The sequence below is a fragment of the Lissotriton helveticus genome, chromosome 6 (assembly GCF_964261635.1).
Source record: "Lissotriton helveticus chromosome 6, aLisHel1.1, whole genome shotgun sequence".
Classification (NCBI taxonomy): domain Eukaryota; kingdom Metazoa; phylum Chordata; class Amphibia; order Caudata; family Salamandridae; genus Lissotriton; species Lissotriton helveticus.
The window spans coordinates 1,471,564,499-1,472,141,214 of record NC_136067.1 but is presented as its reverse complement, the minus strand read 5'-3'; the positions used below and the strand labels follow the sequence as shown (position 1 = coordinate 1,472,141,214).

Below are 576,716 nucleotides of genomic sequence, written 5' to 3'. Positions count from 1 at the left end.
CAGGAGCCCCTGGTAAACTCCTGGAAATATTAAACTCCAGAACTTTCCACAGATTGAATCTGAAATCCAGGCAGGGTCACAGTTGGACACAGTCGGCCTGACTCTTGAAATCGAGCGGTTACCTTATGGAGCTTTTTCAAACATTGTTCTGAACTTCTCCAAACATCTTCCTCCTGAAGTTCCCCTTGAGGGTCAAAGTGTCCACAACACAAATCCATGGCTCCAGAGTATCTGAGTTGCTCCTCGGAAGTTGGGACTACAATTCCAACATTTCACCTGGCCAAGTCCTTAAACATCCAGCTGAAGGTGGTCAGCTGGGTTCTTCTTGCTGGAGATGATGACTATGAAGCTCTTTTAAACAGTACCTTTCAGGGAATCCATGCCTTCTCTTTTAGAAGCAAGGCAAAGTTCTTAGGGCTGTAGTTCCTTAGTGTGGAGCAGGTGCAGTTATTTCAAGTGCAGTCCTCTTGGTGCAGGCCAGGGTTCAAGCAGAGCAAACACAAGGAGATGATGGACAGAGTGCTGAAACTATTCAGACACTCACCCCCAGTCACAGATCTGCGTTGGATCTATCATCATTATTTAGCTCACTTTGCCACCTCAGTTCCGACCCAGCTATATGCAAATCAGTCTTGACCCTTTGCCTTATGGGAACAGGCCAGCCCGAACTGCCAAGCCAGGTCTTCCCTGAACCGGAAAAAAGCACCCTGGGACCAGTTCAGGGTTCAAGCAGGTCAGTTCTTCCTGTAGTTTGAGGCAGGAGATCTGAGTTGCTCTGAAGCGCTCAAATATTTATCCTATATTCTGGGTCAACAAGTAGGGGGGTACCCTGACTAATAGGACACCAAGTGCCACCCAAAGTATGACATCTTCCTCCAAAGTTATATTCTTGTCCCACAAATCACTACACTTTAGAATTCAAGATGGAGAAACTTTTTCATTGGGGTTAAGATCTGGCTAAGCCAACCCACTGGTGTGGCTCATTTCCCTTAACACTCACTTCCATGGGTTCTGCCAATGTCATTCCTGGCTCTAATCTGGCTGGGAGATACAGGAAGAGGGAGTAGGCCTTGCTTGCATCCTTACTGTCCTGCTCTCTTTGAAGACCAGTTTGTTTACTCAGCCCCATTCATGACCTGTTCTCTGCAGCTGCACTTCTCCTCCCACCAGATAGTCTTTGCCTCTGTGCAGGCCACTTATCACCTTACCAAAGCAGTTAGGCTCAGCCTGTGAAGTCTGGCCAGTCAGGAGCGGCTGCTCGAAAGCTGGATTTTGTCTCACAGAAAAAAAAGTTCTATAACTTATTTTCCGTATTAGTTATGATAAATTCAGTAGTGGTAAGTTGTTGGATGTATCCTTATCATGCTTTCAAGTCTTTGAAATAGTATTTTAGCTTGCTCCTGTCCATAGATATACTATATTACAGTAGTCCCATGTTAGCCTAGGGAGCTAAAATGTTACAATGGGGAAAAACAAAATTGGTAGTTTTCCCACACTATGGCATATAAAACATCTTTTAAAATGCCACTGCTTATTTTTACATGGCACTCTTCCCTGTGACTGATATGTACAAATAAGTAGTTTAATACTTTGGAAGTACCTTTAAATCCAAATTGGAATTTGAATATAGGGCCAGATGTACGACCCGTTTTTGCATGTGCCATGTACAAAGCCTATGTAGCGGGTCACAAGTTATTTGTGACTCGATAAATAGGTTTTGCGACTCGCTATCAGGAATCAGCGTTGCCTTCCTAATAGCGACCGCGAAGCCATGAGGGTGGTAATGGAGTTGCAAATGGGAAGGGGATCCCAGGGGACCCTTCCCCTTATGACAGGCTCTGAAAATATTTTTTAAGGGCAAGGATTGGTCCCAGGGACCACTACTTGCCCTTAAAAAAAGAAACGAAAATATTCATGAGCCTCGCAATTTGAAAACCCATTGGGAAACGCAAACCGTGTTAAACACACTGTTACACATGCCAAATAGCACCTAGCGAATTGCAAGTCGCAAATACAAAGCTATTTGCAAGGCACTATTTGGCAGGTTGTACATCTGGCCCATAATTTCAATTTAAAAGCAGCGGGCAAAGCAGAGCTGACTTTTAAAATGCCAGCAGGCAACACAGCAGTGCACACTTATGTGCCTTAAAGCTGCTGGGACTTATAGGTAGGTTGTCAGTACCCATAGTAATTACACCTAATTACAATATACCTTTTAATTAGAGCACTGTCCCAGGGCCTAGTTAGGTACCACTAGTATCAGTCAAACAAGCATTTGCAATACAATTGGTCTCTCATTACGGAAAGTTTGAACTATTGGCGTTGCATTATTATTAGACACGCCAATAGATCAAACTTTCAGTAATGCGAGATCTATTGCGTTGCTAATGCCTGTTCATTAACATCTGGTTAGAGGTAAAGGAGTAACAGTGGGACATCTTTACATGAACTATTAAGGAAAACGACAGTCTTGTGAAAGAGCTGACTGGCTCCTAGTTCATCAAAACCCCAGAAAACATAAACCTGGTTACTAGAATTGTGTTGCGGAAAAGGGAAATCCGAACTGCTCAAGGCTGCCTTTTGTTATGGTTTATGAAAATAAGTATACCTCTCTACTACACTACCATATGTGTAGCGCTGCTGCCCTCTAGCGGCTCTGAAAGGAAATTCATCCAGATGGATTTAGTGTGCCCAACACACTGGTCCATGATAAACTAAAGCAGAATTTCCATGGCTGTTTCTAAAGAAAACCAGTGGCTATATAGATCACTGACAGCTAGATGCATTGCATGTGCATGCATCTCATAATTTGAAATCCTAAAAATCTGACATGGATCATCTCCACATCCACTTACATAAATGTTGGTAAATTTCATAAATGTGCCACAGGGACCATGGTGATGTATTGGTCAGAGTTCTCCTTAACTGAGACTGTAGATTGAATGGCAAAGGCAAGTTGTCCTATAAGAATTAAGCACAAAAGCAGAGGCAGATCAGTGTGGTGGTCGGCGTGCCGCAGAGCCAATACACCGGCATTAAAGGTAGGCCACAGCACTGCAATATTAATAATGTAAGCACACACTCAGTAATACTGTATGGGCCAATTCCTCGAGCGGTCATGTGCCCTTTTATATATACACCTTTGGGCATGCCCACCCTCAGGGTGCATGCTAACAGCAACAGTGTATAGTGTGGGTCATGTGGATTCATCATTACATCCGTCCTTTGCTTTCACTGAAATGCTGCAAAGCATCCACGTCAACTTAGTCGGGCACACAACACAAAAAATCTCAGAGCCTCTGACTGGGAGCAGGGTTCGGCCAGAGACCATATTTCTTGCCCCCGGAGTTGTTGGTGTTCCCAGTCCCAGCTTCAGTTCCTGATGAGGGGCTCACACCAGCTGTTGGTTTATCTCCAGCTGTGGGCGCCTTCTTCTGGACCTCTTTGCACACTATCGGCACTCCTCCCTGGGGTGTCAGGTGATGTCACTTCTTCCCCTGACTGCTCTTCACCACTATCGACACTTCCGTTTTCTGCCCTTGGCCTGCACTCCCTTTTTTGAACCATGAAACATTTCTTGCGATGGTGCGATGTCCACATCGGGCAGAAACAATTGTGCCCTGCACATCCGTGACTTCCCACCTCTCTAGTTCATATGGGGTGCGATATTTCCAGACGGGATGTGATCCTTCAAAAGACAGAGTCTCCCACTCGGACATCTGTCACCTGTGCTATCTGCACCTGGCTCGTCTTTTCATTGGAAGTAGTTTCCTGTGCCGCCGCTGCATCAAGTTCTTTTGGACACCATGACGGGTCCTTGGGAATGGGGTCCCGGGGAGCCCTCTGGAATAGTAGGTGTGATGGGGCACACCTTGTTGTGCAATGGGGCGTCTGGCGTTATGCACTCAGGAGCTGGTGTAGGCACTATTCTGCATCTTCACCCTCCTCCACTCCGATTTGCTGGGCCCGTTTCAGGGAATGCATGAAACATTCCACTTCTCAGTTGGCCACGCCAATAGTTCAAACTTCCACTGCTTGATGCCGTGGGACGGCAGGTACTCTTGAAAATCTCTGCCCTGGAAGGGGGGCCCATTGTCTGATCAAATTTCCATCGGAAGTCCCATCATTGCGAAGATTCTGTCCAGGGTGGTCTTGACGTGTGGAAAGGCAGTGGACCCCATCACCTCCACAACTGGGAACTTCTAGTGTGAGTCAATTAGGACCGGTGTGCTCCGACCCATCGGGGAAAGATCCAAAGTCAATGTTGACTAAAATCCACAGGTCATGGCACGGCTCTTCCGTGATGATGGGGTGAGGCACCAGGTCAGACCTGGTGATGTTGAATGAATGACAGGTGCGAATGGTGGTAATGGAGTCGCAAATGGGAAGGGGATCCCAGGGAACCCTTCCCCTTCTACCAGGGCATCCATGCCAGGAAACCACACCTTGTTTCGAAGACGAGCCTTCGTTTTGACAATTCCCCGATGTCCTGCTTGCGTAAGGTCTACAACCCTCTTCTGCAGGCTCTGAGAAATCACTATCATTGACCCGCTCAGAATCACTCCTTGCGATCCTTCCCTCAGCCTGCTCCTAACCCTCCATTAGTGTTGGCGTGACATTCTGTCTTCGTCCCTCAAACTTCTGGCTCCACCCAGGAAGTGCTGCCAACTGTGGTTTCACCTTGGCAAGGCCTTCATTGGTCAGGGTAGCCCTCCCCACTTCCTCTAGCATAAGCCCCGTTGGGCACTCCTCTTGTGACACCATTCGAATGAACTCCTAGGTGTGTTCTTCATCAGAAAATGGCCCAGCGCGCACAGTCCTGACTGGATGTCGCGACAAAAAAGTCAACTGGGTTGTTAACACCCGGGCCGAACACCACTTCGAAATGGTAGGCCTCAGCTGAACAGCCCATCTCTCAATGCGGGGAGGCGCCAGCCAGGCGGTGCCTGCAAGGAGGGGATTCAACAGCTTGTGGTCTGTCACCACACAAAACTTCTGCCCAAAGAGGTATAGATGAAAGTGGTGGCATGCCCACTTAATCATCGGAGCCTCTCTTTCAATTTGGGCATATCGCACCTCTGTGTTGGTCAGGGCACAGCTGGTGTGGGCCACCGGGATCCGTTCCTTGGCTGACGTCTCTTGTAGGAGAACAGCCCCTAGTCCCACCAGACAGGTGTCTACTACCACTTCGGTACATCTGTTAGGCTGAAAGTAGGCCATGACTGTCCTATTCATGAAGGCCTCTTTGATGGCGTAGAATGCCGCCTCCTCTTTCCCAGTCCACTCCCACGGTGTTCCGGTCTTCATAAGCCTTCTGAGGGATTCCGATTGCGACGCCAAGTTAGGGATGAAATGCCCACAATACGTGGTCATCCCCAAGAAGCTGCGGACTTCTGTGGGGGACGTTGGTCTCGGGGCGGAGCGTAAGGCTGTAGCTTTCTTTGGGTTGACTTGAAGGCCATTCCATGAAAAGATGTAGCTTAAGAATTCCACAGACTCCTGATAGAAGGGGCATCTGGCTCTATGGAGGGTCAGACCATTGTCTGCTAACCGCTGGAGCTTGTTCCTCAAATGTACATGATGATCTTCCAAAGTTTTCTAGAACACTAGGATGTCCTTACTCAGTGTGCCCCTTTTCCCTTTGGTGACGTGGAACCAAGTTTGGATGCGGATTCCCTCACTGGACAGCTCGACTTCGATGACCCCTCACAGGGGCAATGGCTCAGTACCCCATACGTGTAGATTTTCACCTTTGAGGGGGTGACAGCAGTGGTCGCGGTTACAATCGTTCGTACTAGTCACGATCCATGACATTTACAGAGGCTCCGGTGTCTAAGAGCGCCTTGACTGTGGACCATGCTATGATAATGGAGCACATAGGTGGGGGTCTGTGGCGTGGGCGGTCCCCGCTCACAAACTATACGATGAAGACGTAATCGTCGTCATCGGCACCCAAACCAAATCCTTATAGTGCGGAGTCCGTCAGCTCCTGTTGGTCTTCCAGTGATAGTTGCCTCACTGCAGTCAACACTCCTCGCTGTCCCGGGGTGTTAGTTCTCACCCTTCCACTGCAACACACTTTCACGAAGTGGTTTAGTTTCCAACATTGGGAGCAGGTCTTTCCCTTTGCAAAACAATGTCCTGCTGGCAGGTGTTGGAGGCTGCAGTTGCCACACGTCCCGCTGCGTGCCGGTCTTCTGACAGGCATCTCTGAACGACGTCTACTCTCTTCTCTTTGATTGTTGGCGATAGAGACGTACCCATGGAATTTTGCTGATGGTTCAGTGCTGCTCCCATTTCGTCTGCCCTAGTGTTCGACAGCTCGTGGGATCTGGCGAGCACCAGGATCTCGTCCAGTGAGATGCCAGGATGCCTGAGTGTCAGGCGGCACAGTGTCACTGATCTACAGCCCTGTATGACTTGAGCTCTTATTTCTTCCCTTTGGTCATGGAGGGTGCATGAGTTTAAAAGTTTCTGCAGCTGTGCGTACAAGACGCCTATTGATTCCGTCACTCTTTGCCGCACCTGGAGGGGTTTGAACCTCTCAAAATCAGGGTTGATCTGAGGGTCAAAGTAACGGTTTAGGGCAGGCACTGCCGCGTCATAGTGGTCATCAGCTCCAGTGTTCTGTAGAGTTTCTAACAGATCATATAGTTCACCTCCACCATTGCACATGAGAAGGGATCTCTTCACTCTCCCATCCGTTTCTCTCATCCCTATAAAACAGTGATCTAGACATCCAGTCAGGCCAATCCACGACTTCAATTGCAACGCTGTCGTGGCGAGATCAGCCAATTCACTGAAAGGTGGCAGGGGAGCTGTTGTAGCATGACCTGGTGGCTGTGGGGCGTGTTGCGGGGCTTGCTGCGGAGCCGGCTGCAGGGGTTACGATAGTGGCGCTGGGGCACCTGCCCCCCCTTGGTTCTGGATGCTCATCACTCTTGCGGCACGTGGGTATGCAGGCGCCTGCATGTCGGTGGGCCTGTGCTGTGTTGGCCAAATCTCTGGGTGAGGCCTTAGTACCTGTTGTGCTGGAGCAGCTGTGTGGGGATGCGTACCTCTAACTCCCCACCAGGCGACCAAAAGAAAAAGCCCTCTTTATTTTTTCCTTTGTTTTGTTTGCAGAGCAGTTTGCTTTAGCCATGGCTTGGTGCTGGTGTAAATTACTGCGTATGTCCCTTGCATGTAGCAATGCTTGATGTGTCACAGTGGTTGGTGCAGAGCTGTTTTTTTTCTGTCTCTTGCCTTGGCCAAGGCTTGATTCTGCTGCAAGGCACCGCTAATGCCTTTTGCCTTTACTAAGGTTTTGTGCCTCCTTCTGCTGGGGTGTGACCTGCCAGGTCTGAGGGGATGCAACGGCAAATGTCTCGAGCACCGGGATGGCGCACTAGTGAGCGCGTGTTGATGGGTGGGATGAGGGGCGTGGCCTCACCTCATGTGTCCCTGCGCCTCTGCAGGCTGCCTGAGCGGAGCGCACTGGAGCGGGCCACACGCTGTTTCCCCCTGCACCTTACTTGACGTCGGAGGAGCCGGGGAGTCTTCTTTCTCCAGACTCACGGGGTGGGCACCTACAGTCACGTAGCTGGAGGCCACTCACGCGCCTGAACGGACACGGGGTGGGCATCCACAGTCTCGATGCTTCCTCGTGGAGCCGCAGGGCCTGGAGTACAGCCGTGTGGGCGTACGTTGGTTAAAACACATTGCACCTCGCAGCAGCGGACCAGGCGGCAGGTCCGACGAAGTCGGCAGAGGCGTGGGTGGGACCCGCCTCGTCACCAATGTGGTCGTAGGTGTGTCGCAGCGCCAATACACCGGTATTGCAGGTAGGCCAAAACACTGCAATATTAATAACGTGAACACACACTCAGTAATACTGTATGGACCAAGACCCCAAGCGCTCATGCGGCCTTTTATTTATACCTTTGGGCTTGCCCACTCTCCGGGTGCATGCTAACAGCAACAGTGTAGAATGCTGGCCGGGTGGCTCCGTCACTACAATCAGAAAGATGAGGCCCTCTTTTTAAGGGGGCTAGTAAATTCTTAACCCTCTGCAACCCCCTGTTTATGTATGAATCAGAATTCTGACTCCTATGATTATGACTAACTACTTGCATCCTTGCATTTGATTTACATTATATATTCCAAAAAGTAGAACCTGCTGAAATGTATCAGGGGGAAAACATGTAGTATAGCACCATAGGAGGAGAATTTGGTGTGGAAGAGATCAATATATGAATGTAATTCCCCCTGCTTGCAGAGGCACGGCAAGGCGTCACCATTTATGGAGTGTGGTAAATACCTCACCCATTTCTGGGCCACTCACAATTAATGCCGGAGTTTACACTGCATTGTTGCTGCAGTCAGGAAAATAAGCCGACTAGGTGTGCAGAATGCTCTTGTCCATAGTATTTAAAAGGAAGTGTAAAAAAACAACACAATGTTTTCATCAGCCAAACAGGCATCTAGAGTGGGAGGGTAAAGCAATTGCAGGACCTGTGGTCTAGTTTCAGATTTTTAAATCTAAAGAATGGATGCCGTGACAACTTCAATAGTAAATAGGAAAATAAAATGCAGATGCACAGCTTTTTTCCCTATTTCTTTACCTGTGTTACAATTGCGGCACCACACTTTAGGTTTAAACATCTTAAGCTAAAGTGTGGGTGATGTGATTGCTTCAAAAATAAATAAATAGAAAAAAGAATGCAGCTGCCATTTGTTTTCCATTTGTTTACTTTTGTAGCAATGACGGTACCCGCACTTTAGGACAGCTACCCTGAGTGTCAAATGTGGAAATCCTGTACTTGGCACAGTTTTCAAAGCCATAGGGAGTTGGGTCCCAATGGACACCAGGGCACCAGTCACAAATACCCTGAGCTACCTCAGCTGAGCCCAATCTCTCCTGCCGGACCTGTGCTTCTCCAAATGGCATCTGATAACTAGTTTCATCTGTCTTGAACAGAAACATTTCAGCTTAAATTCTGCTTTACTTGCACAGTATAAGATATTATGAAAATTCTCCCATAAAGAAGGACAGAGAGATCCTTATAATATATAAATTGTGATGGTACCATGGCAGCAACCCAGGCTGGTAAGAAACTGGGATGGTACCAACATAGGAACCCAGGGACGGAATGCAGTAGAGAAAGGCTATCTTATCACCCAGCAAACGATTTCTCCAGACACACCACAAATGTGCCCCAACATTTACTTTACAGGAATTACCCATGACACTTCCTCCCCGATTTCATGGGTACTGTTGGCATGGACTTCAGAAGTCATTACCTTGGGCTGTTGAAATCTGACTGCGACTTTTAGAAATGGGGTTTCTGGTTGTTTAGTGGATGCACCTAAGCCAGGCAGGACCCACCACTCTAGTCAGGGCAAGGGAGTTACACACCAAAGATAATCCCTGTTCACCCCCTTGGTAGCTTGGCAGAGCAGTCAGGCTGATCACAGAGACGTAAAGCGTTTGCACAATTCAATCACACAGCAGTGACACACTAGGCACACCACAAAAGAAACTCTACACAAGGTTATATAAAAATATCCTCCGTATTATCCATAAAACACATTAAACCACAACCACATAAATCACTATGCCACCAGGCACTAATGACATCACAGATTACAGAAATCACTTTGGCCAGTCGTGTCACTGTCATAAACATTTCAGTTAGGGACCAGTAGCTACTGGTAGGGACTGTACTTAGCATAATACATTATGCATGCATGTAATTGGCAGGGCACCATAGTAAACACTTGCAGTAGAGCCCACAACTTAAGCACATCATGCCCACCTTAGGCATATGCAGATCACCATTATGATGCATAGGGTGCCAACCTTGACAATTAGCCCAACATACATGTGAACATCAGGCATTAGGCTTAAACATTATCATTGAGCCGGATCAGCAATATGAAAGAAAAATGCAACTACCCAGTGGTCCCAAATTACCATAAACCCTCCTGGCTTTGCGGATACTCTTTTGTAGGGGTGGCGGTGATCCCTTTGAACCCCCAGCACGAGGCCTCCTAATTAGCCCCCAGATGCAGCCAGGAGTGCCTTTAACCTTGGGCCAGCCTCCCAAAACATGATGAGGGCGGAGACCCGGCACCCCGTAGCACGGAGAGCCAAGGAAGGAAAACAAAACTCCTCACAGGCCTGCAATGGGACCGCTTCTGGCCTCCCCCCGGTCTCCTCTTTGAGACCTAATGCTAATGGTTGCCAGCCTCTCCCTCCTGCATGTGGAAGGAGGAGGGAAGTCGTGGAGTGGAGCCCGCGAGGCTCCAGCTCCTCATCATCGGGCCCCACCAACAGGCAATGCTGGATCCCATCAGGGCTTCTCTGACGCAGCTTCCTCGATGTTTGCCGGGCAATGCCCCGATCTCTTGTGGCGCTCAAACAGTCGGCAAGCCACCGCGCTTCCACACGAAAATCAACGGGTCCCTCCGACTAGAGACCACAGTGTTTTTCATGCTCTTTACCCATGCAAAAGTCGGGTAGAGGGGAAGGAGCTCTCCAGACCCTGCCAGCAGTACTCTACATATGCTTTGAAATAGTAGGGTTAAAATCCATTGCTCACAAAATGCTACTTCAAATCACCTAGGGCAGAACATGGCACAGGCACGCCAGCACACAAGGTCACTCAGCAGGGTGGAAGTCCTTTCAGCTACCAAGCAGGCAGCAGGTCAGACCCAAATGGCAGTTCTTACTGGCACACATCAGTCCATGCAGTGTCTTCTTCTTTCAGGTGCCCAAGCATGGGGTCACAGTATTTATTTTCCAAATGTCTTTGTTCTCCCCTGGCACAAGGCTCTGAGCCCAGTCCAAACCAGTTCTGGGGGCACTTTAAAATATATTTACAAGTGTACAACAGCCCCCATTCACAGTGTAGGCCTTGGACCCAGACACACAACAGGGAGGCAGGGCCAGCATTGTAGAAGGCAGGCAAAGCCCTATTCAGGTGCAGCTGCAACTCCTCCCACCACTCTGCATCCAGAGCAGGCCTATTCAGCCCAGTGCCGAGTCATCCAGGCAGAGCAGGACACACCTCAACATCACCAGTGACTAGCTGGAGTGGATGCCCCTCCCTCTCCCGTCAGTCAGAACCAGACAGTCAATACACATCCTGGCAGGCACAAAGACACATAGCACATAGAAATGCCAACTTCTAAAAGTCTGTAACAGGGAAGTGTGCCAGGACCTGTGTTGTTTTGACGTTATGAGTTAAATCTAGACCAAACTATTTCTTTTCATTTGATCCGGTACTTTATTTATACCTTTTTACTCAACTTTTTTTTTCATTCTTTGTTGCATATTTGGAACAGAAAGAGACAATAAAGCCTATGCACAGAAAATACTTATGTACATATGATTAACCAAGCAAACAACGAAATCGTGTTATGACTGCACAATCTAAATAAACATTCTTGTGAAAAAATAATTATTGTGAAAAATCTTAAATAAAACATCCTAATATCTTAGACGCCTTATGTTGTCTATTGCCTCCAAGACACAATCCAACTACACATATAGGTGTTATTTCATAAATATTCGAAGTGTTGTCTGTATATCAACGTTTCAATTAAGAAAGCAGAGGGAAAGCATTAGTGTCAAATACATGAGAATTTGCTTCTATATATAGAGAAAAAAATAAATTTAAAATTCCTCCATGTTCCTATCACAAATCATGGTAAAGCCCACGCGTTTCGAATCTCTAATATTTAATATGCAGACTCTCTTCAGGACTCCTGAATTTGGGCAGCAATGTGGGTTTCTAAGATTAGGATGAATGAAACGAACCTATTTTAAAAGACCGAATAACTAACGCTCTCTTTTTAACTTTTAGCTTCCTCTTTAAGTCTGCAAGCTGATTAAAGTACCTGGACAATGGTTTGTTTTTTGTCCGTGCAATGCTTCTTTATCTGTGTGGGAGAAGAAGCCATGTTTTAGAATCATTTATTTCTGCCATTATGACGTGTAAAGAGATCAAGGCTGCACCATCCAGCTTTTATAAGCCTACCTTTTTCTTCAGCCGAAGCTGCTGAATTAAGAGCTTCTCTGTCTCTTCATGATTTCGAAGACCGGCTCTGTGTAGAAAGTGACAGGCCGTCTAGAGGCTTTCACAAACGAAAGTAATTGAAAAGCCTTTACTCTATGCTGCAGTCACTGTTAGGCGCGATGAGTCCTTTGTTAATATTTGGGCTCCCCGGGGATTTTTAACAAGCTGTGAATAAAACGAAACGCTTAGTTTAATTAAGCGTTCGTCATGTTTAAAAGCTTTCACTGGTGTCTATAAGCAAGCTTTTAACATACCTGCAAGTCGTAGTTATTACTTTGCGCGTTTAATCCTTCGCGCTGCTAACTTTCACGGGGGCTGTTTAACAAGCTGCAAATCAACCAAAACAAAAACGCTTAGTTTAGTAAAGCGTTTGTCATACTGTGAAAGTGGTTGCTGACTGCGTGATATTATCGTTTGAAATATAGGCATACCTTTTAGTGTTTCATTCAGTCTTTCGTCTTAGTGTTGTAATCCGCAATTATTAATGTGCTTCTTTATGAAATACAGAATTTGAATTCCTGGTCAGACACAGCATACAGTTTTAGTTATCTTTATCTGACAAACCGTGCCTAAAGGTGGGCACATTACCTTGTGATGAATTCATTCTCTCTCCTCTGCTTCTTTCAAGTGAGGTGGCTGCACTTCCATTTGGAGGCCACTCACTAATGGCTTCTGGCTTGGAATCATGGGTATTGTGGTTATGAATGACATTATGGCTAGCAGGTTTCGGTGCAACAACGCAGTGCATTCTGGGCATTGTGTTTTTTTAAATATTTTTGTCAATTCTGTCGTGCTGTTCAAACCAACTGTTGCGCTATTACATTTCAGGATTAAATACGCTTCTTTGCATAGTAGCAACTTCTCTATATCCATGGGAATTTTTTAAAGTTTAAAACTGACCAATACTGTCCATTTAAATTGAGTTTCATTGTGTCCTTTTCCAACAAAATGTTCTACCATTGGTGCGGTGATGATTTGTTTCTTTATTCATGACCGGTGCTGAGTGATTCTTGTATTGACTTGTTGGTTAGTTTTCCCTTTATAGTTTTTTTGACAAGGACAAATTATGGCACAAAAAGTATTTTTTGTCTTGCAATTTGTGAACTCGGTGTGTTTGCATTTTATGCTGTCATGAACAAATTCTGTGCCTTCTACGGTGTTTCCGTAGGCAATACAGTTGCCACATTTTCTATGTCCTTCAATAGGCTTTAAATTCCATTGAGCCAATAAATCCCTTTTGGGTTTAGGAAGAGAGGTATCGGCTCTGATTGTTTGCTGGCCAATACTTAGGTTCTTTTTCCATGCGAAGAGTGGTTTGGGAAACGGGCATTCTAGATTTTTAGAAATAGAAATTTAGACAAATCATCTTGAAGAACTTGCATCTATTAGAAAATCTAGAATGCTGTTTACGCCATAACTTGAAATAGCAGGGTGTTAGACCTGGCACAACTGGCATGGGTCTCCCTTCCATTTTTTGCTGTTGCCTCTTATGTTTTGCTGGTTTTAGATGCTTTGGGGCTCTCTGCCACTGCTGCTTAGTGCCATAGTGCATGTGCTCCCTATTTAAGTAAGTAAGTAAAAAATGTATTGTTTTTGATTAATTAAAACCATTACAAAAATTCATTAAACTAAAACATTATGGTAAAATGACTTTTCGATCAGTGCTCTATTAAAAGATTTTTAAGCATTGATGCACGCATGCGTAAGTTAAAAAGCACAGAGTTTTCAAAGTTCATTTTGCTAGGAGCCTGCGGGGAATTATACGCTGGTTGTGGTACAAAGCGTCTTTTGCTTGGATGCTACTAGAAGTAAGAAGTTAACAAGCTTCCCATTTAATTGGTGATCCATTGGGTTTAAGCATGCGAGTACTGCTTGCCTCCGAGTGCGTATGCTTCATTCGTTAAAATTAGTTTTTAGCAGGCCAACCCTTTCCTCATTTAGCTTAATGCAGGAGCATATTATGTGTTCAATGTCCTCCTTTCCAGCTCTGCATAGCCGGCATGAGTTCCCGTAGTTCTTTCTCAGCCATGGTGGAAGATGAGGTATGGCTGGCAGGATTCCTACCCTGTGTTTTAATAAGACTCCCTATGGTAAATTGATGTATGGATTAGTGACTCCATGATTGGCTTGTTTGGTTTATTGTCAGACCCTAGTACAATGCACTGCGTGTGCCCAGGGCTTGTAAATCAAATGCTGCTGGTGGGCTTGCCGCACTGGTTGTCCCACCCACCAAAGCATCTTATAAAGTGTGTCTTAGGCCTGCTATTGCAGAGCCTGTGTGCAGTCTGGTATTGCCATGTTGACTGAACAAGTGCACCCACTTGCCATTCCTCAAACCTTCCCTTTTATACATATTTGTCACCGCTATGGTAGGCCCAAGGGCTGGGTGCATTGGAGGTAAAAGGTAGGACGTGCCCTGATGTGTGTGGCATGTCCTGATAGTGAATAACAGCCATTTTCGTTTTTCACTATTGCAAGACTACCTGTTCCCCATAGGGCAGAGTGAGCAGTTTATAATTTATAACATTTTATAATCCTAACTGACTCAGGGAACTAGGTAGAAATTCGAGTTCAGTATGCCCGAATCCAGAATGATAAAATACAACTTTTAGTGAAGTTGGTTTTAACATTCTGTGTTTGAAAATACCACTTTTAGAAAGTAGGTATTTTCTTGCCTAACTATCCAAGCCTGCTTCTGCTAGGTTGTGTATTCTTTGTCTGGAGTTTGAGTGACAGGAGCTGGGGGATTCCAGGAGACAGGGTGAGTCAGCACAGGGCTGAATAGAGAGGTCTGCATGCAGATGGGAGGGAGGAGTTTCACCTGGGACCTGAATAGGGCTGTGCCTTCCCGCCACAATGCTAGCTCCACCTCCTGTGGTGCGTCTAATGTCCCAGGCCTGCACTGTCACAGGAAGAGAAGGAGCCCTGTAAGCAAAGTGCTCCAGGACAGACCAGAACCGATTTGGGCTAGGCAAAGGCCTCTCTGCCTTCAAAGAACAAAGGATTTTGGTGCATAAAAGAGGCGACCCAGATCCCAGAACTTTAGATCACTTCTGGGAATCAGGACGAACCTTTGCTGAGGAGAAGAACCAGGAAGCTGAAGGAGGAGACTACCCCTGTACTGTGTGTTTGGAGGTTGGCCTTCAGTGGTTGCTTCATTGCCAAAGAAAGGAGAAAAGGACTGAGTGTGCTTTTTATCAACTTGAAGACGAATCTCCAAGGGCTTGAACTAGAGCTTACCTCCTGCCTGAAGTCTCAGGGATACAAGACTTCACCCACAAGCTCCCTCCTGAATTCCCTTGCTGGGAATTGAAGTGCCTGATGTTGTGCTGGGCCTTTTGAGAAACTGCGTGTCACTGGGAGCTGGAAGCACGACACAACGACGAGAAGCGTGTCGTCGTTGCAGCAACTGTCGTTACATTGCCGAAGAAGCGAGCCGCCGCTGCCGCTGTCATCATCGCATCGCTGAAGCACAGTGCATCACTGGACAAGCGTGCCGCAGCGGCAGAGGTCGCCATTGTATCGCTGGAGAAGTGCATCGCAGGGCCAGTCGCGGCTCCAAAGATCATCAAGTCGCCGCACGGCCGTCGAGCGTGCACGCATCGTATTAACGTTGTTGCATCGTAACTAAGACGCCATTTTGTCACATCGCACCGGAGAAGAGTATCGCATCGAGGTGCCATCTTGGCGCATCGTACCAGAGAGCAGTAAGAAACCGACGCATCACCTCCCCACACAGTAAGGAAGCAAGCATCAACTCCCCTGCGCAGCAGTAAGGAACCGATGCATCACCTTCCCTGCGACCCTTTTGTTTTTCTTGCATTTACAAATGGAGAGAACTGAACTATTTTATAACATGTTAAAGTCTATTTTTGAGTACAGTATTGTGGATTTTTGTTGTTTGGTCTTGTGTTAAGTCTATATAAAAATACTTATTTTTATAGTACAACCTGCGTGGTGTCCATCTGTATTGTTGTCACTGTATTACTGTTTGTGTTCACAAATGCCTTAGACACTGCCTCTGAGATAAGCCTGCACAAGCAGGCCAACACACAAGGTCACTCAGCAGGGTGGAAGTCCTTTCAGCTACCAAGCAGGCAGCAGGACAGTCCCAAATGGCAGTTCCTACTGGCACACCTCAAGTCCACGCAGTGTCTTCTTCGTTCAGGTGTCCAAGCATGGAGTCACAACCCCAGTACTTATAGTCCAAATGTCTTTGTTCTCCCCTGGCACAGGGCTCTGAGCCTTGGCCCAAATCAGTTCTGGGGGCACTTTAAAATATATTTACAAGTGCAAAATACCCCCCATTACAGTGTATGCCTTGGCTCCAGACACACCACAGGGGGGTGGAGCCAGCATTGTAAAAGGCAGGTACAGCCCCATACAGGTGCATCTGCAACTCCTCCCACCACTCCAAATCCAGATCAGGCCTATTCAGTCTAGCGCAGAGTCACCCAGGCAGGGCAGGACTCACCTCAACCTCCCCAGTGACTGGCTGGAGTAGATGTCCCTCCACTCTCACCTGTCAGTCAGAACCAGACAGTCAGTACACATCCTGGCAGGCAGAAAGACACAAAGCACACAGAAATGCCCACTTCTAAAAGTGGCCTTTCAAGAATAGTAATAATAAATCTGCTTTCACCAATAAGCAGGATTTAACACTACTATTCCAAACTGACCAAATATGGTCACTGAAGCACACATCAGGGAATCCTCAATGCATCCCTATGAAAGGGCTGCCTCACAGCAGTGAGAAACCAAATAGGCTGTATGTCACTACCAGGACATGCCACACAGTTAAGGCACATGTCCTACCTTTTACCTACACCGCACCCTGCCCATTGGGCTAGGTAGGGCCTACCTTAGTGGTGACTGATATGGAGTGAAAGAGGAGTTGCAGATGTGGCAACTACTTTATATGCCACGTCACAGCTGCAATAAACTTGTGCATGGGCCCTGCAGTTGCAGAGGCCTGAGACAGTTTTGAAAGGCTACTTCTTTTGGTGGCGCGATCAGCGCTGCAAGGCCATCAGTAGCATTTACTGGCCCTGGGTATATGGTACACCACTGTACACGGGACTGATAGGTAAATTAAATATGCCAAACAGGTGTAGACAAATCTTACCAAGTTTACCATAGAGAGCACATGCCCTTTGGCACTAATCAGCAGTGATAAAGTGCCCAGAGTCCTAAAACCACCAACAAAAGGTCAGAAAAATACAGGAGGAAGGCAAAAAGTTCTGGGATGACCGTGCAAAAAGGGCCAGGTCCAACTATGACTATGAAATTGTAATTGGTTGGCAGAGGAAGAGGTAAAAGTCAGAGAGTTTGAGAGGGCGAAGTTGAGTTTACCTCACTGGGATCGACTGAAAATGAGTCAAGAGACAATGAACTAATCTCTTAAAGAACTATCACTGACAGGAAATTGCTCGAATTCAAGAAGCCAAAGCACAGACTTGGTATCCAGTGGGGACATTCAGTAGGGACATCAAGTGGGGACATCATGGAGTACCCAACTGCCCAAGTTGAGATAGAAATCAATGGCAAGCTGGCAATGAACAATGTAGGGGTGTGACAAAAGCAAGGTGTTGGCAGTCTCTTCAGTAGAAAAGTGATTGCTCCTGGTTTAGGACCAGGATCAAAAGCCTACATGGCTTGAACCACATCAGTTTTGTCAACCAGAACACATGCTGCTCCTTTGTCTCAGGAAGAGAATTTGCAAGGACCAGAGAAAGGTAGTGAGTGGATCAGTGCATGCTTCTATAAGTCACAGGCTGTGGCATCCTACACCCCTGCTCCAGAGGTGGAGGGGGATGAGACACCCAAAGCAGACCAGCTATTGGAGTTGTGGTCACTGCCAAAGCTATAGGGGTTTGCTAGAAGCTGGAGGATCGATCTAGAAGAAGTACCACCAGGCACAACGTGAGTGCCCTACATTGTGGGATGCTGGAAGCCAAGGAATAGATCAGCAAGGGTAGGTTGAAAGACATTAGATTGGCTGGAATGAATGACTACTATATAGTGAGCCACTGAATCCTGAGCCAGGAGGTAACAAGAGGCTAATTGTGCCTGTCTTTAGCAATTCTTGGGAAGACCGCATGAGGCACCCAGAAAAGGTGCCAGGTAGGATATAGGGAGGGAACTGACCATCAAGGCAACCCAGTGATAGGCGGGCCATCCTCTGTAGTATACCTTGGGCATCAGGTGGGCAGTTGAAAGATTCATCTATTGTATGTTAAGATCCATGTGTTAGAGTGGGAAGTTCCCATTACTTATACTCAGGTGAGAAGCTCTTTAGGACTCACTGGATATTACATGAACTCTGTGGCCAGCTATCCAAAAAGTATCCTAACACAAACAAAGAAAGTGATATGGATTGCAAAGTGTCAGAAGGCCTTTGTGTAAATGAAAGCAGGAATGTGAAATGTGCTTGTGTTGAAGGAACCTGAATATAGTCAGCCCTTAATTGTAGAGACTGGTGTCTACGATGAGCGACTAGAGGTAGCACTGGCAGGATTTGATCATAAGACTAGAGAGTGTTTGTTAGAAATGGGATTTCCGGTTGGCTGAGGCTTGCGCCAAAGCCAGGCAGAAACCACCACTCTAGTCAGGGCAAGGGAGTTACACGCCAAAGATAACCCCTGGTCACCCTCTAGGCAACGTGGCGCGAGCAGTAAGGCTTATCCCGGAGGCAATGTAGGTTAAGTGTTTGCGCGCGCACCCAGCAACAACACCCAAGGCCCACCACAAAGGAAACTCCACACAAGGTTATATATGAAAATAGCCTTTGTATTATAGCAAAACACATTAGATAAAAACACACACTTTACAATGTGCCAACAGGCATGGGCAGAATTTACAGGGGATATATGTACATGACAGGGCCACATGGACCACTGCCAGGAATAAGCACTTTTAGAACGAGAATATTTGTAGGAATTAGCACTTAGGACATAGAACAATAATAACTGTAACACAAAATAGAAAATAGAGCACACAACCAGTAATCACTGGTAACAGGTAAGTACCACCTACGCAACCCTAACCACCTTAGGAGAATGTCACGCAGGGAACCAGGACCTTACTAGCAACACCTGTACTAAGAAGAACAACTACCTAAGTATCACTATACGTTTAGGGGTATAGACATAACATTACACATGATGCATCACAACATTCAGATGTGTAGGGAAAAACACATGGTGCATAAACATACATTTAGAGGTGTAGGGAAAAGCACATGACGCATAAAAACACATTCAGAGGTGCAGCAAAGAACAATTGCGCAGAAATCACATAGGCCACAACCTGTGACAGTCCCAAATGTCAGGGGGCCTAAACGGAGCAGCTGCCCACTAAGTGCTGGGCAGCTGTAGCAACACTGGGGCCAACACGTTGGAGCCTCGGGCCCTAAACAAATGATTGGGCCCTCAGGAGCCTCTTGTGGGCTCTAAATACGAAAATGCGGCATTGGAGCCTCGTGGGCTCTAAAGAATTGTGCCCAGTGTGGGGGGAGTGGCCCGCTGCCTGCCGGGGCCGCTCTACCACCCAAAATGCCCCCAAGGAGCCTCGTGTGGCTCTAAATACCAATGGCGCCTTCGGTGGAGTCCCTCTCGGGGCACTCGAAACATACAAATGCCCCTGGAGCCCTCGTGGCTCAAAAGAAGAGGGCCCCTTTCGTGGGAGTCTCTCGTGGACTCGAAACAAGCAAACTGTAGGCGTTGGAGTCCCGCGCTGGGGACTCGTGACATAATTGGCCCCCTGAGCCTCTCAGGCTCGAAAACTACAATGCCCTAGGGTGCTGCCGCTACCCACTGTTCAGCGGGGCAGCGGGAAGGGAGAAGGAGGCGCAGGTCACGGGGGCGGGCACCGAAAGCGTGCCCCGACACCCCCCCAACTGCCTCACACAGAGCCCCACTCACCGGTCTGCAGGATTCCTCTGCGGGGCTCTCCTCCGCCGGTGCTGCCCCAGGAGCGGGGACGTCCTTGGAGGCGGGGTGGGCTCCCGTCCTCCCTCAGTGCTGGCAGAAGTCCGGAGCTCTCCCTTCACTCGGGAGCCCCGGGCAGGACACGCCAGGCTGCTTCCGGCTTCCTGTTTGTGGCAGGCCTGGCCCGTCACGCCGCAGGTCGCCTGACTTCCGGGTCAGACCTCGGGCCGGCAGCCAATCACAGCGCCGCCCGGGGAATGACGTCACGGAGGTGTCCCGGGCCGGCCGGCGGTGATTTCGCGGGGAAAATATGGGGTTCTACAGGTTATAGAGAGCGGGGAAATTGCAGGGTGGGCACCTGCTCCTTAAATAAATAAAGAGATAGGCATAATAGCAGCAGGCAATGCGGGGTGGGCACCCGCGCCGCTAATCAGCAAACAAAGGGGGATTCCCACGCCGAGGAATCCCTCGAGAAAGGCAGCTCAGCGCTACAAGGGGAAACAGCAGCGCTGCTTCTTTCAGGCTGCAAACAAAGTGCCCCCAGGCACTACAAAAAAGGCCAGAGTTGCAAGTCCAGTACAAGTTCTGTAGGAAGGTAGGCGGGGGGGGGGGAAGGCTGGGCCCAGGGGCCAGCTAACTGGGCCCTCCAGGCAGGGAGGCAGTCCTACTGGCAGTCCTCCTGGCGCCCAGCAGCAGCAGGCCCTCCTCTTCTGATCAGGAACAAGAGAACCTCTTACCAGAGTACACAGCTCCTTTTTATACATTAAATCCCTTTGTCCTTAGGTGCAGGGTGGGGGGAAAACCAGTCGCAGCTGGTTGTGGAGCACTTTGTTTTGCTCAGCCACCCTTTCCATTCACCAGTCAGGCTAGGGTCATCAGTGGCACCACATGGGGCGGAGCCAGCATTGTGTGGGGAAAGCCCAGCCCTATTCAGGTCCCAGGTGCACTCCCCCCCAGCCATCAACATGCAGATCTCCCACTCACCACCGGGGCAGACCCAACATGACTCATGGAGCCAGGCACACCAGCCAGCTCCAGCCAATCAGAAGCCAGACAGCCAATTCACATAACTTCATAAACATGCCCACTTCTAGAAGTGGCTCTTCCACACTAGACATTCCTATGTGAGGGCAGGCCAACCTCACCACACGCACGCACTTTACCCTGGGACACAGTGGTAAAGTGTGCAGAAACCAAAAATTACTATCACTAGGTCACAATTATAAAGCAAAAAGTTCAGGGGTGAACCTGCCAGAAGGACCAAGTCGAACACAACCCCCTTCCAGCCAAAACGCAGGGCAGACCAATCACCACCGTGATGGGCTTCCCTGCTTGGGGTGATAGAACATGGATGCGGGCCCGCAACTGCAGGGACACCCTCCTGTTCTACGCCACGGTGAACCCATCGGGTTCCTTCTAAAACCACTGTCTGGACCAACTGGGCTACCCGACTGGTACTCCCAAGCTGTCCGTGGCCAGGACCAGGCCCTAGGCCACCCAGGTGCCACCGGTCCTTGCCAATTCGCAGAGTGGGGGGTAGGAACGCCTGGCACATAGTAGCCATTTTCCACTATTCCTATCTGCAGGACAGGGCTAGACTACCACTGGTTCTCCAGCCTAGGGTCTACACCCTCAGGCGGACCAGGAGTCTCAGGGGAGGCTCTCCTCCCCCTACCTTTTCTTCTAGGGTTCCTCCACTTCCTGCGAGGGGTACTCTTAGAACACCATTCACCCAACCTAGGGTTTAACCCCTCAGGTTGCACCGGGGTCAGATGCGGGCTCTCCCACCCTCTGCACCCCCTTCCAGAGTTCTGCACCCTCCAAACTGGAGTGGTACCCCTAGAAAATGAACCGGTCAGGACGCTGGTTACAGACGTCCTACCCTTCAGGTCAGGCGGATCCTGAACCTGGCCTTCCAACCTCTGGTCTAGAACCTTTGGTGGAATAACTGCCTGGCACTCCAGGACTTCTTGGAATTTACACACCATCCCCTTGAGGCTGACAGATGACTCATATGTGATGTGACTGTCTGTCTGGCGCAGATCTCCCATCCTCTGTCCATCTGACAGTGCGCGAAGATCCCCCAGAACAGAAGTGTTGTCACCATGGTCACTACACGGGAACTTAGCCCAACTGGGTAGTCCCTGACCCACTGGTTCTTCCACTGGGGAACTCATCCCCCAATCACACCTCACTTCGGACTCCTGTGCCCTCCCAACTGGAACCCCTGGAACTCTATTTACAGATGCTCCAGGTTCCCTAGATACTAGGTGATCTTCCACAAATGGACTAACAGGACAGCCTAGGTCCCCAACCTGGGGTTCCCTAAACAAACCACCCAGGTTCTGAGTCAAGGCTTCGGGCATCTGGGGACTCTCAGCCACCCACTCACTTCCGCTCCACTAAGCCTCTACACCCCCCTCACTAGACTGGGACCTAGCTGGGCTACTCTGAGCCTCTTCCATCTCGCTGGGTTGGAAGATACCTGAACCACTACTTTCGGAATCACTCACCAATGACTCTGCAGAACCTCTGCCCCTTTCCCAGTGCTCTGCTTCCTCAGCAAGCTTCCAAGGACAAAAGTATCCAAAGTTCAACAGGTGCTGGCGCAACCCTGGACAGCAAAGACTGAGCAACTGCTCTTTGAGGAACATATTCACTATGCCGTCCACCTCCTGGTCCGGGCTAATCGCCAGCCAAACATACAGTCATCCACAAAATCCCCCCAATCTTGGTGAGACAGTTTCCTACTGCCTCTGAATTTCAACCTTAACTCCTCCTCTTGGGAAACAGGTACCATACTCTGGGAACTGGGAGTAGGACTTCTTGCACTGGGCTCTATATAGCTGCCACCACTGGACTCAACCCTCCCTGGGGAGTCCAGAAAATTATAACTGCGTGCAGGGGATAGTCTACCCTCCAGAGGTAATTTCTCTCTGGTGAAGGCTCTCTCAGCCTCCTCTATCCTCTCCTGCGCTAAGACCCTCTCGGTCTCTAGCTGTTGCTTCTTAACACCCAGCTGCGCCATAGCCTGGGCATGCTCTAACCTGAGCTTTTCTAAAGCCAGCTGGTGCTCCCTTTCTTTCCTCCTATCTTCCCACTCCTCTGGGGACAGGGAAAGGGATGGGGCACTGCACCCTACACTGGACCCAGCAAGGGACTCCCTATCTATGGGGTCTTCACTATCTGCTGGCGTCCCTGTACTATCATTTTCTTCCTCCGCTTCAGACTCTTCAGGGCTCCCCTCAGACTCACCACCCTCATGGTGTGAGACCCGGGCCCTCTCCTCACTGTGCTTACGTTCCCAGTCATCCTTCTGCCATTGGGTTAGGTTTTCCCTAAGTTGGGACTGGGTGTCTGACTCATTCACTGCGATGTCTCTCTCTTCGCAAAACTCTCTCAACTCATGCATGAACAGACCCCAGACATTAAAAGCAGACTCCATCTTGGCAGGATGCTCACAGACACATGCAACACAGGGGACTTAACTGTCTGAGCTGAAGCAAGAGTACACAATTCACAAAGAATTCAGCAAGCTCCCGATCCCAGAGAATTCACACTCACTTGTCTAGTGCCACACACCATTCATCCACACACAACCCCCCCTCGGACTGGTAAGGCAGTTTCTACCACCCCTGATTTCTCAACCTGACCACACGTGACACAGGTTCCAAACTCTGGGAGCGGGGCGGGGAACAAGTGTACTGGACACTATTACGCAACTACCTCTGGATCCCACCCTCTGGTGAATCCAGAAAATTCAAAACTGCACTTAGGGGATAGAAAACCACCCAGAGCTAGTGACACCTAACTCACAGTGCACAAGTAACACATTTCCAAAGAAATGACATTTAAAACAATTTTAAAAACAATAATCCCCAAAATGTGATTTATCTAAAATGCAGAGTTTTGTGGTGCAGCCAGCTGCTGCTGTGGTACAGCGCAAACACAAATCCGGATCCCTTCCACTGTCTACCAATGTTAGAAATAGGATTTCCGGTTGGCTGAGGCTTGCACCAAAGCCAGGCAGAAACCACCACTCTAGTCAGGGCAAGGGAGTTACACGCCAAAGATAACCCCTGCTCACCCTCTAGGCAACGTGGCACGAGCAGTAAGGCTTATCCCGGTGGCAATGTAGGTTAAGTGTTTGCGCGCGCACCCAGCAACAACACCCAAGGCCCACCACAAAGGAAACTCCACACAAGGTTATATATGAAAATAGACTTTGCATTATAGCAAAACACATTAGATAAAAACACACACTTTACAATGTGCCAACAGGCATGGGCGGAATTTACAGGGGATATATGTACAGGACAGGGCCACATGAACCACTGCCAGGAATAAGCACTTTTAGAACGAGAATACTTGTAGGAATTAGCACTTAGGACATAGAACAATAATAACTGTAACACAAAATAGAAAATAGAGCACACAACTAGTAATCACTGGTAACAGGTAAGTACCACCTACGCAACCCTAACCACCTTAGGAGAATGTCACGCAGGGAACCAGGACCTTACTAGCAACACCTGTACTAGGAAGAACAACCACCTAAGTATCACTATATGTTTAGGGGTATAGGCATAAGAACATTACACATGATGCATCACAACATTCAGAGGTGTAGGGTAAAACACATGATGCATAAACATACATTCAGCAGTGTAGGGAAAAGCACATGACGCATAAAAACACATTCAGATGTGCAGCAAAGAACAATTGCGCAGAAATCACATAGGCCACAACCTGCGACTGTCCCAAATGTCAGGGGGCCTAAACGGAGCAGCTGCCCACTAAGTGCTGGGCAGCTGTAGCAACACGTTGGAGCCTCGGGCCCTAAACAAATGACTGGGTCCTCAGGAGCCTCTTGTGGGCTCTAAATATGAAAATGCGGCCTTGGAGCCTCGTGGGCTCTAAAGAATTGTGCCCAGAGTGGGGGGAGCGGCCCGCTGCCTGCCGGGGCCGCTCTACCACCCAAAATGCCCCTAAAGAGCCTCGTGGGCTCTAGATACCAATGGCGCCTTTGGTGGAGTCCCTCTCGGGGGGACTCAAAACATACAAATGCCCCAGGAGCCCTCGTGGCTCAAAAGAAGATGGCCCCTTTCGTGGGTGTCCCTCGTGGACTCGAAACAAGCAAACTGCGGGCATTGGAGTCCCGCGCTGGGGACTTGTGACACAATGGCCCCCTGAGCCTCTCAGGCTCGAAAACTACAATGCCCCCTAGGGTGCTGTCGCTGCCCACTGTTCAGCGGGGCAGCGGGAAGGGAGAAGGAGGCCCAGGTCACGGGGCGGGCACCAAAAGCGTGCCCCGACACCCCCCCCAACCGCCGCATACAGAGCCCCACTCACCGGTCTGCAGGCTTCCTCTGCGGGGCTGTCCTCCGCTGGCGCTGCCCCTGGGGCGGGGACGTCCTTGGAGGCGGGGTGGGCTCAGGTCCTCCCTCGGTGCTGGCGGAAGTCCGGAGCTCTCCCTTCACTTGGGAGCCCCGGGCAGGACACGGCAGGCTGCTTCGGGCTTCCTGTTTGTGGCGGGCCTGGCCCCGTCACGCCGCAGCTCACCTGACTTCCGGGTCAGACCGCAGGCCGGCAGCCAATCACAGCGTGGCCCGGGGAATGACGTCACGGGGGTATCCCAGGCCGGCCAACGGTGATTTCGCGGGGAAAATACGGGGTAGGCTCCCGTTCTACAGGTTATAGAGAGCGGGGAAATTGCAGGATGGGCACCTGCTCCTTAAATAAATAAAGAGATGGGCATAATAGCGGCAGGCAATGCGGGGTTGGCACCCGCGCCACTAATCAGCAAACAAAGGGGGATTCCTATGCCGAGGAATCCCTCGAGAAAGGCAGCTCAGCGCTACAAGGGGAAACAGCAGCGCTGCTTCTCTCAGGCTGCAAACAAAGCACCCCAGGTGCTACAAAAAGGCCAGAGTTGCAAATCCAGGACAAGTTCTGTAGGAAGGTAGGCAGGGGGGGCAAGGCTGGTCCCAGGGGCCAGCTCACTGGGCCCTCCAGGCAGGGAGGCAGTCCTAGTGGTGGTCCTCCTAGCGCCCAGCAGCAGCAGGACCCCCTCTTCTGATCAGGAACAAGAGAACCTCTTACCAGAGGACACAGCCCCTTTTTATACATTAAATCCCTTTGTCCTTAGGTGCAGGGTGGGGGGAAAACCAGTCGCAGCACTTGGTTTTGCTCAGCCACCCTTTCCATTCACCAGTCAGGCTAGGGTATTCAGTCGCACCACATGGGGCGGAGCCAGCATTGTGTGGGGAAAGCCCAGCCCTATTCAGGTCCCAGGTGCACTCCTCCCCAGCCATCAACATGCAGATCTCCCACTCACCACCGGGGCAAACCCATCATGACTCATGGAGCCAGGCACACCAGCCAGCTCCAGCCAATCAGAAGCCAGACAGCCAATTCACATAACTTCACAAACAGGCCCACTTCTAGAAGTGGCACTTCCACACTAGACACATTCACGCCGCACACATCATCACGCAGCATTCAATCACACGAGCCCGCACATACCAAACTCACACTTGCACTCCCCACGCATCAGGAACTACCAGGGACACATACATTCCCCATGCATTCCTATGGGAGGGCAGGCCAAACTCACCACACGCACGCACTTTACCCTGGGACACAGTGGTAAAGTGTGCAGAAACCAAAAATCACTATCACTAGGTCACAACTATAAAGCAAAAAGTTCAGGGGTGAACCTGCCAGAAGGGCCAAGTCCAACAGTGTTCAGTGACATTTATTAATTCCAGACAAGAACAAAACGTTGGTGCTATTGAAAAGGAAAGCTTTGCAATAGTGCGGTCCCTGAGGAGGCTCTGACCTTACTTGTTTCACACCAAGTTTATGTCCCAGATAGAACAAACCACTCCAGTGATTAATGGCAATGATTGGTGTTAATCTCAGGTCGGTGAGACAGTTATCTCACTACACAGTCTAGTTTTCAAAGTGGAGCATGAAGCTGGAACAAAACATGGGAATGTGAATGGATTTTAAATAGGTTTTGCTGATACGATGACCAGACTTCTCTGACAGTGAAGTAAGTTGCTGAGTAGTCTGACCTGGGAGGGATGTCTGTTGGGAAAAAAATGTCCCCTGCATGATGAACAAGCAGTTTTACCTGCTCTCAGTTCCCAACTTTATACAGAACTGTTATCCTGACATTTTGTTTTAGCCCAGTGTCACGTTAATCTATCCTGTGCACAGAGGCGTGTCGCTGGAAAATCTAGGTCTAGAATCTGTTCTGGGACCATGAAGGGTGCCTACATTGTGCCCTTTTAGCTGGCAAAGGACTACTGCCCAAGCCCTGGGTAAACTGCATAAAGTGGCAGTGACAGCATAAGCATGTTTTGTATATCTACAATAAGTCCAGGGTATTTTTTGTTAGTTGTGTAACATTTCTAAGCTAATAAGTCTCTGTGTGTGGTTAGAGTCTGAATACTAGGAGCATACAATCCATTTTGGATGGGTTCTGCTTTAGCATGGCACAAGGTGGAGGATGTAGATAGATTTCCCAAGCCGTGGAAGCGTTGTTGCCTACATTCCAGTGACAAGAGAGTGGAGATTCAGACTTTGCCTGCTGATTACCTTTTCCTGAGCACTGCCATTTTGTAGATGGTAAGGGTCCGTGGGTGGAGCTGCAGTTTTCAAAGCTAGGACTTTTCTAGGTTGTGCCTGCCTATGTGACTGTCCATCATTACTGCTTCTGGAAGGTTGTTGACAGGAAGGTGTAGAGATCTCACACTCCATTGTGCCCTAGTTGTAGGTACCCATTCTTGGAGCCAGCACAATTGCTACCTGCTGTGATATGTATCACCTTGCACAAAGGCAGTGTATGACGAACAGCTGGAAAATGCTAATTGAAAGATAATTAATCCAAATGGGTTCTGAAAACCTAGGCAGTGGATCCCTATCTCTTGTCTGGAAACAGTGCATATAAGTAGGATCCAAACTATCCCACATTGTTCCAATTCCAGGTTTTTCTAGACTAAGGAAGGGAGTGCTCCACAGAGTACTTAAAGGTCTTTTCTGTGACCAAGGAAATTGTCTGCATGGTAGCCCATCTCCCAGAGGTATGGGGAAATCACCTGATGTCTGCAATATGGTGGAGAAGCTGAGTGGTTCCATAACGTACAAAAAGATCCTGCTTTATCGGAAAGGGAAGAAGAGTGTCTGACCCTGAAGGAGGACAGACTGTTCAGTAGGAGAACCCCAACATGTTCTAGGCTTCTGGAAAACCATGAAGTAGCTGATAGGTAGCAAAACCTTTCTTGACCCAAAATGTGAGGGGTTCTACTGGTACGTATAAACAAAAAGAGAGAAAGGGAAATTGCTGCTTCCACTCCTATTCCCTAGGGAAATATCAAATAAACAACAGAAGAGTGAAGCTCGAAAGACAGAGAAGCTTTTAACTGGGATCACTCATGTTTTTTAGAAGGGCCCTCACTCACCAACCTAGTTGGTGACATGCTTCATCATTGGGCCCCCACCAGAGACGCTGAGTGCCTCTCCGGTGTGCAACGACGCCTGATTACAGCGGAGCGGGTTTTTTTGGGTGACAAGTGGTGGTGTATAAAGTGAGATTAAAATGGACTTACTGCTTCCCAATTTTTCTTTACTTAGGTGGAGAGTAAGGCCAGGTTAAAAAGTTGTGGTGGACGCTGTGGTTGAGTAAATAGTTCAGTGCATCCAGGAATAGGAAATCAGGTCTCCATGTTTCAGCCTAAAAATGCTAGTAGCTAGGCTTTCTTCATGACCGGAGACCATGGCGGTGTTCGCACGCTAAAGCGCACCCTGACCTATGGTCTACAAAGGGGACCGAAAAAACTCACGGTTCCACCTTTTTGTTATCATCCAGAGTACTGGATGCCTGTTACGAACCTGTAAGGAGAGAAAAGGGGAGGGAAACATAGAAAACCCACAGACATAAGACGTGACAATACACAAACAATTAGTTCTGGTTACCTTCCCTCTAGCTGAGCGATCCAAATCATGACAAAAGTGGGTCATGGTGGGAAGTTGAAACGATGAATTCTGATACGAGTACATGCCTGCGGTCATCGTGGCACTCATGCGTATAATGCCTACTGTGGCAAAACAAGATCAAGTAATGAGTTAATCGTGATCGGGAACAAATGAGTGAAGCGCACTCTATTTTTTGCGCCTACAGACTCTAAAAATGCATATGTGAAAGAGCGTGGTCATACGAAAGGGACACTGTCTTGCGGCTTTGCTGGACAAACATTCTGTGCGCTCGTCAAATAAAAACAATGGATAAAAAGGCTTACATTTGTTGAGGCATAATGTTACTGCAAGGGTCTTGACAGGAGGCGATGACTAGTAGTCACACGCTAGTAGGTACAGGGGGAAAAAGTAAAGAATCACTACCTCATTGCACCGCCATCAGTTACCTGTTTTCCAGTTAGCTGTAGGTACACTTACTTATCCGTAGTACACCACCTGCGTTGTGCCTAGATAGTGCCCATGTCCGGGACCACGATGGTGAAGCTGAGCCGATTGCAGATTTATTTAGTGTTTGGCACCGGTAGCGGGGGTGACGTCATGGTGTAACAGCGTGGCGCGGCATACGTGTGCATCAGCATGCGTGCCCCTATCTCAGGCCATTGCAAAGAGGCATTTCCATGAAAACTATCAGCATTCGATTAAAAGGACCTGCTGATTTACCAATATGACTCAAGACAACCTGTGTTCTTCTTCCTGGGTTTTGTTGCTGACATATTAGACATCAGTGACACAAGGTCTCTGCAGTTGTTTTAAATTTGGGATTGTACCACACCTTTTGAAAAAGGTGCCTTATTGCATCTCTCCCAACAGGTGCAGGACCATGGTAATGTCTTGCCATTGGTGACAATAAAGTATCAAGTAATACTGATCTGTCATCAATGAAAATCCAAACATCATCCTGTCTTTTGGTACAACCTACTTACAACCAAACTTGTAATTCTGCTCCTGTCACTTCATCTTGCATCCTTCTAGCTTCCTCCCATATGTCCAAAGCTGATAACATCAAGGTACAATCAATAATGTCATGCATATTTTTCAAAATCTCTTAATTCAAAGTCAAAGAATTGGATGTATGACGTTACAACGCATGCATTTACATCGCATGCCTTTACAACGTAAGTATTACAACGCAGTCCATTACAACGCATAGTGCTTTTGGGCGCTGGCTAGTGATTAGTTTCATTTACTATTCCAACTCCAGGCCCCGTGGACACTAGGGAAGGTTATTGGATAGTAAATTAACCTATTCCCTATCCTAGAGCGCCCCCCAGAGCAATGCGTTGTAATAGTTTGCATTGTAATGGTTGCGTTGTAAAGGCTCTGCGATGTAAAAGTTGCGTTGTAAGTGTTGTTCACCCAAAGAATTCTTTATTTTGGCCATTAAGGCCTTAAAAGCACAGATAAAAGATAGAGCACAATTCATTTGTTTAATTTTCCCAGTAAAGCTTTCATAATTGATAAAGCGCATGTGCATTACTATATTATTTATAAAATTCCAATTAAAAATAGAAATTTTAAATATAGTAAATAATTAAAAAGATACATAACATTAGAATATTGCAAAATAAAATAAAAATAAAAAGACCAATCATAGTGATGGAATAAAATGATCAAGTTAAGCAAGCCCTAGTTTTAAAATAGCTCGACGTGCACACCACATGTAAAAGGGAAACAAGAGACTGTATCCACAATGGTCATACTGGTGTCATATTTTAGTATTCTAAAGGCCTGGGCGCAATGATTTGTTCTGAGGTTTCTGCATAACTGCAGTAACCATCAATCAGTGTCTCGCCTTCTTGTGTGCCAGACAAAAGAATAATACACGGTAATCCGTCTCCGGTACGTTATTACATACCGGACATCCCTGAGTTGGCGTGCCCTCCTAGTTGTTTATAAAAGCACGTAATGGGAGTACTCCATACTTATACTGTAGATAAAGCTTTTTAGCAAGGGCTGGTTCTCACCTATATTGTTGTTTTAAAAATACTGCGATCAATGTCCCAGTCACAGAGCTCCCCTGTATCTGAGTGAATTTGTATTCCCTAAAGATCTTTGACAGGGCCTTCCTGGATGTTGTCAGACAACTTTCTTCAGCACTAGCCCATGGGTCGCCCATTCCCATAGCTGTTAAAGAATTTTTAATGTAAACCAGCCATGATATTTTGCTCGCTCCCTGTAAGCTTAACACTTCCTTCAACTCTTCACTATAAACAGCTAACTCTGGGGTACTTCATAGGTGTCACCACTATAAAAGGGGTCTAAGGGCAACATCCTCTACAATGGATCCAACCCCAAGATCCATTCGGAGCGGCGTGAGTGGTGTGCTTATGGGAAGACCCAAAAGTTGCCTGACAAAGGAAATCTCGATCTTAGATAGAGGGTCAGATGGCCGATGGCCCCAGATTTCTGCCCCATATAAGACCGCCCCCCGAGCTTGTACTTTTTTTTATTTCCAACACCGGTCCAACCGTTTTATGAGTACACTTCCTAAGCATCTTTGCTAACCTCCCCATTGTCTGGGCCAGCTTTAGGCCTGCCTTCTTTATTTGTACACCCCACTCCATTTTTTCAGTAAGTGTAATTCCCAGATATTCAAAAACTGTCACATTCTCTAGTGGTTTCTCATCTAGCTGGGGATTTGGTTGTGTAGTGTTACCTGCATTAAAAACCATGTATTTGGTTTTCTGTAAGTTAATCTCTAGACCCCTACTCTTACAGAAAGAATGATGTCTAGGGCCCTCTGTATTCCCATAGGAGACCCTCTGCTCTTACATATAAGGACTCAAAATGGGCCTTCAAACTTCAGCCCCTATGTTCGGTTCTATTGCAGTTTTGCCTTCTGGACATCCATTGTTAACTAAATTCCAGATGAGCAATGTGAGGCTCTTGCCACCTTTTTCGTGGAAAAGGTGGGAGAATATCTACAACTCGTTCTCGCCATCTTCCCCAGCTTTGGGCACAGCATTCAGTCCCTGCACCACCTACAATCTTGTGTCTTTTCCATCTAACCCACAGGACGAGCTGCATGTGCTATGCAGCAAGGTGAAATCAGGTTCTCCTGTCGACCCCCTCAAACAGGAGCATTTTATGAACTCCTTACCCATGCTCCGGTCCCCTTTGTGTCAGGTGGTCGTGTCCCTGTCCAGAGCAGTTGTTCCCAGGACATGGAAGCAAGCAAGAGTGACTCCCCTGTTAAAAAAGCCTTCCCTGGACACAGCCAAATTGGAGAATTTTCGTCCCATATCCCTCCTGCCATGGAGGTCTAAGTTTGCTGAGTCCCATGTCAACTCTATTCTGACAGGCCACCGGGAAGACAATAACATCTTGGATATCTCTCAGAATGGCTTTCGCCCTGGCCACAGCACAGAATCAGTCCTCCTAGCAGTGACTGAACATCTGAGGGCCGCATTGGATGAGGGACGTAAGCCAACTCGCTGTACTTGGGGACCAACAAGTCAGAGATCCTAAGATTACAGAGAGTCCTGAATGCGGCGGTCAGAACCCTCCTTGACTTTCAGAGGATTTGCTCTACCTCTGTTGCCATCCGCCAACTATACTGGTTGCCGGTGGCCAGACGTGTGGAATTCAAAACTCTTTTAATCGCTTTTAAGATCCTGAAGTCTTCTTCCCCAGCGATTTTGGCCACCCTGCTTTCGCCCTACATTCCCCTACCAACTTTGTTTGAGGGGCCAACACTTGGGGGTGGTTCCTAGGCTGAGGAGAGAACAGGCGGGGGGGACGTACTTTCTGCACATTGGCGGCCAAACTTTGAAACTCTCTCCCGCTGTCCATTCGTAGCCTAAACAATTATTTGGCATTCCACAAGGCAACCAAGACTCATCTTTTCCCTTCACTGTAGGTTCCTATGCCTTTTGATGGTCCTCTCCTTTTGACTGCTATTAGCGCAGGGACGCCCCTTTGCAGGGGCAGCTGTGCGCTTTATAAGCTACATAACATAACATGTCCTGAGTGCTTAAGGCACTTCTCAGGCTCTCCCACTTATCACCTTCCCAGCTTCTTTTTGCCAACTTAATAATGTTTTTATAGACTATTCGCTTATCTTTTATTAGAAGCCTATCATTAGATTTAATAGCTAAGATGAGTGCTTGCTTAGCCTTACGGCAATCGTCGCTATACCAAGGGTGCCCAAAGGACCCCCTTTCCCTTGATCTTTTGCTAGGGTAAAAAATATTTGCCATGGCAGATATTAAACCTTGCTGGTTTTCAGCAATTTCGCGAAAGGCAATGGAAGAGTCAGCAGTTCCGCTGAGTTGGTTTGCGGCCTTGAGAAATGGGATGACAGTTTGGTAAAGGGAGGCTAACCTTTCCTGAGATTGGCAAATTGCCCACCATTTGACTCTCCTCCTGCAACTAGTCGGAATTATCCTGGGAACAGTTAGGGATTGTCCTTCGAGTACATTCTTAGGACATGAGGGAACAGTCTCAAGGATCAGGGGGTTGTGGTCACTATCGTATCGTGGGGCGATCTTGAGGTCTATTTCCCGGTGCCAGGATTTAGTGTCCACCAAGATATGGTCAATAATGGAGGCACATCCCAGTCTGTTGTAAGAAAAAATTCGCCGGGGAATCAGATTTTGTGCACTCATTACACGTCCTGAGAGAGTGGTTCAGTGTGAGGGTATTCATATGGAGTAACAATGGGGTCCAAGCCAGAGTTGCCGGAGCATTGGGCTCTGGGATGGCCAGTGCAGGTTCTCCTCACTGGGGCTGCCCGCATTCAAGTCATTCAGGGGTTCATACTGACAATTAAAATCACCACCAAGGATCACCATGATATTATCGGGGATAGTGAGCAAGAAGGTTGTCAGATGATCAAGAGTTGGATGTCTGGGCGGGAATAAACATTGATTAGAGCAATTCTGATCTTTGCCGGGAAGCTCAAATAGACGCAAAGTATATCTCAGGAAGGGGTCTCAACCTGTTTTGCTGAGCACCTGAGGTGTACGGCAACCCAAGTGCAGATTCCAATTGCGGGTCTTCCCTTTCCCCTACATGTGGATCCTAGGCTAAAAGTTGCATATCCTAGTCTGTGTGTATCCTCCCTAGCCCAGTTTCCTGTAACATGCACATTTTGTTGTGTTGAATGAATGCTCCTCACTCCGATCTGTCTAATTTGGAAATGAGGCCAGCAATATTCCAGGATAATACCTGGAACTTGGGTGTGTCATTAGTTTGCTGTGGGGAGCCACTGGGCTCCTTCACCAGGGGCCTTAGGCCAATCCCAACACTGGAGTGATCGTCTATGGGCATTATAGGTTCTAAAATCACCTGCTGTTTGCCTTTAAATGCCTGTGGGAGCCTCAGGGGTGAACCTGCTATGATTCGATTACTAGAACCCCCTTTTGGATGCTTCCCACTCCCTCAGCCCTCTCGGTATCCTGTCCTATTTCCTGTCTAGGGGTAACAGGACTCTGGGACGGCGCCCTCCATTCTGTGAGAACCCACCAAGCATCCCTCTGTAAATTTAGTTCCCTTTTCATAGGCTGTGCTGGTTTTAGTCAATCTACTGACTCTAGGGACGCAAATATATTTGTGAGTGGAACGTTAAAAAATAATGGGCTTGGTTGGTCCTGTCCCAAAATAGAATATTGCTTGGTCTGCTGCCTGGTCCCTGCCCCATGCACAGTCCACAATCTATTTTCAGACACAAGTTTGGTGGGAGAGGCCTTATGCCCCCCACATGCCTTTGTTGATTACGGTCGAAAAGGGTGCTTACAACCCGAGCATTTCTAAAATTGATCACAATACTATCAACAGGTATATCTTTCGGCCTCTGGCCCACCTATCCCACCCTTCATGTATACAGAATTTCACCTGCATCTTTGTACGAGAATTAAAGCTGTTTAGCCAACCAGAAAATATATTCATTGTTTAATTCAGAGTGGGATTCCCTTTGCCCCCTGTTGAGTTCCGGTACTCCAGTTAGAATAATGACGTATGGTGTATAGTCCGGGGGGGAGGTTAATGAATGGTAGGGCTGATCTCCCCTCCGCTACTTCTGTTGGTACATCTTGCCCCTCATTTACTCTATGATTTGATCCTGATCGCTGCACATTGTCTCCAGCTGTTGACATTTCTGGGCAGGGTCTATGCTTCTTGCCAGCCTCCCAACCCCGTCTGGGCCCCTGGCATTGAACACTGTTCCTATCTGTTGACTTGTTAGGAATGGTCACATATCTGTTTGCATTCCCCTTATTATTCTGTATTACCGGGGGAGGGCTCAGGTTAATTTCAGGGGGGGTGGTCAACCCTGGAATGGAGAGACCGGGTTTGTGGCACTCACCGCTGAGGGGATTCACCCACCCTTTGTTTTGCTTCTACCTTGCCTACATGGGTCTATTGCAGGATTGTAAGCTTATCTACCCGGGTTAGAATACACTCTGCTTGTAGACTATTTACTCGAATTAACTAAAAATGTGCGTTCTATTCATCAACAGATTCACGAGGCTATGCTGCCAATACCTGAGGGTCCCGGCCACGACATTTGGCCTGGGGATTTTGTGTTAATACATAACTACCAGAGGAATGGGAGTTTGGAGCCTCACTGGAAGGTGCCTCTGCAGGTCCTTCTCGCCACCTGGACACCACTGAAGGTGGACGGGTGGAAGCATTGGATACACTCATCTCACTGCCGGAAGGTCCTGTTGCCCCTCCCTTACGACCAGTGGGTCTTGGAGGGTGTGGGGGATCACGAGTCAGAGAAGGTGCCACGCGTTGTCCCTTTTTCTGACGCCCAACTGGCATGGGCCCAAATGGAGGAGGAGAATGATGCTGCTTTGAATGGGGCGACACCCAGGTGAGGACACCCAGTGAGGGCTGCCCAGGATCCTTCTCCATTTGACTCACAGGAGCTTGAGTCTCAGTCCCTTGCCCCCTCTGAATTTAAGATCCTTTTTCGTGACAACACAGTGCCTGGAGTGGCTATGTACAATTTGTGCCCCCGACTGAGGGACAGTGCATCAAAGGAAGAGTCAGATTAGTAGGGGTGGACTGCATATATGAAGAATATGGTGCAGGTACCCTGTCAGTGGTGCCAGTGATAGATTAAGGACAGGGAGATTGGTGCATTGTCCGAGACAGTGAACTGGATAAGTTGAATGTGTCTGCCCAGGAGGGAGGGTGCCCTATCCTGAGTGATGTGAACTTCTTCAGGGCTGTGACTGCGCAACTCCACCGTGAAGTGTTCAATAGCACCACCGAGGGATGGACAATTGAAGCCTACCAGTGAGGCTTTGAAGGGCTCTGGGCTTTGCGTTTTTTTCTTTCTTTGTTTTCCCACCGTTGGCTCCATTGAATGACTTTTCCTCTGGAAGTCCCATTTAAAAAAAAAATAATAATAGTAAACATGTACCCATTCGGTTGTTCCATTATAGAAAAAACAGCCTTTTGCTGCCCTGCGCCCGGGGCAGATTGAGTTTGGTTGGTATGCTAAGAAGAAAGTGCTCTGTGCTGTTTCTGTATTGTTATTGATTTTGAGGGGTTTCGAAGTGCTGTTGTAATACCCCATTGTGAGTTATATACCAGGTTGTTTCTCCATATCATGCTAAGAGAGCAGTACCAAGCAATGTATTTCTAGATAAACACAGGAAATTTTTGGGTGAAAGTTCAACTTGTTATCCTACTGACTCTGTTACAAGTTTGTGAACTGCTTACCCATTGTCACTGGTAAATTATACATATGTTTGCCCACCCCAATTTGTGGAGGTAAAAGGTGAGTTCGGGATGGGCCATCCTTATCCCCGCTTGTACTATAGAAAGCCGCGACCAGGGGGACAGCCAGCTTGTAACACTAATATATATTGCGACAATCTGTATATGGAGGAACAGAACATTACTTTAACAGGTTGGCACTATCAAGATTTGACAGTTACTCGAGAAGCGGGCTATTATCCTGCATGCTGTCCAATAGTAATTAGTACTGACGCTTTCTTGTACATAAATTGTTCTGGACTGATATTGTTCAAGAACGCAATGTCTTTAGTGAAGAAAGATGATCCAGTCACCATGGGGATGAATACTAGATATGCTCCAGTAGATTACCAAGGTTCACTTTATGCACAACAAAGCTTTTACTACCTGTCAAATGGTATGTACTCCAAAGTCTATAATGGTACCAAGGACGTGGCTTTGGGAATGGTGCTACCTCTTGTGGTGACTTGTGTGAGAAGTTAGCCTGGCATATGATGTCCACTAGTTCTAGTGGGCACTTTGCACCAGTCTAATCGACCCTTGTTGATGGTGGTTGTAAAGTCAACCTTATAGAACGCTATCCTAGTGGTAGCATGAACCAGCAGTCATCAGGCTAAGACTTCAGTAGGCGAGTTAAGCAAGTTGTTTTACCAATTATAATCCCTCCAATACCAAATGAAAGGACACCACACAAGGTATATATCAAATATATATGTATTTAGTCTAAACACAACCCCTCTGTACTCTTTATGAGGTCAGAGGTAAAAATACAATACAAGTCGCACAATTAATATACGATAAGTTGCACAGTATATGTTATGCCCTAGGGGCCTCACAAACCATATACTAAAATAGTGGTATAGAACCACGAGAGAACTAGAAAGCAGGCCTGGGGCCTGTGGAATCGCTGGGGCTACTCTAAACAACCAAAGGTTAGGAAGTAGGAGGCCCACAGGAGACACGTGCAGTGTCTAAACACAGGCGCGGGTCACCATTGACTTTCAATGAGAAACGTAAAAGTTACAATTATACAATTTAAGGACACTTCTCGATGCACTAGGATGGAACTCCTTTAAACTAGGACACTTCGAGAATCAAGACCCACGGGAGCACCGGAGTACTCGTGTTACCTCACCCAGGGAAGTCGGGTGCATAGGTGTCGTTTCGTGTCGGGTTTCGTCGTCGTTTTCAATTGAGAACTGCAAAGAAGTGCGGCAGGTGACCAGAGGAAAAGTGCTCGGGTGGATCCAAGGGTGGATCGAAGATCTGAAGAACCTGAAAGCAGTAGGGACAGAGTCTGGTTCACTAGCCAGTGACCAGGAAGGAACCAGGTGATGTCGGGTGATTTCAGGTGAAGAAGTCGAGTTTATCTCTTCATCCATGAGGTCCAGGAGGCATTGACGATGACCAGGAGCTGGATTCGAGCTGTCTCACAACGGGGCTAGTTGACTGTGGTGTCGGTATCCGGATTAGACCCAACACGCCTTAGTAACCGCAACCCACGCAGGATGTTGAGATTGGCTCTGTTGCAGACCAGCAAGGTCTGTGGCACTTCTCCTTTGCAAAGATGCTGGAGCAAGCCTGGAGCAATAAGGAAAGCAAGCTAAATTTAAGGAAAGGTCTTCAGGGGGCTCACTAGCCAACGGGCAAGGAACAGGGAAGACTCATCAAGCTCAAATACAAAATCTGGGCCCACGGAACACTCGCGGAGTGTGGGGGGCTGGGCTTCAGTGCACATAGTGCTCAAGGCTGGGGCTTCATGCACCCTAAAGCACAACTTCGAGATAACTTGTTGAAGGAGTGCAGCCTGCAAAATGCAAGATGTCCAAGAGTTCCGGTCCCACGTATCTCGTGTCTGCCACGTGTCTCAGCTTTGCTGTGGGTGTGGATTGGGGTCAGAGATGTCTGGAAGTCTGTGTCCTGTGTTGCAGATTCTTCGGGATCCGCCGGGAGCCTCGAAAATGCAGACCGGCAAAGTTGCTGTTGGTGCCTATTTGAACAGGTTGGTCACTCCTTGACCACAAGGGAGATATCTTCCATCTTCCAGTCAGAATGGAACGTCGAAGGTCCAGGATATGCCTTTCAAAGATTTGTCCAGGGTAATCTAAAGTCCTTGGGACACAGCTCCTATACTTATACTAAGGTTGTGGGCTGGACTACCTGGCTAGGTCCCTCCTATGGGTGGACCTGGGCAGGGGGTGGTTACACCCCCTTACCTTTGTCCAGTTTTGCGCCAGAGCTGGGGCAGAGTGCCCCAGCAACTGGTTTGAACCGGGCTATGCATGGAGCACCTTGTGTGCCCCAGGCAGTGTCTGGAAAGCATTCACTGAATGCAGCCCTCCCTGCTCAAATGCACTAAAGCCTGTCTGGGGAGTTGCTGGCACCTCACTGGACAGGAAACCTATTGTCCAGGCCTCCCTGCCGGAGTTTCGTCCAGCAGCAGGAGGTCAGACTCGTGTCTGTGGCAGCAGCATGCATTTTGTGATGCTGAGGCTCTGTTTAACTTTAACCGGGTGAACCAGTAACTACATGTCTTCTTCCTCTAGAAGGTTGGAATGCTACCCCCGCTGCCAGGACTGGCGGGGGGGTAGTATTCCAAACCAAAGTTAGCATTAACCGCGAGGATTATAATGCACTTAAGAGTATATGGTATGGCTATATCATAGAACAGCTATAAGGAGATGATTCTGAAAGCTGTAGAGGGGCTCAGCTCATGCTAGGACATCCTCTCACATAAAACCAAGCACTCTGCCTCAAGGATTGCCATGGTCTGCCATAGGAGTGACTTATAGGTGTATATGTGTCTATATGTATTTATAGCTACAGGTATACTATATCTAAGTAAGGGGTGATTACACCACCTTACCCAGGCTGTGTGAACAGACCTGTGGTGTCAGTTTGGAAGGCAAACCAGGGGTGGCACAATACATGCTGCAGCCCCTGGTAGGCCTAAGGTGCACCTATGCTCTTGGTACCTATGGTACACTATACAGGAGCTCACAAGGGTGACCCAGTGACCAATCTGGTATGTACCTAAAGTACATGGTATCAATTTAGAGAAAGAACAGGTGGGCTGTGGGTCTGATTGGCAGGCCCACAGCCACACTAAAGTCGAAAATCCAGAGAATCACAGCAAAAAGTGGGCGTAACCATAGGAAGCAGACCCTACTCTCCTACAACTTGTAAGTATATTAAACAAAATGTAAGATGGGTTAAAAGAACGTCAGCAAAGGAATTTTGCGACGGTGTTACGAATCTGGAGTTCAACAATTGTAGTAATGCGGTGGTGTGTGTGCAGTAGTAGGAGATCAGTGTGCAGTCGGCATCACAAATATGGAAAAGAATACCACCCAACACATTCTGGACATCTTAGATAACGTTAAGGGGATGGAGAGCGGAAATTGGGGTTGGTCGCTTTTTGGTAGATGGGGTTGGATTCTGAAAAAAGCGATCTATCTTGTTTCTGGTTGACTGTGGTATTTTTGTGCAGTGTCTTCCCTCGTGTTCTTCTTACTGTGCAACACTACTTACCCCTAAACGGCAGAGGACAGTCTGTGACACTCCTGCAAATATGTTGCGGAAGTATATTCATGAATGGATGCAAATAGACGAGGGAATCTTTGGTTCTACTACATCCCTTGCAGTATCTATTCCTGATATTGAACGTACAGATAATATTGAGTGCTGATGTCCCTAATCATTTCAGATAACACCCATGATGAATATCTAGGCTACCAACTATCCAATGGCCGTTTTGTATGCTATTTCATGACTATTACTACTGCATGTGTTGATATATACATAAATACATTGATGGGTTTTAATATACATATTGCATATAGCTTTCGTCAAAAGTCTAATGTTGCTTATGCTTGAATATGCTTAAAATTGTAAAGACCCTTACGTGATAGCCACAATAAAATTTAGCACGAATGCTAAAAGGAGGGTCTGTTGGAATTGAAATATTGCTATCATATTGTTTATGTTTCGTTCTATAATAAGTTATCATTCATGGCGCCATTTTTACTTGCAGCCACCATTTTGTTGCATGATAGAAAGTACACTTTTGTGTCTGCTTCAGCAAAAATTTGCTCTGAGTTACTGCTTCTTATCATATTCAAGATTGAATCCTAATGTACTAATGAATAGCTTATTCTGCCTTCGCATGGCTATCCCCTCTCGTAGCCCTGCTCCCACACTAGAGAGCGTTGAGCTCGAACAAGGCGGCCTTGAGAATGTGATTACATGTACCTGTTCTGCAGGTGGTAGCTCATCTTTAGTGCCTTCTTTGTTCATCAGTGCCCAAACTGGAAATTTCCAGTCTGGGCGAGTTCTGTTAGGTGTTGAAAATGCATATTATGTTTTACTGAGTGAGCTGGAGTCAGTCCCTTGGCCATCATCCCAGGAGACTGGTCAGACTGGGCTCCGCTGTCGTGCAACACTAATAAATAACTTGGTTTGTATTCTCTACTGCCTGATTGACTCTTCATTTCTTGGAAGGCTGAGAGGTGGTCGTGAGTGACCCGGGTGGCCCTAATCGGGTCACTTCCTTCAACAGCAGGGAACACTGTAGCATTGACATTCGACTGGCAACACCAAAGGAAGCTGTGCACACAAAATAATAAGAATTAATATAATACTACTTTTGTAGAGAAGAGTGAATTTGACCATACCTTTGAGATTTGAGGAACTTGGCAATTGTTTAGATGGTAGTAGTCCTCTAATTCCTAGAGTTTATTTTATTTGTGGGAAGTATGCCTATTTCAAATTGCCTAATAAATGGCATGGGGTACGATATGTAGGAGTAGTATTTCCAAATATTTATCATGTAGAGGATTTTGATTAACCTGTTTGGGAAGAAAATCTAGGTCTAAATGAGGTGCTAGTGCTGAAAAAATTGTGGGAGATTTTTTTGGTGCCATAATACCAAATGTAGGTGTGATATTGAATGAGATCAAAATTAAAAAATTATCCACTGTAGTTGATAAGTTAACTACTAGTACTGCTGAAGTTGTATTGCTTGTACATACTGAAATGGTTTCATCAGGGCTATGGTTTTGAAAAATAAGCTTGCTTTAGACATTTTGCTCACAAAAGAAGGTGGAGCATGCCGGATGTTAAAGGTCTAACAGTGTTGTACCTATATCCCAGATAAAAATAAGGATTACAGAAGTATATAAAGACTCACATACAAAGAGCATTGATTGGATTGCAACCACAGGTGTTTAGGATTCAGTGGAAATGGAATTAGTGCAGTGGGTAGATGGTTTTCGAACTTGGGAAGTGGTTTATTTGGTTTCATCTTGAGACCTCTCTTGATCACTGCTCTTTGTCTAGTGGATGTGATTGTGTCAGTGAAGGTGTACAGGAGATATAAGGCAAGAAAAGGAATCTCTCGAAGAAGAGAAGACATAGAGCTGGAGAGAAAGTAGAGTATAATAATGAAATTAAGGATATGGAGGAATTCAGATGAAAAGCAATTGCAATGTCAAGGGTTTAGATTGGTAAATCTAAGAAGCTAAAAAAATAAGATAAGAGATTTTGTTGTGGCTTGATACGTCTTGAGAGGGGAGTTTCACGCAGTGTAATTTTGATCTTGTTCTAAGATACTGTAGGAGTGCTTCATAATCACGTTTAGTCAGCACTCAAATACATTCTGTGTGACAAATGCTAATGAGAGAAGATGTGGTTAAAGTATTCCACACTTAACCTAATGAGACTTATAAATGTGGTGTCATGAAATGTGACTAAAAGAAGTTTCTGCAACATTTACATATTAATATTCTAAGAGAAATGTATGCTTATCTTTTGTCTCATTGTGAAGCTGATCAAGTAAAGTGTATATTTAGGCTAATACGTATGCATTTATAAATGTAACACGTAATGATATTCATAGTGATGAATTTTCAGTTAACATCTTTTCCGTAATCTTTTGCAATTTATTCATGGGTTAAGATACTGCATTTGCTATGTGTTTAGAAATCTGCATGCATGTGTAACCCTGTGCACTATTACGTTTGCATGATTTCAGGCTCCTAGAACAGTGTCAATACAAGATCACATTTAAGTCCAACATAAAACTTGTATTTAGCCTTCAATGTAGAAAGTGTTTGCCTTCATGTTGTTTCTTCTGCAGGTGTGTTCAAAGCTACATTAGTTAGTAAAAGAAGAGTGTGTGTTTCTGTGAGATAGAGAGGACTGTGAAGATGGGAGTTTCACAAGGAGAAACGCGGTAACGAGCAAGGAGGTGATTTCTCTTAGAGGAGGAGAAGAACGGCCAAGGATGACTAAAGTAGCAACTAATTGAAATGGGAAAAGTGGTGCCGGTAGATAATTGTACGGGAATTGTGGAACGTTACTGTAGCTTATCACATGATTTACCTTGAATGCAACTAATATCTTATGCTGTAATTTAGTGAGGGACCGAGGGACATCTTAGGACTTAGTGAGGTTCAGACCCCTTCTAATTTGTGTGGCTTTGTGCCACATAACCCTTAGTTGGAGCAGTTTCTACTGAAGATGCTGACAACTGACACCTTTCTATTATCCATTCTTATTCAATGCTTCTTAGTTTAGGGTTTCTCCTTGTAATGAAGTGTAGGGAAAGATGTACAACATAAGGGAGATAGTCAGTCTATTTAATCAGACAAAAACTCTAATTGCTCTGAAGGAATGCTCGCCAAACTCAGATAACTGTCCCAGCACTCGGCATGAGTGTGAATTCCATCAGCCCACCACTTTGGCGGAGCCTCGTCATCTGGAAAACAATGGAGTAGAGTCTATGCAGCCAATGTTGCTCATAGGCTAACAGTGTTGGATACTTGACCTCTTACTCCGGATGAACTCAGCCAAAGTGCTTTTCAAAATATGTGCAGTGCTGTTGTGAACGTGAAAATAAAAATGACTATAAGGGCGAAAAATATCTTTATTAGAAATCGTCCAAATGTCATAGATAAAAACAACCTGATAATATGGAACACATTTACTATCTCATGGCAATAGGTGAGGTCGACATGTTTCAGCCGCTGTGAGAATGTTACCCGGCTTTCTTCAGGACCTAATGGGTGAATATGCTACTGAAAGAATGAAACACTGTGTGAAAAAATTTATATATAATCAATGAATGTTTCAAAAGGAATGAGTACATCAGTGGTCTAAGACCACCCTACCAGAACTGGATGGTGTGTACGTGTAGGTAAGTACGTACTCTTCTTTCCTAAAACAAACAAAAGGGAGGAAAGTTAAACTAATGGATAAAGAGCAAAACATTCTGCGCAAAAAGGTTTAGTCAGATGTCAATTCTAAAAAGTGATTGACAATACCAGCCCTATAAGTGGCTCCATGTGAAAATACTGTGTTTCTAAAAGAATTTTTTTAATTACTCACCCAACTCGCTGTGGGAGTATGCCTCACCTCACCCGGCAACTGCTCGGTGGTTGAGGCCCGCTCTATTTGTCAGTGAAACAAGGGAACAAAGGTGATGTCATCATACAACATGGTCCCTTAGTTTTACTTTTGTATCAAATGAAATAAAATTAAACCTAAATCAGATATAAGATCTGAACATTCTAACACTATGCTGAAATATAGGTAGGCCCCTTTAAAATGATATTTGTTGCCTTATGAGGGGATGATTGAAAGAGATTCTTAACTGATGAGAAATACTGGCCAATCAAAGCTGATGTGCATGGCCATTTCTCATAAATATGCACAGTTAGTCATAGTTCTTACCAGGTTCAACATGTCTGTGCAAGTAAAAATGCAAGCAAGAGAGATCCAGTGCAGTTTGCAGAAAAAGCCAAAGTTCTACTTCAACATTTTACTGAAGGGTGTAACCTAAAGGTTTGTATTGATCGTTTGAAAACCTCATTAACATGTAAGAGAGGAAGTAAAGCAACAGAGGCCCTTCAATTGTGTCTCCTTACCTGTCCGTAGGTACCCCCTGTCGAGCTCCGAGCCGAAGGGCAGGTACCTGACGGCAGGTTGGTGTTTCTTTTTATTGTGTCCCTGATGGGACAACGAGCGCTCGTTATTCAATAAACCAATGAGCGGGTGGAATGTTACAATGCATGCTGCGCCACCGCCAATCTCGTAATGAGAGATTTCCTAAAAGCTATCTCTCGCGCGGTAAGACACGCGTCTAGTGCAAACACTGCCTCATAGAGAAAACACGCATGCGTGCCCGGCAGTGTACTCCGTCCGGCGCATGCGTGCTCGGGTTCAATGAAGCTGTTTAGAGGCAGAGACAGCACAGGGCCGCGTGAAGATGAAAAGAAGAGTCAGGGCAAGTGCTATAGTTATTATTTTTCAGGTGGCAGCATTCAGTGTTATCACACAGCATTGTTCAATGTTTGCCTATAAATATCATACATATTAATAGTGCCTCATGTCCAATTTAAGCATGATGCTGTCATGACAAGACAAGAGTGGTTTCGGAAGGAATTGACTTCCAGTCAGGCTACTTACGCCATGTTTTCAAACAGTTTTGAAAAACTGGGGAATACTTACTATATTTATTAACTGGTCTATCTCATAGGTCGTGTAGCAATATACTACTGAAATGGAGAAAGTAGTGAGCTTACACTCCGAGAGATATTCTTATGTTGCTTAAGCCTATGACATATTAGACAAGAACAATAGGATGTGGCCATTTTATTGCTCTGGATGGTTTTAAAGATTACATACCAGGATTGGATTGGTACACTTGATTCTTAATGAAAATCTTAATTAAATTAAGACCCAACCTAGTGTATGTCATAGATATTTAGGGAAGTCTGTCGCTAGGGTTGAACTGGCTCCTAGTACTCATTGTGTATGAATGTTCTAGTAGATGTCGCTCAGGATCGTGCACATAGGTGCCACTGCATTAGACATTATAACAAAACTATGTACATGGAGTTATCGGCAGACAACTGTTCGTATGATTTGGCAGGGGTTGTCCATTGGAGATAGTGTTCACATCGACACCCACGGAATGTTGTCGTTGAGGCTGTTTCTGTCACATTTAAGTTTGAAAATCCACTTCTGTTCTTTAATGAACATAAATCTTGAGATGTCAGTCACATGTTGAGGAATATATAGACGTTTCAAAACCAGCCATCTCATGTCGTCCGCTTTGTGTTTTAAGGCCAAAAAGTGATTTGTCAGGCATGTAGATTGCTTGCTACAACGCACTGTGCTCTTGTGCTCACTGATACGCAATTTTATTTAGCGGGTGGTGTGACCTATTTATTTCAGTGAGCAGGGATATGTAATGATGTAGATGACACGATCTGAATTACAGTTTGTGTGGGTTTTCAGAATCCATGGCCTTCCTGTACCTATATTCACGGATTCTGTCCTCGCAGTCTGTGGGCACACACTGCACGAACCGCATGGATAGTGGCCTCGTACTGGTGGAAGGTCCCAAAGGTTGTTAGTATCATTACTTGACTGTGACCTAGGTCGTGTGTGTATCAAACTGTCACGTAGCATCGGGCCTTTCTTGAATGACAACAGAGGCATAGGGATGCTCTTTGTCGCAACGTTAAGGATCCTCCAGTGTCTACGCACAGTCTTTTGCACTTTATTGGAAAGTGTGCAAAAAGTATTCACAAAAGTCAGCCTGTTTTTCATTGGTTTGGTGATGCTATGGTCTAGCAAAGCATCCCGATTGCTATTGGACGCCCTCTTCCAGGCACGCCGCACGAGACGTTTGGGATAATCACGTGCCTGTAGTTGCAATGAAAGTTCCTTTGCATGCTTCTCAAAGAGTTTCGTTGTTGAACAGTTCCTACGGATCCTCAGGAACTGGCCGACGGGTAGGTTTTCACGTAGGGCTTTAGGATGATGACTATTGAATGCCAGAAGAGAGTTCCTAGCCATTGGTTTTTTAAAGAGTTCACAGTGTAGTTTCTCATTCTCCGAGAAAATGGAGATATCAAGAAACGACAGTTTGACCTTGCTAAACTCAATAGTAAATCTCAAAAGGGAATTTTATTGATTTAACCAGGAGTGGAAGGCCTGGATCTCGAGGGCAGAGCCCCGCCAAACCACCAAAATGTCGTCTATGTACCTCTTCCACAGCACCAATTGATGGAAAAAGGGGTTGCTGTGGTTGAGGACATAGTTCTGTTCAAACAGATGGACATCATGGCGAGCCTGGCGCACTCCATGATGAAGCTTACCGGAGTGATGCTCTCCAGGTCTCGTGCCTCAAGCAAACCTCTGATGGAGTCCAGAGTGTCTTGTTGAGGGATGCACATGTGTAGCGACTCCACATCGAAGCTCGCTATGAGAGGTCAATAGATCTAAACTACCAGGAATACTGCAATCATATTTTAAGTACCCTGGATAGACACGCCCCCCTGAAAAAGGTTAAGAACAAAAGAAAGCCGTCTGCCCCTTGGTTCAATGAGGAGCTGAAAACCCTGCGATATCAATGCCGACAGGCAGAAAGAAAATGGCGAAAATGCTATTCAGAGCTAGACAAAAAACTTCTGAAAATATTGCAGGCAGAATACAAAAGGGCTATAGCTAAAACCAAAGCACTCTTCTATGCCACCACTATCCTTCAATCTCCCAATAGCACTAAAACACTCTTTAACATCATCAAGGACCTCTCACAACCCGCATGTATGAGCAATAAAGTGGTTGCAACCCAAGAGCTGTGCACCGAGATCGCCACCTATTTTGAGCAAAAGATCGCTAAAATTGTGGGGGGGCTGGAGGAGGGTAGAGATGGCAGTAAGGATATAGCAGACCAGCTGGCGGAGGAAGATTCGCCCACAATCTCATCGTCCTTGGAAAGTTTAACCCCTCTGACAATGGAGCTTTTCCTCAGCCTGGAACAAAGTGTGTCATCAGGGTCCCCGCTAGATCCCCTTCCACATAAGATCTGGAAGGAATATGGGCCAGAGCTGTTTCCCCGGTTGTATCAGATCTGCTACCAGTCTTTGGAGGAAGGCGTAGTGCCGGAGGTATGGAAGCAGGCAGTGGTCACTCCCCTGCTTAAAAAGTCTTCATTAGACCCCACAATTCCAGCACACTTCAGACCTATATCGCTCCTGCCCTACCCGATAAAGATTGTAGAAAAATTAGTCAGTAGGTCCTTGTCAGGCTACTTGGAAGATAATTGCCTATTGGACAAGGATCAGTTTGGCTTCCGCCCAGGACATGGAACGGAAACTGCACTGGCGACCGTGTTGGACACTCTTCGAATGCGAGCTGACAGTGGCAACTCTTCAGTACTAGTACTGTTGGATATGTCGGCCGCATTCGACACGGTCAGCCATGCAGTCCTGGCGCACAGACTGGAGAAACTGGGCGTGAAGGGCAGGGCCTTAAAGTGGCTCCAATCCTATCTGATGGGCAGACAGCAGGTAGTGACCCTGGCCCCATTTACCTCCCCCAAGTCTCGGGTTGGCCACGGAGTACCACAGGGTTCCTCGATTAGCCCGATTCTTTTTAATTTGTATCTACAGCCTCTGATCCCTATGATAAAGTCATATGGGATTGATCTGGTTAACTACGCCGATGACACCCAATTGGTGTTCTCCTTAGAGGGAAAGCAGGCAGTGACCATGGAGACCTTCCAGAACTGTATGAGTAAGGTCTCCAAGTGGCTGAAAATAAACTTTCTCCAATTTAACGAGGGGAAGACTGAGGTAGTCTATTGCCAAACACCGAAAATGAGCCGGCAGCCGTCCTGTGAGATCAGGCTCGCACCGGGAGCAGAACCTTGTATCCCAGTGAAGACCGTGAGTAACCTGGGAGTTATGCTGGATGACGATCTCCAATTGACCTCACAGACCAACAAAACCTTAAGTGTCTGCTGCGGCCTACTGAGAGCGCTCAGACAGATCTTGCCTCTTCTGCCCGATGCGACTAGACCACTAGTGGTCAGAAGTGTGATCATGGCAAGACTGGACTACTGTAATTCCCTATACCTGGGAGCTCCTCTTTACATCTTACAGGGGCTCCAGAGAGTCCAGTCCATGGCGGCCAAGCTAGCTCTAAACAGACCCCGTAGTTCTTCCACCACATTGGCACTTAGAGAACTACACTGGTTGCCAATTGGGAGCAGAGTTGCTTTTAAGTCTCTCTGCATTGTCTACAGAGCACTACACAACACGGGACCTATCCCATTACAGGAAAGGCTCAACTGGTACAAACCAGCCAGGTCTCTGCGTTCCGCCAGCTTGGGGCTGGCAGTAACCACCAGGATTAGGAAGTCAAGGCTAGGTGGTAGAGCTTTCTGTACTTCAGCATCAAGGCTGTGAAACGAACTGCCTCAAAATATTAGACTGACCGATACCCTGCTAGAATTTAGAAAGAGTCTAAAGACATGGCTCTTTGCTAAAACCTAAAGACCTACTTCAGGCTCATCAAACAGTATTGACTGTCGTTTCCACCTGACACAAACATTTCTGTATTGTTTTTTCCATCTGATTTTTCCTTTCTGGCACCAGGATACCCGTAGGGTGACAGATACGCGGTATAAATATTAAATACAATACAATACAATACAATCCTAAAGCCCTTCGTGAAAACCTACCCGTAGGCCAGTTCCTGAGGATCCGTAGGAACTGTTCAACAACGGAACTCTTTGAGAAGCATGCAAAGGAACTTTCAACGCAACTACAGGCACGTGATTATCCCAAATGTCTCTTGTGGCGTGCCTGGAAGAGGGCGTCCAATAGCAATCGGGATGCTTTGCTAGACCATAGCATCACCAAACCAATGACAAACAGGCTGACTTTTGTGAATACTTTTTGCACACTTTCCAATAAAGTAAAAAAGACTGTGCGTAGACACTGGAGGATCCTTAACGTTGCGACAGAGAGCATCCTTATGCCTCTGTTCTCATTCAAGAAAGGCCTGAGTCTACGTGACAGTTTGATACACACACGACCTAGGTCACAGTCAAGTAATGATACTAACACCCTTTGAGACCTTCCACCAGTACGAGGCCACTATCCATGCAGCTCGTGCAGTGTGTGCCCACAGACTGCGAGGACAGAATCCGTGGATATAGGTACAGGAAGGCCATGGATTCTGAAAACCCACACGAACTGTAATTCAGATCTTGTCATCTACATGATTACATGCCCGTGCTCACTGAAATACATAGGTCACACCACCCGCAAAATAAAATTGTGTATCAGTGAGCACAAGAGCACAGTGCGTTGTAACAAGCAGTGTACATGCCTGACAAATCACTTTCTGGCCTTAAAACAAAAAGCGGACGACATGAGATGGCTGGTTTTGGAACGTCCATATAGTCCTCAACATGTGACTGACTTCTCAAGATTTCTGTTCATTAAAGAACAGAAGTGGATTTTCAAACTTAAATGTGACACAAACGGCCTCACCTACAACATTCCGTGGGTGTCGATGTGAACACTATCTCCAATGGACAACCCCTGCCAAATCATACCAACAGTTGTCTGCCGATAACTCCATGTACATAGTTTTGTTAGAATGTCTAATGTAGTGGCACCTATGTGCACGTTCCTGAGAGACATCTACTGGAACATTCATACACAACGAGTACTAGGAGCCAGTTCAACCCTAGCGACGGACTTCCCTAAATATCTATGACACAAACTAGGTTGGGTCTTAATTTAATTTAGATTTTCATTAAGAATCAAGTGTACCAATCCAACCCTGGTATGTAATCTTTAAAACCATCCAGAGCAATAAAATGGCCACATCCTATTGTTCTGGTGTAAGATCTTAGGCTTAAGCAACATAAGAAAATCTCTTGGAGTGTAAGCTCACTACTTTCTCCATTTCAGTAGTATATTGCTACACGACCTATGAGATAGACCAGTTAATAAATATAGTAAGTATTCCCCAGTTTTTCAAAACTGTTTGAAAACATGGCGTAGGTAACCTGACTGGAAGTCAATTCCTTCCGAAACCACTCTTGTCTTGTCATGACAGCATCATGCTTAAATTGGACATGAGGCACTATTAATATGTATAATATTTATAGGCAAACATTGAACAATGCTGTGTGATAACACTGAATGCTGCCACCTGAAAAATAATAACTATAGCACTTGCCCCAACTCTTCTTTTCATCTTCGCGCAGCCCTGTGCTGTCTCTGCCTCTAAACAGCTTCATTGAACCCGAGCACGCATGCGCAGGACAGAGTACACTGCGGGGCGCGCATGCGTGTTTTCTCTATGAGGCAGTGTTTGCACTAGGCGCATGTCTTACCGCGCGAGATATAGCTTTTAGGAAATCTCGCATTACGAGATTGGCGGTGGCGCGGCATGCATCGTAACATTCCACCCGCCCATTGGTTTATTGAATAACGAGCGCTCGTTGTCCCAATCAGGGACATATGAAAAGAAACACCAACCTGCCATCAGGAACCTCCCCTTCGGCTCGGAGCTCGACAGGGGGTGCCGACGGACAGGTAAGGAGACACAATTGGAGGGCCTATGTTGCTTTACTTCCTCTCTTGCATGTTATTGAGGTTTTCAAACGATCAATACAAACATTTAGGTTACACCCTTCAGTAAAATGTCACAGTAGAACTTTGGCTTTTACTGTAAACTGCACTTGATCTCTCTTGCTTGCATTTTTACTTGCAAAGACATGTTGAACCTGGTAAGAACTATGACTAACTGTGCATATTTATGAGAAATGGCCATACACATCAGCTTTGATTGGCCAGTATTTCTCATCAGTTAAGAATCTCTTTCAATCATCCCTCATAAGGCAACAAATATTATTTTAAAGGGGCCTACCTGTATTTCAGCATAGTGTTAGAATGTTCAGATCTTATATCTGATTTAGGTTTAATTTTATTTCATTTGATACAAAAGTAAAACTAAGGGACCATGTTGTATGATGACATCACCTTTGTTCCCTTGTTTCACTTACAAATAGAGGGGGGCTTCAACCACCAAGCAGTTGCCGGGTGAGGTGAGGCATACTCCCACAGCGAGTTGGGCGAGTAATTTAAAATTTTCTTTTAGAAACACAGTATTTTCCCATGGAGCCACTTATAGGGCTGGTGTTGTCAATCACTTTTTAGAATTGACATCTGACTAAACCTTTTTGCTCAGAATGTTTTTCTCTTTATCCATTAGTTTAACTTTCCTCCCTTTTGTTTGTTTTAGGAAAGAAGAGTACGTACTTACCTACACGTACACGCCATCCAGTTCTGGTAGGGTGGTCTTAGACCACTGATATACTCATTCCTTTTGAAACATTCATTGATTATATATACATTTTAACACACATAGTGTTTTATTCTTGCAATAGCATATTCCACCCATTAGGTCCTGAAGAAAGCCAGGTAACATTCCCACAGCGGCTGAAACATGTCGACCTCACCTATTGCCATGAGATAGTAAATTTGTTCCATACCATCAGGTTGTTTTTATCTATGACATTTGGACGATTTCTAATAAACATATTTTTCGCCCTTATAGTCATTTTTATTTTCACGTTCACAACAGCACTGCACACCACCAACACTCATACATTTTGAAAAGCACTTTGGCTGAGTTGATCCGGAGTAAGAGGTCAAGTATCCAACACTGTTAGCCTAAGAGCAACATAGGCTGCATAGACTCTACTCCATTGTTTTCCAGATGACGAGGCTCCGCCAAAGTGGTGGGCTGATGGAATTCACACTCATGCCGAGTGCTGGGCAAGTTATCTGAGTTTGGCGAGCATTCCTTCAGAGTAATAAGAGTTTTTGTCTGATTAAATAGACTGACTATCTCCCTTATGTTGTACGTGTATTGAATTAGGGGTATGGAGTTAAGTTGGTCGATAAATACTATCCCTTAGACCCTTGTGTGCATCCTTATATTTTCTGTGTAGGGAAAGATAACATGCTCATGCTTATTTTTGAAAATCACCTGAGACACAATTTAACCTTCAATTTGTTCTCCTGATCATTTGCATTGCTTTAACTGAATTAGTTGTATGCTTTTTGTTATACAGGGCAAATCTCTTTAGGAGATTTAGACATATTCTATTTGTCCTGTATTTCTATACCTGTATGCTAAGACTGATTTATATAAATCTATTTTGGAATTTATGAATAAATCTTACTAAACTTAATTTTAGTTGTTGGGTAGTTAATGTTTAGCTGTACTGGTTACACTGTAATGAGATTACATTGTGATGATGTGCTTCTCTCTTACCTCTCAAGCAGGTAAAAAGACTATCTGGCCTGAGCTTTCTCAAGGCTATTCAGATACTAAGACTGCATTGTGATTTGGAATGTTATAGCCTTTGAATGACAGGTCTTATTGGGCTTTAGTGTCATCCACCAAGAAATCGACATAGTGATACTTTGAAATTGTATGTACTCTAATCAAAACATAATGGCAAAAATGTTTTTATTTTATTACTTTACATTCTGATTTTATTTCCAATTCTATTCTTTTTTTACTTGCTTTTATTAAGAATTTCCACAGTATGGTACATTACCTGTTGTCACATATGAAAACAGTACAACATTAAGGAACATGTATCATCCTACAGCTAGCAATACAATTTAGAAAAGCCTTACCTTGAACCTGTGCTATGTGTCAGGGATCCCAACTCAATAGTATCATGATATAATATACTGTTCCACATCAAAATAGCAAGCATACACTGCCTTATATCTAGGAGTGACCCACCCTAAGAAAAACATAATAATGATCTGCTGTGGCAGCTTATTTCCAATTCTAAAAAGAAAAAGGAGGGAAAGCTATGAGGCTGTTCGGCTGGTAAAATGTTTTGAGAGTAGACTTAACAGAGTGCAGAAAGTTATATAACCTTTCCCAGGCACTTCCATAATCTGCACTTGCACTGACTGCACAATATCAACTACAAGCTTACGGTCAATATTGGGAGTTGTAGAGTTACGAGTAGTAAATCGATATTTGCCTATGTATGCTTACCTTGATGATGTCAATGTAGTTTATATTCTGGAATCGATATAAGTATAGGTTGATGTTATTGACGTCAATATTATAACATATAACCAATCCTTTAAATGAACAGGTACTGTCTGGCACTGAGTGCCTGCACTTCTTTAACTTGAAAGGGAGAGGACCTGCACTTCCCATCACTGTTGCATTACATTTAAAGGGAGAGTACCAGCACTTCTCAGGAGCAAACAAATACTCTTAAGTTGTAAGTACCGACCATCTACATTTCCATTTAAAGCCATTTAAAATGGTCACTAACCCCTACTAAGTGGTACTGCAACAACAAATGCGAGTACATATTGCCCTCTGTGATATCTTGTAAGTGTTTATTAGTTTATAAGCTCATGCAATTCAATATGAACCTCCCACAATGAAGTTCGAGATAATGAGACAGAAGGCCCCACTTTCATTCGTGTGTCAATTTCAGCTCACATGGTATTTTTGATTCACCATGTGCCACATTAACATAAGGATGTGCCTTCTTTAAAAAATGCCTTGATATAATTGTAGTAAAACACACAGGATTATGGATAACTATGTATGAAGTCCATCTTCTTGCGTCATCATGCTGGAGCATTGCAATGTCTGTGCGTCATGCTCAGCATACATTAAAGTCGAAAGCCACTTAAGGGTTATGTGTATGTAGTTTAACAGCGTGAACATTCTGCTCTCGGTCTCTCTTAAGACTGTACCAATGCGATTTTTTAATGCAGTCTAAAGCTTTTTCCTATTTAAGTTTGATCTATTCAGATAGCATTCTGTGGATCATACATACATTTACAACACTAGGCAATAATCTTAATAAATGCATTTTTGTTAGTTTTATCCTAAGTACCAATTTGAACACACTCACGACTCACTTTCATTTGCTTCTGATTGCTATGACCTCATGTCTATTTAATTGGAGAGCAGAGTTTATTATGTAGAGTCTCACTGTGCTAAAATGTCGATTTCTTTTTACTTGGACACTGTGCAGTAGTTGTAGATTTGTCCACTAGATGGCGGCCGACAACAATTTGTGAATTATCAGTGTCACTAATAGGGTTAACTTTCACTTTGCAAATTAGGAACTATGATTTACAAGCCCCTTGCGCCACCTTTACGTCACTTTTCCCATGTTAAAGGTGAAGCAAAAGTGGCGCAAGGGACTTGTAAATCTTCCCATATGTGCATAGTTCACGCAAATTTGAGTGAACTGTTCCATGTATTTGTTACTCTGAGGCCTATGTCAGAGGTGCAGTGCCATTTGCCGTAATTCTGTCAATATAAAGGCTAAATGAAAGGCAAAATTAGGGTTGAGAGGGCTCTTAAGTCTCTGGGGCCAGTACAATTGTCCTGTGTGTAACTCAGGGGCGTAAAGGAAAACGATTATAGGTGGTGGGGGGAGGGCAACCCTTCTGTGGCCCACTAATTATTCAGCCACGTCCATTCCATTTTAGAGTGAAACGGGTGGGGGGGGGAGGGGGAGGGGGTCTCTGTGTGTGTGTTGTGTGTGGGTGTGGGTGGGTGTGTGTGTGTGTGTGCGTTTTTTTTTTAATCCGTGGCGAGAAATATGCTCAAAGGGTCGGAGCTCCCTACAAGGGAAAAAGGGCAAGTGTAGTTTTTCGGTTTTGTGATTCAGCAAACTTGCTTTTGAAATTCTTTCTTTCTAGTGGTTGACTATCCTTTGCAATGCTTGCAAGAGGCCACTCGTATTCGGTTCTTACGCACACTCTAATTCTGTCTTAATGCAATTGTAAGTTAGTTAAAATGAATAGTTCTCACTCACACATTCCATGTGCACTTCTTTTCCCTTTTGTGAATTAAGCCAGGTCACGTTAGTGATGACAAAAAACGACCATAGGTTTTGGTGTGTGAAACATGGGCACACAGACCCTATGGGAAATACATTTTATTATAGCAAGCACACCAAGAGTCTCTCATAGACAGACAGACGCACAGACACAATATTTAACATGTTTAATGATATAGTTTCTAGCTTCTATTTACAATAATCAAAAACATACGGGTCAAGGCTATAACCTAGCAGAGAGTATCTGGAGCAATGTATGATACATACTAATATGTGTTGAAAATAGCCTTAGCTATCAATTTTGAGCTTTGCAGCACTATAAAACATGCATTGTTGTCAATAACAATCAATAAAAACCATGTCGTTCAACTCATTGCCATCACATATTGTAAATACACAATAGGCGTGATGGCGTTTTTCCAATGTCACTCTTGCTGGAGTGCATTGGAAAACTAATATGTCAGGCTTTAATGCTAATGTATGCAAACAGCATTTGTTTCATGCTTACATTTGTATACATTGGCACATTAAAGTCAGACCGTTTAGCTTGGTCAATGCTGGTTTGGAATGTGCCCTTCTTTTTTATACTAGGTACCCTGTTTCTCTTTTACTTTAGTATAACATAAAAATGACTAACTTGCATTTTTACGTTTATGCCAAATAACATTTTTTTGCACCATGGTTTTGCCAAATGTTTTTGAAGCAGAATTTATTTTCAGGTATTTTTTTCCTAATAATTTCGGCTCTTTTTGGATGTTGGTCTGTGTTTCCAGTCTCTTGACTAAATACGCAATACACAAAACCATCCAAATGAATGTAGTATATGATATTAATGCACCGCGAGTAGAGATATAACTCGAGGCGTCTTTCTTCGAGTGAATGTTGTACGAATGAGTCATGTGAGTTGGACTGTGAAATACTAGAAACCTTAATAAGCACATTCCCATCAGCCTCGTATTACACCGAGCAAGCTTACAACGGGAGCACCACTTTTTCAAAGGTACTTGGACGTGATTAATCCCTGCAAAAAAATTTAATAAATGAGCCAGATGTCAAATTTTACAGCTGTTTTTTTCAATTATATGGACAACCAATCAATAGTTTTTTCAGTTCGATCTGAAGGAGGAAAAATACATATTCCAGTATTTCAGGGTCTGCAACAGTTCACAGGAGCGCCATGTCACCGTATCAGAAGTCCCATATGTGCAAATAACAATAGTGTGTTGCTGTTGCCTGTACAAATACATTGTAGAACAACATATATATATGTATAAATAGATCAAACTCCATGGCTCCGCATACGGTACTTACCAGAATACTGCATCATGGGAACTGCAGTTCTTCAACATCGAACTGCAGCTGAAACTGTTTAGTAGGTGGAGCCAGCTGACCTCCTCTGATTGGGAGGACCTGGGAATATCAAGGATGTAAGGAGGAGTGTTCCTTGTCAAGCTTGCGGCATCTGAAGGCAAACGCCGAAATGCATCATGCCATACAAAGCTGTTATTAAAGCGTTCCCGAAAGCTCCCTGCTGTGTCCTTTGGCTTTCATTACGAAGGGGTCTTTTTTTGGATAGTTTATGTGCCTGCCAGCAGCACGTGAAGAGAACCCGTTCATATGTCATTTGAGATGTCATCAGTAATGTCATCAGTGATGTCACTGACCATGTCATGAATGATGTAATATGTGACATCATCAGCAGTGGATTGCGGGCGCGCAAGTTATACTTAGTACAACTAACCATAACGGAGGAATGTCAATGGTTTTGTATGAGTAAAATGTCCAGCTAACTATAACATCCGTGAAACCTATGTTTTTTCAGTGAATTTCCAAGGTTTTTTAAATGATAATTCCTAACTATAACCTGCCTGAAACTTATGTTTTTTTCAGTGAATTTCAAAGGTTTTTTAAAAGATAATTCCTTTGTATAACCTAATAATTGTTTGTATATTTACCAATATATATTTCGAGTTTTGTAAAAAAATGAATCTGAAATTAGTATATTTCTACATTTATTTTACTGATAAATATGCACTCATGGCTGAAAGACGGACCGTTTCACTCATGTAAACACTCTTAGATGATAAACTATACACAACCTACATATTAGATTGTGCAAGTTTTCTTATACGAGGATATATATTGCTCTTTAAGGGTGTTTACTAAAAGTCTTTTATTGTTTTTACCTTTTTACTTTTAGAACGACAGACCTATTGTCCTAATACTCATCATTGACAGCATTTAAAAACGCTAAAAAAATAACTGAATTTCCGTATTTATCCACACTTTAAAATAAATACAGAGAGGAAAATACTTTTCTGTCTGTATTTATCTGTAAAAATCAATAAAACATAAATCAAGTAGCCGTACTTATAATTTAAGAATATTTTCAACTTAATTAGCAGTAATTAACATATAAGTGTGGTAAAAGTATGACGCAGCCCCTATAATACCTGACTTTCAAGAACAGCGTTCACAGTTCAATTGCAAAGTCCATCAGCATCTTAGCCCACCACTATCTCACTGTAGGTAACACCTTGCTTAATCTTCCCAACGCCCCAAACGCTGGCACACCTTTCCGGGGGTAGCTTTACGCTTTACAAATGCTGGCATTTTTTTCATTAAAAAGCATAGAGATAACAAATATTAATACGTTCTTTTTCTTCTTCTATTGTAAGTGATATTTTTTTTCATATCTTCTATTTAGATGTTTTTAATCATGCGAATGCAAAGGACACAGTTTACCGGGTAACACTTTTTAAACTCTCCAACGTATGTAGATAATAAGGACCTTATATGTGTTACTATGGAAATCGAAACCTTTACAGCTTCACAGTTTGCAACTTTTCCCAACACGTGCACAAGTAAAACAGTTAAAACGTGAGCACGTGTAAACTGTAAAACGTGACAACTACATAGGCGTAGCGAATCTTCCTTCCATAGACTACTAAACAACCAAAAACTATATAAACCACACCTATTGTGTGATTGTGCGATTAGTTTTGTTTTCGCAAGTTATTTCTGCATCGCCAATCACTTTTACAAACTATAGCAGAAAAAAGGAGGGTATGGCCATGTTTAACTGATATTTTATGAACTTGCATTTTTAATTGTCACCCCTTTCATATATACAGCGTCAGTTTCTGAAGAAAGTTTATTTGTATTTGCTAAATAAAAACTGTTTCAAACCTAGACTGAAATATTTGCTGTGCAACCACACCTCCCCATCAGAAAAGAAAACACCACATTATAAGTAAATAGTGCTCCTGGGAAGTATCCCACCCACAAACTTGATTAAAAAAACACCGCAAGACACTGTCATTTTTCCACCGTGATTTGTACACCACATGGCAATTATATAAATTGCCCTTAAAACATATAAAAACTATTTTTACCTTCATAACCCCGGGCCACCACCTTCTGACCACTGTACAGAGTTAATAGTGTTCCTAACCTCCCTTCTACTGCTTTCTTTCCCCATACTCCTTTGGAAGTGCGTCACAAAATCACTGGCAACAGTGAAGCGTTCCCACCCAATAAGGAGCAAACTTGTGCTCGAAACACTTTAGCCAATAAAATGTCCATGTTGTTCCGCCAAGGAGGAAGGAATGACTGCCAAAACTTCTACTTTTAATGCTTCATAGCCAATGAACATTAAGCTTTGTTAGGTCCCGCTTGGAACACGTTACCCAATGAAATGTCCCTAATAATCCGCGAAGAGGGAAGAAATCGCTGACAACACTTCTACTTTCAACAGTTTACAGCCAATCAACATTAAGCTTGGGAAAGTCCTCCTTGGAGCACGTCAGCAAATCAGATGTCCCTCCTACTCCGCAGAGCGGAAGTAAATGGCTAGCAACAATTCTACTTTCAATAGTTCGCAACCAACCAATATAAAGCTCAGGAAAGTCCTCCTTACAACATGTAAGCCAATTAGATGTCCTTGCTACTCTCCGAAGCAGAAGTGAATTGCAGAAAACACTTCTACTTTCAATAGTTCGCACCCAATGAACATTAAGCTTGTTGTTGGAACACGTCGTCCTACATATTAAACGTTAAATTTGTTCCACGCACACATACAGAACACGTCGTCCTACATATTAATAAATTTCCTGTAACAAAGTGACTCTATCCGTAAGAAAAGTGAACAATGCCTAATATATAAACATTATTCCACATTATATTAAAGTAAAGCTGCAATAATCCGCATTGTTGCTTTCCCGATATAATTTGCACAGCCTACTGCACCCCCCTCTCAACATGAGTAAAGCCCCGGGACTGTGGGGGCCCCAGCGAGCCCCCGCTATTGTTTTTATTATATTTTCCACTGGCTTCTTCTACAACTAACGGTTCCTATGGAAAACTTTTAAAACTCCAGCACAGTAACTGTTTCGATTAGCAACATAGTGTGGTGAATTTCTAACCTCTGTGCTCACTTAAGTGTTCCATGAACTGTTACTATGGTAACAGGCAGTAAGCAGTTTGGGGGGTAGGGTTGAAAGGTACTGGCTGCACAGAAACCGTTATATTTATCCAGGATCCTCTACATGACAGAAAGGAATGCAAAGTAAGACAGAACACTGTGTAGCAGATTTACAAGCCCCTTGAGCCACTTTCACGTCACTTTTCCCATCTTAAAAATGATGCGACAGTAACGCAATGAACCTGTAAATCTGCCGCTATGCACATTACGTGCATAAGAAGTACACAACTCTTTCAATTCTTTATTGATCACAATGAGACAGTGTTGCTTCACGATTCACAATGCACTTCAATAAATACTTTGTGCCTATTTAAATGGGAGACGAGATTGTCGACATTACAAAACTTAGTGGCATATTTACAAAGACGGAGTTAAAATTGTCACCGCTTTAATGGCTGCAACCTACAACAGAAACGCCAAAAATGGACTTAAAAATCCTTTGTTATCTAACCGGAAGGTTTTCTCAACATTGCTGTTTGCTATGCAACAGTGAGAGCCAACCCCCAGAGCTATAAAATAAATGGTTGGAGTGGGCTCCAAGCCCCCCCCAGCCAAATTAGAAGTGGAAGGGCCTCAACGACCCCCCTCAAGCCCCGGGAACCACCACCCCCGGGGCTTTGTGTATTGTGGGAGGGAGGCTGCGTGGCCCTCCGCCTGGAGCCCTCGAGGGCCCTGGGGACCTCCACCCCCAGGGCCGGCTCCTGCAGTGTCCCGGGGTGCCTACCCCTGGAACACTGCTGTTTGCTATGAGAGGGCGGGAGTGTCGCGGCTCCCGCCCTCCCATAGCAAACTTGGTTTGTATTTTGAAAGACAGAGCAGTGAAATCTGTTCTCACTTTCAAAATCCAAACCAGATTACTTTTCCACATGCAAGTTAGCATCTCCCCATGTGGAAAAGCAATGATGGATCCCGAAGTACGCGGGGAGCCGGCAGGACTGTGAGCGCATTTTGGCTCCCCCCAGGGTCCCCAACATTTTATAAAAGCCCCAGGGAATGGGGTCCCCGGGAATATTAGATTTGACTGATAGGGGCTATTTTTTTACGGTAAAATTAGAAGTCGCGCACCCATTGCGGCGCTCAGTGCGGCCCCCCCAAGGTGTGCATGCGCTGGATGCACGACTCATAATCTGTAGGGTGAGCAACTTCTACGCGTTTGGGAAGCCGGCATTGCTTTTCCACATGGGGAGCTACTAACATGCAGCTCCCCATGTGGAAAACCAATCTGATTTAGATTTTGAAAGAGAACAGATTTCCTTGCTATGTGAGGGCGGGATGGACACCCCGGGACACTGCAGGAGCTGGCCCTCCCAAAACACATAAAGCCCCGGGGAGTTGTGGTCTCCAGGGCTTTGGAGACCTTGCAGCTCCCCCAACCATTTTTTTTGTAGCGCCGGAGGGTGACGGTGCCCTCGAGTGCTCCAGGAGGGGGGCCACGCAGTCCACCTCCCACAATACATAAAGCCCCGGGGGGTGGTGGTCCCTGCGGCTTTGGGGACCTTGGACCCCTCCCCCCACCATTTACTTTTTTTTTAGCCCCGGGGGGGGTGACGAACTCTGGGGCTGGGGGGCCCCTCTGGGCCCCTCATAAAATGTAATAATTTTGCCCCTGGTATTTAGCCCCGTGGGGGCTAATTATTAAAAAAGCTCTGTTCTTTTAATTTTTTTACGGCAGAGTCCGCGCACCTTACACAAACCTGCCGGGTCTGTTTAAAAAAATAAAGAATAATAATTTGTGTGCCCTGGGGGTCCTTCTGGGACCCTCTAAGCAGGTCTAGAGGGTAAAATTATTTCTAACCTGCCCCCTTTATACGTTTTGCACACATATTCAACTGACTTCCTCAGCCTCACTTCTACCGAGGCACAAAATGGCTGCCAACAGCTCCTGGTTTCGAATGTTGACAACCACTTGACAGCCAATTAGCATTCAGCGCGTGATCGGAAGGGTAGGCTTATGGTACGATGACGATGCTCGCAGACCCCGTGGATCCACCGCGCCCATAGATATATAAATGATTTTAACTGTGATTTTCTCAGGAACTACTGAACAGATTGACACCATTTAAGCAAAAGGCACAATTCTGAACTGAGTCGTGCCTCTTTGCCAAATTTGGCGTAATTCCGTTCAGCAGTTCTGTAGTGTAGTTCCTATATTCCCAATAGGCTCTGCGCATTGGAATAATATATCCTATAGATGAGACGTAGGACTTATGTCTACTAGGTCTCTATCGAATATATTAGACTTAATTGCGATTGCCAGCTAGCTCAGAGGTTACTAGAAACTTTCTCGAATTTACAAGAAAGGATTAGTTTCTGACAACCGCATAAACATGACAACTTTGTTTCCCCAAGATAAAACTGATCTTCAGAGTCGTGGAAACAATAGATAGATATTTTACTCAGTCATTCGTGCATGCTTCGTTTCATCAGAGGTGCAGAGAAATAGAGAGACGGGCATTTTCAATAAAAAGGTATTTATTGAACAGTCTTTTTTCTCATGCAGAAGAAATGAACTGCTACAATCGCAATACTGGCTGTAAAGTATAATGCGTACAGCAAGAAGAGTATTATAAAATAATACTGTAAAAGCATGGTATGGTTTCTAAGCCATAAAATACATACATAAATAAATAAAGACTAAAAGGTACTCAACTGGTGCTTCTAAAATACGTCTACCTTGATGTACCTAACCTAAGTCTAGCACAAGGGAAGAAGTAAGTGTGGTGTAGCATAAGTTTTGTATTCTTTTGCCAGGGTCTAATCAGCTCCGTTCCTTGGTTTAGAATGAAGGAGGTCAGTCTCAGGACTCAATTTCCCAACACCCCTAAAGGGGAGCTTGGAAACACTGGAGCTGGATTTCTTGGCCGGGGAAAAGACAGCATCTCTCTCAGTGCGTCTTCTGGAGGGTCGGCTTCCTTCGGCACTTGCTGTAGCGGGATGCGTTGGGCAAGTAGATAGTCGAACTGCTCCAAACCACTGTGTGTTTGCTTGGGCAAGTGTGGGCATATTTATACCTTGAAGGTGCCGAGTTTGACGTAAAGGTGGACATAATAACGTCATCAAAGAGTCTCAGTTCTTTGAAAACTCCATGAGTTCTTGGACAAATCAATATTCAAACAAGGGGAAGTCCCTAACTGCTGAAGCCGAGTTTTCCAAGAAATCGTTGTGGATTTTCGGAACTAGTGGAAGTAGCCATGCCGTATTTGGACTGCATGAGCTATGTCTGAATATGGTTATGATTTCAATGCCTATATAAGGACATGGTTATTTATACCTATATAAGGCCATGAATCTGTAAAATTACACTAGGGTCCTAAAATGCTATACAACAGTTCAAGCTGTAGCTGTGGCTAACGGGAAATTGCATGGGAAAAACATGTTTTGGGACCCCCCTTTTTTCTAGGCCCCCACTTGACAAATCACCATGAAACTTTCAGGATAAGAGCAGACCGGAGCTGGCCAAAAGCTTGGAAAATTTCGCAAAGATTCATCAATCGGCGCCACAGTTATTGGTAATAGAATGTTGCGTGCCTCTGCTGAAATGTTCGGTAATAAAACCCCAGTGGGTCGTGGCGAATGGGCCCCATCATCGCTGCCACAAGGTGTCTGTAATAAATCAGCGCCTGTCTTCTTAGACAGCGGCGTCGCTTGGCGTCGCTGAAGAAGTGCTGTGCAACAGCACCAGGGTTGCTTCCGCGGCTCAGGCGGGGCCGCTCCAAAATCCAACACAGAGTGCCTGCTGAAGGAAGAACCTCTAGACAGGTGAGTAATTTGCCACCTTTCTTTATTGCAGGGTACAGCCACGATGAAGCCTCACAGCCAAAAGCAATATGTCCATGTAACCTGACGCGTTTCGTGGATGAACCACTTCTTCAGAGGTCCTGGATTCCATGAAGCAAAGGCATGACAGTTTTTTAAACACAAAAGTTCCGCCTCAGTGGGCGTGACCACTCCCGTGGCTTGCTGGTGTTTGAAGTGTAAAACATTCTTGGCTTCCGTGTTCAATCCTACTCCACAAGGCAAAAAAAAAAAAATATACATTTTAAAAAGTTGCGGGGTACGCATACCGTATGCATACGGTACGCGTACATACGCGCACGGTACGCATACCCCGTGACTTTAAAAAAAAAAAATTCAGGGTGCTTCTAATCTGGCCCCTTTGCGAGTTTCACACCTTAGTTTCACTGCTTTCTTGTGCCTTGGTTCTAACAAGGCACAAGATGGCTGCCAACACTTCCTGGTTTGGAGTGTTGACAGACAGTGGCAGCCAATCAGCATGCCTTCCCGAGAAAGCTGCATGGTCATTGGCTGTCAACACTTCTAACCAGGAAGTGTTGGCATCCATCTTGTGCTAGTGTTGACAGACAGTGACAGCCAATTAGCATGCCTTCCCGAGAAAGCTGCATGCTCATTGGCTGTCAACACTTCTAACCAGGAAGTGTTGGCATCCATCTTGGATCTCAGTAGACTGAGGCACAAGAAAGCAGAAAAACAAATGTGTAGAACACAAAAAGGGGGCAGGGTAGAAACACCCTGACCCCCTAGGGCTGCTCAGGTGGTCCCACTAGAATATTAATATATTTAAACGTTATCCGCTAATAGAATTAGCATTTAAAAAACCTTGCAAATTCACTGACAAAACTATAGGTTTAAGGCCCTATATAGTTAGAAATTAGCATTTGAAAAACCTTTGAAATTCACTGAAAAAACCATAGGTTTCAGGCCTTATATAGTTAGGAATTAGCATAAAAAAACGTTTGAATATATAAAAACGTTATCTGCTAATAGACTTAGCATTTAAAAAACCGTGCGAATTCAATGAAAAAACCATAGGTTTCAGGCCTTATATAGTTAGGAATTAGCATTTAAAAAACCTTTGAAATTCACTGAAAAAACCATAGGTTTCAGGCCTTATATAGTTAGGAATTAGCATTAAAAAAAGTTTGAATATATAAACGTTATCCGCTAAAAGAATTAGCATTTAAAAAACCTTGCGAATTCAATGAAAAAACCATAGGTTTCAGGCCTTATATAGTTAGGAATTAGCATTAAAAAAAACTTGCAAATTTACTGAAAAAATCATAGGTTTCAGACCTTATATAGTTAGGAATTAGCATATAAAAAACCTTTGAAATTCAATGAAAAAACCATAGGTTTCAGGCCTTATATAGTTAGGAATTAGCATTTAAAAAACCTTTGAAATTCACTCAAACTATAAGTTTTAGGGGTGTTATAGTTAGCTGGACATTTCACTCATACAAAACCATTGAAATTGCTCCTATATAGTTAGTTGGACTAACTATATTTCGCGCACCCGCAATCCACTGCTGATGATGTCACATATTACATCATTCATGACATGGTCAGTGACATCACTGATGACATCTCAAATGACATAACTGATGACATCACTGATGACATCATCCACGTGACAATCACATACACCTTTTCATACACTAGTAAAATCTTTCATCACTCTTTGTAAAATACAGAGTATCATATTTGAATCCATTGACACAGCAATACAAGTATCTAAAAACCCACTCAGTGATTCCTAGATGTATACACACAACTAATCACTGACCTGTAGATTCAATCATACATGCTGTCAATGAAAAATAGAACACTATCAAAAATACTTATACACCTATATCGTCATTACACACCAGCACACAACCTATTAAAATATGAAGTTATCCTACTCACTTATGCAAACAATGGATCATACTTACATACTTACTTAGCTACACACTTATACAAACACCACTTCATCTATTCATTTACATAGTAAGTCATACTTACTGTATTATAAAATCATTATTACAAGTATACAGTCATCCATATAGTCACTTACAGAATCATTGAGTCTTATGAATACTTATTTATATACAAAAATTGACATTTAAACTGACATATACACTGCCTTTTATTTTTCTACTTTGTTGGACATGCACCAAAGAGAAATATATTTGCTCATAACCACTCCCATAAAGATATTCACTCACCCAATCAAGTATTATAACATGTAGTTTTAACTTCATATATCTACTGAATCAACTATTCACACATCTTTGGGCACTCACACCCCCCCCCACCGAACCACACACACATTCACTCTCCAATACAAATACTCAGTTAACTAATTAATAAGTAATATAGACTTTCACATAGCTAGTAATCAACTGGAGAACCAGTTTACACAACAACTGACAAAGTGATACAGATATTCACACAGTTTAGTCACTATCCACTATATTTAGTGAGACACTATACAATGTTAAAGTGAACAGTCAATTACATTGCTACTGAATCCTCCATCCAAATATTTATTTTTATATATTCACTCATTCTTCAATGCAAATTGGTATATATAATGCATATTTAAATAACGAAGCAAACCACATTCACTGGATGATGTCATCAGTGATGTCATTTGAGATGTCATCAGTGATGTCACTGACCATGTCATGAATGATGTAATATGTGACATCATCAGCAGTGGATTGCAGGTGCACGAAATATAGTTAGTCCAACTAACTATATAGGAGCAATTTCAATGGTTTTGTATGAGTGAAATGTCCAGCTAACTTATAGCCCTAACTTATAATGTCCCTAAAACTTATAGTTTATTGAGTGAATTCCAAAAGTTTTTTAAATGTTAATTCCTAACTATATAAGGCCTGAAACCTATGGTTTTTTCATTGAATTTCAAAGGTTTTTTATATGCTAATTCCTAACTATATAAGGCCTGAAACCTATGGTTTGTTCAGTGAATTTGCAAGTTTTTTTTAATGCTAATTCCTAACTATATAAGGCCTGAAACCTATGGTTTTTTCATTGAATCCGCAACGTTTTTTAAATGCTAATTCTATTAGCGGATAACGTTTATATATTCAAACGTTTTTTAATGCTAATTCCTAACTATATAAGGCCTGAAACCTATGGTTTTTTCAGTGAATTTCAAAGGTTTTTTAAATGCTAATTCCTAACTATATAAGGCCTGAAACCTGTGTTTTTTTCAGTGAATATATATATATATATATTCAATGAAAAAACCATAGGTTTCTATGGTTCTATGGTTTTTTCAGTGAATATATATATATATATATTCAATGAAAAAACCATAGGTTTCAGGCCTTATATAGTTAGGAATTAGCATTAAAAAAACTTTTGAATATATAAAAACGTTATCCGCTAATAGAATTAGCATTTAAAAAACCGTGCAAATTCAATGAAAAAACCATAGGTTTCAGGCCTTATATAGTTAGGAATTAGCATTTAAAAAACCTTTGAAATTCACTGAAAAAACCATAGGTTTCAGGCCTTATATAGTTAGGAATTAGCATTAAAAAAACGTTTGAATATATAAACGTTATCCGCTAATAGAATTAGCATTTAAAAAACGTTGCGGATTCAATGAAAAAACCATAGGTTTCAGGCCTTATATAGTTAGGAATTAGCATTAAAAAAAACTTGCAAATTCACTGAACAAACCATAGATTTCAGGCCTTATATAGTTAGGAATTAGCATATAAAAAACCTTTGAAATTCACTGAAAAAACCATAGGTTTCAGGCCTTATATAGTTAGGAATTAGCATTTAAAAAACCTTTAAAATTCACTCAAAAACTATAAGTTTTAGGGGTGTTAAAGTTAGCTGGACATTTCACTCATACAAAACCATTGAAATTGCTCCTATATAGTTAGTTGTACTAACTATATTTCGCGCACCCGCAATCCACTGCTGATGATGTCACACATTACATCATTCATGACATAGTCAGTGACATCACTGATGACATCTCAAATGACATCACTGATGACATCACTGACGACATCATCCAGTGAATGTGGTTTGCTTCGTTATTTAAATATGCATTATATATATAGCAATTTGCATTGAAGAATGAGTGGATATATAAAAATAAATATTTGGATGGAGGATTTAGTATCAGTGTAATTGACTGTTTACTTGACCAATTTATAGTGTCTCAATAAATATAGTGGATAGTGACTAAACTGTTTGAATATCTGCATCACTTTGTCAGTTGTTGTGTAAACTGGTTCTCCAGTTGGTTACTAGCTATGTGAAAGTCTATATTAGTTATTGATTAGTTAACTGAGTATTTGTATGGGAGAGAGAATGTGTGTGTGGTTCGGTGGGGGGGTGTGACTGCCCAAAGATGTGTGAATAGTTGATTCACTAGATATATGAAGTTAAAACTACATGTTCTAACAGTTGTTTGGGTGAGTGAATATCTTTATGGGTGTGGTGATGAGCATATATATTTCTCAATGGTACATGTCGAATAAACTAGAAAAATAAAAGGCAGTGTATGTGTCAGTTGTTGTATATAAATAAGTATACATAAGACTCAATGATTGTGTGATTGACTGTATGGATAACTTTATACTTGTAATAAAGATTTTATAATTCGCTAATTATGACTTACTATCTAAATGAATAGATGAAGTTGTGTTTGTATAAGTGTGTAGCTAAGTAAATATGTAAGTATGATCCATTGTTTGCATAAGTGTGTAGGATGACTTCATATGTGAATAGGATGTGTGCTGGTGTGTAATGTCGATTTAGGTGTATAAGTATTTTTGATAGTATTCTATTTTTCATTGACAGCATGTATGAGTGAATCTACAGGTAAGTGATTAGATGTGTGTATACATCTATGAATCACTGAGTAGGTTTTTAGATACTTGTACTGCTGTAACAATGGACTCAAATATGATACTCTGTATTTTACAAAGAGTGATGAAAGATTTTACTAGTGTATGAAAAGGTGTATGTGATTGTCACGTGGATGATGTCATCAGTGATGTCATCAGTGATGTCGTTTGAGATGTCATCAGTGATGTCACTGACCATGTCATGAATGATGTAATATGTGACATCATCAGCAGTAGATTGCAGGTGCGCGAAATATAGTTAGTAAAACTAACTATATAGGAGCAATTTCAATGGTTTTGTATGAGCGAAATGTCCAGCTAACTATAACACCCCTAAAACTTATAGTTTTTTGAGTGAATTTTAAAGGTGTTTTAAATGCTAATTCCTAACGATATAAGGCCTGAAACCTATGGTTTTTTCAGTGAATTTCAAAGGTTTTTTAAATGCTAATTCCTAACTATATAAGGCCTGAAACCTATGGTTTTTTCAGTGAATTTGCAAGGTTTTTTTAATGCTAATTCCTAACTATATAAGACCTGAAAGCCCACCAGGAATCTCCAGTATGCGCCAGGGGACTGCATTGAAGAGAGGTGTACTGAAGCCACGCCCCTTTTTACATCTCTCTGCAACGCAGCCCCCGTGCTTGTTTGAAGAGGGGGAACTAATTCCCCTTGCATACTGGGGGGCCCTGGGGGCAACTAGCCCACCTGGAACCTCCAGTATGCGCCAGGGGGCTGCATTGCAGAGAGGTGTAATGAGGCCACACCCTTTTTTACACCTCTCTGCAACGCAGCCCCCGTGCATGTTTGAAGAGGGGGAACTAATTCCCCTTAAATACTAGGGGTCCCTGGGGGCCAACTAGCCCATCTGGAACCTCCAGTATGCGCCAGGGGGCTGCATTGCACAGAGTTGTAATGAGGCTCTGCCCCTTTTTACATCTCTCTGCAACGCAGGCCACTGGCGCGTTTGCAGAGGGGGGACTAATTCACCTTGCATACTGGGGGTCCCTGGGTCACATCTGCCCAAACGCCGATATCCCGAACGATTGAAAATGACTTTTCTTGAGAAACATTTGGATTTGGATTATCATGTCCTATTCTTTGGAAGTTTTGAAAGACTGACTTTGAGGATGCTCTAAATTACTCAAGTCTGCCCGAATTGTGTGGGTAAAATTGATACCTAGTCACTTTGAATAAGAATGTACTTACGTCTCGTCTAACATTTGGAAGAAATATCTAGTTATATGACAACAGGATACAGACATAACTTGAAGGAAAAAAGAACGGCCTGAAGAAGTTCTGTTGTACAGAACGAAACGTGTCGGCTGGCTGTGGTACATAAACTTAAGGAAAATAAAAGCATTTGAATATACACCAAGATTCAGCGCTTCAATAAGGACTCTAAGTGATATGATTTGATTGGACTTATTGTGCAAGTGGTGCTGTGCCAAACTTTGGAATATTCTCCACTACTCTTTACTACTTACTCTCTCCTACTCCACTACTCTCTAATACTCACTCTCTACTACTCATTCTCTACTACTCTCTCCCAACTACTCACTATCTACTACTCTCTACTACTCACTCTCTACTACTCTCTACTCTCTACTACTCACTCTCTACTACTCTCTCTCTACTACTCACTCTTTACTACTCACTCTCTACTACTCACTCTCTACTTCTCACTCTACTACTCTCTACTACTCACTCTCTACTACTCTCTCGCTACTACTCTCTACCACTCACACTCTACTACTCACTCTACTACTCACTCTCTACTACTCTCTACTACTAACTCTCTACTACTCTCTCTTTACTAGTCTCTACTACTCACTCTCTACTACTCTCTACTATTCTCTTTCTCTGCTACTCTCTACTATTCTCTCTCTCTGCTACTCACTCTCTACTACTCTCTACTACTCACTCTCTACTACTCTCTACTACTCACTCTTTACTACTCTCTACTACTCACTCTCTACTGCTCTCTACTACTCACTCTACTACTTACTCTCTACTACTCTCTACTACTCACTCTCTACTACTCTCAACTACTCACTCTACTATTCACTCTACTACTCTCTACTACTCACTCTCTGCTACTCTCTCTACTACTCTCTACTACTCACTCTCTACTCTCTATTACTCACTCTCTACTCTCTACCTCTCTCTACTTCTCTCTCTACTAGTCTCTACCTCTCTACCTCTACCTCTCTACCTCTACCTCTCTACCTCTACACCTCTACCTCTCTCTACACGCACACATATACACATATATATGCATATATATGCATATGCATTTATATATATGTATGTGTATATATATATATATTACCTACTGGCGGTCGCCAGTAGGTATATATAGTTAGGATTTTTTCTCTATGGGATTTTTGAAAATTCTATGTCTAATAACTTTGCCGTTTGTGGACGGAATTGGCTGAAATTTTCAGGAAAATGGCACATTTTGTTTCTGAGCAGCCTTTGAAAATTTGGGGGGGGTTTGTCAAGGGGGGGCCGAGAAAAAAGGGGGGTCCCAAAACGCGTTTTTCCCATGTTAATTTCCATAGGGCGGTTGGCCTCACTTTTAGCCCGAACGGCTGAATGGATTTGCACGAAACTTGGCAAAATTGTAGGGACTGGTAGCCCGATGTGCCTTTTGTAGGTCTCAATATATGTGCTCCAGTGGATTTTGAGAAATTAACGTTTAAAAAAAGATATATATCTGTAACAGCGGACCGGGCAGCGGCCCAGGACGCGTACTTTTCGCGCAACGGAGCTTTGTGAAGCGAAGCTGATTGGTTCTCCGGCGTCTGTCAACATTCCAAACAGTCCGTAGCGGCCGCCATCTTGTCTCTCGGTAGGATCGAGAGACAAGAGGAGGCGAAAGCGAAGGGGCAAATGACCATAAGGGGGAATAGTAGATCCTCGCTGACCCCCTAGGTTTGATGTGGAGGTTTTAAAAGGGCCCCGCGGGGCAAAAAAAATAATAATAATAATAATCGAACGGCTGAATGGATTTGCACGAAACTTGGCAAAATTGTAGGGACTGGTAGCCCGATGTGCCTTTGCTAGGTCTCAATATATGTGCTCCAGTGGATTTTGAGAAATTAACGTTCAAAAAAAGATATATATCTGTAACAGCGCTCCGCTTCGCGTACTTTTCGCGTTACGGAGGTTTGCGAAGCTGATTGGTTTTTCGGCGTCTGTAAACATTCCAAACAGTCCGTAGCGGCCGCCATCTTGTCTCTCGGTAGGATCGAGAGACAAGAGGAGGCCAAAGCGAAGGGGCAAATGACCATAAGGGGGCATAGTAGATCGTCCCTGACCCCCTAGGTTTGATGTGGAGGCTTTGAAAGGTTCTCGCAGGGCAAAAAAATATATACCGTTTTTTTAGTTTTTTTGCGTGGAGTGCGCTCGGTTCGCGAACCGGGAAGCGTTCTGGGGAGCGTACTTTCTTGAAAATTAGTGAAAAAAGTTAGAGTACAATAATAATTGTGAGTGATCAGATGTAGGGTAGCTCTGAGAAGAGCTTTTGGGTTTATGGTACATTTAGGTACTTATAAGTAGGTACCAATGCACATTCTTAAATTCAGAGTGAAAACTCTGTTGCCCTCATCTGAGAAGTGAACTCCATCTGCTCTGTAGATATCTTGCATGTAGTAACGCAAGTTATTGTTGTAGAGGGAGCCCATTCCATGGTCTCTCATGTAAGCTGAAACAGATTTGTTTACATGCTTCCTCGACTTCTCAATTTGTGGACAAAATTGGTTTGACCACCTCCATTTCTGTCTTTGGCATATATTTGAATATACCAAGGCAGTCTGAGGAAAAAGTGCCATCAATTGCTATCTTGACATATAAGGCAAGTTACGTATCTTGCATTTACTTTTTTCTGACCTTTGGGAATTTTAAAAAATTGCCAAATGAAGTTTTCTTTCCGGTGAGACGTCCTGGGCTGCTCAGGCAAAAACTGCCTCTCTTCGTGCTCGTCCTCCTGTTCCTCTTCTTCTTCTTCTTGTTGAATTATAACTTGAGCAGGTGGTCCACTCTTCCTTGGATGTGGTGGAGGTGGTGGGGAAGCACCAGCTGAAGCTACTAAAGAAGCCATTGCTCAGTGATCACAAAGGGTCTTTCTCTCACAATGATGAAAGTCAGAGTGAGGAAAGAAGGAGGGATTTTCATCATTTGGGAAAAACAAGAGTTCTCAACCAATCAAAAGTGTTCATTTTAGATTATATGACCTAGTCTTACATCATTAGGAAACCAAAAGTGAAATGAACCAATGAAAAGTGTTATTACCAAGTCACATGACTTGCTGTGTTTACGTTAAGCGCTTTGCAGGGCCTCCCGGTTTGCTTCCAGAAACCTGCGCTTTGCGACTCGCTTCGCGTACCAGTTCGCTAACGTAGTACGTCATATGACGTATCACGCGACAACGTGAAACGTCATGCGGACGGGAGGCGTCACGATGTTGTTTTGTAACGCGGCACTTGCGGTAAAGAAACGTTTACCGGCTCGCGGTCTATTTCGCGGCATCAAGGTCAGCTAACGGGAAGCTTCCCGATTTGCGAAGCGGGAACGAAGAAAAAAAAATATTTAAAAAAAAAATTATTCATAAACATATAAAATATATTTTTGGATTTAAAGAAGAATACATTTTACAGCTACAGATATTAGCTGTTAAAAAACCAATGAAATTCACAGAAAAAACCATAGGTTATGGACCATATATAGTTAGGAATTAGCATTTACAAAACCTTGAAAATTCACTGAAAAAACCATAGGTTATAGACCATATATAGTTAGGAATTAGCATTTACAAAACCTTGAAAATTCACTGAAAAAACCATAGGTTATAGACCATATATAGTTAGGAATTAGCATTTAAAAAACCTTATTTTACTCACACAAAACCATTGAAATTCCATATATAGTTAGTTGCACTAACTATATATCGCGCACCCGCAATCCACTGCTGATCATGTCACATATTACATCATTCATGACATGGTCAGTGACATCACTGATGACATCACTGATGACATCTCAAATGACATCACTGATGACATCACTGATGACATCTCATTTGACATCATTCTTGTGCTAATACGATAAACCTCTTCAGACTCTAATATAACCTTAGATACACTCAGTGTATACAGACACTCACACACTGCCACTCATCCATGGAGTTACTCACACACCCAGTCAGTCATGCAAAGAAACAATCTCACCTCCATTTCTTCAACTATACAGTTAAACACACCTTACTTATTGAAACATATACTAACACATATTTACTCTCTTATACAATCCCTGATACAAGTTCACAATGATCGATACAACCACTCACTCATTCAGTGGCTCTCATGCACAGTTATTTATATATGCCAACTCTCACATGTACTGTGTTTTACATATGTACTTACTATGACATGTAGCATTGAGATATCCATTCACTCATCAATACACTCATGCACACAGTCAACTGCCCATGTAGCTGTTTCCACATGCACTCTTGAACTCATACACCTAGTGAATAAACTGCTCACACATCTATGCATAGAGTCACACACCTTCCAGCCACCCCCACACAAACTCAATCTCCCATAGAAATACTTGGGCAACCAATTAATAACACATATAGCCTCTCGTATAGCTAATGATCAACACATGCAGCAGTTTACAGAACAACAGACATAATGATGCACAAATTAAGACAGTTTAGTCACTAACCCATGCATTCAGTGAGACACATTTAATCACTCACTCATACAGTCAGTCATGCACCTACTAAATCCTTCATCCAGACACTTATACATCCACTCAAGACATATTTTAACTTTACAGAAAAATACAGTCACTGGATGTTGTCATCAGTGATGTCATCAGTGATGTCATTTGAGATGTCATCAGTGATGTCATCAGTGATGTCACTGACCATGTCATGAATGATGTAATATGTGACATGATCAGCAGTGGATTGCGGGTGCGCGATATATAGTTAGTGCAACTAACTATATATGGAATTTCAATGGTTTTGTGTGAGTAAAATAAGGTTTTTTAAATGCTAATTCCTAACTATATATGGTCTATAACCTATGGTTTTTTCAGTGAATATATATATACATACATATATAAACATATATAATCTGTATATCTATATATATACAAATATAAATGCATGCATACATATACATATATGCATACATATGCATGTTATTTACATGAAAGTTTAAAAAACACTAATAAAAGCAAAGCTAAAAGCCACCTCATTACAAACAGAATGGCTTTAACTTAAACGAGGGCGAGATCTATTGCATTTTCAATGCTTGTTTACTTTGGTTCCATCAAGAAGGCATTCAGATGTGTCACACATTTGCCATAAATTCTGAATGTTAGCACTCTATTTGCTCATTAGATCACTGTAGTAAAGCTACTGCTCACCAGGGAAGTCTGCTGCTGGTATTCAAAGTGCATCTTTCAGTCTGAATGTCAGAATTTTTTTAATGAAATTGAAGAGGATTTGAGAAGTCACTCAAAATGTGCCCTAATTTTTCTTTCTGAAGCTCTAATCATACTTTCTATGGCAAAATGAACCCCCTCATTTTGTTCCTTTTTAAATTAAATGTTTTCAGACTTACCACTTCATTCCAATCAAGATGGCTTCAGGTGTGCCATACCTTTGTAATAAGTAGGACTGTTAGCGCTCTAGTTGTTCTTTAGAACACTCTGGGACATTCTGTCATTGGGCTATACTTGGGCTACATCTGGGTGATATTTGGGCTACATTTGGGCTCTTTTGTCTCTGGTGGCCATCTTGGGAGACTGCATGTCAGAATTTTTTAATGAAATTGAAGAGGATTTCAGAAGTCACTCAAAATGTGCCCTTATTTTTCTTTCTGCAGCACTAATCATACTTTCTATGGCAAAATATACCCCCTCATTTTGCTCCTTTTTAAATTAAATGTTTTAAGAGTTACCACTTTATTCCAATCAAGATGGCTTCAGGTGTGCCATACCTTTGTAATAAGTAGGACTGTTAGCGCTCTAGTTGTTCTTTAGAACACTCTGGGACATTCTGTCATTGGGCTATACTTGGGCTACATCTGGGTGATATTTGGGCTACATGTGGGCTCTTTTGTCTCTGGTGGCCATCTTGGGAGACTGCATGTCAGAATTTTTAAATGAAATAGAAGAGGATTTGAGAAGTCACTCAAAATGTGGCCTAATTATTCTTTCTGCAGCACTAATTATACTTTCTATAGAAAAATGAACCCCCTCATTTTGCTCCTTTTTAAATTAAATGTTTTAAGAGTTACCACTTTATTCCAATCAGGATGGCTTCAGGTGTTCCATACCTTTGTAATAAGTAGGACTGTTAGCGCTCTAGTTGTTCTTTAGAACACTCTAGGAGGCGGCAGTAGAACACAAAGGAATTAACTGACAGTCTCTGTCCTTGTTGGATGTACTTCATTCAGACTTCATTCTCACATAACTGAGAAAGATAATGTGAATTTACAGAAAATGTACTTTCAGTTTAGCTTATAGATCCCCTTCCAAAACACTGTGGGAAAAGCATGAGATAATAGTTTTCTTTCAAACATGATTCATGATATCCCAGCAGAAGGCTTTTTCACATGGTAAAATCACCTTAGAACACACCACAATTCCTAAAATGAGTATGGTACCATCAACAAATGATTTATAATGTAACTAAAGTCCTAAAACCCTCTATTAACTACAATGCTTTTTAATGAGGTGCTATCATGTATATTGGTCCCAAGATGGCTGCCAACACTTCTCGGATGAAGTGCTGACAGCCAATCAGATCAGATGTGTGGTTAGGCTCCGCCCAGATATATATGTGTTTTTGAAGTTAATTTTCATAAAAACCACTGGAGCAATTTTCACCAAATATAGCAAAGGCACTTCTGCGTACCAGTCCCTACAATTTTGCCAAGTTTGGTGTAATTCCGTTCAGCGGTTCGGGCTGTAGACTTGTCAGAACGTCCTATGGAAATTAACATGGGGAAAACACGTTTTGGGACCCCCCTTTTTTCTCAGCCCCCACTTCACGAATCCCCCAGAAACTTTCAGGGAAGAAGCGCAGCAGAGCTGGCCACAATTTTTTGGAATTACACGCAAATTCCTCCACCGGCACCAAAGTTACTCCCAATAGAATGTTGCGGATTTCCTATGGTAGCCAATCCTAACTATATATACCTACTGGCTATCGCCAGTAGGTAGTTATAGTTAGGACCTAGTTTCCATAGGAAATCCGCAACATCCTATTGGGAATAACTTTGGCGCCGGTAGTCGAATTTTCTGCGAATTTCTCAAATTAGATGGCCCGTTCCGCTCTGCTCCTTCCCTGAAAGTTTGGGGGGGATTCGTCAAGCTGGGGCCGAGATAAAAGGGGGGTCCCAAAACGTGTTTTCTCCATGTTAATTTCCATAGGGCGGTTGGACTCACTTTTAGCCCGAACGGCTGAATGGATTCCCACCAAACTTGGCAAAATTGTAGGGACTGGTAGCCCGATGTGCCTTTGCTATGTCTCAAGATATGTGCTCCAGAGGATTTTGAGTAATTTAGGTTAAAAAAATATATAAATCTATAAGCGCGCCCCGGTACGCGCACCGGGGAGCGCACCCGGCGCGCTACGCGAGTACGCGAGCGGAAAGCTGATTGGCTCTCGGGTGTCTGTCAACATTCCAAACAGTCAGGAGTGGCCGCCATCTTGTGTCTCGGTAGGATCGAGACACAAGAGGTGGCAAAAACAAAGGGGGAAATGACCATAAGGGGGCAGGGTAGACCCCCCCCTGACCCCCTAGGTTTGATGTGCGGGCTATAAAAGGGCCCCGCGGGAAAAAAAAAAAAAACGATTTTCGCAGGGGGAGCGCCCGGTACGCGCACCGGGGAGCGTACTGGGGAGCGTACCATGGGTCTGCATGATTAAATAAATATATTTGAACCTTTCACAATCATTTCAACTGTGTTACCTCAGATTAGGAAGCAGATTGAGCTTCTTTCTTGTTGGTTGGTATCATGTTTTTTGATAATGCTTGGTATCAACATTTGCAAGATAGAGGAATTGTATTTTGTGAAATAGTAAGGTTTCAGTAGTGAAATTGAATCCTTGTACATAGGACCTGCGGTCTGCTTCTAAAATGTGATTTAAAAAACGATTTTGGGGCAAATGAATGGCTTTTACATTTTTGAGAAGGAATAAATAGTGTCTGCATGATTAAATAAATATATTTCAACCTTTCACAATCATGTCACCTGTGTTACCTCAGATTAGGAATCAGATTGAGCTTCTTTCTTGTTGGTTTGTGTCATGTTTTTTGATAAAGCTTGGTATCAACATTTGCAAGATAGAGGATTGGAATTTGAAAAATAGTAATGTTTCACTAGTGAAATTGAATGCTTGTACATAGGATCTGCGCACTGTTTATTAAATGTTATTTAAAAAAATGATTTTGGGGCAAATGAATGGTTTTTACATTTTTGAGAAGGAAAAGATTAAAAAATATATTTGAACCTTTTACAATCATGTCACCTGTGTTTCCTCAGATTAGGAAGTAGATTGTGCAGATGAGGTGAGGTATGTCCAGGGGTGCAAAGGAGGTGAGGCCTGTGTCCATGAGTGCAGTGGAGAGGACTCACCTCCTCTGACCCTTGGACAAGACTCACCTCCTCTGTGCCCCCTGGACAGGCCTCAATGTATTGGGTATAATTGATGGTAAAAGGGTGCAGATGAGGTGAGGTCAGACACTCACCTTCTTTCAGTCCCCCTACTTCACTTCCCTTCTCCTCTCGTCCCTTTCTGTGCTTTCTCACTCATTTTCTTCTCGTTTATCAATGCACTCCACTTCACTTACTCTTTTTCATTTTTTTAAGAACACAGCTCTTTGATGAGAATTGGAGGTAGTTCTGAAAAGAACTTTTTTTTCTTCTTTTTTTTTTTTTTAGAACAAAAACAAAAACAGGGAATGGGAAACTGCTCAACAGGAGCAAAAAAACAAAACAAAATTAGGGCTGGAAATGGCAGCGATGGTTATCCAATGCTCGAACCATGAGCAGAACACTTTGTTTCCCATAGCAAAGTAACTTATCGCAATATCTGCATTTAATAACGCCTTTATTAAAAGCAGGCTGGATGTTGGGAATCTGCTCTTGTGATTGCTCCCTCCCTGATGCAGTTTGTCCTCCGGTTGAAGTAGAGGCTCCATCACTGGGAGCCTCTCGTGCCAGAGCCCTAACACTTTCCCGGGCAAAATTCTGGGGGTGCCTCCTCTCCACATGGCGAATCATTGTGGAGTTACCAAATGAATATTTCTTAGTGGGGTCACCCCGTGACAGGACAAATCCTGCACTCCACTTTTGGAGCATTTACTTTTTTCTGGTCATAAGGAATAGAAAAAAACTTCCAAATAAAGTGTTCTTTTACTTTCAGCTGAGGAGCCTCTTCATCAAGAAATTCATTGGAGTCATCTTCACTGCTGGATGGTCTGGCAGCCATGATAATCCAAGCTTTTATTCCCACAAAGATCCGACAGCAAAAAGGCAGGTCTTGCAGTCACAAAAGTGAAAGAAGAAGTGAAGGAAATGGGTGGGGATTTCATTCTTTGATAAAAAAACTGTTACGCCCCGGGGCCCGTAGCGTAAGCGCGTCGGGGCACTTACGTTGCGCGATGGTATGCGCCTGGGCGCTTCCGGGTGCGCTTACGCCGTGCGTCATAAGACGCATCTCATGGCTACGCGATACGTATCTTATGACGCACGGCGTCGCGGCTACGCGATACGCCACAATGTTGTTTTCGTGCGCGGCAATAGCGCTAACGGGACGCTCACTGGTACGCGCGCCGGGGCGTGCCGCAAGACTGCGCTTACCGGTGCACTCACCGGTACGCGCACCGGGAGCGCTCCAGGGCAAAAAATTTTTTTTTTTTAAATAAATAAAAAAATAGTATTACATAAATATACAATATAGGATTCATTATAAAATTGAAATTAGCTATTAAAAAACCTATGAAATTCACTGAAAAAACCATAGGTTTCACACCAGTTATAGCTAGGAATTAGCATTTAAAAAACCTATTAAATTCACTGAAAAAAACATAGGTTTCACACCAGTTATAGTTAGCTGGAAATTTTACTCGCATAAAACCATTGAAATTCACACGTTATAGTTAGTTGGACTCACTATAACTTGCGCGTGCAATGCACTGCTGATGACGTCACATATTACATCACTCATGACATGGTCAGTGACATCACTCATGACATCACTGATGACACCATCCTTGTGACAGAGTGACAGACCTCCTTTCACTGTAATGTAACCCTTGAAACACATATTCAAAAATAGAAACTAACATTTTCAAAAAAATGGAGATACCCATACCAGTTAGAACAACCAATTCAATAATTCCACCATCTATATACACATCCACTCATTCACCAACAGTTCTATATAGTCACTCATACATATACTCACTCATCATATGTAGTGATACACCTATACATCCTCTTACACACCGACAGTCATCCAAAAGATACTCTCACACATACTCACACATGTAAATAAACTATTGAACATCCATTTATTTGCATATACAGCTATACACACACTACCACTTTACTTCTAAGGAAACTTACACATACTTACTCTCTTAAACAATCACTTATAGAAACACATACTAATTTAAACAGGAACTCTTACAATCCCTCACTCTCACATATACTCACTTATATACATCAATATTCACATATACTAGATTAAAACATATGTAGTTACTGATACTAGAGAGACAGTCATTCACTCACTAACACACACATATACACACTCATCCACCCATACAGTCCTGCACATATGCTGTCTTCAAAACACATACAAAGAAGAGTCAGTCATTCATGCATGTATGTGCTAAGTAATACCCCCACCAAACCATACAAACACTCATACTCATACTAAGAAAAACATCTAATAACCCACATACATACACATGTAGCTGCTCACCAACCCATGCAGCCACTTATACACAAAGTGAAACACTAATACATATATTTAAATATTTAAACATTACTCTCTAATATATGTATTCACTAAGATACACTTAATAAACCAGTTAACCAAAAAACATCCATGTAAACACTTATTTAAACATGTATTCTTCCATCAACTTTTACATATACATATATAACACAGATTTATTTTTCAAAAAGACACACATTCACTGGATGGTGTCATCAGTGATGTCATGAGTGATGTCACTGACCATGTCATGAGTGATGTAATATGTGACGTCATCAGCAGTGCATTGCACGCGCAAGTTATAGTGAGTCCAACTAACTATAACGTGGGAATTTCAATGGTTTTATGCCAGTAAAATTTCCAGCTAACTATAACTGGTGTGAAACCTATGATTTTTTCAGTGAATTATACATATATATTATCTTTCACGGCTTTATCTTTCAATGCAACCTCAGCATAGTGATGTATGTTACCTCTCCCACTATAGCTTGTTTTCCTATCTACAGGTTAGGTAATGCCTCACTGTATCTATTGTGAGTATCGTATATGGTGGATATTGACCAGTATAAGATGGAGCTCGCAACTTTGGGGAAGGATATAGTCCTCTTTTTATGCTCACTAAGGGGTGTAAACCTTACATGATCTGAATGTTGACTAAGATAAATGTACCTGGTTGTGCGTGTGGATACACACACTGATGAAGGCAAATGGCCGAAACGCGTCTGTGGTGTAGCTTGTAGTCTAATAAACTAACTCCGTGAGAAGGAACCTCCCGAGTGCTGTTTTCTTTCCTGGGGATCTGCCGGGATTTGACGAGCGCAATATATATATATATATATATATATATATATATATATATATATATATATATATATATATATATATATACATATATATATATATATATATATACATTTAAAACGCACTCGCTCATGTTGTATTTCAAGAATTTACAGCAGCTTTATTTTCGGCCAGTAACCCAATGCGTTTCACCTATACAATAGGCTTGCTCACGGGATGTTAAGCTAATGTTAGAGCCCTTCTTCTATTCTCTGAACAGTGGGTTGTAATTAGTCTCAGTGGTGGAGAAATGCCTGGAAAGAGTTGTTCAGTGGTGGAGAAATGCCTGGAAAGAGTTCTACAACAAGATCGACAAGAAATCTTGAATAAGAAAAAGGAAGATCTACCAAACACCAACACAATCAGACTAATTACAACCCACTGTGCAGACAACCGTAATCTAATCAAAACTATCCACAAACACTGGGGCATCCTCAAGTCAGATCAAACCTTGTCCAAAATAATCAGAGACCACCCAAACATCACCTATCAGAGAGCAAGGAACATAGGCGATCAACTTGTGCACAGTCACTTCAAAGATGTACCGAAAACAACTTGGCTACAACGGAATGGATTTTGGCCATGCAGACACTGCAAAGTATGCAAAATAGCCGCCACCACCAAGGAAATTAAAATCAAAAAGGGCGCGAAATGGAAAATCTATCAGCACCTAACATGTCTGAGCCCATATGTCATCTACATGGTGGAATGCACTTGCCATAAAAAGTACATCGACAGTACCATTTTTTAAGTAAAAAAAAGAATTTTATAACACACAAGAGCAACAACCCATAAAGACCGAACAAACGCGATCGCAAGACACATGGAGGAATTCCACGGTGGTGATTGGGAGAAACTACGGTACTGTGCCATAGAACAAATACCAGCATCGGAGAGAGGAGGAGATCGTCTGCAAACACTGAGAAGAAAAGAATCAAAACACATAATTACCTTCAGGACCCTTGAACCCAGAGGTCTTAACCAACACGGAGGTTATATGTCCATCTGTGAACAAAGGCAACAAATAAGGGAAAAGGACAAAAATGAGATAACACAATGAAATGATTCTAAACCCACTAGAGGGCCAAAAGCCAAGTAACAAATGCTCCAAATCTGACAAGGACTGAGAGGACAAAAACAACAGATTAATCTCACCAGAGAGTGACATAATCGGAAATATGAATCACTCACCAGGGAGCAAAAAGATCCAAATTCATCTCTGCAAAACAAGAACATTCCCCCCCCCTTTCTTTTAAAAAAAACTTTACTCACGAACAATGGGCACTTAATACTTCTTGTGATTATGTTCATTAAATAGCACAAGAACCTACACGGACCACAATGCACCATTTGAAAACATAGGAAGTCACTATGTTTTCAGAGAATAAAAGAAGGACTCTAACATTAGCTCAACATCCCGTGAGCAAGCCTATTGTATAGGTGAAACGCCTTGGGTTATAGGCCGAAAATAAAGCTGCTGTAAATTCTTGAAATACAACACGAGCGAGTGCGTTTTCATTTTCCTTTGGTTTCCTCTGGATTTAAATGCATACTTAACGACGGACCCAGTCGTAGAAAACGCACCGCGCTGCAACAAGTGCGCCGGCGTTCGAGGGTCACAACCTGCTGGATATATATATATATATGTATATATTAACCCTGGGCGTAGTACTTCGCTACGCCCACGGAGTGGGCGTAGTGTTGCCTACTTCGCCATTTGCAAAGTAGGCGTAGCAGGCAACACTACACCCACTCCGTGGGCGTAGCGAAGTTGGCCGCCGCCCGCCTCCCTCCGGCCCTCCCTAAATACTTAAATAACGTTTTTAAAAAGAATAAATACCACTTACCTTGTCGGCTGCGTCCCCGGGGCTCCCTCTCGTAATCGCGCCGCCGTCTCGGACACTAATGCGCATGCGCGGCCGCCCGTGCATGCGCATTTCTCACGAGAAATGCGCATGCGCATTAGTATCCAAGATGGCGGCGCGATTACGAGAGGGAGCCCCGGAGATGCAGCCGACAAGGTAAGTGGTTTTTATTCTTTTTAAAAACTTTATTTAAGTATTTAGGGTGGGAGGGAGGGAGGCGGGTAGTATTTAGTGAGGGCGGGAGGAAGGCGGGTGGTGCGTAGTGGGGCTACGCGAAGTGCGTAGGTGGACGTAGTTTCTTGCCCACATCGCGTAGCTTCGCGTAGCCGCACTACGCCTACTACGCCCAGGGTTAGTATATATATATATATATATATGTGTAGCAACAAGAAAAGAGCTTCCTTCTTGATATGGTGTAGAGTAGACCCAGAGGAAACATGCCCGTTGACATTTCGCTTCAAAAGTGGGCTGGAGAACCAATTGCAACTTTTGTGGCATCTGAGGAAGTTTGAAAGAACAAAACTCATCATGCTGATGGTACATAATAAAGGGCAGCTTACCTGAAAAACTGTGTGTGCTCTGCTTTCTTCATTCAGCAAGGGAGTGTGGTTTGGATGTTTGGGAGCGGCCACAAGCACCGCAAAGGAGTACCCACCCGAAGTGGTTCGGTGACTTTTGTGGCAACTTTGGACATTCTAAAAACTTTTTGGCAACGCCGAAAACACTGCACACCTGAAATTTTGCCTGGCCAATATTAAATGGAGTGCAACTTTCTTGCAAGGTACCGCTTACTTAAGCAATGCTTACAGGCTGAAATCGGGACTGTTAGCAGTGGGGGTAGGGACCAGGAGAGCTGCTCACCGCCCACCAAAAAGATCAAGGCACGCACTGGGGGAAGGAGCAGACACCGCCCACTGGGTTCAGTACTTACACTAAAGAGTCTGCTCCACGCAAACTCAGATTCCTGAGTTCGGGCCATTCCCGGTGTGATTGTGTCAGTGATGCCTCAGCCAATCGAAGACAGGCATTTTGCTTCAAAAGTTGTGGGCTGGAGAACCAATTGCAACTTTTGCGGCATCTGAGGAAGTTTGAAAAAACAAAATGCGTCATGCCGATGGTACATAATAAAGGGCAGCTTACCTGAAAACCCGTGTTTGCTCTGTTTTCTTAAAAAAAAAAAAATATATATATATATATATATATTACCTACTGGCGATAGCCAGTAGGTATATATAGTTAGGACCTAGTTTCCATAGGAAATCCACAACATTCTATTGGGAATAACTTTGGCGTCGATTGAGGAAATTGCGTGAAATTTTCCAAAATTTTGGCCAGCTCAGTTCTGCTCCTTCCCTAAAAGGTTTGGGGGGATTCGTCAAGCGGGGGCCGAGAAAAAAAGGGGGTCGCAAAACGTGTTTTCCCCATGTTAATTTCCATAGGACGTTCAGACACGGCTGCAGCCCGAACCGCTGAATGGAATTACACCAAACTTTGCAAAATTGTAGGGACTGGTACGCAGAAGTGCCTTTTCTATATTTGGTGAAAATTGCTCCAGTGGTTTTTATGAAAATTAACTTCAAAATAACATATATATCTATATGCGCGCTTCGAGCGCTTACCTGTACGCGTACCGGGGAGCGCACCCGGCGCGCCACCGAAGTGCGCGAGCGGAAAGCTGATTGGCTCTCGGGTGTCTGTGAACATTCCAAACGGTCCGGAGAGTCCGCCATCTTGTGTCTCGGTAGAACCGAGACACAGGAGTGTGTCTCGGTAGAACCGAGAACCGGGACACAGGAGGTGAAAAACAAAAGGGGAAACTATAAAAGGGGGCAGGGTAGAGACCCCCTGATCCCCTAGGTTTTCTCAGGGGTGCCTAGGAGGACCCCGAAGGGCAAAAAAACGAATATTTTGTTTTTGAAAATTTCACAGAGTACGCGCTGGGTGCGATGCTATGTACGCTTACAGGTACGCGTACCCTGAGCGTACCATGGGAAAAAGCACCCTTAGCGTGTTTTGCACCTTTGTTTCACTGATTTCTTGTGCCTTGGTTCTACCGAGGCACAAGATGGCTGCAAATACTTCCTGGTTTGGAGTGTTGACAGACAGTGGCAGCCAATCAGCATGCCTTTCACAGGAAAGCTGCATAAACAACAATTGATGGACAGAATGCAGAACAATGTCATACATTCACCCCAGTACAGTTGTAAAGTAAAGTAAAGTTGTTCGCCCTAAGTGTGGCAGGGTATGCTCAGACATGAGTCCCTTGCTCACTTGGCCACTGGATTCAAGATAGCCTGGCTGATGAGGATTATGAATCCGAAACCGGTCCCAGGATGCTTGTTTCCGGTCCAGGGAAGACATGGCTTGGCAGTTCGGGCTGGACTGCTCTCATGAGGCACAGGGTCAGACTGATTTGCATATGGCCATGTCTGAACTGGGGTGGCTGAGTGGGCTAAAGAATGGTGATGGATTAAACCCAGATCAGTTGACTGGGGGTGAGTGTTTGATTTGCTCAAACGCTCCGTCCATCATCCCCTTTTGTATCGCTTTCACAGGAAAGCAGCATGCTCATTGGCTGTCAACACTTCTAACCAGGAAGTGTTGGCATTCATCTTGTGCTAGGTAGACCGAGGCACAAAAGAAGCAGAAAAACAAACGTGTAGAATGCAAAATGGGGGCAGGGTAGAAACAACCTGACCCCCTAGGGCTGCTCAGGTGGTCCCACAAGGATATTAACATACTTAAACGTTATCCGCTAATAGAATTAGCATTTAAAAAACCTTGCAAATTCATTGAAAAAAACAAAGGTTTCAGGCCTTATATAGTTAGGAATTAGCATTAAAAAAACCTTGCTAATTCACTGAAAAAACCATAGGTTTCAGGCCTTATATAGTTAGGAATTAGCATATAAAAAACCTTTGAAATTCACTGAAAAAAACATAGGTTTCAGGCCTTATATAGTTAGGAATTAGCATTTAAAAAACCAATGAAATTGCTCCTATTTAGTTAGTTGTACTAACTATATTTCGCGCACCCGCAATCCACTGCTGATGATGTCACATATTAGATCATTCATGACATGGTCAGTGACATCACTGATGACAAATCAAATGACATCACTGATGACATCACTGATGACATCATCCAGTGAATGTGGTTTGCTTCGTTATTTAAATATGCATTATATATATAGCAATTTGCATTGAAGAATGAGTGGATATATATAAATAAATATGTGGATGGAGGATTTAGTAGCAGTGTAATTGACTGTTTACTTGACCAATTTATAGTGTCTCACTAAATATAGTGGATAGTGACTAAACTGTGTGAATATCTGTATCACTTTGTCAGTTGTTGTGTAAACTGATTCTACAGTTGGTTACTAGCTATGCTAATTCCTAACTATATAAGGTCTGAAACCTATGGTTTTTTCAGTGAATATATATATTAGGTATATATAGTTAGGATTTTTTCTCTATGGGATTTTTGAAAATTCTATGTCTAATAACTTTGGCGTTTGTGGACGGAATTGGCTGAAATTTTCAGGAAAATGGCACATTTTGTTTCTGAGCAGCCCCTGAAAATTTTGGGGGGGTTCGTCAAGGGGGGGCCGAGAAAAAAGGGGGGTCCCAAAACGCGTTTTTCCCATGTTAATTTCCATAGGGCGGTTGGCCTCACTTTTAGCCCGAACGGCTGAATGGATTTGCACGAAACTTGGCAAAATTGTAGGGACTGGTAGCCCGATGTGCCTTTTGTAGGTCTCAATATATGTGCTCCAGTGGATTTTGAGAAATTAACGTTTAAAAAAAGATATATATCTGTAACAGCGGACCTGGCAGCGTCCCAGGACGCGTACTTTTCGCGCAACGGAGCTTTGTGAAGCGAAGCTGATTGGTTCTCCGGCGTCTGTCAACATTCCAAACAGTCCGTAGCGGCCGCCATCTTGTCTCTCGGTAGGATCGAGAGACAAGAGGAGGCGAAAGCGAAGGGGCAAATGACCATAAGGGGGAATAGTAGATCCTCGCTGACCCCCTAGGTTTGATGTGGAGGTTTTAAAAGGGCCCCGCGGGGCAAAAAAAAATAAAATAATAATAATCGAACGGCTGAATGGATTTGCACGAAACTTGGCAAAATTGTAGGGACTGGTAGCCCGATGTGCCTTTGCTAGGTCTCAATATATGTGCTCCAGTGGATTTTGAGAAATTAACGTTCAAAAAAAGATATATATCTGTAACAGCGCTCCGCTTCGCGTACTTTTCGCGTTACGGAGGTTTGCGAAGCTGATTGGTTTTTCGGCGTCTGTAAACATTCCAAACAGTCCGTAGCGGCCGCCATCTTGTCTCTCGGTAGGATCGAGAGACAAGAGGAGGCCAAAGCGAAGGGGCAAATGACCATAAGGGGGCATAGTAGATCGTCCCTGACCCCCTAGGTTTGATGTGGAGGCTTTGAAGGGGTCTCGCAGGGCAAAAAAAAATATACCGTTTTTTTAGTTTTTTTGCGTGGAGTGCGCCCGGTTCGCGAACCGGGAAGCGTTCTGGGGAGCGTACTTTCTTGAAAATTAGTGAAAAAAGTTAGAGTAAAATAATAATTGTGAGTGATCAGATGTAGGGTAGCTCTGAGAAGAGCTTTTGGGTTTATGGTACATTTAGGTACTTATAAGTAGGTACCAATGCACATTCTTAAATTCAGAGTGAAAACTCTGTTGCCCTCATCTGAGAAGTGAACTCCATCTCCTCTGTAGATATCTTGCATGTAGTAACGCAAGTTATTGTTGTACAGGGAGCCCATTCCATGGTCTCTCATGTAAGCTGAAACAGATTTGTTTACATGCTTCCTCGACTTCTCAATTTGTGGACAAAATTGGTTCGACCACCTCCATTTCTGTCTTTGGCATATATTTGAATATACCAAGGCAGTCTGAGGAAAAAGTGCCATCAATTGCTCAAAGGTGTCCTTTAAAAGCATTTCCAGACCTACCCCAGTCAAAGTGCCCAAATCATTACCTCCACAGTGCACAATTAACAGGTCAGGTTTTGGCAAATGCATAAAGGTTTTCACCAATGGTATCAATTGGTGACATTTTAATCCTCTGTGGCCAAACCACTTAATTTCCACATCTTGTAAATTGAGGTTAGGTAAATTCCTGTTTTCAGCGTACGTTTGAGCCCAATAGATGTAACTATGTCCAACAATCCAGACAGAAAACATGGTGAGAGAAGGTTCTGCTGCAGTCAGATGAAGTGTGGCAATGAAATGGCAGTTGAAAAAATGAGAGTGTAAAATGAAAAAAACTGAGGAGTTTCTGTGTTAATGAAGCAGTAAGAGTGATTGGTGGATTTTGATTGCTGAAAACAGAAAGTTAGTGTGCATGGATGTGTTCGTTGAAAGATGTATTTTGAGTGGCGAAGAAAAAATCATTAAATGAAAGAATGCTCTGGATATGCAGGTGCACTGAGAGTTCAGAGTTCAATTGCAACATTGTTGTGTGAGAGGTCTTGCAAGAGGTGGTTGCTATGCAGAAAAAGCAGAGAGGGGGCAGAGGGGGGAAGGGTTTTGCTTTGAAAAAAAGTGAGGGAAGAGTTTTGATTGGGTGACATGAGAGATATGTGTGAGGAATTACAGCATTTCTGTGCTTTTGATAGCTGCAGACTCTGGAGTGCATACCTTTTCCTCTGCTGAAGACAAATTGGTGTGTTTCTGAGACTGTTTTGAAACTCAAAGTATTTGCTAAGGTGAGAAAAGATTTCTTTAATTTAGATAGAAAATAGTGTGCTTTAAGGAGAAAATTATGAAGAAAGTTGTGTTTTTCAAATGTTGCTTTGTCTCAAGTGTTTCACAAATAGATTTTGTTTCTTTGAGAAATTGTAATTGGAGAAAATGTGAAGTATTAGTACTGACAGGGCTTTTATGTGCATAGGAGCTGTGGAGTGTTTTCAAATTATGACTTGTAAATCGTTTTTGAGAAAAAGCAATGGTTTTAATATTGATGAGAAGGACATAATGGTGTCTGCTTCTTTATAAGGTAATTGAGAGTCTCTGATGTTATTTTTCCCATTTCAATGTAAGAAGTTTGTCTGTGGAGCAAATTGCTTGTAAATATGCTCCCACCTGTGCATGGCAAATTTAGATTTTGAATGTTTCCGTTACATAGGCATGTAAAAGGTGACTGAAACATGCTGCAAAGGCAATCAAAAAATGCTTTTATGTGTCTTAAGGACATTTTAAGTCATTTCCCCATGTGCAGTGTTTTCAAATTATGAGTTGAAAATCGTTTTTGAGGTAAAGGAATGTTTTCAAAATTTATGTGCGCCATATGACCCCAAATTTCTTTTTCAGGGGTGCAGCAGGGTGTTCTTGAGACACCCCTGCACCGTCGGAAAAATTCGTAATTTGCGATGAGGTAATTGCTAATCGCAAATTGCACCTTCATTCCTATGGGCCTCCTGCTGCATGGAAATGAATGGGTAATTTGTAATTAGCAAATAGGTCATCGCAAACTAGGAATGGTAAAGAATCGCTATTTATTCCTTAAAGTTCGCTATTTAGGAAATGCAAAAAACTTTGATGATACATATGGCGGTTTATCTCTAACAAGATAAGAAGCATAGGGATAGATTTATGATGACTGGCGCATCACCAGGGATGTGTTAGTCATTCTGTGCCGCTGTTCCGTCACCTATGGTGTGCTGCATTTACAATGCTTCAGAAAAGGGGGTGGTGATGAACAGAGTGCCTGAATTAAGCAGACCACTCTTACCCAGTCCAAAGATCAGGGCTTGATCCATCACCGTTTTTTAGCTCACTGCACCATCCCAGCTCAGAACTTGGCTATATGCAAATTAGTCCGTTCCTGTCCCAGTGCATGATGGGAACAGGGCAAACCAAACTACCAAGCCAATTCTTGTACTGGGAAGGAAACAAGCTTCCGGGGACCGGTTTCTGCCATTTCAGGCGTCGTCGGCCCGGCTTGCTTGAATCCTGATGGTGCAATGAGCAAGGGACTCACATCTGAGTATACCCTTCCACGCTTATGGTGGACAAAATGATTCAGAAAAGGGGGTGGTGATGAACAGAGTGCCTGAATTAAGCAGACCACTCTTACCCAGTCCAAAGATCAGGGCTTGATCCATCACCGTTTTTTAGCTCACTGCACCATCCCAGCTCAGAACTTGGCTATATGCAAATTAGTCCGTTCCTGTCCCAGTGCATGATGGGAACAGGGCAAACCAAACTACCAAGCCAATTCTTGTACTGGGAAGGAAACAAGCTTCCGGGGACCGGTTTCTGCCATTTCAGGCGTCGTCGGCCCGGCTTGCTTGAATCCTGATGGTGCAATGAGCAAGGGACTCACATCTGAGTATACCCTTCCACGCTTATGGTGGACAAAATGATTCAGAAAAGGGGGTGGTGATGAACAGAGTGCCTGAATTAAGCAGACCACTCTTACCCAGTCCAAAGATCAGGGCTTGATCCATCACCGTTTTTTAGCTCACTGCACCATCCCAGCTCAGAACTTGGCTATATGCAAATTAGTCCGTTCCTGTCCCAGTGCATGATGGGAACAGGGCAAACCAAACTACCAAGCCAATTCTTGTACTGGGAAGGAAACAAGCTTCCGGGGACCGGTTTCTGCCATTTCAGGCGTCGTCGGCCCGGCTTGCTTGAATCCTGATGGTGCAATGAGCAAGGGACTCACATCTGAGTATACCCTTCCACGCTTATGGTGGACAAAATGATTCAGAAAAGGGGGTGGTGATGAACAGAGTGCCTGAATTAAGCAGACCACTCTTACCCAGTCCAAAGATCAGGGCTTGATCCATCACCGTTTTTTAGCTCACTGCACCATCCCAGCTCAGAACTTGGCTATATGCAAATTAGTCCGTTCCTGTCCCAGTGCATGATGGGAACAGGGCAAACCAAACTACCAAGCCAATTCTTGTACTGGGAAGGAAACAAGCTTCCGGGGACCGGTTTCTGCCATTTCAGGCGTCGTCGGCCCGGCTTGCTTGAATCCTGATGGTGCAATGAGCAAGGGACTCACATCTGAGTATACCCTTCCACGCTTATGGTGGACAAAATGATTCAGAAAAGGGGGTGGTGATGAACAGAGTGCCTGAATTAAGCAGACCACTCTTACCCAGTCCAAAGATCAGGGCTTGATCCATCACCGTTTTTTAGCTCACTGCACCATCCCAGCTCAGAACTTGGCTATATGCAAATTAGTCCGTTCCTGTCCCAGTGCATGATGGGAACAGGGCAAACCAAACTACCAAGCCAATTCTTGTACTGGGAAGGAAACAAGCTTCCGGGGACCGGTTTCTGCCATTTCAGGCGTCGTCGGCCCGGCTTGCTTGAATCCTGATGGTGCAATGAGCAAGGGACTCACATCTGAGTATACCCTTCCACGCTTATGGTGGACAAAATGATTCAGAAAAGGGGGTGGTGATGAACAGAGTGCCTGAATTAAGCAGACCACTCTTACCCAGTCCAAAGATCAGGGCTTGATCCATCACCGTTTTTTAGCTCACTGCACCATCCCAGCTCAGAACTTGGCTATATGCAAATTAGTCCGTTCCTGTCCCAGTGCATGATGGGAACAGGGCAAACCAAACTACCAAGCCAATTCTTGTACTGGGAAGGAAACAAGCTTCCGGGGACCGGTTTCTGCCATTTCAGGCGTCGTCGGCCCGGCTTGCTTGAATCCTGATGGTGCAATGAGCAAGGGACTCACATCTGAGTATACCCTTCCACGCTTATGGTGGACAAAATGATTCAGAAAAGGGGGTGGTGATGAACAGAGTGCCTGAATTAAGCAGACCACTCTTACCCAGTCCAAAGATCAGGGCTTGATCCATCACCGTTTTTTAGCTCACTGCACCATCCCAGCTCAGAACTTGGCTATATGCAAATTAGTCCGTTCCTGTCCCAGTGCATGATGGGAACAGGGCAAACCAAACTACCAAGCCAATTCTTGTACTGGGAAGGAAACAAGCTTCCGGGGACCGGTTTCTGCCATTTCAGGCGTCGTCGGCCCGGCTTGCTTGAATCCTGATGGTGCAATGAGCAAGGGACTCACATCTGAGTATACCCTTCCACGCTTATGGTGGACAAAATGATTCAGAAAAGGGGGTGGTGATGAACAGAGTGCCTGAATTAAGCAGACCACTCTTACCCAGTCCAAAGATCAGGGCTTGATCCATCACCGTTTTTTAGCTCACTGCACCATCCCAGCTCAGAACTTGGCTATATGCAAATTAGTCCGTTCCTGTCCCAGTGCATGATGGGAACAGGGCAAACCAAACTACCAAGCCAATTCTTGTACTGGGAAGGAAACAAGCTTCCGGGGACCGGTTTCTGCCATTTCAGGCGTCGTCGGCCCGGCTTGCTTGAATCCTGATGGTGCAATGAGCAAGGGACTCACATCTGAGTATACCCTTCCACGCTTATGGTGGACAAAATGATTCAGAAAAGGGGGTGGTGATGAACAGAGTGCCTGAATTAAGCAGACCACTCTTACCCAGTCCAAAGATCAGGGCTTGATCCATCACCGTTTTTTAGCTCACTGCACCATCCCAGCTCAGAACTTGGCTATATGCAAATTAGTCCGTTCCTGTCCCAGTGCATGATGGGAACAGGGCAAACCAAACTACCAAGCCAATTCTTGTACTGGGAAGGAAACAAGCTTCCGGGGACCGGTTTCTGCCATTTCAGGCGTCGTCGGCCCGGCTTGCTTGAATCCTGATGGTGCAATGAGCAAGGGACTCACATCTGAGTATACCCTTCCACGCTTATGGTGGACACCCCCTTTTCTGAATCGTTTTTGGCCACTATAGGTGTGGCAGGGTATACTCAGACATGAGTCCCTTTCTCACTGCTCCATCAGGATTCAAGCAAGCCGGGCCGAAGAGGCTGAAATGCCAGAAACCGGTCCCCGGTAGCTTGTCTCCTTTCTGGTGAAGAATTGGCTTGGTAGTTTGGTCTGCCCTGTTCCCATGATGCACTGGGCCAGGGACAGACTAATTTGCATATAGCCAGGTTCTGAGCTGGGATGGGGCAGTGAGATAAATAACGGTGATGGATCAAGCCCTGATCTTTGGACTGGGTAAGAGTGGTCTGCTTAATTCAGACACTCTGTTCATCACCACCCCCTTTTCTGAATCGTTTTTGGCCACTATAGGTGTGGCAGGGTATACTCAGACATGAGTCCCTTTCTCACTGCTCCATCAGGATTCAAGCAAGCCGGGCCGAAGAGGCTGAAATGCCAGAAACCGGTCCCCGGTAGCTTGTCTCCTTTCTGGTGAAGAATTGGCTTGGTAGTTTGGTCTGCCCTGTTCCCATGATGCACTGGGCCAGGGACAGACTAATTTGCATATAGCCAGGTTCTGAGCTGGGATGGGGCAGTGAGATAAATAACGGTGATGGATCAAGCCCTGATCTTTGGACTGGGTAAGAGTGGTCTGCTTAATTCAGACACTCTGTTCATCACCACCCCCTTTTCTGAATCGTTTTTGGCCACTATAGGTGTGGCAGGGTATACTCAGACATGAGTCCCTTTCTCACTGCTCCATCAGGATTCAAGCAAGCCGGGCCGAAGAGGCTGAAATGCCAGAAACCGGTCCCCGGTAGCTTGTCTCCTTTCTGGTGAAGAATTGGCTTGGTAGTTTGGTCTGCCCTGTTCCCATGATGCACTGGGCCAGGGACAGACTAATTTGCATATAGCCAGGTTCTGAGCTGGGATGGGGCAGTGAGATAAATAACGGTGATGGATCAAGCCCTGATCTTTGGACTGGGTAAGAGTGGTCTGCTTAATTCAGACACTCTGTTCATCACCACCCCCTTTTCTGAATCGTTTTTGGCCACTATAGGTGTGGCAGGGTATACTCAGACATGAGTCCCTTTCTCACTGCTCCATCAGGATTCAAGCAAGCCGGGCCGAAGAGGCTGAAATGCCAGAAACCGGTCCCCGGTAGCTTGTCTCCTTTCTGGTGAAGAATTGGCTTGGTAGTTTGGTCTGCCCTGTTCCCATGATGCACTGGGCCAGGGACAGACTAATTTGCATATAGCCAGGTTCTGAGCTGGGATGGGGCAGTGAGATAAATAACGGTGATGGATCAAGCCCTGATCTTTGGACTGGGTAAGAGTGGTCTGCTTAATTCAGACACTCTGTTCATCACCACCCCCTTTTCTGAATCGTTTTTGGCCACTATAGGTGTGGCAGGGTATACTCAGACATGAGTCCCTTTCTCACTGCTCCATCAGGATTCAAGCAAGCCGGGCCGAAGAGGCTGAAATGCCAGAAACCGGTCCCCGGTAGCTTGTCTCCTTTCTGGTGAAGAATTGGCTTGGTAGTTTGGTCTGCCCTGTTCCCATGATGCACTGGGCCAGGGACAGACTAATTTGCATATAGCCAGGTTCTGAGCTGGGATGGGGCAGTGAGATAAATAACGGTGATGGATCAAGCCCTGATCTTTGGACTGGGTAAGAGTGGTCTGCTTAATTCAGACACTCTGTTCATCACCACCCCCTTTTCTGAATCGTTTTTGGCCACTATAGGTGTGGCAGGGTATACTCAGACATGAGTCCCTTTCTCACTGCTCCATCAGGATTCAAGCAAGCCGGGCCGAAGAGGCTGAAATGCCAGAAACCGGTCCCCGGTAGCTTGTCTCCTTTCTGGTGAAGAATTGGCTTGGTAGTTTGGTCTGCCCTGTTCCCATGATGCACTGGGCCAGGGACAGACTAATTTGCATATAGCCAGGTTCTGAGCTGGGATGGGGCAGTGAGATAAATAACGGTGATGGATCAAGCCCTGATCTTTGGACTGGGTAAGAGTGGTCTGCTTAATTCAGACACTCTGTTCATCACCACCCCCTTTTCTGAATCGCATTTACAATGCGGCGCATCATGGGGCAAAAACAGCACAGATGCGTGACGTATTTGTGCCGTAAAGTTGGCGCATTGCTGGAGTTGTATCGCAAGTGTGATGAAGCTCCAGCAAGGTTGAGGGGTGCCCCTGTCGCAGGGTTTCTGTTCTGACACAGAACTGTGGACAGAGGATTGGAACCTCGGCGAATTAGGGTGTCCCAAAACTCACCTTAGTAATCAAAACCCCTTAGCAAGCTAGGTACAGTGTCACATTGGATATAACAAACTCTCAATGTTTAGACAATCCAGAATATGAACTTATAGTACCTCAGGATACGTGGAACTCATGAACAGTCGGTCGTTATACATTTCTTAGAAACGAGAACATGGAGTTAAGAAGAACACATGTGTATTTGAAATGTTTATTTACTAATGCCGTCTTCTCAGGCGTAGTATCTTAGATTATACAAGTACACATATTATCAGTAGCAAAATTACCAGCATAGTCAATAGTACATAAAAAGCGAATGGTGACAGTATGTTAACATGCTGTAAATGAATAAGAGTTAGCAACACTTATAAGCAGCCGCGGGCCGTGGAGGGAGTTACGGTGGGCAGGGAGGCGGGGAGGGGCAGGGTGGAGAGGGCTCCACCCTGCCCCTCCCCCTCCCCGCATCCCTGCCCCACCGTAACTCCCTCCACGGCCCGCGGCTGCTTATATCTCACCCTCCCTAATACACATAATATATTATTTGCTAAGAAGGTCTCTTTGTGTTGGTTTAGGGCGTGCCGATACTTTAGTGTCTTAGATTTGAAGGAATCACATCAGCATAGAAAAGATAATCCATATGCCGTGCTTAATATCGCCAACGGCATTGTGCCATAATATTCTAGCATGCGATTGCGGAACAGTGTCAGCAGCTGCAGGGCGGGAGCTTGCACAGGAGGGACATCCATATTTAAAAATGTAAAAAAGCACAAGAGCGTCCGCTGGTAATGCAAGTAAAAATGGGAATCCACGAAGCAGAGTGGAAAAAATAGAATGTAAGAAAGCAGGGATGACTCCAAAGATTTTCTCAAATGAAGTCACGAGACCACTGGTAACAATTTTAAAAAAGTGCGCCAGGCCCTTTGTGGAGGACGCGTTAGAGATAGTCCGAACCATCTTGCTGAAATGGAAAGGCGAATCTGTATTTAAAAGGGTCTGCACCTCTGTACGGGTGTTCGCTGTGTGAAGCACGAAAGTTTCACGGGCCGAACTCAAGGCCACCTCTCTCTGAGACAAAATAGCTCTTATTCTTGCCATGCCGTTGAAATGTGCTGCCAAGGTTGGTATTTGTGGCCAGATTGAAAACTCCCTATGTTCATGTGTGGGAGGAAATAGAACATTTCTGCAGCAAATAACCCGTTCATTTACTGTTACGATAAAATGAATACTTTTAATTAACCCAGAACAATCTTCATTATTGAGCATCAAATAACTACCATTTTCCAAGAACTTGAACGTGGGGATGATAGCAGGAACTGGTGTGCCTTGCAACACGCAAGCCATATTTGGTCGGTGTTTGTTGCATGAACCGTGTAACTGTATGTGCCTACACATTAGTAAATGATCTGGCGTCTCAGTGCATTCCTATCCATTCAGATAAAGTTCTTGATCATCTTTGAAAATCTGTATGTGTATGGAAGCGACCAGACTTCATGAAGAAAACCACTACCTAAAGGTTAATAACGACCTATTGGTATATATTTCATACAATTTGAAAACTTATATAAAGCAAAAGGCAGCGTTATTAAACCGTGGATAAGGCACGTTGCCAAAGCAGTCAACCTTTTGGATTTATACTGGAAATGTTAAAGGAAGAATTACGGAGTAGGGCCTGTAAATCTTTAATAGACAATGAGTAAAATTACTCCAACCATCATATTCCTCTAACTCCAGGATAGTAGGGGTGTTTAATTTTTTAGAAGTAGCCAATCCAAAGCATTTGGTCTGGGAAATTGTTTCATTCACAAACCACATATGTTTTGGGATGAGACATGCACGGTGGAAAGCCTCAGTGCCTTGTACCTGCCAGGTTCGTGAACCCCAAACTGATGTAGATCCTGGATATTTTTACTCTGTATTACGTTAGCATGGTCTCATTACTGGTTTAAACGCCATTTTTCCTTTTTTGTAACTTCTGCACACGACACTTAGTTGTTGCTTTAGCTTTCAGCCTAACTGCGTCAAGATCTATGCCTGCTTCAAGCAGGCGCAGGGTTTTGATGTAGCTTTGTCCTATCTGATTGTAAATGCGGCACACCGTGGGTGGCAGAGCAGCGGTGCACGTTAACTGGTGCATCCCTGGGGATGTGCTAGTTAATATAAATCTGCCCCTTTACATTTAATTATGTGCAGGGGACACAGAGTAGGTGAGGTTTATCCAAGGTTAAGAAGAGATGAGTCCTGTTCAGTGAAAAATTGGAGATAGGCTTCAGTATATTATATACTTAAGTAGTGTGTTAAGTTTTTGATGACTGTTATTAATTTACTGTTGGGTAATAGTGGTTAATAACATTTTTTATTATATTTTACCACAGATTCAACTGCAGATTATTTCAAGATTTTAGGATGCCTAGCAAAGAAAGAGTAAGAAAGGCTGCAAAACGTCAAAGACAGCAGGACCATGGAATAATGCAGCAGTCCTCTAACAAAAAGATTTGTCAAGTCACCAAGAAAGCACCGGGTAAGAGTCGAAAAACAGTCATAAGAAATATGTGTAGTAAAAAAAATATTACTACAGAAAATGTTTCAGTCCAGAAAAGGAGAAAGAATTCAAATGGTAAGGAAAGGCCAATGAGAAATGTTACTGCTAGAGTAAGAGATAACTCTATGCATGAAAGTAGAAGGAAACAACAGTTTAGGGATATTCGTAAACGAATGTTCCGCAACAGGATAATTGGGAATTTGTTAAAAAATATTAAGAAAGGTCAGCAGAAAGTGGTTTTTTATAAGAGAAAAAAAATAGTTGAGAAAGTTATTGATCAGGCATTTGAAATTAAACGTAAGTTATTTATTTTGACAATCAATAGAATTAGGAAGCTAAACAAGGTAATTTATGATTTCAAAAGAAATAGTAGATGGAAGAGAATAGTTAATCATAGTAATTTTTGTGAAGTTTTTTCTGGAGAATGGATGCATAGTTCAAGCTCTGAGGCATTTTTTAATGAGGAGAGTTATTTCCAGGATAATGATTTGGTGCATGCAGTTGACACCAGTGGTCGAGCTTATGAAGTGAAAGATGGTTGTCCAGTTGAAAAAGAAAAACTTGTGAGAACAGAGATAGAAGAGGTGTTAGGTAATGAGGTTTTAGGGAGACGTCCTAAGGGTCCTGTGTACACCTGGAAGTGTAGTAGTATTTGCAGTGTACGACAGGATTCCATCAATTTGCTTTGTGATTTTATACGGTCATTTAGTAAGAAAAGTTTGAAGCAGAAAATGAAGTTGTTGCAAGAATTAGATCCTTGCAGAGTGAGAGAAGTGATAGGTTTGCATGGTCATTCACTGGCTTGTCTTTCCAGGAGAGTATGCCAGAGTGTTTTTCATCATTTCAGGATGCTAGCAGTGCATCATAATAAAGTGAGGAAATTAGTTAGAATGTTGTATTATGCTAAGAGTCCAGCAATTATGCTTAAACAATTATGCGCTGCTCTTTTGCATGGTTCTGAAATAGATGTGAAGAATATATGTGAAGAAATTGAGTTTTGTTACTTTGGAAGTAAAGAGGAGAATGTTGAAATTGACCAAGAAGAAGAGAGTAATGTGGAAGATAGTGTACAGGTTTCCAGTACAGATAATTTCCAGAGGGAAATTGCGACGTTTGAGGTGAAATCAAGTGAGAGGCCAAATTTCACTTGTGTGTGTTGTCGACGCACTTATTATAAGAATCAGACTAAGTTAGTGGATTTATATGGAAAAAGTGAAAGGGAAATTAATAGTGAATGGAAGGATTTTACAACATACTTGATGGTAGAAAATTGTTTTGATTTGGGATTGGATCAACGTGTGTGTACTTATTGTTGTAACAAATTAAATCAAAACCAGATGCCTGCTAGAGCAGTTCATAATAATCTGGAATTGGTTGAGATTCCTTCTGAATTGAAGGATTTAAATACTTATGAATCTATTTTGATTCAAAGTATCCATCCCTTTCAGGCTATTGTAAGAATGGAGCCAAAGACAGGGAAATTGCCTCCATCAGATTTACAGAGAGGATTAAAGGGAAGAGTTGTTTATTTGCCTCTAGATTTGAAGAAAAACATTAACACAATTGGAGTAGAAAAAGTGGAAGAGGAACCTCTTGTTATCTTAGTTAATGGGGTTCCGACAAAGAATAAGAAAATATGGCAAGATTTAGTAGATGTTAGGAAAGTCAAAAGGGCAACATTGTATTTGAAAAAATATAATAAATACTATAAAAATGTATATGTTGCAGAAGAGGAAGTAAGTGAGGAAGAGGATAGCGATTTGTGTGCTTGTCAAATTGAGAAAGTAGAACCCTGTACTAGTGAAGAAATATATGAACATTATAGTGTTCATCCTTTGCATTCCAAGGAAGTCATGGGGAATGCTATTGAGTTGTTTCAAATGAAACAAGCGAAAGGGAGTCCCATTAGTGTTTGGGAGGAAAGTTTGGAAGCTCGGTGTTTCCCACAGCTTTTTCCAACAGGTCAGGGAGGAAGATATGATGAGCGACCTCATCAAATTCCTGCTTCTGAATACCGGACTTTGCGATTATATGCAGGAGATCCTAGGTTTCGACAATGCATTCCTTATTTGTTTCATCTCCTGTTTGAAAGCGATCTGTCTGGACTGTCATATGCAGTGAACCACATCTTGAAAAGTGGTATACACATGCAAAACATCTCGGCAAGTGACTTTATGGATAAAGTCAATGTCCAAGACAGTATTTTGGATTCTCACCTGATTAATCTCATGGCGTGTCAGCGTGGTACTAATGAGTACTGGTACCGTCGTCATGGTGATTTAAAATGTATGCTGAGGAACTTAGGAACTCCCACATGGTTCCTCACTTTGAGCTGTGCTGAGTATGGCTGGGAAGACTTACTTGAATTTCTACGAGAGGCAAATGCTAACGTAGAAAACATCGAATTCAAGACACCCGGAGAACTGTGCTCTTTGGATCCAGTCAATGTATGTAGGTACTTCAATCATAGATTTGAAGGTATGATGTCTTTCATCATGAATAAGAAGAATCCACCTCTTGGAGAGGTGTTGGATTTCTTCTGGAGGAAGGAGTACCAAGCAAGAGGTGCTCCTCATATACATATGTTGCTGTGGATCAAGGATGCACCTAAATTTGGAACGGATGCAGACGACTCAGTGATGAGTTTCATAGAACAGTATTCTACGTGTGCTGTTCCAAACGCAAAGGAGAAAAAAAGCCTAAGAGAAAAAGTTCTACGTTTCCAAAGCCATCGATGTGGAAAGTACTGTCGTCGTAAATTCCGGAACAAAGACAAGTTCTACACCAAATGTCGTTTCGGCTTTCCACGATCGGTGATTTCTAAAGGAAGAGTGAACAGTTTGATGTCTTCGCTGCGACATAATGTGATGAAGAAATCACCTAAAAACACATACAATTTGAAGAGGAACGAAGAGTCTAAGTACATCAACGACTACAACCCGGTGATTTTGTCCATGTGGAATGCTAACATGGATATACAGTTTGTGGCTGATAACTGTATGGCTGTGGCTCGGTATGTGACATCTTACATCACCAAAAAAGAGAAGACAGAATTGAAGGATATGTGGGAGGACATTTCCCATGAAAAGAGCCTCAGCAAGAAGTTGTACAGTTTCAGTCTGAAGATGTTGTCGCATCGAGAAATCGGAGCTTACGAATGTTCTGACCGGTTGTCTTCAGCAAGTCTCTATGCCAAGTCCAGGAGTATCGTTTGGGCGAGTGTTGGTCTTGCTGCAACGCGTAATCGAGTTCTGAAACCTGTGCGGGAAATTGAGTATTTGGCGGAAAAGGAGCCAAACAGTACCGACATTTTGAAGAGCAACATGTTGGATACATATTATCCAAATCGAAGCAGTCACCTCGAGAATGTTTGTCTGTATGAGGTTCTGCAAAATTACATATTCAAGAGGAACATCAAAGAAGATACTGAGAAAGGAGTGTATGCTGTAATAGGAAGTGAGGGATGTCTGGTCAAGCAAAGAAAATGCCACTTGATAAACCATCGAAAATTGAGTGGCGAATCTCCTGAAAAAAAGGAGTTTTTCTATTTAGCACTTTTGCAACTTTTTAAGCCTTGGCGTGCAGAAGAGGAACTGCTTGGAGATTTCCTTTGTTACGAAGACTCATTCAATGCTGCCAAGGAGACCATAGAATGTCCTGCTTTTCCCAAATATGTAGAAATGTTGAATGTGGAAATTGAGCAGGAAGCAACGATTGCAGCCGAGATTGCCAGAGACAGTTCTCAGGACAGTCAGAGTTCTGCTTCATTGAGTCAGGATCCACTAGGAGGACCTCTTATCGAAAATGAAGCTGCCACTGCTATGAATGAAGTGGAAAGAGCCATGGCACATGCTCAGGAGGATGTGGTTAACTTAGAAGAGTTGGAAAGACAACTCAACGTTGAGCAGAGGAAAATATATGACGAACTTACCATGCAAATTGATCATGGATTAAGTCATGACAAGAAAGAGTGCTCATGTACGTCGTTGAAGCCTGTCCGACTGTACGTGAGTGGAGAAGCGGGAACTGGAAAAAGTTTCCTTATTAAAGCAATTTCATGTTATTTGCAGGAAAGGACAGAGTCATCGCTGTCTTGTGTTGTCACCGCTCCAACTGGACTGGCAGCACATAACATTAAAGGGATTACTTTACATCGTTTACTGATGCTGCCAGTGGAGCATGACAACAAATTAGAATAGCACAAGCTATCTGGAGATGCTTGTTTTGAAGTTTCAAGAGTCTTGAGGAAAATGAAACTTCTTATCATTGACGAAGTAAGCATGGTTTCCAATGTCATGCTTGCCTTTGTGCATTTGAGAATGCAAGAAGTTCTCAAAACAGAGTATGATGTGTTATTTGGTGGCAAACACATCATTGTTTTCGGAGATCTTCTGCAGCTGACACCAGTGAAAGGGCAACCTGTGTTCAAAATGCTCACGCATGAAGATACCAGGAAGTGCTTAGGGAGTATTGGCAACGTCAATATATGGTTAAACTTCAATTATGCTGAACTGCATGAAAATATGCGTCAGGCAAAGGATGAAGTTTACAAGACTATTCTACAAGATGTTAGAATTGGAAAAGTGACCGAGCATGGGAAAGAAGCTTTACATGCACGATTACTGACAAATTTATATCCAGACGAAGATGTTGTGCCTGAGAATATTTTTCAGAAAGTTACTGAGAAAAAATCTGGAATATGTTTGATGCCAACTCTTGCAGAATGTGCCAAATTCAACAACAAAATGTTGCATTTAGAAAAGCAAGAGATTGTGAAATTGGAAGCTATTGACAGAGTAGAGCATATGGGATCAACAATTATTTTGTCTGAGAATCTGAAAACAAAATTGGATTCATTAGAGAAGAGTATATCTAAAACTGCGGGTTTTGAAAAGACTCTGAATGTGTGCTTGAACTGCCGTATAATTTTAAGAAGGAATTTACATGTTGAAAGAGGTCTGGTAAATGGATCAATGGGTAATGTTGTTGATTTTGTGAAATACAGAAATAGAGATGGAATTGAATTTTTAAAAATTAAATTTGATGGCATTGAGGAAGTACAGCTAATTGCTCGTTGTTCTGCTAGATTTTTGCTTGTAAAAGACTTATATGTTCGTCGTAAGCAGTTTCCTGTTTGCTTGGCATATGCGGTGACAATCCATAAATCGCAAGGTTTAAGTGTAGACTGTGCATTGGTGAATATTGGCAGTTCTGTGTTCAAGGAGGGTATGGCATATGTGGCATTGTCACGAGTTAGGACTTTATCGGGATTGTACATGATTGAGTGTGATGTCACAAACATTTGTGCGGATCTAGATTGTGTTAAGGAATACAATAGGTTGAGAAGAGAGTATGCGCCACATTTGCCTCAGTATCCTTTGTTTGAGAAACGTGTGGTAGGCCGGAAACGAAGAAATGTGACCAATACTGGGGAGGTTGTAGCAAAAAGACGAAAAGTCAATGAACCTGAAATTATAAGCAGAAACAAAAAGGATTCTGTTGAAGATGTTGTTGGTTTTCAATTTGAAAACAGTTCTGGTGTCAACTGCTATGCTAATGTAGTGGTTAATGTTTTGTTTTCTCTACAAAATGTAAAAGAAGAGATTGTGGTCAATTCTGATCAAAGATTTTGCAGTTTGTTAAATTCTGTGTTAGAGAAATGTAGCACTGATAGAACAAACATAGAAAGTGTGTCTGAAATTCGAAATCTGTTAGACAGATGTTCAGGCCAAACACAATTCTCTCAAAATAGTCAGCAAGATTGTCAGGAGTTTTTAATGTATATGCTTGATGTATTGTATGCTGAAGGTGTAGATGTAGATCATCTGTTTGGGCTTTCTTATCAATGGCAGCATGACTGCGAGAACTGTAGGGTATCAAGTAGTACTAGTGTAGACTCAGAAAGATTTATATATTTAACTTTGCCAGACAGTAAATCAGTCTCTTTTAATAAGCTAGTAAAAGCAGCTGATCACAATATGGAGTGTAGGCAATGTAAATCTGAAATGATGTCCACATTATTTATACGAACATATGGCCAGTATGTCATTTTAATGTTCCAACGATGTAGGCCTGATGGAACAAAATTGACAACTTTAATTAAAAATTTTGTGGCTTCACAGTTGTCAATATCAGGAAGGACTTTTGTAACTGTAGCAATTATATATCATGATGGTTCTTCAATAACATCAGGACATTATACAGCTTATTTAAAGTGTAGAAATGGCTGGTCATTCTGCAATGATTCTGTTTTAATTTTCAAAAAAAAATTGCCATATGACCTTAAAAACTGTTACCTGGTGTTTTTAAAACCAAAATTTTAGGGAAAGAATCTCGGGATGTGCTCTGAGGAATTTCAAGAAGTTCTCATGGCTCCTACACTATTTGGCCTTGAAGATAAGTGTAGTACAGAGACATAACTTTTTACCATAACACTGGACGTTATTGAGAAATACGTGCACTTTGAATGAGTTCAGAAAAACTATATCTTTTTATAAGCTAATTGAAGCAGCGAATCAAAACATGGAGTAGAGGGAATGTAAGTCTGCAATGCTGTCTACTGTTTTACATTGCTTTGTGATTAAAAGTGATGTAGAGAATTAAATAATTGTACTAGTCATAAAGGTAGTGTAAGTCTGCTTCATAGTAAGCAGTATCAGTGTGATAGGAAATGTAGAACATGATTGAGCAAGAAGGGGAAGATATTACTAGTCCAGGATTGTGTAAATGATCTTCAACATTTTAATTCTGAAAGTTGCGGAAATGCGAAAAGACGGGATTGGCTAACAAGAATTCCAAGAGTTATACATGGCTCTGACAAGATTTGGCCTTGTGGAATCTTGTGGTAGAGAGCAAGAAGTCATTTATTGTATGTAACATGTTTTTGAAAACGATGGAGGTTTTCTTTCAGAAAGTGGCGGGTTGAAAGTAATAACAGCACAACAGAGTGTAAGCTGTTCATAGGACATCCTTGGCCGTCATGGAAAGTAAGTTAACTTTAAGGAGTTCTGAATTCTGATTTGTAATGTTGTATGGGTTTTTTAAACACAATCATTTTGATTGTGGTTTTTTTCCCCCGCTGTTATATGATGAATACCTTCAAGTCACTGTTTTAGTGAAATTTGATACATTCTGAGAACAGCAAAAATAAACCATTTAACATGTATAATTCATTCTGTTCTGTTTGCATTTATGATGTACATGTAGAACTGTGTAGGAGGCATGGAGAAGGTGAGGCTTCTGTAAGTGTCAAAGTTGTTGCATACAGTGCTCATATTCTACGTAGTCTTTTATATTTCATTACTTTCACTGTTTCTGACTGATCTAAACATTTTTTTTTAAAAAGAACAGTAAGTATAAGGGAAGGAAACAGACAGTTATGTTAAAAGAAACACAGCTATAGGGAATAAACTAGGGATACTGTTACCCGCAATCCTCTGCTGATGATGTCACTGAGCATGTCATGAATGATGTAATATGTGACATCATCAGCAGTGGATTACGGGTAATAGTATCTCTAGTTTACTCCCCTATAGCTGTCTTTCTTTTAACATAACTGTCTGTTTCCTTCCCTTATACTTACTGTTCTTTTTTTAAAAAAAAATGTTTTGGTTCGCTTCCGGTTCGCGTACCGGGGAGCGAACTGGGAAGCGAACTAAGAGAAATAGAGGTTGGCACAGTTGCAAATATTGTACCAATTTTTTAATAACGGGGAGGTAGTTCTGAAAAGAACTTTTTTAAAAATTGTTTTTGTTGTTTTATATTTTTTTATTATTTTTCTGAACATTTTTTTACTTTTTTTGAATTTTTCTGAACAGTTTTATATTTTTTTTGTTTTTTTTCGGAGGGGGCAACGAAAACGATTCATTGTAAAGGGCTCAACAGGAGCAAGAAAACAAAAAAAAAGAATTTATTGTTTGGGGAGTTTCGGACAAACATGAATATGATTGTCAATAGCTCTGTTGATCAGAGTGATGCTACTTTCTCCGTAGCAAATGAATCCACTGCAATGTACGCAGACTTGTTTTACTTCACGAAATCTCGTTTGTATATTTGGCACCATCTCCCTGCCCTCTGGTCCCGTTACTTCCGGTACAACAGATCTTCTGGCCATAATAGGGAGATTATCTAGGTCGTCCTGTTCCTCTTCTTCCTCTTCTTGCTGAATTATAACTTTAGCAGGTGGTCCACTCTTCCTTGGATGTGGTGGAGGTGGTGGGGAAGCACCAGCTGAAGCTAGTAAAGAAGCCATTGCTCACTGGTAACAAAGGGTCTTTCTCTCACAATGATGAAAGTCAGAGTGAGGAAAGAAGGAGGGATTTTCACCATTTGGGAAAAAAAATAGTTCTCAACCAATGAAAAGTGTTCATTTTAGATCATATGACCTAGTCTTACATCATTAGGAAACCGAAAGTGAAATGAACCAATGAAAAGTGTTATTACCAAGTCACATGACCTGCTGTGTTTACGTTACGCGCTTTGCAGGGCCTCCCGGTTTGCTTCCAGAAACCTGTGCTTTGCGACTCGGTAAGCGTACGAGTTCGCTAACGTAGCACGTCATATGACGTATCACGCGACAACGCGAAACGTCATGCGGACGGGACGCGTCACGATGTTGTTTTCTAACGCGGCAGTTGCGGTAAAGAAACGTTTACCGGCTCGCGGTCTATTTCGCGGCATCAAGGTCAGCTAACGGGAAGCTTCCCGATTCGCGAAGCGGGAACGAAGAAAAAAAAATATTTAAAAAAAAAGTTATTAATAAACATATAAAATATATTTTTGGATTTAAAGAAGAATACATTTTACAGCTACAGATATTAGCTGTTAAAAAACCAATGAAATTCACTGAAAAAACCATAGGTTATAGACCATATATAGTTAGGAATTAGCATTTACAAAACCTTGAAAATTCACTGAAAAAACCATAGGTTATAGACCATATATAGTTAGGAATTAGCATTTAAAAAACCTTATTTTACTCACACAAAACCATTGAAATTCCATATATAGTTAGTTGCACTAACTATCTATCGCGCACCCGCAATCCACTGCTGATGATGTCACATATTACATCATTCATGACATGGTCAGTGACATCACTGATGACATCACTGATGACATCTCAAATGACATCACTGATGACATCTTACTTGACATCAATGATCACATCACTGATGATATCATTCATGTGATAATACAATGCATCTCCTCACACTCTAATATAACCTCCGTTACACCCAGTGTTAAATAGAGAGTATCATTTTTGAAACCATTGACACACCAATACTAGTTACTACATACGCACTCACTGATTCCTATGTCTACACACACATTCACTCATACAATCATTCATACATACAATCACTCATCTTTACAACACTATCATATGCACTCATACACCTATACAGACACTCACACTCTGCCACTCATCCATGGAGTTACTCACACACCTAGTCAGTCCTGAAAAGAATCAATCACACTTCCATTTTCTCATCTATACAGTTAAACACAGAACACCTTACATTTTTGAAACATATACGAACACATAGTTACTCTCTTATAGAATCACTGATACAAGTACACATTGATCTGCACAGAGTCACACACCTCCCAGCCAGCCATACACACACTCAGTCTCCCATACAAATACTTGTGCAACCAATCAATAACCCATATAGCTACTTATATAGCTACTGATCAACACATGCAGCAGCTTGCACAACAACAGACATACTGATGCACACTTTTAGACAGTTTAGTCACTAACCCGTGCATTCAGTAAGACGCATTTAATCACTCACTCATACAGTCAATCACGCACCTACTAAAACCTTCGTTCAGACACTTATACATCCACTCATTCTTCAATATGTAAAACATATTTAAACTTTACAGAAACACATAATCACTGGATGTTGTCATCAGTGATGTCACTGACCATGTCATGAATGATGTAATATGTGACATCATCAGCAGTGGATTGCGGGTGCGCGATATATAGTTAGTGCAACTAACTATATATGGAATTTCAATGGTTTTGTGTGAGTAAAATAAGGTTTTTTAAATGCTAATTCCTAACTATATATGGTCTATAACCTATGGTTTTTTCAGTGAATTTTCAAGGTTTTGTAAATGCTAATTCCTAACTATATATGGTCTATAACCTATGGTTTTTTCAGTGAATATATATATATATATGAAACGCCAGGCTCACCTACGAGCGCGAGCTAAACTGTAGCGGTGCAACGAGGTTATTAACCTCAGCCTGGTCAGGTTGCATTCCTTCCTGCCCCCGCTTTATGTATACTTGTGCTGTAGGTCGAAGGATCAGGGGACTTGATTGACATTTTCCACATTTCTTACTGGGATTTCTACAACGCTGTGCACAGTACTGAACTACCCGCATTCATTTTGGACAATTCCAAGTATGACCCTCTGCAACACTTACCTGGATTCCAATGGTGCATCTTGGGTGTTTGAGTCCTGGATTGAGCTAGGACCTACACAATCGAGTGATTTCACCTGCGGAGGGGCGGAGCGAACACTGCACCAACCGGTTTGCAGTAAGGTACATTTATATGCAGAGCGCCTGAAATTCCTCTTGACACACCACGGCGCTGACGAGGCCAGATGAGGCCGAAATGCATACGCCATAATTGAAGAAATAAAGGTGCCGCCGTCATTCCCCCATGTGGCTTCTGCTTCTTTCAACTTTGGGAGGAGTTTGCTTTACATTCAATTCACGCACTTTTCCAGAGGCGCGTTCAGTTGCCCATCCTTCACAAGCTGGCCTGGAGGTTCTGGTTCCTGCTTCGTCCAGAAGCATTTTTTTCCTTCAAGCAATTGAAACGCCAGGCTCACCTACGAGCGCGAGCTAAACTGTAGCGGTGCAACGAGGTTATTAACCTCAGCCTGGTCAGGTTGCATTCCTTCTTGCCCCCGCTTTATGTATACTCGTGCTGTAGGTCGAAGGATCAGGGGACTTGATTGACATTTTCCACATTTCTTACTGGGATTTCTACAACGCTGTGCACAGTACTGAACTACCCGCATTCATTTTGGACAATTCCAAGTATGACCCTCGGCAACACTTACCTGGATTCCAATGGTGCATCCTGGGTGTTTGAGTCCTGGATTGAGCTAGGACTTACACAATCGAGTGATTTCACCTGCGGAGGGGCGGAGCGAACACTGCACCAACCGGTTTGCAGTAAGGTACAGTTATATGCAGAGCGCCTGAAATTCCTCTTGACACACCACGGCGCTGACGAGGCCAGATGAGGCCGAAATGCATACGCCATAATTGAAGAAATAAAGGTGCCGCCGTCATTCCCCCATGTGGCTTCTGCTTCTTTCAACTTTGGGAGGAGTTTGCTTTACATTCAATTCACGCGCTTTTCCAGAGGCGCGTTCAGTTGCCCATCCTTCACAAGCTGGCCTGGAGGTTCTGGTTCCTGCTTCGTTCAGAAGCATTTTTTTCCTTCAAGCAATTGAAACGCCAGGCTCACCTACGAGCGCGAGCTAAACTGTAGCGGTTCAACGAGGTTATTAACCTCAGCCTGGTCAGGTTGCATTCCTTCCTGCCCCCGCTTTATGTATACTCGTGCTGTAGGTCGAAGGATCAGGGGACTTGATTGACATTTTCCACATTTCTTACTGGGATTTCTACAACGCTGTGCACAGTACTGAACTACCCGCATTCATTTTGGACAATTCCAAGTATGACCCTCGGCAACACTTACCTGGATTCCAATGGTGCATCCTGGGTGTTTGAGTCCTGGATTGAGCTAGGACCTACACAATCGAGTGATTTCACCTGCGGAGGGGCGGAGCGAACACTGCACCAACCGGTTTGCAGTAAGGTACATTTATATGCAGAGCGCCTGAAATTCCTCTTGACACACCACGGCGCTGACGAGGCCAGATGAGGCCGAAATGCATACGCCATAATTGAAGAAATAAAGGTGCCGCCGTCATTCCCCCATGTGGCTTCTGCTTCTTTCAACTTTGGGAGGAGTTTGCTTATATATATATATATATATATATATATATATATATATATATATATATATATATATATATATATATATATATATATATATATATATATATATATATATCTGTATGTATGTATAGCAACAAGAGAAGAGTTGCCTTCTTGATATGGTGTAGAGTAGACCCACAGGAAACATGCCCATTAACCATCCTCTACCACTGGCACAAGGCAGTTCTTTAACATACTGTGGCCGTGCACAATGCCAACCAGGATTTATGTAGTGATTGAAGGTCTATCAAAATGCTTGTGCTCGACATGCAAGTCCGTTGAAATGTAATGATAGTGTAAGCCAGCCAGGGCCATTCTTGTCCTTTGCAAGGCTGAGTTGTTTATACCAAACTGCTGCACAAGTGTTTTAAGGGTATACTAATAGTATATGCCAGACGGCCAGGGTTGCTGCTTACATATATCACTCTGCCAGGAATGTTCTCTGATGCTCAAATAGCCCTATGCTGTGTTTGGTTCAAGCAGAGCTACTAACTATGTTATTGTACTGGTCATGAGTATGAAGCTATGCACATTACTTCATAAGAGTTGATGTCACTGGCCTAATCCTTACATACCAGATTTACTGTCTTCATCACAGAGACTGCCACGAAATCAGTGGCCATGTTTTCATGGTATATGCCAGTGAATATGGCATGAAAATGTGAGACTGACAAATTAGGGACAGTGGTAAAAATAACATGGAGAATGGAGAAGTCAGGAATGAAAAACAGGAGTATAGGAGTGGGGTGGCGTAAACTGACATAGCTGTGAGAAGATCAGAGGAAAAGAGTGAAAATGTGAGCAATGGGAGTGTTGGCAATGAACAAACCGGCTTAGTATGCCACAGTGACTGGAAAAACTTGTACCACTGATGTTTCTGGTGTTTACTTGGAAAAGAAAGGCAGAACCATCAAAACTGATAGGGAAAAAACAGGATCTCCAGTAATCTAAAGGGGGCTCGGGTAATAAGCAACAAATTAGATGCCCTCATTTGGCAATTTCTTATTTAAGTGCGATTTTGAAGAATCGTTATGGATTCTACACCATATAAATTAAGGATTTATTGATATTGTGATGGAAATTTGTATCACAACCCACACGTTAATTTTTCAGAAAGTTGGATTGCATTTAAAAAACATTTTGTAAAGGTACAGCAGGAGAATCTGTTGACAATTGAAGGAACAGAGTGAAGCAAAGCCCATGATCTTCTTGTTATCCAGTCAAGTCGTGCATCAAAAAGTGAAGCACTTCAACCATCACTTGTCTTCATGTGATGTACCATACATTTTCAAACACTTATTTATGTTATACCAATAATTGCATTATAACTTGGCCTCATAGTTTGCTTGATTATGCAAGACAATACTAAAAACAGTTACTTATTGTTTCAACCCGTCATCATTCTGATGTATGCTTTTAGTGACAGTAACTGGTCGTAATGTCTCAAGAAGTGAATTGAAACAAATGTTAAGCCAGTTTGGAAAAAAGGTGTAAAGAGGAATAAAGGCATAAAATACAATACACCTGTCAAAAAAAATAAATGCAATCTATCTTTTGATAAAATGATTCACTTGTGAGAGGACCACATTTTTTTAAACATAAGGCCATACCATTCTGGTTTATGAATTGTTATATTTGAAGTAGGGGGTTTGTGTGCCTTAGCGTTTGAGTTCTCATTTGGAAATTTGCTCGCTCAATTTGCTACCTTGAAATTAATGACAGAGAAAAAAAGGAAAGAAAGACACTTTCTCAAATTATATTACAGGCTTGTGTCCTCAATGCAGTTGAGCCAAAAGGGTAATTAATTTTTCTGCAAGAGTAAAATTCACCTTTGAACTGATTGTCTACACTAAGGCCACATATACTGAATATAGTCATACTCAGTACTTAGTACACTGACTCGCAAATAGCTTAAAGTTTGTTTTATTTACTTCATAGCTCATTGTGATAAGTGAAAGATATTTCAAACATAAGTATTTTTTTCAAAAGAAGATCTCCAAATCATGGAGTGCGTAAACAACTGTTGACTTCCTTTTTAAATTGTCTCACACATTGAAACTTTGCGTACCATTTACAGTGCACATCTCTTCATTATCTACCCCAAAATACACCAATTGAAAAATGTACAGGCCTTTATGTAAATGTTTCGCTGTAAAAGACACTTTTTTTTTTTAGAGGAACCAAATGGTTCTCTTGCTTCACATCCTTCTTTGCGTGTTAGAGAAAAGCAAACTGTGATTGTGCCTGCTTGACTCTTTCACTCCTTTGGACAATTAGGTCATATAGTGTTGTATAAACTGTATTTGAGTGCAATTATTCTTTACTGAAAAATAGAAATTAGGGCTGTGATTAAAAAGAAATTACAGGCAGATTATTTATTCTGATATAGAGGTTATTTAAATGATTGAACAACCTTCCAGTAACCATATAATACAATTCAAAAAGGAAAATGTTAAATATGAACAACACATTTCGCTTGATTCAATACTACTGACATAAGATTTAACATCCTGGCTGCATCTATCCAAACAGTGTGAGCAAAGCACATGCAGAGCAACGCACTTTTCATGTGTGTTCCAAAAATGCTTCTGAAAATGCCATGGACCAAGAAAATCAAAAATCAAAACACTGCCTTCTAATTTAGTAAACATTTTAAGCATACTCTCTTAGGTGATTGTCGAGTTACACAATTTTACTGCTGATCAGGAGAGCTTTTCACACATTTTTATTTCAAACATTTCTTGCGGTATAATTGAATACGCAAATAGTTTGCTTTTTGTTCTTTGTATAGTTCAAAGTTGTTTTTATTGTACTCCGAATATGAACAATTGAATGCAAGTTTGTTTTTATATTTTTTCACTTTTTTTACGTCTTACTTCCAGACGTTGTAGTGACTTCTTATGTACTCTTGCCTTTTGTGAAGCTGCTATTTGTCCTCCCCCCACCCCACCCCCCTCCCCCGGCTAGGGCCACGTTATAAATAGTGATAACATGAAACAAAATCAAATTAAAAACGATATATGTTCCTGATAGTAAAATAGCTTCCATATATAAGATTTCATCTTAATATTTCTTCATAGGTTCTTTCCGGTAGACATCTCTTCTTTCCATTCCACATCATCATAGATGGGTATGAGTTGGCATGCCAAGCACTGCAAGGGTTTGAGGCAGTCAATAAGGCGTATTTAAATTCAATATTGGGAAAACAGTCCCTGCTTTCCCAACGTCCTCGGTGTGTGATCTTGGGCAAACCAGTGCCTCTCCCTGTGCCACGTGTATACAGGAAGCAGAATATGATACAGGATCCCACCCTAGCCTTGTTTGGGCACCTTACCCCTTCTCTGCCATCAGGCACTAGCCACCGGAACGTTGGTCGATATATAGTTGCAATGTTATCGGAACAAACTGGCAATGAAGTCCACTGCAGCTTAAAGAATAATAGCAGTAAATCATAGGTTTGTAATAACTGATTCGTAACAAATGAAATACAAGGACAGAAGAAACTACTTTTATCCTTTTAGTTCATGCTTTCATCCCTGGAAGAGAACTTTGCTGTGCAAGCTTGATGGCGTTGATGGAACAGATGTCCTCTCACTGGCTTCCAGTCCTTAAAAAATGAAAGGGATCAAGACTTTTCTTGATTTGGGGTAGTCTGTAAACTTCTTGAGATAAAATCTGTGGACAAAGATGAGATATACAATTGGTGAAAACTTTTATACATCTAACCACGACACTTAGTACTTTCTAACTACTTAGATATGTTAAATACTAGGCCCAACAAGTTTTGTGTTCTGCAATGGTATTGTCACATGGAATGTACCAGGCAAGCCTGCATAGCAGTCAATACAGTTAATAGTGCTAGTACGATATATTTAAACTCAGTGGCATAGCTAGGCCCTAGGCTGCCTGTGGCGGCTCCTACATTTGCAGGGGGGGAGGGTGCTGGCGATTCGTGTAACAGCCACAGGTATCAGGGAAAGGGGGCCACTGTCCCCAAAGCTAGTGTAGCCGAGGCAGACCGCCCCCATGGCTACTCCACTGTTTAAAATAGTTTTTTGACACTGGATTAGAGCAATGTGTGCACACATAACCGTCTGAGCATGCCCTCCCGCGAGCACTGTAGAAGCAACCGTGTGAGGTAGCAGTTATCACACCTGCAAAATAGTGCTGTTAAATTGACAGGCTTCATACTTCAGTATACTTCTAACACCCTACGACAGTACCACACACCACACCACTAAGCAGCACACCAACACATGAAATAAGGCACACCAGTACACAAAGCTCCAATTACCCAACAGAGATACAGAACACACCACACAGCATGCCATCTCACCAAACCCATACAACAAACATTCTAACTCAGTGCCCCACACACTGTGATATAACTGCACAGAGAATATCTATTTACACCACCTCCCCATGAAAAAACATCACTGCACAGAACATACCACACAACAAACCACCAACCTTAACACTGATGCAGTGCGTATCACCACTCAACACTATGTACTACTTACACGTTAACACGCGTCATCATATCTTACATCACATCCGCATAAAAAGAAACACTACTGCATGCAAAATATTTTCACCATCAGATAACACAGCAAACAACATACTTTACCACTAATTACTATGTCAACAAATAATAGCACAGCTCACCACATAGCACATTCAAAATGTAGAACCCCAAACGTGGACATTAGGGCAGGAAAAAAGCTCAGCTTAGATTTTTGTTGAATTTCTCCCACAAAATCTTTTTGTCGCTTCTGTTTTATGTTCTTACAGACAGTGTGCATTCTTGAAACTACACCCTCAGCACACAGTTCAGCAGGCATGAACTGTAGAAAAATACATAAGATGTTCTAACATCTAGTAATAGTATTTTCCGTGTGTGAGTTGGCTAGTGTGAATCTTATTTTTAAAGTTAGCATTTCCATTCAGCTTCCAAGGTGCCACTGCACTGCTCAAAGAGACTGTTCAATATAAGGCTAGAGGTATACCCTCAGGTATACACATTACGGAGATAGCTGTTTGCAATCAAGGTGTCCCTTTGGGTGCAAATGTTACGTGAGACACCAGCTTAGTGCGTAAGGTGCTCCCCTGTATGACATTTTCTGCTTGAACCGATCTCCTGTATGCCATAATTTTACAAAGAACTAGTGTAAAAAAATGGGTTTTTAGTTGTGCAGGAAGTGGGGCCTGCACAAGAAATAGGTCCAAAATGGTTCCCATACTTGAAACCAAGTACCCCATTGTAACACTTGACTCTCAGGGTTGCGTAGTGGAGCTGCATGGATCTCGGCAGTGGAAGGTATCTTTTCTCTCTTCACAGAGACGTACAGCATGACTAGCAAATGCAAGCTTCCTCTGACTTCCTTATTGGCAATACTGGAGAGAGCAGTCCAGTGTCTAACAGGGAAACTATGTGCAAATGCCAAGATTTATTTATTTATTTATTTAATGCATTTTTATAAAGCACTGACTTTACCAGAAGGTGTCAGAGCACTGTACAATGGAACCAGTTACGTTACATGAGAGAACTGTTGCAGGAATAGAACAAACAAAAATAGCATGCCTTAGAGTCGAAGCAACGCAGGCAAAAGGCACACAATCTCAAGCACAGCATGAACAGACTGTACAAGCAAAAGTAAAAATAAATATGACAAATTTTACAATGACTAAAGAACTTCCTCGCGAACAATAGCAGGCCATAGAATCAAAACAACGCAGGCAAAAGGAACACAATTTCAAACGCAGCAAGCACAGGATGTACAAGCAAAAATATAAACATATGTGACAAATTTACAATGACTAAAGAACTTCCTGGCGGGGTTTGAGAAGGAGGGAATTAGTTCTGAAAGTGTCTTTGGAATAAAAGAGATTTGAGGTACGCTTTGAAGATCTGGATGGAGGTGATGGCACGGAGCGAAGGAGGAAGCGAGTTCCAGGTTCTCACTGAATTACCTGAGAACGATTGTGCCAAAACTTTTTCTCTTTTGAAGGAGGGGGGGTTCAAGAAGGAACTTTTCCGCATTCCGAGAAGGTCTTGAGCCTCCAGACAGTTTGAGTTTATTCGCCAGATAGCGAGGGAAGGAAGAGTGCAAAGCTTTGTGGGCGATGCACGCTGTTTTGTAGATAGCTCTAGCCTCGATGGGAAGCCATCGGAGAGAAGACAGGATAGTAGGGGTCACTTCGTTTGGACCCTGAAATGAAGCGAGCTGCTGAATGGAGGACAGATTTGAGGGGGAGAGGTGAGATTTGGGAAGGCCAGTCACAAGAGAATTACAATAGTCAAGTCTAGAAAGAACTAGCGATTGGATCAAGGTTTTTAGGTCATTCTCCGGGAAGAACCGAAGAATCCCCCATTAAAGTCGCAGTTGATAACGTGCGATCTTGGCCATGGAGTTGATGTGTGAGATTAGGTTTAGTCTTTTGTCAAGTATGACACCTAAGGATTTAGCGCAGCCCACAATGATGGGTTTACTGTTGAGTAGATTTGATTGATCCATCCAGGCTTGAACAGGAGGCGGAGAGAGAGAGAGAGCTATATATGAGGAGGAATTTCGTTTTGGAGGGATTGAGAATGAGGTGGTGAACTAGCATCCAGTTGTGAATAGTGTTGAGAGTAGAGCTGAGTAGTGAGAGATTATGAGTGGAAGACACCTTGAGGTAGATTTGGGTGTCATCTGCATAGAGATGGTAGAGGATTCCAAATTTGCTTAGAAGGTTCCCTAATGTTTCCAGATAGAGATTGAACAGAGTGGGAGCAAGGATAGAACCTTGAGGGATGCCTTGACCAACCACCAGTGGAGACGAGAGACTATTTGCAATCTTGATCATTTGGGATCTGTCTGAGAGGAAAGAGGCAAACCATTTGAGTACTGTGCCTTCCACACCCATTCTCTGTTGAAGAATGTTAAGGAGGGTGTTGTGATTAACAATGTCAAAAGCTGCAGAGAGGTCAAAAAGAATCAGAAGGTACAATTCCCCCGAATCGAGAATATGCAGCGCATCATCGATCACTTGCAGCAGGGTTGTTTCAGTGCTGCAGTTTTGAATAAAGCCCGACTGGAACATGTCGAGGAGATTTTTGTCCATAATGTGTTGGGAGAGTTGTTTTGCACCACACTTTTTCTGTGATCTTTGAAAGAAAAGGGAGATTGGTGATGGAGCGGAAGGTTTTGAGGTCATTTGCATCTGCAGAAGGTTTTTTTTAGAAGGGGGGTAACCTGTCTTGTTTTGAGGACAATTGGGAGGGATCCTTGACTGAGGAAGAGATTGACTAGCCTGGTCCAGTAGGAGAGAGTGTTAGTATAGAAATCAATGGCGATGCCACTGGGAATGGGGTCAGAGGAATGGTTGGAGGGTTTAGTTTCGCGGATGCATTTGAGGAGATCAACCTCTGAGATGGCGGCAAAGTTCTGCCAAGTGACTAAGGATTTTCGCTCCTCGATGGGGATGGGGTGGGTGACCTGTTCCACCTGAGAACTCAGTTGCTTTCTTTGATGCATCCTCAGGCTTGATGGTTTGGGGAGAACAATTTGGGTTGTTGATGAGGTCGAAAAGTTTTTTGGGTCTGTTTTTAGCTGAATCGAGGAGGGATCTGAAATGTGATGTTTTTTACTGGAAGATGTGTTTGTGGTATATGGATCTTGCTGAACGTAAAAGAGAGAGGTTGGGGTGGATGGAGATTGTCTCCAGTGCTTCTCCAAGATTCTATGGTTTTTCCTTTTGTCATAGAGAGCTTTGTTGAACCAAGGAGCTGATGGGGTGGGTCTTTTCCTTTTTCTTTGGAGTGGAGCAACCTTGTCAATTTCGACTGCGAGGATTGAGAGGCAAAGGGGAGTGAGATCGTTGACATCCATATTGGAGTCTAGACTAGGAAGAGACTGCATAGCAGAATCACATAGAGTCTCAAGATCAATAATTTTTGTGCTGCGGAACCACGTAGAGGCTCTTTTGGGTCGGCCGAGAGTTAAAATGTGAAAGAGGTGAAAACAGAAGGGAATGAGGAAATGGTCAGACCAGTCCACACGGTTGAATGAAGCAGTGGTAATCTGGTCTGATTTGGAAATCAAAAGGTACAGAATTGAGCCCTTGGCATGTGTAATTTCCGAGCAGTGTTGTGCAAGATCGTTAGCGGAAAGAAAGGTTGGAAGCTTGTTGGCAGCCGAGTCTTCCAAAGAGCCCCAGTGGAGATTAAAATCACCTAGGAAGATCTGCTTGTCGCTCTGTAAATATTGCTCACTAATGACGTTGATGAATTCCTCCATGAAGGAAGAGCAATTACCAGGCGGGTGGTAGATGGTATTGAACCTGAAGGGTGTGCCATGATGAACTTGGAATTCTAGGGAGAGGCATGCAAAGGTGCAAAAGAGGGTAGTGGGAGAGGCTTTGATTTGGAGGGTGTTTCTGAAGATAATCGCAACACCTCCCCCGATCTTGCCTGGTCTGTCGTTTCTGAGAATAGAGTAGTCAGTAGGTAACAAAAGATCAAATGAAGTGTGAGAGGAGTCATTAAACCAGGTCTCAGTGAGAAAGAGCATGTCGAGATTGTGGTGAGTGATGGTGTCGGAGATTTCCAGTTTGTGTTTGGTTGCAGATCTGCAGTTATGGAGCATACAGTGTAGCTCTGACGCAACTGTTTTTGTGATGTGAGTGGCGGGACTGATGAGGGGATAGGGATTAGATTCTTGAATGAGGGTGCCCCTTGAGGGGGAGGCTGGTAAGTTCTGACGGAAGAGATGGTCTGAATGGCAAATTGAGTAGAGTTGTTAGGAGAGGCGAGTGTAGGGGAAATGACACTGATGGTCTTGTAGGTAGCCAATAGGTTGGTAATGTCTGTGAAGGATAGATTGTGGTTGGCTCTATTGGGGTGCGGGAGCAAAGAACTCCTCGGGAGGGTGCTCAGGGAGGGGGATATCTTAGCACATAGGATTGAAATAGACCCTTCAAGTAGGGAAATGGACGAGGTGAGGGAATCAAGTTTAGTTTCCGGAGAGAGGTGTGCTGAGCACGGAGTGAAGGGTGGCTCAATGGTTAAGGGAGAGAGTGGACTAGGCGAAGGAGGACAGGAGGAAGTGGAGGACCTGGGAGAGTGTCTGGGTGCGAGGGTCGAAGGTGGGGGAGGAAGTGAGATATGCAAAGAAGGGCAGTGGGCTGTGGGGGGCTGGGGGAGATATGATGAAAGGTTCCGAGGGGGGGAAAGAAGGTGGTAGAAAGGAGTGCATGGAGTTACTGAGATATTTTTACTGGTGTTGAGCAGAGGTGAAGAATAGAGATCATACCTAGGAGGAGAAAGTTGAGAAGTAGAAATGGGTGGCTGGAGGAGGAGGGGGAGGGAGTGGGGTAATGGGAAGGCCATGGATACGGTGAGAGGAGAAGGGGTTGAGCAGGGAGAGGAGGGAGGGAGGTCAAAGGGAGGCCACACGAGTAGGGAGAAGAGAGAGGGTGCAGGCCAGGTACCATGGGCAATGAAATGTGAATGTAGGGGTAGAGGCACCAGGCAGAGTTGGTGGGGTTGAGCAAAATGAAAGTTGTGGGAGGAGTGAGGGGCTGAGCAGTCAAAGGGAAGGAAGAGGGAGGAATTACCAAGAGGGGAAACAGGGTTGTGAAGCATAGGGGGGAATGTAAGAAGAGGAGAGAAGGGGGGGTGAGATCAGTGGGAGGGAAGATGATGGGATTACCAATAGGGGAGGCAGGGATGTGAGGCATGGGAGGGGAGAGAGAAGGTTGTAGAGAGATGGGGGATGTGGGAACAGAATTGAGGGGACGAGGAAAGGGGAAGAGCGGAGAGGGGTGAGGAGCAGAGGGGAGGGAGGGGGAGGGTAAGGCGAGTTGATCGGTAGTTCAGATTATAAGAAAGGTGGATTAAAAAGGGGGGAAATGGGAAGGATTAGGGGAGTTAGGGGGTGAGAGAAGGCAGTGGAATAGTGGGGAGATGCAGGATGTAGGGGTGAAGTGGGGTGTATAGCAGATGAGATAAGGGGGAGGTCCAGTTGGGAAGGTGGCAGAATGGGAGGGGAGGGAACCTGAAAAGGGGGGGAAAGGGTCAACCTGTGACTCTCGGGAGAGTGGTCTGAAGGAATGTGTGGGGGTCAAGGGGGGAGAAAGGGAAAAAGAAGACAACTTAGAGGAAGAAGAAGAGGAAGAATCTAGAGAGATAGTAGTTGCAGGGGTGGGACGAAGGGAGTGGAAGATGTGATCAAAAAGAGAGAGACAGGAGTCAGAAGCTTGGATCAAGACAGTGCCATTGTTATAAAGTGTAATGGTGAGAAAGCCATTAAAGCGAGCGGAGGGAGAAATTTTTAACCACTTCCCATGCGGGAAAGAAGAGGAGGAGGATACGTTGAGGGAATTGGAGAAGCTGGAGGGCCAGGAAGGAATGTCATTAGTGAAGAAAAGGAAGTCATTTTTAATCTTCCCTATGCGCCCATTATGGAATTGGTCAACAAAGAGGGAATCTGGAAATTGTTTAATGATGTTATGTTTGAACCGTTTAGCTACTGCTTTGGACATATGAGGGGGATATATTACTTTGAAGCAGTTGATTCCAGACTTAATTCGACTGGAAGCCATGATAAGGAGATGAGGTGAAGACGTGGTGTGGTGGACAGAAAAAGAGTGGCCACTAGGGTAGTGAAGGCGGCGCAAAGAGGTAGAATAAGAGGGGGTGCGCAAATACCGGGAGTCAGTGAGAATAAAACCAATAGGAGTGAGGTCAAAACAGGACCAAAGGTAGATACCCGACAAGGCTAGAAACAGGTAGAAAGATACAGGGGAGAAGCAGCATTGAATCATAAGTGCATACCTCATCAGTTTCTAAAAGAGGAAGAGGAAGTACCAATCCAAGATGGCCATCAAAGATTTGAAGGAGCATTCCTCTTTCTGTTCTAATCATAAGTAGGGCACCAGGGGGCATGCACGAGCTCTTCCCTGACACCAGGTGCTCCTGCCCTGGCACGGTCCTTTCTGGGGTGCATTGTTCCAGAGATGTGTTCCACTAATCCAATGGCTCCCACGCTCTTTGATTCCCTGTCTCCGTGCCAATTGGCACATATCTGTCCTCATCGGGCTATGTTTTTGTTTTTCTGAAGCGTGTTGATCCTGTGCTGTTATTTCAGAGCAGACTGGAGTGCGGGTGATGTTGAGCTCAGAACAGGCCTCCATGTCTGCACAGCCACCATTTTAGGGTCAGGCAGCTTTTTTGGGTGGCATAGGGCGAGCGCAGTCAGGTCAGCCACTGGCCGCTAGCACTTGGCTAAGTGTGCAGTGCAGGATCTGGGGGACACGTCAGAACGCAAGGGGGTCATGCAGGGTCCAAGGGAGAAGGGGGAAGGCAGCCGTGCATCATTAAAGGGCAAGGTAACAGCCCAGGGTCAATGGGGCATAGAGCGGCACATGTGTTGCGTGGAGCCGTCTACAGTGGAATGGCCTGTGTGAGCTGTTAGAAGCTCAGATTCCACAGAAAACAGTGCAGAGTCCAGGTTTGAGGCACATCACTGGGTCCAGAGTAGGGGACGCACCCTTGTTCCAGAGTAGGCAGGTAATGCAGGGTTTGGAGCGGAGCAGTGTTGAGCCCAGTAATGAAGAAAGCCATTGTTCTGTGGAGAGGAAAAGCACAGGCCTCAGGGGGAGGGACGGTGCACGGTTCTGAGGGCGCAAAACCTAATTCTCTTGCTGAAGAGGAAGGACAACGAGATGCAGTGAGAGCTCTAACCATATTACCTACTCCTCAATATAAAAATCTAAAATTTCAAAGAGTTAAGTTGGGTACTTTTGCGCTGCTCTCACTCTCCACCTCCCGCTCTATCCTCTTCAACGAAATGGGTGAGCAATAAAACATGGAAGGCTTTTTTATCATCATAGTAAAGATATTTTGTCTGTGAGCCTTCTAGTTGCTGATTAAAAAAATTAGACAATCATCTGTAAGATCATCGGCAATCATAGATGCAGTTAGTTTAAAGCGCATCAGTGTTCCGTCAATCATGTTTTAATCAAACGACAAAACCTGACGAGGGCACGAGACAGGTTCCAGGCGACCATTTTTTTCCCAGATTACCTATTTAGCACAGTTGTGATCATGTAGTTCACCGAAGTAATAATATTTATCAAAAATTGAATATTCTGAACAAAATAACATTAGCTCTTATTTCTGTCATATCTTCAACTGATTGAAAAGATGAAATGTTCCTAAGTTTGCATCTGAAATGACTTGTTTGAGGACGGCCTGAAGGCTTGGAAAGAACAGTATGCCTGAATCTTACAGGTAAGACAGCTTTGATGAATTAAGCCCTGTTGTTGGCATCATCTAGAGCTGCAACATCAGAATGTCATTTCAGTGTGCCAAGACCCCTTTGTTGATTGTGGGCCTCATTTACAAAAAACTACGCGGCGCGGCGTGGTGACGCAAGCCGTTTTGTTGCACGAGCTGAATAATTTTAAAAGCACAGGGATGCGTCCTATTATCAACAATATAACGCATCAGAGTGCTTTCCCCTGCCCTGGCGCACAATTTGGTGCCATGTGCCAGCCCAGGCACCCTTGCGTCATGTTGCACAGGTGCCTGCGCTGTGGGGATGATTGTTTTTGTGCAGGAAGGGACGCGCTCCTGCGCAAAAATAAACATTGATGCAGAATGCACGAATATGAAGAGGAAAAAACAAGGAGAAATCAGTTTTTGTCATTGTTGCGCACCTCCTACGCCTCAAAATACGACGCATAGGATTCTTACACATTCCCAGCTTTACAAAACCTTGTAAATCTGAGATTGTGTCAGGTTTCATGGCTGTTGTGTGGGAACACACACAGAAACACCCATGGTATTGCCCCTTTCACGCAGAGTAATGCATGAAAGCGGCCAATACTTACAGGGCCATGATAAGTGACGCAGTGTGAGTTTACGTGGCCGTATAAATATGAGCAGGCACACTGCGCTGTCAGTGCGTACAAAAAAATTGACACACCAGCGACACAATGTCCTTGAAAATGAGGCCCTGTAGAGAACACCTTGCTGAGTGATGGAGCAGCATTGCATTTACAGTGCACCAGTATTATATCTAGCACTACACTGACACCGTAACAATTAGAGTGCATCGTTGTCTGATCATTTCAGTGAACACATGCCCAGCTTGCCTAAAGTGAACGCCCCACCTAAATCAAGGCACTGTCATGGCTTATGTGTGTATGCCAGATGCCCGAAACATTGAAGGGGCTGAATCACAAATTTTTTTTACTTTTTCTAGTACCTCTCTTTGGTGGTAACTGAAGCAGTGCTTGGTGAAGACTCCTTTTACCGTCATATTATGACAGCAGTTTTGTGCGTGTGCTAATGTGTGACTCCAGTTGTGCACGTTGGTCGTGTTGCGTTTTGTAGTGATGGTGATGTGTTTTGGGCTCCGTACTGAGTGCTGCACTGATCCAGAATGGCTTCCCGTGGAGGATGCACCAGCTCAAAGAGTCGAGCGGCTGGGGAAGAGGAACTTTCCTGCTCCTGTCAGCACAGCGCGTGATATGTAAAATAACTCGCTTTCACGAATCAGACTCCCACTAAGGATTGAAATATAATCTCCAATGTCTGCACAAACTGAAACCTACTAAAGGAGATTAATGGAGCGTAAAGGAACTACAAAGTCCAGCATGCTGTGTGGACTAATTAAGAACTAAGTCAGACCCACGCACGGCAACTAACAAATCAGTATGCACTACAAAGAGCGCAATTCAGAGAATGCAGCAGAAGGCCTCTGATGAAGTGGTAATAGGCCACAGAAACGTGTCAGGCGAGTTTAATTAGCCGGATGGTGAGGGCGAGATGAATGTTAATGCCCCTTGAGGTGGCGCGCTGTCGAGTGCACCCCGGAAAGCTTAGGCAATTGGGATACAAAATATGAACACGGGGGCCTTCCCGTGCAGGATGCACCAGCTCAAAGAGTGGAGCGGCTGGGGAAGAGGAACTTTCCTGCTCCTGTCAGCACAGCGCGTGATTTGTAAAATAACTCGATCTCACGAATCAGACTCCTACTAAAGATTGTGATATAATATCCAATATCTGCACAAACTGCAACCTACTTTAGGTGATTAATGGAGCGCATAGGAACTACAAAGTCCAGCATGCTGTGTGGACTAATTAGGAACTAAGCCAGACCCACGCACGGCAACTAAGAAATCAGCATGCACTACAAAGAGAGAAATTCAGAGAATGCAGGAGAAAGCCTCAGATGAATTGGTAATGGGTCACAGAAAAGCGTCAGGCAAGTTTAATTAGCCGGATGGTGAGGGCGAGATGAAATTAATGCCCCTTGAGGTGGGGTGTTGTCGAGTGCACCCTGGAAAGCTTAGGCAATTGGGATACAAAATATGAACACGGGGGCCTTCCCATGGAGGATGCACCAGCTCAAAGAGTCGAGTGACTGGGGAAGAGGAACTTTCCTGCTCCTGTCAGCACAGCGCGTGATGTGTAAAATAAGTCGATCTCACGAATCGGACTCCCACTAAGGATTGAAATATAATCTCCAATGTCTGCACAAACTGAAACCTACTAATGGTGATTAATGGAGAGCAAAGGAACTACAAAGTTCATCATGCTGTGTGGACTAATTAAGATTTAAGTCAGACCCACGCACGGCAACTAACGAATCAGCATGCACTACAAAGAGCGCAATTCAGAGAATGCAGGAAAAAGCCTCTGATGAAGTGGTAATGGACCACAGAAACACGTCAGGCGAGTTTAAATAGCCGGATGGTGAGGGCGAGATGAATGTTAATGCCCCTTGAGGTGGCGCGCTGTCGAGTGCACCATGGAAAGCTTAGGCAATTGGGATACAAAATATGAACACTAAGGCCTTCCCGTGCAGGATGCACCAGCTCAAAGAGTCGAGCGGCTGGGGAAGAGGAACTTTCCTGCTCCTGTCAGCACAGCGTGTGATGTGTAAAATTAATCTCTCTCACAAATCGGACTCCTACTAAGGATTGAAATATAATCTCCAATGTCTGCACAAACTGAAACCTACCAAAGGTGATTAATGGAGCGCAAAGGAACTACAAAGTCCAGCATGCTGTGTGGACTAATTAAGAACTAAGTCAGACCCACGCACGGCAACAAACGAATTTGCATGCACTACAAAGAACACAATTCAAAGAATGAGGCAGAAGGCCTCTGATGAAGTGGTAATAGGCCACAGAAACGTGTCAGGCGAGTTTAATTAGCCGGATGGTGAGGGCGAGATGAATGTTAATGCCCCTTGAGGTGGCGCGCTGTCGAGTGCACCCTGGAAAGCTTAGGCAATTGGGATACAAAAAATGAACACGGGGGCCTTCCCGTGCAGGATGCACCAGCTCAAAGAGTGGAGCGGCTGGGGAAGAGGAACTTTCCTGCTCCTGTCAGCACAGCGCGTGATTTGTAAAATAACTCGATCTCACGAATCAGACTCCTACTAAAGATTGGGATATAATATCCAATGTCTGCACAAACTGCAACCTACTTTAGGTGATTAATGGAGCGCATAGGAACTACAAAGTCCATCATGCTGTGTGGACTAATTAGGAACTAAGCCAGACCCACGCACGGCAACTAAGAAATCAGCATGCTCTACAAAGAGAGCAATTCAGAGAATGCAGGAGAAAGCCTCAGATGAATTGGTAATGGGCCACAGAAAAGCGTCAAGCGAGTTTAATTAGCCGGATGGTGAGGGCGAGATGAAATTAATGCCCCTTGAGGTGGGGTGTTATCGAGTGCACCCTGGAAAGCTTAGGCAATTGGGATACAAAATATGAACACGGGGGCCTTCCCATGGAGGATGCACCAGCTCAAAGAGTCGAGTGACTGGGGAAGAGGAACTTTCCTGCTCCTAGCAGCACAGTGCGTGATGTGTAAAATAAGTCGATCTCACGAATCGGACTCCCAGTAAGGATTGAAATATAATCTCCAATGTCTGCACAAACTGAAACCTACTAATGGTGATTAATGGAGAGCAAAGGAACTACAAAGTTCATCATGCTGTGTGGACTAATTAAGATTTAAGTCAGACCCAAGCACGGCAACTAACGAATCAGCATGCACTACAAAGAGCGCAATTCAGAGAATGCAGGAAAAAGCCTCTGATGAAGTGGTAATGGACCACAGAAACGCGTCAGGCGAGTTTAAATAGCCGGATGGTGAGGGCGAGATGAATGTTAATGCCCCTTGAAATGGCGCGCTGTCGAGTGCACCATGTAAAGCTTAGGCAATTGGGATACAAAATATGAACACTAAGGCCTTCCCGTGCAGGATGCACCAGCTCAAAGAGTCGAGCGGCTGGGGAACAGAAACTTTCCTGCTCCTGTCAGCACAGCGCGTGATGTGTAAAATAACTCGCTCTCAGGAATCGGACTCCTACTAAGGATTGAAATATAATCTCCAATGTCTGCACAAACTGAAACCTACTAAAGGTGATTAATGGAGTGCAAAGGAACTACAAAGTCCAGCATGCTGTGTGGACTAATTAAGAACTAAGTCAGACCCACGCAAGGCAACTAACGAATCAGCATCTATTACAAAGAGCGCATTTCAGAGAATGCAGGAGAAAGCCTCTGATGAAGGGGTAATGGGCCACAGAAACACGTCAGGCGAGTTTAATTAGCCGGATGGTGAGGGCAAGATGAATGTTAATGCCCTTGAGGTGGCGCGTTGTCGAGTGCACCCTGGAAAGCTTAGACAATTGGGATACAAAATATGAACACGAGGGGCTTCCTGTGCAGGATGCACCAGCTCAAAGAGTCGAGCGGCTGGGGAAGAGGAACTTTCCTGCTCCTGTCAGCACAGCGCGTGATGTGTAAAATAACTCGCTCTCACGAATCAGACTCCAACTAAGGATTGAAATATAATCTCCAATGTCTGCACAAACTAAAACCAACTAAAGGTGATTAATGGAGCGCAAAGGAACTACAAAGTCCAGCATGCTGTGTGGACTAATTAAGAACTAAGTCAGACCCACGCACGGCAACTAAGAATCAGCATGCACTACAAAGAGCGCAATTCAGAGAATGCAGGAGAAAGCCTCTGATGAAGTGGTAATGGGCCACATAAATGCGTCAGGCGAGTTTAATTAGCCGGATGGTGAGGGCGAGATGAATGTTAATACCCTTTGAGGTGACGCGCTGTCGAGTGCACCCTGGAAAGCTTAGGCAATTGGGATACAAAATATGAACACGGGGGCCTTCTCGTGCAGGATGCACCAGCTCAAAGAGTTGAGCGGCTGGGGAAGAGGAACTTTCCTGCTCCTGTCAGCACAGCGCGTGATGTGTGAAATAACTCGCTCTCACGAATCGGACTCCTACTAAGGATTGAAATATAATCTCCAACGCCTGCACAAACTGAAACCTACTAAAGGTGATTAATGGAGCGCAAAGGCACTACAAAGTTCCACATGCTGTGCGGACTAAGTAAGAACTAAGTCATACCCATGCACGGCAACTAATGAATCAGCATGCGCTACAAAGAGCGCAATTCAGAGAATGCAGGAGAAAACCTCTGATGAAGTGGTAATGGGCCACAGAAACACTTGAGACGAGTTTGATTACCCGGATGGTGAGGGCGAGATGGATGTTAATGCCCCTTGAGGTGACGCGCTGTCGAGTGCACCCTGGAAAGCTTAGGCAATTGGGATACAAAATATGAACACGGCTGCCTTCTCGAGCAGGATGCACCAGCTCAATCAGTTGAGCGGCTGGGGAAGAGGAACTTTCCTGCTCCTGTCAGCACAGCGCGTGAATTGTAAAATTAATCGCTATCACGAATCGGATTCCTACTCAGGATTGAAATATAATCTCAAATGTCTGCACAAACTGAAACCTACTAAAGGTGATTAATGAAGCGCAAAGGAACTACAAAGTCCAGCATGCTGTGTGGACTAATTAAGAACTAAGTCAGACCCACGCACAGCAAATAACGAATCAGCATGCACTACAAAGAGCACAATTCAGAGAATGCAGGAGAAAGGCTCTGATGAAGTGGTAATGGGCCACAGAAACGAGTCAGGTGGGTTTAATTAGCCGGATGGTGAGGGCGAGATGCATTTTAATGCCCCTTGAGGGGGCGCCCTGTCGAGTACACCCTGGAAAGCTGAAGGCAATTGGGATACAAAATATGAACACGGGCCATCCCGTGCAGGATGCACCAGCTCAAGGTCCGAGCGGATGGGGAAGAGGAACTTTCCTGCTCCTGTCAGCACAGCACGTGATTTGTAAAATAACTCGCTCTCACGAATCGGACTCCTACTATGGATTGTAATATAATCTCCAATGTCTGCACAAACTGCAACCTACTTAAGGTGATTAATGGAGCGCAAAGGAACTACAAAGTCCAGCATGCTGTGTGGACTAAATAACAACTAAGTCAGACCCACGCACGGCAACTACCTTTGAAATTCACTGAAAAACCATAGGCTTCAGACATGTTATAGTTAGGAATTAGCATTTCAAAAACCTTAGAAATTCACTGAAAAAAACATAGGTTTTAGGGGTGTTATAGTTACAAAACCATTGAAATTCCTCTGTTATAGTTAGTTGTACTAACTATAGTTAGTTGTACTAACTATAACTCGCGCACCCACAATCCACTGCTGATGATGTCACATATTACATCATTCATGACATGGGGTCAGTGACATCACTGAAACCTATGTTTTTTTTCAGTTGCGTTGCAAAAAGAGAAGGGAAATCCTGAGAGAAAATGGCTTTTTTTAAAGGATTTCCCTTCTCCTACAATGCGAGTCACCTGGCATGATGTCTGTGCTTCTAAGTAGTGAGCAATGTGCATGCTCTCACAGTCTCACTGCATTGCAATAAAGAAAAAAAAACGGATGAGGTTTGTGAGGCCCGAAAATAGAGTCCCATAAAGACCCGTTTCGAGGCCCCCAAAAATAAAGTGCTGGTGCTTAGACCCCCACAGACACCCCCCTCCCCCACTTAAAGCCCGGGTGCAGTGTTATATTTGCTTAGTTGTAGATACAATTGTAGGCTAATTTTGGTAATTGTTGTGTGTGCTGTTTGGTTGATAATATCATCCTAAGTACATAGATTAACATTTTTCAAAATACTACTATAAAGTTGTCTGCGGTGGGTTGCAGAAAGAGTGCTGTGGGGTGCGGCGGAGGGGTGAAAAGTATGAGGTAGTGCAGTTACATATAAATTGTAAAGGTGTATGTAAATAATTAAATAAATACTTGCTGTATGTTCTATGGCACTACTTGTCATCGTAGTGCTCCTCTGTCGTGCTCCATCACGTTGCAGCACTGGGTCTGGAAGTCGTTAGTGGAAGTTTTGTAATTGTATGTTATTATTTTAACATAGTGAACAAAAGTGAAAAATAATTGAATCTATTTTTTGTTTTTCAGAAAATTATTTCGTTTGGATTAAAATTTGGAAATGCCATGAAGTGAAAAAAAAGAAAAGAGAAGAAACATTTATATGTCAGCAAAAGGCAAAATCTCCAATTAGGAAAAAATGTGAGTAGTACAGAAACAGTTTGTTCTACTAAAAGTACTAGATAGTTTGTGAAAAAAATTATTACAAACATTTAATGAAAAAAAGATCACACAAAGCAAAAAGAAGAATTTTTCAAGTAAGGTGAAGCAGAGTTCAATTTAAAATACCAGGAAAAGGAAACATGATAAAGAAATAGTATCTGTTACTCGGAGACAAAAGCAATTTCATGAAATTCGTCAGAGAATTTTTTGATCTAGAGTGATTCAGAATTTAATGAAAACATGCTGCAAATATAAAAGGAAAGTGTTTCAATTAAAAAAGAAGCAGCATATTGAAAGTATAGTGGATAGTGCTATCAAATTAAAACAGAAGTTATTCATTCTGATTTTGAAGTGAAAGTATTCAACAGAAGGTTATGTTGTTACAAGGACTAGATCCATGTAATGTAAGAAAATATACTGAGAAGTATGGGCATTCTCTGGCTTGTCTTTCAAGAAAAGTTTTTAAAAGTGTTTTTCATCAGTTAAGGATGTTAGCAGTACACCATTCAGAAATGCGGAAGTTTGTGAGGAAAATGTACTATGTTAAAAGTCCTGCCTTATGTTTAAGTGAACTGAGTACAAGTCTTTTATATGGTTCTTTATTAGTTGTATCAAAAAGTGTGATGATATTGAAATGCGATATTTTGGTTCAGAGGAACAGTTCATAGAAAGTGAAAGTTTGACAATTACAGATGTTGGAGGAGATGGGAAAGTGATTAGCACTGATCAGTTTGAAGAACAAATTGGAAAGTTTTAAGTAGTGTGCTCTGAAATACGAAACTATGTTTGTGTTTGTTGTCGACGTACTCATTATAAAAGTCAAAGTAGGAATGCTGATTTGTATTTGAAAAGTGAAAAGGAGAACAATGGTAAGTGGGTAGAATTTGCAATTTACTTGTTGGTGGAAGGTCAATTTGAGTTAGGTTGTGATCAATGTATATGTAAATATTGTTACAACAAATTAGAAGAGAACAAAATGCCTGCTAGAGCAGTACATTATAACTTAGAATTAGTAGCTATTCCGGAGGAACTGGCAGAATTGAATACATATGAGTCTGTTCTAATTCAATCTGTTCATTCTTTTCAAACTATAATTCGGATGGAGCCTAAAACAGGTAAACTGCCACCAACAGACTTGCAAAGAGGTCTGAAAGGAAGAGTGGTGTACTTACCTTTGGATTTTAAGAAAAATATTGAAACTATTGCTGGAGAGAAAGAGGAAAATGAGGCAGTAGTCATTCTAGTAAATGGTGTAGTAACAAAAAGTCGGAAAATATGGCAAGAATTTGTGGATGTTAATAAAGTTAAAAAGGCTACGTTATATCTTATAGAGAACAATATTTATTACAAAACTGGAAATGTGGATGAACAGGTATTAAATTTAGAAGATGAATCTTGTTGAATGATATTCTGAAGCTGCAATCCATACAGGTTGATCATCATACCGGCCACCTTCTCCTGTAGGAAACAGCTGTGGAAAATAATGACCTTCCAAGCTTTTCTCCCATACACTCATTGGAGTTCCCTGTGTTTTTTCATTTCAAATAACTCAATGCTGCTTCCTATTGCTTCTTTTGAATGCAAAGGACATATTGTGTAATGTTCATAAATTTCTTCAGTCCTTGACTTGTCCACTTTCTCTTTTTGACCACTTGAAATTTCAGATTATATTCTGAAGATCCTAGATGTCGACAGTGCATTTCATACATATTTCACCTTTTGTTTGAAAGTGATATGTCTTCTCTGTCATATGCAGTGAACCACATACTTAAAACTAAAGTTCATCAATAAGTTCTTTCTGCGAAAGAATTTGTGGAGAAAGTTCAAGAAACAGATGAAAATTTAGAAGGACACTTAATCAATTTGATGGCATGTCACTATGGAACAAATGAGTATTGGTATTGTTGTCATGAAGAACTCAAGTGTATGTTACAGAACGTAGGTACACCAACATGGTTTGTCACACTTAGCTGTGCAGATTATGCATGGGAAGATTTGCTTGAGTTTCTAAGAGAAGCGAATTCCAATATAAAAAAGGTTGAAATAAAGTCTTGTGGCAACCTGTGTTCATTGGATCCTGTAACTGTGTGCACATATTTTAATCATAAGTTTCAAGCTATGATGTCTGTTATTTGCAATAAAAAGAATCCACATCTTGGAGAGGTTACTGATTTCTTTTGGAGAAAGGAGTATCAAGCAAGAGGTGCACCTCATATACATATGCTACTATGGATCAAGGATGCACCTAAATTTGGAAATGATTCTGATGAAAAAGTATTGTCTTTCATCGAATAGTATGTGACATGTGAGATACCAAGAGAAGAAGGACATAGAAGCTTGAGATATCTAGTTTTACGTTTCCAAAGTCACTGTTGTTGAAAGTATTGCAGAAGAAAATAAAAGTCTAAAGAAGAATTTTACACCAGATGACAGGTTGGTTTTTCCTGTCCAGTCATTTGTAAAGGAAGAGTAAATTCTTTTTTTTTCTTTTGTAAGGCACACAATAACTCGAAAATCTCAAAAGAATACCTACAACTTAAAAAGAACAGAAGTGTCAAAGTATATCAATGATTACAATCCAGTCATTTTAAAAATGTTGAATGCGAACATGGACATTCAGTATGTTGCAGATAACTCAATTGCTGTTGCATGTTATGTTACATCATAAATAACAAAATCAGAAAAAATAGAGATGAAAGAAATGTGGGAAGAAATTGCACAAGAGAAAAGCCTTAGTAAAGAATTGTACAGCTTTACTTTGAAAATGCTTTCCCACCGAGAAATTGGATTGTATGATTGTTCAGACCGCTTGTGCTCTTCAATTTTAAATTCAAAGTCATGAGCAATATTTGGGTAAGTTTAGGTCTTACCTACAAACAAAATAGAGTGTTGAAATCATTTCAAGAAATTGAAGAATTAGCAGCAAATGAACCAGACAGTACAGACAATCCTAAAACTAATATGTTGGACACATACTAACCGAAAAGGAGTCAACATCTAGAACAGCTATGTCTGTATGAAGTACTTCAACATTACAGCTTGAAAAGAAATGGTAAACAGAATGTAAAAGAAGGAAAATATGCAGTAGTTGGATGTCATGGTTGTTTTGTAAAACATGCAAAGAGTAATCTCATGAACTACAAGAAAGTTAGTTGTGAAACTTCAGATACGCGAGAATTTTACTATTTAGCACTTCTGCAACTGTTTAAGCCATGGTGTAGTGATAGTGAATTACTTGGAGAAGTTGACTGCAATAAAGATTCTTGTAATGCATGTAAATGTAGCATTGCATGTACAATTTTTGCTATATATTTAAAAATGTTGAATGATAAAGTTAAACAGGAAAAGACTATTACAGCTGAAATTAGTAATGAAAGTTCTCAAGATAGTCAAACTAGTTGTCCATGTAGTCACGATCTTCTTGGACAACCAGTACTAGAAAATGAAGCAGCCATGCTATGCATGAAGTCGAAATTGTAATGTGGTACAGCAGGTCCGAACAGTGAAACAGGGTTTTGATTCTATGATTGAGGATGTCAGAAGTTAAAGTCTGTGATAATTTCTGTGTACCCCCTCTGACCAGGTGCAAACAACCCTAGGTACCAACAGTGGAATGGTGTCTTGATCCCACAATGGATGATGACAGAACTGCATCTGAGAGTGGAGATGAAGGTACTATCTTCGAGCAGGTGCAACCAACCCTTGGTCCCAACAGTGGAACGGCGTCTTGATTCCACAACGGACGATATCCGATATTACCTGCTACTTGTTTTTCACAGAACTCCCTCTGTTGAGGTGCATCAGACTCTGTGCTTCTGTGGTTAACTGCTGTACAGGATTATTGGGCTTGGTTGACGGCAGTCTCTGGACTACACCGCAGTACAGCAGGTCTGAACAGTGAAACGGGGTCTTGATTCTATGATTGAGGATGTCAGAAGTTAAAGTCTGTGATAATTTCTGTGTACCCTCTCTGACCAGGTGCAACCAACTCTAGGTCACAACAGTTGAACGGTGTCTTGATCCCACAATGGACGATGTACGAGAATACCTGCAGGTTGATTTTCACAGAGGTCCTTCTGTTGAGGTGCATCAGACTTCGTGCTTCGGTAGTTAACTGCTGCACATGATTAATGGGCTTGGTTGAATGCAGTTGGTGGACTACACCGTGGTAAAGCAGGTCTGAATAGTGAAACGACGTGTTGATTCTATGATTAAGGATGTCAGAAGTTAAAGTGTGCGATGATTTTTGTGTACCCCCTCTGATCAGGCGCAACAAACTGTAGGTCCCAACAGTGGAATGGTGTCTTGATCCCACAACGAACAATGTTAGAACTGCATCTGAGAGTGGAGATGAAGGTTCTCCCTTCGACTAGGTACAAGAAACTCTAGGTCCCAAGAGTGGAACGGTGTCTTGATCCCACAATGGGCGAAGTCTGATACAACCTGTTGCTTGGTTTTTACAGAACTCCGTCTGTTGAGGTGCATCAGACTCTGTGCTTTCGTAGTTAACTGCTGCACATGCTAATTAGGCTTGGTTGACTGCTGTCTCTGGAATAGACTGCGGTACAGCATGTCCGAACAGTGAAACGGGGTCTTGATTCTATGATTGAGGATGTTAGAAGTTACAGTTTGTGATGATTTCTGTGCACCCCCTCCAATGAGGTGCATCAAACTCTAGGTCCCAACAGTCAAACGGTGTCTTAATCCCACAATGGAGGATGTTAGAAGTGCATCTGAGAGTGGAGATGAAGGTACTCCCTTCGACTAGGTGCAAGCAACTCTAGGTCCCAACAGTGGAACGGAACGGTGTCTTCATTCCACAATGGAAGAAGTCTGATATTATTTGCTGCTTGGTTTTGATAGAAGTTCCTCGTTGAGATGCATCATACTCTGTGCCTGCTTAGCTAACTGCTGCACATCATTATTGTGCTTGGTTGACACTAGTCGTGCAGTACACCATGGTACAGCAGGTCCGAACAGTGAAACAGGGTCTTGATTCTATGATTGAGGATATCAGAAGTTCAAGTTTGTTATTATTTCTGTGTACCCCCTCTAATCTGCTGCAAACAACTCCATGCTTTCGAATTCAATGGTACGTGGCTGTCAGGTGTTAATGAATAGTGCCTCTGGCCTACACTGCAGACAGAAGTGTTCACATTTCAGATCGAGTGCTGATTGTTTAATTATAGAATCAAGTAGTCAATTAACTACAACTTCTCTTGGAATATACATATTATCCTTTTAGTATACTTGCTTGAAGACATTTTTTGAAATGACATAGGTTTATTACAATCACAAAATTGAATTTGCAAGTGCAAAGGAACACTGAATAGTCTACACTATGGACAGCAGAAATTTGAATTTGAATTGTTTTGTTTTATTTATTGCAGATTTTTCTGCAATTTATGTTGTTGTGTTTTGTGAAGAGGAAGTGAGAGAAAGTATTTATGAATGTCTGTGTGAGTACTGTCTTCAATTAACACTGCAGACAGCAGAGTTCACAATTCAGATCGAGTTGGTATTATAGATGAGGTAGTCCTGTAGGAAAAGACATTGCTGCTGTGCGCTCTGTCTGTACCACGCATCATCATAGGCTCCGCACACGCTTTTTATTGCTTTGTGTATGACAAACTGTGTAGCTCAACTCCACCTTATGTAGCTGTGGGTTCTTGGTGTCCGCTCTCTCTGGCCTACACTGCAGACAGCAGTGTTCAGAATTCAGATTGAGTCGCTTTTGTAGATGATGCTGTGTTGATGAAAACAGATATTACTCCTAGTATGGTCTGCCCGCAGCATGCATTATAGCTGGCTGTGAATACTTTTGATGTGGCTATCTGAGTGCACTAGATCTGATGGGCCCTCTATGATACAATCTTTGTGTGTATTATTTCAGATCTATTGTTTGTGTCTCGGTATACCACAAGTTGTTGTTCTTTTACGATAGAAAATTTTTCTGTATTATTTCACATCTACTGTGCCTACTTTACTGCAGCACAAACTATTGATTATTTTGTTATTGAATATCTGTGTGTGATCCATTGATTACTGTTGTAGTTGATGGTAGCAGCAACGATTTCCTGAGGGCTGGTTTACACTCACTCCACATGCATCCACCACAGACGTCACTGGATATGTGACCCTGGTAAAAAAAGGTGTTGAGCGCACGTGCACGTACCCAATTCCACTATCTATCTGTGTGCATGTGTTCATCATTATCTAAGCATGATACTGCCCCTGGGCCGTACTACATTACATTGTGCTGTGGACAGCGTATTGAATCATGTTACCTCTGGTAATGGGGTAAACTTCGGTTGTGTAACTTTTAGGTGTATGGCTATCATAGGTGGAAGGCTACATTACAGATAATGAATATTGATGAAGATGGTGGTTGCATGTTGTGTGTAGTGTAAGATATGTGTACATAGGAAAAAGTTTCAAAAAAGCTCTCTAAGCAGAAGATGTGTGTCTCATCAAATGCTGTAGAGAGAATGACTAAAATGTATGTTGTTTTGCAACTGCTACAATGGGAAATGTTATTAACTAATGAAATGCTTTTTTTAAGGTCACATGGCAATCGCACCCTCAGCGCGCAAGGAGACCGCACCTGACGCGATTTTGAGACAATATATTTACTATAATATAAGTTTATTACAGTTAGAAACATATAAATGTTTAAAATATTTTAGATTATCTCTTGGTCTCATATAAACTTTAAAGTTATTTACATATACTTTTGAGACATAAAAAAAATGAGGGAATGGTCTACCTGGCGCGACACCATACGTCTATGACGTAAGACAGGGCATGGCAGCGTGCACTCGTCGCATACGCAACGCACAGCGGGCGTGACCCCATACGCACATGACGTAATGCGCGGCTTGGTACTGCGTACCCGTTGCATACCAAACTAGCAGCTGGCGCGACCTCATATGTATATGTTGTTACGCGGGACGTGCTGCCACAAACCCGTCAGATACGAAATGCTCATCATTTCAATATGGTGGATAGGATTCGCGTGCTGATGGAGCTTGCTAGGACTTTAGTTTTCTCCAAAAAAAAGAAAAATTGTAAACATATTTTTGGGGGAAGATATAAAATGTTACATAATTTTAAAAGTTAAAAAAAAGGATAATAGAGTTGCAAAATGTAAAAAAAATTAGAAAAATTAAAGGTTTTATAAATATTAAAATATGAAATTAGCATTTAAAACACCTTTGAAATTCACTGAAAAAAACATAGGTTTTACAGACGTTATAGTTAGGAATTAGCATTTAAAAAACCTTAGAAATTCACTGAAAAAAACCATAGGTTTCAGGGACGTTATAGTTAGTTGGACATTTCATTCATACAAAACAATAGAAATTTCCCCTGTAATAGTTAGTTCAGCTAACTATAACTCGCGCCCCCGCAATGCACTGCTGATGACGTCACATATTACATCATTCATGACATGGTCAGTGACATCACTGATGACATCACAGATGACATTTCAAATGACTTCACCGATGACATCACTGATGACATCATCCACGTGACAATCTGATGCACCTCATCAGACTCTTATATAATACTTGATACACCCACTGTAGAATACAGACTATACTAACATGCTAGTACATATCCACTGACTAATTCCTATGTCTACACACACATCAATTCATTCAGCCATACAGTCACTCATACATACAGTCAGCTATCAAGACAACATTATCATATCCACTCACACATCTGTACAGACACTCAGACACCGACTCTCATTCATAGAGTTTTTCACACGCCTAGTCAGTAATGGAAATAATGAATCACACTTTTATTTACTCACCTGTACAGTTATGCACATATCACCTCACTTATTTAAACATATACTAACACATACTTTCACTCTAATACAATAACTAATACAAGCACACACTGGTCCATACAGGCACTCTCACAATCACTCACTCTCACATATAGTCATTTATACAGTCCAATACTCACATATACTGTGTTTGACATATGCAGTTACTCACACATGTACCACTGAGGCATCCATTCACTCACCAAGACATCCATACACAAACTCACCCAGCCATTAAGCCGTTCACAGATACAGACTTAAACACATATACGCAGTGGATTATCCACTCACACATTTATGCACAAAGTCACAGCCCCCACCCACGCACACAGACACTCAGGCACCCATACAGATACTCAGATAAGCAATCAATAGCCCATATAGATCCTCATTTAGCTGCTAACCAAACCATGCAACCACTTACACACCATTTGACAACCTAAACTGTGTGAATGTCTGTATCAATCGCTAACACATGCATTAAGTAAGACACAACTAATCACTCACTTATACAGTCAGTCACACACCTACTTAATCATGCATCCTGACTGTCATACACTCATTTATTCTTCAATAAACCTTGGCATATATATATAAAACATATTTGCATTTTAAAAAAACACATTATCACTGGATGATGTCATCAGTGATGTCATCAGTGATGTCATTTGAGATGCCATCAGTGATGTCATCAGTGATGTCACTGACCATGTCATGAATGATGTAATATGTGACGTCATCAGCAGTGCATTGCGGGGGAGCGAGTTATAGTTAGCAGAACTGTTAGAACTGGGGATCCCTAGTTGGCAAAGGTAGGTACCACTATCCAAATAGGGACCCTTGCTTCTAGTCAGGGTAAGGAGGAAACCCTCTGAGATAACCCCTGCTCACCCCCTTGGTAGCTTGGCATGAGCAGTCAAGACTTATCAAAGGCAATGTGTAAAGTATTTGTACCAACACTCACAGTAACACAGTGAAAACACCACAAACTGACTCCACAACAGTTTAGAAAAAATAAAGGTATTTAATCTAAACTACACAAGACCAAAACAACAAAAATCCAACATACACAGTTCAAGATTATGGTTTCAAAAGAGTTCTTAAAGTTGCGATAAAATAATCCACAGTTGCGTGAAAAGTTCACAGTTGCGTCACGGTTAACCAACAGTACCTTTTACTGCGACAAAGTTCTGGTGCGGTGGAAAACAAACGATGTGTCACTCCTGAGACCTTGGGGAGGCGATGCGACAACCCCGTTGGATGTAGCGGGCGTGTTGTGGTGACTCCGGTCTGTATGGGGAGGGATGCGATACCTTGTATGGATTACGGTGCGGAGGTTCCATAGTGAAAAAGCTTGCAAAGGCACGATGCGATGATATTTGGGGCCACGACGACCTCCGGGGCGACGAGGCGCAGACCAGCAGTGTTCTTCCTCTCGCAGCTCCTCGATGCGGTGGCCGGCGACGACACTCGCAGCTACATGATGCGGTCCGCAAGCAAGCAGTGCGACGATCTCATCCAGTGACAACAGGCTCTGCAACGATACTCGAAGCGATGGTAATCTTCCTGCACCGGACTGGTACGTCCCACAAACGAAGGATGAGATGACTCTGGCAGCGGCAACAGGCACTGTGACGATCTAGGCCTCCGTAGCGGTGGGATTTCTTTGCACTGACGGGGATGCGCTACGCAAGCGAGCGTTGCAACAAAACTTGCAGAACGTCTTTAAAATCTTGGTTTCCAACTTCCCAACACAGGTACAACTTCCAGAGGCAGCACAACTGGCCCAAGCACTCTAGGAAGGACAGAACTCTCACAGCAGAGTTCAGGGAAGCTGGGGGTGAAGTCCTTTTGTTCCTGGGACTTCTTAAAAGGGAGCCAGCTCTTCTCAGGCCCTTGGAGATTCCTTCAAGCAAGGGGACACAGCACAAAGCAAAGTCCTTCCCCTCTCCTTGGTAGCAAAGCAACAGAAGGTCAGTCCAGCAGAGCAACAGCAGGACAGTCTTCCTTCTTCAGTTTCAGCTTTCTCCTTGGCGGAGGTTCCTTCTTAATTCCAGGATGATCTAATTTTCTGTAAAAGTCTTTGATCCCTTTGTGCAGAATGGCTCTGAGCCCGGTCTGAACCAGTTCTGGGTGTTCCTTGAGCACTTTGTTTTCCTGGCCTCTCCTTTCCTTTCAGGGAGAGGGGCAGGGTCATCAGCCGCCCAGCAGGAGGTGGAGCCAGCATTGTGGAAGGCAGGCACAGCCCTATTCGGGCCCAGGTGCTATCCCCTCCCACCACTCAAGATGCAGATGCAGTCATTCAGCCTGGGGGTGACTCAGCCAGCCTCCTGGGGGCTCCCAGCCTCTGTCACTCTCAAACCAGATAGTCAATTCACAAACAGGCCAAGGCACACAGAAAGGTCAGACAAGAGAACAGCAATTTTCTAAAAGTGCTGTTCTCACACACAGGATTTACAAACAACCTTTCCTAAAAGATGTGTTATTAAATTCTGAGTTCAGGGATACCAGACTTTTATGTCCTTTCTTGCTCCTATGGGAAGATATGCTGGTAGCCACTGTAGCCAGCATTCCCCTATGGGGCAAGATAGCCTTACAATAGTGAAAAACGAAAATGGCTGTTATTCTCTACCAGAGCATTTCATCTGCACAAGTACATGCTCTACCTTTCACATACACTGCACCCTGTCCAAGGAGATACCACCCTTAACCAATGTGTACAGAAAGGGAAGGGTTAGGCCTGGTCAGTGGGGACACTGGCCAGGAGGACATGGCAGTTCACAGACTGCACACAGGCACTGCGGTGGCAGGCCTGAGACACCATATGGCTACTCATGTGTGTGGCACAATCAGTGCTGCAGGCCCACTAGTAGCATTTGTTATCACCAGCCCTGGCACACTCAGTGCATATTACTAGGGACTTCTTGGTGACACAAATATGCCAATCATGGATAACCAATCACAATAACAATTTACAAAGGGAGCACTTGCACTTTGACACTGAACAGCAGCGGCAAAGTGCCCAAAGCATCTAAACCAGAAAAACCAAAATCCAGCACAGCATCAAAAATACAGGAGGTAGAGGCAAAAAGATAGGGGGAAACCACGCCAAGGATGCCAGGTCTAACAAGAACTAACTATAACAGGGGAATTTCTATCGTTTTGTATGAGTGAAATGTCCAGCTATCACGTCCCTGAAACCTATGTTTTTTTCAGCGAATTTCTAAGTTTTTTAAAAATGCTAATTGCTAACTATAACGTCTGTAAAACCTATGGTTTTTCAGTGAATATATATATCATCATCGTCATTAACTTTATTTTCGATCACACAAATCTTATAAAGTGCAAGGTGTCATAGAATATAAAACGCAGTACAAACAATAAAAAGACAATAGCAAAGTGCAATATACAACAATGATTAAAACAATTGAAGGCTAAAAGACATTTTCGATCCATAAAGCATACCAAAATTTTGCCAGGCCAAAAACAACCATCCCAGCGAGTGTCAGTAGCTAAAACTCTAATACCTCCAAGTATCGACCAGGTCCAATCAATTTACACAACAGCAAAATCCATTTGCACTGCAAGGTTCTATATTGGGGGCAGAAAAATAACAAGTAGGCTATTGATTCCTGGGTTGTCTTGCATGCAGGACAATGGTCATCTGCGGTGGTTTTGTTACTCCACTTTTTACAAAACAGTTTGATGGGTAGGGTTTTTCAACGAAATTGGATAAACAATTTGTGTGCCAGTGAAGGTGCAATTTCATCAATTGCTTCCTCGTAGAATGGGGCTACTTTAAAATTAATAAAATGCATGCTCAACATGCCCACCGGTTTGGTCATCTCTTTCACCATAATAGTGTTCCAATAGATCTCTTTGACCGTACATTTTGGGATAGAACATAATCTTTCAGGAGTGTACCAATATTCTTCCATCCCAAATTCTTCTGAGAGCTGAACCATGGTATAGATTTGGCCTGGGGTCACTTCAGGAGATCAATCGCCTCTGCTCTATATGGGATGGGCTCATTTATCGACCACAAGCGGTGCCAAAACATTAGCTGCTTATAGCCCAACTTATGCGATAGTAATTCTTGACCCAGGTCCATGAACATGGGAATCAAGGGTGTACTAGAGAAGAGCTACAACAGTGAGTGAATTTTTATTTCCAATACCCCATAATTCGGCACCAAAGAGAGTCCCCCCAGTATTTTAGTATTGTAAATTTCTAGTTCTGGAGCCACTTTCCTTGTCACAGTTTTTTCGTGAATTTTATTTAAGTGGGCTGTTTGTTGTATTAATGTTGTTTGAGCCTTTTCAATATGTGGCACCCAATTTAGGTTTGAAGTTAGGGGGATGCGATGTAATTTGAGATGTCATTAGTGATGTCACTGACCATGTCATGGGTGCTGTAATATGTGATGTCGAGAAGAAAACTTCTTATGGGGCAACCCAGTATCCCTAAGAACCTGGGCAATACATTAATAGTTACAACAGTGGTTCTGTCGGGTATGAACACAATTGCTTTAAATTATGTATATATCTTCAACTTGAATGAAAAAGTAATTCAATAATTAAAAAAACCTTACTGACCCTTTCTTTTCTTTTGTTTGGATTTGCACTTTAATGATTTAATCGAGGTGGCATAATAAGTAATGAGGTTATGTCATGATTACAGTTGAAGATATATACAGAATTTAAAGCAATTGTGTTCATACCCGACAGAACCACTGTTGTAATATGGGATGTCATCAGCAGTGCCATGTGGGGGCGTGAGTTATAGTTAGCTGAGCTAATTATAACGGCTGAATTTCTATGCTTTTTTGTACGAGTGAAATGTCAGCCTAACTATAACGTCCCTAAAACCTGTGGTATCTTTCAGTGAATATCTACGTTTTTTTAAATGCTAATTCCTAACTGTAACGGCCCTGAAACCTGTGGGTTTTTTTCTGTGAAATTCTAAGGTTTTTTAAATGCTAATTACTAACTCCAAAGTCCCTGACACCCCTGTTTTTTCCAGTGAATTTCTAAGTTGTTTTAAATTCTAATTTCTAACTATGCCTCCAGAGGTAGGACATGTGCAGAAAGAGGAAAAAAAGAACAAAGAAAAGCAAGAAACGTGCAGAAAGAGACAACAGAGGTGCAGAAAGAGGCCTACTTCAACCGTACCTTTCCACAGACTTATACAAAGTAGCCTAGTCACAAATCCTTCTCCCAAGATGTCTTAAACCTCACTTTTCTCTTGAAGGTTCAGTATTCCTCGACTGTTTGGAATGTTACACCTACGAAATGTAAAACAGCAATCCTAACCATATGACTGTTGAAAGTCTTACCAAGTTTGTGAAGGTATGCATGCATGTGTCTGTGCTTTTACCTAGTGACATGTTACATAAAAGTAAACATACAAGTACTTGAATGCGCGTGTTTCAACAGCATCCTCTGTACAGTTGTGTACAAGAAGGTGTATGTATTTCTTTCCGATCATAATACAGGGTATATGGGTATTCAATAGTATATTTGAGGGGCTCTATAACACCTATATACATAAGCGATGTTTGCCTGTGTAACCGAATGATAGAGCAGAGCTGAGAAGATATGACCACCTATAGGAGAAGCTACCCACTTTTTAAGCTACTATCTTCAGATGCATACCTCATGTGAGAATACAGGTACAAGTATGAATGAATGAATAACTTTATTGTTTGGTTACTCAAAACCATTACATTAAAACAAACGTATAAAAAATGACAAAAGTTAAAACAGGAAATGTGTTTAGCAATATAGTCTATGCTTCAACAAAGTCTCTATTCATTTAAGCCCTGAGTGGCCATCAACTTAGACCGTGTCTCTTGAATGAACTTGCCAAACAAGGCCAGGTACAAGTAGACATATACCTTAGTCAGGAGAGCACACAGACCTTTAAACTTGACAGCTTGCATTTCCCATTTGAGTACAGAAAGAGGCAAGTGAAGTAAAGAAAAAGGCAAGAGATGTGCAGAAAGAAGCAACAGAGGTTCAGAAAGAGGCAAGAGGGGTGCAGAAAGAGGCAATAGAGGTGTAGAAACAGGCAAGAGAAGTACAGAAAAAGGGAATAGTGGTGCAGAAAAAGGCAAGAGAGTGGCAGAAAGAGAGAAGAGGGTTGCGGAAAAAGGCTGGAGGGGTTCAGAAAGAACCAACAAAGGTGCAGAAAGAGGCAGGAGGGGTGCAGAAAAATGCAAGAGAAAGGCAGGAAGAAGCAACAGAGCTGGTGAAAGAGGCAAGAAAACTGCAGAAAGAGGCAATAGAGGTGCAGAAAAAGGCAAGAGAGGTGCAGAAAGAGGGAAGATGGGTGCAGAACAGGCAAGAGGGGTGCAAAAAGAGGGAAGAGTGGTGCAGAAAGAGGCAAGAGGGGTGCAAAAAAGAAGCAGGAGAGGTTCAGAAAAAAGCAGGAGAAGGGCAGACAGAAGCAGCAGAGGTGCAGAAAGAGGCAAGAGAGTTGCATACACAGGCAAGAGATGTGCAGAAAGAGGGAACAGGGGTGCAGACAGTGGCAAGTGAGGTACAGAAAGAGTGAAAAGAGGTGTAGAGGGGGAAGAGGGGTGCAGAAAGAAACAAGAGAAGAGCAGATCAGAGCAGAAGATTTACAGATAAAACCAAAAGAGATACACGTAGAGGTAAGAAGGGTACAGAAAGATGCAAGAGAAGTGCAGAAAGAAACAACAGAGGTGCAGAAAGAGGCAAGAGAAGTGTAGAAAGAGGCAAGAGATCTGCAGAAACAAGCAAAAGAAGTGCAGATAGAGGGAGCAGGGATGATGAAAAAAGCAAGAGGGGTTCAGAAAGAAGCAAGAGAAGTGCAGAAAGAAGCAAGAGAGGTAAAGAGGCAAGAGAACTGCAGAAAGAGGCAAGAGAGGTGCAGAAAGAAGTATGAGCAGTGCAGAAAGAGGGAGTGGGGTGCTTAAAGAGGCAAAAGGGGTGCAAAAAGAACAAGAGGCATCGAAAGAATCAAGAGAAGTGCAGAAAGAAGCAACGGGTGCAGAAAAGGCAAGAGGGGTGCATAAAGTGGCAAGAAAGGTACAGAAAGAAGCAGCAGAAATGTAGAGAGAAGTAATAGGGGTGCAGAGAGAAGCTATAGGGGTTCAGAAAGAGGCAAGAGAAGTGCAGAAAAAGGCAAGAGAGGTAGAGAAACTGGCGAAAGAGGTGTAGAAGGAGGCAAGAGAGGTGCAGAGAGAGGCAAGAGGGGTGCAGAAAGAAGCAAGAGAGGTGCAGAAAGAAGCAAGGGAAGCACAGAAAAACCAACATAGGTACAGAAAGAGGCTAAAGGGGTTCAGAAAGAGGCAATAGAAGTGTTTAAAGAAACAACAGTTATGCAGAAAGAAGCAAGAGAAGTGCAAAAAGAGGCAAGAGAGGTACAGAAAGAAAAATAAAAGCGCAAAAAGAAGCAAGAGAAATGCAGAAAGAGGCAACAGAGGTGCAGAAAGAGGCCTACTTCAACTGTACCTTTCCACAGATACATACAAAGTAGCCTAGTCACTAATCCTTCTCCCAAGATGTCTTAAACCTCACTTTTCTCTTGAAGGTTCACTATTCATCGACTGCTTAGAATGTTACGCCTAAAACGGCAATCCTAACCATATCACTGTTGTAAGTCTCACCAACTTTGAAAAGGTATGCATGCGTGTCTGTGCTTTTACCTAGTGACATGTTACATAAAAATCAACATGCAAATACTTGAAAACCTGTGTTTCAAACAGTATACTCTGTACATTTGTGTACATGAAGGTATATGTATTTGTTTCTGCTCATAATACAGAGTACATGGGTATTCAATAGTATATTTGAGGGGCTTTATAACACCTACATACAGAAGACATGTCTGCTTGTGCAACCGAATGACAGAGTAGAAGTGAGAAGATTTGACCAATAGGAGAACCTACCCACTTTTTAAGCTACCATTTTCAGATGCATAACACATGTTAGAATACATGTACAAGTAGAATATATCTCAGTCACAAGAGCATGCAGACCTTTAAACTTTACAGCCTCCACTTCCAATTTGAGTACAGAAAGAGGAAAGAGATGTGCAAAAAGAAGCAACAGAGGTGCAGAAGGAGACAAGTGAGTTGCAGAAACAGACTAGCGAGGTACAGAAATTGGGAACATGGGTTCGGAAAGAGGCAAGTAAGTACAGAAAGAGGGAAGAAGGGTGCAGAAAGAGGCAAGAGTGGTGCAGAAAGAAGCAAGAGAGGTACAGAAAGAAGCAACAGATATGCAGAAAGAGGCAAGAGAAGTGCAAAGAGAGACAAGAGAGGTGCAGAAAGATCAGTGATGCCATCGATGATGTGATTGACCATGTGTGAGAAAGTGCCCTCTTTCTTGCATGATATGCCCCCACTTTTTGCTGAATTGCTGATGTGCTTTGACTGAGTATGCCCTGGGCTCCTGCCAATCACGTACACAGGGCCTGTGTTCCTTCCTAAACCTGCATTGAAGCCTAAACCCAATTGGCATCTATGGCCGCATGTCTGCCCCTGGTAAAGGGTACCATAGTTACCCAGGGCACTGTGACCAGAGAAGGCCCCTAAGGACTGCAGCACTTATTGTGCCTCCCTTAGAGGCCCTGTGCCCTAACACACACACACTGCCTTTGCAGGCTGCATGTCTTTGTGCAGAACAAAACAAAGAGTCGACATGGCACACATCCCTGTGTGCCATGCCCACAAAACACTTCCCTGGCATGCTTCAGTCACCCCTCTAGCTGGGTGCCCTATGCCAGTGGTGAGGGTACAGGTGCATGAGCCCTGTACCCCTACAGTACCCAGGTCTAATCCTGGGCACTGTGAGTGCAGCGCTGCCATTAAGAGTATATGGTACTGGGAGTTTGTCATTACAAACTCCACAGCACCATAATGGCTACACTGAAGACTGAGAAATTTGGTATCAAACTTCTCAGCACATTAAACCCACACTGATGCCAGTGTGGAATTTAATGTAAAATGCACAACATAGGGCATCTTAGAGATGCCCCCTGAAACTCAACCAACTCCCAGTGACCTGACTGAGTGGCTTCCTAGGCTGCCACCATTAGACATGTTTCTGGATGCCTGGGTTGACAGCTTGCTTCTCTTGGCGGCCTGAAACAATGCACATCCTGGGACGAGGTACCAAGCCTCCACCCCCAGGATGGGCAGGGTTCACAAAGGAGAAGCTTCAAAGGCATACCAACTTTGTGAGCCTCTCCAGACCACTTGCTGTACTCGGTAACTGGTCCCCACTGGTTCTACCGAGTGGGAAAAACAGAATGAGGAAGAGAAGTGTGCCCACCTCTGCCAACTCCACCCCTAAGGTGAGGGAGGCAAGGTGAAGCACAACCTCGAGTCCCCGCCAGCCAGAAACCGTGAATTCAGCCCACTCTGCTCCCGCGGAGTCCGGCCTGTGTTGAGTGAACCAACACCACAAGGAGGTCCCCCCGGCAATCATGACCTGAGATCCGGTGACCTCTGACCTGCCTCAAGCCTCCAGACGATGCCTGCAGCCTCAATCCAGAGGACTCCCTCCCGCGACCAGAGTGGGCAAGAAAATCCGACGTCCGAAGGCATCCCTGCACCCGACGCTGAACGGCCTTGTGTGCCCAACCCAGCGGTGCCTAACCATCCCTCTACATCCCAACTTACCCCTCGAAGTGGTGGTCACTCCTGGAAGATCCTCGTCCCCAAGCCTGCAGTGTTTCTTTGTCCTGGAGAATCCCCGTTGAAATCAACAGGGTCCCGACCTCAAAACAGCACCCTGCACCCGGCTGCCCTAGCGCCGCTGAGGGTGCCCCTTTTGTGCTAACTTGGTCCCCAACTTGCCCTGAGCTTAACCCTAGGAGCTTTGCTCTCACAACCCTGTGGCCTGCTTGCCAGCCACCACCAACCGGATCCCCCCTATCCTCCATAGGATTACATTGGGTCTCAACCCTCTGCACCCGGCCGCCCGAGTGCCGCTGTGGGTGCAACAACAGTGCATCACTGACCCTGGGAGTCTAACCCTAGAACCCTAACTCAAAAGACGGATTACTTACCTTGAAACCGATAACTAATTTTTCCTCATAGGATAACATTGACACTTTTTCTCCCAAAAAGTTTTTGTGTCAACTTTTGAAAACTACAAATATTCCTTAAAAATCAGTGGAATGACCAAAATGCATTTTCTCAACTGTTTTCAGGAAATGCCCCAGTGCTGAATCTAGGTATCCAGCACTGAGTAAGAAAAAGTACCGGTAACCTAACTTACGTGCTAAGTGAATTTCCTCCCATAGGATAACATTGGTGATTCTATGTGAAAAAGTGATATGCAATAATATTCTTTAAAAATCGTACCTTTAACCAAAACGCATTTACTCACCTGTTTTTAGGAAATGTCCCAGGGCTGAATCTAGGATTCAGTCCTGTGTTACAAAAGTAATCTGAAAATTAATTAACTGCATTTTACTTAAAAAGCCCATTCAATTGAATGTACCATGCTTGCAATGTGTTGCAAACTGCTTATTTAAAACTGTAACCAAAACCAGTACAAGTTACACTGTCATTTTGAACTGTGTTCATACAAGTAATCTACTATTGCAAAGCATTTTTTATGCTGACCTGTACCAGGCTTGCTTGGTTCTAGAAATCAAACAGTATATTTTGTTATACAAAAAAAATGGCCTAGAGTTCAGTGCTGACTGAGTGTGTACATCAAATGCTTTACACTGTCCTCTGATACTGCCTTACTGCTCGACTAAGCTACCACTTTAGATAGTCAGGTTCTATCTAACTTTAACTTCTGCCAAACCTCTGGTACAGTATATAGAGACAGTTTCTTACTGCATGTCATTTCATTAGTAATGTAATATGTGAGGTCACAAGCAGTATATGGCGGGTTGCAATGTATATAGTTAGCTCACTGAACTAAAATTGGTGAATTTCAGTGTTTTTGTGGGTTTCAAATGTCATGTTATGACTGACCTTTCACCTAACTCTAATGTCCTTTAACCTTTGTGTTTCATTTGCTGACTGAGTGTGTACATCAAATGCTTTACATTGTCCTCTGATACTGCCTTACTGCTCGACTAAGCTGCCACTTTAGAGAGTCAGGTTCTATCTAACCTCTGCCAAACCTCTGGAAACCCTTGGACTCTATACACACGGTACCTCACTTTGGTGCAGTATATATAGAGCCAGTTTCTTATTGCATGTCATTTCATTAGTAATGTAATATGCGAGGTCACAAGCAGTATATGGCGGGTTGCAATGTATATAGTTAGCTCAATGAACTAAAATTGGTGAATTTCAGTGATTTTGTGGGTTTCAAATGTCATGTTATGACTGACCTTTCACCTAACTCTAATGTCCTTTAACCTTTGAATTTTTCAGTGAATTTCTTAGATCATTTTTTATTTTTAATACACGTTCAGGTCTTTCTTCTATACCTCATAATAACATCATGTAGTGAATGTGTGTTGCATGTGTTTGTGTGGTAGTAAGCATATTAAATCTTTACTTATCCACATATATTTACCATCACAATATTTTTATCAATATTTTTGCTATGATAATTTGGTAGGACAATGCTTTCGTTCTCAATATTCTGACACACAACTGACTTCAATGTACTTACTTGTGATGGTGGTAAGCCCGTGGCCCAATTGAACAAAGAGTGAAGAATGCAAACGAAAATGCTGGCAAGGTCCAAGTTGCTATAGCGTAGCCAAACCATTCCACAATCTCACCAAGAAAGTTTGCCCCAGACACGTAATTGAAAAAGCCTCCTATTGACATAAAAAAGAAGATCTTCTAATTCAGTTTTTTTAAAATCATAGAAGTACTTATTACAAAGATGAACATGGCTCCAGAAACAAAGGAGGCCCTTTCTGACTGGCATTTAAGAATGTAGTTTACTTTCATCCAAGTAAGTAAATCTTTCTCTAAGGATCTAATTCCACGTGTACCCATCTTTTATGCACATTTCACAGACAGAAAAAGTGCAGACTCAACTGCAACTTGTAAAACACCACCTTAGGTCCTAGTATGTTTTGCTCCAAACACTCACTACTGAAACCGTGGGATGTACGTTGTTATGACGCGTGGTATTACCACGCGTACCATTACAACGCGTATTTTACAACACAAGGCGTTACCACGACTTGCGCTGTAGGGGTGCGGACTTAGTAATAGTTTAATTTACTATTCCAACACCAGCCTACGTACAGTAGGGAAGGTGTTGGAATAGTAAATCTACTATTCCTTGTCCTTTAGCGCCCTCCAGCGCAAGTCGTAGTTACGACTTGCGTTCTAAAATACGCGTTGTAAAGGTACTGCGGGGTAACATCCGCGTCGTAAAGGATGTTCCCCGCCCCTAATTATGGCGATAGTGGCAAAGGGATAATCAAAGTTAGTTGAAATAAAGTGCAAGGTCAATTTAAATGTTACCATGATACTGACGAGCATTGCTTTGAAGTGCATTTCTTAATGGCAATATGCAGCTGCATTCCTGCATTCTTTGGTGTCCACAGCAACACATATGCAACAATTACCAGATAAAAATTATGTGCATGCACTTGTAAGGTATATGCACACAATGCTAGAATCATTCAGTAATTATATTTTTTCCAATGTAAATTCTTTAGCTGTGGGGTGTGTATTGTTTTATCTTTATGTGAGGGTTCAACATAAACTAATAAAGTAACATGTGCCTGTCTTCCACTGGAATTGAGCCAGAGAACAGCAAGGAGGGAGAAAAATCATGGTGGGCAAGTGTTAAATCACAGCTTTCAAAGATATAGTAATGAACGAACTTACCCTAAAAAAATATATATATATAAATACTTCTTGTGTGGAACTACCCCTTAAAGGTCATATTAGAAGTAATGTCAAAAATTACAATGGTAGGCAGTTGGCAAAATACTTTTTTTGTTTTTAATACTAGTACAATGATCACCTTGTGGTATTTTATAGGTTTCCTCTCCAGGTTTTCTTAAGTTCCGAAGAATGTGATCGCTGTGAATGTTGATCGCCATGCCAATGACAAACACAAGCATTCCTAGAAAAATGGAAGAGAGGTAAAGACATCACTCTGATAATACATCTTTATAATATAATATACATTCTGAATCTTTGTTTAAAAGAAGAAGGATGACAAATTGCTTTCAACTCACTAAGTAAAGACTTATGTACTAATAACCATTATATCATTAACACTGCATATTATTTGCTTATCATAAGTGAACTGCATATGCTGTGAAAATTACACTTTCCCAGGCGTAATATTTTTTTTTAACTTTGCACGTAAATTTGAGAATGTCCCTGTCATAAAGCTGCAATTGAAGGGTTTTTGTATAATATGTGCAAACTGGTCCTATCTTGGGAAAATTAACAAAGCTTTTTTTTTCCACCAGTTGTTATTCCTGTGAACAGATGGTGAAAACGGGGATTTTACAATGTAAAGTTTTGCACAAGTCCTTATCTGCATGAAGATAGCCCAAAGTATGTATCAAGTGTAAACTCTTTCTTCTATGTCCACCTTGTGTAGTATGCTAAAAACATAGGGGCAGATTTACAATTACTGGCGCATCCCTGCAAATTAGCAGGGATGCGCCAGTAATTGTGCGCCGCAGCTCCGTCACCCATGATGCGCCACATTTACAATGCGGCGCACCATGGGGCCAAAACGGCAAAGCTGCGTCACGCATCTGTGCCGTAAAGGCGGCGCATTGCTGGAGCTGCGTCGCAAGCGCGATGCAGCTCCAGCAATGCTCTGGGGGGGCCTATTCTTTCAATGCTGCCTCAAGCCTTACGCCTGCTTCAAGCAGGTGCAGGGTTTTGACGCAGCATTGGCCTAAAAGTGACTGAGTGAAATCTTGTAGATTTCACTCAGCGACTTTTAGGAGGCGTTTCTGCGCAGGAACGCCCCCCCCCCCCCGCGCAGGAACGCCTCCTTATGGCGCAGGGCTTTACAACGTGATGCATCTCCCAGATGCATCAAGTTGTTAATATCCTGCACCATGGCGCATCTTTTGCGCCACCGCTGCGTCTCAAAAGTGATGCAACGGCGGCGCAAAAGAGGCGCAAGGGGCTTGTAAATCTGCCCCTCATTGTTCTACGCATCGCATGGGAAATGTATGCAGCTACATCTACCTCTGGGATTGATTTTCAAATAGCTGTGCATCGTCTCATTCCCTCCCATCATGTCACGGATTACAAAAGAATAAATCCCCACAACTATCTTCAGATGATAAATATTAAAGGTTTTCACCACAGGTCAAGGCAGGAGTAGATGTGAATATAGAAATTTCTCCTAATGGGTACCTGCTTTTTAGCTTCAAATCATCCAAACAAGTTCTTAGAATATACCAGCCGCGGTCGGTAAGGGAGTACCTGCTGGGGTGGTGACGTGGGGAGGGGGAGGGGCAGGGTGGGGGTTAGTAATGTATGGATAATGGAGGTTTGCAAGTAAGTAAACATTTAAATAAATCAAACGAATTTAATTGCGCGCACTGCATTGCATTTGGGTATGCAGTGCGCGCAACCAAATTCGTTTGATTTATTTAAATGTTTACTTACCTGCAAACCTCCATTATCCATACATTACTAACCCCCACCCTGCCCCTCCCCCTCCCCACGTCACCGCCCCGGCAGGTACTCCCCTACCGACCGCGGCTGGACTATACCCTTAAACGTAATACAGCCCACTAAGGGCTCGATTACGAGTGCCCCAATTAATACACTCTTATTTAACTACCACCGAGTTACTGTGGGATCCAGGTAAATCCAGGAGTAGAAGACTAAAGGGAATTACAAGTTTTGGGGGAATGAAATGCAGGAATCAATGTTTTAGTGCATTAAGCAGCCGCAATCTCTGTGAAACATATTTACTAGTAATTCAGTGAGGATCATTATCGCCCATTACAGGGTCCATTAGAGTTTTCAGGCCACTTGCGACCCACCTAGGCCTAGGTTGTTTCGAGGATTTATTATGGTTGAGCTAATAATGGCTTCTCTTATAAACGATTGTCCAGGACATCTGAGTGTTTGTACTATCTTCATTTTTATCTCTGTTTGACCAAATGCAAGCTTTAATCTATGAGGGAAAAATGATGCCCAAGCTGCATACTCACACTACTGATCAGTCAGGTAATACAGTCTCACACAGAAGAATCTAGGACGTAAAGAGGATATGCACTGCAAAATCTTTGAAAATAAGTTTTCTATGTTTAATGAAATCTTTCATTATTGTACTTTTCTGATGATGATACTAAAACTGTGACTTTTTAAATATAGTTTTATTTGCCAAAAATGTATTAATTAATAACTGACACGTCGGTAATTACAATATCCTATTGTTCTTATAGCTGGACCGTCATCCTCACTTAAGAATCTCAAGTACAACAACATCTTTACACAATTCCAAATTTATGTTTAAATATCCATATATCCATATCAGATATCCATAACACACTGGTAGACCAGTCAGGTTTAGGGTGGTCTTTCCCCAAACGTCATCCCTAGTCCCCTCCTAATTTTGCAGAATTTGTTTTTGTTGGCCTTAGGACTCCCTGCAATTTACCACTGCCAACTAGTGTTAAAATGCTTGTGCTCACTCCCTAAACCATGGTAAGATTGGCTTACTGCTGAATGGCATCTCTAATGTGCTTATACATCCCTGGTAAAGAGGAATACCATATACCCAGGGATGGTACATTACATGCCACTAGTAGACCAGCAACACTTATTGTGCCACCCACTTAAGTAGCCACTCAAAACATGTCTCAGGTTTGCCACTGCAGACTGTATTTAGTTCAAACTGCCAATTTCATGCTGAAAAATAATCGCTTTGCCAATTCCAATGCACCCTTTTCATTACACATAAGCCACCCCTAAGGTAGGCTGTCGACTCCCCATAGGGCAGTGTGAATTGTAACTAAAACGTTGGGCATGTACTTTGAAGTTTTACATGGCCTGGTAGTTAAAAACTCTCACATTAGTTTTTTACTGCTGTGAGGCCTACCTCTCCCATCAGATAACATTGGGTTACCTTATTACCTTTAATATGTGGTAATGTTAATTTAGGAGCAGGTGAAAATCTAATGTTTGTTGTTTAAGAAAGTGTAATTTAAAAATCCTCTAATGGTAAAGTCAGATTTTAAGCCACAATTCTTTAAATGCCACTTTTAGAAGCTAGTCTGGCTGATGAGAGGTGATACCATGAAATTAGTCCCAGGATGCTTGTCTCTGGTCCAGGGAGGCTCTGGCTTGTCAGTTCGGGCTGGACTGTTCCCATGGGGAGCAGGGTCAAGACTGATTTGCACGTTGCTAGATCTAAACTGGAATGGTGTGGCATGTAATAAAAGATGGATTTAACATAGATCTGTGACTGTGGGTGAATGTATGATTTGTTTGCCGTTTCATCCATCATCTGTTCTCTTTGCAACTTTTTGAAAGTTGGCATTTTGTTGCCCTTGGTTGGTGCCTGCAACCTGTTTCCTGGGTTACATGACTAGGTGTAGTTGGCAGGTGGCCTTTGTATATTCCTTCCAGACAACAACATAATAGAAGGACTAGGTGATGCCTGGATGGGCCATCTCAAGCAGTATGTGCACAGCCCCACTTGCATTTCAAAGTCTGTGTCTCAGCTCTCACACAAAGAACTTCGAACTAGCCTACTGTGCCTGCAGACAGACTGGGACAAGGCAGGGAGACAGGAGAATTGAGGCACTTCTGCAGAGTAAGATTCCAGAAGTTTCTTCCACTTTAAAGGAGACATTAGGCAAAATAGGGCTCTCAAACTAAATCCTGTTCAAAAGGGTCATCAGGCCTTGCAGAGCCATTATCAGCTACGGCGTTCAGTTTTGTACTGCTGGAGTCTTTGTACTTTAAAAAAAAAAAGACTAAGGGAACCATCACGATGGCGGGCAGACAAAGTCTGCCCGCCGCCGTAACAGTATGCAGGGCCGCCCCCTGTGCCCCTCTGTGTCGATTACGATGCGCCCACCACAGTGGCGGGCGCATCACGCATATTTTACATTGCGGCGGGCGGTGCTGCAAGCAGCACCCGCCGCAATGTAAAACAGCATGTTGTGCATTTGCATGCACAACGTGACAGGCACCTCGCGGTGCCTGCCACCTTGTGCATGCAAATGCAGTGAGGTACCATAGGTACCCACCATGTGCACCCCCCCAACACCCTGGGGGCCCGTTGTGGGCCCCCAAAAGCAAAAAACGCATGCCTTTCCAGAAAGGCTGATCTCCGCCAAAACCCTAATATGGATGGCAGTGTCTTGCAGACACCACCGCTATATTAAACTTGTTTTCCGCCCGGTCGACGAGTCGACCGGCGGACAAGCAGTGGACATTCTTTTCGTCCACTGTAGACCCCCCAGCCATACTAATATGGCAGGGGGTATTTCTTTTTCTTTTTTTTTAAATTCTTTTTATTAACAACATAAAGTAGGTGGTGGTCATCACAGTCAAGACACATAACATTCACATGTGCGTCGCGGGAAATCACAGAATATACATAGCATATACAGTACAAACGTAGTCGGAACAGAGCATCACATTATTCTTATAGTACGAGCGGTTCGTCAATCGGGACAATTCGGGGGGGGTTCACAGATGTTGCCACTATATTCATTCAAGTTGGACCACACTTCAATCCATTTCCGTGGGCATCCACGTGCCAGGTACACCGTTTTCTCCTGGAGCATGCACCAGTCAATATCAGTCTTCCAGGAGCCTAATCTAGGAGGCCTAACTGCCCCCCACAGCCTGGCTATGTTCCGTTTGGCGATTACAAATCCCAATGTCGCCCATAGCCTCCAGCGAGGTGGCAGATCTGTGGGTTCCCATATGTTCAGCAGGCACCTTTTTGCTTCCACTCGCAGCTCCACCCCCCAAACCTCTTGCATGCAGCGGGTCACCCGGGCCCAGTAATTCCTCAGCAGTGGGCATTCCCACAATATATGGAAGTAGGTCCCTACCTCCCCACATCCCCTCCTACAGAGCCCATCCTCACTGCGGCCCATTCGCTGCAATCTAGTTCTTGAGAGATATGCTCAGTTTAGAATTTTCAGCTGAATCAACCGGAGCCTGGCAGATATGGCTACCTCCTTAGGGGAGGCAAGCGCATTCCTCCATTCTTCCTCATCTATTTCCAGCCCATCGTCTTCCCATTTCCCTTTGAGGGGCAGCAGCAGGTCTGGGGAGTTGTTAATGATTTTTTTGTACGTGAGTGATATGGCATGTTCGGGGAGGTGGCCATCTAGGAGTCTAACCTCCAAGGGGGAGGAGTCGGGGGTTTGGGTTCCCGCGGGGATGTTCGCCTGGAGGGAATGACTAACCTGTACGTATCTGAAATATTCTGTGTGTGCCAGTTCGTAAGTGCGTTGGAGTGAGGCAAAGGACACCACACCATCCGGGCCCCACAGGTCCTGAATGTGGGAGATGCCTATGAGGTCCCAGTTAAAGGAACCCCTTGGTTCGGCCAAGCGTGCCCAGGCAGGGGGTATTTCTGATGTGGATGCCGGGCTGGCGGTGGCTACCGCCGGCCCGGCAGGGGCGAACCGCCCGCCATCCTAATTGGCCCCTAAGTCTGAACATAGAAATACTCACTGCAACTTCATCCACAGGCTCCCGACTATGACGCTTTCTCCTCTCACATGGCTCTCACATGGCTGGCTGATTTGTCCCTCTGAACTTTACCTTCTCGGCCATTTTTCTTCCAAAATTCTTTTAAGTCCAAAGATAGTGAAGTCTAGGCCCAATCCACTTGCGTCTGAACTGTGCTGCTTTGCAGTTGGCCACAGATTTAAACACTACCCTGATCTTAAGCTATTTTGGGCTTTTATGCTATTTTTCACTTTAAACTTTAAACATTCATAACTGCTTCTCCTGATAAATGTTTTATCATTTTGGAGTCATATAATTTATTAATATTTACTCTATTTTTCTAAATCGTTGTGAGATTTTTCTTGTGTTGTGTTTTTGCTTTATTACTGCTGCCTAAATACTGTACACAATGCCTCTAAGCTAAGCCTGACTGCTTTTATACCAAGCTATCAGATGGTTAAGAACAGAATAGCTCAGTGACTTTTTGTGATTCTGCCTGACAAGTATTGTGGCTGTAGCCTGATTAGGGTTTCACTTCCCTTAAACAACAACCCAACTTCTCACACACATTCTTTTACCTAATGCAATATGACTTCTGAAGACGGGACCGGACCACTAAAGTGGATTTCCGAGTATAAATCAGTACTGAGGTATGCAAACTATGACCGAAATGCCTCAATTATGAGCTAAATGAAGTGATATCCTCAAGTGGGAGAACACTCCACTCAATTATAAGTCATCCAGTGATCTGTCAATTGTATTTACCAGGTCTAGGAAGACCAGACCCCGTGGGAAATCTACAGAGCTTCAGGCTTTGTCTGGAAGAGCAGCCTATTCATGGCATCCCTGTCCCTACACAACTCTGGCGTACAGCATAAGAGAGCATGCAATACTCCTCCTCCACCCAAGTCTGCTCCCAACTCTCAGCAGCAGTGGAGTAATTCAGGAGCTCTCAGGCCAGGGTACTATGCTGAGCGCACCATAGGGTCTCCAGCGTTCTTTTTTACGTTACTGCTCGTAGTCTAACACAAATTTACCAGTGAACTAGAGCAAGTGTTAAATGTGAGCATTAATTCCCACAAAATTGAGAATTCTGTGTGGGATTCCAACATGATAAACTGGCTCCGCGTATTTATTTCCTATTTTGTGGAGATTAACTCATAATAACCATAGTCAAGAGTGATCATACTGGTCGGAATCTTTAATAAGCAGTATCTTTGCAGTAACTACATCTAACTCGTAATCAGGGCCTTAAAGTGCAACTGATGCACCCTCATTTTCCCCATAGCAGTGACAGTTTGCTGTGCAATAGTAACTTCATCTTGACATTTCTATCTTAATAGAATGATATTTCAGAGACATAATTACCACTGTAATTGAGATAAACTAAATAGGGCCTTATTTCGATCTCAGGCGTAAAGCCATAAGACAGACTGTAGGAGGCTTTCCGCTCGACATCGAGGGTTCCACTCTCACCGCCGTATTATGATGATGGTGGTCGGAAGGAAACCCGTGGGGATTTTGCTCCTCTTTCAATGGACTCAGAGAACCCATTGGAAGAGGAGCAGAATTTTACTCCCATGAATGACAGTGGAGCCAGCCTTGGAATTAAAATGTCACTTTCCCTCAGCCTTTCCATGTTGGCCTTTCTGACATAGAAAGGCTGTCGTAAAGTGACTTAGGGGGCCCCTAATAGGACCCCTTTCCCCCTTGGCCCTCTGCTATGGGGCCCACTAACATCCTGCACCGTGTGGCAGGCACCATGAAGTGCCGGCCACAAGGTGCAGGGATGTTTTCAAAAGTTACATTTTACAATGGGAGCTTGTGCTGTGGGCCTTTTCCACCCGCCGCACAAGCTGCTATTGTAGAATGGATGATTCTACTGCACTGTGGGGGGTCGTATCCTACTTCTGCGGTTGAAACCACTGACTATGGTCGGGCGGTCACTTTCCACAAGGGTGTCCGACATCGTAATGAGGCCATAAGTTGAAACAACTTTCCAATGCAGTTAAAATTATAGTGATAAATCCAGAAATCAAGGATAACAATAACACATGTGGGAACTTGCAGAAATGCACAGGAGGTAACTAATTTAAAAAGTAGGATCCACAACATTAGACCATACGAAGGTCACAACATTATATTGATATTTCATATTAAAATGTATTGCATAAAATCCACTATTTTCAGTGTTTCACCGCTTGGCGCAAGTTCAAAGGTATATTTGAAATTAAACAGTTTAGGCGTGTTTGTTTTTTAATTACCATTCTCAGTAAGTTCCCCTGCACTACTTGCCATGGATGAAACACATATTGGCTATGAGCTAAAGCTATTTAAAACGTTGAAAAGGGAATGCATTGATCTGTACAAGTAAAGAATTATTTGTTACTCGTGTTTTCAACCTACATTGTTAACCAGATTTGCGAAATTTATCTCACGGAAAAAAAATGCAATTGCTCAAATTAACTAAGTAATCCAACTACTGGGAATGCAGCTTTAACCAGGAAAAGGCAATTAAACAAATTGCCGTAAGCAATAGAAAACATTGGAGCATGTAGTAATGTTTGAATTAATCTCCTACCTGTAACTACCCTATATAAGATACATATCTACTTAAAACCAGCTGTGTTGGAGCAATAATAACTACTATGCAGCATCCTGATTAAGGCTTTCTGAAGGACCTAGTTGTCAACTCCATTCATTGTCACATACTGGATGCATAAAGCAGTGCAGAGGCATCAAAGTGGCGAGAAATACTGCACACCTCCCAACTGGGGCGCCCAAAAACGGACATTTGAATTTTATGGTGTGCACCAGGGTGGGATGACCACTGTGTCACCTAATAAAATAATCTTCACAGTTTTCTTGAAAGCCAGTCAGTCAGTAAACACAAAAGTTTATTTTGACTAGTTAGTCCTTAAACATTTAAAATCCATAAATACGACTCTTAAAATCTCATATCTCGAGTAAAATCTATCACAAAATTCATACATTTAAAATTCATTAGTCTTTCCATCATTCCGTATAACGTACTGTATATCTGTTAATATTTTTAAAACAAGTATTTCAATTCTACTCACATTTAAGAATTTTACTTTTTGGATGAACTTCCCCATAGTACAAGCTATATCTAAATTACTCATTTCATTTAAAAGATCTACTGCTCGTACCCTGTTTTTAATACCATACGTTTTAAAAATGGGGCATAAAAACACTTTCCGTATATCCAGCACCTTAAAATATGTAATATATCGCACATAGTTCTTAGAATACAAACACATTTCCCTTTGCTGTCAAATTTCAAATGCTTTATTTGGTATATAAAATATAACCATGTAGCAGACAGAATAATAAAGCTATACATTATAAAGCTTTGGGAATGCAATTACCATACTAAACAAGGGCGTGAACTATATCTCCACAAATAGGGTAAAAATAAACATTTTCTGAATTTACAAAATTTGCAATAATTTACTCATAACATCTTGCAGATAGTCAATTACATTAGTTCCATAAGACGTTAAAATATAATGTCGGAATACACAATCCCAATTTTAGAGTGTAAGATTAAAATGACACACATAGATGGCAATAATACGAATTTCATTTTGATATATAGTTTCTAGTTTTGAAATTTACTATTAAAAATAATGTATAATAATTATACAAATTTCATCTTAAAATAAATATTCAATACAGGATTTAAAAGGTACAATAATAAAAACCAATACAGACAACAATATACAAATTTCTTGAAATTACAGAAGGATCGTATTGTTCTAAATCATATAATGATCGATTTCCTACTGGAGACACATTTTAAAATGTAAGTAGCTACATAGAAACATATATCCGGACTATTCAGTTCGAACATTAACCGCAAGGCTTCTGTAGTAGTACTTTTATTATATTTTAAAAATATAGGCTTTAAATATATTTTCCTAAAAGAGATATAAAATTTTCAGAAAAGCATAAAGTGGCAACAACTCTGTTTAGAAGTCCCAATCGCATGGGGAAGGCAAAACACTGTTCCTTCCATGATGGGGAAAGGACACAACATGGTGCACAGTGCCTAATCTCAGCCGTGTCAGTACGAAACGATGGGAACTTCTAGTAACAGTTATCAGGTATTGCTGGAGGCCATCTTTTGAGTTATGTTCTTTATAAAATGCATATGTACATTGGCTTGCATATCTGGCAACCCTGGCCTTCTCTGCATTTTCCAGAAACAGATCTTTTAGCTCTTTTTTTGAAAAAGGGATGCCCAGTTCTGGATTAAAAAATGGGTCAAAGTCAAAAACTGACTTGAACCAGAGACGGATGTGCCTAAACCAGGGGGTGCGCATATAGTGTTCTAATTTTAAACAATCCTTAATCACAGTTTGGGTGAATTCTGTTTCTACTTTAGACCATATAGACCTCCATAGGGAAAGTGGACGTAATGCGGCCAAATCTCCAATGTAGGCTAAACCTACTTCCCTATGTATGATCTCAATGGAAGCAGATGCCGGGGTACATAATAAGCGGTTCAAAAAATGGTTTTCCTGATGTTGAATCAGCTTACAACTATTAATGTTATGTCCCCACACACTGGCCCCGTACAGTGCAGATGACAAACACCTCACAATGTAAATATGGATCATTTCTTTTATTCTGCGATTCCCCAATTTAGTTGCGAATCTAAAGATGCTATTAGTGTTCCTTGACAGTTTTAGCTGTACACACTCCTGTTCACTGGTCCATCCCCCATCTCCAGAAAAGGTTATTCCTAAATAGCAGAATTTCTTGACGGGTTCTAGCCTGACATTTTCTAGAAAGAAAGTCTATTTTGTTTGGTCTTTTTCCCACACGCCATTGTGAACGTTTTACCTTTATTAATTACCAGTTTCCGTTTAGCTATGAATGTAGAAAAGTTGTCAATGAGGTGTTGCAAACGGTTTTGGGTACGCGATAGGAGGACCGCATCATCTGCATAAAGTAGAATTGGAATGGGTTTACCGTCAATAAATGGCGCATCCACAGCGGACGTTCTCAGTATCGCATCTATCTCTTTTAGTAGTAGTACAAGCTTTATTCGAGATAACTTCTCATAAAAGCACAACACATAATCAAATACATTACAGATAAAAACGATTAATTCATTCATCATTATATATACATGTTCTAAAAAACAGTTGTGCAAGCTCATACAATACTAGACAATAAGAATTGCACATAAAAATAAGTCAAAATTGCAGTAGGACTACATTAAAAATTACATAAAATTAAGTAAGCCTACCTATCAACCTCCGCCTAATTGACCAAGCCCACCCCAGATATTTGGCCACTCCAAGGACAATCGACTCTTGAGTGGATGTACATAGGATTCTCATAGCCACCACACTGTGTCGTGTCCCAAGATTTTTACAAACTGGAGTTAGCCATACCCTCCTTGGTAACAAATAAGCATCACAGACAAATAGAAAATGGCCTAGACTTTCTGTAGGAGCTTTACACGCTGGGCAACATATAGAGGTCGAACTCTGCCAGCCTGCAGTTAGTATTTTTAGCGGAAGGGATCCAGACCTTAACTGGAAGACTAACTTCCTGTCCAATGGGGCAGTAATACTGTCCCAATAGTTTTCTAAAATAGGACAGATTTTGACTTCCAAAAAGGGACCAGCCATAGAATCAGATCTCGTGCCACTCAGAAGGCTGCTATCTACCCAGTCCCAATAGTGAGACTTGAGGGCTTCTTTACTTGGAAAAACTTCCCCCTGGGGATTGGTCCAGAGGTTAGAAAGGCCCAGTTTAATTAACATGGCTCGTAAATTCTTTAGCCAGTCGATCTTATGAAAGTTATCTTCCTTAACTATTGCCAGGAATCCATCTGCATAATGTTTAATCTCTGGAGTTGTCCAGAGACGTCTCCAGTAGAGAATGGGGCGCAATCGCGCTCTATCACTAATTGATCGTCTACCTAGATCGAGAAACAGTGGAATTAGGGGAGTGCTCTGGGGGACGCCTGTAATTCCTCTAAGGAACTTATTCTCTGATGTCTGTAGGGACGATAACTTTTCCCAGGCCCACAACTCTGCACCATATAGGGCCGCACCTAGGACCTTTGCATCATACACTATGAGGACAGGCTTGATGGGTTTGGTTTTAGATTTTCTATGTTCCCCCCGCAAAGCCCCCGAAATTTGCTGATGTTTTAAAACTGTTTTGTCCAGGTGATGTGACCAACCCAGGCCATCTGCTATTAGGACCCCTAAGTATGTAAACTCCCTAACCACCTCTAGCTTAGTATTATTCAAGGATACCCTAGCGTGGGCTTTGTGGCGCGGGGAAAAGATCATTAGCTTCGTCTTACCCACATTTACTTCAAGACCGTGCTCTTTACAAAAATCATCAAATATGTTTAGGGCACGCTGTAAGCCCGCAGGAGTCTTTGACATAATTAGGGTATCGTCAGCGAACATCAGGATCGGGACCCTGACGCCCGCTAGCGAAGGAGCATCTACACCGACATCTAACAACCTCCCCACGATCCCATTAATAAATAGTGAAAAAAGTAGGGATGCCATTGCACAGCCTTGGCGGACCCCCCTTTCTACCGGGAAATCTGGTGTTGACTCACCATTCCCACCCCACTGGACTCTAGCAAAATTACATTCATGCAATCGCATGATTAGGGTAAGGAGTTCAGCTGGAATGCCTAGTTTGTGTAAAACCATCCATAGCTTGCACCTTGGGACCAAATCAAAGGCTGCCCGCAAGTCGACAAATGCAACATACAGGCAGCCTTTGCCAAGCAATACCGTCCTCCACCGCAAAATGGTGAAGCGAAAAACTTGGTCGATTATGCTGGTGGCCCGCCTAAATCCCGCTTGGTAGGGGGAAAGAGCATTGTTATTGTCCACCCAGTCCATAAGCTGATTTACAACCATTTTCCCACCAACTTTTTGTATGGTAGCAATCAAGCTTATTGGCCTATAATTAGCCGGGAGAGACCGGTCTCCTTTTTTGTAGATGGGTATGATAACGGCACCTTGCCACAGCTCAGGGACCACCCCTCCCTTGGCAATGGCGTTACCCAATAAAAAAACATACCTCGCCCATCTCTTCATGTCTTGTTTAAAGACATCCGAGGGTATCCCGTCTAACCCTGGTGCCCTCCCACCTTGGACTGAGCAAATTGCTATTTCAACTTCCTTAAGGGAGAACAGGTTATCAATAGCAAAGACTGGCGATATCACCTCCCCTATCCCGACCTTCTTTACTTCTGCATATTGTGGTCTAAAGTACTCAACCCAGGCTTCTTCAGCTACATTATTATCAGGCCTATCAGGGGTACCGCCTCTACCCCACTTTATAATCTTCCAAAAAAGCCTGGAATCCTTACTACTGGAAGCCTCCTTCAACTCTGCCCAGTGCTCTTCATCCCATTTTCTCTTTGCTTGGGAAATGCTTGTTTTATACAATTTCCTGGCTGCACTAATTGCAGCCCTATCTCTTTCTCTGATAGCACGGCCCAATGCCAATCTTGCTGACCTACACTGACATTTAAACCACCTGGCCACTTTAGGAGGTTTTTTCCCTTTGGTGCTTTGTGGTTGCATAAAGTGCGGTTTTAGGAGACAGAAAAAGTTGTTGTGAATATCTGTAATATCCCTGGAACCAGGGATTGTAGGTTTTGCCACTTCCATAGAAGTAAGAGCCTTATCCACCTCAACATTAATAAAGGTCATTGTTTCTTCATTTGCTAGTACCCTTGGCCATTTCAACCTTCGCATATCGTTGGCCATTACTGGGATTTGGTCATTTCTTATGAACATGTTTTGGGGCCCAACATTCCACCATTTGTGGGTCACACAAAGGGGATTGTGATCGCTTTCCAATCTACCCTTGATAACCATATCGTGAACCCCCCGCCAGAGTGAAAGACTACATATTACATAATCTATTCTACTCCTACTATGACCATTATCAAATGTACAAGCACCCTCTTTGTCCCCTGATGTCCTCCCATTTAGGGCTCTTAGCCCATGCTCCATACACATGGCGTTTAGTAGCAGTATGTCCTTCGTCCACCGCTTGACAGGACTTAAACACAAAGATGGTACTCCCCAGAGCATGTCCTCATCATGACCTAGGGGATCATTTGTACTCTCAAGTGGCTCGAAGGTCCTATATAAATCCCCAGCTACTACTACTCTGTTGCCTAGTGACTTAGTTTCTAGAAAGGCGGACAATGCCTCTAAGATGGAAGAACTCCCTGAGTTGGTACCTCTTGCATAGATGTTATACAGATCGATCACATCCCACCTTTCAGAGGATAGTCTTAACATTTGTATGTCACTATGGCCCAAATCCAACACTTTAATAGAAATACCCAGGTCCTGCTTTATCCATACTGTAAGCCCTCCCATTGGCCGGCCCCTAGCCCCTCTAGAGGCAGGAATTGAAAAATTTAAATACCCTCGGAGGAAAACAGGGACGCAGGCCCATGTTTCTTGGAAGCAACACACATCGAACCCATTGATAAAATCTAACCAGATTTGTGATTCTAACTTGCTGCCCAGCCCAGCAATATTCCAAGATAAAAACTTCCCAGAGCTAAGCCCATCCCCACGTGCTGCATTTGTGTTAGAGCATGATTGGTGGTTCATTGAGCTTTCATCATTCCCAACCAGTCTCACGATTTTCCTCATACTACCCCCATCCATATCATTATCAACATTTGCAGTTAGTGTGGGTAAGTCCCCCGCTCCATCATTGACACCTACTTCCCCACAGCTTTCCACCATATTCGAGATCTCATTGCCAATATTCAAAACATTTAGCGTTAAACCAACATTTGAATCAAGTTCAAGACAATCCCCTTGTTGATTCCTGCTATTTCCTCCCCTACTAGTATTCATGTGATCAAGGGTCTGTCAACATCCCCACCCTAGATCTTGCCATCCACCCGGGGGATTATAAGTCGGGCCAGTGATATGGTTATGGCACTGTAGCAGTGGAGCTGGTGTAATAATCCCTGGCCATGGAAGACTAGAGGGGAAGTTTTGCTCATTAAGCTGACTAGTCGAAACACTGGTAGGACGTGGGTAAAAAAAAAGTAAGGTCAACAATGCTAATTCCTCCATTATTTGTGCCCCATCCCTGTCTTGTTATCCATCCTGCCACCCTTGGATCTTGAAAGTTGACCACAATACAGTCCCCCCCCAGGCTTTTGGTGGTAGAGCCTATCCAATCTATTCTCCTTACCCCCAATATTAGTCCATCAACTTCCCCTGGTAGAGGCCGATTCACCCTTAGCCAGTGCATGACCTTATTTTTAAGCATCTGGAAGGTTTCTCTCTGACCCGTTGAAAGTGGTGGGACATTTATAAGGACTATTACAAAGGGGAAGGAATCTGGGGTAAGGTTCATGGGGGGTTTCTTGTGAGGTGGCTTTATCGGGGGTGGTAAGGACGGTCTGGGAACTATAGGAACAGGGCGGGGTATAGGTTTGTTTACTGTAAGCTGGTTACTAGTTAGTGGGGCAGATGGTAGAGCAGTGCCCGTTTTAGTACACGCATTTTCCCCTGCTCCCATGGTAACCAAAGAGTTTAAACTAAGCGGCGGTTGTTGCGCCGCAGTCTGAGTTGGAGTTACAATATTAGGGGAATTTTTAGCGGGTCCCGGTGGTGCTAAGTCAAGAGGCTTAAGTGGTTTCTTCACAACCGCACTACCTGTCTTGGGTGGTAATGGAGAGTTGGTTTGTTGCCTTCATCCCTTATCTTGTGATACACATTGAGTAGTATTCTGGGACTTACTACTTTCGTCCAGCCTTGCCTGGGCTTTTATTAATGCCTTTGTTGAGAAAAAGTTATCTAATTTTACCTGCTCAAAATGGTCTAGCCGGTCGGAAAGCTTACTAATTCGTTCCTCTAATGGGAGCAGAATTGACCATAGCAACCTTTCTAAGTCAGGAAACAGGTTGCAGGGGAGTGGCGGTTTATTTGCCATTGCCAAACCAGTGTCTGGAGAATTAGTGGTACTAGGATCTGGGCTGTCTAATAGTACAACATCCCCCTCTTGTATAATTTCCCTACTACGGCTTACTTCAGTGACAGCCTTACTGGGGCACGTACTTTTGTTTACTTTTCTAAGTTTGTGTGGGGGTTTTGCTGAATAAAATTTTCTAGGTACAGTAGTCCTTTTCCTTTTTGATCCAGATTTAGGTTGGGCCAAATAAAACCGGAGCACATACATCTGCTGTACATGTTATAGAGTCTGTATGGCTCACACAAGATGAAATCAGGTCAGCTACAGTACCCTGGTTCTCCTCGTTAGTGATAGCATCATGACATATTTCGACTACAACAGGCAAGTTTAGTGATGACAAAGGTGTTACCAATGCAGGATAGGTTTGCGCTGATTTTTTAGAAGTTCAATAGATAATCGACGCTCAGCACGCCTCTCTGCAAGCGTTATTTCTTTATCAATGATCTGGGCCGGGCGGTTAAAAAATGTATCTATAGGTCCAATAACTGCTGGCCCAGCCTCGACTGGTGGAGTCATCGAAACGATACTACTTGGGGATTCAGGCATACCTTGTGGTAACCAGCCCTTTTACAGAACTTACTGGTGAGCACTTATCTGACACAGCGATATACTTGAACATATAAAGTCCGTTAGAGTCAATGTCAGAGGGCTGGCCCAGCCCGGCCTCCTCCGGACGGCCACAGACGGTCCCGCCCTTGTCCCGGGCTTCTCCCGGGCGCGCTCCCGCGCAGCGGCACGTATAGCTCCTTTTAAGATGAGGGGGGAGAGATTATGGGCGGGTGGGCGGGGCCAGCAGGGAGAGCAGCCCAGGTGTTGCGAATAGGGCTCGCAGGGACTCCTGGTAAGTTGAGTCCCTGCTTCCAAGCTCGCAGCCCTGCCGGCAGCTCCACGCGCCCCGAGGTAACAGCTCCTCTCCCAGGTAGGCACACACTTGAAATGCGGCGCTGCGGGACCCGCGAAGCGGGTCCGGCGAGGTCTCTCTCACCCACAAGGGAAATCACGGAGGCAAGAAGTCAGTATAAGGTGGCAACAGGAATGGCCAGCAAACAACAGGCAAAAGGGTCCGCATCTATCTCATTGATGAACAGGGAAAACAGAAGTGGTGCTAAGACGCATCCTTGCCTTATGCCTCTGTTAACTTTAAAATAAGGGGTGCACTCACCAGCCATCCCATAACGTACCTTGCATGTTAATATATCATGTAGTCTGGCAAGGAAATATATAATCTCTTTGGGTGCACCCATATCTATTAAAATGGGCCATAAAAGTGAATGTTCGACCAAATCAAAGGCAGAACTAAAGTCGGCAAAACATAAAAACTTCCTTCCTTAACTGTTGTATATTTATTAATGATAAGGTCAAGGTTGACGCATTGCTCCATCGTACCAATCCCCCTCCTGAATCCATACTGCACTGGTGATAAAATAGATTCCTCTTCTGCCCATGTTTCCAATCTATCTAAGAGGACTCTACTTAGTACTTTTATCGATGAATCAACGAGGGAGATGGGCCTGTAGTTGCATGCCTCTGACCTTGAGCCCTTCGTGAAAAGTGGTACAATAATTGATTGGCACCAAGTCTGAGGAAGTTCAAATTCAATTGCGGCATTAAAAAAGCGTGTTAGGATGGGTGCCCATAGGTCCTTTTCATGTTTGTATAGGTCTATGGGTACACCGTCCGGTCCAGGGGCCTTACCGCCATTGCTCTTCTCAAGTCCTACCTGAACCTCATTCAAGGTAATAAATAGCGGAATAGTCGGCCATAGGCCAGAAGTATCTAAAAACAATCCATCTGAGTTAAAAACCTTGGAGTAATGTTCTATCCATTCTTTACAGTTAACATTAGAAGTTACTGCAGGTACGGTGTCATTCTTTAAAAATGGGCAATTAATTATCTCCCACAGTAGTTTGCTATTTTTTGTGGCTGCCGCCATATCCAAATTTTGCCATGCCTCATCTTGTAACTGTTTTTTCCTTGCTGCTAACGTAGCTTTATAAACATACCGCTTTTCCTTAATTTGTTTCGGGTCTCTTGGTTTTATTGACATCACATGTTTTAGTAAAGATAAGGCGTCTGTACAAACCAACCCGATTGTTTGGCTCTATGTTTATGATTCTTACCAGTCAATAAACCCTCTATTGTTACGTGGATCTTGTTAATCATGAATAACATGGTTACAGGGTTAGTCACATCTTTGAGGCAATAACTTATTTCGGCGCCACATTTAGCATTTACCTCTGCAGGAGTTTGTTAGGATTGATTTTAGCCCACTTGATTCTAGGTCCATTTGGTCTAGAGGCCATAATTTCCTGTGTCGGTTTACTATAGGTTTGAGTTTTGGAACCCCAGTCATGTAGTGTCAGTGAGATACTATTGTGGTCACTCACTACTTGCTCCTCTATCCATAAATCGCGGTACGCAGTACCACTCGAAACTAGTATATGATCAATGTTGGAGTTGGAGTTCCTACCCTTAAATGTTGGACATCTAACGTTACCCCTCTTTTTGGAGCAGTCCAAAAGTTCTAAATCTAGTTTGGCAGCTAAGCTGTTAAGTGCCAGCCCATTTTGTCATGTGGAAAGTGATTGTAAGTTATGGTACTTCTGTCCTCATGATCATAGATAGTGCCGCAGATCCCCTTCTGGGCATCTGCGCAAACTTGTGAGTTAAAATCTCCTGCCCAGAGTATGACTGGGCAATCTCTATAGTCTATGAGAAGTTTATCTATTGCTGTTTCTATATCCTGTACCACAATATCTCTATTGGCATTAAAAATATTATTATAAAAGTTAACGATCACTAAGTCATTAGCATTCTGGTGCTCAAGACAAATTATAAGTGCGTAAGGGCCCACATCGATGCGTTTACCTAATTTAAATTCCGTAAGCCCGGTAGAGATCAGGGTCAACAGACCACCCTTGGCCCTACCAGCAACGGAATCTTCAGCATTTATATAAAAGGATGTGTAACCTTCGCAAGTAATTTGGTCTCTATGCCATGTTTCTTGGAGGCATATTATGTCATGCCCTTGGGTAATAAAATCATTCCAAAAGGGAGTATTACATTTACTATTTATGCCTGCTATATTCCAGGTTATAATATTTAATCCTTCTCCAGTTTCATATACTGGTTGATGTGGAGGTGATAACCTGGGGCTAGTTGTATGGGTGATATCAATTGCAGGTGTATTGTTATGTTTTAATAAAACAATCGCCTCTATACTAGTAATTGGTTCCAACCCACTTTGATTATTATCCAGGTTAACATGGGAGTCTACATTCTGGGCTAAATTTCTCTTGATAATTCCTCTATTATCTATATTTCCCTCAACGGGATGCTGGTATAGCATATCCACATCCTGCCCAGCTCCATGGCCTTCTTCTTGCCCCTCTTCCTGTCCATCATTTAAAACTTGAACTGCTTTGGATATTTCCAAATTCTCTCCATATTTCATACCCCTCCAAACCATTTTGTTATTAGGCTCAGTAGCTTCAGTGGGGTCAGTGTTGTGTGACAGTCAGTCTACCCCCTCTAAATTTGAAAATGGCTCAAATCGATTTAATATTGGTAATTGGAACATAGCCCTATCAAAGGGGCTTGCTACATAAGTCTCCCTTCTATATACATGGCGCGGGGGGAAGAATGGGCCGTGTTTTGTGCCAGGGTAGAAGTAGTTTAAAACTAGCGTTTGGATATCCCCCTCTCTGCCGAACCTCGGTTCCCTACGGATGAAATCGACCACCCAGGGATCTTTAAAACTCACGATGACACAGTCACCTTCCAGGTCCTTGGCAGTATTCCCTACCCAACTTACCCTCCTAACATTTAGTTGCTGTCAATCATTGCTTTTTATACCCCGTTGCATAACAAGGGTTAACACCAATTCTTAATCTTAGGAGTTCTCTTCTTATCTGCTGACACTGTAGTCTATCAATGTAAGGGAAATGTTGTTCATTTTGCCACAATTTGGCCATAAAACATATAGGGGGATATTCTCAAGAACGAGTGGTAATTACCGTAAAAGTAGCTTAACGCAACTCTTCATATCGAAGTCTATCGCTGGAAAACAACGCTGTGTTAACTCAGTATTCACAACACGCAGGTACTATGCGATAGGCTCACGAAAACACGCCAAATGTCTGCGATAAAGACAATGCGACACCACAAAAATTCGAAAAAACCAAAGCAAAAAAAGCTGAGATGAGGCCAATCGCGATACAAAAAGCAGTGAAAACCAGCGACCGGCCTGCAAATCCCATGCGTATGGCAGGAAAATGCACTATAAAAGCAACAAAAAGAATACACCAAAAACAATTCAAACTGCATAGCACCATGGATGCACCCGGACCTAGTGCAGAGGCCAACGTGAACCCCACAAGCCCCACAGACCTCCAGCAAGGAACCTCAGGCTCCGGGAAGGCCAAGGAGAAGAGGAAGACGGGGTGCAGCCTGCATCAAAACTAGATCAGCGTCACAGAGGTGGCAGTACACTACCATCAACTGACCCACAATGAGACTAGCGTGAATGCAGTCGGAGTGTTGAGATCAAAATGCGCTGGCATGAGGTGAAAAGCCACACCAAGTACAAACCCGCTACCAACAGGAAGGCAGCAACGGCGACAGAAGGTGGGAGTCCTGCGCCACAGGAGGGGCTGGAAGAAATGGAGGCCACAGTCATCAGTGTGGAGACGATGCAAGGAGGTGGGAGTACTGACACAGCTCGATAGGACCTGATACAACATCAACAGGGTGAGTAACGACCAGGGACGGGTGGACGGGGGGAGGTGGGCACAATGACACACATGCACAACGGTGTGTAGTACACTGCACACCCACAATGACCCAGGATCATGTCTCTGACCCCGTGGCACATTGCTGCACACACACATAGCAGTCACAGCACATCCCATTACAATGTGGTACAAATTGCAACACCAACACTGCAGAACAGGGAACACAACTGGGTCCGCTCCTATGCAGAAAGCGGCCAATCACATCTAACATAGCAGGAAACTGTGAGATTCACATGTATGTGTACAACTTCACATCCGTCATGTAGTCCAAATGTCCCCTGTCCCGCATCAAATTGCCAGCACCGCCCAGTCAGAATGTACATTGTCATACAGTCTGCATGTCAACAAGAACAATGCGCTAACAAACATGTCAACACAATGTCAACATGCATCTCCCCTTTACATTGCAGAGGGACAAACAACACCTCCAGCAGAGCAGACCAGACAACTCATCATTAATGCTGGAGACGACCACCACACCTTCGACACCGACGCACTACAACAGCTCATGGACATCCTAGGCAACCCACCCCAGGAGCAGGGCAGCCAAGTCACATAGAGGAGACCCCAGACCCTGCACTAACCACACAGCTGTAAGAACCCGCCACCACGGCTGGCTCCCAACACTCCACCGAGGCACACATCGCATTCGGAAGCCAGGTGTCAGAATGCCAAAAGGAGGCGGCCGAACAAGTGTGGGTGGGGTCAGAGCTCATGGAAGCGTAACTACATCACCTACGGGGTGTCTAAGTCACATCAGGGACCACCTACACCCCACAATCCTACACCCCACAATGTATTTGCACATTTTTCTGCACTGAACCACGCCCAGAGCCCCGGAATTACCATTCACACACGTCCACGCTGGACCTCCATACAACAGCCCAGTACACTCCTCTAACGTATTGAGTGGCTAACGAGAAAGCTACACGTCCAAGGTCGTACCCGCTGCCGGCGGGGGCATGGTTGCTTCCGCTGTACACAGCACAATGTAATGTGGTAGGGCCCGGGGCCCTAATGCATACATAATGACCACACGGACACACTCATATAGTTTGTGGAACTGGCTACGGGCACGTGAGCCCGGCCCCTTAATTGGCAGGGCCACATGTACAGTGACGCCTGTGCTGGATGTGTGTGGGGTGAGTGTAAGCCAGCCCTCACAGAGTTGTTGGTGCTGGCAACAAATACAACAGTGAACACCATTAAAACAGAAACAGAAAACACCAGCTTTGCAGAGACAACAGCAGAGCATCGTGGTGGTAGCCGGAGCAAGTACAGAGGTAACTCAATGAGCAAACAGAAGTGTCCATGAGTTGCAGTGCACTGAGGTTGTGGCACTAGACATGAGCGCGCTCATGTGAAGAAAATGTCTAGGATTGGTTCCCTTCTGGATATTCCAGATGCAGCTGCAGTGGGGGGTGTCACACCTGCATCATCTTCCTCATCATCATCCTAGATCACTCACACTGCCTGAGGTGACACTGCTGTGTGAGCTCTCCAGAGACCATAACCAAAACAGAAATGGATGATGACTCATGGTGCACTGAGTTAGTGGCACCTGGAGTGCTGAGCAGGGTATCAGGCAGATGATGGCATCCACGACAGGTGTGAGCAACTCCATTAGTCTGCCAGGATGACTGTTTCGACTCTGGCAGTTGGCGGTTGGAGATGGTTCTGGCGGTGGTGGCTTCTGCCTCCTGCGGTGATGCGACGTCCGGGCCGGTCAGGACTTGATTTGGTGTGTGAGCCCTAGTGGACCGCAGTTGAGGCCGGAGGCAGCGCACATCGTAGTGCCACATTCACATGGCGTCGATGACCCCACGGCCATCATCTCAGAGGCCATCCAATATCTCAGAAGACCAGGTCCCTGACTTGAGCTGCACAGTGTTAGTGGCCCAGGATGCACTGCGCCTGGCACAGGCACACCGACATGGGACGGTGACTTGCTGTGCACTGAGGTAGGGCCACGCGGACTGAGCGGGTCCTCATCGATGTCCGAGGTGAATGTGGCAGAGGGATGCGGGGGACAGTAGAGGGTGTCCTCCAGGGCATGATGCAGAGGGCAGATGCCATCCGGAAGCGGCAAATTGAGGAGTGGAATGCTACCGCCTTGTCATTACCAGCACGTCGGTACCAGCTACATGAGGATGAAGACAACCCCCATTCCATAGACTCAGACGCCACCAAAGTTCTACCAGAGAGTGTCCAGGAATGTCGGGGAACAGACTTAGTGGCACCAGGGCTGAGAAGGGATGCAGTCTGCGATGATGCCGGTACAACGTAATGAACTTGGCCATTGCATAATCAAGACTCAGTTCCAAATGTGTGCCCTACTCGACCGCAGTGTAGGCCGGAGGCAGCGGTCAGCAGTGGACCACAGCCACGTGTGGTTGGCTCGCCATGCACATAGTTAGTGACACCGGGGCAGTTGTCGGGAGTGTTTGATCACCTCCGTAACGATGATCCTTTTTTTCTCAGGACTGAAACGCATCTTCCTCCTACACCTCTCCTAGCGTGCAATGTTATGTACTCTACCATTGAGAAATCAAGACTCAGTTCCAAATGTGTGACCTACTCAAGCTTAGTGTGGCCGGAGGGCAGTTGTCCGCGTGGGCCCTTAGACACATGTGGTTGTAATGCTATGCACAGACTTGGTGGCACCACATCCAAGGGAGTAAAGTGACATAACATTTGCCATAAATAATGTTCTCTGCCATAGAGTAATCAAGACTCAGTTCCAAATGTGTAACCTACTAGTCCACTGTGTCAGCCAGTAGAGTTTGTCAACGAGAAAGGAGTACTGCGGGCCTCGCTCGTGGAGGCTGTGATGGTCGTAGCAGGTTGCAGGGTTGCAGGCTTGGAGCTTGCATTGGCACGTGGTGGGTCCTCAGGCAACACCGCTCACGGTGTCAGCATCGGCCTCGTGGCAGAGTGAGAGGCACCACAGTGGCAGAGACATTGGGCATTCTGGAAGAGGACCATGCCCAGAGTTACGTGCCTTTTATTCACACCCCTACATTGGCTTGGCGTACACCAGTCCAGCCCACTCCGCTCACGCATACGGGGGGACCTAACAAGCTACATTTCCACGATCTTCCCCACTGGAGTGACATAGTTATGTCCACTGTCCACTACACTCCAAAAACCAGCAGTGTGTGTCGACATGGATATGTGTGTGGTCTGCATACTACAGTCTGGCCAGCACATCTACGCCACACTTGGCAATGTGTACATTCTCATTCATGAGTCACTTGACTCCTTTGCACATGCTTGGTTTCTACCTCTCCCCACATTCTGCTATTGTCTGTCAGAGGTGCCATGCCGTTGATAGCTTATGTACATGGCTGGACAAGGTTCCCACATTAGGTTGTGCTGTTGTGTCTGGTGGGTTGGCATGTTGTATGTGAGTTTGTAACATGTGCATTCCCAGTGGTGTGCGTTGCATGATTGTGAAGTTGAGGTGTGTGGTGTGTTCATTTGGTAATTGCCAATGAGCTGTGCTTTTCTGTAGGTGCCATCCTGGTTGCGCTGGTTGATGATGGACTGTCAGAAGATGTAGGAATCATGCACACTGCCTGGGTGGTTGGCGTCGACATTGGTGGAGATTCCTGGGTGGTCCACTATTGCCTGCACATTGATGGAATATGTGTGCTTTCTGTTGCGGTAATTGTGTGCAGAGTCAGCAGGGGGCACAAGTAGGACATGTGTGAAGTCAATTGCCCCTTCACACGTGTGGGAAGCCAGCTATGGCGTAGACGCCTTGCTTGGTCTCCAGCTGTTCCTGCACCGTGATGCCGATACATAGCTCTGCCGTGATGCCGCCTTTGGGAGTCGGAGTCCCGCAGGGCTCAGTGTTGAGCCCGACTCTCTTCAACATCTTTATGACCCCTCTGGCAGCATTGGCGGAGTCTTTCGGGGCCCAGATCGTATCCTATGCTGACGATACCCAGCTCCTCTTTACGTGCGGGAAAGGAGCAGATTTTGATGGAGAGAGTATCCGCGGTTGCCTTGGGGCTGTTTTTAAATGGTTCCAGCTTAACAGCCTCAAGTGCAACTCGGATAAATCTGAGGTACTCTTTTTCGGCTGCCGATCTGACCCTGACTGGCAGGCATGGTGGACTGTCAATATGTTTCCTCCAGCGGGCTCTTCCCAGCTAGCAAAGAATCTGGGGATTAAGATCGATAATGGCCTGACGTTGAGATCTCAGATCCTTGGTCTAACGGGAACATGCTTTGGCCTCCTCAGGATGCTCCATAAGTTCCTTCCTCTGCTCTCTGAAGATCATAGGAAGACTACGGTGCAGGCCTTAATTGGTTCAAGACTGGACTACTCCAATGTCCTGTATCTCGGCCTGCCGGAGTACCTCCTGCAACGGCTGCAGGTGGTCCAGAACTCGGCTGCGCAGGCCATTTTTGGCCTCTACAGGCGAGCCAGAACCTCTGGCCTCTTGCAGTCGCTCCACTGGCTACATATCCGGAAGCGGATAGTTTTTAAGGCCTTGACCTTGGCCCATAAGGCTCTCCACGCTTCGGGAGCAAAATATCTCCAAAAGAGGCTAGCCTTCTACCATCCGGCCCGATCTCTGAGATCTGAATCATTGTTCCTTGCCGTTGTCCCTCGAGTAAAAAGGGCCCGCATTGGAGGCCGCTCTTTTAGGCTGTTGGCGCCTCAGCTTTGGAATACTTTGCCCTTGGCATTGCGCAGCACTTCTAATTTGCTGACTTTTAGGAAGGGGCTTAAAACTTGGCTTTTTGCTTTTTAGTTGTGCTCTTCTTTTCTTCTGCTGGGTCCTTTTTTATTTTCTGTGTTGTGTTATTCTGTTACAGGTTTACAATAAAAGCGCTGGGACACTCCTCGGAGTAGCCGCGCGCTATAAACGACTTACTTAACATAACATAACATAACACCGTGTGGGGAAAGTATAGATAGTGGGGTACCAGGCTGAAAATGTCATCCATGATCGTTGTGTGGAACTTGTATTGGGTTGGCTGTGATACTCCTCCAACTCTGGTGGTCGTTGGTTGGAAGGTACCAGTGGCCCACACGTTCAGCACGGCCAGCAGCTTTGTCTGAGGTAGTACGTTGGTTGTCCGCTGTGTTGGTACCATCAGCCTGTAGGCAATGGTGGTCAGGATGCGGAGGATGGTTGCCCTTTGAGCCTGTAGTGGGCAATAGCATTCTCTGGTGTTGGGTCTGTGAGTTTGGTGCGTTTTCTGAGGGTCGCTGTCTTTGTCTGCGCTGTCTCAATGTTGGTCTGGGGGCAGTGGGGGTCCGGGGAGTGGGGGGTGGTCCTAGGGGTGGTGGCGGTGGGTGCCGCACGGCCACCAGCTGCTGCGTGTGCCCCCAGTGCCTGCCTCTGCCTCAGCGCCGGCCTCGCTGCCGCCCTGAGCGCTCTCCTTGGTTTTTTCCTCGCATTGCCTGAAATTGTGCTTGTATCTTTTTCCTCCCCAGAGCGTTTCACTGTCTTTTTTCCCCGTGTTTTTGCCTGTAATTGTGCTTGTTTTTTCCTCCCCAGAGCGTTTCACTGTCTTTTTTCCCCGTGTCTCTGCCTGTAATTGTGCTTGCTTTTTGCCGCTTCTCGTCGTGCTTGGCCCCCTCGCCGCCCCCCGCTCCCGCTTCCCGCCACCGCCTTCAGCCCCGCCCCTTTTCTCTTCTGTTTCCCTCCCCGCTCCCGCCTCCCAGCTGCTCCGCCCACCCGCGCACTTCGCCTTAAATGGCGACCGTGCGAACGCGCAGCGGTCACGCGCAGCGGGCGCGCCGATTGTGCGCCGAAGGCGCGCCAAAGGTAAGCCCGTCTGCGCCCGTCCGCGACCGGATCGCGACCAGCGCCAGGACCCCTGGCCCCCACCGACGGAAGCCGACCCGACGAACCTACAGCGCCGCCGACCTCACCGCACTCAACACCGGCCACATCCCAGGATGTCACCGAGCCGCCCCGAAGCACACCCACGGACCCTTCAGCTGCCACGCCTGCAAGTTCACCTGCATCCGGACCTTCCCTGCACCCGCCAAGCCGAACTCCAGCAGCACCCACCTCAAGTGTATCCTGCTCAACACCCGCTCCGTCCACAGACACGCCGTAGAACTCTGGAACCTGCTCGACACCACCGCCCCCGACGTTGCCTTCATCACCGAGACCTGGATGAACGCCTCCTCAGCCCCAGACATCGCCATCGCCATCCCAGAGGGCTACAAGATCACCCGGAGGGACCGCGACAACCAGACCGGAGGAGGCATCGCCATCATCCACAGAGACACCATCCGCATCACTACCAACACCGATGACACCCTCACCACCGCTGAACACCTGCACTTCCAGATCCACACCAACCCAAAGACCACCCTCAGAGGCACCCTGATCTACCGACCCCCGGGACCACGCACACGATTCAGCGAGGACATCGCCGACTTCGTCAGCCCGCACGCTCTCCCCTCCGCTGACTACATCCTCCTGGGGGACCTCAACTTCCACCTGGAGAACAACAACGACCGCAACACCATCAGCCTGCTCGACAACCTCGACAACCTAGGACTCAAGCAACTGGTGACCACCCCCACCCACTACGCCGGACACACACTCGACGCCGTCTTCTCATCCAGCAAAGACATCACCTTCAGCCACGCAACAGAACTCCACTGGACGGACCACAGCTGCGTCCACTTCACCTTCAGAAGAACGACGATCCACCACCACCAGCAACAGGTTGCTCGAAGAAGCTGGAACAAGATCACAGCCGACCAGCTCACCGCTTCCCTGAGCCAGCACCCTCCCGCCAACTCAGCGAACCCCAGCCAGGCCGCCGACAACCTCACGAAATGGATCAACGACTGCGCGGACGAACTCGCCCCTCTGAGAACCCCACCCAGCAGACCCTGCAGCAGAAAAACACCATGGTTCACCGACGAACTCAAGAGCTCCAAGAAGAACTGTCGAGCCCTCGAGAAAGCATGGAGAAGGGAACCAACGACGGACAACATGACCACCCTCAAGCTCGCCACCCGGAAGCACCACCAACTGATCCGCGCCACCAAGAAAAATGCATACAAGGACCGGCTGGACAACAACGCACACAACTGCAAGGAGCTCTTCAACATCGTGAAAGAGCTATCCAACCCCAACGCCGGAAACAATGACATCACCCCGTCGCAAGAACTCTGCAACTCCCTCGCGTCCTACTTCCACAACAAGATCACGGACATACACAACAGCTTCAACAACCAACCAACGCCAGCCACAACCGCAACGACGCCACCCACCACCACCCTCCGCACCTGGACCCCGATCAGCACCGAAGACACCATCCGCACCATGAACTCCATCCATTCCGGATCTCCGACTGACCCCTGCCCTCACCACGTCTTCAACAAAGCCGACACTGTCCTCGCACCCCACCTGCGGGACATCATCAACACCTCCTTCGACTCCGCCACCTTCCCTGAGAGCTGGAAGCACGCCGAACTCAGCGCTCTCCTCAAGAAACCCACAGCAGACCCCACCGACCTCAAGAACTACCGTCCCATCTCGCTCCTCCCGTTCCCGGCCAAAGTCATCGAGAAGACCGTCAACAAACAGCTGGCAGCCTTCCTCGAGACGAATGGATCCCTCGACCCCTCACAGTCTGGCTTCCGAGCGAACCACAGCACCGAGACCGCCCTCATCGCCGCCACCGACGACCTTCGAACCCTGATGGACAACGGAGAAACAGCGGCCCTCATCCTCCTGGACTTCTCCGCGGCTTTCGACACTGTCTGCCACCGCACCCTAATACAGCGCCTCAGCAACATCGGAATCCGGGAGAAGGCACTGGAATGGATCACCTCCTTCCTCGACGGAAGAACACAAAGAGTCCGCCTACCACCGTACAAGTCAGAGGCCACCAAAGTCATCTGCGGCGTCCCTCAAGGATCCTCGTTGAGTCCCACCCTCTTCAACGTCTACATGAGCCCCCTCGCGGCCATCGCACGCCAACACAACCTCAACATAATCTCCTACGCTGACGACACCCAGCTGATCCTCTCCCTGACCAACGACCCCACCACCGCCAGAGCCAACCTGCACGAAGGGATGAGAGACGTAGCCGAATGGATGACGACCAGCCGCCTGAAACTGAACTCAGACAAGACGGAGGTCCTCATCCTGGGCTCCTCACCCTCCGCCTGGGACGACTCCTGGTGGCCTCCCGCCCTAGGCACCGCACCCAAACCAACGGACCACGCACGCAACCTGGGCTTCATCCTGGACTCCTCCCTCTCCATGACCAGGCAAGTCAACGCCGTCTCCTCATCATGCTTCAACATCCTGCGCATGCTACGTAAGATCTTCCGGTGGATCCCCACCGAGACGAGGAAGACGGTCACCCAAGCCCTCGTCACCAGCCGACTGGACTACGGCAACGCCCTCTACGCCGGAACCACTGCCAAACTCCAGAAGAGACTCCAGCGGATCCAGAACGCCTCGGCGAGACTCATCCTCGACATCCCCCGACGCAGCCACATCTCCGGACACCTGAGAGATCTGCACTGGCTCCCGGTCAACAAGAGAATCACCTTCCGCCTCCTCACCCACGCACACAAAGCCCTACACGACCAAGGCCCGAGCTACCTCAACAACCGGATCAACTTCTACACTCCCAAGCGCCTCCTCAGATCAACCAACCACGCCCTCGCCGCCGTCCCCCGCATCCGAAGAGCGACAACAGGAGGAAGATCCTTCTCCTACCTGGCCGCCAAGACCTGGAACTCACTTCCCACCAATCTGCGCCTGACCCAAGACCACCTCTCCTTCAGGAAGAAGCTCAAGACCTGGCTGTTCGAGCAGTAGCGGCACCCCCCCCCCCTCCCAGCGCCTTGAGACCCTACGGGTGAGTAGTGCGCTCTACAAATGACCTGATTGATTGATTGATTGATTGTTGTGGCCCTCTTGGGTGTCCGGGCCACATGATAAGTGGCTCCATGGCATCTGTTGCCCTTCAGTTGTGGCTCTGGCCTGTGCTCCTTTTTCTGGTGCAGGCTGTCGTCCAACTTTACACCAGGTCAGAGCAGGTGTTAATTTCATGCAGCTAACGTGCCTTATCGCTTGTTTTATGGTCTTATTGCCAATCTGGCTGGTCGTTGAGAATGTTGCGGAGTGGTGTTGTTGCAGCTTTTTGCACGGGAACGCCTACTCTGCGTCTCATTAGCTATAGTTGCTGGGGTCATCTGTGGCAATGTTTTTGCGGCTGTTACCACAGGTAAACTGGTGAAATGGGCCTCAGGACCAGCTTGTGAATGGGGCATTAGTTTTATCGCAACTTTGGCTGTGATAAAGTGCTGATTACGCAGCGATAGTTCCTTGAGAATATGCCCCACAGATTTTTTTCCCTTGAGATAATGTTGATCATGAGCTCGAGAGATTTCTCTCCCCCGGGCCCTAAATTCCCTCTTTTCATCCTCGAGTTGTAAAGTCTGGGGGCACAACTTGATCCTCATAATTCTACGAGCTTTAATTATAGTTTCTCTTATCCCTTTTCCCCATCTTAACTCGCCCTTCAATATCTCACTTCTACACCACTGCGAGATTTTAAATTCTTCTCCATCACCCAATCTTAATAGCGCCATACATGCCATTGTATCCCATAAGGTCATTCCTGTTTATAATCTTACTGCCTGGACCATTGAGAACATGAGCAACGCTGGTAAGTTTTTCAAGCATTTTCCCTCTTCAGAATCCCATCTGTTTTTACCACCTAAATACAACAATTCTACTCCGTATAGGAATTGCGGTGGTACCATGGCTATAAAAGCTTTTAAAACCGGTCTGTCAGACTTTTCGCCATACACTCCATAAAAAATTTTTAAACCACTGACAGAGGCTGATGCCCTCAGTTTCAATGCGTCTAGATGGGTATGCCTACTCAAACTTTTCTCAAACAACATCCCTAGGTACCTATACTCAATTACCTTTTCCAACTTTGTGGAGCACAGGAACCAGTTGAATCTTGTTTTTCTTCTTCCAAAGCTTAATAACTTTATCTTATCCATATTACTACAAGTTTTTTAAGCTTGCAATATTCATTGAACATATTCATCTTTCTTTGCAGGCCGATCTCTGTTTGGTCTATTATTACGGGATCATCTGCATATAATAGACAAGCAATGTGTTTTCCATTTAAATTTGGGCTAGCCCCCCTTACAGTACCTAAGACTGAAGGTAAGTCTGCTATACATAGGGAGAAAAGTAGTGGGGCCAGTACGCACCCCTGTCGTAACCCATTTCCAATTGGGATGTTCTGCGATAAGCTCCCTTCTAAATCCCAAATTATCTGCACCCAATTATAAGTATGTAGAACTAGTATTAACTTTAGGATATCCCTTGGGATGTTGTGACTGACCAACATCTCCTACAATGTTTCCTGGTCCACCAGGTCAAATGCTGCGCGGGAGTCTACGAAGCAGCAGAACAAACTGCCCCTCTGCTCGATAGACTTTTACGCAATGGATCATAGCGCAAAGCAGTGGTCAACAGTAGAGTGCCCCTCCTTGAACTCCCCCTGTTCCAGGGGCACAACCTGATTTGCTTAAGTATTTCCTAGATGATTTTTGTGAATACTTTCTCTCGTACATCCAGAAGGTTAATGTTCTTTGGGGCTTTTATATCTCCTCGTTTGTGAATTGGTCTTATGATTGCTCCTCTCCAATTTTCTGGTATATTACTAGTATTGAGAATCCCAAGGAACTTTTTTGCAAAACATTCAGCCCACCACTCTGGCCTGGTTTTTATAATCACTGCAGGGAGGTTCGTCTGGGCCTGCTGCTCGAGCCAATGTAAGGTTAGAAATAATCTCTCTTTTGCAGGCCATTTCCCGTATATTTCCCCCAAATACCTTACCCAATCATCTTCTGGTATTACACAGTTCAAGGGCCCTAATGTTTTGTCTGAGCTTTCTTGGACCAGCTTCCAAAAACCTTTTATGTCTTTAGATTCTATTATCGACAATAGTTTCACCCAGCAGCTCTCTTTGTATATTCCTTTTTTTATTACTGATAAACATTTCATATTTTATCCTTAATTTCTGGAGGTTGTGGAATGATTTTGCATTATACTTCCCCCTAAGTCTTCTTTCTCTGTGTCTAAGGCTTGCTTTTATTTTACGACATTCTTCGTCGAATCAGGTCTTTTCTTTGATTTGGGTTCTATTTTTCCTACCCTCACCTGATCTACTTAGTTTAGTTTTATTTTAACCCTTAGGCATTCAACTACTTAGATAATTATATTTTCATACCTATTATTATCCCCACTATTCAGGACGTTTCCTAAGGTTTGGTTCTGCTGTACTGCTGCTAATTTTTCAATATGCTCCTCAGATATACGTATTGTCAGACGCCTTTTGTAGTCAATATTGACCTGGAGAGATATATCTCTTTGTTTATTCCTAGCACCATATATTTAAATCTTTAGTGGGTATTGATCACTTCCCTCCACTCTTGCCACCTCAAAGTTCTTAATTAATTCGAAATTCCAAACATGTAGAAAGAAATAGTCAATCGGACAGGGTTGCTGGCCTATCTTAAAAAATACGATTTGCTGGTCGATCAGTCTCAATTCTGCCATTTATGCAGACTAAGCCCATTGAGCCCATAATTTGACCTTGAGCCATATCTTGTGCTAGACTCTTACACCCTTTTTCCGTACCTAACTCCTTTTTCGCCTGCTGAATTATAGTTTGACCCTTTCTTGGGTTTTTCCTCCATCTTCTCAGGTGTGGTATACGCTGCCTATAGCTCCTCCTTTCCCCCAGTTCTTTATAATCATTGGGTATCATGATATAAATACACTATGTTCCTCCTTATGTGTTGTGGTATCCCTCATAACACCTCCCTGTCAGGTCTCTATCCCCCTAGCTGATCCCCATCAACTTGCCTCACAATGGAGGGCTTAAGGTCTTTAATTTGTTTCAGCCCCCCCACCGTAGTTTTGAACTGTTCTCTCTGAGGTTTTAAAATATAATTATTCATTACCACAACTGCTAACAGGCCGTGCAGTTTTTTTTGCAAAATTAACATTACATCCAGCATTGAAGCACTTGAAGTTCCTGTGACCTCGAGATTTCCATAGATGGCCCCAAAGTGTTATTTACTCTATCCTGAGATATTTCCACGCCTTCCTTCACTTTAAGACGTTCCTTTATCTAGTTATTGTGCCAATTACTATGGAAGTCGCCTTCTATTATCTGACCCTTCACCCTCGCCCTGGGATTCTTGATCGTCAGTGGGAGGAAAGATTCTGGGTGATGAGGACAGCCTTGGGTCCAAAAATAGCTCCCAAATATTAAGATGGCTTTGATTTGGGAAGCCTAGCTCAGGGATACCAAATTAACTAAAGGTAGCTGTTTATCCCCATCCAGCTGCTCTTCCTCTATCTCCTTATTCCTTTTGAAATGTTTGCCCACAAAGTCTTTAATCGATTTTGTAACTGAAGATCCTCCTTTTACCAAAACTTGGCTCACTTTTAACTAGGGCGTAGTTCGCGTAGTCGCGCTACACGTAGCTATGAGAAGTGCACCTCGCACTACGCACGCTACGCAAACTGCGTAGTGCGGTAGGGAAATGGTGTTCGCAATAATTGAACAGTGCTGAATGCTTGTCCGCACTGTGTAATAATTTCGAACGGCATCATGCACAGTGCAAGCGGTCGTTTTCTGCCTGTCAAGAAGATTTGTACTCGAGCGGCAGCTTTCTCAACGCGGACTGTTATTTTCTCATCCCGAGCGGTCGCGAGCATACGCGATCACTCGCAATGAGAAACCCCGCGTTGAGAATCTCTCCGGGACGTTTATTTTCCATGCTCGCGATCGACAACTTGATGTTGCCAATTGCGAACAAGGAAAAAGTCTCGCCAGGATGTTGATTTTGCTAGCTCGCGGTCGCCAACTTGACATTGAGGACCGCGAGCAAGCAAAAAATGCCCGCTACGCTACGCGTTTTTGCACTGTGCTATGTGCAATTCGGGTAGCACGTAGTTGCGCAAACTATGCACACTCCGCGAGCCTAGTGTAGTTTTCCGTCCAGGTTTACTCACTTTGCAGAGAGGTTTTTTCACTCTTGCCACCTCAAAGTTCTTAAATAATTCGAAATTCCAAACATGTAGAAAGAAATAGTCAATCGGACAGGGTTGCTGGCCTATCTTAAAAATACGATTTGCTGGTCGATCAGTCTCAATTCTGCCATTTATGCAGACTAAGCCCATTGAGCCCATAATTTGACCTTGAGCCATATCTTGTGCTAGACTCTTACACCCTTTTTCTGTACCTAACTCCTTTTTCGCCTGCTGAATTATAGTTTGACCCTTTCTTGAGGCTTTTCCTCCATCTTCTCAGGTGTGGTATACGCTGCTTATAGCTCCTCCTTTCCCCCAGTTTCTTTATAATCATTGGGTATCATGATATAAATACACTATGTTCCTCCTTATGTGTTGTGGTATCCCTCATAACACCTCCCTGTCAGGTCTCTATCCCCCTAGCTGATCCCCATCAACTTGCCTCACTATGGAGGGCTTAAGGTCTTTAATTTGTTTCAGCCCCCCCACCGTAGTTTTGAACTGTTCTCTCTGAGGTTTTAAAATATAATTATTCATTACCACAACTGCTAACAGGCCTTGCAGTTTTTTTTGCAAAATTAACAACGCGGACTGTTATTTTCTCATCCCGAGCGGTCGCGAGCATACGTGATCACTCGCAATGAGAAACCCCGCGTTGAGAATCTCTCCGGGACGTTTATTTTCCATGCTCGTGATCGACAACTTGATGTTGCCAATTGCGAACAAGGAAAAAGTCTCGCCAGGATGTTGATTTTGCTAGCTCGCGGTCGCCAACTTGACATTGAGGACCGCGAGCAAGCAAAAAATGCCCGCTACGCTACGCGTTTTTGCACTGTGCTATGTGCAATTCGGGTAGCACGTAGTTGTGCAAACTATGCACACTCCGCGAGCCTAGCGTAGTTTTCCGTCCAGGTTTACTCACTTTGCAGTGAGGTTTTTTTCAAGGGTTGTTTCTTCTTCTGTACGGTTTTCTTATGTGCAGCTACTTCTCCTTGAGGACTGTTGGCTTTTCCCTTCTCTTTCAGGTTTGTGCCTGTTCAATCTACCTCTATATTTCATTATCATCAGTCTTTTTAGGGTTTGTTAAGCCTTTACATGGCTTTGCTTTCTCAGGTGCCATCTCTTTTTGTATCCTTTTTCTCTTTCCTTTATTTAAGGTATCCAACCTTCACATCCTTGGACTTGGCTTTTACTTTTCAAGCAAGGCTCTTTTGGGGCACTTTCCTGCCCAGGGTTCCTCTCCCAACCAGGGCTTTTTCCCTTTACCGTTCAATAAATCAATCCAACCGTCCGCTGCCACCCGTCTTCCTTGAACTTACCTCTGTTCCCCAGCTACATGCTACACTGCCCTTCCAGGTTACAACTGTTGTTGCTTACATTAGATATAACCAGTCCTGGTAAGTTTAGATGGGAAACAACCTTTACAACGCAACTTTTACAACACACTACCATTACAACTAAACTTTTACAACGCAACATCCATTACAATGCATGCATTTACAACGCAACCATTACAACGCATGACACTACAACGCACACCACTACAACGCATGTCATTACAACGCAGTCAATACAACGCATATCATTACAACACATAGCATTACAATACATAGTACCCCTACACTATCCAACACTTACCCTACTGTTGCACCCCCTGGAGTTAGAATAGTAATTTTTACCCCTACACTATCCAACACTTACCCTACTGTTGCACCCCCTGGAGTTAGAATAGTAATTTTTACCCCTACACTATCCAACACTTACCCTACTGTTGCACCCCCTGGAGTTAGAATAGTAATTTTTTCCCCTACACTATCCAATACTTACCTTACATGCAATGTAATGTTATGCGTTGTAATTGTATGCGTTGTAAAGGTAGTATGCGAAGTAATGGAATGCGTTGTAAAGGTAGTTTTTAAATATTCGTTGTAAATGCATGCATTGTAATGGAATGCGTTGTAATGGATGTTGCGTTGTAAAAAATGCATTGTAAAGGTAGGCGTTGTAAAAGTATGCGTTGTAACGTCATACATCAGTTTAGATGATTATTACTCTCAATTCTGGTTTCGTGGTTATGTTAGTCTTACAACCTTGTGCCTTCTCCTTTGGTGCCAACTCCTTTGGTACCAAGGTGTACCAGGTAAAGCCCTGCTTTGTGTTGACCCACCCTATCCCACCAGGGTTACCAGGCCTAACACGGGGGTTAACCAGACACACTCTTTACCCCCACATGCACCACTTCCTACCAGAATAGTTGGATCCCAGATCATGGCTCCGCCTCTTCTTTGCTGTTTGTAGTCTCCACGTTGGCTGTAGTCTTCCCTGCAGCTCTATTCTTTTCTTGCGTCCACTCCCTGTGCCACGTGCCAGACTTCATCTCCTACACCTGTCCATTAAGGCCATAGGAGACCGGGTACATGCTAGAGGTACTCAGCTCAGGGTCGCCGAGGCCCGATGGGGCCCTCGTAGAGAAAGCGATCTTTCTCAGTCTCAGAATGCCAGTAAATGCCAGTAAATATCAGGAAAAATGCAGAAATAATATTGTCTGCAACAAACCGGTCGCCAAACACGCCGAGTTTGGAAGATGCAGCGTTTACTTCACGCTTCCGTGTTGCGGCCAGGAACGCAGCGTAGCGTAACGTTATATTGTATCATGTAGCAGAGCCTCCGTAGCCTCAGAGTGAGGAGTTGGCGTACTGGCATGGTCACTTTTTAATAAGTATACAAGTAAATGTGGATAACTGTTATGCCCTACTAATATATTTGTGCTGGTATATATCATGCTTCAAAATCTGCTTTCCATCTTTCAAACATCTTGCAACAACTGATCCATTGGTACCTATGCTTGTTTCAATCGCTATAAATATTTTTAATATACCTTGATAACTGTAACTGTTTATTTCAAAGTAGGTCGGGTAAAAAACAGGTGAGTCTCTATTACATACCGAATATATTTGTTAAATTAATGCTGCATCTACACCCTGTTTCACAGGTTTACATTCAGGACCAGATTGGATAACCAGAAGCAGCCCAGTCAAAAGTGCTCAACTCAGCCAGGTTCCTTCATCTCCTCACACAATCTCACATTTTCTATTCCTCCACACTTTATATCTTCTTTCCTCCTCTCTCTCTCTCTCTCTCTCTCTCTCTATGCGTTAAGGCTTTTCCCACTTTATGTTTGTCATATACAATACAGCACATGCCCTAAGTTGAAAAAACATTGAGAAATGAAAACGGGGTGTGCTCAATTCCAGCTAAAGAGGCATTTAGTAAAAGTGAATATCGTAGATTTTTAAATCAAGTGATGAATGTTGGAATGTACTATTTATTATTTGTAATGTGTCATGTAGAGACCAGTTAGTGTTTTTGATAACTGTCACGTAAAACCACATTGTAATTAATTTATCGGCATTAAATGCATTTATTGATTTGTATTTGTATTTCTAGATGCCCCTGATGAAGAGAGTATTACTCTTGAAATGCATTGGGCTTACGCAATAAAACATGACATGAAATCAATCCCATGCCTTTGAGATTTTGTGGAATTTGGATGGTACAACAAATTGGATAAAATGAATTGAACAATCAAGGGATTAATCAAGGGAGTTAGCCACGTGAATAAATGTCCTTGTGAACTGACTCACCTTTTTTAACCACAACCCCCTCACGACTACACCTTCACTTGACCCCTCACACGCACTCAACCATTGGCTGGAACAAAAGAACTCCAACAAAGAACGCCTGTTAGACGCCCGTCAGACATTGCAGCGCCAGTCTGACGAGGAGCAGGAGGCCAATGATGAAGCATGACATCTAGCTCACTGGGTGTGTGAGGCCTTTTAGTTCCAACAAGGGAACTTCTTGTTCCCTGCCTTTGCTCTCCTTCTGTACAACATACACACTTTCTTGTCTATTCCCCGGGCAACTTTGTACCTTCTGCTGTTTCTAGGTAGATGGTAACCCTGGATCATATTGTTTAACCGCATGCGCGCTAGCGGTTTTCCCACTGTGCGCGGCGGTTTTTAAAAACCCGCATTACATGACGAGCTGAGCTCGTCATGAGCGTACGAGAGGCATAACTCATGACGAGCTCAGCTCGTCATGAGCGTCGAAGGGGTTAATGTTAAAAAAAGGTAGCGCGATTTTGCATCTACTTTTTTATGTAAGATAGCCATGTTTTTGATTACCACACCAGTTTCTCATTTATCTTAACTAGGCATCTAAACTGCTGAATTAATTTGATAGCAATGAGGAAGACAGTTTTGGGGATGATAACAGGGATATTTCTGCAATGATATTCGATTTGCAAAGTAATAATAAATGTAATTCTTGGTTTGGTGAACGATCATTTGAGCTATGTTTTAGAACTCTTAGGGGCTTATTTATAAGTCCCTTGCGCCGCCGGTGCATCACTTTGGGGAAAAGTGGTACACCAGCGGCGCAATGGGCTTGTAAATAATGCCCTAAATGGGCAAATGGTTAAAGATCAGCCTGCCCAGTTAACACACATCCCCCTAGGAGGATGTAGCGAGGATGTAGCTCCATCCTAGATAAAACATTGATTAATATTGGATCCATTATTTTGGATGTAGATTTTGAGATTGCACCATTGTTTGTTTGTGATCATTTACATCAAGCTATTCTTTAAAAGATTTGGTTATGGCAATCCTTCATTGTGTAGTCTACAGGATCTCTTATGACTATGAAAAAGGAAAACTTATTAGCCAGACAACTAAGAAAGTTTAGTCTATAAAGTAATAGAGTGATACTTATTGTAATGTTCCAGTTATTTCAGCCCTCATGAAGCATAGATGAATAGATGTAAACATGTCTGTAATCTTTTTTGTTCTCTCATTTCATATAATGATTAGACAAAGGTAAAATCAAATAGATATAGTGAAGCAACACTAATAATGGGATGAGATACCAATAGTAATGGTTCAATCACTTGTGTAGGTCTTTGAGGAAAAAAGGGTTTATCAGAATCCAAGGATGGCTGGAAGAGACCCTCAAACGCTATATGTCAACCACACTTAAAAAGCAATCCTGCAGGTCCTGTAAAGATAGCATTTCCAGAGTACGAATGGTGTAAATTGTATTTTACATGTAAAAATAATATTTGCAAGTAATTCTGCAAAACTGTGGCAAAATGTTATGCTAAAACTAACCAAGGGGGACTACAACAATAACTGAAGCTCAATGGAAAGAACATATTGGGAACTTATAATGGCGTCCTCCATAAATCGTACAACGTTCTTATGTACAAAATGGCAGGTCTAGTAATTGGAGGATAACAGTTGGACATGAAACAGGAAGGCTACATTTTATTTGAATTCTGTAAGGGCCTCAGGACCTAGTGGCTCTTCAGCTGAGGCTATAGGAAATGTTTCAGCCTTTTGGGCCTTGCGGCTCATGCCACTGAATCAATAAATTGAACATTTGCTGATTTTGGAGTCTTCACAACAAAGCGTTTTAGTATTGAGCCATATTAAGGTGAGATTGGGGTAAAATTAGTTATTACAGCATGATTCATTTACTTCATATTGAGGGAAGGATTCTTTCAAGTCTCTACTAACTCATTTTAAAATTGCTGCTATTAAAACCAATTACTGCATTGACCAAAACTGATTTTAGAAGAGGCATGGTTAAAATGTTGACAACAACACACTTATCACCTTAGGTTCTAATGGTTTCCACAAGCCGAAGAAAAGATGTATTGATCTTTACCGGACTACAGTATTGCCTTTGATTATGTAAATTAGGACACTTTGGCTATGGTCTAACTGTATGATTTACAAACTGCCTCTGTCCTCCCACAAATATAATCTAACTACAAATATTGGACATTAATCATACAAACACCTGTATAAGAGTCCAAGTGAGTAGGGAGGTTAACTACACTAAAACAAAAATAACAGCCTTTAGGGGTCTACAGGAGGGGTGCATTTTGGCACACGATCTACTTAAAATGTTTTGATCTGTTCTCCCGAAGGCATTGGCAAGTGTTGCATGCCTTCGACAAAAACTGGATTTCCATCCTAACTTGTATGCTTTCATAATCATGTGATCAAGTGCCACTAATTTGTACTTTAGCTGGTCTATGGAGACTGCTGCCTAAATTAGACCGTTTTAATAAAGAACATTCCATGACTGTTAATCTGTCAAAACCAAGGTAATAGTGTTAGGTAAAACATAGAAATCATTTAATTGGTATAGTGCTGGGGGTAGACCATATCAATCTTAATGACAACCTTGACAAAAGTACTGACAAAAGACTGAAATCAAAGGTCCTAATGCATGCCATGAAATTAAAATGTCTGAAAGCAAGTGGTGGAATTAGAATATTCTAGAACACCTATGGGGCAATGTGGTGGATTCCACTAGGCGCTGCCCCCTTACGACCGGGAGTGTGGCAACTTTTCAACATGGCCACTGAGATGCCCCACACAGGAAGTAGTGGTAGCGGTGCAGACTCCAGCACCCAACGCGAGGTAGCCACGCCTGTCAAGGAGGGACAAAAACTAGGAAGAGGGGAAGATGCGGCGTTCGAGGGGATTGTGGAGGAAGACGCAGAGAGAAAGAAATGAGACCAGCACGACCGGCGAGGAGGAGAGAAGGCATCTCACAGAAGAAGACAACCCTGGACTCAAGGACAGCTGTGGAGAAGCGGAGGGACCCAGGACAACAGAAAAGTGCCCCCAGAGCACCACGAGTGAGACTGGCTCTCCGAGAGGAAATGAGGTGGAGGGATCTCACCCTACCATGGCCCAGTAGTGTTGTGGGTTCAGGCAAGTGCCAGCTATGCACACCTTTTCTTTAAAGGGCTGGTGGGCAAGGTTAAGGGTCACACTGATGGCAACACAGTGACATCCCTTACTTAGGCACTGCACATTTAGGGCCACTGGTTAAGGTGCACTTACACCACCCCATTGTATGTATAAGAAGGCAGTAGCCTGAAGTTTTCTTTATCTTTTTCTTTTTCCATACCCTCCTGAGTACTGCAACCCAGACAGGAAACAAGCAGAGAAAGAGGGAGAGAGAGAAGAAGACCTCAAATAGGCTAAGAGACTATAAGAAGGCCACCTGTAAAGAGGAGGGAGGAGCCTTGTTTAATTTAGTGTCTACAATAAAACGCTTAACCCTTTCCAATGTCTGTGCTTCATTTTAACAAGGGGGGGGGATCAAGATTGTCACCACAGGGCCACACGACGACAGTGGTATCAGAAGTGGGATTTAGGTCTAGCCACGATGACCCAACCCATTTCGATGGAAGCCATAATTGCACAGTTGGCCGAGGGACAACGCGACCTACAACTAGTTCTGGAACAACAGACCAAACAGGCCCAAAAAGAACAGGAGGTGCTACACACTGTGAATAAGGACCAGGCTTCCCTGCTAACCACTAACCACTGCAATTTTGCATCTCACTGATGCTATCTCAGGTGCTCGAGTACACCCCAACGTACCTGGGTCTGTCCTAAAAAAGTTGCAAAACGCAGACGATCCGGACTATTATTTTGTTAACTGTGAACGTGTCACAACCACAGTGTCCTGACCCCCGGTAAGATGGGGTCAATACATAGCACCATTGCTATCCGGAGAGTTACAAGCCGCCTACCAGGCAGCCACCCCCGCAGGAGCAACCAGTTACACTGACATAAAGAAAGCCATTCTGGAACGTTTGGGCTGTGACCAGGAGTATTACCGCAGCTGGTTCAGAACGGAGAAATGGGATGTAGGAGATAACCCTTGTGCACTATACTACCACATAAGGGACCTGGGGAATATTGGCTAAAACCCTCTGTGTCATCCCTAGATGATCTTACTGAGAAAATCTATTTAGAACAATACTTGGATGCCCTTCCCTTTAACACCCGATCATGGATCAAACAACATCCCAACCTCTCAGTAACACAAGCGGTAGACCTGGCTTGTGCGTACCACTGCTTGCCAGACTTTAAGGCCCCATCTCATCGTACTCCTTTGGCTCAACCCAAACCCCGAATAGGACACCCCTAACCCAGACGGAATCCAAGGGTTCCTTCTTCCAGAAACTCCCACCAAAATCATCTCCCATAACAAATCCAGCACAGAGACCACAGTGTTTCCACTGTGCAAAGTGGGGACACATAGCCCGTCATTGTCATGCATGTAACCCGCTCTCAGAACCCATGGAAGTAGGGTACACACGTGGATGGGTATTTGTCACAGGAAACGCCCCTGTACGGTACAAGAAACAAGTCCACTTGAATGGGAGACCACTGATCACACTACTTGATACCGGCTGTCATCACACCGCTGTCTATAGAGAGCTTGTACCCGAGTCCCAAATAGTAGCAGGCGAATACAGGTTACATGTGCCCATGGGGAAAAGAAACTATATCCCTTGGCCGAAGTCATGTTAGAAGTCGATAGGGAACCTCAGTTGAGGAAAGTCGGGGTTATCCCCTCACTACCTGAAACTGTTCTTTTAGGAACCGATCTTCCTAGGCTTCACGAATACTTACAGTCCCTTGGTTCTCCATCGGCCCTAATCGAATGGTTAGAAATTGCCCCCTTCTCTGGTGATGACATAAAAGAACCTATCGGGAAAAGAGCAAAAACACGTAGGGAGAAAATAGAGGAGAGAGCGTTGTATAGCCAAACCTGTCATATTCTACCTATTCCAATCTTTGCCTCCTCAGATGTTCCACAGATGCTAACCCGAAGTTTCTGTATGGCCCAGAGGGATGATACTACTTTACATGATGCCTGGGGACAAGCCCAAGAAGAGCAACCAGAAAAGGTAGGCCATTACTTTTGTGTGAAACGTAGTCTTCTGTATAGAATCACTCAAGAAAATAATTGTGTGAAGGAACAAATATTGGTCCCCAAAGCCTTTCATGAACAGGCTCTCTGTCTGGCCCATAGTCAAACCGAGAGTGGTCATTATGGGTAAGAACACACCCTTAAATATTTACTCGAGAAGTTCTATTGGCCAGGTGTGTATCAGGAGGTAGCTAGGTTCTGTGCCTCTTGTGGTAGGTGCCAGTTAGTCAATACACCCACCCTACCGCATGCTCCACTCCAACCCTTCCAATCATTAATATTCCCTTTCGTAGGGTAGGGATGGACTTCGTTGGACCTCTTCTTCCTTCAGCTAGGGGATACCAATATATACTGGTTCTAGTGGATTACGCCACCCGATACCGGGAAGCTTTTCTCTTGACCACTGCCACTTCTACAGCTATGGCCCAGGCTATGATCACCTTCTTCTACTGCATTTTGTTTCCCCATGAACTCTTAACTGACCAGGTCACTCCCTTCATGTCCCAATTAATGAAACAGGAGTGCAAAGTGTTAAGAATAAAACAAATCAGGACAGCCGTCTATCACCCCCAAACAGACGGCTTAGTGGAGGGATACAATAAGACTATCAAAACAATGCTGAGGAAAAGCATAGACAAGGCCGGGAGGGATTGGGACCGACAATTACCCCTAGTGCCATCAGGTCACATGAGCAGAAGTCGACGGGGTTCTCGCCATTCGAGCTGTTGTTCGGAAGGAAGCCCTGTACACTCTTGGATATGGCAGCGGGGCATTGGACAGAGGATGAGGACGAGGGCAAACCCTTGCTGCAATACAGCACATCCCTTAAATACACTTTGACAAAACTGTGGGAAGAGGTACATGTAAATATGGAAAAAGCCCAGGCCCAATAGAAACAATGGTATGATAGAAACACCAAACAAAGAGAGTTTGCAGTGGGAGACCAAGAATGAATCCTACTACCCATGACAGATAAAAAACTATTGGCCACTTGGCAGGGTCCCTAACCTATACTAAGCAAAGTAACTCCTGTTACATATTGTGTAGCCGTCCCACACAAAAACAAGACAAGCCAGACTTATCATGTCAATTTATTGAATGCATGCGATGGACCCGTCCCGGTGTCCCTATGCCAAGATACTCATATACAGCATGTCGCCCTGAACAAACCATTGGAGATATCCCTTACCCCACTAACCCCTGTAGAAGAACCACAACCCAATTGGGGCCCCCAACCACTGAGGAACAGAAACACCAGCTAAAGTCCCTAGGCGCTTCTTTCTCCTCCGTCTTGTCCGGGGTACCTGGAAAGACATCTTTGGTTGAGCGCAATATCGGCACCAACACATCCCGTCCGATTAAACTAAGCCCTTATCGTATCCCAGCCGCAAGAAGACAGGCTGTGGAACAAAAAATAAAATCCCTACTCGAGGCGGACATAATTGAACCCTCATATAGCGCCTCGTCATCCTCAATCATTCTAGTTTCCAAACTTGATAGGAGCATAAGATTTTGTATTGATTTCCGCCAACTGAATGCAGTGTCCAAATTCGATGCATATCCTATGCCACGGGTGGACGAACTTATTAAAAGACTCTGGGATGCCAAGGTTATGTCCACCATAGACCTCACAAAAGGGTACTGGCAGATACCACTAGCACCGGACACCCGAGATAAAACCGCCTTTTCTACACCCTTTGGTTTATTTCAGTTTAAAGTACTTCCCTTTGGTCTCCATGGCGCACCAGCCACATTTCAGAGGCTTGTGGACGTTGTCTTGTCTTCCCACCAATCCTATGCCGTGGCATATCTATGTGATATAGTAGTACATAGCCCGGATTGAAAAACTCCCTGATACACCTGGAAAATATCTTAAACACCCTAAAACAGGCAGGCCTCACAATCAACCCTAAGAAGCCAACATTTGGGGCTGACCATATTGAGTATTTAGGGGATGACATTCAGGCTAGGAAAATCAGACCCCAAGTGAGCAAGATAAAAGCCATCTCCCATTTACCCCGACCCAACACACGAAAAGAAGTCCGCTCCTTCCTAGGCGTAGTTGGGTATTACAGAAGGTTCATTCCGCACTTCTGTGACATAGCCAGCCCCCTTACAGACCCCCTCACCAAAGCATGCTCAACTTGCAGATTCTGTTGGTCGGAAGCCCAGGAACAAAGCTTCTGTAAGCTCAAGAACTCCCTTTGTCACAACCCATACTTACAGGCCCTGAATTCAAAAACACCTTTGTCCTCCAGACAGATGCACCAGGGAGAGTCCTAGGTGCCATTCTTTCCCAACCTGATAGCACTGGGGATCTACACACTGTCCTTTACCTCAGTAGGAAGCTGTTCCCAAGGGAAATAGGTTATGCTACCATCTAAAAGAAATGTTTAGCAATTAAATGGGCTGTGGAGGCCCTATAATATTATCTCTTGGGCCTATGCTTTCTCCTGCTTACTGACCATGCACCTCTTACCTGACTTTCTCTTCATAAGGATTCTAATCCTAAAGTTCTCCGCTGGTTTCTTGTGTTACAGCCTTTTTCCTTCAGCACTATACATGTTCCTTGGAAGTTGCAAACCAACGTGGACTTCCTGTCACGATGTCCTATTTCAGAATGGCCCACACATCCATTCCAAGGGGGAAGGCAATGTGGTGGATTCCAGGGGGCGCTGCCCCCTTACGACCGGGAGTGCAGTGACTTTTTCAACATGGCCGCCGAGATGCCCTACACTGGAAGTAGCGGTGCAGACTCCAGCACCCGACGCGAGGAAGCCACGCCCGTCAAGGAGGGCCAAAAACCAGGAAGAGGGGAAGATCCGGCGTTCAAGAAGATGGTGGAGGAAGACGCGGAGAGAGAGAGGAACAAGACCAGCACTACCGGCAAGGAGGAGAGAAGGCGTCCCAAAGAAGAAGATGACCCTGGACTCAAGGACAGCTGCGGAGAAGTGGAGGGACCAAGGACAACAGAAAATCGCTCCCAGAGCACCACGAGCAAGACCAGCACTCAGAGGACAACGAGGAGGCGAGATCTCACCCTACCACTGCCCGGAAGGTTGTGGGGTCAGGCAAGTGCCAGCTGCTCGCGCCATTACTTTAAAAAGCTGGTGGGCAGGGTTTAAGGGCCACACCGACGGCAACACAGTGACATCCCTCACTTAGGCACTGCACATTTAGAGCCACTGGTGAAGGTGCACTTACCCCACCCTATTGTATGTATAAAAAGGCAGTAGCCTGAAGTTTTCCTTTTCTTTTTCTTCTTCCATACCCTCCAGAGTGCTGCAACCCAGACAGGAAATGAGTAGGGAAAGAGAGAGAGAGAAGAAGACCGCAAAGTCAACCAATAGACTATAGGAAGGCCACCTGTAAAGAGGAGGCAGGAGCCTTGTTTAATTTAGTGTCTACAATAAAACGCCTAACCCTTTCAAACGTCTGTGCTTCATACAAACAAGGGGGGGGGAGGGTGATCAAGATAGTTCCCATGGGGTCACACAACAACAGGCAATTTATTGAGTATCGGTTTTAAAGGCAAAAACCAACTCTTGCTGTGGAAGGAAATATGCAAGACATTTTCTCACTGTTGTAGACTTTATATGAACATTATCATCTGAAGATATGAAAAATAAACTTTGACACTATCCTAAATCACTGAGAGTATTTGTATAGCTGTTGCATAAAATATGCACATCCTTTCAGTTTTGCAGCTAATAATTTAAAGTGACAGACACACAGGTAGGCAGAACATTAGAGATTAACTTTCTTTGTTTGGATCCTCAGTGCTCCCCCACATGTTTTATGAGCCCTTACGTTGGGATAACATATCTGATTCTTATTCATTAAGAATGTTTGATATGTAAACGAATAAATGCCAGAGCCCAAACATTTTCGCCAATGTTATCAAAGATCGAGGTGCCAAAAAATAAGGCTCCATAGTCTTGATCCTCCTTGAAGTAGTTGAGGAGCTTGCATGTCTCAGTGACCTGGAGAGCTATTCAGGTGGGAGCTTATTCTCCTGGCAGGGTTGCCCAAGACAGACAGGTCAATGGATAGAGAGGAGATGAAGCACGATCCACTGGTCCTCCAGATTGGAGGTCGGACACAAGGCTAAAAACCTTTTCCCATAATTATCATTTTTTACAGAAATAACAGTAAGAACCACTAAATCTCTTGGACATGAGGGACTTCCGGAGTCTCTACATGAGACATGCATGACTGCCAGTAGTCAAAACCACATAGAAGCAGCTGACAGGATGACGGAAGTAGTGGGTGCCAAGTGCATGACCAGAATCGGATTATGTGACACAGGAAAGCTGGGTCAACTAACATCTGAGCTGAGGGACTGCAAACTACATATCCTGGAGGGTACAATAAAGAAGGTGGACTGGATCTGAAATTAAAACCCCCAAAGAAAAAACTGAACTATACGTGAGAAGGGAGGATGACCAACATGATAGAGGAGTTTCCAATATCCTGAGCAAGGGGACAGAGAAATGCTTAACTCAGTGGAAGTCAGTCAATAGCAGACGCATGACAGCCAGGTTAAAAGACAGACACATCAACACCACCACTAGCCAGTGATATGCTCTACCATGACTTGAAGACTGTGATGGGAAACTTGAATGCAAAAGTGGGAAATGACAACATGAACCATGACAAAGCCATGGGAAATTAAGGTTGCGGAAGAATGAATGGCACTGGTGAAAGACTTGGTATTTCGTGCCATGTACATTCTGGTCATAGGCGGGACTCTCTTAACACACTATAATATTCACAAACTTGGTGCTCACCGAATGGCAAAGACAGAAACCAGATTGACCACCTGTAGATAGGTGGCCCCTGGTGACACCATCTGCAATTTGCTAGAGTGAGGGTGAGAGCGGACATCAGCAATGATCACCATCTGGTTACCACTCTTGTGAATATAAAGTTCAGAAGAAATAAATGCAGAACATCAGGGAACAGCACTTTGATGTGGCAAAATTACAAGACCGCAACCTTGCCAGGCAAGAAGAGGAGATATCCAATAGAGGAGGAAGGGGGAAGGTCTTTAAGATCATGAAGATAGTCAGTGGTAAATCTCATGCAACATCCAACACCGCTATCATTGACAAGCAAGGAAGGCTATTCATAACAGTGAAAGAGCATGAAGCACGCTGGCCGAGCACTTCAAAGAAATACTGAACAGGTCAGTACTAAAAATCGAAGCACACATCTAAGATGGAGAGTCAGACTTGGGTGTCAACATCCGCCACCACAGAAAGAACAAATCATCACTGCTATCCGATCTCTTAAGAAAGGAAAAGCTCCCGGCCAAGACAACCCAAATGCAGAAATTTTCAAGACAGATCATGAAACATCAGCCAAGATCTTCCAATCAGTTTACATCACTTTGGTAGGGAAAGAAATACCAGATGATTCGAACCCCACAGTGTTTAATTTGTGCTTAACTTGTAAAAAAAACTTTAAAAAATAGGTTCCAGGGTCCTCGACAGGAGGCCACCACAGCTTGCATCACCCACTGCCACTGTCAGCACTGCCAATGACAGTACCATCACATTCCTACAAGTCTGACATTTCAGACTGTTTGAGGTCCCCAAAGCTATTAGAATGTCTTGGGTGGCTAGTATTTATTGTTTTTAATGTATATTTAATTAAAAAACAACTGTTGTTCTGCTTATCTTTTAATTGAAAAAACATGGACACCATGTGGCAGCTGTCATGAGTGACGGTGTTGATAATTAAGTGTCGGTGCCGAGCCCTGGAAACCACTGGCTCAAATTAAGCACTGAAACCAAGGCATCATTGTCAAGATTCTAAAGAAGGGATCAATAATCAACTGTATCAATTGGAGTAGAATTATCCTTCTTTCAATCCCAAGTAAAAGCTTGGTGAGAATCATTATACAATTCATGTCTGATGCTGTGGACAAGCAGTTAAGAAAAAAATGGACTTAAGGTTCTGCAAGACCAGAGGATGTGTTGGTCAGATCCTTACTCTATGCAACATCACAAAGTAGTGCACGAAGTGGCAGAGACAACTTTCCATCAACTTAATTGATTACAAAAAAGCCTTTTGGCAGGATCCACAGTGACAGTCTCTAGCATACACTGATAACATATAGCATACCCATACCGCAGTGGATAGTTCTCCTCATCAAGTGCTTCCATGATAATTTTACTAGCAAGGTGGAAGATAGAGAGTATAGCTTCAAGGCCAAGACTGGTGTGAGACAGAGGTGCATGATTTCAGCTTTGCCCTCAACATAGTCATTAACTGGGTAATGTCATGCCCAACTGAAGACCAAGTCAATGGCATCAGATATACCTTATTCTCTTCACTGGAGGGCCTTGACTATGCAGATGAACCAGCCTTAATTTTGCGCGCACATACCAGCATATGCAGGAACATCTCTACACAGCAAGTGGGCCTGAAGATCAACGTAAAGAAATCAGAAGTCATGCTCCTCAACATCCCAAACTCTTCACCAATCAAAGCGGATGGAAAGAACCAAGCCATCACTGAAGAGTTCACCTATTGCAGGCAGTAACATCAAGAGCAGTCTGAACAAGGCGAGGAATGTATTCAGGATACTGAACAATGCATGGAGGACATCACCGTACAGCGCAAACATCAACTTGAGCGTTTCCAGAGCTGCGTTCTGTGCACATTCCTGTATGGATCATCATGGTGACGGATGCCAAAAAAGTGACATCATCAAACTATCAGCGTTCCAGAACAGTAACCTGAGAATAATTTTGGGCATTTTATGGTTGTGAACCATCTCCAACCATGACCCTCTCAACACAAGCAAGGAAGACAGCATGGGCATCATCATTATGAGAAATAGATGGAGATGGATAAAATACATTATCAGAAGAGAATAAGACTTTATCAAAAGAACAGCTCTCTCTCTGATGAACCCCAGAAGGAAAACAAGAGAGGCAGGCCAAAGAACACATGAAGATGAACCGTGGAAAGAAAAATCAAGATCCTGGACCACAATGGGGCACTGTACAGACCCTTGCTTAAGACAGACAGAAGTGAAGGACCTTCATTGCTGCCCTACATCCCAGTCTGTATAATAGACAGTAAGTAAGTATAAAAGTTTATTCATATTTAAATGGGAAAGAAAACGTACTATTAAAGAATATTTTTTTAAGGCATAGCGTGAGACAAAAAATAGGAAGTGTTATGCTTAGTTAAGCTAGGAGAGACCATGATATTCATATGAAAGTTTTTTATTTTATGAATACTGCTTTTAAAATTACCAAATGCCAAGTGGTTAGTGATTAACCTTGTTTTTATTTTCTATATTTCGACACTTCCCTTGACAATGTCATTGATATATTTATTGTTTTGTTACCTCATAATTTAATAAAGTAATGAATGCTAGCAAAATATTTGTCACAATTTTCTATTCTAATGCAGCTAACCCAGACTTTCATCCTAGCGAGGTTAACAATCTGAGCACTACTAAAGTGGGTAATAGTAAAACCTATCTTTGCCAATACTTAGGAATGGCCAAGACTCAAGTGTCCTACAGCCTGATTCATCAAGCTAAATAGCGCCCGCAATAGCTGCGAAAAAGCAATTGCGGGCGCAATGTCGTTAATCGGCATTCATCATTGAATCGCAAACACAAAATAGCGAATACGCAATAATAATCGCACAATCCCGGTAGGAGAGCACTAGCGATTCGGAAGATGCGACTATCCACGGATTTAGCGAAATAAATAGCGGTTTCGCTAAACAATCGCAATCGGTATTCATGAATTGCCGCAAATAGAGAAAAACCCAAAAATCGCATTTTGCGCGGCGCAAATTAAGGACAACTCAAAGCAGGTGGTAACCATAAAAGCCATGTAAAAAAAAAATTCAAATAACAGTTGGCCAATCAGAAACAGGTTCAGGGCTGACCAATCACACATAAGGACATACAGCAGCTGCATTAGGAGTTCCACAATGCCAGGAATGTACATGGTCGTGAGGCGCCGAAGGCTACAGCGAGCAGCACGGAGGAGAGGCCAGATCCAGGAGAGGATATTCCGCCAGCGGGTGACCTTGCTGGGGCAAACAAGAGAGCAGATTTATGCTAAATACAGGCTAAATGGGGAAATGATAATGCAGCTCATACACGACCTTGACCCCCTGATGCAGCACCCAACAAGGCGTACCAATGCGGTGCCTACACATGTGCAGGTATTGTGTAGCCTGCACCTCCTGGCCTCTGGGAGCTTCCAGGGGATAGTAGCGGCTGCTGGGGGGATATCCCAGCCCACCATGTCACGCTGCCTCAAGACTTTTGTTGACGCAATGCTGACCCAGCTACACCGATACATAAAATTTCCCACCAGCCAACAGGAATTGCAGTTAACCAAGCTACAATTCTACAATGTAGCACATTTTCCCCATGTACTCGGATGCATAGACTGTACCCACGTCGCCATCTGCTCACCAGCTGCCACGGAGTATATGTTCCGCAATCGGAAGTCCTATCACTCCCTCAACATACAGATGGTCTGCAATGCCAAGACTTTCATCACTGACATTGTGGCCCAGTACACAGGGAGTACCCATGACTCCTATATATTCCGGCACAGCGGCCTACATACACGACTGGCCAGGGGAGACTTTGGGGAAGGACACCTACTTGGTAAGTACACTTTGTCGACAATGTCACATTGCTATGAAGTAGCAGCGCAGCACAGGCACTCACCCTCTGCTCCTCTCATTCAGGTGACAGTGGCTACGCCCTCCGTGATTACCTCCTCACCCCATACCTGAACCCTGCTACACCCCAGCAACGCCGCTACAATGTTGCGCACATTCGGACAAGGAACTGCATAGAAAGGACATTTGGGTTGCTCAAAAGCAGGTTCCGCATACTGCACAAGACAGGTGGGGCCATGTATTACAGTCCTGCAATGTGCTGCCGCATTGTGGCTGTCTGCGCAATACTGCATAACATTGCAACCAAGCGCCGGATACCAGTCGACATATCTGGCAGTGAATCTGAAGGGGACGACCGGCCACCTGCTCATGCGCGCCTTGCACACGGGGAGAATCCTGCTGAAGGCCACAGATGTCGCAACCACATCACACTGAACAGTTTCTGATGCACCCTCCACCCTCACCCCACAAATCACAAATGCATGCAAAAATCCAAAAATGACACTACGCCAATGTGTGCTGTTAAAATAAATATATTTGTTTCATTCACAATAATGGTAAAACTATTAATGTTGACTTAGCTAACAGTATTTTTATTTCTGCATACTGCTGTGCGAAAGGACAGGGCAGGCTTATACTCAGCCTGTGCCTGTAAGAGTCATAGAAAGTCATGTGCGCCTCCTGCGCGTACCACCCAAACGCCTCTGTGGCTCCTCGTCTTCCATGGCACGTGCTGCTGGTGTGGGCCTGGTGCTGCGCCTGAGTGTCCCTATGTGTGAGGCAGAGTGGCTGCTCAAACTAGATGTCCCCTCACTGGCATCATCACCACCAACAGTGGCAGGTAGATCAGGACGGTGTAGTACTGTCACGGCACTGGTCAGGTGCTCAAGGACCCTGGCCACATCCTCGCAGCACTGGATGAGCTGCAGCTGCTGCGCAAGGGACCGCCGCGACAACTGTGATGTGGCATTGCTCATTATATAATTAGACCTGGTGTAGGCGCTCAGCCTGGTCAATAGCTGCCGGTGGCGGCGGCGTGCTGCGTTGCGCTGCGATGTATTTGCAGCAGTGCTGGCCTCCATGGCTGCAGTCATGCGGGCCATACCCTCCCCCACACCTGCCATGGCTGCAGTCATGCTGGCCATTCCCTCACCCACACCTTCCATGGCTGCAGTCATGCTGGCCATTCCCTCACCCACACCTGCCATGGCTGCAGTCATGCTGGCCATCCGGTCCCCCACTCCGGCAACATTGCGCCCAATGTTGTACAGCTGTAGCTGTATGGCACCTTGCTGCCGTGCTTGCAGCTGATGGATACGGAGCATGCGTCTTTCCACGCTCACTCTCAGCAGCGCCGGTCCATTCCCCCTCCTGCTGCTAGGTGCATTGGTCTGCAGGCGAGGCGTGCCACGCCTGCTCTGCTGGCCTGACACAGTGGGTGGCCGCTGTGTTGGCGCTGTCGCAGGCCCTGATGTAGAAGCACCAGCTGCTGGTGGTGTCACGGCAGGCGTTGTTGGTGCGGCAGGGGCTGGAGGCACCCTGGTGGTGGATCTGGCCGCGGGAGTATTTGCTGGGGCAGGGGCTGGAGGCACCCTGGTGGTGGATCTGGCCGCGGTAGTATTTGCTGGGGCAGGGGCTGGTGGCACACTGGTGGTGGATCTGGCCGCGGTAGTATTTGCTGCGCCAGACGCAGGAGGCACACTGGTGGTGGATCTGGCCGCGGTAGTATTTGCTGCGCCAGACGCAGGAGGCACACTGGTGGTGGATCTGGCTGCGGTAGTATTTGCTGGGGCAGGGGCTGGTGGCACACTGGTGGTGGATCTGGCCGCGGGAGTAGTTGCTGGGGCAGGGGCTGGTGGCTGTGTATGTGGCGCCACCTCCTCCTCATCCGGTGCCTCCTCATCAATTTGCAGCCTCTCGCTGTCGCTGCTGTCTGCACCACCTGTGAGGGGAAGTGGACGCTCATTAGTTGCATGTATCTGTCACACGTGCAGTTGCTACATGCATGCTGGGTGACATTCCCTGACTGGCTATGGCTTTGCGTACTTTGGAACCTGTCTGGCTGCATTGTGGTAAAACTACATTGTGGCCACACTACATGTCCCACAATGCTTCAGGGCATTACCTGATGTGCAACGATGGCATGACTATGGAACAATATGGGAGGCTAATTGGTCATGGACATTCATAGGGGACAGGGTCGCAGTCGCATGCCACTTACCTCGGGTGTCTTGGGTGGTGCGGGATGAGTCCATACGAGTCACTCCGATGACCGCCTCTGTCTCCAGGGTGTTCTCTACCTGGTCCTCCATGGGGGTGTTTGGAGGGACTGTAGGTTCTCCCCCTCCTGTGCCCGATGATTCTCCAAGGCGCTCTGCCACCCTCTCCTTGGCACGACCCCGGAGGTCGTACCAGCGTTTTTTCAGTTCGTCCAGTGACCTGTCGGCCACACCCACGGAGTTCACCGTTGACGCTATTCCCTGCCAGATCCTGCGTTTTTCCTGTTCTGCAACCCTCCTGGAGTCCTTCCCAAACAGTTTGGAGTGGTTGGCCACCACCCCTTCAATTAAATTCTCCAGCTCCTGCTCGGAGAATTTCAGCTTTCTCTTCCGCCCTGTGGTGTTGCTGGGCCCAGGAACTGGCTCCTCTGACATTGCTGCACTGTACTTGCTCAATACTTTCCTCACAGATTTGCTGGAGCTCTTCCAGTTGCTGACTCGAGGTCTGCCTCACTGTGGTGTATGGGGGTGGGCCCTGGCTGCTTCCTGGTTGTGATGTCATCGCTGTGCTCGACATGCGACTTCCCGTTTTCCCGATCTCGCGCTATTTTAGCTCCAGCTATTGACGATCTCGCTATTAGAGTAATCGCTATTTCGACACGGATGTTGCCGGAAATAGCGATTTATATGCGAATTTCGAAAGTCGCAACCGGTATTTGCGGTCGCGTGCGAATCGCTTTTTTTTCTCTAATTTTTTAATGAATACCGTTTTGCGTGTCCTTTATAGCGGGTCGCTATAATTCGCTATTAGGGCCACGCAAAACGTCCCGTTGATGAATCAGGCTGTTAGAAACCACATTATTAATATATTTAGCATTGTTGTTATTTAAATGCTTAAGAGAATACTTGATTCTATATAGGTCATGCAGCCTGATTCATCAAAGACCCGTTTTGCGAGTCTTTAATAGCGATTCATAAGGAATCGCTATTAAGGACTTGCAAAACGGGATTCATGTAGGAATTGCAAAAAATATTGCGATTCCTACATGTTCCTTATTTGCGAGTAGCAAATTGCTAATCGCAAATAAGGAATAACTCCCCATGCATTCCTATGGGCCTACAGGCCCATAGGAATGAATGGGGAGTTATTCCTTATTTGCGATTAGCAATTAGCTACTCGCAAATAAGGATGCGATTTCAAGGGTGCAGGGGTGTCAAAAGGACACCCTGTAGCACCCCTGAAATGTAATCTACATTGGTGTTGCGCACACACATGTCCAAAGGACATGTGTGTGTGTAACATGCAACTTAGAAAAATGCATTTAAATGCATTTTTCTAAGTTTTTGCTATTTACCACGAGGTCTGACCTCTCGGTAAATAGCGGCCCAAAATTGTGATTTCGCAATTTTAAAATGATTCATGAATTGCATTTAAGGATTCTCAAATAGAGATTCCTTAAATGCAAATCTTCGCAAATGTGCGAATTCTTTAATAGCGAATTTTGCATTTGGGATGATGAATCCCAAATGCGAAAATTGCACTCGCAAAAGGCAAGATTCTGAGAATCTTGCCCTTTGCGAGTGCAATTTAGCTTGATGAATCAGGCTGATGGTTTCTACTTTCCGACTAGTGTTGTAATGTTTCACTTAAAGGCCTATTTTGAATGTCCCGCAAATCCTTCTGCAACTCCCCTCCAGAGTAATAAATATGAAGGTATCGCTAGCTCCTGAGGGCAGAGGTATTATCATTTGGATCTTAAGTGTCCCCTTACAAATGAGCCATTACTGAGGGTTATTCCAGGAATGAATACCCACAATTCCTCTTTTTGGCCCAAACATTTCAGCTCCTATAAAATAAAACAGAGCTGAGGTGTTACTGTGAATCTCATTATTCCAACAGGCAGAGCTGGCTTTAGCGCTGGTGGTGCCCACTGCGAGAATGTGTGTTGACACCCCTAAATGACCACCTCCACCACATATTCCCTCACTATCAAATTTTTAACAGTGCCCCTCAAGTCTCCATAACCACTCTCTCACAGGTGCATTTAAATAATTGTATAGCACCGCTCATACCAGTGTAGGGTGTTGGAGAACTTTACATCACACAAACTACACAGAGACAATCTTAGGTGTGTAAATTAGTGTATAGGACATGTCAGGAAAGACGGAGGACTTCAAGGTGTAGGAGGCCCATTCACCCATACTAGTAGTCTGTATAGTTTAATAGTGCTTGGTCAGGAGAAGTACAAACTCAGAATTTAAAATGTAACAGCATGGTTGGGGGTTCCCTTTAATAATCAGAATTGATTTCTATCCAAATGAACCCTTTTTCCACCATCAGAATAGTGAAAGACTGGGGATAAAAAACATAGCACTCTGATCTATAACTTGTAATTTGCATGCAGCTATTTGCTGACGATTAATAGCTTACTGTTCTATGTTTGGATTTTAACTTATAAACTGCAAGTAACAAAGAATCTCTCAGACAAAAGCAGGAACCCACTGACCGATTTACATTATATGCACTTTGTGATCTGCATGGTACATGTTGTTTGCAGCAGGCATATTAACCCACTGTGCCACTTTACCATCAGTCAAAATTTCAACTAGACATACCTCCAATCTCTCTCTAGGAAGAATATTATTCACCGGAGTTATCTTGACATTTTTATTGTTGCCCGAAAATTGCTGGAGCTCAGGAATGCAGCAGGTGCTTTTAAGGTCATAATATGCTTGCAAACATAACACCCCAACCCAAAGTCATCGCCCAGTGCAGTCGCACTGCCCTAGAGCTAGCCTTCAGAATTAAAATAGCTTGAGGACACGTGCGCGGTCTGTGTGGCTGCGTGTTTGGTGGGGGTCATTCAGTCATCCGGCTGAAGTTCTTTGTGGGGGCCCGATCGTTAAGGAGGACGCTATCCTGTTGCCAGCTCCCCCACTGCCACACTGAGGACTACTACTACCAGCAGCCCCTCTGCAGGCCACAGCACCGGGAGCACCTGAGGCTTGTTAGCTTCGCAGCTCATTTAACACCTTGCAGGACCCGCTGACGTGGGTGCCGCTGCGCTGAGGACAGGAGCGCTGTCTGTGTGGCTGCGTGTTTGGTGGGGGCCGTTCAGTCATCCGGCTGAAGTTCTTCGTGGGGGCCCGATCGTTAAGGAGGACGCTATCCTGTTGCCAGCTCCCCCCTTGCCACACTGAGGACTACTACTACCAGCAGCCCCTCTGCAGGCCACAGCACCGGGAGAACCTGAGGCCCGTTACGCCAGCCCTATTTCCTACATCACTGCCTGCCGCCCACGCAACGCGGGACGCGCGCGGGCGGCGCCGGGTTAAGCCCGGGCAAAGGGCGGGCCGTCTGTGGCCATCCGGGGCAGTACGCGGCAGGGCACCAACATCTGCATCTTTCTACCATATGCACTAAGGTACTGAGTTTTCATTTGAATTATTACAATGGGGAAGAGGAAAAGCATGTAGGGAGTGGCTGATGGTTTCAGTACCCGGGTGAAAAGGAGAAAGTCAAAGAAAGCCAACAAAGCAGCCAAACACGCAGGGGAGAACTGTGTTATGACACGTATTGATGAACTGATAGCAGACTGTAGCATCATACTTACATCGCAGCCCCCCATAGAATACAGTTTGAATGAGAGAAAAGGGGAAGATGCTACTGATTTAACTCAGAGAAGCGGTAAAAGGGGTGTGACAATCGTCCCTGGGATGTTTTTAAAGAAGAAAAAAAACACCTGTAATTCCATCGAAGGTCAAGTTGCTTCAGGGGTAGCATAAAATGCTGTGATAGCGAGTATAGCTGTAGAGTCAGAAATAACTCCCCCTCTTGTCCCAATTGTTTATTGCTAAAACAGGTTCTCTGCTCTCACTGACATTGACTGTGTACCCAACGAACACGGGGATTCCCTAATCCAATTAAACACACCTGATGCTGGACAAGGGACTCGGGAGGGGATACAGGGGTTGGAGACAAATTCGCATATACCTATTTCTGGTGCTGGGGATGACATTTCTAAGCTATGTAGCCTCGTTAATCGCTTATGTAACTTTATTCATTGCATCCAAGATAAAGTCGACATTTTAACATCTAAGGTGTATAAGGTAATCTCCAATACAAACACATGCTCCAATTGTAGTGTAGACAAAAAACAGCAGAGTATTGCGCCTGTGGACAAGCAAAGGCCAATAGTTCAGCATTCAGTGTTGCAAGAAACTAGGGGTAGTACATTGAAGAAGGTGGACATTCCTTATAGCAAAGCGGTTAGAGACAGGGAGGTCCCAGCCAAATCTCTCCCTGTGAAAACACTTAAATCTAAGTTACCCGAACCAGTAAAAGCTAGCGGGAACGCAAAACCGTATGTTACATCTGCTAACACACCTAACACCCCAACGTTCGCCAATAGCAAACCGACTGGCAGAGGCCCCTTTTTAGCTTGCCCTACCCCTCAAGATTTATCCAAAGTATACATGGTGAATGTCCCGAAATTGAGAATAGGGAAGGATATTGAACCAAAAGATTCCCTCACAAACAAAGCTATCCATTGGATCAGGCACACCAGAGGATGTCTCTCTGTGATAAGGGATGACATCTCTAGGGCTACTAGGCTCTCACATCCAGGATGTGGAACCGACTACATTAAACTTACTTTTAAACATGAGACCCTGGCACAAAATCTAATACTATTGGAGTTCAGGTCCTGCTCCCCTGACCATTCACTTATCCAAATGAGATCTTCACTTCCCTAGCAGTGGGTAAATGGTAGGGGAACCCAATCACTAGGTGCTGGTGCGGGCGGGTCGTGCCTGGACGGCAATGACTGACTGCTGGCAGGTGGAATTAATCCCAATTTGTTAGTGGTACAGTACCTGCCACTCTAACAATGGCACAGGGCACGCCTTTGGGAATATCTTGTATAACACCAGTCTCTGGGGCAGATAGTGGGGGTGGCAGTCCTCAACAGGAGAGTCCTGATGTAAGTCTTGGAAAGGGTCTTGATCCATTTGGTTCCATCATGTCATGGAATATTGCGGGGCTGAGTGCCAAGGTGCAAAGCCCGGAGTGGGCATTATTTGTCCAACAGTTCACTATATGCATATTCCAAGAAACATGGCTCCTTGACCCACAACATTTCCCAGGGTTTCTAAATTATAGTGTCCCCGCTGAGAAAAGTGACAGGGGACGACCCTCGGGTGGCTTAACAATATGGGTTAAGCAGGACTCTGGAATTGTAGCAAAAGAGCTCCCGACGAATCATAGGGACATCCTGATTGTATCCCTCACTTCTAGTCGGTTTAAACCCTTAGACATTTACAATGTGTATGCTAGAAGCACTGGGGGGAAGAAGTCTGGTACCTTTGCAGCCCTTGATGACCTTATTGATAAATACTCTGTGCATTCACGCCTAATTGTTGCAGGAGATTTTAATGTAAATTTTGAACCTCTTTCAAGTGGCAATTCTTATCTTATAGAGGAACAGGACATTCAGTGGGGGGTTCCCAAGCTCGAACTGGACCCAGTGAAGAGGTGGACTGACTTGGTGATTCAGATTAATTCTATCTGCCTAAACAAAGGGCTAAGGGCGGCCAATGGCAGAACTCCTAAAGATAGGGTGGGAGCTATCACATTTAAGAGTGGCTCCAGAGAAAGCAGAATTGATTACATATTAGTCCATCTAGAGTTGTGGAACCATGTGGAGGATATGATGGTTGTTGAACGCCTCGAGAGCGATCATAACCCCCTATGTATGACTTTTTCTTACTGGGAAGTGCCTGTGGCAACTGAGGGAGCGAGCATTGAATCCCCCCAAACTGTCCTCCTCACAAATGATATGCGCCACCTGACGTGGGCTAAAGTGGCCCAAAGTCAGTCAAACATTGACTTTATTTTAAAAAAAGTAAAATGAGCTATTAGGGAGTTGAGCGCCTGTGCTAATCCTAAAGCCTCAGTTCAAGAGAGAGATCGTGCTAATAAGGTGCATGAAACTCTTTTTCTTCAAATGGAAGGCTTATTTGTTAAAACAATTAACCCAAACAAAGTTGTTGTAGTTAACAACTCTCCGAGCGGGTATGGCAAGGAATGCAGGAAAGCATGACTGGATCTTGGGCAGGCTATTAAAATTGGGCCTAGTGATAGTGTTCACCACGCCAAGAGGGTGTACAAAACCAACATTCAAAAATCCAAGCGTGCTTGGTATGAAAAAAAGTGGGGGGAGCTTAAGGAGGCTAGCTCATCCAAGAATTCCAAGCAGTTTTGGGATTTACTGAAATGGGGATCTGAGGGCCGTCGAGAAAAGCCTCAAAATTGGGTAGCCCAAGATGACTGGGTGGCCCACTTCAGGCCCCAATATGCCAAAGGGCGGGAATTGCCCCTAGAACATAGTGACGGGGTTACATACACCCCCTGGGTGGGAGATGCGTTTACTATGCGGGACGTTCAACAAGCCTTGGATTCTATTACACCTGGTAGAGCGCCAGGAATAGATGGCGTCCCAGCAGACATTTTCCTACATGATAGAGAACTTTGGGGAAAATATATACTATTGCTGGCAAATGCGATAGCTAAAGGTTCACCAATACCTGAATCCTGGAACGGGGCGGAAATAATTCCCGTCTTCAAAAAGGGTGACAAGTCGCTCGCAGGTAATTATCGCCCTATCAGCCTAATTGACACCATTCAAAAGATCTATGGTAGGCTGGTATTAAATAAAATTCAGGAGTGGGAGCGCGAGATGAACATCTTGTCCCACCTTCAAGCAGGATTCAGAACCTGCATACGTACAGTCGATCAAGTATTACATTTTGCCATGCTTTACTGGAAGGTTGTTCAACTGGGGGGGTAGCCTATACGCTGCCTTCATTGATTTGAGGGCAGCCTTTGATCTTGTACCGCGCACAAACCTGTGGCTTGTACTAAACGATATGGGCATGCCTTCCGCCCTCCTTTCTTTGATTATTAAATTACATGAGCACAATTATGCCCAGATAAGATGGGGCCCTCCTGGAAGTGTTACAAACCAGTTCCCACTAGAGAGGGGAGTGCGCCAAGGTTGCGTATTAGCCTCGACCCTTTTCTCTCTCTATATCAATAATGTGGCAAAGGTTTTGATTGAGGCAAATGTTGATGCCCCAATCCTAGCAGGCGCCAAAATACCTATTTTAATGTTTGCAGACGATTGTCTCATCATTTCTAAGACCCCGAGTGGCTTGCAAAAAGCACTTGGGATCTTTGAAGCCTTTTGTACTAATCAAGGGCTGGAAATAAACGTTTTAAAATCAAAATTTATGGCTTTTAACCAACACAAGTCATTCAGAGGGAAAGTCTTCATGAATGACCTACCCCTGGAACAAGTTAAATCGTTTTCATTCCGCATGATCTGCGATGGAACGAACAGATAGACCTAGCAACCCTAAAGCATAGACAACTTGCAGGGACACTAAGCAGGGAACATGCTAAGTCCCTGACAAAACTGGTGGCCCCTGCAATTACTGTCACAATGCGAAGGCTGTGAGTGCAGTCCTCTACGCTGTAGAAATATTGGGGCATGGGAACCTAAGTAAGCTAACGGGTTCAGAAAATAGGTTCCTACGTAAACTCATCATACTTCCTCAGAGCACTCCGATGGGTCCAGTCCTTCAGGACCTAGGTCTGAGCCAATCGAGATCATTGCGAACCTTCGCCCAGTGCTATATTGGAGGCGCTTATGGGTAACAACGGAACTAAGTATATTTGCTAAGGGACTCCTGGATATAATCAAAAGCGATGTTTTCCATCAGATTAAATGGCTGTCTGGAATTGGAGTGATTCTCAGAGACCTGGGTTTGGTGGAGGCATGGGAGGACCCTGCAAACGCTATGGTCCCCTCAAAAAAGGCAATAAAGGGTCTGTACTGGGGAAGGATATCCGATTTTGGAAAAGGGGGGTGGTGATGGACAGAGTTTCTGAATGATGCAGAATACTCTTACCAAGTCAAGAGATCATGGTTTTAATCCATCACCATTTTTTAGCTCAATGCACCATCCCAGCTCAGAACCTGGCTATATGCAAATTAGTCTGTTCCTGTCCCAGTGCATGATGGGAACAGGGCAAACCAAACTACCAAGCCAATTCTTATACTGGGAAGGAAACAAGCTTCCGGGGACCGGTTTCTGGCATCACAGCCTTCTTCGGCCCGGCTTGCTTGAATCCTGATGGTGCAATGAGCAAGGGACTCACGTCTGAGCATACCCTCCCACACATAGTGTGGATAAAACCGATTTTCGAAAAGGGGGGTGGTGATGGACAGAGTTTCTGAATGATGCAGAATACTCTTACCAAGTCAAGAGATCATGGTTTTAATCCATCACCGTTTTTTAGCTCAATGCCCCATCCCAGCTCAGAACCAGGCTATATGCAAATTAGTCTGTTCCTGTCCCAGTGCATGATGGGAACAGGGCAAACCAAACTACCAAGCCAATTCTTATGAATGATATAAATATATGTTCTTTAAATGTTTATGAGGGAATGGTGTTACATATAAATCATATATTTTGAATTACCACAAACCTTGCCACACAACAAGGCAAGAGCACATTTCCGTTTTTGGGTGTGCCTGGTTTTGTGTTAACTTGACTGTACCTTACAGAACCTTCACTATTTGTAATCCGCCCTTTTCAATGGCCATTTGTGTACAGTCTAGTAGATTACAAGTGCATCAGAAGAAAGCTGAGTTTTTCTGCCACATAAGAAAAAGAACTGACAGGACTGTTGGCTCGCAGGCAAATATTATGCATAGGCTGGACTGAAAACAAACTCCATTTTACCATTCACTTAGAGGCTGTGTTTTTCTCTCCTAGTTCCCTTAAATCATAATGTAAACAGACACCCTATCCTTTTATGCGTTTCCAGTTATGGATTCAAACAGTCTGAGTGAGGTCAGTAGCCTTAACATTACACTTGCAGCCAGGTTCTGCTTTCTTTTGCATTCCTTTTCCACATCTCTACTTGTCGTTGTCGCCAGATCCTAGACATGCTCTGTCCAGGTACATGACATGACATCATCGACTTCACTGAATGAATGAATGAATTTTATTTGCAAAACCATTACAATAGAAAAGAAGAGCACTACGTTTAAAAGGTAAACAGTATAATTAAAATCTAGAGGTCTAAGATTCAAGATCTTTAAAATCAGGATAAATCTTTGTACTCAGCAACTATTAAAAGTTTTACATGCTCCAGTTAAGCTAATCAGGTAATACAAGATAATAAGCGGCATCCGCACAAGTGCCTGCCTGATCACTTAGCAGGGAGTGTCCATCAGCTTTGTGTGAGTGTATTGTACAAATTTACCAAACATAGCCATGTGCATCACTATGTCCATAGTATAACGTTGATGGACTACCTCCTTTACAGTTCGAGTACCCAATTGTAGCAAGATGGGCCTGAGATAAATTCTGCGAGCTAAGCGCAAGGCCGGGCAACAAAATAGGATGTGGGCCAAAGACTCACGTTTATATTTACAGATCCGACACTCCATGATCACTGGTCTTGCTGACCCGGTGACACCTAAACATGGATGCCACATGCTTTCATTAAATGTTTTTAATTTTAATTTTTGAACATTCAATGATGTGGCCATTTAATAATAGTGTTTTTTTAAACAACAAGTCCTTTACTTGTGCATGCATTTTATTTTTATTGTTATTTTTTTCTTTAAAGTAGACAAGAATAAATAAGTACATGACCAAGCACCGAAATTACAGGTAGTTACAACAGGCCACATGATCGAAGCCATTTTGCATTTCCTAACGGTGCGAATTGCTATTTAAGGTCATGTGGAAAAGCAAAATGGTGTGTTCATATGGACGAAAGGGATTTTTGATGGTGCAATTTGCGTTTTCCATTATGTTGAAATCATATTTTTTGCATTTAAACAATTGGAAATAGAAAAATTGGTGTTACCAAATAGCGATTCCCTTACACTATGCACAAAGTATTTCCGAATTGAAATTAATCGCAAAATTCCAATTTAGGAAATGCAAAAACTATCAATGTGTTTCAGGTGGTAATCATGTGCAAAACATAAAACGGCACTTAAAATGTATATGGCTCTTTCAGAATGGTTGGTCTTTAGGTCTTGGCTAAGAGGATGAGAATTGTGGTTCTTAGGCAGAGAAGAAGATGGAGAAAGGAGAGAATATTTAGTGTAAGGGACACCCTATTTTAACAGACTGAGGAGGAGATACAATTCTAACACATGTGCAGGTATTGTGTTGACTACACTTTTTTAGCTTCTGTCGGTTATCAGGGAGCCATAGCAGTGGCAGGGGGACAAAGTCCATTTTCTAGATGGATATCATGGTTGGCAAATTTAACCAATTTGTATTTTTTACAGACACTCCCAAAGATATACTTCTTTTTTTAACACACATATTAGATCATTTTGACTACATTGTGACAGTGCAGCCAAAGTTTAGTACAGTAAATAGAGAATATGAAGCATACAGTGGAATATCAACATAAACATAGCATTTAGAAGGAAACATAATTTCTCGCATACTTTTATACAGTGTGCACTGAGAACCCCGTTCCCCCAACCCTCCCCACCACATAACAATCATTGCACTTATTGCTAAGTAGGTATTGGTAGCAGGAGCGGATGTAGTGAGTGTGGAAATGGGTAAGAAATATGCAGTGAGTGGGATGGGGGCAACAGGGATGTCCAGTGGCACAGGAGACAGGGGACTGCGAATTTTGGGTCCACAGCTGAGGGTGTCCCTAACACCTTAAATCCTTCCAACATGCTATCCCATTCGAATTAGATGGGTTTTTTTCATGTAATCATCTGCATTTGTTCCTACAAATAGCCACACTCTCTGCCAATTTCCAGAGCTCAACTTTTGTTCGGATGTATGACGTTATAACGCATACTTTTACTCCGCAGACCATTACAACGCGACTTTTACACCGCATACCGTTACAACGCATAGCGCCTTGGGGCGCTGGATAGTGGTAAGTATAATTTACTATTCTAACTCCAGTCCCCGTGGACCCTAGGGAAGGTGTTGGATAGTAAATTATACTTATTACCTATCCTAGAGCGCCCCCCAGCGCAATGCGTTGTAATGGTATGCGGAGTAATGGTCGCGTTGTAATGGGTCTGCGGAGTAAAAGATCCGTTGTAACGGGTGTATACCCTTTTGTTCACCGGTGTTCAATTCTAGGGGCCCGTGGGGATTTCTATTGTTGTGTCATAACCCGTTTAATTAACAATAAGACTAAATTAACAAACCTCAGTATGGTCGAGGAACCCCTGGGCCTAGGATCTAACCCAAGTAGACATTGTGCAGGTGTGTTCCATTGACCAAGACCAAGCCTTACATCTTGACCACTCAGAGGAGGCGGCGGGAAATGCGATGTTGATTCTGTGGGGTGTTAAATATTTCCTGTGTAAAATACAGAATTGTATGAGCTTAAATCTTGCATTGCGGGAGACCTTTTCTGGGTATTCTAACATGTGGGCCCAATCCTTGTCCAAGAATTCATAAATTAGGTCTGCATCCCATTTAAATTTAACGTGTGGTAAGGGAGACTTTGTGATGGACCCTGGTTCCTAGGTAAAGGTAACGTACCAGGTGTCTGCAAAGTCCCATGGTATGTAATGCTTGTAAGAATTAGTGTACGTCAGTTTCACTCCATCGGGGGAACAATATTGGTGGACATAGCGAGCCAAACTGGCAGAGGTTGAAAACAGGGTTTCAAGAAGGCCATGTGAATGAGTAAAATCAGTGTGGGTCATAAGCATTCCGTCTTGAAACAGCGAGACCACTGTCATCTTCCACATTTTGTTTCCAAGTTCTAAACCGTCATGCCGTCAGGGTACCGGAGGGTGTCGGGATACCACAGAGTGGGATGTTCAGCTCGTATGACAGAACAGGAGCAGTATATCCCACTGCAAGCTTTCAATAAGCGAGGGTCACTCTTACTAGAAGTGCAGTAGTTGGTGGTGTTGCCGCTCCAGGGCATATTAAGTTGTGTAGTTGACCCAGATCTACTTTTGCTGCCATAAATCCTATTTTTGTCAAATTGTGCCCAGCTCACCAATAGGCCAGCCATTGCAGCTGCCACACCAGACAATAATACTTGAAATCCATGGCACCCATGTCTCCAGCATCTGAAGGAAGCTGCAATTTAGCAAGGATAACACTGCAGTGGCCCGATCTCCAGGTAAGTCCTACCAGCATGATATTCAGGAGCTGAAACACCCATGATGGGACAATCACCATAAGATTAACAAAAGTTGTGGTAGCATGACCATTTTTGCTATGGATAAACGGCTGGCTACGGATAAAGGTAGGGTGATCCAGAAGGCAATTTGTCCTTTAAGGGAATTTATTGTCCGGGAAACATTGCCTTCAAGTACATCTTGGGCATCATGATAATTATGGACTCCTGAATATAAAAAAATAGGAAAAGCTGCCCGTATAGCTTTGTCTCCAAACCACAGGAATTGGTACACTTAACAAGGTGTGTAAGGGAACAAGCACGACTTATCTACAAGAAGACCGGAAAGCTAGAGACTGCGTAATGTCTCCCAAGCACCCACCGGAGATCTCTCAAGTAAAGAATCATGTAATCTCTGTATAATGAGATCCAGTGGAGCATGTGCTTCATGGGAATCCCCCATGCTAGGAGTCTTGTTGCATATGATGCACTAACGATTCAACTGCCAGTACAAACAGAAGAGGCAAGTGACAGCCCTGCCGTGCTCTAAGCAACACCTGATATGCACCCAAGACATGAAGGCCAGTCCTAGTACTAGTATAACAAGGTAACCCATTTGATGTAGGTTGGAGGAATACCACAGCAGGCCAAAGCTGACAACAAAACGTCCCACTCCACAGTATCAAAGGCTTGCTGATGTCCAATGATAGGCCACCAGCATATTATAAGTGGTCCCCGACTGTTTTCATTATACTGAAGAGCCGATGAATATTTAAGGAGGTGCTGCGCCATAGAATCAAGCTATTCTGGTTGGCATGTACCAACCGCAGCAACAAAGGGAGCAGCCAGCTGACTAGCATTTTATTCACTATCTTATAGTCCGAGTTCAGAACTAACAGCGGTCTGTATAAGGTAAATTCCTTGGGCTACTTCCCAGGCTTCAGGCTAAGATGTACAACACACAAAACTAATGTTTTATTGGGTAGCTGTATGTCCCCCTCTGCAGATTAATTCATTTATAGAAACAGGAAAAGCACCAATTATTCAATGTTCAGACAGTGAGTGATGCCTCAAGCATCATAACTGACCTTGCAGCTAGATTTCCAGGCAGCACACAACTCTTATGTTCCCCCACAGTGGAATATATAACTGTCTGTCTCAGGGTGAATTTTGCTTTTTTTTTTTACTTGGTAAGAGGATTACATACTCAATTCCTACAGTCTTCAATAGCATATTGGTAAAATAATCTAATTGTTTCTCCTTCTCATAATAATTAAGGGGATGTTGCATAAGCCTTGCACCCTTGGATACTGCACCATACTTGAATCTCAATGGGCACCTGCATAGTAAAACAGACCACGACACGTCCTTTGTATTCCAAATTAGTTTAAGTGTATGTGTTAAAATTGTCGTATTGATACAACTGAGTGTATGGGAGGGTGACTTAGGACTGTAAAGTTCACATTTCTGAGCACTGGCAATTAAAGTCCAGTTCTGACCACCAATCCTTATTTGTTTTGGTGACTTTTGTTGCAGGATAATAGAACTTCTGAAAAAAGAACAATTGATGGACAAAATGCATAAAAATGTAATACATTCACCCCAGTACAGCGATCTGGGCCTAAATCCATCGTTTTTTTGCTCACCATGCCATTCCAGTTTGGACCTAGCCATATGCAAATCAGTCTTCAACCTGCGCCCAATGGGAACAGTCGAACCCGAATTGACAGGCCAAGTCCTCCCTGGACTGGATACAAGCATCCTAGGACCGGTTTCGGGCTTTTAGCCTTCATCAGCCAGGATAGCTTGACTCCAGTGGCATGGAGAGCACGGGACCGACGTCTGGGCATACCCGTCCCACTCGGGGTGACAAATGCAAAAAGAACAATTGATGGACAGAATGCAGAACAATGTCATACATTCACCCCAATACGGAGATCTGGGTCTCAATCCGTCGTGTTTTTGCTCACCATGCCATTTCAGTTTGGATCCAGCCATATGCAAATCAGTCTTGACCCTGCGCCCAATGGGAAAAGTCCAGCCCGAACTGCTAGGCCAAGTCTTCCCTGGATTGGAAACAAGCATCCTAGGACCAGTTTCGGGCTTTCAGCCCTCATCAGCTAGGATAACTTGACTCCAGTGGCTTGGAGAACACGGGACCCACGTCTGGGCATACCTGTCCCACTCGGGGTGACAAATGCAAAAAGAACAATTGATGGACAGACTGAAGAACAATATTATACATTCACGCCAGTACAGAGATCTGGGCCTAAATCCATAGTTGTTTTGCTCACCATGCCATTCCAGTTTGGACCCAGCCATATGAAAATCAGTCTTGACCCTGCGCCCAATGGGAACAGTCCAGCCCGGACTGCCAGGCCAAGTCCTCCCTGGACTGGAAACAAGCATCCTAGGACCAGTTTCAGGCTTTCAGCCCTCATCAGCCGGGATGGCTTGACTCCAGTGGCATGGAGAGCACTGTAATAGAACTTCTGAACAGCTGCTGTGATGGGAGGGTGCTTCGTACCATGTTGGCGTTACTGCCTTTTACTCAGTTCTGTCCATACAAATGATGGGTAAGATGTAAGAGTTGCTCTTCAACTTTCTTTCCTGTGCTCATGTTCTTCTCACACTCTACACTAAGCAAGTTTTCGAGTCACCAGGCACTGAGTATAAAAGGGTGATGTTCAGGGAGGCTAAGGGAAGCACCACCGGTTGTGCAAGCATCAGTAGAAAGCCACTGAGAAAGACTCACATAGCCTTTACTGAGTCTATGATAGCAATGGATTTCACAACTGTGATACTTTTACATGGTCGACCTTAAGAGATTCATAAACACACAGCCATGTATAGCAAACCCACTCCCCACTACAACATTATAAAGCGAACCCATTTTTCATCCACTTTCACTTCCCAACTATTACTTTCCTTAGTCTGCTCACCATTGTCAATCACGGACAACCCCGAAAGTTGTGAATTAAATAATGTAATTTTAGCCTAACATATTTAGCCAGAGGAGACACACATTTTTTCTGTGAAAATTAGTCTGCAGCTATATTGTGCCAATATACCTGCCGGCCAACACTCCCAACTACAAGATTTAAACTATGGAAATCAGGAAATTATGGTTTTCGCTGACAAGTATTCAAAGATCAACATTTATGTTTCAAGCTGAAAAAAAGTGATTTTGCTGAGAATTGGTCTGCAGTGTTATTGTTCGAGGTGTAAGAGAGAACTTCAAGTAAAGTTATACTAAAAAAAGAAAAACAAAGCAAAGTTTCATTTTTAGGTATGGCATATAGACAGCTTTAGCTCTGTGCCAGAGCGTAATTAATGAAAAACAAACAATGTATACAAAAAAGATGGGCATGGGACCTTTTATTCGCATTTTGGATTGGAGTGCAGTACAATATTCATGGAGAAGGGCAATAGGTTAGACCACTTCAGACAATTTTGAAAGCATGAGTTACATTTTGAATTGGTCCACAAGGCAAACATTTGGTGTTCCAAGTGTTAGTTGTCATGACGTATGAAATATTTACTATTTACTGTCTGAGTAAACATATGGTGAGGTAGCACACCAAAAAATAAAAATAAAGTGCTCTCCAGGAACACTGCCCGGTCACCATAGACACAGCGGAGTCTTCGAAGGTAAGGAATTTTCTCTGTTCTTCTCTAACAAAAACATCAGTAATTCAAGGCAATTGATTACGCTAAAGTTTACTCCTTGCCTTCCCTACTAAATTCAAATCAGATGGTCCTTTATAGCCTGCTAAAAGTGTTTGAGGGGAGTAACACAATTCAAGGTTATACGTTCAATGTAGTCATGCTTTTAAAGGACCACAGACTCCGAATTTCAGTTTTGTGGATTTATTATAAGGCCAAAAATAATTTAATATAAACGCACCTCAATATCAGAGTATATAGATACATAAAAATCATTACAGAGCCGAGTCTACGAATATGATTCTTTTGGCACAAAAGACATATTATGATGAACTCCAAAATCAAGATGCAACAAAGAATAGAAGCAGTTTCCAATTCTCTTTTCATTAGAGAAGAAAACAAAGGTATCTTTCCCTACTCTGCTCTACATGGAAATCCTACCTATTTCCCCAATTTCCTATCCCAAAGGTGTCAGCACATGTAGACTTCCTAAGAAGTACACACGTCATATAGGTCTGATAGCTTAAAGCTATGACGCTCATTCTAAGATGCTCCTTCTCCTCCGAAATAAGCAGAAGTCTCTCGAATCTGTCCCTGCACACCATACAAAAACACAATGTTAAACCCACAATACGTCACAAAGTAAACTTTTCAATTTGCAACATCTTTCGGTAAGTTTCCACAGAAGCTTTAATTAAATTGTTTTTTCTTCGAGTGGCCTTGGTTCCTAGATAGGTCAGACACGAAAAGCATCCTCCCTTCTCGCCTTCCCAAAAGACATTCTGGGTATCTCCTTAAATCTAAGAATAACAAGTTCGAATTTGTGCACCTGCAGTAGGATGAGAACATACTGTCTTCGAACAAAGGGGCCGATTATGATCGCAGACGGACTTGAGTCCGTCCGCGACCCCTGAGGAGGAGGGAACGTCCGCAGGGGCTGCGGCGTTCCCTCCGAGCAGATTAGGATGTGACCGCCAGGGTGGCGGTCACATCCTCTATCTTTAACATTGCGGCGGATGCAGCTTCAAGCTGCACCCGCCACAAGGTTAAAAATGCATGCATCGCATTTGCATGCACAAAGCGGCAGGCACCGCGCAGTGCCTGCTGCTTTGTGCACGCAAATGCAGGGGGGTACCACCCACCCCCCTTCACCCAGGGGGCCCGCAACGGGCCCCCGAAGTGAAATTTTGTATGCTTTTCCACGGCGGTAAAGCCGCAGCGGAAAAGCATGTCTTTCCCACCATCCTAATATGGCTGGCGGTGTGTGTTAGACACCGCCACCATATTAGGGCTATCCCGCCGCGGTTGTAATGCGACCGCGGCGGAACAGCGGCGGACGGAATTCCAGACCCACCAGCCATCCTAATATGGCGGTGGGTCTTTGGAGCCTCCGCAGCGTTTTTTTCCGCATCCTCCGGGCTTCCACCGGCCCGGAGGATGCGGAAAAACCACAATCATAATCGGCTCCATAATAAGGATTAATTTAATTATAATTCTTGAGCAACTAAGGAGAAACAAAACTCAAAACAACCTCGAGTTTGGGCCTACAATTCAGGCAACCTAAACTAAACACAAATTACATTGCACACGTAATATTTCATCCTGCACATTATACAGACAGGAATTATAGGTTTCTTTAATACATACAAAGTCCTACTTAAATCTGTACACTACATTTCAATGCTGATATAACTTTGAATAAGTGCACCTTAATAATCATGAAACACTGCAAACGACAAAAATATATGTGAGTGCGTTTAAACCATGAGTATATTGCACCCATGCAAATCAGAGTGCTGTAAGCGCTCTATCACAATACATAGACCATTGGTAGAATTAATCGTGAGAAATGATGGACTCTGGAATTGGAGGGCTGGCTGCAGGGCACAATAGTTCCTTGTTAGATCCCTTGTAAAGCGGGCTAAGAGGTAGGAGCTCCTTTAACATCTAGGAAGGAAAAAGATTAATTCAAGGCAATACATAGACCATGGGTAGAATTAGTCATGAGAAATGATGGACTCCGAATTGGAGGGCTGGCTGCAGGGCACAATAGTTCCTTGTTAGATCCCTTGTAAAGCGGGCTAAGAGGTTGGAGCTCCTTTAACATCTAGGAAGGAAAAAGATTAATTCAAGGCAATACATAGACCATGGGTAGAATTAGTCATGAGAAATGATGGACTCCGAATTGGAGGGCTGGCCGCAGGGCACAATAGTTCCTTGTTAGATCCCTTGTAAGGCAGACTGAGAGGTAGGTGCTCCTTTCTGTGGTGTAAACACTTTGCCCAATTGCCCCCTTTACTTAAGCAACTACTCTCACCACAACTCATGAGGGTTTTTCAGATATTTCCTACCAATCAGAATGAACACAATTGACTCCATGGCTGTCTGTTCCATAAAATGCCAGGCATAGCAAAAGTGACATCACAAGCCCTTATTGAGGAATTTGTGACACTAGCGTAACATAATTCATAATAGTTTGGTGCACGAGCAGCAACAAATGTAGGCTCATGCTTAGTGCAATCAATATCTTAAGGTGGTGCTTTTAATGTGCCATTTCTGAGGATGCTTTAACTGAAAGTGCTACAACTGGACACCTGATCTCAACTGAAGACCAACATAAACTACAGTGGAACCCTACCCACAGTAGCTATTAGTGGCTATTCCAAATTGTGGAATGGTTCTTCTAGCAAAGGCTGAGAATGTGACTAAGCCTCCCAGGGTCAACACAATTGATGCAATCCTTCACTGTTGCCAAGTCAGACTCAGAAGACGGACTCGGAGGGTCCACTCAGAGTTGATACAGACACAAGAATCCATTTGATAGCCAAAGGGATAGAAAAGCACCTCAGACAATTTACAATGAAATCAGTAGTTTACTGGAGGGACATCTTGTGGTTTTCCCATAATGTTTTTGGGAAAAAGCAGGCAACAGGTTATCAAAAAGGTCTCTTGGGGTGATATCAAAAGATGCAAATAACACAGTTTCCATTGCTTTGTAGTTTTTTGAGTTAAGAGCGGCGAGAACACTTTTATCTTGACAGACTCCTAACTTAAGGGGAGTAGGTTCTCACTGCATGCACATGCAGCTGAGCCTTGAGATTCTGGTCACACATTTTAAGATAGGCCGCTGCATTTCGTATATGTCTGCCTTCTTTATCTTCTGCTTATCAACAGTGGGCTTCTCTACAAACCAAGCATATGCCCCTTTCTTTTGGGGAGGGTAATAAAACAGTGTTTCATCCCTCAATCAATCTTTCATCTTTAACAATGCACAGAGCCTTACAACTGTAAAAGGTGAACTAGTTTCAGCCTTTAAACAGCAGCCTATACCCAGTAAATATAGTTATTGGTGAGAAAACAATTAGCACTTCACTACTGAGTTACCCTCAAATATTTGAAGGGAAACAACATAATTAAGGTGCATCTTTTTTGTCCTAGTTTAGGGTGTAGGGGCGTTCCATAATATCAATAGGATCTGTTGGTGGCTGAGATTCCTTGGGGATAGGAGAAATCCCATAATATCAATTTTATGGTCTCGATTATCTCTACACAGGCTTCAGCAAGTCATAGGATGTGACCACCACTGCAGCACATCGATATGAGGTTGACACAAGAAATAGTGGATGACTGCCAAGAACATCCTTTATTCAGGTCTGAATAACTTGACAAGCAGCACTTTGCCTTCCCCATTCAACTTAGCAATGTGTATGTAGAGGGACAGCAATAACATGCCTACACCAGTACAGACCAACAAACCGGCCACACCAGAAAAAACAAACACCTGTCTAAAATGCCCAAGTAGTCTATCACCCCTACTTCTTTTTAAAACAGCCATGCAAACCATACATGCACAATATACGTAATGTTCATGATCTCACCTAGATGCCATTACAATGTCATAAACATTTATGAGATCACATATCATTGTATCTTTATCACTATGGAATAAGACAACTATGAATTTGGTGTTATTTGTTGGTTTGAGAATGTATTGTTATTTAATGACATTGTGCTTTCAAGTGTTCTTAATTATTAGTATAAATATTGTGATGGCCATAAGCATTGCATTTGGGGTCAGTTATGATTCGCACTGCTGTTATTGTTTCGAACTGTGACATTAACTGTATCACTTGGCTTTTAGAGTTTGTTTAGTAGCAATAACTGTACTTTAAATGTGGTTTTTAAATGAATTTCAAAGTTTTTTAAAAACATGTGCTTAGGCATTGTAACTAATCCTAACCATAACTTAAATCCTGTGGATTTCGGGGATTTTGTAATTGATATCTTACATCTAAATTCTTTAAAATATGTATTATCCAAATCTGTTTGACCTTTGGTTGTGCACACTGGGAGCTGGCCTGTCAGCTCCTGTTACGCTCAGTCTTTGGCCATGCAGAAATTTGCAGAAGGGCTGGCCTTTGCCTCTGGCCAGGCCCTGTGACCAACCCTCCACATACACCCAACCTCAACTGCTTATGGCCAAAGGGGCGAATTAGCTTTTGGTCAAGCTTTGTGCATAAACTGACCTGGATTATTAACCTTTTTGGTGTAGGCTTAAGCCAATGGCAATGCCTGCACATCCTCCCCAGTGTGTCAGTTGTCAATGGGTGACAAAGGGGAGGCCTTTAAGGAAACCTCTTCTACTTGCACTGTAGGCTTCATTTTTAAAGCAATTGGGAGGGGGGAAAGCAGAATCGCTTTCACTTCTGCCTCTTATCTGTGATGTCAGCGCACTGCCAATGAGGAGAGAAGCAGGTGTTTTTTTGCTGAAACAGCCTCTCCTTACTGTTTCAGGGAGGCCTTGTTGTAAACGAGAGATTCTCCCCTTTTCAACGAGGCCTCCCTAAAACAGTTTCCTGCTTGTGGATGGGGATCACGCTACATTCCACAAGCAGGAAATTCATTAGACCACCAGGGAGTTCTTGTGGGTGGTTGGCCATTCTGGTGACGGGCCAACCCCACTGAGGCCACATATAATTTAAGGAAAGTGTTTTTAAAAAGAAAATTGCAATTGTCAGAGGGTCAGCCCTCTTGGGTATGGGCCGATCTCCTTTAGACAGAATTTTTTTTACTGTGCTTTTTCCCCTCGTAGGCTGATTGCCTACCCATGCCCTCAGGGAAAAACGTACACATTTCAAAAATACATTCTAGGGATTTTGTACACAGCATTTTTCATCCTTTGTTCTGTTACGTTATTCACACTATTTTTTTACCCAGTAGAGCATGAGGCAATGAGTCAGGCTACTTCTGCTGTTGGCTAACTTCACTGTGAATTTTCACAAGGAGCACACCTGCACACTAGGGGGTCGATTCCGATCCGTTAAAAATCACCGTCCGTACGACTCGCATCCGGAGCCGTTTCCGTACGACTCGTACGGACGCCGTACGACCGGACGATTACGATACCGATCGGGCTACCCGGACGCGATTCGTACGGTCCACGTCAGGTAAGGGCGATTCGTACCGAAAAGCGCACGATCACCTACACACCGTACGGCGCATACACCCCATGATCGCAGGGGTACGGGCCGTACACCTGCAATCATGGGGAGTATGTGCCGTACCCCTGCGATCATGGGGGGTACGTGCCGTACACCCAGCGTACATGGGGTACGGCACGTACCCCATGTACGCTGGGTGTACGGCACGTACCCCCCATGATTGCAGGGGTACGCGCTGTACCCCTGCGATCATGGGGTGTACACGCCGTACCCGAGGGGGGGCCGTTCTGTACCTGTTTCGGGCGAACTCTGACTGTACGACAGTTACCAGCTCCCGTAGAAAAAGGGTCGTACGGAGCGTACACAACACGGATCGTACTTGCCGGGTCGTAAAAAGCAGCCGCGAACCGTATAAACGTTGTGTACAGCGGCTTCCGAGGGCAATTCGTACGGGAATTTCATTCGTACGGTCCCTGGTACGATTCGTACGGATAGCTGCATCGGGTGTGGATCGTACTACGTCGTTCGTACGGGGACGGTTACGGGTACGATTCGTATGGAAATAAATGCTCCGTACGACGATTCGGAGCGCTTTTTACGGGATCGGAATCGACCCCAAAGTAGGAGTCTTTAGTTACAGGGGCTATTATGTGAATGTGTGCTTCTTAAGATCAAAGCTAGATTTTTGCCTCGAGGAAATTATTTTAATGCTGGCAATCGCCCACCAGCTCTCTCACCAATTAATAAAGTTTTGCACAGTCCATTACAAAACAAGTATTGAGGAATAGGTCTGGCATTCGCTGCCAGGCTTTTAGCTTTGCAAATGGCTGTTTATCTATCTGATTTGCTAATAGGGGACAGTTATTATTATGTCGGAGCCTAGTTTTTTACTGTATTCCTCAGGTTTATTTTTAGTTGTGTCCCAACTAAAACTGTCTCTGCTGCATGTCAGTGCCATAATAAATGAACAGTGGGTGAAGTAGGCTCACCCCTTGTACTATGACGTTTGCTGTACTTTTGAGTGTCAGGCAGAGTGAAGTAATACTTTGTTTTTATTTATCTTTTTTCAGCATCTTCGGAGAAACTGTTCATGCATCAATAAGCTTGGTGCTTTTTTGGCATTATTACAAAAGAGTGAACTTGTAAATGGAATTGCCTAATTTTGTCTCCCTGTTCAAAAAGGTCAGTTGGGGATGGGGGAGGGGTTCCAATATTTTTACAAAAGAAGGCTTTTTTATTTTTAAACATATTTTTATTGATATTTTATAGAAATCAACAGTTTGGATACAATAAGGAAAAGGAAAAAGAAACAAAAAAACAAAAAGAAGCAAACTGATTACATCTTCTATCACTGTCTACAGTCATGGGTGTTAGCTCCACCAATACAAGTATATCGTGCCAATTATATAGCGAGTTGTCCAATATCGGTCCATCTTGTGCATGTATGTTTATATTTTGGGTCACATTATGCCATTAACATAATACAAATCCAAAACAGGGGGGAAATGGGAAAAAGGGACATAAAGAAAGCTGGAACCGAGTAGCTTGTGCAGAGGAGCAGTGTGAACACATCAACGTGCTAATATCTAACGGGGCTGGGGACATTCCCAACCCGCAAGCAGAACTGATGCAGTGGGGAGGCCCCCCTCGCCGGCGCTCTCCCACCCTCTGCAGACCTGGCAGTTCCAGGGTGTATTCCAAGTCTATGCACTCCCTCTCCATATGTCAGACTCCTGAAGCCCCCGATGACTCCGGTCTGATCACTTGGATCTCGTCAACCATTTGTGGTAAACGGTCCGACTCACCCCTTCACTACTCGACCCTGCCGGTTTCTCCCATTCAGCTATTACTTCCTTCCATTGTTGAGCCATCGGGAGCTTCCTCACCCCTCTGGCCTCCCCCCATGCCAATGCTCTGCCCTCTGCTCCTGCCCATTCAATGACATCTTTATTCCAGACTGAAATCTGTGGACCCCCCGCAGACTTCCACTCCATCCGCCCAACTCAGGGTCTATCACGTGATTCCCAACTTTGCGTTTAGGTGGTCAGGGGAAGAGACCTAGCAGGCATGTCTGAATTGTTAAGGCCAACTCACTACCAAGCACGTCCTTGATCCTAACCAACACCGCCTCCCAGTAGGGGCATAACCACTGGTAGTCCCAAGTCATATGGCCAAAGTCAGCATCAGGGTGTGCGAACCTAGGACATTGTCTTACTTCCCCCCCATATGTCACCTTAAGTCGATGTAGTGTCATATAAGTCATATGCATATAGCTAATTTGGATATATTTCAGTTGGGTGTTCCTGGAAACCTTCCCCGAATATCATAAAACTTAAAATATAGCAACCAGGGCAGCATAACCATTTTAGACAGCGTAAATCGGGCCATGATGGACAAGTGCAACAATATCCAAAACTGAACACAAGAGCGAAGGGAACGCAACGTCTTCCCCAAATTCCCTTCCTTAAGGTCATCCAGGTCATGGAAAATTTGTATGCCCAGGTATTTAAATGTGCGCTGTGCCCAGAGGGTATCAGGCGGCAACTCCTCCGGCCTGGGTAAAGGTCCAGCTATGGGGAACAAATGGGTCTTGGTTTTTATTAACCTTAAGGCCCAAAAGGAGAGCAAAGTTGCCTAGGATTAGCAAGGCGGCGGCACCCCCCCACCACTGCCTTTGTGAGGTACAGCAACAAGTCATCTGCATATAGAGAGACATGGTGGCAACGCCCGCCCAAGGTCAATCCCAACCCACGCCCACCCAGTCAAAACCGCTCCGCCAGAGGCTCTGCAGCCAGGGCAAACAGGAGCAGGGCAAGAGGGCAGCCATGCAGGGAGCCACGAGAGATCTTGTAAAGTCTAGATATGGTTCGTACCATCTTGACCCTCGTAGTGAGCGAGGCATAAAGAAGCTGTACCCACCGCACCTAATCATCTCCTAAGCCCAATCGACACATCACCTCAAATAGGTACTCCCAACACACCATGTCAACCGCTTTCTCCAAATCGACAGATAAAAGCGTTGTTTGCTGGAGAGCTGGTGCATCCGCGTGATAGTGCACAGAGTAGAGCCGTGGAGGTTATAAGAAGTATTGCGAGTGGGGATAAACCTGTTTTGGTCCGGGTGAATCAGCTACTTCATATGTGGAAGCAGCCTACCCATCAATACTTTGCTCAGGATCTTAAAGTCTAGGGTAATCCCTCACTCCCACGTCAGGCTCTTTGGACTTGGGGAGCGGGATCACTAGTGCAGCCTGAGTAGATTCGGGAAAAACAAACCCCTCCTTCATATGCTTCCGTATACAATGCAACAAGATGTGGTGTCAAAATATCTACGAACTTCTGGTGGAGCTCGGCTGGAAGGCCATCAGGCCCAGGCGTCTTACCGTGTGCCAGCGCAGCTATGGCGGCCCTGACTTCCTGCACTGTGATATCCGCCAGGGGGCCACAGTCGGGCTTCATAAACCTCTCATAGTATTGCAAAAAAATGTCATTAATAATATCAGGGTCGTGAAGGGGGCGTGGCCAACAGCATGGCTGAGTAGACGTGCCTTGCCGGAGCTCCGGCCGAGCGGCACTTTTATCCGACTTTTCATAACCCCCGCGATCCCAAAGAGGCACTGTGTGGACGACAATACACCCTGGTACCTGGTTGGAGTACCTGCGTAGTGGTGTGCAGCCGCCTTTGCCGACAACCAGACTGTGCGGTGTCCCCGGCGGCTCTCCGGTGGCCATGAGGGCGCCTGCGGCGCTTGGCGGAGCGCGGCGCTCCTAGTGCCCCCCATGCGGTCTCGTCGCACACTGCCCAGCTGACGGTGGCTCCGCGACCCGCCTGATCGCCAAGAGTGACCAACGTCTCGCCGGCAGAGGAGGGGAGGTGAGCCGAGACAGCCGCGAACCACCGGCTGCCTGCACCAAGATGGCGGCCGGCGGTGTGTGACGGCGAAATCCCCCACCGGCTGCACTCCCCGGGTCGCGGTTTGCCCGAGAGTGCTCGTCGAGGCGGAGCGGAGGTAAGCCCAGAACAGAGGAACCAAGGGCCGTCCTCCTGGCAAGCTGAGAGCAGAGACCGGCTCGAGCGCGGCTCCCGCCTTTACCAACATGGCGGCGGAGCTGCGGAGGCGCCCGACCTGAAGGGCACTGGAGGGAGAAAAGTGGCTGAGAGCCTGGGACCTGACTACCCAAGCCCCACCATTGGAGTCTTAGTCTGCAGGACGACAGACACGCGAACCCCTGCCATCGGACCTCACTGTGACACTTGGGGGACCTCAGGACTGCGACGGGAGGTGAGCCGGGGAGACCGCTGACGCGGTACAGCGGACAGTGACATCCGGAGAATCTAGCGTCATTGGAGCTACGCGACTGGGCCCCTCCACGCCTCTGAGACAGGACGCCTGCATAGGGAGCCTCCGGCCTGCAGACTTCATCATCATGGGGAAGGGTGACCCGGCAAACAGGTCTGCGAGGCGGGGACCCATGGACGACTTCACGGCAACGCGTTCTGGGGCGGCGCAACACTCTCTGCAGCCTGACACGCGCAATGACACGGCCATGTTAATGGAGGCCATCCAAGCGTCCAGGACCGACATACAAGCGTCCCGGACGGCCCTAGAGACGAAAATTGGAGAGGTAGGGTCCGAGGTGACGCTACTGCGGCAGGACTTCCGAAACCTGACGGAACGGGTAACGGCAACCGAATCTAGGTTGACTGACAATGAAGACTCGATTTCTAATCTCAAGAAGGACATGGCGGAACTACAGCCCTCTCACCGTCAACTGCTGTGGAAGGTGGACGACGCGGAAAATAGGTCGAGGCGCAATAACCTTCGCTTTGTAGGCTTTAGAGAAGGGATTGAGGGAAAGAACATGTCCGCCTTCCTCCTCACATGGCTGAAAGATACCTTCCCAACGGCGCAATTCTCCCAGTGCTTCATCATCGAAAGGGCACACAGGGCGCTTCTAGCCAAACCTCCGGAGGGTGCGCGACCGAGACCAGTGATAGCGCGCTTCTTGAACTATGCAGACAGAGACCTGATCTTACGGGAGGCCAGGAAAATGGGGGAGATCCGTTTGGAGAATACCACCATAATGATCTTTCCGGACTATAGTCAGGAGGTCTCGAAGCAACGCCGCTCGTTTGACTCGGTGAAGGCAAAGCTGAGATCTTTGAACATTACTTACATGCTCCTTTTCCCCGCCAAACTCAAGGTGATCTATAAAGACAAATCCATCTTTTTTGCTCACCCGGAGGATGTGTGGCAATGGCTCGAAGAGCGACCTATTCTAAACAGTAGAGAGGCGGCAGGTCGAGCGGCGCTGGACAAATCGGTCCGGGAGAGGACGTCCTGGGAGATGCCGAAACCACAGCGACGGGGAGTACGGAGGACGCAGAAGAAAGCACCGGCGACACCCTACAGGCCACGAGACAAGGAGGGTGGGAGAGGCAGCAGATCCACATCCCCGGGCACGGACTCCGTGGCGGGCTCGAGATTCCACTGCCTGCGGAATGGAACCCGTTCAGAAGGTGAAGACGTGGAGGACTTGGAGGACCGCATATCTGGAAGAGAAGACGAGGAAGCAGTGAACGACTCAGTACACCCGCTGGTCACAGTAATCCAGCATTTGGAACAAGACTCCTCGGGTCAAGGGATGAATATGGACACTCAGGACTCACATTCGTGATCGTTGCTGTATAGGGATCGGGGAAGATAGCGGCTCGGCGCAGCGGAGCACGCAAGTTGACACACCCCCCTACTGTTCCTTAAGTTTTCAGTACTGGTTACTGTTTAGTGTGGGGAGGGATGTAACTGTGGTATACTGGGAATGGGAAAATGATGGCGGCTCGGCAACGCGGAGCAAGCAAGTTGGCACACCCCCACTACTGTTTTTTGGGCTTAACACTGGTTGCTGTTGATTGAGGGTGGGATGTGTGGGAGGGCGACAGGCCTTCTCCCACGGATAGTTGAGACCCGGATTGGGATGCAACTGGAAGGGGAGGGAGGTGGGGAGGGGGGTGCGGGAAGGGGTTTGGTTACAGTTTACCCCATGTTGGGGTGTTGGGATGTTGGGAAGGGAGGGAGACAGGTGTGCATGCAGCAGCAACTTCGGGAAAGTTTACCCTTGCTACCATCCCGGCCCTGGGGCCCGGTACTGGACAGTCCTCAGGTGATACAATGGCGAGTACACTAGCTACACCACACGGTGAAGGCGCCGGGGTTAAGGCGCTAACCTGGAACGTGAACGGTCTGGGGTCCAAAATTAAGAGGAGCCTGGTTACTGCATATATTAAGCGTGTAGCACCTGACATCGTTTTCCTGCAGGAAACACATTTGAGGGGGAACCGCTGTGCTTTTTTGGCGCGCGGGCAGTACATAGTTCTGGCACACGCGGGGTACACCATGGACTCACGGGGCACGGCAATACTAGTTAGGAAAACAGCACCTTTCACAGTCACACGTACATGGTTGGACCCACAGGGCTCGTTTGCCGGGGTGCAGGGGACATGGAGGAGGCGCAGGTACACTCTGTTGTCGGTTTATGCTCCACCCAAATTACAAACACGAACAATGCAGGAGATCACGACCATTCTGCTAGACACGGCGGACACGATACAGATTGTGGGGGGGGATTTCAACGACGTGATGTGCACAATGCGCGATCGTTCTGGGAACCCCCACACAGTGGCTGCAGAGACGGCTTTGGCGCGTAGTATGGACACGATCGGTCTCACCGACGTTTGGCGGTGGCTTCATCCTACCCACGCAGCTTACTCATTCTACTCTGGGGCCCACAAGGTCTTCTCTAGGCTAGATTACATTTTCACATCGAGACAGGAACTTTCGGCGGGGGACGAGGCAGACTACAGGGCGAGGGGTATCTCGGACCATTCCCCGCTGTTCGTACACATAGGTCGGGGAAGGGGGAGAGGTCAGGCACAGTGGCATATGTCGCCATGGGATTTACAGACTCCTGAAATTCTAGGGGGCATAAGAGCGGATATCAGAGTTTTTTTGGCGGAAAACGAGGGATCGGTACAGTCCGGGGTGACACTATGGGAAGCCATGAAAACGGTGTTGAGGGACCGCTTCCAATCCAGGGTGGGGGAGGCCAGAAGGAAACGCACGGAAGCCATAGCGAAGGAGGAGGCAAACATCTTGACCCGAGAGGCTGAATATCACAGAACGAAGGAGGAGGTAGATCTCAGAATACTGCTAGACACTCAAAGGCTGTATAGAGAGCTAAGCACGGACGAGGCGCGTACACAGGCGCTGGCCACCCTACATCGCTTGTACGATGTCGGAGACAAATCTGGTAAACTCATGGCATGGCTGAGCAGGCGCGAGCAAGCTGCCAGGTGGGTGGATTGGGTTGAGCTCCCCAGTAAGGCGCGGGCGTCCACAGACGGCACTATAGCAGAGGCCTTTGCGACCTATTTCGAAGACTTCTACAGGGCGAGGGACCTAGGGGACTGCGAGGTGGTGCAGTCGTTCCTGGGTAGCGTGGAAGTTCCGCAGTTGACCCCCGAAGGTAGTGAGGCTTTGGAAGCCGACCTGTCCCTAGATGAAATCGCAGAGGCGATGGCTGCCCTGAAACCGGGGAAGGCTCCGGGACCAAATGGTTTCCCGGCGGAGTTCTTCAAACGAACGGGGGACCTCCTTTCGCGTCACTTGAAGTCGCTATATGCGGACGCTTTCGCCTCGGGAGGCCTACCGCCGGACCTGGCCCTAGCTACCATAATCCCGATTCACAAAGAAGGCAAGCCCCGTGGCGACTGTTCCTCCTATCGCCCAATCTCGCTGCTAAATATTGAGACTAAAATCCTGGCCACTATTCTGGCACGACGCTTACGACAGGTAATAACGGGCCTGGTCCACCCAGACCAGTCCGGGTTCCTGCCGGACAGGGCCACCAAACTCAACCTGCGGCGCACCCACAACTGGCTCCAAGAAGTCGGTGACAGGAGTGAGCCACATTGGTTCCTCTCCTTGGACGCAGAGAAAGCGTTCGATGCGTTCCACTGGCCTTTCCTAATGGGGACCCTTGAACGGTTTGGGTTTGGGCCCACCTTCCAGCGCTGGGTGAAACTTCTATACTCGAAACCTAGGGCTAGAGTGCGAATAAATGGGCGAATGTCGAGAGAGTTCGCGATAGAGCGGGGGACGCGACAGGGGTGTCCGCTGTCCCCACTCCTTTTTACCCTCACGATCGAGATCCTTGCGATCCGTATCCGGCTTAACCGAGAGGTGACTGGCTTCCACTGGGGGGAATCGGCCACTGAACAGGAGAAGATCTCCCTATACGCCGATGATGTACTGTTATACGTGACCGACCCGGCTACGACGTTACCGGCCATATTCAGGGAACTCGACGACTTTGGGGCGGTAGCCGGACATGCTATAAACTGGCATAAGTCGGTCCTCTACGACCCACAAGGTGCCCCGCGAGGGGAGGAGCTGCCTGAGCTGCTCATCCACACCACGGAAGGCTTCCGGTACTTAGGGGTCTTTATCACCCGAGATAAGCGGCGCTCCTACACGGACAATGTCGACCGAGTTTTGGTGGCAGCAAAGGCGGAGATGGATAGATGGAGGCCGCTCCCGCTCACCATGTTGGGCAGGGCTGCTCTATATAAAATGATCCTACTCCCGAAGTTTTTATACGCCCTGCAAAATGAGTATTATCCCCTTCCGGCTCTGACACTGCGGAAAATCCATACCGATCTCCGCTCTTTCTTGTGGCTGGGGAAGCAGTCCCGGGTGGCACTCATGACTATGCAGCGTCACCAATATAGTGGAGGTCTCTCATTGCCTAATCTGGAGGCCTATTACTGGGCGGAACACCTCACCCCGATCAACGATTGGATACACGCCCCGGCTGACCACCCCACCTATGCACTAGAGAGATCTAAGTGGGGCAATAAGACGGTGCTCCACTTTTTATATGGGGGGGCGCCAGCTTCTCCCTGCGACTAAGATTACCCTGTCGGCGTGGCGCAGAGCGTCGGTTAGAATGGGCTGGCATGAAAGGCCCACCCGCCAAACACCCTTATGGTCATGTAGGTGGCTGACTGAACTAAACAAGCTGCGTGGGTTTCAAAGGTGGGATGACATTGGCATCTCCACAGTTGGGGATGTCATAGCAAAGGGAGAACTTAAAACCTTTCAGGCACTGCAGCAGGAATTTGGACTCCAGGGAACCCAATACTACAAATACATACAGCTGCGACATGCATGGGGAGCCCAAAACATATCTCTCACTGACATTCCCCAGTTTGCACCACTTGAGGGCTGTCTACTGCAAGAACAGATACAAAGGGGGGCGGTATCCATGACCTACAAAACACTGACAAATAACATGTTGGGTGATCTACAGGCCCTCAGGGAGAGGTGGGAGGCAGACGTGGGTACGCTGGAGGACCTGGACTGGGAACTCATACTCATGCACCCCCGAGAAGTGGCCATAAAATCGAGGCTTTGCCTCATCCAGTTTAAGGTCCTTCATCGGGCATACTTTGACAGAGTGAGGCTTTTCCGGATGGGGAGGGTTACCAACACCACCTGTCTACGATGCCAGCACCTAACAGGCGACTTCTTCCACATCATTTGGGGATGCACAGTGATACAGGAATATTGGGACGAGGTTTTCAATGAATTGAGTGCGGTACTGGAGGTAGAGATACCTAAGGACCCCAAACTGGCGCTCTTGGGAATGTCCACGGAGGTGGATATCACGCGATACTTACTCATATTTCTGCTGCTGGCCCTGGTGGTCGCAAAAAGAGACATTGCAAGATTGTGGGGGGCGCCTGGGAAACCAGATCTCGAGGAATGGAGAAGAGGTCTAGATATGTATATGGCAGCTGAACGAGTTACATATAAAGCTAGAGGGTGCCCCCGCAAATTTAGAAAAATATGGGCCAAGTGGAGGCACTACCATGGGTTGGAGTAGTAGGGTGGGACCGGTGGGGGAAGTGGGCGGGTGGTAGGATGAATCACAGAGATGGTGCATATGTCGCTGACTCCAGCATTTTGTACCCTTGAAGATTTCGGGACGGGTGGTTTGCCTATGCTCAATGTCACACACCTTAGAGGACCGAGAGAGCCGCGAGGGTCGGGGGGGGAGTGGTTGAGGAGGGTGTTATGCTGCTTGGGGGGGGGGGAGGACGGGAAGGGGGGCTTCGGGGAGAGGTCTCTCAGTTACTGCCTTTACTTATAGTTGATGGGGGGGGGGGGGGGGAGTTCGGGGTGAAAATAAAAAATAAGTTTGTCAGGATGAATGCAATGTAACTGACTATTTCAAAAGTTGCGTACAAGCGGGTAGAGCGGAATGTTGATGCTCCCCCGCGCTGTCTTGTTCCTAGTACTTATGATTCGCCTGCTGCAACAATAAAAAGAATTTAAAAAAAAAATAATAATATCAGGGTCGTGCTCTATTTCCCCCGATTCCAAACCAACCCAAATGACAAGCGCACCCCCCATCTTTGGTCGAATTAAACGTGCCAACAGTCGACCCGCCCTCCCTTCCTCCCTCTGCACTTTGTCCAACTAGTCCTTATAATTGTAACACCTCAACCTGCAAAACACACAAGATGATGGATGGAATGTTGCACAATGGCAAAACATTCACCCCAGTCACAGATCTGGGTTTAATCCATCGTTATTTTGCTCACCAAGCCACCCCAGTTCAGACATGGCCATATGCAAATCAGTGTTGACCCTCAACCTGCCCAGCGCTTCTTCGTACCTCCCCTCGCTTCTTGTAAGGACGTCGGGCCGGAGCCATCCATACCCTGGAAATTATCCAGTCTGCGGATAGTCCCCTCCAAGTCTAGAACTTCACGATTAATCTCCTTGTGCGCCCGACACGCTTGAGACACGCAGTGAGGCGGTACCACAACTTTAAACGCTTTTCACTCTAGCAGGGGAGATGAGGCAGTGTTGGCATTATTAAGGAAGTAGGCTTCAACTAATGCTTCCAGCGAGGACCATAAGGGGATATCATCAAGTAAGAGCGGGTTCAAATTCCAAGTAGGGATCAGGGAGCGCCGACCTAATGCCTGGTGTAGCATGAGTAATGGGTTATGGTCTGACAGGATACGCCCCAAGTACTCCGTGTGAGACACAGAGCCATTGAAGGCCAGGGAACAAAGGAACATGTCATAACAAAAGAACCCTTATGCACTAATCATACCATTGGCATGCTTAATCTTTGGATTCTCTCCCAGCTTACTTAATGTATCTGGGAGGGCTTCTACGCTTGAGTGACAGGGGAGCTGAATGTTATCAAAGAATCTCATATTTTAAAATTACCTGCAGGTGTTCCCCCTTTATTTGAAAATGATTAGGGGAACCTTTGGTAAGGTTAAAAACAGAAATACTGATGTGACTAGAGTTACAATGGACTCTCACATCAAAACCATGTTTCAGCCATATCACTTTTGCCACTTAAGTCTGATGGCTTTCTTCAGGACCAGTACTTTATGAAGATCCCCCTATTTTGTATTTATGTCCAAATAGAACACAACTTGTGCACTCGTGACATGTGTAAATCTGCATTACATCAAGCTATTTTTTCATGCTTTGTGGGTTTGACAACTTATTACAAGGTACTTTCTCATTAGAGAATATAAAAAGATCAAAACTAGAGACCCAATTTTTCATGATAGAAATAAAAAAAATATATTAAATTATGTGCTTAAATTCACTCATGGTCAGCACTTAACGCCACTTTATAAATGAACAAATAATTGTTTTCATGCACAGTTTTTTGTGTGTGAAAAAAAGCGTGCTACTCAAAATCCTTTGCGGTCGGGTGCAAACAAAACACCCTCGTCATTGATGCACATGCAAAAGGTGCAATTCTTATTTTGACAAACCATACATCTTTTTCGGTACTCTATCTCCAGTCTTAGGGCCAGATGTATGACCATTCAGTTTTGAGAGTCACAAATTGCATTGAATTGCGATTCACAATTTGCGACTCGCAAAAGTGAATATACAACAGTGTCTCAGACACTGTTAGCAATTCCCAGTAGGGTCGCATATTGCATGCCTCATTAATATTCATGAGGCAAGCGCAATTTGCGACCCCATTGGGAGTGACTACCACTCCCAGGGTTGGTGGCCTGATGGGGTCAGCAGACCACCATGTCTGGGACTGCTTTTTAAATAAAGCTGATTTTCTTTTTTTAAATGCATCCCGTTTTCCTTGAAGGAATACGGGATGCATTTAAAAAAGAAAAAATTAAATGTTTCATTTTTTAAGGGCAGGCAGTGGTCCCTGGGACCACTGTTTGCTCTTTAAAAATATTTACGCACCCATTCACAAAGGGGAGGGGGTCCCCTTAAGACCCCTTCCCGTTTGCGAGTGGTTTACCACCTACTTGAAGTAGGTGGTAAACTGCAAGTGTTTTGCGACCACAAATTCAGTCGCATTACAATAGTAAATTACATTGAGTATCGCTATTATAGGACGCCCCTTCCTAATAGCAAGAGTTACAAACGCTATTTTTTGAGTCAGTTGAGTCAGTGACACGCAAAATAGTGTTTGTATATGCCATGACCCTTTTTTGCGTTCACAAACTGGCCGATCTGCCATTTGCGAGTTCAAAAAAGGGTTGTACATCGGCCCCTTAGAGTCCAGCGGACCCCTACTGTCACACTCTAAGAAGTAAATGGTTATGAGAGTCACCATTATGTAGTTGTAAAATGTAATGCTCAAAATATAGGTTCATTAAAACACCATAACCCCTCCCCATGGACTTCATCGAGGTGTGTTGTTGTCAAGGACTTAAAAGTGTTCTATAGGTTCTGGATATTGATGTGTGTCCAAGGACTTAAAAGTGTTCTATAGGTTCTGGATATTGATGTGTGTCCATGGAGAATGTCCATCGAGAATGCTAATTAAGCTTCTTTGGGGTTATGTGATGTGGCTTATAATATGCTGATGTCATTGTGTGAGTGTTCAAATCAGGGGATCACAGTATGTCCAGTATCAAAGAACATTCACATCGGTATGCAATGGAAAAGGGTCTGAATGTTAATGATGCTTATTTTATAAAACACACAATGGCTCCGCACTCAATAATAAAGTCTGTAAAGTTCAGATGTAGAACAATCTTTATAAACACATGGAAGAATTCTGCAATTCCACGTTGTTTCTTTTCAGGAGGAGTTCTTTATTGTGCGTTTTCCATTTAAAAATAAAACAGGCTGATAAGATTCAGTAGCCGATGCATTTCGTCCCAGGGGGACTTCTTCAGGGCTACAGAAAAACATATACAAATGTTTACCAATGGGACTAGCCATTTTCTTCACATGGCACACCATATGACGCACTGTCTTATGTGAGCATAAAAGTAAATAGATCGCCATATCAGAACACATTCTTATCTTTATGCAACTGAAAAGGTGTTTCCGATACTGTCAGTGATCCTTTTAATTCAGGACTCAGATATGTCATAGAATATATATATATAGTGGTCGTCCCGGCCGCGAGAATGCGCCTGTCGCTCCGGCGGATCCTCGACGGCATCCAGGTGGTACCATCGGTATGGAGCAAAGGCGGAACTGGAATCTAGCAGAGGAGGAAAGCACCGAGCCCCGGTTGACAGTCCACAAAGCGGGGCAGGAGCTTTCACAGAGACACGCATTTATTTGGCTTACAGTCTGAGGATGTGCAGGCGCGCCCACCTGGGTTTCACTGTGAAAACACTACATCACCCAGAGGACCCCGCAAGAGGCCACGCCTATTTGAGCAGGTGATTTGACACGGAGTGCTTTTCAGTTTAGCGCTTGCACCAATCAGTTTGCCGTTCACGCCACTGAAGAAAGGAAGATATCCTGAAACGCGTCTGGCGTTTTTTAAGCGAACACTTTGTTTCCTGTTTTGTACTCCTGCTGGCAGGCTGTTTTACCAATAAAAGCGGGCGAACACTTACCTTTGTGAGGCTGCATTCTCAATGGGATCTGTATAGGGCTGGATTTATAGCGGTCGTCCCGGCCGCGAGAATGCGCCTGTCGCTCCGGCGGATCCTCGACGGCATCCAGGTGGTACCATCGGTATGGAGCAAAGGCGGAGCTGGAATCTAGCAGAGGAGGAAAGCACCGAGCCCCGGTTGACAGTCCACAAAGCGGGGCAGGAGCTTTCACAGAGACACGCATTTATTTGGCTTACAGTCTGAGGATGTGCAGGCGCGCCCACCTGGGTTTCACTGTGAAAACACTACATCACCCAGAGGACCCCGCAAGAGGCCACGCCTATTTGAGCAGGTGATTTGACACGGAGTGCTTTTCAGTTTAGCGCTTGCACCAATCAGTTTGCCGTTCACGCCACTGAAGAAAGGAAGATATCCTGAAACGCGTCTGGCGTTTTTTAAGCGAACACTTTGTTTCCTGTTTTGTACTCCTGCTGGCAGGCTGTTTTACCAATAAAAGCGGGCGAACACTTACCTTTGTGAGGCTGCATTCTCAATGGGATCTGTATAGGGCTGGATATATATATATATATATATATATATAGGAACAAAGGTGCCTGCTGTTGAAGATAACAACACCGCTGGTAAGTATCAGCCAAATCGGTTTATTCAAAGGAGCAGCAGCGTGTCCGTAGAGCAGTCCACTCAACATAACAGTCCCATCCCGACGCGTTTCATAAACCACTTCATCAGGGGCATTGGGCTTAGAAACAAACAGCAGAGCGGTTTTTGGCAGCACATCTTATGTTCCAAGTACCCCGCCTCAGTGAGCGTGGCCCACACCGTGGCCTCATGGTTCTTGTAGTTACTCCCAGTATTCTCCAGTGAGTTGCCTGCTGTTTGAATAAAAATTTAAAGTCTATAAAATCCTAGTGGATCGTGTCACAAGCTGTCCATACACTGCCACCGCTTGTAATGCTTTGAAAAACGGCACCAGCGCCATATGCAGATCCGCCGGTTGACGGATTCGCTGGGATGCCGCAGCATCGGGTTATCTTCCACGGCTCAGGCAAGCCGCTAGATGCCAAGGAACAAAGGTGCCTGCTGTAGAAGATAACAACACCGCTGGGAAGTATGGGAAGTATCAGCCAAATCGGTTTATTCAAAGGAGCAGCAGTGTGTCCGTAGAGCAGTCCACTTAACATAACAGTCCCATCCCGACGCGTTTCGTAAAGCACTTCATCAGGGGCATTGGACTTAGAAACAAACAGCAGAGCGGTTTTTGGGGGCACATCTTATGTGCCAAGTACCCCCGCCTCAGTGGGCGTGGCCCACACCGTGGCCTCATGGTTCTTGTAGTTATCCCCAGTATTCTCTAGTGAGTTGCCTGCTGTTTGAATCAAAATTTAAAGTCCATAAAATCCTAGTGGATCGTGGCACAAGCTGTCCATACACTGCCACCGCTTGTAATGCTTTGATAAACGGCACCAGCGCCATATACAGATCAGCCGGTTGACGGATTCGCTGGGATGCCGCAGCATTGGGTTATCTTCCGCGGCTCAGGCAAGCCGCTAAATGCCAAGGAACAAAGGTGCCTGCTGTAGAAGATAACAACACCGCTGGTAAGTATCAGCCAAATTGGTTTATTCAAAGGAGAAGCAGCGTGAACGTGGAGCAGTCCACTCAACATAACAGTCCCATCCCGACACGTTTCGTAAACCACTTCATCAGGGGCATTGGGCTTAGAAGCAAACAGCAGAGCTGTATATATATATATATATATCGAACAAACACTCCGACCACTTCCACCAAGGCTCGGCGGCGAAGAAGGAGAAACGGACCTCTTTACTTCAGGCAAGATGTTATTTTATTAAACCGTTTGTATCCAGATCAGCATTAGACAGATAACGCATTTCGGGCTCGAGCGCCCTTGATCACATAAAGACTGGATTGGTTGTGGCCATTTTATATATATATATATATATATATATATATATATATATACAGTCTGTCGGTGAACTCCACTCCACTTGTGGATCTTGCGGAGTTTTCCGCACTCCGCGTACGCCGAGCTCGGGGGGTTCCGAATAACGGAGGTTTTTCCTCACTCACGCTCATCAACATCAATTTGGCGGGTGCGAGCGTGGAAAATCCACTTCACAGTGAGATTTTTCCTCATTCGTGCTCGCGTTGAGAAACCGTCTGTTCGTGTTGAGAAACCTGCAGCTCAGGTAGAAAATCTACTCAAGCGACAGAAACGAAGCAGTGCCCATTGCACTGTGCACGGTGCCATTCATGATAATTTCACAGCGTGGACAAACACCTGCCACTGAAAATTATGGTGAACACCATTTTTTCTAACCCACTCAGTCGCTTTCAGAGCTTAGGGTAGCGCGGCAGAGGTTTTTTTGCACTTTGCGGAGTTTTGGGAATGTTAAAAGTGATTTCCGCATGTTAAGTCTATGGGGATTTTTCATTTTTTTAACACAACTACAGCCCGAACTGCTGAACGGATTTACACCGAATATGGCAGAAAGCTAGATGTTACTCCAGAAAGCGTGCTTTTTGCGATTAGGTGTAAATCGGTTCAGTAGTGTTTGAGCTATATAACTTCAAATAATACAGATATCTGGGAACGTGAGTTCTTAAAGTGGACTCGTGGATCCTACTAAAATTGGATTGGCTTCCAACACTTCAAACAGGAAGTGTTGGAAGCCATCTTTAGAATCAGTTTGAAGCCGAGTCCCAGAAAAAAAGTTACAAATAAAGAAAAGGGGACAGGGTAGGAATACCCAGGCCACCCACATATCGAGGGGAGGTCCCTCAGGGACCCCTTACAGGAAAAAAAGCATTTTTTTAAAATGTTATGTGGACTTGCGGGTGAAGCCGCAAATCTGCACCAATTTGTTTTTTAAAAAAGCGAGCACTGGCTACCACACTTGCTTTACAATAACCACTGGGTGAGTGAGCCAGGCCCTGGGGAATATGCAAAATAATGGAGGGGGCACATGGAGCCCCTCTCCTAGGGCTTATCAAAGCCCCAGAGACTGCCACCTTCCCAGGGCATTTTTAATTATGAATGCTGGTGGGCTCACCGGGCCCGCCGCAAGCCCCGGGAACTGCCACCTCCCGAGGGCACTTTTAACTAGGAATGCTGGCGGGCCACCTCCCTGGGGCTAATTGCAATTATGTTGGGGCAGCTAATGGACCACCCTGCCCCGGGAAACGCCACCTCCGCGGGGCTGCTTTCAATAATTTGCGGGTGTCTCAAGGACCCCCCTACCTCGAGGAATTCCACCTCCCTATGGCACACTGGTTTCTTTTGTAAGTAATGTAGGGGAGGCTGTAGGACCTCTCCTGCTGCCCCGTGGCACATATTTTATTTTTTAAAAAGCAGGGGAAGCACTACATCCTTCCCCCTAGCCCCAGGGATCATCAACTCTCCAGGCAAATTTGAACAAAGTAGGGAGGCCAGGAAGCTCCCCTCCAGGAGCTCTACCTGGCCCTGGGGCCCACCACCCCCCCAGGGCCAGCACCAGCAAGGTCCTGGCATGCCCACCCCAGGACATTGCCATTTGCTATGGCTTGGGGGGAGCACCACTCCCACCAAGCCGCAGCAAACAAGTGCTCTGCTTTCACAAGCTAGAGCACAACATGTTCTCGCTTGCTGAAAGCAGAGGATGTCTGTTTCCCTGCCAGCTGTGAAGCGAGTGGGGAAACAAACATTGATTTGGGATCCAGGGAGCTGCATGTTAGTAGATCCCTGGGTCTCAAAGCAATGCCAGCTTCCGGCAGCAGGCGGAGAGCCTACAAGGATCCACATGGCCTTCAGGCACCCCCCAGCAGGCCCTAACGAAATGGTCAGACCCCGGGGGTTGAGTTCCCCCGGGGCCGTAATCAGCCTCAGTACAGGAGGGGAGCCCCCCTCCCATACAAAAATAAATCAAATAAAAGGCAGACCCTGGGGGATAGGGCCCCTGGCTCCAAAATTGACCCGTGAGACGGTCCGCATGGCCCTCCTCCCTTTTTTAAATAAAAGGAAAATAATTTAAAAACATGAAAGGCCAGGATTTTAAAAGTGGCAGAACCCCGCGGGGTCCCCGGGAGGCAAAACAGCCCAGCCCAGTCCCCTTTCTCCCCCACTCTGCAAACATGGCAACTAGTTAAAAAAACATTGAAATTCTCTGAAAAAAACAAAGGATATAGGGACGTTATAATTAGGAATTAGCATTTAAAAAACCTTAGCAATTTACTTAAAAAAACAAAGGTTACAGAGACTACAGAGACGTTACAGTGAAATTCAAGCGTCATAGTTAGTGGGCTAACTATATCTCGCGTCCCCGCAGTGCACTGCTTATGACCTCACATATTACTTCACTCATAACATGGTCAGTGACATGGTCAGTGACATCTCTGATGACATCTCAAATGACATCACATCACATCCTCAGAATCTCTAACACACCCACTTATACCCCATATAACCTTTTATATGCCCACTCCAACTACCACACTACTATTCTCAAATCCATTCAAGCACACATACCAGTACTTACACAGCCACTCACTGATTCATACATAAACACACACATCCACCCACTCACACATACAGCCACTCCTACACCCACTCACTCACTAATACAGCCACTGACATATCCACTCATACACCCCTACAGCCACTCACACACTGAGTCAGTCACCCATTGAGTTACTCACAAACCTACTCACTCACTCAAACAGCCAATTACACAGCCACTTATTCACCCATACAGTTACACACACACTCACTCACTTACTCATAGAGATACTAATGCATACAAAAAGACCTATACAGTCAGTGATGCAAGCACACACTCACCCATACAGCTGCTCTCATATTCATTCACTCACCAAGACAGTCACTCATATGCCCCGTCACTTACCTATGCTGCCTTTTACATACCAAGTTACTCACCCATTTACCACTGACACATGCACACACACAGGCACAACCATACACAAACTCACTCACCCATACATCCCCACACACATGCACTCATTAACCATATCACCACTGACTCACTGACTCACCCACTCACTCATCACCCACCCACACAGACACTCAGACACCCATAGAGGTATTCAGACAACCAATGACTCACCCATACAAAAACTCATGTACCCACTGACACACACATACAGCCACTTAGACATCAACTGGCAAACAGATACAAGCATTCACACAACCAGTCCCTCACCCACACATTCACTGAGACACCTAATCACTCACTTACATAGTTACTCACACACCCACTGAATCGTCTAATAAGGCACTTATACATCCACTGATTCACCAATACACCTTGATATATATTGTAACACTCAAACTATTTTGAAACACTTACAGTGCCTGGATGATGTAATCAGAGGTGTCATCCGTGATGTCATATGAGATGTCATCAGGGATGTCACTGACCATGTTAAGAGAGATCTAAGATGAGCGGTCATAAGCAGTGCATTGCGGGGTCGTGAGTTATAGTTAGCTCACTAACTATAATTGCTGAATTTCTCTAGTTTTATATGAGTGACACCTGAGCCTAACTATAATGTCTCTGTAACCTTTGGTTTTTTCAGTAAAAAAATATATATATAGCTAGTGTAATCTATTGTAACACATAAGCTAGGTAGCTCATTTTTATTATTATTAGGGATATTACTCTAATGGATGTTGGCATTCAAACCTTCTTTAAGGGTAGATGGGGCCAAGTGCATCAACAAACCATTTTGCGATTTCCTAATTGCAAATCCTTGCGATTCGCAATTAGAAAATCGCAAAACAGAATGCATGAAAGTGTGTATAACACTTTGTGCGATTCCTAGGGGATCGCAAATGACCTACCTCATGAATATGAATAAGGTAGGTCGTAAATTGCGACCCTCTAGGAATCACAAAAATTACAGGCTGGGGTCAGCAGACCACCATGTCCGTGATTGCTTTCAAATAAAGCAATCTTTTTTTTTTGTAAAGCAGCCCGTTTTTCATAAAGAAAAACAGGATGCTTTACAAAAGCGAAAATTAAAACTTTTCCTTTCATTTTCTGGGAGCACTGCCTGCTCTAGGAAAATGCATTTACAGACATTCACAAAGGGCAAGGGTACCCTTGGGAACCCCTTCCCAGTTGCGAATTGGTTACCACCTATTTGAGGTAGGTGGTAAAATGCAAATGTTTTGCAACCTCATTTCGTTCGCAAAACATTCATGCATACTGATGCGATTCGGTATTAGAAGGGGATGCCCTAAACACGCCCCTTCCTAATATCGAATCGCAAACCCATTTTTCGATTCGGTGACAGGTTACCGAATCCCAAAATAGGGTTTGCTGCATCAGAAGAGTATTTATTGCGTTCGCAAATGGCCGATTCTCCGAATAGGTCATTTGCAAAGGCAAAAAAATGCTTGATGTATCTGGCCCATATTAATTTAAATTCCGGGCTGTTACTTTTTCAATAGGAACTCTCTCATGATTCCTTATATTACTTTCCATTTATTCTATTATTACTCATTTGAAATCATTTTGTTTCATGTCCATTTGATTAGGTCTGGGCGGTGAACTCCGCTCCGATCGCGGAGTTATCCGGACACCGCTTTACACGAAGCATGCAGAGTTCCGAAAAACTCTGCTTCGCGTTGCGGAGCGGAGTTTTTTTCCTTCCACGCATTACTCAACATCAAGTTGGCAAGAGCGAGCGCGAAAAATCCACCTACAGGCGAGCGCAAGTTTGAAAATCAACCTCCCAGAGAGATTTCTCAATGCGGGGTTCAGATTTCTCATTGCGAGTGGTCATGTATGCTCGCGGCCGCTCGCGTTGAGAAACCATCCATTCGTGTCGAGAAAAGCTGCAGCTCGAGTGAAAATCTACTCGAGCAGCAGAAAGGAAGCAGCGCCCGCTTGTGCTGTGCATGGTGCCATTCGCGATGATTGCACAGTGCGGACAAGCACCTGGCACTGAAAATCACAGCAAACTGGCATTTATCTAACGCACTGTGCTGCTCGCGGAGCTTGGCGTAGTGCGGCGGAGTGCAAACTACGCCCCTGCTTTCATTTCATATGAAATGTTCCACCATCTCTATAGGTGTCCTTTTACATCATATATTGCTACGATGTTCACATATCCAGGTTTAACTTTCCTTCCAGCCATTTCAATATATTGTAAACCGCAGGGACATGTGATCTCAGTTGGTGTGTTTCCTGATCGTCGATTTGGTGGGTAGACCTTAATTCAGGTTTATTTGTGATCATTGTTAAATTGCAAATACTGCAATTACCACGTGGGTAATGGCCCATTACATTAGGAAGACCTCATCAGCTGAGAACTGTTTCCCTCATACTAATAGTTCTTTTTGGTCTTGTGTGGATGAACGCTCATTTGAAAGAGAACATTGGCTTATCCCATTTGCGGGATCCTGAGTTTAAAATGTGCCCTTTCTTGCTAATGATCTTCTTTATATTGTTGCATGCTACATTGAAAGTTGTGACATAAGTTAATCGATTGTCATTGGTGTTTTTCAGGTTGGTCTTAAATAATGTTCCGTATTTCGTTTTTTTTGCTCTTTTCATTGTTTTTCGAATGTTCCCTTCTGGATAGTCTCACGCCCTCAGTTTTTCAGAGAGGGTTTCTGCTTGTTATTTACTGTCAGAGGTCTTGGCATTAGTATGTAGAGCACCTTCTTCTTCATATAGTGACATCCAAAAATGTCAATGATTCGTTATTTAGTGTGGATGAATTTAAGGTTTGGATCGCAATTGTTTAACCACTGGAAAAAAAGAAGAGTATAATCTGTGTGCTATGCCCATTCTACCAGGACATCGTCTTTATATCTCTTCCATGTTAGTATGTTGTCTCTTAATGGGTTGCACAGATTTAAAATGAATGTATTCTCAAAATCATAGGCATATAGTCCAGCCAACATTGCGCCAAAGGTAGTCCCCATGGAAATCCATTGTATTTTCAAGTATAATGTACCTTCATATTGGAAGAAGTTTGTCATGACTGTCAGTCTGGTGAATCATTTCTATAAACATCATTTTTTATTAAATATCCGAAATATTTTTCCAGCTCTGGGATATTGGGTGCAGATGAGGTTTTAACATTTTCATTGCTTGCTGTCCTGAGCTTTTTCCACTTTCTTTTTGTCAGTAGTTTCAATTTGCATTTTTTTATCTGAGGAAAGGTGGAAGCAATCAACTCTGGAGAGGCTGGTGACTTAAGGTCAAGACATTTTCTGTATTTTTTGTATGATGCAACACTACCCTTATATAAACCATATGTTGTCTGTTAAGTTGTTCTTGACTCAGGCAGCCTTGTGATGTGAAATCGGTATTCTAATTATTGGTTCCTCATCATCTGACTTTTATGGATAGCTGTCTTCACAGAAAGGCGTTGGAGGATCCTGGCCGTATGTTTTTAATTCAGCATATTTTCCAATTCTAGTTTGAATATCAGGGGACTTTTGGTGCTCAAAGTGATGTTTAGGACTATTATTTGATTAAACTACCTGCACCCCTCTGCCTTTTCACAGCATGGGTTGAGCTTTGCACCTGGCCCAGTTGGCAACTAGCCTGAATGATGCCTCTCCCGCCACCTCACTAAATCCACCAGATGCCGTCACAACCGATGTTTGAAGCAGTAAGGGAGAAGTTGGTCCAGACAGTGGTGAGTTTCAGCACTACACAAGTGGAAGTCACAAGTCAAGGCTCCAGAGATGCCACGAGCACCGCAGCCACTCCCTCAGCAGATGGTGGTGCAAGGAATCTATAGATGTGGCCATAGCTCTTCAATTCAACATGTAACACTGCATCATGGCTTTTCAGGCAAATATCACAGCTGCACAGTGCAGCGCTGAGGCCTCCGCACGCAGGGCAGGGCAGTTACCTTTACCGCACCTTATGTCAGTAACGGCAATCTGTGTTCCTTCTCTGCTTCCCAACTAATAGCTTGCAGGAGAAAACAGCTGTGTTACCCCTGGTGCAGACTCTGTCATTTTCCTTCCCTGATATGCTCCAAATGAAGATTAATGTTCATTTTCACCCCTTCCAATATGGCGTCTATTCCCAGAGCAATCTTGTAAGTTAGCGGTCTAGTGCTCCATAACTATTTTCAAGTTTGTGCGCGTGTTTCCTAAATGCGACGCACTTCAACTGAACATTTCTGTGAGGAGGTTGTGTTTCGTTATTCCTCTCACAGCATCGTACTATTTTCCTCAGGGGCGATTTAAATTCAGTTTATTATCGCCGCCTGCCAGTCTGGAGACTTGAAGAGTTTGACAACGTTCCTAGTCCTTCGGGGACTCGTCCTCGTGAGCATTTTCAAGGCTATCTCTGTGGTGTCTTGAGTCCTGTACTTTATACTCCGCCATTGATGAGTCAACCTTTTGTTCATACTCGCCTAGCTTTTGGGAAGACAGCGTGTAGAAGTAGCAGTGCTGTTTCAGGACATTTAAGAAAGAACTTTGCAGCGCTCCTCAAGAGAATTGTCTCCTCCATATTTTTTGGTCACTTTGAACTTTTGAATGATATGACTGGCAGCAACTTGGGCAGAGCAGTCTTCCATGATATCAGAACATTTGCTGCGCAGGAAGGCAATAAGGTATCTCTAGGCAGAGACTGTTATTGAACTGATATTAGCCTGTATATATATCTATATATATATATCTATACTACTATAATAAAGGAAGAACTTTCAGCCTTTGGGGCGGGTAAACTCGGGAACCACAGTGCCAATCCACACACCCTATACACCGTTGGAATCGTCAGGGTGTGTAGTTGGTTATAGGCTATATAAATAAAATAAAAAAAACGTTATTTCAAAATTTACAGTAAATAAAATAGTAGTGCCTCCGAAGTAGTGCCGGCCGCGACGTGCGTGCTCACGTCAGGAGCGGGGGGAGGAGCGGCGTCCAGGAGCCAGGCGAGGAGCGGCAGACATGGCGCGGGGGAGGAGCGGTGACATGAGGAGCAGCGGACAGGCCAGTGGCGGTGAGGTGACGAGCAGCGGCGAGGAGCGGTAAACTGAGGAGCGGACAGGCCAGCGGCGGTGAGGTGATGAGCAGCGGCGAGGAGCGGTAAACTGAGGAGCGCGGGGGAGCAGCGGCGGCTGAGGTAAGGGGACCCATGTCAGGGCAGGCGGGGGTCGGGCGGGGTTCGGGGCAGGTGGGGGATGCACCGGGCGGGGCCAGGCTGCTGGAGGGCTGCTGGAGGGGCAGGCGGGGGTTGGGGCAGGCGGGGGATGGGCCGTAGCTTACTTTACATAACGCGCTCTACTAATAGTGTGAACAGTCAAGATTGTGTAACTTCTAGCGACAAAGGGTACACACTATGGAGCCATTCAATACACCACGCAACAGTTTGTGGGCCATACATGAGGAATGGTGAGGTGATCCTATGGAAGCCATGTGTTTGAACTCCGCTTCCGTGTCGTTGCTAAGGGGACCCATGTCGGGGCAGGCGGGGGTCGGGGCAGACGGGGGTCGGGGCAGGCGGGGGACGGGCCGGGCGCGGGCCGGGCTGCTGGAGGGGCAGGCGGGGGACGGGCTGGGGGGGGGCCGGGCTGCTGGACAATGTCGGGGCGGGGGGGCGGGGGTCGAGGAAGCCTGATTGCTCCCGGACAAGGTCGGGACGGGCTGCTACTATATATATATATATATATATATATATATATATATATATATATATATATATATATATACCTTCGAATCCTTCCGCCTCCTCTCCTCCCAGCAAGAAAGGCATGGCACTGCAGCAGGTAAGTTTGAAATAATTTATTTTTTACAACACCATGTGCAAGAAGTGCAAATTACAGGACGGCCTACGCATTTCGGCTACTCCTAGCCTTCAACTGGACCATAGAGTCCTTAGGCGTCTAGATCGGTTTTAAAGTGTTTACGTGCAAGTACCCTTCTCTATGTCTTTTAAAAAACACTAGACAGGTAACCTCTTTCTCAAAATATGGGCTAAATTCGCCGCCATATTGTTGTTGTTTTGCATGAAAAGTAAAGTACTATCGGAAGTGCAAAATGCTTTCGCCATTTCATTTGCATTTTTACATGTAAAGTATATAAAGCGAAAAAGTAATAAAGTAATGCAAAGATTATTACAAAAATTATATACATGAAAGTACAAAGACATGCGATCATCTCATGAAAATCAATCTGTTAGCCATGTTTGTTTTTGTCTTCTTCTTATGTAATTAATATTTAAAAAGTGCATATTTCATTGAGGGGTAGTTATTCGTTCATCATAAGTCCTCCAGTTGTCCTGTAGCTTATTTCAGCTTTTTTCAAAGTTTTTGAAATATATAAATATATATATATAATGCTTACCAACAACCTTCAACTGCCTGTCTAGAAAGAAAGTACCTACATCTACTCCTTTAGCTCTGCATAGCCAACTGTTATCTCCACAAGCATTCAGAGAGAAGCAATTCCACTGTTAAGCTCAGGTAAAGGTGTAGTGAGCATGGGTGGTGGAAGTTAGGAGTCAAGGTGAGAGAGAACCGCAAAAGTAAATACTGTTTTTTTTTAATTACAGATGCCAGAGGGATCCTTGATAAGAATCCAGGAGAAGCAGGCATTGCAGTGGAGTCTCTCTTGTTATCCCATTTTCCCCCTTCCTGTGTCCTGCTGGTAGTGAATTTATTCACTGTAGTGGGGCAGAGGAGTTGGGAAGCTTATCCTCCCATATGAGTCCAGGCTCTCCGAAAGTTTACTGCTCCTGTGGAAGTCCAAGTTTCTCAGGTGCGTGGTACTTTCCTTCTGATATTCTTGACACCTTGTCATCACAACTGCTCTGCCCACAGCATCTACTACGCTCGACTGCCCCATCACCAGGTAGAGTAGGGGTTGGACAGAGCCAGCCATGCCATCCAGGTGGCTCAAGAAGATTTGGTAACTTCCTGGCCACGCCTGGCACCTTTGCGGCTTCTCCGTCGCTGCTTCGATGCTACACCAGACCCACATGCACACTCGCTCGGCACCCTGCCGCCCATGTCTCATCTCGACTTCTGAACTCCTTGGATGTATCAGAACATGGTGCTGACCCTTTGTGGTTGTGGTGAGGTCTTGACCATCGGGGAGCTGTGTTGGACTCCAGGCAGTCGGGGCAATCGGCAGCCTATGGAGGACGACGCAGGAGTTCTGGACTTTACCAATAGCTGAAATAGCCAAAACTTGCACCCTCGCCATGCACTGCTAATGACCTTACAAATTACATCACTCATGACATATTCAATGACATCATTAATAATATTACTGATGACAATTTTAATTACTACAATGCATGGCGAGGATGTGAGTTATAGTTACTTCAGCTAACTATAACTAGTGGATTTGTGTGCTATTCAAAGTTTAACTTACTATGTTTTAATTGAGATTTGCCCTCTTGATTTTGCCATATTTTAACTGGCATTAATTAAGGCAGGAACACTTGTAGCAAGTGCAATTCGTCAATACCATTTTAGGTGTCTATGCCCAAAATAGGATTACTGCCTGAATTTTAACTGAGACCTGTGTAGAAATAGACGTCGATTTCCGATAACATACAGTCTTCATGTACTTCACTGCAATACTACTGAAACAGATGCCCTAGTTCAATGTTTACTTGCCTCTTGAGCCGCTGATAAGTCCCTCCTATCTAAATCAGTGCTAAGGGGGCTTGGGGGGGAGCAGCTGGCCACACGGAGGTGTGTCCTCCAGGAAATTTGGAAGGGTGGTGAAGTCCAGCACAGCCATCTTGCAGGTGGTCTACTGTTGTAGCCCAGTATAGCCCAATGGCTTTATATGGGGCTGCTTTTGGGCTCCCTATCCCCTTTTAGGCAGAGGTGAATGGGGGCTGGTGGCAAGGAGTACCTGGTCGTTAAATTTTGTCCCGCCTGCCCATCTCTAAAATTATGGCTTTTAAAGGTGGGGGTTATTTTGTTTCGGTCCTGTTGTTTGGACAGGTGCACAAGGGGAGGGTAACTATTGTACGGTTGTCACTTGAGACAGGTGTTTGGCGTGGCCTGAAAAGCATTGCATGAGTTTAGAGAAGTAGATGGTCGTTGCCATTGGTAAGCTACATTGAATGGGGGGATAGGCATGAAGTTCAAGGTTAAGGATCGGAGGTTTGGTTTCTTAGAGGTTAATTACTTGAAGTCGTAGGCTGAAGGGGAAGGTTAAAGTTGATAAAGATTGAAATGCACTGCAATTCAAAGCAGGAATTTGCAGAGTGGGTTTGTGTGCGGGACAGTAGAGGCGGTGGTAGGAGATTGATCAGTTAATTTGATATATAGCAAGGTTTTAGTTCTGTAAAGCTGGTCGCCCAGGTAAAGTTTGTGATGTGCACTGTTTTTCACACATTATAAGTGGTCAGAGGTCTGTGATTTGCCCCTCCCTCCCAAGTGACAGACCATATGTGAATTTCACTCAAGCAAATCAAAACTAAGGACCCTTGTCAGTTTTTTAAACTTTTTCATCAAAGAACGTTTTCAGCACTTTGGGTATGTCATCATCATATAAAATTTTTGGGGAAGTGTAACCTGAAACAACGCAACCTTATGGCTCTTTGCAGTAACTTGCACAGTGATATGATATAGAGATTGAAAAGGAGTGAAGCATGTCCCACTACTGCCAGGCTTCATCAACTGGGGTAAAATGCAGTATAATTGCAAAGTGTAGTAATCTTCCTTCCCTCTTTTGTATTGCTCCCACTATGTCATCCCCTATCCCCATAGAAATAGAATGTTGACATTTGAATATTCATCTTCTGTGGTTACTTGTCAGTTTCCTGGGAGCTGCTGAGACTGACGGTCATTAAAGTATACATCTCTCCACTTCATTTTCTGCCTTGAGATTACTTCAAATTGGTGACGAGGACTGGCCATTAGTCTATCTACCCACGTGTGTTAATGCTTCTGTGGTGCCATCGAATGTATTTACCTGTAATTTGGAACATTAAAGGTTGGAAGATTATCGTGGGCATGAAGTTTCGTCTAATTATGCAGATGGGATCGAGGATCTCAGCGTATTTGTGAAGAAGAAGTATTTGGAAACTCAGTCCAGTTACAGAGATTTTGCTGATTTATCTCTTATTGCTACCAAGAAGAAAGAACTCTACTTCTGTTAGCAATTATTACATTTCGAGGAGCTGCGGTATCAGCATCACGTGAGTTAATTGTTGGATGCATCTGTTTGGCCGTGCATGCTCATTATTTCAAAAGTATTGGGCCTGAATGTGACTCACCATATCGTCATCATCGTCAGTTGATGTTAATAGCTGAAGTTGTCTGCTCCGTAGTCAGAGAGTGAATGAAGACGTTATCGAATTCCATGCAGTGTTGGTAATCGAGCATGTCGTCATTAAAGAATCTTGACCACGTCTACTGAGAGAATGCTGTTTCGATTGTGAATTCTTTCTTTTTACAGCTGCTGCGTCCCACGTCAGCATGAAAAAGACAAATTCTTTCTTTGTACGGTTGCTGCGTCTCACGCCAGCACAGAGAAGACAACGCTGACGTCTGCGCTGAAGGTCAAAGGTTAACTTTGACAGTGAAGTTTTTAACTGTTTCAGCGTCAACTGAGAGAACGCTGCTCCGATAGTGAATTGTTTCTTTGTACGGGTGCTGAGTTTCACGTCAGGACGAGGAAAGCAATGTTCATGTCGGTGCAGAAAGTCAAAGGTCAAGTTTGGCAGTGTGGTTTATGACTCTTTTGGTATATATTTTGAAACTTATATCCACAAAAGAAGTCAGTCACGTTATCTGTTTACACGTTGAATCTACGAAAGAAGCTGTCTTGGTGATTCCGGAAGCTGAGTAATTATCTTTAATTGCGCAAATTTATGAAAGTAGTTGTTTTGTGTATTCTGGCATTTGCGTAGTTGCTTAGTCCTGCACTGCATATCAGCTACGATAACTATATCATTTCATCATTACATCTGCGGATGTTTATGACAGTTTTTGTGTATGATTCTGACATTCATCTTTTACACATCTAAGCAAGGGAAATATAGTTAATCATTTCCAGTAATATAATTTTATTCTTAGGTTGTCTATGCTGGTCTCAAGGAATATATATTTTTTGGACAAGTTTTTTTTTAAAAGAAGAAGGAACTATCTTAAACATCTTATAATGTATTTAATTATTTTTATTTTTTTATTTTTTATCTAATCTATATTTGTTCATAAAATTCAACCATCTACTGAGTATAAAAGTATTTGTATAGTGTTATACTGTACATCTTGATATATTGATACTTTGTTCTGATTTATACCTCTTTTATTCACAGTGTTGCAGGTTTAGTTTTAGATTGAATATTCATTATTAATATATATCTAAAATGCAGAATGTACAAGCTCCTCCCCCATTTTTGCAGCTTCCAGGTGATCCGCCTGTGAGGTGGAAAGTGTGGTTTAGAGCTTTTGATAAATATTTAGGAGCAATGGGAGGGAGTAGGTTTAGCGCTCAGAGGAAACGGTTTATTTTAGAACATAATTTAGGTTTTGAGGGGCAGGCAGTTTTAGAACATCTTCCTCCTTTTGAAGTAGGTGAGGGTGAGGATGAAATAGATGAGTATCAACAAGCTATTAAAATGTTACAAAAACAATTTGATGTTGAAAGCAGCTTAGTGGTAGCTAGACATAAGTTTTTCACTAGAGAAATAGAAAAGGATGAAAGTGTAGTTGCTTATGTTGCTCCACTTCGTATACTTGCGTTTGAGTGTGAGCTTGAACACTTTACATAGCAACTTATTTGTGATCAAATTGTTGTTCATACCAATAATGGGAAAGTACAAGAGAACTTGCTTACTCTTAAAAACCCTTCATTAGAAGAGACAATTTCTATAGTTAAGAGTATTGAATTGTCTCAAAAATCAAAGAAGGAGTTAAAACCTAAGAATCTTGTTGGAGTTGTTAAAGAGATTGAAGAGAAAGATATAAAAGTTCAAGCTCCATCATTTAAGCCACATAATGAATCTAAAGGTTTAAAATATGCGTCTAACAAAATTGAAAAAAAGAATTTTTTTTTGTTGAAAATTTGTTTTTATTGTTGCCACCATATATGACACATAGCAAATAAACATGTTTCAACGCAGCGTCAACATTCAGCTGCACTCGAGCAGTTACGCAACTTTTCAAATTTTCATTTTCTCCCCAACTCTGAACATACCACGCATAAGGGTCAAGATAAACAGTCCACATCAGCAATTAATAACAGTATTCGCGTGAATAGCAGCATCACAAACTTTATCCATAGCCTCTGTCCATAATCAATTCTGCCTACATGTTCAATACCTACGTTGCACCCAGTCCTTAGCCCTCACTGCCCCTCCCGCTAAGTCCCACCTCACCCCATCTCCTCATCCTCCTCAGAACTATCTCCCTCCTCATCCTCAGGTAAAGGCTCACATATGTCCCCCCTATATGAGTTCCATGGTGTCCAAATTTTGTTCCATTTGCGCGGATTGAGTCTCTGTTTGTAGATCGCCCTCTCCGTTACCATAAGCATATCCATGTTCCTACACCATTGTGACAATGTCGGAGTAGTAGGCGCTCCCCAATTCTGTGCAATATCGCGTTTCGCCAGCATCAAACCAATGACCACCCAACGCCGGCCATGTGGCGACAAATCATTCGGGCCCCATACATGCAATAAGCAGACCCGAGGGTCAGGTGTGAACGATGTCTGTAGGGCTTGGCTGATCGTACGTGTAATGCGTCTCCAGTAAATGTGTAGATTAGGACAGTCCCACAAGGTATGGAATAGCGTGCCCTCCTCCCCACAATTCCTCAAACAATAAGGGTGTTCCGCCCTATGTATTTTGTGTAGTGTTGTTCGGGTGTAGTAGACTCTATGTAATATTTTAAATTGGACCAGTCTAAACCGCGTGGAGATACCCGCCTCTCTGGGCGACACCAATGCTGCGTTCCATTCCGTGTCATCGAAGTCCCCAATCTCCTCCACCCATTTGTCTCTTAGGCGTACCAAAGGATCCGGAAGATTGTTCAACAGTTTACGGTAGGTGAGGGAAGTAGCACCGGTCTCCATATAGTCTGTAAGCAGCCGATCTTCCAATGGAGCCGATTCCGGAACCGTCGCCCCCATTGCCAATACCGACATGAGTGCGTGTCTAACTTGAACATATCGGTACGTTTCAGTCACACCAAGTTCATATTGCTCCCGCAGGGTTTCAAAGGAGAGCACTGCACCTCCCGACCACAAATCGCCGACCGTGGATATTCCAATGGCATCCCATCTATCAAACCCCTTGCTGCTGCGTAGGTTACCAAGGGCCCTAGAGTCCCATAGTGGTGTGAGTCTGGTAATCACCCCCTCCCAACCAAGCCGCCTCTGAGCCCTATGCCATATCGACACCGTGTGCTTCGTAGGCCCCTCCAGCTTCTCCACCATACCCTTGTTATAGAGCGGGGCCAGAAGTGTGGCCATGCCCAATTGTCGTCTATCCGCAACGTACGCTGGGTCGTCGTGTGCACCATGGATCCATTGGTTGATGACCTTAAGGTGCGCCGCCCAATAGTACAGTTCAAGGTTTGGGAGGGCTATTCCCCCGCTGTACCAGTCTCTAATCAGTTTCAGTTGCGACACTCGAGCCGGCTTGCCACTCCAAAGCAAAGCAGACAGCTGAGCCGATACTTGACGGAAGAATGACAAAGGGACCACCGCCGGTGTGTTCTCTAGTACATAGAGGAAGCGAGGCAACGCCAGCATTTTAAAAAGTGCCGCTCTACCCAGCAGTGTCAGGGGGAGGGTCTTCCAGTGGCGCACATCCGCCTTCAATCTGGTCAGTTGGGGCAGAAGGTTCAACTCCAAAAATGTTTCCGAATCCCTAGAGATCTGAATTCCCAGGTACCTGAAGGTACGGGGTTCAACGATCAACTGGCAGTCAAGAGGCAGGACTGGGGGGTCTCCCCTTATCATAAACAGTACGGACTTGGACCAATTTAGTTTATATCCCGACGCCGTACCATGCCTCTCACACAGGGCTAACAGGACCGGAATACCAGTCTCGAGATCCATGAGGTAGATGAGCATGTCATCTGCATACAGGGAGACCCTATCTTCCCAGCCCTCACCCCACTGCATGCCCCGCAATAGCTGGGTGGATCTGAGAATCGTGGCCAGGGGTTCTAACACTAAGGCAAACAGTAACGGTGAGAGCGGGCACCCCTGTCTCGTGCCTCTCGCCAAGGAAAACTCCCTCGAGATACAACCATTGGCCGTAACCCTCGCCACGGGTGCAGTGTATAACAACCTGACCCACGAGATGAAGCTGGGGCCAAACCCCATATGTTCCAGAACCGCAAAGAGATAGCGCCACTCCACCATGTCAAACGCCATTTTGGCATCCAAGGACAGCACTGCTGCCGGTTCAGTCAATCGTGGGGCCCGCGCCGTGCAGTCTCCGCAAATTCAGCGCTGTGCTGCGGTGTGGCATAAAGCCCGACTGGTCCGGATGAATGAGGCGCGTCAGATGGGGCAGCAGTCTAGTGGCCAAGAGTTTCGCCAAAATTTTATTCTCGGCGTTAAGGAGCGAGATGGGGCGGTATGATCCGCATTCCTCAGGGGGTTTGCCGGGTTTCGGTATCGCTACTATCGTGGCGATGCGCTGGTCGGGGGGCAACAGCCCCCGTTCCCGGCTTTCCTTATACATTTCGAGCAAGGGAGTGGAGAGAGTCTCAGACATGATCTTGTACCATTCAATCGGCACCCCATTCGGGCCCATTGCCTTCCCAGGGTGCAACGCCGCAATGGCTCCCTGTATCTCTCCGGACGTTAGATCTGATTCAAGTTCCTGCCTAGCGTCCTGGGGGAGAGTACGTGTCGGTACCCCTAGGAGTGACCCTGCTACCATCTCCCGCGTGACCTCCGTGTCAGGGGAGTAAACTATACTGAAGTGATCTGCTAGGAGCTCCACTATTTGCTCTGGGCCGGAGTGCAACATGCCGCCCGAGTCTCTTAATTGCAAAATGGCCCTTTGTCCACCACGTTTCTTCTCCAGCCAGGCCAAGAGTTTACCTGCCTTATCCCCCACGTCGTATATCCTATTCGTAGTCGCCACCATACCACCCACCACTTTGTGTCGTAACTGATCTGCGTGTCTCTGTTGACACAGCCTGAGCGTGTGATGTGTATCCTCATTCGGGTTACTCTCATGATTTATTGTAGCCCTGACGAGCTGTTCCTCCAAATGTGTTACCTCCAGGTTTTGTGTGCGTTTGTGTTGTGCAATAGCCGAGATCGCCTGCCCGCGGAGAACCGTTTTATAGGCTTCCCACAAGGTTATATGGGAGGTCACCGACCCCACATTATCCGCGAGGTAGGCTCTTGTACCGGCTTTTAAAGCCTTGGCCACCATAGGCTCCCTAAGGAACCCCGGGTGAATCGGAAAGGTGCGTCTGTGAGTGCGCACCTGACTGGAAAGGGACAGTGTCAGCGGGGAGTGGTCTGATACCCCTCGCGGTTTAATGTTAGTGTCGGCGACATTGAGAAGGCCCCCTCCCAATGTAAGGAAATAATCTATCCTTGACAGGCTACCGTGTACTGCTGAATAATATGTGTATTGGTGATCTTCCGGGTGAAACTGCCACCATATGTCCACTAAACCCTGCGCTTCCATGAAGTCAAATAATTTGGACGTCCCAGGTGTATGTGAGCGCACAGGGGCGCGGTCGTGGGAGTGGTCGGCCACCGCATTAAAATCACCTCCCACTATTAGGTCACCCTCCGGAAGGTTTAGTAAAAAGTTCCCCAGTTCCGGGAGAGCTACGGTGTGCAACGCTGGCGGGATGTATACTGAGACCACATTAAGCGGCCTCCCGTCCCACTGCCCATGAATCGCCGCAAAGCGCCCTTGCGTGTCGACGCTGACTGAGCGTAGTATGAACCTGGATGAGCGGTGCATTAATATCCCAGTACCCCGGGACCCCCTAGTAAACTCGGAGTGGACAACCATACTATAGCCCTTCCTATCCAGGGCCCGAGTTGCCGTGCCAGTCAGGTGAGTTTCTTGCAGCAGGACCAGGGCTGGGTTCAATCTCCTTATGCTCTGTAAGACCAACCCGCACTTTATTTTGTCTCCCAGGCCCCTAACATTCCAGGACAGTAGACTGAGTGACGGTGCCCGCCCCAAATTAGTGTCCCCCCCCATCATAGCAGAACAAGCGGGAAGGCGGCCGACTGCCGCGGCTCCTGAAACAGCTTATGAAGCGAACATGTATCCTACTCTGCAACACCATTATTCTACGCATTTGCAACATACGGCATAGTTCCTGACCCTTTGTAGTATTCAAAAACCAGAACCACATCCTACCCCCAACTCCCCCCCTCCCTGCCCCCCTGCTCAACGGACTCAAAACTGCCCGCCCCCCCAACTCAGCAGAGTGCCTGATCCCAACCCAAAACATAGTACTTGCTCGCTGGGGTGAAGGACTCTCCGGTATCAGCGGCCCCCTCCTTCGGCCGCGGAGGCCCTCAGCCCAGTGTCCAGGGCGGCATTGTCTGTCAACAGTTCTGCCAGTTCAGCCATAAATGAACCGCGAATCACTGTTCTTCCTCAACCTCGTCTTCCTGAAGATCATTCAAAGGGGAGGGAGCCTCCGCTCCCTCCCCGGCGGATTGTGAGCTCTGTCGTATGATGTTTGTGCTGCCTGTTAGATCGACGCGGAGGGTCCACCTGTCTCCAACCCTCCAGCCACTCCTGTGCCACCTCCGGGGTGTCGAAAAACCATGTCTTATTGTCCGCCACAATCCGAAGTCTAGCCGGAAAAAGCATTGAGTACGAGATTTCCCTAGCCCTCAGCTCCTTCTTCACTTCGAAAAAGGTTCTCCTTCTCCTTGCGACCTCCGCTGTGTAGTCCGGAAAAAAGGCCAGAGTAGAATTCTGGATCTTTAGAGGGGGTGAAAGTCTCGCCGCCTGCAGGATGGCATCACGATCTCTGAAATTAAAAAGTCTTGCTATGATCGGCCTGGGGTTAGCTCCCGTTTTCCTGCGTCCACCAGGGACCCTGTGTGCTCTTTCCACCGTGAAGAAGGCGGAGAGTCCCTTAGGCTGTAGTTTCTGCTTGATTAAGTCCTCCACGTATAGGTCCATTGCTCTCGTGTCTTCCGACTCCGGCACACCTATTATACGGATGTTGTTGCGTCTTGAGCGCCCTTCCTGGTCATCGAGCTTTTCTCGCAGTTCCTTATTTTCCTTCAGGACGCGCTCCATACCAATCTGCAACTCCGACACGTCGTCCACCAAAGACTTGGTCACCACCTCCATATTACTCACTTTCTCCGACATCTTATGGAAGTCCGCTCTTATCAGCGTGATTTCTGCCGAGATCGATCCCACTGTGGCCTGTACTTTCGTGAGGGCCTGCATGACATCGTCCAGGGTCGCCTTCTTAGCCCCCGCCGCGTCCGTTGATTGGCCTCGTTGTGATTTGGCGTCTGGGGAAGAGGAGACGGGCTTCTCATAAGCAAAGCGGTCAAGGCAGGATTGCGATGGCCCAGACTTCGGGCCCCTCCCAGCCATCTCAGCAGTTGTGGTCAGCTAATGCGGTTGTAGTCGGTGTAACCCTTCTCCGGGTCAGTGCTGCCCGGAGCGTGTAGCCACACCCGGTCGCAGTGCGTAATAAAAGTAGTCCCTTGGTCTTTGTGGGCACACCCCAATCTGCACAGCATCCAGGGGCACCACGCCTTATAGGGCCCGCAGCGGGGTCAGCAAAAAGGAAGCTGTCCGCCTCGGCCGTGGGGCGGGTTTGTGAATGGACTGCCTGGGAACGTGGAGACACCCCCACCGTAGTGCCGAATGTTGCGCCACAGCCCCTTGGCCTCCGAACCTCGCAGCTGGCACTCTTGTTGCAATTTTAGGGCCTGTGGTATCCGCAGAGGGCTCAGCCAGAGGCTGGCAAGGCTGATCTACAGGGATGGCCGCCAGCCCTCCGTATCAGGGCTGGCAGGGGTGCAGAAATGTCCCGGCAACCACCCGGATCAGTGGCAGTGTTATATGCCCCAGGGCAGTGGAGGACCCCCCGCCGTCCGTTATGTGTTGTCCGGTGGCGGCACAGCACTCCCCGCCGTGAGAGAGGGCCGCTACGCTCGAGGCAGGGTCGATTACGGGCCTCCAAGATGGCGGCTCGTCTTCCTGGGGTCTCTGCCCTGTCCTCCTCTGTCGGACTCAGCAGGCCGTCCGGATCTCTCTCCCCCTCACCTCTACACTCCGGCGGGGTCTCCGGGGGTGCGCTCCGTGCCGGTGAGCGCCGGCGGTCTGCAAAGGCGCAGAGGGTACTTCTGTGTCTCCGCCCGTCCCGAACAGGCGCTTCCGGTTCCCCACTGCCTGGAGCCACGAACTTCCTGTCCGCTCCGCTGTTCAGCGTAGTCCCCGGTCTGGCCGCTCACCACAGGCCCAGCTAAGTAACGGCTGAAACTGGCGATCCCGATCACGGGTGAACGTCCCGGTAGGCTCGGATGTCGCCGCCCGGTCCTGGGCTTCGCCGCCTTCCCGCCTGGGCTATAAATTATACGGATAATTGCTCGGATCGCTTAGGAGGCCGCTTCACTCACGGAGCTCTCCTCCTAAGCTGCCGCCATCTCCGGCTGCTGGCCATGCCCCGAAAAAAAGAATTTTGGTTCAAAAAATGTGTGTGGTTAATGTAGTTTTGCAGCTCACTTTCCTAATTCTAAAATATGTCCAGATAAGTCTGCATGTTATGTTATGTTATGTTAGAGGTTTGTTGAGCGCGTCAGCTGCCCCAGCAACGGGGCGTCCCGGCGCTAAGAACCATAGCACAACCTACTGGGGTGAGGGTAGGGAGAAAAGGGACCTACAGACGTGAAAAGAGGTGAGTTTTAATTGCTTTACGGAAAGTGAATAGGTTGTCGATGCAGCGGATGTGGAGGGGCAGGGAGTTCCATAGTTTTGCTGCCAGAAGTCTGAAGGAGCGACCCCCGAAGAGGCAGAGCTTTGTGCGGGGGACCATTACTAAATGTTGACCCATGGAGCGAAGATTGCGTTGGGGGGTGCATGAAGTAAGCAGCGATTGGAGGAGTTCGGGGCCCTCCGTTTTCAGGATTTTAAAAGCAGTGGTGAGGGCCTTAAATTGAATGCGGGCTTCCACAGGAAGCCAGTGGAGTCTCTGAATGGTGCCTCTAACGGAGCACCTTCTGCGAAGGCCTACAATTGCCCTGGCCGCAGAATTCTGAATTCGCTGGAGCCTAGTTGTCTCGGCTTTGTTGGCGCCTAATAATAGGACGCTCGCATAGTCCAGTCGGGCCAGGATGGTGGATTGGACAATGAGCTGCCGTGTTCTGGGGTCAAAGAAGCCTAGAATGGGATTGAGGCTTCTCAGCAGCCCAATGCATGTAGCTGCTACCTTTTTGGTGTGAGTTTGGTAGTTCAGCGCGGAATCCAGCCATACTCCTAAGTTTTTGACCAAAGATTTGGGAGGGGGGATAGGGCCCAGCAAGGGGGGCCACCATTGGTCATTCCAGTGGCTGGGGTTCTTACCCAGGAGTAAGACCTCGGATTTCCTGCATTCAGTTGTAGGCAATTTTCAGTCATCCAGTTGGCAACAGCGGCCAGCCCATCCCTAAATTTTGAAGCAGAGGTAGAGGGCATCTCAGTGAGGGTGATTATCAGCTGTGTGTCGTCGGCGTACGACACCAGCGTGAGATCCCATTCTTTGGCCACTGCCGCAAGGGGCTGCATATACAAATTAAAAAGGGATGGACTGAGGGCAGAGCCCTGTGGTACTCCTTGGCCAATAGCATGAGAATGGGAGATGAATGGAGGGGCTGACACACGAAAGGATCTGCCCGTGAGGAATGATCGGAACCATTCAAGTGCCCGATCACTGATCCCAATGCTTTCCAGGCGGCTCAGTAGGATATCATGGGAGACCGTGTCAAAGGCTGCGCTGAGATCAAGCAGTATCAGCGCAGCACTCTGACCGGTGTCCATGATTCTCCTGAGGTGTTCGGTGGTGGAAAGGAGGGCGGACTCCGTACTGTGTCCAGGCCTAAACCCGTGTTGGGAGGGGTCCAAGATGTTATTTTCGGCCATATGGGCAGTGAGTACGGTGTTCGCATGGGCTTCTGCAAGTTTGGACACCCAGGGGAGCAGTGAGACGGGCCTGTAGTTCTCCGGCTTTGTGGGGTCCAAAGTAGGTTTTTTAATAATGGGAGTGACCCAGGCCTGTTTCCAACATGTGGGTACTGTGGCCGATGAAAAGGAAAGATTAAGGAGCGTGGCCAGAGAGGGAAGAAAGAAGTCCAGAGCATCCAGAAACTGGGCTGGTCTCATGGGATCTGAGGGGGCGCCGGATTTCACCTTTCTGCAAAATTTAGCTAGGTCCTCGTGGGAGATAGCCGGCAGACAAGTGAGCCCGGGGCCTTTGCAGGAGACATGGGGAGGGCTAACGCGGGCAGAGGGGTTTTGTGAGAAGGTGTTGTAGATCTTCCTCACCTTTTCTGTAAAGAACGTGGCGAGGTCCTCGCACTGCTGAGTGTAGGAAATGCATGAGGCAGGGTTGCCGCCATTTTGTAGTTTTTGGACCAATTTGAAGATTGTTTTCGTGGGGTTGGGGCTGGAATCAATTTCTTTGGCGTAGAAGGATGCGCGAGCAGTGCGTATAGCTTTATGATATCGCTTGAGTGTGGCCAAGTAAGACGCTTTGTCCTTGTCCCTATATTCTTTCCTCCAGTGACGCTCCACTCTTTTGCATTCCTTTCTAAGATTTTTTAAGTTATCGTCATACCATGGGTTAGAGGGGGTGTTCCGTCCTCTAGTCCATTTAACTGGTATGATGGTATCGAGACCTTTGGTGATCCATTCCTGAAAGGCGGCATATAGCGTGTTAATGTCGTTCGTGATTTCGAAATTAGGTTCTCCTAAACTGGCAGGAAAGTTCATATTTTGGAGTTTGTGCCAGGGCCGTTTAAGGCAGGAGACGGGCGACGCCCTGCTGGGTTGAGTAGCGGCCGGTATCACAAATGTAACAAGGAAGTGATCCGTCCACCCCATAGGTATAGGAGGATCAGCTTTGGCTTCCAGAATATTAGTGAAAACCGGGTCGAGTAGGTGGCCAGCCAAGTGAGTAGAGGATTGTATAAGAGGGGTCAGCTGCAAAGCTGTTAGGTCCGCTAAAAGACTGCTGATGGTCAGATCCGAGATGGCGTCAAAGTGGAGCTTTAAGTCCCCCAAGATCGTGAAGTTAGCGGAGCTTGCAACCAGAGCATGGGCTATCTCTAAGAGTTCCTCTATGAATTTCGAGGAGGGGCCCGGTGGTCTATAGATAAAAAGGCCAGAGAGGGAGAAATGAGGGCTAGTGATGATTTTAAACCGTGCGCACTCACAGCCCGTAATGTCTTCCTTTACAAAAGTACAGGTGTATGATGTTCTATAGATGACGGCGATGCCGCCTCCCCTCGAGCCTCTATTGATGGAGGTCATAGAGAATCCATCCGGTAGCGTCAGGTTGGGGATGCTAGTTAGATCGTCCTTGAGCCAGGTTTCACATAAGAACAATATGTCTGGGTTCTCGTCTGTCAATAAAGTATATATCTCCTCATGGTGTTTTACCAGGGACCTGACGTTAAGCTGAGAAATTGAGAGCGAGGAAAGGTTCTTTCTAGCGGTTCTGTGACGGGGTAGTCTCGGTGCAGATATGAATAAGTTACAGGAGTTACATTGAAGAGCAGTCTGTCCAATGCATCCCTCCAGTTTGTCACATTGTAGGCTCGGTTAAGTGCAAGGAGATGATTTTTGTCATAATAGTATGCCGTCCGAATTTTTTGGGCAGGGGGGTGGCGAGAGGCGATGACTTGGCGAGGACGGGCGAAGACGGGCTTGCCTTAGGCGCCCGCTGCGCCCATCCGCTGCGCGTACGGTATAGACACATACTTTTATGAGAAGGAAGGGGGGGCGTGGCCTATCAGCACGCCGGAAATGGCGCCGTGGTTGTTGGGAGTCCGCTGACAGCGCGAGGGCAGCTGTGTGGTGTGCTTTCGGACAGAGTCCAGTGAAGCCTGGGTGAGTAAGTGCTATTAAAATCAGCAGAATAATCACAAGTGACACACAAAAATTTTTAAAACAATTAGCGGCTATCTCCCGGCTTTCCGCCTCAGGAGTTGAGAAGGTTCTGGCAGGCGACGCTCTTAATCAGCGTTATATACCTGTTCAGGAGGGTGGCGTGGCCTCCAAGGGGGCGTGGCCTATCAGCACGCCGGCAATGGCGCCGTGGTTGTTGGGAGTCCGCTGACAGCGCGAGGGCAGCTGTGCGGTGTGCTTTCGGACCGAGTCCAGTGAAGCCTGGGTGAGTAAGTGCTATTAAAATCAGCAGAATAATCACAAGTGACACACAAAATTTTTTAAAACAATTAGCGGCTATCTCCCGGCTTTCCGCCTCAGGAGTTGAGAAGGTTCTGGCAGGCGACGCTCTTAATCAGCGTTATATACCTGTTCAGGAGGGGGGCGTGGCCTCCAAGGGGGCATGGCCTATCAGCACGCCGGCAATGGCGCCGTTTTTGTTGTTGGGAGTCCGCTGACATCATGTCACAAGTGTGGAAAACAGGGTCATTTTTCAAAAGTGTGCAATTACAAAGGAAGTGTGAGTGTGGTTTATGATGAAGAGGAAAAGTTACTTGAGGGTGAATGTGAGGTTGTTAGCTCATTATCTGATCTAGTGGTTGTTGTAAAAGATGACTTTGAAGATTGTGCTGATCCAGTTGTTGAGATTTTAGTGGATAATAAACCCCTCAATTTATTGGTTGATTCGGGGGCGCGCATGACAATGATTACAGATGAACTCTTTGAGAAGACTTGGAATGAGAAATCACTCAGTCTGCCTGATAGGAGTCCTGTTTCTTATGAGGGAAGGAGAATTGAATTATCTGGGTTCTTTGAAACATCTCTCGTATTTAAAAACAAACACATTTAGGCCCACATGCATCAACAATGCCATTTGCGATTCCTTATTAGCGAAAAATAAGGATTCGCTAATAAGGAATTGCAAAAGGCTATGCATGTAGAAATCGCTAAAAAAATAGCGATTTCTTAAAATTCCTTAATTGCGACTCACAAATTGCGAATCGCAATTAAGGAATACCTTCCCATTCATTCCTATGGGCCTAGAGGCCCATAGGAATGAATGGGAAGACATTCTCAATTTGCGATTCTCAATTAGAGAATCGCAAATTGAGAATGCCATTTCAAGGGTGCCAGGTTGTCAAAAGGACACCCTGTTGCACCCCTGAAATCTGCCTATAAGTGCATCTTGCACACACACATGCCCCAAGGGCATGTGTGTGTGTGTGTGAAATGGAACTTTGAAAAATGCACTTTAGTGCATTTTTCAAAGATTTTGCAAATTACCATGAAGGTCAACTTCATGGTAATTTGCTCCCCCTATTAGCGAAATCACTAATTTTTTTAGTTTGATGCATTGCATTTAAGGAATTTCAATTTGAGATTCCTTAAATGCAATCGCAATTTAAGAAATCGCAATTTTGCAATTTCTTAAATTGCGAGAAATACAAAAATTGTGATGCATCCCAAATGATGAAATTGCATTCGCAAACGGGCGAATTTTGCGATTCGCACCCTTTGCGAATGCAATTTTCAATGATGCATGTGCCCCTAAGGGTAAAGTATATGTAGCTAAAAAAGGGCTCAGTATTTTAGGATGGTACCATCAAGGATTATTTGGCATGACACTTAGGCCAGGCACTAAAGAACAAGTTTCTGTTGTCGAGGAACACAGTGTTGAGGGGTCATCTACATCATGGTTTTGCAAATTTCCTAAGGTTTTTGGAAACAATTTAGGATGCATTTCTGGGTTCAAACACTTTATTAAGGTAAAAGAAGGTGCTATTCCAATTAAGCATAAATTGCGTAATGTGCCTTTTAGTGTTAGAGATGATCTGTCAACTGAACTCAGGAAGATGTGTGAATCAGGTGCAATTGAACCTATTCACTCATGTCTTTGGTTGTCTCCGTTGGTCGTGAGACGGGAAAAAAATGGAAGTCTTAGAGTTTGCATTGACTTACGCAGTGTTAATAATGAAATTTGGGTGGATTATCATCCTCTTCCTCGTATCGATGACATATTGTCTAAGTTTGCTGGTGCCAAGTGATTTTCAAAGATCGACTTGGCATCGGCTTATCATCAAGTGCAAGTAGACCCTGCATGTAAACATGTCACTGCATTTGTTTCACCTATAGGTACTTTTCAATTCAAGAGGATGCTGTTCGGCTAGCCTCTGCGGTGTCTGTATTTCAACGCATAATGGAAATGGTATTGAAGGGTGTTACTGATACAGTTGTCTACCAGGATGACATTTTAGTAGCAGGAGATTGTAAGGAGTCACATGACAAAAATCTTGGCTGTGTTTTGAAAAGGTTAGAAGCTAATTATATTGTGGCAAATAAACTCAAATGTATTTTTGGTGTACAATCCATTGAGTATCTAGGACATCACATATCAAGTGAAGGAATTGTACCCAGGGAGGGTCTTATTAAGGGCATTGTTGAGGCTCCCAATCCATCTTCAAAAGAAATAGTATCTTCATTTTTGGGTATGTGTGAATTTTATTCAAAGTTTATTCCAAATCTTTCAATGAAAACTGTACATATGAGAGATCTACTTAAGAAAAGAGCCATTTTCAAATGGGATGAAGTCTGCCAAAATGAATTCACTTGTTTAAAAAAAATTCTCACACCTTTTGATCCCAATTTAAAGTGTACTCTGTCAGTTGATGCTAGTTTATATGGTTTGAGGGGTATGATTTCTCAGATTAAACAAGGGAAAGAATTTAGTGTGGGGTTTGCCTCACAGGCTTTACGACCAAGTGAAAAAAATTACTCCATAATTGAGCGTGAGTTACTTGCATGTTGTTGGGCCATAGAGAGGTTCAAATGTTTTTTTGCGGGGGAAAAGTTTTAATCTTACAGATGACAAACCACTTGTTCCTATACTTCGAGGAAAAGTTGTGAAAGATCATACTCCAAGGATCGCCAGACTTAGTTCTAAGTTATTACAATACGGTTTTCATGTTGCACATATACCAGGAGGTAAGAACACGAGAGCCGATTTTTTGTCTAGGTTTCCGATTCCTCTATCTTCTCATGAATTGGATAAGAACATTGATGAAGAATGTTTAATTGCTGCTGTAGATGCTTGTTCTGTGGGATGTTTTACTGAACAAGAATGGTTTTTGGCTATGGAGTCTGATTTAATTATCAAAAATGTAAAAAAAATGTATTGTTTCAGGATGGCCTAAGGAAAAACACCTTGAGAACCATTTTCATCCTTTTGCAAAAATTGCTGATGAACTCACCTTAGAGGAAGAGGGTATGATCATGAGAGGTGATAGTTTGTTCCACCAGAATCATTGAGAAATCGCATTATTGATTTTGGACATTAGGGACATCTTGGACAAACTAATACTAAAAATAGAATTTGCAGTTATTATTGGTGGCCCTCTATGGATCGTCAAATTAATTCTGTGGTAGAAGATTGTTTGATATGTAATTCTAGTGACAAGGTTATAAAGATTTTCTCGCCTCCTATCCAAATGTAAATGTAAATGTAAATGTAAATGTTTTTGAGCTTGTAAAGCGCACTGCTACCCGTCCATACCCGTCCATAGGTCTCCTGGCGCTGTATAACTCTGGGGAACCCGTCCTGGCTTTCCCTGTGGGATGGTGCCTTGCTGGGAGTCGCCAAGGTGGAGCCAGGCATCCCCGGAATTGGTGGGGCCGTTGTGGAGATTAGGCAAGCTAATGCCCAGAGTTGCCGAGTGGAACCCCTCATTAGAGTAAGCACGAAGCGAGAATTATCGAGTCCGCTGACCAAGGTCCACAACCCTGCCGTGTCGGGAATTGAACCTTGGTCCCGGGCCGACTTCTGCTCTTGGGCCTGCCGCCTCTAACCAGTGAGCCACACTACTCCACAGATGTCCAATCCAAGAGGTCACTCCACTTGATTGGCAGTGGATTTTGTAGGGCCATTTAACATTTTGCCAACTAAGTACAAGTTTGATTTACTAGTTGCTGATTATTTTAGTAAATGGTGGGAGCTTCATTTCATGTCTGATCCTAATTCTATGGAAGTTATAAAGTTTTTTCAAAGTTTATTTGCAAGAGAAGGATTCCTTAAAGACAATGGAGTACAATTTACTTCAAAAGAAATGTCTGACTTCCTGTGCCAATCGGGTATTACCCACAAACGAGTGGCTCTTTATCATCCACAGGCTAATGATTTTATTGAGAGGACAAACCGCATTCTAGTGAAATGTATTCAGTGGGCAGTACCTTCAAAAATGTATATTAAAGAGGCAGTTCAAAGTATGTTGAGGGCACATCGCACCACACCAAATACTATCACTGGATCAAGTCCGTTCAGCCTACTAAGAGGTAGAGAAGCTTCATTTCATCTTTGTCCTGCTTGGATGAAAAAATGGGCTTCTTTTATTCAGAAGAGGGATTCATCTGAGAGGTATGGTTTGTTTAGTCAATCCAAGTTGATTGCCATGGAGGAGGGTTCCCCTGAGAGGAATGGTTCTTCTAGTCAGTCAAATTTGAATAACCGTAAAGAATTCAATTAAAAAATTAGAATAGGTGATTGGGTCAAAATCAAGTCACCTCATAATTTACCTAAAGGTTTATCCAAGTTTGGTTCTCCGGTAAGAGTTGATGCTCTTGCTCGGTGTGCTGTAAGAGTCAGTGGGAAGAACTGGTGGAATCTCTCAAGAGTTTATAAACTTCCTGAGAAAGTGGTGTCTCAACTTGCTCTTAATCATGTAAATTCTGAAGTTGATTTCACCTCCTTTTCTAAAGGAAATGTTAACACTGATTCAAAGTTGAAATATGTTCCACCTCGAAGGAGTAGTAGGATTCATACTTCACCTAAACGTATGGATCTTTGATCTTTTTAAGTGATAAAAATCACTGTTTATATTATTTCATTGTCAATGTAATCTGATTTTGTAAGTAGGATTCGAACTTCACCTAAATGTATGGATCTTTGATCTTTTAAGTGACAAAAGTACTGTTTATATTTTATTGCAATTTGATTTTGCATTTCCATGCTTATATATTTCATATTGAGAAATTTTGACCTTTGTTTATTTCATTCGACTATTTCTTATTTTTTCTTATTTTTCCATAATGTTATGGTTAAAGAGAAGAAGAGAGATGTTGTAGTAATCTTCCTTCCCTCTTTTGTATTGCTCCCACGATGTCATCCCCTATCCCCATAGCAATAGAATGTTGACATTTGAATATTCATCTTCTGTGGTTACTTGCAAGTTTCCTTGGAGCGCTGAGACTGACGGTCAATAAAGTATACATCTCTCCACTTCATTGTCTGCCTTGAGATTACTTCACAATGCTATTGTGCTTGCCCTGTCCTAAAATATAAATATATGCCATGTGATGTAAACCTGCATAAAATTCAAAATACATATGTATAATGGAAAATAATGCACTTTCCTCCTCCATGTACTTTTATCTCCCATTTTCCCATGCGGATATATTCCGGTTTTAACTGCACGCACAGGAATGTTCTCTGTAAAGCACTTCATGTTGAAGACGTTTAAGTGAAATAAAATGGTCTCTTTAGAATGCTGTTCTTCTCTTTGAAGCTAGACTCATGCTACATCAAATCCAAAAAAGTTAAGTTGCAGGACCATTAGTTGACCCCTGGGGGGACATCGACAGAGGGTAGTAATAATAGTAGTTAACATGATCAGAAGCCCAATCACAATGACGGGATGGACAGGAGGGGCGGGGGGCTCAGCCCTATTTGCTTGCATGATGGACCTTAATTTGCCGTAGCTAAGAGCATCACGTGTTTACTTTTAGATACCATTTTAGATTCCCTCAGATTGAGATACATCTGATAGCTTCTCTTCGACCCTTTCTTGAGGGCATGTTAACAAAAGATTGGCAGGAAAATTAGTCCAACATTGTTAGAAATGGGGGTCTCTAGTTGGCAGAGGTAGGTACCTTTTCCCAAGTAGGGACCCTTCTTCCTAGTCTGGGTAAGGGGGATACACTTCTAAAATTACCCCTGCTCACCCCTTGGTAGCTTGGCACAGGCAAAAGAAGTCAGGTTTATCTCAGAGGCAGTGTGTAAAGCATTTGTGAACACATACAGTAATCTAAACCAATAAGACCAAGAACTACAAAACTCCAACATACAATACTCCTAAAATAGTTACTGTGCCAAATAACCTTTAAATTCCTCCAACTCTGTAGCTCCGTCTGATGCTACAGCGATACTGAATACACCAGAGTTTAATAATTCCAGCCAATCGCGTCGATACAGGTTAGCAAAAACGTTGATGCACTTGGAAACAGTACTGTTTGTTGTTGCGGCCGACACGATGGTACGAGCCGGTCCGGGGCAACTTTCGCGGTTGTACTGTGAGATGGAAACGCTGCAGCGTGTGATGTCCTCATGGCTCGACGCAGGCAGCGGTTCGTTGACGGAGTCGGTGAGACCAAGGCTTGCATTGCAGGTGAGACGGTGCTCGATGCGGTGCTGTCAGGTCGCGATGTGGCGACGGAGCCGTTCGATGTTCGAGTCAGGCTGCGACAGAGTCGAACACATCAGCGCAGCATGTTGCAAAGTGTTGCGGAGTGCGATGCCCATGGAGTCGGTGAGACCAGGGTTGTGTTGCAGAATTAGGCGGTGCTCCCTACAGCGCTTTCAGGACACGGAATCCTGAGACAGACTCATGGATAAAGTCGGTTAACCTTGTCCTCTCCAGGCAACTGAAACTAGCGGTTCCAGAGACAGTGCCCATACGTTTGGTGAGGTCTTTGATGTTACAGAGACCTTGCAAACAGGGGGCAAGCTCAATTCAAGCCCTTGGATATCTTCCTCAAGCAGGGGACACAGCAAAGTCCTTTCTCCTTTCCTTGGCAGCAAGTAGCCACTGCAAGCCAACCCCAGACAGCAAACAGCACAGAGGCAGTATTCCTACTCAGCTTTCCCATCTCTTCTCCTTGGCAAAGGTTCTTCTTTATTCCCAGAAGTGATCTAAAAGTCTGGGGTCTGGGCCCAATATTTATATCCCAAATTCATTTGTTCTCTGGTGGCAGAGAAGCCTTGTGCTTGGTCAAAACCGGTTCTGTCCTCTCTGGTGAAGCTTCCTGGCAGGAGGTGGAGACAGCATTGTACTTGGCAGACCAGGCCCCTTCAGGTGAAAGGAAATCTCCTCCTCCTACTCTAAATGCAGCCCGGGTCTATTCACCCCAGCCCTGACACATCAGGCTCTCTGGAGCCATTGCTGCTCCCCAGCCCCTGTCATCCAAAAGCCAAACATGCAATACACAAACCAGGCAGAGGCATACTGGATGGCGAAGCAAGAAAATACCTACTTTCTAAAAGTGTTATTTTCAAACACAGAATGTAAGAATCACCCTCACTTGAAGATGTATTTTAACATTCTGAGTTCAGGCATACGAAACTTTATTTCCCTAACTTGTTCCCAGAGGTAGTTATGTTTATAAGATATTATAAACAAACTCTCCATTCTATACTATGGGAACAGGTAGCTTTGCAATAGTGAAAAACGAAATTGGCAGTAATTTACTAGCAGGACATGCCACACACACCAGGGCATGTCCTACCTTTCACATACACTGCACCCTGCCACAGGGGTACCTTGGGCCTACCATCGGGGTGAGTAATACGTAAGAAAGGGGAAGGTTAGGGCCTGGCAAAGGGGTATACTTGCCAAATCTTACCTTTTTCCTAGGACAGCGTAACATCGTTATAGTGAAACATCGCGCATGCTCAGGAAGGTCAAAGCGCCAGGATACCCTTTGGGTGACAGTTAGCGCTATATAAATAGGCGATACATACATACATACATACATGGCTGTGCCAGACTGCACACAGGCTCTGCAATGGCAGGCCAGAGTTACATTTACAGGTTGCTTGTACGGATGGCACAATCAGTGCTGCAAGCCCACTAGCGGCATTTGATTTGCAGTTCCTGGGCACACATAGTGCACTGTATTAGGGACTGACTAGTAAATCAAAGAGTCAATCATGGAACCACCAATCTATAACAGTAATTTACAAAGGGAGCCCTTGCACTTTGGCACTGAACAGCAGTGGCAATGTGCCCAAAATATCTAGACCAGCAAAACAGAGTCCAACACACAGCAAAAACACAGGAGGCAAAAGCAAAAAAATGCAGGGGAGACCCACGCCAATGGTGGCAGGTCTAACAGACACAATTGAGAGATCAGCTTGTAGCAGGCTTGGCTAGAAAGTCAGTACAGTTATTAGCCTGCCTTCTTCTAAAAACGTATGCACACATAGGTTAGTATTCAGAACGTGAATTTGAGACTTCACACATTTTAAACACCATAGTTGCTACACATCTTGTCTTAGAGTCTTGCCTATCACATGACTCCTTCAATTTTCTGAGGGAAAAGGGGAACATCAATTATGTCTCAAAGAACCCGAGAGGCTGGCCTGGAAGGCCTTTATGACATCACAACAGTGGGTAACAGGTTTTGTTATCAATAGTTGCTATGTCATAACAGTGAGTTATTAAACTAAGAAACTGAAATAAACAATAGAGGCGCTCTATTAAAGCCATACACAACAATAATACTAATACTAAAAATAATATTAGCACAAATATGAATTAAACATTTTAACACTCATTCTCTTGAAATACAAAAAATGTTTGCACAGTGGTGGAGGAGTGAGGAGAGGTGGTCAGCAGTTAATTAGGGCAGCTGGAATGGCAGGAGGAGTGATGTAGTGAGTTTGTGAAGCTATCTGAACTCCTAGAAAGGTCAGAAGTGGTGCAGGGAAGGAAGAGAGAGAATTTTGGATGCCGCCAGTCCGAAAAAAGAAGAAATAGAGGTAGAAAAGGCAAAAAAAGGTATTTTGTCCAAGATCATGTAGTTGTCAAATGTGTGTTTCTCCTTATAAAAAATATTATTGATAAGAAAGCAAGGGATTCTTTATGTAGGATGGGAGGGGGGGGTCATTGTAATGGCTTTTTTTGTTTTAGGATTCTTTATTCCTGCAAAGATGCATTTTGTAATCTTTATCCCATGTGGAAGTGGTCAAAATAAACTTGCCCAAATGCTTCAGCTGTCATTAAAAGCATATATGGTGGAAAGTTAAACAAAGATGATCTTAACCTCACCATTTATCCCAACCACTAATAAAATATAATTTGAATAGCGAGCTGACTTACCCTTAACTAAATGCTGAGCATAAGCTGTAGCCAAGTAGTTGTCAGATGTTAGTGGCAACACATATTTTCCCGAATGTAATTACCGCTGGTGTGTTTTGATGGTAATATAAGGAGGTATTAGTGTTTATTGATGACAATTTTAGGTGCTGCTTGTAGCACACTGGCTAGTTCGGAGTGCCAAGTGGTGGATGAACGGCGTTAAAAAAGGCAACACTTCACTTCAATGTTAATAGCAGAGGATTGACACATAATATAATCTTAATTTGTTAATGAACGCACCTTATTGTTTCCCTTTTTGTCATTAAGGTTTGAAAGAAAGTCCACTTCTTTCTGTACGCTAACTTTTACTGTGTTGTAAAAGTACTGGAATCAGGTTTCCCATGTGTCTCGAAGCCTACAGTTCTCAGAGTTCTCCCTTATGGCAAGTTCAATTGACTATTGCAGATTAATTTGGCCATGAACCAATGAGATCAGATTTTGGATGGGCTTAGAATTATGTTATTTTGCAAGGGTATTTGGGGCTATTAGATCAGGTGGTCATTTAGACCAGGTTCATTATCTTCTTTAGAATGGGAGCCTATATATGGGTCAAAGTAGAGAATTCAAGATGGGAGTTTTCTGACATCAGTTTTAAGCCAAAAATTTGTTGAACTACATAATTTTTTTAACAGTACAGAAAGCTCCATCAGAAATATAATTTCAAGGTCAACCAACATAGTGCCCAACGTTGGTAGACAAATGGGCAGCAGCACACATGGCCAATCAAATATGTATCAGAAACTATGCATGGGAACACATCTACTAAGCTTGATGAATTGAAATTATGAGCTTATGAGATGCACTTTCAACATGCAAGGTAAGGCAGCAAATTTAGGACGTCACATAGTGACAGCCCCAAATTATTGCAATAGTAATAAAAATTGTCTTTTTTTAGGTTCCACCCATACAACGCTTGCTTAGGCTTGTGGAAGCTATTGTTTTTAATATAAATCTTAAAAGGGGCTTGCATTATGCCCCCTTGATTTCCCAACTTTTCATTGGTTTCTGTGCTTGCCACTTACTTTTCCAACATTTCTATTGGCTGTAGCATATTTTCCTGCATTTACCAATGATTGTTCCTTGCCTGCTTCTCTTATCAGTTTCCCGTAACTGAAATACTGTTAACATCCTAACTATTTTTTCATAAAGCTTTGCCTCTTTCTGCTTTCATGATACTTCAAATTAAATTAGCAGATATATACAGTGCAACTGATCACCCGGGGAGATTAAGTGATTTGTCCCGAATCACACAATGCTGAACTGCCAAGTCTCAAACTGGGACCTCCAGCTCTCGAGTCAGCATCTCTGGCTGCTGTGCCACATCCTCTTCTTTCCTGTGATACTTGTTTGATGTGCTGTAGCCACGTTTGTTCAAGCCAAAACCACTATCGCCAGACCTACAATTACAACCAATTATGCTTGTGTGTTTTTCATTCCTGCGTCGTATTCCACGTTGTGGCTTACCCGTCCCTCACGCCCCCCTGCATTCCCTTTCCCTGTTCATTGTTTGTTGTTATCACAGGAGTCCTTTACGCTTTCACAAGCTTTTATGACCCTCAGTAAAGTAGAAATCTCCCCCAGTGGTCTAGTGCATGGAACAGTCTGTCAAATCCATTGAACACTTGTGTCAGTTCAGTGATGATTGTTCAGCAAACATGAACAGCTTTAGTTTTCACACTTGTAGATGTGTGTCTGTTATGCAGAGATAAATATGTCACTGTTTCTTTTCACACTTGGTTTTTTATGCAGTATAATTAACCCTGGCTCAGACCTTTTTTTGCTCTTACTTTAGAATGATAGAGCATTCTTACTAGCATCCGGTTTATGTTGTGGTCTTTAGGTTCAAAGGACAAGGGTTTCGGGCAGTTTCCTTGCCCCAAAAAAGCTGCCGCTGCTCAGTTGAAGAGATATGGGTTCTGTTTGCTCTGAACTTTTCAGAAGCAGTTTTAGATTTCACACAGAGGTGGGATAGTAAAAAAGCCTCCACAGGTGGAGCTTCAAAAGGCACTTTTCAGTTTCAGATTGCAGTATTCTGCCTCCCACCTTGGGCATCTGTGATTGTTTAACACACGGTCTGACAATTATTACCTGACTTTGTCCCTGAAGTCCTCCTGGAGATTTGATGCTGCAAACCATGCAGAACCTATAAAATGACTCACTTAATACTGCTCAGTTGTGTGGCCCCTCTTATGGGTTTGTTTAAATTTTTGTATCCTCTACAATGCAGTAACAGAGGCACAGTTACTGCCAGCCTTGCTGCTCGTAAGCAACGACTACAAGTACAAAGTGGATGTATGACGTTACAACGCATACATTTACAACGCATACCTTTACCACGCAATTTTTACAACGCAGGATCCATTACAACGAAATACCATTACAACGCATTTTTTTACATCGCAGATGCCTTTACAACGCATACCATTACAACGTAAGTATTGGTAAGTATATAATATTTGTATAAATTTAAATTAATTAAAATTAATATAATTTAATTTAAATTTTAATTTATTTTTACCCTGTACCCCTGTACCCCAAACCCCAAACCTAGCCCTGAACCCTAAACATACCCCTTTACCCAAAAACCCAAACCTAGCCCTGAACCCTAAAAATACCCCTTTACCCTAAAACCCAAACCTAGCCCTGAACCCTAAAAATACCCCTTTACCCAAAAACCCAAACCTAGCCCTGAACCCTAAAAATACCCCTTTACCCAAAACCCCAAACCTAGCCCTGAACCCTAAAAATACCCCTTTACCCAAAAACCCAAACCTAGCCCTGAACCCTAAAAATACCCCTTTACCCAAAAACCCAAACCTAGCCCTGAACCCTAAAAATACCCCTTTACCCTAAAACCCAAACCTATAACATTTTTAATAAAATTATATACTTACCAATACTTACGTTGTAATGATATGCGTTGTAAAGGCATCAGCGATGTAAAAAAATGCGTTGTAATGGTAGTTCGTTGTAATGGATCCCGCGTTGTAAAAATTGCGTGGTAAAGGTAGGTCGTTGTAAAAGTTGCGTTGTAACGGTTGTATACCGTACAAAGTACGTGTTTACGCACCACTTGCAGGTTTTAAACACATAAATAAAAGGTATTTTCATTTACAATGCTAATAGCTCAAACTATCACAAATGCGAGACCTACTGCATTACAAATGCTTGTTAAGCTCTGAGACAGAGGCGGCAGCAGCCATAGGAAGGCAGGGACTGTGACACTAGGCAGTGCATTTGAAAAGCAGGAGGAAGGAGGAGGAAGCTGCAGCCAAAACAGACCTCGATCTTTAAATGCACAGTAAATGTGGCAAGATAAGAGTAAGATTTACAGCCCTGTTTACAACAGAGCTCTGTAAACCATGATCACTAGTCTTGAGTGTTCAAGCCTAAATAAAGAAATAGTGCTCACAAGCTCTGAGTAACAACACATGTAACAGGGGAATTCCTTGAAAATGGGCAGATCTTTTAAAGCGCACAATAGCTCACGATTAGTTCAACCCAAATAAACACGTTTAAGCATATATAGGACAATAAGTGAACAAATTCTTTTGTTTTAATTCGACACCATAAATGCTGTCATTGTTAAACTTTTCATAAGTAGTCCATTAACATAAATCGAATATTTATAAATGATGCAAAATAACTGAAAAACAATTTTCACATTATATAAACATGGACACAATGTTTAACAATGCATTTCGGGCCAGTGCCGGCCATTCATCAGGAGAATATTAATTTGTTCAAACTCCAAACAAGTAAAAAACTCCAAAATGTCACGAACTATTCTCAAACCAAAAACGCTGTAATTGTTCGAAGAGGTCTCCTCAAGTTTCATGTGCAATGAAAGCCTAAATTAATCGCGTTCTTTCCCTCGGTGTAATCCACGACTGACTGGCGTTCAGTCGTGGATTACACCGAGGGAAAGAACGCAGAATCTTACTTAGGTAAGGGAGCAGCGAAATGGGTCTAAAATTAGCGGGGAGGGTGGGGTCAGAACCTGATTTCTTTAAAATAGGAATAACTGTGGCTGATTTAAACAGAGAGGGAACTTTGCCTTGGGAAATAGATGCATTGAGAAGGGATAAAGGAGGGTCGGGGCAGCCAGAGAACAGCTCCCGTAGAATACGAGCCGGGCCACAGTCAGCAGGGGAGCCTGACTTGACCTTCCCAAGGAGGGCAAGGAAGGATTCCTGCAAAATAAGAGGAAAATGGTGAAGAGAGGACAGCAAGGGAGGAAGGGGAGAAGCATGGAGAGGAGAAGATGGAGGGGGATGTTCCGTTTGATGTTAACAATCTTCTTGAGAAAAAAGTCATTAAGGGAAAGGCAGAGAGATTGGGAAGGGGTAGGGTTGTGATTGACTCTGTCTGATGCGGCCAGATTATGGACAATGGAGAAAATCTCCTTAGATTTATTAGCTGCTGACAGGATTTTCCCCGAGAAATATTCCAATTTCGCTGAGAGGATTGCTCTCTTATAGTTTTTAAGGAGAGACCTGTAACGGTACATCAGGAGGGGGCAATAGTTGCGCCCCCACTGGCGCTCTGACTGGCGAAGGGCCAGTTTGAGTGCTTTAAGGTCACTGGAAAACCATTTATTGGCTTCGTGGGGGCGGCAGGCTTTGACCACCCTGAGGGGAGCGACCAGGTCACAGGAAGAGGACAGCCATAAATTGAGCGCATCGACTTGAGAATCAAGGGAAAGGTCAGAAAGCTTAGGGAGAGAAGTTGCCAGGGAGGAGTGGAGGATGTTAAAATCCACTCGGTTCCAATTCCGTGCTAAGATGTTTTTGGGAAGAGGGGGCCTGTCGACAGCTGAAAGGTCTATAGAGAAGGAGATGATGGAATGGTCCGACCAGGAGCAGTTGAGAACAGTAGTGGGAGAGATGGTTCGACCAGAAGACCATATTTGAACACGAGTATGGCCGTGGGCCTGGGTCGGGGCATGAATATGGGAGGTAAAATTAAAACAACGGAGAGTGTCGGAGAAATCTTTGGAAGTCTGATCTTCCCTGGGGTCACCAGGCCAGTAGTTGAAGTCGCCCAGTAGGAGAACAGACAAATTATTAATTGCAAGGGTAGCCAGTAAATCTTGAAGGGCGGGCACAAAGTGGGGCATAGTTTGGGGGGGTCGGTATAGAAGGACAATAGTAAGGGGAACTGACAGGTTTGTTGAACGGGCAACTAGGAAGTCCACATTGGGTATGGGAGGGTGGGCCAAGGGTTGGAATTGGAGGTGAGACCGAATAATCATGGCCACACCTCCACCGGTTTTTCCGTCAGGGCGGTCTGCCCGAAGGGCATAATAGGACGCGGGCAATGCGGATAAAACGTCGGGCGCGGAAGCAACAGAAAACCAAGTTTCCGTCAAGAACAGAAAATCAGGGGAATCAGTGTCAAGGAGATTGAACAGTTCTAGTTGGTGTTTACCAGCTGAACGAGTGTTCAGCAGGTAGGAAGGGGCCCAGGAGGGAGATGGGGAGGGGGGAGTGGGAGGACAGACCAAGCCAGGGACGTGCTTGGGTTTAAGAGGTAAGATAGTGGCAAGGGCGGGGGAGGGAGTCAGAATGCCAAGGGCTGCTATATCTTCCAGCGTGGAAGAACTAAAGTGCCAATTGCCCTGAAGGGCAAGAAGCTGTGCAGAGGTGTAGATAAAGAAAGGTGCAGGGTCAGTGGCCCCTGGTCCCGGTCGGTCGCGGACGGGCGCAGACGGGCTTGCCTTTGGCAAGCCTTCGGCACGCCGCCAGCACGCCCGCTGCGCCCGTCCGCTGCGCTTCCGGGTAGAAGGTGCCATTTTATAGTGATCGGGGGGGGAGGGCCGAGCAAGTAATCTGCTCGCCCTCTCACTCACCCAAGATGGCGGCGAATTTACACTGAGCAGCGTCAAATCGGCTGCTGTAGCCTCCGCTGCGAGCGCAGGACTGATCCGAGGGTAAGGGGTGCTCAGGTGGTGATTTCTAATGAAGTGTCACACAAAAAGAAATGTTTTAAAACATTTTTAAAAATTCGATTTTTCCTTTTAAAATATGCCTCTGTTCCCGGCTCACGCCTCAGGAACCGTTCCGACTAGCTATCAATGGTGAAAGACGCCAAATGAGCTTTTTATAGTGATCGGGGGGGAGGGCCGAGCAAGTAATCTGCTCGCCCTCTCACTCACCCAAGATGGCGGCGAATGTACACTGAGCAGCGTCAAATCGGCTGCTGTAGCCCCCGCTGCGAGCGCAGGACTGATCCGAGGGTAAGGGGTGCTCAGGGGGTGATTTCTAATGAAGTGTCACACAAAAATACCATTTTTACAATTTTTAAAAAAATTTGATTTTTCCTTTTAAAATATGCCTCTGTTCCCGGCTCACGCCTCAGGAACCGTTCCGACTAGCTATCAATGAAAGGGAGGTATCAAATTTTACCCCCAGATTCTTAGCCACTTCCACTGGGCTAGGGGGGCCGGAGCGTCATCTGGCCACCACTGGATCGGCTTGAAGGGATTTTCCTTCCCTATTAGCAAGATCTCAGTTTTAACTGAGTTGCATTTAAGATGATTGCCCTTCGTTCAACTAATAACCTGTGTGAGGCATAGCTTAAAGTTAACCTCTGCTTTATTATCGTCTTTATCTAAGGACAGAATCAGTTGTGTGTCATCGGGATAGGATGTAGTAGCAAAATTAAAGAAGGAAATTAATGAGAAAAGCAGGGCAATGTAGATATTGAACAAGCGATGGCTAAGGGATGAGCCCTGTAGGACACCTGAAGTGATGGAACATTCAGTTAAAAGAAATGATGCTAGGGCTACCGCTTGTCTACAGTTAGTGAGAAAGTATTTTATTCGGGCCAACATAGTGCCAGATATGCCACAATCTTTTATCCGAGTTAGGAGAATATCGTGTGAAATGGTATCTAATGCGGCTGAAAAGTCCAATAGGAGCGGTACCACATTTTTCCCTTTGTCCACTGTGCATTTCTGAGTTTCCGCTGAGCTGATTCAGTTGAATGCTTAGTGCGAAATTCTGATTGGCAGGGATGCAGTATCTTAGCATTTTCAAGACAGGTATTTAGCTGTGTATAGACCTGACTTCCTGTGATTTTGCCCAGAATTGGAAGTAAAGAGATGGGGGGAGGTTGGAAAGGGTTGACAGCCACTGCCCGTGGAGGGAGTTACGGTGGGGTAGGAAGGCGGGGCGGGGGAGGGGCAGGGTGGGGGGTGCTAAAAACTGGAATATGGATAATTGGAGGCAAGTAAACAATTTAATTAATAAAACGAATTTCTTAGTGCGCACTGCATCGCATTTTGCGAGCATGCCTTGCAGGGACAGCCAATTTTACGTCATAATGGCTTGATATGATTTTATCAAAGACCTGGAGGGATGGGCAATATAGATATGATCGGACTCAGAATGTGGGACTTGTATGGGAAGAGTGGGAAAATCCTTTTGGATGGAGAGAATCTTTTGCTCAAAGAAGCTTGAGATCTGATCGCACAACCTCTGTGATGGGGAAATTTCCTTAACTAATGTTTTTGGATGGGTAAATGACTTTCCTATTGTGAAAATCGTTTTCTGATCCTGTTGTGCCTCCAGGGTCTTTTTTGTGTAGTACTCTGAAGGTGGTATTTTTTCCTACTAATTTTGAAGAGGTTTAGTTCTTCTAGGGAGTAAGCTCTTCTCCACCATTGCTCCAGTTGTTTGCATTGAAGGTGGAGCTCTGTTAGTATGGGTGTGAACCAGGGTGATGAGGTTTTGAGGTCTTGTGTTGTTGTTTTAAGTGAGCTAGCTCATGGCTGATCATGGCGATCCATGTGTGGAAGAGTTTGGTGCCTTTTGAAGTTTCTCTCGACAGCGTGGGGATAGATGTGCTTGCCCGGTTTGGCAATTCAATGTTAGAAACCATTCTAGCCCAATTGCTACTTGGTGGTGGATCAGAAGATTGGTTGGGGGAAGGATTTGGGGTAGGGGTTTTAATGCTGAAAGGGATTAACCTGTGATCTGACCAGATTTGGGGAACTGAAAAGTTGACAGTTAGTAGGGTAAAATTTGAACAGACTCGGTCAAGGGTGTGACCTGCCTGATGAGTGGGTTCTAGGACCAACTGAGGAATTCCAAGGGTTTCTAGGATTTCTAAAATGTTGTCTACTCCTGGTTCATTCCTGCACTATAAATGGAGATTAAAGTCCCCTAACAGTGTAAAATTAGAGTACCGGAGCGTAGCCTAATGTTTCTCCTAGGATTTCCAGAAAATCCAGGCTTGTGCCCATTGGGTGGTAAATCAGGGCACCCGTAAAGGAAGTAGAGCCATTTAGTTTAAAACAAAAGCCCAAACTTTCTGTCCCTTACAGGTTGGGAAGCTCAAAGTTTGTGCATTGGTAGATATCCCGGAAGATAATGGCTATTCCTCCTCCTCTTGTTTCATTTCTGTCTGGTCTACAGATAGTATAGCTGTGGGGGAATGCTAATGCAATGTCGGGATTACACCAATCCTTAAGCCATGTTTCAGTGATAAAAAGTAAGTCAAGTTGTAACTCTACAATAATTTCTTTGATGTCTAATTCTTATGTGCACAGAGAGCGCGCATTGATGAGCCTCCCCCTATAACTGTTTATTCAGTGAAGTGCCATTCAGTGTTTTGGGTCTAGTTTCTGTGAAATTGAATTCACTTTTACATTTGTGACATGTTTGTGGACCTCTAATTTTGCAAGGTGCCAAACTGCATTCACATTTCACTCCTGTGTTGAATTTGTTTAAAACTTCAACTGTCAATCCCGGCTCTGGGAGAGATCGAGCAGTGTGGCTGGCGCTGGCCATGTTCCGGATATGGGCGGGCGCAGATGGGCTTGCATTAGGCGCGCATTAGGCGGTCATTACGCCCGCCTTCGGTGAGCCAGCAGCGCATCCGCACTGGCAGGCTCATTGAGTACAGAAACCTGCCAACCACTAGAACGCTCGAGCCCAAAGATGGTGGCTAGTAAAGGGGCCTCTCTCCTTCCCGGAAGGTGAAGGAAAGTGTGGTGCAGAGTGCCAAGAAGTCACAAGGGAAAAGCCCAAAGAGAGCGTCCACTACATGAGGAGCCCGTCTTAGCAGTGTCAATTCAAACGGATTCAAGGTAAAGAATAATTTTCATTGCCTATGAATTTCGTTGCAGAGTAACAATCTTTAAAACATTCATATTTGAGGGATCACACATATTTTCTCTCAACCTGCTTCACAATACAGGTCAACAAACAGTGATGTTCGCTTTGCATCAAGGACTTTTATCAATCAAGCAATCAGGAGATATGACACTACCATCAAGATACCGAAACTTAAGAAAGCAAGGAGATATTACCTGACAGAAATCTGATGTCCATGGCCCAGCCATCGGAATATTTAGCTTTATAAACCATGCAGTGACCTTGAAGAAATCCATTGTAGGAACAGAATATCACAGCTGAGATCACTATGTGGAGGGGTGCAGGTCGTCCTCTTGTGATCACTGAATATATAAATGTCCTACAAAGGAAGAAACAAAAAAAAATTATGTAGAACATCTTTGAAGCCACATCATTTTGGTCAATCCTCTGGCAGCTCTTGATATAGAGTGTTTGGAATTGAATTTGCAAGGAAGGCTGCACAGTGCACTGCATAACCACCAGAATTATCTCTAGGTGTGTGATAAGTAGGATGTTTAGGGGATCTCCAGGTGTGCCTGCCAGAGGTAACTAGCTCAACCATGACTTTTTTTTGGTTTTGTTCTGCTTTAATAACCATCTTGCCCTGGTTGTAATATCTCTACAGACACATGCCCCGTATCCACCGAAATCCGCCTAGTTCTTATTACAAGACGTTATAGTTATGGAATTTGTATTATTTTAAAACGTCTTCGGAGGAAGTCTTTTTTATATTGTGATGCATTTGGGCAATTGAAGCGTGGACATGCGATAAGGCAAGTTTATGGTGATGAGATGTACGGCTCTTTACGGCGGACCCAGGTCATTGTGTAATATATTAAAATGCATGTTTCTTTGATTTTGGCACACTTCAATTTTCTGTCTTGGCTACATGTTTGCAGCATCAAGCGAGGAGGTACATATGGGGAGAGACTGGTCGGTACCGCTAGAGCTACCGACCTTGGAACTGGGGAACCATGGTCGAGCCTGGCGTCGGCTCAGCATCCTGTGATTCTGGACAGTCCCTTAGGGGCAGATTTACAAGAAAGTGACAGTGCGTTCTGCAAGCCATTTGGCTGCGCCTTACTGAGTCACTTTCAAAGCACAGGGATGCGACATATTTACAACAATATGTTGCATCTCTGTGTTTCCCCCTGCGCTGGCGCACAACCCGCTGCCATGCACCAGCTCAGGCACCCTTGCACCATGGTGCAAGGATTCCTGCGTCGTGGGGAGATTGTTTTTGTGCAGGAAGGTTTCCCTTCCTGCACAAAAACAATCTGGAAAATGCAGTTTTTCAACTTCTATGTGTGCTGCATTAGCACACATAGAAGTTAAAAAACGTAATTGTTTCAATGATTGTAGATGTGCAGGAACAGAACCCTTCCTGAACAAAAACAATGTTTAGAGGTAAATTCCTCTTTCTATGTGGGCTGCAGAATGCAGCACACACTGAAACAGGAAAAGAAAACGAGGAGAAATTAATACATTTCTCCTCTTTGTGCCTCCCTGTGCCTCCCCTGGGGAGGCAGAGCATTCACACGCATTTCCAAATTTACGATTCCTCGTAAATCTGGAAATGTGTCTGGTTCCATGGATGTTGTGTGGGAACACCCACAGCAACACCCATGGAACACCCCTTTGACATAAAGTGCTGCGTGCAAAGAAGCCATATTTACAAGGACAGGATAAGTCACGCTGGGTGGCTTTTCCTGTCTTTCTAAATATGGAGAAGTTAAATGCGCCACCGGTATGTTACAAAAAGTGATGTACCGGTGGCGCAACAGGCTTGTAAATCTGCCCCTCAATCTCCCCGTGCCTACCAAATGTGTCCATGTGTCACGTAATTGGTGCTTGTGCAAAGCGCTCCAATCAATACCTTCGGGTCGAGTTAGCACTATATAAATCTGCAAAAATAAATAAATGTTAGTTTGACGACAGGAAAAGAGCATGCCCCCTAGCACATTAATAATGTTTTTAGGTTAAGCTGTTTTTCCCCTTTATTTTACTTCTTTTTGTTTGATGGTAACTAAGGGGCTGGTTTACCAGTACACCTTAAAGCTCTCCTCCCTTATGACTAACTAATGTTGTTTTGTAATATTTTTAAATGATCTGGGTGCCCATTTTGAGACATTTGAATTACTTAAAATGCCTTGGCTGCGTGGTTGTAGCAGTAAACAAGGATGCACTCATGTTAATAATTCCCTTTAGTACGGCAAGTATGTCTTGGTGAAGTCTTTCTTTTTTCTGAGTTGTGGTAACCAGGTGCTGTGAATTAGCAATTCTGATGTGGGGTGGAGAGTGAACATGCTGTGGCTGACAGTTCAGTTAACAAGGTAAGAGTGCGAATAACTTTACAACGAACTTTCTTAGGGCCTCATAAGTGTCCAGGAGGAAGCTTTTAGCGACATGTCCAGTCAATGGTGTTTTTTTGTTGTCGTTTTTTCGTTTCAGACACCGACTGATAAATAGGGATTTACTTCAGTCCTCTGGTGATGATAATTAGCACAGGAGCGTAACAAAGGCCCCCGAAGCCCACTCGGTGTGGGGGGGGGGGGGGGGGAGATGCAGGGGGCACAGCACAGCACTCAGGCCTGAGAGTTTCGGATTCAATCCGGAGCGGCCCCCCTAAACTTCCGTTAACAGCAGATGGCACCATTGCACTGAGTAATATAAGTTCTGTTCCACTCTTGTTGTGGGTGACGTTTTCGTATTCATTTATAGTTTATTTATTGCTGTTTTTAGATACAGGGGCATGGACTAACGCTCGGAGGTGTATGCTTGCCTCTCTTTTATCTGGTCTGGTGAGATTCATGAGAGCAATGGCTCCTGGCTATGTATCACACTAAATTTGAATGCATAATTCGTGACTATCAGGATCTTAGAGAGCATGTGACTTGAGGTTATTACAGGCTGCTGTTTGTCATTGCCTTAGCAAATATGTCATATCCTTCTCTCCCGGGCCGCTATTTTCCACTTCTTTTTCTTCCTTTCTTTTTTATTGCAAGAATTTATTTGCATGTCTTTTCATTACTGGTTGCCAACAGTGGGGCATTATGAATACAATAAAACAATGTAAGTATTTGAAAATGTAATTATAATTCATGCAATATGAATTAAGAAAAACCTTGTGGCCTTGTTTCTTATTTTGGAGAGATTTAGTTCACATATTCTGTCAAATGATGTGTTATATCAAAGGTGTATATGAAAAGTATTGTTATGCAAATGGTTTCTTGTATTGGGAAGTTGTTATAGATTTGAATGAGGTTCATGAAATTAAATATGTTGCCTCTTCATAATTTCTGTGAATGAAATCACATAGATTAAATAGGACATCAGATGTAGACTGAAAATGTAGTAATTTTTGATGAGAGGACTAAGACTTGCTTAAATACACGTATTTTGATTTGTTTTTTGATTAGCTAAGTGCATGCTTTGGAATTATTATAACATGATTGTTCTAAGCTCAGTAGCATCAAATATGTAATTTGTTGATTAACTGGATGTAATTGTATTTCAGTGTAGTGCCCCTGAATGGTTGGACCACCATCAAGTCCTAAGGAAGGACTACTTTCAAAACTTAGAAATTCACTGAAAAAGTAAAGGTTACAGGGATGTTATAGTTAGGCTCATGTTTCACTCAAACACAACTAGTGAAATTTAGCAGTTATAGTTAGCTGAGCCAACCGTAACTAGCGCCCCCGCAATGCACTGCTCATGACCTAACATATTACATCACTCAAGAAATGGTTAATGACATCACTGGCATCATTGATGATATCCCGGAGTACATCATCCACAAACTCACAACTTATCCACTCACTCCCCCATAGAACCTTTCTTACACCCACTCCCACACAACCATTCCCAAACCTATTCAAAGACCAATACCAGTACTTACACACACACTGATTCATAAATCTACATGCACACAACCATTCATACAGCCACTCACACACACACTCACTACCCTATACAGCCACTGACTTACTCATCTAAACCGGCAGTCACACACCTCATCACCCACCCACACAGACAGTCAAACATCCATACAGGTACTCAGATAACCAATCACTCACCCACACAGTCACTCACGTACCCACTCACACACCCATACAGCCAGTTAGACACCAACTGACAGACTGATACAGACATTCATACAGTCACTTACCCATACATTCACTGAGACACTTAATCAATCACTTATACAGTCATGCACCCACTGAATCATCCATACAGACACTCATACACCCACTGATTCAACAATACACCTTGGCATATATATTTATTACTCATAAACATTTAAAAACACCTAGTCACTAGATGATGTCATCAGTGTTTTTTTCTATCAATATGTTTTGTATAGTTGTAAATATGTTTTTTATTAGGAAGTGGTGATAGGGTTGAATTGTCCCACTGAGAATGGGACATAAATAAGGTACTTGTACACTCAAATCTTTTTCTACAATAAAGCATTGAATAATCACAACAATGTAATTATTCTGTTAATTATGTAACACAAAATTTAAAATTATTAAACTATTTATTTAATGCACAAAGGGTACTTTGTTTATGTTGCTAGTTTGCTAGTTACCCAGGCCCTTGTGAGGATATCATCCAGGGTACACCCCATTGGTGATGTATTGCTCTGGAATGCTCTTAACTCATGCAGGACAAGGGTTCTGTGGATGTCAGTTGGTAAATGAAGTTGGTAGATTAAGTTTCATAAAAGGCGACTCATGTCACAATATTGCCTGGTGCCATCTGATTGCTTTGTAATGGATGCCTTTTAGCCAAACAAATGTACTTCACTAATATGTATTGCATATATACCCCACACTTGTAATATTGCTGACCCAAAATGCAATTTCCAGAGCTGCAAATCTTGCTCATAGCCCAGACCTTTTTAAATGTCGTGCCTTATGTGTTATCCAGATAGATCTAGTTGTTTATTTTTATTTTCTGTGATTTAATGGGAATTAATGGCTTGGCTCCTGTCTTTTCCTTGTAAATTTAGAAAATGTTACTTTGTGCAAACAAATCAATAAAAGAAAATTGATAGGTGTCAAAATAGCACAATTTATTTACCACACACACCTCTTAGATATGTGGCTATGTCCAGTCAGAAACTAGCTACTGAGAAATTATTCACGTTTCCTTGAGAGATTCAAAACATGTGGTGTCTCCTGCAGTTCGGAAATTAAACCACTTCCTGTATTGTTGCTATTTCTAATGGAAACTTGAACTAGCATAATATGTGGCATATATTTGAATAATCATCAAACTACTAAGCATATCTTCCGGGGAAGCATATTTGACAACGAAAAATCTTCAACAGGTGGGAGAGAAAGTATGTCAATGACGTTGCATTGCTTCCAAATCACATTTGACAAATGTGTAACCATTTAAGAAAGAACGAGTGCTAGTGGGCCAAAAACGTTTGATTTGCGAGGTTGCATCAGTGCTTTTTTCAAGTTATTCGCAAGGAAAAAGTACCACATGATTCTAACTTTGGGTTTATTTACAGAGTCAGTAGTTACACGTAATAATATATGACATGGATTTGGCGACTGTGATTCAACTTCGGACACCCCTCTTCTAGTAGGACACCCCTTTTGAAAATATTTACCTATGATTTATTGAAAGGAGTCACACACTAGAGCATGCAGTTTACCTCACTGAAGGGTTAAAATAGCTCAAACCGTTTGGATTTTGACCCGTCGGACAACATTTTTCACAAACTGACCTGAAGCAATTTTGCATGATTAGCGGGAGAATGGAAAGCAGTAGAAGATCAAGAATAAGGGGTAGATTAGGATAGCGGTTTTTCCGCATCGTCCGGGCCGGCGGAAGCCACCGCCGGCCCGGAGGATATGGAAAAACCGCAGCGGACCCACCAAAGACCCACCGCCACATTAGGATGGCTGGTGGGTCCTGGTTTCCGTCCGCAGCTTTTCCGCCGCGGTTGGCTTACAACCGCGGCGGAAAAGCACTAATATGGTGACGGTGTCTCTCAGACACCGTCAGCCATATTAGGATGCCCAAAAAGAAATGCTTTTCCTCCACGGCGGGTTTTCCGCCGTGGAAAAGCATATGGAGCTTCACTGCGGGGGCCCGTTGCGGGCCCCCTGGGTGAAGGGGGGGTGGGGGGTGCACATGGGGGGTACCTATGGTACCCCCCTGCATTTGTATGCAGTAATCGTCAGGCACCGCGCGGTGCCTGCCGCTTTCTGCATACAAATGCAATGTATGCATTTTTAACATTGCGGCGGGTGCAGCTTGAAGCTGCACCCGCCGCAATGTTAAAGATTGAGGATGTGACCGCCACCCTGGCGGTCACATCCTAATCTGCACGGAGGGACCGCCACAGCCCCTGCGGACGGTCCCTCCTACTCTATGGTGGCGGACGGACTCAGGTCCGTCCGCCATCATAATCGGCCCCTAAGTCTTTAAACTTCTTGTTTCAGCTGATCAATGTTTCACCTTGACCGATTATGGGGTTTTGTACCCGATTCAAAGGGGGCGAGCCAATGAAGGCTCGAGCCAGACTCCAGGCTTGTGCTCATTTTTTTTACAAAAACTTTATTTAATTTTATAATCAAAGCATGCGAGTAAGGTGTCCATCGCAAAACATATATAATAGTGTGCAAGCTGTAACATATTAACGTAGTAAGTATAAAAGACTTCATCATTGAGTGCACCAGATAATAGATGAATAATAACCATGGACAGAAGATCAATTATTTGAGTGTAAAACCCCCACCCACACGGATCCCAACCCCAACTAACAACTACTATGTGCCACTTAAGACCAGCAAGAAGAGAAAAGGAGGGGTAAGGGTGGAAAACCTGGGTGCACAGGTGAGTGTTGTGCAATATAGGTGTGAACCTGGTGGACGTGGGTGATAATGGGCCCTAAACATTTGCATGTAATAAGGTATGATCAGAACTGCAACCATTGAGTAGCTGCTCTTTGGGATCTGTTTCTGTTTACCATCTATACCTGTAACCTGGGACTCCTATCTTAAGAATAAACCTTATCTTGTTTCACTTATACTACTGGCTACCCTGCATCTTCGTTTACTACAACGGCGACGAGGATGGGAAATGTTGTGGTGAATGAACTCGCAATTGCTGAGCAGTGGGGGACATAAACTGAGGGGAAAGTGCATGGCATAGTGATGAAGATACCATAATGGGTTTGGCGTTGGTGTAGTTGGGCCAACATCCTATATCTTTTTTTGTATAGATCCCATGTCCTGTACATTCCAGGTTACCAAGTTATTATGTTTAGACATTGATGTCATTTATGTATCTGTGATATAAAACTCATTCAGAGGCACGGTGCGCCCACTCCCAGTCTCCCCTCACAATGATGGAAGTGACAAAAACATCTTAGAACAAAGTACTAATTCTTGGTCCTGTGATTGTGGGTCATTCAAACAAACCTGTGAAAAAAGGTAACTGTACAAATAGTAAAAACCAGGTGCACCTGCTATAGGGGTACAAGCAGCCAAACTTGTGAGACATGCTTCAATAGCACAGAACAATCCAGGGAACGATTGAGGGCAACCTAGCCCCGGAACCCAGCCCAGACAATGACCGGATATTCTAGTGCCCTTTAGGGCTGTCCAATATTATACAGTCAAAGGGACAGCGCAGCAGAAGAGGGAGGCAGGGCTCAGCCACCTCACGTAAGAGCAATGGGCCTCTTGAAAACCAAAAACATATGCATGATATGAATGAACATAAGCCACTTGGAGTATATGGAGTATAGTATGGCATGCTCAAAGCTACATAAGGCAATTATTACTGGACCCCCTTAATAGTTCATCTGCAGTTTGTCGAGTGACTGTTTGGAACCATGCCACACTTTCTGCCATATCTGAATTGGAGGCACTGCTCTGGGATGAACTTGAGCTGATGAGGGGGTAGCCACCAACTGTTCTCCAGCACCTGTTGTTGGGAGGGAGTCCCCAAGCTACCGCCAGCCCCACGAGCAGCAAATCACTCTGTTTCTTCATCTTTCCCATGTATCTTGCTTTCAATGGTGTCTTGTCATGTCATTCCTGCCTGTGGGCCAGCTAGTCCAGGAATTGTTCTGGGGTATCGAAGAAGTGCGTCTATTGATTTTGTATCACTTTGAGCCTGGCTGAGGCTGAGAAGGGCATAAGTGAACCCACGTCCCGAAGCCACTTCTTGGCTTCTTGAAAGGAGGCACGTCTTTTCTGGACAGCTACTGTGTAATCAAGGAAATTAGAGATCTTCATGTTGTCCACCAGGATGGGTGCACGATCCCTAGTCGCCTGTAATAATGTATAATAATCCAGGTAATTTAGGATCTTGGCCATGATTGGCCTTGAAGAAGTGCCAGGGATCGACCTCCTAGTAGGGACCGCATGGGCCCTCTCAACCACAAACATGTCTGAGAGCCTTGTAGGAGCCACTGCAGACCGGAGCCACTCCTCAATAAATTGGCTCAGGTACACCACCTCCGTTCCCTCCAGAAAGCCTATAATACAGGTGTTAATATGGCGGGCTCCCCTCTGCATCCTCCGCACAGACTTGTGAAAGATCCACTTGACATTGCAGCTGCCCCCCTTGTCCAGTAAGTTGTTCATGACCTGGGGAGAATTACGTGAGTGCCACTTCATTTGCCTTGACCCTGTCTGACAACTTATGATGATAATCCTTTAACAGGTTCATGTCAGTAGAGATGACCCCAGACGCTTCTCCATCACCCGGCGCAACTCCCTGCGAAATAACTTGCAGAACAAGGTCCAGTTTGTCCAAAGGAGGCTTTGCCCCTGAAGAGGGCATGTGAGCATCCGGAATCCTGGCCTGAGAAATATCCAACGGAGGTGTATTTGTTATTGATACATTCACTGCCGGGTGGAAAAAAAGTGCATGGGAAAATAAAATATTGGGCGGGAACATAAATCTGAATATTGAATAGCATGACCTCATAACTGGTATGGTGTGATGACCTCTCCTCGTCTTTTGACCAATCAAATTGAGAAAATTCACACATTTGCAACATTGGAGGGTGGTACACTGCCCTGGAAACTGGTATATCTAAGGTAGGCTTAGCTAGTTAGTTTGTCTGACTTGTCCAAATAGCTGACCTATCACTGACCCAACGGACTCAATAGGCGTTCGAGAGCAGAGGTGCTGGCGGAGCACTCTGTCAGAAGAATCGACAACCCACTCGGGGTTCTGGGAGGAGTTCGATAACCCAATCGGGGTTCCTGGGGAGAAGATTTGCTAACCCAATCGGGGTCCGACTGTTAGCTGCAGAGAGGGGTGTGACGCTGGCATTGCACTTTAGCAGTGGATGCCAGTCCTGACCTGCGGTGGTCCTGTCCTGATCCAATTTGGTCCGCACTTATCCTGATTCTGGTCTGCACCTGTTCTATACTGTTGGCACCTGCACTTTCGGGGTCCTATCCTTTATCCAAGCCCGTGGCCAGGGTTGGTCCTCACATCATTCTAGGTAAATATAAAATTGAGAGGAACATGTCATTGTGCTGTTTCCCTTTTCTTACCCTTCCTATATTTCAATGCTTGAAGAACGTTTCATGATAATCTCACATCATCTTGCTTTGATATTATTCTTGATTGATCAAGCCTTGACTAATTTAGTATGGACATTGACATTTAAAGAATTATTTAGATAAAGCGTTTAAATCTTTCCCGAGTCTGTCGTTATTTTATGAGTGCAAATGTTTATTTACTACCTATTTTCTTGCTAACTCCCTTGATACCTTAGGACTCTAGGTACTGGTGACTAGGATTGGTAAGTCAAAGGTATAGGTCCTAAAAAGGTTAAATTAATCACTGGTTAAGCGTAGGGTTTACCTGTTCAAAGTGTGTAAGTGTTTATGGGCCCAGGTGAGTATGGTAAAAATTCTGGGCAGGTGAACCCGCGTTCTATCAAGCAGAGGCAGGATTTCAGATAATTAGAAGGTCCAGGGTAGCTGAGGCGATGAGCAAGCCACAGTCGCTCGCACCACCGCAGGCTTGCCTCGGCCTCTCTGAGGGTCACCCGGCCCCACAAGCATTGACGGCTGCTGACTCGCTGTTATGAGCCTGCTGCCACCATGTAGCAGAGATAGCTGCTCGCCACTTTCGGTCCGCTATGTGCTCTGTGCAGTGTCTCTGTGCTAAGTGGTATAATCATGTTTCCGTGACTAGGAGTCATTACCGCCTCCGCCGGGCCCCGGCCGGACTCCTGCCTGCAGCTGGGAGAGTGTGTACCAGCCTAGGGAAAAGGTGCCTGTCGCCTCTGCACTGTCTCTGCTCGTCGCCTGCCCAAAGTGAGTGCAAGATTAATGATCACTTATAACCTCTAAACAATGAAAACTATTGGTGCTTTTAATACAATGGATGTCCCTGGGCTCATTTGTTTAGCCAGATGTATAGCGGTCGCGCAGTCAGGAAAGGGATTAGGTAAAGATTTTTATTTTCGTTTTGTCAGAGCAGAAGAAATTGAAGCAGAACTCCTGCTGACATTTTTGGTAGTGGAGAGCCTGTACCTCGAATACATTCAGTACCCCAACGAACGATGATGTGCACTTTGAAGTGAGACACCCAATCTTGAAAACAGTCCTCATCCGCCTCCTTATCTCCCTCCGCACGCCAAAAGCAGTGAATATGTTATTCTCTGTACTCCAGGTGATCAAGTGGCAGGCAAACTGTGCCGGTTTTCACAACAGATAATCTGACCCTACTACAATAACTGACTGCTGAAATTTACAGAAACGTCCTTTTGTTTGTAGTGGCCAGGGCCGGACTGAGAACCAAAACCGGCCCCGGCAAAGTGCTCGGCTGGCCCCCCGGGGGGAGGTCTGAGCTCCTTGCCGGGGCCGGTTTTCTGTCGATTTTGTTGCAGGGCCGATTTTGCAGCTATGCTGCATAAACGGCCCTGTAACAAAACAGCCTCCAGGGGGATTGCCCGGTGCCCGAAACGGCCAGTCCGGCCCTGGTAGTGGCACAGCACGCACTTTCAATGAGAGTGGTGCAGATCTGAGTCGGTTAACAGTACGATCAGCTTAGAAGGGCACTAGATGCTTCAGTTTCTGGTGCTTTCCGGCAGTTTTAACATCTCCTTAGAGTGTCTTGTTGCTCAAATGGGTGTAATTGATGATATTTATATGTGTTCCTAGTCTTCATTGCTTGATTTTGCTTGCCAAAAAGTGTCACTCATAGTCTTTGGAATGTCACTCATAATTACATTGAAATTATGAAAATGTCACACTTGGCAATCTCAAACCTAGGCAGCTATGTGTAGTCTTTTATGAATATGGATGTTTTCCTCGAAGAAGCCCACCTCCCTATATTTTCATCATTGTGGACTCTTCCTTTACACTTACCGCCTTGAAAAAAACTACCTGCAAATATTCAATGAACACCAAAAATCTTGAGTTTGTGGATGTTAACTAATGCTTGCTGGTGAACCAATGCAGAAGCACCTACAAACCTGCCCCTTGTACTAAATGTGGCCCTACGGAAATTTGGTTATACCTGCAAATGTTTTGTTGCAGCAAATCCCATTTACAAGGGTAACATTCCATTCCAGGTATTTGTGCATCTAAGTTGAACTTTGAAATACAATTATGTTTGTGAACCAAGCCGAATGTGCTGACTCATCCGCATTCCCATTGACCTTAGCTATATTGATCCCTGATAAAGGCTTCTTTGTGAGAAGAACAACTGGAGGCTGAATATTTTTAAAAATTGAATTAAAGAGATGTCTAAACTTGTGTCGTTTTGTCAATGAATTATTGAGTCTACTCTGGTTAAGGGTGCTTTAGAATATGTTAACATGCGATCATAGCATAGCTCACTTTATTTCTAATGTAAAATAACAAAAAATGTAGTTTGAATATTCATGCACACTCATACAAATCACATTGCAGCTGCAAAATCGCAGACATGTCAGAAGCTGATAATATTCGTTTTTAACACATGCAAGTGTATACCATTACTCACAGACATAGATGTAAAATACGTAACTGGGCTCTGAAAAATGAGCGAGTGCCCAAGAGTACAAATAATATCAGTACCAGCAGGCAGAATACAGCTGAGTAATAAAATGTGGCTGGCTAGTGTTCCATGAGAAAACATGTCTTCGGCTTCTTTCTGAAAGGCATGAGTGTTGGAGCAGTTTGATCTCTTAACCTTTCGAAGCACTTGATGAGATGTTCTGTGGTTTATAGGGGCCAAAGTGGTGCCTGTGAAGCTTCAGAAGGGAGAACTTGTGCCTTCCTGTCTTGGTTTTCCTGGCAATGTGTTCTTTAAATGTGAAGCTTGTGTTAATGGTGAATCTGAGAATTGTCAATATTATTTCATCTTTCATTGTTGCTAGTGGAGTGAAGACATCTACACTCATTTTGGAAAGCCCGGCTTTACTAAGTGGTTATTTGGAGGTGTTGACAAACAAGAGGAATTCAGTTTTTGGTAGTTTGGCCTTTAGGTAGGTAAGTGCCATGCAATCATAGGTTAGTTAGAGACAGGTTATGAGTAAGAGAATGTCATTAGTAGAGTTGATAGCTGTAAGTGTATTGATGGGCCTTCATGTTGTTGGTAAGTATGGCTCTGTGGGGCTCCATGTAGCATATCAACGAGAGAGAAGAGCATAGAACAAGGGGGTACTTTTCAGTAGATATAGAGTTTCTCGGATCTTCATGTTCCTATCTGTACGATATGATCGTGGTTGATAAAGTAAGAGGTGAACCACTGCAGGACTCTGTCAGAGATGCCAGTTTGTGATTTCATCGTGTTTATCAGTGCTTGGTGGACAACCTTGTCAAAGACTGGAAAAAAGTCAAGCAGAATCGGAATAGAGGGTCATTCATGTTTTTGTGCATTTAGGGGCTTATTAGGATAGCGGATTTTCCGCATCCTCTGGGCCGGCGGAAGCCACCGCCGGCCCGGAGGATGGGGAAAATCCGCTGCGGACCCACCAAAGGCCCACCAGCCATCCTAATGTGTTTCCGTCCGCTGCTTTTCCGCCGCAGTTGGCTTACAACCGCGGCGGAAAAGCTCTAATATGGTGACGGTGTCTCTCAGACACCGTCAGCCAGATTAGGATGGGATGTGAAACAGGCTTTCCGCGGCGGCTTTTCTGCCGTGGAAAAGCATGTGTAACTTCACTGCGGGGGCCCGTTGCGGGCCCCCTAGGTGAAGGGGGGGTGGGGGGTGCACATGGGGGGTACCTATGGTACCCCCCTGCATTTGTATGCGGAAAGCGGCAGGCACCGCGCGGTGCCTGCCTCTTTCTGCATACAAATGCAACACCTGCATTTTTGACATTGCTGCGGGTGCAGCTTGAAGCCGCACCCGCCGCAATGTTAGTAATAGAGGATGTGACCGCCAGGGTGGCGGTCACATCCTAATCGCACAGGAGGGAACGCCGCAGCCCATGCGGACGTTCCCTCCTCCTCAGTGGTCGCAGACGGACTTTCGTCATAATCGGCCCCCAAGTGCGGAACCATCTTTCCATGGGTGTCCTTGACCACTTGAAGAGAAGATGCCACGTGCTACAGTGTGTTCTACATTCAGACAGTTCGACTTGTAGAATATGTTTATAACTGATATCCTTATTACAGATAGCCTCCTGTAGCTGGGTGGAGAGTGCTTTTGCAATGAGCTCTCCCAGGCAGAGAAGAGGAGTAGAGGGCCATAAGTGTGAAATATCATCTTGGATGAGGATCAGTTTCTTCCTCAAGGGCAAGATCTGTCCAGTTTTTAGGGCACTGGGATGGTTCTATTTCAGAGGCTTGGCTTGATACGATATATATTGTGCTGAATACGTCAATTCTGCCTAAAATGACAGGTGCTACCATTACTTAGTTTAATGATACTGAATTCGACAACTGAGCAAATATAGAATGCAGTGTAGGAAACTCCATGATTTGAGTGACCTGAAGTTCACTGCTGTCAGCAGTGATCATTTAATTCACTCAGCAAACACAAGGAGATGATGGACAGAGTGCTGAAACTTTTCAGACACCCACCCCCCGCTCACAGAACAGGGTTGAAATCCATCATCGTTCTTTAGCTCACTCCCCACCCCGGTTCAGACCCAGCCATATGCAAATCTGTCTTGATCATCTTCCTCATGGGTTTAATGCACTCTGTCATCTTGCCATCTAAAGCCCACTGCTGATAGCTGAAGGATTCTCCTGGCTAACGTAAATCTGAATCAGATGACCAGTAAAAGAAAATTGTTTGCAACTTGGCATTGGATAAGCAGAAAAAAGAAAGGCTTTCTTTCGTAAACAAAGTATACTATTTTAGGATAATTCAGTACATGTGCAGCAAAGTCTCTCCTTTTACAATAAGCTTTTAATGGATGCTAAGTTACTTAGGATGTTTGCTAAGTGTTTAATGTATCAATGTGTAATTGTTATTGTTAGGATTGAATACCCGAGGCAACAATATAAAAAATAACTTTGAAGTGACTTCATGGAATTCCATGTTAAAGTGGATAATCAAATTTTAAACCCTTCCTGAACTTTGCACACATACCCTTGTTGGATTTAAACTTGATATCCCTCTTCTCCATTTTAATGTATTACTCCCCTCATCCTTTTGGACTCAGTCATTTAATATTTAAACATGCATCTTTTACATCAATCTCAGTTTAAAACAGTTTTTCCAGCTTTTTCCTGATTTGCCAATATTTTGACTCATTCCTTAATGATAACTGCATGTCTTCATGGGCTGAATTGCAGTGTGTAGATATTTGTGCACAGCAGCAACTGGAGTAACAATCTAATTGTCAAAGGGCCAGATGACCGACTGTAGGAAAGTGGGTTTCTGTTGCAGTAACCCCCCCTCCTTTTGGGAAGACTACTGATGCACTTTTCGTTGTGTACCCTGGGTCCCTGACAATCAGGTTTCCAGGGCCTGTGTTCTTCCCCCAAAAACTAACCAATTGGCATCTCTGGCCACAGGTCAGCCCCTGGTAAATGCTACCACAGGTACCCAGGTCACTGTGACCAGGGAAGACCTCTAAGGGCTGGAGCACTAATTGTGCCACCCTTAGAGGCCCTGTACTCTGACACTCAAACACTGCCTTGGCAGGCTGTCTGTCTTGGTGCAAAACAAAGTGAAGTGTCGACATGGCACACATACATGTATGCCAAGCCACAAAACACTGCCCTGACATTCATTAGTCACCCATCTAGCTGGGTGCCCTATGCCAGTTGTGAAGGTACAGGTCCATTCCTGGGCACTGTAAGTGCAGTGCTGTCATTAAGAGTATATGGTGCTGGGAGTTTGTCATTACAAACTTCACACCACCATAATGACTGCACTGTAGACTGGGAAGTTTAATATCAAACTTCTCAGCACATTAAACCCACACTGATGCCAGTGTGGGATTTAATGTAAGATGCACGACAGAGGGCACCTTAGAGATGCCCCATGAAACTCGACCAACTCCTAGAGAACTGACTGAGTGGCTGCCTAGGCTGCCTCCACCAGACATGTTTCTTGACCCCTGGGTCGAGAGCTTGCTGCTCTCGGGGCCTTGAAACTATGCACATCCTGGGACGAGGTCCCAAGCCTCCTCCCCCAGGATGGGCAGGGTTCACTAAGGAGAAGCTTCAATGGCATACTGCCTTTGTGAGCCTCTCCAGACCGCTTGCTGTACTTAGCAACTGGCCCCCACTGGTTCTACCTCCCACTTTTGGTGGGAGACCCGAAGGGAAAAGCAAAGTGAGGAAGAGAGGTGTGCCCACCTCTGCCAACTCCACCCCTAAGGTGGGGGAGGCGAGGTGAAGCACAACCTCGAGTCCCCGCCATCTTGAGAATGAGGGGACCCAGCCAACCAGGGACAGGCTCCTACCCCCTCCCACTGTAGAGTGGCAGAATAGGGGGTGTACCCACCCCAGGGAAGGGACCCATTGGTACCTGCCCTTTACCTACCTGTAACACCCCTAAATGTAGTATTTAGTCGCAACCACAAGAAAAGAAGGAGGATGACAAGCCGTGCAGAGCTTTTAAGAGAACGACGCCCACTGACTTGGCCCCAGCCCTACAGACATGTCTTCCCTCGAACCTGCTCCTTTGAAACCCCGGCGTGTCCAGCGGCCAGCAACCTCAAAAACCTTGGAGGACCTGCCTGCATTCACTTTCCAAGCTGTTTCTCTTGTGAACACCGGACGTGTTTAAACTGCAGCTACTGGTGCCAGCCAGAAACCGCGAATCCAGCACACTCTGCACCAGTCAGGCCGGCCCGTGTTTGAGTGAACAAACACCACGAGGAGGTCCCCCGGTGATTGTGACCCGAGATCCGGTGACCCCTGACTTGCCTGAAGCCTCAGATGACGCCTGCAGCCTCAATCCAGAGGACCCCCCTACCGCGACCAGAGCAGGTAAGAAAATCCGATGTCCCAAGGCACCCCTGCTCCCGATGCCCCGTGGCCTGTGTGCCAAACCCTGCGGTGCCTAACCAACCCTCTACATCCCTACTTACCCCTCAAAGTGTTGGTTGCTCCAGGAAGATCCTCATCCCCGAGCCTGCAGTGTTTCTTTGCCCCAGAGAATCTCCATTGAAATCAACAGGGCACCCGACCTCAAAACAGCACCCAGCACCCTGCTGCCCTAGCACTGCTGAGGGTGCCCCTTTGGTGCTAACTCTGTCCCCAACTTGCCCTGAGCTTAACCCTAGGAGCGTTGCTCCCACAACCTTGTGGCCTGCTTGCCAGCCGCCACCAACCGGAACCCCCCTATCCTCCATAAAATAACATTGGGTCTCAAACACTCTGCACCCGGCTGCCAGAGAGCTGCTGAGGGTGAAACAACAGTGCATCACTGGCCCTGGGAGACCCCTGAGTATAACCCCAGGTCCCTAACTCCAAAGACCGATTACCTACCTGGAAACCGATAACTTCTTTTTCCTCATAGAATAACATTGACACTTTTTCTCCCAAAATGTTTTTGTGTCGACTTTTGAAAACTACAAATATTCCTTAATATCAGCTGAATAACATAAACGCATTTTCTCAACTGTTTTCAGGAAATGTCCCAGTGCTGAATCTAGGATCCAGCACTGAGTAAGAAAAAGTATTGATAAGCTAACTTACCTGCTAAGTGAATTTCCTCCCATAGGGTAACATTGGTGATTCTATGTGAAAAAGTTTCTCAATGTCAACTTTTGAAATGCAATAATAATCTTTAAAAATCGCACCTTTAACCAAAACGCATTTATTCACCTGTTTTCAGGAAATGTCCCAGGGCTGAATCTAGGATCCAGTCCTGTGTTAGCGCAAAAGTATTCTGAAAAGTAATTCACTGCATTATACTTAAAAAGCCAATTTATTCGAATGTACTATACCTGCAATGTGTTGCAAACTGCTCTCTTAAAACTGTACCTAAAACCAGTACAATTTAGAATGTTGTTTTGAACTGTGTTCATACAAGTAATTTATTACTGAAAAATATTTTTATGCTTACCTGTACCAAGCTTGCTTAGTTCTAGAAATAAAACAACAGTATATTTTTTATACAAAACAATTGGCCTAAAGTTCAGTTCTTGAGTGAGTGAGACCATTTGCTGAGTGTGTACATCAAATGCTTTACATTGTCATCTGATACTGCCTTACTGCTTGACCAAGCTACCACTTTAGAGAGTAAGGTTCTATCTTACTTTAGCCTCTGCCACACCTTTGGAGACCCTTGGACTCTATACACACTGTACCTCACTTTGGTGCAGGATATATAGAGCCAGTTTCTGACACCGACCATAGCATTTTGCAACTCACAAATTACGACAAATTGCGAGTCACAATTTTTGAGTCACAAAATGCTGTTTACAGCAGTGTCTGAGACACTGTTTGCGATTCCCAATGGGGTCGCAAATTGTATGCTTCATGCTTATTTATGAGGCAGTCGCAATTTGCGACCCCACTGGGAATGGCTATCAGTCCCAGGGATGGTGGCCTACTGGGGTCAGCAGACCACCATGTCTCGGACTGCTTTGAAATAAAGCAATCATTTTTTTTTTTTAAATGCATCCGTTTTCCTCAAAGGAAACGGGATGCATTAAAAAAAAATGAAACTTTTCAGTTTAATTTTTCAGGGGCAGGCAGTGGGGACTCCTGTTTGCGAGTGCCTTACCACCCTTCTGAGAAGGGTGGTAACTGTGAGTGGGTGGTAAACTGCGAGTGTTTTGCAACTGCAATTGCGGTCACAAAACATTCTTACATAGGTGTTGGAGATGCTATTAGGAAGGGACACCCTTGGAACACCCCTTCCAAATAGCGAGTCGCTAACCCTATTTTGCGAGTCGCTAACTCATTGGCAACTCACAAAATAGGGTTGCTACATGGGCCACACATTTTTTGCCATCGTAAGCGCGCCTAAAACCCATTTGGGACTGCAAAAAAGTCGTACATCTGGCACAAAATCTGCACACCAGTAACTTTTTAGGATCTCAATCTGAATGGCCTGATTTTGAAAGATAATACAGAACATAGTAAACTCTGAAAATACAGTGTGTAGTATTTACTGGTGCAGTGCTGCCTCCCCATTCCTAGTCCTGCACTGCACTCAATAATGGGTAAAATACAGTAACATTGTATATTTTCACCTGTTCTTAAATGGAAAACTCAGAATGTTGAAGTGTTTCCTTGCACAAGGTCCAACAGTTTTTACCTGGCAACGTTTGATCAGGGGAAACTGTGGTATTTGAATGAAAGCCTTAGTAGTTGTAGGCTAGCCAAAGCCTGACTATTTAAGTTTGAATGAATGTTAATTATTCTCTGCAAAAGCATGTCTCTTTTTTGAATATTGAAGTAAGCGAAAAAGCGTTAAGTTGTATGATTGAATTATTCTCAGCAAGTGGTAGGAGGGTAAAGACTGAATGCATATGGTTGAGTCCAAGTTGAGGTGGCATAGTGGCAAAAATATTTACCTGGGATACGGCCATGGTAATTATCAGTGGTTGAAATTAATTCAAGCATTCCATCCATCCCTTTTTTGTATACTTCAATGTGATACCCTAAGTGTGACGGGTATGCCCAGACAAGTCCTGTACTCACTGTACCACTTGAACCAAGTTATACCCAACAGAAGAGCCCCATACAGTGCAATACCGGTCTTGGGCTGCTAGTGTTGCAGTTCAGACTGGGCCTGGCTTGGCAGTTCCAGCTGGATTGTTCCTATTGGAGCACAGTCAAGCCTGATCTGCCTTGCCTGGGCCCAAACTGAGGTGGCATGGTGTGTAAAATAACGATGGACTGGGATGAGGCCCCTAGTAATTATCAGTGGCTGAGATGACTTCAAATATTCACACCCATCTCTTTTAGAATATAACAGCAACACGCTTACAGTCTATACTGAGTTATTCCTTACATTTGTAAAAAGATTTACATTTTTATATGAAAATATATGGTTGTATCACTAAAAGCAAAGGGTACACAAAAGGGATCATTGCTGGATTAAATACTGAGCTCAAACTTTTTTCCATAAGTAATCTGATCCTTGAGAGTTGAATCACAAATCATTTTGAACTGCTTCTATTTCATGTCCTTGATGGTAAGTTGGGGCAGTGCTTGCTCCAAACACCTTTTACCACTTGTTGGACTTGGCCCTTTTTGCAGGGTCATCCCTGAACTTTTTGCATTCCTCCTCTATTTTTTCGGACCTGTTGTTGGCTGTTTTATGACTCTGGGCACTTTACCACTGCTGATCAGTACTAAAGTGCACATGCTCTCCCTATGGTAAATTGATGTATGGATTAGTGACTCCATGATTGGCTGATTTGGTTTACCTGTCAGACCCTAGTACAGTGCATTGAGTGTGCCCAGGGCTTGTGAATCCAAATGCTGCTGGTGGGCTTGCAGCACTGGCTGTGCCACCCACAGAAGCAGCCTCATAAAATGTGTCTAAGGCCTGCCATTGCAGAGCCTGCATGCAGTCTGGTACTGCCATGCTGACTGGGCAAGTGCACCCACTTGCCGGTCCCTAAACCTTCCCTTTTCTTCATATCAGCCACCCCTATGGTAGGCCCAAGGGCAGGGTGCATTGTAAGTATAAGGTAGCACATGCCCTGGTGTGTGTGGCATGTCCTAATAGTGAATTACAGCTATTTTTGTTTTTCACTATTGCAAGGCTACCTGTTCTCCATAGGCCAGAACTGGTAGTTAGATTATTACATCTTATAATCCTAACTGACTCAGGGAACATGGTAGAAATTCTGTGTTTGAAAATACCACTTTTAGAAAGTAGGTATTTTCTTGTCTAACTATCCAAGCCTGCCTCTGATAGGTTGTGTATTCCTTGTCTGGAGTTTGAGTAACAGGGCTGAGGGATTCCAGGAGACAGGGTGAGTCTGCCCAGTGGTGAATAGAGAGATATGCATCTAGATGGGAGGGTGGAGTTGCACCTGGGACCTGAATAGAACTGGGCCTGCTCCCCACAGTGCTGGCTCTACCCCCTGTGGTGAGTCTGATGTCTCTGCCCTGCACTGTGAAAGGAGAGAAGGAGTCATGTCAACAGAGTGCTCCAGGGCTGTGCCTTCCCTCCACAATACTGTCTCCACCTCCTGTGGGGCGTCTGATGTTTCTGCCCTGCACTGCGAAAGGAAAGAAGGAGTCATGTAAACAGAGTGCTCCAGGACTGACCCGAACTGGTTTGGTAGGCAGAGGCCCCTCTGCCCTCAGAGGGTAAAGGATTTTGGGGTATAAGTATTGGGACCCTGATCCCAAGAAATTAGATCACTTTTGGACAAACAAGAAGAAACCTTTGCTGAGGAGTGGAACCAGAAGAAACTGAGGAGAGACTATCCCTAAGCTGAAGTGCTGCTTGGGGGATTGGCCTGCAGTGGTTGCCTGACTGCCAAAGAGAGGAGAAAGGGACTTTGTGTACTTTCATCAACTTGTAAGGATCTCCAAGGGCTGCTTGGAACTGAGCTTGCCTCCTGCTGAAGTTTCAGGGACAACAGACGTCAACCCCCAGCTCCCCAGAGTTCCTTTGGAAGTGCCTGCTGCTGTTTGGGGCCTTCTGAGGGACTGCGTGTCGCAAGGAGCTGGAAGCGCGACGCAAGAGGAAGAAGTGTGTCGCCATCGCTGCTGCTGCCGTGGCATCCTGGATGTCGCCGTGGTAGCTGTCGTATTGCACCTCATCGAGAGAAGCGTCTCACAATGAAGAGGAAGCGTTTCTCCATTGCTGCTGCTGCCGTCACATCTTGGATGTCGCCGCTGTAGCTGTCATATAGCACCGCATCAAGAAAAGCACCTTGCACCCACAGAGAAGCGTGCCGCCATTGGAGCAGCTGCTGTCGCATCTTGAATGTCGCCACTGTAGTTCCGCATTGGGCAGAGGCGTCTCGCAACGTCGGACAGGAGTGTCGCAGCTGAAGCTGTTGTTGTCGCATCGTGGAACAAGGGTGTCGCCGCTGTAGCTGACACATCGAAAGCGTGCAGCATCTGGAAGATCTTCACGTCTTTATTTCTTTGCACCGGAACTTTGCCGCATTTCCATCGCTGCAACACTTCTGTTGTGGAAGTGTAACGCATCGTAAGGTACATTGACTCAAAGTGCCGCATTTTATGAACTGAACAGAAATAAGCTAAAACTTCCATTTTAAGTACAGTAATGTGGATTTTTGTCGTTTATGGTCTTGTGTTAAATATATATAAAGAATACTTATTTTTTATATAAAACCTGTGTGGTGTCCATCTGTAGTGTTGTCACTTGATTACTGTATGTGGTCACAAATGCTTTACACACTGCCTCTGAGATAAGCCTGTCTGCTTGTGCCAAGCTACCAAGGGGGTGAGCAGGGGTTATTTTAGGAGTGTACCCCCTTACCCTGTCTAGAGGAAAGGGTCCCTATTTGTCACAAGTACATACCTGTGCCAACTAAAGACCCCCAAAACTAACACCACTGTATTGTGAAAACAGGAGTTTGGAGGTGGTCAGTGCTTAATTTGAGCTGGTGGTTGCTGGTGGGGGCCAGTGGCACTCATTTATGGGGGTATATGTAATCAAAAAGGACTAGCCTATTGTGAAATTATATACAGGACTCAGAGCTGTATGTTGAAGCACAAACCATTAGGTTTTTTCATGAAGCCCTCACCCACCAACCTGGTTGGTGACATGCTTCATCAACCGGCCCACCCAGTGACACCAAGTGTGTCCTGGGTGTGCTACAACGCCTGGTTACAGCCGAGCAGGTGTGCAACTAAGTGTGCAGTGTGGTGATGTGAATAGTGATAGTTAAAAAGCTATACAGTGGTCCCATTACCCGAGGGTTAATTGGACTTTAATAACTGGGCCTCTGTCAGAGTTTAAAAAGGCTGGTGGATGTGCAAGGAGTATGTATTAGGGTCTCCTACATCAGGCATGATCTACATGTTTCAGCCAGGCCTTTGAATTTAAAAATGGATTTCCTCAGGACCGTAAAATAGTGAAAGTGCACGTAGGTCCATGATGACGCTACAGGTCAACCGCAGGTCTTGACCGCCAGTACCGGTCAATAGCTCTGCCGGATAACTCCTGGGGGCATTCGCGGCAAAACGCCAGCGTTTGCTTGGTGAGGGAATTCCCCTCACACACGTATAGCACCTTAGAGAGTGCTTCAAATATTCTAACCAAAACACACACTTCAATATTTATTTGCACTTTCACTGTTTTATGGTCCTGAGGAAAGCCAGTTTTAAATTCAAAGGCCTGGCTGAAACATGTAGACCACACCTGGATGTAGGAGACCCTAATACATACTGCTTTCACATCCACCAGCCTTTTTAAACGCTAACAGAGGCCCAGTTATTAAAGTGCAATTAACCCTCGGGTAATGGGACCACTGTATAGCTGTTTAACTATCACTATTCACGTCACCACACTGCACACTCAGTTACATACCTGCTCCGCTGTAACCAGGCGTTGTAGCACACCCGGGACACACTCGGTGTCACTGGGTGGGCCTGATGATGAAGCATGAAGCAACCAGGTTGGTGGGTGAGGGCTTCATTAAAAAACCTAATGGTTTGTGCTTCAACATACAGCTCTGAGTCCTGTATATAATTTCACAATCGACTAGTCCTTTTTGATTACATATAAACCCTGGGGATACGGACTAGCTTCCTAGTCCTCTCTCTCTTCCTTGATAAACGGCACTCTTTTTTGAGGACCAGCACTTATTTTTTGGCATCAGACAATTAAGAGTACAAAACTGAAAGTTGGACGAAAAGACGGAAAACCTGTCACAAAGGAAGAAGGCAGGAACATGCAAGAGTGGGATCAAGAGACAGGGAGTGTCTGGTAATGAAGTAAGGAGGCTTGAGGTGGATTAAGGATTATAAAACCTTGGTATTCGAGGCCCCAACTTTCAATTGCACTGGCCGCAGGCTTCTGAGCAGAGTTCTTGGAACTGGCACTCATTCTTTAACAAGTTAAGTACTGCAGGTGTTAATATGTGACAGGAACATTTGTGTACATTTGTTATTGGGGTAATATACTCCTTTTTGCATTGCTGTGTTTTACTACTAGATTATTGCAATCTGTTTTTGTTGTGGTGTTCTGCGGTTGTCGCATTTTTTTCTGTTTTGACTGTTTTGTTGTGATGTGTCCCGCTATGTTAGATATTCCAGCAAATGCTGCTACATTTCCAGCCACATGCAGCACATACCTTTAAAGTTCCTGTGACAAGCAACCATTTCCACTGTCTAAGTTGGCAAGAAGTGCTGCTCCAGCTCTTCAGCTACTCAAGACATCAGTCAGTCCTAAACTGTGGGAGAGAATGTGATTTAACTTTCCAGCCCTGGTACTCACTTTATGTGATATAGCCCACCACCCATATCCATCACCTCTGTATCTACCTTCCCCAGTTTGAGCACTGTTTCTATTTTCTCGCTCTTGGGGAAATTGTGTGGGCCATTTTATCAGAGGACTGGTACTTACAATTCGGTAGAAAATGAATGTGAATACTGCTCGGACTTGCACGTTCGAATGGGAGCAACAAGAAGTAAACTGTTGCCTGGCTCTGATGCACATTTTAAGTTTAAAAACATCAACCTGCATGGTGCGTGAAAGTGGTCCGCAAAAGTTCCTTTTTGTTTTCATGGTATGGCTACAGTATTTGGTCACAAAGAAGAGCAAATAAAAACCCCATTGACTGAACAAACAATAGACTAACAGCTCATGGCTTAGCAAACATCTTTAAGGACTAGGTGGCGCCCTTTCAGTGAATCCATGTACTGCAAACATAGTAAACCATATAATAAATAGCATGCACTTTAATTAATTTAATTTTGGCTCTGGTGGTAGCCTTAAGTCACAAACAAAGAAAGAAAAAACATCTCAGGACCAAGGTGATGCCGAAAGCATTTCAAGGAATTGTGCAATAACTATAAAATATAGCATACTTTTGAATATTTAGCAAAATATGTTTCTACAGCATGGTACAGCATATCAATTGTTTATGGCATCCAAAAGAAGTTGAAGCAAAATAACAATTGAATGATAAATGGAAACAAATCTTTCAAGCAGCAGATCCAACCGTAAACCAGCATTTGAAATGCAATTGGTCTCACGTTTGTTTGAACTAGAGCTATTGACATTGTAAAAGGCAACATCTTTTATCTATGTGTTATGGAGTCTATCAGCCAGATTCTTCAAGCCGAAATCGTCTCGCAAAGGGCCAGATTCTGAGAATCTGGCCCTTTGTGAGCGCTATTTTTGCATTTGGGATTCATCATCCCAAATGCAAAAATCGCAATTTTAGAAATCGCTAAATTGCGAATAATAGCATTTAAGGAATCTCAATTTGAGATTCCTTAAATGCAATTCATGAACCATTTTAAAATTGCGAATTCGCAATCTGGGGCCGCTATTTACCACGAAGTCTAACTACGTGGTAAATAGCGAAAACTTAGAAAAATGCACTTCAGTGCATTTTTCTAAGTTGTATGTTACACACACACATGTCCTTTGGACATGTGTGTGCGCAACACCAGTGTACCTTACCATTTCAGGGGTGCTACAGGGTGTCCTTTGGACACCCTGGCACCCTTGAAATCGCTTCCTTATTTGCGATTCGCTAATTGCTAATCGCAAATAAGGAATGACTCCCCATTCATTCCTATGGGCCTTTAGGCCCATAGGAATGAATGGGAAAGCCATTCCTTATTTGCGATTAGCAATTACCGAATCGCAAATAAGGAAGCAGTAGAAATCGCAAAAAATATTGCGATTTCTACATGCATCCCGTTTTGCGAGTCTTTAATAGCGATTCCTTAAAAATCGCTATTAAGGACTCGCAAAACGGGGACTTTGATGAATCTGGGGGTATGTATATAGTGTGTAGTGGAATTATGTGGGTTGGATTGGATTATTAGTTGTTTAATTGTGTGGTATGGAATTGTGTGATGTAGAGTTGATTTGTGTAGTGCAAGTATGTGGCATGCTGTGCTGTGGAAATAAGTGAATAGTAATTATGTGGTACTGAGAGTAGTGGAATTATGTGGAGTCGGATTGTGTGTTATGGAGTGGTATGTGGTGGTATGTAGTGGAGTTTCATTATGTGGTTTGCTGTTGAATTTTGTAGCACGATGTGGAATTGTGTGGTGTGAAATGGATGTATGTGGTGTGTTGTGAATTGTGTTGTTGAATTGTATTATGTGGTTTGGTTTTGAATTATCTGGTGTGGATTACAAATGTGTAGAGTTGAATTGCGTGGCTTGGAACTGTGTGCATTGCTTTGCGTTTTTTGTGATGAAAAACAAAAATGGGTAGAAGCTAAGCTCAAGATCTGCGTGTTAGGGTATCAAAATTAAGTGCCATACCTGACACCCTAAGACAATGGCCCCACCCCTGTAGGGACATGCCTGAAACAGTGAACATTGACATTAGCTTGGTACAATGGTGTTTGTGAACGTCCTTGAAAATGTACACTAGTTAACAGAATCAAACGCTCTGTTCCCCTGACTAAGCAGCTAAACCTGTAACATTCTTCCACCATGAGCTGTCCAAGAACTTAAGACCTTTGGATAAAACAAACAACGATTGAAGAGCCATGTTACAAATGAATACATATAGTTTTGTTCACATGTTGTATTCATTATCCTAAGCAGACTTTATAAACAACAAATGCCTTTTTTTTTCACTCCTGAAAAAGTGGCAACACAACCTGTGAGGCAGGCCGGTGTACAGTCATAATATCGAGTCAATTATTTCGACTGGACAGAATATCGAGTAAAAAATATAGAATGGACATAATATCGACTAGACATAATATAGACAACAAAAATATCGACTAGAGAAAATTAATATCGAATAGAATGGACATAATATCGAATCAAAAATATAGAATGGACATAATATCGACTAGACATAATATAGACAACAAAAATATCGAATTTAAGGTAAGTTAATAATAATTTTTATTTTTTGTGTAATATAAGTCTGTAGCGGGTTGTGGGTTTATAGGGGAATAGGGTGGGAAGTAATTTAATTCTAATTAATTAAATATGTTAATTTATTTATTGATATATATTTAGAATTAATTGTTAATTAATTATTAATTGGTAATTAATTAAAATATAATTGGTAATTAATTATAATAGATTAATTGATAAATATTTTAATTTTAGTAATTTATTTTCTGTAGCGGGTTGTGGGTTTATAGGGGAATAGGGTGGGAAGTAATTTAATTCTAATTAATTAAATATGTTAATTTATTTATTGATAATAATTTAGAATTAATTGTTAATTAATTATTAATTGGTAATTAATTAAAATATAATTGGTAATTAATTATAATTGATTAATTGATAAATATTTTAATTTTAGTAATTTATTTTCTGTAGCGGGTTGTGGGTTTATAGGGGAATAGGGTGGGAAGTAATTTAATTATAATTAATTAAATATGTTAATTTATTTATTGATATTTTTAAAAAATTAATTGTTAATTAATTATTAATTGGTAATTAATTAAAATATTATTGGTAATTAATTATAATTGATTAATTGATAAATATTTTAATTTTAGGGTTCAGGGTCAGTTGTCAGTTTTTGGGTAAAGGGGTATTTTTAGGGTTCAGGGTCAGTTTTCAGTTTTTGGGTAAAGGGGTATTTTTAGGGTTCAGGGTCAGTTTTCAGTTTTTGGGGTAAAGGGGTATTTTTAGGGTTCAGGGTCAGTTTTCAGTTTGTAGGTAAAGGGGTATTTTTAGGGTTCAGGGTCAGTTTTCAGTTTTTGGGTAAAGGGGTATTTTTAGGGTTCAGGGTCAGTTTTCAATTTTTGGGTAAAGGGGTATTTTTAGGGTTCAGGGTCAGTTTTCAGTTTTTGGGTAAAGGGGTATTTTTAGGGTTCAGGGTCAGTTTTCAGTTTTTGGGGTAAAGGGGTATTTTTAGGGTTCAGGGTCAGTTTTCAGTTTGTAGGTAAAGGGGTATTTTTAGGGTTCAGGGTCAGTTTTCAGTTTTTGGGTAAAGGGGTATTTTTAGGGTTCAGGGTCAGTTTTCAGTTTTTGGGGTAAAGGGGTATTTTTAGGGTTCAGGGTCAGTTTTCAGTTTGTAGGTAAAGGGGTATTTTTAGGGTTCAGGGTCAGTTTTCAGTTTTTGGGTAAAGGGGTATTTTTAGGGTTCAGGGTCAGTTTTCAGTTTTTGGGGTAAAGGGGTATTTTTAGGGTTCAGGGTCAGTTTTCAGTTTGTAGGTAAAGGGGTATTTTTAGGGTTCAGGGTCAGTTTTCAGTTTTTGGGTAAAGGGGTATTTTTAGGGTTCAGGGTCAGTTTTCAGTTTTTGGGTAAAGGGGTATTTTTAGGGTTCAGGGTCAGTTTTCAGTTTTCGGGTAAAGGGGTATTTTTAGGGTTCAGGGTCAGTTTTCAGTTTATGGGTAAAGGGGTATTTTTAGGGTTCAGGGTCAGTTTGGGGTTTTTGGGGTACAGGGGTACTTTGTAAAAATAAGGTAAAATTACATTTAAATTACATTTATTTAATAAAATTAAATTATATTAAATTATATTATAATATTTTTTATTAATTTATATTCAAAAAATTATTATATACTTACCAATACTTATGTTGTAATGGTATGCGTTGTAAAGGTATATGCGTTGTAAAATCTTGCGTTGTAAATGTATGCGTTGTAAAAGTTTTTGCGTTGTAAAAGTTTTGTTGTAATGGTAGGCGTTGTAAAAGTATGCGTTGTAACGTCATACATCCCTGGAGTGGGAATAGTAATTTTAACCTCTACGCTATCCAGCGCTTTCCCTACTGTTGCACCCACTGGAGTGGGAGTAGTAAATTTTACCTCTACGCTATCCAACACTTTTGCTAATGTTGAACTCACTATAGTTGTAACAATAAATTTTAAACATTTTCTAAAATGTTATATATGTTTATTTAATAATATGTTTAAATATATATATATATATATATATATATATATATATATATATATATATATATATATATATATATATATATATGTGTGTGTGTAATTTTTGGTGATCTAATTTTTTTAATTATATAAATTATTTATTAAAATTATATTTTTTTAATAATTATTTCTAAGTTTATATTAAATATATTTATTACTATATTAGTTTTAACTTACTTTTAAGACATTTTAAAAAATCGATATTTTGACAGTCTATATTTTTGTAAGTCGATATTTTGGAGTCGATATTTTGGTACTTACCTGTTTGAAGATAGGGAGTCGATATTTTGTCAATCGATATTTTTGACTCGATATTTGTGTATCTCGATATTTGTGTCGTCGATATTATGTCAGTGATCCAGGCAGGCCAGTCTCATTTCTCACACAATCAGCCCCTCCATCTCCTGAGTGTGTGAAGGCAGCTTATTGTCAACCATATAGGAACCAGTGCCTCCGATTACCCTTAGTGCATTGAAGGTAGTCAGGTTTCGCTTCAAGTGGGGCTGTCCTGTGCAGCTGCCCGGGTGATTTACAAGACTTGGTACATCACCCTACTTGGTACACAAAGAAACTTAATTACAGGCAATCTGAGAGTTCCCGCCCCTCTGTGACCGGGGCTACCATATAAAAGAGCGAAACAAATTATAAGAGTGATGCAATTACTTCTTATGTTTGGTATTCAGCCACTTGCAAAAGAAAGGGCTATGTCCCACCCATACAAAATATAGCACTCTTCCTCCCAATATGGCAGCAATATAAACAGCCCCTACCAGCACTCCCCCAATATATACAGCGTTGTGCTGCCCAGAGGTCTTTGTTAGTTTCAAATGTATGAATCCGGGTTTGATGAAATAGTATATTTTGTATTTCTGGGTCAGAGCATTGTGATAGGGTAAAATAGTTGACAACAAATATGCAAGTAAATAAAAACGTTATTTCTGCCGTTTGTATCCGTCAAACCAGAAGACTTCTGCATCTGTTGTACACAGTGACAAGAAACAATGTTGTTGTTGAGCTGGGAGTCATGCGAGGATAGTGTTGCGTAATGCTAGAAGCGGAAGGGGACCTGATCGTTGAACCTTCCCTCCAGCTCTGGGTGTGCTTCTACTTAAGTTCTTATGATAATTTCTGATTTACATACAGGCTTTCCGAACTTGCCTGCAGTCAGCACACGTGGAAGTGCTGGTGCACTTTGGTTCCAGTAATTATGGTATTGCTGGCAATCCCTGCAGTGGCGGAGTGTTGGGACTACTCGGGTCTGACGGAGGTCAGCAATTGTCGGTGCCAAAGTATTGCGGTACTTCAGACTCGCAGCGCTAGCGCTTAGGGCACTGTCTTTAGAAACAGCAATGTTTTAAAAACTAGCAGTATTTCCCAGTCCTGTCGTCTCAATGAACAAGTTGTGGGCGCTTCCTTTTGAGGGAATTACGGTAATGGCAGCCCCTCACAGACAATAGGGCTGGTGAGGTGCTTTGAGCAGGAGAAATCCTCAGGTACTCAGACTCACTTGAGGTGTTAATGATCCCTCTGGATCAGGGTGAGACAACAGAATATCCAGTAACAGCCCCAGGGCTCTGAAGTGCTGCACGTGTCTTGACTCGTGAGGCAGTATCTGGACCGGAAAACAGCAGTGCTCGAATACAAGGGAACTTAAATGTGGACTCTCTTGGGAAGTGCTAGCGAATGCCTGCCCCATTCTTAAATGAATTGCCGTTGTGGCGTGTGCATATTTAAAGAGGCATGTAACGGGACCTCAAGGGCGCCGCACTATGCGATGGAAATGCAAGTAGTAAATTAAGAAATTAGTTATGCGTGGAATGCTGCTGGAAATGATGGAAGCAGGCAGGGGGACAATGGCAGTGCAAGCAAAGCGCACACCCCCTGAGTCCACGTGTTTTCCTTTTGGTGGAAACACTATATATTACTGCATCTGTGAGAACACACTCTATAATACCGCAACTGTTTGCAGGTAGTCTATTTCCGTTCAGCTCCCTCTCCTGCTTCAAACACGCTTCACAGTGGCAGAGAATGTTTATTTTCCGATTATCTGTATGCATTTTATTTTTATGAATTATTTGGTTTTGTTGTAAGACAGACATGTAGGTTTGAGTTGCCATTGCCCCACCATCCATGATGATTTGCCTCCCTTTCTCCTATCCTCCGTCTTTGTGCATTGTGCCCACTCCTCCGACCCTTCTTCCCTCTGTGATGCCTTTGTCCCTTTATTCCCACCCTCTTCCCCTCGGGCTTTTGACCCCTCTCTCCATATCTTTGTTACTTCTTCAAACTTGATGCACCATAGTTGGGAAAGTGTTTTTCCGGAGTGCGTGTATCCCTTACATTTTTCTGACTTTTGTTGCTTTAGTTGAATTGCAGCATCATATTCCTTCATGTTGCCCTTTCTCCCCCTGTCTGTCCGTGTTGCCTTTACCTGCTACCTCCCCCCTGACCGTCCATCTGTGTGCATTTGCTCCCTCCTTGCCACCCGTCTTCCCTGTGGCGTTTGACCCCTCTCTCCATTACAATATTTTAAGTAGGTCTCCAAGTTTTATGGTGTTGATGATTTTGACATTTCCATCTGTCTTTATCCATACTTATTTAATGCTAATTTTATCTGTAGCTATCAATATTTAATTTGTGCTTAGTGTAAAAAATGAAGTTGCAAAGGGTATTCACTTTTGAATATCCAATAGATTGTAGCCATCTACAGTACAATACAGTCATATGAAATCGTTTGCTTTGTTTAACAGCGTAAACAGCTGCACTTATTTAAGCTTCACTAGGAAATCTTTTGAGTTTTTTTTAACTCCCATACCTGTCAATCTGCAAAGCTATTGACGTAGCACTCATGATTGGCAGTAGGGAGTATCATCCAAAAGAAACCCTTCTTGCTGTACTTATCCATATTTAAAAATAAATACAGAAAGGAAAATATATGGTTTTCTATCTGTTTTTATCTGTAAAAATCAGTAATAACAGAAAATTGGGAGCTTTAATTGTAAGGAAATGCATTTTACTGCACGATCACCCTTCACATATTTTAACCTATGTTGTTGGTTTCTGGACTCTGTACATGGGGCCTACACTAACAAGGCCCCACTGCATGTGCTCTGACCCTAAAAATATATTACATTGGTTAAAAACCCCAATTGGCACATTTAAGTTACCTAGAAGTCGCTAGTACACGGTACCTCAAGTGACCGTGTAAAACATGACTCTAGGCCTGTCGCAGTAGCTTAGCTAGGCTATTTTAAAACAATCTTTATGACCTGTCAAAATCACCATTTGCCAGGCCTAAACCTTCCTTTGAAATAGTAGTACATCACTACATCACTCTTCAATTTATTAGGAGATGGTCACCACTCCCTAAGGCAATGGGTATAATGTTGGACTCATGTATTTAATATTTTTACATATACTTACAGTGAAAAAGGCGCTAACCCATTTTCAGTGGAGCAAGGCTGGCTCTGTCATAGAAAACACTGGGTTACTTTATTATACTTAATAAAGCTAATTTAAGATTATCACTAGCTAGAAAAAGTCAAAACACAAATGTTCAACTATTTCACAAATAATGACTTCAGAAAGTTTCCCCCTTTTTTCAGACTAGATGAAAGGAGCTCTAACAGGGCGCCCCTACTAAAGTTTAAAGTGGCTGAAGCCCACTCCCTTTGTAGTACGTCTCTGCATGCAAATTAAATTCATGGGAGTAGGGCATCCCACGACCTGTGGAATTTCTCAGACAACCCTATAATCATGCCTTGTAAAGTCTTGTTAAATCTCTCCACTATACCATTGGTTTGAGGTGATAAAGGGTCGTGAAATTGCAGGTCACCCCACACTTGTCCTACATAGCCTTCAAGTACATGGACATGACGTTTGTGCCGCTGTGAAAAATTACCTTTTTAGGGAACCCTACTCTGGTGAACACTCCAAACAGGGCCCTGGCCACTTAGGGTGCAGTCACCATCCTTAGAGGTATTGCTTTATGATACCTTGTTACATGACCATCACCAGTAATATTAACCTATTCCCTGGAACCAGTAGTGTTGCATAATTTATGGCTTTAGAGTAACTCTACAAGGTGTGCTTTCCCACCCACAGGTGACACGTGTGAAATTGGTTAAATGCAACAGCGATGAATGTGAAAGGCAGATTATTGTTGTCTTGCAAAACACTATTCAATGTGTAATTGACAGAAAAGCATTGCTTTTGGGCTACTAAGAAACCCATAAAGGGACAGGGGCACTGTGGAAACAGCAACAAACTTTATTTCGTTTTTCGCCATATCACACACAGATGCACTAAGATGAATGAACACATTTAAGTTAAAAGTATTTAGTACTACAAGAACAATCTGTTTCTCAGTACATTTAAAACAATTACACAGAATATTATAAAACCAGCTAGACGGCATGTTATGAATAATGAGAATAGAATGAACATTTCCAGCATTTTTTTAATGTAAAAAAAATAATCAGGAAAATCAGAAAAATCTGACACCCTAATGTCTACTTCAATGCGCTGTATTAAGAAAGCATGGAAGGCAGAGCAAATTGCACTCTAGAGTTTCTTAGAGAGTAGAGATGCACTGTATACCTTGTCAACAGTAAAGGCTTGATTTATCAGTGGAGGCACAAAGATCATGCACATGCTGCAGTAGCAGTCAGACAGTCTTCCTCTGGGACTCAGCATTGTCAGCTTCAGGTGAGATGTAGCATCTGCGAAGTGCGCTGGCAGTAGGTGGGACCATTTCTGGCAGAATCTCTGGCGATACTCTGAGTGAAGGACCACTCCTGACAAGTGGTGGTCCTTGTATACTACATCTTATTATACATTTGAATTTTCAGCAGACCTTTAAGAATTTCTGTCATAGATTGGTTGCATCCTAGGTATATTAATTTACCTGGCATGGTGGAAAGTACACACTTGACCGAGACCAATGTCTCATTGATGGTTGTATCTGTGTAATCAATCAAGCACTTGATGCTTTAACAGTTCTTAGAAGGATAAGGTCAGGCCACATCTGCATCTAATAGCAGACATGACAATGATTCTGCATAAATTGAGTACAATGTTTTTGAGAAAGGTCTGATGGTGGCCTCCATTCGTCAAGATGGAGTATAAGCCTACATAAGATGGAGCTAGACCTTAGGGACTTTATGTCAATTAGAGAGAGTCCAAGAGACCAACAATGTCAATCCCCACCCTCTCAAAAGTCATTGGAACTAGTGGCAGTAGAAATTAAGGGAGCCTTGGGTTGCCCTCCTGTCTTGTGACTGGAATGGCAGATGGAGCAGGAGTGACAAAACTCTTTCCCCTTCTCAGACATCTTGGGCCAGTAAGAGTGGTTGACCAACCTGCCCCAGGTCTTGGCATGCACCAAAATGTCTAGCCAAGGGAATGTAATGGACTATGTTTAAGAGGAAGGCCCTTTACTGTTGGAAGATGGCCAGTTTCCATGATGTCCCAGGTTTTGTGTCCCTAACCTCACTGTACAGGGCACTATCCTCCCAGTAGATCCAGCGGGTTCCATTGGTATCCCTCCGAGCATGACATTCATCCTGGAACCAAAGGCCTTTAAGAGTAAAGCATGTTTTCTGCCCTTGGCATATTTCTTCTCTGGCGGGTTCACCTGCCTCTTGCAATTCAACAAGCTCTAGCAGATCCCTCTGGAAGGGGGCTTCTTCCCCTTTAGGTTCCAAATCCTCCCCCTGAGGTTCAGTTTCTTCTGGAGTATGAAAATTTATGAGGCTGCTTTCCCAATGCCTCTTGCCCTTATTCTTGGTTGAGGGGGCCTTGGCCATTCTTGCATTCTATCAGGCTCCAGACTCCCTTAACACCCCCTGATGGGCTGTCCGGGCCCTGGTGGCCACACATGCCCACTCAGGGAGATCCAGTATTTCCGCATAGGTCTTACTTTTCACTTAAGAGCAAGTAAAGGCCTCTAGGTAAGTTCCCAACAGACACTCCACTGGAATGGATAGGCTCACAGCTACTTTGATCAGGCCACTAACCTCTCCCCACTCAAAGTTGATGATTGCCTTGGGATAGAACTCCTTATTGTCAGCATACCTATATGCAGTGTACATAACATTTTAAAGTAGAACAAATGTATTCAATATTTGTACATGTCCTTACACTAAAAAATACCCCAAACCCATTTTCACTGTAGCAAAGCAGATTGTACCATATAAAACAACTGGTTATTTCCTTACACCTAATAGAGCTAATTCAAGATTGGCATTAGCTAGAAAAATACTTCAAACATTTATTTTAATATATGAAAAAAGAGGTAGGATTGCTGCAATAGCAAGCACACTCTACCACAGTATCACAAATGTAGTAACATGATCAGTCTTTCCTGTTTAGTGCTCCTGAATCACTCCTTCTTATGCTAACCTTTCATAGGGTTGGTTTGAGGAGGAGCGGGTGTGGGGCCACATTGGATCACACTGGACTGAATACATACATATTTGGGGAAGATTTATTGATGATATTCTGATGATATGAACTGAACCTGTAGAAGATCTTCAAGACTTCAAAGAGCATTTGAACAACAATCCCTACAACATGTAATTTAATATGAAGGTTGATTACCATGCGATTCAGTTTCTTGACATAGAATAGTATACTTGTGATTCTAAACTATTGAGCACAATATTCGGATAAAACACATCTTGTAATGCCATATTACATGCTAGTAGTGTCCATCCTCTGTATCAAATTAAAGCTATAGCCTATGGTGAAATGGTGAGAGCAAGAAGAAATTGCACTTCAGATACAGAATAGACCAATAACCTTGTTGGCATAAAACAGGATTCCTCATCAGGGGCTATAAGAGAAAAGTTATTAATGAGGCTTACAGTGGCGTGGTCAAACTAGACAGACATATGACACTCGCCAACAAAAAACCCAAAGAAGGTCTTTGTACAGAGATAGATCATCAAACCAATACTATCCTATAGCAATAACATTGGCAGCATCATCAAGGTCTTGATCCCACATTGGCACCTTTTCAGAGGAGACAGTAATATTGTACAACACATTAATAGGTATGTGAGAATCACATTCCAGAGAGGAAAACGTTGAAAGGAATAATCAGCCCAAGTAACCCAGGTACCAATACCGGAACCAACTTGCTGACACAATGTAGTAAGGGTTTCTACAAGTGGGGGCAGTGTACAATGTGCACATTCACAAATGAATTGAGAACCTTAGAATACAATCATAGACTTATATACCATATCACCTATAACATTAACTGTACCACACATTTTTTGTATATGTACTAATATGCAAATGTGACAAGATTTATGTTGGCAGCACTATTAGAATGGTGAAAGAAGGAATACTGGAACACTTCAGAAGGGTAAAACAAGGGGACCCAAAGTACCCCTTTGCATTACATACATTAACATGCAACTGACAGGGTAACCATAGGATGTTCCAAATTTATGGTTTAGAAATGGAACAACAAAATAAGAGAGGTGGTAATCTGGACCTCCAACTGAGATGACAGGAAGCCGTCTGGATAATGCATCACAAAGCGGTGGAAATGGGTTTGAACATTGACCAGGAATTGCATTACTTCCTGGGTGACTGATAGAGTTTGAAATCAAGTGATCATCTGAGAGGGAATGAGTTAAATAATCTGCCCATGTTTTGAAGATGAAACAATCAGATGTGACAACAGATGTTTTGCCGTACCCTGTAATCTGCCCGTTTTGATATTGATTGAGGAAATGTATGATGACAACTAGGTTTTGACAGGCCATGTTTCAGAAATTGAGGGAGTCTCACCCTTAATACTAATGTTAATTGTTCCCAATGAACAGAAATTGTACAGATGTTATGTATGAACTGTAATAGAAAGCGAAATACCTATCCGCCACAATTTATTTTACGGTGATGGAGCTTCTTCCCCAGTTGAGGGTAAAAAACTCTCTCATAGAATTTCCATACCACCCCACTGTGGGTCACCAACACTGAATACACACACTGGTATATATTCTTTCCTTCTTCTTTCATCCTGATTAGCTAACATTGAAATCTAGCACGTATATAGGAATACTCTCTACAATATAACCATAACAACTTATACAATATATTGGGGAGATAACTTTCATATTGTGGATATGAAGCCATCTACCTTATGAAATACTGTTTCACACATAACACTATATGTGCCCTTTTCTCTTCATAAGACCTAATGAGTACATTACCGAAAAAAAATTCAGAGATTAACCTCCCAGGTTTCAACTTTTTAACTTTCACTTGGGATTCATCATCATGAATGAATAGGGTACTAACCTACAACTGATAAGATCGTTACTCAGGACGATTTACGTGGTGCATATATTTGGCGCTAATACTTCCGATTAGATCATAGGTTCTCATGCAAACTGGATATACACTTGAGAACACATAGAACAACAATGTAATGTAATGATGTAATAGACATTAACCAAGGATCTACCAATATATAATTTTAGCCAGTCTATATATTATAGTTACGAATTACACATGCTAAAATGGCAGCTCCTTTCCCCGAGGTGCAGGATGACCATTGATACGGCAAGTATGTCCTCAGTTTTTAGTGGCTTTTATATGATAGCCAATATGGCGCCCATAAACAACGCCATTATGCCCGATTATGCCCGTTCACATTGCGAGACCAGATGCAGCTTTGAATAGCACATCCAAGAAATAAATTAACAAGTAAGTTTCAGTCACTGCGGCATGCGTGCGTACGACTTAGGGGTAGCTTTGACTTTAAGCATATAATGATAATTGGATACTATTTGATCTATATTTCTAATTTTCAACCCCACATGATTACAAACACACATGGCTAGTGATAACCTATGGTGGTCTGGCTTAAACAGTACAAAGAGGAGATATATTTAAAAAAACATTTCCTCACTAGCCGCAACAACAGGACGGGGCAATTTCAGCACGCCTATACCATGCTACTACCTTATATTCAAGCAGATTGGCACATTGAAGAAATTAATTTATTATTCCGATCTAATTTACTAATCGTAACCACCAGACGGGGAATACTAGAACACTTGTATCTTGCTACAAACTTTATGGTTTAGCGGATTGCCCCTTTTGACTAATACATGAGAATATTAATGTAGTGACACAAATTCATGTGGGATAATGACATATGGATTAGTTTGATAAACGGTTATTATAGGATAACATTTAACTACAGTGAGACTGACCTGACTGTCTACATCTAGGGGTAACATGTTGGCTTTGTCATGTAATACTCTGCTCAATTTTGATGATAAATTACCACCCTCACAGCATTATCTTAAGTACCCTAAACAGGATTAGGATAACTTGAGGTACGACATGAACTTTCCTTTTCCTCTCTCCGACTACTAGTAGTTGCTTTTATGACAATTGAGACACTAAAGCTTGTGTGTCTTTCCAGAATAATATTATGGCGTACTCGTGAGAGCTTCCTATATAAAATATATACCAGCCATAGGCATTTGGAACTGAGTGAGTATTCAATTGACCCTCAAATATATTTTATTATAAACACAACTATATCCCTTGACACCTAATATACACGGAACTAAGGGAATAATCTAAATGTAGCACATGGTAATGTTAGGTGAATTTCCACCATGACACCTGGTGACCAATTTTGACAACATCTCACGCTCCAACAATGAGTACACATCAAATATCTGCCAAACACACAGGGTACCTCTTTCGTCACTTGACCCAGGTGGTGGGTTCAACAGTCTTCTAGATGCTCTTCCTAAATAAATTATGGATTTGTTTTAGATGCATAGCCCTGATGAAGTCTGCTGTGACTGTAACATCCAGAGATGAAACATCTGTTGGCAACGGGCATATATGAGAACAAGGAAATAAAGTACTGTTGAAACCGCAACCTCAACTTTGGATTTCTGTGTGCCTGGAGAACTTCGTCACTTATTTTAATAGTTGAACAAAATCCAACTTCAAGCTAAAGTCGAATTTATCTAAGTGTTTCAGAAATAGTGGGTTTTCAAAGTTACTATTCTTCTGCCTGCAACCTCTGGTAACCTGTTCAGAGTTAATCCTCAACTGTTACCTGGGAATCTGTGGGCTCACTGCAAGGAGGTGTGAATAACTCCCAGGATAGGGGGAAAAGAGGCCTTGGGTGGGAGAAGGTGTGGCCTCCTCCTGACAGGATGGCCTTTAGATCTTTCCATTGATTGCACAAGCTTCAAAGGGGCATCCTCTGTCACACACATATGTAACTAGGCCTGCCTCTTCCATTGTCCAGATAGTTTAGTGCTAATCTCAATGGGTGGAAACCCCACTTCAGATCAGGTTTGAAAGAGGAGTTTCTACTAACCTTAGACATACCTTTGAGGTGTGCCCAGAGCTCTGCCCAGGGGAAGGATGTTTTTGCCATGTTGGATTTTGGCAGAACAATGTATTGCGTAATTGTTAAGAGCCAAACCCCCAAGAAATGATGTTAAAATGGGTATTGTTGCTTCTAGGAAATTTGTACCCTATTGGTCAGGGAGTCTCCCCAACCCACAAGCTAGTGCCAAGTGTAAATGTGGCATTCCTGGATACCTTCTTCAGAATACATCTGGAACCTCTGGAGACAAACCTCCAAGGGCTGGACCCACTCCCTGGACAGAGAAGTGGACTCCAGGGGTCAGTTGTCTTGTCACTGCACCTGCTTTCATAAAAAGACACTTACAGTACCAAGCCTTCACTATGATTGGGATTACTGAACAGAGATGGGAACGTGATCCCTCCGCGGTGAATAAAACGTGCAACTTCAAAAGTGGATCATTTTAAATTAACAGCACCTGGTTATCATAGCCAACCATTGCATAAACTATTTGTACATCTATACTTTTCCCCTGGTTCTGAATATTTCACCGCATTCCACTTGCTCTAGCCTGCGAATAAGCCACTTTTGTTTAAAAAGCAACAATTATGAACGATCAGAACATGTATTATAGTATGCATTATTTGTTCGAGAATTAATTTGCTAACTTTTGTTTTATTATTAGGGGACAAAAATGAAATCATATGGTTGAAACAAACAATGATATGCTCATGATAAAAGTGATAGAATTCATCCTCTGGAAAGCATTTGGGTAGTCCGAGAACACCGCTGTAAAAAGTGCAAAAGTGAAATTGTCCACTAAATGAAAGAGAAATGAAAAAATGAGAACTGAATAAAAAAATAAAGCCAACGTTTTTTTATTGAACGTAAAACGGAGTTTACATTTTATTAACCGCTTTGACGTGGCTGGAATTCCCTTGCAGTGCGGAAGAATCCACTTGTGCGCAGAACGGTCGGCTCCCAGCTGTCCTCCGCACCCGCCCACCGTGACGTCGGACGGCCCCGAGGTTAATGAAATTAGGATGCTAAATTGGAACACAGATACCAAGAGCACCCTTGTGATGCAGGACCTTCGTAGTTAAAAAAAATATGCCACCATGAATTCCTCTCTTGTATTGTACATCTTGGAAATTCATTTGTACTTTCCAGAAGTTTTTTTTATTTTTTTTACATAAATTGGTCATCATGACTCGAGGATTAATTAACTAATGTTTGGAACAAGATTAGTAACTGCAGCAGCTTTTCCCAATGCTCCCTATCTGTTCCGAGAAACAACGCAAAGCCTGAATGTCTGAGTAGCATAATCCCTTAATGGCTCAAATTAACAAATGTTTAATTCATCTCCATTTACATTTGTGCCTGATGCCAGAAAAGGCTGGAGAGAACAACAATCGAAAGTAGCTACCATGGGCACCGAAAATTTCTTGGCAATGGGCCCAGCTGTACTGATATGAAAATGTGTAAAAAGCATATTGAATGGTGCAAATCGAAATCTCCGCATTACTCTGAGGAATTCATTTGTAATTTTGTCTGATAAGCCAAAAACAGGCGATGTTGGCAACTTGTCTCAGATGTTTTCTTATGTTAACTCAATGTATTTTATTCTTATGTATGCTAGTATTTTACTTTAGTGAGTTTCGAAAAAAGCTCCCTGCGCTCGTAGTGTGGCTATTGACAACTTAGCATTCTCCGAGTGAAAATACTATTTTTAGGTCTGACGATAGCCAAGACCTTTTGATTTGACTAAACATATATACTTATTTATAGGGCTTCAGTCAGCTCTCTCTTTCCAATAGACTGTTGGGCTGTCAATTACATTTTGCTTATGACCAGCATGGCATTTAACATAGAGCAATGCCTCAGCCTACTTCATCCTGCTAATCCCTTTCTGCTAGAGTACGGCATTCTGCCCGAGAACAATCTCATCACCCTTTCAGAAAGTAGTTCCTACATGAGTGCCAGGATCAGTAGAAAAATGTGTTTTTTTAATGAAAAAATGTTTGCGGCTACCACTTACTACTGATGGAGCAAGGGTTTGCATGTAACGCGACTTGCTTGTACTCAACCCTCTCAACATAACAGTAATGAATTAATCAACATGTTCATATTACTAACACTGCATTACATTCCATACGAGGGAAGCTTGAATATGTGCTTTTACTAACTGTAATCCGCTTGCAAATAAAATGGCTGCTTCTACACGGGATTTTCTACTGCGCATGCGTCTGTCATACTCACGTGACCTGACGTACTCTTTGCTTTGGAGGGAATCTTTTGCTTCTGCGCATTGCAACTAAGAAGGCTGCTATGTGTTACAGCATTCATGAAACTTGCACTGCTGCTTTTGCTAAGCTGTTTGTTCTGCTTAACCTTAACGCAATAGTTAAAAATCAATAAATGGGAATAGAGTAGAGATAAGTGGTATACAGTGCATTCATTTATTCTGTGTTCTAATATTGTTTCTTTTCTACTTTTCATGTATCGTAATCTTTGGGCCCGAGAGGTTCTATTACTCCATCTTGAAAAGCCAAACTGCGCATGTCAAACTCCAGAAGAAGCTATGTCATTTGTCATTGAAACTCGGCCAAGGCACAACTTGCTAGAAGATGTTCATGGGAAAGTCAACTTCTGACCTCTGTGAGGGAAACTGAACTAAAATATGGACTACATTGTAATCATTATTGATACATTCACTGCCGGGTGGAATTAAACATACGTGAGAAAAATAAAATTGATGGGCGGGAACCTTAAACAGAATATACAAGAGAAAAGTTTCATTTTGGTGTGGTGTGACGACCTCTCCTCATTCCTTGTCCAATCAAATTTGGGGATCCTTACATTTGCAACATTGGGGGGGGGCACACTGACCTGAAAAATAGTCTAACTAGCGTAGGTTTAGCTAGAGAAATTGTCCGACTTGTCCGAATAGCTGACCTGTCACTGACCCAATGCACTCAATAGATGACTAAGAACAGAGGGCTGCGTAGCACTCTGTCAGAAGAATCGATAACCCAATCGGTGTTCTGGGAAGCTGAAGTGCTGGTGAAGCACTTTGTCAGAAGAATATATAACCCAATCGGGGTTCTGGGAAGCTGAAGTGTTGGCGAAGCACTTTGTCGGGGAAATCGATAACCCAATCGGGGTTCCGGCTGTTAGCTGCAGAGAGGGAGTAGCGCAGGCGTTGCAACTTAACTGTGGGTGCCAGTCTTAACCTTTGGTGGTCCTGTCCTGATCCAATTTGGCTTTACCTGTCCTGATTCTGATCCGCACCTGCAAGCCTACTGGCGACTACAACATTTGTGGTTCTGTCCTTTAAACTGACCTGTGGCCAGGGTTAGTTCTTCACACCATTCCTAGGTAAATATACAATTGTGTGGGTTTGTCATTGTTTTGTTTCCTTCTCTCACCCTCCCTAAATGTTACATATTTGATAATAGTACTTGCATATTATGTTCCTTCTCTTTACCTTTCCTATTGATAAACTTGACGTGTTCCTTTTTTCCCTTCCCTTTTGTTAAATGCTTAAACGTTTGATCATATTTTATGTTCCCTTTCTTTACCTTCCTGATTGCTAAATGATCGAAATCAGTTTAATACATCTTTTGCATAGTTATATTTTGATTCTGATCTTCATAATTGAGAGTCTATTTGTGTTTAATCTGTGGATCATGACCATTTAAGAAACTTAGATAAAGAATTTAAAACTTCCCGAGTTTGTGGTTATTATATGAGTGCAAATGTTATTTTATCCTATTATGCTAACACCCTTGATCCCTTAGGACTTTAGGTACCAGTGACGAGAATTGGGAAGTCAAGGTATAGAAAGGTCAAAAGTCCTAAATGTCTAAAATACACTGGTAGTAGAGCAAAGGTTACCTGCATAATTTGTGAGTTGTTTATTGAATATGGGCCCAGGCGAATATCGATAAAAGACTAGTCGGGTGACCTGCGCGCTCTATCACTACCACACCCTGCACTGGCGCACTGCTTCCTTTTTTTTGTATCCTTCATTGTGTTGCATTGAGGCAAGTCTGGGCTTGGCGCGTGCCTCCATATTCAAACTTCAGATGTTGCCGTTGCTGTCCGTGTGTACTGCTCTAGGCCATCACAAGCCTCTGCTGCTGGGCCACTTTTCCCATTCGTGAGCACCCGGTGAAGTTGTCATACTGCCCCATGCCCCCTTCCTTCCTCTTCCGGCTGCCCTTACCACCGTGCGCATCGAGGGGCATGGAAGCAGCGCAAAGGCACTTTCCGTTCCTGCAGCAGCAGGCACTTCATGAACGCAGGGCCGGCACTAGGCATGGGCAGTGTGGGCAGCTGCCCAGGGCCTCACACTCAGCCCACCAGCATGGGGCCCCACACCAGTATAACACACCACCAGCCCTCTTGTACTCCTGCCGATTTAATTGAAAGGCGTCTCTTTGCAATTGGTCCCGTGAGAGTGAGGGGAGGAGGCCCTCTGTAAGATCCTGGTATCAGCAGAAAGGAACACTCAAGATAGGTTGTAGATAGGAGTACAAGTTTATTCCTTAGTAAGAAGATGCCATCCAGGTCCCAGCCACTGACTCCAACAGTTCCTCAGGTGATTTAACTCATTACATTCCAAACCTTCTTGTAACTAGGATACCAACCCAGAGAATACATTCCCTGGTAACCATGGCACTGCAGCACAGCAAGCTCCAGATGTCACACACCTCCCCTCTTTCATAAAAATACAATATACAATAGAATAAAAGGGAGGATAAAGAGAGAATAGAGACAAAATGAAGAAAAGAGAGAAAAAGAAAAAAACAAAGCACAATACAACAGTGGTAACAAAGAAAAATAAATAAAAAGAAAAAATGAAATGTAAATAGAGGCTAAAACTTTGCACTTCCAATCTATTGTACAAAATCCTTCGCACTTACCATTTACTGTGTCAAGTTCTTCAAATAGGATGGGTTCCTGCTGACCCTAGAGGACAATCTGAGAATGACAACCAGACCAAGGTTGTTGTAACTCTTTACAGAGGAATCAGAGAGACACACAGGCCCACTGTAAGGAACAACTCTTCACAGGTTCCAAATGCAGTGATCTTCAGTCTTAATGGCATTCTTAAACACTTTGATTACCCAAATGGGCTTTGAAAATGTAGAACTGAATCCAGGCTGCTTCATAACCACCATGTCACCAACAGCAACCACAGTATCCTTAGTAGCCTTTCTAGAATCAAAATAGGATTTCCTTGCTATGATTTTCCCTACCTCTCTCTCAAACCATTCAGTGTGTACATTCTTAGTTGCAGCTCCTTCCAAGTCTCTTACCCATAGTGGTTCCACTAGAGTACTAGGAGATCTGCCTCTAAATAAAGCAAATGGAGATTTCCCTGTTGTACTGTTAGGAGTCAACCTATAAATCTCCACTTTCGTCATGGCTTCCTTCTTCCAATTAAGACCACTACATTTGGCCAAAGCAATAACCTCTTTCAAAACTCTGTTAAACCTCTCCACCATGCCGTTGGTCTCAGGATGATACTGGGAACATTTCTTTTGCTTGATACCACGATTCTTTAAGAAAGTTTCAATTTCTCGTGAAACCAATTGAACACCATTGTTAGTTAAGATGGTGTCTGGGTAGCCTTCCCTAGTCATGAGGTTCACCAAAAACACAATCACATGTTTTGTTTCAATCTCACTCATGAAGCAAACGTCTGGCCATCTCGAAAACATGTCTATAATGACTATGACATACAGCTGTTGCCTTTCAGAATGAATGGGGCCAAGAATATCCAAGGCTATTTATTTCCATAGTCCAGGAGGTAACTCCGACCACCATGAGTTGTACCCTCACAACTTTTGACTTCTCACACAATGCACATGCTAAACAATCTCTCACCAGCCTTTCTACTTGTAAGTCCTTGCCAGGCCACCAATAAGAGGAACAAAGCCTCTCCTTTGTCTTGGAATTTCCTAAATGAGACATATGAGCCAAATAAATCAATTTACTGTGGAGTTTCAGAGGAGGTATCAATAATGACCTGTGAAGTAAAAGATCACCACACACCCCCAAGTCTTCTTTTACACCCCAACATTTCCCAGCTTCCTCAGAGGTTGTTTTTTGGAATGCAACCATTTATTGACCAGAAGCAAAACTTTAGAAAGCACTGCATCAGAGGATAATTCTTCTCGCCACTGATAATCAGATAAAATCTCCTAATCCACAAAGCACACATGAATGTCATCATCTTCAAAATCTTCGCCAGTCTCTCTTTCATTGACCATTCACACTAATCTAGACAACGTGTCAGATCCTCCATTTTCCATATCTGGTATGTACCTTATTTCAAAAATTATATTCTTGTAAGGCAATCACCCATTTTGTTATCGTGCCTGAAACCAGGTCTATCCCCTTCTTTGTAAAAATTTCACAGAGGGGTGTGTGGTCAATTTTAACCGGAAACTTAGTTCCCCACTAACATTTCTAACGTTTTCTGATAGCACAGAACACAGCCAAAGCTTCCCTCTCAATTACATTATAACGAGACTCCAAAACAACAATAGGGCAACCCACTATTCCCCAAGGAACTGGGTATATTCAATAACAGAGTGTGAGTATTGCATGTACCTGATTTAAAGGCCTGTATTTTGAGCAAATGTTGAGCCCGAAATACACAGTATAGTGAAGGTTATTGTGACTTATGTTTTTACATATGGTTTGTTTTGTTTATAGACCGACTATTAAAATGGCGGAAGGTAAGACAAGTGGACTATCATAGGTGGCGACTAATGATGGTTTCAGTTTTATCAAACATGGAGTTGTTTATAGCCGGATGTGGTTACCTTTTAGAACACTACGTTTGAGGTCTTAATTACCTGGCGTCCCTGTGAGTAGCGGTGTTGATGTTGTTATGTCTTTTTGTGCATGCCACCTATATTAAGCAGTGTGTTGCACTTGTGGCAGACAAATGAAAATACCTAAACTGAATAAGTTGGTGATGGAGCTAGTTTTAAAGGACTTTGCACTTTTTTAGTTCACTGAAGTAGAGGTGTAGTTGATTATGAGGTGTGTTGTACACTTATGAGCACCCTATTTTTCTTTGGGTAAGGGCAGACGATACATATTTTGTACTCAAGAATGTTTATAAATATGTTTTCTGAATATAAAATATTGTTTTATGTTAGATTCATGGTGCAACATATGTCCTGAGGATGGTCTCGTGGATTTACAGTTTAAGAGACCGAAACGTCGACATAACGACACTTCTTTCGCGTATACAATTACAAATTAATGTTTTGTGAATTGCATGTATACCAATGAATTAAGTTTAATATATGGCTAAATGTTAATATTGCCCAAATATTTCCTGTGCAAGAGGTGTCAAATGCTACTGTATATGTTGTAAATGATGAGGCAGTAGACATTTTGGTTGCCATATATGATGTGATTGATGGATGATTATTTTATGCTCTATTCTGAAAAGATATTTGAATTTGTTCCAAGATTAAATCTAAGATAACAAATAAGTATTTTGATAAAAATCTCTTGAGTTTTTTAGAATTATGTCAACTGATGTGACAAATTGAAAATAGTAAACAAAGTTAAATGAGTCCTCAAGGATCACCTATGTTCTGTTATATAATAATGAGACTCAGTATCCTTCAACCCTTGTGACACAAACATAATTGTATTCGTGCACTCGTCACCTTCTTGTTGAAGATCCACCCCCAAAACTTTAAGACTCGCATCAGTGGTCATGGTAGATACATTTGAGGGGTCAAAACATTTAAGTTTTGGTGTAAAATTTAGCTTTTCTTTGAGGATTATAAACTCTTTTTAACAAGCATTGTTCCAGTTAAACTCAACCCTTTTCTTCAAGAGCATTCTCATATTGACCCTAAGTTCCGCAAAGTTCTCAACAAACTTGTTGTAGTACTTGATCATACCAAACATTTCATAAGCTCTTCTCTGGAAGTAGAGGCACACATGCGAGAGATAGTGTCCACCAGATTGGATTTCAGTATGACACCAGAGATGGTGTGACCTAAATACTTGATTGTGGTGGTGGCAAATTGACACTTCTCAGACTTAATAGTAAGATTTGCATTGTCAAGTTTTTCAAGAACAATACCAAGACAACACCTATGCTCTTCTTCATCCTTATCAAATACAAGAATGTCATCTTGGTATACACAGGTAAAGCAAAGCGCACAACCTTGTTGTACTAGAAGTTTAGAATTTGTTGGATGCTCCCAGGTATCACTCTCTGAGCTAGAGTGTAAAAATCATCAATTGTTGCATTCCCATTGGACATGGGATATGTCCCTCGGACATCGCTGAGTCCTTAAGATTTAAGGTTTCTTGTTTGAATAAAAAATAACTAGAGATGTTTAATAAGTCGATTTCAATGAAGATTTAATTTGTAATTGAATTTGTTGTAATCACAAATGCAATCATACACCCATTGTAGTTAATCAGTCGTTAATCATATCCATGAATATATTCTTATTTATCCCAATGCTTTTCGGCAGATATACTGCCTTCATCCGGGGATATTCTGTGACAAAAGAAATAACGTTCACTGTAATACAATGTCACTAATAAGTGAGAGGTCACTTTGTGAGGTTAAATACATGCTGTTGTGGTGTTTAAAAGGAAAATAAGTGAATGGTTGAGGAAAATAAGTGAATGGTTGAGGAGCAGGATGTACAACGGACTGACAAAAAATATACTGGAAAATATTACGTAGTGAGTTAAACTACGTTTAGGTTAATCACTATCAAAGTGTGACAGAATGGTCGGGGAGTGCAAGGTAGGGAAGTGTGTTAAGGATCATTGGTAACGTGCTTGATACATACAGGTCGAGTTTTTGCTGCTGATGAAAAACAATTGTAAAAGAGTGCATGGAAAGAAATTTAAGCTCAAAGCCATTTAACGAGGTGCCCGTGATTGTAGAAAGTGCGGCGAAGTAGAGTATAGCTTTCGGTCTACCAGAAGAATATAAATCGATGCTTCATCGCGGTCGCGTCCGTGAACCGGAAGTGATTGTGCAAAGTTACTGGGCGTGCTTAAGCTTGCCGGTAGTTTAAAGAGAAAAACATGCATAATAGATTGTCAACACAAAAAGAGGCTAAAAGCAAAACAAAAAACGCGAGTTTCAACATGGTGATGGTGAAAGATAAACCTGTGGATCATTAAAAAACCAATAGTAGCCTTACTAGAACACAGTTTAAAATAAACTTTACGTGAGTGGAGGTCAGGATGAAAATATTAGTTTGTAAGAACCAAGATGATGCAAATATAGGTCAAAGATGGAGTGGTTTACAGATAACAACTAAACTCCATGCGATCATTAAGACCGTAAGGTTTCATGGAGGTTAATAAAGATATCCAATAATTTTCACGTTGTAGTAAAACATTGTGAATGTCTTTTCCTTCTGTTTTGGCGACATTTTCTAAAACACAAAATCTTAATTGGCTAACATTATGTCCAGCTTCACTGAAGTGTTGAGCTACTGTGGATTTCATTTGTTGAGTCCTGATATTCGATTTGTGTTCATTGAGTCTTATTTTTACTTTCCTTTCAGTCTGTCCAACGTAAATCATGCCACAAGGGCACTTGAGCAACCAGGAGGGGAAAAAGAAAAAAGCAAGGACAAAGAACCACCCCAGACACGTACAGTGACAGCCAAAAAGGACAAAACGAAGAAAGGATTTCAACAGACAACCTCGTAATCAATATTTCACAGCATAACTTTAGTGAGACACAAATAAGATCATTACAAAAAGGGACATCTTTCTTTCCGACAGCCAACACCAACAAATTGGAACTCAATATCTCTTTTTTTAAGTTAATGAGGAAACTTCGTTTAAGACTTTTTTTTTATAATGTTTTGGAAAAAACCCACGTCTCCACAGAAGACCAACTTAGAGGGCTATGCCCCAAGAGCACTTACATGGCACCGATATCCCGTAAGAGTTTAGACATGTTTGAATCTCTTGTCAAAAACGACATATCTAAACTAAACTGTGACAAAAAATCCAAACACAAGAATTACACCATCAAAGAAATGGGAATATTAAAAGCCATATCATTGAACAAAGAGATAACATGCACTAAGGCGGATAAAGGTGGCGCATTAGTCATTCTAGATACAGTTATTACAATAATCAGGTATCCCTACACCTTTCTGATTCAGACACATACATGAAATTGGATACCAACCCAACGAGTCAATTCTCTCAAATCTTACAGACCATTCTACAAAAGGCTTTTGACAATAACATAATTAATTACAAAACCAGAAAGTATTTGATTCAAAACAATCCGAAAAGTCCAACTTTCTTCATGGTGCCCAAGATTCATAAGAACTTGGGGGAACCTCCATGTCGACCGATTGTCTCTACCAGGGGCAGTATACATGAGCCTGTTGGGAAGTTCTTGGATAGATACTTGCAACCCATTGTTATGTCCACGAGGACATACATCAAGGATACTACCGACTTTCTACACAAATTGAATCAAATTCACATTGACAATCAGGAAACCACACTTTTATGTACGGTGGTTGTAAATTCATTGTATACCTCTATTCCTTACCAAATGGGGATAGAGGCTATCGAATACACCCTTTTAAGAACAGAACATGATGACAATTTTAAGGTTTTTCTAATGGAACTCATGGAATTCACTCTCCTTCACAGCTACTTTAAATATAATGATGAGTGTTACCAACAGAGAACAGGGACTTCCATGGGAAACTGCGCAGCTCCTGCATACGCTAATATCTTTATGCATCGATTCGAAGAAGATAACATACTAACAACACAACCCTGGATTGACCATCTTAAACTCTTCTTGAGATTCATCGATGATATTTTCATTATTTGGCAGGGACCTGAACAAACCTTAAAAGATGAACTTCTCAAACTAAATCTGATTGATACACGAATCCAATTCACTCATGAGATCCAAAACGAAACTATAACATTCTTGGACGTGAAAATCACCATAACTTCCACTGGTTTTGAAACAGACTTATATAGAAAGCAAACCGATAGAAACAATACATTGCACTATTCAAGCTTTCACCCTCAACCTTTGAAGGCACACCTCCCGTACAGCCAAATGTTAAGAGTTAGACGCATTGTCTCGAATCCAGAAAAAGCCAACCAACAATTGACTATCATGGCCCAAAGATTTGAGCAGCGTGGTTATCCCAATCAGATACTCTCACAGGCCAGACAACGTTGTGATTCTAAAACAAGACAAGAACTTTTAAACACCCAACACAAACAACCTGAAGATTCCATCACAGTGGTCTCTAAACATTCCACAATGAGTAATGCATACAAACGCATTATAAAAAAACATTGGCAAATACTCAAAACAGAGCCTGATTTTAACAACATTTTCGATACTGAACCTATGTTTGCATATACAAGGAGTAAAAATATAGGAGAACTAATTAAACACTCAGAATCCTCTCACGTCAAAGCACCATGTAAAGGAACTTTACCTTGCTGGAATTGTAATCATTGCAACAGTATAATAAAAGGATCCTACATCAACCACCCCATGAAAGGTCACAAAATCAAGATCCGAGCTACAGCTACCTGTGATACCACCCACGTGATATATATGCTCAAGTGCCCTTGCGGCATGATTTACGTTGGACAGACTGAAAGGAAAATAAAAATAAGACTCAATGAACACAAATCGAATATCAGGTCTCAACAAATGAAATCCACAGTAGCTCAACACTTCAGTGAAGCTGGACATAATGTTAGCCAATTAAGATTTTGTGTTTTAGAAAATGTCGCCAAAACAGAAGGAAAAGACATTCACAATGTTTTACTACAACGTGAAAATTATTGGATTTCTATATTAACCTCCATGAAACCTTATGGTCTTAATGATCGCATGGAATTTAGTTGTTATCTGTAAACCACTCCATCTTTGACCTATATTTGTATCATCTTGGTTCTTACAAACTCATATTTTCATCCTGACCTCCACTCACGTAAAGTTTATTTTAAACTGTGTTCTAGTAAGGCTACTATTGTTTTTTTAATGATCCACAGGTTTATCTTCCACCATCACCATGTTGAAACTCGCGTTTTTTGTTTTGCTTTTAGCCTCTTTTTGTGTTGACAATCTATGATGCATGTTTTTCTCTTTAAACTACCCGCACGCCCAGTAACTTTGCACAATCACTTCTGGTTCACGGACGCGACCGCGATGAAGCATCGATTTATATTCTTCTGGTAAGCCGAAAGCTATACTCAACTTCGCCGCACTTTCTACAATCACGGGCACCTCGTTAAACGGCTTTGAGCTTTAATTTCTTTCCATGCACTCTTTTACAATGGTTTTTCATAGGCAGCAAAAACTCGACCTGTATGTATCAAGCACGTTACCAATGATCCTTAACACACTTCCCTACCTTGCACTCCCCGACCATTATGTCACACTTTGATAGTGATTACCCTAAACGTAGTTTAACTCACTACGTAATATTTTCCAGTATATTTTTTGTCAGTCCGTTTTACGTTCTGCTCCTCAACCATTCACTTATTTTCCTCAACCATTCACCTATTTTCCTTTTAAACACCACAACAGCATGTATTTAATCTCACAAAGTGACCTCTCACTTATTAGTGACATTGTATTACAGTGAACGTTATTTCTTTTGTCACAGAATATCCCCGGATGAAGGAAGTATATCTGCCGAAATGCATTGGGATAAATTAGAATATATTCATGGATATGATTAACGACTGATTAACTACAATGGATGTATGATTGCATTTGTGATTACAACAAATTCAACTACAAATTAAATCTTCATTGAAATCGACGTATTAAACATCTCTAGTTATTGTTTATTCAAACAAGAAACCTTAAATCTTAAGGACTCAGCGATGCCCGAGGGACATATCCCATGTCCAATGGAAATGCAACAATTGATCTTGGTATACACAGGCACCTTCACACTCCACAAATCTTCTCCACGGCACGCTGGAAGACGGATGCCACAGGTACTAAGCCAAACGGCATCCTTGCAAACTTGAACGTGCCAAATGGTGTAATGAAGGCTGTGTGATCTTTTGAAAACTCTTCCACTTCTAGCTAGTGGTAAGCAGAGGCCAGGTCAATTGTGCTAAATCTTTGGCCCCACCCAGCAACGCCAATAGTTCTGAAATATTTGGAAGAGGATATCGAGGAACGACTGACCCTCTTATTAAGTTGCCTTAAGTCTACACAATGACAAAGACTACCATTAGCCTTGCGGGCAGCAACCACTGGGGCCAACCACTCAGTGCCTTCCACCTCCTCAATTATACCCCCTTCCTCAGGTTTCTCCAATTCCTTTTTCATTTAATCTCTAACAGCCAAAGGTACACTTCTTACTTTGCAGCATGAAGGTTGAGCTCCAGCACATTAATGTATTTCATGCTGAAAGCCTTTAAGGTACCAGAGCTCTTCCCTAAAAACATTGGGGAATCTCTGTTTGATTTGAGATTCAACACCACTACTGAGAAGTGAGCTCCCTTGAATCTTGTTCACCTTTTCTTTCAACAGGATGGGTGTAGCACTATTCGGGTCAAGCATAACGCCCAAGTCACCTTGGTGAAACCAACTTACTATGCTGTCACCTTTTTCAGAGACATAAATCTTCTCAGATGTATAACGTTGCTCATACTCAATAAAACCTACAAAATGCCTTGCAGGGGTATTGGTTCTCCGCCATAAGCCAGAGGGTATATATCAGGTTTGTGTAAGGACATCTTGTTTGCAAGCGTATTTTGAAAAACATCTTGGAGATGATTGTAATTTTAGCACCTAAATCGAAGAGAACCTTGGTGGGTTCACCTTCTACTAGAATAGTATCAACAGGACATGATTTGCACTTAACTTCAGCAGTGTCAACTTGAACCACAATCTGCCCACAAACAAAATCCTCTTCAACATCCTCTATTTCAACACTCTTCACATTAGTGGAAGCCAACCTTGCCTTACAAACGATGGCCAGGCATCTTTTTTTTACATTTAGAACAATCTACAGATGCCACACCCTCCCTGGGTGTCCCAATTGCAGGGAGACGCATTTTGCACTTGTCTCCTGCAATTTGGTTCCTCTAGGGCTGCCCATTCAGGGACAACGCAGGACATTCATTGTCAGCACTTCAGCGCCCCCCAGTTTAAACTCTCAGCGCCAAAGCAATTGTCACACCTTCAGCCCTAAATTGGCTGTAAAAGAGGGACTCAGCATCGGATTGGGAAGGCGGGCAGTCGGGCGTTGGCCGATAAGCTGGTGCCTAAGTGTCACCAGTGAGCTGTTTTTTGTCAATCAGCCCAGAGAGCCTTATTGTCTTTCCCAACAGGCCAATGTAATGGGCAGGAAGGCTCTGAGGGGGTAGCTATTAGCAGTGTCCCTAGGCCACTATTGTTCTGTATACCAAAACACAAAAGATACTACCGGTCTAGCAAAAAGGTGATAAACGGCAAAATCAGAATCTGTAGCATCTAACAATGTGCTAAACTGGAAAGGAATCCCATCAGCCCACCAAATGGCAGAACTTCATCATCTGGGATTTGAGAACCGGTATTCAATAGCACAGCTCACCTTGTATAATCGAGAGCTGTCCTGAAACAAACCATCAGTGATGGAAAATAACTATCGTATTTTGACAAACTATCCACACTCTGTTTTTAGTCTTGACACTGTGATAAGCACCTAATAAAGTTATCTTTGTTATCATGGTAGCCAATTTTAAATTGCACTTTTGAGTCTCTTTATATTTAGTATCACTGCAAAAATTGTTTCTCAGCACTACAGATCCTACAATCATGGCTTGATCCATCACTGGTGGTTTGTTTCAGGACAGCTCTCGATTATACAAGGTGAGCTGTGCTATCGAATACCGGTTCTCAAATCCCAGATGATGAAGTTCTGCCATTTGGTGGGCTGATGGGATTCCTTTCCAGTTTAGCACATGCTTAGATGCTACAGATTCTTATTTTGCCGTTTATCACCTTTTTGCTAGACCGGTAGTATCTTTTGTGTTATTGTATACTGTAGATTGGGGATAGTATACTGCTGGGTCTATAAAAAAAACTTCCCTTGGACCCCTTATTAACTGTGTGTATTGCACTATTGTTCTCTCCCTGCAGACTATATCTTGGCCTCCTGTGGGGCCGGCGCAGATGCCCAGAAGCAATGTCCCACCCCCCTGACATGGGCCATCATCACCTCGGCTTCCCTGGAGCAGCATCTCTGTGCTTTTCTTCACCCCTTCCCTGCTAGGCAATCACCCTGAGGCTAAAGTTGGCTGGGGATAGTAAGTGAATAGCCTTGCTAAGGGCCTGTTGTTGGCACCTCGGCTCAAGTGTCTTTTAGACCTTGGTGGGTGGGAGGGGGGTGTATGTTTGCATAAAACTCACTGTGAAGCACTTTTCCCAGAGACGTAAATTGAGATGATGTAATGTTAGGGTCAGAGCTGCTGAATGTGGAACTATGGAAATAGGTTTGAGTACCAGCTTCACCTCAACATCCTGTGATTCTGGGCAAATGACTTAATTGCCCAAGCCCTAAAATAAAAATAAAATTGATCTTCCGTAATGTTACACGGTGCGCATATAATTGCTGGGCTTTGGCCGAGTATAGGCTATATCAAACTACAATAAAAAAACATAACCTCAGTTTGATCATGATTTCAGAATCTGCAAATGCTGGAACTTAATAATTTTATTTATTTGCAACCTTTTATATAGCGCTGGCTAGACCCGGCGGTATCAGAGGGCTTTACATGAGGATCAGAGAGTTACAGGTCACATAGTTACATCAATTAAATCAAAGAATTACGGAAGGAGGAGGAGGGGGAGGGAAGGAAACACATCGGGCAGACGAGGAAAAACAATGTCAGATGTTCGGCTGGGTAGGGGAAGGACAAGGGGGTAAACCAGAGCCAGACTCCTCTAGAGCTGCATAGGACAGCTCCACTGGGCCTCGGCCAAGGTTGCTCGGGCTCCGCGGTAAGTACAAACAGTTTTGGTATCCGCCCGGGGGGCATCGTCATAGTTCCATTGAAAGCACCGGTCCCGCTTTTACTGGGAAGTGTTGTCCGCCTCGTCCTCTAGCTCACCACCAGGACAAGTGTGGTGAGAGGCGAGGTGGAAAGGACAGTTCCAAAGTCTTCAGATTCAGGGACCACCCATCGTTCTTGCCTTCAACTCTCTTGGCGGGCATGAGAATGAAGAGGAGTTGTGCATAGAAACCCGATCCACATACTCACTTGTTTGGGCGCTTGTTTCTTCTCTGAGGGTGAGAAGTAGATTAATACCTTGGTTGTGGACTTTTTGGTGGCATATGTGTGGTCTCCACCATCTACCAGAGGTTCCCTTACTCCTCTGCACGATGGGGTTGCCCAGGCAACCCCGACGTGAGTTGTAGTTAATAGTGGTAGAGGAACATCTAGGGGTTAGGCAAGAGAACTTAGTCCCTAGTGTTCTATTACGCTGGTCCACCCACCACCGTATAACTAATCTCACGAGAGGGCAATGTGATCGCCCAGCCCAAGGTTCACGCAAATATTAAGGACAGTACGCAGTCAATGTGAATATCACCCTCTTTCTCAGTATGATGCAGTGTCTCTTAACAGTAGCTCTGGGTCTTCACTCTGTCTCAGTAATGTTTTCCTGACGCCATCTTGGGGTCAGGCAAAGGTTATCTCAATTTGGTTACAGCATTGCCGCCCTTGCTTGGGCTCCACGGTCCCCTCAGCTCACCAGTGCCTCTAATGCTAAACCTCTTCACTTTAAAATGATCACTCGTGATGCCCACTATTAAATACCTTGAGAACTCCTCAGGGGAAAAGCCAAGGTGTAACTTCCCAAGCTAGATGTAACCAGTGGCAGCCATCATGTGGTCAGGCATGCCTCATTACTCAATCTAATCCGCACTGTAGGTTTACTTGCATCGCCCTCGGTATTGTCGTCGGGGGTTTCCGGGTCTCCCCACCGCTTTTAAAGTCACATCCCTGGAAACTTAGTGCCGGGACTCCCTGAGGATGCATACTGGCTGCCATCTTAAGGTCAGGCGCCACTCGTGGGGGGGACCTCGCCTCACTCAGTGTACTACCCCCTCTATTTGCTGTTCCCCTCTTTTTTGGGATTTATAAGGGACGAGACCCCCGGTAGGCCCCCCTCCGCCACTGACCGTGACTTTTAAAATGGCGGGCGTTGTCTTGGCGGGACCGCTGGTCTTCTTCCCACGGTGTCGGTTATCATGCAGGGCAAACCTCCATTCGTCTCTGCCTCCCACTAGTCTGACCTCGTTATCAGCCCCACCTCTGTCAACGCTCAAGCCTTTTCCTTCCTGCCGGGACTCCAGATCGGCAGCCAGAGTCAGGCGGCGCCATTTTGTGCACCGCTTCTCAGGGACCTTTCCCTTGGTTTTCCTGTCGCCAGGTTACAGCTGCTGGGCTCCGCTGGTTCTCCGCAGTAACCGGAGCAGAATACTGCAGATTTTAGCTACGTTGGGGCTCTCGATGCACCTACGATCGCTACATAGTGACGTAGCGACGGAACCTGCACTGATCACGTCCATCCGGCCATCTTGCAATAAAGTGCCACTTCCATCATATGTTGAGAGAGGATTCTTTATTCAATAATAAAACATTTCTGTATTCCCTTTAACATGGCTCTTCTTCCTTTGTTTAGTTTTAATTATCATGAAAGAAGCTTTAGACCACATTTTAAACTGCTTTCGAATTACGTTTACTGTTTAATCTTTAAAGTACATATCAATCAAGGGAGAAAATGCCAACTTCAGGTGATTTTCTTCATTTAGTACTGGCAAGGGCATTAAAATACTTGTATTGCTGGCAAAAAACAGCCAGGTGGCAAGCATAGCTATATCAGGAGTTGTAGCCTTTGGGCCAGTTTATTTCACTTCACCCGCCCAGCCATAATGTAGGGCTTCAAGTTTTCACCAATGTTTCTGGCTCTATGAGCTTTAAAATACATAATTTATCAAACATTGTTCTAAAAATGAGCCCAAAGAGGCTAACCAAATGCTGTTTTGTGACTGTGTGTGATGCGGAAATGTGGGCCACGTTTTTATAGGTGCCTGGGCCGTATTGTAATCCCAATCCGACCCTGGAGGCGCTTGTAGGTTGCAGAGAGGGGAGCTGCGGCCCAGAAGGAGTCTCCACAAAGCTGCTTCTGGAGCCCTGAAGGTGTCACTTATGTAAATTAGAGACGCCTCGCACATTCCCTTTTGCCCCAGGGCTCCAAAAATCCTAGAACCGTCCTGCATGAACATACTGAGTGGGCCGAGCCTTCATGGACCCGCAATTCCCCAAAGTAAATAACCGTCCTCTGGGGGGATAATTTATTAGAATGCAATTGTCTTTTAATGTGTAAACAGTATCAAAGAAAAGGCAGCTGCCTGGCCTCTGTGTGGCCAGTTTACAGACACTGAAGTCTGAGGAATGCGAGCCCCTCATGTCCTGGGGGTACTGCGCATTTACTTCCATCTGTCAGATACGGATAAATTTTTCTCCACAGCACTAAATCGTGGACAGACATGATGAATAATATCAATGTGGTTAATAATATTAATCTCTTTCAAGCACCCTAGTTTATAATATTTTTCCAGAATAGTAGATAGCATGATTTGATTTCAGTTGATTTATTATATCATAAGCGTCCTTCGTGCGTCTTTCTGGTAAGTGTACATCAGTAAATCCATTTACCCCAGTGAAGTACCTGACCTTGGAGGGTAAACTCCTGGTGGTCCTTTCCAGACAGACTGAACCAATAGCTTACTGCTCAGATTTCACATGGATGTGTGCTCACTGCTACGCACAATCTTTGCCAGGGCCGGCTTTAGAGCTGGTGACACCCGGTGTGGCAATCATCCCCCCACCCCCCTAAGACCAATGGCCTACTCATCAGATCCCCTCATAATCACCAGGCAACTGTGCCCTTCATCTTTCCCTGGCCCATCTCTCACATACATTTCATTTGGTTTAAAGCACTGGTAAAAGTTGGCTTAAGAATGTATATCTATCCAAACAAGCACTTTTCATCAACATTAGCAAATTATAATAAAAGACTAAGGGAAAAAACATAACCTCCTAACCTATTTACTGCAGTGCATGCATCTCTTTGATTACAGTTCATAACAGTCACTGTTCTATATTAGGGATGAACGGTGGTAACAAAGGTTCTCTGTGACAAAAGCAGTACTCCACTCAGCTATCCACATAAAATAAAGATCTGTGATCTGCAGGTACAGGTTCTTTGCAGCAGGCGTATTAACCCTCTGAACTACGTTATGGCGAGTCTAAACTGCCCCTAGACAGAGCTCCCATCTCTCACTCTAGCAGGAACATTAATCACATGAGTTAGCTTGACATATTTAATGCTGCCTGAAACTTAGAGGCCCAAGGAACTTTTACACATATGTTTTTATCTGAAAAGGTATTGCTAAACACAGCGCACCCCCTCCCCATGAAGTCTGAGCAGCACTCCCCAGGTTAGCGCCAAGTGTGACTCGACTGTTCGCACTGCCCTGAAAGATGCCTCACCTCGCCTGGTTCACTCATAGCAGATTCAGCAGTGGTATGAGCCAGCGAGAGGCAGAAGTGAACTAAGGAGCCAATGAACAACACATACACACACACACACACACACTATAAAAGTGTTAACATGTTACTAAAGACAAATGCTCAACATTTGAGATTTTTAAGAAGCATGCCTATATGTGTTCACTTGCACCAAATACTTAAAAGTATTTAATTCAAGGTCACCTACAACAATAAAACTACTGTCTATGAGGATCCATCTCGTTTGAAGGAGTTTCTTGCTGATCAAAGAGCAGAGGCCATGGTTGTTACCGAATCCTCCTTTTTGTTCAAATGACACTACATTGTTTTGATCTTTTTGCCTGTTCAAACCTCTTATGCACTGTTATCTCGTATGCTATATGCAGTTGTATTAGATAGATGTGTTATCATTCTTTATGTATGGTTTTGAATTCTGTTGCAGCATTTGAGATATTCCTGGTCACTATTTGCAGTATCCTAATAATTATAACTCTTTCTTTCTACAGCAGTGTTTCATCTCGTTTCATGTTCGTGTCTCCTGTCATTTGTATTACTTCCCAGTGTGCTCCTCTCCTCCCTCTGGGGTCTTACCACTCCGTTTTTTCCCGTGCCCCACCCTTGTGTTCATCAATGGTTTATATAGGTATTTTATTTTTATTTTCATATTCTTCTTTCTTGATTTCTTCCTCTTCTTATACTTCAACCCTTTCTCCTTATTTGGACTATTGCATTTAATACACTTGTTCTTATTTTCTTTTTTTTTTCATATTCTGTATTTTGTCTATGGTTGGATATCTTTGCTTTTTTGCCTTTTCTGCATTTATTGTTTCCACTAATTATGTGTAGATTTTTCACTTTTTTAAGGATATGTCCGATTGTACTAATTGCACTGCTTCTTTTCAATGTTCTTGTTAGTTGTTTCTTGGAATGTTAGGGGGTTAAACTCCCCTCTTAAATGTCAGCAAGTTTTTTCAAATTTGTCGACCCTTAATGCCCACATTGTGTTTCTACAGGAAACACACCTTAAAGAACAGGACTGTAGGAAAATGCGCAGGGGTAAGGTGGGAGACGTTTTTTTCTTCGCCTGGCACTGGTAAAAAAAAATTGTGTTCTGATCCTGTGCCATAAATCGCTAAAGGTTCAAATGCTTTCTCAACAGTCAGACTCAGAGGGTAGATGGTTGTTACTAGAACTATCTGTCAACAAAGTTCCTAATATTTTGTTTACTGTGTATGGTCCTATTGCTCCTGATTGCCAGTTTTGGTCTACTGTTGCTCAGAAAGTATTGCAGCATTCAAATGACAATTTAACACTAGCTGGGGACTGCAAACATTATGTTGATCCTATTGTAGATAGGCACTCTTCAGCTTACAATATCCCCAATAAAACACAAAAAACCTTTGTGCATTCTATTCATCAGCACCACCTGACGGATGCCTACCATTTATGAAACCCTTCCTTGAGGGAATACACTTATTTTTCTCCAGCCAATCATACCCAGTTTAAGAGAGATCTTATTTTTCTCTCTCATTATCTTAGTCTTTACATAGTGCAGACATTGGCATTTTTTAAAATTTCCGATCACACCCCAGAGTCAGTTCAAATTCACCTTTCACCTGCACGCAACTCTCCTAAATGGTGGCGATTCAATACTTCTCTACTGCTAGATACTGATTTTCCTTTTTCTTGACTTTTTTTCATGTTAATCTTTTTGATTCTATTCACTTTTGTACCATTTGGGATGCTTTTAATGCTTCGGCCTGAGATTTAATCATATATTTTGTCTCCAAGAAAAGGAAAGATTCCCAGGCTCTTTCCAAAACATTACTTCAGAACATCAAAAGTCTTGAACATATTTACTACACATCTCGCACACAGCAGTCTTTACAACACCTTATTGCAGCTAAATTATCTTTTAATAAAGTTTCCACTGAGCTTGCCTTGTCTTATCTTTTTAAGTCTAGCGACACATATTATGGAGGCCAAAATAAATCTGGCAAGTTGCTAGCAAATTATCTTAAAATTAAACAAAATAAGCTATTTATTGAATCTCTTACAGATGGATTTTGGTCACACACATTTTCTTGACTCTGACAATTTGGATCAATTCCGCTCCCTTTATGCCGATTTATATACACTTGAATATGTATCTTCAGATCAAAGCATTCTGTATTATCTTTCCTCTATTCAAAAACCACATTTTTCTCATATAGATTTTTCTTTGGAAACGGAACTATCGCTTTCGGAATTACATCTTGCTATGCTTTCCCAGATTACTTACTTAATTTTAATCTTTTTTTGCTTCCTCCACGTCTTCTGGTTCTTTTCTCGATGCACTTATTTGTCTTATCCCGATAGATGGTAAAGATTTATGTTTTTGCAAAAATTAGAGACCCATCTCTTTGGTCGTTTTAGACTATAACATTTTTGCCAAGGACCTGGCTACTCGACTACAGCCACTTCTGCTTACTCTTCTTGGGAAGGAGCAATCAGGATTTGTCTCAGGGCGATACTTATCAGATAATACTCGTCTCTTCTTTGACATTATATCTATGTCTGCTGATTTCCTGAACCCTTGGCAGACATTGCTTTAGAGGCTGAAAAGGTATTTGACAAGGTTAACTGGTTTTTATTATTTCATGTTCTTCGTTGGTTTGGTTTTGGCTCTAAAATTATTTACTTGGTCTCCCTCTAGTGCTCGTCTCCACAAGTTGTCATTTGTGCTAATGGTCTTACTTCTGCTATTTTTCTCTGGGCTGGGGAGTTAGGCAGGGATGTTCCCTATCTCCATTTACCTTTCATTTTGTGGTTGAACCTTTCTTGACCAAGATTAGACAACATCCTCTTAACAATGGCTTTTCCTATAATGCTCAACATATTAAACTGGCTCCATATGCAGATGACATCTTATTATTTATGTATCAACCTCATTACGCCCTTCTTGCCTTCTCAGAAGAAGCCATATCCTATAACTTGGTTTCTGGCTATAAATTAATGTGAAATTTTACCCTTAAATAAACTTACTTTTAAACATGACTTCTCTTCCTTTAACTTTACATGGGAACCTACTCAGATTAAATACCTGGGTCTTCAATTCACTCCCTGCCTTGCTACTTCTATCAATTTAGATGTGTGCATTCGCAAAGTTAGTTCTTTAACGTTCAGATGACATCCTTTGCAAGAGGTGTGGTGCAGCAGCCAGGGTGCCTGACTCCGGGCCACAGGGTTCACGGTTCGATCCCCGGCGCCGGCGCCGGCGGCAGGTCAGCCCAGCGTCATGTGACTCTGGGCATTAGCTCGCTTAATCTTCCCGTGGGCCCCCAGCGCCGGGAAACCACTACAGAGGTAGCTGTGTGCTGATGTTAGTTCCTATTATTTTATTTACTATTTCTAAAATTCCGTTAAATATTGCTTGAATCTTATAGAAAACTTCACTCTATCTTATCCTCTTTTCTTAGGAATAACAAAAAATCTTATATGTCCCTATCTAAATTGAAGAGTCCCAAAGTGGAGGGGGGTGTACATTTTCCAGATTTTGCCAATTTTCATAAATAATTTCTTTTAAAGCAATCTGTTCATTGGATTTCTTGCTCTTCTTTATTCACTCCATTATGGGTTGACTTAGAATGAGAGTTTCTCTCTACGTTTTCTTTTTCTGAAATCATGAAGTTCACATGCACACCTCGGATGATATGTACTTCGATTGCTCGCCATACAAGTAAATTACTGAGTTCAGTCATTCCGTGTCAACCTATAAACTAGGAAACTTTTTCAGATTCTCCAATCTGGCATAATCGCTTGATGTAACTAAATAATAGATCTATTTATTTGGCCCTCTTGGAGGACTAAAGAGCTACTTTGGTTCAAACAATTCTATACAACTATTCTTTTATTTCTTTTTCAGAGGTTTCCACCTTGTTTGGTTTATCATCTGCTTCTCGTCATAGATTTCTGCGACTTCAAAATGTCATATTTCAGTCATACAATTCCTTTCAATCACCTTCTTTTCTTAATTCATCGTCTTCCATCAATGTGCCAAATCTTCTGCTTACAAATCCAAAGACCTCCTCTATTTATTCCCTCCTCCGACATAATATTAGTGATCGGCATAAAAACGTCACTTAAAATTGCTTGACTGATCTTCAAGTTACCATATCTGTCTCTACATGGAAACAGATTCGGATCAATATTAGGAAATGCTCCTGTGCAGCCAACACTATGCAAAACATTTTCTGTTTATACAGACTTTTCACAATGACTGTTCTTCTTCATAGGATTCATTCTGATACTCCAGACACATGTTGGACATGCTCTGCACAACAGGCTGACCTTAAACATTGAGGGGCAGCTTTGTAAGCTGCTTGCGACACTTTTCTTCCATTGTTGCTTCACTTTTTGTGACGCAGCAGTGGAGGAAACAATGCACCATGTTGCGGCCCATTTACAACCTGATACATCTAGGGAGAAATGTTACCTTGTACAGCCCTGCGTCACATTATACCTGCGTCAGGTATATGTATGCAGGGTGGGAGTTTCCACACAGGAAAGCCTCGTAGAAGTGTTGCAGTGAAATCTACAAGATTTCACTGCTCCACTTCTAGGACACCACTGTGTCAAAACCCTACGCCTGATTTGAGCAGGCGGAAGGAGTGACGCAGTGTATTGGGAATAGACTTCTTCATGCATTGCTTCATCAATGCATGACTTTTGCGCTGACAGATGCATCGGAATTTCTGACCCATCGGTCAATCCTTGCGCCATGGTGTGCTGTATTGTAAATACAAATCATCCATGGTGGCACAAGGGTTTCGCATGCAGACACAGGGTAATCTGATGCATCTATACAGATGTGTAAGTGTCTTCTAAATAAGCCTGTTACTTTTTACTTGTCCCTAAGTCTCCACTTTTTGGCACCAAGTGTGGGATCAGATTAATTCCATAGTTTGTTTAAATATACCCAACTCTATTTTAAATGTTTTTCTAGGAAGTGTATCAGATGTGTGGGCTAATGTTTCATTTAATGTGCACATAATAGACCTTTTGTTGGCAGTTGCTTTTCAAAAAATCACTAAGCATTGGAAACAGATTTTAAACAGTTATCGTCAAAAGCATGGTGGTATGCAGTCTGTTATAATCATAGATTAGATACTGCCAATATGCATCCTTTGTCTCTGGTTTTGAAAAGGCAAGAATTGTGATCACCAATTATTCACTTTTTAGATAACTCTGCCAAATGATTCCCCATACTTTCCCCAGTAATTCAAGAAGCACTTAAATCCCCTCAATTCCCTTTTACTTGCAATATTTTCCTTATTTTTTTATTATTGGTTGATTACATATTTATACGCTTTTCTTGATACTTGCAATCAGACATTACGCAGTTTCATGTGTATTTCAGCCCTTCTCACCCCTTAACTTATTTTAATTTTTTAATTGATTGAGCCTTTTTATTTTTTTATTTTTTAATGTTGTATTCATATGTATTTCAATGAATGTTTTCCCTTCACTATTTTAATAAATCTCTCTTTAAACTTAAAAAAAGTCTTTAATTCATATTTTTGTGGCTAGGGCATACCCACTCGCCTTTCAGCAATGCATCAACCAAAAACAGAAACAGACCCCACATCGCAATAGGTTTCTTTGTGCAATGACCGCACGCCATGACCAGGAGGGTTGCCAGATTGCTTCAAAGTTTTCATTGATGGTGTGTAAGCCTAGTCACTTGCGTTGTTTTGCCTACTTTTTTATTTCTTCTGTCACAATTTCCATTACATCGTGTGTGTTCCTGGGTAAATGATTCTGTAAATAAACATGTGGTACTTTAAATATGATCTCTGTGAATTATCAATATTATTCTTATCCAAAGGAAGGGCCTGAAGATCTTATATTTTGCAAATAACTCCACAAGGTTCTCCAAGCTTTCTTATCAGTCCAAGTTAATGGGTTAAAACAAAGAACACGTTGTTCATGTCCCAAGGGAAAGATCTATGATACATTTAGAACTCCACACTTGTAGTCAGATATGATTTTTATATTACAAACATACATATTTTGAGATGTATAAAAGCATAACGACCCTTTCCAGTCTATGAGTAAACTGAGTGTGTTAACTGTGTCTTTGGTCACTTTGAAGTTGTCAGAGATTAAACCTGCTGGGACTGTGCTCTAAACTGCGCCACTAGCGAGGTTGCAACAGCTCTATTAAATAGTCATGTCAACTGCATGGTGCCAGCCACATAGTTCAGGGATATGTCAGATGTTTTTGTTTTGGGTTTAGCTGAATGTGCTCCAGCCCGCAGGACACGCCGCAATACAAAAGACACACAATGTGACCGCCGTGAAGGCAGTCACATCGTAATGCGGCCAGTGGGACCTCCGACTCCTAGTCAGGTGGTGCTGCTTCCGCATCGGTGCCAAACGGATGTAAGTCCATCCGACATCTTAATCCGGCCCTTATTTTTAATGTTATGTTATGTATACAAAAGTACCTTGTTTGACAGTCCCTCCTAACACCTTTGCATCACTACTTCTTGAGTGTTTTTCCTTCTTTCTTTCTTCCGCCATCTGATTCAGCTCTGTGAGCCACAGACGGGGTCCTACCAACCCATATTTTCTAAAAGCAAACTCTGGTGAAACAGTAATATTTGAGGAATGCTGGAGATTACAAGAATTCACCAATGAAGTTATAAGGCTATTGTGATAATAATGCTCCTCTGGCTTCTGTTGGTGTGCCTGTCATAGACAAAGAATACAATGTACTGCATAATAAGAAAGTCTCTTAAATAAAAGACTCCCTCCCAGGTTAAAATCTATGGCACAGAGTGATGATTGATGGAGGATTACTGTGGCAGTTTTAGAATGTTCCCGCTGATTGAGCTGAGACTAGTTTAGAAATGCAGTTGCCTAAAAGTCTTGATGTACAATTTTTGTGAAAGCCTAGACTCGATGCATATACTGCTGAATATGCAATTTATTCCTACCCAGGACAGGCAGAGACACTAGCATTTTGAATACTCACTAGTTTCGCCCATGAGATATATCTTTCAAACACTTTGGAAAGTATTGATCATGTGGACAAGTATTAACATTCTTCTTAAAGATATCTGTTAAACTTTCTCAATTTCTAGAAATCTATGCTTCACCCAACCTTCACATTCAATTGCACATTTACGGACTTCATTTATTTCCAATGCTGACTTCAATGTTTTAGTTACCTTATTCTTAACTCTATAACCTTCAGGTTTTTTTTAGAAATTAAATATCATATTTGAATTGCGATGTGCGAAATAGGCAAAGTTAGAGTTCACCAAATTTGTGGGGTTATTTTTAAAGTTCATGTGAAGTTGGCAAAAAAAATGCAAAATCTCATATGAAAATTTTTTGAAATGCCTGCTAAACCAAGGTAATTGGGGTAGCATTTTCTCATAAAGCATGTTTACTATGAAAAACTTTGTACTTCATAAATAAATTAGTGGGAAGAATTATAATTTAATTTGTGCCTCATTTCAGTAATCTCACTTTCATTAGTGATAAAAAAAATATGGGCTCATTTGGAGGTTTTCTAATTTCACCATCTGGAGCGGAAGTAAAGGGGTATCTTGTTGTAACTAGTAAGAACCAAGACAGGGAATAGATTACTTTATTTAATATCAGGGTAAAATGAACCATCGTAACTATGCTTTCTAGAAAATGTGGTAATATCGGTGATGGAGGACAGGCAGAGACACTAGCATATTGAATACTCACTAGTTTCGCCCATGAGATATATCTTTTAAACACTTTGGAAAGTATTGATCATGCGGACAAACATTAACATTCTTCTTAAAGATATCTGTTAAACTTTCTGAATTTCTAGAAATCTATGCTTCACCCAACCTTCACTTTCAATTGCACATTTACTGACTTCATTTATTTCCAATGCCGACTTCAATGTTTTAGTTACCTTATTCTGAACTCTATAACCTTCAGGTTCTTTTTAGAAATTAAATATTGTATTTGAATTGCGATGTGCGAAATAGGCAAAGTTAGAGTTCACCAAATTTGTGGGGTTATTTTTAAAGTTCATGTGAAGTTGGCAAAAAAAATGCAAAATCTCATATGAAAAATTCTTGAAATGCCTGCTAAACCAAGGTAATTGGGGTAGCATTTTCTCATAAAGCATGTTTACTATGAAAAACTTTGTACTTCATAAATAAATTAGTGGGAAGAATTATAATTTAATTTGTGCCTCATTTCAGTAATCTCACTTTCATTAGTGATAAAAAAAATATGGGCTCATTTGGAGGTTTTCTAATTTCACCATCTGGAGCGGAATTAAAGGGGTATCTTGTTGTAACTAGTAAGAACCAAGACAGGGAATAGATTACTTTATTTAATATCAGGGTAAAATGAACCATCGTAACTATGCTTTCTAGAAAATGTGGTAATATCGGTGATGGAGGACAGGCAGAGACACTAGCATATTGAATACTCACTAGTTTCGCCCATGAGATATATCTTTTAAACACTTTGGAAAGTATTGATCATGCGGACAAACATTAACATTCTTCTTAAAGATATCTGTTAAAGTTTCTGAATTTCTAGAAATCTATGCTTCACCCAACCTTCACTTTCAATTGCACATTTACTGACTTCATTTATTTCCAATGCCGAATTCAATGTTTTAGTTACCTTATTCTTAACTCTATAACCTTCAGTTTTTTTAAAAGAAATTAAATATTGTATTTGAATTGCGATGTGCGAAATAGGCAAAGTTAGAGTTCACCAAATTTGTGGGGTTATTTTTAAAGTTCATGTGAAGTTGGCAAAAAAAATTCAAAATCTCATATGAAAAATTCTTGAAATGCCTGCTAAACCAAGGTAATTGGGGTAGCATTTTCTCATAAAGCATGTTTACTATGAAAAACTTTGTACTTCATAAATAAATTAGTGGGAAGAATTATAATTTAATTTGTGCCTCATTTCAGTAATCTCACTTTTATTAGTGATAAAAAAAATATGGGCTCATTTGGAGGTTTTCTAATTTCACCATCTGGAGCGGAAGTACAGGGGTATCTTGTTGTAACTAGTAAGAACCAAGACAGGGAATAGATTACTTTATTTAATATCAGGGTAAAATGAACCATCGTAACTATGCTTTCTAGAAAATGTGGTAATATCGGTGATGGAGGACAGGCAGAGACACTAGCATATTGAATACTCACTAGTTTCGCCCATGAGATATATCTTTCAAACTCTTTGGAAAGTATTGATCATGCGGACAAACATTAACATTCTTCTTAAAGATATCTGTTAAACTTTTTGAATTTCTAGAAATCTATGCTTCACCCAACCTTCACTTTCAATTGCACATTTACTGACTTCATTTATTTCCAATGCTGACTTCAATGTTTTAGTTACCTTATTCTTAACTCTATAACCTTCAGGGTTTTTTTTAGAAATTAAATATCGTATTTGAATTGCGATGTGCGAAATAGGCAAAGTTAGAGTTCACCAAGTTTGTGGGGTTATTTTTAAAGTTCATGTGAAGTTGGCAAAAAAAATTCAAAATCTCATATGAAAAGTTCTTGAAATGCCTGCTAAACCAAGGTAATTGGGGTAGCATTTTCTCATAAAGCATGGTTACTATGAAAAACTTTGTACTTCATAAATAAATTAGTGGGAAGAATTATAATGTAATTTATGCCTCATTTCAGTAATCTCACTTTCATTAGTGATAAAAAAAATATGGGCTCATTTGGAGGTTTTCTAATTTCACCATCTGGAGCGGAGGTAAAGGGGTATCTTGTTGTAACTAGTAAGAACCAAGACAGGGAATAGATTACTTTATTTAATATCAGGGTAAAATGAACCATCGTAACTATGCTTTCTAGAAAATGTGGTAATATCGGTGATGGAGGACAGGCAGAGACACTAGGATATTGAATACTCACTAGTTTCGCCCATGAGATATATCTTTCAAACACTTTGGAAAGTATTGATCATGCGGACAAACATTAACATTCTTCTTAAAGATATCTGTTAAACTTTCTGAATTTCTAGAAATCTATGCTTCACCCGCCCTTCACTTTCAATTGCACATTTACTGACTTCATTTATTTCCAATGCCGACTTCAATGTTTTAGTTACCTTATTCTTAACTCTATAACCTTCAGGTTTTTTTTAGAAATTAAATAGCGTATTTGAATTGCAATGTGCGAAATAGGCAAAGTTAGAGTTCACCAAATTTGTGGGGTTATTTTTAAAGTTCATGTGAAGTTGGCAAAAAAAATTCAAAATCTCATATGAAAAATTCTTGAAATGCCTGCTAAACGAAGGTAATTGGGGTAGCATTTTCTCATAAAGCATGTTTACTATGAAAAACTTTGTACTTCATAAATAAATTAGTGGGAAGAATTATAATTTAATTTGTGCCTCATTTCAGTAATCTCACTTTTATTAGTGATAAAAAAAATATGGGCTAATTTGGAGGTTTTCTAATTTCACCATCTGGAGCGGAAGTACAGGGGTATCTTGTTGTAACTAGTAAGAACCAAGACAGGGAATAGATTACTTTATTTAATATCAGGGTAAAATGAACCATCGTAACTATGCTTTCTAGAAAATGTGGTAATATCGGTGATGGAGGACAGGCAGAGACACTAGCATATTGAATACTCACTAGTTTCGCCCATGAGATATATCTTTCAAACTCTTTGGAAAGTATTGATCATGCGGACAAACATTAACATTCTTCTTAAAGATATCTGTTAAACTTTCTGAATTTCTAGAAATCTATGCTTCATCCAACCTTCACTTTCAATTGCACATTTACTGACTTCATTTATTTCCAATGCCGACTTCAATGTTTTAGTTACCTTATTCTTAACTCTATAACCTTCAGGGTTTTTTTTAGAAATTAAATATCGTATTTGAATTGCGATGTGCGAAATAGGCAAAGTTAGAGTTCACCAAATTTGTGGGGTTATTTTTAAAGTTCATGTGAAGTTGGCAAAAAAAATTCAAAATCTCATATGAAAAGTTCTTGAAATGCCTGCTAAACCAAGGTAATTGGGGTAGCATTTTCTCATAAAGCATGGTTACTATGAAAAACTTTGTACTTCATAAATAAATTAGTGGGAAGAATTATAATTTAATTTATGCCTCATTTCAGTAATCTCACTTTCATTAGTGATAAAAAAAATATGGGCTCATTTGGAGGTTTTCTAATTTCACCATCTGGAGCGGAGGTAAAGGGGTATCTTGTTGTAACTAGTAAGAACCAAGACAGGGAATAGATTACTTTATTTAATATCAGGGTAAAATGAACCATTGTAACTATGCTTTCTAGAAAATGTGGTAATATCGGTGATGGAGGACAGGCAGAGACACTAGCATATTGAATACTCACTAGTTTCGCCCATGAGATATATCTTTCAAACACTTTGGAAAGTATTGATCATGCGGACAAACATTAACATTCTTCTTAAAGATATCTGTTAAACTTTCTGAATTTCTAGAAATCTATGCTTCACCCGCCCTTCACTTTCAATTGCACATTTACTGACTTCATTTATTTCCAATGCCGACTTCAATGTTTTAGTTACCTTATTCTTAACTCTATAACCTTCAGTTTTTTTTTAGAAATTAAATAGCGTATTTGAATTGCAATGTGCGAAATAGGCAAAGTTAGAGTTCACCAAATTTGTGGGGTTATTTTTAAAGTTCATGTGAAGTTGGCAAAAAAAATACAAAATCTCATATGAAAAATTCTTGAAATGCCTGCTAAACCAAGGTAATTGGGGTAGCATTTTCTCATAAAGCATGTTTACTATGAAAAACTTTGTACTTCATAAATAAATTAGTGGGAAGAATTATAATTTAATTTGTGCCTCATTTCAGTAATCTCACTTTTATTAGTGATAAAAAAAATATGGGCTCATTTGGAGGTTTTCTAATTTCACCATCTGGAGCGGAAGTACAGGGGTATCTTGTTGTAACTAGTAAGAACCAAGACAGGGAATAGATTACTTTATTTAATATCAGGGTAAAATGAACCATCGTAACTATGCTTTCTAGAAAATGTGGTAACATCGGTGATGGAGGACAGGCAGAGACACTAGCATATTGAATACTCACTAGTTTCGCCCATGAGATATATCTTTCAAACTCTTTGGAAAGTATTGATCATGCGGACAAACATTAACATTCTTCTTAAAGATATCTGTTAAACTTTCTGAATTTCTAGAAATCTATGCTTCACCCAACCTTCACTTTCAATTGCACATTTACTGACTTCATTTATTTCCAATGCCGACTTCAATGTTTTAGTTACCTTATTCTTAACTCTATAACCTTCAGGGTTTTTTTTAAAAATTAAATATCGTATTTGAATTGCGATGTGCGAAATAGGCAAAGTTAGAGTTCACCAAATTTGTGGGGTTATTTTTAAAGTTCATGTGAAGTTGGCAAAAAAAATTCAAAATCTCATATGAAAAGTTCTTGAAATGCCTGCTAAACCAAGGTAATTGGGGTAGCATTTTCTCATAAAGCATGGTTACTATGAAAAACGTTGTACTTCATAAATAAATTAGTGGGAAGAATTATAATTTAATTTATGCCTCATTTCAGTAATCTCACTTTCATTAGTGATAAAAAAAATATGGGCTCATTTGGAGGTTTTCTAATTTCACCATCTGGAGCGGAGGTAAAGGGGTATCTTGTTGTAACTAGTAAGAACCAAGACAGGGAATAGATTACTTTATTTAATATCAGGGTAAAATGAACCATCGTAACTATGCTTTCTAGAAAATGTGGTAATATCGGTGATGGAGGACAGGCAGAGACACTAGCATATTGAATACTCACTAGTTTCGCCCATGAGATATATCTTTCAAACACTTTGGAAAGTATTGATCATGCGGACAAACATTAACATTCTTCTTAAAGATATCTGTTAAACTTTCTGAATTTCTGGAAATCTATGCTTCACCCGCCCTTCACTTTCAATTGCACATTTACTGACTTCATTTATTTCCAATGCCGACTTCAATGTTTTAGTTACCTTATTCTTAACTCTATAACCTTCAGGTTTTTTTTAGAAATTAAATAGCGTATTTGAATTGCAATGTGCGAAATAGGCAAAGTTAGAGTTCACCAAATTTGTGGGGTTATTTTTAAAGTTCATGTGAAGTTGGCAAAAAAAATTCAAAATCTCATATGAAAAATTCTTGAAATGCCTGCTAAACCAAGGTAATTGGGGTAGCATTTTCTCATAAAGCATGTTTACTATGAAAAACTTTGTACTTCATAAATAAATTAGTGGGAAGAATTATAATTTAATTTGTGCCTCATTTCAGTAATCTCACTTTTATTAGTGATAAAAAAAATATGGGCTCATTTGGAGGTTTTCTAATTTCACCATCTGGAGCGGAAGTACAGGGGTATCTTGTTGTAACTAGTAAGAACCAAGACAGGGAATAGATTACTTTATTTAATATCAGGGTAAAATGAACCATCGTAACTATGCTTTCTAGAAAATGTGGTAATATCGGTGATGGAGGACAGGCAGAGACACTAGCATATTGAATACTCACTAGTTTCGCCCATGAGATATATCTTTCAAACTCTTTGAAAAGTATTGATCATGCGGACAAACATTAACATTCTTCTTAAAGATATCTGTTAAACTTTCTGAATTTCTAGAAATCTATGCTTCACCCAACCTTCACTTTCAATTGCACATTTACTGACTTTATTTATTTCCAATGCCGACTTCAATGTTTTAGTTACCTTATTCTTAACTCTATAACCTTCAGGTTTTTTTTAGAAATTAAATAGCGTATTTGAATTGCAATGTGCGAAATAGGCAAAGTTAGAGTTCACCAAATTTGTGGGGTTATTTTTAAAGTTCATGTGAAGTTGGCAAAAAAAATTCAAAATCTCATATGAAAAATTCTTGAAATGCCTGCTAAACCAAGGTAATTGGGGTAGCATTTTCTCATAAAGCATGTTTACTATGAAAAACTTTGTACTTCATAAATAAATTAGTGGGAAGAATTACAATTTAATTTGTGCCTCATTTCAGTAATCTCACTTTTATTAGTGATAAAAAAAATATGGGCTCATTTGGAGGTTTTCTAATTTCACCATCTGGAGCGGAAGTACAGGGGTATCTTGTTGTAACTAGTAAGAACCAAGACAGGGAATAGATTACTTTATTTAATATCAGGGTAAAATGAACCATCGTAACTATGCTTTCTAGAAAATGTGGTAATATCGGTGATGGAGGACAGGCAGAGACACTAGCATATTGAATACTCACTAGTTTCGCCCATGAGATATATCTTTCAAACTCTTTGGAAAGTATTGATCATGCGGACAAACATTAACATTCTTCTTAAAGATATCTGTTAAACTTTCTGAATTTCTAGAAATCTATGCTTCACCCAACCTTCACTTTCAATTGCACATTTACTGACTTCATTTATTTCCAATGCCGACTTCAATGTTTTAGTTACCTTATTCTTAACTCTATAACCTTCAGGGTTTTTTTTAGAAATTAAATATCGTATTTGAATTGCGATGTGCGAAATAGGCAAAGTTAGAGTTCACCAAATTTGTGGGGTTATTTTTAAAGTTCATGTGAAGTTGGCAAAAAAAATTCAAAATCTCATATGAAAAGTTCTTGAAATGCCTGCTAAACCAAGGTAATTGGGGTAGCATTTTCTCATAAAGCATGGTTACTATGAAAAACTTTGTACTTCATAAATAAATTAGTGGGAAGAATTATAATTTAATTTATGCCTCATTTCAGTAATCTCACTTTCATTAGTGATAAAAAAAATATGGGCTCATTTGGAGGTTTTCTAATTTCACCATCTGGAGCGGAGGTAAAGGGGTATCTTGTTGTAACTAGTAAGAACCAAGACAGGGAATAGATTACTTTATTTAATATCAGGGTAAAATGAACCATCGTAACTATGCTTTCTAGAAAATGTGGTAATATCGGTGATGGAGGACAGGCAGAGACACTAGCATATTGAATACTCACTAGTTTCGCCCATGAGATATATCTTTCAAACACTTTGGAAAGTATTGATCATGCGGACAAACATTAACATTCTTCTTAAAGATATCTGTTAAACTTTCTGAATTTCTAGAAATCTATGCTTCACCCAACCTTCACTTTCAATTGCACATTTACTGACTTCATTTATTTCCAATGCCGAATTCAATGTTTTAGTTACCTTATTCTTAACTCTATAACCTTCAGTTTTTTTTTAAGAAATTAAATATCGTATTTGAATTGCGATGTGCGAAATAGGCAAAGTTAGAGTTCACCAAATTTTTGGGGTTATTTTTAAAGTTCATGTGAAGTTGGCAAAAAAAATTCAAAATCTCATATGAAAAATTCTTGAAATGCCTGCTAAACCAACGTAATTGGGGTAGCATTTTCTCATAAAGCATGTTTACCATGAAAAACTTTGTACTTCATAAATAAATTAGTGGGAAGAATTATAATTTAATTTGTGCCTCATTTCAGTAATCTCACTTTTATTAGTGATAAAAAAAATATGGGCTCATTTGGAGGTTTTCTAATTTCACCATCTGGAGCGGAAGTACAGGGGTATCTTGTTGTAACTAGTAAGAACCAAGACAGGGAATAGATTACTTTATTTAATATCAGGGTAAAATGAACCATCGTAACTATGCTTTCTAGAAAATGTGGTAATATCGGTGATGGAGGACAGGCAGAGACACTAGCATATTGAATACTCACTAGTTTCGCCCATGAGATATATCTTTCAAACTCTTTGGAAAGTATTGATCATGCGGACAAACATTAACATTCTTCTTAAAGATATCTGTTAAACGTTTTGAATTTCTAGAAATCTATGCTTCACCCAACCTTCACTTTCAATTGCACATTTACTGACTTCATTTATTTCCAATGCCGACTTCAATGTTTTAATTACCTTATTCTTAACTCTATAACCTTCAGGGTTTTTTTTAGAAATTAAATATCGTATTTGAATTGCGATGTGCGAAATAGGCAAAGTTAGAGTTCACCAAATTTGTGGGGTTATTTTTAAAGTTCATGTGAAGTTGGCAAAAAAAATTCAAAATCTCATATGAAAAGTTCTTGAAATGCCTGCTAAACCAAGGTAATTGGGGTAGCATTTTCTCATAAAGCATGGTTACTATGAAAAACTTTGTACTTCATAAATAAATTAGTGGGAAGAATTATAATTTAATTTATGCCTCATTTCAGTAATCTCACTTTCATTAGTGATAAAAAAAATATGGGCTCATTTGGAGGTTTTCTAATTTCACCATCTGGAGCGGAGGTAAAGGGGTATCTTGTTGTAACTAGTAAGAACCAAGACAGGGAATAGATTACTTTATTTAATATCAGGGTAAAATGAACCATTGTAACTATGCTTTCTAGAAAATGTGGTAATATCGGTGATGGAGGACAGGCAGAGACACTAGCATATTGAATACTCACTAGTTTCGCCCATGAGATATATCTTTCAAACACTTTGGAAAGTATTGATCATGCGGACAAACATTAACATTCTTCTTAAAGATATCTGTTAAACTTTCTGAATTTCTAGAAATCTATGCTTCACCCGCCCTTCACTTTCAATTGCACATTTACTGACTTCATTTATTTCCAATGCCGACTTCAATGTTTTAGTTACCTTATTCTTAACTCTATAACCTTCAGGTTTTTTTTAGAAATTAAATAGCGTATTTGAATTGCAATGTGCGAAATAGGCAAAATTAGAGTTCACCAAATTTGTGGGGTTATTTTTAAAGTTCATGTGAAGTTGGCAAAAAAAATTCAAAATCTCATATGAAAAATTCTTGAAATGCCTGCTAAACCAAGGTAATTGGGGTAGCATTTTCTCATAAAGCATGTTTACTATGAAAAACTTTGTACTTCATAAATAAATTAGTGGGAAGAATTATAATTTAATTTGTGCCTCATTTCAGTAATCTCCCTTTCCATCGTCCACAAAAAAAATATGGGCTCATTTGGAGGTTTTCTAATTTCACCATCTGGAGCGGAGGTAAAGGGGTATCTTGTTGTAACTCGTAAGAACCAAGACAGGGAATAGATTACTTTATTTAATATCAGTGTAAAATGAACCATCGTAACTATGCTTTCTAGAAAATTTGGTAATATCAGTGATGGAGGACAGGCAGAGACACTAGCATATTGAATACTCACTAGTTTCGCCCATGAGATATACCTTTCAAACACTTTGGAAAGCATTGATCATGCGGACAAACATTAACATTCTTCTTAAAGATATCTGTTAAAATTTCTGAATTTCTAGAAATCTATGCTTCACCCAACCTTCACTTTGTTTCTTTGTTCCTGCCCCTCCGTCCGATAGTCTACCAAATCACAGTGTTCCCGTGCAGGTAAAAGCGATGGTCCCGTGTGGGGAGAGGATTTCGACGTACGATGACGGGGGAAAATTACATAAATAATTCGTTTTCCCTCATCATCGTCCGTCAAAACCTCCCTCACCCAGCCTCACCGCTCTTACCTGCACAGGCTGCAGCTGTTTTCCCCATTTCCTGTTGTACCCTTTTGTCTCCTTGTTTTGGTTCAGGCACCGAGCCAAATTTTTGTCTGTCTCCTTCACTTTCCTATTGTGTCCACAACAGTCACCTCCCACTTATATGCTTGTTTCTCCCATAGCTGCTCCCTATTTTGAGTTATTTGACATTGTCTCCTGCTTGTGTTCCCTTTATTAAAACTGCACCCGATTTACTGTTTGGTGGGCATGGGACCATAAGCTAAATTTGGCAGACAGTAATCTGTCAGGGTGGCAGAGATAATATCTTCCATCACCTCAATGAATGGAATACCATCTGCCAAAGCCTAAATTAGGTCCATAGTCACCAATTTGTTCCCTGCCTAGCCACTCAACCCTGCTGGATATTTCATCTATGTCGCCTCTGGACTCAGGCTACCATACCCTGAAATGAGTTTTATCTATGCTTCTTACTTATTTTTCTGAAGATGAAACAGCGAAGACCCCCACCAACACCCATTATTGCCTCACCACCCCACTGCTGTGGCAGTCTGCATGGAGTGGCAAGAGAAGTTAGCCGCCATTCTGAAACTGTTTAACACCTTCCGTGTCTGAAGGAACTCGATCTCAAAGTGCTTAAGGACAAAAAAAGTTGTCTGACAGGATATAATATACAGATATGTAATCTCTCCTGAATACTGTGTCTTGAATATCATATACAAAAATGCCACGTATTGGGTGTAACTTTTCTAATGTTAACTTCAAAGGAACAATATTTTTGTAAACAATAACAAATATAATCCCTACCACACAAATGAAAAACATGAAGCTTAGCAGGGATTTCAAAATCCCTATTAAAAAAAGAATAAAAAGTTCAAAGTAAACATGCAGATAATTATTAAAATAAATGGAGGAGATTTTCAAAATGGCCCGCAATGGACACACAATATTTACCCCAAAAGTGGAGGGGTCCCATTTTGATCTTAAAACACACCAGTCAGTGCAGATGTCTTTCATATTTAAGAGAACTGAAAGCCAAATTTAAAACTACAGTATGTGGAAAAAAGAATATTCTTGCTATTAACATATTGATCCAGCTAAGTATTTCAAGGAAAATCATGAACACCTTGAAGCAGCTATGAAGTGCCACAACAAAAAAATAGAAAACAAAAACAGTGGGTCCGGCACGTCAATCCTGGCTAAACTCCAGAGGAAGAGATTGTATGCTGAGTTGGAACCGTGAAGGGAGATGAGATTTATAAATGAAAAAGATCATGTGTAATAACAAAGCCCTTTCTGTTAGCAACCACCATCCCTGACGGATACAAGATCCTGAGAAAAGCCTACCCCAACAGCTCATGATGAGGCCTCACCATCGTCCACAATAACTCCCTCTGATTGACAACCACCAACTGGGATGATGCCTCATACCCATGGAACACATCCACTTCCAGATGCAGCCCAACAAGAGAACAAAGCTCACCCTCTTCACCAACATCATCGTGACCACATAGCATCCCACGCCCTCGCCTCTATGCACTACATACTCGGAGACCTGAACTTCCACCTGGACAACTACAGCAATCCTTATACCACCACCCTCCTGGAGTCAATCACTAACATAGGACTGAAGCAACTTGCCTTCAACCACACTCACACAGCAGGACACACACTCAACACCATCTTCGCGGGAGGAAACAACATTTGCTTCATCCACACCACTGAACTGCTCTGGACCGACCACCACTGCATTCATTTCTCCTTTACGAAACTCACTGCACACAAGCTAATGCGCTGCCCCCACACAGAAACTGAAACAAAGTCTCAGAAGAACACCTCACCTCCGCCCTCACCTTCTCCCCACCCCCTACCACAACAAACACCAACAGTGACATGCAATCTCCACCAATGGATCGCCACCTGCCAAAAACACTCTCGCCCCCCCCCTCAGAACACCATGAGACGACACACCAAGAAAGCCAACTGGTTTACCACGGCACTCCAAGAATCTAAGCGCACCTGGAAAAGACGTGGAGAAACAGCAAAACCCCAGAAGCATGCTCTGCCTACAAAACAGCCATAACATCACACCACCAAATCATCAAATCAACAAAGAAAATCTTCATCCATGACAGATTCCTCTCCAAGGTCCACAACTCCAAGGAACTCTTAGCCATTATACAGGACTTTGCCACACCCAACAGCAAAACAACTGACATCCCTCCATCCAGAGACCTCTACGACAAACTCAGCTCCTTCTTTCACCTCAAGATCAAGACGCTCTGTGACTACTTTGATGAACAAGACCATGGCACCGCCTCAACTCCCACCCACAACGATGCCACCCAACAGACCCTTCTCATCTGGATCGCTCTCACCATAGAAGACACCTTAAAGACAATGAAAAGCATCCACTTCGGAGCACCCTCAAACCCCTGCCCTCTGCACAACGTCCACATGGCTTCCACTGTCATCGCACCCAAGCTATGCCGAACTATGAACAGCTCTCTCGACACAGCCACATTCCCCGACAACTGGAAGTGTGCCAAAGTCAACCCCCTCCTAAAGAAGCCCTCCGCAGAACCAACGGACTTCAAGAACTGCAGGCCCATCTCACTGCTTTCTTTTGCTGCCGAAGTCATCAAAAAGGCCATCAGCACCTAGCGAAACCAACACCATCCTAGACACCTCTCAATCCAGATTTTGCAGCAACCACACCAAACTCCCCCTCCTGGCCGCCACCATTGACATCTGTATTTGTATGGCGTTTTTGTAAAGCGCATGGTTACCAGAAGGTATCCCAGTGCTAAGATAGAGTGAGACTCAGGGGGGGGGGAGCGTGAGAGGGAGGGGGAATCATTTGGGAAAGAGGAGAGTTTTCAAAGATTTCCGAAAACGGAGGAGGCCGGGTTCCGGACTAAGTTGCAATGGGAGGGAATTCCAATGGGAAGCCACGTTGACCGAGAAGCGGCAGCCTCCGGTACGAGTTTTCTTGATTCTAGGCACCGTAGCCAGGAACCCATTGTCAGAACGCAGAGGTCTGTTGGGTTTATAGGGGGTGACCAGGCTTCTCATAATCGGGGTCCTTTACCTTGGAGGATTTTGTGGGCAATGCATAGGGATTTGAAAATAATCCTCTCTCGAACGGGGATCCAGTGAAGCGCTTTGAGAGCAGGCTTAGCTGATGACCTAAGGGGGATACCCATTAAAAGCCTGGCAGCGGCATTTTGGGTTTGTTGTAGCTTGTTGATAGTAGCTTCCGGGGCTCCCAGGAAGTTTGCATTGCTGAAGTCTAGTCTAGAAAGAACTAGACCTTGTATCAAAAGCCTCCTGGAGTGCTGCGGGAGGAGGGGGAGGATTTTGCAGGCGGAACGAAGTAGGCCGAAGCAGGTACCTGCTGTCTTTTTTGCCTGAGTCTTAAGCGAAAGGTCCTGTTCCAGCCAAACGCCCAGACTTTTGATTTCCTTTCTCGGAAAGGTCGACCAGATGGAAGGGGGCAAAAGGGCCGACTTGTGACCTAACATCATGATTTCCGTTTTTTCTCCATTAAGCTTGATTGAGGAGTCACACATCCAGGCATGGATCTTAGTCAAGCAGTGATGGAGATTGTCAGAGCATTGACTAGGCTGTGAAAGTGAAACGACCAGTTGGGTATCATCGGCATAGCTTATTATTTTAATCCCGAAAGGGGCGACCACCTCCTCCAGGGGGGCCATGTACACATTAAACAATGTGGGGCGCACTCCTACACCAGGGCCACATGGCAGCCCTCATCCTCCTGGACTCATCAGCAGCCTTTGACACCGTCTAACATCGCACACTAGCCACCAGACTCCACAAAGCCAGCATCCAAGGAATGGCGTTCGACTGGATACAATCCTTTCTCTCAGGCAGAACACAGAGAATAAGATTCCTTTCCTTCCTTTCAGATCCAAAAGAGATCAGATGCAGAATACCCCAAAGGTCCTCCCTCAGCCCATCACAACCATCATCAGAAAGCACGGGCTCAACATCATCTCCTATGCCGATGAGACCCAGCTCATCGTCTCCTTACCAAGTAACACAACATCAGTAGGCACAACTTCCAAGAAGGGATGAAAGCTGTCGCGACCTGGATGAACAACAGCTGCCTGAAGCTCAGCTTGGAGAAAACAGAAGTCTTCATCCTCAGCTCCACCCCCTCTGCATGGGACAACACCTGGTGGCCCTCTGCTCTCAGAAAACCTCCCACACTGACGGACCAAGCATGTAACGTCAGCATCATACTAGTCTCTTCACTCACTATGAATTGCCAGATCAACGCCATATCTTCCGCATGCTTCAACACCCTCTACATACTTCGCGAGACATTTAAGTGGATCCCCCGATTCCAAGAAAACGCCACCCACTCACTCATCACCAGCAGACTGGATTGAGGCAAAGCCCTCTATGCCGGAATCAACAAAAACCTCCTCTGCAAACTCCAGACCGTCTATAATGCCGCAGCCTGACTCATCTTTGACATACCATGACACTATCACATCACCCAACGCCTCCGCAACCTCCACTGGCTCCCCATCAAAAGAAGGAAAATCTTCAAGCTGCTCACACACGCCCACAAATCCCTCAACAACACCGGACCCCAAAACCTCAGCAACCGAATCTCATTCCACTTCCCCAGGAGAAACCTCAAATTAGCCGAGCTAGCTCTATCACTGTCCCTCATTTCTACAGGGCCAGAGCAGGTGAAGATCCTTCTCCTACCGCACAACCACGAGCTGGAACAAACTCCCCCTTCACCTCCGACGGAGTCAGACATTGCACCAATTCAAAAAGGACCTCAAGACGAGGCTCTTCAAAGGATCCCTAAAGAGCTGAACACACCCTCAGCGCCATGAGACCCTCACGGGTGAGTAGGGCACTTCACAAATACTGATTGATTGATTAATTGATTGATTGGTGTATCAACAACCAGCAAGATCATTCAAGGACAAAGAAGATGATCCTTAGAGGGCAGCAATTTGTTTCTACGGCGAAATTTATTCAAAGACTTCGCCCTCTATCGTGGCTCAGGTGGCAATTGGAAATGGTGGACCAGACATCCAATAAGGTCCATTGTGAATACACATGATTTGAAGAAAAGAGGATGTGGCCCCTTTGTGATTGGTAATGGAACTCAGCAATTCTTTTTGCTAGAAATATGATAGTACTGTATTAGGGGCTCGATGTACGATCATTCACGTTAGCTAGTCTCAAATTGCGTTGAATTGAGACTCGCAAATTGAGACTCATTAAAGTGAATGTACAACAGTGTCCCAGACACTATTTGCGATTCCTAATCGGGTCGCAAATTGCATGGCGTATTAATATTTATTGGTAATGGCTAGCACTCACAGGGATGGTGGCCTTCTGGGGTCAACAGACCACCATATATGTGACTGCTTTTTAAATAAAGCAGTTATTTTTTTTTAAATGCAGACCATTTTCCTTAAAGGAAAATGGACTGCATTTAAAAAAGAAAAATGAAACTTTTTTCTGTTTCATATTTTAAGGGGAGGCAGTGGTCCCTGAGACCACTGTCTGCTCTTAAAAAACTATTTTTGCACACACTCACAAAGGAGAAGGAGTTCCCTGGTGACCCCTTCCCGTTTGCGAGTGGTTTACCACCTACTTGAAGTAGGTGGTAAACTGCGAGTGTTTTGTGACCGCAAATGCGGTCACAAAACACTAGTTCATGGCATTGAGGCTCAATATTAGGAAGGGACGCCCTTTTCTAATAGTGGAAGTCGCAAACGCTATTTTGCGAGTCAGTGACTCGCAAAATAGTTTTTGTACATGACTGGACCCTTTTTTGGGGTCTCAAATGTGCCGATCACCCATTTGCGACCGCCAAAAAGGGTCGTACATATGGCCCTAGATGATGTCTCCCTGCTAGTTGATCCCCTCCCCCCTGGTTCTAGCTATTCAAGATAGTCAACTAATCTGTTGTCTTTGTTCTCCAGACGTGCGTGTATTTTTATGGTTGCCTTGAAACTCCAAGGGGAGGCATAGAAATCCCCCCACATTTCTGAAGAGAGGATGATTTCACATTCTAAATTCGACCCTAAAATATTTGGGGAATGTTATGTTTTTTTAAGCATTGTCATACTTGCAGCGAATTAAAAGATTTAAATATGCCAGTTAGGCACCTGCACGAAATAGTCTTGCATGCTCACCTAAAACTGAGGAACATAGACAAGGAGATTAAAGAGATGGATTGCTGATATTGAAAATTAGGAATTCGTGACATGCACTCCTAAATTGACTTCCATACATTGTTTTGTGCACAGCAGTGTTGAAGAGCAAAATTGAAGGTAATTTCATACAAATTCATGACGGGCAGCGGATATAGGCAATAAAAATGGCAGAAATGTTTCTAGCTCATCAGAAGCACATTGGACTGTACAGAGTATGCTGCTGCTGCCATTGTTTTCAGACACCATTACCAGATTACATAGATTGCACTGGAGCCAACATTTGCTCCACCTAACAACAAAACAACAGTTGTAGCAACTGAAGCATGTACCAATATTGTTTTGCACCTCCGTCCAGGTCTCAAAGTTCCTGCAGTCCTGAACTTATCAAACACGATTGATTTCATGTGTGTTAGGCTAATTAGTTCAGTAGAAGCAAAACAAGACTAAAGCACACAAAATGTATTCGGCTATTACGTAAAAGTCCAGGAATTAATGGAAACAGTGTCTGTAATTAACTGTAACACAAGATGGTCGAAACATTAATGCAAAATTGCATTGCCACCAGCGGATTCCCACTAGTGCAATCTGTCTAATTAGCAAAGGCCGGTGTAATCTATGAAATTCAGCTTCTGGAGTAAGGTTAATTGTTTTGGATTGCCAATTCAGAGAAGGAGGCCCCAGAGCCAGAAATCTAATCCATACTTCGGATCCTTGTGGCATTGGTTATATGGTTGCTTTGACTATTTTAGAGGTAAAGAGTGCAATCATCTTATTTGAGCTAGTAAAGTGTGCCCAATGTATGTGTGGAACAACAAGATTCTAAGCACTGGAGCAGGGCAAAGTAGCAATGTATCATGGAATGTGTCATCAATGATGTCATCAATAATATCATTTGAGTTACCATCAGTGATGTCGTTAAACATGTCATGAGTGATGCAATATGTGAAGTCATAAGCAGTGCATGACAGAGGTGCAAGTTATAGTTAGCTCAGTAGATTATAAATGGTGAGTTTCTGTGTTTTTTTAGTTCAAAATGGTCACTTAAACTTATGTTTTTTAAGATTTTTTCAATGTGAAGTAAGAAATGATTACCATACATAACTATACCGGGCCTGATTCACTAAAGTAATCTGAGAAAAAATCCTAACTTTGACTTTCGGTATTCACAAAAGGCATTTAGTAGTAGTAAAGTTAGGATTCCTAACGTTACTACTACTAAACTGAGAAAAATACTAACTTTACAACTTTCGGTATTCACAAAAGGCATTTAGTAGTATTAAAGTTAGAATCCTAACTTTACAACTTTCGGTGTTCACAAAAGGCATTTAGTAATAATAAAGTTAGGAATCCTAACTTTAGTACTACTAAATGCCTTTTGTGAATATCGAAAGTCGTAAAGTTAGGATTTTGTCTCAGTTTAGTAGTAGTAAAATTAGGAATCCTAATTTCAGTACTTCTAAATGCCTTTTGTGAATACCAAAACTAATAAAGTTAGGATTTTGTCTCAGACTACTTTTGTGAATCAGGGCCCAAAATCACTTTAATCTTTGTTTTTTCAGTGACTTTCTAGGGGTTTATTAATATAAAGAAAGATTTTATTGCATGTAATAAGTCCACAATTCTCTCCTTACTGAGAACCAAGTACCCCATCATAGCACCTGACTTTCTTAGGGTAGCGAAGCAGAGCAGTTCAAGGCCTACTCAGGGGAGGTGGTGGGGGCTAGTAATCTCCAGTCACTGATATGTAACACCAACAATTAATTTTTTTTCAGGTCAGACTTTTTTCTTTTGAAAAGAACGTGCAAATTCATTGCACACACAACTAAATACTATGCATTAAATTACAAATATGTATATGTAAATCCTTTTAGTGATAGACCAAATCACAGATGACCCCTAGTGGGTCATAACTAGGGCTCCCGGTTTTATGGTATTTATTTTTTCGACATTTCCAGGTGTATTTATCCATATTCATTATTTGCAGATTCTTTTTGTATTTATCAATTTGTTTGTGTGTTTTGTGTATAAATGAAGCTGCAATGGGCATTTGAATGTCCAAAAGGTTTCAGCAGTGTAAGTGTAATAGCGTTATCTGAAAACACTTGCATTGTAGATAAGGCTACCAGTTTTCATTTTTTACTGATTTTTACAGATAAATACAGAGAGCAAACAATATTTTTCCTTTCTGTATTTATTTATAAAGGTGAAAAAAACCTAAAAGAAATCGTGCTTCTTGTGAGTGACCCTCCATGCTGCCCTTCATGAATTCCAGGCCAACAGCTAAGCGGTTAGACAGCCTGGGGAGTTAAAAGAGGATGAGTTATTGGGGAAAATTGAGATATGTTCAAATACATTTGGATATAATGCTAATATTGACCTGTGACTATAGTGTTTTGTTATATTTGAGTGCTTAATTTTCTAAAATGTGACAGGAATCAACGTATGAGTGCATGTTTTTCCGTTAAATAAATGAGGAAATATACCATTACACAGCTTCATTTAATCTTAAAAAACTAAATAAATATGGATAAAGACCAATAAGATGGCCAAAAAATAAATATGGATGAATACAGACGGAAATGTTTAATAAATAAATACCATAAAAGCGGGAGTCCAAATTGTAGAATAGCATAAATAATTGTAGATTTGCACCTAATTAGGAAATCTTTTGTCTTTTTTAATCTCTCCTACGTCTAAATGTGTACACCAAATGACCTGGCACTCATGTTTGACAGTAGAGGAAATCATCGAAGAAGACCTTTTTCCGTATCTTTCTGTATTTAAAAATAAATACAGACAGGAAAGTAAATAGTTTTCTTTCTGTATTTATCTGTAAAAATCAGTCAAGACAGAAAAATAGGAGCCCTAGTTATAACCACCCCAATAACATCCCGCACCTATACCAGATGCAACATCGCAATATAAAGTGGTGTCATTTCACATAGAGCCTGTCTACTAGCTTTGGCAAGGGGTCAGTACATCAAAACATAAGGCAGGTGTTGGCTGTGTCAAGGGGTCTCCATATCAATATGTATAAGGCATGCGTTTTTTGCTTTGTCATGGGGTTGTCATAATACTAAAAATAATAATCACATATTAGGATTCACCATTAAAACAAAAGGGCCTAAAACCATTCAAAATGAATTCATTAATAATAAAGAAATTGTAATGTTCATTAACGAATATAGCAATAAAGATGCCTTCTGTGAATACCAAAAGTAGTAAGTTTAGGATTTTTTCCCAGTTTAGTAGTAGTAAAGTTAGGAGTCCTACCTTTACTACTAATAAATGCCTTCTGTGAATACCAAAAGTAGTAAGTTTAGGGTTTTATCTCAGATTAGTTCTGTGAATCGGCCCCATAGTATTTCATTTCACACACAATGGGGAGGGAACACTGGTAGATGCATGACTTTAAGATTGGCTTGCAAGGGAAATCTTGTCAGGTGTGCTGATTAATTGCCTACTAGCAGCATTGTCAGTGTGAAATCATTTTTTTATGGTCACTGACAGATGAAATTCGGTATTTAACTCTTCTATTTATTTACAGAAGCTAACTATCCTGCCAATCAATTAGGCACTTTAATTTAAGGGAAATAATTCACACTTCAATTCGCAGAATCAGCCCGTTTGCAAATGCAAAGAAGGCTTTTCACATGTATCAAACCCAAATTGCGATTTGGTAACCAGTTACCGAATCACAATTTGGGTATGAGATTTGGAACTAGGAAGGGGCGTGTTTACGGCATCCCTTCCTCATACTGAATTGCATGGGTATGTATGAAAGTTCTGCAACCGAAATACTGTTGCAAAACATTCACATTTTACCACCTATTTCAAGTAGGTGGTAACCCATTCGCATATAGGAAGGAGTCCCCAAAGGACCCATTCTCCTTTATGAATGATTGTAAAAGCATTTTTAAGAGCAGGTAGTGGTCCCATGGACCACTGTCAGCTCTTAAAAAATGAAAGAAAATCTTTTAATTTTTCTCTTTGTAAAACGGGCTGCTTTACAAAAAAAAGATTGCTTTATTTAAAAGTAATCTCAGACATGTTGGTCTACTAACCTCAGTGGGCCACCATCCCTGTGATTTTTCCGATTCCTAATGGGTCGCACATTGCGACCTAAATCATTAATTTTCATGAGGAAGGTCATTTGCGACCAACTGGGAATCGCAGAAAGTGTTCAACACACTTTCATACATAAAAAATATATACAGAAGAGGTTAAGGCAAAATCCTACGCAGCTAACCCTACTGTGGGAAAGGTAAATAAACACTTGTAAGGTGCAAAGACAAAGAACCGAAAGTTCAACCCCTTCTAACTTTTAAATTACATTTTTTTCAACACAACTAAGTTATCCTATACATTTGGTGTAAGTGACTATTGTATCATCTGGAGCAAATGATTAATGAGGCTGACACACCCCAGGAAAGTGGTCTTGGTTAATCTTTTGTGTCAAAAATGGGTGGATAGATGATCATACCGATTATTTTGCACCAAACCGCATATCACCAATCTGTGATGTTGAAATTGTGCAATGACAATTTGAAATATCATCAATATCATTGATGATTTTTCAAATTGTCATTGCACAATTTCAACATCACAGATTGGGAACTCACAATTCCCTGACCGCATTGGCACTACCATACCATCTTGTAAGAAACCAAATAGATTGTCACACATACTAGGATGATGTTTATGATATCTTATCTACATTGTAACAATTAGAAATAGTTCCCATGATAGGTTTTTAGTGATCTATTATCTTGTTAGATAAGTTCTCCTCCTTTCCTGAATATTGTCATTATATATTCACCTCTATGCGATACTATTGATGACATTTTAAATTGTCACTGCACTATTTTAAAATCATGGTAATTGGGAATTAACAATTCCCAGACCTCAATGGCAATATCATACCATCCTTTAATAGATCATCACGTATGCAAGGATGATGATTATGATAACATATACATTGTAACAACTACAAATAATTCCCATGATAGGTTTTTAGTGACCTGTTATCTTGTTAGATAAGTCTTCCTCCTTTCCTGAATATTGTCATTATATATGCAATTACGGCTCTGAGCATCTGACGTTAAATATTAAGGACGAAGCTTTGACAAGATACAGAAAGTGAGCATTTGCACACACACTCCAAGATGGCGTCCATTATATCTCTTGGGTGAGTGACCACCTCTTGAATTATTCCGACATTAGGGCTATTATTGATGAGATATCGTTTGTCAGTTTTTCATCACATCAATTATACTTCATTATTCCATTGGACACTCCTTTCATATATATATAAGAGGATTATGAAATCTGGGAAAAAGCAGGAGGATTGACTCCGGATTGACATAGTAACTAAACACAATATCTTTAAGTATGGCGCTCACAATATCCTTTGTGGAGGGAATCATGCATGATTGCTAGTACAATACTATTCAGTGATCTGTCTCCCTGTTAAAAATGTTTGTCTATCTTTTGGACATCGATCACATACAGACCGCAGTGGCTTGCAGTTTTATATACAAGCAGGTAAAAGTGAACCTTGAGAAATATAGTAATTTATCTGATGAATTTCCATTTAAACATGGCGCCCATGATATGTTTCGCATTAGTGACCACATACTAAATCGGTGTGCAGGGACAAGCGGGCTATTTAAACTGAGTCATTATTTTGACTTGGTTTTCATCCTGTCGCACAACGCAGCCTGATTCCATGTCCCGGATCACTCATACTACTTAAAATGTGTGTATGCAGTACATCTAACGTCCATATTGCGATACCTTTATTTATTTACCACACAATATGTTACTTCAACCAAGCCACATAACGTGTATGTCTTATCTTGAACGGTGCATGGCGTGGCCTGTATTCAATATATTGGAGTACCCACCTTTGTGCCGATGTATAATAACTTCTACATCCACAGATATGTCATTTATACTTTGTAGTAATGCAACTTTAAGGTCTTAAAGATTGCATAGACCGTTAGGAATAAGCCTTACAATAATAATGTTTGATGCGCCTTGTCATTTTAACTATGATACGGGTTTTGTACATCTGGGCTTAGAAAAAATTTCGTTAGATGAACATCTTAGCTTGCGTTTATAGTGTCTGTGCATTTGCACTTTGAAAAGAACATAAGTATACAACATTTGTTATGCTTACAAAATAAAGTTATTCACATTTTTCAGTATGCAACTTTGTCACTCTAACTGTTGAAGGTGTATCCAGAGCTTTAGAGCACCTACATTTTGGTATCACAAATTCGTAGGACCTTAACGTACTTGGAAAAGTTTTTTTTTATTATTAACTTGTTTTGCAAACTCGGAGGACCTTAACATACTTGAAAAAGTTTTCATTATCCACTTGTGTTGCAATACTGTTATCTCAAATACGCTATAGAATGTTATTTTTTGATCTTGCGTAATATAACAATTACTGGGTATCTCAGCCCTGACACAGGGCAGGAATAACTTAAATTCCAGAGGAGGGTATGCATCATTGACCGCTTCTCACCCGAAGTTTGACATATTTACTTGTGATATTGTGTTGTGACTTTAGTTGCGGTACAGATTGTAGATATGTGGTTTGGTGCAAAATTATGGGTGTGATCATCTATCCACTCGCTTTAGACACATTAGATTAACAGAGACCACTTTCCTGGGGTCTGTCAGCCTCGTTAATAATAGGCTCCAGACGATACAATGGTCACTTACACCAAATGTATAGGATAACTTGTACATCAAGCAGTCTGAATACATTTAATAACAAGCAATACCATCATCTTTAAAAAACATCTCTCCTCAGTAGGTTTCCAAGATACATATTAGTGAGCTATGGCCGAATTTTATGAAAGCAAAAAAGCACCATTTTGTGCTAAAATTCACAACTTCCAAAAATAATGCTAGAAAGTGGAAACATAATGAAAAACAGACCTGCCAGCTAACTCTCTTTCCAAAAGCAATGCAAGGGGAGGGGGCTGCGTTAGACCTCCGTGGTGGAGGCCCTATGGCCAAGCCTCACTGGGAAGTTTGACGATACGCCGCCAGCAGCAATTGGTAATTAAGTACATGATAAAAAAAAAAACATGAAGTTCACTGAAAAAACACAGTTAAAAAGCGAGTTATGTTTGTGGCTCAAGCACAAAAATTTGCAGTTAGGGTTACTAATGTACACAGACCATAACTCGTGTCATCTGCCATCTCTAAGCAACAATCTGCTGAAAGTCCAGAAACAAAAAACTTGCTACCAAGACAATACTATGGCAGCCGGCACAATTATGTTGTGTGTTGTGAGTTACTAGCCATAGCTGGCGAATTTCAGTGGTTTGGGGTGTTTAAATCTAAAATCAATTACATTAATAAAACAATATTACAATTAGTGGTTTAAAATGCATTTAAAACAACTACTAGTTCCTTTAAATTCAGAATAAACGTATATTATTTCGCCCGTAGGAACCTTGGAAGATAGGTGTTAGAAAGTGCTGAATGGCGACTAATATAGAAACATTCACATCTTAAGTGGACTCAGGGTTCCAAAGCTAAGCAAGCTCTCCTCCATATCACGCAGGACCAAAGGAATGAAGCTACCACAAAACATATAAGTGGGTCATTAAGTTGTATAAAGAAATAAAGTGCTGGGCGACATTGGCTAAAATTATATTGACGTAAAAGAGGCAGGATGTACCTTGACCTTTATACATTAAACAAACATCAAACGAAGATTAAATGAAGATCAGTCTCCTCAGACCTACCATTACAAGGGCATGATGGTAAACCACTAACCGAATGACTCTTTGGTAGAAAACCCATCATCAAAGGGATTAGATTAAGTCATTACCTCACCAAGATGAATCTATGTTGTAAAAAACCCACCCTGTAGAAATACGAGTAGTCCCCCTCCATAGTGGGTGGGATCATTTGATATAACCTTACAGGTGATTTAAAATGTTTGGTTATCTTTCTCCCATATTCTGCCTTTAACACACAAAAATTTACCTCTAATCTAATTTTCAGGGAATTTCAGGCAACTACTAAGATTTGTATACAGCTCACCAGACCTAGAGAAGTCAATATGGAATTTACATACTGCAACCATACAATCTTGTGTGCGTTATCCAGCAATAGGCAATCTTTTATTATCGCTTGGGTTAGATTGACAGTATCCCTCCTCCAGATTGAGTGGCATAGTAGGATGGGGGCAAGCCTAATACTATCTGACACATATGATGAACTTGGTTCAATATAGCAATTGTAATTCAAACAGGAGCGAGGAAGGGCCAATATACTCTTGATAAATCTTTCCGCTAGCATATGCATCGAGTCTGTTACCACCATACCCCGACCCCTGCCCCATACATAACAGCAGACATTTTCTTCGAGCTAAATACCTTTTTATTGTCTTGAAGGGTTTTGACCCCAACATTTTGATAAAATTAAAGATGGTTGTCACACTTCCCTCCACTGCAAGAGCCCTATTGGCCACCATATTTAGCCAAGAGTTCTTTTTGTCAAACAAAACCCCTACAAAGGGGAAACTGTCCACCACTTCCAGCCTTTGATTCCGTATATAGAAGGCTGGGAGTTTCTTAAAAGAGGATGCCCTTGTCACCAGTGCAAAAGATTTTAATTTGTTCATTTTCGGATCCTGGCTTTATATAAAATCCACACAGAAGCCGTTATAAGACTTTGTAATGCTACCCCTGTTCTTGTTATTAAAACAGCATCATCTGAACATGCCAGTATTGGAAGTGAAACAGCATTAAAAGAGGGGATGTCTGAAGTAGAACCTATGACTGCGACCTCTACCCCATTAGTGCAGATTAAAAATAAAAAAGGATCAAGGATGCAGCTTTGTCTAACACCCCTTGAGATCTGAATTGGTCTCATGCACGCCCCATTTTTGCCATAACGGACACATGCAGTGGCTTATGAGTACATCTGGTGGATACATCTCTCCCATCTCTTCCATTAGTAGCCAACATTTAAGGTGGGTCACACAATCAAATGCAGCCGATATATCCATAAATAGAATAACAATCTGTCCTTCTTAGCTCTCCTATATTTTGCGATTGTCAAACTCAAGTTCAAACACTGATCTATTGCCTCCGTGCCCAGTAGAAAGCCATATTGTGCTGATATCAAAGTGTTCTACTAACAGACCCAATCCTCCAGCCTGTTCAACAGTAAGCGCCCACAAAATCTTGAGGTGCGCCCCAACAGAGAGATAGGTTTATAGTTCTGCGGTAGAGCTTTATCCCCATTTTCATAGATTAAGCCTTTTACAGTGCTGCTCCCGGAAGCTAGGGTCCCACCTTAAATAGAGCATTAAAGATGTTAGTCAACAGTGGGGCCCAAAGGACCTGATGCTCTAGAGAGAAATCTATAGGGACCCCGTCTGGGCCTGGGGCCTTGACAGTACTACACTTGGCCAGCCCACAACTTGCTTTGGCCAAATTAAATACCAGGTTCTCCGTCAATGCTAACCCCATTATGTCTGAGACTGCCGAAGGTTCCTCCACTACCCCACAAATCTGTCCTAAATGAGCCAACAATGCATCCTCACTGGGTGTCAGCGTTGGCACACAATCGTCTTTAAGGAAAGAAGTGTTTATCACTTTCCAAAAGTCCCTGCTATTCTTGGTAATTGTGGATTGATCCGTTTTCCCATGCATCCTCCCTCAGTCCCTTTACCCTGGTTTCTCAAGCTGTCCTGTGAAAAATCATTCAACTTGTGCAGTCATTTAATACACTTGGAGGAGAGTAGGATCTGCTTCTTATGGTTACCCCCACCTTTTGCTTGATGTTACACTGTTTTTGACTAGTCTGACTGGGATCCTGCTAATCAGGACCCCAGTCTATCTGCTTTCTCCCTAAAATGTATTGACATGTATTTCGGTACACTCCAGATTGGATACTGTGGTACCCTTATAAGCCCATAGTATATGGTACTTATGTACCCAGGACATAGGTACCCCTGAGGCTTCATATGGGCTGAAGCACGTATTATGCCACCCATGAGAGGCCATGCAAAATGGAATTACAGGCCTACCATTGCAGCCTGTGTAAGATGGTGCATGCACCACTTACTTTAGAAATAGGTTTACTATATCTATAGGTCATTACACTTAGAACCTGTAAGTCACCCCTATAGCAGACCTTAACAATCCTGAAGGCAGAGTGCTGGGATTTACGGGAGAGGGTGCCCCTGCATGAGCAGAGCACCTCTGCAGCCTTCGGAGACGATTCTCCCGGGTTGTCGGTGACGCAGCCAGACTTATAGGTAGTGGTACATTATATGCTTGTGTATAAGGCTATCTCGAAAACGGCTGCAACAAACCATGTCGTGTTTGGTATCAAACACCTTGGAATAATACGTCCACACTGGTAATGAGTGTGGGAGGTACGATTCCACCCTTCTGAAGCAAGCTTCGTGGGTGCCTGGTCTTCCCGGTACCAGGCCTATCCACCCGGACAGCACAAAATGGTTGCTGCCGACCAGAGACACATTTCTGCCCTCCTGCTGTTGAGCCAAGTTCAAGCAGAGCAAGGCAGCACAATAGGCATCTTGTCACAGGGAGGTGTGACCACCTCCCAGACAGGATTTAGTGTATTAGAGCTGGGTGGATGCAATTCCAAAGTGCCTGAAAGTCTGCACGAGGGGCACATTTGGTCCCTGTGCATAGTCCAGCTCAAACCAGTTCTGGGAGCCATTGGCTCCTGCTCTGGCACAAAACTGGACAAAGGACATGGGAGTAACCTCCCCAATGTCCTTAAGCTCCCCTGGGAGCGTCCCCTGAATCTGCCAAACCCTCACCCTTGGGTACAAAAGGACTTACCTGGCTGTGGGACCTAGACAAGGGTCTGAACATGAAACCACTGACTGTAGAGTCAAGGTCTCCTTCTTCTAACCTATAGCACCGACATCGGTGGGCATTAGTCTATGGAGCCCCTGTTCACTCCTGAGTGACCCAGACTCTTTCTCCTCTGCTTTCAGTTTCCTCTCATCAAGAATCCACCTGCAGACTCCCATTGAGAATGGTGGCGGTTTCCGACGCCACTTCAGTCCTGTGCACCCGGCTCCTCTGGGATAGCTAACTCTGGTACTTCCATATCCACGGGTGGGGTGGCTCTCCAACCTTCTATGTTCCAAAGGGTTTCCTCATAATCCACTGGGAAGGGTCCTTACATTTTAAAATTGCAACTGCGACTACATTGAATTGCACGTAGCACGCAGTTGTGTTCTCACACTGCACCTGTCCTCCGTAGGGTCCCTACTTACTCACCTTGGGTGGTTCCTTGGGGTCTCAGCGGATATACACTCTCTAGACACTGTCTTGACTCGAGTCATGGTTCTTATACCACTATTTTAGTATATGGTTTGGTCTCCCCCGGGAGCCCACTGTGTATTAGTGCTACTTACGATTATTTCTGTGCTACAGTATTGTGTGCTTTGTGTTTATCTGTGTGTAGCAGATACTGTGAGGTATTTAAGGTGTTATAATAATAAATATATATTCTTATAACTACTGTCTGGTTCTCCTTTCATTTAACCAATACAATAAGGTTGCATTCTGGTAAAACAAGCTGCTTAACATTCCTTCAAGACTAAGCCTGAAGGCTGCTCTCCACAGCTACCACTTGGATAGCATTTAAGGTTATCTTTGAACTCTTGAATCACCATAAGGGTTGTTTGGACAGGTACAAGGTGCCCACTTTAATTAGTGGACATCATATACCAGGCCAAATTCTCAAACGTATTTCAGTATCCAACACCACTCCCCAATCTTTCCATCACACTGGTCTGCAGAATGGATGTAAAGCTTGGAGTGCTGGTATAAAGGCAGAATAGCCATCCTCCTTCCTGCGACATGCTGTCATTTTACTGTGAATGCCAACCTTGTTGCTTAACACATTCTCAGCTTGATTCTCAGAGCAATTAGCAAGAGGTCTCTCTTGGTATATCATTGTGTGTATGTGTATGTGTATGTATTACATTAAACAATGTAGCTGTTCTGTATTGTGCAAGGGGAAAAACAACACAGAAATTGAGCAAAAATTGGCCTGCTGTTGCTGTCATCCCCAGCGTTGGTGCTCTAAAAAGACTGCCTTGCACTATGGTGAAAAGGTGAGAGTAAACTGTATGCCATAGGAATTGTACTGGAAGCATATTCTTCCAGTACAAATTCCTATGTGTTCCAGAACTCAAAGAATCCTACGCATGGATGAGTACTATGCACTTAAATCTTTGGAGAAATGAATACATTTCCACTTGTTAACACCTGCTTTAAGGCGGTGTTGCTTTTTTATGCAAAGCTCAGTCTGACTATCTTAGTTGATCAGGCTTTACATCAAAACATAAGGATGTTTGCACAAATCTGCCCAAGTTACATCCCAGTTACACCCTCTTGAAACATAGCAATGCAGCACAAAATGCATTTTCCACTCAGAAAAGGGCGCATTTCCAGCGCAAAATATCAACACACTCCTTTTGATGCTCTACGTCACCTTGCATCACTTTGCAACAATGCCTATCCATAGTAAATTTGGGCCAAGATGCTAGCTGCTAAGCAACTATCTCCGGTAAAAAAAAACATCAAGTAGGGAAGGAAGAAACACTAGTTGGTGCTCCCAACCACTTTGATGTATGGCTGTGCAGTGCGGAATTACAGCTCTTTAGAGAGGTGTAGCTTTGTCCAGACACAAGGGAGCACCCAGTATAAGTCAAAACAATACCGTTCTAGGCTAAAAATGCTGAGTAAAATATGCAAAGTAGGAAGCAGAGCACTCTTAGCATGAAAGGGCATTGTTTTGACTTAAACTGGGTGCTCCCTTGTGTCTGGATAAAAGTATACCTCTCATAAGAGCTCAAATGAGAGTGAAACGTGTCAGGTGTTGCTTTTATGCATTCCAGGTTGGCTTGAATGGTATTTTACCAATCCAAAGCTGTAATACTGAGCCTGGGGTGGTAAAAGGCTTTTGACATATTGTAGCACGGCATGGATGGCACTTTGCTAATCCTATGCTTAAAGACTTTGCTTTATAAATGGCAAAATGCGTTGTCCCTTTCTAGCTTGGCGTGGATGGCACTGTGCTAATTCCAAGCTTAAAAAAACCTTGCTAGAAAGACAGACATGTTAGGTGAGAAGATTTAGAGTATGGCTGGTGTTGCTGAGTGGTCTACAGAGAAGCTGCTCTCCACCTAAACTTGGGAACTACCCAGAGTTCTCGCTTCCTATGTTACATAATTTATTCAGCATTCTAAGCCTGAAAGGGTATTTTGTGTGTGTATATATATATATATATATATATATATATATATATATATATATATATATATATATATATATATATATATATATATTGTCCATTCGTTTCCACTCAGCAACATGCCCATCATCTGGAACTGCGGCAGAAGAAGAAACAGAAGACCCAGAGTGCAGGTGAGTATTTCTATTTTAGGCACACCTCGCCAGCATAACGTTTCGGCCTACACAGAGTCCTTGGTCACATGACGCACTGAGGGAAGTGAGCTAAATTTAAAGTGCTAGTGCTAAAGTGACAGTACAACTGATTGGCTGGTATATTGGGAGGGGAATGTCTTATGACAATCAACATAGAAGACATCTTGTATAAAGTGCTGAAAGGGGGTAATCCCACAGTATTATTAACATTCACTGTATAAATACATTAAAATACTGACGCTTGCCAAACCTTTATCATATATAGTCCAATACCACAATAAAATGCAATAAATAGACAATACATATTTTTAAAAAGAAAAAATATATATGTACATATGTTATATTAAGTTTAATTAGGTTTGGCACACCAGACCTCAAAATACTATATATATATATATATATATATGTTTGAGCAAGGTTCGCAAGCGCTTTTGGGAGGGCTCACCACAAGCACCCAGACCCTCCGGTTTCAGTTTGGCTTGCGTGTGGTGTCACAGGCTCCCTCCAATTTCAAGTAGGTCCGACGCGTTTCGGGGCCACATACGCCCCTTCCTCATGAACAGAGTGAAAGAACACGAGGCTCACCTTGCTCTGATCAAACACTTTTTTTATTTGAAAAGAAGGCGTGGTCCGCCCTAAGTGGGTGGAGTTTCAACACCGGGACTTCTGGGTATTGTAGTCCTGCAAGGTGAGTAGTCATAAATGCCTTGAGTAGGTTGGGGTTCCTTTACATAATTAATGTCTTTAACATCCTTGAGTAGGAGGGGAGGGCAGGCTGTGAAACCGCTTGTTCTTTATGGATGTTGCGCTGTCAGGCGATGATCATTTTCTTCGCCCCAGTTCTCATAGGTACGGATACTTGTTCCGCCTCTGAAGCGGAGCTCCTCTCCACGACTAAGGCCAGCCGTAAATGTATGTTTGAGCAAGGTGCGCAAGCGCTTTTGGGAGGGCTCACCACAGCACCCAGACCCTCCGGTTTCAGTTTGGCTCCCGTGTGGTGTCACAGGCTCCCTCCAATTTCAAGTAGGTCCGACGCGTTTCGGGGCCACAAACGCCCCTTCCTCATGGACAGAGTGAAAGAACACCAGGCTCACCTTGCTCTGATCAAACACTTTTTTATTTGAAAAGAAGGCGTGGTCCGCCCTAAGTGGATAGAGTTTCAGCACTGGGACTTCTGGGTATTGTGGTCCTGCAAGCTGAGTAGTCATAATTGCCTTGAGCAGGTTGGGGTTCCTTTACATAATTAATGTCTTTAACATCCTTGAGTAGGAGGGGAGGGCAGGCTGTGAAACCGCTTGTTTTTTATGGATGTTGCGCTGTCAGGCAATGATAATTTTCCTCGCCTCAGTCCTCATAGGTACGGATACTTGTTCTGCCTCTGAAGCAGAGCTCCTCTCCATGACTAAGGCCAGCCGTAAATGTATGTTTGAGCAAGGTGCGAAAGCGCTTTTGGGAGGGCTCACCACAAACATTTGACAGCATGATTATTTAAATCCATATAGCGGTTGCCGACATATCGAAATTGGCACTTTTACAATAATAGGTACTCACACTATTTGGTCTCAGGTACGCACAAGGACATGTATAAAAATGTGCATAGAAATTGTGTATATATATAAAAATTGTGTATGTAAAGAAATGTGCACAAATATCCAAATTTGGGAGACATATGCAATGAATAATGTTAATTGAATGGTTTACTATAAAAAGTGACTTAAAAGTTGAAGCATTATACACTGCCCACGAAGTATGCGTTGGAGTTTGCACATTACAAAATGTCTGCTGTGTCACCAACAGTATTGTCCTCTGTTGCTTTCCATGAATATCAATTAACTTTATTTATTCTCACGTGATTGTTTGGTCTGTTCGTGTGATCAAGTCAACGACGAAACGCGTAACGAGCAATCAATAAACAGCTTCTCTGTATACCTGCAACTCCGAGTGTGCATTTACTTGCAAGGAATTGGATTTATATATATATATATATAAATCAAAACAATCTTCTTCTTGGACAGAGAAACGGAGTCGCACTCGCAAAGTCGGCTGTACAAAATGTATTCTTTTTAAAGCAGTGTGGCAGTCCTGATGCATTTCAGTCTCCAATGACCTTTCTCGAAGGTAAGTCAAGCACTCTTACATCACTGTTCAAATCCACAAAGTAATTGCCTCAATTTATATTCTTCGCCCTCCAGTGGACACAATGATTTTAATAAAGCATGCTGGACCTTGTGGTTTTTAAACAGTGTTAATCAATGCCCTCCAGTGGGCGGTGCCATATTATGGCTGTTTCTGTTGCTTTCATTTCACACAACACATGTCAGCACTCACTTTTGCTCCATATACAGCCCATTTTCTAGGCTGTTAGGAACCAAACCTGTTAGGAACCAAACCGTCTTTCGGTGGCACCCACTTACCCTATACACTTTCGTGGGTTACAACATTGGTTCAAGTGCGGGCAAGTTTTGGTGCGCTTGTTGGTGGTGCATCACTCCCGCGGGGAACCAACCCGCTAAACATCACAAGAATCTTCTCCTTGGATATATATATATACACATATATATATATAGTTATAATACATGACAATGGCCTATGGTTTTCTCATTTATATATGAAACCTCATGAGGAACAATTTTAATTTGTAATGTTTACTGTCTGTGTGCATTCTGTCATTATTGAATCTTGAATCTGCATATATCTATGTCTCTGGGTTTAACTAGGGGTGGGAGGAATTCACGGACATAGAGAGAGGCCATTTTAGAGTTAGAGGTGGGTAGTGGTAAGGGTTATTTTAGAATTTGGGGTGGTTATTGGTATAGGGTCGTAAGGGTAATAATGTTATGATTTCGGGCTAGGTAGTCCTATAGGTTGATAAGCGTAATTTTAGGGTTTAGGGGTGGGTAGAGGTAAGGATAACTTTATGGTTTAGGGTGGGTAGTGGAGTAGGGTGGTAATTGTATTTTAGGGTTTAGGGTTGGGTACTGGTAAAAGGTGGTAAGGTATGTCATAGCAGCTATATAATAGTAACCATGGATGGCTGTTCGGTATATATACATACATTGTCCATCGTTATGGCATTGAGGCATGTCAATATTTGCTAGATCAAGTTTGCTCAGCATATCACAATGCTTTTAACAATGTTATCCTTTTGTCTAACACACATCTTTCCCTTTGATAAGAAGCTATACCATATATAAGTGGGCAAGATGGCGGCCGTTACTCGCGGCTGAGCGGCTGAGCGGCAGCATTAGCAAAGGGCTCCGGTCTCTACCGTACGTTTTGTGTACCTCATGGACCCATAGAGTACCTCATGGAACCCGTAGAGACTTACTTCTAGTTGACACCCTCCGCATAACTCCTTCTGGGTAGTAGAAGTAGAAGCAAGCAAATGCGGTAACAGTGCGGATGGATGCAACATACCGCCTGACCTCAGACCTGCTCCGGGCGATTACCGAGCTGTGTTCCAGCCTTGCGGTTGCTCTCAGCGGAATACCAATCACAGGTGGTGGAGCGGGTAGAGCAGGCGGAGCTTGTGCAGCAGCAGGGAGGCGTAGCGGAATCAGATGCAACGGAGCGGCCGGAGCGAGGCTCGCGGTCAAGATCAAGACGGAGATCAAGACGGAGATAAGGGGCTGGGTAACCACAAGTCGGCGGCGGCGGCAGCGTGTTGAAGTGGAGAAGGCAGTGAAGAGGCGTTGGTACAAAATGCCTCCAAAGCAGACCAACACTGGGAAGACAACTAAAAAAAAGGCGATTGGGAATATCAGTCCCGGCCCCGGCCTTGATGAACAAACAAACCTTGATAATGCTCAACCTGAAGTGTGTTTAAAGGGGAAGCAGAGACTGCAGGAATCAACTAAGGACGCTTTGAAGGAGTTGAGACCGCCGGTAGCAAGGACCAGGTTGGCTGCAGCTAATTTGAGTATTGTGGATATGTTCAGCCGCGCTGGCAAAGAGAAGGAGCCTAAAACCCAAGGAGGGGAAATGGATATCGATCAGGCCATTGAGTTTGAGCCAGAGAAGCGTGGCGCGGTTGGAAGTCAAGAAAATGGGGTAAGACCTGTGATAGTGTGATGTATTCCTATAGGTTCTGAATCGATCCCACTATTCCTGACCCTATTCTGGTTAAACAAACCAACAAGTTAACTAACAGTCAGCCCATGAGGCAGAAAACCCCCATGATGCAGATACCGTTATCTGACGCAGTCACACTACGGCACAGGAACGTGTTATCTGATTAGGTCATAACGCTTGCGATCTAATTAGACAAGCGATATTTCTCCAGCCCCTGATAAGGCATACGGAGTTCTCATAACAAATCAAACCTATGACAACCTGGGCAAAACCCTGCGGCCATTGTTTTGATTTCACCGAGAACTTCAGCAAAAGAATGTGCTAACGAGCAAGTCGTATGACATCCTTATTGACGTATCTATGTCCATCCTTACGTCAATCTCGGCACCTTAAAGGTATAAATATTACCGATATTGCCCTATGCAAACACACGCGGTGGTGACGAGACGGAGCAGCCATACTTGCCGAAGCCCAGAGCAGAGCAGACCCCGCTGGCGCAGCCCCGCCTTCCTGACGCGCTGAGAGAAGCTGCTTTCTCCTGCCGAGAAATCCAGCACCGGCGTTTCTGGGTAGCCCTCGCAGGCAGCCTGGAATATCGAGACCAGAGACGAGAGATACCATCCCTCATTCAACCTAGATTCCAGGTACAGAACTGAATAACCCCTCACAGAGAATTCTTTAGTTATTCACTTGGCAAAAACAAACTTAACTTAAACTGTAACTTTCTATTCCCGCCCACGTATTAGGCTTAGGTCAGGTACACGGGGTAGGCGTATTTAGAAACACCAGTTGAGTACGTTTAGTCAAATGTATATGTGTATGTAATATATTTTATTCATTTTAAAACATCTTATGGCTTAGAAACCATATCAATGTTTTTACAGTATTATTTTATACTATTGCTTTTAATGTATGCACTTTACTTAGCTATAAGTATTGCAATAATATCGATCCATTTCTCTTGTATGAGAAAAGAGACTGATCAATAAATAACACCTTTTTATTGAACACGCCCGTCTCTTCCTTTTCTCTACAATCTGATGAGACTAAGAATGCACGTACTGACTGAGTAAAATAAATTGCCTTTTGTTCACACGACTCTCGAGATATACTCTTGATTAGGGGAGAGCAAAGTTGTCATGTTCTATGGTTGTCAGAAACTAAATCCCTTCTTGTCTAATCAGGGAAGTTAAGTCCTTCCTGAACATTCAAGAAAGTTTCTAGTGAACTCTGAGCTAGCTGGCAAACCCAAAACTTTAAGTCTAGTATCGACAGTAGTAGACCTAGTTAACGTCTGGTCTAGGCCTTTACTGCTGTAGGTATTATTCCAATGCGCAGAGCCTATTGGGATGATAGGAACTACACTACATGGCGCCCAACGTGTTTGGAAAGGGCGATAAAACTAACGTAAGACATTTAGAGTAACTCAGTCGTGCTTTCTCACTCAGACCCCTTTTCCCATAATACTCCAAAGACGTCTGGAGTGGGTGAAAGGTTATATCCGCCAGACCTCGCAGGAGGGAACTCCTATGTATGGTTCTTGGTATAAGTCAACGTTGAAGGATACACTGTTCCAAAATATTGTGCATCTAATCTTTGTTTCCATAAGAAACCTGATCTGCAAACAAACAGAATAACCATCCTGTCGGTAAAATGGTAGACAGTGATGAAGAAAGAGAGGCAGTTAGATTAGCAACTGAACTTGCGGCAGCTGATGCTACCATGCAAGAAGCAGACCCGGATATAATACTCATCCCGGTCATCAAAAGGAAATCTATAACCTTAAAACTTATAGAAAATGGACTGACACCTAGAGGTGGTACAGTCATATTCGTAATTGAGGCACACGAATATCGGCAGACAGAGGTATACTATTCATGGATAAACTTTCCAGCAGCAAATCCTGTAACAAAGTACTTCCACTATTACAAAATAGAGGAACCTCCTGAAACGTACACTCCTTTCGAGGAGGTGGAAGTACCACTCAAATTTCAAGAGCATTTGCTCTTATTTGATGGCGCCCTAAAACATAATAATCACATCACCAGGCTCGGTCCTTTAGGTAGACCAGGAGCAACGTGGCCGGTCCTAGCCGGATACACACCACATCCAGACATCGACGGGATGTCTGCAGCTAACCTGTTAACACAGCTAAAACAATTAATAAAAATACATAGACAATTAGTCCAGCATGTGATGCGGACTTCAACAATTCAGCCAGCGATTAAACTCCCACAGCTGACCCCTCACCAGGGGAACACAAATAAAATTACACCACAGAACATCCAGTCCTGCCTAGGTAAAATACCGGCTAAACGGGAACAAATACCATTCTGGCTAGCGCAGAAAATCACCCAAATAGAGGCGGTGTTTCCAGACACTACCCCGCTAGAAAAGCACAGGATTCTGACTATCTGTCTTCCAATGGGAATCGCACCACACATTGAGGACTGTGACACTTGGGGTACAGTCTTTGCTTCCATCTACACAAAAACGCACGGTGTTCCATCCATTTCGGTAATACCAGATGTGCTAAAACAAATTCAAGATGAATATGGTCCAGAACCCGCTTTAACTCTTGGTATGAAATTACTGAAAGACTTCAAGCAGGTCTCGGCTATATTATTAGCCAACATAAAAGGTGAAGCAGCAAACGTGGCGATCCGCCAGAGGTTAAAAGAGACAGATATAGCAGACCAACCAGCTGAAATTGCCAGAATCATAGAAAAATCCTATGAGGAACTAGGTAGAGATAGTTTAGGTGGAATACCAGTAAAACCGCAACTAATTGAAAGTCCTGAAAAAACATTTTTTAATAATAATTCTACATCACCAAAAAAGAACTGGGATGGAAACAAACAATCCAATCCTAAAGAAAAGAAATTCCAGTCCCGAGGAAGGTCTCCTAGGCGAAGAGAAAAATCTCCGAACCAAAGACACAGGTCACCTCAGAGTGACCCCTCTGGGAAAAGATATAACCTTAGAAATAGGGATAATATTAAAAAACCTGATAGATATCAAGACATTGATACACGTCCCTCTCAATCTTTTCAGACTTCCTCGCAGAAATCGGAAAGAAGAGGACGATCAGAACAAAGAGAAGAGCACACCAAGTCCAAAGACAAGGAACCTGCTCAGCTAAAAAAGAAATTACAATTTCCAAAAAAGAAGGTAGCCAGTATCAAGGTAGTTAACAATGCCGAGAATACTGAGGACACAACTGAAAAACGGAGAATGGGCTCAGACAATGCTAGACAGCGCAGCAGAAGTGAGCATAGCTCGCAAAGTCCTTATGAATCATCTGGAGACAGTGGACACGAATGAATATCTTCAAGTGGAAACTGCAGACACCAGAGTTAGCAAACCTCACAAAATATACGAAATAACATTGCGTATAGAGGGGGATAAGACTAGAAAAATAAGGGGACTATTTTGGGATAATCTCTCCAAGGGCTATGATATCCTTCTAGCTGAAAAAGACTGGCCACCAGAGTTTGTGAGGGAGTGCCCTCATGGCGAAGAAATAATTATGCCTGCCTTCTCAAATCAAATTCCAATTCATAAAAAATACACACTTGCTAGAAAGTGGGCAGTGGCTCTAGCTCCTGCTTTATATAAAAATCACGTGGGATGGGATGAGGACTCTCCTCCTCACAAAATCCAGTTAAAATCACAACCAACTGCACAAAGGCAGTACCCAATTAAGCAAGAAGCTAAAAAACAGGTAAATGAAATACTAGATCAGCTAGAATACCAGGGGGTGATTGAAACTTGCACCTCACAAATGAACAACCCTTTGTTTCCGGTCTCCAAACCAGACAATTCATACCGTCTAGTTTTGGATTACCGACACCTTAACACTTGTTGCAAAACTTTTGCAGTGCAAAACTCACATAGTGCTGCACTAATGAATAACATAGTGCGCAAAAAATACAAAACAACATTAGACATCTCTAATGGATTCTTTTGTCAAAACATAGCACCAGAGAGCAGATATTTAACTGCATTCTCAATAAATGGCACTCAAAAACAATTCTGTCGGTTAGCCCAGGGGTACAAGAACAGCCCGGGGGTATTCTCAGCGAGAGTAACAGAATTACTACAACTATATGATGATGAAGCATTATCTTATGTCGATGACATATACTTAACAGATGATGACTTGGAGACTCACTTGAAAAGAGTGAACACCATAATACTTGGGTTCGCAGCAGAGGGTTACAAATTCAACTTTAAAAAATCCAGAATTGCCCATCTGACAGTCCTGTTCTTAGGATATGAATTATCAAGCGAAGGCAAAAGCCTGGCTGACAATTTCCTAGAGAAATGTGCCGTACTCCAAGCACCTAGAACACTAAAAAACTTACAGTCAATTCTAGGCTTCCTAAATTTCGGAAGAACATACATTACGAATTACGCAGAAAGGGTCAAACCCCTTTATGATCTGATAAAACCCGATTTTAAAAGATCCAATTGGACTCAAATACACACAGAAATTTTGAGATCCCTACAAACAGACATGCTAATTAAAACAAAATTAGAAACACGTGATAACACACGCAATCTTGTGATTCGAGTCATCCCAGGGAGATGCGGATTCACATACCTGACCTCTAATGAGGGAGAAAAGGTACCAATTGCATTCAAATCACACTTGTACACAGAAGCTGAAAAGAAGTTCAGCATTAAAGAAAAAATTGTTCATGCAGTTCAAACCGCAATAGCTAGAGAAAAAGATCAAGCTGACGGTAGACATATCACAGTCAGAACAGCTGAATCAGCCTTCGAGGCACTAACAACACCGTGTAATTTACCAACAACAACATTAAATCCAGAATGGATACAATGGGTGAATTCAATCACAACGGACAAAGTATACTACTACTTTGATCCAGAACTAGGAGACATGGAAAATTTAGAATATGAAAAAACATATCCTCTGCCAGCCGACATTTTGCCTTTACGACATTACGCCTGTGTAATTTATACAGACGGACATGCTCAACCCCCCGTTTGGGGAGAACAGGCATACAACCCCACATGTGGGACTACAAAAGAAGTGTGACGCGGAGGTAAACTAAAACCTCTATTAACAAAAACACACTCAGTAGAAACTAATTCAGAACAACAAACTGACATACTAGCATTGAAAATGGCGCTAGATAATGCGGATCGCGAATTCCCGACACTTATAGTGTCAGATTCCTATTACTGCGTCAAATCATATAACAAGGATTTGCAGACATGGATTCAAAACGGTTATAAAGATGACACAGATGCAACAATAAAGCAGAAACTGCTTTGGGAACAAATAGCTCTTTTACAAAAAGAGCTACCAAAGACTCACGTGACACACTCACTGAGTCATCAGCGTGATGGCATTCACGTTGCAGGGAATTCATTGGCTGAGACAGCCACAGCGGCAGCCACTAAATCGGCTCCCGTAGTTCGAAAAAAGCGTACATTAAAATACATTGACGGTGAAACAGTACTGGCGGTGAAAACGTCATCAAAAGGCGACTGCTCAGCGTTACCGATCAACTATCCACTCAATTATACATACATAATCGATGCAAACTCCGTCCCTTTTGCTCGAATCCCTGGAGTGGGGGATAGAGTGATTCCAAACATGGACAGGAGAAACTTGTTAATCGCAGACGCACATAGGGGCGAGGGTCTCAGACACCTCAAACTAAGAGATTCTCTGGAAGAATTACAATCACGGTACTGGTGGCCAGGCATGAGCCTGCGTCACACCATGTTTGTAAAAAACTGCCCAAACTGCAACAGAGATCGCAGTGGGGAGAGAAACAGTTTAATACCTCGTCGTTTTACTCCAGAAAAAATCAAGAGTAAAAAGGAAGGCTTGCGATTAACATATACAGGCTAGTTTCCACTTATAATGTAGATCACCAGCACTCGGCTGACGTCTGGACTGTTATACAAAGATTTGCGAGTCTAAATGGCATATACGCTAAGAGCATGCTACGTTTGACCATTGTTTTCACTCTAGCCCTCCAGCCTGATGGGAAACATGGCCAAATGAGCATAGCACAGCGGGAATCTTCTCACTTCCTTCCTGAGGGATACGGGATGGTGTAAAGAAAAAACCAAGGCATAAAGTAATCTATAACGGAAAGGATATTAGGTTCGGGAGCTGGGTGGGTCAAACATCTAATAAGTGTCCAACGTAGTCTAAATAACTTGCCAAGAAATTCTATGAAGGGATTCAGTGCGTACGAATTATTATTTGGAACTAGGATGTTGATCTCTGACATTGATAGTCAGACTTCAGTGGTGAAAGAAAAAGCTTTGATATCAAAGACCGTTTGGCTATTTTGCAGGACTTAAACAAAACAAGAAAAGACCTGAGCAACATAAAATTGAAACAACAGCCAACAACCACTGAAGAACCACCACCTGTCCCAGCAAGACCTGTCTGGATTCCAAAAGTCGGGGATCTAGTCAGGGAAAAGATCGCGGTAAAGAAGGAATTTGGGCCTTCTTACAGAAAAGCAGTTCCTGTCTTGTCTGTCAACGGGACAAGATCAGTTGTACTACCGCCACTTGCTGGAAAAAAGGAGAACCGAGTTGTATCCATCGACCTGGTAAAACCACAACATGTGGCCGATAACAAACAGTAGGCCAAGTGGACTCCCAATAAGTAGCAGAACACCAAGGTTTGCTACCAGTACAGAGGTCCTAACGAAGAGGCTCATCACATTCGAAACGCCTACAGAAGAACAACAAGGACTATGCAACAATGCAATAGAACTCAGACCTCTGAAAACCCAAATAAAAACATTTAGCAGAGACACTCCAATCTATAATGAAGTACCAAGTGAAAATGCAAGAAACAGAAATCCTGAACCAATTGGAACAATTGACAGAACTGCATCCGGCTACTTCATAAACTTCGATGATTCCTCTGAAGGCTTCAGTGAATCAAAGACACAGCCATCATCAAAAACCTTTAAAGATAAAGCTAAAGAACTTTTGAAACAACTGAAAGAAACATATCTGATTTCTCCATGGATTGAATTTTGGGTGGGTTTTGGTGCATTTATCCTCATACTTTGGCTCATCATGATACTAACACTGGGACGCTTCATTGAGGGAAAATATGCTAAAATGGACACAGCAAGTCAGAAAATCAACTTGATCCTCAAACCACACACATCTTCACACATCGAGAAAAGAGAACTTTCTTCAGTCAACTTCACAGCCAATCCGATACCTGGTGGGGTAGCCTGGGACAACACTGACTATGAAATTTATGGTCCGGTCGAAATCCTGAAATATCCACACCAAATTAAGATCTCATTGAGTGACTTTGCAAAACCAAGCTCATTTGCTGATGATTGGGACTTCGAAAGCATTAATAGTATGATGTCTGACTTAGTAATGTCTGCTAAATTTACCAAACATGATTATTTGCAGGGTTCTACAAATTATGATAGTATGTACTGTTATAACCACTATGGTAACCATTTTTTACATAGATCTGCACAACCTAGAAATGTTTTAAATTATAATCAATGGGAACATTGTGCAACCCCTCCAAAAGGAAGCTCAAGGACCTTCTATGACAAATATTCATACTTTTCAGGTTTTAACACAAGTAATGCTGAAGCATTCTATTTTAAATTGTCAAACAAGACAGGGACAAAGACCATGATAACCAACACAAAATTGATATATTCAGACTCATTCTTTGAAAAAATGAATACTTTTGGTTTTGATTATTGGGACAAGAATGTTGAATTGAAAAGTGTTTGGGGTACAAAAGAATGGCAAGTGCAGGGTATAGAATCTATGTTTAGAGCCTGCATGATCCCAGAACAAATGATATTTTTAAATGACACTGTTCAACAAACCACCTGTCTTGGCCTAGCCAAAATCAAAGACTTAAATAAACCGTCTATTCCAAAGCCAACAATGTTCAGCAATAGCTCTACAGATGAAGAGATACACGTAAATTATGTATTAAACAAAAACAGAACACATCCTGATTGGAAACAGTGGTTGATCTGGCCCACAGATACAAATAACTGTCAAGATAGATTCCTGAACAAAACACAGGGGTTCAAAATGACCAGGCCAGACCCTAGATATCCCCAAAGACATCACCCAGGGATAATAACCACCTACAGTGTGGGCAAATTATGCCTTCAATGGCTACAAACTTCCACACTGGCAGAAATTAAGCAACACCTAACTTTACTTACTGATGGTGCTGACTTGTGTGATTTCATTATGGGACCGCGCAAACAGCGTCAAAAACGTTTCATAGCAGCCTCTGTATATGCAGCATACAATGAGGCCTGGAAGGTTACTCAAATTGAAACAGCAGAGAGAATTAATTTGGAAAAATCACTTTCTGTAGTGGACAATTGGTTAATGACTCTGTCCTCCAGAATTTTTTCTTTGGACAGCATTGTGTCTTCAGCAATCGACATATTGTCGCAAGACTTACTGTTATTACAACACGGTCAGTCACAATTGCGCTCTATTGTACAGCTTGGCTGGACGTTACAAAATCTGCGTTCAGGCTATGTGCCTTGGCGTTTAATCAACACAACGTCACTATTCCAAATCTTTAACCTTACTGATAGACAAATCAGTATGGCACAAAAGGGTGCTGATTATACAATCTTGAGCATTGAAAAACTCGAAAGATTACCAGTGACAATGTCAGAACGACCTGTCAGTGAATGGATAATACATGGGATAATAAATATTCCAATCTCAACCTTCAGGTTTCAATACTGCCAAAAATATATACAGGCTGGCATGTACGAGAAATTGGGAAAGGGGTACATTAAAACATCATGGAACCTGCCCTATTCACATGCATGTGTCAGTAATAAAGGACAGAAAGTGTTTCTTAGTGGCAATAATTGTGCGATGTCACTAAGCGGCACGCTTCTGTGTAACGGAATTAGTTTGCATGGAGCCTGTGAAGGGAATTCATACAACCTTTCATGTCACCAGCAAGGTGCACCTGCAACAGAAATAGAACCATTCTTTCAAAGACTCTATAATGGGAGTTACATTCTAATTGTAGACCGCAGATGTTGTAGTCTTATGCCCGGGACTCCTTATCTAGTCACTACGACTGCGAAGGTCAAGTGCTGTGGACGCTCATTGTTCCCCAGCTCCTTTCCAGACAGGGAGGCAAGGGCATGGCCCAATTTGAAAATTACTTCTATTCGAATAGATACTTTAAGCAGAATGAAAACAGTGCTTCTTCAGACGCCTACAAGGCTCACGTCATCAAAAGAAACGTATGATCTACAAGTCGCAAGGACGACTGCAGAGATACATTCATTGTTATCAACTAATTCCCCCATACATTTCGCAGAAATACTAAACAAAATCTTAAATATTTCTGATACCAATGGGGTCTCAAAGGTATTTAAGACAGTATTTTCGATGGCATTAACACCATTCAAAGCCATACTGGGTATTTTTCCAGATTTCGTCCATTCGATTTTTGGCGGACTTCCCCTGATCTTGGGACTAATTGCAGGAATCCTATTCTTAGTCCTTATTTTTCGTTATGGCAACCCATGTCACAGACAAAACTCTTGCGACAAGGGAAGAAACAATCCTAGCCATAGGATACCGGGACCGGATATCAAAAATCCTGGGACTCTCCCGGCTTAGAGACCTGAACATGACTTGGTTTCTATCATTTCGACCAATGTGGCAAAGATGTGTTTTACCTGTATTAAGGTGTCTGCTATGCGGAGAAGAATGCGTGTTAGACACCTGTCTGACGCTACAATCGGATGCGCCAATGGATGCAGAAACATTGTTGAGCCCGATCAAGGTTCATGCTTTGTGCTGCCCTCAAAGGCTACCAATCCTGATGACGGCATTCGTGGAAGCTTCACCACTACGATTGATGGGTAGTGAAGTTCAAGATGAAAGCAGCATCGATCAGGTACGACCTTCTGTCAGCAATGCAAATCAGAATGTCAATGGAAACAATCATGCGCACGAATGCATGATTACACCTATTTCCGAGTTAGTGGAACTTTCCCAGGAAGCTGTTGACAGTTTTTTCGAAAGCCTAAATGATATGATGTTCTCACCAGAGCAGAAATAGAGACTTTTGAACAAGCTCGCACACGGCGTTCCCTGAATTCGGCCTTCAACTTTAAAAATAAAGTCACATGAACAATTTTCCCTCCAGTTCACGGACAGCGATTTTTCAGCAGCCCCAAAATATTTTTTCATATTTTTCGGGACACTATCTTCTGCTTAAAGTAAGAACTATTCTTAAAGAACTAAGGTTTCTAAATTTTAGATAGCTTATAGACATTAGCTGCCCGCTGGTATGTTCATAAATATTTTATTCTGTGATGAAATGGTCTCGAACTTTTTTTCTGTATTAAGAGCCATTTCATGTGTAAATTCTCATATACCAAATAGCAATAATGTATACAAATGCGTGATTACCTTAGCATTATTATACAGCTTGAGTGCATACAATACATATGATTGCAACTTTCCGTATATTTGAAAATTTCAAAATGCATTTACGTATTTTGGGGTGGTAAGGTATACACAATACTCTATAGTATGTTGTACTATGTTTTACTATGCATAGATTAGTAAATATGACCATAGTTAGCGTGGAGTGGGTGTGATGTATTCCTATAGGTTCTGAATCGATCCCCCTATTCCTGACCCTATTCTGGTTAAACAAACCAACAAGTTAACTAACAGTCAGCCCATGAGGCAGAAAACCCCCATGATGCAGATACCGTTATCTGACGCAGTCACACTACGGCACAGGAACGTGTTATCTGATTAGGTCATAACGCTTGCGATCTAATTAGACAAGCGATATTTCTCCAGCCCCTGATAAGGCATACGGAGTTCTCATAACAAATCAAACCTATGACAACCTGGGCAAAACCCTGCGGCCATTGTTTTGATTTCACCGAGAACTTCAGCAAAAGAATGTGCTAACGAGCAAGTCGTATGACATCCTTATTGACGTATCTATGTCCATCCTTACGTCAATCTCGGCACCTTAAAGGTATAAATATTACCGATATTGCCCTATGCAAACACACGCGGTGGTGACGAGACGGAGCAGCCATACTTGCCGAAGCCCAGAGCAGAGCAGACCCCGCTGGCGCAGCCCCGCCTTCCTGACGCGCTGAGAGAAGCTGCTTTCTCCTGCCGAGAAATCCAGCACCGGCGTTTCTGGGTAGCCCTCGCAGGCAGCCTGGAATATCGAGACCAGAGACGGGGGATACCATCCCTCATTCAACCTAGATTCCAGGTACAGAACTGAATAACCCCTCACAGAGAATTCTTTAGTTATTCACTTGGCAAAAACAAACTTAACTTAAACTGTAACTTTCTATTCCCGCCCACGTATTAGGCTTAGGTCAGGTACACGGGGTAGGCGTATTTAGAAACACCAGTTGAGTACGTTTAGTCAAATGTATATGTGTATGTAATATATTTTATTCATTTTAAAACATCTTATGGCTTAGAAACCATATCAATGTTTTTACAGTATTATTTTATACTATTGCTTTTAATGTATGCACTTTACTTAGCTATAAGTATTGCAATAATATCGATCCATTTCTCTTGTATGAGAAAAGAGACTGATCAATAAATAACACCTTTTTATTGAACACGCCCGTCTCTTCCTTTTCTCTACAATCTGATGAGACTAAGAATGCACGTACTGACTGAGTAAAATAAATTGCCTTTTGTTCACACAACTCTCGAGATATACTCTTGATTAGGGGAGAGCAAAGTTGTCATGTTCTATGGTTGTCAGAAACTAAATCCCTTCTTATCTAATCAGGGAAGTTAAGTCCTTCCTGAACATTCGAGAAAGTTTCTAGTGAACTCTGAGCTAGCTGGCAAACCCAAAACTTTAAGTCTAGTATCGACAGTAGTAGACCTAGTTAACGTCTGGTCTAGGCCTTTACTGCTGTAGGTATTATTCCAATGCGCAGAGCCTATTGGGATGATAGGAACTACACTACAATAGCTGATGACCTTGACTGTATGGCTGAAAGCATAACTCAGGACCAAATGTCTTCTCTAGACTCGGGCACTCGCTGCATGATAGGGAGAAGTGAGTCAGACCAGGGGGTGAAGACAGGAGGTGATGGCGATGGTCTTTCAGTTAAGAAAGATGTAAGCAGCATGGGGGTTAATGATGAAAGTGTACAGCCTGGAACCTCGCAATCAAGCGATATCCCCCACATTAATACCAATAAGAGTCAGAGGCAAGAAAGGGAGGAGGAGAAGACGCCAAGCGAGGGTTTCGTCTCAGTACCAGAAGAAGCAGACTGGTCAGAGGATGAAGAGGAACAAAGCTCTGATATAGACGGAAGTAATCCAGAGACAGAGAATGATCCAGAGGGCAGCCAGGCTATTACTGCTGTTAAGATGCTGGTTCCTACAAAGAGACAGATGAAATTGGCTTGGGACCATTCGCCATTCACCCTGCTACAAGGAAACTCAATACGAGAAAACAACTTTGAGGATTCCCAAGAAGCTACTCAGCGATCAATGCTGGAGGCAATTCATCAGGAGATTATAGCGCATCGGGAAGAGACCAGACAGGATAGTCTGAAAGCACAAGCAGCTATGAGGAAAATGAAGACGGTGGTTAGGAAGCTGTCCAAGGCTACCGTTAATGTTGAGGATAGAGTCTCAAACTTAGAGGAAAGAGTGGTTGCCACCGAGAATGAGGTCACGCAAGCCGTTGCCAAGGTGGAGTCTTTTGGGGTCCAAGCACAAGATGTCCAGTGGAAGCTGGAAGACTTGGAGAACAGGTTGAGGAGAAATAATCTTAGAGTCCTTGGCATTCCGGAAGGTAGGGAAGGCAGCGATGTCAAAGCCTATATTATAAAATTATTTGAGAAAGCCTTCCCAGAACTGGACAGCTGGAACTGGGCCCTAGAAATTCAGAGGGTACATCGGACTCCATTCAGGGTACGCCAGAACATGAAAGAAGGCGATAAGCCTAGAGCAATTTTGGTATTTTTTGGGAATTTTATATTGAGACAAGAGGTGGCTGAGAAAGCAAGACCGGATGCCAGGAGAACAGGAGAGGGGGTTACTTTTTTGTTAGACCTGACTTCTGTCACACCACGGTGGAGCGACGATGGAGGCTACGACAATTAATTAGACCCTTCCAGGAAAAAAAGATCCAGATTTACCTTATAAATCCAGCTGAGCTCAAAGTAATCTATTTGGGCAAAACAATGTACTTTTCTTCAGAGGTTAAAGCCCAAGAGTTCCTTGATTCTGTATAACTGTATTACTAAGGGACCATAAGTGAAAGAGAGGCAGCCCAACTATATGTCTTTGTAATTTGGGTGTTGTGCGGTGGAGGTAGTGCTTGCGAGGTAGAAAACTCAGGTTAAGTATGGGTCTGAGTGGAGTGTTAAGTTAAGCTTAGTTATGGTAAAATAAGTGGAAAACTGATATAAATCACGTAAATACTTGGGTTTTTTTGTTCTATGGGCTTCTGTGGGGATCACTGAAAGAATATCGACTACCAAAATATCGACTACCCAAAATATCGAGGAAAAAATATCTACAGCAAAAATATCGAGTTTGTATGTACAAACAGGTAAGTACAAAAATATTGAGTACAAAATATCGTTTACAAAAATATAGTTGTAAAAAATATCGTATTTACTAAAAACAGTGTTAAATTAAATTAATATTAATAATTAATTACTAAAATATACTTAAAATTACTTAAATTAACTTATAATAATTAAATAATTAATGAAAGTTAAATAAATATTTTTTTATTTCATATTTATTAAACATATATATATAGTAATAAAATATAATAAAATAATACCAAAAAACTGAAAACTGACCCTGAACCCTAAAAATACCCCTTTACCCAAAAACTGAAAACTGACCCTGAACCCTAAAAATACCCCTTTACCCAAAAACTGAAAACTGACCCTGAACCCTAAAAATACCCCTTTACCCAAAAACTGAAAACTGACCCTGAACCCTAAAACTACCCCTTTACCCAAAAACTGAAAACTGACCCTGAACCCTAAAAATACCCCTTTACCCAAAAACTGAAAACTGACCCTGAACCCTAAAAATACACCTTTACCCAAAAACCCAAAACTGACCCTGAACCCTAAAAATACCCCTTTACCCAAAAACCCAAAACTGACCCTGAACCCTAAAAATACCCCTTTACCCAAAAACCCAAAACTGACCCTGAACCCTAAAAATACCCCTTTACCCAAAAACCCAAAACTGACCCTGAACCCTAAAAATAAAAACGATATTACTTCACTTACCTTAAAAACGATATTACTTCACTTACCTTAAAAACGATATTTTGGCTGTCGATATTCTGTCCAGTCGATATTTTCTCCAAACGATATTTTGGAGTCGATATTATGTCCAAACGATATTTTGGAGTCGATATTATGTCTGTGTACCCTTCTGTGGGTCTCTGAGTTATACACAAGTAAGCTGGCTTATTGAGTCTTTTTGCTGTACTGCACCCATCACATGCACAGACTCTGTCTGCGCGCCTTGCCGGGGAGAGGGCGAGGGGGGGGGCCAAGAAGGTGGGTGGGGCAGGGAAGGGGGGGAGAAGGGTGGGTGGGTGCGTGGAGGGTGAGGGGGGAGAAAACAAAAAAAATTGAAAGAGTTTGTACTGGTAATACGCTCATAAATGTAAAAGTAAATCAGAAACAAAGGATATGCCTCCATTATGTATGTATTAGTAACTTGGGTAGGTTGATGAGTTGGCAATGTTTGAAATCCAGGTATGTCTAAGTTAAGGATTGGATCTCTTAATATAGGAGGATTAAATGATTGGAAAAAGAGGGGAAAGTTTGAACAATATCTTAATCTGCTGAGTTTAGACATAATATGTCTACAAGAGACTCATCTATCCTGGAAAAAAAAACATTGGCTACATTTTACAGGTTATGAACTGCTGTCATGCTCATCCCAGACCTCCATGATAAGAGGGGTGGCCATCATCGGTAAAGTCGGGCTAGGGGGGGCCAAAAGGTTTAAGGCAGATCCATTGGGCAGATGGGCCATATGTGAAATTAATCTGGGTATTACTATCTGCTCTGTATACGGTTCTAACACAGATGAGCCTGAGGTCTTTAGGCGGATTGAAAATGAATTAAGTGATTGGCCAACTCCCATAGTATTATGTGGGGATTTTAACATCTCAGCTAATTTTTCGGACGATAGCCCCTACGTAGGCAGGAAGCCGAGGGTGTTTAGAGCGATAACATCACTGATTCAGTCACATGGTTTAGCGGATGTCTGGGGAAATGTAGTGATCGGCGACCCAGGGTTTACCTACTTTTCAAATCCCTTCAATAAATACTCAAAACTGGATTACTTCATGATATCGACTACCCAGTTAAACTGTGTCCAAATAATTAAGCTTCCGAAAGTTCTGTCAGATCACAATCCTCTAGTCTTAACCATGCATGTTAATAAACCATATAAGGCCCCTAGGCCTTGGACCTTTGATAAAAAACTATTAGCGGATATGGATTATATTAAACATATGAAAACATGGCCCCAGGCCTTTTTTGACGCTAATAGGTACAGCGCATCTAGGGGAGTGGTTTGGGACAGCTTCAAGGCAGGACTAAGAGGTGAGACCATAATATATACTACTCGGGTTTGGAAAAAGATCAACGGGGAAAAAGAAGTATTGATGGGAAAACTGAATGCGGCCGAGACACAACACAGACAAGATATAATTTTAGGTGTTCAATCTATCGAGAGTTTACAAAGAGTTAATTCCTTAAAAGCAGAGATCCAGAAACAGCTAGCTATAAAGGTGGCAGCTAATTACCAGTCGCATAGATCAAGGCTATATGAAACAGGGGAGCAAGCAGGAAGAGCACTGGCATTACGAGTCAGGCAGGTGGCGTCTAAGAACATAGTGACACAAATTGAATACGAGGGCCAAACATATGATAAATCAGATGAAATTTTGGAGGCCTTCAGGAAATTTTATCAAGAACTGTATCAGGAGGAGGCGGGTGTAGAGGTTCCAAATACAAGTTGGCTAGACTTGGGCAGCAAGTTAAAACAGGCCCATACCGATTCTTTGGAACAAGATATCACTATGTCTGAGGTATTAGAAGCCCTGCAGGATCTGGCAAGCGGGAAGGCTGCGGGCCCGGATGCTATACCGCTAGAGGTGTACAAAAGTTTAAGAGAAGAAACAGCACCGATGCTTTTAGATTTGTTCAAGGGCGTTATGAATACAGGCATAATACCCAAGTCCTGGCAAGAAACAAATATAGTGATCTTCCACAAAAAAGGAAAACCAAAGACTAACCCTGGTTCCTACAGACCAATATCCTTGATTAATAGTGATAACAAGCTGTATGCAAAAATCATGGCCGTACGCATGGGGAGGATCATTGCGTCCTTGGTTTCCCCCTGGCAGCATGGGTTCATCCCAGGTAGGGGTACCACCGACCACATTAGTAGAGCTATTACCCTATTTGACATCGGCGCTGCTAGGGGGGAGGAGGTCGCAATGATCCTCCTCGACGCGGAGAAGGCATTTGATCGCGTCAGATGGGGCTTTCTTTGGAAGGTCCTGGAGGCAAGGGGGTTTGGTCCAAGATTCTGCCAAGCTATCCGGGCTATGTACTCATCACCTATGGCAAGAATTCAACTAATGGGGGTAAGATCTGGCAAGATCAACATAACAAGGGGTACGAGACAGGGCTGTCCATGTTCACCAATCCTGTTCGCGCTCTATATAGATCCTTTAATTATACAAATAATAAATAGTGTGGCCATTAAACCAGTAGTCACTAACGGATATCAGACCAAACTTCTCGCATATGCGGATGATCTTGCAGTTATCACCAAAGACCCAGAGTCAGCTATGAGGGAAGTAGTTAATATAGCCATGCGGTTTGGAGGTGTGTCGGGCTACCGATTAAATGTGGACAAAACTCTAGTATTATGTTCCAAAAAAATTGCTAAACAGGATGTTAGATATGTGGACTCTGTAGTCTATTTGGGTATAATAATAAATGCAGAACCTGGGAAAATAGTTATTGATAATTTCACACCACTTATGCATACAATGGAAACAGATTTAAAAAGAATGGATTCACTTCAGCTGTCGTTAATTGGGAGGGCTAACGTCATAAAAATGACAATGTTTCCCAAGGTTCTTTACAAGTTTAGGTCAATTCCATTTAAAATTGATGAGCAGGTTATTAAGCAGGTTGAGGCCATATTTATGAAATTCCTGTGGCAGTATGGCAAAATAAGGCAATCAAACAGATACATGTCAATGCCACAAGATAGAGGAGGGTTAGGACTCCCTGATTTGAAGAGTTATCATCTTGCATGTCTTCTCACAGATATGGCAATCCTATTTCATCCAGGGGGTCCAACCCTCAGACAGGCAGGGATACCATCTATCTTTCAGCTACTATTGGGTAGTGAAGCGGTAGGGGTGTTATTGAGGAGAACCCAGAAGAGCTATTATAAGAAATTTGGGTATAAGATGCTTGAAGATGTATGGCATATGTGGGTAACTGTAAAAAAAATCCTAGCTATACCAAGTTTTCATCATATCACACCTCTTTGGAATTCAACACTATTTCCAAATCTTAGCAGGGATGGATCATGGCGCCACTGGGAGAGTCAGGGAATTGTCACGCTGGGGCAAATAATGATCAGGGACGAGTGCAGATCATTAGAAGAACTTACGCAGCTTTACTCGCTACAAGGCTATCAAGAGTTTAAATACCTGCAGCTCGTCAACAGAATTAAATCAATAAGGCCACGTATCATTCTGACAAGGAGATGTGAGCTATTGGAGTATTTGAAGTCGGGAGGTCATAGAATTAAGGACATATATAAAATATTTATTGAAGCATCAATGGATGATATGGGTAAAATGAAATCAGCCTGGTCCATAAAATTGGGGGATCCGGAAGTTGATCTTGATAAGGCCCTAGCAATGGATAAACGATTTCTGCGCTCCTCGAATCTCAACACTACAAAACTTTATTCAATTTATACTACACGCCGGCAAAATTATTCTCTTGGGGGAAAGCGGCTGATAGCAACTGTCCCAGGTGTGGAAATGGTCCAGCTGATATTATACACATGTTCTATGGCTGTGAAAAATTAAAAACTATTAAAACTGAAATAGAGCGGTTTTTAGAGGGGCTGCTAGATGTTAAAATTAATCTATCCCCAACCCTGATAATAACTGGATGTGATATGAAACTAAATATGCATATTGAGATTGAGGCTTTAGATTTTAATCAGTGCAGCATGGAAGGATACAAAAGCACCTACGTTTCAAATGTGGATGTGTATAATGTTGGGTATACATAACATTGAGGAAGCACTTTACGAGCTAAAGGGATCCAAGACAAGGGAAATGGGCATGAGACTCTGGGCCCCAGTAGCTGCCTGGAGAGCAGCAAGAGTCTAAAATGATATAGCGGTATAGTAGCTATTCAATCTGCCTATTATCTTTTTATGGATGGTATGCTTTTGTATTTATGTATTTATGATGGGAAAGAATTTGCTTTTACTCTGTATCTGTAATATATTTTGTATGAACTCTCAATAAAAAAAATATATAAAAAAAAAGATAAGAAGCTATACCTCCAAAAGCAGGGCACAGAGATGGGGCAGCTTTTACTCCCACAAATGCCAACATCTATATGGGATGGTGACAGAAAGAGATGGGATGGGCTGACTGTAAAATGCACTCTATGAACAATATCAGAATGTGGGTGCGCTTTATTGATAACTTGCTCATATTGTGGGATGGAGATGAGATATCACTGAGTGAGTACATAGGAATCTTGAATAACAACCCATATAACATACAGTTGACTGTGAAATGGAGCACACATGAGATTGAGATTTTAGATGTCAAGCTGCAGGTAATAGGGGATTCTATTTGAACAACCATTTTCCGAAAGAAGACTGCCTGCAACTCTGTTTTACATGGCGATAGTGGTCCTCCCTGCTCATTGAAATTGAGCTTACCATACAGCCAATACTTAATAGCCCGCAGAATTTGTTCCAGTGATGTTCTGTTTGAAACTGAAGCCAAATATTTGATTATGATGTTTTCTGAGTGAGGATTCCCAGAACAAGTGCTGGCCAAGAGCAGAAACAAATTGTTCGCTAATAAACAGACTAAATTCAAAACCACACTAGGAGATCAGTCCAAGGAAGACAATGTGATAATATTCTTTATGGGTTATAACATTGAACATGGATCCATTTGTTCCCTAATCATGCATAACTGGCAAACATTACAGCATGATGAGCACTTAAAAGATGTTGTAGGCCAGCATCCTAATATCACATATCGCAAAGCACCATCATTAGGCAATATTTTAACCAGATCTATGTTGCATCAATAATCTGATTGTCTTATGAATATGAATTTAGGTTTTGCAAATGTATTACATGCAAGGACTGCAAGCTTGGAGCGTATTGTGGCAGCTATGACACATTTGAAGGTAGAACCTTTATGATCAGGGAGAGGATCACATGTGAGACTGAATTTGTTGCCTATGTTCTGGAGTGTGGCTATAAAGTGAGATATGTGGGCAGCACAGTCAATAAGGGCAAGATCAGGATTTTACAGCACATTAGAGCTATTAAGCATCAATTCAGGACTTACCCCCATAGCAAAACACTTTTGGGAGGTGCATTATGAAAGTTAGACCTCTCCGCAATACTATGGCATAAAGCAAATTAAGGCTCATCCTCACAGAGGCAACAGGGAACTTGAACTGCAGCAATGTGAATCTATGAAGGGGGTGTAATATTGGTGCAGAGCTGCATGTTCATCTATGAAGAATACGAAACTGTGACGTCTTCGCCTGCAATTACTTTGTTGATAGTACCCGCACTTGATGTTGGACTGTATATTGATATTACTCCCTGTGCTGTGTTGGTATTTTTATATCACACTGTTGTAGTGATGGAGCATATATAGGAATTCAACATTGGCAACTTTTTGCTAGTTTATTGATTTATAGTTTTTTTTCTCCAAATGATGTGATGCCTTTCCTGTCGATGGTGTTGACTTTCTGGCAGAACCATCTGAGGATTTGAGCACGTATCACACTGTAGAGCACTGGCACTTTATTGTATGCTAGTGGGGTGCTATATATTTTTGTCTCAGCGCTCTATTAATATTTTCCTAGTACAGCATGTCTATTGGTTTTGATCAAATTATGCTAAAATTAGTAGTTGCACTTCCTGTGATTCTGGGCAAATTATTTAATCTCCCCGTGCCTAAAAATGAATGTGTGTCCTCATGTAACGTAACATGTAACGTAACTGGTGCTATGTAAAGCACTCTGATACCCGATTCGGTTCGGGTCTAGTTTGCGCTATATAAAACTCTGCCAAAAAAAACAAAAAAAATATGTGGGCACATGCACTTCTTTGACAAGAATCTGGATAAACCATGTTTTGCAAGAACGCATTCTGATTAATTTAGCCATCAGATGGATGTAGCTGGGTTTACCTTTTTCGATATATATTTTCCTGTCTCATTTGAAAAACAAAATGTCATTGCATCTATATGCAAATGAGCATTGGCACCTTAATTCGCTTCATAATGATAATAATACCGCCATTTGTAAAGCGCGAACAGCTACATCCGAAGAGGTGTCTCGGCGCTAGGCAATAGAATGGTACGCAGCCAAGCCGCACACTACATAACCTAGAGAGCAGATTAAGCAGGACTGAAGAGCCAAGTTTTTACAGCTTTTCTAAATTATAACTCTGACTCAATCAGTTGAATGGGGTTAGGCAAGGAGTTCAATAACTTGTGCAATAATACACCTTATCATTGGGATTGTCATATATTTGAACTGCTTTCAGTAATCAAGTTAGCAGATATACTCATGGACAATCTTATGGAAAATAAATCGTTTACTACATGCACTGGCACTTTATTCAGTAATTATATTTGTATATGGGTTTGTGCAATATCCATTCAAGTTACTGTTGTAACTATAAGGAAGTCGAGGTAGCCGTAGAGTAAGTTACATGCAGAACGTTAATTAAGACTGAGTTGCACATTATTAAGATGATAAGTTCAGGAAAATAGCTAGTAAGTAAATAGCATATAGCTTACTGACCCTCCAGGAGCAGGGTCCTTGCTGCTCAGCCTGCACACTCCTGCTGACACTCAACACTCTATACCTCACCAGGCAACCAGGCATTCCATTACATCACCAAGCACTCCAGCTGATCCTGGCTGAGCAGCAGGGAAAGTGTACCCACGGAAAGTGTGCACAGCAACATCTCAAGTCACAACCCCCTGAAGATTACCTTAGTATATGCATTAGCATTTTACTCACTAATGATGTTTTTATTTGGGTTTGTGTACTATTTATTTAGGTCGCCCATTTAGGATGTTCTTATTATATTCATCAACCCTTTATTTGAGCATTTGGCACTTGAGTTGAGACTGTGCAATATTTAATGGAGGTATGAGGATAGGTGATAATTGGTTATATGATTAATCCATCAACAGATACTATGTGTGGAATTTGAACCCACCTTGCGCAAACTGAAAAGGAATGTACATGATATTGTTTCCTCAGTTGTGACAGGCTTGAATCAATTGAGATTTGCATATGCATGATTCCAGTATGGCTGCTTTGCTTATACCTGATTGTGATTGCAGGCAGACTAGTACTGTTGCTGACAGGAAACGTGTAACAAAGATGTGCTTTTTTTCAAAACCGTTACAAAGATGTGCTTTTTAATATCTTTGATTGTGGGACACGGGGTTGGGCGGTTGAAAGCGTAAGCTGATATGTGTTGGCGTCGTGTGTTGGGAGTTGATGCAATTTAAAAAGAAATAACATATTTTTGAGCAGTCCAAGAGCGTTGTGCGATCTTCATGTGATACACTGAGAGATTGTAGTTGATCTGTCTGAAGACAGAGGAGCTAGGTTGTGATATATATACCTAGTGGTAGTCGCCACTAAGGAATTATACTTAGATCAACCAAAAAGAATGTTTTGGGTGTTGCTAATAACTTTGGCGCCATTTGACGCATCTCCATGAAACTTTTTTTTAAAATGCTACTTTTTGTCTAGTTTGCACATCCAAAGTTTTGGGATGATCAGTCACATGGGGGCCAAGAAAAAAGGTGGGTCTCGAAGAGCAAAATCCCCATGCATTTTATTATTGACTTCTTTAGGCAGGGCTACAGCAAAAACTGCTGAACTGAGTTACATCAAATTTGGCAGAAAACTAGATCTTAGTTCCCTGATTGTGCATTTTGTGATTAGGTGTAAATCCATTCCGTAGTTTTATTAAAAGAAGTTTTAAAAAAAAGTGTATATCTGGAAGGTTGGGTTGCAGAGAGTCTCTAGACTCTTGCGAGAGCACCAATTTATAAATAGACAGTTCTGATTTGCCCAGGAAATGTTATTTCCCTTGGCCCATTTCATTCCAGCAGGAGTCAATCTGCGGCAGCAGCAAGCGCTCTGATTGGCTGCCAGAAACATGAGAACAATGCTGCTGGCAGCCATTCCAGAACTCAAGGACTTATTCACATGTCCAGAGCATGTTTAAAAAATATATATATGGGGGCAGGGTTGAGATACCATGATGCCCTTGGCCCCATGAGACCACCCCTGCGGCCAGAAATGAGAAATTTTCAAAAAGGGGAAACATTTCTGGTATCTTGAACTACTCCTGCAGGATCATTTAAAAAAAAGAATAGGTGGCTGGGGACGCTTTGTTTTAATAATGGAAAGGGGGCACATGGCCCCCTCCCCTTGCCTTCACAGGGCCATGGGAAGCCTACCCCTGGTTCTGAAAATAAAATATATATGGAAGGCTGCTTCACCCCCTTTTTCTGAGGCATCAGAGGTCCTGGAGAGCCCACCCCTGGGAGTGAAACATATAGTATGGGGATGGGGGATATGTGACCCACCCGAGCTTTCAGAGACCCCGGGGAGCCTAACCCAGGCTCGGAAATCTTTACATAAGTAGAACGGGGCACCACACCCCCCTCCCTGAGCTATGACAGGCCTCTGAGAGTCCTCCCTGGGTCAGAAAGTTTGCAAAATGGGAAGAAGGGCTACGGGCCCCCGTCCCAAAGCCTCTAAAGGCCCCAGGGAGCACACCCCAGGGCGAAAATTACTTAAAATGGTGATGGGGCTGAACGGACCCCCACACAGAGCCATCAAATGCCCAGGGGAGCCAACACCCAGGCCCGGCTCACTAGATATGTCCTGGTGAGCCCACCGGTGTGTTAGGGGACCGAGGGGTATGCACGCACTGTAGTGCAATGCACACCCCTTGGTGCCCTTCCATACCTAATTCCAAGCCACAGGTACTGATTAATTTTAATGATCAGTAGATACATATATAATAAAGAAGAGAAGTATAAGTGCTGAACCTCGAAGAAGCCAGAAACACACAAAAAGCGTAAACAATCAGTAGAGATGACATGACAGTATGAATTACCCAGGCAGATATTTTCCAACTAACTATCCTTATTTAAGGCTTAAAATGGTAACAAAGTTCTGTTTTTTTCTTCCCTGATGGCAGTCTCTTTCCCATGTATCATCTATTGATCCTTAAGAAGGTGCACATAGTTTATGCAACAAGGAGGCTCCTGGACTTAAGGGGAACCCATGGGTAGAGATTCGGGAGCCAGGCTGGGCCTGAGTCACACTTCTTCCATGGGTAGCAGCAGTGACTTAGACCTGGATATCCAGGACCATAAATGTCATATAGGCGCATCCTATGGTAGAATGTGCTACATTGGATTGCCCTTTGGTGCTCATGGCACTGCCATTCCTACCACTGGTCTAGTGTGTTGGGACGGCATCAGCAGGAACAGAATTTTGAGAGCCTTGTTAACTTTCTGTAGTTTCCTCTTCTTGCTTTTCCCCTTGCTGTAGGCAGTATTTAAGAGGTTGTTGAGGACCTCAGAGATCAATAAGGGACCAACCCACTGAAAGGGTGATGTCAGTACTGCCAACTGTGCCTTTTAGTGGATAGAAGTTGATGTCCATAAGTAAAATAGTCAAGAACAAGTCACAACTAGAGAAAATTATTTGTGGATCAAGTTCTTTGCTGTCAAATGCAATATAATAAACAGCAGCATAAGGACGATCGCATTGGGACTTTTCCAGTCACATTACCCTTAAAACAAACTTCTACAAACTGACTCATTTCATTGTTCCAAGAGGTCAGTACCTCAGCACTGAGTTTCGGCTCTGCTGTTTCATTCTGTGCCAATATTGGAACGTGTTCTTTTTCATTTTGTGATTTAGCTGAAGATAGTTGTTTTCTTGGCTGCTTTCACCACTTCAGAGCCTTTTGAGGTCGGACTATACATTAATCCTAAGTTAATATCTGATACAACAATCAAATACGCCTCTTTCATATACACATTAAATCATAGCAGGCTGATATGTTCTTTTGTCTAGCCGATGAACAATGTGTACCAGCGAAATTGCATATGTGCAATGATATTAAAATAATCGAAGTGGAAAAAGGGCACAAGAGTTAGAATGCAAACTAAATTAAGTGGTATTTTGTTGATTTAAAATCGCACGATTAAAGAATGCTTACCAAGTCATACAAGTCTTTTGCTAAAATTGCGCCCAATTTCTAAAACATTTTTAGTCTCAAAATTAATTTTCAGAGACTCAGGGTTCCTATATTTATAAGCTCACAAACTTCACTCGCACATACAGAAATTCAGCCATTATAGTACAATTTCGGGAACCACAAATTTGAGGTTAAAGATTGGTTTTCAGGGAATCTTGGGCCGGGCTACCTTCAAGAGTAGATGAACAATCACAAACTTTGTTTACGTGTATCCTTGTACCTTTTAATCGTAGTTGTCCGAGCTGCAATCATGGTAAAATGTAATTCTGTCAAAGGAGGGTGAAGTGCGTTTCCAGAAAATGGATGGGGAGGAAACACCCCAAATGTAATGGAGAGGTGGGGGGTAATATCCCTTTGACAACAAAAAAAACATAACACTTGCAGATGACCATTTTCTCCACATTTTTGTATGCAGAAATTCCCACTTGTGGATTTTCCCCATGAGTAGTTGTTGCGCATCGAAGTACCCAAGAAAATAAATACCAAGTGTAGATGTCTTTGGATTCTCGCAGAAAATTAAAAAAAACAGGATGGGATTAGTGAAACCTGGGGGTTTCCCCAATTCCATTGCACGCTGGCCTAGAAAAGATGATCCTGGGTTTACCACATGTCAATTTAAGCAGAGCTGGGATAACCACTCCTGAGTTTATTGCAAAGTCAATTTAAGCAGAGCATTAATAGCCCTTTCTGTGTTTAGCCCACAGATAATTTAAGATTAAATGAAATGACCTCTCTTAAATTTCCCTCCCAGACTTTTTAGACTGAGATAGGTTTGCTGACCCTTGGAGTTTACCCCTTCAGCAAATTAATTTTGGGTGCACTAGTTCACTTACCACATGTACTTCTCCAAATCAGTGTGCTGCCCATGGGTACACGAGATATATAACTTAACAAAAGCTGAAAGAAATAACTAAAATATAACCCTGAAGTAACCTGACAGACGTGCATTCTCTCCTCCAGTGCATTATACAAAAATTTTCCCAAAAAGAAAAACAAAGCTGCAACCAAAACGACAAATCTTCATCTATAGGGCCACAATATTCCATTAACTACCAAAGCAACAACGGTATATGCAATAAATAAATTGCACAAAGGTTCACAGCGGGCACACTTGATGGCTCGATTCCTAGGATGATCCCTCCTTCCTGACCAGCCCCTTCTCACTTTCTCTGAATGGTGTCCCATCCTACTCTCGCCTCTTCTGGATCCTTTCCATCCCATCACACAGTAACTGCCACTTCCTACATTACACAGTACTCTTCATTCAGATTAATCCCACTCCTAACTCCCATTCAACCCACTCAATCCACTCACTACTTCTCCACCCTCCAGTGCTTTGCCCAGCCTAACCAGCCAAGCACCACAATCTCACTCAACCGCCTATGCTACACATACAGAGAAATATTCCCCAGCTCCTATATTAACCTCAGTTTAAAAACCTTTGTGGTCTAAAATCTATTCATCAAATCTCACAGCACACCTACATAGAATATGTCCTGTTACCTTGTCCATGGGGACCATTCATATCTTCATATGGAGTGTTCGAGCAGAACAGGGTGGGATAGGACTGATAGGAAGGCTGATGACTGAAGCATGATTAATTAGCAGCTGAAAAGTGACATAATGTATGTTGGCATGCTGTGATCCTTATCATCCTCCCATAACAATGGGTCATTACCCTCTACTATTTCATCAGTGCTCCATCCATGAAAAGAATTGACTCTGACTTGACCTTATACTCACCGCCAGACCTTCTTTTAATAACTGAACCCTGACTTAGAAATGACACCTCAGCAATCTGTCGCGAAGCCATCCGTGGAGAATATGTCATCCTCTACTGCAGGGGTCTCCAACCTTTTCTGTAGTGGGAGCTAATTCTGCTCAAAGAAAGTCCTGTCGAGCTACTAGCCTATTTTATCACTGTAAAATGCTGATGATATGTATTAACATTACACTATGACCACCCTAAGAAAGATTTATCAGTAGTCACCACCCACACATTCCAGATGAAGTTATCAGCAGAATGCTAGGAAAACATTTTTCAATAAATTCAAATCATCACATGCTGTGTGCCACAAAGGGTACTACCACAGCAGTAAGTCTCCCCAACTCAAATTGAATTATCATTCAGCTAACAACTTTAAATGTGTTTTAGAATTGTAATATTTTTTCTTCATTAGCATATTAGTTTTTAAAAATACACTTATTTTTCTATCAAAACCAGTTTCCAATTTGAGCAATCAAACTCAATTGTCCAAAAGAAAAACCTTTTCAGAAAAAGCATAATTTTGTTTCTTTAAAAATCGAATCAGTTTTTATTGTTAGAAAATACACAGTCCCTAAACATCAGCTTTTCGTTTTCAGTGAGTACCGCCATGTAAAAATACCTCTGATGAACAAATTCCGCTTGAAATACCCAGGAATTGGAATCATAGGCCATGCTTGCTCACCATAACACTATTAATGCATCTGTTATGCTAATAATGCCCACCATTAAACCGGGGCTACCACTGTGCCACAGCTGGATGCCTAACATATATCAGTTATGGACATTATTATGGGAGAAGCGGTTGCCACTGTGTCAGGAATGGCTAAAAGCAAGCCAGTCATGCTCTTAATATGTCAGTGATGGAAGCACATATGTAATTACTAGACTTGTATGCCCAAAATAGTCCAGGATGAAAATATTATGGCAATGGCACAATTATACCATGAACTGGCACAATTTCTTCAGAGATAATACTCTTATGATGGGGACCAGCATACATATTTGGCAGCCCTTGACACTAGGAGTAGCTTTAAGGAACCAGCAAGATTTATTAGGGAAGGACACAATGTCACACACCCACACAAAAATGAATGTGATGCTTCTAATTTTCTCTGCCCTAGGATGCATACTCAGCTCTTTGGTTGATCATAATCACATATAGAAACAATGGAGAGAGCAAGGAATATGTTCACCAGAGTGAACAGGTAGTACTCCTGTACCCCTGAATACAACTATAGAAAAACAAATGAAGGAGTACCACCAGTGAGAATTCACAAGTTGCTGTAGGGGTGGACGGGTTTTTCAAAAAAGGGGGGAAATCTCCTTTTATTAGAAACCCCTCACTCATCACCTAGTGATGACATGCTTCATCATCGGGGTCCACCCTAATGACCTAGCGTCATCAGGGTGTGCTTCAACACCTGATTGCAGTGGAGCAGGTTGTGAGTGATGGTGCGTGAAAAAAAGGGTAAGTGTGTTAAAAATTGTCCTGGTTTGAACTTGAAAAAATAAAGACTTTTTATTGGCAAGCAACTGGACAATGTTAAAATCGTGGCGAGATAAAGTGAGGGCAGTGATGAGCCCGTGTATCTCTTTTATGTGTTGGGTCTACATGTTTCAACCTTAGTGGTTATGTTGAACCAGGTTTTCGTCAGGACCTAAAACCAAGATGGTGGATGGTCTGCGTCCCCTAAAAGACACACCCGATCCTACCACATGGGACCACTGGATGGCAAAAATGTGCCCGTGGTATATGCTCGCTCCACAGTGGGTGAGCTGTAAAAATCAAAACACTCTCAGTGGAGTGTTCGCGGACTTCATAGGGCAGGGGAGGTTACCCTCGTGAATAAACGTATTAGTTTTCGCCGAGGATTGCAGCTTGCAACCTACTGCCTGCACCGCCCTGAGAGTGTTTTGATTTTTACAGCTCACCCACTGTGGAGCGAGCATATACCACGGGCACATTTTTGCCATCCAGTGGTCCCATGTGGTAGGATCGGGTGCGTCTTTTAGGGGACGCAGACCATCCACCATCTTGGTTTTAGGTCCTGACGAAAACCTGGTTCAACATAACCACTAAGGTTGAAACATGTAGACCCAACACATAAAAGAGATACACGGGCTCATCACTGCCCTCACTTTATCTCACCACGATTTTAACATTGTCCAGTTGCTTGCCAATAAAAAGTCTTTATTTTTTCAAGTTCAAACCAGGACAATTTTTAACACACTTACCCTTTTTTTCACGCACCATCACTCACAACCTGCTCCACTGCAATCAGGTGTTGAAGCACACCCTGATGACGCTAGGTCATTAGGGTGGACCCCGATGATGAAGCATGTCATCACTAGGTGATGAGTGAGGGGTTTCTAATAAAAGGAGATTGCCCCCCTTTTTTGAAAAACCCGTCCACCCCTACAGCAACTTGTGAATTCTCACTGGTGGTACTCCTTCATTTGTTTTTCTATTGATCATAATCACAACCAACACATTTTCACTCTAGTTCTTGCAGTCACACACTTTGGTGGGTCAGCCCTGGTTACTGCTGCCACTATTCTTTGATGTCACACATGGTGTGAATGATAGAGCAGAGCATGTAACATGGCCAATCTCCTTCTCAGGTAGATTTAAAGTGGATAAAGATGGTTCATGTGACAGGCAGATAGGCCAACACCGTAGCCTCCACATGCTTCAACACCTTCTGCATACTTCGCAAGACCTTTAAATGGATCCCCCTCGAATCCAGGAAGACCGTCACCCAAGCACTTACTACCGGAATGCCCTCTATGCTGGAATCAACAAATTTCTGCTCCACAAACTCCAGACCGTCCAGAATGCTGCAGCCAGACTAGTCCTCAGCATCCCACGACCAACCACATCATCTAGAACCAACAAGACCTCCACTGGCTCCCCTTCAAAAAAAGAGTGACCTTCAAGCTGCTCTCACACACCTACAAAGCCCTCCACAGCACCGGACCCCAATACCTCAACAAAAGAATCTCCTTCTATGCCTCCAAGAGAAACCTCCGCTCTGCTGACCAGGCCTTGGCAAAATCACCCGCATCCACAGAGCCAGAAGAGGAGGCAGATCCGTCTCCTACATCGCGGCCAAGACCTGGAACAAAGTCCCCCTCAGCATCAGACGAAGCCCCACACTGAAAGCATTCAGCAAGAGCCTCAAGACCTTGCTTTTCGAATGACTGGAGTTGCCCAAATGCCTCCCCCCAGCGCTTTGAGACCTTCATGGGTGAGTAGTGCACTCTTTAAATCCCTGATTGATTGATTGATAGGCCAACAGAGTGTGTGTTTGAGTGTTATCAAGAGAACCTGCCATTGGTTTGGCTGTCTATAACTCTTACGGGTAATGAAACAAGCAGTGCTGCCTCCTTTAATATAAACAGAATCCCTGAGATCAGATTGGTTTGGCTTCACCTCTGAGAGCTACTTTGAGGGTGCTGGTGAGCTACCAGTAGCTCCTGAGCTACTGTTTGGAGATGCCTGCTCTACTGCAACCACACTAAGAAGGTGGTTTTGCTGTTACCTTCAAAATCCATTAAACCAATAAAAATAAATAAGACTTTACAATATTTGATTGTAAAGCTATGTTGCAGGTGAGGGCAATATTTTAATGACACCACCAAATTCACGAACATCACAAATTTTGTGTTAAATGAAATTTGTGAAATTTTCAAAATTATGGATTTTTTCTATTTATTTTTTTAGCTGAGTGTGCATTTCAAGTTAAGAAGATTTGCAAGAGAATCTTCTGCACAAAAATGTCTCACCAACGTGTGCCGTCACAAGGAAAAACAAGGGAACCCTACTCACGAAGGAACCAGGGTGCGTACTTTATATAGGAAACAATGGTTCCAGTGGAGCAATGTGTGTACGGTCATGAATTAGTACAAAACATGACATCAATAACAGTTTGAGGGTTCAAAAGGGGATATTGGAGGAAGAGACAAAGCTCATAACACCAAGTTTCATATCATAGTTGAATTTGTAGTGTTTCAAAGTGAAATAGATCAAATATACATTGTACACATAGTGTTTAGAACAGGGCAAAGTGTCCCAAGTGTATTTATAAGAACCAAAGAAACTCAGTTGAGTGACATCAAGTGAAATATATACAAGGTTTCTGCAAAGGGTAATTGACAAGGAAAAGGGAAAAAAGGACCATGAAAGCAATGTGTATAAACAGAATGTTACAGTGACTATCTTCATTCATAGACACTGTTTGTATGGTTCATTTCCATAGAGCGTCGATGGCGTTTCGCCCTGGAAGTGGATAAGGGGTCTCGTCAGGACCAGGGGAGTGTGGGACATCTATAGGAGTGAGAATAGAAGTGTGAGGACATGAACACTATGTGTTGGAACATATTGTTAAGGACCACTGCAGGAGCGTAATTACCTGAATCATACGAGCTCAAATACCAGGTGAGAATGTGCCAACCATGTGTGAATTCAAGAGTAAAATACTCACAGTGACCCAGCCGGGTACTGTTGCATGGTGTGGGAAGGAAGGGGAGAGAGAAATATAATAAGAACTCATTTTATTCTGTTGTCCGAAAATAGTCCCATAATAAGATATATAAAAGACCCTGATCATGAATAGGTCCATAGTGCTCTTGGACAGTATAGATCACTACTGAGAGAAAAGAATCTGAAATTTAGTTGGACATTTCACAAATGATTTTTGAACATCTCAGACCAAATGTGAACCAAAATATTGGAACTCACCACGTTTTAAAAAGACCACAACATCTTTGACATCTCCCAATCCGCATTCAGGTCTAACCACAGCACCGAAACAGCCCTCCTGGCCACAACAGACGACAACCACTCCCTACTGGACAAGGGAGAGATGGCGCACTCATCCTACTCGACCTCTCAGCGGCTTTCGACACAGTCACCCATCACACCCAGATAAGAAGACTCCACGAAGCCGGCATCAGAGACAAGGCCCTCGACTGGATCCAATCCTTGGTCTGGGTCAGAACGCAACGAGTGAGACTCGCCCCCTTCCTCGCAGATCCCACATCCACCACCTGTAAAGTGTCCCAGGGACCCCACGCTGTTCAACGTCTACATCGTCCCGCTAGCCACCATTGTCAGAAGCTACGGAATAAACGCCATCCCCTAAGACAACGACACCCAACTCATCCTCTCCCTAAACAACAAACCTGACAAGGCCAGACACAACTCCACGAAGGCATGAAAGCAGTCGCCGACTGGATGAGAGACCGATGCCTTCAACTCAACACAGACAAGATAAAAGTACTCATCATGGGCACTCAACCCGACGTATGGAGCAACTCCTGGTGGCCTCCTACCCATGGAAACCCGCCACCCCGCCATCAATGCCCGCAACCCCGGAATCATCCTGGACCTCGACCTCAGCATGAACCATCAGATCCACTCAGTCACCTCCACCTGCTTCTGCATGCCCTGCCTCCTTCGCAAGACCTTCAAATGGATCCCCGACGATCATAGAAAGACTGTCACACATGCCCTCATCACCAGCAGACTGGACTACGGCAACGCACTATGCCGGAATGAACAAAAAACTCACACGCAAATTGCAAAACTTCCAGACTGATCCTCGACCTACCCTGACACTGCCACATTTCGTAACACCTACGTACACTGCACTAGCTCCCCATAGAGAAAATAATCACTTTCAAGATCCTCACTCCCGCAAACTAAGCCCTCCACAACACTGAAACAGCCTACCTGAACCAGCGACTAAACCTCCACGTACCCCACAGGGCCCTACGCTCAGCTCAGCTCTCTCTTGCAGAAATACCCCACATCAGGAAAACCAGAACAGGAGGACGCTCCTTCTCCTACCTCGCAGCCACCGTCTGGAACGCCCTACCCATCCACATCAGAAAAACCACCTCCCTCCCCAGCTTCACAAAGAAACTGAAGACTTGGCTTTTTTAATCCACCTCACCGGGACACGCAACACTCTGCCTCCCCTTCCCCCCTGCCCCCCCAGCGCCTTGAGACCCTAACGGGTGAGTAGCTGTGCTTTATAAACTTTGATTGATTGATTGGTTGCTTAAATACATCAAACAGTAGTAAGAATTCAAAAAAGAGAACAACTTGAATCTTAAATGAACAATAAGTGACTTGGCCTACAGGAGCTCCATCAAGATAGATTTCAAGCAGAGATGAAATCTAGAGGTTTTTGCAAGACATTGTACAAAAGACCCGAAGAGAGTCTAACCTGAACAAATGGAGACAGAATAGGGCAATGCTTGAAACCAAGCTAAGAAAAACTAAGCTAGTATTAAGGAGACATACTATAGAAAAATAGGATGTGTTGAACTGATATTTAGAGAAATTCAAGAAAATGTTTATGTATTACTCAAGTTGCATAATGGGAACAATCAGGTTGATGGATCTGGGATGCAGGAATAACAGAGAAAAGTGAAATTTCCATCAGTTAGCAAAACACAAAAGAAGAAAATGGCTGAGCTCATTGCAATGACATGGTTTATGTAATCTACTCCATGAAAAACGAGGGTCTGAGGACTTGTCTGCTGATTTTGTATAGCTATTTTGGACAAACTTGAAAATACTCTAAATACGTTATTAATATTTAAGGAAGGTAAAGACACCAAACCCTGTAAATTATACAGTCTGTCTACCTAGTTAAACACTGATTTAAAGCTTTATTCAAAATGTTTCACCAACCATTTGATGGAAGCTATAGTGTGAGTGCATGGGAAAAAACAACAGTTTTTTCTGTCAATAAGGACTCTATCAGAATTGACATACACCTTGTTATTCAAAACGGATGTGTTAATGCAAATGTAATTGTTTACAAAATGCTTTATTAACAATATAAATCTGCTAAATTTACGTTAAAAATGAAGTATGTTAAATGCAAAAATTGTAGTATGCAACCATACTTAAAACCTATATGCCTGTAACTTAGAAATACATTACAAATTCAACATGACTTAAAAGCTTGTTTTTCTCTTTAAACAAAGCTATTGTTTATTAGTTAATGAATAGAGGTTTGTTTTATTAGAGAATTGATAGTGAGGTTCACACCACGAGAAAATGAAGACGACACAGAGGATTGCTCATGGAAAGAAGATATTGCAAACGAGAAAGGATGTGCGCACAACATATAAGGATACATAGTTGAAAGACCATTGTACTCTGGTGAGAATATGGGGCGTAGACTTGTTCACAGGAGCATGCGGAATTCTTATTGGTCAACATGAAGAGGAATGTATATTAATGTTGCAACTTAGGAAACGTGTGTACATATTAATGCATGTTCCCTGACTAGCTTCAGATTCGGCTGAGTCTTCAACTCCTTCAATGCAGAGCAGACTGATTGAGTTTCCACTCATCTTTTCCTGAGAGTAGCATCTCATTCTGTCCCCTTTCCTGGCTCTCTGAGAGGAGACCCTGTATTGAGTTTCCTGGAGATCTATTTATGAGAAGTCTTAGTTTATTCTTTGATCTGCTATTGTTTGAGCTGAGAATACTTTCCAGCTTATTCTGTTAAAGTTTTATGCTTATGCTTGAATCTTTCATCAGAACTGTTCATGAGTTTCTAAACTAACACCTTAAATCCCTTTTGCATTTATCCTGACCTAACTTAGAATAGGGAAGCTTCTTAATCGATTACGCTTTTTTACATTCATTGTAATGCTTTTTTCTGATTTACTACATTGATTCATCTTTTTACTAAATATTGATTAATTGATTGTTAACCTTTTACGGATTATTTTTAGAGCATAATAGTTCAATAAAAGCATGAATAAGAAAGAGATTTAAAAATAAAATCTTTAACTCAACTTAACTCTCATTATTGACTGAACTCAAGAAATAATAATCGATAACGTTGTATGTTGAGACTTAACTTTACGTCTCAGCTGACACCAAAGCTGGATTGTTCTACTTCCTGACTTAGAATGGGCATTAAACATTACCCCACTGGTCCAAAAGCCAAGGATGATCTCAGGTGCTGGCAAACCCTACCACTCAACCCACTGGGGAGAGTGGCTCTGTTTAAAATGGTGATACTTCCAAGCTTCTTATACGTAATCCAGAATACCACTTTCCATTTCCCACGCAGGTGTTTTTTGGAGATAGACTGTGTGGCCACAAAGTTTCTGTGGGGTGGTGCGAGGCCACGCACGGCCCTCGCCCAATGTGGGATCCCACCTTTTGACAGAGGCATGGGCAGGACTGTTCTCCACCTAAACTACATAGCCACCAACTCTTCGTCCTCCACGACTGGTTCACCGGAGGCTGGTCTGACCCGGCCTACAAAACAGAGATCAAGGATATGGAGTTCTCTCAAATCCAAGCATACCTCTCTGGAATCCCAATATCTAAAGCGATACCACCGATAACCAGGGCGATCCTGGTGTCTTGGTGCATGGCTCTAAGACACACACGCTGGGACAAACAACAGAGCCAGCATACACCTCTCTGGCAGGGCCTGTGGTTAAAAGAGGTGGGCCACTTGCAGAGTTCGAACAATGGGATTACATTATCATATCACTGCTGGGCGATGTATGGGTGGGCATCCACATTAGGACATTCCAGAACCTTCAGGGGAGATACACCCTTCATGCCTCACAATTTTACAAATACCTGCAGCTACGTCATGCCCTCTGTGCACATTTCTCAACAGGCACATCTCTCCCTGAGTTTAGCCCATTGGAAGCTCAAGTCATGATGGGGAACCTTGGGAAGGGAGGGATATCCCGGATATATCGCACCTTCATCAATAAAGGCCCAACAACACTCAATCCACTCAGGACCCGTGGGAGGGATGGCTGGGCACCCTGGAGGAGGAGGAGGACTCCAGGCCCCCAAGACCATCACAACCTCAACCAGACTTTGCCTAAGACAACTTTACTACTTGCATGCAACCTACCTCACCCCGGAGCGCCTGCATAACATCCCTCTCCGGAATGCCCGCACTGCGGTCAAGAACCAGATGATTTTTACTACATGATCTGGACCTGCCCTAGCCTTATCCCATACTGGGTAGCAGTAGAGTCCGAACTCACACATGTACTGGGCTGGCAGGTTCCCCATGAACCCATACATCTCATCCTGGGAGTAATGGATGGCCTAGATGGTTCCCGAGCTGACAAGATATTCCTTGGGACAGCCAACGCGGTAGCCAAGCTTGATATTGCCGCTGCTTGGGCCCGTTCTAAACCCCCAAGTATAACCAAATGGTGCCAGGATGTAGACTTGTGTGCCACACAGGAAAAACCCTTATTTGAGGCCCGTGACTGCCCAACCAAGAATAAAAAGGTCTGGGGCAAATGGACGAACCAATAAGATTAATTAGAACCAATGTCTACATGAGTGCACAAATGCAATGTTTATACGCTGTGGTTGTGATTTGAAACACTTATTTGTATGCAATCAAGGCAAGCGCGTGCAGAAATGCCATGGACTACTGATAGCTGTCTCGTGCTGTTATTTGTTTGCTCTTAAAAATCAATAAAATCGATTGTAAAAAAAAGGGTCCCAAAGACCTGCAGCATATCTTGTGCCACTCTAAGGGATCTAGCACCAACCTCATTCAGACTACCACTGCAGGCTGCGTGCCATGTCCCCTAACACTGCATGTAGCATTTGTAAATCACCCCTACAGCAGGTCTTACAGCCCTAAGGCAGGGTGTAATATATTACATGTCTGGATATATCTGCATGACACTACCCTAACAATGGAAGCCCAAATCCAGACTGTGGTGGGCTCATGTTTCGGCATGTTGAAAATGTTAAAAATCGTTCTTCCTTTGCTATCGGTCGAGTACCGGAAGACAGTAGTCCAAGCCCTGAATACATCCAGGTTGGATTATGTTAATATCTTGTACCTGGGCCTCCCTGAGAATTTATTGAATTGTCTGCAGGTGGCTCAAAATGCAGCGGCTAGAGCCATTCTCTTGGTAGGGCCCGGAGAACATATGACTATCCACCTGAGGGCCTTACATTGGCTTCCGGTACGTAAGAGGATCCAATTCAAAGCGCTGGTCCTAGCTTTTTGCGCCTTCAATGGCACAGGAGCAGTTTATCTTAGGAGAAGGGTCCAACCCTATGTGCCACAACGGGCCCTGAGGTCTTCTGGCCAGTCACTAATGCACATCCCCAAGTTTGCCTGCTCTTGTATAGGAGGTTGTTCGTTTCAAGTGCTGGCCACCTGCTCATGGAACGGACTGCCTCCATATCTTAGGTAGGTGCAGGACCTGTTGACATTTAGAAGACAGCTTAAAACCTGGCTTTTACAGCAGTAATTCTTTGTGCGGCAGTGGCTTGTTTGCGAGCTCTGTTTCTGTCTTTCGGTGGTCCATTGTCAGCCCGGGACACTCTGTGGAGTAGCAGTGCGCTTTACAAGTACCTATTTTCATTTCATTTTCATTTCATATGCCTCTGTGATGGCCAGTTCAATTACTGCCAGTACAAGTGACCAGGGAATCCATTTTAACTACATGTGTTAGACACTGGTCAAAAACAAGTAACCCCAGCTACATGATTGCTTCACTGAAACTAGAGATGTCTGGTATCAAACATCTCGTCTTTGTAAATCTGCACTGATTCCAGTGATGAATGTATTAATAGAAGCACCCAGAGGGTACCTTAGAGGTATCCCCTGAAAAACCTAAAACTACTAGTGTGCTGACAGACTGGTCATAGCCAGCCTGCCACCACAGATGAGTTTCTCATCCTTAGGGGAGGGGTAAGGGCATTTGCTCCCAGGAGGTCAAGAAGATGGGCTACTCAGGCACAGGTTGTTTACACCCCCTCCTATAGGATGACCTGCAAATTAGCATTCTAAAGCAGGGAGCTTCAAATCGCCCACACCTCTGGTATGCAACACTTGCTTCCCTCACAGGAGAGGATGCCAACCTCCCTGCCCAGGGCCCATTTGGCACCTGCACAGGTGGGAAGGTTAGTAGTCAGAGAGGTGTGTTTCGCTTCAGGCTAGTTCCACACTTAAAGTAGGTTACCTGAAATGAATATGAAAATAAGAACTCTGCCATCATTGTGATGGAAAACTTAGGAACTCTGGGACAGGGTTATATTGACTTCCTATAGGCAGTGGTCATATAGAGGGCATAGTGACCCAACGGGTAAGTAGTGCATTGACTACTATCCTATACTTCCTTAAGGCCCTAAATCTAGTTTTATGGGGAGCTACTGGCACCAGGAAATCAGATCCTGCTAATCTAAAAGATGAAGAAAAACTGAAGCGCCTCGAAAAGTATGAACTGTAGAAGGAGCAACTGACTTGGCACCAACCCTGCCATCCTGCTCGCTGTTCCTGACATTTGCTCCAAAGCAAACTCACCCTGTAAACTGCTGTGCCTCTGGAGGACCACCATCACTTCTGTCAAGACTTAGGAACTCCCGGGGAGCAGCGGTGCTGCTTCCATGCACCCTGCAGGTACCAAAGAAAGAACTTTGATGACTCCGGACCATGTTATAAACCCAAAACGCCTCTGCACCCATCACTCCAAACCAGAGTGAAAGTGGGCCAACGGTGCCATCGCGTCCTCCAGAGAAGAAGCCCACCTTGTGATTTGCCAGGAGGGGCCTCCTTGACCCTGTCTGCGGCCTCTATGTGCAGCCCACACGACCGCGAGTGACTTGGCTGTAAAAAACCCAACGTCTCTGTGCCAGTCACCCTGGCCCGAGTGGAAGCATACTAAAGGTGTCCCCACGTCCCTGAGCATCGTGAGATCTGAGCCCCCTTGTTGGTTCAGCCTGATTGGTTTCCGAGGCCAAGCCTGCCGCTTCTTTTCGACCGGACTGATCCCTATCAGATAACATTGTGCATATGATGCTTAATAGCACCTCTGCACCCGGCCACCCCAGTGCTGCCTGAGGTGACCTGTGAGTGCTACCTTGGAACTTGCCCCATACTTACCTGACGTCTAGGCTTTTGGTCCCGTAAATCACTGTGGAACGCCCAACTGCAGTAAAGTTTTCCCCCAATAGGATAACATTGGGCACCCAACACTGAAAAGCCCCGCTACACTCGGCTACCCGATTGCTGCCCGAGGTGACATGTTGGTGCTGCCTTGGACCTTGCCCCATACTTACCTTAAGTCCAGGAGATTGGTCCTACATGTCGCTGTGAAGAGCCTGGATGCAGAACATGTTTTCCCTCCATAGGATAATGGGCACCCGACATTGAAAAGAACCTCTGAACCCAGCCGCACCAGTGCCACCCGAGGTGACCTGTTGGTGGTGCTGCCTTGGTCCTTGCCCCATACTTACCTTTAGCCTATCAGATTTCGCCCCGTAAGTCACTGTGAAGTACCTGTATGCAGTGTATGTCTTTCCTCCACAGGATAAATGGCCACTTCAAAAATTGCACAGTGTTGATTTTTCAAACCAGTAAAAATACATAATTTGAAACCGATATGATTTTGATGATCTTGGTGCCAAAAGTTATATGAAGATAAGAGTTATTTTTATAAATTGGTGTGGATCTCCTTATTGAGTTGTGTGCATCATTTATTGACCGTGTGTATTGCGGATGTCTAACACTCCTCCCTGATATGCCTAAGGCTGCTAGACCCCACTACCCCGTAGAAGAGCGCCTTGGGGTTGCTAGAGGAAGCCCCCTGTCCACTCATTAGTGATACCTGGACTCTTTGCACAGTATACCTCTTTTTGGTATACTATATAAAGAGACAGCTTGCTACAGTTCCTTTGGTATTCACCCTATAAATAGACCCTCTGCCAATATAAGTAAGGAGCTGTAAGGATGTAACTTGGTTTGTATACAGATTGTTGGGAAATCATTAAATGCAGAAATGCTGCTATTCAATCTTGAACCAGAATTGGAGATATACATTTGGCAGGAAACACTGAGATTGCTAGATGAAGTTTTGGGTTATAAAATGAATGAGTACAAACAGGTAGTCCTGCTTCGAATGTTACCAAATGTGTAGGAATAAAGGGGCTATTTAATTTTTTGGGGTGCAGATATCACAGAACTGTGGCGATCCACTTAACATGGATTTAACCCCCCTCATAAAGAAAGTTAAGATACATTTGATCAGATATCTGAATTACCAGGCATTTCTTTTTACCAATTGTTTTACTCGTGCTAAGCAGTTTGCATTACATACATAGCTACAGTGTCTTATTTATAGTTTTGCATCAGAAAACACAGAAGCCTAGCAGGAACTTATTTGATCAAAAGGAATGGTGGATGGACTCTACCAGATTTCCATATTTATCTTTGGGCTATTCATTTGAATAGCACTAATAGTGTAATGAACCCAAATACGAGAGGGTATAAATCATTTATCATAATATTAAGTTTGGTTCATCCACACAGGTTAAACTTGAGGTGTTATGATTATATACAACTCTATGTTATCAGTAAGAATGAGGACATTCAAATATTGGGCGACTTAGTGAAAAATACTGGTTGGCATAATTTGTAAATAAATTGTCGACTTTTCAGTCTGCTTACAATGAATTAGGATGGAGTTGGATTGTCACCGAAATTCCGGAGGCTCAAATCACTTTTGTGTGTGAATAGCATACATTATAGAGAATGGCTAGCATATACTAACCTTGGTTGCCTTTCTTGTGTTTATACAGGTTTATACAAGGAACTACAGTGTAAGTCTTTTAGATGCCAAGTATAGGGCACGTTGACACATGTATTTTTAGTCAAACTCTTATGGCAGAATGTGTTTAAAGCAGTTCCAGATATAACTCAAGTCTAAGCCCAAATAGAATATAACCGAGTAAGGAAGGACAGGAATCAAAATGGAGAAAGGTATCTGATTATCATATATGGATCCAATGAATTAATTAGCAGAGATGGCTGACAGAGAAGGTTGCTACACTGGTTTAATTAAGGTCAAAACTGATTAATATCATGCAAATGGAAACACAAATGCATACCAAACAAGGATGGTTCTAGATTTGTTGGGTGGTGTAGGTCACTGTTAACCCACAAGTGTCCACATAACGATTATAGAATGGACTGTACATCAATTTATAATTAATGTAAAGTTTGTTATTGACGAGCATCAGGGACTAAATGTGTAAACATTGTGACAATTTACATTGGTAAAAAGTAACTGAGTGCACATGGTTTGGCCTAGTTTGGCCTTTAAAGAATGCTGAATGCTTTTAAAATAAAGAGAAAGGAGGATTGAAAAGGGTCGTTGAGTTAATAAATATGAGCTGCGTAAAGGAAAAAAGAGCCTTTCCAGTCACGCAAAAATGGCCCACCCATGATGGTTCATATTGTTTTGGATACTGGAGATTCTCCTCTTTGCGACAGAAAACAATTCTGATGCATTTAACAGAAAACATATCTTTTCAGGGACTATTTTATTTTGAAGTGCACTTTAAGAAGGAATTGGCAGAACATTATAGTGGCACTGAATGATGATGGTTAGGAAAAGGAGGGCGTGGCTTGATACATTCAATAAGCTTCCATTGACAAGTCTGGCAAATGACAGCAGAAATACATTAGAGGATGGCACACACCACAAGCATGAATGCGCGTTTCCATTACTTTCAATCAAATCAAATCAAAATACCTTTACTCGATTTCCATAATTTGTAGAAAAACCATAAAAGGTACAAGTAAAAAAACATTGTCAAAGATTAAATAAAACCAATACAGTCAGTCATTGCATCAATACATTACAAAGTCAATATTCTGTTAAAAATTTTGATAATTAAAACCAGATACTTCATGATAAATAGATCTATGGGGTTAACCAAGATTCAAACGATGATTAACATAATACTTCAGAAAACTAGCTATAGATTTAGCATATGGTTCATATTCCAAGAATTGTAGTGCTAAAAAGGCTGGGCGACATGATCGCAATCCCATAGCTCTCAATATAGGGACTATCCATCTATTTCGAGGAATAACATAAAATCTACAAACCAGAACTGTATGAATTGAAGATTGTGAAGAGATATCATCACACGGACACACTGATAAGTTCATGGTCTAATCATTCTGTTGGGGAAAAGTTATTAAGCGATGGAAAATGTTGAATCTTAAACGAGTCAGTGGGAATTTTTCATGTGAATTCAAATTAAACATAAAATAAGGCTGCATGTTAAGAGTAGTCTGAATAGCTAGGGTGTGCTGCACTGAGCTTTTTCCTATCTCCTTTGAAAGACGCAGCTGCCCCAGATGCAGCAGACATATCTTTTTTAGTTCTTTCCTCGAGATTTCGGAGATGGTTGATGGATGGCTGAAATATCTCGGAAAACCTAAATCATCGAAAAAAGTTTTCACAAAAACTAACCATCTAATCTTTTGCATTTTATCAAAGGTAAGACAGTCCAGAAAAAGGCGTAGTGTCAATTCACACTCCTCTATTGGCCAGACACGGTGCCATAACATAATTGCTTGGATACTCACAATATCCGATATATAGTCCAACCCTACCTCTGAGTGGCAACAATAAGTCGATGTGCTCTGGGGGACTGCCAGTAGGTATCTCAGAAAAGTATTCTCAGTCTTCTGTAGCACTTCCACCTTGGAGTGGCCCCACGCCCCTGCGCCGTAAAGTTCTACACTGACACATTTAGCTTGGTACATTTTTATAATTTCCTGGAGGGACCTCTTACCTAGCTTCTGAGCAAAAACCACCAGGGCCGTAGTAGCCCTAAGAAATAACAGTTTACTCGCATTGATGGCCTGAGTCCATGTAGACTTATTATCAATTAAAATTCCTAAATAAGGATAAGAAGTTGTCCGCTCCAACTTAATGTTATTTATGTGAATCTCTTTTAGTCTTTTTTGGTCCAAAACCTGCATGCATTACAAACGTCTTTTTTATATTCACCATAAGGTTCAAACCTTTCATAAAAATACAGTACTTATCTAAAACCTGCTGGAGTTGTAAGGGTGTTCTTGCCATAATCACTGCGTCGTCGGCATACAATAATGTCGGTATTGGTCGACGACCATGGTGGGCAGGTCCTGACTCCCTTCCAACATTGCTGATTCCAACCCATTTGTGTAAAGGGAGAATAAGAAGGGGGCCAGGATACAACCTTGCCTCACCCCCCTCTCCACCCGGAATGACTCAGTCAGTTCTCCCCCCGAGTCCATATCAGACTCTTGCGGTTGCACCCGAATAGAGTTCACGGAGGAAATTTACCAACAGTGGGTCCACACCCATTGCTAAAATAATCGACCACAGTTTTGTGTGACTGACACAGTAGAAAGCTGCTGTCAGATCGACATAGACCATATGCACAAAAAACTTTAGCACTAGCATATTTCCCTATTAAAAGTGAAAGATTCAGGGCCTGATCCACCGTACCCTCTCGGAACCCGTACTGGAGATCAGAAATTATTTTATGGTAGGTGGCCCACTCCTGGAGTCAATTTAGAAGGATACGGCCAGCAACCTTGCCAAGGGAATCTAAAAGGGATATGGATCGATAGATTGGGCTATGTCGATCGCCCTTTTTAAAAATTGGTACTAAAATTGATGAGGATCAAGATTCGACTAAGCCTATGGTATTTGCAGCTTCAAGCACTCTTGTCAAAATGGGAGACCAAAAATCCAAATTATATTTAAAAAGATCCACCGGGACCCCATAGGGCCCAGGTGCTTTACCAGATTTGGAGGCCATTAGGGCGTTTGTCACCTCCATTTGTGTAAAAATCTATTTAATTGGATATACCGGCTGTCTAGGGGAAGCTTCCCTCCCCTCTCCCTCTAGAAGCTCCAAGCTTGCAAGCGGGGCCAAACTAAAAATTTGGGAGAAGTGGTTAACCCATGTCTTATTGTCTACAGCAACATCTATCTTGGGAGAGTCATTGGTAGCAGAAAGGAAGGGAGATTTGACCACTCTCCAAAAAGTTGCGCTGTCATTCATGGAACAACTCTCATGTAGTTGGTCCCAAAGACTATTTCTCACCTCTGTTTTTCGGATTTTTAGTGCCAAATTATAGGCCTTTCTCAGTTTAGTGATTTCTTCTTTATCCTGATCACTTTTATTAAGTGCCAGTTTTAATAGGGATTGGGCTTTGGTACAATCAGTGTTAAACCACCCCTTTTTAATGTTCCCATTTGTTGACTTTTTTGTCGTAGTTCTTCTTGTATAATTCTAGTAATGGTTTTATAACTACATAATATTTCTTCACAAGAAGAATTAGTGTTAAGACAAATTTCAAGTAACGGGAGGGCTTGCTTAACCACTGAGGCTGTTATCCTTGCTTGGTCAATTTTCCCCAATTTTATGGAGAAGCCATTGAGTCTATCTAATTTCAAAGTTTGTTGGTCAAGAAGAATGGTCTGGTTTTACCGGTACCATTGCTACAAGCAATGAGATGGTGTTGGGAAAGTGATCTTTAACCGCGTTTATAACGGTGTCAAACTTTTTCATGACAGGTGCAATGCTATATGAAGTAAGTATAAATTCAATTGTACTTGAGAGACCCCCCCCCATTAAATGTGGGGGGAAAAGTAACTGGTGGTACAACTAATTCATTGGCAAATCCTAACTCCATTATAAACAGAATCTCATTCATGCGGTTGCCAGTAACTGTATGGCAAAAGTGCGTTAAATTATTCCCGACCTCATCCTCAATACCACAGTTATTGTCATTATTCTTTCTACACAATGCTAGGTTAAAATCACCACCCCAAATCAACATAAATGATTTATTAACATACTTTGATCGAAGTTCTTGTAACAGAATTAAAATCTCATTTAAAACAACATTTAAATCGGTTTGATTAAGGTTATTATAAAAGTTAACCAAGAAATAGATGGATGCCTTGTTTACAGTTAACATAAGTATCTGGTAGTTACATTCCAATTTCAATGTAACTATTTCCTGAATAATAAGGGCATTTGAGATGTATGTTATTAAACCCCCGTTCGGTCTTCCCGAGGTACTGGGCAAAGCTTTGGAAAAGTAGGTCTTGTACCCCTCTAAATGAATTGAGGAGCTTAACCATGTCTCTTGTACACAGATAATATTGTGCGACCGCACCAATTCCAACCAAATATCATTCGTACTTTTAGCTTGCAGCCCCGCTACATTCCAGAAAATAACATCACATTTCAGACCCCTCTGTTCAGATTTAATTGTTGGGGTTTGGACCAATGGATCTGTGTTTGGAAAGGAGGGCATCAGCTCAATTTCATTTCCCCCTGTCGTTGAGTGGGACCATTCACCCTCAAGCAATGTTTCTAGTACTAGACTATTCGGGATGGATTCAAGGTGTTCACCGGTTTCAAACTATCAAAGCAACTCCCTATTGCTTGAATTTCGGGTTGGCTGAAAGTCAAACTGGGAATCACCATTTGTGGTTTCCCTAATATAGTATCTCCCGTTTTCAGTCATTCATTGTCGTCCAACCCCGAGAGAACATTAAATCTATTATAGAGGGGTACAGGTTGTGCTAGACCTTGAGTGATAAAAGGATGTCTCCAATTACAGGGAAGCTGTTTGATTCTTCTAGGCGGATAGAAAAAACCCAATAGTAACATGTTTATCCCAAGGGCATCTAGAGTATGGTTCCCCTAACCTCAGGATTTCATTCACTAGCATTGGTGAACTGAAAGTCATAACTACACAATCGCCAGGCAGAAGTTTTTTGCGTGATCCCACCCATTGAACTCGTCTGAGCATCTTAAAATCCCGGAATAGCTGTCTATGTAATCCTACCCTTATGCTCAACCAGTGTAAGGATTTGTTTTTAAGGGATACCCAAGATTCCTCCTCAGCAACATGCTTAATAGGTACATTGATAAGAACGATGATGTAAGGAGTGGCTTCTGGTGGTAGGTCTAAATGGGTAGCTCCTACTCGTGGATCACTAAGGGGAAGAATCATTGGGAGTACTTGGTATTGATGGAAAGAAGACGAAGGTACCTGGGATACAGGGACCTGTGGGGTCATTGAGCTTCCGCTGGCCGATGATACAGGCTGATATTGTACCCTCTTATCTGTATTTACTTTACGTCCATTGCCTTTTGAGTGATTAGTGTTTACAGTCGGGTCTGTTATCTCAGCTGTACTAACCATATTTATTATAGGATTTAATTTCTCTATGGTACTATTGGGCTTTGTACTATCATTGTCCAGCCTGACTCTAAGATATGAGTCTAACCTCTCCACCAGGGCAGTCAGATTCTTAATCTCCGACTCAGTTGCAGGGATACTAGTCGATTCCACCTTGCATTTTAATTGGTCTCTATGAATCCCTGCCCGCGTTTTTCGTTTTGGAGTACATTTTATTTGTTTTTTGAAGGAGGAATGGACCGCCACTGGGGCAATGTCCTGAAAATTATCCTGTCTATCGGTGTATTTTGGATTTTTCAACTTTTTTTGAGGGGGTTGTGTGGGCGAGTCACTAACAATAGATAGGGATTCATCAACGCTGTGTTGGATGCAGCTGTTGGATGGATTACTCACTAATTTCCTCATCTCTGGTTGAGAGGTTTCTTCATTCTGAAGTGGCTCCTGACTTAGACTAGAAATGGTCCCCTCAATAGACTCCTCCACTGATAAGATCTGCTTGTCTAATGCTCCAACCGCCCCAGTTAAATAGTTCAAAAGTGTTTGTTGAGAAACAGGTGCAGGCTTGTTACCCTCGGACAGTTTAGGGCTCGCTAGTTTCCTTTTGCCCATCGTAATGGGGGATTTTCCGTTCACCTACCTGATTTTATGACCTTCAAATTCAACAGGACAAAATTAGTAACAAATGTGTACAATTATCAGGAAACAAAACCAAGGGACCAGGCCCAGCCCAGCCTCATCCGGTCTATGACGTGTGAGGACGGGCCCACCCTTGGCCCGGGCTTTGTCCGGGCAAGCCAGCGCGCGTTCCGCACCGCGGGAGCCTGCGATGGATTAGGGAAGGCCCAAGAAGGAAACAGGAAGCTCCCCACCTCACGCGAGACCGTGCTGCCCTATGGGAGATGTAGTCCGGGCAGCGCGCTGTCCGCGGTTCTGGCGGGAGCTATGCTAGGCGGCAGTGCGGAAACAGAGCAAGCAGAGGTCTTCCCACAGTCAATGGTGAGTGCAACAGCTGGGCGGTAGGGTCAAGGCAGCAGTACTGTAGAAGGGCGACAGCTCATGCAGTGTGAGAGAGTTAGAGGTAGAGAGAGAATGTGTATGAGACAGAGAGAGAGCAGTGTTGAGCACAGAGCCCTACATAACAGGACCTTTTGGCTGCTTTATTGACGCATATGTCAGGCATGCCTTTTTTTAATACATTTTGTAACAGGAGCATGGGCACCGAATCGAGTGGGCCTGTGTAATGGAGAACCGGATGCGCTTTCCTTGTGACGGCTTTGTTTCTCACCATGAGTACGTGTAACAGTTTAACATGGAACACAGGTCCTTGCCTCCTTCCATTATTGGTTGAGCCTCACAGAGGAAAGGCAAAAGAGTTGAGGAGATTTTAGCCACTGAAAACTGCTGCCATTTTGCCCAATATTTTTAAACATATTCTTGGGGGGAATTTTGCTGGTGAAGCGAGGGTGAGTCAAGTTTTTTCATTTGTAAATGGAGCATCCTTTTAAGTTACACCACTTTATAGTTGCATAAGGCGGCACTGCATGGACAAACGAAACATTATGCACAGATCTTTTCAAAGCACCAAAAGTGCCAAAAACATTTAAAGGGCATTTAAAAATAAATGTGTACTGTATGAACGAGTGGGATGCTTTTGGATGTGTATATGTATGTGTGTATATATATTGGAATTTGTATACACAAAACTAGCTAATGCAATGTAAACTTGGTGGAAACCAGTATACAGGAACCAGGATATAATGGGAGGTGGTGTGGTAACATATAATTGAGACAGTACTTTATAACAGTTATTTTTTACACTGAATATGTAAAATAAATGTTCATATTGCATCACACTGTTTACAATTTTGGGAATCGAGAGATCACGTGATTTACCGAAAACCATGGAATTTTATTTTTACATGTGCCATTGTCTCTAGGTTTTAAGATCAGCGACTAAGGGCCACATGTACAAAAATACGAATAGTGATTACCTAATTGTGATTTTTTTGTTTGTGACTCACAATTAGGAAATCGCTGTTCCTAATGTATCAAACTCCTTTGAATTTTATCAACAATTCGTAGGGGGCCACATATAGACCTACCTCATGAATATTAACTGGGATTCACTGCCACCACAGGGATGGTGGACTGCTTGTGTCAGCAGACCAACCTGTCTGTGATTGCTTTTTAATATGGAGATTTTGTTTTTTAGGTAGTGCATTTTCCTTAAAGGAAAACTGGATGTTTTAAATGAGAAAATAAATGAAACATTAAAATGCAATGTTTTAAGAGTAGGCAGTAGTCCCATTGGACAGGGTTGTGGAATTTAATAAAATATCTACATGTTCAAGGGGCACGTTGCTTCATAAATCTACTTATTCTGTAACAAAATCCACTTGCCCCTGTGATGCCATGTAGTGCTGCGACAAATGGAGGCAGCAATCTCATTATATAAGAGCTCCGGTGTAGCATTTCTGAATATGCCAGGGCTCCTACCATAGTAACGTTTGAATACTTGCAATCCCCTTGTGTTGCCACGTTTATCAGATCTACATACTGGGGCTGAAGATAGTGGTAAGCAATAGTTTCAGGGTTAGAATGCCCTTTTGAGTCTGTGCAAACCTACTAACTTACATGTTTTAAGGGTTTTTAACAACTCTTCTCTAATCTTTTCCCATATTGAGAAATGTTGGAGATTTAGTCCTGACAATGGCAGATATAAACCTTCTTCCAGAGTTGGGACAAAAGTAGTTAAACGAAAAGTGAACTTGCAAACACTCAGACTTTCGCATGAGTAAATCTACACATGCATATTTGCTCGTGCTAAAAGGAAGTTCACAAATATTTTCTAGAAGTACTATTTCTTGTCCTAAGTCAGTAACTTCTTAAAAGTCATATAGCTGCACTTAATGTAAGGATATATTATATATACCATGGGTGCACTTTTGAGACTTTCTTTAATAATTGCCCCCTAATTTGGTCGGGCATTGAGCATGACCTTTTTTGTTTAGTAAAATTTTGTCTCTCTCTGTATTGGCTGGCTTCACTGTGAGTGACAGCATTCTGCACTTTCACAAGGAGCATCTGCACACAAAGTAATTTGTTCAGTGCCAGTAATTACTGTGACAGTGTGTGCTTTTTGAGACCAAAAACATTTTTTGCTTTTGCCAATGTTTGCTGTAATGGTGAGGGCCCAGCAGCTCCCACACCAATAAGGTTTTACAAAAACCATGCCACAACAAGTCATACATTAACAAAACTAAAAAGGTGAACATCAATTTCAGACCTACTGACTTTGCCAATGCTTGTTTATTTCCCCCCCCATAATCTTATTGAAACTGGTTACACTGATTTTCCATTATGAATATTTTTGGGAAATACTAACATGTATCAACACATGTTACTAAATGATGCTGCAAAGAAATGGTACCTGAAATTTTACAGTAGTTTAGCAACATGTTATTTTTCCTGCTTTCATTTTTATGAACATTTTATTTTGAAAGCAAATAATTGTCAATATTGCTTTCAAGCTTCTGCAAATATTTGCATCAAATCAGAGAGCATTCTGGGAGCATTATACATAGTGTCATATTGCTAAACTTTGAAAACTTGTGTACATATTTTTATACTGGAACCACTTTCAGTAGTGCAGTCAGAGCTTATAACATTTACTTAGAGCGCTCACCCTAACAATAAAGACTTTCAATCAATGAACCATAAATAGAAGATTGAACATTATTAAAATATTGGCAAAAATATTAGCTGAACTGCAGACAGTGCCCTTCCCTGCTCCATAATGTGGTACTGCAAACTGTCAGCCACTGGGTTTCTGCTGCAGAGGGTTGGGCATACTTGTCCAAAGGGCAAAATACACATGAAAACTTGTTGCTCTTAACCCCAAACAATATCTCCTGAGTGTCGGGCTACTGGAAGTCCACATCCCTGCTTGGACCACTGCTTGCTCTTAAAAATTATTTTCTTCCCATTCTTAAGGGGGCCCAGGGCGATCCATTCCCATTTGCGAATGGATTACCACCAACTTTGAATGGGCAACAAAATGGAAATGTTTTGGGGGAGCATTTCGGTCACAAAACATTCGTACATAACACTGCAATTCGGTATTAGGAATGGATGCCCTCAAAATGTCCCTTCAGAATACTGAATTGCAAAACCCAAATTGTGATTCAGTAACAAGTTTGTTATCAAACTGCAATTTGGGTTTTGTACATCAGAAAAAGCATTTTTGTGGTTGCAAAGGACTCAATTCTGTGTATCAGACCATTTGCTAATGCAAAAAAACTTTGTACATCTGTCACTAAGCCAATAGACCACGAATCCTATTTCTTGCTTTGTTGAAAATCATGACAGTCAGATGAATGACCTCGTAGCGAGGCAAGGCAACTGAAACAAAAACTGTCAGCCGTTGCTTTACCTAGCCTCAAAAACAATACTGAGACCCTTGGTATTTTTTATATGACGTTTTAGAGTAAAGTCTACTGTTAACTGTTCAATATTTTAAGTAAAAGCGACACACTGGTAGGCAAAGCAGCGCTCCGGTCACAGGCTCACAAAACGGACCCTCAACTCATATCCTAACTGTCAACAGTGTCAACTGTCACTGGCGGAGCCACTGACGTAATACATGTAAATTCGAGAAGTCGCGCGGCAGGGACGGGGGCACGCAGGGGACAAAGCGCGATAAGAGAGGCTGTCAACGTAACACATCTCCTTCCCAAAGAAAGAAGAAAAACATGAACAAAAGTCCTTGTACTTCATGAACCTGAACACCATGCGTCCATGTCAAACGTGCGACCAGTTTATTCCTCGTCGCAATCGTTATGTTAGGTCCCTCATTGGATCTCTTGTAGTTCTCTGTTCTAAGAATCACAGGTGTTGTCCCTGTGGATAGGGTTCATATCATCCGGAATGGCTTCTACCACGTCCTGACCTTCCTCCAACGTAGGCGACTTTACTTCGCCAAAGGAGTCTGCAAAGTCCTCAGATTCCCTGTACTCGTGCTTCTCCACAGACTCTACTTGCATCCGTTTAGCTTCCAAATCCACTTCTGGGTGTGGATGTTGTAGGTGTTTTAGTGTCTCTTCACTCACGTTCTCCGGCTCCTCACAGTACGTCCATTCGTAGTAATCCTTTATGTTGTTGTGCTCGAGCCTTCTCTTACTCGCACATTCTTCTCCGCACTGGTCAGTGTCACTGGCAAGATAATCCTCCTCCTTAGGATACCTCTTGACACTGGTTGCCATCCTTTCGCCAACATCTGTCCTCTTGTTGTGCACAGTACTGGGACCTCCAGCGGCGTTGCTGTCCACTGGCTCCATTCCGTCCGTACAAACTTCCACTAGGACCGTTTCTTCATTCAACATGGACGATTGAATTGCACAGGAAGAGTCCTCTGTACCGCTGTACACGTATTCTCTCCCGGGCCTATTATGCCTTCCGTCCATCCCTAAATCAACTTTGGGTGGTACACTTTGTAATTGTTCAAGTGTCTCTTTCCCCTCATCTTCTGACTCCTCCAAATACAGCCAGTCATAGTAATCCACGTTGTTGTTGCACTCTAGTTCCTCCAGACACAAGTACACTTCTTCCCCCTTGGGTTGTGTTGGCATACTATGTCCCTGTTCAACAACAACACCCTCTTCCACCTTTACTCCTTTACTTTTCCTGATCTCGCTTTCATTTCTTACGTGTTTATCATCCATGTTTCCCTTGTAATTATCTTGGTTTTTTATGTTGTTATCCATAGTTTCTTCACTTGTTCTTTCAGCTCTGCTAATGGTTTTTCCCCCTCCATCATTGTCCTTTGCTTGGGGTGTCATTTCACTCAACAACTTAGAACGCTTATACTGTGTTCTTTCGTTTTGGGCCAAGCAACTCACTTGTTCAGAAACGTTGGGATTTAGTGTTATACCTAATTTACTCTGCTCTCTCCATCCCAGTACTGAAAGGCCTCTTTCTGAAATGTATACCTTACTCTTGGTACTTCTCTCTTTGAAACTCACTACCGTCTCTTTGCATCCAACTAGGTCGATGTTTTCACCTGTGTATGTTTTGAGCGTTAAATTGGCTTCCATTAACTCTTCTCCTAGTTTTTTTGTCAATTTACTTTCCCACACATTCTTGTTCACTATTGTGCAATGTGACCCAGAATCAGCGCCCATTTCGATCTCCACTCCACCTATGGTGATGACACACTCAGGTTTTTCAACATACTCTTCATCCTTCTCGTTGGTTTCTCCATTTGTTATAATGAGCACACATAGGTTGTACTCCGACTCATCTGATGATTCTGATTCTTCCTCCTCGCTCACTTCAATGTAACTCATTTTCCCTTTAACTCTCCTATAGCACACCTTTTGGGAATGACCTATCAGTCCACATTGGGTACATTTGCTGTTCCTTGCTGGACATTCCCAATTATCTGCTAAGTGTTTTTTGCTCCCACATCTGAAGCATCTTAGATCCTTGTACTTCCTAGTTTCGCTTTTTGTATCCTTCTCTTCCTCCTTTTCGTTTTTCCTTAGTAATTGCTTCTTCCTTCTTCCGCTTACTTTAGCTACTATTCCTGTTTCCTCCTTTTTATGCTCGTCCTCTTTTATAACTGCTTTGGCACAAAGACCCGTTAATTCTTTCCTCTTTACTATTTCAATTACTTCCTTGAGTGGTTTCTCTCCTTTAGCCCATAATGTGTCCTGTATGTCGGGATTAGCCGCACACATGACAATTTGGTCTCTTATCAAGTCATCATGCATGTTTCCGAATTTGTATGTTATTGCCAAACTTTTTAAAGCGGATACATAGTCTTCTATACTTTCTTCCTTCCCTTGTTTGCGCCTATAAAATTTATATCTGTTAACTGCTGCACAAACAGTTGGCTTGTAATAATTTTCCAAGTCTTCCATGGCATTGTTGAACACATCTCCTTCATTTACACCACGTGTTTTTTTTGTGATGTTGTTGTACACCTTCAGGCCACCTGCCCCTAAACAGTGTAGCAGTATTTTTTTCTTTTTCTCAGCCGGTAAAGCTTCTTCTGGTTTGTCAAATGTCGTTATGTAATTATTGAAGAATTCTCTCCATTCCTCCCATTTTATTTCCGGTTCCTCTTTACCTTTTAAGAATGATTCTGGGGGCGGTAGATTGTATATGTTGCCTGTTGCCATTACGTTATAGTTAGATCTTTCCTTTATATTGCCTCTTAATTACTTATTCTTTTATTTCTACCACAGTTCTTCCTTTTCCTTTTGTCCTGTTCAATTTAGTTACACAATAAATTTCTTGTTTCTTAGTATTCACTGTGTCAGTTCAACACATTAGTCACTTGTAAATTCTCTTTTTTTTCCCAGATATGAACCTACATCCGCTTGGTTTATTTTATTTTTTTTGCTTTCTTTTATCACACTCGTGCCCCTTTTTTTTTTTTACTTGTAAGGATCTGCACGGTGCCCTTAAAGTTTCTTAGTATTTCACCTCACGCTATTAATTTCCTCAATTCCGTAACTGACTCGGTGGCTTCCTGACTCAGTATGGCCCCCAGACGTCAATTACGTCATCACGTTTGTTCAGGATGTGTGCTGGAGATCTGAGGCAAGTTATTCCTCACACGCTTACTGCGTCTACTCAAATCCGTTTCATAGACGGTTGCAGGAACCTCACTGTATTCCCACACCGATCACTCTCCCTCCTCCAGCATAACCGGCTCACCTCAACTCAATTTCGCAGGTGTCGACTTCTTTTGCTTCGGGTCTTCCTCCGTTTCCTTCAAACACCCCAAAGTTCAATTTTTTTAATCTTAAAATCCGTTGATAACGCTTTCTTTACTCATAAATTATTTTTGTGCGTCCTTACTCTTCTCCCGATGCCTCGCGCCACCTTCCTCTTTAATTTAGTTGCTTTTCAAATCGTGGATTCTTTAGTGTGTCGGATCTCCGTCCTCGTCACCAAATTTGTAAAGATGAATCAAGGCATGTACAGTTAACTGTTCTTTATTTTAAGTAAAAGCGACACACTGGTAGGCAAAGCAGCGCTCCGGTCACAGGCTCACAAAACGGACCCTCAACTCATATCCTAACTGTCAACAGTGTCAACTGTCACTGGCGGAGCCACTGACGTAATACATGTAAATTCGGGAAGTCGCGCGGTAGGGACGGGGGCACGCAGGGGACAAAGAGCGATAAGAGAGGCTGTCAACGTAACACTCCCTCAGTGCTATCCATTAGCACAATTGGAAATTGATGCCTCCTAATAGAGGGAGATCACAGTTGAGATAGGCACCTACTCAGTCAAAGGAAACCACTCACGAGATCAGAACCGGATAGGCACATGTTTTCTGAACTTCTACAAGGCACAAACACTAATGTACTCTTGAACAACGCGAGAGAACAGATGTGAAGCCTTAGGAAAAAAGGCATCTGCACACTAAAGAAGTCATCTACTTTATCAAAAACTAAGCCAAGCATAGCAAGCGACTCAAATCACAGAATAATAAAAGAAAAAGAAAAACATATTTCGATAAAGTCCCTCAGCATAACAGCAAATAGAGCTGTGAACCAGACAAAGGCAGAAAAACGTATATCCAGCCACTCATTAAGAATCATTTTTGCCTAGGCCAGAAGAAATTCCATACCCATGAAAGGTAATCCTTTTAGTTGGTAAATGACTAAGGCCCAGATGTAGGTAAAAAATATTTACCGATTCTTAATTACCGAATTTTACCGATTCGGTAATTAAGAATCGGTAAATATGAAGGGTGGACATGTAGGTCCATCCAGATGTGTATTTTACCGATTCGGTAAAAATCGGTATTTACCGAATCGGTAAATACCGACCGGTAATGCTCCATTCATTCCTATGGGCTTTGAAGCCCATAGGAATGAATGGGGCATTACCGGTCGGTATTTACCGATTCGGTAAATACCGATTTTGACAAGGGTGCAGGGGGTGTCACTTTGACACCCTCTAGCACCCCCAAAAAAGGGTCGGGGGCCATATGGCAGGCATACCTGCCCTAAGGGCAGGTCTGCCTGTCATATGGCACAGGTGTGCATGCACACATGTGCATGCACACCTGAATCGGTATTTCACCATCAAATTGAATTTGATGGTAAAATACCGATTTCTTAGGCCTTGTGGGACTCATAAGAGTCCCACCTACATATCAATTTTACCGAATCTGTAAAAATACCGGTCGGTAAATTTACCGACCGGTATATTTACAGATTCGGTAACATTACCGATCGGTAAATTTACCGAACGGTAAATTTACCGATTTGCCCCCTACATCTCAAAATCCTTTTACCGGTCGGTAACGGCCGAATTCGGCCGTTACCGACCGGTAAAACCCTACCTACATCTAGTGTAAGGTTCCTTATGAGGTCCTCGGTGATCCCAATTTGGTTGATAATTTTTTTCATAGGATTGTAATACATCAGAAATCCTGCCGTTGCACTTGAATGGAGAATTACGGCCATTTCACCTTCATAGCCAGTGTCAGTAATAATTAAGTACCCGTAATACATTAACTGGATTTTTTTTGCGTTACACAGCTTATGTTCTCTCCCTTAGCTGCCTTGAATTACTCTGCCCCAGTGAGGCCTTCTATGGAAGGAGCTTTGGTGTTCCCACGCACCCACCCATGAATTCTGAAGCATTCCCAGATTTATCAATATTAGTAGACCTGGGAATGTGCCAGAATAGAACACCCTCCCAGTGGATGTATAACAAGGAGAAATATCTTTATTTTGCGTTGTTTTTCCCTCTTTCTACCAAAGTGTAGCATTTTGATGCAATTCCGAGTCTACCAGTATTGCTAAATCTGGGAATGCTTCAGAATACATGGGTGGATGATTAGAAACATCTGCGCTCCACCCATGGAATGTCTTTTCTGGGGTAGACTAAGGAGACTAGTGCTGCCTTGCATTACGCTAAATTTACAAAGCCACGCAATGCCATACAAGGTCCACGCAGGGCCGCACCCTTGATCAATATGACCCTATGTTTCAGCAGGTGTCCTTGAAGGTCAAAGTGTCATGCCCCAAGTTGCTTCAATCAAATGTAATTAAATACCCACATGCTCCTTTGTGCATGACATGTGCTTAAGCTGGGTGTTGCCTGCAGCCAGCTGCTCCTGCAACGTGTGGTATTCACTGTTTACGGAAGGCATGCTGCTGCAGAAGATGCTTCCTGCTTAGCCTGTCTACCAGACACCATGAGGCACAGACGATGTGTCACACACTAGCATTTGGAGGACCCTCAGCTTATAAGTCTCTATCACTGAGTTACAGCATGGCATCTCCACTGGAATGATACTTGTTTTTCCTTTAGGGGTGAGAATTGGGTTGTAAAATGTTATAACTTCCTGTTCGACACGATAATGTGAACACATCTGTATTTTGTATCTCCACAGGGATAGTTCATTACTGCCTTCCAAATTTGGTAACCAAGGAACTTTGAAGGCAGTCACTTTCTTTGTGACATGGTCAAGCACTGGTGGCACTTGCCTCTGCAACATGCCAGTCTGACCAGTATAATAATTACACTTCGCACTAAGACATCTCTGTAATAATTACACTTTGCATAACAATTAAGAGAGTTAAAAGCTATAAACAGACCGGATACAAACACAAGTTGGCTGGGCAATTAACCTCTGTTAGAAAAATTGCCTTCAACCTGTACCAGGTTACCTGCTACACAGGTGTGAACAGATCCTTTCCCTTTGCTCATGCCGGTTACCTGCTTTGGATTAAGCCACACTAATTTCCTCTTGTTCCACCAACCTTTTCCTATAACAAGTGCAGCCCCTTTGCTGACTTTGTTCACACACACTGGTGCGGTAAACTTGGACTCCCCTTTGTAAGCTCTGATATAACTTTTAAACATTACACAGTCGCCTGCCACTAGATCTGCGTCAACCTCACTGGGTTTCTTATCAAAAGTCTGCTTCCTGCAAGTATTTTGTAGCATTACTTTTGAGGTTACATTATGTCTGGGCAGGCCAGCACTTACCCTTGTGGGATTCTTTTTCAGTCACCCATGAGGGAAATAATGAAGTGTCTATCTTTTAGTACTAATAAAGGGGACAGTGCCGTGGTGCAATGTAGGGATTTATTCTAACTCCTAACTTTCCGAAAAACCACTGGACCCATATTTAATCCAGATTTCAAGGCTGTTCGTATGCTTTCTTCAATGATACTCTTGCAATGCTCAACCAACCCATCGGAGGAAGATGAAAACTGAGCTGCTTTCAGTTGTTTAATGCCCATACTGGACCAAAGTCTCCTTATGCGGTCGCACACAAAGTGTATACTCTTGTCTTTAACCACACATTTAGGTGTGCCTTCCAGAACAAAAATGCCTTCCAAGAATTTGATAACTGTCTCAAGGTCAAGCACTTCTATGAATGAATGATAAATCCACTTCGAGACATAATGAAAGAGAAACACAGTGTACTCCATATTGACTGCTGAGGTGGGGTAGCGCCCTGCTGAATGCAACCTTAGTTTTCTCCAAGCAGTTCCAGAAACAGGTGTCAGATGTAGACACTCAGGACACCTGTCAATCTTGAGCTTAATTTGACTACTCAAATCAGGCCACCAACAGTGTTGCTCGACATTCATATGTGTCTTGGTGGTTCCCACATGACCTAAACGCACCAAGGATATTCATTTGCTGCGAAGTTTTATGGGTGGGACCACACATATCCCTGAGTGACACAAGACAAGGTTTTCAAGACAAGACACATTCGTTTTGAAATAGCCAAGCATATCGATATCCTTCTCTCCAAAAGTCTTGGTATTGACATCTGTGGGGAAAAAGTGCAATTAGTTCACCAAGACTCATGAAATGTGGTGTCTCTCAGAATGGTGATGGGTGACCCAGAATCAGCCATGACCATTAACGACATGGTACCATTGTGAGCTTCACATATTGTACTCTTCACAGGCATGGACTAATCTGTACAGTCCAATATGAGAACAACATTGTTTAAGGGTTCCATATACATATCAACATCCACAGCCACACTCCCAATCTTCACAGGTAGTTTCACACTACTACACAAAGTTTGAAAGTGACCCCTTTTTTACATAACAAACATCTCTTGACAACAGCAGGACAGTCAAGAAAATGACTTAGATGAGTTTTTAACCCACACCTGTAGCAATAACCAAAAACTCTCTTGCCAGTGTATCTAAAAGGCTTCCCTTTCGTTGTGACACCACAAACAGACTCCGGAAAATCAATATGAGGAACTACAACGTTGAAACTAGTCTCAGGATGCAGCACTTTGGAAACAATTAGTGATCTTGATGCTCTTGGGTAAGTCAACAACTTCTTGCAAAGTTGAATTCCTGCAACTCAGCAATCCTTCCTCGATTTTCCTTGAACAACAGTTAACTACAAACTGGACGCAAATACAAGTGTCTAAGTAAGGACCAAATACACATGTTGTAGCTAGAACTCTAAGGCTGATACATATTCTTCCATGTTTTCACTGGTTGTTGTTTACACTTGCAGGAGCTATCACATTCAAGCATGATGTTAGGCTCGTCCGAGAATTGTTTTCGCAACCTAGCGATAACCTTCATATAAACATTCCACTGGCCATCTCCAGATGGCGCAGGTACAGGCGGTAAGCTGTCAAAAACTTGTTGGGGAGCACGCCCAATGCTTTCAAATACAAAGGCAATTTTGTGTGCCGGGCAGTACCCATTGGCATCTATGGCAACCACATTGTTTTCAAATAACCTAAACCACTTAATCCATTTAATGAGTGGTTTACCAGGTTGCGCTATAAAAGGAGTTGGCTGCGTAATTTGCTGCAGAGTGGCCATGACAAACGTCCAGTAAATGTGCAATTAAAAAAAATACAGTATATTAAACAGCCCCAACTGCCAACAGTATCTCAAAAGTAGAGAGAGGTAAGTAACACAGTTCAAATAAACTGAGGTCGCATCAATGCCTGAAATGTACCTTAATTGTGCTCCAGTATCTGAGAAAGGACTCCAGGCAAACAATCAAATAGCCAGAAATTTGAGTAAACCGAGAGGAACTGTGAATGCTGCTCTTGTCAATGAAGAAATATGCACAAATATGGCTGCCGCATAAAAAAAGTGGTGATGCCACTGCCCCTGCATTGCATGTTGATGTGCATGCCTAATTTAAGATGAAGCAGGGGGGAAATAGCTGAAATAGAGACTTGGCAAACAGTTGAAAACAGAAAGTACTGTCTGACTTGACATACTGACTTGAGGAAAAAAACCAGGAAAGCATAGAAAGTGAGAAGAGATAAATACTGTATCTGAGTTTAATGCAAGACGTGGCAGACCTTCTGTCAAGTGGATGCACACTAAGCACCTTCAATAGTCTCCTGAATAACCAAATGTGTGTGTATCACAGTTATTTGCGGCTTCCGACATGATGCTCACTGGAAATGGATATGAATGTGTGTGAACACAAGAGTATTCTGCTAGTAGCAATATGGCCGCTGGACATACGAGGTGCATAAACAGTAATGCATGTTTGTCACAGCACCAAACTGGAGCGCACACTGCTCAGAACTGCAGGCATAGTTTGCGACGCACCCCAGATGACGGTCAAAAAGACTTGGTTCATCACAAATCGCTTGGTGGAATCAAAGTACAGGTTAGTTGATTTTTTTGCCAGCACCTACAATGTACCCAAAGTACTCTTCCATAAAATATACGTCTACTGCAGACATCAATACTGGCCTTAACTCTCCTCCTTACAGGATTTCTTCTCAGACTGTCGTTCCATCGTAGCGGTGCCTAGCTGCCGGAAAGCACCCCAGTTTAGACTGGAAGTGGCGCACTTGGGGCGAGGAATTAAAAGACACACAATTGATGGACAAAATACAGAACAAATCAAAACATTCACCCCCAGTCAAGAGATCTAGGTTAAATCCATCATTCTTTTGCTCACCATGCCACCCCAGTGGGAGGGGTATGGCCAGGCATGGGTCCCGTGCTCTCTATGCCACTGGAGTCAAGCTATCCTGGCTGATGAGGGGTGAAACACCGAAACCGGTCCTAGAATGCTTGTTTCTAGTCCAGGCAGGACCTGGCCTGGCAGTTCGGGCTGGACTGTTCCCATTGGGCGCTGGGTCAAGACTGATTTGCATATGGCTGGGTTCAAACTGGAATGGCATGTTGAGCAAAAAAACGATGGATTTAGGCCCAGATCTCTGTACTGGGGTGAATGTATGACATTGTTCTGAATTCTGTCCATCAACTGTTGTTTTTGCATTTGTCACCCGAGTGGGACGGGTATGCCCAGACGTGAGTCCCGTGCTCTCCATGCCACTGGAATCAAGCTATCCAGGCTGATGAGGGCTGAAAGCCCGAAACCGGTCCTAGGATGCTTGTTTCCAGTCCAGGGAGGACCTGGCTTGGCAGTTCGGTCTGGACTGTTCCCATGGGGCACAGGGTCAAGACTGATTTGCATATGGCTGGGTTCAAACTGGAAGGGCACGGGGAGCAAAAGATTATGGATTTAGGCCCAGATCGCTGTACTGGGGTGAATGTATGACATTGTTCTGCATTCTGGCCATCAATTGTTCTTTTTGCATTTGTCATCTCGAGTGGCAGACGTGGGTCCTGTACTCTCCATGCCACTGGAGTCAAGCTATCCTGGGTGATGAGGGGTGAAACCCCGAAAACAGTCCTAGAATGCTGGTTTCCAGTCCACGGAGGACCTGGCCTGGCAGTTCGGGCTGGACAGTTCCCATTGGGTGCAGGGTCAAGACTGATTTACAAATGGCTGGGTTCAAACTGGAATGGCACAGGGAGCAAAAAACGATGGATCTAGGCCAAGATCTCTGCTGGTTCGGATGCCCAAAAGCAACTCATGGTGGCGGTTAGAATCGTCATCAGACTCTGCTACACACACGAGCCATCATTGGAAAGCACAACACAATGCCTAATTAAACCATAACAAATGGTAGTAAGCGCGTGCATACAGAATGCATATGATGGGCCAAAATTTAAATCCACTACAATGATACCTTGTATCAATGTGGAAGGAGTGCTATATTACATTGGTGACCAAGGGGGGACTGGTTTGTCTGTAAGAGAGGTCTGTGATTTAGACAGGAACTTCTTCTATCACCATCACTAAGTCAGGCAAAAACAATCATTTTAGAGAAAAGACGTGTGTTGGTGCCAAAATGTGAGGGACAAGCAGCAAGTCAGTGATGAAAGGGGCGTACCCAAGCAAGCGAATGGTTGAATGAGTTGACAACACAACTCCTTTCTTTTTGTGATAGCTTCTGTTTTGTGCTGACATTAGTCTTGACAAACAGCGAAACCCTTCTGTAGCCAGGCCTGGAAAAAAATACAAACTAGAAATGTCATTCTATAAGATGCTAGCCATGCTATACCACATAATTGCTATTTGAGTCTGTCAGATAAAAAATAAATCCTCTGGTACTAACAAGTGAACAAATAGAAAATGGGAGTTAAAACGAACAAAACACCCGTGGAAACGTTTCCAGCAACATTTCCTATTTTTGCACTTTTATTAGCCTCTACACAAAGTTAATTATTTTTATCGTATTTCTATATGAGCGCCAAATGATTGTATAATGCTAATGAACAAATATAATCCAACAGATTCTCACGTTCAAAGCCATTTGCAAATCTCTAGGGGGCTTATTTACAAGGCTCTTGCACCACTTTTGCGTCATTTTTAACATGGGAAAAATGATGCAAAAGTGGTGCAATTATATTGCTTGGCATACCAATTAAAAAACAGCAGGATGCTCCTTTCCAGACCAGATGATACCTTGATTGGTTGTATGTTTAAGGCCATGCTGCACGATAGTCCAGTCAAGGGTTTCAAGTACAAATTCGGTGCCCCTAAACATTTTTTGAAAGTCTGCAAAAGTCTGCCTGAAGGTTCTATACTCTGCCGCCAAATTATGGTTCAACTGCTGCGTAATTTTAGGTATACACTACTATAACAAGTGGGCCCTTGTATGGAACTCACCGCCCCCCCTGAGTGCCTGACTGACGCCCTATCTCAACCTTTGAAAGTGGCGGGAGTTCTGCATTGGGGCGATATAGTTGAAGGAAGCAGTTGTCTACCCTGGGACACTTGGAAGAACTTAACAAACTGCAGGTTCTCTAGATTTAAATATTACCAAATTTCAACGTGGTGCAAGAACCAACATTGGCAATGCCCCGGAGACAATGCAAAGGAGGACGACCTCCAAGATCTAAACCCAAGGAAAAAGGAGATAGCTCTTTGGTATAATCATCTCCTTGTTGCTGCAGACAGGAAGCTAGATCCTCGTCATTTCGTTGGGGAGAAGTGCTTGCCGGAGGAAGAGCTACAAAATTTAGGGCAAGTATCTCTGGATAAACTATACCCTTTAATTAAATCGGCTGCACTAGGAAAAACCACCTTTTTACCCTTCACAGGATATACTGGTCCCCGCTTAAGATATCCAAAATAATGGGAGGTGGAGAAAACCAGATGTACAAGATGCCGTATCCACGAGGCGGACAGCATCCACATGTTTCCTACTTGTCCAATAGTGAAAGAATATTGGGACACTGGGAGTAAGATCTTGTCAGAAGCACTGGGCAAAGATGTGGAAGTAAGCCCTACTTTAATCTTTTTTGGCATTGCACAGCCTTCAGAGGGTGAGGCGGACTTCACGGATGAACAGTGTAAACTTGTGTTCTACCTAATCCTCTTAGCAAGACGAGAAATATGCAAAAGATGGCGCCAGGCAGACCCTCCATCTTGGAGTGGATGGTGGACCTCAGTAAGATTTCTTAGAGTCCTAGATCAAAAGGTTAACTCCTATAATAATAGAAACGAGCGCAGGCTTTTCTGGAAATTACTAGACCCAGAGTAATTGGTATGGCTAGTATGAACTATCCAATGATTACACCCCTTGGTCAGCTTGTGATGTGCAGCACGGGCTGGTTCCCATAGAACATCAGCTGAGATCAGACCCCAGATATAAGCAATTGGGTGGCTAGTACCGAGAGGACGCTTATATTATACTATACTACGGAGGTTATATAAGGACCAAAAAATATACACACTTGCCTAGCATACAATTCTGTCCAGCTAGGCTTTACTAAAGTATAAAAGTATCCCCAGTGTGATTTTTCTGAATGTTGGTGGTAGTTGAGGGCGGGGGGGGGGGGGTGGGAGGGGGGGAATATTTGGAGTCTCTTCCCCTTTGACATTTAATCCCAGATAGGATAATAGGATAAAAATGACGTAAAATGTGAGCAATAGCCCATTATAGAGTGGCTTACTACTGTCCACTTTTTTTAACTTAAAGGAAAGCACTGTTATCAACATGATGCTTTTTTTGCCCCCCCCCCCCCCCTCCGATCAATTAAGCCCCACCAAGGGGGGCAGCGGACGAAGGCCCCTGATTTGAAGGCCTCTGACAGAGAAGTAGAGTATCAGCAATAATCACATCACTCCCATCATCAAAAGCTAATAAAACACAAACACACAAGACAGCCACTAAAGCACCAACTGCATCATCCACTTTAGACATTACAAAAAGCACATCAAAACCACTGTCAAAACAGCATTAATACATCAATGATATTAACTATCTAGGATGCATCTGAATCATAAACATAAAAGGTACTCTAATTAGAATATCACAGAAACACATTTCCAAAACTACTCAATCATGACATATAAGCATAAATGTCATCCTCAGAGTATATCTATCCAGGAAGCATCTGATTTGCTGCTGACCAGAGACGTGCAGCAACAATGAACAACACTCTCATCCTCACCTGAAACCAAAGCCATACTCTCATAACTGAAAGAAGACTACATTTCTGCTCAGCCATTCAACTGGATCAGAGATAATCCTTCTTTTGCAAATGATTTCACTGTCTAAGCCCACATCAGGCTGAAAATTCATCCCAGTCCTATCAATGGACCAGAACGCACCAATATACCAATGTGTTTATTTGAGTACTCCATATAAACAAAGAAAAAGAATAAGAACACATACAAGGTAAAAGTTGCACATGAAACATTTTAAACTAACTGACCTCCTAGATCATAACTCCAGTACCTTATGGGCCACGTAGTTAAAAATTAATGAGATGCAGCTTCTAAAGATATGTTTTGTGTAGAAGTCTTCAATACCTCCAATATATGTTTCAAATTTCAAATATGGCCCTTAATAATGTCAGCAACTACTTCTGTGTTGGAGCAGCTTCCAATGGACAACAGTTTAAATAATGCATCTCATCTTTGTTTCAATTCGTGCAGCCGGGACAAAGATGTATTATGGGCAGAAGATTGCCCCATATGGAAATAAACATTCTGGTGCAAAGTACGGCTTCTGAATTTAAACTAAAATGTTTGAGATAAAAGCCATTGTAACATAACTGGAAAATGGCTCAAACTATGATATACATTTGTCATTTGACACGAATGTCTTACACAAACAACCATGTGAAGTATTAAACACTGATTCTCTTCTCTGGCCAGACCTTGCGTACTGTCTGGTCATCTATGGCCATATAAGATTTAATCATGTTAGGGGACTCCCATAATTGTATTTGCCCCAACATATACAGACAACAGAATGGAAACTATGAAGCAGGCCTTCCTGGCATCTTTACTGACCGTTAAAGGTGGTGTAGGTTTTCCTGCTGCCCCATCAAACAGTGGCTAGATTTCTGTCATGAGGACATATCAGGATCCATGGAAATACCTGTATCCTGAAGAGAATTCCACAGTAGATGAAGATCGTGGATCCAGGAACACAGCATATATACGGATACTCCATGAAGCTTGACAAATGTTTTTCAGGCTCAATTGAAACCAGAATACCTGGCCTATTGTGGCAGCTTTTGTTTCCTGAAACCATCTTGAGTCTTAGACAGGATCAGGATGGACTCTTTCAGCAAGCCCGGACAATACTGCTAACAAAACATTTTTTGAACATTATCAGTGAGGCTAATTGTGCAGTAGTTAGCCGGATACTACCTGTTGTTCTTTTTTTATATAGGTACTATTCCTACACCATGCCAACAAGGTAATACAGAGGCCCTCTTAATATAGCATTGGCCATATAACACCCCTGAAACGTATAATGGCACGTTCTGTAGTCTTGAGCATCACGTAGAAGGTTTCCTCTAGGTAACCAGCATTGGGATGCTACCATACAAATGGCAGACTGTCCTCCACAAAAATGCAATTACATAACAACATGAGGCAAACAGATTTCACATGTTTTTTGCTATTTACCTAACAAGACAAAGTGTGTAAAATCTATTTACTCAACTTTGTCATTGGGTCTTTGTGGTAAAATCAGTATCTGTTTTTACAAAAATGTACAAAAATAGTTCAACATAGTTGTATTTCATTTTAAAACGTCATTCGGATATTCTACGACTCGTGTATGCTAATTTAACAGCAATATAAGTGTTGTGAAGTGTTGAGTTTGGGATCAAAATCTATTTCCCTTTTGTTGCTGTGAAATAATCTTTCTGTCTTTTAGATTCAAACAGAATCTGTTTGCTCCATTCTGTATTGCACAAGCAGCACTGGATTGTGCAAACACCATGCTTTGACTCCTGTACAAATATTTTGATATTTGACCCCTTTGCTCATGTTGACATTGTGCCAACTTATCGTATGCCGTGCTGTGTTTGTGTAAACACTGTGTGGGGAAAGAAGCCCTGCACGTTGGCAAGAAAAACATCTGGCTCATCCCGGATAAAAGTTAATCTTTTAACCATTCATTTAATCAATAACCACAGTAATCACTTTATTATTATCTATCGAGCAGGACGAACTCTTACGTGTCACAGCCACTCACGTATATCCTTATTTCTATTCGAACTGACCTTTTATCTTGGTCATTAAGCATCACTATCTTTAAGGTTTAAGCAGGGTTCACACCGAGGTGAGTGTTTTCTTGGGCAATTCCTGTATTCCGAAGAGGCTGTCAGAGCAAATTGAAGTGTTTGTCAAAGGGGCATTTGTGTAATCGGCGTCTCATAGGTACTACAAATACGGTCGTGCAGACAAGCGGTGCTTGCAAGCCTCTCTGGCCAAGACACTCAACAAAGCTGTTGTCTGGTAAAGTTTTTAACTGCAGCTGACCTACGCTTTAAAAAAAGTGCACACAACCGCAATAGTGTTTCAAGCACATAATGTCAAGCTTTTTTGCACACCTAAGCCTCAAAGGAAACCATCGAAAGGCTAACTATATGTCATACTTTGCACAAACCAACGGAAGTTAAGGCAGCACTATGCACTTTAAATCGGCGCCTCTTGGCCTGTCATCATTCTGCAGCCAAGACTTTAATAAGGGGGGTAATTCTATCTCACGGACTGCTACTAATATTTGCTGACCGAAATGAAGAAACAAGATTATGGATCACCAAGGCCGGGGGCGTGGATTTTCATCGCAATCTTAATGTGTGTTTTTAACTATGGCTATTAGCCTTTTTTTTTAAACTGAGGTTTTACTGTTCATAAGAGAGGGTCAATTATTGTAATGGTTTTAATTAACTGCACAATAAATGTATTACTTACTTACATACTGACCTTTCCTTGGAAGAGAGAGGATGAAACATTCAAAGAAGGATGTGGAATAGCTCTCTTTCCTTTACAGTATTATCTGATGTTGCTTTGATGTACATCAAATAAGCACATCGAGCCTTGCACCAGGGTAGGAAAATGCTATATAAATTCCAATACACCTCAATGTTCTGGCTGGTCATTGAAGCCTTTGCTGCCTGCTCTTTCCCTAACTGAGTTTGAATCCCTTTTTGATGCCCTGCACTCTCACTGCGATTATCATGAAACCCAGTTACATGATACAGATGGCTTTGAATGTGAGTTGGACTGAATGAAGCATTTGTAGTCTTACAATGACCTTTTATTAGACGCATCTAAAGTAATGGCTTTAGGTACATAGTCCTATACATATTACCCTTTGCAAAGCTCTAATCTCTTGAAACACATTTTGCATCAAAGGCCTTCTTTGCTCTGTAATCACTCTACACAGACCTATAATTACTGACAGATTTATTTCCGACTGTTTCTGACTGTGATGGTACAGTGTTGATGCATTCTTGGAAACTGCTTGCTCTGTACCCCTTTATTTAGTATGTTTTTCTTAACAATTTTTTAACCACATTATGATATACACCTGACTTTTTTATTTTTTCCATGTGTTATTCGTATGATATCTTCTTGGGACATTAATTAGAACAATACAATGTTGTACTCTATAACTAATCATTTATACAATTTTGTTGTAAAGAAATATCACTATAAGTAAAAAGAACCCCCTTTAGATTCCAACAAACACTTTTCTTCCTTCCAGCAGTGGCTCTTCTTCGAAGTCCTACATTGAGTTCGGCAGCGGTTTCCGAGGCCACTTTAGCCCTATGCACCAGGCTCCCCTGGGATAGGTAACTCTGGTATTACGGTATCCACGGGTGAGGTGGCTCTCCAACCTCTTAAGTTCCACTGGGTTTCTTCGAAGGCCACTGGGAAGGGTCCTTAAACTTTAAAACTTCAACAGCGACTCTCCCATAGAATGGTACGTAGCACGCGGTTGTGTTCCAAAACTGTGCGTGTCCATCATGGGGTCCCTACTTACTCTTTGGTGGTTCCTTGGGGTCCCAGCGATTCTACACCTTCTACATCCCGTCTAGACTCGAGTCGTGGTTCTTATACCACTATTAGTATATGGTTTGGTCTCCCCCTGGAGCCCACTGTGTATTAGCGCTATTTAATATTGTTTCTCTCTTACATTATTGTGTGCTTTGTGAGCATCCTCGTGTGGAGGGTACTGTGTCGTACTTAAAGAGTGTTTTTTCAATAAATACATATTTGTATAACTACTGTGTGGTTCTTCTTTGATTTGACCTATACTATAAGGTTGCAATCTGGTAAAACAAGTTGCTTAACATTCCTTCAAGACTAAGCCTGAATGCTGCTCTCCACAGCTACCACTTGGATAGCTTTCCAAGGTTATATTTGACCTCTTAAATCACCATAAGGGTTGTTTGGACTGGTACAGGGTTCCCACTTGAAATAGTGGACAGAATATACCAGGCTAACTTCTCACAGTACCTGTTTGGAATTCTTACTCCTTTATTTACCATGTAGTCTCAAGTTCTACAGGTCTACACTAAATTTATTGAAGTCTTAATAGGGAGAACACCTATCTCAGAGAAATAAAAGTACAAATAGTAAGAAGATGATGGAATAAACTTCCTAACTATAAGATGCCTCCTGATCTCACGACTTTCAAAAAGATTTAAAACACCTTGACCTTTTCAGAAAAAACACCCTAAAATTGGTATATTTCTTACACTTTTCCTTTTCTGCCTCTGATCATATCATGCCTCAGTTGCATATATTACATTTTTTGGTCTGGTCCTCTACCCTACGGGTAAATTTGTTTGCAATTCTGAGCCTATGAAATATTAAAATCCATTCTATCATACAAACCAGGTACCAGATGTACTATTATCCTGGTGGAATAAAGTGATAGCAATTTGAGTCAAGTGTTTTTTGCGACCAGAATCTTACTTTGCTGAACAACCTATGTAATGGTAGGTCTTTTCTCAGAATACGAAATTGGAGTGGGTTGCAGTCTGACCTACCCAATTAATATTAATAAGGCTGGTTACAAATTATGGCTCACTCTGATTGACCAAACACATAGGACAGGTGGCCCGCAAAAGGTGAACAGACCCCAATTCTTGTGATTTCTTATTAAAAAACTTTTCTTTAAAGCAGACCACTTGTTCTTAAAGGAAACGGCCTGTGTTTCAGTGAGAGCTTGCATTGGTCCCCTGGACCACTGCATACTCCCTGTGGAACTTGTACTCTCTTTCTCAAAGGAGAAGAGGTCTAAAGGGGACCCTTTCCCTTTGTCAAATACATTATCACCACAACTTGAGCACTTGTAACTTTTCAATGGTTTATACCAGAATTCCAGGTGGAAACCATTGATAAATGTGTTACCAATTCAGCATCTAGAAGGGACACCCAAAAAACATCCCTTCCAACTGCTGAATCAGTATCCTGTCACTATACCATTCAGGAATGGCTAAATCTCTACTGTTAGACCAGACATCCTTGGTGTGGTAGCCCTCCATATGTTTGGCTTCACCCCTCCTGTTTTGCTGAATTAGCTTTTATTGGCATTAGGACTCTGTGTACTTCACCACTTCTAGCCAGTGCTTGTTGTCTATCACTAACGTAAGGTGCAATTGTCATCTCCTTACCATGGCACCTTTAATTTACTTGTAAGTCCATAGTAAATGGTACTACATGTACCCAGGGCCTGTAAATTAAATGCTATTGGGGGCCTGCCTTATCTTGATTTGCAAGACACAGAACTGGGCAACCCAATAACCCCTTGCGAGCTTGGGTAAAGTTATAGAAAAGTAAAAGGGCTAACAGGGAAGCTTTTAACCAAACTACTTATAAGAACATGTCTTTAAAACTCAGAAGAATGATTAGTAAAATAGTAAAAATTTGTCTTGCTGTAATCACTCTATATAGGCATATAATTACTGACGGATTTATTTTCAACTGTTTCTGACTATGACGGTACAATGTTGATGAATTCTTGGAAATTGCGTGCTGTGTATCCCTTTTTTTTAAATATGGTTTTCTTAACAATACATTGTTTTTTTACCACATTACGATATACGCCTGCCTTTTAAAAAAATATTTCCATGTATTATTCGTATGATATCTTCTTGGGGCATTAATTAGAACAATATGATTTTGTACTCTATAATCATTTATACAATTGCGTTGTAAAGAAATATTTTTATAAGTAGTTTGATAAAAACTCCCTTGTTTGCCCTTTTACCTTTCTATTATCTTGGTTCGCAGTGTTAGGTCCTTGGAGCTCCACATCTTCTTTAGCTGAATGAAGGCAGCCCTTGCATTACTGATGCTTGCCTTGACATCTGCATTTGTGTGCCCCTGCTTGTCTATGACACTGCCCAGGTAATTGAAGGCCTCAACCTCTTCCAGTGCATCTCCCGAAGAGTGACTGCAGTTGTGCTGCCCGTGTTAGCCAAGAGAAGGCTTTTTAACACCAATGTAATGTTGGTCCTTCTGTATGGAGTAGAAACTTGGAGGTCAACAGTGACCACCATCAACAAAGTCCGGACCTCCTTCAACACCTACCAGAGGAAAATCCCTCAAATCCACTGGCCAAACACCAACAGCAACTTGTGGCAGCAGACTTCCCAACTCCTAGCTCATGAAGAAATTATGAGAAGACGCTGGGGCTGTATAGTTCACACCCTCCGCATGCCCGCACCAAATGTCACCTAACCTGGAACCCTCAAAAGAAGATTAAAAGAGGAAGGCCTTGAAACCCCTAGTGGTGAAGCCTCATGGCTGACTACAGGGAAAAGGGCTACGAAAGAAAAGGGGTCTGGAGAGTCCTGGTTGATGGCATATACCCCAAGAGGCATAAATAAGTAAGTGGGCCTGCAGCACCCATTGTGCCACCCACTAAGGTAGCCTTTTAAAACATGTCTCAGGCCTGCCACTGCAGCCTATTGTTTAGTTTTAAACATTTCTATTAAGAGAGCGGGTCACACCCTCAACCCCATCTTCGCGGGAGGAACTAACATCCGCTTCAGCTACACCACCCAGCCCCCCCTGGACTGACCACCACTGCGTCCACTTCACTTTCAACACCAGCACAGCGCCAAAACCCTCACCGCGCGCACCACGACGAAACTGGAGCAAGGTCACAGAGGAACACCTCAGCACCACCCTCCTCCAAAACCCCCCACGAACGACACTAACTCTGAAGCCAAAGCATTTCACTGCTGGATCTCCAGCTGCGCCGACAAACTTGCACCCCTCAGCCCCCCTGCCAAACCACGTCTTCTAAAAGCCGCCTGGTTCACCACAGAACTTCAAGAAGCCAGACGCTCCTGCAGACACCTAGAAAAAACCTGGCGGAACCTCAAAACAATGGAATCACGGAACAACCACAAGAACTCCCTGAAGGAATACTACCAACACATAAGAGACACCAAACGGACCTTCATAAGAGACAAAATCCAGACCAATGTGACCAACACCAAGGAAGTGTTCAACGTCATACAGCAGTTCGACAAACCCACCATGGACATCACACCCTCCCAGGAACTTTGTGACAAGCTCAGCTCCTAATTCCATATGACGATCAGCGCCCTCTATGACAACTTCAACGAAACAACGACAAACACCACCACTCCCCTACCGACTACCGCCGATAAGCCTACCATCACGTCCTGGGATCCCACTACCGTCTAACTCATCTCTGCGACCATGAAGAAAATCCACTCAGGAGCCCCTACAGACCCGTGCCCACCACACATATTCCACAGGGCCACCACCGTCATCGTACACGAACTAGGAAGAACCATCAATGCCTCCCTTAGATCAGGCATCTGCCCGGAAGACTGGAAATGGGCAGAGGTAAAGCCCCTCCTCAAGAAACCTATGTTCGACCCTACGGACCTGAAAAACTACCGGCCCATCTCTCTTCTCCCCTTCGCAGAATAGCAAACACCCAGCTGACCGTCTTCATAGAAAAGAACTCCATCCTGGACGCTCCAAATCTGGATTTCGCAGCAACCACAGCCCCAAAACCTCCCTAGTCGCCGCCACAGACAACATCCACATGCTACTGGATCAAGGACACACCACGGACCTCATCCTCTTGACCTCTCTGCAGCTTTCAACACCGTCTCACATCGCATGCTCACAGCCACACTACACAACGCAGGAATACAAGGAGCCGCCCTGGACTGTAAACAATCCTTCCTCTCCGATAGAACCCAGAGGATCCGACTCTATCCCTTCCTCTCCAAACCATCAGAAATCAGCTGCGGAGCACCCCAAGGATCATCACTGAGCCCCATGCTCTTCAACGTCTACATGGCCCCCTCGCAACCATTATCAGACAGCATGGGCTAAACATTGTATCCTACGCTGACAACACTCAGCTCATCCTCTCGCTCAAGAAGAATCCCGAATACACCAGACTCTGCTTCCAGGAAGGAATGAAGAACGTGGCAGCCTGGATGACGGACAGCTGCCGGAAACTTAACTCAGCGAAAACTGAGGTCCACATCCTCGGACCCTGCTCCACCGCCTGAGACAACACCTGGTGGCCCTCTGCCCTTGGGAGCCCACCGACCCCTACAGACCACCCTCGGAACCTCGGCCTCATCCTGGACTCCTCCCTCTCCATGAACCGCCAGATCAATGCCGTCGACTCCACCAGTTTCAACTGCCTTTACATCTTCCGTAAGACTTTCAAAATGGATCCCCCCCCGACTGCAGAAACACTGTCACCCACGCACTCATCACCTGCAGACTGGACTACGGCAATGCCTTCAACGCCGGAATCAGCAAAACTCTTCTACACAAACTCCAAACCCTCCAGAACGCTGCAGCTAAACTCGCCCTCGGGACACAGCACCACGAGGACATGACCCAATACCTACGAGGCCTCCACTGGCTCCCGGTCGAAAAGAGGGTCACCTTCAAACTCCTCACCCACGCCTACAAATCCCTCAACAATATTGGACCCAAATACCTCAACGAGAGACTATCCTTCTGCGTACCTAAGAGGAACCTCCGCTCTGCCGACCTTGCCCTGGCAGAGGTCCCCCGCATCCGCAGAAACCGATCAGGCGGGAGGGCTTTCTCCTACACCTTGAACGACCTGCCTGTGAACATCAGACGCTCCTCTGTACACGTTCAGGAAGAACCTCATGACCTGGCTCTTCAACTGACCCGGAGCTACTGCCCCCCACCCCTCCCCCAGAGCCTTGAGACCCTCACGAGTGAGTAGCGCACTTTATAAACCCCTGACATCCCGCCCTCACAAGAACTGTGCGACTCACTAGCCATCTTCTCCCACCTAAAGATCGCTGACATCCACGACAGCTTCAACACCACGACCGCCCCCACTACGCCAGACTCCACCTCCCCTTTAAACACCACCAGCGCCAACCGCCTGACCTCCTGGTCCAACATCAACGACGACGAGACACGTAAGGTCATGAACTCCATCCACTCAGTATCTCCGTCTGACCTGTGCCCACACCATGTATTCAACAAAGAAGACGCAGCCATTGCACCCCAACTACGGAAGGTCTCCTTCGAAACAGCGACATTCCCGGAAAGCTGGAAACACGCCGAAATCAACGCCCTCCTCAAGAAGCCCCAAGCGGACCCCAAGGACCTCAAGAACATCCGGCCCATCTCCCTGCTCACGTTCCCGGCAAAGGTCATCGAGAAAATCATCAACATGCAACTGGCCTGCCACCTGGAAGACAACAACATCTTGGACCCGTCTCAGTCCGGATTCAGATGAAACCACAGCACCGAGACAGCCCTCATCACCACCACAGACGAAATCAGGCGCCAACTAGACAACGGCGAAACATCAGCCCTCATCCTCCTGGACCTGTCAGCCGCCTTCAACACGGTCTGCCATCGCACTCTAAAGACACGCCTCCTAGAAGCTGGAATCCAAGAGAAGGCTCTTGACTGGGCCACGTTCTTCCTCTCCGGCAGAACCCAGAGCGTCTGCCTCCCACCCTTCGGAACCGAAGCCACTGACATCATCTGCGGCGTCCCCCAGGGTTCATCCCTCAGCCCAATGCTGTTCAATGACTACATGGCCCCCCTCGCACAAGTGGCCCGCCATCACGACCTCAACATCATCTCCTACGCTGACAACACCCAGCTTATCCTCTCCCTCACCAAGGACCCACACACCGCCAAAACCTACCTCCACGAGGGAATGAAGGCCGTCGCCGACTGGATGAGGAGCAGCCATCTAAAGCTGAACTCGGACAAGATGGAGGTCCTCATCCTCTGACCCACCCCCTCAGCCTGGGATGACTCCTGGTGGCCGACCACACTGGGAACAGCACCAACACCCACCGATCATGCACGCAATCTAGGATTCATCCTCGAGTCCTGCCTCTCAATGTCTAAGCAGGTCAATGCTGTCTCCTCCTCCTGCTACAACACCCTCTGCATGCTTCGCAGGATCTACAAGTGGATCTCGACCGAAACAAGAAGAACGGTGACACAGGCCCTCGTCAGCATCAGAGTGGACTACGGCAATGCACTCTACGCAGGAATCCCAGCCAAACACCTTGGATGACTACAACACATCCAAAACGCCTCCGTCCGACTGATCGTCAACGTCCCTCGCCGCAGCCACATCACCTCCCACCTGAGAGACCTACACTGGCTCCCGGTCGACAAGAGGATCACCTTTAAGCTCCTCACCCACGCACACAAAGCAATCCACAACGCCGGACCAGCCTACCTGAACAGCAGACTCAGCTTCCACACCCCCACCGCCAGCTACGCTCCGCCAGCCTTGCCCTCACCACTGTCCCCCGCATCCAACGAATGACCTCCGGCGGCAGATCCTTCTCCTACCTGCCACCAAGACCTGGAACATCCTCCCTACCCACATACGGCAGACCCACGACCTACTCGCCTTCAGAAGACTCCTCAAGACCTGGCTCTTTGAGCAGTAGGAGCACCCTCCTCTCCCCTCAGCGGCTTGGGACCCTCACGGGTAAGTAGCGCGCTTTACAAGTACTCTGATTGATTTATTGATTGATTGATTGATTTTTGTTTTACATTTAGTCTATTTTTCTAAATAGGGTTGGGATTTTTCTGGTGTTATGTTTTTACTTTGTTAATGCTTGTGTTCTGTGTAATCATTTTACACATTGCCTCTAAGCTAAGGCTGACTGCTTTCTGCTAAGCTACCAGAGGGTTAAGACAGGTTAATTTAGGTACTTTGATGGTTTACTCTGACAAGGGTTGTGGTTGTTGCCTTAGTGCAGCTTTCACCCATCTCAACCAATAACCCAATTTCTTACCTTTACCAACTACTAAGATGGGTTTTGTATGAGGGCCAAAACATTTTGTTGTCACAATCTCCGAATCGGAGTGTTTGCTACTGCAAAAACATTTTCCTACGTCTGGCCCTCTGTCGCCCCCATCCACTCTGGTTTGCCTCTCCAGGCTGTATCCTATCTTGCTTATACTCTTTACCTATGATCACTTCTAAATTCTGAAACTTTCTGCCTATTTCTTCATGATCCTGAGCTACTTTCTGTTCTTTGTTTTGCCTTCTGTGTTTGTGCTTTCTCTGGTCAACGTAATTTTTCTTTAGAGTTAAAAATTCCTTATGTAGCTTAATTAATACATAGTTGTCTCACATTATCAGAGGCACTTTATATGGCGCTGTGAAGTAGTACTAGTAATAGTCTGAGGGCCTAATTTATGAAAAGTGTAGCATCGCTGCCGGAAAACAGCCATGTAACACTTTTCATAACGCCATCCTTGCAACATAGTATGTATTGTATGGCGCTGCATGTCGCAAGGATTTACAGATACGTCAGTAATCCTGGTGTTTCTGTAGGCACAAAAATGGAGATTGCTGGAGTGCGTCTGAAAACTGGCGCAACTCTAGCAATGTGTCATTTCACATGGGGCAAGCCCAATGTGAAAGGCACTGCGTCCCCCCATGCCTGCTTCTGAGTATGTTATGTTATGTTACAATGTTTTTGTATAGCGCAAATCACCACTGGTCTCTAAGCGCTTTCACAGAAAAGTACATAACCTGCTATAACCCAGGACACCATTCCGCCATCAAACCCCATTAGGGAATTGATGTTACCTTTTTAAACAAGTAGGTCTTTAAATTCTTTCTAAAGGAAAGTAATGTTGAGTCTCCCTGCAAAGTTGCAGGTAGCTCATTCCAAAGTTGCGGAAGGAGTACTGATAGGGCTCTGCCACCTTTAGATTTCAGCTTAAATCTAGGTTGAATTAGTTTGCAGGCTTTGCCAGAGCGCAGAGCTCTACCTGGGACGTACTTCCTCAGGCGCTCTTTGATATAATTGGGAGCCTTTCCAAAAATGGCTTTATGGGCCACACACAAACATTTGAACTGCACTCTAAGTTTAATGGGCAGCCAGTGCAGCTTCAAAAGAAGGGGGGTCGCATGAGAGCTCCTTGGCAGAGAGAAGATCAGCCTAGCTGCATCGTTCTGCACCACCTGCAGTTTCTTCAGGAGTTTCTGCGGGAGTCCCAGGTACAGAGCATTACCATAGTCCAGCCGAGAGATGACATTGGCGGATACTATGGATTGCAGTGTAGAGGTGGACAAAATAGGTACCAGCTTCCGGAGTTGCCTGAGCACTCCCACACAGGAACCTACCACCGCCGAGACTTGAGGGGCCATAGATAGATCTGCATCAATCTTCAGGCCTAGACTTTTTACCACTGTTCCGGGAGTTGGCATAGTCCCTAATTCTGGTGGCCAGAACAGCTAACACCAAGGATTTTCTTGATTGGTAATAACCAGCACCTCCGTTTTCTCAGCGTTGGCTTTCAGGAGGTTGCGGGTCATCCAATTTACGGTGAAACTGAGCAAGTTCTTTACCGAGTCCTGTGCCTCCCTGGAATTCTCCAGCTGAACCAGCAGTTGGGTGTCATCGGCGTAGTTAAAAACGTGGCAATTTCTGTGCGTTAGCTCCTCTATAAGAGGTTGAAGGTAGATGTTAAATAGCAGGGGAGATAGTGCGGACCCCTGAGGAACACCCCAGGTCACAGCACTGGCCTCGGATAATTGGTCCCCCAATTGCACTCTCTGGGTCCGGCCAGTAAGAAAGGACTTAAGCCACTTGAAAGCTTGTCCTGTTATTCCCGACTTCGCGATGCAGTCAAGCAGAATAGTATGGCTGACCGTATCAAACGCTGCTGACAGATCCAGTAGAATCAGGGCACATGGCTGTTTATTGTCTGCCCTGATTCTCAGATCGTCAGCAACCGTGGCCATGACCAATTCTGTGCTATGCTGTGGACGGAAGCCCGCCTGCCTTGGATGAAGTAGGCCATTTTCCTCCAAATAGCCCGCCAGCGTAGTCAGAACGTGTTGCGTCATATAGTAGATGCGTCACTTTGTAAATATGGCACAGCGTGGCACATTTTTTACACTGCCACAAAAAGTGTGGAATTTTTTACACTGTCACAAAAAGTGACGCGAAGGCAGCGTAAGGGCCTCATAAATAAGGCCCTGGGAGGTTAAGGGATCACTGATCAAAGGTCCAATTCTATATAGTGAAGAGGAAACAAGATAATAATGATTTGGAACACTGGGCCCGATTCACAGAATGAACTTAAGACTAAATCCTAAACTTACTACTATTTGGTATTCATAGAATGCACTTACTACTTTCGGGATTCACAGAGTGAACTTACTACTTTCGGGATTCACAGAATAAACTTACTACTTTCGGTATTCACAGAATAGATTTAAGACTACTAACTCTAAGTCCGAAATCGGGGAGTAAATTCCGACCCGGAGGCGGAGCTTACGGCCCGGAGGCGGAGCTTACGGCTTGGAGGCGGAGCTTACGGCCCGGAGGCGGAGCTTCCGGCCCGGAGTCGGAGCTCGCGGCCCAGAGTTGGAGATTTCAGCATGGCAAAAATCCCCACCTCCGAGCCGGAAGCTCCGCCTCCGGGCCGTAAGCTCCGCCTCTGGGCCGTAAGCTCCGCCTCCAAGCCGTAAGCTCCGCCTCCGGGCCGGAATTTACTCCCCGATTTCGGACTTAGAGTTAGTAGTCTTAAATCTTTTCTGTGAATACCAAAAGTAGTAAGTTTATTCTGTGAATCCCGAAAGTAGTAAGTACACTCTGTGAATCCCGAAAGTAGTAAGTGCATTCTGTGAATACCAAATAGTAGTAAGTTTAGGATTTAGTCTTAAGTTCATTCTGTGAATCGGGCCCACTGTGTTTTTTCCAAGTCCCACCCAGGTAGCTGTGTTTATTGGCAGCAGCGTGGCTCATTCCCAGCCAGGCCTACCACTGCTCGAGACAACCTCCTGTAGTCAAGGTGACCTCAACTGTTCCACACTTGTCTGGAGTTTCATCCAGGAGAAGGTCATGAAGCCATGATTTCTGGCAGATCTTATACTGTGCTGCTTGGAGTTGATGGCATGTTGAAAGCAGCTGGTTTCTGGCCTGTTGCCATGACCTCACAGTAGGTTTGAAGTTGTTGCCTTGCTGATATATCCTTGAATTTTTACTGACTAGGCCAGAGAACCTGACCGTTTATATTTACAATAATGTGAGGTGAAACACTCAGCACAAGACATATAACTCATGCATGTTGTCGCATTGCCAAAGCATTAGGCAGGCAGCAAAGAATTGTGTATTCCAAAAGTCAAACCAGTTTGCTTATGAAATAATTCTCTCAACTACAAAGTGGGAGTCCTTAAAAGTAATAACTGTAATATAAACTAGGGCTTTTAATGTTTTATGTATGTTCTAATGAGTTTTTGAGTCTCATTAGGGGATGTACATTCAAGATTAACATTTACAAAATTATTTTCTTTGCATGATCTTTTTCTGTTGTTTTCAACATTTGATCGTCTTTTCACTGAAAGTCTACGCTGCCTTCATGTTTTCCATTCATCTGTGATACTATTTCGTATTTTTAGTGAACCCTACTGCTGAAACTGTAGAAACAATACTTTATAGACCACACTGCGGGGACTGATATCTATAGGCACTGCTCAGCGCTGCTCTAATTTACAGGATAAATAGGTGAAGCAGGTAAGGCCACATAGATGACAAATGAGCATAGTCGTGAACGATTGATCTATGATCGTCCAGCAGACTACTTAAAAAAACACCTATTTTAATGACGGCTAATCAAGAATCCCTAGATTTATCAACCAATCTCTTTAGAATGAACTGGAAGTTTTTTTTTTTCTTTTCATTTAGGTGCCATCAGATCTATTGTGTGTCAAATGTGCATCTTTGAGAAACATATATTGGTATAGTGGCGACCAGTGACAAAGTATCCTTCTGTTTTTAACAATGTTCCATATTCTGAGCCATTCGGCACAGGCATGTGAATGGCGTATGCCAGACAGTGATGCCTAATTGAAATGATCATGCCAAGGTAATAAGATATATAGGGACATATTTACAAGGACTTAACGCCACCATAATGTCACTTTTTAAGACGTTCTGGTGGCGTTAAGCCCTTCGCCTTATTTACAAGGTGGCATTAAGCCACGTTAAGCCTTTTAAATAAGGCCCCCTTTCACGCTACACTTAACCTGAAAGGGGCGTGCAATGGGTGTTGCTGTGGGCGTTCTGCTGCAACACCTATTGATTTTGATGTTACACCTATTTACAAGGGTCTAAACATGGGGCAACGCCAAATTTAAGACCCCAAAAAAACCTGGTCTTAGCATGGAGAACTGAAATGAGGAGAAATTATTAATTTCTCCTCATGTTTGCTGTTTCTTTGTGTGCTACATTGTGCAGCACGTTTAGAAACCCAAAAAAATGATGGGAATGCCCCGTGTCCCTCAGAATCTGGGTACGCAGTTATGAGCTACAAACAGTTCTGTCAGGTGAACGAAATATCCTCAAGGGGAATTGTAAAATAATGTTTTTCATTAAACATTAAATATTAAAAGGTCCTATAAATAATCCCTCAAGCATGGGTGAAATTTCTCCTCCTCAAAATAAAAAATAAAAAAACACTGACACAACACAACCATTAACTTGTTTTAAACATTTTCTTTTTCATATATCAAAACATGTATCTTTAACGCTTTTCATATTTCTTTTTTCAACGGCTGTCCAGAGAACATAAAGAACAATACATCACATTTACATATACATAGTGAAAATCACAAATCTCCCGGTGATCACATACATAAACATGAATCCTTGGAAACACAAATATTCAAAATGTCCCATAAATGTTTTGTTCAGTGTATCCTTATATCTTCTTTACATATTCCAAGGACAGCTGACATAGGACATAACGTAATGTCGTTGACATTTCGACCCTGTGATCTAGTGTTTTTCGCCAAACGTCATGGCGGGTCTTCTTCAGGACTAAAACAGACCAAAGGGCAGTCTATAGGGAGATAAATGCCCTACATTAGTGTTGTGTGGTTGATGGCAGGGAATCATTGTTTAAAAAGAAAAATGGAATTCGATTCAAAGGGACCTATCTATGGTCACTCACCTTAAATGTATTCAAAGAAAGACACATATGGCGTGTCCAAAATGGTATCCATTAGTTAAGTAACATGACATGCCAAACCCCATCCAGAGTTCACTCGATGTGGGGATGGGGTTATTATTACCCTCCTTCAATTGTAGTGCTCTTGGCCCAATCTATAATTTAAAGTTACGCATGTTATGGGTGAGGATATTTTTTCAAGACGGTTATTTAAAAAAAAAAAAACAGCCCAATGTGCTCTCCATGTAAGGGCCCTAATAAGTGCCTGTGTTTAATTTATACATTAAAGCATGTTAAACCACTGTGTACATGCTTAGAAACATCAGTTCCATATAATTTACAAGACATGCTTACTCAGTGAATCCTAACGAAAAAAATGAAAGGCCCCAGTGCTGACAATTAAGTGCCAGTGCCGAGCACCAGAAACTAGTGGTTAAAATTAAGCACTGCCTGGGGGTGCAGTAATGCAGGTGTGTCAGGCATGCAGCGAGGAAACGTCCAGAGGCCTTTGACTGTGCAGCCGAGGTTTCAGGATTTCCTATGGTACTGCTACTTCAGTTACTGTGGTTAGAGGACCCTTTTACCTGTAAACTCTTCCAGTGGGTTCAGTGGGTCTGTCATCTAAAGGACCATCGTCACCTCCCCCTGTTCAGATCTCCTGTCTCATGTTTAGGTCTCTTGACCGGGGTCTACTCTTCGGGCCACAGGTCATGTCAATAGGACATAGGGCGGGTTCTTCTGAAGCAAGGCAGGCATCAGGTACCTTGGCTTCAGTCAGATTTTTCTGCGCCCTACTCTTAATTCTTGTAAAGAACACAGGAGTGTGACCCATAAACCTACTCTTAATTCTAACACTTCAGTCAGCTTTCTGTGCTACCTACTCGTAATTCTAATATATATTCCACTACTATATGTGCACGACCTAGCTCCATGGAGTTAGTGACATTCACTTAAGATTTCTAAGAGAGTCCAAGGCACAATGGGTGGTAATAGAAAATGTGTACAATTATTGGCAATAAATGCATGAAAGGAAAGAAATGGAAACTATGATTTTGAATTAAACTGAGATGGTTAAAAAAACACTGCATTGCTTCTGGATAATGAGTTATATCATAGCAACCCATGACAAAACTCCATGCTGTAGTCTAGAAAAGATACAATACAGTATATATATCAAAACATTATCTGCTTAACCGCTGCGCCAATTCCGCCGTGGTGCGGCAGTTTGAATGAGTGGGCGGGGCCGCGACGGCCAACGGACGTGTGCAGCACTACCAAGGTAGTGCTTGCGACAGCCATTGGCCGACGCACCCATCAAAGGGGTTATACAAGTAGTAACACTATTGCAAACAAATGCATCCACTTTAAAAAAATCTATATCACAGAATCCAATCGATCTTATGTAATGCTTGACTCCTTTGTTAAACATGTTTTTTATCCAGTAACACTTTGAATGTTGTATTTTCAAACCCAACATAAAATGTAAAAAAGCAAACAAAAAAAACACACACATTTCATAATGAACCATTGTGGTGAATGGAAAGCCAGGAATGGCTGAAGTTGTCCCACAATACAATGGGCAACTATGTAAAAAGTTTTAAAACAAGTTTCACTTAGTGAGTTTTGGCCTATTTTATTTTAACCAATCACAGATTAAGCAGTGAAGTGGTGAAAACTCAAAGATTCCAAGGCATAAGCAGATGTTAGAATTAAAGTGATAAATGTAAACATTAAAACTTCTCTAAAACACAGAAATTGCAACAAATGGACCGCCTACCACAGTGACGGGTCCAAGGGGCTATAGGACCAATGCTATAGCATCACCTGCAACCCTTTGGTAATGATGTGTAGTAGCAACAACTGAACGTGTCTAAACTGAAAAGATGAACAAAAAACCTAATTCCTGGCACCTGTGTTCCCATCCAGAGCCAAAGCTTTGATGTACTTTCACAAGCGACAGCTTTTCAATTGAAATATTGTTGGGACTTTAGCCCAAGTGTCTTATAGAAGCTGGTGCCAGTGCACACAGCCTCAGAAAGTTCCCAACTGTGGTACCTGTCTCACAAGAGCTCTGCCATCATGCAGGCCAATGGATTCAAAACACTGATCTATGTCATGGCTTCAGGAGCAACAAAAACACCAGCCCCTAATGCAAACCAAGGGAGCTCAGGTTAAGGATTAAAAATTAACTCTGGTACTAGTACTACTTTCTTCCACCTGCAATGAACCGTTTGGCTAAGTCCCCACTCTGTTCCATCACCAGCTCACAGTCTCTGTCGTATTGCGTCATCTTTAGCCTCTTCTACCTGCTACCCCCTCCTGCGGCCGTTGCTTGATTTGTCCTTCTGTACCAAATAAACATATGCCCAAGCTTATCCCCACAGCCCTGAGGCTGTTCCTCAATCCCACAACATCCCCGAAAGCCCAGCCGGGATCTCCCTTTTTTCGCCATACTCTCTCCTCTTGCACCGGCCATGTAGCTATAGATGGAACTGACTAGGTATCTAGCTGTGCAGAAAGAACAGGTATTCTGCAGGTGCCTTTGCAGAAATATGTATGTTCATGACATTTGGATATTTTTTAGGTCTCACCTATTACAGAGAATGTGCTGCGTGTGCGAGCACTGTTGTTTGCAAGGCATGTTTTATACAACAAGGAGCTTTGCCAATGCTTGCTATGTGTGCAGCATAAGGGGTGTGCTCATGCAAGAAGTGCTGGGTGATTGTGAACAGTGTGAGTGGATGTAGCATCAGTTTTGAGAGTGAAGGGTGAAATGTGTGCCGATGTGAGTGCATGGCGAGATACATGAGTGCAAGGTAAGAGATGGGCACATGTAAGTGCCAGGTGAGAGAAGCGCATACAGAGTGAGAGGAATGAGTGCAGGGTGGGTGGTGTGAGAGGTGTAAATTCAGAGTGGGTGATGTGCATGTGTGTGTGCTGGGCAACCAGTGTGCCTATGTGAATGCAGGGTGAGTGGCAAGAGTGAAGGATGAGATGTGGGAGTGACTGAGGAGTGCATGGTGAGAGACGATAGTGAAGGGTGAGAAGTGTGTCCCTGTGAGTTATGGTAGACCATACTATTGTGCCTGTTTGCAAGAAACATGACCTGCGCAAGTGATGGATGAATGTAGTGACTGTGTGAGTGCAGGCTGAACAGTGTGCCTGTGTGAGAGAAGGGAGTGCCGAGTGATTGGTGTGGATCCAGGGTGAATGTTGTGCCTGTTAGAGTAGTGTGAGCACAGGGTGAGTGGTCTGCCCATTTAAGTGCAGAGTGAGCTGTGCGAGTGAACGGAGTGCCTATATAAGTTCAGGATGAGTGATGTGCCCGTGTGAAAGTAGGGTGAGATGAGTGAGTGATGTGAATGCAGGGTGAGGGATGTGATCTTTTGAGTTTGGGTGCGGGTTAAAGTGCAGAGGAGGAAGAATGAATGCAATTGGAGACTGTGTACAGGGTGAGTGGTGAGACTGCCGAGTGAGCAGTAGGAGTGACCGGTGAGTGGAGTGTCAAGTGAGTGCAAGGTAAACGACAAGTGTGCAGGGTGAACGGCGAGTGCATGGTGAGCAATGTACGTATAGTGTGATCACTGTGAGTGCAGGGTGAGTGGTAAGACTGCTGGGTGAGAGTTGCAGCTGAGTGGAGTATCATGTGAGTACAGGCTAAGTGGTGTGCTCCTGTGGGTGCATGGTAAGAGGAGGATGAATGGCTTGAGTAGATGGTGATCTTTGCAAATACAGTGTGATTTCTGTGAGTGCAATGTGAATATTGAGAATTATGAGTTAGTTGTCTGAATGCACGCTCCGAGTAACTCAGCGTGTTTGTTATCCAAGGTAGCGAGTGGGGCCTCACACATAATTTCTATGATTGCATCGATCATGGGGGGTGGATAAAAAAAATAACTTGTTGGTCCTGCAACAAACTTTCAGACTTTTCATATGGCTTTGTGTGTGATATACTGATATGTATTGAAATAGGAAATGATGTGGCATAACCGCCAAAGCTGCTGTGCTCCTTTTGAGTTGGTGAACAATTTTTGAATCTAGGCGCCAGCTTAACATCTTGTGATTCTGAGCCAATCGCTTCACCTCCTCGTGCCTACAAAAATGAATGTGTCCTTGTATAATATAACTGATGCTCATCAAAAGTGCCTCACTGCCTTCTGGGGGGCTCAAACTACAAAAAACTGCAAAATAAACAAAGCCGTAGGTTACTTTTCAGGAAATGCATTCTCACAATATGGCAACAAAAGTAATTTGCAAGTGTAAGGACTAGTCAGGTTGGAGACAGGAACTCTAGGAAGCAGTGAAAAGACAACATGGCCTTGTTATCAAGTAAATGATTTTTTAAAGACCTGTGAAATACTCAGGTGTGGCTACCAAAAGACGCCAAACCAGCCAGCCACAGGAGCTCAAGAACTGTGTGTGTATGAGACTGGGAAGATGCCTCAGCCCGGGCTGACACACAAGACATTGGGGGGAGGGGTGCAATGAATGCCCTTGAGCCCTATGGGCGCTGCACGCTTGCACGGAGGGCTATGACTCCGCGGTCTAACCTGCTATCAGTGCAGAGCACACTCCTCCCAGATAATGCAAACTGCCCTTTTGAATCTCATGGTTTGACCTGGTTTTTAGAGGTGAGAACCAAAACAGCTACACTTTACTCTGTGTGGCGCACTTCTCTGCTGCATACATATAAAATGCACACATAATGTATATATAAACGAGCTACGGTGAAAGGGTACTGTAGGTCACATTTCGTGTTACACCCACGTGCAGTTCTTACATTACAAACCAATGGCACAACAGTTCTGAAAATGAGCGAACCGCTGGCCCTGGGGACAAAGTACTAGTGCTATCTGCAACCAGTTCAAAGTCCTCCACATCAGGGCCGGACTGGCTACCGGGCAGTTTGGAATAATGCTGAGCTGGGAGCTGATTTCGTTGATAGGGACCTGCGTGTACTAAACAAAATTCATTTTTCTTTCATTATTTCGAAGTACACGCAGGTCTCCATGTACGAAATCAGCCCCCACTGCAGTAAAATCAGCCAGCAGCTCAGCAGCATTCCAAACTGCCCGGTAGACAGTCCGGCCCTGCTCCACATCTCGTGAAGTGCCCCAGCCTGCATCTAAATCTTTACTGATTTTCATTCTGACATTAAAAAAACAGGGCACGAGTCGGGAATACACGGGGTGGACAGCGTCCACCCACTACTTTCATAGAGTGAACGCACTCCACCCTGCCAATAATTGGGGTCCCTCTGAATACTGTGCTGAACTCGTCCCGGTGTAACTTCCAAACACCGGGACACTTTCAGTAGAGCCTGCACGTTTACTGCTTTCCATCTGCAACAAGCAACAAGTGCAGGCGGGTACAGGGCTTTCTTATTTAAGACTCTTGCTGGGCCCATAACAAAGGCCTGATTTGAGGGGTCATCTGGCCTCCTTTTGTGAGTCTCTTGGCTGGGAGCAGTCAGGAGCCTCACAACTGATGCAAATGAAGCGGAGGGGAAACAAAAGCTCACACCTTGTTAGCACTTCACACATACTTAAGAGAGGCAGTTTTTCACTTTGTTCAGTCCCTGTTTAGTAGATATGCATGCAATGTAAGAATGTCAGATGTGTTGGTTTTTCTAAGTATTTACACACAGCAAATTGCATTTATATAGAGCTTACTACACCTGAGGAGGCGTTGAAATAATTTAAGTACCACTATGTTTTTCTTGTATAGCCCTACTCATCCTAATGCATGGTGTCAGAGCGCTTTACATCAACATGTGCATATTACATGTACAATAAATGATATAAGTTTATGAATAAATGTACAGGATGTTTTACATAAAACGGGGATTGCAAGGTGTAGAAGTCACACATCATCTTCCATAGCTCACTATGCTATTATCCTCGCAATGCGCTTAAACGTACACATGATAGGCCTGTTAAACATATATGTGAGGGCTTTAGATCTAATGTCACTTCTTGTGATGTCACTTCCTCTAAAGTCGTGGCTTGTGATGCCACTTTCTATGATGCCAATTCCTGTGATGCCATGTGTGATGTGCGCTGTGATGTCGCTTACATACTGCCTGACTAGGTTAGTCCTCCTACTTCTGTTTTTTAGGACTTGTGCCCTGAAAAAAACACTTGGTGCTGTAAAATTGGAAAGGGCCCTAGGCCCGCATGTTGAAGAGCAGCAATAATGTGGACACGGACACCAGATAGGGGCAGTGGGAATGGCCACGAGCACGTGCGCTCGGCCCCTTTTATTGGCAGCGTCATGTGACACCATGACGTCTGTGGTGGGTGGGTGTAAAGTATATTACATCACTCCTGAACACTAGAACGTGTCCATGCTAGGACACTACATCCCTCCCATTTTTTTAATTGCAAATACCCACATAAAGAAAACAACCTGTGGGGAAACAAAATGTATCAGGATGCAGTAAAGTGTTCAACTTCCGCTGAGTCCTTTTATCCGCCGCTGCTTGGAATCACAGATGATGTTCAATCTGCTGCGGGGAACATCAGTTCACAGTGGCACCGGTTTGGGGTGCTCGATGGAACCAGTCTATTGACGACTCTGCGACAAAATTGTCCTCACAGTCCTTCTTTTGCTAACTTCCATGGCGATGGGTGCGGTTAGAGTTCTTGTCATTCGCCGGGGAATGATGCACGATTTCCGGTCTCGGCCTTGGCTTCACTTGTAGTCTGTGTCCTACTTGGCAAAAGGCAGATCTGTTGCAAGGCATCCCTCTCACCAGGATGACCCCTCTCGTCAGTGTTCCCCTGCCACGGGATATCCTTGAGGTCCTCTTTCTCGGATTTGCGCTGGGCTGGATGTGCCACATAAGGTTGCTCCTACGCCGCCGTCAGTGGGGGTATGGAGGAGACGATGTGCCTCACCTCAGATTCCGCAGCCTCGTCCCGAGGTAGCTGTTGGTTTCTGTCTTTGCTGGCTATGTCTTCGCCCTCCCCGGACCTTTCGGATGGGCGTCGGAGGACCATCTCTCGTCGCGGAGACTTTCATCCTGGAGGCCTCTGCCCCTGAGTCACCACGGCTGGCATTTGTCCAGTGTCCGTGTGACCCCAAAGGTGGATGTCACAAACGGTCTCGCTTGCTCCTCTCCGCAGATCCTGGGTGTGCGGAAACATCGTCTATCAGCTGGTCTTCTTTGCCACTGGTGTTCTTCCGGCCTCGTGTTCCTCGCACCGTTGTCCTGGCACTTGTCGCCTTCCTTCTCTTCGGGAGTGTGAGTGGTCTTCCTGCACTCCTCTCTCTTTCCTTAGTTGGTTCACTGTGGGGACGTTGCTTCGCACTGACTTCTCCTTCTACTCTTAACTGTGGCAACAGGCCACATGGATATACTTCCTTCCTTTTCACGGTGGCAGACGTGCCACTCAGATCTCTCCTTTTCTTCCTTCCTTTTCACTGTGGCGGACGTGCCACTCAGATCTCTCCTTTTCTTCCTTCCTTTTCGCGGTGGCAGACGTGCCACTCGGATCTCTCCTTTTCTTCCTCCTACATCGCGACATCACTTGGACTGATCTTGTGTCTTCTCTCCTGACCTGGGTCCTCCATGCAGTGCGCGCACTCTGCATGGGTACCCCTGGTCTTGTCCCCGTCGGGGACACTTTCTCCTTCTTCCTCAGCAGCCAGAGTTGGTGTCGCGAACCTTCTTTTCTTGATTCTGGTTGGTGACGTTCGGGGGTCCACGTCCGTAGACCTTTTCATGGTTGAACGTCCTGGACCGTTTGGCGGTCCACTTCTGCCGATGCCTGGCAGGTTGCCTTTGGTCGTCCTGTCGGACGTTGCGCTTCAACAATCCTTTTGGGGACCTGTCGCGGGTCGGCACTTGATGGGCGATCATTCTGCGGATCGGCTCCTGGGAGGCGCCACGTCGTGTGGTCGTCCGCGATAATTGTTCTGCGCGATGGCGCTGACTGCGCTCTTCTTTCTGCTTGCGGTGGCTGTGCGTCGCCACGTGGCGCGTCGTTTGCGCACTTACTGTTCAGGGTTCTTGGACGCCTGTTGCGTGACATTGGGTACTTGCTGCTTTGGCTGTCGTCAGGTACTTGCTGCTTTGGACCGTTGGCGGGAGTAGTTGATGCTGCGGTGAGCGCCTGTGGCCACAAGGCGTCGCTGCTCTCTCCGTCCTTTGATCGCGGCAGTCTTTTCCCTGGACGTTCTTCCAGTGCTTGGCAGTCGTTTCCTCCAGACGTTCTGTCAGTGCTTGGATGCCTAGTGAGGCGTTCGTGCCTCTTCCCACGTCGCGCTGGGAGTGGCAGCCGCCGACTCCTTGCTGGTGTGTGTGGGTGTCACCTGCGCTGTTGCGCACTTACTTGCTGCTTGTAAGTAGATTCTCCCTGGGGGCGCTATTCAGTCTGTTGCCCCTTGCTCCTGTTGACCCATCGTGGGTTTGTGCAATGCTTGTTTTGTCTCTTATTGCAGGTGCACTTTTGCTTTTGGCCACTGGGTGGCAGTGATGCTGGATTCCTCCTTACAGCCGTAGCTTGTTGTGCCTGATACTCTCCTCCCTGGCTGTGCACTCTACTGTCCCTCACTCTCAGTGCACAGGGAGCTGGAGCTGGAGCTGCTGCTGTGAACCGGCCTCATGCTGCCTTCCAGGTGAGTCCCTCCCTGTTTTTGTGTACTTTTGGGGCGGGAGGGCGCAGGCATGATGGCGAGGCAGTTCTGTGGGTATGTGCTGTGCAGGGGGTAACAGTCTGTGAAGTTTTGATTGGCACAGCTTATCTTTGGCGGCGCTGGCCGCTTACAGGCACTTTATTCCACACATGGAGCCCACGAGGTGGATGCACATTAGCTCCTGGCGGCGCTGGCTGCATGCCGGCGCTTCATTACTCTTCTGCTTTCCCCTCCCGGCCCGCGGTAGCCTCGGCAGTACTCACGCGGCGGGGGGTGGGGGGGTTTTGATGCCTCCCTCAGGCGGGGGAGCGCGTCGCTCCAGTCACTCTTCGCTGGGCGGGGGCGCTCGAGGCAGGCCGCGGGTGAGCTCCGCCGGCTCTGCCTATTTAAACGCTGGTAATGATCCGGCCCTGCAGGCTCCACTTTCCGGTCTCCCGCCGCAGCAGCTTCACCTTGCACACGCTGCGCGGCGGAGACCTGCCATGCTTGTCGCAGGCCGCGGGTGGGCTCCGCTGGTTCTGCAGTGTGTATACTTGTTGGGGGTGCTACCGGCGGCCCGCGGGAGGGCTATGCTGGCCCGCTGCTTGCCCGGACCACGTTGCGAGGGGGGTCGGGAGGCGGGTAGCTACTCCGCTCCCTCCCCCTCGTTGTTCTTAGTGATTGCGGGTCCGGCCGCCCCTTCCCATGCCGTCTCTAGTCTCTATGCCCCACCGCTTCTAGTCACACACGCGGCGGGGGGAGGGGACGACTCGGACAGGCCGCGGGTGAGCTCCGCTGGTCCTGCTTATTGCTAGGCATTAGAGTTAATGTCTATAGCGGGTGGGCTCCGCTTGGGTGCACAGTCTCCTGGGGGTCACTTCCCGCTCCCGGGCTCACCTTCGGCCGGCGGGCCAGGTCCTTGGTTGCGGTCGTGGCGGGTGGGCTCCGCCCGGCCCGTGCACCTCTCCGGTGGGGGTCTCTGCCTCGCGGCCGTCGCAGGTGGGCACTGGGCGGTCCGCTCTTTCCTGGTGGCACTCGTTGGTGGCGGCCGACGCGGGTGGGCTCCGGTCGGCTTGCTGTGAGCCTCTTGGTCGCTGCTAGGCTCAGACGTGCCCACCGGCTTCTCGGCGCGCTGCGCCGTGCTGCAGGGGATGCCCTTCAGGCGGGCAGCTCTCTTCCCCTTTTTCTTCTTGGTTAGCTGAGGGTAGTGGCACGCATGGGCTGCACTACCGGCCTCGTCGCCAGTGTAAAATTGGAAAGGGCCCTAGGCCCGCATGTTGAAGAGCAGCAATAATGTGGACACGGACACCAGATAGGGGTAGTGGGAATGGCCACGAGCACGTGCGCTCGGCCCCTTTTATTGGCAGCGTCATGTGACACCATGACGTCTGTGGTGGGTGGGTGTAAAGTATATTACATCACTCCTGAACACTAGAACGTGTCCATGCTAGGACACTTCAAATGGGATGACAATTTTGGAATATCTAAATATCTAAAAGAGGCGTAGCACCAAAAGCATAACTGAGATTCTTTTACAAGAGATGTGGCTTATATAATCATGAGTGTGACCTATATAAACTAGAATTCAAATGGAAAGCAATTGCATGTTTCTACGTGTGTATTTTGTTAGTAAATACAGACACATACACCCAAAACAAGCTAAACTTTTGTTTTCCCTGGCCTTTATGCTATACCGGAGAAATGTGTAGGTAACAGCTCCACTCTTCCCTTCAAATGACTTTCCTCTGCAATCTCTTTTTCTTAGTCGCTTACACCCTTGCCCCCACACTTTTTCTCTGAAGTCCCTCCACGGGCATGTCTCACACATCATCTTCTTTCTCTCACTATCTCCTGCCACATGTACTTATTTTCGTCTGTTTTATTTCACGCACACACACACTGCAGTTTCTTTTTCTTTGACGCTGTCAATATTTCAACAGCTGTGTACCTCCTTAAGACATTTTTCTAATGACTCGTAGGTATTATTTGCACATGTAGTACCACTGCTCTGCACTCTCTCCAGAGAGGCCAAGATCTGGATGAGCATGTAGTCTGACCATTTTTATGACAAAGTGTCACAGCACAGTAAGAAACGTGCACTTCCTGCAGCTTCCACTACAGAGTTATGAGCTATGACCCACTTGGCTACCCAGAGAGCAACTCATGGGCATATTATCAAGGGGGGGCGATAGGCAATTTTCGCTGCTTAAGCGGCGATAATACTATCGCCCTATTAGCAAGCTGTCGCTAACAGCAGTTAGGGACAGCTTGTAGGCGATAGCGAGCGGTTTGGGGCCCGCTTTGCATGTCAGCGATATTTATCGCTAATGACATTCAAAGTGGGCGTACCCAACCTGTTTGTGACTGAAAGCAGTCACTAACATCGCTATCGCCTATTACCAACACAGGCGTAGCGATGGAAATATTCGCACTAAGCGCGAATATCTCCAAAAACGAACACCTTCATGGGCCATGGGCCTAACACTAACACTAACACAGATCAGACCAGTTCTTAGCCATTATATCCAATGGGAGGTGGATATAATGGCTAAGACCCTGTTAGCGATAATGCATGAATATCGCTGTATTCTCAGCGCTATTCACGGATTTTACCGCTATCGCCGGGAATTTTATCGCTTTTGAGATAAACGTTGCTAATAGCACGTTATCTCAGCGATAACATCCCGTGATGCGCAGCGATAAAAATATTGCCGCCAACCCTACTTAGGAATAAATATCCCTATTTGTTGATAATATGCCCCCGCGTTCCTAAGAAAGTGCGCTATACCACCAACACAATGCATAAAAAAACTGCAGAAACACTCGAGAATGTGGCTTTAGTTGTGAGGCTAAGGTCATAAATGAAGGTCTCCGAACAGACACTGCCTATTTTTAAGTCCTGCCACCCCAGAGCACTGGCAGGGCTCACCACACTTAATGCTCCGCACCCCTTCATAGGAATATAAATGCATTTGAGAAATGACCGTATAATCTGTGAGTTAACCCTTAATTGCTGTTTTGGTTTCGAGGCTTTTTTTTCATGATCACTCTTTTAGCACGCATGAAACAAGCATTTACAATGCAACGGTTTCGCCTGTGCAAAAGTTAGAGCTATTGGCATTGTAAATGACAACATTTTTATTTATGTGTTGGTTTTGAAAACAGATAAATAAATGGCATTGTCATTTACATTGCCAACAGCTTAATCTCTTGCAAATGTAAGACCTATTGTACCCTACTGGATTTCACGGAAGAAATTCAGAGTCCGGTCTGCAGGTGTCACGTGACAGACGGCCAATTGACAGCTGAGGGGGTGAAACCGTGCTGGGGTGGCACATTAAGGCGACGCTTGCTGAAAGCACTACACTGCCCTACTGGAGTGTCAGTCTTTTTGGACATGGTCCACTCACTTATCTTGAAACAGGAAGCTCGCCACCAGTTCCACAAAAAATACCGTCATTAAATCTTTCCTTTTTAAGGGTTGGACATTTCAGTTGGCGTCTACCCTCAGTCACGCTCGTCTCGCCGGCCATTGTCAATCACGCGCCTCTCTGTGCCTGGCTGTCAAGTGCCGGCGCCATCCGAGTGCGCATCTTCAGTCAGCCACGGCGTGCTAGCCAACCGAACTGCATTATGGGACTGGTAGGTTTGTCTTTAAATTATATGTGCGGAGTTTACAACTTCACCACGCTAATTAATGTTGGAAAATGTTCAGGGAGGGCGTCACTTAGCAGCTTCCGCCTCCCACTCCCGGAACCCGCCTCCTCATCTAAGTGGTTATATCTGAATGATGCAAGGAGAGCGGTAGGGGCTGGTGCTACATGGCCTGGTTTGCAATAAAAGTATCTTATTTACACCGACAAATCCATCAGAGCTCCGACTCACCCCGAGGATCTCACTAATGTATCAAAGCCCCTGCTTTCCCGGAGTCCCCAGTCAACCCGGCGGATTCACAGCTCCCCAGTTCCCCACTTCCATGCGCGAGTACGTCATCCACTTAACCTGCTTCTCGAAGGCATAGTTTTATTACACCGAACATATGTAAAACATACTTGTTAAATAGGTGAGATTGCTGTTAAACAAGATGAGATCAAAGTGCTACATTTTCAAAGTGTGTTTTTCTTACAGTTCGCACGCTACTGATTACTGTGCATAATATAAAAAACTGCAGTGGCTTTTGTGTAGTATATGAAGAGCATATACAAATACATTATATTCTAGTTGTACAAGAAATGTCTTGGGCATCATGCACGCTTTCACATAAAGTAAACCTTCCTTCCATTAAATATGCACATCGAAACCCCGCCCCAGACCATTGATCAATTTAGGAGTACCTGCACTTGTTTTTTTTCCAATTTAGAGCACCGGTCGATGGAATGCCTAAAGCTGCAATAAAGTACCGGTCGATGGAATGCCTAAAGCTGCAATAAAGTATTTTACATAAAAGAATAAATGCATCGAGGTCTGCACGAGTCATAGTGACAAAAAATTAGGAACCCGGAGTGAATCAGTAACTGCTGGAAGATAACATACCTGGGGACAGCCACCACCCTATAATGAAAAGTGATGCCCAAGGTATGGTCTCAGATCAGAAGTGATCATTTCATCTGCCCTGAGGCTACAGAGAAAGAAATTGGTATCAAAGATGCCCCGAAACTCACCTTCTGCAGAACGTCCCCTACCTGGATTCTTCTGTGGCACCGCCCGGAATGCAGATCTAGCAGTGCTCAGAAACTGCTCACTTCCCCACCATGCCCATGCATTCCTTGCCCCTTCAGCAACCTGTCCCTATGGTGTCACCGGAACTAGGAAGCGAGATCCGAAAGAAGAGGGGCGGGATTAATTGTCGAGCCGTTCTGCGCCAATCGCTGCGCGAGATTCGCTCGCGGATGTCAACCATGGGTTAATATGTGTGTCAATCCAACCCGTGGCGCCGGCTTTCTACCAGCAGGATTTCCCTGTTCACTCTGAAGGGTGATGGGAGGGGCTGTCACGAGGAGGCTGCTCACGGGGCGTCCCCTGACACCGACATGAGGAAGTGAGAAGAGCGCACAGGCATAAACAGGGCATGTCTGGTTGGAAGCCATCTTGGAACGGGATAGTGTATTTGTAGGTATCATTAAAAAGGTAGTTCTTATGTGACATCTCAGGACCAAATACACTATGGGGTTACGCCAGTGAACTAATTCTGTATGTTTCGAACTTACACAGACTAAAAAGGTGTAAGTGCAATTAAATTCGTACATCACAGAAGGAGACTTTCAATGACGCAGACAATAGAAAACGGCGACCGCAGTGAATGAATCTGTCAGCGAACAGCTGTAAGCGCATGCACCGCTCTTTTTCATATTGAATAATCAGCATCAGTACCTGTAATGTGATTTTACTTTTCAATTGATGTACTTGGAGCAATATTTATACATATTTAGGCCGTAGCACGCCCTGTAGGGATTCGGGGGCGTGTTTTTCGTGCTCTCCCCTTCCTATTGGCTGGAAGGTAAAATTCCAGCCAATGGGAAGAGGAGAGGGCGGGACTTAAAAAAATACACGGAAACGCCCCCGAATCGCGTTCCGACGGGGAAAGAGTGATTGACAGCCAATCTCTTCCAATGGCTAGTCTCCATTTATGGAGCTAGCCAATGGAAGACAGAGGCGGGACCAAAGCCCCATATGTAGGACATAAGATGTCGCCCTGGCCGGAGCACTGCTTACGCAGTGCTACGGCCAGGGCGAAACCTAAAAAATGTTTTATGCTCGTTCATATTCCAATCTATAGGGCCCATTCAAAAAAGCATTTATGAGTAAGTAAAGTAGAACTGCAGGAAAACTACTTTCAGATGCTCATAAATGCCTTTGTACAATCTGAGCATACCCCCGCCTCCCCTCCCAGGGCAGCTCCTGAAGTATATGTTGCAGGCCCTCCAGCTAAACCTCAATACTCTCTTTGTCAAGGATAGGCTCAGGAGCATATTGTTTTTAATTTCTCCGTTTCTCTCATCTTTTTAGCATGCCTTTGTTTTAATAAAGAGTGTCAGTATTAGCCCATTAGCCTTGAGATGCTGGCATCTGCTTTGAAAGGATGTCTCTGGTCTTTCTCCCGTTTAGCCTGCCTCAATCAATCAATCAATCAATTAAAGACATTTATAGAGCGCACTACTCACCCGGAGGGTCTCAAGGCGCTAGGGGGGGGGGGGTGCTGCTACTGCTCGAACAGCCAGGTCTTGAGCTTCTTCCTGAAGGAGAGGTGGTCCTGGGTCAGGCGGAGGTGGGTCGGAAGGGAGTTCCAGGTCTTGGCGGCCAGGTAGGAGAAGGATCTTCCTCCTGTTGTCGCTCTTCGGATGCGGGGGACGGCGGCGAGGGCGTGGTTGGTCGATCGGAGGTGGCGTTTGGGAGCGTAGAAGTTGAGGCGGCTGTTGAGGTATCCTGGGCCTTGGTTGTGTAGGGCTTTGTGTGCGTGGGTGAGGAGCCGGAAGGTGATTCTTTTGTTGATCGGGAGCCAGTGCAGGTCTCTCAGGTGTCTGGAGATGTGGCTTCGTCTGGGGACGTCGAGGATGAGTCTCGCCGAGGCGTTCTGGATACGTTGGAGTCTCTTCTGGAGCTTGGCGGTGGTTCCGGCGTAGAGGGCGTTGCCGTAGTCCAGACGGCTGGTGACGAGGGCCTGGGTGACCGTCTTCCTGGTCTCGGTGGGGATCCACCGGAAGATCTTATGTAGCATGCGCAGGATGTTGAAACAGGACGAGGAGACGGCGTTGACTTGTCTGGTCATGGAGAGGGAGGAGTCCAGGATGAAGCCCAGGTTGCGTGCGTGGTCTGTCGGTTTGGGTGCGGTGCCCAGGGCGGGGGGCCACCAGGAGTCGTCCCAGGTGGAGGGCGAGGAGCCCAGGATGAGGACTTCCGTCTTGTCTGAGTTCGAGTTCAGTTTCAGGCGGCTGGTTGTCATCCACTCGGCTACGTCTTTCATCCCTTCGTGAAGGTTGGCTCTGGCGGTGGCGGGGTCGTTGGTGAGGGAGAGAATCAGCTGGGTGTCGTCGGCGTAGGAGATGATGTTGAGGTTGTGTTGGCGTGCGATGGCCGCGAGGGGGCTCATGTAGACGTTGAAGAGGGTGGGGCTCAGCGAGGATCCTTGAGGGACGCCGCAGATGACTCCGGTGGCCTCTGACTTGTACGGTGGTAGACGGACTCTCTGTGTTCTTCCGTCGAGGAAGGAGATGATCCATTCCAGTGCCTTCTCATGGATTCCGACGTTGCTGAGGCGCTGCACTAGGGTGCGGTGGCAGACAGTGTCGAAAGCCGCGGAGAGGTCTAGGAGGATGAGGGCCGCTGTTTCTCCGTTGTCCATCAGGGCTCGGATGTCATCAGTGGCAGCGATGAGGACGGTCTCGGTGCTGTGGTTGGCTCGGAAGCCAGACTGTGAGGGGTCGAGGGATCCATTCGTCTCGAGGAAGGTGGCCAGCTGTTTGTTGACGATCTTCTCGATGACTTTGGCTGGAAACGGGAGGAGCGAGATGGGGCGGTAATTCTTGAGTTCGGTGGGGTCCGCTGTAGGTTTCTTGAGTAGGGCGCTGAGTTCGGCTTGCTTCCAGCTCTCCGGGAAGGTGGCGGTGTCGAAGGAGGTGTTGATGATGTCCCGCAGGTGGGGTGCGATGACAGCGTCGGCCTTGTTGAAGACGTGGTGAGGGCAGGGGTCGGTTGGAGATCCGGAGTGGATGGAGTTCATCATGTGGACGGTGTCTTCGGTGCTGATCGGAGTCCAGGCGCGGAGGGTGGTGGTGGGGGGCGGTGGTTCGGTCGTGGCGTGCGTCGGTTGAGTGCTGAAGCTGTTGTGTATGTCCGCGATCTTGTTGTGGAAGTAGGAGGCGAGGGAATTGCAGAGGTCTTGCGAAGGGGTGATGTCGTTGTTTCCGGCGTTGGGGTTGGAGAGCTCTTTCACGATGTTGAAGAGTTCCTTGCAGTTGTGTGCGTTGTTGTCCAGCCGGTCCTTGAATGCAGTTTTCTTGGTGGCGCGGATCAGTTGGTGGTGCTTCCGGGTGGCAAGCTTGAGGGTGGTCATGTTGTCCGGAGTTGGTTCCCTTCTCCAGTCTTTCTCGAGGGCTCGGCAGTTCTTCTTGGAACTCATGAGTTCGTCGGTGAACCATGGGGCCTTCTTGCTGCCGGGTCTGTTGGGCGGGGTCCTCAGTGGGGCGAGTTCGTCCGCGCAGTTGCTGATCCACTTCGTGAGGTTGTCGGCGGCCTGGCTGGGGTTCGCTGAGCTGGCGGGAGGGTGCTGGCTCAGGGAAGCGGCGAGCTGGTTGGCTGTGATCTTGTTCCAGCTTCTTCGAGCAACCTGTTGCTGGTGGTGGTGGATCGTGGTTCTTCTGAAGGTGAAGTGGACGCAGCTGTGGTCCGTCCAGTGGAGTCCAGTGGTGTGGCTGAAGGTGATGTCTTTGCTGGATGAGAAGACGGCGTCGAGTGTGTGTCCGGCGAGGTGGGTGGGGGTGGACACCAGCTGCTTGAGACCGAGGTTGGCGAGCAGGGTGATGGTGTTGCGGTCGTTGTTGTTCTCCAGGTGGAAGTTGATGTCCCCCAGGAGGATGTAGTCGGCGGAGGGGAGGGCGTGCGGGCTGATGAAGTCGGCGATGTCCTCGCTGAATTGTGTGCGTGGTCCCGGGGGTCGGTAGATCAGGGTGCCTCTGAGGGTGGTTTTGGGGTCCGTGTGGATCTGGAAGTGCAGGTGTTCGGAGGTTGCCTAACCCTTGATTGGCTACAAGAAAAAGATAGCCAGGAATTTTTTTTTGTATTTTAGACGACTGGCAAGCAGCACTGTGACATAGGGTACCATCAGCGATGCCTGACTTTTCAACCAACATCATGTCGCAATGTGGGGCTTGCAGTTTAGCTTTAAACTCTGCCAATTTGGGGCCCAAACCCCCAGTGCTGCTGGCTATGATGCCAGATTTGCCTCAAGTGTAATACGCGACATGCAGCCACTTGCCAGCTATATATCATTTTACAAAGGTATCTACTACATTTAACAAGCATTGGCATATCCAATAGGTCTCGCCTTTGGGACCTGCTGCATAACTAAATACTTATAAGGTCCCAAAAGCGAGACCTATTGAGTATGTCAATGCTGGTTGGTTCTGCTATGAATTAGTGTGGTCAGATTGACAGTGGAGTTAAAAGAAAAGGAAAAAAATGCCATCATGCCGCCGGCACTGGCCATATGTCATACCTCTTTTTTCTTATGGCAGATAGGGGTGGACAATACAGGAGGGAGGCTGGGACTGAACGCACAACTGGAGGAAGAGTAAAAGAAAAAGCGCTAGGAAGCATCCAGATTTTTTTTCTTCTTAAAGATGGGGATATGTGGGTGGTACAGGACACGTAGGGTGGGAGTGGAAACGGGAAAGAAACATGGACAATGGCAGAGTGGTGGGTGGGAAATAGTGTCTGAATCAGAATACAAGCAGTGGTCGGAAACTAATTAAAATGAATCAATCTGTGCTTGGTCTGTGCTCCACACATTGAAAAGGAAGTGACGCCAGATCTGGGTTGAGCAATTAGGAATCAGCAAATAAGACTGACAAAAAAGGAAACAAATGATAAGCAAGGGGCAGGCTCCAAGCCCTTTACTGTAAGCAACATCCCTTGCAGCAACGTGCATGTGCGCTGTCAGGTGAGACCTCAAAACTGGCTACCTTACCCGTTCACGCATAGAATCTTGAAACTGCAGAGCACTATCCATTGTAACAGAGGATTAGCTGTGAACAATAAGCAGTGACCTCCCCCTCTCAGAGTTGCTGCAAAGTACATTTGGGATATATCTATATATGTAATTATAATATCAAACCTTAGCTCTCAATATGCATGCATACACTTCTCATGTAAGGTTTTTGGGACTAGAAACGGAGGTTAGGAGGATAACAATGAGTTTTATCTGCACACAACCAACTCTCTTTTTATGTGATTCATGTACTCTGAAGTCCTTATGTAATATTCTATTGCAAAGCGCTCTGACACCTTGGGGTAAAGTTCGCGCTAAATAAAAACGCATAAATAAACACATTTGCTCGCGTCACTTTAACTTCTGGAGTGAAGTAAACCCGTATCCTAGGCTGCCCATAACGCGGTGGGGTTAACTAGCAATGGAGTTCTCTTCTCATATTAAACGGGGGAGGTGTGGAGTCTTCAAAAATATTATTATTGTTATCAACCCTCTAAGAACTCCGAGTGTCTAACAGTAGGGTCTCTTGCATCCAGCTGCCAAGGAGGAGCGGAGCAGTTCTTTGGACACAAACAGAACCACTCTGTCAGCAACACGATCTCAAATGAATAGCAGGCCGACGCTACATACATCCCATGCTTGCATTAACCTACAACCCTCTTCTCTCACCTGCAAACGCCACAGCAACAACCAGTGTTGGACGATCGTTGCTGCTGCCGAGGACGCAGAGCGAGGGCGGGATGTTCATAATGGAGAGAGGACTAAGGAAGCCTCCTTTACATGGCGGCCATTTTTGAGAGGGACCTCGTCCAATTACCAAGCACAGAGTTTCCACGTTTTCCCACAGTCTGAACTCAATGGTTAGCCAATCTAAACTCAATGGTTAGCCAATCTACTAGAGTCCGGTTAACTTTAAGAGTACAGACATTTGCTTAAGTATGCCTTTTCAAAACATAAACTACGTGCAATGTAAAACGTTTAGTATTGCCGCATTCTCGTACATAAAATGACCACGTCTATTTGTTTTGCTGTTTTACATGATCACATTTCTTTTTCATGCGATTTTTTTCAGAACCGCTGGATTTTGAGCCAATCCTAGTACTCCACTTCCAAAGGCGGCAGCTGTTATGTTCAAATAGCGTCTCATCCTCTGGGATATATATCCTAGTAAAATAATAAATACGCCAAACCAATTTAATGAACCAACAGTTTAAGCACAGCTGTTTTCTTCCTTGCCGCTGTCACTTTCACTTAAAAAGATTCTAGACACATTACTCGAACGAGTGAACGCTCCTTGTATAAAGAATCTTTACACTGCGTGGCAGCCATCTTACTGTCAGGCGGAACATTTTGCAGCTTCTTTTGTCTGGGAAGTTCTTGAAGCCTGTTTCCATAGTACTAATTCCACAACACAAGCCAATACAAACCAAAGCTGATTTAATGTACGCTTGCTGCGAAAGCTTATATATTTACCAAATTACAAATAACTCTTAAAGCATCAAACTATACCCCGTGCGCACTGCTATGTTTTTATAGTTTTATATAGCGCGAACTTGACCCGATGAAATTTGAGCCCTTCACATGAGCATCACTTACATTACGCAAGGTCACATTCATACTGCTTTTATTTTTTGAGGCAAAGAAAGATCATTGAAGTGGTCCAAAATCAGATGTTGATATGAAGTCGAGACTCAGACCTGCTTCCCCAACTACACAACTCTGGCTTTAACGCTACATCCACTTTCGATGCTATGGTTGTAAAGTATAAGTCACAAGCAGACACTGAAAGTCGTCGCTGCAAAAACACGAATAGCAAAGACAAGTTTTAAAAATACACTCAGACATAATGGCCAAAGCGATGACATCACTCACCTACGAAACCGCAAGCAGCCCGGGCTGAGCGTGAGAGGGCGGGGGCTGCCCGCGCATGTGCGCTCCGAGCCCCGGCGCGAAAGCGGACTGCGGCATCTGAAGTCCCGGGTCCCAGGAGGGGGCCCGGGTGAAGACCAGCGCTGCGGAGGGAGATGGAGGATCGAGACTGACCGCCTGGCTGACGAAAGACAGAGACACGGAGCACACTAAAAGAGCCCGGTGAGTTGGGGGGAGGGGGATGTGTGTGCGTGCGTCTGTCTGTGTGTGTGTGTGTTGTGTGTGCCTGCGTGTGTGCCTGCCTGTGACTGCGTGTGTGCCTGCCTGTGCCTGCGTGTGTGCCTGCCTGTGCCTGCGTGTGTGCCTGCCTGTGCCTGCGTGTGCATGTGTTGTGAACAGCCGGCCGGCTGCGTGCGCGTGACAGTCTGTTGTCTCTGCCTAGTCCTTGAAGGGGAAAAGGACTGAAATGATTACAATAGATCGCTTTGCGACAGCAGGGGCTTTCGCCCCTGCAATTGCAGGCGCGACCTAAAAAACGACTTGCTACACATATAAAGCCAAAAGTAAAATCTGCGCACATATGTTGCGAGGCTTCCCTATTTTATTCACATTAGGCATTAAAACAAGCACTGGCAATGCAAATTATTTTCCTTTACAGGGTGGAATGTTTTATTTTGAACCTCACAACACAACAACGGTACAACATGCTAATAAGTAAAGGACAGGTGACATTAGTGGGAGGAACTTAACATGGTACTCGCACGCATACAGAGTAGGTACAACAAAGGGAGTGAGTAAAGTTAAAGGACTTTTTGCTGTTCATAAAGAGACAAACATACAACAAACACAACCCTCCAGGAGGAAATGGCCGCACTTCTTATGGCACTGCCTTGCATTCATCTGAATCCTCATCTACCCAGTTTGGTATACTTCATCAGTGAGTTCTACTTTTAGCACTGGGAAGCATCTGAGAACAGGACACTTCACTGGTTAGGCCTATACTAAAATTGTGTGTGTGCTAGCTAAAAATATTTTACTAGTGATTTAGTGCTACAATATATATTTTTTTAAATACAGCATTCCCTACTCTTCTTTTCTCTCGACCTGTTTCATAGCCGGAATATTTCCCCTACGAGGTCAGACTATACGTTTCAGAGAAAAATATCAGACCCCTTTGCAGGCAAGGGGGCTCAGGTAAAAGATTAAAAATTAACAATGGTGCATTGCAGGTTCTCCCTCCCGCAATGCACCACTGGCATAAGTCCCCAATCTATTGCATCGCCAGCTCACATCCTCTGTCAAACTGCTTCATCCTTAGCCTCTTGTGCACGCTTCAGCATTCTGAAACCTTTGCCTGTTTTCTCCTCTTGTACCATATAAACACTTTCTCCCAGATTATCCCACAGCCTCAGACCGATCCTCAATCCCTCACCATCTCCCAAAGCCTCAGCCCTGATCTTCCTCCTTTCGCTATCACTCTCCCCACGTAGTTACAGATGGAATGACTAGGTATCTAGTTCTGTGGAAAGAACAGGTGTTCTGCACATGAGTTTGTAGAAATGCGTATATTCATGCCAGTAGGGTGATTTTTACGTCTCACCTGTGACAGAGCATGTGCTGCTTGTGCATGCATTCTCGCTTGCAAGACATATTGTATACAATAAGGGTTGAGTGGGTGAATCCAGGGTGAGTGTTGTACCCATGTGAGTGAAGGGTGAGCTGTGTGAGTGACCGGAGTGCCTATGTAAGTTTAGGATGAGTGATTTGCCCCTGTGAACGTAGGGTGAGAGGAGTTAGTGCAGGGTGAGTGATGTGAGTGCTGGGTGAGAAGTAAGAGTGACAGGTCAGTGGAGTATCATGTGAGTGCAGGTTAAACACCATGTGTGCAGGGTGAATGGCATGAGTGCACGTACAGTGTGATCACTGTAAGTGCAGGGTGAGTGGTGAGACTGCCAGGTGAGAAGTAAGAGTGACAGGTGAGTGGAGTGTCATGTGAGTGCAGACTGAGCGGTGTGCTCCTGTGGGTGCATGGTAAGAGGAAATTGAATGGTGTGAGTGTATGGGGATCGTTGTAAATACAGTCTCTGCAGTGCAAGAGAAGAACTGAGGATGGGTTAGTTGTCCGAGTTCAGGCCAGCCACTTCGTGTAACGTAGCATGTTTGTTATCCATGGTAGAGAGTGGGGACTCAGATATAATTTCTATTATAGCATTGTTAAGGATGGAGGGTGAAGGAAATAAATAATTTGTGGGTCCGGCAACAAACTTTCAAACCATTGCTATGCCTTGGTATGTGATATTTTGATATGGCTTGAAATTGGAAGGAATGTGGCATAACTGCTAGAGCAGTTTTGCCACATTCTTTCCACTCGAAACTTGGTGAACAAGTTTCGAGTCTCGTGCTAGCTCAACATCTTATTATCATGGGCAAATCGCTTTATCTCCCCATGCCTACAAAAATGAATTGTCCTTGTATAATGTAACTGGTGCTCATGTAAAGTGCCTCAACACCTTTGGGTGGAGTTTGAACTATATAAACCTGCATAAAAAACAAAGCCGAAGGTTACTTTTCACGGCGGCGGGCAGGACGAGCGATATAGGTACTCTGGCAGTGTCTGTACTTTGGTGAATGTGTGACTAAAAGACAGCACCTAAACTCCTGGACCGCATGGTGCTAATTAACGAGTATTCCTCGGAGTAGCACGGGGGTGGGAACAATGCTTCTTCTCCTCGCCGGACATTACCGCGGAAGAACACCCCTCGCCTGCAAACTCATGGGGCATTGAAATTAACTAAAAAGTAGACCATAATAGGTCCCTTTTTGGTACTATTTGTATCATTATTTTTGCTTCACTGGGCCAACTCATGCCCCGGAGCACGGAACAGTCAGCTTATTTTTGCTGTGCTGTTTGTAGGACAGTAGGCATATTCTGTAGAACTGAGTATATTCTAGTAGGGATCGCTTTTTGGTCCTGATGAGTAAGCAGTAGGGGACTGCTTACGAAACATGTCGACTAGGTAGCTAGCTACTGCTCTACCTCACAACCCCTTCTAAATGTTCCCAGCTAGAGAAGTGAATAAAGTATTTTTTCTACTATGCCAGGGAATTTTTATATTTTTTATTAATTCACTTTTTTGAGGTCCCTACACCTTCACTGACACCTGTGCACTCACACATAGTCACTGTCACAATATAAGTGCTCCCGCGTATTCGCTTGGTTGTAGCACGCCCCGTCCCGTTATAGGGGCGGGAAGACCCCTATGATGAAGCATGACACTATTGGATTTTTTTAGTGTGTGAGGGGTATTTTAAAAAGCACATTGCGCTCTGGTCTTTTCACCTTTAAGAGAGAGCCTAGCACGTTTGTTAGAAAAATTGAAACTAATTAAAATTTTACCACGTTATCACTTTTTTGATAGAATCTCTTTGTTTATTAAAGTTCTGTTAGGAGGGTGATTCTATCAGTACCTCTACGCTCCCCCTTTGTTTTGGAGCTAATTAACGATACCCAGTAGAAAAACTACTGGATAACAGAAAATACAGGCGAGCGCAATAGGCCTCATTTTTGCATGTAATACGTGCTATTTTAGAGCAGGGACACCTAGGAGTAGCGATTCTAGCCCTGAAGAAGGCCCCAGACCCAAGAGGGCTCAAGTTGCGGGCCCAAACATGTTGGCATTTTCATGGGTAAAACTCATGTGTTCAGATAAACCCCGCCATTTTGGATCACGTTTTTATCTAGTACCCCAGGTATCCTATAAATAAACATATTGTTTGGGTATACTTGTAGGTATTTTTAACATCACTTGTTTGGTTCCCTGCATGGCCAGTTAACATTTTATATAAGAACTCCCATAACATCTTTGGTTGAGTCTGCCCAGGTAGTACCATCTTACCTGGGTGTGGAAAGACGCTTATGATGAAGCATATCACGATAAGTGAGTGAGGCGTCTACTCCAATATCTTTGGATATCTATTAAGATATTCTGAGGCTTAACGATTGACCTCAGTGGGACCCCTTGCACTTTTACTTTTGTGTCTTCTTCGTTTGTTGATTTCTTTTTGCCTGAATATCCATAACGGATATACAGACACCAGCAGTTGCCTTTTTGTGATACAATACTTTTCAGGAAATGAATTGTCACACTGTGGCAGCAAAAGTAATTTGCAACTGTAAGGAACAGATCGGCAGAGTGGACACCTCCAGAAACCAGTGAAAAAAACAACAAAGCCACGTTATTAAGCAAATTGGCCTTTTAATGACCTGTAAAATATTAGGATGCGGTTCCAGCCCAGTCAGCCCACAGCAGCTTAAAAATTGTGTGTGTGTGTCCGTGAAGCTGCCTCCGCCCAGGCTGACACACACCATATGGGCGTTGCGCGCCTGCACTGAGGGCTATGACTCCGAGGTCTAACCTGCTATCAGGGCAGAGCACACTCCTCCCAGATAATGCAAACTGCCCCTCTGAATCTCATGGTTTGACCTTAGAACCAAAGCAGCTAACGTTTTACTCGCTGTGACGCTCTTCTCTGCTGCATACACATAGACTGTACACATAATGTATATATAAACGAGCTGCGGTGAAGGGCTTCTGTAGGTCACAGGGTTCGTTTTACACCCACGTGCAGTTCTTAGATTACAAGCCGATTGCACAACAGATCTGAAGAAGAGCGAACCGCTGGCCCTGGGGACAAAGTACTAGTGCTATCTGCAACCAGTTCAAAGTCCCCACATCTCGTGGGAGTGCCCCAGGCTGTATCTAAATCTTCGCTGATTTTCATTCTGATATAAAAAAAAACCTCAGTGCTTCTAATGGGATGACAAATCTGGAATATCTAAAAGAGGCGGAGCACCAAAAGAATAACTAAGATTCCTTTGCAAGAGATGTGGCCTATATAATCATGATAAATGTCTCGGATTTTCTAATGATTTTTAACCCTGGCATTTATGCTATATCAGATAACAGCTCCATTCCGCCCTTCAAATTACTTTCCTCTGTAATCTCTTTTTCTTAGTCGCTTACACCCTTGCTCCTCACACCTTTTTCTTTGAGGTTTCTCCATGAGCAGGTCTCACACATGATCTTCTTTCTCTCCATAGCTGTCTTTTCAACATCTCCCTCCACATGTACTTATTTTTGTCTGTTTCATTTCATTATCCTCTTTACCAAACACACACACAGTAGTTTCTTATTCTTTGACGCTGTCAATATTTCAACAGCTATGTTTCTTCTTCAGAAATTTTTCCGAGGTTTGGATGAGCATGTAGTCTGGCCAAATTTATGACCACGTGTCACAGCACAGTAAGAAACTTCCTAGAAAGTGCGATATAAGACTCACACATGATGCATGAAAAACAAAACTATAGAAAACATCTGGGAAATTGAATGTGGTTGCAGCAGTTGAAGTGTTGGTGAGTTGCAACTCTGCAAATTCTGCTGAGGAGTGGCACAATGAGGGTATTGCTGATGTGCAGAATCTGGAACTTATCAGTCACATCAATAGTGTGGACGGGAGAGTGTCAAGAAGTGCTTTGAGCAACATCAAGGACTTTTATTATGTGTTGCCTGAGTTGAGCGTGGATTTGAGGTTGTTTGCTAATTCCACCTGAATCTTGAAAATGGCCCATGAAGGCCATCTTTGTATAACTGGTGGAGAAGTGTGGCTCAATGGTTAGAGCAGGCAGACCTTGATGCAGAGCTCTGGCCAGGGACCAGGGTTCGATTCCCGCCTCGGCGGGTCTCCGGCTCATTAATTCCCCTGACTGGATATTCTCGCCTCAGAACGCTCATTAATTCCCCTGACTGGATATTCTCGCCTCAGTGCCTGTTCTGATCATGGGTCCCACGCTGCAACTCTGGGCAATAGCTTGCTTAGTCTCCACAATGGCCCCAAAAGCACTGGGATGCCTGGCTGCACCTGGGGGGTGCCCAGGAGTGGACATTTCCCAGGAAAGCCAGGAAGGGTTCCTAAGCGGCATACGGACAGCGCCGGGACACCTCCGGTGGAGGTAGCTGTGCGCTTTACAAATTCCGACATTTACATTTACTCCTAGGAAGAGAATTCTTTGTAACCAGTATTAATAGCCTGGTATGGACAAAATGTTGAATAACTACATACGAGTTTGTTAAGAGTGTCTTTTATCAGATAAAAGTTGGCATGTGATTAAAACCTCGTTAATCAATGTGGAGATGCCAGAGCAACCTTGTGATAAAACAGTGATTGTTTTTTAGGGCCTTTTCATTGTTTACCTTTAGACCAGACTTATTTTATAGTTCTAATTGATTATTTTTCCAACTGGATTCATTTTAAGGCCGTAGCAGCAATCACTACTGAGCTGACAATTGGATTTTTGAAATCTATTTTCTTTGGAGGGCGTTCCTAAAATTATACTGTTGGATAATGGCACACAATTTCTTTTGGCAAACATTTGTAACTTTCTTAAAGAGAATTGCAACAAGCATTACAGGGAGGATCTATATTTGCCACACTTGAATAGTTGGTAGAAAAGGCTAATGTGTTAATCAAAGAGGGGGTCCAAACTGCTATCTCGTCCAGTTTAGATGTAGCTGAGTATTTGAGGTGTAAAATTAACAGCTATCAAATACACCTCTCTCTACGACTAGAGTGATTCCTTTTGAGTTGCTATGCAAACGACTTGGATGAATGCGGGGAAAATTGTGGTTAAGGACATTTCTATGGTTAGGAAAACTGTTTAAGTATCTCAGGCTAAAAAGAAGGTACACTATGATAAGAAATTTAATGTGAAAGAAAGAAATGTTTATGTGAGTGATTGGGTGCTAATACAAAAAACTAATTGGGTACCCAAACGTTGTTTCAGGTGTAAGACACCATTTCATGCTGAAAGAGTTGGGAGGAAGTCGGAATTTTTGAAGAGCAATGGTTTCTAGAATTTAAAGAAGAACCAAGAACAACGTGGACGGACCGACTAATGAATCCTCGTACCAGGACGACTCAATACTATACACTGAAATGCAAGAAACATAAAGATAGGCTTGTAAGAAGAGCCCTCACCCACCACCTTAGTCGGTGGCATGCTTCATCATTAGGTTTCCACCTGGGCTGATGATTGCAACCCAGTAGTGGCTCAACGCCTGAATTACAGCGGAGCAGGTTTTATTTTTAGGTGTGATATGTGCTCAAAGTTGTCATATTTCATACCACAAGATGTCAGTTGTCATACCAAGTCTGGTGTGACAGAGGGTCACACCAGACTTGGTGGTGTGCCATACGGTAGCCTCGCTGCCTACTCGATTTTCACTACTTGAAAAACTGTGTTGTTTCAGGAGGCCTGGGGCACGGCATAACTGGCCCACCTTTCCGTATTGTGTGCACTCTCTGACAAGCGCTTAGAGACCTCTGGGTGATAAGGCACTCTACAAATCCAAATACAAATACAAATACAAATATTAAAAATGCCTCTGGGATCCCCTACTAATAGTATTTTATTCCCAAGGTCCTAGGACACAGTTAAAAGCAAAACGGGAATATAGTGAAGACAAAAACTTGGTCTTCATTATCCGCTAAACACTGGTCGACATGATTCAGCCTCGTCAGCAATAATGAGGCTTTTATCAGAACCATACATTGTGAAATGCGATGTGGTAAAAAATAAATGGAACCACGTTAAGTTTTTCAGCAGACACGCTAAGGTGTGCTGTGCATGTAGTGGTGTTACTGTACTTGCGGACCCACCGTCTCGGTAAAAAATCTGGAAGACAAAGCACAACATAAAGGACATACAAAACATGTAGAGAAGCATAATTGTGACTGTTCATTTGTAGCTACATGAAGACGGAGGTTGATGTTAGTGTTAATTCCTAAGAAGGATATTGAAGTTAATAGGGCCTGTGAGTATAAGATGTATAATGCTCTGTCATGGGGTTGGAGTGCCAGTTGGTTTTGTCTTGCACTAGGTGAATGTTTGTTTTTCGCTAATTGCATTTACCAGAAACATATATGTGACAATATACTGTTGGGAGAGCCTAACATAGTACTGGCAATCATTCTCTATGCATTAGGGGAGGCACTTGTTCTGAGGTTTACCATGTAAATAAAAATACAAGTACATTTAGTGGTACACTAAAATAGCATCATTAGGGTGTAAGCACACATGGATGTATATAAATAATGTGCTCACAATGTTGATGCACTGAAGTGCTGTGCCCTTGATGCGGTGTCTGTCACTTCAGTGTATACAAGTTCATGTTTTCAGCATAAGATGGGCACAGGATGTGGGCATTGGTGACAATACTGCCACAATACTATGACTTTTATTGTTAAAGGCCATATGATATGAGCATTAGTGATGTTTTCCCCAAATACCATGATTACTTGTTAAGGAGGCTTTCTATTAGGGTCTATTCAATGAATTTCATGGAATATTGTTGTTAAGTCCATTTTTATTTGTTGATAAACGGTAGACACACCATTGTTCCTTTTCTAGAAGGCAGCTCTGTAGGTTGGTGGTGTCTTTCTCCAGTTGTTCAATGACTACCCAGCTTATGTTCTTTGTTGTGTGACCAACTTCAAGGAATTGGTCAGTCATCTTTGTAGTCTTTTGTTTGCATCAGATGTTGCTCCGATGTACGCAAACCCAATATTTGATGTTGCGGATGGTCATACCCAACGTACCGGAGACTACAAGGGCAAGTGATCAAGTAGATAACATTGCAGGAGTTGCAGTTTGTATGTATTTTGATCTGCCATATTTCCCCTGGTTCCAGGTTCAAGGTTTTCGTGGGTTTGGTGAGGTGGCACACACTGCAGTTCCCACATGGGAAATGGCCGGTCACATTAGGGAGTCCCCAAGCATTTAGCACTGTGTTAGTTGGATTTACATGGTTTTCTGGGCATGTCGCCACCAGGCTATCTTTGAGGCTTCTAGCTCTTCTATATGAGAACATGGGTTTTTCCCAGTTGAGTTTGTCTGTTTCCAGTATCCTCCAGTATTTCTGTATGATCTGTGACAACTTGTTAGAGATAGAATTGTAGGTGGTCATGCATGTTAATGGTATTGATGAGGATATGCATGGTGTCTGCTTCAGTAAGCCTACTTGGTTTTGATTTCTTGCTCGTTTTTGAGCTGTGCAGATGACTTTATCAGGATAGCCTCGTTCCTTGAGTTTCATTGTAAATGAAGAGGCTCGGTCCTTGTAGTCCCTGATGACGCTGCAATTTCTGCGCAGTCTGAGGTTTTGCCCAAAAGGTACGTTTTCTCTCAATGGTCTGGGATGGAAGCTATCGAAGCGGAGAAGAGAGTTTCTAGCTGTAGGTTTGAATTGTGTTTTTGTCCTTAGCTGACCTCCCTCAGCTGTGATATCAATGTCCAAGAAGGTGATGCTTTTTCTATCCACACTGTGAGTGAATTTTAAGGTTCGGGTCACATCCATTGATCCATGCCAGAAAAGAGTGTAATGTATCTTCCAGACCTTCCCATATCAGGAAGACATCATTGATGTACCTCTTGTAAAATTTGATGTTGGCTGCGAAAAGCATGCCTGAGTTGAGGAGATGTGTTTTTTCAAAGTTGAAAACATACAACACTGCCACACTAGGGGTGAAGGTGCTGCTCATAGATGTGCCGTATCTTTGCAAAAAAAGTTCACCTTCAAACAAGGCCATTACCATTGATGCAAGGAGTTGACAGATGACGGAATAGGGAAAATAAAATAAATAAATCCTATTCCGCTGACTCCCCGCCCCGCTGTGCTTACAGGAGCCGCGACTGATGATGAGAAAAGTAACAAGGACTGTGTTGTTAGATCTGGAAGGAGAAGTGTTTTACCACGTAGATTTAAAGATTTTGAAATGTAAGTGATTAGATGTGGGGGTTTTTTTGTTATGTTTTATGGGGAGAAGAGGTGTTGTATCCATAGTGTTGTTGTTGTGGTTGTGTCCTCGTGCTTGTTGGGCTCGTGGTCGGTCTTGCATGGAATGCACAGGTAGAATAGTGTGAGGCATCCCATGTGAGAAGGTTGGCGGGCGGACGGAGGCGAGGAGACAATGCTTTGTTCAGGGCTTCATTGCAGTGTATAAACTGCATTATCTTTTACTCACCGTCTCATGTCTTATCTTTGAACGGAACAGCCTGGAATCAGCCGAGCTTAGGCCAGCTGCAGACAAGGAGGAGCAGAAGCCAGAACAACACAGCGCTGCCCTTGCTCAGGAGCCAGAGTGAGATGGAGGAACCAACCACAGTGAGGGTGGGCCTCGCGAGCTGGAGCTAGATCGACCACTGATCTAGTGCCCTAGACCCTAGAAGCAAGAATAGGTACATGGTGGAAAGCTCCGGCAGGTCCTGTCGACACAGTTTGAAAGATACAGAAATGGAGCAGGGGGACACCGTCAGGCACCCTGCAGAACAAAGCGAATGGGCAGAAGCATTTCCCTTTACTCCTTACATTGGTAACTGATGCTGGAGGCTGGGAGGATATTACCAAGAGAAGTGAGAAACATAAGGAAGCATGACATGAAGCAGTGCCCCACCACTTGCAGAGTGACACCTGGTGGTAAGGCCAAAGCCAACAGCCTTAGAGAGGTTGTCACCAGAGCCAATAGTTATGAGTTACACAGGTACAAAGAAAAGGCCATCAGACAAAACACCAGCCAAGAAGATGTGCCAGGACAATAAGCTAAAGGATATCCTGGAAGTGGTGAGAAGCAGAGGGAAATAATGGCTGATGCAGCAACTCCTGCACGGAGCAGAGGGATAGTCAGAAAGCAAGGAAGGGAAAGGCCAGGATATAAATAGGGCAAGGGACATCATGGACAGAGGAATGGCAGCAGACAAAAGGCTCAGAAGGGCAAGGTGGACCTGGGAGAACATGAGCCCTCACACCCAGTGCATAGGGCTAGAATGGCTGAGACGACTTAGAAAGGGCACCCCAGAACCTCAAGGATGAAGAAAGGGATACAGAAGGTGAGCATGAGGGGGATGGTAGTGCTGCAGCTGTTGCAAAGGAGAGCAGTGACAATGCAAGAACAAGAGCAAGACACGTAGCTGGTCAAGTGGGGGGAGGCGGCCTGATAGCAGCCTTGGCAGACAGCATGATCTTGGCACAACCAGCCACAGGTCACACCTCATTTTAAGGAGAAGGGTGGGGTGCTGGACAGACATACTTGGCAAGAAAGGATACGACTGGTACAACACCAGGGGGACCTACCTTGATGGGGAAGCATCAACAAGCATGGCCAATACTAGGGCACGGCCCACATAGCAGGCAAATCCATTCACACAGGGTATGAGGAAGGACAAGTAGACAGGCAGCTGGATCACAGCGCAGCAATGGGTACAGCCATGCTGGAATGTACACCACAGAATGGAGCAGGAGTAACCTTACCGTACGGGCATGGTCTAGGCAGGACAAGTGTTTTTCTACATGAGAAAGAAAGTGAAGCAGCGGGTATGGCCAAGGGGTGCCACATTCAAGGAGGCAGTCAGGTCAGATCCGTGCACCGGTAGAGCAGCCCAGCGAGTCCCCCCTCCGGGCCTCTCAGGTTGCTCCTAAAGGCTTATGGAGCAGGGTCATGCGGTAGGGTGCATGGTATTTTAAATGTAGGGCATGTGGGTTTCATTTTTACCTGTCCTAACAATGAAAAACTCCTAAAGTCCTTTAAAGGTCTTATCTGCGTTGCAGTGTATGCGCTGCTCACTGGCGAGATATTTTGTGAGCTTTAAGCCCCTCATTTTCAGTGGCTGGCGTCACCGTTTATGCCATTGGAAATTAGTTTTTTTGTAGGCGTCCTTTCACCTCCGATCCAACCGGGTCGCCTGCTTTGCTGCTGTCGCAAAGCACTTTCTTATCTTTATGGGGCCATGTGTTTGTAATTCATGCTAATTAGAAACACATGGCCCCATAAAGCTAAGAGATCGATGCTTGTTTAATGTTTCACGCTGCTTTTAAGGAATTGCGGTTCGTCATTGCCCCTGGCACTTTTTAACCAGTCGTTGTAGCACAAGCAATATCGATGCAAGCTGTTTTATCGCACTGTACTAGATTCCCTTGAGCGCCCAAAGCGCTTTGAAGGTCTCCTCAATCTTTCTTTGTGTGCATGGCTGCGAGCGGCACTGCACTACACACTGTGTACGTGTCACAAGGAGTTGCAGCAGACGCATGCTTTGTGAACACAGAGCTCTGGACATTGATATAGGCTCCACTTGTGTGCACAGCACTGAATGAGTACAAGCTTGCCACTTGTGCACTATATGGAGCGCTGTAATGCAAGTGACCCATTAATGGGCCTAGCATAAGCAGCAGTTGTTTGCTTCACTTCTACTCACAAATATGCAAGGAGTTCACCAACAACAGTGCAGCTCTATATAGTATATTTATAGCTAGTGCAACAGTGCAAGCTTCCTTATATGCAGCCTTCTGATGGATGGTGAGAGTCACTTATGTATTTTCCTGCCAATGCAAGCTTTCGTCACACTTTAAGGAAGACCACCCACTGAGGAGACGTTTGAGGTCCTAAGCCCATTCAGTCCTTGGACTTTCAGCTGACAAACATAGCTGAAAGTCCAAGGGTTAAATGGGCTAGGGACCACGGACATCTCTTAGGTGTGCAGCACAATTGTGTACTTGGATACTGGAAGAAATCACGCAACGTCTGCCACTTAACTTCCAGTTGCTGGTCCGCAGTAGGAAATGGAGGGGGAAAGATTCCTTAATACCAATCATATTGTTGATGGATTGACTACTTGAAGCTGAAACTGTTTTGTAGTGTGTAGCTCCAGCCCCAGCCTAACGATGTGTTGGTCTTTCTTGTAAGTCACAATTTCGTTGTTATTCTTTCTATTATGGAAAGCTTTCTGTTAGAGGTTCCTGATCTTACTGTGCTGGAAAGCCCACGTGGTGCATGAGCAGCCTAAGCTGTCAATAGGGTGGCTCTGGATTCATATCAAAGGGGCGTCCTTTTGTAACCTTTGTTTTTTCTCATCACTGTGCAGTCTGTTTTTCAAGGTTAGGCAGGGATCTGTTCTTACTTCGCAGTTTAATTTAGACTACATTACCCAGGATGCACTAGTATGTTAAACATCTTGGAGATCACTCCTGGAGCCATTGGCACATATGGCCATCCTTCACAATGGGATTGTCTCTCGTTTGAAAAGATAATTCTGCTTCCGGTTCTGGTTGAGTATGATTTATAATACCTCGAGCTAACCCAGCCCACATGAGCGTGGATGGGGTTCAGGCAAAAAGATGGGCGCTCGGGACTTCCAGAATCCTTGGGCGGTTACAAGCCCGCTGTGGGAATCGAGCATGCTTTCTCGTGTTGGCGGTTCAGTGGATTGTAGGAGGCCCCGGGGTCAGTGCTGGAGCGAGGCATGTAGTTGTGTAACAGTTCGACGCAGGTCACTTGTCTGTTCCTGTGCAGCATGTTCCACCTTCTGCTCACGGCGGCCAGTCATGCTTGCTCGATCTACATTATTCATGTCTTTCAGAGGAAGCGTCAGACAGTGGCTGCCGCGAGCAGCCTGTCCTTTATTGGGTTTAAAATTGCATTCTAGTGCTTCTTGTACCGAAATTCACAAGAATAGCAGAGTTCAAGGTCACCGAATGTAAACAATGACCGAGCAGTAAGAGCAAAACCGCCTAAACATAGCGCCGCATAGCTTTGAAAGTAGTGGTTTTTTTTCAGGCTATTTAGTTTTAACAGGAGCTTGGCCTCTAAAAATGTATTAATACTTGTCACTTTTAGTAAAATAAAATCAGTGCAGTGGGTTTGTCTGGCGTCATATCTGTGGACTGTATTATTTCGCTACTGGTTAACCAGTCGGAAATTGATCGCAATTTCGATGGCGAGGACGACCCGAGTCCAGTGGTAGCCTCTGTAGTGTCGAAGGTGGTCGTGGATGTTATGTCATTTTTGTAGAACTCATTGCTGCCATTTAATGGTCCTGTAGCGCTTTTGGAGTGTAGACACCAGGAACCATATTACCACATTCTGGATGGGCGTGTGGCACTGTTGGTTAGAGATATGTACGTCCGGTGTGGTGGAGAGCTTAGTGAACCAGAGATGTTGCCCTAGAGCAAGGCGCACCGTTTGGCAAGGGGTGGAAATGGGGATTGTGGGGGTAGATGGGTTTTGGGAGAAGCAAGGCTTTAAGTGGGTTGAAAAAACTAGGGGGGTCTCTCAGAGGGACCGATGCCATTAATGGTGTGCCTTAAAGGGACCTAAACTGAAAATCTATGCTTAGCTTAGTGTACCTCCCGATTGGTATTTTGCTACTTCAGTCATTAGATCCAGATATATAATACAGCAAGTAACATTACACCTACAACAAGCCTTTGTCATTGGTTGTTAGTTGCATAACATAAATAAGCCTCCTCATCCTTCTCGACCTCTCATCAGCCTTTGATACGGTCAAACACGAGAACTTACTCGATCTGCTGAATCTCAGAATGGGTATATCAGGGACAGTACTCAAATAGTTCACCTCCTTTCTGCATAACCGGACTCAGAAATTCAAGATTAACAATACTATGTCACACCAGTTCCTGTATCACTAGGTGTCCCACAAGGATCCTCCCTATCCCCTACTTTGTTCAATCTAATCATGGAACAACTCACCGCACTGCTCCAAGCATCTAATGTACAATTTCACATGTAGGCAGATGATACCCAGCTCTACCTTAAAATACACACCCTTGAAGACATCAAACTTCTCAACACAATGCTTAGGAACACACAGTCTAGGCTGGCAGAGAATCATCTCAAACTTAACACTCTAAAAACTGAATTCCTCCTAATAGCTCCTCCCTCCAAAGTCCCCATCACTCAGTCCTGGCTTAACCATCTCACTGCACTTAACGTTCAACCTACTATCGTGGACTTAGCAAAATCCTTAGGCATAACCCTCGACTGCAATCTCAATATGCATCACCATATCAGCAATGCTACGAAAGGAGCTAATTTCCAAATCAACACATTGAGGAAGCTGAAACCTTTCCTCCCTGCAAATGACTTCAGAATTGCAGTCCAAGCCCTAGTAATCCCTCGAGTGGAAGTGTTGCCCTCTGTGGCCTCCCCATATCGACTACCGCACCATTAAAAGCCTCTATTAATGGTGCAGCCAGACTAATCACGGGCTCAAAAAAATAGTCACACATCGCTCCCGACTTAAGATCCTTGAATTGGCTGCCATACAAAGCAAGAATACACCTGAAAATCACATGCATGACACACAAGGCTATACACCATAACTCACCCAGCTACCTCGCTCAGAAACTGACAATTACGTGTGGCCCAAGAGCTACAAGTAGCGCAGAAAACCTTCTTTGAAAACCCCAAAGATTCCACAAGAAAAAGACATATAAACGCTCCTTCTCAGGGATGGCGCCCAGGATCTGGAATGCCCTTTCTCCAGAGATCAGACTTATCTCATCCACGGCATCCTTCAAAAGAGAAGTAAAATCTCTCCTCTAAGCTAAATTCACATGAATTTAGACTAATGTTCTCTCGTTACTCATTTTGTCTCCTCCAAAGACTATGTACAGTTGACCACCTATACACCGTTGCTACCTCACCTTGTTTCCATTTGTTTAACTTGTTTGCTCATCTTTGCATTATATACTTGTTTATTTATTAGTTTATCTGCTTATCCCATCTGTGTGTAAAGCGCTCTGATATCCGAAAGGATCTTGTTCGCGCTCTATAAAACTTTCAAAATAAAATAAAAATAAATAAACCATGGCTTGTACTATAGCATGTTGACAATACTTCAGTTCTGAAACGGTGGGACTGAAACAACTGTAACAAGTCTCTTTGAAGTTACATGAAAGCAGTAGGGTAGGGTGGTACTGCTGCAGAGTTAAGATTTATAATTTTTATCCTGAGGGTGAGGGCAAAAATGAAGAGCTCAATAAGGACCCGTATCAGCGCCTGCTTTTTAGAATTGCCGGTGCTGAACACCGGCAGGACTTCGGCCCACTTAAAGCCCTGGGGATAAGAATAAGCTTTTACCAAACTAAAACAGATTAACATGTAGTGCCCTTCCTTACGTCTGGAGCGGTGTCGAATAATGTTGGTAGGAGAAGTTAGAAAACCTGGTGAGATGCATACTCTTAGTAGGAAAGCAAAGACTGTGTTGGGATATACCGGTACAAAAGGGGGTAGTGATGGACGGAGCATCTGAATCAATCAAACACTCACACCCAGTCAAAAGATCTGGGTTTAATCCATCGCCGTTCTTTAGCCCACTCTGCCACCCCAGTTCAGACATGGCTATATGCAAATCAGCCTGACCCTGTGCCTCATGGGAACAGTCCAGCCCGAACTGCCAAGCCATGTCTTCCCTGGACCGGAAACAAGCTTCCGGGGACCAGTGTCTGGCATTCCAGCTGTCTTCAGCCCGGCTTGCTTGAATTCAGTGGCAAAGTGAGCAAGGGACTCACGTCTGAGCATACCCTGCCACACTTATGGCAGCCAAAAAGCGGTACAAAAGGGGGTGGTGATGGACGGAGCATCTGAATCAATCAAACACTCACACCCAGTCAAAAGATCTGGGTTTAATCCATCACCGTTCTTTAGCCCACTCTGCCACCCCAGTTCAGACATGGCTATATGCAAATCAGTTTGACCCTGTGCCTCATGGGAACAGTCCAGCCCGAACTGCAAGCCATGTCTTCCCTGGACCGGAAACAAGCTTCCGGGGACCGGTTTCTAGCATTCCAGCCGTCTTCAGCCCGGCTTGCTTGAATCCAGTGGCAAAGTGAGCAAGGGACTCACGTCTGAGCATACCCTGCCACACTTATGGCGGCCAAAAAGCGGTACAAAAGGGGGTGGTGATGGACGGAGCATCTGAATCAATCAAACACTCACACCCTGTCAAAAGATCTGGGTTTAACCCATCACCGTTCTTTAGCCCACTCTGCCACCCCAGTTCAGACATGGCTATATGCAAATCAGTCTGACCCTGTGCCTCATGGGAACAGTCCAGCCCGAACTGCCAAGCCATGTCTTCCCTGGACCGGAAACAAGCTTCCGGCGACTGGTTTCTAGCATTCCAGCCGTCTTCAGCCCGGCTTGCTTGAATCCAGTGGCAAAGTGAGCAAGGGACTCACGTCTGAGCATACCCTGCCACACTTATGGCGGCCAAAAAGCGGTACAAACGGGGGTGGTGATGGACGGTGCATCTGAATCAATCAAACACTCACGCCCAGTCAAAAGATCTGGGTTTAATCCATCGCCGTTCTTTAGCCCACTCTGCCACCCCAGTTCAGACATGGCTATATGCAAATCAGTCTGACCCTGTGCCTCATGGAAACAGTCCAGCCCGAACTGCCAAGCCATGTCTTCCCTGGCCCGGAAACAAGCTTCCGGGGACCGGTTTCTGGCATTCCAGCCGTCTTCAGCCCGGCTTGCTTGAATCCAGTGGCAAAGTGTGCAAGGGACTCACGTCTGAGCATACCCTGCCACACTTATGGCGGCCAAAAAGCAGTACAAAAGGGGGTGGGGATGGACAGAGCATCTGAATCAATCAAACACTCACACCCAGTCAAAAGATCTGAGTTTAATCCATCACCGTTCTTTAGCCCACTCTGCCACCCCAGTTCAGACATGGCTATATGCAAATCAGTCTGACCCTGTGCCTCATGGGAACAGTCCTGCTCGAACTGCCAGGCCATGTCTTCCCTGGACCGGAAACAAGCTTCCGGGGACCGGTTTCTGGCATTCCAGCCGTCTTCAGCCCGGCTTGCTTGAATCCAGTGGCAAAGTGAGCAAGGGACTCACGTCTGAGCATACCCTGCCACACTTATGGCGGCCAAAAAGCGGTACATAAGGGGGTGGTGATGGACGGAGCATCTGAATCAATAAAACACTTACACCCAGTCAAAAGATCTGAGTTTAATCCATCACCGTTCTTTAGCCCACTCTGCCACCCCAGTTCAGACAAGGCTATATGCAAATCAGTCTGACCCTGTGCCTCATGGGAACAGTCCAGCCCGAACTGCCAAGCCATGTCTTCCCTGGACCGGAAACAAGCTTCCGGGGACCAGTGTCTGGCATTCCAGCTGTCTTCAGCCCGGCTTGCTTGAATCCAGTGGCAAAGTGAGCAAGGGACTCACGTCTGAGCATACCCTGCCACACTTACGGCGGCCAAAAAGCGGTACAAAAGGGGGTGGTGATGGACGGAGCATCTGAAACAATCAAACACTCACACCCAGTCAAAAGATCTGGGTTTAATCCATCACCATTCTTTAGCCCACTCTGCCACCCCAGTTCAGACATGGCTATATGCAAATCAGTCTGAACCTGTGCCTCATGGGAACAGTCCAGCCCGAACTGCCAAGCCATGTCTTCCCTGGACCGGAAACAAGCTTCCGGGGACCGATTTCTGGCATTCCAGCCGTCTTCAGCCCAGCTTGCTTGAATCCAGTGGCAAAGTGAGCAAGGGACTCACGTCTGAGCATACCCTGCAACACTTATGGCGGCCAAAAAGCGGTACAAAAGGGGGTGGTGATGGACGGAGCATCTGAAATAATCAAACACTCACACCCAGTCAAAAGATCTGGGTTTAATTACATCACCGTTCTTTAGCCCACTCTGCCACCCCAGTTCAGACATGGCTATATGCAAATCAGTCTGACCCTGTGCCTCATGGGAACAGTCCAGCCCGAACTGCCAAGCCATGTCTTCCCTGGACCAGAATCAAGCATCCTAGGACCGGTTTCGGGCTTTCAGCCATCATCAGCCTGGATAGCTTGACTCCAGTAGCGTAGTGAGCACGGGACCCACGTCCGGGTATAACCTTCCCACGTAGGGTGAAATTGCAACACAAAAAGATGATGGACGGAATGTTGAACATTGTCAAACATTCACCCCCAGTGACAGATCTGGGTTTAATCCATCGTTATTTTGCTCACCACGCCACCCCAGTTCAGACATAGCCGTATGCAAATCAATCTCGAACCTGTGCCTCATGGGAACAGTCGAGACCGAACTGCCAGGCCATGTCTTCCCTGGACCAGAATCAAGCATCCTAGGACCGGTTTCAGCCCAGATCACTGTACTGGGGTGAATGTATGACATTGTTCTGCATTCTGTCCATCAACTGTTGTTTTTGCATTTGTCACCCTGAGTGGGACGGGTATGCTCAGACGTGAGTCCTGTGCTCTCCATGCCACTGGAATCAAGTTATCCTGGCTGATAAGGCCTGAAAGCCCGAAACTGGTCCTAGGATGCTTGTTTCCAGGCCAAGGAGGGAGGACCTGGCTTGGCAGTTCGGGCTGGACTGTTCCCATGGGGCACAAGGTCAAAACTGATTTGCATATGTCTGGGTCCAAACTGGAATGGCATGGTGAGCAAAAAAACGATAGATTTAGGCCCAGATCACTGTACTGGGGTGAGTGTATGGCATTACTCTGCATTCTGTCCATCAACTGTTGTTTTTGCAAAAATATATACAGCAAAGCAATATTTACAAGACAAACAACGATACATTATGTGTGCCAGCCTGAAATTAAACCAGTCCTGCATTTGCACTGAAAACACAAGGCAGACAATTGCTCATTCAAAGACACCTGTCTACTGTCTGTTGGAGGGTGGGGATGCATATCCTACTTAAGGGTGTTGACAACCTAGAAAAAGGGGGAAATAATTTCTATTCAGTCCCCTAACGGCACACCCTGTTCTACCTTCCCCCCCACTCAACAGCCAACGCATTTCGAATCCCTATCAATTCCGGGATTCTCTTCAGGACTCTGACTTGGTTTTGTTTTGGCTCTCAATTGTGCTGCCGACAGATGTCCATTATCTGTTCTTCAATTTATTGCATTAATCAAGGCTTACATTTTATGGGTGTGTGGAAGCTCTTGATAATGATTTAAAAACGGTCCAGGATCTTGAGACTATTGAAATGTAGTTAGAGCTCACGGGCGCGTCGCCATGAATTTCTTCTGCAATAATTCTGAATGTTTCCTGTGTGAATGGAAAACTACATGAAAGGAGGCTCCTTGATTATGTGAAACCCCACACACCTTTCTGTGATTTCAGTGTCTTGCATCATGGCATGCTGAGGCCCCAGCCCTGTCCTCTGGCATCTCTGCAAGCCGGGAAACTCGTCTGGAAGTGGTCAGTGAATAGTTATGCAGCTACATATCCGATTTCATCTGCCTGACTGGTGTCCTGCGTGTGGACGTAAGCAGGGTGATGGGGCTGGCGGGGGCGTCTGCGTCTTGTTGCTGTACGTGTGGGTAAAATCCTCAGATCAGACACACAGTTTCTCTTTCTCTCTCTCTCTCTCACACACGCTCTCCCTCTCATTCTCTGACACATTCTCTTTAACTCTCACACACACACTTGCACTCTCTCACACGCCTACTCTTTTGCCCCCACACGCCACTTGAGGCCGCTCAGAGGCAAGCCGCTCTTACTTTCTACCCTGCCTACTTCCTTCATCCCGCCTCAACATAACCCCCGCCCCTCAGTGTAACTAGTTTTGTTTATTAACCAGTGCATGTGCCGTCAGCTTGAGCTGGCCTGTGGATATGGCTCAACTATATTAACTGTTTCTGTGGTTCTTATGGCCGTTTTAATTCATTACAAAATTTGTTGATCAAAAAAATTAAACTGGAAGAATTATCAATCTGATTTCTTAATAAAAGAATCTGCACTCGTTCCCCTTTAGTCACAGCTGATGGCGCCCTCTTCAGGTGAAGTAATCTCTGGACATTTTCTCCTATAATCCGAAGGGTGATTTTATGTGCTCAAGACAATTCTTGTAACGCTACAATTACCTCCTCGTCCCTCTCGCTTATTTTCATTATACAGTGAGGCCAGCTCTGTGTAATGGAAATACGCGAGAGTAGGACTCGGGGTAATGCAATTACCGGTTAGTTATAGAAGAATTACTCAGATTTTTAGTGCTCCTCTTCGTAATTTACCTGTTATTTAATTTATCTATTCTTTACGTTGACAGTCACTTGGTTCGAGATATGTACAGCGTGCTTGACACTTATTTGAACCTCATAGCATGTAATTAATTCAAATTGTCATTGGGTCTTACACTTTCAGAAAGTCTTCATCCGGATAGATGGTTCCAGGGGCCAGTGTTTGACCAACGAAACCTGGCCTGTGTTACTATGGTTGGTGTAGTTTAGAGGGTAGGAATTTTCTCCACAGTGGTGATTAGCAAGTGGGTGAGGATACACTTGCTAAATCTGGATGGGTTTATATACACGTTGTTCTTGCTTCGCCTCCCAGTGCTTCATTTACCAAATAATTCACCTTAAACCATATCATTTGTTTGTAGCAGGACGTTTTAAATATTTGAGCGACCTGAGGTGTAGGGAAGCTAGGAAGGGAGAGCAGGAAATAGAAGCTGTGGAGGGCAAATAGGGTAGAAGGTAGAAAGGAGGAGGGGATGGGGATGGGGCAGAGGCGGCATGGAGGAACTGCTGTGTGGCGTTTTAGGCTCCGATTGAATTTTCTCGATTTATGCCCTTATATAGGCATAGAAATCAAGCCCTTATTTGGGCATAGCCCATGCTACCCAAATACAGGCATGGCTACTTCCATCCGTTCACCAAACGTCACAATGATTTCTTGGAAAACCAGCTTAAGTTGTTAGGGAACTTCCCCATGCTTGAATATTGATTTCTCCAAGAACTCAGTTACTTTACAATGAACAACTATTCTCCAGGGGTTTATTTCTGACGTTCATATGCCCGACTTTACTTCAAACTATGCCATTCCTAAACACCTTCAAGGTATAAATATACCTTCACTTGCTATAGCAAGATATGGTGGTTCGGAGCAGTTCAATGACCTACTTGCCCGACGCAGCTCGCTACAGCAAGTGCCGAAGGAAGCTGACTCTCCAGCTGACGCACTGATCAGGAAGCTGCCTTTCTCCTGCCGAGAATCCAGCTCCAGTGTTTCCGGCTCCACTTGCGGGGTGTAGGGAAATCGACTCCCCGAGAAAGAGATACCAGACCTCCTTCATTCTAAGGTATGGAGCTGATTAGAACCCAGAGATACCTTTGGTAGATTCTTGGCAAAAACAAAACCTATGCTAAACAATACTTACTTCTTCCCTCGTACTAGACTTAGGTTAGGTACATTGGGGTAGGCATATTTTAGAAGCACCAATTGAGTATTTTAGTCTATGTTATTTATGTATGTATTTTTATATGGCTTAGAAACCATACAATGCTCTTACAGTATTATTTCATATTATTGTTTAAGCTGTACGCATTATACTTGTAGCAGTTCACTTCTCTTGCATTAAACCCTCTTTATTGAAAACGCCCGTCTCACTATTTCTCTGCAACTCTGTAGAAACGAAGCATGCATGATTGACTGAGTGAACTAGTTATCTATTGTTTCCACGACTCTGAGAGCTATATTCTTATTCTTGGGAAACAAAGTTGTCATGTTTATGTGGCTGTCAGAAACGAATCCCTTCTTGTGTATTCGAGAAAGGTTCTAGTGACCTCTGAGTTAGCTGGCACACACACAATTAAGTTTAGTATGTTCGATAGAGACCTACTGACATAAGTCCTACGTCAAATCTATAGGATATATTATTCCAATGCGCAGAGCCTATTGGGAATATAGGAACTACACTACAGCACAGTCTTTTAGTGTTGGCCACTTCCAATCCTGTATCCCTTACTAGCAAGCTGGTGTGGATAAGTCCTGCCCCGTCATTAACCTATGCTTGGTCGACTGCTCCTTACCCTGGCTCTAGACCCATTCTTGCCCGCGTAGTTGATGGCACAAGTACAGTAAAGAGCTGCCCTTTCCTGCAGCAGGTTGTGGTTGCTTGAACCATGCTGGGTCTGTTTGGATGGAACCGAGGTGGATAGATTGCCTGTCTCGGGCAGCACCAGAGGCCTGGTACAGGCCTGTATTTTGGTGCAGCGAGGGGGGTCTGGTCTACACGTTTTAAAGCCTCTTCAGTATTTAAGATACAGTGAATATGGCACTTTAGGCGCTATAGGCTTTAGTATCAGAAAGGTGACACGTTGGTGGGGGGGGCTACAAGTGACTCAGTAAGCTTGTTGGTACTTCATAAGCAACTCAAATTTGTTTACATCTAGGCCCTTTCAGTTTTCTTTGCATGTCTGTTATGTTGGAGGTTTGGTATTTATTCTATATTTTTGTAAGGTATTACATACTGCGACTAACCGAATCCATGAGCTGTGTAAACCACTTTAGAAGCTGATCTGCACTGGTATCTGATTGACCACAATTCCCCCTGACTGATAGCTTTTGTTAAAGGACATTCAGCCTGATTCATCATTCTCCCGTTTTGCGAGCCCCTAATAGCGAATCATAAGGAATCGCTATTAAGGACTTGCAAAACGGTATTCATGTACGAATTGCAAAAAATATTGCGATTCCTACATGTTCCTTATTTGCGAGTAGCAAATAAGGAATAACTCCCCATGCATTCCTATGGGCCTACAGGCCCATAGGACTGAATGGGGAGTTATTCCTTATTTGCGATTAGCAATTAGCTAATCGCAAATAAGGATGCGAATTCAAGGGTGCAGGGGTGTCCAAAGGACACCCTGTAGCACCCCTGAAATGTAATCTACATTGGTGTTGCGCACACACATGTCCAAAGGACATGTGTGTGTGTAACATGCAACTTAGAAAAATGCATTTAAATGCATTTTTCTAAGTTTTTGCTATTTACCGAGAGGTCTGACCTCTCGGTAAATAGCGGCCCAAAATTGCGATTTCGCAATTTTGAAATGATTCATGAATTGCATTTAAGGAATCTCAAATAGAGATTCCTTAAATGCAATTCTTCGCAAATGTGCGAATTGTTTAATAGCGAATTTTGCATTTGGGATGATGAATCCCAAATGCAAAAATTGCACTCGCAAAAGGCAAGATTCTGAGAATCTTGCCCTTTGCGAGTGCAATTTAGCTTGATGAATCAGGCTGATTGTCTCCTGCTTGGGACTCCAGGTTGAAGCAGTGCAGGCAAGGTGCACTGTACCCTAATGGTGGCAGGGTTAATGTGCGCCCTCTTCTCTATTTGGGGAGTAAAGCACAGCCATTTGTGAGTTGCATTTGGCCTCTCACATCCATGGTGATACTGCACTAAGACTATTAATGCCCCTGACGACATGCTCTAAACAAGCATTGGCAAAATCGATAGGTCTCGGCTTTGTGACCCTTTTGCTTTGCCATTTTTTTGGCATTATGTACAGCTCAGATTCTCTGCAGCATGGCTAATGGAACTAAATTTTAAAAAAGGTGCTATGACGTGGTAGTTTTGTTATTTTGTGGGCGCATACTTCATGCACATTTGAGCCTACAAAAGCACATGAGCGGTTTTTATTGGAGCGCAAATGGGGGGATGAGAGGCAAGTAACACTGAGGGACTGAGTGGGGGGTAAGCAACATGGCAGCAGCCTTGAAAGCAAGGTGCGGGGGAAGCAGGGCATGTGTAGGCGGAAGCAACACAGGCGGGTGGTAACAGATGGTTGGGGTGCCACTGGGCACAGAGCATCATGGAGCGGGCCAGGAAAGAAACACACGGACGAGAAAGCAGTGCGGGGAGGAAGAAGTATATGAAAGTATACGATGGCGAGCACATCACAGAAGTGGATGGGGAGAAGCACACAGCAAGTGTGCTCAGTTGGGCATTGGGCAGGGTAAGAGAAGCACATGAGAAAGACAGTTAAAAAATGCATGTACTCTTGTGGAGGGCTTAACTCAAAAGAAAGAAGCATTGGCATAGCCAATAGGTCTCGCTGTTAAGACTTTACAAAAAGGAATATATGCTTGCCTTAGTAAACAATTTTGAACACATTCCAAGGCTTTTTAACGCCATGGCAGAACAAGTATTAAAAATGCAATAGGTCTCACCTTTGATTAAGTTAAAGCCATTTGCTTTGCTGTACAATACCATTAGCAACACAAATGGCTTTAACTTAATCAAAGGTGAAACCTATTGCATTTTCAATGCTTTTTTATTACTGTAAGGCTATTTCTCCCATACACTAACACTGATTTATCTCATTACATTTAATAAGTGTTGGTTGGGATCAGATACAAAATGTAGTATACACTCAAATGAATTCTAATTTCCTCCAGGGGTGTGGAATTCCTATAGCCTGATGCCCAGGACATATTCTTTGGGGTCACAGGGAACAGGTATGTGTATTTTGTCCTTGAGACAAGTAGGCTCAACCCTTTGCAGCAGAAACCCTGGGGCTGCCAGTTGGCAGTACCACATTATGGATCAGGGAAGGGCACTGTCTGCGGTTAAGGAAAATTTGTTGCCAATATGTTAATGCAATCCAAACTTCTATTTATGGTTCATTAATTGAAACACTTTATTGTTAGGGTGAGTACACTAAGTAAATGTTATAAGCTCCAACTGCACCACTGACAGTGGTTCCAGTATAAAAATGTGTACACACGTTTTCAAAGTTTAGTAATATGAGGCTATGTATAATGCTCCCAGAATATTCTCTGATCTGATGCAAATATTTCCAGAAGCTTGAAAGCAATATTGATGATTCTTTGCTTTCAAAATAAAATGTTCATAAAAAATGAAAGCAAGAAAAAAAACATTTTGCTAAAGTACTGTAAAATTTCAGGTACAATTTCTTTGCAGCATCATTTAGTAACATGTGTTCATGCATGTTAGTATTTCCCCAAAATATTCACAATGAAAAATAGGGGAACCAGTTTCAATAAAATTATGGGAAACAAAAATAAACAAGCATTGGCAAAGTCCGCAGGTCTGACATTGATGGTCAGCCTTTTAGTTTTGTTAATGTATGACTTTTTTAGGCATGGTTCTTATTAAACCTTATTGGTGTGGGAGCTGCCGGGCCCTCACCAGTATAACAAACATTGGCAAAAGCAAAAAAAATGTTTGGGGTCTTAAAAAGCACACAGTGCCACAGTATTTCTTTTATTTATTTATAAAGTTTTATATAGCGCGGACTAGATCCTGAAGGATATAAGAGCGCTTTACAGTTATAGGTAAGGTAACAATCAGAACATGAGTCAAACATGGGTAGTAAAATAATCATAAGATCGATAGTTCATGCATAACAATCCAGTTATAAGTCCAGAGAGGACAGAGGGGGCTTTATGATGTAGCGTGTGATATAAGGGTAGTAAGTGAAAAATCATAAGAATGAATAATAGTCAAAACTATAGTAAAATCTAAACATGAATTATATGGGGCTTCTACTAAACATTGAATCAAGTGGTAAGCAACTAATAAAACACTTACAATCCTGGGTGCGCGTGGGATGGGGAAGAAAATGTGACAATGATTTGAGGGGAGCAAAACACAAAGTCATGTACAGGAAAATAAACACTACAAAGTAAACATATACAGGGGTGAATCATACTATACAACGATCAATGCCTTTCGGGCAGAAAATCAAGTACAAGAAAGGTGTTTATATTGTCCCTCCTATTAAGGCAAGAACTTCTTCATGAGGAATTTCTTTACTTCCAATTTGAAAGCGGCCTTGGAAGAGATCCTTCTAATTTTGGATGGAAGAGAGTTCCAGATTTTAGGAGCAGATCCCGAGAAAGCTCGGTGGCAAGTTTTTTTTTGCGGAAGGTCCCTGGTTTCAGGAGGAGGGAATTAGCACCCATTGACGATCTACCTCCTTCAGATAGTTCTAGTTTTTGTGCGAGGTAGGTAGGGGTTTTGAAGTGGAGGGCTTTGTGTGAGAGGCAGGCAATCTTCAGCTGAATTCTAGCTTCATAGGGTAGCCAATTTAGTGGTTTTAGAACCAAAGAGATGTGTGTATTACGCTTGGGGCCCATGATCAATCTGGCCGCTGCGTTCAGAGAGGCCTTTAGGGGGGGGGCAAAGAGTATTTAGGGAGTCCACATAGCGTGGCACTGCCGTAATCAAGTCTCGGTAGGACAAGCGCCTGGACCACTTGCTTGAAATCTGCTTGCGGTAGAAAAGGTTTCAGATTCCTGAGTGTTCTTAGGAGGTGGTTAGTTCCCTTGCACACGTTGCTGATGTGAGACTTCATATTCAGATGCTTGTCCAGAGTAATTCATAGGGATTTAGCTGAATCGATCATGCGGGGGGAGCAGTTGAAGGCGGTTAGATGATTCATCCATAAGTCGATATTAGGAGTATATTTCGGAGGAGAAATGAGGAGGAATTATGTTTTGGAGGTGTTTAGTAGGAGGTGGTTCATACTCAACCAGTTTTGGGTAGTCAGGAGGGTAGAGTTGAGTGAGGTGATGTCCTCCGGAGAAGAGATTTTCAAATATAGTTGGGTATCGTCTGCATACATGTGGAATCTAAAGTCTACGGAATTTAGAACGTTAGCTAATGGTTCCAGGAACAGATTGAAGAGAATGGGAGATGAAGAGGATCCTTGGGGAACCCCCATGCTGACAGGGGATGGCTGGGAGAGTGAGTGGTTCGCTTTAACTCTTTGGGTTCTGTGTTGCAGGAAGGATCCAAACCAATGCAGCACCTGACCTGAGAGGCCCATCCTATGTTCCAGAATTAATAGGAGGTTGTCATGATTAACAGTGTCAAATGCGGAGGAGAGGTCAAGTAGGATAAGGAGGCAGGATTCATTTCGATCCAGCATTGTTAATATATCATCAATTACATGAGTGAGGGTCGATTCGGTGCTATGTCCACTACGAAAGCCAGATTGATGTTGGTCCAGGAGGTGGTAATTTTCAATGTGTGCACATAGTTGTGATTGGACGCATTTCTCCAGGAGTTTGGCATGGGTAGGTATACTAGAGATAGGTCGGAAGTTGTTAAGATCTGTGCTATCGGCTGTGGGTTTTTTAGATATAGGCGTTACCTATGCTTCTTTGAGGCATTCTGGGATCAAACCTTGTGACAAGGAAGCATTGACTATCTTTGCCCAGAAGGGGGTGATTTCGTCCTTAACCAATTTGAAGATGTTAGGTGGTAACGGGTTATTGAAGTGATTGGACGGGTTGATAATCCGCAGAACCTTTTTGATATCATTTTCGTTAAGGGGGGTAAAGGTGTCCCAGGAAGCATTGTTCTTGATACCCCATCTAATTGTTGAAGTCGTGTCAGGAACAGCCAGTAGGAGTGCAGGTTCATTAGGTGGCAATAGTGCCTTCCTGGCTTCCAGATCAGTGATGATAAGCCTATTTTTCTCCATAAAAAAGGCAGCCAAATCAGCACAAGAAGGAGGTATGATGTCTGAAGCTGAGTGGTTAGGGGCTGCTACCGATTGTTGTTTAACCAGTTCGCAGCTTGGTTAAATTGGGTTCTGAAGTAGTCCGCCTTGGCTGTCTTGATTTGTTTGTTATATGCACTTCTTGCAGCTCTAAGGTTTTTTAGATTGTCAGCGGATGAAGTGGTTCTCCAGGACCGTTCAAAGGCCCTTAGGTTACGCCATTTAGAGTTTAGGTTGCCATTGAACCATGGTTTGGAAATTTTTGCAGGAACATTTTTTGGTTGGTGAGGGGCCATCATATCCATGATATTGGAAATGGAGGAGTTGTAGAAATCGGTGAGAGCATGTACTTCAGATAAGTATGTATGTGGAGAGAGGGCCTGATTGCAGCGGATAGCTAGTTCAGCTGTATTGAAATTTCAGAGATCCCTTTTCCAGACCTTTGGTTTGGTTTTTTGTGTCTTAATCCGGTGAACCTCCGAGTTGATATGGAAGGAAACGATGTGATGGTCTGACCAATCACAAGGTATGATGGAATCCAATGAGATGGATTGACCTTTGTAGATGATGAGATCTAAGGTTTCCCCTTTAGTGTGAGTAGGCTGGTCACAATATTGAATCAGATCGTGGTCGAGTAAGAAGGATTTTAGGCATGAGACTGCATGATCATTAGTGTTAGACCAGTGAAGGTTAAAATCTCCCAGGTAGATGTGTGACTGGGTGGAGTCTACATTGCCCGAAATTATTTCCAATAATTGTTCAATGAAGGGGAGATTGTCGCCTGGGGGTGGTAGAATGAGTGTAGTTTCCAGACCAGATGATTGTGAGAGGAGATACTGAGACAAAGGTATTCGCATGTTAACGGCGCAGAATATTCTGAAAGGAAGACCGCAAGTGTACTCCGGTGTATACATGCTAAGTCGCCACCCAGCTTCTTGTCTCTGTCAAGATGAATTATGTCATGGGTGGGGGGTACCAAGAGGTCGAGAACTGGAGTGGACTAAGATTTGTGCCAAGTTTCTGTGAGGATAATGATATCTATCTCATTCTGTTGAATGAGGTTGAAGATCTCGGAGGCATGCTTGCTAGCAGACCTACAGTTAAGTAGTGTGCATTTGAGTGGAGCCGCCCTATGGGGGGGAGGGGTCTGTGAGATATTGACTTGCTTGAGGTTATCTTTATTTATGAATCTGCAGATAAGGTAGGATTCTCTGTTAGGGTTAGAATGCATGGTATGGATTAAACCATTAGGGTTAGTGTTAAGGACCTCATTGGACGAGTAAGATTTGACCGAATTGTCGATATCGTTGGATGTGAGATCGGACGATCTTCTTGGGCGAAAGGCTGTGTTAGGTAGAGGAATAGATTTGGGGGTGGTAGGGGAAAGGGGATGGTCACAGGGAGGTGAGTCGGTGGCCTTGGAGGGGGCTTTGGGCCTGCTCGGACTAGCGAGGAGGGGTCTTAACAAGGGAAGATATTCAAGTGAAAGAGTTTTCAACGCGTGGAGTTCAAGGGAGAGATGTTGTAGCTGTAGGGAGATATTGTCCAAGCGTGCCAGCAGGTCTGGGTGTTGGGAGAGGGGAGGAGGGTGATTGTGGAGACCTGAAGAGGAGGGCGGGTGACTAAATGTGAAAGATGGGTCCGAAAGCGATACCGGGGGATGCAAACGGAGAGGGTGTGTTATTGAATATGGGTGGTGTCCCGGGGAGCATGGACCAGGAAATCGATTGGGTGTGGAGAGCAGCGGAGGGTGAAGGTGGGTGAGTGCACTGAACAAAACTAGTTTGTGTGCAGATATGCTTCTTGTGAAAGAGCAGAATGTGGTCACTCACAGTGAAACCAGCCGATACAGTGAGAGAGACAGAATTTTAATAAACACTAAAGGTCACGGTTAACGTCAGACCAAATTAGGGGCACAATAGTTAAAGAAAGTCTCAAAAGTTCACCCATGGTATATGTCCTTGCATTAAGTACTGCTATATGGCTTCCAATAATTAACAGAAGTAGGACAAGAAATAGTACTCCTAGAAAATATCTGTGAATTACATTTTAGCATGAGCTAATATGCATGTGTAGATTTGCTCATGCAAAAGTCTGAGGGGCACATGTATTAAAGTACAGTTTTGCACGCTCCACTCTACTGCACCCTACTCCATGCTACTATGTCACTCCACTCTACAACACTCCATGAGAGTCCACTCTACAACACTCAATGAGACGCCTCTCTACTTTACACCACTCCGCAACCCTCAACTTCACTCTACGCCACTCCACTATACGACACTCTACTCTACCCCATGCCACTCTCCTCTATGCCACTAACTTTTATCCATGCTGAACAGCAGATGATTTACAACATGGCTGAAACACATTGGTAAAGCCAATAGCTCTTGCATTGCACTTTTTAGGTCTCGCTAGAGTCAGCACATGTGTTGCTCTTGCGAGATATTTAGTAGGTGATTTAAAAGTGCTACCCATGCCGGCCACCAGCTTGCTATTACGCGCACAAGCACACGCGACATGCACAGCACTTTTTCCCGTTGCGCGTGCGCACAACTCACATCACCACTCTCGTTTTTTTAATTTCATTTCTCGGCCGCACGGCGTTACTTTTACGGCCGCACGGCTAAGCTTGTTTATTTAAGAGTAAGTGACTTTGAACTTTCTTCACTTTTGAGAGAAGGTATGCATGCCTAATGCAGTAGTGTGCTGCCTGTCACGGCTATTGGACGTTGCCTTCTGCTTGATTAAATTAATGGAAAAAAATAACTGAAGGAAGGGACTCTTGCTCATAGATACACTAGTTGGTTGCAATTTGCTTGCATCAGCATTTGTTTTGGCACTGCATACTTGGACATATGCAAATCCAGCATGATTCACAGTGGGCTGAGTAGAGTTAAAGCGGAAATGCAAGAAAAAGAAACGATAGAACAAAAACTCAAATTAAAGTGAAGGCACGCGACTTGTGCAGACTCATTGGAAGTGAAAGGTCGTTATAGTGGTTGAGACCGTGTCGCTCACCGGGGGTAACTAACCCGTCTTTTGTATAATTTTACGTCTGCAAACTATTGATTTTGAAGACTCAAAGTTATGATTTTTGGTTGTTGTATTTTTAAATGCTATATTGATGATGTTTAAAGTTTGGTTGTAATAAAATGTGATGCCAGTCCAACTATTAGAATATCGCTCATATAAAAGGTATTTTAACAGGCAAAATATAAAATATATACGTCCGTGTAAAAAAATATATATTATGATATATCTCAGTGCTATGGTTTCACTTCACAGTTAATTTTATTCTTTGCTTGCTCTATTTTTTGGATTGTCGTCCTAGATTAATAGTGTTCTTGACATCTAGTTAATGAATGATTTGTTAAGGGCATTTAATATAGCGTTTCCGACTTATCCCTGAAGGGGTATCTCGGCGCTGTAGCAAAGGCTTATTTCTTTATCCCGGACTGTGGATAGTGTTACCAGGGATTGCTTGCTGGAATGTACATTTTCTAGCACCATTTTTGAAGGAGCGCACATGTTCGTGTTTTGGAGGAAGCATTTTGAAATGTAGTCCATGATTATGGAACACATGTGAAGAACATGCGCATAGGTTACTGAGAGTGGAAAGTGTTTGTAGGTCTGGTTGAATTTCCTGAATGATATCTTTTTTGCAAGGAGGCATCGTCAGTAGAGAGAGCTGCAGGGATGACAGAGTCTTTCAGAATAATTCATGCTTCAGTGATGGCTGTGAAGTATGGCAGGTAGGAATGACAATGTTCAGTGATGTTGAAAGTCTTGTGGCAAAGCAACTGGGCAACACATACAAACATTTAATGTTTCATCCAGAAGGTGGTATGGAGGTGGCAAGTGATGAGCCTAGGGTACCAGTGGAAAGCCAATATCTGTTGTGGGTTACATGATTTCCATGGCATTGGAAAGTGCTTATAACTGATGGGACCTAAGGTGTTGCTGATTGCAAGAATAAGGATGGAAAGTGTGAGTGGTGTCAATGTCTTATTACTGGGCCCGGCCAGTGGTTCAGGGGTCAGTGTGGTTAGAAGAAATATGGTCAGCAGTAAACTCAGTGTGAAGCAAAAACACAACCTAGATCACAGTCACATTTGTTCCACATTACCGTTGAATGTTGTCGGTCAGTCTTTATTTACAAAGAGTGATGTTGTACTGGTGCAAGCAAATATTCCTCCTTATTGGAAACAAGGTAGATCGGCTAAGTAATCTAGTAATCTTCCCTTTTCACCTCTGCCACTGGTGTCATCGGAGTGTTCCCTTTCTTCTCAAAGAATTGCATTCAGGTGAGAGGAGGGTCCCAGGAGGACAGACATGATTGCTGGGTGGCCGTCTTGGCAACCTACTTTATATGTTAATTTCGCATTGCTGAACATTCTAAAATGAAAATGCAATGAAAAGGTCCAAAGCGGGTCAAGCAGAAGAGGGAAGCTAATATTTTTCCACTGGCCAACGTCCCCTTTAAAGGCTTAACTCAACAATATTTATTTTGGCACAGGTGTCTATCGTTCTCATTTCTAGAAGTGAGCACAAATATTTATTTTACTCTGTTAGACCATGAAATTTAATTTTCAATGGTATGGGACAGCCTTTGGGAAAAGAAACCTTAAAAGTAAACTGTCTAAATATCCTGAAAACTTTAACTATTCTTTTTTTTTATTATTCTTTTTATTGGGATTTTCCATTGTACATAAAGGTTAGTAATGCAGCATAGTATGTACATGCAAAGGTATGAGCAATAGTAGCGGTAAAATAGTCACATTTAAATTTAGCGAGCTTTACACGTATGACAAATGGTAATTGAAGTTTCATTAGATCATTAAACCACATCTTAAAATTCGGCAACAAAAGAAAGTAAACTCGTAGACTAATAGGGAGCGTGTAGGACGGGATGGTAGTCAGTAATAGTGAGCAGTGTGAATAATCGTGGTGTGTGCCGGGGTCAGCACAAGATATCGAAGTTGGGGGTTTCAGTGACCAATATCGTAGCTCGCATATGGCCGGGGGCACTTTGCGGATTGATAAGGAACGTGAATGGTTAGGTCTCGAGTGGCTTCCGTAGAGAGAGTCCGGGGAGTATCTTCCGGAGTGGTGAGGTTTAAGAACTGAGAAAGAAATGTGCCCCATTCAGGAGAGATGGTACTTTTTCGAATGTAACGCACGTGTTTCTTCTTAGCGGAGAGCTGCCATCCGCGGTTCCCCACTTGCGCATCGCACCACTCCATGCTTCCAAAGACGGGGTGGTGCGTGCTTTTCAGTACATTGTAATTATTCTCTTGGCTTATAGTAAAGCTAGGCTCCAGGGCCGGACTGGGAATCGAAACCGGCCCTGGCAAAGTGCTCGGCCGGCCCCCCCTCTCCCCGGGGGGCGCTCTTTGCCAGGGCCGGTTTTCGGCCGTTTTTGTTACAGGGCCGTTTTTTGCAGCTCTATATATATATATTGCGGCGCTGTAACAAAAACGGGCCCCTGGGGCCCAAAACCGGCCCCCACCCATGCGGCCGACCGGGGGATTGCCCGGTGCCCGCAACGGCCAGTCCGGGCCCACTAGGCTCGCAAACCGGGTGCGCACAATGTGACGTGTTTCTGCATTTAAAAATGCCAAGGGTGCATGCCTCCCAGGAGTTAAGGTCAGTGAATTCCATGAAGTCGTGTAGTGCGGTATGCATACCTTGCCAAATTAATGGCTTTTGTTTAAAGACTCTATCGCAAACATTCATAGTCTAGTCAAATATTTAAGCATGGTTGCATATAACAAAATCGTCCCAGACCATATTGCTTTTCTGTGTATTATCAGTCTCTGTTTTCATGATGTGGTCAGAATCCAAAGAAGTGATTCTTGAATGACATTTGTGGATGTATATATATCTGAGAAGTAGAATTTCCATGCACACCAGAGGTAAGTAGTGTGAAGAAATTTGTTAAAGTTTTCAGGATATTTAGACCGTTTACTTTTAAGGTTTCTTTTCCCAAAGGCTGTCCCATACTATTAAAAGAAGCATTGGTAAATACATTCATAATGACTTATTTATTGAGAAAGGCAATATATTATATTCGGCCAAATATTTGGAAGTAGCATACAACATACATATCAGTAAATCTGACTGTCCCCTTTAATTTCAGCAGCAGGAAGACAAACCAATCATACAGCAACTGTGTAACTAGACATACCTGATAGGGCTGGTCATATGCGGCTTCAGCTCTGTTATACTTTCAGTAGTTCTTAAAACAAACATTGGCATAGCCAATAGGTCTCGCCTTTGGGACCTTATAAGTATTTAGCTATGCAGCATAATATCCTTGGTGCAACAACATCAACTGTTGAATGGCTAAACACTTACATGGTCCCAAAGGCGAGACCTATTGGCTATGCCAATGTTTGTGTTAAGAACTACTGAAAGTATAACAGAGCTGAAGCCGCATATGACCAGCCCTATCAGGTATGTCTAGTTACACAGTTGCTGCTTGTTACCTTTACATTAGGCCATGTTGCACAGCACCTGGTGCTGCTGTACATTACGGTTTAAAATTTAGAAAAAAAGTGCTATGAAAAGGGTCAATGCTGGCTTCATTATAGGTCCACTTTAGGTTTTGCTTGCACAGCGCTTGCGAAATCTATTGTGAATAAAATATCTTAAAAATGGGCTTACACCCACCTTTACTCCGTATCGGTCCGTGGGCTTGCCACTTTACTTGTACTCCATTTCCATTGGTTGTAGGTTCTATTTCCTGTTTTTGCCTCTTATCAGTAACCCATGGCCCTAGACTAGTACTCATGCTCATCCACGTTTGTGGGGGGGGGGGCTGCTTTTATTAGGGCATCACGGTTCTTGGGAGAAGCTCCTCTCAAGCCGGGTCTCCTTTATATATACTTTGAAGGGGTTCTTGGAAGCGACTGCCCAGGTGCTGCATTTTCTGTCAGTTTACACTGGGAGGAGCGGTTTATCAGGTCACAGTGGCTCCTTGGGCGTTGCATGTTTTTGAAGGGCTCCCTGCTTGTGGTCAGAGCGGCTGCTTGGGAGCTGAATGTTTTTGAAGAGCTCCCTGCTAGTGGTCAGAGCGGCTGCTTGGGCGCTGAATGTTTTTGAAGGGCTCCCTGCTTGTGGTCAGAGCGGCTGCTTGGGCGCTGAATGTTTTTGAAGGGCTCCCTGCTTGTGGTCAGAGCGGCTGCTTGGGAGCTGAATGTTTTTGAAGGGTTCCCTGCTAGTGGTCTGCGCGGCTGCTTTGGCGCTGAATGTTTTTGAAGGGCTCCCTGCTTGTGGTCAGAGCGGCTGCTTGGGCGCTGAATGTTTTTGAAAGGCTCTCTGCATGCGCGTAACTTGCACATGTCATAGGCTATATGGCTTTCATGAATCACTTTATGGTTTCATTCCTAAACTCGCAAACCGGTTTATGGAAACGTGGGTGCACATTTTCAAGTTTCAAAGCACCCCTTTCAAATGTGCACCCCAAACCCAATTCATAATTGAGGCCTACAGTCAGGGGCATTTCTCGGCTGGTGCACGAAGGCTGCCTTCATAAACATTGGTTCCCATAAGCTACGTGGAAGGAAAGGTGCCTCCTTTCCAAATAATACCATGTTATAATGGCCGACACGGTATCACAATCTTTAAACAGGACTTGTTACTGTTTTACCCTTTTCCTTTACACTGAAATCACTCAAGATGTCTACACACTTTCACAGGGTCAAAATTCCTATGGACTTTAGTGGAGGATCGACAATTCGCCAGCAACCCATTACATGGAAGGGCTCTACTTTGTAAAACAGTTCTCTATTACCCCATGAGAAGTTTTCCATTGTTAATTTCCTGACAACGACACTTGCATGTTGGGGTTGTAACGTGCTTTAATCGACATGCTGCACGTTTCATGATAATTCTTCCTAATTGCACTTAATATTTTGAGGATTATGAGACCACCCTATCACAGTCTTTTAACAGGATTTGTCACGTTATACTTTTGTGACATTTTTTTCTTTTTTTCTTCTCTTTATAGTCCTACCAGTAACAGGACAATATGTTGCCTTTCTCAATAAATAAGTTATAACACTTTAACGGAGTTTCAATAACTGATATTGCACAACTGCTCACCAAGCTACAACTTACACAAAACAAACAGAGTATTGTATTTACCAATGCTTGTTTTAAATGGACTTCCATGTTCTTCCTTCCTAGGTCGACAACATGGGAATCACTGAGTTTGGTCATCAGATCCCATATTATTTGCACATGCAAATAGGCAATTCAGTTGTGGAGCAATGGTTAGAGACGGTGAAAGCAATCCTAAACTTCATTTTCCTCTGTCCAGGGCTTATCGGTACTGTCCTGAACAATGTGTCCCACGCCCGGCACATTAGCTTGTACAGCCACCTCTCTGCCCCCACTGTGCAAGGGCAACGGTCAAACTAATCACCCTGCAGCCACACCCTTGCTCTGATGACTTCCAGAGTAGCACTGATACTGCTGTTGTGCTGGCACTTGTGCCAGCTGAGGCCAGGCTCCCACCTTAATTACATCCTTGCAGGGCATGTTAAAGGGGCTGCCGAGGTACAAGTTGATTAATGAAAGGAGTGCTGACTAGGTCGAAGCCAGGTCCCCATGAGTACTGTCGCACCCCTTGTTTGAGGAAAAGTGCCGGTGACTGGGGGGGGGGGGGGGGGGGGGGGGAGAACATGAAAAAGTGCCAGTACTAGTGAGTACTGGCCTATTTAAAGCACTGGCATAGACTCAGCCCTGCTGCCCTTCGAAAGTCCTCCTTGGGTAAAGAAACGCCACCAGAAATGACATCCCTCGAGACAGAATATTGTTGACTATATGGGACATATTAATTGTATGTCCGCTGAATAAGGATCGTACATTCAGAAAATCAAGACTATACAAATATGTAATACTACACAAAAAAGTAAGACTATTTAAACGTAGAGTGTAATAAAAACATACGTATTGTAAAATAATCCTAGGAACAGTTGCAGTTGTAACACATTCCACAAGCCAAATTATTCCCAACAGTGAATGAAAACATGTTTTATTAGCAGGTTTGCTGAGGTAGTAGATAGGGCTTGTAATCAAACTTTTAGTGTCCGTCTTTACCTGTGGAAGTAGTGCGCGCAGAAGGTGAGCAGCAGCAGCCTGCATCCGGGGGAGCCGGGGTGCGGGCTGCAGAGCACCAGCAGAAAGGGCACTAGGAACGAGGGCAGCTCCTGCAGGAACCAGCCGAACTTGGCGGGCACAGATATGTACGTCTGCTTCTTCAGCACGTCCACGTGCTTGCCGTAGGTGGCTGGGGTGAACTTCTGTTTGACTAGCAGGAGGACGCCCAGCAGGCAGAGCGCCGAGCTCAGGTACAAATCCAGGTCCCGCGTGCACTGCATGCTGCCGCCGCTCTCTCGGACTTTCACCAGACTGTGCGCACGAGTGACTCTGCCGCGCGAGCGGAGGTTCGGTGCGGAGCCAAGAGAAGGAGCGGCGGCAATGCATCTACACCCCCCTGCCTTTCGATTTAAAGACTCCCTCCGTCACCCCCGCCCCTTACACCACCAGGGAGGGACAGGGAGGGGCCGCTCCTCTACCCCCATCTGGCGCCCGGCTTCCCAGTGCCACGAGGAGAATGCTTTTAAAAACACACACACAAATCAAAGGCTGTACTCGTAGAAGGAGCTTTAACAGTCAACACATCACAGTTTACTCTGTTACTCACATTACCTGCCAATTAAAGAGAAAACAAAAGTCAATGAACAATTCAATCACTTCGAAATATTTTTAATTTTTGTCCCGTGCTGAAAATAGAAACAGAAGTGCAGCTATTCACTATTCAGGAGTAGGTAAGGTCGAATTGGGGAAGAGGGGAAGTAGCTCAGACCGCTGGCAACAGGTTTGTGTGAGAAAGCCTGCTTTATTGAAACAGCTGCACATCATATAACTTAACCCTGGGCCTTACAAAAGTAAAAACTTCACTATGGGCCCTATTCACATAACTAACTTAAGACAAAATCCTAAACTTACTACTTTTGGTATTCTCAGCCAGCCACCACCGAGAAAAAGGAAGGGCCCTGATCCAACTGTTTTTGCCTCCTCACACCGCTCACCAACGAATATGCCACACCTTAGCCAGAGCCTCTCTCATGTGTGCCCAGTATCTTTCCAACCCAAATAAGCCTGGTGGACCTGACCCCACAAAAACACTCAGCATCTTCATACCCAATTCCCAGATGCTCGATTCTGGCAAGGTTTGCATTTCCTTATTAATCTTCCCTCTAAATGTATCTATGGCCACTGTCGAGTGGGGGGGGGGGGGGCATGCCACACTTTCTTGGAAACAAACTCCATCCAAATGACATGACTGTAGTATTCTGATGTGTTACCTTGTCCCTAGCTGCTCAACCTGTGTGAGTGTGCTAGTGGAATGTTTAATGTGTGAACTATGAGCATTATGCCTGGATGACTAGATTTTACGTTTTACTTGTTGTCCCCTGTTTAGGGTGGGGGCAGGACATTGGGTGTTAGTTCCTTTAGTCCACGTGACATTACTCATTACATGGTGAACCTATTTTATTTTACATGTTGTCCCTTGTTGACTGGGAGGGGCAGGACATTGGGTTATAGTCCCTCTTGTCCACATTCACATACTTTTTGTCCCCTGTTTAAGTTGGGGGGGCAGGACATTGGGTTGTAATCCCTTTAGTCTACGTTTTCTTGACTCCTTACATGGTGAGGTTACATTTTCACATTCATAAATTCTTTATTAGAAGAGGGGGATGGGTGTTGTTTATCCATCTTTCCCTCTTGTAATTGGTTCCTTTTCCTCTTGTGATTCAGCATGCTTGTGATCCCTGGGTCTGGTCGTTTGACTGATCTTGATTAGTTCCTTTTCCTCTTGCGATGTGGTTGTTCCCTCATCCCTGGGTTGTGAACTAATTACCCTTTCAGTAATTTACAAGTTTATAGTTTATGCTTTGGTTGTATTACCTTATTCTTCTGTTCATTAGGGAAGAGGTATATAGTATTCTGATGTCTTACCTTTTCTCCTATGTTACCTTGTCCCTAGCTGCTCAACCTGTGTGAGTGTGCTAAGTGGAATGTTTGGTGTGTGGGTGAGGAGTGACAGTCGATGGATGGGGCTGAGCAGCTAGCAGGCTGCTCCTAGTGGAGTTGCTGTTGATGAATATCTACACTTGCTGATGAGGACTTTTGCTACCTGTTTACCTATTTGTCTTCAATCTAAATAAACTTATCTGTTACTCTTCACACCAGCGTGGTCCGTCATTACTACAATTACACTTTGACCACTGATGCCAAATCTTATCCAAATCCCTCGGTAGAGCTGACATTACCACAAGACCTTTCTCCAAGACCATGTAATTCCCACCTAGAAGCAACAAGACAGCAGGCCAGTATACGACCTTCAACAACTTGCTCAAACATGGTGAAATCTCCCTCCAACGCATGCCCCGTTTTCCATGCTAGTGCAGGAGCTACATGTTGAAATTGATGCCCAGATCTGCCCTGATGCTGGTGTCTCTCACTCATGTTTCCACCCACTTAACAAAATAAAGCCCCCCATGATCCACAGAGTCAGACTGCGGCCTGCATGCCAGGCATCAAACTTAAAGAATACAACAAAACAGTTGACAACCGGGGTGAATGGTCCACAGAACTAGCAAAGTGGGGTGCGCCAAATATGACTAAGAGCGGTAGATATGAAGACCACACAGCCCACTAACGATTTATGAAAAATGCGGCAAACAATGGAGGGCGAGACCTGCGATGGCCTGCAGTGCGAGGGAGGGGGGAGAGTTGGGCAGGAGTTGGAGGGGGGAAGTTTGAATGAACCCAACCAATTTGAAGATACCAGGACTATAACTGGGTTTTGAGAAAAACAGAATATAGCCCACCAATTGAAGGCTGTGGAATATATGTTATGTAACTCAAATTGATGATAATATGAGAACGTGTGTTATAACAAAACCTAATAAAATATGTTTTAAAAAAAACCAACAAAACAGTTGACAACTAGCAAAGAATTACCAGCCACCCACAACATATCACTGAAAACAGTCTGAAGGCCATCTACCCATGTCCATAATAACATCCCAATAATAACCTCACCACCCTCTTCTATCTCCACACCTATGAGAAATGAATCTGAGCCGTAATCTCTTGCATGCAGCCCCACTTAGGCTAACGTCTTGAGCCACAAGGTACACAGTTAAAATGCTCTTACTGGCCTGCCATCCTTATCCCAAAAAACTCTACCCCTCCCCATTCCTTCCGCATTTGCAGTGTGACCCCCATCTAACTATGGTGCCTTTCCACTGAATAGTACCTACGCAAAATAGCCTTACCCTACCCCCTCTGATCAGTCCTTGACCTGAGAAGCCAAACCTGCAAACCTGCAGCCAAGCGGCGTACGTCTTCCCAGAATACCCCTTGTCCCCCGTTAGTCCCTGGTAGTTCAGATACTTATAACGAACCAAAGAACATAAACAACATCGGAGAGGAGAACCCACAATTTTTCATCTGTCCCTGGCAAATCCTAGCACTTCCAACAGCCTGAAAATGACAGACCTAATGTTAATGCTTCTTGACAGTCCTACCCAGTCTACTTCCCTGACTTAAAGCTCCAGCAGCTGTCTCCCCAGCTGATGGCGAACCCTCTGTAGAAAATAGAAACCTTCTCAGGGGTCCCACTGATACTTGGTCCTTTTAAACCAACAAAGAAGGAGTTGGCACAGAAGCTGAAATATAAAAGAGCATCTTTATTAACCTCAAATGAGTGAGACTACGTCACACAGACGCCTTAGCAACTGAATGAGTAGTCTGAGGAGTGCAGAAAACAGAGGCCTTGTATATGCTTAGGGTAACATAGTCATCATAAGACCAAGGGTCAGTCCTGGCACATGTAAGCATGCAAAATGACGAAGATGGGCATACAAGATCTCCTTTCTCAACAAAGTGGGAGGAGAGTTACTTCTCCATACAGCAGCAAAAATAGCCTGACAGTTACACTAGAGAAGCAGGTGCATTCTACTAGCTTGGCCCTTCTGGGCATGTGCGAAGGTGGAAGATGCTAAATATAGTTAGTTTCTAGGCGGATTACAAGAGCAGCCAACACTGAGGGAGGACAGAGCACATGGCGAGCACGTGGCAGCACATGGCAAACAACATGGCTGCCAGAAATACAAAATGGCTTTCAGCTCATGCTAACAAATCCCTCCAATATTTAACAGATAGTCCTTTTAGCATGAGTTAAAGACATTCCTATGATCCAGTAGGAACATAGAAAATAATTGCACATTAATTTTCATAAATTTATCAATATCCTAATTCATTGCTAGGTGGGCAGTTTCCATTCTAAACATTTCATTAAGCGGGTACATGTAAGGTAGAAGCAGGAATACAAAGGGAACAAAGCATCGGGTCATAATTAACATATAGATAGCAGGAGAAAGTAATGACCACTATCACAAACGGAATTATCATTTTTCCTAGTCCTAAGCAAAAGCAAATCCTAAAATCATCTAGTAAACATTTTCAGGGCTCCTATGCATTTCAGTGACTATACATTTTAATTGCAGAATAGCCAACAACACATATCTAATAAAAACATTTTCCAATTGACTTTTACATTTTCCTTTTATGAGGTCTAGACATCAATCATATCTGGGACCAGGAAGACCACACAGGGCCATACGAATTAGAACGAAGAGCTGCAAAGGGCTGCTCCTCCTCAAAAATTGGACGACTAAAGGAGCGCATTATTGACAAAAAGAAGTCCTTGGGGAAATTGAAGCTGCTGTACAACCAAGCCAGAGGGGAGTCTTCTCCCTGTGTCCGTTTGAGCCTCACAGGCAGGCTCTTGTTGTTTCCACGGTGGAGCTGCATAATCGCAACCCAAGAATCACAGCCCAGTTTCAAAGAAAAAAGTCTCTTCTTTCAGGATAGGGAAGTCACCCACCAGGCAAATGCTCTTAGCGATCCTGTCCAGTGTCTCAGGCAGTGCACCAGTTTTCTTCACTTCAATTTAACAGGCACAAGAGACACAGCACCTGTACCCTAATCTCAAGTCCTTCCAGAACTCCTGTAATGCTCTGCTGGCGCACTGCTCATTCGTTCGGGCCACACATTGCATCCAGTGTACCCAGGTATCTCTTGACCAACAAACAAAGGAGCAAACTTGCATTCACTTTAGGACCAGGATTCAGAGGCCTGATGCTAGGATCTCTGAAGCAACCCTTGTTTCAAAAGGGGTCACCTCAAGTAAAGCCTCCTCGCCAATCTGATCGGTCTGTGACTCTCAACTGGGTATTAAAAAACTTGATGCACAATTTCTCCTTTCTGATTTGTGACCCCGTCTTTCGCCTAAGACAGTGGTAGGGGTATACACTTGATCACAGGGCTTCCGCCTTCACTGAGGTCCTAGTTGCCAGCAATGCCTGTGCTGGTTACCTTCATTTTGGCTTCAAGCTGGACTGATGCTGACTCTCCAGGCTGAATCTGACGTCCGGGCCCCTCTGGCAATGGTTGTAAGGCAGCAAATATCTATTGGTGGACAGAACAAAAGGTCTTTAGACAAGGCACAGAAACAGTCTATCAACAGAGAGGATAGTCAGAATACTGCCTAGTCTTGGGACACCCCATATATTATCAAGGCACCCAAGAACCACTTTCATTTATCTATGAGAGAGAAAAAAAAACAACAGCCTGGACCTATTGGCAAGTATAAAAGGAACTCTTTGGTGAACTGACAAGAACACTAAACATCACACAATCCCAAGCAGCCAAGTAAGTCTTTATTAATTTACAAAACTCAGAGGAAAAGAGAAAAACAACACAGACATACCCTAAATCCTTACATTGGTGTATTCCTGTGTACTAATCTGAAAACCCTCAAAAAAGGAAATGTTCTACACTTTTGCTCATAAACTTTACATTACTTGTACAGGACTGCAGACACTTCTAAAATGATTCTTCTTAATAAAAAGCACCTACATTGGACGCTTAGAACCATGCTCTCATGTTATAGGAGCAGCAGGAAAATCTAAAATTGCTAATTTAACTGGAGTTCTTATCTATAAAACAAAATTTTCTTCAAAAACATTTTTTTGCTAAGGATCACATGGGCCTCTTCCCTGCATTCTACTTTTCATGATCCAGACTATGCAACATCAGCTCTAATAAGGACTGTCAGTTTATTTACACAGACTAGCTAATAAAAAACCAGCAATGCCCTTGCAAAACTATGTAGCATGGAAAAACATACAATAATGGTGTTATCACCTAAGAATTTTAGAATAAAAACTACCCACATCTAGCTCCCCTTAAAGGTCAAATAAGGGAACAACGATCTAGACTACTGAACCTGTCATAATTTCATCAAACATGATGGGCAGTAACATAACATTTTATTAATTTTAGTAATGCTAACAATGTTTAAAACAGTATTACTGAATAGCCAATTAAATGGCTCATTGCTATTTCACAGACAATTTAGACAGGCTAAAAAAAATTGAGAAAAGGAGAGAGCAACATACATATTACCTAGCCTTAATTTGTAGAGGAGCTAGCCTCCTTCCCCCATTTTGACAGTAGGAAACCTGAAACAGGTTTCACTTCTGTCAACACTATCAACCCCTATTTGTAGCAACTGGCCATAACAAAGTTATAGGAGGTACATAACACTTTTGAGGAGGTAAAGAATATGAATACCCAAACCCTAATCCTTTTAGCAAATGTACAAATGTAACATGAGGGCGAATAAATTCAAACTAAATCCCATTAGCTCAGCCCTATTAAGCACCAAACTAAAAGCATTAGTGCTGTATATTTGGCGATGCTCACATATACAATTGTATTGTGGTATATTCATATGAGTGCATAAAACTTGCTTTTGCCAACAAAAAAAAAAGCACAACTACTCTTTCTTTCCCTGCCATCTTGTCTTTCAAAAAGTTTCAGATGTCAAAATGTCAAAGGAGAACTTGCTCTGGTAGCTCTGCCAGGCTTCTAAATATAGAACTGACTTTTAACTCTTCCCAGCTGTCCTATTCTGTGAGCAAATTTTCCATGCAACTTTCCCTATTCAAAGTCATCCTGAAAACAGAAAGCTGACCCATTCCCCTGTTTGTCAGTTTAATAACTTCTGCTGTTTTTAATACATATCTTCAATTATAAGCAGTGTGCAATATACTTGTCTAACAATATAGAAGTCCGCTATTTGTATTATACCTAAATGTATGCATTTACTGAAGCCTAAGGCACTTTAAAATCTGCTCTGAATGGAAAAAAAATGCTGTTTAAATAGTGAATTTTGCCCAAGTTCGACTTTGATATTTGGGGCACTTAAAAATGAATATCCTATAATTTATTTGCATAATAGTCATCCTCAAAATATTCTCTAGATAGCCCAGGAGTGAGAAATCAGAAATAATCATATATACTGTTATAAAAATTAGTTTTTTACGCCTGCGCAGAGTTAAATTCCATATGGAAATATCCTCATTATGCGGTACAACACAACTTACATTTAATTTTAATGCTAGGAGGTCACAGTATGAGTATTAAGCTTTATAAATATTAAAAAACGAATTTAAAAGCACTTATTTTGTAAAATATTTTTTCATAATTAATAAAACAAAAAGGTAATAAAACCAATCATTTTTTATAATGCCACATGAAAAGCAAGCTGCATCCCTTGCCTATCATATTTAGACACATTCATTCACAAGCCTAAGCACAGAAGCCTAACTTGAAACATTTTTGTGCCACTTTTTTAAAAGGACAATTATTTAACATCAGAACCACGAATATGCTTATAAAAAAAGGCTTTAAGAAAGGAAATCCTCACGTTAAATGTTTTCCTGTTATCCAAAATAATGAACCTGATTTTTATAACTTTTTAAAACAGCAGTCTGAAATGCAGGATTTTACCCCGTGTTTTAACTGACAAAATCCTGGCTGAGTCAACATTCCTATCTCTCCATGGCCTACAATCAAAACAACAGCTGCTAAGCGGCAGTTAAACACAGTTGTTGTAAAGCTTTTTTTTAGTGTTGAAATGGAAGCACAGTGATTGTCTATTTAAAACTGAGGCATTTCAATGCATGTTCTATAATATGTGTTTAGTTCAGCAAAATCCAATTTATTCATATGATGTGTTTGCCTGTTAATATCTAATACAATGTATCTAAGGAAAATGCTTTATAATTGTTTATTTATTACAAAACACACAATTTTGTTTTTGAGGCCTTTTTTTATTCCTATTGAATGTGAATTCTAATTTTATCTTTTAAGCATTAGCAGTTTGTACATGTGCATAGTTGCTTACTCTATAATTTAAATATTAACATATAATTATTTAGCATATCATATGGTTCATTTCTGGATTTTTACTGAATTTTTATTTAATATTAATTAAATGACATTTTGCATAACAGACTGATGACAGCAAGAAAACACAAACACACATTGAGCTCATTCCAGACAAACACAGAAGGGGCCACACACTCAGAATCACACAACACAGCGCGCTCAAGAGCCATTATTTCACAAATAGCGCAGTCGCTATTTACTCACAGAAGTTGCAATGTAAAACCACGAACCACACAGACATCCAAACACATGATTAACCCACAGATAAACACTTAGGACAGAAACAAAGGACAGCCCACAGACTGTACTCAAACCAAACCATTTGTAAATACTAGTGGTAAGTCATATTTACAAGAAGTGCTTCTCAATAGTATTCCAAAAGACTGCAAAAAAATAGCCCAACAAACAGTTTTATTTCCAAGAAGCCAAAATACACTCAATTCACTAGCTTTGGCTGGCAGAACACCAAAAAATCGCTCTGCATATCTCATTTTATAAACATGCGCAGAAATATATCCATAATTGAATTCCATGGGGATACAGAATCACCAAGGAAGAAATATGTTTTTATACATAAAGCTATTTAGCTATTCCCTCAAGGGAGCCGGCTAATTTAATTCACATCTCACTATGGTACCTCTAAAAAGCAGCACATTCTTCGATGTGTGCTTGAAACAGGCATGCCAAAAATATTGCAGAATATGCAAATATTATACCCAAAGTAGCGCTTAAGGTACTCTTCGTACGTTGCGCCGTTCAAACAAAGTCAAACAGAGAAAAATCTCCTCATTACCTGCCTACACAAATTGCAATTCGTATATCTATCCCATACAAATCCAAAGTTGGCCAACGCAAATTGCAAAATTCCAAAGCCACAGTAAGCGTTACTAAACTACCTTACCAATCCAAGGCATCAAACCAACAGCAAGTGCCGCAGAACGACTCTTACCAAACAAATGGTTGTCCAAATTCTAACTGCCAAGTTATGAATGACCTAACGGTCTTTTTAGAATACTCACGCCAAAAAGGTTTTCAGTCAGGAGTGACATCATATGGAGGATCAAAATCAGGAAGACCAGAAATATATTGGGCTGCAGAGACAGAGAATCCCCAGAATCTCCGTGCACAGAGTACCTCCTTAGTAGAATCCTGTCCTGTCCTCCTCTGTAGAATTCAGTCTCCTGACAAGATCACTCCCTTAGATAGCCACTTCTCTGATGAGGTCCACGTTGGAGTGCCATTTGTAGAAAATAGAAACCTTCTCAGGGGTCCCACTGATACTTGGTCCTTTTAATCCAACAAAGAAGAAATTGGCACAGAAGCTGAAATATAAAAGAATATCTTTATTAACATCAAATGAGTGAGACTACGTCACACAGAAGCCTTAGCAACTGAATGATGCAGTCTGAGGAGTGCAGAAAACAGAGGCCTTATATATGCTTAGGGTAACATAGTCATCATAAGACCAAGGGGCAGTCCTGGCACATGTAAGCATGCAAAATGACTAAGATGGGCATACAAGATCTGCTTGCTCAACAAAGTGAGAGGAAATGTACTTCTCCATACAGCAGCAAAAATAGCCTGACAGTTATACTAGAGAAGCAGGTGCATTCTACTAGCTGGGCCCTTCTGGGCATGTGCGAAGGTGGAAGATGCTAAATATAGTTCGTTTCTAGGCAGATTGCACGAGCAGTCAACACTGAGGGAGGACAGAGCACATGGCGAGCACGTGGCAGCACATGGCAAACAAAATGGCTGCCAGAAATACAAAATGGCTTTCAGCTCATGCTAACAAATCCCTCCAATATTTAACACCTCTGTAGAAGCTTACCATTAAGGCAATGCCCGCCAGTTTACTTAAGCTAGGTACTCTTGGCTGTACACTCGCTAATAAAAACCAGTTTACATTGCAAAACATCTTCTGCTCTAGCCTAGTCCTTTGTTTCTTACACACCTGCTAACTGAAACCTTGGCCAGACAGACCAATGTTTCCTCGTAGTCACCGTTAACAACTCTACCACCAACTGGATCATCCTCTGTCACCTGTAGTCCAACGCTCAAGCATCCCAGTATGAAAAAACCCAATCAGCTTCAGTACCTGTGTACCCCTGTCTGACCATCGATTGACCACTTGCACTACTGACATATTGTCCTTCCTGAACAAAGCACTACTGTGGGCCACCTGATCCACCCATAACACCAAGTGAAAGAAGACTAAAACTCAATAATGTGCCTGCCTTGCATTCACACCGGTGATTATTCTTCACCACCCAATTCTCATGCCAATATAGCCCCAATCCTATTCCCTGAAATGAATCCACTCCTTTCTCACCGGTCGAACCCAGCGAGTTAGACTACCATTATTCCTCTCAGAACCCACAGAGATAAGCTGCAGAGTGCTCCAGGGCTCCTCCTTCTTCAACATATACCTGGCCCCACTGGCAGCCATAGTCAGGAACCACAGACTTAATATCGTCTCCTAAGCCAATGACACCCAGCTGCTCATCTTCCTCCCCACCAACCCCCATCCACCAGAAACAACTTCCACACCGGAAAGAAGGCTGTCACCACCTGGATGAGAGGCAGGTGCCTCAACTCAACTCGGACAAGACCAAAATCCTCATCCTGGGACCCACTCCCTCAGCTTGTGATGACTCCTGGCAGCCGGCTGCATTAGAAACACCCCCCTCTAGGACCATGCACGAAACCTCATCATCATCCTGGACTCGTTGCTCACAATGAACCACTAGATCATAACCATTTCCTCGTCATGCTTCCACACGCTTCACATGGTTTGAAGGCCCTTCAGATGGATCACCCCTAAATCCAGGCACTCATCAGCAGCAGACTCGACTACCACAATGCACTCTAGGCCAACGTCACCCAGACGCTCCTCAGGAAACTCGAGAACGTTCAAAACACTGCAGCCAGAATGGTCCTCAACATCCCCCACTATAGCCACATCACTCAACATCTGCGAAAACTCCACTGGCTCCCAGTTCATAAAAGAGTCCCTTTCAAGCTCCTCACACACAACTACAAAATCCTCCATGATGCAGGACCAGCACATCTTTACCACCGCCTCTCATTCCACGTACCCACCAGACACTTCCACCCAACAGGCCCTGGCCCCTATCCCTTGGATCCCCAAGACCAGGACCGGAGGAAGATCCTTCACCTATCTCGACGCCAAAACTTGTAACACCCTGCCTCTCCACCTCGGGCAAGCCCCATCGCTGACCCAATTCGGAAAGGAACTAAAGACCGGGCTCTTCAACTGTATTCCTTCACCCAGACGGATCAGCAGCCCCCCTCCAGTACCTTGAGACCCTCACGGGTGAGTAGCTGCACTTTACAAACCCTGATTGATTGATTGATTTTGATAACTCACTCCAAGCAATTTGCACATCCTTAAATTGTCTTTGATACTCCCCACCGATCCCAGGTGATGATGTCTCCATGGCAAGACAGACATGGACACACCTAGTCTCCGACCGAATGTCCTTACAGCTCTCAATACCCTGCGAGCAAACGCCAGCATAGCACCCAATAGCAGCTGCATTGTAACTTTGGTAAATTGGCTTCCATGGTTCACAAATCAACTTCAATGCCAAAAAACGACAGCACCATGCTGGGTCCAACTGTCTTTTCTGGAGCTAATGGCGCATTGAGGTCTCCCATGAGTTCCAGGAAACTTACCAGCATACGCTGGTAGAATGCGTAACTGGGGTTGCCCACAAAATTAAGTCATCCAAACAGTGCGTGACATCCTCATGTCCTGTGCCAAGAAAACATCCACTGCCGGATTGTATTGAAACTTTGCCAGAGGGCACAAGATATTGAACATGCCCTGGGGAACCCTTGACAACCTACCACTGGCCTCGAACTGGTTACCTAAAAGCTGAAAATCATCGGGTGTACCGGGAATAAACGAAAAGCAGACATAATGTCGCCCATGGCCATCTGTGCCCCCTGCCCGACTCTTTCTGCTAAAACTACAGCCATGACTACAGATGACCATGACACCGACCTTGCTCCTCTATGATAGAGTCATTAACCGAGCCACCCCCCCAGATATTGTATGTGTTGATTCAACCTGAATGGCCCCTGTCTTGTCCTTGGAACCAACCCAATAGGGGGTACAATTAGGTGTGCCATAGGACAATCTATGCAAGGGCCTATTATCCCATGGTATTGGATATCCCCACTCAACTTATCCCGAACCACCAGCCTATGCGTGTTAACTGGTTCCAAGTTGTGCATCCACCAATTCACTCTGGGGCCTTCATTATCCCTTTGAACTCCTTCTACTGGTAGCCTGGCTTCTTCCTTCTTATAGTATGATTGTCAAGATTCCAACCTACTCAATTTAATGGTTTATGAGCCTTAGCCCCCCAGGTCCTCATGCCCCCATTCTGCCCTGGAACCCGCCATTGGACTATGCTACTGTGCCCCTGCGGCTAATTGCTGTGCTACACATGTCGTAATTTGGCAGTGATCGGGTTAGAATTTGCTCCAGCTACACAAACTTTCCTTCATTAGCTTTACTATGTTGCTGAGGCCATTTTGTATTCCTGGCTTCCATTTTGAGTGAATGCGCTGCCTCGTGGTCAGCATGCCCTTTTGTCATTTCTCTTTCCCGATGACCATTTAGTCTTCCCAGCAACTGGCTATTTTTAGTAATGGTCAAGCTTGCGCATGCGTATTCGAGCTTTCAAGGTTAATGATCGGTCACTGCTTAGGAATGTTCTCCAAAACTGACCAGTGGTACCAAACTCCTCCCACAAGTTGGCTGTGTTTTAAAAATGCCCTTATATGTACCTAAATTGTGTAAAGTGTATACCGCCTACTTTTCAAATTCCTGTTAAACTGTATAAAAGAAGCCACGCACCGATGTTTGGTGTGATACTTCTTGCATTACCGAAGGGTGCTGTAGGATTGTACCACCACCCCATGGGGTCTTAATAAACTTGTCTTTTGCATTTTCAGTTTCCATTACCAACTTCCATTCTAACGTATCGAGAGTTTTTGTAGAGTATGTAGGTCTGTTGAAACCCAATACCACACACATGCCCAGCTGGGTGACTTGTGGACCCCCCCACAAGCATTGGTAAGATGAAGTCTGCCGGCGCACTTTGTGCACTCTGTGACCAGCTGGACTTGCTCCGTAGCGGTCGCTCCCCCACGCTCCTCTGCCTCACCTCCCTTCTTCCTCTGCTGAATTGCATTGCCTGTGACATCGCCTGCAACTCGAGAGCGCTTCAACGCTTACATAGCGCTTGGTATAGTTTTTCTTATAACTATATTATAGCCCAGTTGCGCTGCATTGCAGTGATTTAAATTAAGCCTGTATTGTTTTATTATAATTATATCAGAGCCCAGTTGCGCTGCATTGCTGTAATTTGATTTAAGCCTCATTATTGTTTCCTGATATTGTGCCCCAGTTTCGCTTTCTCTACCACCATTTTGATTCTGTCTTCACTCTTGGTCCGTGTCTCCTCCCCGCTCCCGCCTCCCAGCTGCCCCTCCCACCCACTAGTAGAGTAAGCAAGCTCCTACCAACACAAGGCTGTGACCAGCTGGACTTGCTCCGTAGCGGTCGCTCCCCCACGCTCCTCTGCCTCACCTCCCTTCTTCCACTGCTGAATTGCATTGCCTGTGACATCGCCTGCAACTCGAGAGCGCTTCAACGCTTACATAGCGCTTGGTATAGTTTTTCTTATAATTATATTATATTCCTGATATTGTGCCCCAGTTTCGGTTTCTCTACCACCATTTTGATTCTGTCTTCACTCTTGGCCCGTGTCTCCTCCCCGCTCCCGCCTCCCAGCTGCCCCTCCTACGCTCCGCCCCCCCCCACTATCCACTTATGTCAGATGCACCTACGCGCAGCGTTCATGCGCAGCGAACGCGCCCCTTGCGCTCCGAAGGTGCGCCAAAGGTAAGCCCGTCTGCGCCCGTCCGCGCCTGGACCGCGCCCAGCGCCAGACCCCCTGGCCCCCACAAACCGCACTCCTCCCGCATAACGTTTGACGCCGCCACCCTCCTAGCCCTTGACCCCGGACGCACACCTCAATGCTACGAAGCTGCCCCGGGACGTACCCATGGTCCCTTCGCCTGCCACTCATGCAAATTTACCTGCATCAAGACCCATACCACATCCACTAACCCCAAACACAGCCCCGGCTCTAACCACCTGAAGTGCATCCTGCTTGACACCCGATCGGTCCACAGACACGCCACCGAACTCTGGGATCTACACAACACTACATCACCAGACGTCGCCTTCCTTACTGAAACATGGATGAACGCAGCATCAACACCCGACATCGCCATAGCCATCCCGGACAATTACAAGATCATCCGAAAAGACCGCACCAACCAAACAGGAGGAGGCATCGCCATCGTCCATAAGAACACCATCAAAATCACGACCAGCTCCGACGATAACCTCACAACCGCCGAGCACCTCCATTTCCAGATCCACACCGACCCCAGGACCACACTCAGAGGCACCCTCATCTACAGGCCTCCAGGAACCCGTAAACAATTCAGCGAAGACATCACTGACTTCATCAGTCCACATGCCCTCGCCTCCGAGAACTACATTCTACTAGGAGACACCAACTTCCACCTGGAAAAGAAAAACGACAGCAACACCACCACCCTCCTTGACAACCTGGCCAATCTCGGCCTCAAACAACTTGTTGACTCCCCCACCCATGTAGCCGGACAAACGCTCGACCCAATCTTAACCTCCAGCAAACACATCTCCTTCGATCGCACCACAGCTCTCCATTGGACGGACCACAGTTGTGTTCACTTCAGCTACAAAACCACCTCGACCCACAACCCCCCACAACCTATTACCCGAAGAAAATGGAACAAAATCACCACCGACCAACTCCTCACATCGCTCAACCAAAACCCACCCGCCCTCTCATCGGACCCAAACCAAGCTGCCATCAAATTCAAACAATGGATCACTCACAGCGCTGACGAATTAGCACCCTTGAAAAACCACCACACCAAACAAGACAGCAAAAAGGCCCCCTGGTTCAACGATGACCTTAAGAAATCCAAGAAGCTATGCCGTACTCTCGAGAAAACATGGAGAAAAAACCCAACCACCGACAACATGACCACCTTCAAGGCAGCCACCCGCAAACACCACCAGCTGATTCGATCCACCAAGAAATCAGCATTCAAGATTCGACTCGACAACAACGCCCATAACAGCAAGGAACTATTCAACATCGTCAAAGAATTCACCAACCCCACCGCAGCCTCAAACGACATCACTCCCTCCCAAGACCTCTGCGATTCATTATCCTCCTTCTTCTACAACAAAATTGCTGACATACATAACAGCTTCGAAAACAGTTCCAACGAACAATCCTCTCCACCCCCCTCAGAACCTAAACCGCCCTCTAACAACCTCAGCGCATGGAACCCAATCACCACTGAAGACACCATCCGCCTAATGAATTTCATCCACTCTGGCTCGCCAACCGACCCATGTCCCCACCACATCTTCAACAAAGCAGACCCCATCATCGCACCCCATCTCCGTGATGTCATCAACTGCTCCTTCAACTCTGCTACCTTCCCAGAAAGCTGGAAACATGCCGAAGTCCACGCCCTCCTGAAGAAACCCACAGCAGACCCCTCTGAACTTAAAAACTACCGCCCCATATCCCTCCTCCCATTCCCGGCCAAAGTCATAGAGAAAGCCGTCAATAGCCAACTCGCCGCCTTCCTCGAATCCAACAACTCCCTCGATCCCTCACAGTCCGGCTAGTGAGCCAAACACACCACCGAAACCGCCCTCATCGCAGCAACAGACGACATCCGAACACTACTGGACAACGGAGAAACAGTGGCCCTCATTCTACTCGACCTCTCCGCCGCCTTCGACACTGTCTGCCACAGCACCCTCATACAACGCCTCAGCAACATTGGCATAAAAGGAAAAGCCTTGGACTGGATCATCTCGTTTCTTGCCGGGAGAACTCAGAGAGTCCGACTTCCCCCATTCAAATCAGAGGCCACCGAAGTCATCTGCGGTGTACCACAAGGATCATCACTCAGTCCCACCCTATTCAACGTTTACATGAGTCCACTCGCTTCCATCGCGCGTCAACACAACCTTAACATCATCTCCTACGCTGACGACACCCAGCTGATCCTTTCCCTCACCAAAGACCCCAACACCGCCAAAACCAACCTTCACGAAGGCATGAAAGAAGTAGCTGTATGGATGAAAAACAGCCGCCTAAAACTTAACTCCGACAAAACGGAAGTACTCATCCTAGGATCATCCCCCTCTGCCTGGGACGGCTCATGGTGGCCTTCGGATCTGGGTTCAGCACCCATACCCACAGACCACGCGCGTAACCTAGGCTTCATCCTAGACTCCTCAAACAATCAAAAGGCTGCTGGCCATAAAAATCGTTTGGTCACATTTTCCTCGCCCATTGGGTGCCACCATAAGTCATTGTCAACTTGGTCCTATGGTACCATGGAATTAACACCCTGCTAGCTCGGAGCTGGTATTTGTCACAGTACCCACTGGCCTAAATGAGAAACCCCTCCGTACAGTTCTTTATAGTCACCGGCACTTCCAGCAGTTTGAACAGCTCATAATCTTCCACCTTAGAACCCTCCTTGGCCCTCAGTTGTCCATGCGGCTGCTTTAACATAAGTACCTATTCACCTTTCCATATCTTTTCCTTATGCGCTAGCCTGAGAAACACCCACAACTGTTTGGACTTCCCCTTGTCTGGCAATGTCTTAATCTGCAATTCTTCACTTTCAATGCTGCCTGCCTTCCCCCTGCTGTCTGTCTCCCCCACCTTCTCTCTCCCTGCATACCCACCTACTCTCTTATCTGTGGGGTTACTAGACACCCAGAGTGCTCTTGCACCTTTCCAATTCTTCTCCTCCACCAGCCCGGGGTTCCCCCGTTCACATTCCCCTGGGCCTGAGCTAGCCCCATTGTTACCTTTAACCTCTGTACTTCAGCACCTACTCCTGTGTACTTTACAAAACAACCATTTCGTAGGTGGCCCTCCCTGCTCTCCCGAGACTCCTTCACCTCCACCCCAATGAATACCCTTTTGGTGGTGTTTGACCTGCCCCACATTTATAACAAAAAGACCCATTTGTAGGTGGCCTCCTACCCTCTCCTGAGGATTCTTCGCCTCCACACCAATGGACCCCATGGGGTCGTGGTTTTCCTTGCCCCACATTCACATAACAACAATTTCTTGGGCGGACCTTCCTGCTGTCCTGAGGCTCCTTTGGCTCAAACCAATAGATACCATTCTGGCAGCATTTTGCTCTGACCCGCATTCACATAACAGCCATTTGTTAGGTGGGCCTCCCCACTCTCCTGAGGCTCCTTCGCCTCCACACCAACGGACCGCATCTTGGCATCTTTCCCCACGCCTCGCATTCACATAACAACCATTTCTTAGGAGGGCCTCCACGCTGCATTTCCTTCCCTGAGGCCAAGTTCAGTGCCCACTTCGGAGCCCGCCGCCTCACCATCTATTTCTTTCATGCAGCCAAAACAAGTCGGCCTGCCGGTGTCGAGTGCCTGCATGCCTAGCGCAACTACGTTTGGCGCTCCTTCTGCTTGTTGAGGGGGCGTACCGTGCTCTCCTGACCTTTCCACCGATGCAGGCCACCGTATCCCGAGTGTCTTGCTGATGTGGGTTGCACCAAAACCCTCCTGCTTGTTTCACCACTGAGGCCACACCAGACCTTGAGGCAGTGATCATGTTGTCCAATGCCGACGTCCAGCTGGCTGCACAGGGCCCTGCCTTCTCTTCACCTCGGGGCTGCTGAGGTCTCCTGAGTCCGTCATAGCTGTTGCCCACTCCCCCTGCAAAAAGGAATAAAACGGACCCAGAGTGCTCGTGACTTGCTCCTAACTGGATTGCAAGACCCCCAACTGAGCCTGCATTCTCCCAAGGCTCCTCTTGGCACTTTCTGTACTACTGGCTCACTAGCCAACTCTGTCTCTCCTGGACGGACTGTATCCCCCATCCGTAGCCACCTATTGAAAACCCCTGTGGGCCTGCCCACCGCTCACATGCTTGAGGCCTCCCCGATCACTTCAGAGGCCTTGCGCATCCTGCCCACATCCCAGAGTCAAACTCGCTGGGGGTCTGACAGGTCACATTCTAGTGGTGCTCGTGGCCCTCGCCCTCACATAACACATTATGCAGCACTCATGATCACTGGCGGGTCTCTCAGGCACCCGACATGTCCCTCTGCCCACCTTTCCCGCACCGCCGGCTTCTCTTCACATGTGGGAGCGGCCCAGTCAATGTACCTGATGTGCCATCGCCAGAATAAAGAAAGTTTTATGCCATAACCTACCCCTAACTAAGATGAAAGGCTACTAATATCGACTCGGAATAGTAATACAAAAACATTACTGTTCCTACATTAGCCACTGTGTCGCAAAGATAAAATGGTGACTGGAGACCTAAAATGTCCTCAGTATATACCTTGGGCTACTAATGTAGCCCAAATTGACCCAAACCCCAAGCAGTTGTCAGACTGCTCCAATTCCCTAATATTTCCTGGGGGCAGACCTCCCTGCAGTCGGCGGCCCTCCAAGGCCCCATTGGCCTCTAGAGCAATTAGGCAGTACCTGATTGCCTCCTCTGACAGGTCAGTGTGTATGATAGTTTTATGGTCTTCTGGGCCACTTTTTCTGCTGATTTCCCTAATTTTAAAACAAATATTGCCTGTAGCAAGCTCAAATTCATGCAGGCTTCCATACTGCTCCAGCTTACATACACAAACCACTTTTTTAGCTATCTAATTCACTAATGCTCACCACTTTTATTTCGGCCCCCGGGCCTAGTTTCTATCCCAGTGCGACCTTGAGTACAAGCTTATCACTAAGATGTGAAGTGAGGTTAAAACTACTACAGTTATTCTGAGAATACACAGTACTCTCACCCTTTCAAATTAAATAAGTGCAGGTACATACTACCTTTTTAGTACCTGTCTATTTAAGACACTGTATTTATCTCATACATAGGTTGGCAATCCCTTCATCTTCCTTCAGTTCTCCTAGCAAGGCCAGATTTTATGTTTTTGTTTTTTCTTTGTTTTATTGTATTCCTCAATGAGGCCTACCTCTAATATATAGGATACAATTGAGTTACCTGATGATATGTAATGAGTGCTAACTTTTGATTGAGAGCAGGTGGAAATGTCTTGTTTGGACTCAAATGAATTGTAATTGCATTTTATTCAATTCAATTTATTTATTATGTTTTGGCTCTCAGCAGAGGGCCACATAAAATATACAGAAATAAAATACAAAACAGTGCAACTGCAAAAAGTGTCCGCCAACAAGTACATAAATTACATATAGACTAATTCACACACCAGAGCAGTAGAAAATTTGGCAAATCAAGAAGGCGTCTCCATTGATTATTAATAAATAGCTAAAAAACCTTTAAAAAAATTAAAAATGTAGAAGCAGAACATTTCGTTAGGGGGACAATAAAGTGCATGAAGAAAATCATTCAGAGTTAGAATGCCCAGACGGAGACAAATAACTTTTATCCATCTAGAGCGCAATTTACATAACGCAGGGCAAATCAGTAGAACATGCGTACAGTCCTGAATATTTAGATGACATAGATTACACAAAGAGGTGGAGCCGTACCATTTGGATAACAAGAGATTTAAAGGAATTAAATCGTATCGCAACAGGAACCAAAATCTACGTATACCATGTGGAAGGGACCATCGCACATAGGATTGTGGCTGCTTCATCAGATAAGTATCGAGAAGGATATGTACATTCCTTTTCCCATGGATTAATTTTTTATCCGATTGAAAGCAGAGGTCCCAGGAGGCTGCTTTTAGCACAAGTTTTAACTGAGTAGGGGAGTACACAAAAAGAGACTTTTCGTCTAATTTTAAAAGAGTTACGGCTTTTCTGAAGTTACAAACAAGTTGGGAAAACTCATTGAAATTACCTAGTAATTCACTTTTAATGAGTGCTCTCAGTGTCCCAGCTTCCGCTCTTGCAAGACAGGCCACCCATCTTACTAGGGCACAGAGACCCTGTACCCAACTGCTCCTTAGACCAAATTCAAGCCTACAGGCGGCCAGAGAGCAGGCAGAATTTAATGAGGAGAGAGATCTTAAGAGTTTCCCCTCAATCCTATGGCAGAAGTCCCACTTTTTCAACTCTATTAACTCTATACCATACAAAATGGTCGCGGGGATTTTAGATCTATACACCTCCAATAGAATCTGAAAGTGCCGTTTCCCCGTTGCATGGTATAGTGAGTTTAAACCTTTGCCATGGGCAAGAGCTTTGCGAGAACAATGCTCTATATGGAGCTTCTCACTCAGATTAGCAGTAACAATTTTCCCCAGAAAAATATATGACTTTACAACCTCCAATTTTTGCCCCCCGATACACCAACCAAAATCTGCAGCTCGACACCTCTTTTTTCCTACTATACACATGACTTTACTCTTGGTTATATTAATCTTCATACAATGAGCCACCGCATAACTATGGAGGGCATGCAGCCGATTTGAGAGTCCTTTGGGCGTTAAGTCAAGAATGAGGACATCATCGGCATACATCAGACAAGATACAGGGCTCCCCCCCAGCAAGGGGGCGATACCCTCAGTGGCTGACAGAGTGGCGGGCAAATCAGCCGTATATAGAGAAAATAGGAGGGGAGCCAGTAAACAGCCTTGTTTAAGGCCATTGCTCGATGGAATTGGGTCAGAAAGCCCCCCTTCACCCCCCAACAGGACCCTACACCAGGTCTCTGTGTGGAGAGCCCGCACCAGCTCCAACAGGTGAGACGGGAGACCGAGCGCAGCCAATTTTCTCCAAAGCGTTCCGCGATCCACTTTATCGAACGCAGTGGAGAAATCAATAAAAGCTGCATACACCGTCCCCCGTCTCACCTGTACGTATTTGTCCGTAACTACCTGTAGAGCAGTAAGATTATCCAGGGTTCCGTGATTCCTACGGAACCCAGTCTGTGCAAACGGCAGGATATTGTTCTCCTCAACCCAAGCGGAAAGAAATCCTAGAAGGCATTTCGCAAAGACCTTCCCGATTGAGTCAAGGAGCGCAATCAAACGATAGTTACTTGGGCAATCCCTAATTCCCTTCTTGAAAATTGGGACCAGAATACTCCCCCTCCACGAGGCAGGAACCTTTTTAGACAAAAAACATACTTTAAACAGGGGGTACAGTATTTTACTCCACCCGAGCGGGTCCTGTTTAAGGATCGTCATGGGGAGTTCATCAGGTCCCATTGCCCCAGATGCACGCATGTTTTTTATGGCCGTCTCGATTTCTTTTACTAGAGGAAAGTTCGAAAGGCCGTCCGCATCCTGCGCAATAGTGTTAACACTACCTAGGAAATCATCAGAAGCGATAGTATCAGAAATACCATTCCCTGCATAAAGGTCCCGAATGTAGATGGACCATACCTCTTCCGCTATGGGAATAGGGGAGGGGCTTAGTCTGGACCCACACCCCTTACCTATTATTGCCCAGAAATCTCTAATCCTACCATGGACGACCGATTCCCGCAGATCGATCCAGATAATGTCCTCCTTAGCCTTTTTTATTTTTAGTTTAAGTCTACTTCTCTTCCTTTTTAGCCTTGAAATCTCTCTTCCACGTTCTATACCTCTATCCAAGTATTGTTCCCGGACAAGGTTGTTAATTTCCTTATTTAAGGTGCACAGTGCCCTGGGAACTTCAACCCCTCTTATTGGTCGGGAAGATTTTTTTGCACAAGAAGTAATCTTCCGCAAAAATTCTTCGAAGTATACTATTTCATTACCACGCCACTCATTAAGAACTAAAACGGTATCAGATAAAAGTTCCTGCACTCCTTTAACGGCTGCGGCATTCCAATAACACCTTCCAGAAGAAGCATGGAAGGCAGCATCGCTGCCGCTAAGAGACCAAGGAGCAGTAGGCAGGGTTTTTAAGGAAATAGTTACAAATAATAAACTGTGATCACTCAGAGGGGTGGGTACAATTTTAAAGTCAAGAATAGATGGAAACAAGCCATAGTCAGCGATGACATAATCCAAGATGGAAGACCCAAAGGGAGACTTATGGGTAAATTTTGCAGGGACGTCCGACGGGAATCTACCATTTACTATGAGCCCGTCGACGGCCACTAATTCATTTAGCAGGATCTTCCCTCTTTTATTTGTCACTGACTTTTCGGGGAAGAGAGCTTGGGGAATAAAGTGCGCCTCTTCTTTAGACTTATTCCTAAAAAGATCCAGACTTACATTAGAGATCTTACAATTCAAATCGCCCATGATCAGAACCTCCGGAGGAGATGGAACATTTTTAATCTGATCCACATAACGAAATACCCGCTTCATTAACACATTAAAACGTTCTTCTGGAGGAATATAAACATTTAAAATCACGATAGGGGACTTAGTGCCATCATTAAACAAATTTTCTATAGTTATAGCATGGAAGAGTTTACTGGGGTCAATATAATGGGAGAATCTCCATTGCGATTTATTAGACAATAAACAGGCGATTCCCCCCCTGGCGTGTCCTTTCTTGGAGGGGGCAGCAGGCACTTCCAAGACATAAAAATCTTTGGACACATTCAACATGTTGACACACCAAGTTTCCTGTAAACAAATCACATTGGCTCCTACAGAAAAGAGGAAATCAAATTTCTCTGGGCTGCTATGGATCCCTGAGGCATTCCAAGAAATAATCTTCAGCGAAGTGCTAAAGATGCTGGAATAGTCTGGGGTTGTCTTTAATTTTTGAGGTCAGGGCTCCATGCAGCCAATTCCACCGATCATTATCCTCTATACAAGAGGAAATCTGTGTCAACGGGGGTGGTTTTGCTTGCAAGACCACACGTTTTCCCTTAGAGACCTGAATCTTCAGATCCCCAAGGGAAGCGGTAACCCCCCTAATCCTATCTCCTCCTAATGCCTCCCCGGGCGCATACTTAATGTTGCCCAAGTTAAAAATCGGGAGAATATCAATACCCGTGCGTTGGAAAATCTCGGCTTGCTGCAATATCAGGTTTACAATGATTGGTGAGTAAAATTTAACCCTTATACTAGAAACCTTAACTTCACCAAACAGGGTAACCAGCTCAATATCCCTAGATTGGATATGGTGGAGATTTTCATTCTCACTGAATCGCTTAAGTAACCAAGCTCTATTTAGGGGAAGGTCCACATCAAATAAAGGTAGAAAGTCCAAGACAAGGGTGTCCACTGGAGCTTTGGATATAAATTGGAGGTCCTCCACTATAGGGACAACCTCAGTCTCTAAAGCCATGGCAAAGGAAGGCGCCATAGGATTAAGAGGCCCGGATCGAAAATTACTTGGGTCTCCACTCACAGGTGGTTGAGACTGGGTTGGCAAAGGACCCCCCAGTCGAAGCAAAACCTCCTGAGATGTCAAGGGACCCAGTTCGCGTCTACCCTTAGGAGGTGAAGAGAGAAAGGAGTTCAATTCAGCATCCGCCTTAGTTGATAATGAGCGGGGCTCTGAACCAACCTCTTCATTCTCCCCTTCGGCCGAGCAATCTTGGAATATTATTCGACGCTGCCTTTTCTTCCTGTACTTGCGAATTGGCTTCTTTTTGTTCCCTTTATTTTTTCCATTTTGGCCGATTTTTTTCCTTACCACAGGTTCAGAATCATAGACGCCTTTTCTGTTCTCAGACGTAAAGATGGGAAATAGGTCTTGAACCCCGGTGAGACCAGCCACAGATTTATTTTCTTCCTCAATCTCTATAACAGAATTCTTAATGCAATTCGACACTGCAGTTAAGGGACTAGCTGCAGTATGTAGTTGGGAAGTCACCACATCCTTCGTATTAGCAACTTGTGCACAGATATTTATCTCACCCCCTTGCGAGCTATGTGCCGTCATGGGTAGGGCAACACCTCTCAAATCACTTGATTTTTGTAACAAGGCCTTCAAGATTTGAGTAACTGAATCCAAGATGCAGTCTGAGCTGCCAACAAATTTCCCCAATAAAGCTAATATCGAGGACAGTAATTGTTCCAGAGCAATCATGGATTCAGAGATGGGTTTTTCGCATGCCTCCAGAGGGTGGCATATACCCGATAAGTTAAGACCCAGAGACCCAGAAGCGTCTAACAAATTGGGCATATCCTGATCATATAAGGAAGGGGTGCTACTATGGAGCATAAGCCTGGAGGGGGTCGCACCACCCGGGGATCTACTGGGGGCCTCAGACTCCACTTTGGCTATATTTGCACATTGACCACAGAATTCACGGTCGGTAGATGATGGCAACAGACCACCACCCGACCTGTCAATCTGTGGAGTGCAAGACAGCAGTGGGTAAATCGTAAGATCTCCTTCAGGTCCCACTAGATTAACCATGCTTTCTCCCTTCCCTTCAAGAATAGCAATAGGGGAGGGCACCGCCAATACTGAATGTGGTGCAGAAAGCAACGCGGAAGTGGGCGGGGGAGACATAAGGGCAGTGGTATGAACCACCTGGCCCTTGACACCGGAGGCTTTATTTGATACATTAGCGTTATTAAGGGTCGGCAGATCCCAGAGATCAGATAGTTGGCATTGACCCTTCAGTGGGGGGTTGTTCACAGATTTATTTCTTATGCGAACAGACTCTTTTTGTGAGGCCAATATGCCTCCAACTTCCCTCCCTGAACGCAACGTTTTAGACATTTTAAATATAACTCACAAAATAACAATACAAGAATACCGACTTCCAGAAGAATTAATATAAAATATTAAAAATATTTTCCGAAGATAAAACAAATAGTCCAGAAAATCCAATGAAGACCGCCAAAAAAAGGAGATTCTAGCGAATATATAAACAATATCAATTATCAAAATCTTCCAGGAATCGACCAACACAATCAATACAACTCGAGGAGTGCACAATACAAATAACTTAGTCCATGTAAGTGACCAGGCCCAGCCCGGCCTACCTCGGCCACAGAGGGCCCGCCCTTTGCCCGGGCTTCGCTCCGCGCTTTGCTCCGCGCGCGTCCCGCTAGCGCGTCAGTGGCGGCGACTAAATACCGGGAGTGGCGGGAAGAGGACCAGCTGCGGCGAGTTGAGCAGCGCTGCGCCTGCTGGTCCTCGCAGTCCCGACAATTGATGGGCAGTGGCAGGACCCCCTGCAGAAGAAAATCCGGCGTAGGTAGGAATGCGTTGACCACGAGCGGCGCCCGCGGAGCGGGGGCCGCGAGGCGTGGGTCTAAAGGCAGCCAAATGTCAGCAGCAAACCGGCAAAGAACAAGCGCCAGCAGCGTTTCCACCCGCAGTCAGGTAGGCAAAGGAATAACACCACGCAGAGTTTCCCAGCCCGCAGTTATCAGGTTCAAGCGGGAGGGGCGGGAAGAGGACCAGCTGCGGCGAGTTGAGCAGCGCTGCGCCTGCTGGTCCTCGCAGTCCCGACAATTGATGGGCAGTGGCAGGACCCCCTGCAGAAGAAAATCCGGCGTAGGTAGGAGTGCGTTGACCACGAGCGGCGCCCGCGGAGCGGGGGCCGCGAGGCGTGGGTCTAAAGGCAGCCAAATGTCAGCAGCCAACCGGCAAAGAACAAGCGCCAGCAGCGTTTCCACCCGCAGTCAGGTAGGCAAAGGAATAACACCACGCAGAGTTTCCCAGCCCGCAGTTATCAGGTTCAAGCGGGAGGGGCGGGAAGAGGACCAGCTGCGGCGAGTTGAGCAGCGCTGCACCTGCTGGTCCTCGCAGTCCCGACAATTGATGGGCAGTGGCAGGACCCCCTGCAGAAGAAAATCCGGCGTAGGTAGGAGTGCGTTGACCACGAGCGGCGCCCGCGGAGCGGGGGCCGCGAGGCGTGGGTCTAAAGGCAGCCAAATGTCAGCAGCAAACCGGCAAAGAACAAGCGCCAGCAGCGTTTCCACCCGCAGTCAGGTAGGCAAAGGAATAACCTTTTATTAAGCATTTTATTCAACTTAGGTGATTGTTCTTTTCTGCCACTAGAGTGCAGCAGAGGGCTGCAGAGAGCGGAGTGCAGTCACCGGATCGCCAGACGCCGGTTCTTCACGGCGCAGAGCAGCAAGTGCGTGAGCGAGCCGAGCAAGCCGGTACAGCGAGCTGGCGTGCGACCCCGGCAACTTCACTACCCGCGGCTGACCGCGGCCGACCTTTCCCGCTTTCCTGCTCGACCTCCTACCGCGCCCCCTCAGGAGAGGTCCGCGGCTCCGGGCTCCCGGCACAGAGGAGAGTGGGAAGCCCCGGGAGAGGCTGGACTGGGAGAGCTGAGGTGCTGCGACAACTGCGGGGGATTAACGTGACCCCCGCGGCCCCAGTGGAATTTCCCCCCGGCCCAGGCGTGGCTGCAGGACGCACTTGGCGTGAAGGGGGGGGACACAACATCGCCGCTAAGCCCTTGGCAGCACTCCAGTCAACAGGGAAGCAGGTGTGAGGGCTTGTTACATGTCTGCGCTTACCTCGGTGTCGCTGCACAAGAGGTGAATAGAAGGCGGCGGCCAGCACTGTTTAAAGACAGGAGGACCCCTCTCGCACTCCTGCTCCCCCTGCATCTCTGGCAGCCGACCTTACTGCACCAGCGCCGGCATAGGAGGTGTGCGAGCCGGGTGCTCTGGTGTTACGGTGTTTGGAACTTGCAATATGGAGGACCATATCGAATAGACCGGCATTATAGTACTCTCCTGGGCAAGGAGGCAAGAGCTGCGGTGCACCGAGTGGGATGCTCCTGTAGAGTACAGCAAGGGAACTAAGGTGAGCCAACCAGCTGTATTACCTCTTCACCTGGCCACTCTTTATACATAGTAATAACTCACCAGAAAGCATTTCTTTAAGTCAGTCCCCTTGCTTTAGCGGAAGTGGCGAGGAGTCCAGAGCTGGGCCTAAAAAAACTGCATAACCCTATAGGAACGAACTTGGGGAATTGGATCAGGGTGCTGGTGCTGGCGTTGCATGAGCGGCGCACCGGGCATTGGCCCCAAAATCTAATTACCCGACAGAGTTTATTGGAAGCAGTCACTTTTATTGTGGGACAAAAGCAGTGAATAGAAGGGGAAATATATATAGTCTCCGCCCCGCCCGGCCCTCTGGACAACGTGTCACCTCTAACTGACTTAAAATAGTGCAATGGCTTATAAGAAGCTCAGATCCAGAACCATTTTCATGAAAAGAATGGGAACGGACGACGCAATCAGGAAGAGCACCAGTAAAGCAGTAAGAAACGGAAAGACAATAGCAACCCCTGGAATCAGAAAGTATTTCGCAAAAGCAAATCCAGATGAAAAGGACTATATAGTAAAAGAACAGGCAAACTTGGAAACAGAAGGTATCATGGAAGTTGAAAACGGTACCCAAATAATCCCAGAAGCAGGGGAAAAAAATACCTTTATGGAACAAGTGGATTCAACCTCAGATTTAAAGGCAACCGGATCAATAACACCGGATCTTTCCAAAATACAACAGTCTTTCGACTGCAACATCATTTACCCAGATACCTGCACCAAGGATGGAATATCTCTAATGAAACACCAAAGGAGGATCGACAACATACAGATCAGTACTCCACAAAAACCAACAGATATGGAGGGCCATCTCGAAAATTCACCAGATCTTTCTATCTTTAAAACCACCAGCCTAATCAATCATTATACACCAGTTTCTAAATCAATGTTTGTTTTACAAGATATCCTGGAATCAGTCCTCAAACATTTAGGTAACATATTGGAAAATTCTGATCAAACACTTGATGTACAAATTGGAATCTTAAAATTTCTGGTTGAGGAAAAAAAGAAGAAAGAACAAATTCGGTCATCAAAAACAACAAAAACAACAGGAATCTGTGGCAAATGTCAAGAGATAACTAGTGACACCTTAAAAATAAAAAAGGACACTATGCCGCCTCCCTCGAAAAAAGAAGTTGCAACACAAACCGGGAATAAATCATCTGGCGAAAGTGTGGGAAAGCAGAGTGATATCATCGTATATTCCCTCAGAAAACTCTTCAAAGAGCAAACTAACTTAGAACCACATCAACAACCTGTGACGTACTACCCAATATTTGCACAAAGCAAATCCAAACTAAACATGATCAATTCTATAATACCTGATCCTGAAGAAAACACTGGGTTAACTAGTGAAGAAGTACAAGACTTGGAAAAAACAGAGAAGGAACAATGGCAAGGAAAGACAAAAAAGAGAAAAGCGCTAAGAAGATTCAAAAAGAAGAAGGCCACAAAAATCTAATTTCAGAGTACCACTCCCCTACTTAACGCCTCACCAGGTTATGAAGGAAGACCAAATCTGCCCTTGACACCGAGTATGATGCACCAGAAGATACAGGTGAAAACCAACAGCAAAAATCTTTGCCAATATTCCACACTAAATCCAAAGGCTACAGATTTCATACACAGCTCGGAAAGTGCAACTCTAGGAGGAACACTGGTAGGATATCCAGAATCACAGGGAAAAGAATCCCAAGAAGAGGAGATAAAATCCAACTATTTACAAATTACAGAGTTATTCCCTATTGATGAAGCTCCACTTAATCGCGGCCGAATCATTAACCTATTGCAACAGATCCAGTCGCTAAAATTTTTAGCGTCAAATGACATCAAACTAGTAATGTTTCCGGACAAAGCGAAAACAAAAATTGCAATTGTAGAATTCTGGTCCCCAGCCTTACCAGGAATTATCCTTAAGGAGAGCGAGATCCTCCACAAATGTGGCTATGACTTGATTCCAGTAAAAAGAAATGAAGCCTACAATATGATGTATCCGCTCGAATCCTCTCAAAAAACTTTCCAAACCATAAATAAAAAAACCTATCCCTTAGATCAATCAGCAGCAAATTTATTTGTTTCAGTAAAGAATGGCGAAAGGGAAATCTGGAGCAAAAGCACTCGCAGTAAGGAAACAATACAGAGGGACCAGTCATGGGACTGGATCTCTGAGACCCAGAACAGTAACAAACAAACGAAGGACATTAGCTCTTCTGTTTAGCACAGGCTTAGTCATCTCTTCTTGGAATATAGCGGGAAAAACTAAAGAAAAAATGGCAGAATTAGTAAAAAACTCTCCCGCTATCGTGGCCCTACAAGAAACCTGGAGTACACAAAATTTCAATCTGGAGGGATACTTCATATATGACATCCCTGCCCTGCGGGTCAAGCGGGGGCATGCAAAGGGTGGGATTGCAATCTTACTAAGTGAAGAGTATGACCGGGCCCAAGAAATAATCTCTACGAATTCTTATAATTATCAATGTATTAAGGTTAGGTGCAGGACAAACCTTTTAGACTCCCAAAATAACGTACTAATCTTTAATGTATATATCCCGCCTGGAGCAAAAATGGACGGAATGATGACAGAGATCCTGGATGGCATAGATCAAATAATTGAAAGGCATGACTATCCATCGTTCCTCATCATGGGGGATCTAAATGGAAAAGTTTCCAATAAAGAAATATCAAAATGGTCTAACTGGTATAAAGAAGAGGCGTTAGAAATTTCCACACCATTATTCCCCAAAGGGAACAAGGCAGATCAAAGGGGAAAAATTCTATTAGCATCGCTCCCAACTCTAAATGGAATAATATTAAACGGGAATGTGGAAGGCGACATCCCCGCCTCAAATACAAGACAGGGGAATAATAGTAACACACTTTTGGATTATATGATATCCAGTCTAGACTTGTTTGGATCCGCCCTACAACTAAAAATAAATTTTGTACACGGAAGCGATCACGCTATCCTACAGTTAACTACAGAGTGGAAAATTCTACCATGTACACCTGCTCAAATCATGTACAAACATAGTACAGTCATGGTAAATCAAAACCAAAGACTGATTTATTGGAACTCAGCGACACTTAATACGATGACTAATATTATAGCCATTAACCAGCTTCTTGAAACAACACACTCTGTAAACCCAATAAGGAATTTTGAACTGATCATAAAAGAACTAACGCAAAAATTGCAGAAAAAGTTGACGCAACCAAGATATACAAAGACTAAAAACAAAAATCCAAAATCAGCCACTGGAATAAAGCTGGTAAATAAACTGATAAGAGCACAGTTCTTAGAAGCTTCACCATCTAGGCAAGCAGAAATTAACAAACTAAAGAACCAACGGAGGAGAGAAAAAGAAAAACACAAGAGAATACCCAAGATCAAAATTGGGTGGATCTGCAGATAGCAGCTAAACAGAACAACCAACGTGCCTACTGGACCATAATTGCCAAAGAAACGGGCACGAAAAAAACATTACAAAGTATTCCTGTGCCCCCAAACGAATGGGAAACCTATCTCACTAATCTATACAAATTAAACAATAATTCAGAAATGGTCTATAAGTTTTCCAGTAATTCACTGAAATTCCAAACATTGGCACATCCTCTCCTCTCTCTATTGAGATACACATCATAAGAAGAGCGAGAGCAACAGGAGCAACTGGCCCAGATCAAATCCCAATTAAAGTCCTCCAGATCGATCCAAAAGGGTGGAGCAGGATGCTCCCCCCTCTTCAACTACATTCCTAGTACTGGGGTAATCCTGAAGTCGTGGAAGGGGAGTATCATCATACCTATACATAAAAAGGGATCAAGACTACAACCTGGTAACTACAGACAAATTGCTTTGCTGGATGCCACTGGAAAGATCTTCACGGCGGAAGTCCTGGATCAACTTAAAAACTGGGCCTTCTCATCTGGACTGATCCTTCGATATCAAGCTGGCTTCAGACCAAAGCATTCAGTCACGGACAATATTGCCATCCTTCAAACTATCTTAGATAAATATGTGTACATCAAATCTCAGGCTGTTTATGCAGCTTTTATTGACTTTTCGACTGCGTTCGATAGGGTGGACAGGAGGATACTCTGGGAAAAACTTAGTAAAATGGGTATCCCTGATAAGTTACTACGAATATTAATATCATTGCATACAGACACCTGGTGCCAGGTACAAATGGGGAGAGAAAGGGGCCTAACCAGCCCTATCCTGACCCCCAACGGCCTCAAACAGGGATGTCTCCTTGCTCCCCTACTCTTTTCACTCTATCTCAGTGATATGCCTCAATGTCTCCAGCAAGCACGCAATTTTCCACCAAAAGTTGCCTCCCATAACATACATACACTGTTATACGCAGACGATATTGTCATACTAGATTTAACACCATTTGGACTACAAAGCAATCTCCAGGCACTGAACAAATATACAGAGGAAAACTACTTAATCCCTAACATTACCAAAACAAAAATAGTTTCTTTTTCAGGAAAGAAAAAGAGTTCTAAATATAACTGGACCCTTGGTGGAGACAAAGTGGAAGGAGTAAATGAATACACCTATTTAGGCAGGATCTTTACCAAGTCTCTACAAAATCGGCCACACACTGTGAACCTGACTAGAAAAGCTGATGTACACTCGGGAGCTCTTGCAAGACTATACGCAGCGTCAGGATATAGGCATTTCTCTTCTCTGCTCAAGGTATATAGCGTTAAGATACCGCCTGTACTATCATACGCCTTGGAATATATTCCCATAAACCAGTGGAACTTCCTAGATCTAAAAGAAGGAAAATATTACGGAGACTAATGAAGGTATCACAGGCCGTTCCTGTACAAGCCCTTCGCCTCGAGTTCTCATTAACCAGCTCCTACTCCAGAGGAATTGCTAATGTCATCAGGTGGACATATAATCTCCTGCACGCCGAGGAAGGAACTCTTCGATCTCTGCTCAAAACAGAAACAATGGACTGTGACTCATCCAAACACATTTTTAAGAAAAATATGTCAGTTGCTTTTAAGCTGGCGGAGATTAATACTGATTTGCTGTTAGCCTGGACACCATCCCAACTTAAACTCTTCTTGAAACATTTCACCCCAAGGCTGAGCTTTGATCTAGACCTTCTACATTGTTCTAAACTATCTACATATAGGAATTTCTCTGAAACTGTAACATACAAGAAAATTCAACAGTACATTGCTTTTAACCTAAATCATTCTGTCAGGAGAGCGACTGTTTTGCTCCGGTTCGGTATTTTACCCGTTAAAACTGTAACAGCCAAATGGCACTTAAAGGAAAACTCTAAATGTAATTTGTGTAATGGAGGAGAGCAAGATGTCGAGCATCTAATGTTTGCCTGTTTAAATCCAAAGGTGGTAACGGCAAGAAAGCGGTACTTGCAAGCGATATACATTAAATGTAGGATTAACTCAGCAAAGGAACTGATCACTCTATGTAAATTCCCGCCAAATGAATTTGTCTGTCATAACTTTTATAAATTTTTAAAATCTTTTTTAACATTGTATTAGCACAAGAAATTTTACTGATGTAAATAACCTGAATTTTACGTTTAAAATATTTGTGGTCCTCAGTTGAGTACCAAAGCAAATAAAAATAAATAAACTTGAAAAAACTTGAACCTTGAGTTGTAATTTAAAATCCACTTTAGTGGTAAAGTCGGATTTTAGATGACAATTTTGAAAATGCCACTGTTAGAAAGTATACCAAAATGGATGCATGGAATGCTTGAATTAATCTAGGCCATTGGTAATTACTTGTGCCTCATCCCAATCTATAGTTATAGTGCACGCCATGTCGCCTCAGTTTGGACCCCGCTATATGTATATCAGTCTTGACCCTGCTCTAATGGGAACAGTCCAGCCCGAACTACCAAGTCAGGTTCTCCCTGAACCGGAACACAAGCAACCCAGGGCCAGTTTTGCCCTAGTTATGGGCTCATCAGCTGCAGTTTGGTTCCTGTGACACAGTGTGCATGGGACCCACATCTGGGCATACCTGTTCCACTTAGGGCAACACGTCAAAGTATACCAAAAGGTGATGGATGGAATGCTTGAATTAATCTCAGCCACTGGTAATTACTCTTGGCTGCATCTCAACCCATTTTTATTTTGCACATCATGTAACCTCAGTTTGGACCCAGCTATATGCAAATCTTCTTGACCCTGCTCCAATGGGAACAGTTGAGCCAGAACTGCCGAGCCAGGTCCTCCCTGAAGCGGATCACAAGCAATCCTGGACTGGTTTTGCCTTAGTTATGGGTTCATCAGCTGGGTACAGCTTGGTTACAGTGACAGTGTGCACATGACAAACTTCTGGGCATGCCTGTCCTGTGTATTCACAATAGAAGGGACGGGGGCTTGGTAGGTCCAGCATACATGCCCCTAAGCGTAGAGATGAAACCAGTGGTATGCAGTTCCTAGGAGGGGTGCATGGGAGGCCAGGAAGGTGGAGACAGGTAGGGGGTGGGCGGGGGGGGGGGTGAAACTGCAGTAGTGTCTTCCACTTCAAAGCTGGTCTCATGTATAAATATAAGACCCCGCAGATTATCTCCTTAGAACACTTGTGGACCTGTGTCTACTACATAAAAAGGTCTGCCCCGCTGCCAGAGGTCTGCCCACCTGCCTGATCCCTGCCCTGCTGTCTCAGAAGGAAGACTGGACCTGTTCCCCTTATCTCAGGCTACCTGAAATGAGTATAAGGGTCAGATGACTGACCTCCTGTTCAGACCTACAGGGACATAGCAAGCTCCAGAGGCCTCCCTGCAACTTTGCAGCTGACCTACTACAGCTGGACCTCCTCGGTCCTGCAATTGGACATACCTGAGCCCAGCTGGCCTTTGCACCATGAGTCCCTGATCCCCAAAAGGACCCTTAGTGGCATTAGAGTGCACACCTCTGAAGAAGGAGAAATCCTGAAGTTTTGGGCTCTTCATAACCACGAACAGGCGTGCTTGCACTGTGATCTTGCCACCTACAACGACCGCAAACACAAAGTTCTGGTGGACCTGAATCTTTGCGCTAGAAAGAAAGATCTGCACTTCGCCATTAAATATCATTAGCTGACGGTGACTGTCAATGCGAAGCTCCAGCAACGACCATCCGTGACCCCCAACAGGACCATCGCACTGTAGGAAAGTAGGATCTGCTTTTTATGGTTACCCCCACTTTTTGCTGATGTATCACTGTTTTTGGCCTAGTCTCACTGGGATCCTGCTATCCAGGACCCCAGTCTATCTGCTTTCTCCCTTAAATTGCATGCATGTTCTCTAAGTACACTCCAGATTGGATACTGAGGTACCCTTATCAGTCCCTAGTATATGGTACTCCATGTACGCAGGACATAGACACCCAGAGGCCTCCCATGGGCTGCAGCATGTATTATGCCATCCATGAGAGGCAATTCAAAATGACACGACAGGCCTGCTACAGCAGACTGTGTAAGATGGTGCTTGTACCACTTACTGAGATATAGGTTCACTATATCTATCTAAATCACTGCACTTAAAATCCTATCAGTCACCCCTATGGCAGGCCTTATCATTGCTGAAGGCAGGGTGCTGGGTTTTTTGTGGGAGGGTGCCCCTGCATGAGCGGAGCCCCTCTGCAGCCTTCGGAGACCATTCTCCGGGGTTGTCTGTGATGCAGCCAGACATATATGTTTAAGTGCATTATAACCTTGTGGTAAATGCTAACTTTAAAACGGCTGCTTAGAAACGTCGTGTTTGGTGTCAAACACCTTGGAATCATACCTCCATACCAGCAACTGGTGTGGGAGTTATGATTCCACTCTTCCAGAACCACTACTGTGAATCAACGGTCTACCCAGTACCATCTTTCTTGACCTGGGCAGCACATAATGGATGCTGCCAGCCACAGACACGATTTTGCTCTCCTGCTGCTGAGCCAAGCTCGAGCAGAGGAAGGCATGACAATAGGCATCCTTTCACAGGGAGATGTGACCACCTTAAAGACAGGATTTTTGTGTTTTGGGGCTGGGTGGGTGCACTCAGAGAGTTCCAGAAAGTCTGCACTGGGGGCACATTTGGTATCCCTGTGCATAGTCCAGCTCAAACCAGTTCTGGGAGCCATTGGCTCCTGCTCTGGCATGAAACTGGACAAAGGACTTGGGTGTAACCATCCCTCTGATCTGCCCCTCCCCTGGGAAGGTCCACAGAATCTGTTCATCCCTTCACCAGTATCCCTTGTGGGGGCTGTGCAACCTGAACTCCTTTGCACCATGTAAATTTGCAAGTGCATATGCTTTTTTGCAATCCCTGAGCCAGTGCATTGGACTCCATGTAGTCCTCACCCTGAGCAATATTTGCTCCGAAGATATCCGGCCTCCACTCACCGAGTGCTCTGTGGGCTGGTGCTTCGTAAACTTGCTTGAGGTCTCCTCGCGATCCCTGGTTCATTGGCCTGTGGGTCCTGGCGAGGGTCACCTTGTTTGTTCTTGGGCTTACCTGGTTGCTCCAGATGTGCCCTGACTCTCCATTGCTTGGAGAGTCCCCTGGACCTTGCTGGTCCACACCGTAACCTGTTTCCTTTGACTGCATGGGTTGCATTTACCAAAGGTTGTTGGTGCTCCAGCCGGTCATCGACCCCTCAGCACTCGACTTCCTTTGTGGGACAGCTCACCACCAGATCCTGGTTGTCCTCGATATCTCCTGGTCCTCGTGGCTGCAGAGTCAAGCATCCCTTCTTCGCACCTAAAGCACCCGACATTGGTGGACATTTAACTACCGAGCCCCTGGTCACTTGCCATGACCCAGACTCTGTCCCCTCTCTTTCAGGCTCCTCTCACCTTGAATTCAGGCTTGGATTCCAACGGACACTCTTTGCCTTCTTGGCAGCTGTACTTCTTTGCAGCTCTCCAATGAAAACACAAAGGTTTCCGACACAACTTGACTCCTGTGCAGTCGGCTACTCTGGGATAGGTAACATGGGTATTTCGGTACTCACTGGTGGTTTGGCCTTAGAACCTCCTATGTTCCAAAGAGTTTGCTTGAAGTCCTCGTAGAAGTGTCGTTAAACTCTATCTTTCCAAACTGCGACTTTCCCATAGAGTTTATGGAGCATGCAGTCGTGTTTCCTCACTGCACCGTCCTCCGTGGGCTCCCTGTGTCACTCCTCTGGGTGCTTCCTTGGGGTCCCAGCGATTCTACATGCTCTAGGCACTGTGTCTATTAAAGTTGTGATTGTTATACCATTTATGTAGGATATGGTTCGGTCTCCCCCTGGAACCCGCTGTGTATTTTGCTACTTACGAATGTTCTTTTGTTACAGTATTGTGTGCTTTATGTTCTAATCTCATGTAGAGATTAGTAGAATAGCTATATTAATAAAAACATATTTTTATATAACTACTGTGTGGTTCTCCTTTCATTTAGTCATTCAGGAGGTGATATTCTGGTAACACAAGCTGCTTTACATTCCTTCAAGATTAAGCCTGAAGGCTGCTCCCCACAGCTACCTCTAGGAAAGCTTTCTAAAAGTTATCTTTGACCTCATACATCATAAGGGTCATGTGGCCTGGTACAAGGTGTCCGCTTTAACTAGTGGACAGCATATAACAACCCACTTTCTCACCCGCACTACATCAAATGACGGTCTGCATCGCCTGGCCTGCTCTTTGCGGAATAGCAGCAACAATCTATGACACTCTCCCTGCTCATTGCAGTCTTCACCATGATTAACTGGACTTTTTGTGCCGGACTTTTGAGAATCTACCTTTTTAGTGGGACTAACCTGGTCCTTGTATCCGGCCCACACTCCTACGTGGTCAGTCTGAACTTGTGACTTTCACCCAGTCTCACACGACTAGATCACTGCTTGTGGCACTTTGGGCTTTTGGTGCTATACTTACCTTAAATCTTTCAAAATGCAGATCTCCAGTTCTACAGACTGTTTGTTTGTCAATTTTTGTGTCAAAAAAGTTATTAACAAGTACTCTATTTTACTAAATTGTTGTGAGATTTTTCTTGTGTTGTAGTGTCACTTTATTACTGGTTAAGTGATGCATGAATACCTTTCACATTGCTGCTACGTTAAGCCTGATAGCTTTTGTGCCAAGCTCCCAGAGGGTTAGGTACAGGTTATTTTGTTGACTTTTCTGGTTCACCCTGACAAGGATTGTGGCTCATTCTTGAGAAATACTCCCTCACCAACGAGCTACCCAATTTCTCACATTGGTGTTCAGTAGTTCAATTCAGTACTCACGTTTTTGCAAAGCCATTCAATTTGTTTTGGAACATAACATTCCATTATAAATAATTTGATACCAGACTCAACCTCTTTTTGATTTTCCCTTTCATGTTTCTATTGGTAATTTTTCACTAAATAGAATTCCTACCACACCTTTTTGCACTTTTTGCTAGTGCACCAGTCATACCTTGACAGAATGATAATTGTTAGAAATGGGGGTCTCTAGTTGGCAAGGGCTTGCACCTTTGTCCAAATAGGGACCCGTCTTCCTAGTCAGGATAAGGGAGTTACACTCCTAAAATAACCCCTGCTCTCCCCCTTGGTAGCTTGGCATGAGCAGTCAGGCTCATCTTAGAGGCAGTGTGTAAAGCATTTGCACATAACCAACAGTAACACAGTGTACACACTACAAAAGGACACCACATCAGTTAAAAAAAATATCCAATATATTTATATATTTAAGACAAGACCAAAACAATAAAAATCCACAATACAGGACTTAAAAATCTGCAATCATCAAAATACGCTTGAAAAACAATTCCTTGATGTCGATAGCTCTGTCCGGGGCTATCACGGCGTCGTAAGCAAACAAATCCAAACAGTTCGGCTGACCGTGGCGTTGCCGGCCAGCTATGGTGTCGGGAAGACCCGCAAACAGTACCTTCTAGAAATGTCGGCCTGCACCGACCTCTCGTTGAGTTTCTGAAGACACGGCGTCCACAGGCGTCTGTTTCGGAGTTCTGTGCAGGAGTCGTCGGGGTCGGGGCCCTCGAAGTCACACGTTCCGCAGATCAATCTCCTCTCTGTTGGAGTCAGGAGCGCTGGTGTCGGCAGGCGTTGTGTGCTGTGGTGCAAAGTGCAGTGGTGCAGCGTGCGGTGCCCTCAGGTCACAGTGCAAGCATTGGCTCGGTGGCACCATCAGATGGCGTCATCAGTGAGACCAGGATCACGGTGCGAGATGAAGGCGGCATGTCGCAGTGTTGGTAGGTTACGGTGCAAGCAGTGGCATCGTCGTTGCTGAAGCGTTGTCATCGGCTGACGAACTGGAGTCCATGGTGCCGGCTTTGGTAGGCCAAGGCTAGGGTGCGGGATGAGGGCAGTACGTTGTGTGAATTTACGAACAGTGCCCTTGAACCACGGTGGAAGCAGCGGCGTCCATTTTGGCGTGGAACGTTCTCGCCGGGGATACCAAGGCATCGTAGTCCGCTATCCGGATCCCGGTAGCTATGGGTAGGCACAACAGCTTTGACCAAGGCCACGAGAACCATTAAACCTATATGGTTCTCCCCCTTGATGTCACACCTACCGGGTACTGTTGACACCTATACTCCTTGACCTTTAGGCAAGAGCAGTCCAATTCAGGTAGTACAACAGGTAGTAACTGTATTATTGGTTGACACTTTACTAGGTCATTCCCTTGAGATAGATGTAAATTACTAGGTCCTGAAGAATCGCAGCCAAAGTGCATATGCGAGAAACATGTCGACCTCACGATACGAACCGTAGTCCTAGATCGTGATACGGAATCCTAATTTCTGGCGATCATAGGCTACCCACTGTTTTTATGTATAGCAAGGGACCACCAGAATAAATTGATCTCCGGTACCTTGTGCTATATTTTAATCCACTTACCTACACTATCCATTCTCTCCCTGGCCCCTCACTTGCACTTCACCCACAGGCCGTTGGAAAAAGATCTCCGATAAAGAGCCCCTCCTAGAGGTGAGCCCCTAGGGCATTGCACCGCCTGCCCTACGAGGAGCAACTGCCAATGATGAAGCATGACACTCGCAAGGGTGTGTGAGGCCATTAATTCCAACAAATTGGATATCCAGGGTAGCCCTCCACTGAGCACTACCTTCGCCCTTTTGTGACCGTACCTCTCCTTCTTTAGGAACAGCCGAGTCCGTTCTTGTTAGTCATCGTAGTGAAGTGACACAGTGTGGAGTGTGGTGCCCACAGGTCGCGGTGCAAGCAGCGGCTCAGTGGCGGCATCAGCAGGTGTCGTCGGTGAGACCAGGGTCGGGGTGCCCTCTGCGGTGCCTTCAGGACAAGAAGTCGGCAGTGGCGTTGTAGACGTCCTCAGGTAGCTCTTCTTCTGTTGCAGCACAAAGCACACAGTCCCCAGTGCTGAGGGCAGAAGAGCTTGAAGTCATTGCGTTTCCTGAGACTTCTTGAACAGGGGGCAAGCTCTACCTCAAATCCTTAGAGAAACTCACAAAGTAGATTGCGGAAAGTTTTGTACAGTCCTTTCACTGCCCAAGACAGAACAAGCCACTGCAGGCGAACACAGCAAAGCACACAGCAAAGTGGTAGTTCCTCCTCACCGTTTCTCCAGCTTTTCTTCTTGGCAGTCTTCTTGGTCCAAAAGAGTTCTAAAGTTCAGGGGTTTGGACCCCAATATTCATATCCCAAAATCCTTTGATCTCTTAGGCAGGGAGTGGCTGTGCCCAGCCAGAACCAGTTCTGCCTTCTCTGGTGTGATTTCCTGGCAGGTGGTGGAGACGGTATTGTCAGAGGCACATCAGGCCCTTTGAGGTGCAAGGAAATCTCCTCCCCCTTTCCCAATTGCAGCCCATGTCTATTCAGCCCTTTGCTCACACACACAGTTAGAAAACGGACCCTATTAGGCAATTATAATACAAACACTAATGACTACCAATGGTATATGCAAAATATATATATATTTATTAAAAACAATTTTACTATTTTAAAAAGATCATAACCTGATCAAAATCATGACAATGAATTAAAAACCACAATACCATACATATGTAATTGATGAGCAACAAAGAGAGAGGTCACATCACATTTGGATTGTTCCACATGGAATTCATTTCATTTTTCTGTTCAAATGTCCATCAATAAAATCATCTATTGGACATGAACAAATTCCTTGGATACAACCGCATGAATAGAAAAAAACGCGTGGACGCGTTTCGGTGGTACTCCCTTGATAACAACCACCTTCTTCTAGACAAACTCCCTTGTATTTACGCTCAATAAAAACCTCATGAGATCCAGAGGTAGGTATTATAATAATATTTTTTTGTAAATATATTTTTATTGCAGCAAATTAGGTGGTACAAACAAAGCATTAGCTTCTATCCCCTCGGTGCCCGGTAAATCCATTAGCTTTCCGTACTTGTACCACACAGCCGTTTAGCTCACACCCCGGAGGTCGAGCGGCGCAACGGAAATGAGAACTCGTGCAAGGATATATAGTATGTCTCCGTAGCATCCGGGTGACCTTGATATGGCAATGCTACTTTCCAGCTCATCTTGCCTTGTCCCCACGCACAGTTCCTAGTGGGATCAGTAAATATTCTTCTGCATTGCTGTCCAACAACCTTCACCCGTTCAAACTGCTAAACCTCGCCTTACCCTCTCCTCCCCCCCTGAACCTACCCCTCCCACCCTTAACTCTGCCCCCCACCCCCCCAAACGTGCCAGCGGAACCTCAGTGTGCCTCCACACCCATCTCAATCAATCCAGACCCGAAACAGACTATCAGGAGCAATCAACTAATAACAGTCAGCCAACACCTAGGAAATAGGGGAATTAGGAATGGGGACTAGGACCCCATCTCATCGGGCGGCCAGTGCACCGGAACAAGACTATGCACTGGGGTGTCCACCTCGTCCACATCCAAAAGTGCGAACTCCAAGATCAGCCCCTCCCACGCCCTTGCCCCCTCCAGAGCCACTTCATTGTCTGTCCTAAGTGCAGCTTGCATACGCAGCTCCCCCTCGCACCGGGCCCACTTGAGAAGTTCGGCCTTACACCTCTCCACCGCAGGGCCCTTATTCGCCTTCCATTGGGACGTTATGGCCCGCTTCGCTAGGAGTAGCCCAAGGTCCAGGAACTTGCTAGTAATCTTGTTCCTCGATGTGTGCGGGAACCAATGTAGGATGCAGTGCGCCATGGTGTATTGCAAATCTCTCTCCGTAACCTCCCTCAGGCTGTCTACAACTTCCCGCCAAAAGGAACCCAGGGCTGGGCAGGACCAGAACATGTGTCGGAAATCGGCTAAGTCCGCCGGACAACGCGGACAGGCCGCCGGGTGGGTCGGGAAATATGTGTGTAGTTTGTCAGGGGTCAGGTAGGCCCTATGCAGGACATAGAGGTGCACCAGCTGGAATCTAGCGTTACGCGTCCCGTTGCGGACCCGGGCCACTATACCGTTCCACGCCTCCTCAGGTATTTCCGCCGATAAGTCAGCTTCCCATTTCGACTTCAGGGATAGCAGTGAGGTGATCGTCTCCGAGATCATGCGCCTGTATAGGCACGTGACTGCCTTGATCGTCCCCGCCATCATCACCACATACTGGCAGCCCAGGGACAGTGGCGGTTCCGTCATGCTCGACTTCCAGTGCCCGCGGATTGCCGCCGTTAGCGCCGCATGAAGGAGAAAGTCTCCCCCCGCCAAATCAAAACGGTCTTTCAGAAGGTCAAAGGGCAGTAGGACGCCGTCCTCGTAGAGGTCTCCCATGGACGAGAGTCCGCGCAGCTCCCATCCACCGAGCCCGTGCCACGAGCCCCCATGCGGTAGTGCCCCGCACAGCCTAAGCGGGATCTCAGGGGCGTAAGGGATCGTAATATGGCCCCTTTGACGATATCTGTTCCAGCATTTCCAGGCCGTCGCAAATTCCTGCGTGAGGTGGAAATCTCCCATTGGGAGCCCCAGAACTATCCGGGAAAGCACCTGCACCGGGCCCGCCGGCTCCCCTCCTCCATCTCCTCCCTGCCTGGCTCTCGCAATCCATTGCGTCAGCCATTGTAACTGGGCTGCAAGGTAGTAGAGCTCGTAATCCGGCACTGCGAGACCTCCTTCTTCTCGAGGGCGGAGTAGCGTACTGTGAGCCACCCTACGCCTGCCCGCTCCCCACAGGAAACCAATTAACGACCGCAGTCGCCTGAAGTAACTTGCCGGGATCCATATCGGGAGGGTCCTGAAGAAGTAGAGCAGCCTCGGCAGGGTCACCATCTTCAGGAGTGCCACTCTTCCCATTAGCGACAGCGGGAGCGTGCTCCAAAAATCAAGGTTCTCCTTAGTATGTCTGATCGCCGACCCGATATTTCCCTCAAGAATGTCCTTCTTGTCATGGAAGATTGAGGTCCCTAGATAACGCAGGCCCCCTTTCTTCCATGCCACCCCCTCCGTGGCCTGTGGGTACATCCTTCGCGGGCGGGCCGGGAACAAGCAGGACTTCGTCCAGTTCACCCTGAGCCCCAACACCCTGCTCAGCGACTGAAGGAGGGTTTTTGCGCCCCGGAGCGAGTCCGTGGAGTCCGCTAGAAACATCAGCAGGTCATCTGCATATAATGCGATGTGGTGCACCTGCCCATAAACATCCAGCCCCGAATATGCTCGACCCAACCGGGCTCGTGCTGCGAGGGGTTCAACGGCCATGGCGAACAAGAGGGGGGAGAGAGGACACCCCTGGCGAGTGCCCCGGCCCACCGCACACAACTCAGAGATAACTCTCCCAGTTCTGACCCTCGCCGTTGCGTTCCGGTATAGCAGCTCTGTCCAATCCACAAAGCCCTCTCCCAGACCCAGTGTATGCATGACATGAAAGAGGTAAGGCCACTCCAGGCTGTCAAAGGCCTTTTCTATGTCTACAGCAAACACCACCGCCTCATCTCTGTCATAGGAGTCAGCCTCTAAAACATGCAGGAGCCGGCGCACGTTAAGCGCCGTGTTGCGGGTCGGGATGAAGCCAGACTGGTCTGCATGGAATAATCTGGACATAAAGGGGAGCAATCGTGTCGCCAATATTTTACTCAGAATTTTATAGTCCAGGTTGAGCATGGACAGGGGGCGGTACGCCGTCCGGTCCCACGGTTGCTTGCCCGGTTTCAAGAGGGGGACTATGAGCGCTTCGCTAGTAGACGCCGGTAGGCTGCCCAGTTGTTTTGCTTCATTATACAGGCCCGTCAACTGGGGTGCCAGAAGGTCAATATATGTCAGGTAGAACTCCGTCGGCAGCTCATCGGAGCCCGGCGTCTTGTTTCGTGCCATACTCTTGATGGCTACTCTCACCTCCCTCTCCTCGATTTTGCTCCCGAGTCGCTTCGCGTCCTCCTCCCCTAGTTCCGGCAGGTCTAGTCCTTCCGTGAAGCTCTGGAAGTCTTCCGCCGATGGTAGGACCCGGCTGCGGTACAGCTCCGTATAGTAGTCATAGAATATCTCATTTATCCCTCCCTGGTCAAACCGCGCCGCACCCGAGTGATCCCTGAGCTCTAGGATGACCGAGCTTCGTCGAGCCGGATTGGCCAGCCAGGCCAAGAGAGCTCCCGACTTATTGCGCTCCGAGTGTGCACGCGTGAGGTAGGCCTTGTAGTCAAAGCACCTGAGACGCTCCACCGTCGCCGCCACCACCTCCCGCGCCTCAAGTAGTGCCTCATGCATGTCCGGCCGCTCCGGTCTCGCCCTCTCTAGCCCCCTCAGCTTCTCTTCCCCCTTCGTAATGTCATCTAGTAAGGTCCTCCTAACTCCCGACGCCGCCGCAATACATTGCCCCCGTACCACTGTCTTGAATGCGTCCCATTCAATCGCAATTGTGCTCGCGGAGCCTGCATTGAGCTGGAAGTATGCTTCGATGTTCAAGGCTATAGTGGTGCAAAAGAGCCGGTCGTCCAGTGCCTCCGGGCGCAGCTTCCAGGCTGGGATTCGCGGGCGGTACTGCGACCAGCGCAACTGAACAAGCAGCGGGTTATGGTCAGAGACCGTGCGCGTAAGATATTCACTGTGGCACACCTCTGCATGTACATCTTGAGAGCACAGGAATGCGTCAATGCGAACGTGGAGCTCGTGGAGAGCGGAGAAAAACGAGTAGTCTCTGTCTGACGGATGGTTAGCCCTCCAAGAGTCGACCAGACCCCATTGGCGTTGCCAAGCAGAGCGCGCAAGTGCCAGTCTTCCAGCTGGTGCGTTAGGCAAGGGGGGATGCGATCTGTCTAGTGTAGTGTCAATTACTCTGTTAAAGTCTCCGCCAAGGATCAAAGGCTCCACCAAAAACGGGGCCAGCTTGTTGGATAGTAGGGAGAGGAAAGCCGGCAAGTCAGTGTTCGGGGCGTACAGGCAACCCAAGGAAAGGTCCCTCCCATCCAATTTGCCCCTCACCATGACGTATCTCCCGTCTGGGTCAATCAGTTGCTGGGTGCACTGGAAAGGAACTCCCGCCCGCACCCAAATGGCCACCCCCCTAGCATATGCGGAGTAGCCAGTGTGGTAAATCTGCCCCCTCCACCTCCGTTGTAGCGCCCTCCCTTCCTTATCTAGTAAATGTGTTTCTTGGAGGAAGGCGAAATGAACACCCCTTCTGATCAAATAGGAGTGGATTTTGTGGCGTCTGTGCATAGTATGCATTCCCCTAACATTCCATGTGATGCATTTGTAGCCTAGGTCGGGTCCCATTGTATAGTTCGTTGCACTCCTATCACACTCTCAGCGACCCCCCTGGCACGTCCGGGTCCCCTCCCCATTCCCCTCCCAAACTTATCAAGTAAACGTCCCTAACTCCCACACCCCAGGACAGACATCCAACTTGGAAACCCCATCCAAACTCTAGTAACGAAAGTGTATCTCAAGTGAATAGGGCTAGGGTGGCCAGAGCGCCTACCCAAACAGGACCGGAGTCCCCCATCCCCGCCTCCCCCGGTGTAGTCAGGAGAATTCCCCCTCGCTCAATTCCCCCCGCACAGTTCAGTGGCGAGCATCAGGAGTCCTCCGCATCCCACAGCATAGCGTCCAAAGGCAGCTCTCACCCGCAACCCAGGCCAGTACCTTACAGATTCGTCCATCTGCTTGCCGTCGTCATCAGCCAAAGATGCCGTCCGCTGTCTGGGGAGTCACCACCGGCAGGTCCGTCTCCGAGAGATCATGTCCACTACTGGAGCCAGGACTGGGAGCGCCGAGCTTTGATTCCTCCGATGTGCCGCTGGTAGGGCTGACGTCTCCCTTGCTGATGGCCGCCACCGCCAGCACCGCCTTAGCCCTCTCCTGCTGCCATCTCGATCGGGAACCAGATCCCCGCGGCGACGTCGTCTCAGCTGAGTGCCTACTAGGTGAAGCCTCCGGGGGAGGGCCCGCGCCCGATCCCCCCCTGCTGTCCAACCAGCACCAAGCCTCCTGCGGCGTGTGGAAAAAGTGGGATCGTTCGTCAGCGATGACCCGCAGTCGGGCCGGGAACAACATAGCGTAGGGTAGTTGCAGCGACCTCAGTTTCCGCTTGACTGCCAAAAAGGAGGCCCGTTGTTTTTGTACGTCCCTGGTGAAGTCCGGGAAGATCATGACCTTGCTATTATCTATTCTCAAGTCCGGCAGGTCTCTGACCCTCCTTAGGATGTGATCCCTGTCGCGAAAGTGCAGGAGGCGCATCACGATTGGTCTCGGCGGTCTCCCAGGCTTAGGAGGGCGCGCCGGTACCCTGTGCGCCCGCTCCAGGGTGAAAAACTGGGAAAGCCCCTCCGGAGCCACCTTGTTCCGCAACCATCCCTCCAGGTATGCTACCGCATCTTGGCCTTCCACTTTCTCCGGAACTCCCACGAGGCGGAGGTTGTTGCGTCTGGAGCGCCCCTCACTGTCTTCGGCCCGAAGCTCCAGCACTCGAACCTTCTGCACCACCTCCGCCAGCGACGCTCTCAGGGTGGCCACATCCCCAGGCAAGTCTTTCAGTGTTGCCTCCGAGGTCGCCACTCTCTCCTTCAGTTTCCTGTGGTCATCCTTCAGTAGGGTCAGGTCGGAGCCGATGGTGTCCATGCGTTTTTCAAGAGCTTCTCGTGACGCTACTATCGCCTGCATTATGTCACTCAAGGACGGATCTCGCTGGCCAGCCGAGTTGCCCGCTCCAGATGACGGCGCTCCTTCCTCCTCTAGGTGGCCCGGGTCGTCCAGCTTCAGTGCTTCGAAGCCCTTCTTCTTGCCTCCTCTCGCCATGCTGCCGGGCGGAGAAATCCGCGTCTCGCAACCGTGGCACGCGTTAATCCGGGGGTTTCCGGGTCTCCCTCCGACTCCACCACAGTCACTCGGCGCTGTACCTCCAAGCCCCCCCCAGACAGGGCTTCGGGCCGTGCATCAGCTCCAGCCGCCTCGCTATGGGTGTTGGCTGCCCCCCCGAGTGCCCGGGGCCGAGTCCCCGTCTGTAAGCGGCAGGTCCAGGGCAGTGTGCAGCGTGCAGGCACCCCTGGTCAGCGCTCCAACCTCTACCCCCAGCAGTCCAGGCGTCCTCGTGGCGGGCACCAGCGAGGCAGGGAACCTCCCTCTTGTACCTCCTCAGCTGTTCGGCTCCTCCGTGCTGCTCAGCCCCTGCCAGGCGAGGTCCCAGGGCATATGCTCTACTCTCCCTCTTAGGCACTACAGCATACCCAGTTCGCCGCCCTCAGACTGCGCAGCCACAGGTCTCAGCCGCCATTTTGCCCCCACAGCACTCCGGCCGTCTCTCCTCAGGGCTCTACGCCTTCGGCCTCCCAATGCTGCCTGCGTCAGTCCATCCAGGGCTTGAGGCCACAGGGGCTCCTCTGCAGTGGTAGGGCGGCATCTCTGCACAGCCCAGCCGCGCCGCCGCTAGTGTCCGGGTCGGCTCCGGTACTCCGGGGCCGCCATTTTGAGGTCAGGCAGCTCGTCGCGCCGTCGTCCTCCCCAAACGGCTCCACGTTGGGTAAAGTCTCCACTCACCCACGGCACCGGAGGGCTCCCGCTGCAGCGCGGATGGTCCGGTCTGGCCCCTGATGTTCTCCGCCGCTCCCAGGGACTCGCCGTCAGGCGCAGGCAGCAGGGACTGCAGCCGCCATTTTGGGCGCCTGACGCTCCGGGCGCTCCCTCGGGAGCAAAGTTGCTCGTCCTGGGTCGCCGCGGAGATCCCAGCGCCGCCAAAGTCTGCCCCAGCGCTCCCCAGACCCTCTCCTGTGCGTTCGAGGGTCGGGAGGTCGAGCTGGGGGCCAGGATATGGTGTGGGGTGAGGCGGGAGCGGAGGAGCTCCGCAGTCCCACTACCTTCTACATTGGCGTCTTGGCCACGCCCCCCCAAGAGGTAGGTATTATAATAATATCCTTAATTCTCTATACGCGGGCTCATTAGGGCTCCAAAGTGAGGAGGAAATGTATCTAATAGGTAATAGGAAGCTGCACCTCAAATGTCTTAGGTCCAGTTGACCGTCCGTTCCTCATGTTTTGTGTGGTTGCCAGAAAATAATGTCTATAGGCGATGTATCCTTCAGTATTTATAATGGGACTGGCAGCAATACGCCTGTTGGTCCTGGAAACTCCCGTACACGAATATCTGCGAATTGGAATTGCCGTGCACCGTGCCCAGGACCGAGGTTGCGTTAGACATAGTGGTTCCCTCACACAGTGGCGAAATCAGAGGTCCCTTACTCAGAGGTCCCTTACTCGTATACGGTCCGCCTCCATAGCAAGCTTCCTGGGATCAGTCAGCTTACTATCAACTAGGTGCTGGCGCAGATCTGAAAAACATAGACTAGACAAGTGCTCCCATGCAATCAAATTATCGAGCCCCTGATAATCTGTCACATTACTGCCCAGCCATCCAATGACCTGCATAACGAATCTACACATTCCAACCAAGTGTTGGCATCAGACTTTTTACTGGACCTAAACTGATCCCTGTACTTCTCAGGAGTGAGTCCATACCTGGTGAGGAGGGCGTCCTTCATGTCAGCATAGGTGAGGTTCAGCCCGTTACACAAAGCTATCAGGGTATCCCTAGCTTCTTCGGGAATGAGAGGCCACGACCCTGCTCCCCAGTTCCTTTCAGGGACCCCATTCATATGAATAAACGCCTCGTACCCTTAAAACCACCTTTGTATGTCATTCCCCTTCTGATACTCTTTACCTACATTCTTGGCAATGTGGACAATCCTATCCTGCCTGTACTGAAGAGTTGCTGCCACCATCCATGCTGGATTTGCTTTTCAATTTCAGCTCCTTGAGCCCACGCTCATGATCTAATACCATCCTCTGTGACTCCATCCTGAGCCTCTCAAGATCTAGCTCATGCCTCCTAGCTTCCCTACTGTCCTCCAGCTCCTCTGGGGACAAACCCCTGCTATCTGGCCTGGAGGGAACCCCCTCCCAAGAGCACATCCACCCTAGGAATAGGCTCCTCCGCCTCCCCACTGAGACTACCAGACTTTCCGCTGACATGTATGGCTGCTACCCAGCCCCTCAGCGCCTTTTGTAGCTCCTCCTTCCTAGTGAGGCCTCTGACTTGGACTTTTAGGTTTTTGCAAATTACTTTCAACTGCTCATGTTGTTTGATTCCAACCTATCCTCCTCAAAGGCAATTTCCATGGATGCAACAAATGATGCTCTGGATTTAGGCATGATGAAGGAGAAAGTTCAAGCTGGCAAGGTCACAAAATAGGCCAAAAACAAAAGTATGTGGTACATAATGGTCTGTGATATGGTAGTAGTGCACCCCAATCACTGTAAGTCAAGTGCAAACACAAGTCCTATCCTCACCGCTGACAACCAATGTTAAAAATAGGGGTCTCTAGTTGGCAAGGGCTTGCACCATTGTCCAAATAGGGACCTTTCTTCCTAGTCAGGATAAGGGAGATACACTCCTAAAATAACCCCTGCTCTCCCCCTTGGTAGCTTGGCATGAGCAGTCAGGCTTATCTTAGAGGCAGTGTGTAAAGCATTTGCACATAACCAACAGTAACACAGTGTACGCACTACAAAAGGACACCACATCAGTTAAAAAAAATATCCAATATTTTTATATATTTAAGACAAGACCAAAACTATAAAAATCCACAATACAGGACTTAAAAATCTACAATTATCAAAATACACTTGAAAAACAGTTCCTTGATGTCGATAGCTCCGTCTGGGGCTATCACGGCGTCGTGAGCAAACCAATCGAAACAGTTCTGGGTGACCCTGGCGTCGAGGGCCAGCTACGGTGTTGGGAAGACCCGCAAACAGTACCTTCTAGAAATGCCGGGGGTCGGTGACCTCTCGTTGAGCTTCTGAAAACACGGTATCCGCAGGTGTCGGTTCTGTAGGTTGGTGCAGGAGTCGCCGGGCCCTCGAAGTCACATGCGTTGCAGATCGATCTCCTCTCTGTTGGAGTCAGGAGCACTGGCATCGGCAGGCATTGTGTGCTGTGGTGTGTAGTGCAGCGGTGTGGTGCCCTCAGATCACGGTGTGAGCAGCGGCTCGCGGCGGCATCAGATGGCGTCGTTGGTGAGATCAGGGTCGCATTGCGAGATGAAGGTGGTACTCATCGCAGTGCTGGCAGGTCACGGAGCAAGCAGCGGCCTAGTCGCTGTTGAAACTCTGTCATCTGATGAACTGGATTCGATGGCGCCGGTGTTAGTAGGCCAAGGCTGCGGTGCAGGATGAGAGTGGTACGTCGTGTGACTTTGCGAGCAGTGCCCTTGAACCACGGTGCAAGCAACGGCGTCGATTTCTGCGTGGAGTGGCGTAGTCGAGGATACCAAGGCATTGCCGTGAAGTGAGGCGGTGGGTGGTGCGGTGCCCACAGGTCGCGGTGTGAGCAGCGGCTCAGTGGCGGCAGCAGCAAGCATCATCGGTGAGACCAGGGTTGCGCTGCGGCATTGCAGTGGTGCCCTCTTTGGTGCCTTCAGGACACGGAGTCGGCAGTGGCGTCGTAGATGTCGTCAGGTTACTTTACTTCTGTTGCAGGACAAAACACACAGTCCCCAGTGCTGAGGGCAGAAGAGCTTGAAGTCTTTGCAGTTCCTGAGACTTCTTGAACGGGGGGCAATCTCTACCTCAAGCCCTTGGAGAAACTCACAAAGTAGATTGCAGAAAGTTCAGACCAGTCTTTTCACTGCCCAAGACAGAAGCAGCCACTGCAGGCCAACACAGCAAAGCACACAGCAAAGTGGTAGTTCCTCCTCACAGCTTCTCTGGCTCTTCTTCTTGGCAGTCTTCTTGGTCCAAAAGAGTTCTAAAGTTCAGGGGTCTGGGCCCCAATATTTATATCCCAAAATCCTTTGATCTCTTAGGTCGAGAGTGTCTGTGCCCAGCCAGAACCAGTTATACCTTTTCTGGTGTGATTTCCTGGCAGGAGGTGGGGACGGCATTGTCAGAGGCATACCAGGCCCTTGGAGGTACAAGGAAACCTCCTCCCCTTCCCCAATCGCAGCCTGACCCACCTAAACTATCTGGAGCCACTCCTGCTCCCCAGCCTTCTGTCATCCAAAACCCAGACACGCAATTCACATACCAGCAGAGGCCCCTGGGATGATTGAGCAAGAAATCGGATGAACTTCTTCTAGCAGAGGTTCCTAGAATCAGAAGGTCCAGATCAGGGGGCCGCCTTTTCCCATATAACTCAGCCAAGCTATGGAACTCCCTCCCCCTGGCTCTGATGAAAGAACCCAACCTCCTGGCCTTCTGGAAACAGTTGAAAACATGGCTCTTCCCTTGAGCTCCTTCACTCTCCCTTCTGCAGTCCGCTACAGTGCTGGGATGCCTCCGGGTAGCCATGTGCTACACAAAAGCATATTCCATTCCATTCCAAAAAAACTACTTTCTAAAAGTGGTGTTTACATTCACTAAAAGATGCATCTTTAGATACTGAGTTCAGGCATACTAAACTTTATTTCCCTACCTAATTCCCCGGGCCAGTTATGTATATAAGATATTATAAACAAACTCACAATTTTGTCCTATGGGGAACAGGTAACCTTGCAATAGTGAAAATCAAAATTGGTCGTAATTCACTATCAGGACATGCCACACACACCAGAGCATGGCCTACCTTTCACATACCCTACACCCTGCCCACAGGGGTACCTTGGGCCTACCTTAGGGGTGCCTGACATGTAAGAAAAGGGAAGGTTAGGGACTGGCAAGTGTGTGCACTGGCCAAGATGACATGGCAGTTACAAACTACGTGCAGACTCTGCATTGGCAGGTCTGAGTTACCTTTTCAGGGTACTCTTGTGGGTGGCACAATCAGCGCTGCAGGCCCACGAGTAGCATTTGATTCACAGGTCCTGGCACACTCAGTGCACTTTACTAAGGGCTGACAAATAAATCAAATATCCAATCATGGAAACACCAATCCATAATGCAATTTACCACAGGAGCACTTGCACTTTACCAACGATCAGCTGTGCGAAAAGTACACAGAAACGCTATGCCAGGAAAAACAGAGTCAAAACTAGGAAGTCAGAAAGCAAAAACTCAGGGGAAATACGCCAAAAGATGCCAAGTCTAACAATAATACAATTAAGTACCATGGAGTTGGGTAAAAACAAACATCTGTTATTCAGTGACAAGATACCCTTTAGTGAATGTGTGCTTTACAAATACACGTATATTATGTTATAATGGATGCCAACTGCCTGTCTTACTACACTATTAGGGATCTGAAGAAGTTCTTCTAATAGAGTGGGTTGGCCTTGAAGTGGGGTCTACTAAGCAGGACCTTGAGGCAGTTCTGTATGCTTTTGAGGACGTCCGCTTTTGGAAGGCTTCAAGAGAGGACCAAGACAGTGTTGAGGCTGCGAATGATGAGGAAGAGAGAAATTACTTGCCAATAGCCCCAGAGAAAGGAGGTCCAAAATTGATGGGGTTCCCTGCTTGGATCTCATTCAGTAAGCAGTCTATCCTCTCACACCCTGTCTCATGAAGAGTCGAAGGACAGACCAACTGAGAGAGACCTGAAGCTGTAGCTAGTCAGACTGGATGCAGAAGAGAAAAAAGCTGAGGCAGAAAGAGCCTTAGCAAATGAGGAGTCTGAGGCAGAGCACATCCTGGCCAAGGTAAGGACTGAGGCCAACAGGACCTTCGCAGAAAAAAAGATATTGTGGGTTCATGAGTTGAGTCTAAAGGAGCAGGCATAATGCTCAAACAAGCCTCAGAGTCCAGCAGAAATACCGGCAGTGATATCACAGTGCCCAATGGAGACAGGAGGGCCTACATTCCCCATAACCTGGTGACTAACTTTACTTTGGGAATTACTTTGATAAGTGGTTTGAGGCCTTTGAGGTTGACATAGAAATGTTCAGGGTCCCTGAGAAGGATTGGGGGTGCCAGTTTCTGGAGACACATTCCCAGTGAAGGGAGGGACACACAGTTAGCCCTAGAGAAAGGGGAGACAATGAGTCATCCACTCATAAGGGATACACTTAGCAAGAAATATGGCCTCACACCTAAAAATGATAGGCAGAATTTTAAGGACAGCAAGAAGTTGCCCCAACCTGGGTTGATTTTGTCGACTATATTTGTAAGGTACTGGGTCGCTGGATGAAGGGTAGTAAGGTAAACACTTATGAAGGGCTGTAAAATTTTGTTGAAGGAGAGCACATGTAGTATATAGTGCCTAGTATGTGGAACACATTGTGACATAAAAATGGTTAACCAGCTTAGACAATGTTGATGCATGCAGAAAACCAGTGCACCACGCTGAGCTTGTGATGCTTCGTTTCAACATTCCATAGATGCATCTATCTGCTGAGGAGCTCTGTCTATGCTACCAGACAGTCATGTTATTCATGGGAGCAATATATCATTGAGATTGTACTGACCTTGAGAGGGCTTGGGAGTAGGTTGAAAGGCCCAGGGAGATGTTTGACGTGTACTAGTAAGAGCAAAGTATAAATGCTGAAAACAGTGCAAGAACCTGTGAGAAGGGAACAGAATGTTATGTAAGCCAGTTTTAGTGTATAAAAAGGACGGGTGCGGGAGGCCTCAGTGAATCTCCCATATGAATACGTATAGATCTGCCGTCACCCTCAGCTGCTGCCCCCGGTCATGCCATTCCCAGAGAGAGAAAGAGAGAGAGAAAGAGAGAGAGAGAGAGAGAGAGAGAGATAGAGAGAGACTGACTGTAGTGGACTTCCCGACATTTGTGGAAAGTTAAGTCCCAGGGGGAGGAAAGGCCTGATTCTACTGCTCTAGCTTGATTTACCAGATTATTATGATTGCACGTTTAAATAACTACATTGCAAGGGTTTCAAGACTGTGCGTTTTGCCATCTCTGGGTGAGCATTTCAATACACACACACATGCACACACCCAAAAAATATCCTTTCAGGCATAGAGGGACGAATAAATTATGCAAAAAAGAAGCAGAGAACTCTGGGTAGTTCTCAAGTTTGGGTGGAAAGCAGCTCCTGTATAGAGCACTATCAATGTCAGCGACACTCAAGATCTGCTCACCTCAAATGTCTGCTTTTCTATCAAAGTCTTTAACCACAGGATTAGCACAGTGCCATCCATGCCAAGAAGAGCTCTAATTAGAGCAAAACACTGTGTCAGGGGTTGCTTTTACTCATTTCAGGTTGGCTTGGTTGGTATTCTGACAGTGCCGCTGTCTGAAATGTTTCAAGCCCACCAATGGGCCTCCACTCACACATCTGGCTTGTCAATCCTCCATGGATGTTTCCATATTGAGACTCCATGATTCGGAGCTCCGTGGCCCCAAATTTCCGGGTGGTGCATCTCCTGTGGCTGGGAGGCCGCGTATAAACCGAAGCTCCAAGGTTCCCACCTGTTGGAGACGCATTCTGACATCCACTGCAGCAACCTTCATGAGGTAAAAGCCGGATCGGTGGGCGGATCCAGTTTACAGCATGCCTGTCGATTCACGCCGGACACGTTTCGTGATCATTGCACTCGTCAGCATCACGTCATTGTGGCATAGAGGCCACACCTCCCACTTAAAAATATGAGCCCTCCAATGGGCGACTCGAATGAGTCCGCGTTGGTTTGTGGGTCTTGTAGTGTGTGCTTCAGTTATGTGCCACTGTCTGAAATGTTTCAAGCCCACCAATGGGCCTCCACTCGCACATCCAGCTTGTCAATCCTCCATGGATGCCTCCACATTGAGACTCCGTGATTCGGAGCTCGTGGCCCCAAATTTCCGGGTGGTGCATCTCCCGCCGGTGGGCGGCCCCGTATAAATCAAAGCTCCAAGGTTCCCACCTGTTGGAGACACACTCTGACATCCACTGCAGCAACCTTCATGAGGTAAAAGCCGGATCGGCGGGTGGATCCAGTTTACAGCATGCCTGTCGGTTCACGCCGGATGAGTTTCGTGCTCATTGCACTCTACAGCGGCACAACAGTCATTTTAGCATAGAGGCCACACCTCCCACTTAAAAATATGAGCCCTCCAATGGGCGACTCAAATGAGTCCGCGTTGGTTTGTGGGTCTTGTAGTCTTGTAGTGTGTGCTTCAGTTATGTGCCGCTGTCTGAAATAAATAAATAAATATATATATATTTTTTTTTTACCCCTCCAACGCGTCTGTTGGAGGGCTAGGGGGTCTGTATTAAACATTTTGCATTCAGAGACCTGTGTGCTTTCCTTCTTTCGACATCGGAATGGATGCTGATCTGTTTTGAAAAAAATAAATATATATATATATATATATATATATATATATATATATATATATATATATATATATATATATATATATATATATATATATTCTTTCACTCCTTCTCCACAGCATATAAAGTAGGCACCGACACCGTGAGGTAAGTATCAAGGATTATTTCTTTATTCCATACCGTAGACGCGTTTCGACGGACCCAGCCGCCTTGGTCACTACATCTACTACTCTCCAAGTGCATACGTGTTTTATACAAGCCACAAATTACCATGTGATCAAATTAAAGTGAAAACAGATTTACATAGTAAGTGAAAATAATAGAAAACAGACCATTGATTGTCATGGTAACAGGCACTTTCACGATAGACATAGTGAAGTTTCAACGGCAAAAAACGCAAGTCATGGTGAAATAATATTCATTTTGGAAATCGATTTAAACAGTGTATTTTCCTATTTCCATGTTGCATTATATATTATAACCGGTAGGTAAGCTTTCTAATCGGATTGCCGTGTGTAAGGATAACTTCAGGTAGTGATGAAAGTTGCGAGCACTTTGACACCTCATGTATAAAGCCCTCACTTGCGCGTGCAGTCTGTAACTTCAACTTTAGTTTGCAGCGGCCCGTGTGTGAGCTGCTCGTGTTACGGTGAAATCACTTGGCGCTTAACAACGTTTGAGGTAAGGTGTGTGGGAGCACTGGTGTGCATGTATGAAGGCATACTGTTATTGGATCACTTCACTGGGAGCTCGCTCGGGTTTTACGTATGCCGCTTTCCTAGTGGATTTGTAGCGCTGGAAGCCCGGGGTCCGTGTGAGTTCACCTATGTGGTTCCCTTTATCATGTGTGCGTGTGGATTTCTACTCTTCATAGTCTACGCACGGTGAGTGGCAACTGTGGATTGTTTGCTCGTGATTTCTTGTGTACAGTTGAGGTCCATCACTTAGTGAAAAGAGTGTCTATCTTGTTTGGTGCCTGTATATACGGTGTTTGTGGTTTGTGTTTGCCAAGTGCTGTGCGGGTATTTACAAGGTGATGAGCTTCAGATGTTTATGGCGGAGGAGGATTTGGCAGAATGCGAGATAGTGAATGTATAATCAGATAAGTGTTACAATATTAATACAAGGGAGTTTTGGTGTCAGAGGTGTACATTGAGAGCTTCGTCTGCATTGAGCCCATATGGGGCTCTGCTGTTTAACAGAATTATGTACTTGGACTCCAGTCTCCTCAGTGTTAATAATCTGTTTCCCCCCCTCTGGGGTTTTGGGACACTGTCTATTACAAAATAGCTTAGGTCCCCTGCTCTGCCATGATGGTCTCTGTTTATGTGTCTCGCTACCGGGTAGGTCGGATCATCATTAGCGATCGCCCTGAGATGTTGTAGGATTCTTACGTGCACTGGGTGTAGTGTGCTACCCACATAGATTTTGTTGCAGGTACAACGCAAAACATATACTGCATATTCTGTTTTGCATGTAAAGTGGCTTTTTATTTTCAGGGGACTTTTTCTGAGAGGCAATGTTATGACGCGGTATTTTCTGCATGTTTACACGCTTTGCACTTTGTGCACTTGAAAAACCCTGCTTGCGCTTTAAGCCAATCTGATTTGGGTGTCTAGGTTGGCGCGTTGTTTACCAATTCTTCCCTCATTGACTTGGCTTTTCTAAATGTGAGTTGTGGCATTTTGGCGCATTTAGCACCAATCACAGGATCACATTGGATTATCGGCCAGTGCCGGTACAGGATTTTGCGCACATTTGTGTGGTACTTATTGTAGCCTGTAATCATGCGTGGAATGGTATTATCTTCCTGAATTGTTGTCACTTGGTTAGAGACCTTGTTTTTTAGGAGATCTTCTCTGCTTTGTTTTCCGCTTCTCTCTTTTGCTTTAATCAATGTAGTGTCATTGTATCATCTCTGTCTGAGTCTTGTGAAGAGACTGGAGGTGCAGGTCTCTAGATCTCTGCTGGTGCTACAATTTCTCCTCATTCTGAGACACTCTGCATAGGGAATGCTCTCAACAAGTTTTCTGGGGTGGGAACTCTGCGCGTGAAGGATG

The 576,716-nt window shown here is 44.1% G+C and overlaps 1 protein-coding gene across 1 annotated transcript; it reads right to left on the bottom strand.

The window, feature by feature from the left end:
• Positions 1–111,070: 111,070 nt before the first annotated feature.
• On the bottom strand, positions 111,071–520,375 carry SRD5A2 (steroid 5 alpha-reductase 2). Its single transcript, XM_078649283.1, has 5 exons — positions 519,983–520,375; positions 283,414–283,577; positions 150,311–150,412; positions 148,991–149,141; positions 111,071–113,699 (listed from the first exon to the last, which is right to left on the bottom strand). The coding sequence occupies exons 1-5, from the start codon at positions 520,261–520,263 to the stop codon at positions 113,633–113,635; spliced, it is 765 nt and encodes a 254-aa protein (XP_078505409.1). The 5' UTR covers positions 520,264–520,375; the 3' UTR covers positions 111,071–113,632.
• Between the last annotated feature and the right edge of the window lie 56,341 nt (positions 520,376–576,716).

Bases quoted from the DNA above. Each gene is read 5' to 3' on its own strand.
- SRD5A2 (XM_078649283.1), bottom strand. From the start codon at position 520,263: ATGCAGTGCACGCGGGACCTGGATTTGTACCTGAGCTCGGCGCTCTGC. The intron at 150,413-283,413 runs GTAATATCTCCT...CCATTTTTCTAG, and splicing joins GGACATCAGATTTCTGTCAG to GAATGCTTGTGTTTGTCATT. The intron at 113,700-148,990 runs GTAAGTACATTG...CTTTGTCCACAG, and splicing joins CGGGCTTACCACCATCACAA to ATTTTATCTCAAGAAGTTTA.